At 41.6% G+C, this 576,716-nt stretch overlaps 9 protein-coding genes across 29 annotated transcripts; 3 read left to right on the plus strand and 6 right to left on the minus strand.

Moving 5' to 3' along the window:
- Positions 1-40,924: 40,924 nt before the first annotated feature.
- On the minus strand, positions 40,925-59,996 carry RGCC (regulator of cell cycle). Its single transcript, XM_067563176.1, has 5 exons — positions 59,832-59,996; positions 59,124-59,363; positions 46,909-47,022; positions 43,202-43,264; positions 40,925-41,355 (listed from the first exon to the last, which is right to left on the minus strand). The coding sequence occupies exons 1-5, from the start codon at positions 59,866-59,868 to the stop codon at positions 41,348-41,350; spliced, it is 462 nt and encodes a 153-aa protein (XP_067419277.1). The 5' UTR covers positions 59,869-59,996; the 3' UTR covers positions 40,925-41,347.
- A 25,147-nt stretch (positions 59,997-85,143) lies between these two features.
- On the minus strand, positions 85,144-189,234 carry NAA16 (N-alpha-acetyltransferase 16, NatA auxiliary subunit). 8 transcript variants are annotated; one of them, XM_067563179.1, is made up of 21 exons: positions 189,120-189,181; positions 188,337-188,456; positions 169,972-170,056; positions 165,179-165,283; positions 157,884-158,041; positions 154,987-155,121; positions 141,887-142,040; positions 139,572-139,691; positions 137,212-137,307; positions 123,103-123,209; positions 107,449-107,521; positions 107,043-107,212; positions 106,508-106,660; positions 104,457-104,585; positions 103,622-103,835; positions 94,591-94,784; positions 93,383-93,491; positions 92,412-92,510; positions 91,947-92,090; positions 88,540-88,637; positions 85,144-88,210 (listed from the first exon to the last, which is right to left on the minus strand). In XM_067563179.1, exons 2-21 carry the CDS (start codon positions 188,337-188,339, stop codon positions 88,010-88,012), a joined length of 2,547 nt encoding a protein of 848 aa, XP_067419280.1. In that variant the 5' UTR covers positions 188,340-188,456; positions 189,120-189,181; the 3' UTR covers positions 85,144-88,009. The 8 variants fall into 8 exon arrangements, with proteins under 8 accessions (XP_067419280.1, XP_067419279.1, XP_067419278.1 ...); XM_067563178.1 differs by lacking the exon at positions 188,337-188,456 and having other exon boundaries at positions 189,120-189,234; XM_067563177.1 differs by lacking the exons at positions 188,337-188,456; positions 189,120-189,181 and having other exon boundaries at positions 169,972-170,671.
- Positions 189,235-196,482: 7,248 nt separating this feature from the next.
- Positions 196,483-211,232, plus strand: MTRF1 (mitochondrial translation release factor 1). Of its 5 annotated transcripts, none has more exons than XM_067563193.1 (11): positions 196,483-196,535; positions 197,454-197,505; positions 198,645-199,084; positions 202,486-202,577; positions 203,469-203,550; positions 203,804-203,911; positions 204,000-204,172; positions 205,624-205,741; positions 206,627-206,763; positions 209,381-209,479; positions 211,033-211,232. In XM_067563193.1, the coding sequence occupies exons 3-11, from the start codon at positions 198,667-198,669 to the stop codon at positions 211,135-211,137; spliced, it is 1,332 nt and encodes a 443-aa protein (XP_067419294.1). In that variant the 5' UTR covers positions 196,483-196,535; positions 197,454-197,505; positions 198,645-198,666; the 3' UTR covers positions 211,138-211,232. The 5 variants fall into 5 exon arrangements, with proteins under 5 accessions (XP_067419294.1, XP_067419293.1, XP_067419297.1 ...); XM_067563192.1 differs by having other exon boundaries at positions 196,514-196,790; XM_067563196.1 differs by having other exon boundaries at positions 196,514-196,790; positions 198,792-199,084.
- Positions 211,233-211,363: 131 nt separating this feature from the next.
- Positions 211,364-223,844, minus strand: LOC137163101 (p53-induced death domain-containing protein 1-like). 2 transcript variants are annotated; one of them, XM_067563198.1, is made up of 6 exons: positions 223,528-223,844; positions 223,376-223,423; positions 221,633-221,680; positions 221,451-221,522; positions 219,203-219,366; positions 211,364-213,134 (listed from the first exon to the last, which is right to left on the minus strand). In XM_067563198.1, exons 4-6 carry the CDS (start codon positions 221,469-221,471, stop codon positions 212,900-212,902), a joined length of 420 nt encoding a protein of 139 aa, XP_067419299.1. In that variant the 5' UTR covers positions 221,472-221,522; positions 221,633-221,680; positions 223,376-223,423; positions 223,528-223,844; the 3' UTR covers positions 211,364-212,899. The 2 variants fall into 2 exon arrangements, with proteins under 2 accessions (XP_067419299.1, XP_067419300.1); XM_067563199.1 differs by lacking the exon at positions 221,633-221,680.
- Positions 223,845-228,934: 5,090 nt separating this feature from the next.
- Positions 228,935-260,607, minus strand: WBP4 (WW domain binding protein 4). Its single transcript, XM_067563197.1, has 10 exons — positions 260,485-260,607; positions 253,127-253,199; positions 251,156-251,218; positions 250,933-251,056; positions 249,972-250,142; positions 248,853-248,908; positions 246,232-246,298; positions 233,028-233,191; positions 229,995-230,206; positions 228,935-229,304 (listed from the first exon to the last, which is right to left on the minus strand). Coding segments are annotated over exons 1-10 (1,140 nt in total). The 5' UTR covers positions 260,487-260,607; the 3' UTR covers positions 228,935-229,096.
- On the plus strand, positions 260,025-376,174 carry ELF1 (E74 like ETS transcription factor 1). Of its 6 annotated transcripts, XM_067563185.1 has the most exons (12): positions 260,625-260,742; positions 261,480-261,656; positions 277,869-277,948; positions 326,128-326,436; positions 338,937-339,111; positions 350,037-350,144; positions 350,831-350,995; positions 356,002-356,085; positions 357,208-357,400; positions 359,092-359,562; positions 372,757-372,834; positions 374,454-376,174. In XM_067563185.1, exons 4-12 carry the CDS (start codon positions 326,365-326,367, stop codon positions 375,070-375,072), a joined length of 1,965 nt encoding a protein of 654 aa, XP_067419286.1. In that variant the 5' UTR covers positions 260,625-260,742; positions 261,480-261,656; positions 277,869-277,948; positions 326,128-326,364; the 3' UTR covers positions 375,073-376,174. The 6 variants fall into 6 exon arrangements, with proteins under 6 accessions (XP_067419288.1, XP_067419286.1, XP_067419292.1 ...); XM_067563187.1 differs by lacking the exons at positions 260,625-260,742; positions 261,480-261,656 and adding an exon at positions 260,025-260,086; XM_067563191.1 differs by lacking the exon at positions 372,757-372,834.
- A 4,189-nt stretch (positions 376,175-380,363) lies between these two features.
- SUGT1 (SGT1 homolog, MIS12 kinetochore complex assembly cochaperone) lies at positions 380,364-427,878 on the plus strand. 3 transcript variants are annotated; one of them, XR_010922626.1, is made up of 13 exons: positions 380,364-380,476; positions 380,578-380,623; positions 390,705-390,795; positions 391,963-392,032; positions 392,594-392,664; positions 398,526-398,579; positions 400,917-400,936; positions 402,070-402,104; positions 403,750-403,846; positions 404,713-404,820; positions 424,644-424,734; positions 426,194-426,410; positions 427,308-427,878. XR_010922626.1 is itself a non-coding variant. In XM_067563200.1 (13 exons), exons 1-13 carry the CDS (start codon positions 380,439-380,441, stop codon positions 427,407-427,409), a joined length of 1,005 nt encoding a protein of 334 aa, XP_067419301.1. In that variant the 5' UTR covers positions 380,365-380,438; the 3' UTR covers positions 427,410-427,878. The 3 variants fall into 3 exon arrangements, 2 of the variants coding, with proteins under 2 accessions (XP_067419301.1, XP_067419302.1); XM_067563200.1 differs by having other exon boundaries at positions 380,365-380,476; positions 426,229-426,410; XM_067563201.1 differs by having other exon boundaries at positions 380,365-380,476; positions 400,920-400,936; positions 426,229-426,410.
- An 11,828-nt stretch (positions 427,879-439,706) lies between these two features.
- On the minus strand, positions 439,707-454,864 carry CNMD (chondromodulin). Its single transcript, XM_067562772.1, has 7 exons — positions 454,642-454,864; positions 454,263-454,403; positions 450,742-450,882; positions 448,264-448,377; positions 446,035-446,188; positions 444,327-444,535; positions 439,707-440,084 (listed from the first exon to the last, which is right to left on the minus strand). Exons 1-7 carry the CDS (start codon positions 454,711-454,713, stop codon positions 439,869-439,871), a joined length of 1,047 nt encoding a protein of 348 aa, XP_067418873.1. The 5' UTR covers positions 454,714-454,864; the 3' UTR covers positions 439,707-439,868.
- Positions 454,865-489,878: 35,014 nt separating this feature from the next.
- On the minus strand, positions 489,879-494,840 carry PCDH8 (protocadherin 8). Of its 2 annotated transcripts, none has more exons than XM_067562774.1 (3): positions 491,959-494,840; positions 491,372-491,577; positions 489,879-490,864 (listed from the first exon to the last, which is right to left on the minus strand). In XM_067562774.1, exons 1-3 carry the CDS (start codon positions 494,172-494,174, stop codon positions 490,491-490,493), a joined length of 2,796 nt encoding a protein of 931 aa, XP_067418875.1. In that variant the 5' UTR covers positions 494,175-494,840; the 3' UTR covers positions 489,879-490,490. The 2 variants fall into 2 exon arrangements, with proteins under 2 accessions (XP_067418875.1, XP_067418874.1); XM_067562773.1 differs by having other exon boundaries at positions 491,372-491,579; positions 491,718-494,840.
- Between the last annotated feature and the right edge of the window lie 81,876 nt (positions 494,841-576,716).

Here is a 576,716-nt window from a genome sequence, read left to right on the forward strand (position 1 = left end):
GAATTTAAATGTCTGAATTTGGGGTTAGGTGCCAAAGCACCTTTGTGGATTTGGGCCTAGGAGCTGCTGGGTACCAAGCTCTGTCTGAAATAGGGTGAACGGGAGAGTTATTTAAGCATCTAAATGTGGATTTAGGAGGCTAACAATCTTTTTTCCCCCAAAAAAATATCTTGGCCTATGGACCCAACTCTGCTCTAACAGTAGTGCAAATTCAGAATAAATCCATTGCTAACAGAATTTAGCTCCAACTGAAGAATGGATCCACTCAGAGACTTAGTCACTATATATCGACTCTCCATTCCTCTTGCACGTGTATATCTTCACTGATTTCTGCATGGCTGCTTCTGATTCCATCAGAGTAAGTAAGAGGAGAATTGGCGCCTAATGTTCAACAGTCCTGGAGAGGCTTAGAAAAGAGACTTCCCCCAAATCCCAGACCAGGGGAGGAGTTCTGGGGGAGGGCAGGATTTATTTGGTCTGAGGTACACGTAACAGTGGGCAAATGTAGAGAAACTTAATTATTGTCACAGTTCTTAAGATAATGTTAAGAAGTTAGATTGATTTTTCGTATAGCTTTCCTGGGCTAACATTAAATATCTTATACAGAATGCTCGTCTCATGGGTGTGTGTAACATTTTTCCATTTGTGCACGTAAATAAATTAATCATGTTTAACCCATCTCTTCTGAACTGTTATACTTATAAATAATGGATTTTTTTAAATGCATAATAGTCTTTGAACTGCCTTAGAAATCATCTACAAAGCCGAGCTGCAGGTGTTCCCATTCTACAGTGTTGAGCTGAAACCTAAGACAATGGATGACGCTGGTGACTTACAATAGCCTTTTTTGGAACCTGCTTGTCACAGAGAGAGAGTTTGTTACCACAGAACTATTCATAAACAGATTACAATAGCTATTCCAACCTACTATAGAGGTTGCTGATTCAGCAATCTCTTTTTGGTCTCTGGACAGAGCAGTTGATGACACTTGATGGCTCTTCCAGCCAGAAACTTTTTGTTGCCATGACAACAGCCCCAGAGGTGGTTACTCTACTTCAGAAGAAAGTGTCTTTCCCTTTTTCGGCAAAACCATGACCATCAATGGTGTAACTCCATTGAGCAGCAATCAAAGGCAGCGTGTAGCCCAGAGACATCTCAAAACTATTTTTTTCCGTAGTGGGAACATAAGCAATTTTCTCCTAAGTGGACTCCAAACTGGAGGAAATGTGACTTCTGTCACTGACTTCTGTGGGAACAGCAGCAGGCCTTTACTCTAAGTTAGAAAGCTCTAAGACAAGGCCCAGTAGAGATCTTGAGGTTCTGCTCATCCTACAAACTATGGCCCTGCTCTAGCAATCTAATACATTTTTCCTACTACCTGAGCTGAGTTCCACTGAACTCAATGAGTCTGCATGAATGCCGGGGTCCCCCCCAGATCACAATGAGGAGCTATTTTGCCATTGCTCTTACATATATAATCTTACATCTAGGCTAGCTGCTTTGTGCTTTCTCTCTCCCCCACCTAGGGTGACCAGATAGCAAGTATGACAAATCAGGACAGGGGGTAGGTGGTAGTAGGCTTGTATATAGGACAAAGCCCTGAATATCAGAACTGTCCCTATAAAATGGGGATATCTGGTCACCCTACCTCCCATATGCCACACTTAGGTATTTTAATACTCCCATCACAATCGCTTCCAGACTCCCATCAAACACAATATATGCCTATTAACCAGATCAAGTCTGAAGAGTTACTAATGTGCTTAAACATAAATATAGTCAAGAGGACTTCAAAATGCAAAAATCTTGACAGACTAGTGCATAAGGCCCTGGCCTTTTCACTTGCATTTCATGAAAGTGGAATATTAGAATTGAGCTAAGTCAAATCAGGACATGTCAGAGAGGGGAAAAATACATAAAAAAGACTCCCCACATGCAATTAAGCACAATTTGGCAAGTGTAATTGGTTCTGGTTAAAGTAAAACCCTGAGCTACTGACTCTCCCTTCCGACTCAGGGTGGTTCCTCTAGGTCAGGCCTGACGTTACCCACAGGGCAGAAGAGGAAAGTGCTCATTGCGGGGGTTTCCCATTCAGTCATTAGCACTTGGCATGATGACAACGAAAGTCAGAGCAGCGTTAAGAAACATTGAATAAGAAGGATTGGGGGGTGTACATAGTGTATCTATTTTGTTTTACCAAACTACCACCATGCTTTTTGTTGCAGAGCGTAAAGCTATTGTAAGGCTAGACACCTGGAGAAGTAGAGCCGGGAATATCTGAATATATAGGAAAGTCCAAGTGAAAAGTAATCAAATTTAAACCTGACAGGCCAGACTAATTCTCTGCTCTGAAAGTATGTTCTGAACTAGCTGAATCTTCCTTTTCTGGTGCTAGAAAAGAGTGCTAGTTAATGGCCTATAGTTCAGCATCATTATTGTTATTATAGTTTATTTCTTAAAATGCTGACTGTGCTTGGCACTGTTCAAATATGAAAACACTTTCTCTGCTACAAGAAGTCTCCAATATAACTCAAATATGGAAAAATCCAGTTAATACATTATATGCTACAGTATCCCATACAGGGACAACCAGCCCCATTCTTTTATTCTCATTTAGGAAACGTCTGAAGAGGGCCCTAATAGCATAAAACCAATCCAAGCCTGACTTGCAGCTGTTTATATACTATATTCAGACCACATCCAACATGATTAATTCATAATAGGAAAAAAAGATGGTACATCCTTGCTTCACAGGCCTGTACCATATATTGTAACACATTTGCCTAACCAAGTAAATATTATTATCCTTGGACTTTATCCAAACCACTGTCTGCTTGTAATACTCTATCATGTTGCTTAATAAGCTGGTCAAGAAAATTACCATAAAATGCTATTAAAATGAGTTAAACTGAAAAGACCACTGTCAAAAATGGGATTAATATCTATTCAAAGCAGAAAAGGGATTATTTAGAGGTGAATGAAACTTTCCACTGTAAGTAAAATATTACTGTGATTGCTACATTTTGAGTTGTGCGATGAAGCACTGAATTGTATGTGCTTGCTTTAGGGGAAAAATACATTATTATTGAGAGGAGACATTCATCTTAATCCAAAACACATGTATTTCTTTGAGGATATTAACAAACCTTAGTTAATTTAGCCTCAACAAGGCTTGTCTTGTTAACTTCTCTGAGGTAGAGAAATAGTTTATTATCTGCATGTTACAGGCGAGGAAATTGAAGCACAGAGATTAAATAATGTGCCCAACGTCATACTACAAGTTTGTAACAAGACTAAGACTAGAACCCACATTTTCTATGGCTTAGGTCTTGTCCATAACCACAAGACCATCCTGCCTTTATCTGTGGTACCACTGTACTTAAACTGTCAGTTTAAAAAACAAACAAACAATCTTATATAGGCTGTGTTACTCCAGTTAAAAAGTGACAGATAAATGAAAATGGAGTCATTTCTAACTATACATTTCAGTGTGCAACAGAAAGAGTAAGCCCTGAAAACATTTTTTTTCTTTTCAAACTATTATGGTGCAAAGCTTATAAATTACAAAGAAAAATACAAACCAGACCCAGCCCAGGTAAAAGAAACAGTGGGTTTTTCCCATATTTAACTTACTGTCTGTAAGGTGTAAGTTGCAGGGTTCTCTAGGCAAAGAAAACTGGCTCTTCAGTTCTCTGGATTTCTTTTTAAGTGTAGCCTGAGGTCCTCATGAATTTTTTTCTTTTCAAACATAGCATAGCACCATTCAAAGATAGCTAGACGAGTCTGCATGCAGTGCTATAGAAAACACATTACTTTTCATGATTTCCAGCTTTGTTTTATTATTAAGCATCTCTATAGTGTCATAGATAACACAGCATTTTGCAGAACATAAGACACCCTTTGCTCCTAACAACTTACAATATAAAGTACAGGAACATGGTATAGCAAAAAAAGGATGTAGCTTACCTTCCACCTAAGTAATAGTCCACAGGATGTGGTGTGCCCAAACCTGGGACTATTTGTTGTCTCCTAACAAAATGCAACCTTGTGGCTACAGTAATGCTAAATGAGACATGTTCAAAATGTGTCCTGTCTTTCCTTCTCAGACAAACTGTTCTATTGGCTTCTGCCTGATTCTAACTTATTATAACTATAATTGCTGCACTCATTTTTTCTTAGAAAAATATCTTAGTAATGGCAATGCGAAGTGCCTTTCTGTCTCTCTCTCTCTTTTCTCCATGCTTCTCCCTATGCTTGGCAAATTCTTCCTGTTGTGCATCAAGTAATCCCACCGCTCTATATCATCTTTTCATCTAAGCATTAGTCATGTAAATAAAACATCACATCAGATTGCTGTGAAATACTCTGTAAACTCCATCCCTACATTATATAAACACTCAGCCCACATCTATGATGGCAATAGCCACGTGATACATTGCATTTATCATATACCTTTGACAGCTTCCCTTGATCACCAGGACTGGTTTGGCTCCTGGCATAATTTAGAGCAGCCTTAAGGTTGTTAGGTAATGAAGAAAGCTATGAGAGCAGGGTTACTAGGGAAACTAGAGAAAGTGGCTGGAAAACAAAGTGAAAGTGAGGGGAGAAACAGAGAGAGAGAGATGGAAGAAAAGAAAGGGAGGTAGAGTGAAGGTGGAGAATGAGGGTGAATGAAGAGAGAGCTAATAGAAAGAATGAGTTGTGCGAGTGAGGACAGAGAGGAGATTGAGTAAATGAGTATTTATTCTTTTGTTATCTAGCTTCTCTTTTATGCAGTGCTATGGCTCAGGGAGAGACCTGTCCTCTATGTTGGTCTGTCCACTATTGGCTCTACCCTTTGGAAGAGAAGCAACTCTCCTTCAGACACATCTCACACTTTTTCATGGTTTTAGGAAGGCCAGAACCCAGCTGGTGGCATTCCCGCCTTGCTCTGAACAGAAGCTATACCTACATCATAGTCCAAACTTACCCCCTTTTGAAGGTTTGGCTTTATTGGTATCTCAAGCTTGTTCCTAAGGCTTCCTACTGAACCTTTTCTGTCCCAGCCACTAGTTTCCTTTGTTCTAAAGCAACACGCCAAGCCATCATATTCTGGTTGGTGCCAACAAGATCTAAATGCCAACATGAATCAACACTAATTAATTATTTTGCATCTTTATTTGTGGCTATAGCACCTGATCTAAGGGTGACTCAGAGGCGTTCTGCATGCTTCCTCCACAAGGCCTTAGATTCTGCCAGCCTAGTACAGACTGTTCAAACCCAACATTCTGTTATATTTGTCCAGACTTTACATAACAAATGGAAATCTAAAAAGACGACTGCATCCAACAATCAAAGTCCCCATGTTGTCAAGAGTGTATGAAATCATGGCATGTGGCTGCCACTCAATATTCTGCAAATTCCAACCATGATTGGGTGGAGCTTAGAAGAAAAAGACAGCTAAATTGAGGTCATGAAACCTTTTCCAGTATTCAGCAGAGTCTTAGGATATTTAAGGACAGCCAATTAGGTTAACAAAAGACACTTTGTTTCTCTGATTTTTTTTCTTAGCAAAAGCATGTGTGTGAATGTGGGAAAAGCTCAGGCTGCAAAGCAAGTAAATGTCAGAGTTCAGTCAACGTCTCTCAAAATAAAAGTCTAGGGTCTGATGAATTTTTTAGTTAAAATACGTTTAAATGGCTCAATTTTCCTCACGCCACCGAAACTAGATGTTGCAAAACTACAGTCCATTTATTTGGACCCCTCTGAACTTCTAGTGTAGAGGCAGTTTATCTCAGAGTTCTTTTGCTGTGTTGCTAATACCCGATTTTGTCACACTCTCAACCAACATAGAAAAGCTGCTTACATATAGACCAGGCCTCATTCAGTCCCAACTGGCTCCGGTTCTATTTAAGAGTCTTTTCTCTGGCATTCTGCACTATATTATGCAGTCTCTTATTGGATTGTTGATCATTTTTATCCCAAATAATCAATAACTTCTTCCACATCATCAGTGTCTTCATAAATCCAGGACTTGATGCTGCAGTTTATCTCTGAAGAGACGTACCTACCCCTGGCCTAGAAAGAAACTTTCTCATCAACTGCTTTCGACAAAGTCTTTTTGAGGGAACTGAAGTGTTGCTGTACAGTATTTGATTATGTCCAAGGACCGTTATTAAGATGTTATTAAAAGACTAGTAATTAAAATAGTTTTGACTAACAAGGGTTTGGGGCTAGAAATATTTCAATGGAACGGTCCTAGATAGTTGTAAAGTAGTAAGTTTGCCATATGCTAAATTTGTAACTAGGGTTACAGTTGATTTGAGCCTGTAGTGTGATATGTTCCGGTGGTCATTTTCTCTGGTGGACACAGTAGCAAGAAGACACACATCAGATCAATGCAGATGCCATACATTTTCCTGAGACACAACCAGCAGCAGTTCAAGTTAGCTGTATTTAGAGTATGACTAACTCCTGTGCCATTGCTCCCAAATTATCATCAACTGATCATCTGAGCTTGTGCTAACACTAACAAGCAAAAAGATTAAACAAGTTCTCCAGACAGGGCAAAGACACAGAGAACTATTTTCAATAAGCAATAAAATAACTAAACTATTTCCCTGAGTGGCCTTAAACAAAACAAAATCAAGTCTATGGGTTGTTGCTCAAAGGAGAGCTGCTATTCTGGTGCAATTATATTATTTCTCTGGAACACTAGACACTTTGGTTCTAATGTTTCTCCTCTATTTATGTTATCTCAATATGAATGATGTATAGACAGATGTGTGATGGGCATTTGCTTGTGGGGATGCCTTATCATGCAGACTTGTCATCAAATTCTCACCTCTGCACTGCAGCTGGAATGGGATGCTACTTATATGTCATTGTTGGAGCAAGCTAATACCAACTAATTGTCTGTAGTAGAAACAGCTGTTGACAAAACATGAAGTTGTGTCAACAAAGTAGAGTCACTTGCCCCTTTAGGGTTGTGTGTGTGTGTGTGTTGGGGGTGTGGTTTTTATATAAACCATGCAAATAAATTTAAAAAACATCACAAGAGGAGAGAGTAGTCTAAGGTTTTTGATGTGCCAGGTGCCCTCTTTCATTAAGTCTCCCTGCTACAGTGCAAGAATATTGGCAAATATCAGGCCAAGGCCTCTCCTACCAATATGGTGTTGAACTATAATAGACCCCCTTTGCTCTTTGGCACCAGCCTGATTTCACTTGCACTGGTCTCAACCCAGTCCATTGACGTTGAGATACCATGTGAAAAACCTAGGTAGGGACAGAGATAAGGAGCTCAGTACTCACGTGAAAGCAAAAGTAGCTCTCGAGCATCCTTCTGCTTCTTCCAAATCCTATGGTTGTTCAACCAGACCCCAGAGCAGCCACTGGGCTGTTTTAACACATCTGCTGGAACAGGTGCTAGAAGAACTTTGGCAATAGCCCAAGATGACTAGAACACACCATCACTTCTCCTCTCATCCTTGGCCTGCCCCCATGCAGTGGGGGGGGGGGGGTAGGGAGGGAGGAGAGAAGATTCAAGTATTGTAGAACAAAGGCAGCTTTAAATTTTCCTTGCCCTAAAGGAACAGCACAATTGGGTTTAGCCAGGGTTGAGAGTCGAGCCCAAGAGGTGGAATCTTTCACTTTTTTTGTAGCATTCACTTGTGTGGGTGGTAGAATGGGTATTTATCAAGATGCCAGATAGCACTGTAACGGGGTAGTAGCTGAGAAACTCAGTTTTCATCTCTACTTGTAACAGGAAATAAGTGGCAATGGTGTGGTAATTATATGGTGGTGGCTGGCAAATCATGGCTTTTTTAAGATGACAAAACCTATATTAGTAGTTGGGAAAAGAGAAACTTGCAATTTCTCAGAGATCTGAGACGTCACACTACAGCGATGGCGTAACATGACATAAATCCAAACAGTTTTCAGGTTTCACAGTTTCAGGACAGATGAGGCGGGGAGCATTGTTTAAACTGACTTTAGTGATGTTTAAATGCTCCAAGCTCACTAAAGACTTGAAGCATTATCAGGTAGCCTCTGAAAAAAGCACCAAATGTTACAGCGCATCTAAAAACAACAGCTTCATGGTAGAGGATTCCATATAGGAGACCAGCCACAGCTGTAGGGCTCCCTTTTGTGGTTCCACCCCTTCACAGTAAATACAAATAAGCTTGTCTATTTTTATCCCAACTGGAGTTTGCCCCCAAAGCACCCAAATTCACAATCACATCAGCAGCAGGGCACGCTCTGGCTGAGAGGGTATTTGAGTAAGGTTTTAAAAGGATTCGCTTTTTGTAATCAGGACCAGTCAGGCCGGCATTAGAAGTGTTTGAATTATTTGTACTGCAGTAACACCAAGGCCCACCAATCAAGACTCAGGGCCCCCTAGAACTAGCACTGTACAGCCATGTTAAAGGATAGCATTGCTGGCTCTGGGTTCTCATCTCTCCATTTTATACTGTGTAATGCCACTGATCTCAGTTACTCCTGAGAATTGCACCCCTTTCTGCCTAGTACTGTCCACTGAAAAACTGTTTGCAAACAGCCCAGCCAAGTGAAATTATGTCCCCTGTAATTCTCCTAAAGTCAGTAAGGCTGAATGGTGGTCTGCTGAAGACGTGCTGATAACACACTTGAAGCAGTCTGGAGGCAATGCTCTCTTAGGCACAGCATTACACCACGGGCTTGTCTACACAGTCTGGTAAAGCTCATTTGAGGGGAGGGGAGCTCTGGAAAACACTCTAATGTGCTGCACTCCAATTGCCACATGTAGATCCTGCTGGCACAAACTAAAAGATATCTCGTTTGTGTTTAAAGTAGTCCAAGAAAGGACACCAACGATGCAAATTAGGTTCCATTTAGTTCACACCACTAAGGTCTACACGGGGACGTTAGAGTGCAGCACTTAAGGGAACTTCACAAATCACCCCCATCCCCTCACAAATGCGTTGTGCAGACAAACTAAAAAAGAAATGGATTGATGATTGATTTAATTCTCATTCAGGCTAGACATTACCCTCCCCCTCCATTTTTCTAATATTTCCTTGGTCTTGTAAACCCAAGAAATAACAATCATCAGATGCTCATTATCTTACTACCAAAACCACCTCATACTCTCCAGTTTTGGAAATTTGCCCAGCTTCTTCTTGAGTTACTTATATAACTAATGATTTTGGCAGTTCTTGCCATGTCTCAGGCACCCTTATGTGAAGAATTTGTACCCAAGTTGCTTTCACTGAGGCAAGATTTGTCCTCAATATTAACGCTGTGACCTATTTATTCTTGCATTAGTAATAGACTAAAGCTGAATGAATAATTAACAAATAATGTACTTGACAGATGCTCCTTGGCATCCAGGAGCGGACTGTAAGTTTATCTCGCATGTGTTCATTAGTTGACAAATCTATTTTTCAGCTATTTTCATTTTTTCTGTATGAGTTACATAGAAATTTAATATTTGAGCTCTGTTGTCAAGCTTAAATTTAAAAATTGGTTTCACCAAATCCCCTCTTGTGCAGTTTTAAAATTTCCTTTCCCTCCTTCTCTCCCAGGAGCCCAGGTTGCAGGAGAACAGTTTACAGGCTGCAGGAGAACAGATTTTGATGATGCACCAGGAGGTTAATCTGTGTGCATGTGGATAGAATGCTAGCTGCAGTATGTCTGTAAATAGCTCTCTTAATAATGAGCCAGATGAGTTTTACAAGTGTGATTTATTCTCATGTTACTACTCTGCACATGGTTCATGAAACAAGAACATCCAATTAAACACTTTTATCCTTTGCAGTATCATATAGTCTTTGATAACCAAAAGTGGCAGTTTGAGCAGTCACAAGAAACCAGTTGATACAGTGTGCCAGATTTGTAAGGTATTTAGATGCCGCAAGATGCAGCTAGGTGCCTAGTGGGATTTTCAAAAGTATTTAGACACAGAACTCCCATTGACATCAGACCAGGGTTCATGTCTATATCTGTACTGAAAGCTGCCTATTGTTACAGCCCCAGAGATGAGCTAAAACAACAGACATTTCTAGCAATTAGCCTGGCACTTGAGAAACAGAGTCCATAATCGGTCTTTTTTCATCTCCGATTTGGTTTGTAGTCCCAGTATCATCATCTATAGGTGACATGTTTGGGGTTTTATGTTCTTTGCAGTTGTACAGTTCACTTACCAAGTGGAGACTTCAATTAGTCCTAACGCTAGTCACCTAGTAGCCTGTCACTCCTTTTTCAATACAGCCGCACATTGCACTGAAGAGTTTGAGGGGTGCTGAAAGTTTTAAAAAATATAATAATCCTCAAAGCTGTTTCCTTGTCCATGTCTGCAGCCACCCCAGCTGCAGCTGACAGATGGAACCAACATAATGTACACTGATGCACGAGCTGCTGCATTTCACTTAAGCAAAACTGGGAGTCAGTGTGTGGGGTTGCTAAAGAGAGAGGCTGGACTTTATTTCCTGGGAAGAGAAGATGAATATCCTCTTGGGACGGAAGAGAAATTCCAAGATATAATATTTTCAGGGTGTCTTAAATAATATCCACTCTCAAATTTACTTCAAGGCACATTCTTTATCTCATCACATCTCTTCAGAGCTGTATTTTCCTGTTAGTCCAGATACACTAACTAAACGATCCAACTCTCAACTCTGTCTCATTCATAGTTCATCACTATTCCCTGTTCTTCCCAAATCAGCATCAATGGGAAACCTAAAAATCTTGTTTTAAATATCCCATCTGCTGTATAATCAGATATAAACAATGAAAACCTGTGTTCCCAAGCCTGACGTTTGAAAGCAGTACAGTAATCTCTTTGTAGCCTGAAAAACTACAACGCTGGGTATAGTTCTACTTTGGTAATTATACATTTGATGAAAAACAGCTTGCTTCTAATTTCAAAACTCTGCACAAACCACAGATTAGAGATTTGTGAAATGATCTTTGGAAGCCTTTAAAAGATAAATGCAAGTGATTTATAATCAAACCTTAAATAGATAAATATTTTAAATCCCCAAATAGATTTTTTTTAAAGAAATACTTGTTGCAGCTGCATTCTATAGTAGAATATGGATGTGCCCTTCCTCAATGACACCTATCATTTTGGGAGGAAATGTACAGCGTAGGACTAACAGAAACTCATTCTGTATTTCAATGAATGGGAACAGGACACTTTGAAGGCACTTCGACAATTAGTGTAGAGGATTTCAAGTTTGCATGGAAAGATGCTTACACTTTCCTGTTATCCCCATTTATGGAATAACAGAGGGCATCTGTCAGTTCCCTCCTTCCCCCAAAAATGCTGGACTCTAGGTTCTTTAACCGGACCCTCTGAGCCAGTCAGTCAGTCCCCTTGACCTGGGGCTGAAGTGGAACCAGCGCCTATTGGAAGGCAATCGGCCTGCGTTTCATTCCCGAACCTCCGAGCCAGTGGCATGTAAATAAAAACTCCTCTGTGTTTGAAAGGCTGACAGTGTACAAATGTGTTGTGTGGGACAGTTATTGTTTTAAAGCAATGGGTCTTTGATCCAGACAAACTGGAGAAATGGTCTGAAGTAAATAGGAGGAAATTGGATAAGGATAAATGCAAAGTACTCGACTAAGGAAGGAACAATCAGTTGCATATATACAAAATAGGAAATGACTCCATAAGAAGAGTATTGCAGAAAGATCTGGGCATCATAGTGGATCACAAGCTAAATATGAGTCAGCAATGTAACACTGTTGCAAAAAAAAAAAAAAAAAGCAAACCTCATTCTGGGATGCATTAATAGGAGTGTTGTAAGCAAGACACGAGAAGTAATTCTTCTGCTCTACTCCACGTTGATAAGACCTCAACTGGAGTATTGTGGTGTCCAGTTCTGGGTGCCACATTTCAGGAAAGATGGACAAATTGGAGAAAGTCCAGAAAAGATGAACAAAAATGATTAAAGATTTAGAAAACATGATCTATGAGGGAAGAATGAAAAAATTGGATTTGTTTAGTCTGTAGAAGAGAAGACTAAGTGGGGGACATGATAACAGTTTTCAAGTACATAAGGAGGAGGGAGAAATATTGTTCTCCTTAACCTCTGAGGATAGGACAAGAAGCAGTGGACTTAAATTGCAGCAAGGGCAGTTTAGGTTGGACATTAGGAAAATCTTCCTAACTTTCAGGGTAATTAAGCACTGGAAATTTTTAATAGGTTAGACAAACACCTGTCAGGGATTGGTCTAAATAATGGTTGGTCCTGCCATAAGTGCAGAGGACTGACCAAGATGACCTCACAAGGTCCCTTCCAGTCCTACAGTTCTATGATTTATGTCACAGATACCAGAAATGTGCATTCAAATGGTCAGATAGACTTAAAACTGGTCATACATGCCTGCTAATACTGAATTTCCTCTATCCACATGGTATCTGCATGTGCAAGTTAGACATTCCTGGTATTGTGCAGCCAATCTTGAAAAATAAAGAAAACAGGCCCTGAATGTGTACTTTTGCTGCATTAAAGGAGTAAAATGACGTATATTCCTGCCAGTTTGGTTACGGCCAAACTATTACATTTAGTCATCTTGAAGTGTTAATTCCTATTTCTTTAGGGAAAATACTGTGAGTTTATGCAATTTCGTATCCAGCTCTGAAGCTTTTACATGCACTCCCCCACTGTAAATGAAATGAGTGGACAATTTACTCCTCTGCTTCTGTTGCTGAATGTAATCAGTGGCTAAGAAACGGATCCATAAACACATGATCACATGCTGGCTGTCATATGAAGCTGACAAGATGTAGTTTTTTAATCCAGTGATTTACTAACTGTAAGTGGTAGATAAAACTTGTGCAATAAGAGCAAAGCAAGAGTTTGACATAGCGATGGAAGGTGAGCTGCTGCAGAGAAGTGATTTAGAAGACATGAACTGCTGCATCTAGTTCACAACAGCTCTATGTAGCTGGGACTAGGTCTAATTTGAGGGGACAATATAAACCAAGACAAGGCAAATCAGGGAAATAGATCAGATAGAATACTTACGCCCCAGAATGACGAGGTGAGTTTTGGTGCCTCTCCTTTAAACCTAGAGTTGAGCTGTTTGGAAAACCTCTTCCTGGAAATAGCTTTGAGTAAAGCAGAAGGCAGATTAAATAGCAAATGTCTGAAAGTGACAGTAGGGTTTTACAAATAGCCTGCAAACAGACTTAGCCAGTTTATCTATCCTGATAGCTTTTTCCTTGAGCCGACGATGGCTCAGTACCATCAGCCCCTCTTCATTTATTCCCTCTTAAGCGTTAACACATTTATCTGGAGGTGTGCTGCAATAAGGCATTTAATGTTTCTTTAATTTGCAGCAATCTTGCCAACTTTCACAATTTTAGTTCTAGACTCGTGAGAGTTGGTGTTTTTCCTAAAGTCCCAGCTCCTGAAGTCACTGTATTATTTGAAAGTTTCTTCTTCATATAAAAAGAGGTTTCCAGTCCTCAAGGTTGTGGAGATGAGTTTGAAATTACAACACAAAGGAACCCCAAAGGCTCATAACACCAGAAAGCAAAGAACATAATCCCCAGAGTACTATTGCAAATCTCATGATTTTTAAAGCCAATCTCATGATGTTCTTGAATTCTTGCCATAGCTTGAGAAATATTGAAGCATCCAACTAACTTGGCATATGTGCACGCACAATCCTTGAACATCAAGTGGTGGGCAGACAAGAATGAAAAATGTATATGCTTGTCTCAGGTAAACCAGACGTTCCCTCATGAAAATTAACAAGAATTTTGGCCTAAGCATGAGAGTTCTCAACGCATTGCTATTGGTGTACACACACACACACACACACACACACACACACACACACACACACACACACACACACACCAAACTACAGAAATCTATTGGGTGGTGAATGGGAATGCTGTTCACAAGACAACTGTTTTGATTTACCAGCCTCAGTTAAATTGGACCAAACTTTGTCAAGAGTAGTTAGCACTGAATACCATACTTTCCTAAAGCAATCTGCCAACATTTGTTATCAAACAGAAGTCTTAGTTTCCTACTTAATCAAATACACACCTGAAGAATTTTTCTTGTATATTGGAGACTCAGTACCAATTAGAAGCAAGCATTAGACCACCAGTTTGGAGGTATTTAACAAAATCGTTGTTTACAATTGTTTCAAGGAAAAACAGAATAGTAAAAAGTGGTGGTGTCTTTTGTTCAAGTTCCACTCAGTCCCAGAATAGCTGGAGGTTCCTGCTAAAATGATCGGGGTAAAATTGCTAACAACATTGACACTACAACTGCCACCATTCACCTTCAGTTTTTAAACACACCTTGGGATATTGGGAGCAGTTCTCGCCTGTTGAAGATATTGTTTCTCTGGCCGCCTATCTGCAGAGCCAGTACTGCCCACACTGTACTGCTTCATATTTGAAGGGTTGTCTTCACAACTATTTCATTATTTTTCCCTTTCTCAAATTCTGCAGAAACTAATGAAGTCACTCACACAGATGATGGCCCAGTGCACCTATCTGACCATTGAATGTAGTTCTTTAGGCTATCTTTTATTTAAGCGGCAGATGAGCAACATTCCAGCTATCCAATTGCATGAGACTGGAAAGATGAGAGACTTGGAACAGAAATTCTTGGTGTGATCAAGCACCTAATGCCAGAGTGTGGGATCTGTTTCACCCAGATATAACAAAAATACCAAGCAGCAGCAAAGATACCTTGGGATTTTATAGTAAAAGTCTAGGCAGCTGATGTCCAAGCATAATGTGCAAGAAGAGTGTCTTGAGCTGCACCATCCTTTGCAATACTGCAGCCTGCTTCCCCACCACACTTGCCAGCTCTGCAGGCCAGTTCAGGGGCAGGTCAGCACCAGGGCCAGAGCCTACCTCCTCCAGGGTGGACTGTTCCCCTTAGAGCTGCCCCCATGCTCCCTTGAGGGCAAAGACTGACCGACCCCAGTCCATTGCTAGGGATTAGAGAGAACCTCTTGCATCCTCCACCCCATTCTCACAGTAGGGTCAGAGCATTCTGACCTGTCCTGAAAGATTTATTTCTAACTCATATTAATACATATTAATGAGTATCCATTCTACTAATTCACCAGTTGCTAGCAGACAAGGACCCACATCACACTAGCAACCAGCAACACTTCCATCTTTCCAGGACTTTTCCTGTGTCTAAGCCAGATGGTTTTCATTCAGGATCCCCCCCTAACGAGGAGATCCTGAATGAAAGCCATCTGTCTCACTTGAATGAGATCGCGGTATGACACACTCATTAACTATGTGAACTTGGAGGGCTTAATGTTCATAACAAGGCACCTTTTATGTATGATGTCAGACACAAACATGCCTTTCCCCCATGTAAAACTACACTTTAGCGATGGCCAAGGTTCTGTCCTGCACCATTAACAGCTAATCTAAGTGTATGGTCAGGACCAGTCCATTATCGTGTGGCCCTGTAGGGATAGAAACAGCAGCTTTATCCCACTGGGTAAAGGAGGTCTCCAGCACCCCCATTGGAACAGTAGTACTGGCTTTTGGCCACAAGTTAACCAATTTTGAAAGAGACATTTCTTATTCCTAGAAAATCCATTTGAAGTCATTTCATTTTCCCCCCCAACCTCCCTCCGCCCCGGCCCTGAAGAGTTGAACTCATGGGTGCAGGCTTTACAGGTGGAAGGAAACAAGAACTAGTTCTGGTCATTTTTTTCCAAGACACCTTTTTACACATTCCAAAGGTCTTTCCTTCTGTAACCTATATGGCCTGTACAAAACCCATCATTGTGCGGTACAATGGTGTTACCAGCATTGGTGTGGGAGAACCTACATGACGCACCCATGGCTACATCATTTGTGATTGACACCTATTCCTAACTCATGCCTATATAACCTGTACTCCTCCATCCCACCATATAGTCTAAGTATATTTGAACACATCTGTCCAGCTACAACATTGAAAGATGGCTTCAATGGAGTTCACAACGCAGACACTGGGGTTACTTTGCTAAAAGTAATCCAAAATTAGTAAATATGTCCAAAGAATTGGGGAATGGTGCAGAAAACGTTGATTAAGGCAGTGATGCTTATTCCTCCAAGTCCGTAATGAATCCATGCTCCCGCAAGGTATTAAGAGGACACAATTACTGGAGGGTCAGTCTTTGAGATGAGTCACTTTTTATTAAGGATCCCATGGCTTTTCCTGGAAAAGCAGACAACTTTTAACCCTAATGTCCCAGTCAAACACCTATTCTGGTGATAACATTCCGCCTCACCAAGTTCCCTTTGTAGTTTAAGTGGATACAATTTTTTTTGTTTCTGTATCTAAACTGATGTGTAGTGTTGCTATGTGTTAAAATGTTGCATCTACCTCAGATTAGATATGGCATTTTCAGTAGCAGATAAAGTGATACCCGCGGACAGGTTGTGTACCAGATTAAGTGCCCAATTTCTTCAGAATTGACTCCTATCTCTGTAAAGTGCTTTGGGATCCTTTGGAACACAAGATATTGCTATTCTATGTATGAAGCTACAGCTGCTACTTCAATTAAAGATAATCTGAACCTAAGACTTACATTTTCAGCACAGCACTTAGAGATTTAGCCTCACAACTGTCATTAACATTAATAATAGTGGGCTGGAAAGAATCCCAGCACACCACTCTGAAAATATATCCCATGTGTAGGGTATGTCTGCTTTCCAGCTGTAATTTACAGCTAAAGTTCTTGTACTCTAGGAGGGAGAGAAAAAGCCAAGATTACTCTGGCTTCACTATACCATAATTAGTGAAGCATTGCTTTTAAGAATTGTGTGTGCTTTGGAGGACAGCAATTCTGCAGAAACAGAGGCTTTCTTGACTAAAAACATAGATGTGCTTAATAGTTACATAGTAGAAGCTTCTTCACTGGCTGGGGAAGCTGTGTGATCAGCTACTGCTTTAAAGTAATACTGTTGTAGATATGGGCCCTAGACTCAGAGTTTAGCTATAGATATACACTCTAGCTCCATCACAATTTATAGGTTTGATGAAGGAAATAGTGGATGAAATTCTTTGACCTGTGTCATGCAGTTCAGATAATCATAAAGGTCCCTTCTGGCTTTAAAGTCTATTAGATGACCTTTATCCAAGTTTGAGAGGCTGGATACAGGGTTTTTCCCTCAGTCCACTACAGAGAGGCCAGGCTCAAGGATCAGATCCTCATCTGGATCTGAACTTTCCCAAAGTTCAGGTGTTTTGATCCTGGGTTTGGATCAGGCCCCTCTCTATTTAAATCACAGCTATTGTATCAGAAGCACCATCCACATGGATGTTGAGGCCTCCCAAAACAATTAATCTTGTGAACGTCATTGCCATGTCAGACCATCACTATTCGCTCCTGGAGGAAGATTTTTGGTATTGAGGGGTTTATAGATCAGCAAGATACCAGAACTGGCTCTGGGTTTACAGAATAAGTGAATAGTCCCAATCCTGCATTTAGAACGCATAGCATCCAATAAAGGATCAAGGCATAGTCCTTTAATTCAGCCTGCTCTTACCTTTCTAAGAATTATTTGATAGCTATCAGTTTAGAAGTCTATACTCTGAATTTTTAGTTGCAGAGCCAAACTCTGATCTGTTACAGCAATGTAAATCTAGAGTAACACCCATTGAAATCAGTAGACAACCTCTAGATTTGCACTAGTGTATTCAAGTTTGGCCTGGGATGTCTAAATATCTCCCCGAAAGTCACAACTATCATGATCTGTTGTCACAGACTGTCTGTTTCAGGGCAAAATGAATAAAGTAGGCTCAGGTATCTCCCAACTCTCAAAATATCTTGCCAAGTTGAACAGTTTATACAACAGCTGACTGACAGCAACACCTGCTCAATGGATGTGTCAGCCCCAGCATGGAGAAGCAAAATTGTTGTCAGAAACCAGATCTTTTAATATATAGAAATAAACAGGCATATCTGCTGAGAGATGCAGTGACTTATATAGTTCTGGAAAAATACCATGAGCTATGGCTGCAAGACATCTTGATTTAAGAGAAGTTAGTCATTCACAAGAAATACTGGACTGCCAAATGGAAGGACGAAAATATACGTGCGGATTTCCCAAATGGGGTCTGTGACAACCTTCTGTGCTCCATGCGTGCAATTTATCTGCCTCATTTGAAAACCATTCCCATCTCCACACACTGAATGAACCATCCCAAATAGGGGTGATGTGTCCCTAGATCATAAATATACTTAAGACACACTGCACCTTTTTTTTTTTTTTGGCCTTTGGAATGCCTCCGATAGCAGTTTTGTTCTGTTTCAATTCCCAGAGGAGGGCACAACTGGATTTCCTTATAAGCGAGTTATTCTCACCCTTGCAAATGAGTCAATCACCAAGACCAATGATCAGTGCAATGGCAGATCTTCTGGTCCAGTTCCTGTCCCTCTCCTCCACCCACTCCTTGCATGCCACACTTCAAGGAAAATCTATGGAGCAGAGCAGATCTCTGACCCACAGAAAGCAGCCCTCTCCCCATGGAATCCCATATGCAGCAGAGAAATCCTAATTCCTGGGGGAGCTCCATAGCCACAGAGATTGGGGAGGGGAAGGGGAGGAGTGGATTTTCCCTTTGAAGAAGAGGTTGAAATCCATTCCCCTTCCATTGTGAAACTTCTTACATTTCTAACTTACAGGATGCAAATACAAGATCTCTGCAAGGAAAAATGACCCCATAGAGACATTTTGTTTTAGTATTGCAGAAGGAGAAGTCCACTTGGCTTGGTTTCTAAAGTAGGATGAACCTTTTAACAACATGCGTCCCAAACTATGTGATTTCATCAAGGATGTGCTACAATACACTAAAGCCCTTTAAGCTTAAAAAGAGACATACACATTTGTTATTACAGTGCTGTGTAAATAACCCTAGTAGCTTAAAACAACCATATGGAACGGAACAGCAATAGTTTGGGATTTTTAACTCAATTCAGCTTCCATTCTGATCCATAAGATTTCACAGCTCAGGGAATCGGCAGGGTTCTCAGTTTTGATCTAAAGGATTATTGATCAACCCCTACTCACTATAATTTTTCCAGTAAAAATCTCCAATATTGCAGTTCAATTTATATAGTTTTTCAGGTGTCAAAAGCTTAAAAGAAATTTTCCCTGTATTTCTTTTACCATCTATGAAAGGGAGCACTTGAATATGCGTCGCAATCCCCTTACAATCTGTTATGTTTGATGCATTATTGTGCTTTACTATACAATTAAAGGGAAGGGTCCCAACATCACCAGCTACCGACTGTTTGTTTCCCAAAGTTATTTAGGCTCTAGCCTGCAATCTGGTGCAGCTTTATGCCTGTGCAGAGTCCTATTGAAGTCAATGGGCCTCGCTACAGGTACAGAGGGCCCCTTGTGCAGATTGAAGGACTGGAACCTAGATTGGTGTTGACCACTTTCTTTCAAAGTGTTCATATTACAGATTTAAGTACATACAATGGTAGTGACAATCTTAGGGGAGAAGGTCTAGTTCTACTTTTCCTACCATTGATCTGGTCTGTCTGTGGGTTGTAACTGAATTTCATTTATCAGGGGTTCACAACCTGGAGGTGGAGTGAGGGTCAAAACAGGTTTCAGAGCAGTTGCAACCACCTGCCTTGTTCTCTCTTACCATTTCATTTAAAATGAATCAGTTATGTTTCTAGCCCTGGTGGTCGCATAGACAACTTCAAAAACATGAGCCAAGCATAAATGGATGCAGTAATGTCGGCCTCAAGCTGCAGAGAGCCTGAAACAAAAATTCTGAAACAGGTTCTGAAAGCAAAGGTAACACCCTCCAAGGGGCTCACAAACAGGCAGTAGGTGGTCATGACTACCCTGCCCTTCCCACAGTGTTAAATGAGATGTGGAATCCCAGATAGATGGAAGGAGGCCCCAGGGGGATCCGAAATGGAAAAAGTTGAGAACCGTTGATCTAAAATAATTGAGCATGAAACAAAGATTTTCCATATATTTCCCCCCTGTCAAAGTATATGAAAATATTAACATGATCTTAGATAATGAACTTTAAACTAGGTTCTGTATTTCTGTGGCTTAAACAAAAAAAATGCAGCCAAGAAAAAACCCACAAAACACACTTGGGATATTTGTGGATTTTCCATTTTTACTTCATGAGCAACAGTAGAAGGCTGTAATTTTGGCATTCAAATGATCTGTTGCATTAGTGCTTCTTTATAAATCCAAATCATATTAGCTTAATTATGTGAACGTAAAATGTGGATAACACCATAACTTAAGTATCCAGGCCAGAATGGGTACAGCGAAAGATTAAAGGTAAGCGCTGGTTCTTACAGAATAATGTGTGAGAGCTCTTGGTTTGGTTTTGTTTCCAGAATAGCCAGTTTTCAACCACACACTGCTACCATGTAAGTATTTTAAACAAAAAAAACAAACAAAAAAACCCACACACACCACACCACAGAAGAGCAAGGCGAAGACTGGGAGGTCTGTCAGGTTGCTAATTTGGATTTAACAAAAACAAACTATTAACATTTATCTTGGAAAAGTAGGAGCTATTCCTAAAGCCAAAGCTATGGCAGCATTGACCCTTGCAGTTGGGAAATGATCCACACATCATAGAGAAAGCCACCTGAAAAAAAAAAAAAAAAAAAAAAAAAAACACTGGCCTAACAATTACCTATTAATATATCTATAAAGCATGGATCATATGATGCTTTTTAAAAAAATTAACTAAAGACAGAGCAAAAATTTCCCTACCCAGTGTACTTTGAAATCTAGCCTGCTGCTTCTCTGCGATTCCAATTCTGGGTTTCTTTTCAGCTAACACCACTAGTCAAGCCAAATCATGGCTTTGTAATGGAGGAAGGACAAGCTCAAAGCCAGTTTCCTTGCTTCAGATTTCTTTCTGTTGCCATCCTGCCTCCCCCAACTGCAACATTACCTCTAAGGGGAAGGGAGAAGAGGCACAGTGCTAATAATTAGCTTTAGTATAGACCCCTATTTATGTCATCTTGTGAGGAAGGAGGAAGTACAAAACCTGTTCTGTCTAGTATTAGTTGCTTTTACACTTTTCATATTCTAGACAGGTTCCTCCTGATGACATCTTGCAGAGCATAAGAGAAGAAGGGTGGACAGGGGGAGGTGAGGCAAGTTTGTTAGTAGTTTCATTGCTCGGTTTTCTTATTGGTTTTTGAAAGCCGCTTCATTGCCAGGGGTGGTGTTCCATGTTTCCCTTCCCTCCTCCAGAGTGGTGGTTTCTCTCTCATTTGTTCTTCATTTGAGCATTAGGTCACAGAAAGAGAACTAAGAGAAGAAAATACCACAAAGTATTAAGGAACCCCAAGGTCTGGCCCATTTTTCTCAGATCAACCTTCCCCAGCCGCAAAAGGGAAGCTGCAAGTTTTTTCCTTGAGGAAACTCCATGTGCCCCACTCTGGTTAGCTCGTTAATTGGACACTATTGGGATTACTGGCTGTGAGATTACTTTGAATGGATTTGAGGGGTTTTCCTGTTCTGTGAAAGAGAAGCAAAATTAGTACCTATATTTCCAAACTGCACCATCCGGATAATAATACAGCCACTCATGGGGAGAGGTTGCAAATTATGAGGACAGACAAGACAATCAGAATCGACTGACAGTAACTAGGCTTTTTCTCTGGTGCTTGTTAAAGACTAATTTAATTTTAGGCAAAAGAGTAGAATCTTTGGAGAGGAAGCGTAATTTACATCACCTCAGTTCAGCTGAACAGCTTCTTGTCATTGATATTCCTGAGTATATGGGGTCGGGAAAGAGTAGTCATTGAAGGGAAAATGTGTTCCAGTCTTAGAAATATATAAATCTATAGAATCCCTAGATCAGACAAGGAGTCTAGATATTTCAACTCCATTTGAAAGTTACTACTCTAATTGGGCATTTTAAACATTTTTCTGATAAGATTTCTTTTTTTAAACAAAAATCAAAACCAAACAATCAACCAACCAGAAAGGTCTATTAGGTACTAGAAACAGAATTAATGTATTGCTGGATTTACCCTCAGCAATTTAGTAGCGTAGCACAGAAAGAAATTTTAAATTTTAAAAAGTGAATTCCAACAGCTTGGAGTGGAAACTGATAATATTGGTTATAATTCCAGATGGGAGAAAGTACTTTTTTTTTTTTTTTAAATGCAGATCACAATGAAGCTAACTATTTATTAGATAATAAGTTATTTGCTGAATCATGTGAAGATGTACAGAAGCCAAATCAGGGTGACAATTTTGCTGTTATTTAAATCATTTGGGATGTTAACATGGGGTGATCATGCCCACCTATGGAAAAAATTACAGAAGAGGACTAAAAAAATAGGGCTTTCCACAAGATTCTCTTAGAGATTTCTCCCCAGTTGTTTTGTTAAGGAAAGGAAGGAGCAGGATTCACAGATTTTTATGGCCAGAAGGGACCATTATGGTGATCTAGTCTGACCTTATGCATAACATAGACCATGAAATTTCACCAAAGAGATTCCTGCATCAAGCCCATAACCTGTGATTGAGCTAGAGCATGGGTGAAATCCCAGCTGCCTTGAAGTCAATGGCAAAACTCACACTGATTTCACTGGGGCCAGGATTTTATTTCATATCTTTTACAAAAAGACTTCCAACCTTGATTTAAAAGGCTAAGTGATGGAGAATCCACTACATCCCTAAGTACATTGTTCCAGTGCTTAGTCACCTTCACCATTAAAAACGTACGCCTTATTTCCACTCTAAATGTGTCTAGCTTCAGTTTCAGCCACTGGATCTTATGTCTTTGGCTGGTAGATTACAGAGCCCTCTATCAGAGATTTCCTTCTTATATTGACACACAGACAGTGATTTCTTGGATCCAAGCTTCTCTTGGATAAACTAAAGATCTACCCAGCTCCTGCAGAACTGACAAAGATGTTGGTCCCTCAAGCCTGGTATCCTGGGGGGGAGGAGCAGGGAGCTCCGTGGGAAGCGAGGGCGACCAGAGATCATATGCCTCTTGTGCTGGCTCCATGTCATCCACTCCATTTGGCAGCTGACGAGGCTTCCACAGGCAGTGGCTGCCCCGGTGAGGGGAAAGCAGCGTGCATATCCCCATACCTGCCTGCTCCCCCTATGCAGACCACAGGGGGTTATTTGAGTCCCAGAAAAAGGGAGGGCCTTGGCATGGAGGCAGATGACCCCTCCACCCATGTGGGAGGGGGAAATGCATGAATGGAAGATCCCCTCTGCCCATGGCGGTATGATTAGGTACTTAATTAATGTTGCCTTCATACAAATCTATCTTGGGTATACTTTTTGAGAGAGAAGCTGAAGAGTCTGAAAGTTTTTAACACAGCTATTTTTAATCTCTTAGGTCGGATTTTAAGAAAGTGGCCTCACCTTTTGTGCCCACAATTTGCCACTAGGGTAATGTGGTCTAGTGCATTCAGCACAGGCCTGGGACTCAGCAGCTCTACTGTAGGTTCTAGTCTCAACTCTGCCGCCAGCTCACTGCGTAGTAGTCACTTAGGAGAACGTGACACGGAAAGGCTTTTTCAAACATGGCATTAACATTTTCCTACCTCCCTAACTCATAGGATCATGTCTGACCAGGACTTCTATTAGCTCCAAATTGCAACTGCAATTTTATTTAGACATCCAACTACCTGACTGGGCCAGAAATCAGATACTCGGACATCTCAATCACAGAAGTTGTGCCCACCAATAGTCAGTGATGTACAACGGAGGCCAAACTAAAGTTTGGCTGGAAATAGTCACCTTTTTGGTTTTTTGAGGTTGTACGCTGGTGGCACGGTCCAGCCCGCAGCGTCGTGAACCTTCCTCGGGCTCAGGCTCTGAGGAAGGCCACAGTGCCTTTGCTGAGGGGAATCAGCTCCTTGTTTGAGAGTCCATAGCCCCGACCCCTAGGCGGGGTGAGCTCCTCCAGCAGTCTGTAGCCCCCCTGGCCCTCACGTTGGGCAGGGCTGTAAAGGGGCCCACGGCTCCCTGTCCAACCAGCGGGCCAGGCTAGCAGTCTATGGTCCCTGGCCCCGTGGCACGGCGGGAAGGACCAGCAGTCTATGGCCCCCGGCAGGGCGGGGAGGGCAAGCTTGGGGGTCCTCGGGCCAGCAGTGTAGAGGATGGCAAGCACTCTAGGGGTGGTTAGGGAAGGGGATGCAGGCCCACGCAACTCCACTGCATCCCAGCCCAGGGCCCTAACAGTGGCAAAGCCATTTGCAACTGAGTCAGCAGGGCTCCAGCCGCAACATGCTGACAGGGTGTCGCCCCCGTCTCAGCCACTTGCTAGTTGGCTGTTCCTGAGCCACTTCCTCCTACCCAACTTCTGGGTACCTGCAGCCACGTGGCTCCCTCCAGATCACTGGGGGAGGTGATGAGCAGGCATCCGGTGAGTTTCTTACCATTGACCGGCGGCAGGTCTGGGAACCCCTCCAGGTCATCTGCGGAAGGTAGCTCCTCCAGGTCACAGGGCCCCAGGGGTTCCTCCAGTCCACAAGGTTCAGTCCATGTCTGTGGGTCCTCCATGCCCGGCGGCCCTCTCCAGTCACTCGGGCCCGGCAATTCGGGCAGGCTTGGGAGGCTCCGGTCGGCGGGGTGGCTGTGCCAAACAGCCGCAGGGTCTGGGTCAGGACTAGGCCGCAGCTCTGGGAAGATGCATCTGCCTCTGGCAACTACTTCCCCCAGACTGAGCTGCTGGGTCTGCCTTTTATACTTCCTCCCCTGGCCCTGGCTCCACCCATCTGCTTCCGGGTGGCTTGGCCTTCAGGGCCAGGTTCTGTCCAGCGGGAGCAAGACAAACCTTCCTTGGGCCCAGGGTCCAAGGAAGGCCATAGCGCCTTGCTACAGAGGTCAGCAAAGCTAACGTTCTGTCTTTCCATTTATATCTAGGAAATGGAGACTTTTTACTGAGTTAAATCATTCACGTTTTAATTCTTCCCCTTTTGCTTTTCTCTAAAACTAGAAACTGCCTTCTTTATAAAATGATTGGGTTTTTTTTCCTCTTTTCTTTATATCTGTGTCTCTCACTTTTGTCAGCTCATACAGGCTATGGGTATATACTGACCTGCCTCATGTCAGCACTGAAGATTAGCTAATGTTGTAAAGTACTTTGAATATGAGACGTGCCATAGAAGTGGTAAATACTGGAGAAGCAGTGTGGTTCAGTGCACAGGGCACTGGACTGGGACTCCGAAGACCTGGTGCTGATACCAGTCTGCTGTGCAACTTTGGGCAAGTCACTTCACCTCTCTGTGCCTCTGTATCCCTTTCTAGCCTTTATCTATCTTGCCAATTTAGATTGTAATTCCTTCAGGGCAGGGCAGTCTCTTACATATACATACAACACACTGGGGCCCTGACTGATCATTATAAATAAATAATAAATTATACAACAGCAAGGGTGCCTTACACAGAGCACAGACCAGGAACAAAGGTGCATCTTCCCTTGGAGCTGGGGCTCTGATTCCAAGCTTGAGGAGACATTCCCACACCACCTCTAATCAAGCTGGTGTGCTAAAAATAGAGTGTAGCTGTGGGAGCAGGAGCAGCTAGCCACTCCAAGTGCATGCCTAATGTCTCTGGTGGGTGTACTCTCGGGGCAGCTAGCCCTTCCCACCACAGTGAGCATGAGTATGTCCCTCAAACTGGGAATCTCCACCCACAGCTCAAAGTGGGGATGTACCCCAAGTATAGGAGAGGAGAACAATTGTGACTTGATCTTAACACACATTTGAAGTTGTTATACTGTGTGTATTTTAGTTATTCTCTATTTAGTTATAGATATTGCTCCCACCACAGCTGATCATTTTATTAAAAAGTTGGTTTAGTTTTAAAAAAATCCTTAAATGAGTTTCAAACAGACAGTAGCGACATTACAATTGCTTTATACACCGCCGGGCATGTGTTGTGCATCACTGAAAGATTATTTCTCAGTTCACTAGCCCTTGCATAAGTGGGAATTCTAGCTGTCAAGTTCAGTTACCTGTAACCCGAAAGACTAGACTTTGGTGGAGCTGAGGGGACTCCAGCCACCAAGAAGAAAGAAATCAACAGCAGAATCTAATTGAACTTACCCACATTATGAGCATTTCAAGAAGAATGAGTGTTTCCCCCAAATTCTTCTGTGTGCGTATATACACACAAAAGTGAAACCTTGACTTTTTACCAGGTACGCTGAACTAAACATGTGTGACTGGAGAGTGAGACTTCCTTCCCAGAGACAAGTGTAAAACTTTATCTTTCCTCAGCGTTAATTAAAGACCGTGTTAATTAAAACTTTGGTTAAAACACCACACACAAGAGAGGGAAAAAATGAGACAGCAGAGGCTAGAGGAGACTGTATGAAATCTGATCTCAGAAAGCCCCAGCAAATAAAGCCCCTTTCTTATTTTATTGCTTTTCAGTGTTTAATGCTGGACTAGTGCCCCCAAAGAATAGTCATGGATAAGCCTGTAATACAACAGGACACACAGCCAGGCAAGGGAGGAAACAGTGAGAGCAGTGTGCCTCCACAGTCACATTCATTCACTGAGGCATTATGTAAATAGGAAACTCGGCCATCCTCCGTTCTACAGCAGCAGGCTAACATTGCGGGGGGAAGATTGGAGTCCAGAAAGCAAGAATTTAAAAGCTTGTTAAAGATGCACAGTCTTTACTCTTGTTCATTCCCATTGTACCTTTTCTGAGAGCAATGTGTTCAGTGTTAAATGCTAGCCACTGTCTAGGATGAGAGGGGCAGAGGTGTGGGGAGAATTTGGTGACTTGACTTTGGAACTCGCTCCCCTTGGTTTACAATAGCCTAAACTAAACTAGCCTGAACTAGCTAAACTAGCCTAAACTAGCTGGACTGAAGGGCAGGTTGTGAAGCTTATCCATTTCCAAAAGCTGAGGATTCGTTTTTATTGAGTTTGTTAAATAAAAGGAAGGGAGAAAAACCAGACCACCTAACTAGAATATATGGCTACCATCCTAATAGCAGTTACCTCACAGGCCAGGTGAGAGTATTTAATTAGCATTTACAAAAGCCCTCTGAGGTCCCTTCAAAGAATGCACTGCAGAAATAGCGAGCATTGGTTTTAATGCATTTTGAAGCTATTCTAATAGGCCTGATTTTCAGAAGTCAGCTGCAAGTCAATAGGCAGTGGGGATACCCAGCAGAGCCCTCTGAAAAGCAGCCCCCCCCCCTCCCCCGCGTATGCACTTTAGCTTCATAGAGGAGTAAATCTAAATGTTTTCTTGGCGTTTACTTAAACTCAATTTCCCTTTATAAAGATGCCCTTCTCCAGTGCTCCTGACCCACCTACAGTCACTATAAACTATTAAGAACAATTTGGACCAATGTCCAACAAAGTGAGGCCTCTTAGACCACAAGCTCCTACCCCCCACAACTCTAAAACTTGAATTCATCCACCATCACCACCACCCACTTCCTCACCAGCATTCTGTTCTCCTGCGGGGATGCACAGAGGACTAGATCCACAAAGGTGCTTAGACATCACAACACCTAATAACCTAGCTGCCCTGCTGCATAGTGGAAGCCTGAGCCCTGTGTTAGGCACATAGGCATACAATGCATGGGAAGAGTTATGTCCCCAAGACAGGAATCCTCAGAAGACACAAAGCTGAGTGGGGAGCTGCCTAAATTGGTCAGGATTGAAATGAAGAGGAAAGAGGAGAGGCTTAGACCCAGATCCTCAGAAGATATTCAGGCACCTAACGCCCATTTATCTGGACCTGTAGGCACCAGACTGATGGGTAGCACTTCTCTCCATGCGGGATTCTCAGCTGTGAACCCTCTCCTGGAGTTAGGTGCCTAAGTGTCAGCCACTTAGGTCCCCTATGGGCTAGAAGCCAAAACCGAGGCCTTTCTTGTGAAAAACCAGTGGAAAAGATCCAGCCCAGAATACCCCATAGCTTGCCGGTTAGGGCACTCACCTGGAATGTGAGACACTTAGGTTCCAACTCAGACAGAGCAGGGATTGAAACCGGGATCTCCCACGTCTGTACCCTAACCATAATGCCAGGACAGACGGAGGCACACAAGCACAACTTGCCCCCAGCTGTCTTTTGCGGCAGGTCTTAGGCATGTTCTAAGAACAACTGTAGACTGGACCCCACCACCAAGATAGGCAGGAGGGCCTAGCTTGAGAATCCCACGTTGGGGCCACCAGGGATTGGCTTCAGCGATGGCTCTGAGCAGCTTGTTAGCTGTGGGGCAGCATCCATGCTGAGGTGGCTTTAGACACACCTACCAGTGGAAACTTGGGTTCCTAAGGCACCTACAAGGTTAGGCAGAAGCCAAGTGGTGGTTTTGAGAATGTCAGTGGCACCTTTGTGGCTCTTATCTTTAATGACTAAGGCCCAAATCACGGGCCTAAAGTGACTTGCCTAAAGTCACACCAAGTCAGTGGCTAAAGTAGGGAACTGAACGTGGGTCTCCTTAGTCCTAAGCTACTACCCTAACCACTGTACATCCTTACTCTCCACCAGAATTCATGTCTGACACCCCCCCACCCCCGCGCACACACACAGTTCAGATTCAAGTGAAATAGTTTTAGGTCACTTTTCACATCGCTTTCTCTCTCAGATAATTTTCTGTAGGCAAGAAACAGTGTTCTCCCCTCACTACTGTGCTCACAATTTTAGCTACATTTTAAAAACAGAGAGGGGACTTTTAAAACTAAAGAGCTCTAGGGTTGAGCATTCACCTCTCAGACCTGTTCACGTCATAAACTGCTGAATGTCTCTTTGGAACTGGCTCTCTATTGACTGGAACTGCTTGGGGTGTGCAGTAATAACAGTCACTACGTTTCATTAAATTGCTGATCCTCCTCCAGCTATGAACACTGGACTCATCCAAGACCGAAAAGAAAAATCTGTTTAACAAGCTGTAAAACCAATGTAAAAGCTATTATTTCACAGCAAGACAGTAAAAGGGAGGGCCATTAAACTTCTGATATAGAAACCAAGGCCAGCTAAACCACATTTTACTTTCCTAAGGGACTTAAGACATAAAAGTCAAAGACATATTATTAAAACAGTACAGTGCGCTGAAGAGTTTAGAGGCTATTGAGATGTAGCTGCCATTCTATATTATTTTAAGTACATATTGTTCTCCATTGTACAGAAGATAATTACTTGGCACACTTGAGAGATTTTGACAATTGAAGGAAGTATACTTTTAATGAGAATGTATGCTTTATTTCACCTAATCAAATGCCGCCGTGTGTCGCATTTTTCCAAATGGGAAAAGCTATGAACAAAACATAGCATCTTAGGGTCTGATCCTACAAATGCTGACTGCTAAGCCTGGCACTTACTACAGTGAGTGATCCCACCAAAGTCATGACTCCAAGTGTTACATTTTTGCAGATTCAATGACTAGGAGCCTAGTACTTGTCCCATGGACTTCTACAGGTGCAGGAATAAACCATATATTATTTCAATAATCACTTAACTCCTCATGGAAGTGCTGGCACCTGTAACAATTAAGGAAAGGAAGTGAAGAATATATTTAGCCATGACTGGCTGAGAGAGGATTTTAGTATGATAGAATGTAATTACTTACACCGGAATTTAGCCTGAGCAGTGGGGTTACTCTTGCAAAAAGTGTTATAGGATCTTAAATAAGTACTAGTAGCAGGGTCACTAGTTAGATTTATGTCTTGTGTGAAAGATGATCACCTCAAATTCTGCGAGTTCTGAAACACTGATCAAGCGATCAGTCTAGCTACTTGTCTACAACAGGCTCAATCCAGACCCCAATGAAGTTAATGGAAATTTTGCTACTAATGTCTGTGACACCAACATTTGATCCTCACTAAGTAAGACATTAATTGTAGATAATTAGTAGTTTAATTATAGATAAGATAACTATGTGGAGATTTACCAAGCACTGAAAAATAAATTTCCAAACAATTTAGTATGTTTCAAGATGGGTGAAAATGTTTGGCCTGATTTTAGAGGCAGGCAAATTTGGTGGGTTCAAAAATTGAATTCAAACTTAACCATTATAAGGTTCATATGCCATGTTGTGAAAGAAAAAAAACAAAGAATTAATTTAACTAACTAAACCACTGATACTGTGTATATACACTACAGTATCCGTGTACTAGCACTGATGTACAGGTAACCCATTGTAGCAGTCTAGGTTTGGCAGAAGGTGGGAAACTAAAGAGCACCTTTCCCAACACATACCTTTCTAGTCCCTTCAACTACGGAAAAAGATATTTCTCAAATATCAAGACATGTTTGAGAATTCACTTGAGAAAGCTGTGGCCTGGTTTTCATTGGTGTGAATTGGAGTTGTGGGTACTCAGCACTTCCGGGGGAGAGGGGAGGACATTCAGGCCCAAATTTTGAGGCGACCAAGATCACTGGATACTTCAGAAAGATTGGGCCGTATCACCATTGTGAGGTAGGAGAACCGTACATTTAGTTTCACATAAGAAGTTTGCAAACTCCAGCTATATCTGAAAACCTAGCAACAGCTAAAAAAATTGAGACTTGCCTGTCTCTTCTCTTCTAGTAGTACGTCATTTGTCTCCAAGTTGAAACATGCTGTGATGGTAACTGCAATTTTGCACCCTTTTTAAGACATGGAATCAATAGTCAAATTATTTGCTAATTTACTGATAAAGTTAATGCTTATGGCAATTTCCTACAGCCCTAGGACTCTAAGCATTGTATTATTATCGGTGAGGCTGATTGCACTACGTACTATTAAGGTTGCCTGACACTTCCAATTACAACACCCTGTTTTCAGTTGCTTCTAACTTTGCCAAATTTTAACCATTTGGGCTGAAAGTTTCCATGCTCAGGTTCTGCCTCAGGCTGACTATTTCTGGAAAATTTCAATCAAAGAGGTTCAGAGTGTTTCAGAGAATGAGGCTAAGGGAAAATATATTGTTTTACCCATGTAAAAAAGTTTTAGTACCCTTTTCTTTTAAAAGCTCTAGTGCTGCCATATTTTGGAGCAGAGACTTTAAGGTTGGCATGGTGGTGCCTTTTTTTTTTTTTTTGGGTCGTCAGGGATGTGCCTTTTGCTATCGCTGAAAATCTATCGCTCAAATGGGGTCACGTTATAAGCCTTTGAAAAATGCCAGTTTGCACATGCTCAATAGAGATCTCTCTCAAGGGTTCACACACATTGCAGCTGGGAGCGTGAATGGCAGTATGTGCATGCCAGCTTCATTCTTATTTTTAGCAAGTTAGCATGGGTATATCTATGCAAACTGCAATTCACAACCCTCACTGCAGTGCGCATATACCCTTAGACTTCAGCAGCTGAATTCCCCGAATATTCCACCCACTCTGGGCATGCTCCAGCCTGGAGTGGAGCACAACTTTCTGTGCAATTGCAGCTCTGTGCTGATGTGGACCATGCTCTTGAACTGCAAGCTGGGAGTCTGTCTCTTCTGTGCCCTCAGTGACCCGCAGCCTGCTGGGCCCAGGCAGTGCAGAGAAGGAAGATGCCCAATTCAAATGCAATGGGGACAGGAGCTGGATTTGCTCAGTGAATTGGGATAAGGAGTCTGGGCCTGGAGACTGGTGGGCAGTTGGGGAGGAGGTGGGAAGAGAAGGAAACTGGAAGTGGGAGCAAATGAGGGGGAGGGGAGGAGAAATAGGAACCATTTGATGGGGAGGAGACCGAGATCAGAAGAAGAGCATGAGGCAGAAATGACCAGAAAAGGAGACGAAGTGAGAACCAGCCGAGGAAGATAGAACTGATGAGGAGCTGGAGTGCAGAAGAAAAACTGGCAACCTGTGGTGCTGGAGGAGGGTGGGGGTAGAGAGATTGAATGAGAAGCCAGGCAGGAGAGAACAGGGACTGGCTGGGAAAGGAGCCTGGGACTGGAATGAGAAGCCTGAGGAGTGGCACCTGGGACTCTGTTATGGAGACAGGCGTGGAGGAGAGACTTTTCACCTGTCCCCACACTCTGCACAGTTCTTTCCAGCTCTTGTACTGAGCAACATCTCCCAGCACTTTCTCCCTGGAGCCTTACTGTGTATCCATGTCTCTTTCTTCCAGAAACTCAGCCCCCAGACTGCCTCTCCCTAGGGTCTTGCCCTCTTGTCAAGGCTCACCATAAGAACCCACTCCACATGTGTGGATTCCCAGTGCCCTTCCCAGCCTTTTGCCAGAACTCCCTTCTTGGGAGAGTAGCCGCAGGCCTACTCTCCACCTCAGCCTCCCTTCTGCTGCTCTGAAGTCCTTCCTTTATTAATCACCCAGGTGACACAACTCCCCCCAGGCCTAATCCTAAATAGGGCCTGGCTCATCTCCCCATTGTAACCCATTGAATTAATTGCTTTCTGGCTCCAGTTAACTCTTTTTCCAACAGGGTGAGATATATACTCCAACACACTGCTATTTCCTAACCTCTGGAGCATTGACTTTGCAACCTTAATAATGATCTTTTAATGTAGTGTTTTGTGTTTAATTCATGTATAATATGGTAGCATCCAAAATACACGAGGCATTCTATAGACAATACTTGCTGTGGCAAACAGCCAGCTCCTCCCTAGGGAGTCTCATGCTTCAATCCCTTCTAGTGGGCCAGGGAGTCCGCAGTAACCCTGTCTCCCCTTGGAGGTACCTTGCTCTAGCTTCCTTCTGCTGGCTGGGGTCCAGGGGTTTTCTCCTCCTATGGCTGCAGAGAAGCACTGTCTCTGGCCAGGGAAGATGGTTTCTCTTCTTCCAGTCTTCTGTCAGCCACCTACCTATGCTTCCCCGGCCAGGGAAGATGGTTTCTCTTCCAGCTGCTACCAGCCTTCTAGCAGCGGCTGCTTCCTCCTCCCCCTTTAGGGAAGACAGGGTTTAAGTACACCTGGACTAGCCCTTCATTGGGTCCAGGTGTCTCTAATTGCCCTGCAATCATCTCTCCCCTGCTTACAGGAAAAAGGCTTTTTGGCCTTCGAGGGCTCACACTCTGGCCCTGGTATGCCTTTTTGCAGTCCTCTGGCCTGACTTTATCACATTGCCCAGAATAACACATTAAAGGATTGATGCCTGTATACTAATGCCTCTTATCAGTAAGTACATTTGAAATGTAGCATATTTTGGGCCCCGCCATGCCTAAGGAAAACCATAAAACCTGCAGCCAGATCTTTCCAACGTGGCAGAGCGCCTGCAGAGCAGACTATTTATCTAATAAAGGAGCGATGCATGAATGCCCATAAGAGACTGGTCTTTATTTCTAGTTGAATGACCTGGGTCAGGGTTATAGAAGGCAATATCCCTGTTATATGGCAGGGTTAAGTATTCATTGACTTCACCTAAGCTCAGTGTCCAGCAATGGAGACCACACACACACAGAAACACACCCCATGCCCTCACCATGCCACACACACACTTATTCCTACATCTGTATCTGGCAGCATTGTGTGATGTGCTGCATAGCTGCAGAAATCTTTAACAAAAATTAAGCCTCTACACACTTTGCAGGTTTCGCCCTTTTAGGGTATATACTGTCTGCAATCCATACACCGCAGTCCCAGCAACTATCCTCAGAGTTTCCTTAGTTCCCATCAAACAGGAATTTCTCAGAGTGTTATATTTACTATATAAGCTGGTCAGGTACATGACCCAGGCTGATGAAGTTGTTATTCACTACACTAGGATTAATTACAAATTTCTACCTTTTATGTCTACACTAGCAAGAACTTTCTGAATGATATGGACATGTCTTAACAGATATTTTCTCAAAACGAAAAGTAAAGCGCATAGACAAATATTTAAATGCTTAGTACTACAGCAACATGCGCTATAGAAAAACAAACAGATTTCAACACAGAGGTATTCACTCCTAGTTTAGGGCCTGATCCCATACTCCAGGTAGTCTCAAGTTTCCCACTGATGCCAATGAGATGTGTGTATCTCCCTGCAATGGACCACCATGCCCTTAGTTTGTGATTTTTAGGGGGAAGTGTGATCTATCATTTTTCTTCTAGAGAACAGAGCAGCCCTCATGTAAGAATGCTCTGTGCAAACTGATATGGCCAGCCCTAGTCAGATGCTGACAAACCAGCTTTAAATGCTTAACTGATGACTGAGGAGCTGTAAGAAGAAATGAGCCCAAAATGTTCTGTTTTACAAAATAATAGAAACGCTAAACTAATGAGAAAGAACAAACAATATTAGGTTACATCACGTTTATCTTGTCATGTAGACTGGCAGAATTGCGAGCCAAGCTAAAATGAAATCAGTGATTCCTACGAAAGGAATCCAGCAAACAAGACTTTTCCCACTGAGACTGTGCAATTTGTGATTCTAATATTAGATTTAATTCAAGAGCTGCTGCAGCCATATTGGCTTTATAACACTGATTCCAAGCACATCAACAAGCTGTGTTACTGAAAGTTTCACTCTAACAGTTGAGCAGATATCCCATCATTCTGAAGCTCTTTTGATTAAACGAACCTTACATAAAACAGCCATTTTTCTCAGTCTCCACAGAGATGGGAATAACTTGGATTGTTGAGCCAGTCAGTTCCAGAAAACAGATGTTTGCATCTAGCAAACCCTCCACACTACCTCAGAATTCCACATAAGGTGGAATGTTCCCCATTTTATTATTAAATTCCTTGTGCTTCACCCTGAAAACCTGGAGTGGAGGCTAAGGCTTTAAAGTGACAAAATGTTTGCAGAGTTGGTCCCAAGATATTAGAGAGACAAGGTGGGTGAGGTAATATCTTTTACTGAAACAACTTCTGTCAGCGAAAGAGACACGCTTTCCCACTACAAGGAGCTTGGCAATTAAAAACATTATTTGCAGACATGATTGTTTCTGCCTGCTAGAGGACTTTCTGTGTGTATTTGACCTCTGCAAACATCCGCTTCTGAGAACAAGGCTTAACTATGTACCAATTCTTCCTTTTGAAGGGACCCAGTCCTGAATTGCTGGTATAAAAACATCCTCGTCTAGCTGCTCAGTTGAAGACACTTATTTTCCTGGCTCTGTCTTATCCTACCCCCTTCTAGCAAGTGATGGCCAGATGGGAAGGAGAATGTCAGCAAGGTTCATTTCCCCAACCACATTTTTCAGTTTGAGCACTGAGTTTAGTAATTATTGGTCTGCTTTTCTTTTACGTACAACTCATCTGTCAATGCAGTATTCTTTTTCCTAAGAAAGTTGCTCAGTATTCAGCAAATAAATACTACAGAGAGAAGCTTTTCTAATGCTCCCAGCCTAGAGTGGGGAGAATGTGATGACACACCTAGGCAAAGCCAGGAAGACTGGCATGGTGATGATAGCAAAGATGGAGGATGTGTTCTTTTTGAGGCACTATAGCAGCTCTTCTGCCACATTTATCCTCTTGCTGCCATCTTTTTCCCTACAGTCTTAGTTTCCCTTCTAAGAGACATAATCTAGGCATCTGTTTGCAGGACAAAGCCTGGATACCATCTTCTGCACCCAGCCTCACCATCATAGCTCAGCTTCTGTGCAGCGTTACTTAGGAGGCACAGCACAAGAATCCAAGCCTAGGCAAAGGAGTAGGAACGCAGAGTCTAGGTCACTTTTGCCCCTCCCTAATTCTGGGCTGCTTCTAGGTGTAGAATGGTCCCAGGACAAGTTAGAGCAACCTCAATACACCATCTGGGGTAGACTGAATGGAATACCACACTATTTTTCTTGTCAATGCAATTTTGGACTGCATATGCAGAGAAATAATATCATGATGTGAGAAGTCATCATCCTTCTCTGTATGACTCTGGTTAAATCAGACCTGGACTACTGAATTAATTCTGACATTATGAGGCCCAGAAACTGATGGTGATAAATTAGAAGGAAAAAATTAGCCTCCTATTTTGAATAATATATTCAGAATTACTATACAAATAAGCAGAAGTCTCCACCCATCTACCTCCGTAAAATAGCAAGTAATTGTCTGATTTTAGCCCCAAATCTGCATATTAACTTCACATTATATGAGTTAAGGAATGGATTATGTCTTAAACCCCTCTTGTAGGTGTAATTGCAGTTATGAATGTGAATCCAGCTGCCAGGCAAAAATCTCTCTCTAACAAGTATCACTAAAATATTTCAATTACCACATATGTAAACGAGACAACATCACACAGCAAAGGGAGAGAGACAGTCTTGGAACTCAATTCCTGGCCCAAAATCAGTAAGAGACTGGGTAATGCAAAAAGTGTGATCTGAGGGTTCAATGGTAAGGAACAAGCCTCATCCCTCAGACTATCTGAGCTGAGTAACAGATAGCTTATATACTCAGCCTTCTAGAATAATAGCTCAAGTGGTGAGGTAAGTAAGCTAATTGTTTTGACATTTAGTTTGGGCATCATGTACCAACCACTTTTCTCACATCAGATTGCCTTACCTCTCACCATAACCAAGTAATCGGTGACAAAATGGAGATGCCCAAACTGGGTGATGATGTTTTTCAAGTTGTGTAAAGATCATTTTTCCAAAATGAATCTGGTATTATTACTGTCTTCCCTTTTTATTTCTGTCAACAAAAGGCATAGAACTTCTCCTCAAATGATGGTACATTCAGATTCAGCCAAATCAAGGAATCCCCCTCACTCTCTGAGTATATTAGAAACATCCATTTAGCTTTGGCATGCAGAGCTTCACTAGAATTCAAGATTTTAAAGTGGAAGGGCCAGTTTCTTCTCTGAGTTACACTGGGGTAGCAAAAAAGGAAATTTTGCTCTTGAATGTTTGAATTTTCATATGGGTCCTCCTACTTCACTCTTCAGGTGGATTTCCCTACTGTACAGTAGCCATCTGAGCAGGTATTAAAAGATCTCATGGATGATTACAAGTGTGTTGCTTTCCTGAACTGGAATCTTTTCTCCTTCCCTAACTACAGACTTTGAAATTCCTTAATAGCAACAGATAAAACAATTCTTCATGGTTTTTTATTGCTTCCTTATCTCCCTGGAGTTACATGCTATTCTTCCATGTTAAGTTTCTACTTTAACTGTTTTATCTTCCTGGGTTTAAATTTTGCTGCAATGAGGCTGAAACCAGTTCTTGCCAATCTACACTCTAATGGGATGATTACTTCTCTAGTCTGCAGCAGAAAATTTAAAGGGACGCTCTTTTAAACAAACCCCATCTTAGATTTACTTTAAAAGGACATTTCCAGGGTTTAGGCAGGGCTTTTATGTGAGCTGGAAATGCGATAATAAATCAAAACTCTTACAAGGGAAGTGGGACTGGCAAATTAGAAGAACAAGTGCAAAGGCTGAAGAATGGTCTATGGACTCTCCTTCCAACCTCTAACTCTCTGCATCACAGGAGAGTCCATCTTCAGAAAATGAGTGGGCAAGGAACCCATAGGAGGAAATCAGGAGAGATGGATTTTATAAAGACAATGGGCCTTGGACAATAGATTTCATACCAACTTTACTGACTTCAGTTTACTCCTGATTTACACCAGTGTGAGATCAGGATCAGACTCTGTAACGTTTAAGGGACCAGTTCATCTGTCCTCTTCAGCTGAGTTTGATGCAGAGATTGCATCTTACCCATCCTGGGGCTTGCCAGGGGCCATTTTGGACAGAACAGATTTGAAAGAGCAGCCAGCCTGCACCCCATCTGGCACCCCACCTGCAAAGGCTTCTGTGGGCCATTACTGCCACTGGAAATAAATTGAAATATAAGAACATCCTGGCATAGGTGGCTGGAGAAAATATTCTTTGCGCGGACTGAGCCTGCCCTCCACTCACCCCACAGGGCAGATCCTGTCCTGCAAGGCTGGGCCCGGCTCCCCACTTCAGCTCCCTTGGTGCTCGCCATTCACAGATTCAGAGGAGCCTGCCAGCATCAACATGTACATCTACATGCAGGCAGGGCCCTATCCCTGTGATGCCCTGACAAAAGGCCTCAGGCACTCCACCATCCCTTGGGACTCCCCTTTCCCTCCATTATCATCTCAGGTCCCTCCTTCCCTCAGGGCTCCACTTCCCCTGGGACTCTCCCATCGTGTCAGGATCACACACACACCCCTTTCCCTTGGGATTCTTCTCCCCCAGTCATCTCAGGATCTTCTCCCCTTCCTCCCTCTCTCCCGTCACCTCCAAATCTCCCCCTCCCACCAGGACTCTCCTTCCCGCCCCCAATCCCCTCAGGATCTTCCCACTCCCTGGACTCTTGCCCCCATCCCAGTGAACCTTTCTAGGAAGTGCAGTCAGGAGCTAGGAGCCAGCGCCCCCGCCGGGACTGAGAAATCTAGATCCACCTGCCAGGAATCCAGTTTTCAGGTAGGGCCTTCTGTCTGCCCCACCTCCTTCCGGGGCCCCGGCACCACTGGATGTGGGGTTTCGCCTGCTGAACTGGGTATGTGCGCAGATGGCAGTGTGGCTCAGAAAAATAGAGTGGCGGGGACTGAGCCCCTTTTAGCTCTAATCACCCACCGCCTATGCATCCTGGCCTCATCCCCTCCTTCCCCGATAGGCCTTTCGCATCATGGGCTGCTGCAGATGGGGTGTTGACATAGCCATGCCAGCTCTGTGTTGGCCAGGAGCCCCCTAAGTCCAGGGAACTACCAGGAAGTCAGTAAGGTGTCTTTGCAGACCCCTTCATGCTTTCATAATGGAGAAACATCACACTACCGACGTTGATCTTAAGGTCACATTTAGATTTTTTATGAAGGTATTTAGGCATTGCTCCATTCCGCATTGTAAGCCCTCAGGTCCTGACACTTAAAGGTGTTTATACATTTCTCTGCTCAGCATTGATCCCTAAACCTGTCCCTGCCACCTAGTGGAATCCTCAATCCAGTGTTGGGTGCCACAAACAATGCATTGGGAGAGATAGGCACCTGAGCAAGAGAGCCTCAAAAGCCAGCTAGCTGAGTAGGATGTCACTTAAGCTAACTGGGAGTGAAATGAAAAGGAAGGCCTTCGGCCTAGATCCTCAGAGGCATATAGGTGCCTAACCCCCATGGATCTGGGTCTTTTCCAGCTTGCTGAGAGGTAGGCACCTCTCACCTAGTCAATAGCCTGGTGTTTTGGTTACTGGGAGAAGGGATTTGAACCCAGGTATGCCATATTGCAGGTAAACCTACAAGGCTGTGCTGAGGTGGGATACTCAACTTTGCCTGTTAGAGCTGTTCCACTTTGTATAAATAACTAAATATTTTGTGGAAGAGGGCTTGAACCTAGGTCTTCTACAACCTAAGTTAGGGACCCTAAGCACAGGGCTATAGCATCAGGCCAGGTCTAGTTTTCTCTGGCCCAACAAATGTTTAATTATTTATATAAAGTAGAACAGCTTCAACAGGCAAGATCAAGAGACACCTCTCCTAGAACAGCTTTGCATTTAGGATACTCAGCTGAAAAGTAGCAAAACAGGTGTTCAAGTCCCCACTCCAAAACAGACCGCCAAAGGATTTGAACCTGGGTTTCTCACATGAGTTCCCTAACCCCCAGGATGGAAAATGACACTGAAAAAATTGCTAGGGAGCTTGCTCCCAGTGCTTTGAGCATGCCTACAGCATCAGGCCCTGCTGATAAGCTAGGCATTCCCCCCAGGGTCGGCGTTAGACTTGCGGCCCTGGGCAGAACCTAACTAGTGAGCCCCCATCCTGCCAAAGCCCAAGCCCCGCCACCGGGGGCTTATATCCAAAACCAGCTTTGCCACCAGTAACTTAGCTTCGCCGGGGGCCTCTGTGATGTGGGACCTCAGGCAATTGCCCTGCTTGTTACCCCTAATACCAGCCCTGATTCCTCCCCCTTGGAGACTCCTACTTGGGGCCTCGCCTTGAGTAAGGGCTCATTAGCTGTAGAGCAGCATCAGGGCTTAGGTGGCTTTGCAAATGCTGACAAGCAAAGCATGAAGGTGCTGATAAGGTTAGACAGACCGAGGGGTGGTTTTGAGAATGTCAATGGCAGACGTAGGTGCCAAAAGAGGTCGTTACCTAAATACCTGTGTGGAACTGAGCCTCAGTGACTTAGATGGCTAAGTCACACTTTGTAAAGCCTAAATCTTACTGAAAGCCAATGAGACTTAGGCTCTTAAGTACCTAAGTCACTTCTGAAATGCAGATTGCTCAACATTGGAATTCAGCAAGGCCCACTAAGACATGCCTAGGTCAGTATCTTTCCCGGGACATGAACTGGTAGTGTAAAATAAGGGATAGTGGCATCATGAATTCACCTCTCTCCCCACCTATGCTGAAGGCAACAAGAATGCTGAGAAGACAAAAACTTTGAAGTGAGGAGATGGTCCTCAGCTCAGAAGGAAATTCAGCCTGTGTATTAAGAACTGTAACCTACCTGCACATCCAGTGGGGTGAGAAAAACTGCTTGATTAAAATATTGTTTAGTCTAATAAGATTTAGGATTTAGACTGCATGTTTATGCCTCCCACTTATAATCACTTACAATCTGTCTCTCTGTAGTTAATCAACTTATTTTAATGTTTTATCCTTACCAGTGAGTCTGTCTAAAGTGCTTGGGTAATCTGCTCAGATTACAAAGGCTGATTGATGCATGTCCATTTTCCTTTGATAAAGTGGCAGACTAATTAATGAGTTTGAACTGTTCAAGAGAAGCTCTTGAGCAACATAAAACACTACATTTCCGGGGTGCAAGGCAGGGAGATTTGCTTGTGTCTCTCTGTATAATTCATGAGTGGTTTATACAGCATTCATGCTTCTTTACGGGGTGTATCCTTGTATCTTGTTGGCTGAATGATCACAGCACCAGAAGGGGCTTTGCTGCTTGTCCCTAGCACAGCATTTTAAGAGATAACCCAAGGATGTGAATTAAGGAGGCACAGCAGTCCCACAGTTCTAGGATGTACTCCAGAGGTCCCATCACAGTAAGACTCTCATGTAACTAACTTTGGGCTTTTCATCAAGAAAAATGTAAAGTTTTGCATAAAGCCGGCATTTTGTTATTTTGCTTATCATGAAATATTTTATCTGATATTTTAAAATCTGATGTATGTTTTCAGGAACTGAGATAAGTTTAACTTGTTACTGTTTCAATTTTCTTTAATCCACAGAGAGATTTTAGACAGCTAGATTTTCAGTTTTATTTGTATACAAAAATATATTATCATGGAAAAAAGCATTAAAGTTTCCAACTATATAAAATTACAAATATATTTTCATAAAAGCAATTTTAAATTAAAATTTAAACTATATTTTTAAGAAAAAATATAGTATTAGCACATTTAAGTTACCTGATCCTGCTTGCTGCAAAGTAACAAAACTGATGTGATCAGTTAAATACTTATAGAAGGTGACTTTTATTATGTTCAGAAGATGAATATGTTGGATAGCAAAGTTGACAGTTGTCAGACATGGCAGCGGCTTTCAGTGATTCACATCACTAAGTTTCTTCATTGCATCTTCAAGGAATTATCAGTAGACCAGGATGATGCCAAAAATTGCTGTGCTTCACATACCTGGAAACATGAAAGATGAGAGAACCCAAATACTACATTTAGTGACATTACGTTTCACTGACATATCAAAATGTTGTATCTGACGCCCAGCTTCTTAAACTGTCTGGTGTTTAACTGACATGAAAGAGGAGAAAGCCAAAAATATATCTATAGAAGTCAAAAAGTTATAAAGGTGGCAAAGTTGTAAAGATTTAAGAAAAATCACTATTCTAATTTGAGTCATAGGCATCAAGAGGCATCTGCACAAGTAAGTGTAAGCTGTTGCAGAAACCTAATTATATAGCAGAAGTCAAAATATGTGATAGTGATATAAGACTGAAGTGGGCCTTTTTCACTGCATTACCAAGTCAAAGATAAAGTTGGCATGTGAAAGCAGAGGTGGTTTACATTGTGAATGAATAAGACTGGGTTGAAACAATTGTGGACCATTGGATTATTAGCATGCACTATAGCAGCAGCAGATAGCAATTGCCCTCTCAACTTGCCCTTCTTAGGAAATGTACAATCTCCTGGAATCAGTATGAAACAGGCAGCTCAAGAAAGTCACATGCAACTCAGCTGTGATAGCCCTAGCAGCAAAAACCCAAAGAAAAGGTTACTTCAGACTCTCTTTTTCGGGTGTCTGTCTTCCTTGAATACCAAGTCTCCTGACATTCTGCCCTTCTGCAAAGGGTCTACAGGTTAATAAATTCAATCTCACTGGTAAAGAAAAAGCTAGCTGTAGAATGGATCCATTGCAAAAAAGAGTAAATAAGGAAGTACTTAAAATAAGTGAAACTAGGCCAGAATTAAAATACAAGTGAGAAGATTGCAAGGGCTAAACACAAATAAGCCAGAGCTAACACGTTTATGATCATAAAAGTAGATGTCTTGAATTAAACTCAAGGCAAATCAACTAAGGCTTACAAAACTACAAAGAAGAGGAAACACGAAGAATTTAAAAAAAACCCAATTTGTGTTATATCTTTCATTCTTTGTCCATACTGCTCATTTAGGGCCCAGTCCTGTTGGGTGTGGGCGCAACACTCTGCCTGCATGCAAAAGATTACAGGATCGTGGCTCAAATGAATAGCACAGGCAAACTGTGAGAAGGGGAATAGATGTAACACAGTATTTTAAAAAAGGAGTGTTTTTCCATAGCCTGATGAAGAGCCAAAGAATAAGGTAACTGAATAACAGGCTGTCAGGAAGTGACAAATTTGGTCCATATTTAATGGAGACTAAATAAACTAATTTTTTTTCATTTAAAGTATAATGTATGGACTTCTTTTCCTTAATCATTTTGTAAAGATAACTATAGCAGTCTAATATTTACATTTATACCAGTCAGTCATAGTGACTGTCCAGTTATTTAGACTTATAAGACTATGAAACAAAAGCCTATTTTTCACTGTGTTGAGTCAGGTTTTGAAGAATTCTTGCTTGCATAACAGGTGCACTATCAAAGCAACTTCATGATCTATGGTTAATTTTATGGCCCAAAAATGCTATCTGTAAGAAAGTGTTGGTCAAAATCAAGCGGAGTTTGGTGGCTAAAAAGTGGGAAGGAGGGAGGGGAGTGAATAAATGAGATCTTCTATGTAGCATATAATCACACTATCAGAGAGCAAAAGCAGACTAAGGAGACCTAAAAGTACAAATACATGGTCAAAGGCATATCTCTCCTCATGTTCTACACCCCATTACCTCTCCCACAACAAAAGAAGCAAAAACAACTCTACTATTTTAAAGGAAATTATGTAAAAATACTGTTCCCCTCCCCAGTCCCATCTCCACTGACATTTTGTATTGTAAATACCTTGAGTTCAATCATTTTTAAGGTACCACACAAGGTGAATCTACTTACTTGCTAATGTCCTGTCAAGATCAGCAATGAAGTCTTCTAGTTCTTTTGTGTCTCCAAGCTTTGCTGCAAAATATGAGAATAAGGACAGCACTCTTTAGAAGTGACAAATGTAAATCTGTGTCACTGAGGCAAATAAAGGCCATTAGAAACCACTTGAATTTTGAAGGACAACTCCCAATATCATTCCAAGTAGTATCTAATCTCTTCTTGATTATCTTCAGAGAGGGTTCCTTAACCTCCTCCTTTAATTGGACTTTGCAGTAGACCAAATGCTTTAGAGAAAAGACTATCCTGATATCTGGCCTAAAATTTTGATTCCTTTATTTTAGGGAGTTATTCACATGATGACATTGGAGCAAACCTTTTATTTTGTTTCCTTAAAAATTAGGATATAAGCTTTTTCCATCACTGTTAGATGTCCTCTCCTGCCTTGTGTAGAATTGTTACTTATGTACATATTCTAGTGTTCTGTCTAATCCAGTTTTTTAATATTGCAAGTGGTTTCCATCACTTCCTTCTAGAGACTATTCCATAGTCAAATAAATCTTGCTGTCAGGCACAGCATCTTGATAATCAACCTAATTCTTTGCCAAATTTCTGCTGCCATTTTAATTGCATTGCTCATTATTCCTCATTATTACCTCTCAGTACCATGCTAAATAGTTAATTCCTCTCTCGGTTATTTACAACCTTTTGATATTTGTAAGGTTATGTTTCCACCTCCACTTAGATGGCTTAATCAAACTGTACTACTGTTCTACACCCCATTACCTTTCCCACAACAAAAGAAGCAAAAAAACCTCTAATATTTTAAAGGAAATTATGTAAAAATATCTTTTTTTTTTAGTCTTTCCTCCTGAGTAAATCCCTCCACGTTCCCTGAAATGGGTGCTCAGTTGCACAGCCTTAATATTGCCTTCACTTAGTTTACGTAAGGAATTTAAATTAAACATATGTAAAGATAAGATTATGTCATGGAAGTCACAGATTCTGTGACTTCCAGAGACCTCCATGACATTTGCTGTTTTAGCCCTGGGGTGGCGGGGCTGGAGCTCTCAGCCACCATGGGTGGGGGTGGGGAGGAACCAGGAGCTCCAAGCCACTGGCCCCGGAGTTCCAAGCCGCACGGGAGGTGGGGAGAATGGGTGAGAGACCTGGAGCTCCCAGCCACTGGAGGGGACCCCGCAGCACCATGCCTCTGTGGAGGGGGTGGAGGGAGCAGAGCTCCTAGCCGCCGCAGGCAACAGGAGGGCCCTGTAGTTCCCTGCCACCACACCTCCGATCAGTCATGAATGGCGGGGGGACCCGGAGCTCGGAGCTGTTGCGGGGGCAGGGGCTAGAACACTCCACTCCCAATGGGGCTCAGGCTCTCATCACTCAATCAGTCCCATTTTGTCATAGTTATTTCCGTGAATTTTTGTTTATTGCCCATGACCTGTCCCTGACTTTTACTAAAAATAACTATGACAAAATCTTAACCTTAAACATAGGGCCTGACAGCATGTGTGTTCACATATGGGTAGGTGTGACCCTGAGCACCTCTGTATTCACACCCTATACATTAATGTAATAATATTTGTGCAAAATAACCCTTGTAAGGTATCATTTAAAAACTAACAACACACTGATCATTAATATTCTTGTGTAATGTGTGTACAAAACGCTTACTAAGAGTTATGAACATAAACTCAAATTATGACTACGGTGTATTTACCAGACAAGTCAGGGAAGTGGGTAAACTGGTTTCTTAAAGACAAAGGACAAGCTGACACCTTTAGCCAGGTGTCATCAAAGTTGATTGGCAATCATCTGTCAAGTGGCCATTCTTCGGCAATGAAGTGAGGAAGGAACAGATCGATATGCATTTTAGCAAAAAATAGCATGGAACATCTATCACCATGATACTTCATGTCTGCTTCCTCACAGCTGGAATGAACTTTATCTGTGGAAAATGCTCAGGAAATTGCATTTCAAGGGGTGACTGCACTATAAAAGTGAGGAGCAAAAACACCCAAGACTCTCTTGCACTCTGTTTCACATAAGAAGACAAAGGAACCAGCCCTTTGGCTTTGGGGAGAGATCCTGACCTGAGAAATTGGTCAGCCATGTTGCTGAGAACCTGTGGTAAGGATTTTACCTTGAACCAAGTCTAGCTTATTAAGTTTTAGCTACTAGAAAACATGTTATCTGTATTTTTCTTGTAACCATTTCTGACTTTAATACCATATACTTGTACTCACTTAAAACCTCTCTCTGTAGTTAAATGAACTTGTTTTATTTGTAATCTAAACTAATCCATTCTGTGTTTAAACTGAACTGTTTGGTAACTCCAGTGAAAGCAGCAAACTGTTGAATACTGACCCTTTACAGGGGCAATGGACCTTTAAGATCTGAACTGGCCAGGAGAGGGCTGGACAGTGCAGAGCACAGGTCTCTGGGAAAATTCAGGACTGGGAGTGTGTTGGGGATGCAAGGAGTAACCAAGGCAGGTAGAAACCAGAGTATGACTGGTGTGTTGCTGACAGGCTATTGGGGTCAGAGCTGCTGGACGAGGGCTGTAGCTATGCACAGACACTCAAGGTGTGTAACTGGGAGCTACAACAGCAAAGCATTGTGAGGCACCCTAGGTTTCAGGGCAGGTGATGACAACTCCTCATTGGTCTGGATTGCACCCTGGAATAGGACAGTAGGTCTCCATACATGTATGTTGATAAGCTGAATGAAGACAGGCAAAATTTTTGAGGATGTATGTGGAAGCTCTGTGTAGCACGAATGCATGTCTGTTCCTTTCATTGGCTTAGAGTATGTCTACCCTGCAGCTGGGCATTTGCTTCCCAGCATGGGTTAACAGATACGTGCTAGCTCTGCTTGCTCTAGTGTCTTAAAATAGCAGTGTAGCCACAGCAACACAGCTCAGACTAGCCATTTGAGTACAAACCCACCCAGCCCCCTGAGTATGTACTCGGCTGGCCAGCCCAAGCCACCAGCTGGGCCACTGCAGCCACATTGCTCTTTTTAGCATGCTAGCATGAGCAGGGCTAACACAGGTCTGCCCACCTCCACTGGGAAGCATACTCCCAGCTGCAGTGCAGACATCACACTTCAGCGAAGACATTAGATTACCCAAGTTATCTATGCTCAAGTTAGCCTAGCTCAAGTGAGAGCTGTGATGCTGCAAAGAGCGATTGGACTACTGGCACAGAGTGATTGTGTCAGCAGCTGACAAGTTGTGCGAACTCGCATGGTAGCCTAACCCCTCTGACAGGGCCAGCCAACTCACATTAAAGCACCCTTGCACTCGAATTAGGTGTTTTTGTGTGCAAAGATGACTGAGGCAACATTCAAGTTGTAATGTGAGTTAATTCTACAGTAAAAATAAACCCATTCAATGAAGTATTTAGCGAGATACATTACGGTTTTAGATCAACCAAAAACTAATGTTTCCATTAATGCTGTAGAATAGTAGCTAATAGAGTTGGCAGGCCCTGCTGTGAATCACTGGTTATTGCAGACGTCGCACCTAATGTGCCACTGTGTTTAGCACAGATACTAGTAGGACTTATGTTTGAAGTAATCTTAATGCTAACACTCAGGAATTTGTTCTCATCTTAAATATGAGTAGATTAACATTTTACAGAGATGAGTCTGCACCACTCAGCCTTCAGAAGAAACTTAAACACTTAAAATAAAGTTATGATGAGATTTACCTTTACAAGAAGTTACTGCTGGAGATGGTAAAGTTGGAGTTGGACTTGACAGTGTTGGAGAGTTAAGTTTTTCATCACTGAAGCTAAAACTGTTTCTGTAGAGTGAATCTGCACCTGTAAGACAAATTCTAAGCATTAGAAATTAGAAACAATGTCCATGGCAAGTTTATAACAGTAACAAAATTAAAAAAAACCCAAAAACAAACATCTAAGCCCTCAGACAAAAACTTTCTGGAAGAAAGAGCAGGCAGTATGCCTGAAAGCCCATAAAACTCAAAGATACATAGCACTAAATCTAGAAACACAGCCCAGAATAAGGGTGGGAGAGAAAAATGTCATAGTGGGCCAAATTTATCCCTTGTGTAATTGCATCAAAATCAGTAGTTACCCCATCTCAGCTAAAGACCTGGTTTGCCTTGCCTGATTCACAATGGCCAAGCAAACTGTGTTAAACTGAACCGTTTTAAAAATACCATTTAAAAACTTGTAGCAAATTAGTGGAGCAAACATAGCCCCACAAAAGCAAGGTCGGGGTACAACACTGTAGTTACAAAGTCAATGCTGTATAAATACAATGTGGAGTAATTTAAGGCAGCATGCAAAATCACATTGAGAGCAGAGATACATATCAGCCATCAGCCTCTATTAGCACCAGCCACTTCTGACACTTTGCACAAATCTGACCACCATAGGGGAGAGAAACGTCAGTTGTCCCTATCTCTGACACACTTCCTCTTCCTCCCTAATCTATTCTATCTTTATTCAAAACTCTTCTGCAAACATCTCATGTCCTTTGCCTATGACTCTTGATATTGCTCCCTCTGCTTTTTTAGATCTTGTATCTTTGGATAATTTTTTTAATATAGTTATTTTATACAGGGTTGTGAGATGCCAGTCCATGATTACTGCTCCAGGGATGATATGCTACACTCTTATTTTATATTATCTGTGGAGAAAAGTTGAATGTGTTATGGAAAGCAATAGGTCTAATGCCCTTATTCATGTTCTGTGGTTTGGGATGTGGGGAAAATCTTTTAGGTTTTTTCAACATCAGCACTTCTCTGAGGTCAGTGGACCTCTGCCTCTTTTCATAATAATGGTCCCATGATACTTAGTTCTTGAAAAGTATTAGTTACAGCTCCAGTGAACAGAAGAGTTGTTATTGTGTTAAAGACACCAAAAGCTGCCAGCTCCCACATTAGGAGCCAAAAACCTGAAAACTGTAGTTCTACAAAACTAACATTTTAATTTGAATTCAGTAATGCACTCCATTTAATTAGACGAATTTAAATTTCATTATTACTTTAGGGCAATGGCAGCTGTTCACTATGGATGGTGATTCTGCTTAAGTGGGATGCCTACAGGCGATATAGTTGTAATTTGTTTTTTTGGTGTTTCTCTGGGAATGACTTCACTGTAGGCATTACAGTGGCACAATTGCAGCGCTGCAGCTACGCTGCTGGAGCTTAGACCATAAGCGCCCCGTGAGTGCTCCCGGTCTCAAGCACACACTGAAAACAAATAGGGGGTGCTCAGCACCCAGGGGCCACAGCATGGGCAGCAGGTACAAGAGGCTTGGGGAGACATAGGGCAAGAAATGCCAAATGTGGTGCACCTCCCTTTGGCGGCACACCAGCCCGCCGCCTTTGGAGCACTGCCACAGGAAGCTCCCAAGAAGCAGGAGGACCATCCACATTAATTATATTACCTTCCTTCAATTCTTTATTTTTTTATTAATTGAGTCCAGTATCAGCCACTCCATTATCTTGCCTTGGATCGATGTTAGACTGACAGGCCTATAATTACCTGGGTCATCCTGTTTACCCTTTTAAAATACTGACACAACATAAGCTTTCTTCCAGCCTTGTGAAACTTCCTCAGTGTACCAAGACTTATTGAAAATCAACAGTAATGATCCAGTGAGCTCCTCAGCCAGCCCCTTTAAAACTCTTGTTAAAATAAATGACCAGACCTTCTAATTTAAAAATGTCTAATTTTAGTACCTGCTATTTAACATCCTCCTAAGATACTAGTGGAATGGAAAAAGTGTTATCATCATCATCAATACCATTGTTAGGATTCTTTTTGTTCTTAATATACGTAAACTCCTTCTTATAGTCCTTCACTCTGCTGGCCATAGATTTCTCCTTATGTCTCTTTGCTTCCCTTATCAACTTTCTACAATTCCTAACTTCTGATTTATATTTATTACAATCAACTTCCCCTTTCTTCCATTTGTTATTTATTATTTTTATGTTATGAAATATCAGCCTTGGTTTAGTCTGGATGTGTGACAGAGAAACTGCTGGGACAATGAAGCTTCAGTCTTTGCCCTTCCCTAAACATCCTGTCCAGGGCTGTTTGTGTGTTTTGTACATTTTTCAAAAGACACACTCCAAAAAGAGTGTAAGCCTTGGAGTCCTCCCCATCACCACTATCCTAGAAGCAACACACCAACACATCCTGACACCCACGAGCTAGAGGCTGATGCCAAAGTTCTACCACATTGCTGCTGTTCCCCATCCCCTACACCCTAGCTGTGACACCAGTCTTATCACTAATTATCTCTGGCAAACTCGTGCATGTTAAATTGTGATCTTTGAGTGACTACTTTTTAAAAAGTACCCCGTAAAGCCTTTGGAGTTTTATAAAGCTGCCAGCTGAACCTGAGTTAGTCTGTTCAGTTGATATACTTGTCTTCGAATAGGATGAACAAATAGCTGCAAAATGAAGGGTTTGGAGTAAAGAAGGGTGGATTGTATTTTGGTGAAATAATTCAAGGTTCTCACTGGCCTTTATTGTTCCAGAACACAGTTAAACCTCAAAGCATAAAACCCACTGCAGGGCTATGTAAACACAGAATATTCCCATGAGATAAACAATTGAAACTTTCTGGATAGTAATTAGCTGAAAAAGGAAATCTTCAAACCTTCCCTTTTAAAACAGGCAATGATATATTCAACTGTCCAGCTTATTTTATATAAATATTTTACAAAAATATTCATCCCAGTATTCTAGAAGAGGCAATTTAGGGTAAGATTTTCAAAGGTGCTTAGTGCTGGCCTAGCTTTGCTCCCATTGAAATCAAAGGGATTTTTTTTTTTTTTTTACCAACACTGAAAATTTTTGAAAATATCGTCCCTAAAGCTTCATTTTAAACCCTCTTTAAATCACATATTTTTATTATTATACAGTTCAAAGTCTCAGAGCTTTTACTCACAGATTGCACTGCTCAACCCCAACTCAACATTAACTGCTCTAGAAGTCCTTGGTTTTTAAAAAAAAATGAAGTCAGATACTTAATAGTTCTAATGCTGCCTGTTAAAAATGAATGCTATTAGCTCGTCTTGGGAGAAATAGAGTTGTCGTGGCCACAGAGAGCACTATTTACTTTGGACATAAACATGCTCACACCTTGCTGCATAGTTTATTCTTCGTTTCTCAGCTATCAGCATTCTGCTCCACATGCTGACACTCTAAATAAAAAAAAAGGGGGTGGGAAGGCACACCCACAGACTGTTTGCACCATCTGGAGCTGAAGATTTGAAGAGCTCCAAATCTCCCTTCACCCTCTGGCTGGAAGATGCCAGGAAGGGATCCAGAGAAACCAGCAGCTGTAATATCTAATGTGTATCATGGTTTTTCATTACATACATTTCCCTTATAGTCCCCATCAATCTTGCTAGTTGTGAGGTAGTGTTTCTACTTTAAACCTTTCCCTGTTTAATAATATGTTTCCTTTCTCTAAAGTAAAAATAGTGACAATGAAAGAAACTGGAATGCAAGACAGGCAAGGACTGGGCAGGACAAACCCAGCAGTGATAAGGTATTTTTATTACAGTAATTTTATTGGTCCCTGCTGATTGTAGTAGCTTGTTGGAAGTTTAAGGCAATAATCTATTTCCTGGGAATATTTTTCTCCACCATGTCTACACATTGGTTTGTTACTGCAGGATTGCTAATAAATGCTGGCTTTTCATGATGAATATAACATTATTAATTGGGTTTGAAATTATAAAATAAATAAAGCTACAGCAGCATGAGTGGGATTTGTTGATTTTGAAAGCGGAGTTGATTGACAAAGAAAATTTACTCCCTAAATCAAGAATGGTATCTAGTTACAACGTTTTAGCCAGTGTCACCGAAGGGACTAAATCAAATGTATTTATTTTACAAGATTTTTGTGACATCAATGACAAGAAGTATGGAACATTTTGAAAGTGTGATAGAGATTATGGTTTACATCGTAAAAAGAATTTTTTTTGGTGCATAAAATGCTATAGTTATGGTGAAGCATTTCTATTCTCAAGCTCCTAATTAAGGATAAGAATTTAAAAAAGCAAAATGAATGGAGAGCTAGACTAGGTCTGCACTAGAAGTGTTTTGCCGATATAGCAATATTCATGTATTATACCAGCAAAGAACTCTTAATGTGTTCACAGTTTATACCAGCAAAATTGTGCTTTTGCCAGCATGGTTTATTCCAGCCCTACCCACTTTTGTTTTTGCTGGCACAGCTATATCAGTCACAAATCACATATCACCCTACTCATGACCAACAGAGCTACATTGGAAAAAAAGTTTATAGTGTAGACTTGGCCTTAGAAGTTTTACCGTAAGCACTAGCTTTACATGAACAGCTATCTAATGCTGGAGCTTTCATGCTTGTACTTTGACTTCACTGAGAGCTTCAAGCTGAAACATGTAGGTACTGTTTATCCTGGTAGTTCAGCAACTAGTCAATATTTGCCCCTTTTATTGCTACGGGGAATAAAAAACTGACTTTTGATATGGCACTAATCTATCGGTTGTGTCAGGAGTGCCAGCATGGACCCAATTGAGTTGTTATGTAGTTAGGTATGTTTTGAGCCAAGCACTAAGGCCTGGATCCAGTGTTGCAATGCCTAATTTTTAGATGCCTAGGCAATCATGGAAACAACTCTGCAATCCACAAAACTCTCTGTACAATGAATGGGTAGCGAGTAATAGGATCCACAAAAGCCAACACACGTGGCCAGGAGCCACCTAAGCTAGCCAGTGGGAGATGCCAAGAAAAGGGGTGTGTCCAGCCCCTCTCACAAGTGGTGGGCACCTAAATTCAGGCTGCTGGGAGGTAACTATCTCTGCTTGCAATCCACAGCTAGGAATTCATCTCCTAGCGTCAGGTGGTTTAGGAGCCTAAGCCATTTCTTGTGAGAATATCTTAGGCACCTGCCTACCTCCACCTAAAATAGCCAAAGAGGAGGCAGCAGCAGCCTCCTTATAACTTTTATCCCCATTGTTAGAGTATTCATCTGGGATGTGAAAGACCCTTGCTCGATTTCCCCCTTGTCCAATGAGAGGGGATTTGAGCAGGGGTTCCCCAAGTCCCAGGTGAGTATCCTAGTAAGTGGGCTATGGGATATTCTCATTTGGGTCTCTCATTCTGTCTTGTTGAACCAATTCCACTTTAATTAAATATTAACTGCAGCAGAGTCTGTGTGGAAAACACTCTAAGGTCAGGGCACTCACCTGAGAGGTGAGGAATCCCTGTTCATATTCCTTCTCCTCCTCCAGGCCTCTCATGAGTGCTCTAACCCCTGGGCTAAAGGTTATATTTGCAAGGGAGTCCACTGTCTCCTCCCCCAACCCCCTGGCCACCTTGTGTGGATTAGGCCCCCTGGGGAAGTTAGGCATTCCCCCATCTATCTTCATAGTGGGAGGATCTCATGGGGGCTTAGGTGTGAGATAGACATCCAAATGCCTGCCTTAGGCAACAGTGCATATGCTCAAAGGCAGAAACTTAGGTGCCTTGGAGACTTTTACAGCAAAAATTTTTGTGCCTACAGGGTTTTGCAGAACACATTGGTAGCTAAAACTGGAACTTTATGTGCCTAAGTCCCTTTGTGGATCTGAGCCTAAGATCTTGATTAACTTTTGTGCATGTCATAATTATTTGTATTATAGTAGGGTCTAGAGCCCATTGTTCTAGGTACTGTACATAGTCATAGTTAGAGACAAATCTTGCCCCAAAGACCATACAATCTAAAGTAACATGACAAAGAACACAAAACGGGAGAATTATCCAGACAGGGAAATATCTTTGGACTCTTAATTCTAAAGTCTTCTAAAAGCCTCCCATATATGATATAAGATCTTCAGTTAGCCCCTTTGGTCTCCATTTGCTTAAAAGGGGACTTTTCAGATAGAAGCAATGTTTAAAGGATTGTGCTTTCTGTGTTAGCAAGATATTTTGGAGAAGAGGGGAAATGCAAGCCTTTACAAAAGGAAAGTGGCTTACCCTGCTGGCAGAAACTCTAGAAAGACGAATGGATTTACATACCCTGCTACAAAGCAGTAGCTTTCAGAAGAGGATATTTGTTGCCAGTTATATGGACTATTAAAGCAGATCAATAGTGCAATATTTGCTTAACTACATTTTGAGTGTCTTTCCATCTTTGAGCCTGACCTTGCCAACCCTTTACTAGACTTACAGACAAATTTTCAAAAGTACCAGCGTTGTTGGATAGCTCAGTTTTGGGATGCCCCGCCTGAGGATGCTGTGAACCGACAGTTCCCATTAAAAGCTGTCAGAGCTGTTGTTGCTCAAGACCTTTTACAATTAGCTCAAGATGTCTCAGGTTGGGCACTCCAAAACTGAAGTACACAAAAATCAGTGTCCCTTTTGCTTACATCTGGGTGTAGGCTAACTATAGTTTATGGTACAATGGCCCATAGCAAGCACTTGTAGGATCACGCCATAAAACTACGATCCTGTAACTGTTAGAGACAGAGCAAACAGCTGTTAAATTGGTCCCTCAGCGTACTTGAAAATGAATACTGTATTGTTAGTGTACTTCTACTGTGATGAACTGACAGATTTATGAAGATGGAGAGAGTTTATATGAATTACACTGTTCAGCAAAAATAGTTTTCAGAAAAAACACTGTCAGCATTTATTTTGCTGTTGGTGCAGATTTGTGTTTTGAGAATTTGGCCCCACACAGTCCAGCTTCTCTTTGGTCCTGCAGTTACTTTTAATGCAAGTGTTGCCATGGGAATAGGGAGGTCACTACAACTTCACTAAAGGATCAAGTTGGAAGAGAAGGTGGGCTGAGGGCGGAAGCCTGCGTTTGAATAGAAATAGCTTTGGTAATTAACACACATAGAGGAGTTATGAAAGACAAGGGGAGTGTAACTGGAATTATGTTTTCATCTGATATTTGAGCCTCTCTCTGGTGTGAAAGACCCTCTTTATTAAAAACTGCCATTCATCTCTGTCTTCACCAAAATGGTACAGGGAGGTCAGGAGAGGGATTTACTATATTACACAATGTCTTCAGAAAGAGAAATAAGTTTACTGGGTATTTTTAAGAAAGCTAGATCACAGAATCAAGGAAAAAACCCAGGCAGGACATGCCAGTATAGACAGGTCTACAAGTAAACTGAAGTACCTGACTGCAGGCTTGGAATAAATCTGAAAATGATGGAGAATATTTTTTCTAGATTAGAAATTAATCTAAAAAATTTTATTTAAGTAATTTTTGTATCAAACTTATCTTAGTTCATTTTCTCTCTCTTCTTTCCACTTCTTCAAATATATCTTTGTCTGCATGGCATAAGCAGAGCACTAATGGAGAAGATAACGGTAGATGTTCCATGGCCCAAGTTATGGCTATTTCCCGAGTAAGCACTTATGTCAAGAAGAAGAACCAATTTGCTAATTTTGTATCGCTAAAGGAGAAACCCTGATGTAGGCTGGACAATAGGGACATGCATTACTCTGTCTAAACCATTACAAGGGTGTTGAGGACTTTGCTCCAAAACATCAGACTCTGTCTGTGCCTCTGTAATGTATTAAAGCAAAATGAGTGAGATTTATGATGTTAGTGTTCAATTCTATTGTGGTCTTCTTCAGTCTTTAGGGGTTTTTTAGGAGCTAATCTACTATTTTACAAGGGCATGTTGTTTTATTACTGTGCCTTCTGCTCTGTAGGAGAATGCCTCTATTAAAATCTATGCCACAGGGCACCAAGGATTCAATAAGGACACCTCAAAGCACCCTTTATCCCAATTCTAGTTTATCTACCTCCCAAATGAAATGGAAGTACTTGGCATTACAACAGAAAGTTCAATAATGAAATTGCATCATATAACCCTTGCCAATGTTAGAAGGGTGGGCTTTTTGCAACTTTTCCCCACCACTACTAGCATTGGGGTATTTAATGGCTGGTAAAAATAGTGAAAATGGTAGTGTAGACAAGGCTGCTGCAGCTATGAGCTACCAGTGTTTTAGATTTGATCAGAACATCGTTAGATTACATTGTATTAAAAATTCTGGAGACTTCAGAAATCTTGTCTACATTAGGGCTCCCACCATGTATGGTGACCAGATAGCAAGTATGAAAAATCAGGACAAGGGGAGGGGAAAATAGGTACCTATATAAGAAAAAGCCCCAAACACAGGTTTGGGATTGTCCCTATAAAATCAGGACATCTGGTCACCCAATCACCATGACTATTAATGGTGGAACTGCACCATTGTTATCAAGGATGGGAAAATATTGCCAGAGGATTCAGTAGTAGACACAGGCTTATAGAACAGGCTATGGACTTCAGCAGCCTTCAATAAGCAGAGAGATTGCAGTATATACAGCTCAAACTTGATCTTTTAATACAAATGGAAGTGTATGCAATCGTTTTGATAATCTATATCTATTTTAAGTGTGCCCATCAGCAGTATCTACACCTTAACTGATTGAAGGAAATGCCTTTCTATATACTAACATTTTAAAGTTAAACAAAAACAAAATCATATACAAAGCTATCATATTGACAAACTGATGATGCAAAACAGGAATAAACCATTGAAATATAAAACGGAAGGGACCTCAAAAGGCCATCTAATCCAGCCTTCTGCACTGAGAAAGGACTATGTATAACTAGATCATCTCTTACAGGTTTCTGTCTAACCTGTTCTTAAAAACCTCCAATAATGGGGATTCCACAATTTCCCTGTGAAGCCTATTCCAGTGCTTAATTATCATTATGATTAGAAAGTTTTTTCCTAATATCTAACCTAAATCTCTTTCTGAATATTAAGCCCACTACTTCTTATCCTATCTTCAGTGTACATGGAGAATCATTGATCATCATCCTCTTTATTACAGTCCTTAACCTATTTGAAAATTGTTAAAGTCCCTCCCCCTCAGTCTTTTTTTCTCAAGACTAAACATGTCCAGTTTTTTTAACCTTTCCTCATAGGTAAAGTTTTCTAAACCTTTTATCATTTTTGTTGCTTTCCTCTGGACTCTCAAATTCATTCATTTCTTTCTTAAAGTGCAGTGCCCAGAACTGGAAACAATATTCCAGTAGAAGCCTCACCAGTGCCAAGCAGAGCAGGACAATTATGTCCCTTGTCTTACATCAACACTCCTGTAAATACACCCCAGAATTATATTAGCATTTTTCGCAACTACATCACATTGTTGACTCATATTCAGTTTGTGTCTACTATAAGCCCCAGATCATTTTCTTTAATACTGCTACCTAGCCAGTTAGTCCCCATTTTGTGGTTTGTCATTCGATTGTTTTCTGCCTAAGTGTAAAACTTTGCACTTGTCTTTACTGAATTTCATGTTGTGGATTTCAGACCAATTCCCCAACTTGTCAAGGTCATTTTAAATTCTAATCCTGACCTCCAAAGTGCTTGGTGTTAACACAAATTTTATAAGCATACTCTTCACTCCATTATCTGTCATTAATGACAGTATTGAGTAATACCAGCTCCAGGACAGATCCCTGCAAAACTCTGCTAGATATACCCCCTGGTTTGACAGTGAACCACTGATAACTACTCTTTCAACCAGTTTTGCACTCACCTTATAGTAATTACACCTAGACTACCATTTCCCTAGTTTGCTTATGAGATTGTTATCTTGATTTAGTAAGGCTTTTGATACAGTCCCATATATGTCATATCTACAACTACCACTCAATCCACAAGGTCACTAACCCTGCCAAAGAAGGAAATTAGGTTGGTTTGGCATGATTTGTTCTTCACAAATTCATGTTAGCCACTATGTATAACCCTAAATTAATATAACCCTATTGTTCTCTAGGTGCTTACAAATTGATTATTTAATCATTTGTTCAAGGATCTTTCCAGGTATTGACATTAGGCTGACTGGGCTATAATTCCCCATGTCTTTCCCCCCACTTTTTATTATGTTTGCCCTTCTCCAGTGCTTTTGGGACCTCACCCGTCCTCCATGTTTTCTTAAAGATAATCACTAACAGTTTCAAGACTCTTTCAGCTAGTTCCTCAAGTACCCTAGGATTCATTTCATCAGGCCCTACCAACTTGAATACATCTAACTCACCTAAATAGTCTTTAACCCATTCTTTTCCTATTTTGGCTTGTGTTCCTTCCCCTTTGTTGCTAACATTAATTATGTTAAGTATCTGGTCGCAATTTACCATTTTAGTGAAAGAAAATTTCATTATTAGAAATCATAAAGAATAATTTTTATAAGGAAAATTCTATAGAGTTTGGGGGGGCGGAGTCAGCAACTTAGAAAAAATAGGTTTGATTGTGTGTTTTTTTTAAACTTACTTATGACAACTTAAACATTGATTCCATGGCTTTCTAATGGGAAAGCAGGCCCTTCAGTCCTCCTAATTACTAATAATTTTGGTATACTCTCCTAGACAAGCAAGAACAACCAAAAAGAATTTAAAAAGAAATTTGAACAAAAATCTTAGCACCAACAAATGTACGCTACACTTTATTACTCATTTGACTTGCTTATAGATATTCCCCATCTTTTGATTGCATGTTGTCTTTATCCTATATGTATTAATTTAATATTATTTGTACAACTAGCATGCTTTCTGCACTGCAAATAATGTTTTACCTCAAATTGAACCTTGTGATGTAAATTATCTTTAAAACTGCAACCTCCAAAAACAGAAAATACCACCATTCGCTGAAGGGAGAAAAGGAAATGGTTTCCAGTATTTCTAAGTTTCTTGTGAAAATACTTTTAATACAACATTCTTGTTTTAGTAAATATTTAGCTAGCTACAGGATGATGAAGCCATCAGGAGTCTTCCTGCTAAAACAGAGTAGGGTTGTCTTTGGCTTCTAAAACACAGAGTGCCTCAGTATTCTACCCACCAGCTGGGAACTCTTCTCTGATACCTTATTTTCCAGCCTCTGACCTTATCCACCCCAAGGACCCCTGTGTTTCTCTTTGACTTTTCACTTTTGTATAGTCACATTCTCCCCAGCAATCAACAGCATTAAGGGAACCCACAAAGGGGAAAAAAAACAGGGCTTTTGTCCTTATCTGCCTCTTTATGATTGATCCATTAAGGTGTGAGAACTAACAGTGTCTGAGACATCCAAGAAGACAAAACAAGTGAAGATCAGACTTGACATTCTTGCTATTTGTGAGGGGGAAAAATAACAAGAAAACTAGTATTTTTAAAACATAACATTGTCCAGATTTATTTATATATATTAAAAGGAGGGCAAAAAGGGACACCAAATCCTTTTTGCAGGTCAACTTCAACCCGCTGTTTGATGGCAGAAACAAAAAAGTCAGGTGCAGGAGTGCTGAGAGAGGACAGCAAAATTAAATGCACACTAGTTTTAATGTGGGGCTGGCAGGGAACAACGTGAATACAGCATAAATACTGCTGCTAGAGAAGAGCTGCCTTTTACAGCACTAAGACCCTTGTTGCTTAAGAAATGTACATTTAGTTTAGATCATAGAAACCGGTACAAGGGTCTCCCCAAAAGCTGCTGAAAAGAGCTACGGTTTCCAGGACCAAAACATAAAGACAGAAGGGGGGATTTGGGGGGGAGCCGAGCAGTGTTTTTGATTTACGAGGGGTGGGGAGAGCTAGCCAGTGTCTAGAAGTCAAAGCTATTTTTATCTGTCAGCTCTGAAAGCTCCACTCCCTGAAGACACTGGATCAACGACCTGCGTGCAACGCTGGCCAAAGCAACCCTGCTCAGCGCATGCAGACGGGGTGCAAGGAGCGAGCGCGTGAGGCCCGCAGCTCAGCAGGGAGGGGGTGAGGGGGGAAGGGGAGCATGCGGGGGGCCTGGGGAGGGAGGGGGTGAGGGGGGAAGGGGAGCATGCGGGGGGCCTGGGGAGGGATGGGGTGGGGGGGAAGGGGAGCATGCGGGGGGGGAAGAGATGTGGGGTGGGAGGAGGGTCTCTCACTCTCGGAGTCGCTGACGCCGCTGCTCTCGCTGACGCTGGCGCTGCTCCGCCGCTTCATCTGCGCCAGGTGCTCTTCGTAGCGGCCGGGGCGCGCGCGGGCGGGCGAGGAGAAGTCTTCCAGGACGGCCTCGAACTCGCCCAGCACCTCCGCCAGCTCCCCGGCGTCCGCCCGCAGCGCGGCCGGGGCCCGGCCCGGGGCCGAACGGGAGGAGAGAGCCCGCGGGAGCCCGGCACCGGCGTCTGACGAAACACACCGAGACCCTGAACCTCCGCCCGGGGTGGCCCGCTGGGGACAGGCGTGGCGGGAGCGCAAAAGCGACACCGAGCCACCGCCGCCACCCCGCAGAGACACCGAGCCCCCCCCGCCCCAGCGACACCGCGCAGACCGACCCCCACCCCCCGAGCCACCCCGCCCCAGCGGCCGCGCCCCCCGAGTGGGGGGGACCGTGTCACTCAGCGAGTGACATGCCCGCGGCCGGCCCCGGGCGCGCACTGCTCCCCTGCAACCCAAGCCCAGCGCGGGCGGCTGCCCCGTTGAAAGCCTCTCCCCGGGGCCTGGGGCTGGACCGGGGCCAAGCCTCAGTCGCTGCCGAGTGCCGGGGCTCGGGGTCCTGGACGCCTCTGCCCCAGTCGCTCCCGAGCGCTGCCTCCGGCCCCCGCGACAGCCCCGCCGCCGGCCAAGGCTGCAGCCCCGCGCAGGGCGCCCACCTTTGCCCGCTCCGCTCCGGGCTTGCGGAGACTTCATGGCCCCAGGGTCTCGCCCGCCCTCGCCGGCGCCGGGAGAGCGAGCTCCGAGTGCGCGGGGCGAGGGACGGAGTCCAGCCGCTGCCTGAGCGCTCTCCCCCGCCGCCTGCTGCCTCCAGCATCTGCGGCCGGGCCCCGCCGGAGCCTCTTATAGCCTCCGCGCCGGTCCCCGGCTCAGGCAGAGGTGGGAGGAGGCGGCAGTGGGAGGGGGCACCGCGAGCCCTGCTGCCCCAGATCACGCCCCGACTGCCAAGGGGGAAGGACTCGGCCGGCGGGCTTGGATTGTCCCCCTGCCTCCCTCCATCCTCCCCCTTCCACGGAGCCCCGGGCCCCGGCCTCTCACGTGCCTGCTTCCCCCGCCGGCTTCGGGCCAAGCCCTGCTGGCTGGAGGAGTTCGGAGGATCCCCAATGAAACCTCGCTGGCGCCGCGGGGCAGGCGCTCCGCATCCTTAACATCAGGCTAACCTGGGAGCCTGCGAGGCAGGGGGTCCCTGCTGCAGAGGTGATCGATAACCTCCACCACCGCCCCCCGCGAAAAATGTAACTTTTCCAGCAGCAAAACGCCCCATGCAATGCTGGTTTGCAGACGTTTGCTGGATGAGGCGCTGCAACCTGCTGTTAAAAAAAACACAGGTCACTCTAGAGCGGGACAAAGCACAAATGCAGGGGCAGTTAGGCACTGAAAAGCACTTCCCCGCTCCTGTCTGAAAATCTGAATTAGGGACCTTTGTGGCCAAAGCTTCCTAACAACAAATCAAGACTCTGCACCATAAGCTTGTAATACCAGGTATAACACCTGTCTCCTTTCCTTTTACTATTGGAAAGCAAGGTGATAATGCAGCTGGGATAATGAGAGTATAGCTACAATTGAGTCAGGGCCTTTTTGTTAGCAATAGAACCTCAGAGTTATAAACACCAGAGTTACAAATCCCAGCTCAACCACACACCTTACTGGGAACTCAGAGTATACAATCAGATAGAAGCACAGACCAAAAAAAGCAAATACAGTACTGTACTGTGTTAAAGGTAAACTATTAAAAATAAAGGAAAGCAGCATTTTTCTCCTGCATCATAATGTTTAAATGCTGTATTAAATCAACGTTCTTTGTAAACCTTTGAAAGAACAACTGCAACATTTTGCTCAGAGTTACGAACAATCTTCATTCCTGGGGTGTCTACTGGACTTCTTCTATTTATCTAGCTCTGGAAAATCAAGGCAAATCCTGTTAAATGTTGATTTAGTGCATGGAGAGAGGGGAATGATCTGAGGAAAGTTGCTGTGAATGAATACAAATTCGCTCAGCAGCACACTTCAGACTAGAAGAAACACTGTAGTATGCACCCCTTCATCCTGTGACATTCCCTTCTGGTTAGTACCAGCAAGAGCAGACCTAAGGAATTTCATGTTCCATAAAATCAGAGCAATGATGGAATATTCCTGAGTCCCTTTGGACTTTTGTTCCATCTTTAATAAAAGTGAAGTTACAAGTGATCATTTTTGGGGAGTGAGATAGGTGGGAAATGAGGTAAAAAAGTGGAGAATAAAAAGGTGAGAGGTATAAAACCTATAGAATGTGGGGAGAGTGAAGAATGGGACGGAAGGAGGTGAGAGAAGGCAGCGGGAGACTTGAGCATGTGATTGGAGAAAAACTCATAGTCCCAAAAGTCTAGGGCCCAGAGCCTCAAAGTAAATTGGCTTAGCACCATAGAGCTTATTAGCACTGTGATCATTCAAACCAGCTGAGCATCTGGCAATAAATGCAGACATCCATTGTGATGTGAGTGGGCTGAACATCTGAATGCATCCCTTGTTGCTGTTTAGAGCTTGTGGGAGGTGTATATAGGAGTTAACAATCACAAGCACCTGTGTTACAAACAGGGCTGAATGGAATTATGCCCTATTTTAATTTTCCAGTTTTGTTTCACTCATTTTTGTGCTCACAAAGTCCTGCATTTTTGTGAAGTTTTGCAGAGGCTTTTTAACTTTGAAATACTTGAAATGACAGACTTGATTTTTTCACAATGAAAACATTGTTCAAAATAGGCAGATTTTTGGATGGCTATTGAAATACAAAAATAAATCAGACTTTTTCAGCTTCTAAACTAATAACATTGGTTATTAAAATGGAATACTTAAAAATAATCATTTTCACTATTTGGGTAACATTTTCAAAAGTATCTAAGTGACAATTTTCAAAAGTGTCTGAGGTACTTAGGAGCCCAAGTTTAACTGAGAGTTAGTGAACTGTAGGATTCTAATAGCCTAAGTCACTTTTGAAAATAGGACTTAGGCTCTTAAGTCATTTAGTAGGCACATTTGACAATTTTGCTCTTCATGTTTTTTGCATTTCCCCAATTAAAGTAAACAAAGCAAGAGCAGCCATTTTCTCTTAATAAACTAATAATCACACTTTGTCCATCTATAGGGTCTTTCATCAGAAGTTCTCAAAGCCTTTTACAAACATTATTTAGCCTCACAGTTCCTCTGTAAGAAGACGATTATTCCCATTTCACAGTTAAGGAAACCACAGTTAAGCCATGATTTTCAGAGTTGGATGGCTATAGCTAGGTTCTTGAATCTATATTTAGATACCTAAACGCATGTCCTTATTGGAAAATGTGCTGAGGACCCAGCATCTCCCATTGACTTCAAATAGCGTTATAGGCTGCTCATCACCTTTGAAAATCAGTCCTAAAGTATCTTGATTTGTGCACCCAAAAATGAAGACACTAAAAATCACTGGCCACTTTTGAAAATTTGGCCTTTAGTAACTTGGATAAGATCACATAGAAAGTCCATAGCAGAACTGCCAGGTTTGTGTCTGACCCCCCATGATCCAAGTCCTTCTAGTCCTTATAGTTATTCATGAACTATCTCCTGGCTCTTCTCTTTGGATTTCCAACACTACTGGATGTTTTTAATTTTTTTAAGAGTTTTTAACACTGAAATTTTGAATTTTCAGAAACATATGCATGCAATATAAATGGTTTCAGAATCTTCCTCTCCTCAGTCCCAGACCTGTTGTGTATGCTTGTCTTCTTGAGTCTTTTCAGAACAAACTTTTAAAACTACATGACAGTTTTTGACTACTTTAAAATATTTTTTAATTGTTTGCTAAGCAAAGGTCTTAATATTTCTACCAACCGAACAATATTTCCTAATGTCCATGTTAGTTGCCTACAGCAGTTTCTACTGTCTTTGAAGCAGTCTGAGGTTATACTGAATGCAGCTGTGATTCAGCTGGTGAATTTTAATTTTCCATGTGGCCCATAAGCTTATGCATGAGAAAAAAATAAGAGTGATTTTATGCCCATGCATTGTAAAGAAAGGTTTTGTATTAACATATTGGCTGCAGCTGCATAAATATTGTTTAAGGGTCCCACCCTGCTTCCACTGAATTTGATGGAATTTTTGCCATTCACGTCAATGGGAGCAGATAAGGCCCTACATTTGGCAAGCTGAAAACAGTAGCTTCTAAAGGAAATCTGGCTGTCTGCTCAAGGCCTCTATACTTGTCATTGCAGACTGACAAGTACATTAGTTTTTGTTTATCAGCAGAAATATCCAACACAGGATCTGTAATGTAAACCTCAGCTACTGAATTCCTCCCTTCTTCCAGGCAACAGTCCAATGTGTATTTAAAGTGTACTCCTTCCTGAGCATTTGCCACAGCCTCTCTAGCTCCTTGTGCGCCAATGATGCCATGTTTACAGTCTAACCTATGTTTTTCTATTACATTTTTAACCTTGCAAGCTGAGCCACACGCTAGTTGAAGCAGCTGGACTGATTTGGCCTGTGTCTGTAAACAACACATCAGGGAAAGAATTTCAAAATATTAGCAGGCATTCTCGTGTTGCCAAATAGTAAGGTTCCCATGAGGTACTACTGTGCTTTTCATACAAATGTAGGCTCCCAACTTTATGCACCTACATTTAGAGGAACCCTAAAATTGATTTACACAAGTATTTGTGCTTGTAGATTGTGTGGTCGGTAATCTAATTTGACTATTTGAACGTGCAAATCAGAGATGGAAAGGTTACTTACCTGAATAATTTTTTCGGGTCCTGTACAAACTTATAACATAGGCCCCCTCCCACACACATACCACAATCCCTCATCCCATACATACAATCTCATAAACCATGAAATTTTTTTTCCTCATGGTAATGGGGGTTGCAGCCTGGGCTGGGCCGTCCGGGGCCTCCAGGCTCCAGTAAAGTGTACCCTTCTGCCTCCCTCCCTCCCCACCCCCCACCCATGTGGGGCCCTGCTTACCTGTAAAGTAACTAGAGTTCTTCGAGAGGTTTTGTCACTATAGATGCTTCGCTGTAGGATGTGCACATGCCTGTACACTCTTGAGCAGAGATTATAAAGCAGTGTCCATGGGTTCGTAACTGCACAAAGCAGCTCCTTGTGCTCCCATATGAGGGCATATATGGTGGCATGGCCCCATCGCCATGTAGTTCCTTCTCAACCACAAAGCCAGAGACTGCAGCAGCGGGAAAGGAGGGTGTGAGGTGGAGCACCCATAGGGAAAAAATATCTTGAAAAATTCATGTTAATGTATAGGTAAGTAAACTCCCATTCTTCTTCAAGTATATGTCCCTATGGGTACTCCACTGTAGGATACTCCCAAGCAGTAACTTAACTTGGAGGTGGGTGCTGAGGAGGCAGATTCAAGAAAGTTCGGAGGACCACATCACCAAACGTTGTGTCAGCTCTAGAAGCAGGTAAGATAGCGTAATGCTTGACAAACACATGGACAGAGGATTAAATTGCAGTCCTGCAGATTTCAGCTGTGGGAACATCTTTCAAAAGGGATGTAGATGTGGACTGAGCCCTCGTGTAGTGTGCTGTTTCTCTATGAGGGAGCTGTATTCCAGCAGTCTCATAGCACATTAAGATGCATCTCAACACCCACTGTGGAAGTCTGTGTGTGGAAATGGGCTGTCCCTCATCCCCTCTGCAAAAATCCTGGAGAGGCCCTGAAGGTCTTAGTCCTGTCAAGGAAGAAGGCGAGAGCCCTCCTGACATCTAGTGTCTGTAGGCTGGTTTTCTTCCTGGAAGCATATGGCTTTGGATAGAACACTGGTAGTTGAATTTCCTGAGACCTTAGGGAGGAAGTGATGATGGGGACATAGTGAAACCTTACCTCTGTAGAAGGTAGTGAACGGTGAAGTCTCCTATGAGATCACTTGTTTTTCCCATTTGTCTAGCCAAACAGGTTAGCTCCATGCTTGAGAACCATCTAGGAACCATGCTTTCAGGTTCAAGGAGGAGGGACTGAGATGGATCAGGATCCCTGAGTTCTGTTACAGGAGAACTCTCCTGATGGGAAAGCAGAGAGGCACTGCCACAGAGAGGTGAAGGAAATTTAAAAAACCACACTTGTCTTGGCCAGGACAGTTCTATGAAGATAACCCTTGCTCTTCCCTGTCACAGTTTGAGCAGGATTTTGAGAATTAGAGGGAGAGGCAGGTAAGCATATAGCAGGGTACACGGCCACTGTTATCAGGGCATCTCCCAAAGAGTTGCGGCCATATCCTGCCTTGGAGAAGAAGGGGCAAAATTTTGTGTTGACTGGCATAGCAGAGAGGTCTATTCTGGTACTGCTTCTGGTAGGCCCCAGGTATAGTAGATGCTGTGGAAGACAGAATCATTGAGCTCCCATTCGTGGTCTGGATGTAAGTTCCTGCTCAGAGAGTCTGCAATTGTACTCTGAGGCCTGGTAGTTTGTTGCCCTGCTGTCCAGCATTATCCTGATGAAGTCACTCTGTGTGTTGTGAAGGAAGTGTTGACAAGCATATCAAACTACTCTTAGATCTAGGATGTTGATGTGGAGCATGGCCCCTTAGAGGAGCCCCTCATCCCAAAAGGGAGGCATCTGTTGTGAGGATCTTGGAGGGCAGGGAATGTGAGAGTGGGGTTCCCACACAGACTTTCAGTGGCTCCCTCCATCACCTGACAGATATCAGAATTTTTGGAGGTACTGTGATGCATTTGGAGAGACTGTGTCTGTTTGGGGTGTACACAGTCCTTAGCCATGTCTGAAGGCACCCGAGCTGCAGTCTCACATGAGGTGTGACAAACGTGGAGGCTGACATGTGGCTCAAGAGTTATAAGCAGGTCATTGTAGTTATTTGCAGGCTGTATTGTTATATTGTTGAGATGAGACTCAACATAATGGAGTCTCTCTCTTTGGGCACGTAGACTCTGATGACTAGGGAGTCTACAGTACCTTTGATGAAATCTAGCCTCTGGACCAAATCAGTGTAGACTTCTTCACATGGACATGGAGACACTGGACTGACCTATGGCTAGTATCTTGGAGGTTGTCAACTAAATCTCTAGAGCTGACCAACCTCTGAGGAGCCAGTCATCCAAGTATGGAAATACTGAGATGCCCACTGATGTCCTCTTGAGGATAGCAGCCCACATACCTTTGTAAAGACTCTCAGGGTCATGAAGAACCCGGAGGGGAGGATTTGGTACTGCTAATGAGCTGAGCCTCTTACAAAACATAAAAAATGCCTGTAGATGAAGGGCAATGAATCAGTCTTCCATATCTAGGGATGGAATTATGGTGGCTAGCATCACCAACCTGAATTGCTGTGAAAGGACATAGGTGTTCAAGTTTCTGAGATTGAGATAGTTTTCAAAAGAGGCAGAGGATGGGGACCTAGGAAATAGTTGGACTAGAACCCTCTTTTGAGAGACTCAGGTGGAACTGATTCGATCACCTCCAAGAGCAAGAGAGATTGTACCTTCTGCCTTAAGAGCTCTTCTTGAGAAGGGTCACTGAAAGGAATGGGGAGGGAGTGGGGAATAGAGTGTAAGTGGATGGAATAATCTACGCTGACTACCTCTAATATCCGTTTGTCTGAGGTGATGTGTTCCCAGGCAGGAAGAAAGTAGGATAGTCAGTCTTGAAATAGGAAGTGGATAGTAGAGCAGACAATTCAAGGAAAAATGTGCTTGATGCCCTCAGCTAAGCTGTCAAAACTGTCTCTTAGAGGGAGGTGCAGACTGGGTAGCTGTAGAGGGAGTGGTCCCCTTTTCTGAGGTTTGGTTCTCCTTCTCAAAGGTGCCAAAGGTCTAGGAAAGGCCTGGTATTGATGGTATTGGAACAGTCTGGAGCTCTGTGCAGTTTGAGATCTACTAAAACATAGTTTATGTGCCTGCAACAAAAGTACCAGTGACCATAGTGTTGCCCTGGAATCTTTAAGGGTGGGGAGGGAGGAGTCATTGTTTGCACTGAAGAGCTTGGGCAAGGAAGGTCTTCAGTGGTAGTTTTTACCTTTTTGGGGAATCCTGAAGACTACAGCCAAGATGTTCACTGCATAACCACAGTGGCTAAAGATCTAGAGACCATGTCAGTGGTGTCAGAAACTGCCTGCAGGGAGGCTTTGGCTATTAACTGGCCCTCTGAAATTAGGAAATGAAATTGGGTTTTTTTGATATTGTAGGAGGTATTCAATAAAGTGCATGAACTTTGAATACTAGTCAAAATTGTACTTCTCCATTAATGCCTGGTAGTTTGTGACTCGAAATTGAACAGCCACCAATGAATAGCTCTTCCTACCAAGGAGGTGTAAGTGATTGGACCCTTTATCAGCAGGAGAAGGTCTGGAGTGAGCTTGGTGGTTTCTTTTATGGACTGCATCTACAACCACGGAATTGGGGGCAGGATGGGAAAAGCAGTATTCTATTCCTTTGACTGGAATATAAAATTTTTTTAATCTGCCCTCTTGCAGGTGGGAGGAATAATGGCAAGTGTTTGTCATAAAGTGCAGGTAATAGTAGAGCGTCATTAATTAGTAGAGTGATTTTTTTCCTGGGTGAGGTGATATTTAAAATGTCCACCAGGGAGTGTTGAGAATCCTGAACCTCTTCTAATGGGATCTAGAGGGATTCCACAATACATTTCATTGGGACCTGGAAGGCCCTAAAGTCATCAGCATAAGAAGATGGTGGTCGCATTACTGCCTCAGCTGGGGAGGAAGGGGACTTGGCTGTTGAGTGGAGAGGTCTCTTCAATCTGTAGGTCCTGTTTATCTTGCATCTCCCTTGGTATCAAGGAAGCAGATGGTGCTGGAGGAAAATGATGCAAATGTTGTTTTCTTTCTTGCTGGTACCATATAAAACTGCACACCACGGTGTCCCCAGGGTTCCAGAAAGCCCACTGAGAGAGGTGAACAGGGGAATGGTCCCCAAGGGTATTAATAACCTTGAGGTCTAGGGTTTATAGTGGATTTCAAGAAGTCATCTTCAGTATAAGGACTCAGAGGAATATGGTGGTACAGTGCCATAGCAGATCCATGTACTGATACCTCAGAGTCAGAAGTAGTATTCTTTTCTAGGATGAAGCGGGACGATTTCTGATATTGGTGCTGGTTCCCAAGGCAGAGGTTCCAACCCTGCTCTGATACGATGGGGTTCAGACTGCCGATTTCAGAGTAGTATTAGGGAATTGGGTCTTGCAGTGCTCCTTAAAAGAGGGGACTGGTTCCTCCAATATAATAAGGTCTCCTGAGGAGAGAAATCTAGAGAGTGCTGGAGGACTAGGGTAACCTGAAGCACCCGCAATGGGGCCTACAACAGGGATCAGTGCCCGTCAGGAGATACTGCATCCAGTGTCAGATGCCAAAAGGAGAACGTCTCTGGGCACAAATCATGGATGGGATGAAAACATTGGTAACAGTGAGAAAATTTGGTGCCAGTCCAGGTGGTCTTTATGGCTCCAAAACGAGGACAGTTCCGGTGCTCACATAGAAGTGCTGGGTGCATGTAAGTGCCTAAACATGTCAGGCGGTACCAAGGTAGGTGCTGGTTTGTGCTACCTGGCAGACTTCTCTGATGGTACCAATGCCTTGGCACCAATTTCAGCTGGAGCCTAAGCAGTACCCCCTTCCAGGATGCAAATCAGATTTCTGGGGTGACCTACCCCTTTCTTAGATTCGTTGCCTGTCCCACTGGTTGGCTGCCTTCTGGTCTGCGCTGCCTCCTGCGTCAGGGACCAACCTCGGTGAGAGGGAGACTTGTCCTGAGTCGACGCAGACCAGCTCGATGACGCCGACCTGGAGTGATTGCTAGGGGAGTGTCCTCGCTCTACCACCGGTGTCCGTCCGGCGGGAGACCTTTCCACCCTTACTGGGGGTCTCCACCGCCCTTCAGGAGGACCCAGCGACACCGGCCCTTTCTCCCTCAGGGGGGAGGGGGCGGAGGTGGCATAGGCAAGGCCAGCAAGGCTCTTGCCTCCTGAAAAGCCTCCGGTGTCGACGGCATTGGCAGGGGCACTCTCCCACTCCCAAGAGTCAGGAAAGGCTCCCTGCCCAGAGATGCTAGCACCGGAGAAGACTCGATGGGCCGTACTTGAGGAATCTCTGCACTCGACCCTGCCCTTACTGGCACCACAGGGGAGTGTCCACACTCCGTGCACTGCCTCTTCTTCTTCGGCACCGGGGATGTCGCTCGGTGGCGAGTCGATGTCGGTGCCAGCAGTGCGCTCTGCACCGAGGATACGCTCGGCGCCAAGGTAGATCGGGATGGCTTGGACGCTGGGCAGAGCGCTGCCTCCATTATCAGGGCTTTTAACCGAATCTCCTGGTCCTTCTGGGTCTGCGGTTTAAAAGCCCTGCATATTTTACATTTGTCTTTCCTCTGCTCTTCCCTCAGGCACTTAAGGCACTGATCGTGGGGGTTGCTGAGCAGGAAAGCCTTCCCGCAGGAGGCACGGCTTAAATTCAGGTAACTGGGGCATGGCCCAGCTGCTCTAAACCCCTCTAATCTAATTTCTAATCTAACTAAACTCAAACAATGGGGAATGGTACTTGCAGAGAGTAAGGCTAGTTCCAACAACCGTCACAGGCGGAAAGAAGGAACTGAGGGGCCATAGGGCCAGCAGTGCCTCATATACCGCGGCATGTGCGCGGGGCTCCAGGGGGCACCAGAACCAGCCCTACAGGGTCTGCTAAGGGGAAAAAAGTTCCAGGAACCATGCATGGTGGCGTGCACTCACCTATAGTGGTATGGACATGAGCAATTACTCGAAGAATAACCGATTGACTTCCTTTTCTCCCATTAATTTTCTCTCTCCATTTGACCAATACACACTGGACAATACATCGATGGCCAGGTCCAGTGTATCTCACAAATCTGTGGCTTTGGAATTTTCAGCAGAGCTCACTTCTTCCTGCAGAGTAGTGTCAGAATCTAAGCTTACATTTAAAAAAAAATTAAAAATTACATTTCTAATCCTTCTAGTTCTGAACATATCCTTCTAAGCATGAACCAGGTGTAACTGATACAATATTGCTTTACTGAGACTACAGACGAGATGAGGCACAACCTCTAAGAATTATGATCTAACATACTCACTTGAGTGGATTATTTAATTTAATTGTATCCATTTAAAGTAGTCACTGTTAATTATTTATTCATTTTAGAAGAAACCACCAAAACCTATGCTCTCTACTTAATGCCAAACCACCTCACAAGTCCTTCTGCTTGCAAAATCCCCCTCTATCCCTTACTCATCTGCCAAAACTTCCAGCTTCCCTTCTGGTAATATCTGCAATGCAGTTATGTGTTAACACAAAATTTGACACGCACTGAAGACTGTAGATTTAGGAACTGAGTAAAATAAATGGAATGTAATATACAAATAAATAAGGAATATTGTATTGATTGTATTTATTTTCCTGGTGAATACAATCAAAACCTCCATTCTTGAATTTAGTTGAAGTTGCCTCGGCATCTCCAAACTACCACAAAATCTGGGAATTTTGCCACACAATTTAGGTCCAATTTGCCACAGACAGGGGTTTGGCAATAAATAATGTTATGATGAAGACTGAATTAAACCTCATTGAAGCTGGTGGGCACGACAGTTGCCTTTCGTTCAGGATAAATATAAAAAGCAGTTAAGCAATTTTTTGCAGTAAGATATTTAAAACACTAAGAGCCACTATCCAAAACACAGGCCACATGCAAGGCTGGGTAGAAGCGAAGCGATGTGGGCGGAAGGGTTTTGCTGGGACCTGAATGCTAGTGCAGGAGGCTGGTACTGTTTGGTGGATATAGGGTAGGAGGGTGCATGTGTGTGTGCACATGCATGAGCAAAGAACAGGAAGAAAGTAATAGACAAAAAACCAAGGAGACAGTAAGAAAGTCACTTGCAGAGTGACCCTGAGAGAAAGCCATGAGGGAGCGCTTTTTTGGGCAGAGTCCTGGCTGGAAAAAGGTTTAGAATTGTGAGAAAAGAAGCTACCTCCTATTGTTTGATTCCTACTGTGTTCAAGGAAACAGGACTTTATGTACATTCTTTGTAAATAAATTGGATTGCACCAAATAAATACCTGATTATCATCCCATGATCCCAAATTTTTGCTAACCACTCAACTAAAAAGGTGACTAACAAAAACATGAAAAAAAGTGTGTGTGTGTCAGTGCAATACAACACCAATTTTAATTAGGGTATTACAAGACTATAATAATCCTAAAGCAGTCCCTCTTTTTATGTCCTCACTTCTAGAAGGAAGACTGTTGTATTTTTTTCTCCTGTACAGATGTGTAAAATCTTGTGGCCATTCAAAGTGGGTATGGGCGGGAGTGCATGGCTGGATTCTGTACCCATCAGCACGCATGTCACTGAAGCAGGTGTTTTCAAAATAATGTTGGAGGAGCATTTTTTCAGGAGAAACAGGGCCAGGGCTGCTGCTACTGCAAACCAGGTCCATGTGCAGTAAGAGAGTGGGAGGGAGAAGCAGAGGCAGTCTGTTTGTTGTGGGCACATGGTTGCACGTGTGAGAGTAGTAACCAAAGGATTTGCCTACTACAGTTAGCAATAAATATCTGTATAGTCTTTATTACTTCTTATTTACTTGTATTGCCATAGCACCAGGCATGAAGACCCCATTGTTCTATGCACTGTACAAGCAGAATAAAAAGATCACCGTTGTGCTTTGATCAGCTACTAAATAACTCTGTCAATCAGAGCACAGGGATTTGCATATCTGTTGTTGAGAAATAACCAGGCAGTCATTTTGCAAAGCAGACTCCATGGCAAATCAAACAGTTGTATAAATGAGAACTAACCATACAGTTAGGGTCAGTGACTATCTTATGTCCAGTCTACTCCTAGGATGGCCTTAGACAATTGCATTTCAGTTTGATCAAAAAGAGCTTTCGTTTTTGCCAGTTTTTCTCAACATTGGAATATTTTTTGTGACATGTCATAGTGGGAAAAAAACATAAAACCAACTAACCTGTGCTCTAGTTTTCCAGCCTGAGAGAGGCTCCATGGCAGAAACTTCACCCCTATGCTCATTTTCTATTTCCAGCTTCTATTTTATAAATAACTTGCTTTCAGAGTTCTGTTTTGTGATGCATCCATTTGTATTTCCCTTCCACTGCCTGTTTATAAGGTTATTTCTGCTGATTTGTATTCACAGCCATGTATTCAATATATTTACAGAAGATGGAATTAAAGAAAATAACAGAACAGTTGAATAACAGTAGAACACAGACAAAAATGTGTGTGTAAAGTTAAAGACCTGTACTAAACCCAGACTGCAAGCCCAGGTTAAATCTGGAACTCTGTCATGAACATAGCTCAAATTACACCTATAAAGAATCCACTTAGACCTTGAGTCTCATTCCCTCTGTCACGCTGCCTGGTATGGGACACAGCTAAGAATGCGAGTCTCAGATCAGACTGCCAGGAAACAGGGCATGTGCCCCAGACTGATGGTATATTCTCATAAGATTTCACCAAGCCAGTAACAAATGTATGCTTACAAAATACACTACTAGTGACTAGTCCCCTTCAGACTCTCTAGCCCCTCATGTACCATCCAAACAAGCCAGACTTCTGTGATAAATGATTCTTAAAACCAAAAATCACATATACTAGGTTCTACCAGTTCCAAAGAACCAGACACACCCCAGGTCAAAATAAACTTCAGATCTTACCCAAAAACCATACTGGTAGCCAATCCTTCAGTAACTAAAAACTAAAGGTTTATTATTAATATACATTTAAAAAGGACAAGAGTTAAGAGGTTAAAACGAATTATATATGTTACAGCTGATTTCAGAGTTTGCAGACCAAAGTAATAGCAGTGGTGTTAAATCTTCCAATTTGTAATAAGTCTTTCTAGTTCATCCCAAATATTGGGGTCTTTAGTTCATTGTTCAAAGCTCTTCTGTGTTAGAAATCACAATCCAGAGATGTGGAGCAGGAAAAAGGCAAAGGGATGATGTCACACTCTCCAATTTATATCCCACAGTCCATATGCGTGGAAGGTTAGTCTCAAACCTGGAGTCAGGGATCACATGTTCTACGTGCATTGCTGAGTCTTGAGGAATCTATTGTCAACATGTTCTCTGAGGCATACTCGGGCGAGGCCCACTGGAAGAGTTGATTCTCCTTAATGGCACAGCAACCACGGCTGGATGGTCTGGATGTAAATCTGTCTTGTGGGTGTTAACAAGAAACACAGTATGTTTGAGATACAAACACAGAGCCAAGATTCATAACTTCATATACAATGATATACACACATATAAACATGTTAACATTGTTCAACAGATTACAACTTTTCCAGTGATATCTTACAAGGCATACTTTGCATTAGATTTATCACAATTGTATAACAGCATCCCACCCCAATTCACACTTCTGTAAACATATATCAACGACCAGTATTATTTTATGGCAGCATAGTTATTCAGAGTACTTGGCAGGCAAAGATGGATTCGCTGCTCTGAAAAGTTTACAACCTAAATTAAGTCCACATCAAACAATAGGAGACAACAGGAATCAATAGAGAGAAGAGGAGGACAAGGTAGAGGAAAATGTATTTATTTGGGAGGCTATTAAGGGTTAAGGGAGCAGGGAGTGTCACATCCCTGGGCAGGCCATGGTGACCACCTCTTTAATTAGGGAGACGACCAATGGTTGACATCTAGTGTTTCTTTCAAGTGCTGGCATTGAGTGGCTGATGCAGCTGTTCTTTTATAGGCAAGCTTTCAAGTGAGGGTAGCCCTCTTTGATCAAGTTTTTTGCTACTGGGAAAAAAAGAATACTTTACATATTCCTGATGGAGGAAAAATGATGTTCAATTAGGGGAAGCTGTCTTTCATTGCCTATATTTGCTAATGCAGAGATCCAAATGAAAATTTCAGAATGGTGGCCATCATATGGATATCGATCATTCCTGCAGGGCATGGTATCCATAAATAACTTAATTAACTGTGTGTGTATATGTATGTAAGCTATTATTTTTTAAGGGACACTCAACTAAAAAAAAAAAATCACATCTGTCTAAATTATTTTGAAACTTACCATTGTTACAAGAAACACACTTATTATAATTTAATTAAAAATATAAGTTAGAAATAGCCTTTATTTTACTGAATAGTGTCAGTATATCACATATGAGAAATCACGATGAACAGAAACTGCTTCTACAAAACATGTGGGAATACTGCAGCATTTAGTGGTGTACCTCTCAATGTAATGATAGACATAGCACGCACTTTTCTCTGACAAAGACATGCAGTAGCCTCGGTGGCATATAACAGTCAAAAAGCTAACTCATGAACTGCCTCTCACTCTTGAGAGACAAGCCATATGTCATGGTGTGCAGCCAATTCTGAATCTAAAGGATGCAATACCTAATATCAAGTGTTGTATTGAGAGGAGTATATATTAAATAAATAAATAAAAATAATAATAATAATAATAATAAAAGTCAACATTTCAAAACTGGGCGTTTAAAACAGTCTCTTAAATCCACATTTTGGACATTTAAGTAAAAACGGCTTTCTTTTCATCCACAAATCCTAGTGGGAGCTGCTGATTATCAACACCTCTGAAAATGAGATTCACTTTTGTTTAGCTGCCTCAACAAAACAGAGTGAGGGGGGATTTGATAGCAGCCTTTGACTACCTGAACGGGGGTTCCAAAGAGGATGGGGCTAGGCTGTTCTCAGTGGTAGTAGATGACAGAACAAGGAGCAATGGTCTCAAGTTGCAATGGAGGACGTCTAGGTTGGATATTAGGAAAAACTTTTTCACTAGGAGGATGGTGAAGCACTGTAATGAGTTACCTAGGGAGCTGGTGGAATCTCCATCCTTAGAGGTTTTTAAGGCCCAGCTTGAGAAAGCCCTGGATGGGATGATTTAGTTGAGGTTGGTCCTGCTTTGACCAGGGGGTTGGACTAGATGACCTCCTGAGGTTCCTTCCAGCCCTACTCTTCTATGATTCTATGAATTTTAGGGACCGAGATTTGAAAATATTGGGGTTACCACTTTGGACCTCTAGGGATCTCAGCTGTCTGAAGAAATATGAATGAGTTGATCCTGTGAAGCTCTTTCACATTCAATATCAATAGACACATTGATATTTAGCCACAGAGCATTTGTGTGTATACTCTCAAGGTACAGTTGTATACTGTAAATAACTTATTATGGAGCCTTAATAGAGAATATATTTAGCTGCACAGAGACCATATTTTGTGCCTGAAGTTTATTTTGTTTATGCTGCAGATTAGAGAAGCTATTTTAGGATGTTGTTTTAGAGTTTTAAAGTTGTGTATTGGCACTAATTACCACATTTCTCCAGCTGGAAAAAAAACCTGGTGTCTCATGTGCAGGCCATCAGGTGACAAAGGACTTTGATCTTAAGTCCCAGTTTCAAAAGGGATTTAAGCACAGACCAAAGGGAGTTAGGTGACTAAATAATTCAGAGGATCTGGGCTTAGAAATCTAAATCCTGTTGACTCCCAGTGAGCCTTAAGCTTCTAAAGTACCTATGTCACTTAGGCACTTTTGAAAATTTTACTGAAAATTGCTTCTCTCTCTATGAACTTGTAGCAGTTTTAAAGATCAATATCTTACAAAATATCAATGATTTATAAAAATCCATTTTTGGTACGAAATAAGGACATGTTTTCATGACAGGTTCTTCTAAAAAGAAATAGCAGTTGTTGGAAAGTTGCTCAGAGGTGTGTAACATTCAGATTTGGGATAGTAACATTCATAGGCCTAGTAATGACTGTGGTTCAGGCTCGAATGGCGTCTGAAAGAAGTTGAATACCTTTGCCAAAGGGAAAGGTACCTGAGGATGATGATGATAAAGAAACAGCGAAAAGCCCGAATCAGAGCTCAATATCCCAGAAATGTGGGTGTTTCTAAAAGAGTGCTGAACCTGAGCTTGAGACTATCTCTAAAGGGAAGCCATCCAGACAAAGTTAGAATATTCCTTCTTCAGCATCTTTTTCCTCAAAATGAACAAAAAGAGAGCTATAAACAAAGGGCCTATCCTGCTGTGCTTGTTGCTCCATGGGCCTCATTCAGCACTGGACTGCATTTTGTGTAGCCATTTACACTGTGCACAGTGTAAAACTCTCTCATTTGGATTGGGTGGCAGCTTACATCCAATGTTTCACACAATGAGTACACAAGGCGGTAGAGAATCAGGGACCAGGTCTGGAACTCTCACTGTCATAAGCCAAGGTCTCACATGCAGAGCATTCACATAATCAGCTCCAAAGGGGAACACCACGCTTCAGTTTTATTACAAAACAGATAATCTCTCTAGAAGATTGAGTTGTTCGTATCCCTTATTAGAGGGAGTAGCCTTGAGGTGCTGTTGCTGAGAACACACTGTAGATACCCAAAAACTCCCCCCCCCCCCCTTGGATAGAACAAAATAGTGCTTCTTGGCCCTCTTAGGAGTGAGAGAACAAGAGAGGAATGTGCCAAACTGTCTTTGCTGGGTCCATGATGTCCTCATTGATGGAGAGGGCCACCAGAAGGCTGAAAATGCCTAGTAAACTGCTTAGGCACAAAGACTTTCTCAAGCTGAATCTGTAGCTCTGCAGCCACCCTGTGCATAAGCTCTTGATATTGTGTAAAGTCATCTGGTGGAGTTGGAAAAGATGGAGTAACTGCCCCATCCACTGAAAACAATGAGATTGCTCCCAGAACCATTGGATCTGGCTCACCTTCCCCTTCCAAATATTCCAAGGGGGTTGGTTCTGGGTGATGGCAAATAGGACTCCTGCATTGTTCCTGTGTATCTAAGGTAGGGCTCCCAGTGTCCCCAATATTGCCAGTAGGATGGATCAACTGGCAGAGGAGGACCCCAAGGCAAAGAGCACCCTCTATCCCTTGCCAATTGTACCTGGTCAGAGGACAGAACCCTGATCTTCAGGGTCTCCTGTCTTGTGCTACTTCTGCCTGATCCCTTATCTCCAGTGAAACCAACAATTCTAATGGTTGCGTCTCCAGGCTGGCAGGGGGAATGAGAGAATGTCAGGAGAGTCTCCTCCTCTGATGTATCAATGCTCCAGAATAGAGTCAGTCTTCATAGGAGGGGTGAATGCAGATAGGGAAAAGTTAAGATGTCCTCCAGGGAGATGTAGGTCTCAGAACACCCTGGGGCACATGGAGAGTCCATTGGCAGAGCTGTCAGAACTGGAGCTTCCCTGGTCCCCATAACAGTTGTCTCCTTCTGGGGCAGCGACACTACCAGACCACATCGGCTTTAGAAGTGGAAGGGAGCACCCGGAGATATTAATCCTGAGCCTTCACCATCAGAACTGATGTTGGAACCATCAGAGCCATATCCTCGTGTGTGTCCTTCTCCTGTGAGGAAGATTTACTCAGGCCAAAATCCTTAGTGCCTGTGTGTGCTGACTCCCCTAACTTTCATGGTGTCAGGGATCTTCTCTCTTCGGGGCAATTTTAGAGGAAGATGGTTTGTCCCTTATGTCTGTGACAATGCGCCTTGCTATCATGTGACAACTTCTCCTTAGACAGTCTTCGTCTCCATTCCCAACTGCATGCTCAGGGGGCCGCTGCCTGCTTGGTGAGACTGATATACCAGTAGGGCAGATGGGCGGTTCGTCCCCAGGCCGGATCTTATTGGGGTCTTCTCCCTCTCCATGAGATGTTTTGAGTCTCAGTTCCCTACCTGCACAAGTTCTGGGAGGAAAAGAGCAGCAGAGCCTCACCCAGGCAGTAGAGCAAACATTGACGTTTGTCACACCCCGAAAAGGAGTAAGGGCAGGAAACAGTGTTTGAACCCTGGGCATAATCCCAGACTTCTTGCAACAGAAAGGTTCCTTGGATAGGGAAGAAAATGGAGAAAAACACTAAACTATACTACAGAAAGTATGAAAGACTATGAAAGACTATTAAAGCTACTAAAAACTAACTATATACAACATCTTACAGCAGTGACAAGAAAAGGGGGAAAAAAAAGGAGTTGAGGACACTAAAGACTCCAACTCAGACATGTGGCAGTAAGAAGGACCTGCCCGCACCACTTTTATGCCCTCAGTTCAGAGTACAAAGAGAGCTATGGCATATGTGCAGGCCAACAGACAGTGCTAGCAAAATATTTCTGGACTCAGGCACATGTGGAAAACACATAGGGACCATCACGAAGAATCACGGGACAATGATAGACATGCGAGTGCAAAAACACTGGACAGATTAACTCAGGTAGGGTTTTGCTGTGGGGATGCTGACACCTGGGCTAGGCTCACTCAGGTGCCCTGACTTAGGCACCAATCTCCCGGGTTAACTGCACAGCACAGGCATACCTTCAAAGGCTATGTCTACACTGGAAAAAGGTGTGTTTTAACATATATTAAAATCGGATTGTAGAGAAGGCAAAATGTATTTTAACGCATGTTAAGCTGGTGGAGGTAAAATTTGGGCTCCTCTCCTAGGCCTTAAGGCCACTATGCAGCAACTGACTGGTGTAATTACCAGCTCAGAGAGACACAGCTGCTTGCTTCGCTTGAGCTAGCACCTAAAAATAGCAGTGGCAGAAGCTTAGGCTAGCCACCCATGTACAATCCTGCCCAATCCCTCAGTACATATTCAGATTGCTAGCCCAAGCTGCTGCAGCCACGCTGCTACACCCCCAATGCATGATATAGGAGAGATCTGAATATGGGTCTCCCGTGCTGCCAGAGAATGTCCTAGTGGACCATGGGGTATTCTGATGTGGAATTATTTCCTGTTGAAATGGTCCCAATAAATAATTGAAGAATAACTGGAGTGGGAACTAGTCTCCCACATCATAGATGACTGCCCTAACCATCAGACTGTACAGTCAATTTGTTTGGGCTCTCTTCTTGGCCCAATGACTATTCACGGTCATAAATGACCATGACTTGCCACTGTGAAGTGTATAGCAAAATAGCACCCCATAAAGGATATCCCATTGCTCAGTGGTTACGGCATACTCCTTCCATCTGAGAGTGCTCTGTTCAAAATTAATCCCTGAACTGGGGAACTGCCTTGATTATAGGTGCTGGTGCAAATACACACGTATGAATTCCTACTATAGACATGCAAATATACTATTTTTGCTGGAAGAATCTATCCCTGATTGAAAAGTACAGTTACTTACCTCATAACTGTTGTTCTTCGAGATATGTTCCTCATGTCCATTCCCAATTTAGGTGTGTATGCTCACTACATGCGCTGCTGCGGGAAAACGTTTTCCTCTTAGTGGTACCTGTACGAGCCAGCTCTGGCACTCCTTGTAGTGGCGCACACGTGCGCCCGCATATAGATGCCACCGGCTTCCCCTCCCTCTCAGTTCCTTCTTGCTGGAACTCTGACTGAGGGGAAGGAGGCCAGGTGCAGAATGGACATGAACACCACCTCTCGAAGAACCGTTATAAGGTAAGTAATCATTCTTTCTTCTTCAAGTGCTTGCTCATGTCCATTCCCAATTTAGGTGACTCACCAGCAGTGTCTCCAGAGGCAGGCAGGAGTTCATGGATGTGACCTTTAATGCACCGCTTTACCGAAGCCAGCATCGTCCCAAGCTTGCTACATCAAAGCGTAGTGGGACACGAAGGTGTGTACCAGTGACCAGCTCGCTACCCTACAGATGTCCAAAATGGGGACGTGCGCTTGGAAGGCCACAGACGATGCCTGTGCTCTCGTTGAGTGGGCTGTCAAGGACACCGGAGGCGCGACTCTAGCCCGTGATCCGCTTAGAAAGACGCTGCGAGGAAACTGGTAGACCTTTCATCTGATCCGCAACCGCCACGAGAAGCTGTGTAAAGTGATGGAAGGGTCTAGTCTGGTCGATGCAAAAAGCCAGGGCCCTCAAGTTGAGAGAGTGCAGACGCCTCTCCTCACTGGAGTTGTGCAGTTTGGGGCAAAACAGACAGGAAAATCTCCTGATTCAGGTGAAAATGGGAGACCACCTTATGCCCACACCTGGTTTTTTTGCCTAGCTGGACCTTGCCCTTGTAAAACACCATGTAGGGTGGTTCCAATGTTAATGCCCTGATCTCTGACACTTGCCTGGCGGACATGATAGCAACCAGAAAGGCAACCTTCCAGGACAGGTACGTAAGGGAGCACGAGGCCATGGGCTCAAAGGATGGTCCAGTGAGTCTAGAAATGACCAGGTTCAAGTCCCACAGAGGAAATGGCTCCCTTATCGACGGGAAAAGCCTTTCCAGACTTTTGAGGAATCTAGTCATCATTTCATGTGACAGTGTTGTACCTCCCAACAAGGGGTGGAAAGCAGATATGGCTGCCACATTGACCTTAACTGATGAGAAGGCCAATCCTTCTTGCTTCAGGTGGAGCAGATACTCCAAAACTGGTGAGATCGATGCCTCTGCTGGGGACATGCTACAGTCAGTCACTCAGCAGGTGAAGTGCTTCCACTTAGCCTTATAAGCCAATCTGGTTGATGGCTTCCTGCTCTTCAGGAGCACGTGCTGAACTTGGGTTGAGCAGGCCTGCTCCTCCTTGTTCAGCCCTGGAGCATCAAAGCCATCAGCTGGAGGAAGGCCAGCTCTGGGTGGAGCAGGCGACCTTGATCTTGGGATAGAAGGTCCAGGCACAGCAGTAGGGTCCAATGCCTGGGTCCCGCCAGCTCTACCAGCATCCCGAACCAATGCTGTCTGGGCCATGCTGGTGTCACAAGGATGACCTGTACCTTGTCTCTCTTCACCTTCAGGAGGACTTTGTGGATCAAAGGTATCGGCAGGAAAGTGTACAGAAGTCCCTCTGACCAAGGGAAGAGAACAGCATTGGTAATGGAGCCTTCACTGTGGCTCTGATGGGAACAGAGGTGACAGCACTTCCTGTTGGCCCCGATGGCAAAGAGGTCCATTCGGGGATTTGCCTCACCTTTGGAACATGCAAGCTTCCACCTCCGGATGGAGGGACCACTCGTGGTGAGAGCAGAAGGACCTGCTGAGACGGTCCACCAAAGAGTTGTTGATCCCTGGGAGGTGAACAGCTAGCAGGTGAATATTGTGGCTGATGCAAAAGTCCCAGAAGGGCATGGCCTCTACACATAGGGCAGGGGATCTGGCCCCGCCCTGTCTGTTGATATAATACACAGAGGCTGTATTGTCCATGAGAATCTGCACAACCCTGTTGGCAAGATGTGGTAGAAAAACTGCACAGGATAGACGAATTGCCCAGAGTTCTTTGATATTGATATGTAACCCCAGTTCCCCTCAGCCCCACGTGCCCTGGGTCTTCAGGGAACCAATGTGACCTCCCCATCCCAGGCATCGGAGAACAGAGTTACCAATGGCTGGGGTGCTTCATAGGGCATTCTCAAGAGGACAAGACTGGGATTCAACCACCATACCAGGGAGATAAGTATTTTTAGAGGGACCATAAGTATCTTGTCCAGGTGGTGCCTGACCGGGTAATAGACTGACGCCAACCACTTCTGGAGGAGTCTGAGGTGCAGCCTAGCCTGGGGAACCACATACGTACAGGCCATCATGTGGCCCAGGAAGCTGAGGCACACCCTTGCTGTTGAGGGGACGAGCCGAAATGCGGGTAATAATCTCGGTCATAGCCCGGAATCTTTCCTGTGGAAGGAAATCTTTGGCCCTGGATGAGTCCAGCATTGCTCCGATAAATTATCTTCTTTGTGCAGGGACTATACCAATTTCCATTCGTTTATTAGGAGGCCTAGCGCTTGACAAACACCTCAGGTGATCGAGATGCTGGCCTGGACCTGAGACCTTGACCTGCCCCTGATGAGCCAGTCATCCATGTAGGGGAACACCTGCACTCCTCTCCTCCTGAGGAAGGTTGCTACCACCAACATGCACTTGGTGAAAACTCTTGGCGCAGTCAAGGGGGAGCACTGCAAACTGGTAGTGGCGGTGTCCTACCATAAATCTCAGGAACCTCCTGTGACCAGGGAATAAGTCCTGGTGCACCTTAAAATCATCCATCGGCACCGCAGATGAGGATCCTGCGACTGCCTCATCCAGTAACGATGAGGAAGAGGCGGTACCTGGGTTGTGGGAAGGGCCTCTGTTCTGGGTGGGGTAGAACCCCCGGGGCCCAAGACGTGCAAACCTTCCTGGTTTGAGTCCATGTCCAAGTGCAGCACCACGCTCTGAGGGATAGAGGACTGCGGCACCGAGGTGCCTCTCACAGAAACAGTCTGCAGAACCCCAGAGGGGAACCCCCAACAGTATGGCCATCGTCCAGGTCATTGGCCATGCAGCCATTGGTGATACCATGAGAAAACTAGTCACAGGAGCCGGGACTTGTGTAGTCTGGACAACTTCATCACTGTCTGAGGTTGAGGTGCTGATATCTGATGGCCATGGTGGCGCTGTCTCTGAATACCTCGCGGTGCCATGTGAGATGCATTGTTGACGCACCAGCACTGGAGAGCTGCTTGAGGAACCCAAACTCTGGGTGTGACCAAACTGGCTCTTGTCCTTGAGCTTTCTATATGGGCTAGGTAAGCGGGGTCGCAGTGCTGGGGAAACGTACTGAGAGTCCGGCAAACTGTCTTGCTCTGTTCCATAGCAATGCTCTGCTCAGTGCCGGTCCTCTGGGGAATGGTGACAGGAGCCTAATCTGGCAGGATCTTGACCCAGAGAGTGTGGTCTGGACTCGGGGGATCACCTGCGCACCGGTGAGCAGTGCCTTGATGATGGGGACTAACAAGCAGATCTGTCCCTTGATAGACTGCCCCGAGACGCCAGTGCCAGATCTCGGTGTGGCGCTCTGCTGTCCCTTGGTGTCTGCGGTACCGGCATCAGCAGGGCGTCCTTCATAGCTTGGATGGCCTCTGGAATCAACGGCACCAGTAAGCGATGAGGGCTTCTACCATTATCCAGAGTTAGTGGAGGGCCCAGTGCAGAGGTCGATGCTGGCTGAGGTGAGTGACCCTTCTGAGGAGAGAAGGGTTGTTGGCCCCAATGCAGGTCTCGCCAGGGTCCCCCTTAGCCTTCTCCGCAGGAGAGCATCCACGTTCTGTGTGGATCTTCTTGGACCTCTTCTTCAGAACCGGGGAGGGAGATTGGTGCCAGGCAGATGAAATGGGCGCCAGAGGGGCAGTGTGTGCTGAGGTCGTCGTGCTCGGCCCAGTGTCTAACCTGCTGGGCTCTGAGACAGGTCTAAGAGCTGACTCCATCAGAATGACCCTGAGACAAATATCCCCGTCTTTCTTTTTTCATGGGTGGAAACGTTTACAAATCTTACCCCCCTGACTGATGTGGGCTTCCCCCAGACACTTTAAACAACTTTCATGAGGGTTGCTCCTTGGCATAGGCTTCTTATACTAAGTGCAGGGTTTAAAACCCTGGGGAACAGGCATGCCCTGACCCTGGGATTCTAACTACTAACAAACTAGAACTAACTGTAACCGAACAAGTAACTATATACACTAAAAACAATGAACAAACTACTAGGGAGACGAGAAGAACTTGCGAAGGCAAGAACGTTCCAGCACCGTCACTGACGGCAAGAAGGAACTGGGGGGGTGAAGCCGGCAGCACCTATATGCGGGCGCATATGCATGTTGCTGCAGGGGGCACCAAAGCCAGCTTGTACAGGTACCACTAAGGGAAAAAGTTTTCTGACACCAGTGCATATGGCCAACACACACACACCTAAATTGGGAATGGACATAAGCAAGCACTCAAGAACTAGAATAAACTATTCCAACAGAAAGTGTGGTTTAACTTGTTTACAAATAGGGGTTGATACTAGTGCAGCTGTATTGGTGACTGGCTACAGACAGCTGTAACCATGACAAATTCCCTGCATAAAGAAGGCTTCATTAGTGTTGAGGATTTTAATAGTTCATCAGCACAAAGTGGTATGAAGCTACTACTTTAGCTCTTAGTCCTTTTCATATTTAGCTCATTAACAACCTTTTAAAAAGGAAGTTTAAGTGAAGCTGCAGCAGAATTTCTAGTCTGCTGCCTATGCCACAGACTCCAGGAGCCTGTTGCAGCAGAATTTAAACTGTTTGCTGCATAGTACGACATGTAACACTGGCTGAGAGTTGCGTGCCAAAAGAGCTAAATCCACACTCCATATTCTCAGTAAAGGGTAGGAAACTAGGAATTATCCTGATCTCAGTTCTTTCCTCACCTCCTGAGAAGCTGAGGGCCAGCCTCACATCTCAGAAGAGGTAGTTGACCTCATATTCAGAAACATTGCTATCTTCTTCGAGGAGACCAAATAAAGGGAAGGTCAGTCTTGAAATAAATCTTAGGGAGAGTTGTTGGACTGGAGAGAATGGGGTTGGGGCAGGGCAATTCTGAAGCTACTGGATTTGATGTCAGCTGCAAGGGTCAGAGCTCAGTACAAGTTTGACAGAAAGGCCAGAATGTGCTGGTCCAGTGAGGATATAGTTGAGGTCTTTATGGATGATGTTTTGATAGGAAGGTGAAATCCAGTTATTAATTATTTGTATTATCACAGCATCTGGGAATCCTAATGATAGATCATGTGCTGCACTAACACAGAACAAAAGGACAGGTCCTACCCCAAAGATCCTAGGAGGCTATGATTGCTGAAGAAAGGTATTCAGCAATAAATGGATAGAAGGGAATTAAGATTAAAGATTACAGAATGTGGAGTAATAAGTGGATTCTGTAGGATAAAGAGTGAAATTACAGAAATGAGAATAAGGAATAAAGGAAGACTGAAGAAGAGATTTATGAGAAGGAAACAAACAGGAAAGGAGTGACCTGGGAAGTGAGAAAAAGACAACACAACAGAAAGAAAAATGAAGGAAAAAAGGAAAGGAGAGCCAAAGTATAGTATAAACATTTTAGAATTTAATAAAAATCTGCGAGGCAAATTTACAATAGAATATATACAAATATTAGCATATATACAATTCTCTGCACATACACATTCTTTGAATTTGTGTGAGACAGCTTTTGATAGTATACATCTCCCTCCCGCCCTCTCACCCACCCAATGGAGGCTGCTATCATCCCTGCCAGGTCTAACATTTTTGCCTTTGGAATACACCAGATTACTGCAAAAGTAGCAGGTATTTTCAAAACATTTTCAAACACGATCCACCCCTTGACACCTCTATAACTGTATTACCCTTCCTACATTACCCTAGACCTCCTTTGCAGAGGTCTATAGGCTGGTCAAAAGCTATCATACAGATCAATTTGCACCTGGCACCCGTGCCATGAAGAAAGCTCAGCCCACCTCAGCCCCTGCAGCAGATCCAGAAAGAGCAGAGGGAAATGAAAGGATTCAATTATTACAATTAATAAAAGCTTTTCACAGGGGATCCTACCACTCTGGAAGTTTGAAAGCCACAGACCTAGTTCATCTACCTGCCAATAATGTTTGTGTGGCACGCAGAGATTTTCCATCAACTCATCTAGTTATTTGCCTAGTTTTACAACAGGCTATAAAAAAAGCAATAGCGAAGTCAATACAAACTAAAATTTCACCGACACTTGTTTATACTGCTTTATATACTATACACTGACATGTAAGTACAATATTTATATTCCACTCAATTTTATTATAGGGTTATTTATTATTTATATTATTTATTATATATTTATTATTAGAAAGTAAGCAATTTTTCAATAATAGCGTGCTGTGACACTGGTATTTTTATGTCTGATTTTGTAAACAAGTAGTTTTTAAGTGAGGTGAAACTTGGGGTATGCAAGACAAATCAGACTCCTGCAGTAGTCTTGAAAAGTTAAGAACCACTGCTTTATACTATATTTTCCTACTGCTTTCTGAGGTAACAGATTGTTGACATGGTGCTATGAATATTCTGTGTTGGGGGTAAGGGTAGGCTTTATTCAAGATTTTGGAGATCAAAATCAAAAGCAGATCCCAGTAGCATTCCTATCTACAGTACTGCTGCCTTTATTAGATGATGGATTCACACCTTCATCCATTTGGATACGAGTTTCCCATGGCAAAGATTTTGAGCGGATGAGCCAAATTACTTTTACACCTTAGGCTGCTTCAGAAGCAAATGGATTCTAAGGGTACTTTGGCTCAATGGCAACATAACTGCAGTCAGATGCTTTTCCTTGCTTATGCTTGAGTCATCTATACATGGGCTACTTTCCCACCAAAAGGCATGATGAATGGTGGTTTGGGGCAGGAAGACCGATGAGACAGAAGTTGCTTGTGCATGTCTCTCAGTTATCAAAACATCTATGAAGTTGTGAGTGTAGGAATTATTTTTTCACAACTTACATAGGATTCAGGTTGAACTTCCAGTGACTGCTACTAGCCTCAATTCCACAAACAGAAAAACTAATTTATGTTAAATGGATTTTCTACTTTAAAATTGTGTGACCACAGAATCTGCAAAAAATTAAACCCAAAAGCAAGTGTGTACAAAATAATTTATTACAGCATAACATATGTTGGCATTATTTTACAGTGAGTTTTTCATTCAACAATTTTGAATCTGAACAGATGACACACAAAGGAGACCATTTTAATTAGAACAGTTTATTTGTCTTAATAAAATCCCCCTTCATGAACTTATATTAGCCTGAGAGAGGCTAGTTAATATTACTGAAAATATTTACATTGCAGTGAAATAAAAACAAACAATCTGATTGAATGATTCCATTATAGTTTCCAGAAAATGTATTTTCTGTACAAGCCACAGTATATTTAGGTTTTGATAGCAGTTCTTGTAGAAGGCAAAGCTGACATGTGTAGCCATTTTGTCCAGCAATATTATGCTTTAAACAGCTATGTTATGTTCAGACTTTCATTTTGATGTATTGTACGTTTTTATGCATTTATTAGTTAATGCACCAGAACACAGAATAAGAAAAAGGTTTGTTGTGATTTGCAGTCAGCCTATTTGTGCTCCCTTAAATAGTTTTTAAATATAAAATGCACTTAACTACTAATTGCTTTATAGTACTTAAAGCAATAGTATTTAGGCAAGAGAAGTAGTAAATTTATCAGCCATAAGTCCACACCTAAGACTTTTCATGGAGGTATACAGTAAACTTACCAGTGAATTTTACAATGTAGAGGAGAACCATATTCCCCATTACTGTACCTTATGCATCTGCCCAAAACTGGAGTAGCTTTTCCAAACCAATAAGTGGGAATGAAAAAAAAAAAAAGACAGGCAGCCAGACAATGGTATCTAAACAGTATCATATTCACTATTATTTCAGGGAATTACATGTACTCAACTGTTTTTAAAATGTTAAACCATTAAAAAAATGTAAGGAAATAATAGCTATGGAACACAAGGTAGATAGAAAAGTTTTTGAAAACTCTTACCATCACACCTCCATATCCACCAGCATGAGTTCCATATAAGACACAGAACAGACAAGAAACATGCAAACAGCCAACATTTACAGTTATGTGCTTTAAAAGAAACCAAAATAACTAAAATTAAAGAAACCAAAACAAACAGAAAAAGATGACAGGGGATGATTCAAGCAGCACTTTTTCAGTCTTAATGTGCTAAAATCTGCTCAACTGATAATTTCATTATCAAGAAATTATTGTATGTACTTCTGCATGTAACAACACTTAGGTGAAAGCAATCTTTAATGTCCATAATACGGGGATTTTGTTGTTAAAAGACTTGAAACAGTACAAGAATAAACATGACAAATGTTAATTAGAGAGAACGTTTCCATAAATATTGGCAGTTCTTGTTGTTTGAAAAACACGCTAACAACATACTCCATTTTCATTTAACCATCCAAATATTTCATTTTATACCTGTAAGATATAAAAAAGAAAATGCATCTTGGAAAAGTAACCCCAATCTGCATCCAGCCAGTCTGTAGGTATAGTCAAATGTTTTATTTGTACACTACTTCAAATTTCATTGGACAGCACATCATGGTTAATGGCTGTATGGTTCACTGATGCAATGCTACTATCATCCTCATTTGTGGCAGGCATAAAGGCAGACGTAAAAGGAAACAGTTTATGACATGCTATCCGATACTCTTCATATTGGGTGTGGCAGCTTCCGAAGTTGCCATCAAGCAGTGCCTCGAAAACCTTTGTTAAAGTCTAAAAAAATAAGAGCAACAGTTAAATTTAGTCTAGGCTTTTTTTTTTTTTTTTTTTTAAAGAAGAAAACATAGGGCTCTCTCTAAATCTTGCTTGCATGATTACTGAATGCAGTGTCCTCTGCTGGTAATAAGCGTCACTGTCCTTGTTTACAGAAGTCTGACATCAAGCATGTAATTTTAACCAAAATAAAAACATTCCTCCTAATATTAGTAATCAAGATTCAGAAAAATTAACAGTGTACATGTATATTGTATTTCATATGCCATGCTCAAGATCACCTACTTTGTCCCTAAATATACAAAGAGGTTACAATTAAATTAGTTTACCTTCACATTTTTGTCTCTCATAGTTTCGTCTAATCTGGTAGCAATAGCAATTGCTTTCTCTTGTCTTGATTTGTCCAGGAAATACATCATCTTAGCACCTGAAGAATAAGAAATAAAGCCACATTTGAACAGACACTGTCAACATTCAATAACTGATTTATTGTAAAATTATAAATTGATACAGAAAACAATCCAAAAATAAAGAAAGGTATTATTGTTAATTGAGGCCTTCTACAGATTTTAGAACATCTTATCAACTTTCCATCCATTATACAAAATGTAAGAAAACTGTATTTTCATATTTTACCTAGTATAAATGATGACAAGGCAAAAATATTTTACAGTACGTTAAGAGCATAGGTTGAAGTAAAGCTGTAGCTCTGCTACCAACAAAAATGAAATGCTCACTAGAAACTTTGCTTCAATTTTCACTAAAATGTTAACAGAAATAGGATGCCTGAGGCAAGAGTTAACCAGGAAAAAAATGGCAACAGGCATAACAGGGAAAGAATATCTAGGTAATTAAGACATTCAAATCAGCATACTAGTTGAGACTCACCCTGCAATGATAAAGGAAGTAGCAGATGTCTTTTCAGAACCAATTTGAAGTATTTTTTTAAAAAGCTCTGGAGTTAAAGCTGCTAGAATAATGATAACTATTCAATTGTGTTGGCATGTATGCCAGAAAGTCTTTAAGTAACTTATCAAAAGAATTACAAACACATGTAATTCGGCATTCTATCTGAGCAAGTCCAACAGCATGAATGATATTCCCCTTCTCCCATATATGCAACACACACAAACTAAATAAGCACACAACCTACTACCAAGGAAAAACAAAAAGTATGGTTTTGACTGAAAAGTGTCCATGTAAAAGCAGCACCATCTTACTCAGATCCATTCCCTGTCTGTATTCAGTCTCTTATTTGCTTACTATATTCTTTTCTCAGTAAGTTTTTACAGCTTTTTATGCCTACTTGCACTACAGAACAAAACATCTAAGAAGGCGTGAACCAGAATATATTCTTTCTTGTGGAATCACTAACAATAATTATTCATTACTTTTATATTAGTTACATTTAAATCCAATGAAGACTATGATGTAGCACAGGGATGTCAGCAAGGGCTTAATTTAGCCTGCAGAATCTTACTAGTGATTCTGCCTGTAACAGGTGATCTACCTCTAAAGGGCCAATGGAGCCATGGAGCAGCCAGCCCTATTCTAAAGATGAGCCCTGCAGGTAGGTGCTGGGAATCAGCAAATCCAGCTGGGCAGCATCCAGTGATTGGGGCTGATGATTCCCAGCTGGATGATATAAAGGCAGACCCAGGCTCCATGTGAGAGCCTGGGCCGAGGAGAGGACTGGGAGTACACTCTCCCATAGCTGCAGCTGGGGACAGTGTAGGGTCAAGTAGTTCCCCAAGGATCCCTGACTAACAAGCTGCTGAAGGTCAGAGGGCCCCATAAGATAGGAAGGGAACTATGTTGTTTCATGTTTCATTATTTATGTTGGAGAATAAACACAGCCCTTAAGCACAGGTTATAAACTGAACTAGGTGTGTCCACTTGTATTCCGCAGAATGGTGATTTAACCCACTAGCCTGCAATGCCCAAGAAGGAAAGTACCACCCAGAGTACTGGGTGTGCAGGTCCTGCAATTGTAAGAGACATCTAGACTGCAGTGAAGGTCAGTAGGCAATCCCAAATTTGATTATGCTGAAACAGGCGACAGTGTTACACAGTCACACAATGAGTCAAAGTTCATCTACATTACAACCCAGAACCATCCTTTTTTCCAACAAGCCTATCCTCTAAATAAACTTGTTAACAGTATTAACCACATTGTAATGCTCCAAAAACTATTAATCTTAGTCTGTGCCACTACAATACTCTAAGAGATTGTAAGTGAGTCAGTAAATCAAGTACTTCATGCCACTTGACTGTTAATGACTTAAACAATCATTTATCCATACTGGAATAGTCATTGGACGGAGAGAGAGAAAGAGAGAATATGATTCTGTAAGTCCAGTGGTTAGGACACCCAGCAGGGGGGTCCCAGGTTCAGTCCCCTTACTCTAACCACTCATTATTTATCTACAGTGGAACAGTTTCAAATTAGGTTGAGGGATCCTCAAGACAGAATATCCCATAGCTCAGTAGTCAGCACACTCTCCTGACAGGTGGGAGGCCCCCTGTTCAAATCCCTTCTCCCCTCCTCTGAAAGAGAGGGGGGGAATTGAACATGGGACTCCTATCTCCCAGACAAATGCTGTAACCACTGGGCTAGAAGTTATAAGATGGTAACCTCTTCCTCCTCCTGTTTTGTGTGGAATGAAGCAGACATCTAACTCATTCCTGGAAGTAGCAGCTTAGGTGCCTCAGCCACCTGCCTCCAGACAGTGAGATCCTGTTTGTGGATCGCAAGGAGAGGTAGGTGCTTCTCTGCAGCCTGTGCTCGTGCCTATTTCCATGAGAGGGGCAGGGCTTAGCCCACACTTCTCCTCAGCAACTCCTATTGTCTTGCCTAGATAGCTCCTCACCTAGCATGCTGGTTTTTGTGGATCATATTCTTAGGCGCCTATCTATCCCCATTCATTGTATCAGAGCCTCAGTATCTAACTAACGCAGTGTTATTTATTCCTGTGATTTTCTAGGCATCTAAAAGTTAGGTGCTCTGATGCTCAACATTACAATGTCTAAATCCCTTCGTGGAGCCCACCATAAATGTCTGATAAACGTGAAGCCTCTTTTTACCCTCAAGCTGTTGGAAAGAAGAAGTTTTATTTTCTCTTTCCCACACCACTGCTTTCATGGGGGTACGGTGGGAAGGGGATCTCTCCTCTAAACTATTTTTATCTGGAGTTTTCTGGCCACCACAAAGGTGACAGATTTCCACTCCTCTACTCTACCCTCAAGTTTTTTTGTCCTACTGCCAACTAGTAACTTAACTGACCACTCTTAAGCAGCAGCAAGAGCAGTGTAAAACTGACATGATTCCTGACTTTTCCATCATTACCCAGTGTTGTGAATAGCAGCTGTGAAAGTTAATAGTCTTGTTCTTTCATTCTGTTGCTGCTGCTTGCAAAGCCATGAGCAGAAGCAGAGGCACTCCAGCTGAGTAGAACATAAGGAGGAAGAACTGTTTACATTACAAAGGTTTTTTGAGACCATAAAGGCTAGAATCTTATGTTTTCTTTTAAAAATAAATCCTGTAGAAATGAAAAGCTTCCCACAGGAGGCTTTGAATGGGCAAGAGGATTGTTAAAGCCCTACAAACAGAAATGTCAAAAATAATTTTTATCTGAGCATCTGGCATATTCTAACTGGAATGAAGTATAGAGAAAGATATTAACTTGATTAATTATTTAACATAATTTAACACTTCACAGCACCGAATGAAACAAACCTGACAGTAGATGTAGAATGGAGGTAGCATTATGTTTGAGAAACTCTTCATTAAAACTTTCCAAGTCTTTGTTAACAAAGATTTTCCGCATTTCTTGAGTTAGGACCTTGTTCACAATTTCTGGGAGATTACTATGATCAGATACTAAAAAAGAGAAAAGCAGAAAGTTATCGTTTCTGCTATTGTTCCAGACAAACTTCCCTTTTAGCGATACACCACTTTAAGCATGTATACACACACATAAAAGGAAACACACTTTATGGCTGAAATCAATTTTACAAAAGTCAATATTTTACCATCTTTGGTTTTCAGCAAACTATCAGATGGCCTCAATAGGTTCTGATGACATTCTGAACACTTTGTATATAAATGTATTTTTTTGCCGTGTGTCAGTTTTTATATATTACTATGTTTGTATAGTATTTAGACACTATAAAGTATCTACAACTGCTTCATTGTACATACCAGATTTAGAGAATTTAATCAAACATTCATGTAGCCATGGGTTATTACTATTGATGGCAAAAGCTCTCTTGACGGACTGCAACATTAACAGAAACTTTCCTGTGCAAAAAAACAAGAAAAAAAAACAAAAAACCCAAAACCAAGGTTATATACTTTTCTTTAACTTTTTGTATCCTTTTAAATTTCATTGCTGACACCTTCCCAAATCTTTAACTTTCTCAAACATACCCAAAAATCCCAATAATTAATAATTATATAAATATATAAATAAAATAGTAATAACAAATCCCAATTTAGTTTTTAAAAATGCAATATGCTAGATACCTTTTTACTCTCCTGCTTTCAGAAATTTTAAAAAAATTCAATGTGTTTTTACAAAATGATAGCAATGTTTCCTGAAAAATCCATGTAAAAATAAGTATAATATTTAGGTGTCTAGCTTTTACAGGAAGCTATGTCCCTGAATCCTTTGTGATTTAATTAGTAAATCTAATGCAAACATTAGAAGCTAAGTCTTATGCAGAATTTTCGTATCTGTACTCTCTTAATACCCAGATATAAAATACATGTATAACATTATGGCAGCCTCTAACTTCATTCTATTATAATGAGCTGCTGGTTATTATAATTAGCAACACTGCTTTAGCTATACTACTCTATTTTTTAATTGCTGAAGAATTACAACTAGAAATATTTTTCCATGTCACATCTCATTAGCATATAACCACAAATTCCTTTACTCAAAGTCAGTTTTAAGAACAAAGAAAGGTGATAGGATAGATAGATAGTTTTGCCAAAGAAAGGTGACATGACAGATAGTAAGCTTTCTGTAATATTTATCCACTAACTCTGGGCATGATGGAAACTCTTGTTTCAGTAAATTAGTAAATATAGATTACAGTTGGGTAAAAATAGGTTGAAATGAAGGATTAAAACATTTGGAGAAAAAATGAAAACTGCATATACCTTACCTTTCCTAAAGTATATTTCAAATGCTAACAGGTGTGTGTCTATATTATCTGCAACAAGATTCTTAAGTGGTATAAGGAACTTAATAGCTTCTTCTAATGGATTTTCTACCTATTTTAATAGAAGACAAAATTAGGATTACATCATAAAAATGAGGCATCTATTATTAACTTACATCTTTTAAAAAGATGAAGCTTTCCATGAAGTTCATACTACCATGCAGTGACATATCAGTCTTTTTGATTTTTTAAATAGACTCCCACCTGGCCCAGTCCCATTATTCACAGCAAGTAAAAGAGTGCCTGGTTTCTAGAGTATTGGCACAAAACGAAAAATCTTAATTTATACTCAAGAATGCATTACCTACAGAGTTTAAGAGATCACATAGCCAACCAGTAAACCATGATGACACCTACCTGAAGTAAACTGAACCAAGAAAAACGTATTTGAAGAAACAGTTGATATACCACTGCTCTCTTTTGACCATTTTAAGTTGACCAGGGTGATTATAGTTATATGTGGTATTACCGTCATGTGTTTCAGATGGGTACCTTCTAACTAATATCATCTATAGTAGTGACAAGAACAAACATCTGAACTAATTCATAATTTAAAAAAATAGTTTCAGATGTTTACGAACATACACATTTAAGTTCCCATGTCAAATTTTGTGGCTGTCAATCACATTTTCCTACTTTTCTCTACTCTATTGCTGTGTGAAAGACATATAAATGACAGGGCTGTACAGAAGAACAGTGCCTACAAAAACTTGACTGATTAGATAGCTGATGTGCCAAGACCATTGCCTACCATGCTGATCAGCATTGTCTCATTGTTTCCTTTTGCTCCCTCTCTGATTCCACTTGCTATCTTAGACTGTGAGCTCTTTATAACACAATACATACAATAAAATCTGTTTTCTCTCATACCCCCCTCCACCCACCACCGAACTGCTGTCAAATGCATAAACTAAACATACTAGGGAAAAAGCAAACTACCATTTTTCTGTAATCTTTTATTTAATTATAAGTGTTATAAAATGGTAAGCAAATTTTTGTACAAAAATGATTTTTAAATTGATTTGTCTTTTTAAAAGGAATGGAGATTTCCCATGTTACAATCTTCCAGAAGTATGGAGGGGGATGGCCAAAGAGAATATTGTAACATGAAACTGACAGGAATTTGACATAGCAAGTAACACAATGCTTACTCTTTCCAGTTTTTCAGGAACTAACTCTTCCTTGGGACCACTAGTTTCCTCCTCTTCCTCATCTCGTTTTTTCTTTTGATTCTTTTGCTGACGTTCTCTTTCTGCATGCTTTCTCTCCTCTTCAAGTTTGGCTTTCTTCTGTGCTCTTCTTTGCTTGCTAAGCATTTTCTTCAGTTCTTTGGCTGAAAGGTTTTCTACATATAAAAGAAAAAAGAGATAATTTAAATTAACACCTGATTTACAGACTCAATTTCAATAATAATCTTGGTTTTGCTCAAACAATATATGGGCATCTCTAGGCTTCTCATATAGAGAACAGAGAGATGTACTTATACAGAAATTTCAAAAAGCAACCTTTTCATTTATCAGTAAAATGCACCATTTATTATATAGTTCAATATTATTGGACATTACACTTCCAACACAATACATCCTGTAATCTTAATAAATAAATGCCACGGATTATAAAAGTAATATAAAAATGAAAGACCTGAAATTCAGAAGTATTCATGTAAACCATGAGTCAGTTAAAATGCAAAATTTGGAAATCCCATTACATTATTTATGTTCTGAGACATTATTAGAATACTCTGTACTCACATAGTGACTTTTGTCCAAAAATCTCAGGGTTCCCAACTAAAGGTGGATGACATTTTTCTTGGAAACTAAACTTAAATTCACCATTACCCTTAGCTCCATTTCATCTTAATATTCTTGGCAATATCTACTGGAAACATCCTAAAACATTCATATTACAATGGTGTGTTTGAACCCTTTAAGTACATAGACTTATATCACCTTCTAAGTCAAGTTTAACTGTTATGTGCTAGGTGCTTTATAGAGGAGCTTACACTATAAACAGACAGACATCCTTGGAAAAATCATGGAACAGGTCATCAAGGAATCCATTCTGAATCACTTGGAGGAGAGGAAGATGATCAGTGACCATGGATTCACCAAGGGAGAGTCATGACTGACCAACCTGATTGCCTTCTATGATGAGATGACTGGCTCTGTGGATGTGGGGAAAGCAGTTGTCGTGATATACCTTGACTTCAGCAAAGCTTTTGATATGATCTCTGACAGTATTCTTGCCAGCAAATTAAAGAAGTATGGGTTGGATGAATGGATTATATGATGAGCCTGATGATCTAACTAGCTTTCTGTCCAACAGGGAGTAATCAATGGCTCGATGTCTATTTGATAGCTGGTGTCAAGAGGAATGCCCACGGGTCGGTCTTAGGGCTGGTTTTGTTCAACATCTTCATTAATGATCCGCATGATGGGGTGGACTGCACCCTCAGCAAGTTTACAGATGACACTAAGCTGGGCGAAGTGGTAGATATGCTACAGGGTAGGGATAGGATAAAGAGTGACCTAGACAAATTGGAAGACTGAGCCAAAAGAAATCTGATAAGGTTCAACAAGGACAAGTGTAGAGCCCTGCACTTAGGACAGAAGAATCCCATGCACTGCTGCAGACTGTGGACCGACTAGCTAAGCAGCAGTTCTGCAGAAAAGGACCTGGGAGTTACACTGCCACGAAGGCTAATGTCATATTGGTTTGCATTAGTAGGAGGTTTGCCAGCAGATGGAGGGAAGTGATTATTCCCCTCTATTTGGCATTGGTGAGGCCATATCTGGAGCATTGTGTCCAGTTTTGGGCCCCCGACTCCAGAAAGGATGTAGACAAATTGGAGAGAGTCCTGTGGAGGGCAACGAAAATGATTAGGGGGCTGGAATACATGACTTATGAGGAGAGGCTGAAGGAACTAGGCTTGTTCAGTCTGCAGAAGAAAAGAATGAGGGGGGGATTTAATAGCAGTGAGCTAGGCTGTTCTCAGTGGTGGCAGATGACAGAACAAGCAGCAATGGTCTCAAGTTGCAGTGGGGGATATTAGGAAAAACTTTTTCACTAGGATGGTGGTGAAGCACTAGAGTTACCTAGGGAGGTGGTAGAATCTCCATCCTTAGAGGTTTTTAAGGTGCGGCTTGACAAAGCCCTGGCTGGGATGATTTAGTTGGGGTTGACCCTGCTTTGAGCAAGAGTTTGGACTAGACCTCCTGAGGTCCCTTCCAAACCTAATCTTCTATGATTCTATTATCTTCATGAAGGGAGAGAAAGTGACTTAAGTGCATTGAGCAGTGCTGTAAAACATACATCTTGTTATACATGATACATTGTGTAATTTATTATTCTCTGAAGGGAGGACAAGATTTATTGATTTCACATTTGTCAATTCTTCCTGTCTTTAAAAAAAAAGAAAAATTAAATGGATTATCTTTGAATTTCTCTCTTTGTCAATGCTGTCTCATCATCAAGGTGCTCCGCATACATGCAATAGTCTAGTTGTGGCATCACGGGTGCATAGGTAGGAAAACAAGGTTACTTACCAGTAACTGTTGTTCTTCGAGATGTGTTGCTCATATCCATTCCAATGTAGGTGTGTGCGCGCCCCGTGCACAGATTCCCGGAACTTTTTTCCCAAGCAAGCCCTGCATGGCCAGCCTAGGCGCCCCCTGGAGTGCCGCGCTCATATCGCGGTATAAAGGGCGCTGCTGGCTCCACGGGTCCCCAGTCCCCTCTTTCTGCCAACTCCGACAGTGGGGACGGGGGGTGGGTTTGGAATGGATATGAGCAACACATCTCGAAGAACAACAGTTACTGGTAATTAACCTTGTTTTCTATCTTCGAGTGATTGCTCATATGCATTCCAATGTAGGTGATTGAGTAGCCATACCTTGGAGGAGGGTAGGAGTTATTGGTGACCTGCTCTTGACAGCACGGCTCTGCCGAACCCTGCATCTTCCCTCGCCTGTTCCACGATGGCGTAATGCGACGTGAACGTATGGACTGACGACCAGGTCGCTGCTCTGCAGATGTCCTGCAGGGGAACCCGCTCCAGAAAGGCTGCGGAAGAGGCCTGGGCCCTAGTGGAGTGTGCTCTCACCGCACCTGGGAGGGGTACCCCTGCCTGCTCATAGCATGCTTTAATGCAGGCAGTAATCCAATTGGAGATGCGCTGGGTGGAGACAGGTGAGCCCTTCATCCTATCCGCCACAGCTACGAAGAGCTGTCGACTTCCGGAAAGGCTTGGTCCTCTCGATGTAGAAGGCCAAGGCTCGCCTGACATCCAGCGAATGTCCTCTCCTTTCCTCCTCCGACCCATGGGGTTTTGGAAAGAACACAGGGAGGAAAATGTCCTGGTTACAGTGGAACTGAGACACCACCTTAGGCATAAAAGCCGGGTGAGGTCTCAGCCGAACCTTATCCTTATAAAACACTGTGTAGGGGGGCTCTGAGGTCAACGCCCTTAGTTCGGAGACCCTTCTGGCCGAGGTGATAGCCACCTGGAAGGCTACCTTCCATGATAAAAGGAGAAGGGAGCACGTGGCCAGGGGCTCAAAGGGGTGACCCATTAGCCCGTTGAGGACCAAGTTGAGGTCCCAGGGTGGCACCGGGTCCCGCACCTGAGGGAAAGTCCTCTCCACCCCTTTAAGGAACCTCACCGACATGGGGTGAGAGAATAGGGAGCGGCCCTCCATGGGTTGGTGGAAGGCCGAGATGGCCGCTAGGTGTACCTTGAGGGAGGCCAAAGCCAGGCCCTGCAGTTTAAGCTGCAGTAAGTACTCCAGGATAGCCTGTATAGGTGAGATGCTTGGGTGCAACCCTCTCGCTTCTGCCCACCCCGAAAACCTCCGCCACTTAGCTCTATACGTTACTTGCGTGGACGACTTCCTGCTGCCCAGGAGGACCTGCTGAACCTGAATGGAACAGGCTCTCTCTCCCTCCGTCAGCCACAGAGTCTCCAGGCGGTGAGGTGGAGGGAGTCCAGGTCGGGGTGCAACAATCTCCCATGGTCCTGGGAGATCAGGTCGCATCGTCCGGGTAGCGGAATCGGTTCGGTGATGGAGAGGTCGAGCAGCATGCTGTACCATTGCTGTCTCGGCCACGCTGGGGCGATCAGGATGATGTTCGCCCTGTCCCTCTTGATTTTGAGGAGGACTTGGGGCAGGAGCGGGATGGGGGGGAATGCATACATTAAATCCCCTGTCCAGGGAACTAAGAAGGCATCGGACAGAGAGCCCGGCTCGCGACCCCTTAGCAAGCAAAACCTCGGGCATTTCCTGTTCCCCGCTGTAGCGAACAGGTCCAGACGGGGAGTACCCCACCGTTGGAAGATGAAAGCCACTATGTCCTGGTGTAAGGACCATTCGTGGCGGGGAGAAAAGGATCTGCTGAGGCGGTCCGCCTCGCTGTTTCGTACCCCCGGGAGGTGAGAGGCAGATAAATGAAACCCGTGCCTCACCGCGAAGTCCCATAGGCGAATAGCTTCCTGGCAGAGTGCCGAGGAGCGTGCCCCTCCCTGCCTGTTCACATAGAACATGGCTGCCATATTGTCTGTGAGGACTTGGACTACCCTGCCCCTCAGGAATTGGAGGAAGGCCTTGCAGGCCAATCAGACCGCTCTGAGCTCGCGTACGTTGATGTGCAGAGCTCTCTCCTCCGGTGACCACAGCCCTTGAGTGCCCTGGTCGTGAGAAATGTGGGCTCCCCATCCCCAATCGGATGCGTCTGTGATGAGCGTCACAGATGGGGTAAACTCTATAAAGGGGACGCCCATCATCACTTCCCTCGGGTCCCTCCACCAATCGAGGGACGACAGCACCTGTGGGGGAACCAGGACCATTCTAGTTAGAGAATGCCTGTGCGGTACGTACACCGAAGCCAACCACCTCTGGAGAGGTCTAAGCCTCAATCGTGCCAGTCTTACTACATATGTAGAAGCCGCCATATGTCCCAACAGCTGCAGGCAGTGCCTGGCTGTCGTCATGGGGGACAGGTGGAGATCAGATATGATGGCTGCCATCGCCTCAAACCTCGTTTGAGGGAGGAAGGCTCTGGCTTGTACCGCATCCAACCTGGCTCCAATAAACTCTATACATTGCACCGGAATGAGTGTGGACTTTTGCTCATTAACAAGCAACCCCAGTCTAGTGCACAATTCGCGTGTGAGGAGCAGACTATGTCTCACATGAGAACTCGACTTCCCCCTGATCAACCAATCATCCAAGTAGGGGAAGATTTGAACGCCGCTACGGCGCAGGTGGGCTACCACCACGGCCATACATTTAGTAAAAACCCTAGGTGCTGAGGAGAGCCCAAAGGGTAGGGACCGAAATTGATAATGGCGTCCCGCTACCACAAACCTCAAAAACCGCCTATGGGCAGGCAATATGGAGATGTGGAAGTATGCATCCTTCAAGTCAAGGGCGGCATACCAATCCCCTGGGTCAAGGACCGGAATGATTGTGGCGAGTGAGACCATACGAAACTTAATATGCCTAATATACTTATTTAGGCGACGTAGGTCCAGAATGGGTCTAAGGCCTCCCTTCGCCTTGGGGATTAAGAAATATTTAGAATAAAATCCCCGGCCCTCTTTGGCCACTGGGACTTCCTCCACCGCCCCCAGCATGAGGAGTGACTCGATCTCCTGTACTAGGAGTTGAACCGAGGCCAGATCCCCAATGGGGGACAGCCTCGGAGGGGTGTTGGGGGGGAAGGCTGTGAGCTGGAGGGTGTACCCCTTGGCAATCACCTCCAGGACCCACCGATCCGTATTAATGGCTTCCCATTCTATAAGAAAAGGGCGAAGCCTATCCGGAAACGGCCGGTCAAGATCCCAGATAGAAGGAAGAGTACCACCCTCCTGCTCTGGGTCAAAAACGTTTATTAGAATTACCCCCTTTAGCAGGCCCCTGCTGGCCCCCGCAGAGGACCCCTGGCGGCCTCCTCTGCTGGGACCGCGGTAGCGCTCACGACCCCTCCTCTGCTGGGCGGGTCGAGGAGCCGGCCTGGGCGGGGGTGGTGGTTGCCTCTGGGCCTGAGGTCTGGACTGCTGTCTGGAGGCCTGGGGGGCATACAACCCGAGGGACTTCAGGGTGGCCCGAGAGTCCTTGAGTGCGTGGAGTTTGTCGTCTGTCTTCTCAGAAAACAGACCCAGGCCATCAAACGGCAAGTCCTGAATGGCCTGCTGAACTTCTTGGGTGAGGCCAGAAGCCTGAAGCCACGAACAGCGGTGCATCACGACCGCCGAGGCCATCGCTCTACTGGCGGTGTCCGCCGCGTCGCTAGCCGACTGTAGCGCAGCGGTAGCCACCGCGGCCCCCTCCTGGAGGATAGTGGAGAAATCCGCCTCCTGGTCGGGGGGCAGCTGGGAGGCAAACCTCTGCATTGAGGCCCACAGGTTCTTATTGTACTTCCCAAACAGGGCCTGGTGGTTGGCTACTCTAAACTGCAGCGCCGCAGTAGAGTAGATTTTCCTCCCAAATAAATCCAGCTTACGACCCTCCTTATCCTTGGGAGTGCTACCTTGGTTCCTCTGACGGTCCCTCTGGTTGGCCGCATCGACCACGAGGGAGCTCGGCGTGGGGTGGTTATAGAGGAACTCAAATGGTTCCTTGGGAACATAATACTTCCGTTCCACCCCCTTGGAAGTGGAGGGCAGAGAGGAGGGGGTCTGCCAGAGCTTCCTTGCAATCTTCATGACATTGTCATGTACTGGCAAGGTCGCCCATGAGGGCCCCACAGAGCTCGAGGGCCCAAAGAGGGGTCCTCCTCCTCAGACATGAGCTTAAACTCCATGCCCAAGTTCTCAGCAGCCCTCTTTAGGAGGTCTTGATGGGCCCTGAAATCAAACAGGGGGCCCTTACGATCCCTGGCTGCTGCCTCATCTGGCGATGAGGAGGAAGAGAAAGGTAAGGGTGCAGTGGAGGGTCCCTCCCCTGGGTCCGAATCCTCCGAACCCTGTTCTTGAGCTTTAGGGGGCGGGGGTACTGGGGGGGCCATCACCGATTGTAGTGACACCGAGCCCTGGGGCATAGTGGCATTCCAGGGCCCCCAATACGGCCACTGCCAAGGCCCCTGGGTCCACCCGGGGGCTTGCAGAGAAGGCTGATGCAGCCGCACGGCCTTCTTGTCGCCGGAGCCCCCCGTACGTCGCTTATGTCGCCGACGCGTGGAGCGGTCCGACGAGGACGACGTGGACCGGTGCCGACGTCTGCGGTGCCGGCGATACGAGGTGGTCGGGGACAACGATGACGATGTAGCAGACCTGCCCCTGCGGCGAGAGGACTTGCGATGCCGCTTACCCCCTCGGGACCGAGAGCGGTGCCGACGATGGCGATGCTGAGGGGAGTCCAGTCGCCCCGATGTCGGTGTCGGGCCCATCGGAGTCTCTGGACCTTTCGAGATGACCGACGGTGACCTGGAGCGGTGCCGGGACGGGCTCCACACCGAAGAGTGTGAGCCCGAATTCCGGTCCCTGCTGACGTTAGAGCTGGACCCACGGCTCCGGCGACGGACTCGGGACCGCCCACGGTGCCGCGGTGCCGAGTCGCTCGACGACCGAGAGTTGGAGCTCGGAGGGGAGCCGACGCTCTCCACCCTCCGTGACCGTCTGGAAGGAGACTTGGATTGGGAACGTCTCCAACCACCGAGACCACCCAGCGCGGGTTTGCCTCGAGACGCGGGTCCCTTCTCCCTCGGCCGAGGGGGGACGGAGGCATAGGCATGGCCATGAGGGCTCGTGCCGCAGTAAACGCCTCCGGCGTCGACGGTCCTTGCGGGTGCACTCCCCCACCCCCAGGAGTCGGCGGAGACCTGCTGCGGTGCCGAAAGCGGTGCCGGTGGGGGGGCGCTCCGCACCGACGACACACTCGGTGCCGACGGAGACCGGGACGGCTCAGAGGCTGGACGGAGCGCCGACTCCATAAGAATCGCCTTTAGCCTCGCGTCCCGCTCCTTTTGAGTGCAAGGCTTAAAGGACTTGCAGATTCTGCATTTGTCTCGACAGTGTTCTTCTCCAAGGCACCGGAGACAGCGGTCCTTCGGGTCACTGATAGGAAAGGCTTTAGTGCACAAGACACAGTTCTTAAAGCCTGTGGAGCCCAGCATGACTCCCGTAGAAGGAACCCCGTCCAGGGTTCTAACTTAACACTATAACTACACTAAACTAACTCTATAACAACTATATAACAACAAACTTGAAACCAGTAAATAACTAGGGAATGAGCTACTTGCACGCAGCAAGAGACGATAGTTCCAGCAACCGTCACAGGCAGAAAGAAGGAACTGGGGACCCGCGGAGCCAGCAGCGCCCTTTATACCGCGATATGAGCGCGGCACTCCAGGGAGCGCCTAGGCTGGCCATGCAGGGCTTGCTAGGGAAAAAAGTTCCGGGAATCTGTGCACGGGGCGCGCACACACCTACATTGGAATGCATATGAGCAATCACTCGAAGATAGAACGATCATCTTTAGCTTTTTTGCAAGCATACTGCATTTGAAGAACCTTGTAACTAATTTACTCACGATTAGATCTCTCACATTTACACCGAGAAAATATTTTTCCCAATGAATACCAGTTTCAGATTATTTCCCAGATGTAATTCACTTGTATTTTGCCAAGCTGAAGCTCAATTTATTTCCTGTATATATTTCTAACATTTCTAGATCTCTCTGTATGTTTCCCCCAGCCACAGCACTGTGTACAAAATACCTAAAATGTAATGTGGCGTTTACCGGTTCTATTTGATTATTAATATAATACATTAGGTCTAAAACCAATTCCTACAGAAATCCACTGACCACCTTCCCCCAAACTCAATACATGATTGTTTTATCATTATCTTTTTGTTTATTATTTTACAGCTGTAAGATCTATATAACAGTGTTCATATCTAAAACAAGCAATTTTTAAAAGATTTTTTAATACACCAAATGTTTTACTAAATTCAGCCTACATCTGTCTTATGTTCATCTACTAATTTTGTAATTTGATGAAAAAAACTTGTCTGGCATAACATTTATTCCTATTTCTCTTCAGTCACTTATCAAACATTCAAGAAAAAAAATGAAAACTTCTGTATATTACAATACAATCATTTTATACCCTGCAATGTTATTTAGCTTAATAAGTTTTAATTGTGTTATATACACATATTAGCCTGCATTACTGTGTAGATACCTGAATTCACTTCTTGTTCTTTGCTTTCGTTGGATAGAGGATTATCATGTAGTTTCAAGTAGATTTCAATTGCCGATCGAGCAGCCTTGAAATAGAAGGCATGTTTCCTGAGAATATCTTCTAATCTCAGTAGGTCTACGTAGGCTCGGAGAGTCATCTTTCTCATACAGTATGTGTGGAAATCAAACTGATCATCAGTTATCTCAAAAAAATGCTTAAAAAAAAAAAAAACCAAAATCACTCTTAAATCATGTCACGTTTTTCTGTTTATTATTATCTACATACAAACATACAAAATGGAGCAGCAAGCAACATTATTTACAACCCCTACATATCTAACATGGAAAATAAGAAAGAACCATTTATTACCAAAATGTGGCTAAGAGAAATCTCCCCTCCAACTCTTTTAAAAGAAAGCTAATTTAATTTGCAAAAAAAAAGTGATGTGAACAGCAAGATGTATTGTTCCGAATCCATCAGAAAATACTAATACATTTTATTTGTTTTTTAAATAGAGTCTACATTTTTAAACAGGTAGAAAAGAGATGGCACAAAGCAATGTAAAATAGTTCTGGATAATAGCATGTCAAAAGATTTATGGTTATTGGATTTTTTTTCATTTTCAGTTTTTTAAATAATAATTAAATCAACAATAAAGACAAGGTCTGTTATCCATTAAGTTAACATACCAATTATATAGCATTTAAAAAAAACTGCAGTATCAAAATTTTTAAATGTGAAGAATGACATGCTGAACTGATTGAGGCAACCAATATTTACACTGCATTATGAAAAATTTTATACAGGAAATAGACCAATCTTTTTACCTACTTACCCTTTCCACTTCATGACATTTTTTCAAGGCATCACCATACTTCCCTAGTCTCTGATAAGCTGAAGCACATTCAGTCTGGAACCACATACATTGCATCTCATTTAGATTTTCCATAGCAGATGTCCCTTCCTAAAATGAATATATTCATAACTGTTGAAACCAATAATTCATCAGCTGCTGTTACCCTTCTCAAACATAAACTTGTTACTAAACAACCATTCATTCATCTATAAACACATTTGCAATACTATAAAAAATGGCTACAACTGCAAAACCTCTCATTAAATAGTTATTGACAATCTAAAAAGAAAAATAACTCCTGCTCCAATTGATCTTTCTTTCAGCTTCCTAGTTGCTTTAAGTGGTACCTCTGCACGTCACATGGGCACAGATTAACATGCTTGAAAAATAATTCATTTTGCAGAGTAATTTCTCAATATTTTTTCAAGATAAACTCAAATAAGAGAATAAATTCAATTCCCTCTTCTCGGATTAAGAGGCAGTGAAATATCAGACTCATTTTTATGAGAATCCTTCAATTTAGGAAAGATTCAGTTTATTCTTTTTTGCCTGAATCAGAGGACACACCTGCTAGTTTAAAACCAACTGGTTTACTACCAGTTACTCCTAATACCTCTACTGACCCCAAACAAATGTTTATACTCTGGATTTCATATCAAGACAATGATATACAATAAACGTAGTTTGGTTAAAAAATTCTCAAAATACTTTTAAATGAAAGGTTAACACTACTAAATAAGCTAATTCTGACATAACTATTTAAAACTTAATTCTGTATTAAGACAAAGCTACATTTATCAATTAAATTATCATTAAAGTAGACAGCATTACTACATATGAAAAAGACAAAATATTATAATTTTGTTCCAAATACATGAAAATGTGTTTTCTTCAAATCAACTGATAAAAATAAACATCTAGATCAAAACCTTCATAATCAGATTATTCAATAGAAGAGGCAACAAAATAAGACTTCCATTGATATTTTAAGAAAATGAAAACATCTTTTTTTCCTCAGTACAGAAAACTTCAGACAAAATCTAAGTAGAACACTAAATCAAATCAGATCCTCCCTCACTCCCACGCAACAAAAAATGTCTCTCCTTGTGGGAATCAACAGACTACATGGTGCATTACAACAGTTTCTAGAAGTTGACAAGTGTGTGAGCACCTTAGGTAAGAGAATGTTGTTTTGGAAGTGCTGCTTCAATTTCTGGAACTATACAAAATGTTTTACAGTGAAAACCTTGTTTTCACATTCACATGAATGCAGACTTCATGGACTATATAAGCAGGGGGCTGGCTACAAGTAAAGCTTTCAGGAGTGCATAAAAGTGGCTTAGGAAGCCAAGTCCCATTTTCAAGTGAAATCAATGGGAATTAGGAATTTAACTGCTTACATGCTTTTGAAAATCCCAATAGAGGCCTATCTGCATCTTTAGGTGCCTAATTAGCTTTGAAAATCTAGCCCTTAGAAGCCTAAGTCTTAGTGAAAAAATCAATGGAACTTAACCTCCTAAGTGCCTAGAGTCACTTTTGAAAATGGGATTTAGGTGCTTTAAAATTTTACCCGATAACGTTAACTTGCTTTTAGAAAGATAAGTGAAATATTTATCATTCCAAATTATGATTTGCATTCAACATGAACAATGTGAAATGCAGCAATTTGATCTTCTTAAACAATTAGTCCAACTTACATAACTTGCCAATGAAAATTTTCCAAGACAAGACAGCTATCGTGTGTGTGTTCCACAAAGGGGACTCACTCCATAGTTGTGGCAATGAATAAATGTTTCTGGATTAACACCTATGCTCCCTCAGTCTGCTAGAAAATTATTTATTACTAATATTAAGTTATTATACAGGCAAGCATACCTTAACAATGGACAAATCTCTCTAACGGATAGATTTCTGTTGTCACTCAAATCAGTTGCTCTGGCAGAGATGTGGTATCAGATAATTACATCTGACAGATGTAATTTTCTAAATAAAAATACTACCAACCTCCTCTTTAAAACAATATTTCCTACCCTTGTAAACTTGGAACACATCTCCTCTGCATCTTTCACCATGTTTGCTCGGAGCATGTACTTCGCACATTTGGAGTTGATGAATCTATCTGCTGTATCCAAAGACTGTGCTTCATCCATCCATTTGGCAGCTTCCTTGAGATTACCTACATGCTGTTATGGAAAAAAAGTCAGTCAGTTATATTTCATTATTAAAGACGTGTTTGACTAAATATAGATGCTTAGAGCTATTAGTACTTAGATGTCAGGATTTATAAACACCTTAGAAATATTAAAGATAGATTTTAGTCTTTTTTCTTGTGGACTTTCCAAAATGACCATTCATCATAAGTTATGATGCTTTTACTCCATAGTCTAAACAAACTGGAAAGTGTGTTTACTTTTTCTGATTGACAAAACAGAGTGTCAAATAAAAAGCAGAACAAAGGATTATTCCCCAAACCAGAAAATCACACTATCAAATCTTATAAAAATTTAAACGAAGTAAGGGACCTCTCACAACCTAAAATGCGACATATTTAATTCAACTTTTTACCTTGTAAATTTTTGCTTTTAAATAGAACAGTTCTATTAATGTTGGAGTGCTTGCAATTGCAGCATTAATGTAATCCAAGGCCAATGAACACTGGCCAAGTTTGTCAAAGTGCTGTGCCAAGAAATAACGAACCCAAAGTAGTGTCGTTGGGGGCTCCTTCTCTCCATTTTCTGTAACAAAACAGATATAAAATTACAGTGGCCAATAAGGTTGAAGACTTCATTTAGGGAAAAACAAAAAAACTTGACAAATTCAGCAAATATTTGCTAAATTGTTTTCATTTGCAAAAAGGTAGAGATATAACTATTCTCTGGCAAAAGGCAGCAGCACTCCAACAATTATTGATAACTGTCAGGACAGGGATTAGTAACTGAAATGTAATTTTAATACATCTATAGAAACTTACCATATGGACTAAAAAAGTCAGAAGTTTTCAGAGAGACTTCGTAACCAGTAACAAGTTCTTGAATTATTTCTACCTATATATGAAAAATATAAATTTAAAGTTTGCCTTAAAATACTATAAATATTGGAAAAAGGATCAAGTTCACATTTTTACAGTTAAAGCATATCACTAAAAATACACTGAAGCAGTGTTTAAGGAAATACACTAAAATAGAGACTTAACTGGGAAAAAAATATTGGATGGATCATGAGTGCATTATAGAAACAGCAATTTCTGTTCCTCACCACTTTCACAAGATACTTTTTGTTCACCCATTGTAGCTGTTCTACATTTTTTTCCACTACGTATTCTTGACAATGACCTACTAAACTCAATTAAGTGTACTTGATCAGTCTCCCCTCTCAAGTGCTGCTTAGGAAATTATTTTAGGTACCTCCATTTTTGAATGCCCAATGTGAGACAACTTGAAGAGGGTTTGTTTCTGAAGTAAGCGTCTCAATGATGAAAGGTGGAAAGAGTCTCTAAGTGACTCGCTGACTGAGTTCCTGTGAAATAACTACATGAACACTGCTGAGATTGTGTTATTAATGATGCTAGGGCAGTCAGAACCTTGGATATGACTTAGATTTAAAAATCTAAATAAAGAGGCTTGATTTTAAGAAGGTTGATGCTCAGCACTTTCTGAAAGTCAGGCCCCTTAAAGTCTCAAGTTGGCCACCCAAAAGTTGAGGCACCTGAAATCAACAGTCTCTCTTGAAAATGTAGACTACAATTTTAAATTTGCATTGTACAATCTTGACACAAATAATACACACACTCTTTGTAAGTAGTTATGTGTCATATCATAAGCACCAATTGATTCTATTCTGGAGCAGATGACTTGGCAATGCAAAACATCTGTTACAGAATGCTTTAAAATTCTTTTAGCACAATTCATTGTTTTGTAGCTAGGCTAACTGAAATTAAAATTTGCCTTTCAAGTCACACCAAGTATCCAATTTCTCAAGGGAACAAGAATAGGAATTAAGATAAGCAGAAACAATTATAAGATGCATATAAAATATACTATATGCTCAAAAGCACTTAAAATTGGGACTGAGCATGGTGCATACAGGTGGGAGAACTCTATGGAGCAGTTACATAAATGTATTAGATTTTCATCTGGATTATTACATGTAAAATGTGTTTAGTGACCACAATCTTGTCTCTATGTAAAACAAAATAATTACTTAAGGTAAAAGAATAAAGGATGGAAAAACCCTGCAAAATTTTCAAGATTTAAATCTAATGAAATGTGTAACATTTTAAAGACATACTTTAAAATTATGAGAAGTAAAACAGGAAACTAAAGGTCACTCCATAAAACCAAAGGAAGTGGTCATAAGGGCATATCTTATTAAAATAGGTACCTATTTACCTATGACAAGCAATACCAAGTAATATTTTTTTAAGTAAAGTATTTCACATTGTATCTAAGTCCCATGAAGCCATTGTAAACTCTTCAAAAGAGGTTATGTTAAAGAATGATCATAAAAAGTTTTGGGAAAGCCTCAACAGAAGTCTTTTTTTGTGTTTGTTTTTTGTTTAAAACTAAACAAAAACAAAATTGATTAAATTTAGTACTTACATAGTACATAGACCAGCACAAAAACTAATTTCATTTTCAGAGACTGCTAGGACATGTTAAACTATTGATCAAACTATCTATTGAATACAGAGTTAATATAATTACATTGTTTATTACAGCAGCTGGTCAAAATAAGTTGCACTCTTGATTCAGTGATTTAGTTAAACATCATATGACTAATATATTCAAGTAAAAATATTGAATATTTTACTTTATGAAATTATAAAGGAGAGCAAAGAACAAAAGAAAAACTGAATATAGTTTTTTAAAAGTTACCAGTGTCTAACAGCATTTCATTTTGTGAAGTACTTAAACGATATTCGTTTATCAGCCACGATCACCAATTTTAATTAATGTCTTCTCAATTTTTTACAGCAAGTAAAGTCTCAATAAGTATTTCTACTGTATAAACACAAAAGATTAAAAATTTAATACTGTATTCTTCAATATAGTTTTCAGGAACAATCAGCACAATTAACATTTTAGCATTGATTTTAAGCTCTACCTTCTGATTTTGTAGGATATAGGGTAGATGTATCTACATTTTCTTCTTAGAAAGACTAACTGTTCACTTCTATTTTCTTGTATGATAATCACATCTGTTCCAAATTGTTGGGACTGAGATTCTTCAATGGTAAGATGCATTAATTTCTGCATAATAGTTTGTGAAATATATAGAAGGATTGAATCTGTCTTGAGATTCACAATAAAAGGCGACAAAAAATTTCATGAAGGCATTTATTAACTAAACACACGAATGTGTGGTTAGTGCCATGCAGACACAGGCTATGTACACATTGATGGCAGCAAATTCACTGCCGTTAGATCGATCTTTCTGGATCGATTGACTGTTCAAAGACCCGCTCAATCGATCCGGAAGTTAAAACACTAAAACCATCCTCTCAAGTGGTGTAGTGCTGCGTCAACGGGAACCATTTCCTGTCATCACAGCACAGTGAAAACGCCGCACACAACGGACAGTTACGCACAGAGTAGCTTGCGTAACTCCCGTCAACTGCCACAGAATTCTCAGGTAAGTGTAGACCTGGCCACAAAGGCCTTCTCTACATTAAACTCCACAGTTTATGTCTTAAGCACCTAGCTGACAAATCTGCTCACACAGGGCAGAAGTTTTAGTTGTATTCATGCAAGTTCTATTTTACAACTTGTTGCTGTGCAAACTGAAATAAGGGGAAATAATTGAAATGGAATAGAAAGGAATGGATTTTTTCCACACTTTTCATTGCTGAAGCTTTTTCTCAACCTCTTTCTGAAGCTTGGAAGTACAAGACTCCTATTTTGTCTCTAGAGTAAGTCGTCCTGGCTGTTCTCCTTTTAAACCCCAATGAGTTAGGACTTGTTGGATAGAAAAAACTATCTGTTTTGTCTGAATTCCTACTTATTTGAGTTGATTTGTAAAACAATCATTTTGGCTGTAACTAGATATTTATTCACTGTGCTATCCTAAAAAGGAATACCTCTGAACAGGAGGAACAAACAAACAAACCCATCACTAGCAATGCAGTAAACACCTAGTCAGCATTTTAATCCTTACAAGTGAGCCTAGCACAGCTTGTAGAAAATAACTTTTACCATTTATTTTTAATTAAAGTTTGTCCTAAGTGTCAAAGTTAGTTATTAGCTCTACTTCACCGTTTCTCAAATTGTGGTTGGTAATCACAGATATTTCACAAAATACTTGATAGTCCACAAAGCTGGCTGGTCATATGACATTCGCTCTCCTTGTTTCCAACTACTAAGTCACATTAAAAGACTGCTGAAATTAAATGCTTGCCTAGTATTTCTTCCCGTGTAAAATACTGGGATTTATGTCACAAATGGCAGGGAATGTAGTTCACAAAACAATCTCTGTATCAGGAGTTGGTCCACACTATATAAAAGTTTGGAACCCACATTCTACTTAATTCCATAATATTTATATGCCGGGAAAATAACATGCAACTAAGTCAGCACTGTTAGTTCTTTAACTCCATACCACTTACAACTACTGTTTATGAACAAGTGACTTCCCTGTTCAGTAAGCCCAACTCCAAAGTCTTTCCAACTATAGATTACATCCAGTGCAGTCAGATACTTTGATTTTAACACTGTGAAAAGCATGGCTATCTATAACATCTTCTTCACCATGGGATAAGTCCTTCAGGACTCTTACGGTAGGTGTCAATACTAGGACATTTTGTACCAATTTTCTAGCAACATCACAAACTCTTTTACATAGGGTGCAGCACTACTGTCATGGTGTAAGTCAGTCCTAGTACACACATTTTGAAATGCAGACTGGACCATTAACTAGGTATATGTAAGTGGTTTAGCCAGTTCTATTTTCTCTTAGGTATCTGTGTGTATGGACATATCAACAAGCTCTTCTCCACAAGTTGTAGGGGTCCACTCCATGTGCCCGAGTTTCAGGCAATTTCTACAAGGCTTTACTGGTTACATAATTAGGAAGCACTGAGGTTTAAGTTTCTCAGAACTTCCTATTACTGAACACTAGAAGTTTTCTTACCATCAGATAGTGCTCCACTGGTATTAGAATGGGTAGAAGTGATAGTGTGGACAGATGACAGTAGTAAAAACACTTGTGACTTGTTTACATCAGCAATTCCAAGGGTGATACTGTTACGATATCGTCCAGAAATCCCAGTTGACTGAGAAATGCAGAACTCATTCAGATTCTGAACAGTATTTCTAGTGTCTTAAATTACATATGACTGGACTTCCTCCTGGGAACTGTCATAAAATGGCAGCTCCTATAGAGAGTCTCCAGCACCATTCAATTATAGAAATACTGAAAAACGTGACTGGGGTTTCTACATTTTGAAAAATCATTTAAAAGTACATTTAGTATACATTAAATTTAGTACCTAGAGTATTATAACTAATCACTGGTACTTATGCTCAGGCTTGGTCTACACTTAAAATTTAGATTGACCTAGTTATATTGCTCAGGGATGTGACAAAAATTCATGTCCCTGAGCTCCATGGTTAAGCTGACTTAAAACCCAGTATAGACATGTTTAGGAAGACTGAAGAATTCTTCCATCAACTTAGCAACATCCGCTCATGGAGGTGGATTACCTACATTGCTGGAAATATCCCTCCCATAGGAAGCATCTACACTATGGCGCTACAGTGGTGCCTGTAGAACTTGTAGTGTAGACACAGACTCTCACACAGTTACAGAGGCTAACTAATATAGATGCATTACACGTGAAGCAGAAACAACACCTATATTAAGGCTGCCTAACAATTCCCATTATAAACATGAGTTCAATTGTTTATAATTTAGCACACCTTAATTGATTAGGTTGGGATTGTCCATGAATCTTCCATGAATCCTGGAATTCAGTTTATTTTTTGGAAATTCAACCAGTGTAGCCATTTCCAAGAATGTTATTGAAAAGTTTTGTAATGTTAATAAAAAAACAAAAAACAAAAAAACTGTTCAGACTTAAACAGCAACCACCACTACCACCCCTTTCTTGTGCCTTGATGCAGTAACTTGAAATTTTGCAGGTGGATAGTCCATGGGTCAAACTGGTGCTTTTTACTGTATTACTGTCCCCATAAAAATCCTTCCAGATTTGGTCAAGTTATAAACTGCAGGGGGGGAGGGGGGGGGAGGAGGAGGAGGAGAGAAGAATCACCATTTGCACATGAGCTGCAGAACTTAAGAGGCTCTCTCTTTAAATTTCTGAGTGTTCCAACTATGATATGCATGGTCCCAAATGCCATTGATTTTTCCTCCATAGTTCTAAAATGACCACACACAACTGGATGGGGACAGACAAAATCTTCCTCCTGCTCTTCCTGTCCCTTCAAAACACCATTCTGGCCAAGAGGAAATGACATTGCACTGGAAACCAGGAGACTAAGTTCAAATCTCACCTCATCTATTGACTGGTGTTAAAAATTCTATGTACTTCATAGCACTTATTAATGAGCAAGCACTCATATCAGTACCTTAGAAGAAGGGGCAAATATATGATCATTAAATTCTGGCACTGCTTGATGCATAACTAACTTCTTACATTCCTATTTCTTACACTTTCAGAAATTACCCCATTCTTCTCATAAAGAATATAGTTTTAAAGTCAAAGATATTTTACATTTTGATATGAATGTTCAGTGATATTTATATCTAGTTAATAAGCCCACTTACCACTGAGTTCCATCCTTAAAATTCTAACCCAGGAAGTATACGGTTTCCCTAAAACTAACCTAATGAGATAGACATGAACAAAAGGCAGCTGAGTCCCTTGGTAGCTAATCTTTTATTCTATCTTAAAATGTAGAGATACTCAGAATGGAACTAAATGTCCTTCACTTCCTTATGTGATCTATCACTAGTTCATGGATGGCACCTAGTCACAAAACCTGGTTGCAGCTTCCCTTTCATTACTATAGCTATCCAAATCAAGGACAGACAAAGCCATCTTTCTTGTAAGAGGAAAAGAAAGGACTTCAGGGGAGACAGCCTACCTTCCTGTGTAGACAGCCTTATACCTTTTTTGAGACTTCTGAGGTTTCTTCCAGCCAGACATTTTCTCTCATCCAGTATTTCCTCACAGAGCCTCCATGTTTTTAACAACACAGAAATAGGCCACATGTGCTTCAATGGAATCAACGCACCTGCAACACAATCGATGCAAACCTTGACTAACTGAAGGTCTTCACTCCCTAGATTTTAACCTCACAGCTATAGACCACCATTGACTGGGGACCCAAAGAATACTTCTGAATATTGGTCAGGGAGATTAAAAAAATTGGAATTTGTTTTAGTGTCTGAGTTTTGTGTTCTCTCTTTTGCTTGGGGATGGTGGGAACAGAGAGGGGTGTTAAGAGTTTATTTCAAATACATTTGGGGAGCAGCCCATAGAATATGAAAATTCTTACATTTCAAGGTGTTGTTTCTACTGACAGTCATTTGCCTGCAGCAAAATCATTTGGCTAAGAGCTAGTCTTAAGTTCATTAGAAATAGTAACTGTATAAAGGCCCCAAATCCCATGTTCAATGTACTAGGACTGCTACGCAGATTTTTTTTTCTTCAAGACACCAAGGAAAAATTGAAGCTTCTTTTAGGTCTTGCTAACTCAATGCAGTATTTGAACTAGTGCAATATTTAGGCACTCAGATGCCATCACGATGAAGACAATATAAATACATAGCTACAAGTTTGCTACTATGCCATCACTAGTTTTGTGAAGGCAAACCTGGTACAATTTTAATACCCTCCACACACAATACAGTTACGCTTCTGAAGCTGATAGGTTGATTCAATATTGTAGAGAAGTCTGGATAATAAACTAATTACCAAGACACTGATAGTGCACTATAAAAGAAATATAAAAGCCTACAACTATAAAATCTTACTAAACAAATGGAAAAAACTACAAGACAGCTGCATTATTACCCTAAAAACAAATAAGACGCCATCAGCAACTAAAGTAGTCCCTCATTTATTGGATTAAAAGCTTTCAGATGTAATACTTAGTATCCACACACACTATATTGTACAGATATTTTCTTTCCCTGTAAGTGCCTCCTGCACACTCATTTGCATACACATGTCTATCATTAAATATTTCAAGTACTTTCTTCAAAAATCCTTATACAATAGTATATTCTTGAAATGGTGGCCTAATGATGCTCCATACAACACTGAAAACTTATGGTCATACTAACATTAGCTGGAAGTAAAAAATCCTATAACATCCTGGCCATATTTTGTTTATAAGAAATCAAATTGCTAGAGGAAACAGTGAAATCTTGTTAATAGGAAACAATTTCAGCAGTACATTTTTCAACCAGATTATTAATAGAAGAGCAAAGTGAAATAAAATCCCACCTCCACAAGAGATTGGTGAAGATGGGGAATGGAGGGATTATGGAAAATGAACAGAGTATCTTTTTAAATTACTGGCTCCAGAAAAAAAGGTCTCAGAATCATAGAAATGCAGGGCTGAAAGGGACCTTGACAGGTCATCAAGTCCAGTCCTCTGCACTGAGGTATGACCAAGTAAACCTAGATCATTCCTGTCAGGTATTTGACCACCCTATTTTTAAAAGCCTCCAGTGATGGAGCTTCCATAACCTCCCTTGAAAGTCTATTCCAGTGCTTATTTACCCTTACAGTTAGAAAGGGTTTCTTAAGATCTAATCTAAATCTCTCTTGCTGCAGTTTAAACCCACCAGTTCTTGTCCTACCTGCAACGGACATGGAGAACAATTTATCTCCATTCACTTTATAACAACCCTTAACATAACTGAAGGCTTACCAAGTCCCCACTCAGTTTTCAAGAGTAAACATAACCAGTTTTTTAACCTTTCATTATAGGTCAAGTTTCTTAAACTTTATATCATTTTTGCTACTCTCCTCTAGACTCTCTCCAAGTTACCACATCCTAAAGTGAAGCCTTATCAGTGCACAGTAGAGCGGGACAATTACCTACCATATCTTACATACAACACTTGTTAAAATGCCTATATAGGAGGGTCATTTGTTTGGTCAGCAGGGCTAGTGGTCTGGACCTCTGACTCTAGTCACTCTGTCAGTTTAATGGGGTCCCAGATAGCTGGCTTCCTTGATGGTAGCTTCTTGTCCTGCCTGTCCTGGAGCTAGGGATAAAGGAATCTGTGGTGGGTAGGGAGACGCAGGCCTCCTACTCCACTAGGTCCTTGCCCAGGGTCCTGAAAGCATAACAGCATGGGATGGCCTATTTTTCAGCCCACCTCCTGCTCATCTGCCCCTGAGCCACTTCCTACCACAAGCAAAGCCTCTGATTGGGGCATGGCTACTGTTAGGTTAAAGTCATGGACTTCAAACTCCCACAGTCTAGGGGCAGATGCAGATAATCTTCTAACTTTTTTAAGGTGAAGCTTCACAAAGCCCTGACTGGGATGATTTAGTTGGGGTTGGTCCTGCTTTGAGCAGGGGGTTGGACTAGATGACCTCCTGTGGTCCCTTCCAACCCTAATCTTCTATTCTATGATTCTGGTGCGCCTGCATGCAATTCTCCCTTTATCTTTGGTAATGTCAAAAAGGCAGATGAGGGATGAGTGAAGACTCCAGATGGACTATCTCGGTAGGGGCTTCTCCTACTGCTGTACAGCCAAGTTCCGCCATGAAATGGCTCCTTTCCCTGCTCCGAGGCTGCTGAAGCTCTCTTTAAAGTAGTCTTTTCTCCAAGGAGCAAGTTTGGCAGCATCTGACAGATGGAACTTTCCTGCCCAGTACTGTTCCAGCACTTCCCTTGTCTTGGCATTTGTGTTGGAGTCTGATACTGTGTGGGGGCCCTATGCAAATCGAGTCCTCATCATCCCTCAAGAAGTTGTCTGCATTTTTATTATGCTTACCTGCTTAATGAAGCATTTCAAAGCAGTTTGGCTGGGGCACTAAATACCATCACATTAGTTGTGGGTTATAGTCCTTCCTGGCAAGTAGCCACTTGAGAGGTGCATTATCTGTTACCAGGCAAAATGGCTTCCCCCATAGATAGTATCTTAGTGCCTCAATTGCCCACTTTGCGTCTATGGCTTTTTTCTCTATTACTGAATATGCAGCCTCCCAGGGAAATAGTTTCTGGCTGAGGTATAGAATTGGGTGCTCCTGTCCTATTTCTTGGAAAAGGACTGCCCACTGCACAACTTCTGAAGAGTGTCTGTAAGACTAAAGGTTTTTGTAAAGTCTGGATAGAATAGGACAGGTTCTCTCATCAGATGTTACATTAATGTCTTAGGATATGTCCTCACTGACGGCAGCAAATTCACTGCTGTCAGATCGATCTATCCAGATCGATTGAGCAACCAGTGAAGACCCGCTCAATCAATCAGGAAGTTGATGCAATAAAACCACCCCTTCAAGTGGCGTAGTGCTGTGTCGATGGAAATGCATTTCCCGTCAGCACAGTGCAGTGAAGACGCTGCGTAGAAGAGGAGTTACGAAGTTGCTGGGAGTTACGCAAGCTACTCTGTGTAGTTTGCGTAACTCCCGTTGGACTGACGTCGAATTTCCAGGTAAGTGGAGACCTGGCCTTAGTGAACTTCTCAGGCCAGTGGATCTTTCATAATGCTGGGTCCTTCACAAGGGTCTGTCAAGAAGACCATGATCGTGGTGAAGTCGAAGTTCATTTGCCTGTAATATATGGCTAGTCCTAGGAAGCACCATACTTGTTTCTTCCACGTGGAGATGGGGCATTCCTGCAAAGCCTGAATCTTCCCTACCTGAGGTCACAGACATCTGCCCTCCATTCTACAGCCCAGATAGATCACCTCCCAGCAGGACAATTTACACTTCAACTGATTCATTGTCAGCTCTGCATTTTAGAGGGCCTGTAAAGACAGCTGCAAGGAATGCCAGGTGGTTGTCCCAAGTCTTGTATACAACATCAATACACAATGTTGCATATTGGTCTCAATATGGTCTCAATATCTTGTTCATCAATCTCTCAAAGGCACCTGTTGCTCCATGCATGCCAAAGGGTGCATAGGAGGTGGGTTTCTGCTGTGATTCTGCACCTAGGAGGAGCTACCAACATCCCTTAGTCAAATCAAGGGTGGTCCTGTTCTCAGTAGCCCGTGCCTCTCTAAAAGTTCATCCACTCTCAGAAATGGGTTTACATCGAACTTGGACACAGCATTCACCTTTCAGAAGTTGATGTAGAACCTAGTCATTCTTTCCGGCTTGGGCACAAGGACGATCAGGTTCCCATTGATAAATGAAGGAGCCTTCCACTAACCCTAGATGCAGCATCATCTACAATTCCTTATGTATCATCTCCCACATGTGTCTCAATAGAGTTCTGAAGTTGTTGTGTACCTTTTTCCCCCAATTCAGTTTCCGTATAATGGATGCAAACTATGCATGGCTGGGTGCCATTGAGAAAACCTTTGCAAAGTTCTGGACAAGCTCCACCATTACTGCTTCACCAGTAGACATGCCTCATGGGTACCTCCTCTGGCTCCAGGGCTATGGGCACCTGAGGTCCTCGTTCAGGTTCTGGGAGAAATGGCATAATCAAACAGTCCCTCCCAGTCCTTCAATAAATCAATGAGATATATCTGTGTATTCTTTTTCTTCCCCTGTTGACAGATATCAGTCTACAGGGCCAACCTGCCATAGTACCTTGAAGGGTGCCTTGTCATATGGCCCTCAACTTGGACTTTGAGGAGAGTAACAGTAGCAGTACCCAGTCCCACAGATGAAACTCCCTGGCATGCGCCCCTTTATTATGGACCTTTTCCTGTTTGCTCTGCATCTTCAGTCGGTTTTCTTTTGCAAAACAGTCCAAGACTTTTAGCTTCTCTCACAGATAGTGTATGTACTGCACTGTGCTAACTGCCTTGGACTCTTGCTCTTCCCACGTTTCTCATAATAGGTCCCACATTCCTCTGGCAAACAACAGGGGCAGAAGTAGCTGGTCCCAAAGGAATGCTTCCATGGCTACAAGCCTCTACAACATCAACTTTAGTGTCTTGTTAAAACATTCCATTAGTCCATCAGTCTGTGAATGGTACACCAACGTCCTTAATGTCTTTACTTTTAGTAGCCTGTGCAGCTCCTTAATTGGTTTAGGCATGAAATTTATACCCTGACTCCTTCTGATCTCTCTCAGGATCTCTATGCGGGCAAACACCTTCATGAGTTCTGGGGCCAGAGCTGCTGCTTTTGTGGACCATGGGGAATCACCTCAGGATCTCATTGCACAATCCACTATAACTAATAGGTTTTGGTGTTCTGAAACACTCTTTTCCAGGACCCTACCATGCCAATCTGCTCAAATAGGGTGCATACTACCAAGAGAGGTACCTATGGAGCTTAGGATACGTTTTTTGGGCCGGTCCACTGGCACTCTGGTAATGATCCACGGTAATCACTGGACCTCCTTATGGATGAGTTGCTGTATGGATGCTCCTTATGGATGACTTGCAGTAGAATTGCTGTATGATCCTTTCCAGTGTCTTTTCCCACCCAATGTGTCAGCCATAGGGCACGGTGTGGACTATGCATAGGATGTCCCTCCTGAGGTTTTCAGGGAACAAGCAGCTGCAGTTTCACCTCCCGTCTCCCTCTGCTCAATATAGTTTACTTTCTTCTAGCTCTAAACATGACTAATGTTTGAATAAGCACAGTTCTGCTACTGCCTCTTCAACCTAGGCAAGTTGCTCATAGGCTTGACTGAGCATCAGGTCACCCCTTTGTTCAGCAGGTCTATCTTGGGCCTGAATACCCCCTCCTTTAATTCCTGACTCCTCTTGGCAGGGCTTGTTGTAGAACTGGCCGGCGTTCCATTCATGGGGTAAGATGTCTCTTCTGGGTCCTGGGTTTCTCTTACCTCATTGTTCACTGGGTCCCAAGTGTTCTCTCCGATCCTAGTCCTCCCTCCTCATCTTCAAAAGGGCCATACACTACGGATCATAATAGGTCTTAAAAACTGCCATTCCTGTCTTACCACCACCAGATAGGGAAGGTTCATAATTATCCCCATGTGGATTTCCTCAGTGTGAACCTGCACTTTCAACCATACCTTTCTCATTGGGTGAGGCACAAATCCCTGAAGATAAACTGTAAATAAACTGTCCTCCTGGGATCTGTATTTGGCCTTGCTAAGCCCTCCCTCAGTTTTGGCTGCACCCCAAATATATGAAACCTCCCTGTTGACCTGAATGGGCACTACTAGTTTCTTTGGGCTCCCTCCTGTGTGCTAAAGTGTCAGTCACCCAAACCTGCCCTTAGCTACATTCCAGGTAAGTGTAATTCTGATGGAAGTGGCCAGATTGCGCACAGGCAAAACAGTTCCCCAGTCACCGGGCGGAATTCATTCACTCTCTTGCATTGTCTGCTGGTGGCAGGAAAGATTTCCGGTTACTCTTAACCCTCACCTCTTGGCCATCCTTCAAAGGACGATGCACTGCTACCCTTGTCTCTGAATAGGGATGGGATTGTTCTACCATAACTAGGTAGCCCTGTACCCCCTCCCATTTCCCTTTTGGACTTTCCCTTGTGTTCCTTATACAGGTCAAACCACAGATGGGCCACCTTGTAGGATCTCTGCCATCAAACAAGTTGTCAACAAACAGTTTTCAGCCAATGTCACAGCCTTGGACAATGTCTCAGCTTGTGAGGAACACGATAGCCTAGTTTTCACTGGGATAAGCCACAGAGAACAGAACACCAGTGCTCTGCACTTTCCACTGGTTCCCACTTTACTTCCCACGTCAATTCAAGGCCCCAGTCTTGAGCTACATTGCCTTGTCTTCTGACATTTTACTAGCCCAATTTCCTACCATTTTAATGCCGGTAACTGCTACAAGCTACTTTTGCAACCACATTTGTAACAGAATGGACACAGGACTACATTTCATGAGTCACAATTCAAGCTCTTCTTCCCTTTCAGGGCTCAACCAATAACCTTTGTATTTGGGATCAATGTTAAGTTGGATAAATAGGAATAGGTTCCATAGCTGTCCTTAGTTTTTTATTTTGTTTATTTTGTCCTTCTAGGTCTGTGCTGTAAATTTAGCTCAAGCCAGATTTCTTCTGAAACTGCAACAGTAGTGTCAACAGCCTACAATCTGTTCTCTCTGAAATCTCAGGTTTATAACTTTAATGCCTCTCTGTTGAGTCCCTTTTAATACAAAATTATTGGTATATTTTGACCAAAGTTCTTGAATTGTGTCAATTTCTACATATAGTAGCTGGATGCAGAGAGACAAAACCTTCCTGAGGGTTCTACTGAATATCATTGGGAAACTTAGAAATCAATCCTTTTCCTAAAACCAACTAACGATGAAACAATGACAGTTGTGACAGAATAGTCCAACATCAACGATGTACTTCAGGATTGTTACATGTTTTTACGTCAAAGATTTCATGTTACTGCACTTGAGAAATTATAATCTTTATGTTCATTGTCTGACCAAATACCAAAGTCAATTTGACATAATTTTTGCTGCATTTGTGTGGCATCTTCAGCAATTTGGCTGCAATAGTTGACATCTTTATTTTTCCACACACACAATGTGCCACATTAAGAAGTGTATTTTCCCCAGTGCAGATGCTTGTAGCCATTACAGGGTAATTTCACACAATCAACCATCTTCTATTAATATCAATGTTGATTTATTTTAATTTTTCCTAGAATCATGTATTATCAGAGGCCCTGTGCAAGATTCTTTCAAACCAAATCCCCATAAAGCAATTCACAACTCCAGTCTCTAATATTCAATCACAGTTAATTCTACCAAACAGACATGCCCCTAAGTAATAAGTAAATATTCCTTTCCCCCTCAAGCTTCTAGATAGTTGTAACAGAGATAACACCCTTGACATTCATCACTTTTAATTTCAAAATAGTTAACCTTTTTATTCAGACTGAAATTAGAGCTAATTTTCTAGTTTGAAAAGCCTTTCAAATATGTTATGTTCGTGGAAATACATGAGCGACAATGAAATGCAAAAACAAAACGTGAATTTTTTTTCTTTCCATGGAAAAATCAAAGTATGTTTACAAATCTAAATCCTGAATTCCTATTCCAAAGCAGATAAGTCTGATAATTGCCTATATATCTGTATACTAATTATTGGTTAGTCCTTCTGAATAGGTTGGCAATCTTAAAAGTTTTCATTTCACTTTCCCAGCTTGACTGACGGCAAGAAAACTTTTCAGGTAAAAACTTGCCAGTGATTAGCCCTTTCTATTCCCCTTCCCACTCTCTCCACTCATTACACACTGGCCTGCTCTGAGCATTTCCCACCCAACCAAATGTTGCCATTCTTGGTGAAGAACTTTCTCTATTACAATTCATGTAATCCACATTAGTATTCTTGAACATCTCCATCTTTCAGATTTTCCATATAGTTTCAAAAATCAAGGGGGAGAAACCTCTTCATTGCTTATTTACAGTTCAAAAAAGCAGACAGAAAAAAACTCAGTCTGATTGTAAAAAATTTAAAATTCAACTTCAATATGTACAATTTTTCATATAAAGTGCATTAACATTATATATTGTTGAATACAGTTTGTATTACACACACACACACACACACACACACACACACACACACACAACAAAAAGTTTTTAAAATCCTATCAACCAAGGAGAGACAGTATAGTGTACGTTTCTGTTCAGAAGATAACATCTTAATATTCCTAGTAAATTCTAACCACCTTAGCAAACATTTTAAATGAAGAAAAACTTAACTAAACCAGAAAAGTACATGCTTGCCAAAAAGAGCAAACAGATATTGTACTTAGTCACTACACCTATAAAATGGACTATTTAACAAGAGTTATTAATTGACTAAATGCCAAGTGTTTTTACTAATCTATATATTTTTTGGTATCAAAAAGATGGGGAGGCTGGTTAGGCGAACCGATATTTTTCTTTTCTACCTACCTGGTAGTATCCCTTTAATTTGATAATAAATCATGATAGCCCCCACCAACCCCCCACCCCCACCAAATGACATTTAAGACCAAGAACTAAAAGACCTGCTCAAAGGTAACACTACACAAACTTTAGACAGAGACTGACATATGGAACAAATAACTCTGGCATATAATACTGTTTTATTGCAATTCAGAACTGTAACCAGGTGTCTAATATTTTATAAAAAAGATTTCTAGTGACATCATAAACCACAAGTTGAAACAACCCCGACACATTTGCATCTCAGGACAAAAAATAGTTTTTAGTAGATTAATCTTCACTTATCCTTGATTTGTCAAACTTCTGTACACATTTGTATCTGATTCTGACAATGTCAAAGTGATGAAATTTAGTAGAGAAATGTACATATTCAGTACAAGCGTACATATTACTAAATGATGAGTAATTGCCTAGTAATTCTGTGATGAAATCAGCACACTGACTAGTAAGTAAGAAAATGTTGAATTACAGTAATTATACAGATTACCCTGGAATTTACAAGTACATTTACATATTATATAAATTAAATTAGTACAGCAGATTACATGAAAACTGAATAAATGCTAAATTTTACCTTTTCTGTATTGTAATATAAAGATTTCAAAGTGGTAAACAAGGGTGGGCAGCCTTTACTGAAGTTAACCCTCAGGAACTTATCCGTTAGTTCTCTAAATGTTTCACCTAGAAACAAAAGTGTATTTGGTTATATTTTAATGTTTGTGAGTGTCATATACTGATCAGTGCTTATATTTATATAACTATGGATTACCACCAATAACTGAAAGATTCTACAGAGAAAAGTGTTCTAATATTTTGATTTCTTTCCTGTTACTTAAAGAAGAAAAACAGAATATTCACATTTTCTCCCCTAAAGAAATGTTTATGTTTGAGAAACTAACATGTGACCATGACTTTCTACACTAAAATCAGTTTTAGAACTTGAAACCCATTGGAAAACTTGGTTTCAGAAAGCAGAGTCCCCACATCTTCCTTTATCAAAATATTGTGGGAGAAGGTCACTGAAACACGTAGCTATCTGAATGTATTTGTGGGCACAGCCATAGTATTTGTTGTGCTAGGATATCTTTCCATGAGCAGAGACAAGATTTCTGGGAGAGACTTAAGAAAGGAAATTAACTAATCAGCAAATCAACCTTTATAGCACCAGCATCTGAGTGAGTCTTGGGTTAATACTTCTATGAATTATGACAAGTCAACTGGGAAAACACATGGTACAGGCATAAGAATACTTTCCATGTGCTCAGTGGGGTTGTAAAAATATTTTATGGCCACCAAGTGGAGTATTTGCAAACTGAACTGCTTTTGACAGAACTACAAAAACAGAAATTAGAGTAACTAAAATATCTTTGTGACAAAAAGGCATGGAATAGTAACCCAGTGAGACACTTGTGTGGCTCTGATTTAAGTGTGAATTATCTTTAAGTGTGAATTATACACTGCTCAAGAATGGGTCAACTAGTTTTTATTACCACACCCATTCCCACTGAAATGAATACATTTGACATTACAGACTTAGAAGTGTTCCAGAACCAACAGATCTACACTGAAATTAACTGGAATTATCCCTAGTAATAAAAATAGGCAATGAGACTTTTCCCTATAATTTCATGTTTTTCGTATTTATGAGAAATAAACATTTAATCTGAAAATTGGAAGATAAATGGTAAATTGTCACCTAGCTGCTCAGAAATCAATTTGCAAGATGAACTGCTTAAAATCAAAACATCTGTCAATGTTCCTGAAAAGGATTAGTTGAAGTAAAAATCTGGGATTTAATTGTGGCATGAACAGACTCCTTTAATTTTGGCTTGATCTGTTGTGAAGCACTGATAATTTTGAAGTTGCACACAAAAAAGTGAGATACAATTAGACTTCTGGAGCAAAAGAAAAAATGGTCTAAACTTATTAGGCTGGCCCAGGGCTTCAAGGGATGACCACACTGTGTAAACCTCAGAGGAATACATTTTAAGGAATATGTGCAGTGAATCTCCCAGCTTTCAGGTGCCAAGAAATCTCTGAATTAAGTTGTAAACGTAACATTTCTTTCTTTAGAAGACGTTTTCTGTTAGCATTACGAATATACTTGTTAGTTTCTGTATAATCTGTATCTTCAAGTTCTTCTGCCAAAAAGAGTTTAAAATAAATGAACTCCTTTCTTACCACACAACGTATATTTCTATACAACAACAACTGGAAGCACAACTTGAGCACATGTAGGCATACCAGAGCTAGCTTCGACCACTAGCTTGCTAAAAATAGCAGTGCAGCCACAGTGGCATGGGCTAGCCACTCAAGTACAATTCTGTCTGGGACTAGGGTAGCTAGGCTGCACTGCTATTTTTAGTGAGTTCGATCACACTACACTAACTCAGATAGGCCTACATGTGCTGCCCCAATTGCAGTGAGGATGTATCCTGTCTATCAAGACCACACAAGAGGCAAGTAAAGAGTGAAGGCGAATTGTTAATGCGCCTCTCATGGGTAAGATCTTAGTCCTCCGGACAGCGTGAATCACAATTTCAACAACATTGGGGCCTTCCAGAGCTAAGATATGAAGGAAAGTTTACCTACTCTGTGGTGGTATATATTTGTAAAGGCTACTCCGTGAAGGTAATAGCCACATGGAAGCAGAGTTGAAAAGATTTTATTTCATATGACAGAGAACCACTAATTAATCAGGTAACATCTACCTTGGTTTCTACAGCTATAATAATACTGAGAACTCTCAACAGCTCTTATAGGGTACATCTATGTTGTGTTTTAAAACCTGCAGCAGTGAGTCTCAAGAATCCAGGTCTATGGATTTGGGCTAACACTACTGCACTAAAAACAGCAGTGTAAAAATTGCAGTTCGGGTTCTGAAGCCCAACTCCCCTCCATGGGCCTCAAAGCCCAAGCCCAAATGTCCACACAGTTGTTTTTAGCACTGTAGTGGAAGCCTGAGTCTGCAGACCTGGGCTCGGAGCCTTGCTGCTGAGGTTTAAAATGCAGTGTAGACAAACCCTTACTCTACCCTACATAGCACTGACTAAACATTAACGAGAATAATGAATATTTATCATCCTAATTGATGGTATCAAACTCTTTCCATTTCTGTAAGGATGTATAAGTTTTGCACCCTGTACATTTCTAAAAGGCAGAAATTCCTTTATTAACTTCAATATAGATGTGTTATTACATCTCATGGACTTCAATACAGTACAATAAAACGAAAAGCAATTATTCAGCATGCATAATAAAAAATGGTTACTAACCTGTTCTGTACCTGTTTGAGATGTGTTGCACATGTCCATTTCATTCTGTGTGGACATCCTTGGCATGGCTGTTCACAACTTTTTCCTGAGTGGTATCTGTAGAAGTGGCTCAAGCACCCTCTGCTGCATTGTGGCCTTCGAGCAGATATGAAGGGCAGAGCCACCTCCAATTCTCTTCAGTTCCTTCTTATCAGAAACTCCAATGCAGAAGAGCAGTAGGGTGAGTTGTGGAATGGGCATGTGCAACATATCTCGAAGAACTACAGTTGTGGAACAGGTTACTAACCTTTTTTTATCTTCTAGTGATTGCAGATGTGCATTCTACTCTCAGTGACTTTCAAGCTGTGAAATCAGGAGACTGAATCAGAGTCTATGTGAATAAAGACTTGAGGACAGCTCACCCAAATCTGGCACTGTATTTAGAATGTTGAGTGATGGCACAATAGGATGCAAAGCGTGTATTGAAGACCTGGTTGCCACTCTACAAATGTCTATGATAAGCACTTGAGCCAGAAAGGCTGAAGAGGCTGCTTGCAATCTCGTTGAATGTGTTGTCACTCTGCTTGGTGAAGTAACACTAGACAAGTCACAGCACAAGTGAATACAGGAAGCTATCCAAGATGGAATCCTCTGAGAAGAGATTGGGAGCCCTTTCATTCAGTCCATGATCGCCACGAACACCTGCAAAGACAAGTGGAATTGCCTGGACCTATCAAGGTAGAAAACCAATATTCTTTTCACTTCTAGATTGTGCAGCCGCTCCTCATCTCCATTTGAGTGAGGCTTTGGAAAGAGCAAAGGTAAGTAAATTGCTTGGCTGATATGGAAGTTAGACATCATTTGTGAAATAAACTTTGGACGAGGACACAGGTAAACCTTACCATTAAAGGAAATTGTACATGGAGGGCCAAGCATTAGTGCATGTAGTTTATCTATCCTCCTAGTAGCATTGACCAAAAATGCTACCTTCATTGAAAGATGCAGTAAGAAGCAGGTAGCTAGACGCTCAAAATGAGGTCCCACAGGCCTTGACAATTGCAAGTTCAAGTCCCACTGGAGAAACAGGATCTTGCACGTGAGGGTATAACTGCTTCAGGCCTTTCAAAAATCTTCTTGCATTCTATTAGAAAATACAGAGGTTATCAACCGGAGGGTGGAAGGCTGAGATACTTCTATCAAAGTCCACCTAGCAGCTAACAGCCAACCCTGTTGTTTTGAGTCCAAGAGATGCTGGAACGCAGAACGTGTCAGTGAGACTCCAGATTGTTGGGACAAGATAGAGAAGATAGAGAATCACTTCCACTTTGTTAAGCAGGTAGATCTAGTAAATGGCTTCCTCCTATTTAAAAGCACATCCTGAACTCTTTGAACATGACTCTTCCTAAAAATCTAGCCATGAAGAATCCAGGCTGCTAAATTAAATGCCTGTAAATTTGTGTGGAATAGCTGACTATAGTCTTGAGAAATTAGGCCTGGGTCCAATGGAAACAATATCACAGCTTTTATCAAAAAGGAGGAGGGTGAAGAACCAGTGCTGGTGAAGGCAAACTGGAGTTGTATGTATGACTTGAGCATAGTCCTGTCTGATTTGTAGCAACTTTCTGGAAGGAGTGGAATTGGCAGGAAAACATATAGAAGTTTGCCCATCCAGGACCATAGGAAAATATCCGTGAGGGTACGATCTTAAAGGCGGCAAAAGTGCTGGCACTTCCTGTGGTTTGGGTTTTTTTTAAATAAGAAAGAGGACTCCCAGGGGAGTCCTCCACAGCTGGAAAATGCACCAGGCTATATATGGATGGAGAGATCACTTGTTGTGACTTAAATGATCTGCTTGGGTGATCTGCAAGCTCATTCTGGACCCCTGGAAAGTAAGAGACTGTGAAGTCAACAGAATTAGTAATACAAAATACAGAGTTGAAGGCAGAACTGGGACAAGCAGGGCCTTCCCTGCCTGTTGATGTTGTAGAACATTGCCATTTTGTTTTCTGTGAGAAGGAGCAAGCTTTTCCCCTTGATATGGGTGAGAAAACCTGGGTCACCAGCTAGATAGCTCTCAATTCCCTGAAATTTATATGTAGAAAGTGGTCCTTTGTGGACAACAACCAATGCATCTGAAGGGAACCCAGATGAGTCCTGCAGCCCAGAGCAGATGCATTTATCACTAGTGTCAATGAAGGCTGAGAGAGGACAAAGGAAATGTCTACACATGTTGACAAGGTTCATCCACCAGTCCAGAGAGCCTAAAACCTGAGAGGCTACCCTCACCACAAGGCTTAGAGGGTGATGGCTTGGAGAGAATATGGATCTTGGATATAGCAAGACTGTAGTTCCTTAGGTGCGCTCTGGCATGTTGGACTACGTAGCTGCAAAAGGCCATGTCCTCTAAAAGCCTCATGCAATTCCATGCTGTCAGTTGTGTGAGCCACAAGATCTAAGATGATGGATTGAACTGCCTGAAATCTTGATCACTGAAGGAAAGCTCTGGCTTGAGTCGAGTCCAGGACTACCCCTGGAATTCTATTCTCTGAAGTGGGGAAAGGATATATTTCCCTACTTTGATTAACAGTCCCCGAACCCTGAAGGTTGACTGGATAAGAGAGAGACTGGATAGTACCTGAACTCTATCAGCCTCTCACCAGCCAGTCATCCAACTAGGCATACACTTGCACACCCCATTTCGTCAGAAATGCACCTACTACTGCATTTTGTAAAAATTCTGGGAGTGTCTGACAGGCCAAAGGGTAGCACTGAATTGGTAGAATGATTCACCAGGAGCCTTAAAAATACTTCCCGCAGCCTTGATACAGGACATGTACATCCATTTGGTGATATACGTTGAGAGCAGCATACCAATTTCTGAAATTCAGTAAGGGAACAGAAGCCAGCGAGACCATGCAAAACTTCATCTTTTTCAGACATTTATTCAGTTGATGCAGTAATACAATTGGTTTAAGACTCTCTTTGCTTTTGGGATAAGGAAATAGCAGAAATAAAAGCTGTACCTCTGGAATACTAACTTCTTCTATAGCTCCCAACCAAAACAGAGAATGCACCTCCGGAAGGAGGACTTCTTTGTGAGAGTGGTCCCTAAAGAGAGACAGGCAAGGAGGGAGGGGTAGAAATAAATAGAAAGGAGTATCCCACTTCCACGGTGCTTAGAACCCACTGGCTGAAGTGATTCAGGACCAATCACCTAGGAAGTGGGATGGCTAATTTGCAAATACAGGGAAAGAAAAGGCTGGAATTTTGGAGATTGGTATGGTATTCTCGATTAACTCATCAAAATGTTTAGCACCCTCAGGGTGCCTAGATGAACTAGGAGCCACTGCAGTAGATGAAGGGGATGGTCTGTATTTATAATCCCACTCTTTTTCCTTAATAGGTCTTGCTGAGGTGCAAGAGTAGCATATTGGAAGGACTGCAGTGGACAAAAGTGTTTTCTTTTCAAGGTAGGTGTATATGTACCCAGCAACTTTACAGTCACCCTGGAATCTTAAACCATGAACTTTATCATGTATCTGCACTGAGAATAGGCCCATCAAATAGTAGGCTCTGAACACTATATTGGATTTTCTGGAGTAGCCCCAAAGACTACAGCCATAAGCACCTGCACATGGTAATAGTAAAGCCCATAGCCCTAACATCTGAGTCAGCAGCATCCAAATTGGCCTGGAGTGATGTTCTAGCCACCAGCTTTCCTTTGTCTACCATTGAAAGAAACTCTTGTTTCAGGTCCACGTGTAACTTGTCCTTAAGTTTTGATATGACTAATATCTGAGCATATTAAGTTGTAACACAGCCATACAGTAAATGGTCCTACCAAATAGGTGAAGTTTTTGGGGGTCTTGTGATTTCGGAGTAGCAGCCTGCTGCCCCTAGTGTTCCCTTTCATTGGCAGTCAAAACAACCAATGACTCGGGGGCGGGGGAGAGGGGGAAGAAATACTCAAAGCCTTCTGAAGGTACATAGTATCAACCCTGTTGGATGACTGAGAAAATGAGGAGGGAGTTTATCACAGGGTATTGGTTGGGCTCTAAAATCACCTCATTAATTGGTAAGGCCACACAAGGGGGCCAGTTGTGGCAAAAACATCAACAAGTCATGGGACAACTCCTTATCTTCCTCCATTTGGATATCCAAGGCTAAGGCAACTGTTTTCAAAAAGCCCCTGATGAGCCTTGAAGTCATCAGGTGAGGATAAGGACCTTCCTGTGGAAATTGCCTTCTCTGGGAAAAAGAAGCATGAGGTCAACAGAGGTTGAGGCTGAGTCTCTTGTGGCAAAAGACTGGCAGGCTCCTATTGCACCGTTATCTCCTGCTCTGCACTAGGCTCAGTACAGGGCACAATATCAGTAGGGAGTTTGCAAGAAAACTCCTCAGAACTAACCTATGACACTGAATGGGAGTCACGAAGGGAGGACCTGGAGATGGGAGAGAACACCCCTCTCCCCCGATTCCAAAAAGGGTCATTGGCCTTCCCAGCCATAAGCACAGGTTGCAGGGTCTTGGAAGCGCTCTGGTGATATACTTTCAGAGGGAATCAAGGAGATATACTGTGCACTGGAAGATATAGGACTCTCTCTTTGAATCCAAAGACTCAGCCCCTCTGTGGTCAGAAAGAGCTATCTCCATCAGTACCAGGGATTGGTGCCAGGAACCCAGAGACTACTGAAGTGAGGCCATCATTGCTGGCTTTCCCTTTGATGGCAGTGTACCATGAAAGCTCTGAAAAACAAGCAGCTGACATGACACTGGTCATTGTGCTGATGCAGTATGAATTGATGATACCATGGGAGTGATTTCCTCCAATGTAATAAGTTCTGGAATGGTCTGTTTGGCGACTAATTGAAGACAGCACTGTAGAAAATGAAGGTGCTGCTTCAGGTTTTGGACTAGATAACACCTGTCCCGATGCCAGAGTCAATGGTGCCTCCTTACCCGATGATCTGGATGAGGAGTGCTTAGATTTATTCTACTCAAATCCTCCATCAGCCTTCTTGGTGGGTTTAAGAGCCAGAAACTATCTTCTTCTTCCAGCCTCTTCCTTAGAAGTCTTATGCTTCTTCCTTAGGACTGGAGATAGTGACTGGTGCCAAGACTCTGCCAACACTGACAGAGCACTTGTCACTGAAGCTGAAGAGGTCATCCCCCTCTCTGAGCAGGAAAGCTCCAATGGCAGTCTCTCAACAGCTTCCATCAAAAGAAACTTCAGCCCAGCCTCTATCTTTTTTGGTTCTAGGCTTGAAGTCCTTATAAATCTTATAGTCTGATATGCAATATTCAAGCAGTCACTTTAAACAGATGGAATGCAGGTCATTCACAGACCTCGTCTTATAACAAGAAAAACCAGGGCTGAAGTCCAGTAATCGAGGCATTCCTCAGTACCAAAAATGGAACCTCCAAGAAAGGGAACCAAAAAAACAATAATTGTTTTAAAACACTAACACTAAGAAAAATGGGTAATTATCTACAAAAATATAAGGCACACCGAGAGAACTTGTAAAGGAAGGCCAACTGATCCTGCAACCATCCTGGGCAGCAAAAAATACCTGAGGGGGATCAAGGACGACTTTGCCCTTTATGCCTGCTGACAGGGGTGCGAGGTGACAGAGGGCCCTTGATCCACTCCAATGGTTACGACTGAGGGAAAAAGTTTCCAACAACCATACACAGGGTGTACACATACAAAGAGTGGAATGCACATGTGCAATCACTCAAAGAACCACTTTTTCAATCTTTATTTTTCCAGAGGTGAGAATACTTGTGTGCCAAGTTTCAGTATAGAGGGTTTTGGGTTTTTTTTTAAGTGTAATAAAACTCCCCAAAATAGAGAGCTACAACAAAGTCATTAAAAAAAAGTTAACTACAGTATTGCTGAATATGATGATACAATTAAACTTCATATTGGAAACTGCTGCAAAAACTAGGTTTGAGCTGCACATATCATGCTGTACCTTGTCAGGGTAAGAAGTTACTCACCTTGTGCAGTAATGATGGTTCTTTGAGACGTGTCCCCCTATGGGTGCTCCACTGTAGGTGTGTCTGTGCCCTCAAGGCTGACCGGAGATTTTTGGTAGCAGTCTGTAATGCCTGCGCATGCACTGCTTCCCACTAGCCATGAGACTAGCGATGTGAGCAGGCATTCTCTTCTCACTTCCTTCTCTACCACAGAGTTAGCTAATTGACCTCTGAAGCAGGAGGAGGAGGGTGGGTCATGGAGCACCCATAGGGGGACACATCTTGAACTACCATTACTGCATGTGAGTAATTTCTTCCTCGCGTAGCGTCCCTATGGGCGCTCCACTGTAGATGACTCCAAAGCAATACCCACTATTGGAGGCGGGGACTTCAGAGTCGATTGTGTTATAGATAGTACCGTGACACCAAACTTGGCATCTGCAGCTGAATCCCCCAGAACGTTATAGTATTCTACAAATGTATGTCCAGCAGCAAGTAGCTGTCTACATATTTCTGATATTGGGATGATTCTCGAGAAGATGACTTACAAGTTTGACCTTGTAAAGTGCATGGCTATTGCAGGTGGGGGTGTTGCATTATGCAGTTGGTAACAGATCTGATGCATCCTGAAATCAATCTGGACAGCCTTTGGCCTGAAACAGCTGTTCCTTTTGACCTATTGGCAACAAATAGGAAAAGTCTAAGGGATTTTCTAAACACCTTCGTCCTATCCAAGTAGAAGTCTAAAGCTCTCCTTACATTGAGAGTATGGAGAATGGCTTCTTTATTATCCCAATTAGGATTGGGATAGAAGGATGGAAGCTGAATAAGCTGGTTCATGTGGAATGCAGAAGTCACGTTGGGAATGAACTTCGAATGTGGTCTAAATGTGACCTTGTCAGAGACGAACACCATGAGGAAGGGATGTGCCATCAGGACTGATATTCCCCCTATTCTTCTCACTGAGGTAATGGCAATGATGAACGCTGTCTTGGACATAGGATCAAATGGCAGTATAGTAAGTCCCAGACTGAGGTCCCATTGATGGGTGGGGAGTCTGAGCTGTGAGAAGAGGTTCACTATGCCCTTGAGAAACCTCTTCATGGTTGGGCTGCAGAAGATGGGATATCCTTCCACAAGAAGGTTGAGATTGCCGCCAAGTGGACTTTTAGTGAGCTCACAACTCCCAATTCCTTGAGGGGTTGCATGCAGTCCACAACTATAGGTAAGGTGGATGAGTTTGGGGTGAGCCTTGGGGTTGGCACCACACCTGGAATCTTTCCCTTCTGCAGATAGGTAAAGCAAGTACTCTCTTTTCTGCAGTGTAACAAAACCTCCTGCACTTCCTCTGAGCAGGATCTCTCTATATGCTGGAACCATAAAGGAGCCATGCTTTGAGCTGAAGGACCTGCAGATTGGGGTGGAAAGTGTGTCCCTTGTTCTGTGATAGACTCGGTATGGGCAGGAGAGTTAATGGTGGGCAAAGCACCAGTTGTTACAGGTTAAGGATACCACGTCTGTCTGGGCCACAAAGGATCAAGCCCTGAGAAGGCCATCGTCCACGTAAGGATAAATCATGATGCCTTGAGAACGTAGAGTGGGCTGCCACCACTGAGAGGACCTTGGAGAATACTCTGGGGGCCACTATAAGAACGAAGGGGAATACTCTGTCCTGATAGTGGTCCTGACTTAAATGTAAATTTGAGGTAACGCCTGTGGCATGGTATAATTGAGATGTGGAAATATGCATCTTGAAGGTCGAGGGCCAAGAACCACTCTCTCTTTTCTAATGCTGGAATGATCGCGGATAATGTGACTATCTTCAACTTCTGAGCCTTGACAAATTCACTGAACACTCAGGTCCAGGTCTCCAATCCCCTTTCTTCTTTGGTATCAGGAAGTAACGAGAGTAGACGTCTTTGCCCCTTAGGTGTATGGGCACTGCCTCGATTGCCCTTATGTTGTGGAGGTGGTTTACCTCCTGTCATAGGATGCTCTCGTGAGAAGAGTCCCTGAAGAGGGATGAAAAAGGGGATTTGGAAGGTGGGAGGGAGGAAAAATGGATGGAATATCTATTCCAGACAATCTCCAGCACCCATTTGTTGGAGGTTATCCGTTCCCAGGTGCTGTGGAACAAAGCAAGGCGGTCCCCAAAGGGACAGGAAACATGTTCCAATGTGGAATGGCAGCAGGAAGAATGTTTGGTCAGCGCCTCAACCAACCCATCAAAATTGTTTCTTAGATGTAGAGGGGTGAGAAGAGGTTTGATGGGAACCCGATCAGTCTTCAATCTGGTTGGAACCTCTGTTTCTTCCTTTGCAGCTCAGGGAGTATTGACTGGGTATTGTGATGAGTATGTGTAAGAATTCTGTGATCTGGGCTCAAATTATGTTTGAGAGTTGTATTTCCTCTTATAACCAGATGTATATATCCCTAGGGATCTGAGGGCAGCTCTCAAATCTTTTGAAGTGTAGAGAGCAGTGTGTCTTTTTGGTGAACAGGGTCACTCCTTCAAAGTGGAGGTTTTCCACCATTGTTTCCACTTCCTTGGGGAAGTCAGAGAGGTGAAGCCACAAGGCCCGTCTCCTCACTACTGCCGCTGAGATAGAACAGGCTGCCATGTCAGCTGCATCCAGAGCTGATTGAAGAGATGTCTTTGCCATCAATTTACCTTCACTGACAAGGGTTTTGAACTGTTTTCTGTGTGAGTCTTGGATCTGATCAATAAAGTGGTTTAGTTTCACAATGTTGGTAGTTGTATTTTGCCTATAGGGCTTGATAATTCACCACTTTGAACTTAAGGATAAACAATGAATAGGCTTTTCTGCCAAACAGGCTAGCAGTTTGCAGTCCTGGTCCTATGGGGTGGACTCAAAATGATGTCTCCTTTTGAATTTACCAAGTTCACAATGATGGAATTAGGGTACATGTGTCAAAATAGAAATTCTGTTCCCTTTGCTGGAACATAACATTTTTTATCCGCCCTTTTACATGTGGGAGGGACAGATGCTAGGGTCTGCCATACTGATTTGGCAGGGTCCAGTAATGCCTCATTGATTGGTAGAGCAACCTTTGCAGCTGTGGAGGAATGTAGAATGTCCACCAGCTTATGATGTGACTCAGTTACTTCTTGAAGGGGTATTTGCAGAGCCTGTGCTACCCTTTGCACCAAATCCTGGAATGTTTTGAAATCATCCACTATGGAAGACGGAGGGGGCATAACTGTATTGTCTAGTGATGACAACAGATGGGTTTCAGGAGCGATATCTTCCTCCCCCTTGGGCTCTCCCATTGGTTCCTCTCGCATTTGCTCTGGAGGGTCAGAGGCCCTGAAAGTAGCAGCTGAAGGAGGGTGCGTCTTTTGCTGGTGGAAGGATCCATTAGAGGCCAACAAGGTCTGTTGCCTTTGGGATGGCATGAGACTGCTGGTGAGCCTACCGTGCCAGGTGGGCTCCGTACTGGGGCCCTGGCACTGAGCAGCAGAGAGGCCAGTGCGTCTGACACCAAGAGGTCCGTCGTGCACTGAAAGTTGGGCAGTACAGAAAGAGACAGTACCAGCGCTAGCTCTCAGTGCCATGAGGCTTGTACCAACAGGGTTGGAGATGCAGACCTTACGGCAACAGTGGAACCTATCAAGCGTGATGTCAGTGGTACCGAAACTGATGACTGTACTGATGGAGCCTTCCCTGGGGTGGATCTTCTTTGCTTTTCACACACCCCAGTATCAAGCCTTCCTTGCCTGTGCCCATTGGATCCGTAGGAGTTCCAACGTGTTTTGCCGGTTCATTACTATGCACTCCCTGGGTACCTGACTTCGGCGGTCTTGGTACTGTGGTACCTATGTAGTTGACCGAGCCAGAGGGTTTTCAGCTCGGTCTGGGCACACTATGGGGAGTCCCTTAGAGGCCTTTTGTGAATGGCTTGCAGGCATTTGGCTGGATTCATCTCCCCTCAAAGAAAAGGGTTGTGGAGAGGGTTCTCACCTCAGCTCTGGGGGCTGAAGGACTGACTCCATACGTAGGAGTTTCAGTCTGAGCTCTCTGTCTTTCCTTGACCTGAGCTTCAATTGTTCAGTCCGCACTTCTGTGGTATGTGCTCTCCCCCAGGCAATGAACACACGGCAAGTGTCCATTAATGATCAGGATGGATTTCTTACAAACGGATTCATTTTTTGAAGATGGGAGCTGGGCATACACCTCAGTGGGTAGGACCCCCGGGACAAGGGTGAGAGGGCAGAGTCCCTTTCTGTTCTCCATGGTTCTTTTTTTTTTTTTTTTTTTTAAGGCACTGCCAAAGTAAATGCAAACGAACAAACGCTAAGCCAAAATGAGCAATTCTAAAGAATTAACGATCTGTAAACAGACAGCTGTTAGCTCCATTTCTAGCCTGGGGCAGTTGAGAAGGAACTGAGGAGGGAATGCTTTCATGTGCTGCTAGCCTTGTGGCTGGTGGGGAGCAGCACATGTGCGGGTGGTACGGACTGCTACTGAAAATCTCTGATGAGCAGCACGGAGGCACAGACAAACTACAGTGGAGCACCCATAAGGACACTACTTGAAGAACAGTAGTTTACGTTAAAAATTTAGTTCAATTTTTAAACACAAAACTCAGCACTACATTGTAGCATAAAATTCTTTGAAGTAGGCTGGGAGCTTTCTTGGGAGAGCCACCATCACTAGAGTTAATTTGCAGTTGGTGAATAAAACTAAGCCCACTCTATCATTTATCAGCATTTGTTCAAGCTTATAGAATACAGGGAAGGGGTGGGTTTGGGACACCCAAGCAAAACTAAAAATACTAAAAATCAAGCTTCAACCACAGGGGATGCAGTTCAAGGTCAATGAAACAGTACAGAGAAGCCTGCATTGTAGTTTTTTGTGCAACACTGAACTGTAAGTAGAACTTGCAATTTCTTCTACTGCTAGTTCTAAGCTTTACAGGCAAACTTTTTCTATCAGTCAATAATACAAAGTCAAAGTCTTATTGAACTTTTCCTCCAAGAGGCTAGAGATGAACATTATCCAAGTGTATAAAACAATTAAAGAAACAAAAAAGTTGAAACAGATTATTCGCTTAACACAATAGTTTACCAGGCTTCATACTTTTATCCAGGGAACATCACCGAGCGCACAGAACAGGAGAAAAAGACATTATAGATCTTGCTAATCTTACAATACATACACAGCTATACACTGTAGTTTCATCAGTAAAGCCAATTATGAGGCTGATATTATCATATTAGCATGCAGGACCTTTTGCTATCAACCTTTATAGTGTACCACTGACATTTTTGTCCATACCAACAGAGCTGCATAGTCTTACAGCTTGGTTTCAACCACTTGATGCACCTTTATAACGGATGTTCAAAATTTTGAACAATTTAATTTCTGGCACCTTAATAAAAATAACAAAAATGAATAGCATTATGGAACAGATATGCAGTTTGTTACCTGGAACAAAGTTTAAAGGTAATCTTCTAGGTGAAACTGCTCTGGGATGTCTTTTACTAACTTCTTCATAAATCTGAAGCCTCTCTTCTAATGTGCCTATTGTCAGTAAATAACAGATATAAGAAACACTGGAGACAAATCTATTTTTGTATTAAGTTCTTATTTTAAACATACAAGTAATCTATCATTCTAAATTTTAATTAGCTAAACTTATAAGGTACAGAATTAGTTACAACATTGCAAAAATTTACACTAAGTTTTTCATTGATTTAATCATATACACTACTGGAAGAAGGCAGTGTGTTGAAGTCTTTTGTACATATAATAAAAAAGTAATAACATACGGTCTGAGTAATTAAACAGCATGGAACTTAATTACCTTGTGCCTCCAATCACAGAGAAACTGTTTATTTTCTTACAGCTACATACTGTGCAATCCCATTCACAAAATAGTATTTCAATATTTGCAAACATATGCAAACAAACTGTCAGTATGAATTCACTCAGGACAACTTTTAAAATATACAAATGAGCCTTTTATTACAAAATGGCAGCAATGAAAATACCCTAATACTAACTGTGTAAGCACTTAGCATCAGGATTGTCAATATAGCAGTTTAAGAAGTTTTGTTTTCTTTCAACTTTCTTCCCACTCCTCCCCTTTCCCCCATAATATGCTTTGGAGCTCCAATGTGGTTAAAAGTGTAAAACAAACTGATCTATTGGTTTTGAAATGCTATTTTAACATTCATAAGTGAATTTAGTTGAAAAGTCGAATTGCTAGGTGAACTTAAGTAGTACTGAAAGTTAAGATCAAGGATATAGCATGGAAAATGCTTAGTAGTTATACTTGGACCTTTGTTTCATATGAAAAAAGCCTCATGTCATTGAGATCTGATGGTGGTGGTGGGGAAATTATATATGTACACAAACACACACACACACGCGCACATGTATGTTACCCACTGGCTCCAGGGTATATAATGCTAAGAGTAACAAATTAAAATAATGTTAAAATTGGAACTAAAGCATATAAAAACCCTATTTGAAGTCACAGGTTGGAGCTCCAGAACTTACCATGGGGGAGGAAATAGTCCTAAGACCACCTAAAAAAAATAAAGTAGCATTATTATGTTTTATAATTACTACAGTTTAAATCAATATAGGATTTTTATGTGAAATATACATTACATACACATTTGTTCTTTTTAAATAATTATAAGTGTGAGTTTCAAAATGTTTGAGATAGAACCGAATAATATAGTCAACCCCTTGACTAGTTTAATTGTTTAGGTAATAACTACCAGTTCTATGGATACAAAATAACCAATACCCAGCTAATAACTCTAGTCTATAAATATGTTTAACAACTTAATTATGGACTTTTACTCAATCTCAAGTAATATTTGCAGACCTTTTAACAGTTTGACACCTTTTGGTGTCATAACTATTTTCTTAAACTTGGGAAAAATCTAAATTGTATGAAAAACATACTACTACAATATCAAAATAATATTATTGTGGTTTTATATCATCAGAATTAATTCAATAGAAAACCTTCTGCTTTCTATTCAACTGTGGAACTTTTTTTTTTTTTTTTTTTTTTTTTTTTAAACACACAACTGTTTAAGACTATCTGGGAGAAAATAGTTTCTTTGAATTAATGTTTTAGGAAAAATGTTTAGGAAATTATGATTCCACTTCTTGATCATAGGTATCTGCTGTTCCAGTACTATACTACTCAAAAATTGTTAGCTATTTTTTCTGGAAGACTAGAATAACTGTACCAGGAGTAAGCTTTAACATTTAGGAAATCCTTAGTTATTTTTATTTTCTTCTTTTCCACAGGAAAGCTAGTCCCTGCTAAAATTATATGCTTTTAAAGGGTCCTATCCAAAAGAAATTAAAGCAATATATTTTATCTACTTTTGAGTTTAATAAAAAGACTTTCTATGTTCCTTTAAAAAAAGGCTATTATTAAGTGAAATCTCAAACTGACAGCTTTATGAAAGTGGCAATCATGTAATTTGATCCAAACAAATTACTGTGAGAGTCCGCTAGTGATGGCAACTCCCTTTACAAAGTATGCAAGTGAAGCGTTATCCTTGGGCTAGCAAGCATGAAAAATGGTCACCTTTAACTCTGACCTTTAAAGAAAGGGTCAATGTTGGTACTACATGCACAAATGTTTTCAATTAATTTCAAAATGAGTAAATCAGACTACAAATTGTTCAAGTACAGAAGATATACAAGTATTTTTGGCTGAATTGTGACGTTCCGATTTCAAATTGTAATATTCTATCAGACGCTAATTGTTTAAATACAAAGGTGGAAATTAAGTATATCACTCTATTACTTACTAGGTTGTAGGGCCTTTTCCAAGCCTTCATAATAATACCAGTTTTCTGCATTCCGATCAATTAATTCTTTGTATACTTCGCCAGCTTCTTTTAGTCTTCCCAACTTCAACAACATTTCTCCTAAAGTTAAACATCAACTTGAGTTAAATGAAAGTATACTTATGGCTTAAGGCTAAATTTTCAAAATTGGGTGCCTAAAACTAGTCCCATAAGCCATATTTAGGCATTGAACGAAACAAAAGTGGCTAATTTTCAGAGGTGCATCCCAACTCACAAATCCCATTACACAACTCTACCTCACAATGACTTCAATGAGATCTGTGAGCATTCAGCAATTCTGAAAAATAAGGTTATTTTTGTTTAGATGCCTATATGTGGCTTTATGAGACTAACTTATCCAGATGTGAAAAAATTACCAAAGTCAGTGGATTTGTATTAGCTAGCCAAAGATGACATTTTAAATTCAATGCAACACTGATGAAACATTAAGTTTGCGAATTTACTGGCACACACTCAGGAAATTCAGAGTTAAAGTTACCACAGAAATCTTAACACTACTTCCTATTGTACATACCTTGCAATAGGATTTTGTATCAGTATTTATGCCAATGTTGCCCACTCTTTTCAGTCTGAAGACCAAACCCTTTCAAGGTTAAAGGGTTACAATCAACACTTTGGGGTAGATAATCTGCCCCATTCCATGGCTTAAGTGGCACAAAAAAAGAGTGGAAAGCACCCACAAATGCTCTGCTTACTCTCTACACCTCCTTCCCCACAATTCCTGGTGCAGGGGACATTTCAGGAGCAGTGAAGAGAAGTGTGTGCTGCACACTGGTTATCTCCAGTTGATGGATGGTCTCTAAGGAGCTGTTGCGGGCTGGCACAAGGTATAGCAGCCACCTTGGCTGTCTGTGGAGGACACATCCTTTAGTAGGTACTCCCCTTAACAGGCAGAGCCAGTCTGTCTCCTCTCTTGCTGTTTTTGGAATTCCCATACCCAGTAGGGAAACAGGCAATGGAACAGCTAGAACTACTCTCCCCTCCTTCCCAATGAGGCAGCAGGTAGCCAGTGGGGTTGTTGCTAAACAGCTGCAGCATGCTCAGAGTAGGGATGTAAAAGGTTAACCACTCAAAGATTTAAACGTTTTAAACAGCTGATTACCTGTTTAAAGGGGGGGGGGGGGAGAGGCCGGGGGGGCGGGGGCAGAGGAAGCAGCAGCTGGGCAGATCTGGCTGGCAGGGAAGCGGGGGGGGGGGGGGGGGGTGTTATTAGATGCAGCGGGGGTTGGCTCCTGGCAAGTGGCAGGGAGCCCAGTGCGGGGAGATGGAGGTGAGCCATATCTGGGCTTGGCTCAGCTCAGCTCCCAGCAAATGAGAACTGCCCAGCACACTCGCACTCCTCCCTCCCGTTTAAACTTTCTATTTTTAGAACATTTAAACAGATTTTAAATAAAACTAATTTTTACATCCCTAGCTCAGAGTGCTCCCAACTCATATCAGTAGTGACACAGCTGATTCAAACACTTCAGTTTAAACTGTGCAGGACCTAGTTCAGGGAACATATTTTCAAGCCATAATTTGGACACAAGTAATACAGACAATTTTATAAACATCTTGCCAAATATTTTATAAACATTCATTAGTTACACAGGATTATACTATATTTTACACTAATTGTAGTAAGTCAGACTACACAGGCATATTGCCCTAAGAGAGATTCCCAGCATAGAGGCCAATTAAGGAATATTTGAAATCCGTGATTGTCACATAATTGCACCTATTCAGAACCTGAGCATTTTAAAGTTTTTAAAAGAACTAATGCATGAATTTTAACTGAACACTGAATATTTTTGTATGATAATCCAAAGGCATTGATGCATTTAAAAAGAAGCCACAATCTGATGCTCCAAGCATGAAACCAACATATTTTGTACACACAGGGCATTGAATGTCTTACTTGGAGGACTAAGTAGAGATGACTGGATTACTAGTTTTGACCTACTACATACATATTAGTGCCCAATCTTTGTGATATATCTGTGAACGGCCCTCTAATAGTAACGAATGCTCATTCATTCTAAATTTATTTCCATTCCATATCAAAGTAGTATCATGCAACAGGAATGACACTAACATTTCACTTTGTCAAAGTAACTTATTGACAAAATACCAAATTATAGATCTGATGTTAATAAATTTACCTATAAAGCAATTATTTAAAGTCTCCATATTCCCCTCATTTTGGTATCATTTAAAAAGTCAGCAGAGATTTATGGTTTAGGGCAAGATGGGTAAGAAGAGAAAAAATTATTTACCTTTGATTTCTTCTATGACAAGCTTGTCACATATTTGCTTCTCATATGTTTCTATATGTTCTAAAGACTCTTGAAATAGATCTGCCTCTCTCATCACTTGGTTCTGGTATAGTATCAGTTCACTATATTCATAGTCTATTTTATTAGGAGGAATCTGTAAAAGAGAGGTTAATTAACATGTACCATACCACTTGTGACTAGGCTGTGTGAAATTTTACATAGGGCACTGTAAGTTTCAGTCAGCAGATGACACCAAGTTGTAGATTTCACAATGTATTTAAAATGTAATTTCCATAAATATTTAATTAAAAGGAAATCAACTGAAGCTAAAGATGGTGACTGGATGCCCACCATTGTAGAGGCAGTAGTGTACAGGAAACAAACAAAAAACCCACATGTTCTCCTCTCTCTCTCCACCACTCCTTGTCAAGCAGTGGAAGACTTAATTCACGGTGTTCTAGAAATTCGCAGGTGGCAGGCTATTCCCTTGAGAACCACTAGTACCTAAACTGCAGGATACATGGCAACTTGACTATAGGCTACAGTGAAACTGAATCACCCACTCTGTAGCAGCAGATGCTCAGTCAGAGAGATTCCCTTTCAATAAGAACTTTCTTCAAATCTAATTCAGAAGCAATGAAATATCATCTAACATTCATTAAGATCCTTTTATGTTGGAAGATCACAATGCTCTTGAATTATATACCCAAACCATGTTAGCCACTAGTGAAATGCAAGAACCTTAGAAGTGGAACACAGCAACTGTTGAACATCGCTCAGTACACAACCATTTAAAGCAGGAAGAAAAATGTTGTCTTCAGTTGAAACTGCAGGTGGAACTTTAGATAAATATAGAAATCACAGAAATGTAGGACTGAAAGGGACCCATAGGTCAGCAAGTCTAGTCCCCTGCATTGAGGCCTGACTAAGTATTATCTAGACCAGGGTTGTCAAACTCGCTCAAAGTGACGGGCCGAAATCACAGAACCTCTACTTTGAAGGGGCCATACAATGCTCTCCGCCGAATATTTCAGGCACTCTGCCCATTTTCGGCGGTGCAGCATCAGTAGCTTTCAGCGCTGCCCTTTCGCTGTGGGGACACTGACATTACCACTTTAAGAGATTTCTAGGCGGGATACCCGCCGCCGAAAAACTGAAGAAGAGTTCCCCTTTTCGGTGGGAGGGTGCTGGAGCGAAGGGTATTGCCGCTTTAAGACGCTGGCCTCACAAATCTCTTAAAGTGGCAATGCAGACTTTCGGCGGCTCCACTACTTACTTTCGGCGGCCGGGGTCAAAGAGGTTCGCGGGCCACATAAAAAAGGTTCGCGGGCCAAATGCGGACCGCGGGCCGTGTGTTTGACACCCCTGATCTAGACCATCCCTGACAGGCGTTTGATTAACCTGTTCTTAAAAACCTCCAATGAAGAAGATTCCATAAGCTCCATAGGTAATTTGTTCTCATGCTTAACTACCCTTACAGTTAGGAAGGCTTTTCCGTAATCTCTAACCTAAATCTCTCTTGCTGCAATTTAAACCATTATTTCCTGTCCTCAATGGTTGAGAACAATTTATCACCATCCTCTTTATAACAACCTCTTACATACTTGAAAGACTAATCACATCCTCCCCCCAGTCTTCTCTTCTCCTGACTCAAAGTTCTCAAACCCAATTTTTTCCAATCTTTCCTCATAGGTCATGTTTTCTAGACCTTTAATAATTTTTGTTACTCTCCTCTGGACTTTCTCCAATTTGTCTACATCTTTCCCAAAGTGTGGTGTCCAGAACTGGAAAAAAAACTCCAGCTGAGTCCATATCACTGCAGAGTAGAAAGGAAGAATTACTCTTCAAGTCTCGCTTACAACACCCGTTAATACATCTCAGAATGATGCTCGGTTTTTTTGCGACAGTATTACACGGTTGAATCATATTTGGTTGTGGTTCAGATCTTTTACTGCACTACTTCTTCCTAGGCAGTCATTTCCCATTTTGTATTTGTGCAATCGATTATTCCACCTTAAGCATAGTACTTTGAATTTGTCCTTATTGAATTTCAGCCTATTTATTTCAGACCATTTCTCCATTTCAACACCATCTAACCCTGTCATCCAAAGCACGTGCAACCCTTCCCAGCGTGCAATCATCCACAAGCTTTACAAGTGTACTCTCTATGCCATTACCTAAATCATTTATAAAGATATTGATTAGAGCTAGACACAAGACAGATTCCTGAAGGACCCCACTCAATATGCCCTTACAGCTCAATTGTGAATCATTGATAAACTACTCTGAGTACTGTCTTCCAACCAGTTGTGCACCCACCTGACACGTTATTCATCTGGGCTTTATTTCTCTAGTTTGCTTATGAGAAGGTCATGTAAGACAGTATCAAAAGCGTTAATTAAAAGTCAAGATATCTTCCTATCCACAAGGCTTCTTACTCCTGTCTAAGAAGTATATTAGGTTGGTTTGATATCATTTGTTCTTGACAAATCCATGTTGACCGTTACTTATCACCTTACTTTTTTCTAGGTGCTTACAAATTGATTGATTATTTGCTCCATTATCTTTCTGATAAGCTGATAAGATGACTGATCTATAATTCCTTTGGTTGCCCTTATTCCCCTTTTTATAGATAGGTACTATATTTTCCCTGTTCCAGTCCTCCAGTATTTCTTCCGTTCTCCACGAGTTCTCAAAGATAATTGCTAATGGAACAGAAATCTTTTCAGCCAGTTACTGAAGTATTCTAGGATGTATGTCATCAGGCCCTGCCAGTTTGAAGAATCTAACTTGTCCAAGTAAATCTTAACTCCCCCCCCCCATTTTAGCCTCAGATCATATCCCACTGTTGTTCACTATGTTAGTTGTCTAATCATTGCTAATTTTAATGGAGGACAACCCCTCCTCCCCCCGCGCAAAAGGCATTTAACACTTTGGCCATTGCTGCATTCTCAGTTGTCTCTCTCCTCATTGAATAATGGGCCTACACGGACCTTTCCTTTTGCTTCCCATGTATTTGTAAAATGTTTTCTTGTTAACTTTTCTGTCCCTAGCTAGTTTAATCTTCTCTTTTGCCTTTCTAATTTTGAATGTGAGGCCTGGTCTACACTAGAGAATTTTGGTGTATATACTGCAATGACCCTTTTGTCAACAAAACTGCCATGTTTTGTCTACAAAATAAGACCACCTCGACAAGAGGTGTAGAGCCTTTTTCCGACAATGTTTTCGTGACAAAATGGCAGCGTAGACACTGCTGTATGTTTCTGTCACAGTAATTGACCTTCAGAAATGTCCCACAATTCCAATCCTGGCCACTCGGGACATCCGTTTGCACTCCGCTACTCTGGGGCCATGCACCCTTCCCCACCTGGAAAGTTGCGAGAAGTTTTGAAATTTTTATTCCACTTCCTGCTTGGTCGGCATGGAGAGCTTGCATCTCATCTTCCTAGCTGACCATGGCGGCTCCACGCAGCAAACACTCTCCCACTTGGAGCACATAAGAACTGCTGGAACTGATCAGGGGGAGTCTGCTGTGCAGTCCCAGCTCCACTCTAGCCGAAGGAACTCTGATACCTACAGCCAGATTTCTTGTGCCATGGCAGAGAAGGGCTGTTAGTGGGGGACAATGCAGTGCCAAGCCAAAAATCAAGGAGCTGTGGCAGACCTACCACAAGACCAGGGAGGCAAACTGTCACTCCGGTGCGAAGCCAATGAGCTGCCACTTCTACAAAGAGCTGGAATCCATCCTCAGCGGCGATCCCGCACTCATCCCCAAGATACCCTTAGATAGCTCCGCAGCCCTGGGACCACCAGATACTGGACTGAACCTTGACGAAGAGGTCATAGACAAGGAAGTGGAGCTGGAGGATGACCCAGAGCTGGGGAACAGTTTGGTTGCTGAGGTTGGGAGTCAGGAGATATTCTCGATCCCAGAAGGCTACAGCCAGCCCCAACCCTTCAGCTCAGGTGCTCAGGATGCAGGACGGGAGCTCTAGTAAGTTTGGAAGCTGATGCTGCTTATGTACTGGAGACATGGGGGTCCTTAGCTTGGCTACAACACACAGGTACTTGAAGGGATAGAAATTCACAGGAGTAGCTGGGTTTGCATGTGCTTTCCCGTTCCCTTGCATCTAGGCAGTATGGCTGAGAAGCACGTTAATGTACGTTGAGATTTCATGGGTATCTTCTGATGTGACCTCTTGGACACTTAGTTGGAGGTACTCCCCGATTCTCTAACTCAGATTCATGGGCAGAGCAGCTGTGTTTTTGTCCCCAATGAAGGTCACTTTCTGACGCCAATTGGCAATCATTTGAGCAGACCAAAGCGGCACACAGTTTTGCAGCATAGGGACCTGGTTTGAAGCTGCTTGCATGGAGGAGATGCATCCTAGCATTCTTGCTGACTCTAAGGAGCTAGATACCTGCTTCTGTGGCCCCTGCCTGTGGAGAACGGTGGCACTGTGGAGAATGGTGAAATTTGTTTTCCCTGTGTACCTGCATTTATGCCCCAAGCAAGCACCCATCCAGAACCTAGACCTACTTGAAGCACCCCTTCACGCAGCGATTGCCACATACTTCTCCACCAAGAGGGCAGCTCTCATTCTGGTGTGTCTACGCCGCAGGGCAGGAGCCAACTCTGCACAGAGTTCCATGAAAATGGCTTTGCACATTCGAAAGTTCTGTAGCCACTGTTTGTCATCTCAGACCAGCATAAGGATGCAATCCCACCACTCAGTGCTTGTCTCACATGCCCAGAAGCGGTAGTTCACCATGTGCAGATGCTCCATGAATGACAACAGTAATGTGGTACTGTTTGTCTGCATGTCACTCAGCAGGTCAGACTCCTCTGATTCCTGTTCCAATTTGGAGCTCATGATGTACTACACGACCACTCGCGATACATTCAGAACGCTGAAAGCAACAGTGGAGAGTAGCGCGGGATCCATCTTTTCAGATAGAGATGGCGTAAACCGCAGTGAAGCCACTGGAAAAAAAAAAATGGCGCGAGTCATTGCCAGCAATGCAATGAATGATGGCATGGAAACACAATGCACTATGGGACAATGAACCAGCAACCATGCTGCTTCATGCTTCTCTCTCCATCCCAGAATTTCTAGCCGCAGACGCTGCCAAGTTGCAAGATGGGATAGTTGCCCACGATGCACTGCTCTCACTGTCGATACTTCAGCACCAAATGTGGATGCATTTTTGCGACAAAATGAGTGTTGTGTGGACAGACGCGAGCACTGTAATTATAGCACTTTATCATCAAAAAACCTACCACCATTGACTAAACTTTCTAGTGTAGACAAGGCCTAACTGTTGATCTTCAAAGCAGATTCAGAACGAAATTTAGTGGAGAAAGAGCAGATGTCAAAGGAAAAAGCTGAATTTGCTAAATGTGCCAGTTTGTCCTTTTTTCTCCCCTATTCTGTTGCCTGTCCTATTTCCCTCTGACTAATCAACACTTGTAAGTCAAACTAGTCACAAAATATAATTAACTAGCTATAATATTTCTGTTTCCTAAACAATGTTTCACCATTATTTTTTAAAAGAGCCAAGAAAATTAAATACAAAACCTGAATTAGTGAACTTGGTGAGGTTAACGTTATCAAGGAGGTGTCTGGTAGCAACTTCATAGTTAGGGTTTGTCTTTTAAAACTAGTCTTAAAATGAGGCATAAATTGCTGTTTTTCTTTCATCAACGTGAAGTTTTAGTGTTAGTGTTCATGCCTTTGGAATTTTCGGTGCAGTTTTTGTGGTTACATTTTTAGTAAGTATTTGAAAAATACTGAGCAGTTCAACTTTTCATTTTTGACTGATATCTTTCAAAAAACATTGTATCTAAATAAAATGTGGTAAAGAAATGTATCTTGAGTAGATCTTGTTGAAAGTGTAGCTCTTTGGGAAAAATAATGGTTTCAAGGTCATTTTTGGACATTTGTAATAGCTGAAGGTTTATGACACAAAAACTTACTGACATAGAAAATGTGCATAAACTTGTGCCATCTACAAGCAGCTGCTGGCACATAAGCATTTATGAAATGTCCTCTATCAGCAGCTGCACTTCTGCCCCTCCACAGGTGTCCCCCACTCTGGTCCAATTCCTAATCCCCTGGTTAAGCATTAAAAAACCTAGGAAATTAATATACAAAAAATTATAATGAAACTGTTAGGTTGCTATACACATAAACACACCTGAACAGACCCACAAGAGCTTCTAAATGAAAAGTTAAGCCATTTAAGAATACTATCCTTCCATCCAGATTCATCATTTACCATTACTACCATACACGACAGACAATGGAGGACATCCCTAATTCTTCTTTCCCTAGATGCCAGCCTTCTATCATCTCATTTACCAAAACTACCCTCCAAAACAACACAGCCATGGCCAAACATCCACAGCTAATAGTGTTGAAAGAAAGCAGTCTACAAAGCGGTGTGTGGAGAAGACTCTGCTGCACTGGAGAGCACAGAGTTAAGGCTGCAGATCATCCATAGTATGCAGAAGTTGCAATAAGGTAACAACATGCAAATGTGGGTGAAAGTCAAGACAGTACTATTGTTCGGCCACTTAACTTTTAATTTCCTTGTTTCTGTGGCTTTGTGACAGGTATGTTATGTAGGCAGCAATCATAAGTAAGTGCTTCACAAGTAAATTTAATACATCAACTTATTGCTAGTCATGTATATAATGAAATACCTCACAAGTATATGTTTGTCAGAACTGAGATTCTAAAATATGCCAGAAAATGTAATGTCAATAGCCACCAACAAGAATACACAAATTTTAAGGGCAACAGAATATTTATATACTATTAACTGTGTATTCCATGTTTTAATGCTAACTTTTTATATTATATTGTTCTTGTCACATAATTAGTACAAGGGTTATATTTGTAACTGGTGTAACTTTAATTGTACATTAGAGTTATGGTTAATTTCCTAACATGAGATTCAAGCTACATAACTGTAACTGTTGTTCTTTGAGATGTGTTGCACATGTCCATTTCCCTGCAAGCGTGCACACTCTTCGTGCACAGCTGGAGATTTTTCCAGCAGCAGTACCCACAGGAGCAGCATGAATGCCCACTGGTGCCTTGTGCCACTGCATGCAGGTATAAAGGTCCCTACTGTCCCCAACCCCTCTCAGTTCCTTCCAACTGGGGAGACTCCAATAGAGAAAAGAAAGATGGTGGGTCGTGAATGGACACGTGGAACATATCTTGAAGAACAATGAAATTAATATGCAGCAAGTTTAAAATAAACAAAAGGAAGTATTTCAATCACACAATGCACAGTCACAATCTGTGGAATGCTTTGCCAGAGGATGTTGTGAAGTTCAAGACTGTAACAGAGTTCATTAAAGAACTAGATAAGTTAATGAAGGATAGGTCCATCAATGCCATGCAAAACCATGCTCTGAAGAGACCATGGCCGGTGCCACAGCAACCAGCACATTGAAGAGGCTGTCTGTGGGCTCCATAAGCTCCTCAGCCTCTAGGCCCAAATTGGAAGCAACCCTTTTAAGGGGTTCCTTGTGGGCTGGAAAGTCATTCGGCTGGACTGGGGAAACTGTGCCAGGCTGGTGACCACCTCCTCCGGGGAGAATGAGGATAACACTAGCAATGGGGAAGGGGGTGGCATTTCCTCCTTATGTAGTGGGGCTACCCGTCACCTGTCTTCTGGTCAGGTGCCGGGGTCGGAAACCAAATATTGACCCTGCATCGGGGCAGTCGATGCCATGGACCACTTCTCATAGGACTGGCATGAGACGGGGCTTAGTACCACAGGGATCCCTCATGGATTCCTGTATGGCCACTGGACTAGCCATTGTCCCTGAGGTCAGGTTGCCAACAGTGGACCTGTACCAAATACTTGTATACCTGATAGTCGGTGCTCTAGGAATTGGGGGCTGGGTTCCCCTTCCTAGTCTGAGGAGGGTTCCCTTGGGGACCAAGGTGGAGCAGACCATGCTTCCACCTGGTTACAATGCCTACCAGGGAACAGTGCTGAAAGGAGGCAGATCGGTGCTGGCCTTCCTAGGAGCAGAGTTGCTCTGGTGAGATGCGCCATTCACCACACTACTGGTGCTGTGTCGGGGAATGGGGCACTGGGGATTGGTACCAGGAGTCCTATGCCCGTTGCCACATCATCGGCGACCAATGTCAAGAAAATGAAGACCAGTATTGGGGTGACCAAGATCAGCAATGTCCTGCCGGAGACATGCAGCTCGGAGCTGGGGACTAGGAGCATGCTGTCGGAGACCGATGCCATGAAGGAGAAGACCATCGCCGACTGGGGCTTGGACTCGGGAGCGGCGCCTGTTGAGTGTCCACTGTGGTGGTCCCATCGTGGGTTTTCCCTGGAGACAAAAGCCTTCACTTACTCTAGCGCTGAGGAAAGGTCCCATGGAGTGGGGGGCACTGGTAGGGCCATAAGGCCCCTGACTGCCTGAAAGGCCTCCAGCATCGATGTCACCACTAGCTAGAGGGGCTCCCTTCTGCTCCCAGGCATCGGAGATGGTTCCCTCAATGGGCTTGAAGCCCTAGGAGGAGAAACTGTCTCCTGCTGCTGCAACACAGTCAATTGACCCAACAAGGGTCCTTTGCCCGACTCCGCCTTCTTGGGTGCGGGGGAATGACTTTTGTCTGCGCATTGCTTCTTCTACTGTTTCTTCGGTACTGGCAAAGTCAAATGGCACCAAGAAGGGCCCAGTGCCGGGGGTGCGCTCTGCACCAACACTGACATACTCGGAAACAAGTTGGAGCAGGATTATTCAGAGCCGGTCTAAGTGCCACCTGCATCAACAGGGCTTTCAGGCAAATGTTCCTATCTTTCTCAGTCCGTGGCCTGAAGCCCTTACAGATCTTGCACTTATCCCGTCTGTGCGTCTCCCCTAAACACTTTAAACAACTATCATGGGGATCGTTGAATGGGAAGGGCTTGTGGCAGACAGAACATGGCTTGAAGCTCAGGGAACGGGCATGCCCCATCCCAAGGTGAACGTCCCTAGCCAGATGAAAAATACCTAATTTTCTAACTATATACAAAAAACTAATTTACAGCAACTATAAGGCAACTAACAAAGCACTTGCAACCATAAGAGAGAGAGAGGGAGTTCCAGTAACCCCCACGGGCGGAAAGAAGGAACTGAGAAGGCACAGGGCTGGCAGTGCCGCACATGAGCACCAGGGCTCTAGAGCGCACCAGATACTAGGGACACCACTATGGCAAAAATCTCTGGTTGCCGTGCACATACCTAACATGGAATCAACATGAGCAAGCACTCGAAGAACAAGAAAACAGTCTACATTAGAAGCAAGAGGAAGACCAAGGATAGAGTAAGCCCATTACCCAAGGGGGGGTAGTGGGGGAACAAACAAAAACAGAAAATGTGGAAATGTCAGAAGTGCTAAATGACTTTGTTTCAGTTTTCACCAAAAAGGTTAGTAGCAACTGGACACCTAACATAGTGAATGCCAATGAAAACGAGGTAGGATCAGAGGATAAAAGAGAGAGAGAACAAGCTAAAAATTACTTAGACAAGTTAATTACTTCAACTTCACTAGGGCCTCCTGAAATACATCCTAGAATATTCAAGGAACTGACTGAGGAGATAACTGAGCCATTAGCGATTATCTTCTAAAAGTCATGGAAGACAGAAGATTACAGAGAACTGGAAAAGGGCAAACATCATGCTAATCTATAAAAAGGGGAATAAGGACAACCCGGGGATTACAGACCAGTCATCTTCACCAATTTATCATTATCATCACATCATTAACTTCAGTAACCGGAAAGATAATGGAGCAAATAATTAAGCAATCAATCTGCAAACACCTAGAAGATAATAAGGTGATAAATAATAGTCAGCATGGATTTGTCAAGAACAAATCATGTCAAACCAACCAGATAGCTTTCTTTGACACAGTAACAAGCCTTGTGAAGGGGGGGGGGAGGGGGAAGGAGGGAAGGAAGAGAGGTAGATGTGGTATATCTTGACTTTAATGAGGCTTTTAGATACCGTCGCACATGACTGTCTCATTAACAAGGTAGGGAAATATGACCTAGATGGAACTACTATAAGGTCAGTGTATAACTGGATGGAAAACCATTCCCAGAGAACAGTTATCAGCGGTTCACAGTCAAGGTGAAAGGGCATAGCAGTAAGGCATCTATGGGCTCAGGCCCTTCAAGCAGGGCAGAGCTAATATGCAGGCCTCCTGGCCTAAGGTGGAGCGTCTGCCACTCTAGGAGTGGGATTAGAAGCAGAGGATAAGGGGACCCAGGCCCACCCAACTCCAATGGGTCCCAGCCCAGGGCCCTAGCAGTGGCAGAGGGTTCCACCACTGGGTCAATGGGGATCCAGCCGCAACATGCTGATCTGTATGCAGGCAGCAACACAGCTGGACTGTAGTTGGCTGTCCCTGGGCTACTTCCTACCCTCCCTTCATGGAGTACCTGGGTCCCAGGGTTGTCCTCCGTCTCCCCAGTGTATACCACCAATGGAATCCCAGCAGCTCCTCAGCATCTGGCAGTTCTAGTATCTCAGGTTGATCCTTGGGACAGAAGAGTTCTCCTTCGGACTCCTAATCCAGTAGCAGGTAGGAGCGTGTGTCTCCCTCAGCAGCTCCAGCCCAAGTAAACCGCAAAGCCCACTTCCTGTCCCACCCCTCTGCTTCTGGCAGCGCACGTGTGGCTTTCCTGGCTTCCCCCACCCCCTCCCTGTCAATCTCAGAGGTAGACCACGCATCTTCACTACAAAAGACCCAAAACTAGATGGGTGGATATTATGCAAAAATTATTTGATTAGCTGTGGAATTTCTGAGCAACTGCTTCAAGACTGACTGGAATGAAGGAGGAGGACTCAAAGGGATGACCCCATGTCTATGGGACTATAGCCAGAAGAAAAATAATCCTTCAAATCATCCCACCAAAATTTCAGTAATGCTAATTATATCAAATTTCTTCTCAATGAGAATTTCTAATTCCTCCTGCTTGTTACCCAGACTCCTAACATTGTTATATAAGCAATTGAAAAAAGTCTTTTTTTCACATTCCTAGCACTAGAGGTGCAAGAAACTAGTTAGGTCATCTCATCCATTGCAGTGTCAGAGCAAAATATATATATTATATATATATTTTTTTTAATACATTTTCTAGAGTTTTGTTTAATCTAATGTGTTTAGCAACAAGATTCTCCAGCATTTCCTTTGACTAACTATATACCATCATTGGATGTCACCTCCCTAGACAACAAATGCCTCACAATGACAGCAAAGCTGCCTGCCTCAAGTATTTACAAGACAATGGACAACCATCAAATATCCATCCCAAACACATTGCCAAACTCATCCATTTTACCCATAAAAAATTTTATGTTCAACAAACAACTTTGTCCAAACCATGTCAACAGCCATGGGTATTAAAATAGCTCCTTAATACGCCAACCTCTTCGCAAGCTACACTGATGAAAAATTTCTGGACAAATATACCATGAAACCAATAATATATCAGAGATACATCAATGATATTTTCATCCTCTGGACAGACAACAAACTCCCTTGTAGATTTCAACCACAACTTCAACCACCACTACCGGTCCATTAAACTCTCTCTGGAACACTCCGACACTAGCATCAACTTCCTACATGATCAGTTTCAACAATGGAATCCTACAGACAACTAGACAAGAAACCCATGAATCACCACATATACCTTCATAGAACCAGTATCTCCCCAAATACAGCAAGAAACACAGCAAGATGGCAAGAAATCTGCTATTTGCAGCCAGGCACTCTACTACAGAATATGCCCCAAGGAGAAAGTCCAGGATATGCACCTTAAGAGACTCAAAACTGCTTTCGCCAAATAAAAACACTCCACCAGAGAAGTAGATCATGTCATGGAACAGGCCACCAAAATACGCCAGGAACCTGCTTCAATACAGAAATAAAACCCCCTCTGAATACACACTCCTTGTTGTCACTTACTACCCCACACTGGAATCCATATGAGGTATCTAACAACTACAATTCATCCCCAATGGGGACCCCATCCTGAAATAAATCTTTCCTAAACCCCCTCTTCTGGCTTTCAAACAACCCCCAACCTCTCGAAGCTCATCATCAGAAGCAAGCTCCCACAGACCAGGACATACCAACTCAAAGCAGCACCAGATCCTGCCAGAACAGATGCAAAATCTGCAGACATATCTCTGCTGCTAAAATGATCAACACCCCCTACAACAAACCTTTCAAGATCCATGGGTCATATACAAGTCTATTAACATGTGGTGTATGGCATCCAGTGCACTAAATGCTCTAATAGCAACTTATGCTCTCGAATGAACTCACACAGGAAAATGATAAAAGACAAAAACACCCTATCACCTGTGGGTGAACACTTTTCACAAAGCAATCATTCTCTATCTGACCTACCACTTCCTCAATGGAAACCTGCATAACACTTCCAAAAGAGAAGCCTGAGAGCTTTAATTCATAACTTTGCTAGACACTAAAAATCATGGACTGAATAGACACACTAGATTTATTGCTTATTACAACAATCTGTAACCCGCTGATAACCCCCACTCAGTTGCTTCCCTTCTATGACTGGAGGGCACTAATGGGCCACTTCACCTTGAATGATCCCTTGAAATGTTTGTTAACTACTTATGCTAAACTCAAACCTTGTATTTAGCAGTGACCCTGAGTTAGTTTACCAGACCTGAAGAAGAGCTCTGTGTAAGCTCGAAAATGTGTCAGTTGATTCAACAAAAGATATTACCTCATCCACCTTGTCTCTCTATTCCACAGCTTCATATATCTAGACTCCCTTAATCACTCATTCCACATGCAGTAAGTACTCCATCCCTAAACCCCAGAGAAGAAGGTAGCCCTGTATCTCTAGAACAAATAAAGTCCACAGTTGGGCAGTCACAGATGGAATTATCTGCTGAAATAGGTCCCAAGATGCTAAACGAAAAACAAAAAACTGTACAATAGCCATTTCCTCCATTCAATATGGTGTAGTTATTCAAATTCTGCTTATCTAAAGAGAATTATTAATTATTATGAAATAGTAGGTCTTACCTGCTGAGTTTTTCTAAACTCTTCCAGTAGTTTTAAGGCCATTTCATAATCTTTTAACAAGTGATATGCAATAGCATATCCAATCCATGAAGCCCGTTGCGTCGGACGCAGCTGAAGTAGTTGATACCTTGTCTCCTTTAATAAAAGGAATGTTACTTCAATGAAGACGTTCTAAAATATCTCACTGAATCACTGTGGTGCTACACTATCATTACTAATATTTCTAATCTTGTTTATTACTGGAAGTTTTACATTCTTAAAAAGCAAGATGCAATTCTAACAAAGTAAATGATGTACTACTGTCTATTTGAGTTACAGGAAAGTGGGAATTACACTAACCATAGCATTCATGGCATAAAGCCTAAAATCTATTTTAAGATCAAGATAAAAAAAGTTTCAAGAGCACTAATTCTAATTGACTTTCAATGATACTTAGGCTCTAAGTGGCTTTTGAAAATGAGAGACTCCTAAGTCACATAGGTACTTTTGAAAATTTTATTCAGTAGCTGCATGCCAAGGCAGAATTTGGATTTTACAATCAAGGAACACAAGGTAAGTTTCCCTTGCTGTGAGCAAAACAGACCCACGAGTGTGGGAACTACTAGGTTCTCACGCTCATATCATAACATCTCATTAATTTCCAATAGAAATAAGGCTAAAAGATTTTATGCAATTAATATTCTTGTAGTTCAAGTACTTACTAATAGCCTGAAAATTAGATTTAACCATGACTACTTTGTTAAAAAAGGTCTTGCAAGACTGTTTTCTGTAAAAGCTAGTTCAGCAGCTATAAAAGCATTTTAAATTATTAATGATCTTCCTTGTACCTTGTATTAAACTATGACTATTAGGCCAGTCAGAAAAGGGGGAAAGACTCCATTAAGGAGTTCTACAGGCTTCAGAGAAGAGCCCAGGAAACTTTGAAAAATTTCTCAGCAATTTCTATTGTTCCTACTGTCTACTGTTTTCTTTCTCCTATTGTTCCTGGTTTAAGACTCTCTCCTCCTAAAGAAGCACATAAATACAACTATCTATCCTCTAGAAGACAGAAACTTTGAAGAAAGTAATATTTTCTCAATGGACCCATCAAGCTACCATGTTTTACTGTTCGTTTTTGTTTAAACCAGTGTTTCTACCAGGCCAAATTATCAAAAAAGTCAGATTATATATAAACATGTTTTTACAAGAACTAAAAATAGAAACATTTCTACTTTAAATTCCAGTGAAAGTTTGTTTTTTTTAAAACCAATTTTCTTTCAGCACTTACAACCAAATCATCACCGCTCTGTGCTACTATGATAACATGAACATAAAACACAAGACTAGAAACTGTCTTTAACAAAACTAAAACTAGATATTTTCATTGCCAAGCTGAGAGAAAAGTAAAACAGCAAAGAACCAAGTCAGATTTGTTCTTCAGTTAAGAACTTTTTCAAAAATACAATTTTTAAACTGATAGTTTCCCTTTATTTTAATTCTAAACATCATACTTCTAATTTTTATGAAACATCCAAAGTATGTATTCTATACTTGTGCTGTCAAGCAATCCAGCTGGCTGCAACAAGATGAGATGAGACAATCTTGCATTATTTTTAATAATCATTTATTAAACGTATCAATAATTGATACCAAAAACACAGGCTACAAACTGACTGAGATAGTAAAGGTGGCCCTACAACTTAATAAAAAAAAGTTAGTACAAGGTTACAGATTTTACAGCACAATTAAGTCAAAGACATTTTTACCAGCTACATGATGCATACATACTGGAGAGTTCAGTTTACCATAAAAACTTTTATCCTATGGTTGAAAGCCTGGCAACTAAATAGGTAAGAATGCCTTAACCTGTGTCTATGGGCACGTAACCCATCCTAAGTACATTTGCAACCCAAATAAAAACTCCAGATATCCTGGTCTAGAGAAATAAGTATACAGCTGAAACTCAGGAACTCTTGAGTTTAGTCCAGCTTGCCATTTTCTCAATGTGTGGTTTTAAGCACTATCATCCCAGTCTCATTTTACAATTGGGAGAGAAGGCAGAATACCTATATCACCTTTCAGGTTTTCCTGAGTGTTTTCGTTTTCATACCTCCCCATTTCTTCCTTTGGCCTTCTCATCACTGATTCCACTCTTTCCTCCAGCAATTTTTACAGTGAGAGGAATTGACATGCTGGGATTAAAGATGAACACTGAACAGTCTCTTCTATTCACAATGCTATATGCAGGGGAGGTGGAAACATAGTATCTGCATTTAAATATAAAGTGCTTCCTAATATATTGCAGCCAGGAGTAATCATTAATTAATGTTTCAGAAGACCTGGGATTAGCCAATGAAAAATCAAGGGCAGCATCAGTACTTATGTGCAAAGGGGCTCTTCTGAACAGAAAAGAGAACAGGCCTATATACTACCTCAGTCCAGGATAGATCCAAAGGATGCGTGACTACAGGCCATTTTAAAAAAAATATCCCAATCATCTTAAAAAGGTGAGAAGGTAGGCATTAACCACAAGTTGAGGCAAACAGTTCATGTTCTTACAAGGCTTTGAAAATGTAAGTTGTTAATAGTATTGAGAAAAAAACATTTTCACACACACACACACACACACACACACACACACACCCACACACCCCCCCCCCCCCCTTGGTGAACAGCAGTTTGAAGTATGTTTGGCAATTGAGAAGCACAGATGGCTCTGTGAATCAGCTAATACAGAGTAATATTAGCATGTCTGGCATCCTCTTCATGCTCTCAATACATCAAGCGCACCACTGCTGTAGTTTCACTGTTCTCAGTCTTTCCTGGACAACAGCTCAAAATACTCTCTTAAGCTTACCAAAGTACAAAAACTAAAAAGTAGCAGTTTTAAAACATACAAATTTAAATAAAATACTTACTCTGTATCCTTCTAGATCTCTCATTTGGATCTGCAACAATGAAAGATCTCTTAGGATCTGTAGATTGTCTTTATCTAACTTGAGAGCATTTCTATAACATTTAATAGCTTCATCATATTTCTTGTCAGAACGCTGCAAGAGTCCGTACACATGCCAACCTAATACAAGTTAAGGAAGTGACAGGCATTCACATTTTTCTGAAGGTAATTTTAGTGTCTATGTTTATATTGACTAGGAAACTAGACTTTTCCCTCTAAGAGAATCTTCCATACCTTTTACGTTTGGTTACTCTTCTCAGTCTTCATGCTATACATTTTTACCTGGAATGCCCTCAAATTACCGTTAACCCTGTATAGAAAAAAATCATTATTTCATGGCCCTGTGTTAAAAGTTAAACTCTCTCATCCTTTCAGTTAGCATAGAATTATAGAAAACCAGAGAGACAGAAGAGATCTATTGGATCATTCACAAACCACCAAAACAATAAGGTAGAATTATTCCCTACAGGGGATAGTTTTAAGTGCCCCATTGTGGTTGGGTTTCCTCCACATCCCGTGTTTCACTACCATAAAACCTTACTCTAACTTCTCCCATATACAGCCCAAATTTTCCCTCTCAATTTCTATTATTCAGTTATGTCCTCTACCATCCAAACAATTCCTTTATTAGCATCATGCCTTGTGTTCAAAGTCTTTCCCAGGTGAAACAGGAAAGGGCACTTGAAGGAGAAATATGGAAAGTCCTCAGACTCAAGATCACTGACACAGCAAAGCTAGAAGAAATCTGAGATATTGCAATGCTGACAATCAGATAAAGACTATCAGCGGGAAAATGTTTTGGGTTTAAAATGTTTAAATACTTAGACATCTCCCATTGACCTGTACCCATTATTAGTCATCGGTCAACCAAATTATGTATTCTTAAATTATTTCCTTTGATCCATTTCTTGTCCTCCTTTATGGCCAGCAGGTTTATCTAGTGTGCATTGCTAACCTTGGCTGGAATGCTGAGGATGGGCAAGCCACTGTCCTGTACTTCTGAAGGAGACTCACAGGTCAGAAGGTTGTTTCCAGACACCAAGAAATGTGCAGTGAATTACACCAAAATCAAATAGCCAAATAACCCAAAGTTAACAGTTTTGCTAAAAATAGGAGATCATATCAAATCAAAACTGAATATAAAGTATATAATTAGTCTGGTAACAGCTATGTTAAATAAGGGAGAGTTATAGTTTATTCAGTGAGGAAATCTTCCAGCATGTGTGCGTCTCCAGCTGACAAAATCTTTGACTGTCAGAATTGCAGTATCTCAGATTTCTTTTAGCTTCTAGATCTTGAGTCTGAGGACTTCCCACTTTTCTCCCTCAAATGTCCCTTCCTCTTTTACTATGGGAAAGTCTTTGAACTCAAGGCATGATACTAATAACTGCCCTAAAAATACAAATATTTCATCTAGTGTGTCCTCTTCAGTCATTAACTTCACAATGCTAACAAGTAAAGAAACAGTTTGTTTGCCAAGGTCTATCTTGATTCTTTATAAACCTCAACTGCACACTGCTCATTGCTACTGACAAATTACCAATTCTCAACTATTTTGGTTTGCAGCTCAAAAATAGCTCAAAAGTTATCCCATGAACACCATATCCCACAACACTTTGTGGATGCAAAGTATTGTAGGATTGGGGTAGCAGTACCTTTCTTTAACCATTTTGTTGATTGTAGCTTGTGGAGGAGGAGGAGACTACTGCTTGTGAAGGAGTGGGAATTTTCTCTGAATTTTGGCTAATTTTCTTTGAGTGGGAAGCAACTACTCACCCCAAAAATATTAGCTGATCACTCAAAAAAAAAAAAAAAAAAAAAAAAAAAGAGAAAAAGATTGAAAAATACCTTAAAATGGTAGAATACAACTAAGTGTAAAAAATAAATACTACCTTAAAACTCAGATGCTTAAAAGGGTGGGTGAACAAGAACCTTGCCAGTACATAACTTGTAATTCTGTTTCTGTGGATAAGTAATTTCACATTCTCTGAAGATCTCATCTAATTAGGAATCTCAGCTCCTGAAGAAAGAAGTTCCATGGATGTCCCAAGGCAAAAAGAGTAAGGATGTTAATAGTATAAGACATCACACAGAAAACAGGCTTAATACATAGCCTGCAGAATGCATCCAAAATAGAAAAATTTAAAAAAATTTCTCCAGCTTAAGTAAGAGGCACACTGAAACAAAAACGGTGGGGGCTGAAGTGGCAGAGCAGAAAGCCTCCTATACTTCAGAAACAGGTTCTGTAGGACTGAGAATCTGAAGTGGGATTCTTGCCTGAAAGAAGAATCCAAGCAATACAGCACTTTGTAAAATGTATTGAGCAAAGACTACATGGCTGCTTTGAGTAAAATGGAAACCCCAGAGTTGAGCCACTGTGCCTCAGACTGAATGAGCACTGACATGGTCAAATTTTAAGCCAGTCAGATCATAAAAATGCAAAGTTCAACATGGTCCTTTTAGTAATCACATTCATCTAAGCAATCTGCTCTAAGCAGAACTCGAGGGAACAATTAAGATAAAGTATATTGAGAACAGCCTCACTGAATGAGTACACAGGTGTGGGAAGACAGTTGGCAGAACAGGCCAAATGGAACAACAATACAACCAGAGATACAAATCTTGGATAAGTCTATAGCTTCAACTTACTTTGTAAAACTTGGCATGAGGTAAACCAGACACTAGACCAGTGTTTCTTAACCTGGGGGTTTAGAGGGGTCGCAAGTGCAGAGCTGGTATTGGGGGTGGCAAGAAAGGCAATTGCCTGGAGCCACAGGGGCGCCATGAAACTAAGTTACATGCCTCAGCCCTGTGGGGGTGGGACTCAGGCTTCAGGGGTACAGTAGTTTGGAAAGGTTAAGAACCACTGCACTAGACCCAGAAGCTCACCCATTCTACAATGAAAAAAGTCAGTACCATGATGTAAGTGGGAATATAGTCACCTTTGACGTTCTCCACCAGAAGAAAATCTTATTCAATATTCCTTAATTCCGAGACCATTTATGAGGATATGTCACAGATCAACATAATCTGCAATTGTGGTGCTCTGCCAGGTACATGACTACCAGGAACATCATGTTACATAGGACAAAGTCCACTCTCACTCTTCCTGACACAGGAAGGGCAGTTATCACCTCCTGTTTATACAGGATACAATCCAATGGTTCTGATTCAAATGGACAATCTTTTGGGATATCAGGTCTCTGAAAGTCCTTAGTGAATATAGGACCACCTTTCACCTCTCCAACAATGATGATATTGCTACTACTCTTGAGAAGGCCAAGTTTTATAAGTATGGAATCCCTGAAGATGGGCTCCTCATTCAAAAAGTTAAATGCCTGCATACTAACTGCAGTTTGAGTGGTGGCATATGAAAGTCCAATTGGCATTGGTTGACAGGACTCCAGGTTTTTGCTGCCAGGCTACAGTTCAGGGACAGAAATCCCCTATAGGGCTTTCTTCTATTGGTACTTCAAAATTCATTCAAGCTGACTCATTGTATCTGTGGCATATCTATACAGTTAGGTCTATGAGATCCAGGATTTATAACAGTACAAGTTGTAACCAGATAGATACTGAATATGCAACCTGTCAGACTGATGATGACTTGGTTTGTATGCAATAGCAGGAAGATCAGAGTCCTTCTAGACACAACTCAGCTCAGTATATTCCAATAGTGTGCTAGGGACAACATGGAGCTTTGAGCAATTTATCACAAACCACTGTGGTTTCAACACCTAATGGTGTCTGAGCTTCCAAATCCCTTCAAAGTGATGGTGTTGGCCAGACAAGGAATAAGGGAAACAAAATCATATTGGCACAAAGAGGTCTCTATCACCAAGTATTCAATGAAAACCTGATGCTGATGTCAGCCCAAAAATGCAAGACAAGAAATTGACTATGCTATTCCCTTTAATAAGTTAATAACATTTTGGATGCTTGAAAAGTAATCCTACATCTGTGTTTGCAAAAGTTCAGAGCACATAACGTGTCGCCTTCTCTATAAGAGACATTTGTTCTCAGACTGAAAATGAACTCTTTTGACTAGATATTGATTTACATATAAGATTCAGAATTGGTAAGAGCCCTCCTCTCTTTTTGATCAGGAACTTTCTGGACCCCTTCTCTCTTTTTCAAACGAAGTGTATTTTGTAATCTGACTGAACAATGTTCAGGAGGACCTGTATAGTCAAAGTGATGCAGCAATTAGGGTAAGGATCTCCTACTTCTCCTCAGACAATGAAGTCACAGAAGACTAATGTAAACTGGCTACATATTCCATAATCCTTCAAAGCTCCCTTTAAAAAAAAAAAATCAAACAAAAAATACCTTTGCTGAAAGGGAGCTTGGGTCCTTTCAGCAGCAGCTGCTGTGGGCAAAGGAACCTTAACCAGTGCAGGTGGGGGAAGGGGCAATACACAGAATCTCCTTGAAACCAACTACCAACATATACACCAGATTTTTAATTGGACTGTTTCCCTTTGTTCCCTGTGGAAGAAACCCAAGAGACCGAACTTGGGCTCACGTGAATGCAAGATAGCTTTAATATCCTCTTTGCCTTACGAAGAAAGGGCTTTCCTGCTCCAAGCAGTTTCTCTGATGAAGGTTGGATCCTCAAGCTTTTGCTGGTCCTGGGAGAACACAAGGAAAGCAGACCTCCAGGCAAACCTCACCTTCTGAGACAACAGTTCTCTTCATTGCACCTCCTATCTAAAAGGGCATCTGATCATGCTTACCCTGCTCCTTGGGCATGAAAAACCAGGTAATCAAGAGATGCGAAGGACTCGGACATGGATTGGTAAATCCTTTGTTAAACGGAGCCCGGCACCAGAGCTTAGGGTTCTGGTGCACAGTAACATTAATTCTTCTCATCTTCATCCTAGTCATGACCACCAGTCTTTTTGTACAGTATGGAGAAATACCAGGGACTTAACAAGTGATAACTTACGGAGGATCCATTCGACTGGCTTTGTAGTAATGATGTGGGCGTCTGTCATGCTTTCAATAAACTATTCCAAGATAGGGTACAAGCACATGATAATCCTATTCTGTCTGGGGTTCAATGACTGAGACAGCGCTCAAATCCAGCTCTTAGATTCTTCGATTGGTGTCAATTTAAGTTCCTGGGAACCCAGGAAAGAGTCAGATCCTGACAGAGAGTTACTGCAGGAGCAATGTATTTGCAGCAGAAAAACTACAGAGCTCTCATTTGCTCAAGTAAATACCATTACCCTGCTACCCTGAGTCCTCAGCAGCTGGAATTAAGCAATTCTACTGAACAGAGCTGCTTTCTTCCTTCCAAGGGATTGAAGCAGCGAATGACCTGAAAAAAAACCCCAAAATTGAAAACAGACAGATGAACTCTGAAGTTCTAAATAAAGAGGTAGAGGCAAAAAATTAATATTGATGCCTGACAAAAGCCAGACAATGAAACTGAGGTTCCCCTAAAGTTTTCAGGGATCAAAGACCTACTGACACATGTGAACCAGTGAAAACTGAAGCAGCGAAGTCCATCAAATACACAAATGAAAGACTTGATTAGAAGGCAAGGAGAGTCACTCATTGAAAATGATACCAAAAGCAAGATTTTATGGAGTAGGTTGAAAAGCGAAAGTGCTGGATAAGTGAAGTAACTTATGAGCAACTCTACTTGTAGTCAAAACTTTGTCAGTCCTAACTAACAGGGGTGGTTAGGCAAGATGGCAAGTAACCATCCTGCCTAACCATCTTGCCTAGGCTGTTTACTGTTCTCACCCTGAATCCAACCTCACGGTGTTTAGGAACCAAAACTCTTGAGAATGGAGAACTCTTTTTAGACTTGGGAGTGCAAGATCAATTAATACAAATTCTGAATAAAGTGTGAGTTGTGAGAAGAGTGAAAAGTTGCACTAAAATTGAGTTAAAACTTTTCTTCAACTTTCAACTCTTAAATCTATTTGTAATTTTTGCTTTAAGGGTTGAAAAGTGCAAGAACAAGTAATAAGGTAGCATACAAAGCCAGTCAAAACAAAATAAGACTTATGTCTCAGTTTTACTTAAAAAAAATTTGAGATTACCTGAAGAAATTCAGTCCAACATAGGTGGACTATGAGTCACCTTCCCCTATTTCATTGAAAAAATGATTTATAGGATAGAGAAGAGAGAGTAGACAGTTGTCTGGATTTTAATTATGATCTTTGGACAGAAGCCTGGTCTGGTTTGTTATCAACATTTGTTTATATGTTTGTAATTCACTTAAAGCCTGAGATAAGTGCACTGAACAGATCTAAATAAATGCAGAAGCTGTAACAAGTTACGGCTTGTCCACAAGGAGACAGTGTGTGTCAAGTCAGAGTGGGAATGTACAGCACACTAAAAGTAACCTGCCATGCCCTAAAAGTTCTACACTGTACATGAAAGTGCACTACAGAACTTTTAGTGCACATCATGCTAGTGTGCTGTACATTCTCACTCCAACTTACCATGCACTAAGTCTCTGCGTAGACAAGTTCTAAAATGAAAGATAACTGCAGTTGAGCTTTAAGAATAGTAGCTAAAAAAGATTTTGATCACCATGAAGAAAGTTGTTTCCCAAGGTTTCATTGTTACATGGTCCATCTAATAGAATTCTAACCACGACCACTTTATGCTATGTTTTATTGTATGGTCTACTTTTGCTGTACCATTGAAAAATTGACCAAATCCTGACTTCTTATACCAAACCAAACCAAACCAAACCCAAACCCAAAACCAAACAAACAAACCTACCTTTAAAAGAATGCACTGATGATTTTATGTGCACAACATCCAATTTGCAGGAAGCATGTAACAATGAAATGCCCATAAAAGTGGGAGAATGCATCCAAATGGGAAAAAAACAAATGCGTGAAAAAAACCCTTTGTTTTTATTTTAGTTGGCAAAGGATTTTTTTTGTTTATTTGTTTTTAACACAAAAAGTAGCAGTGCTTTGTAGTTCCTGCATCTACCTGAATCCATCAAGATCTCTCCCTTTTCATAATGCAATTACCTGGCACACAAGACAAATTTTGAGGGGAAACATTTCCTACTATTATTCTTTCACAATAGAAAAGGTCTGTGTTAAAGCAATCAAGAAGATATGTACTAAAAGGATACTTTATGGACTTTAAAACAAATCTGATACCTAGCTTCTGATCAGAGGGCCACTTTATGGACTTCTGAGACACAACAGAAGAATATTTGTGCAAAACAAAGGCAATCAATATTAAAAAGGTCAAGTTATACATCAGAAAGGATACAGACATGACTCTTTACATCATTACGAAGTCCTTTACGAACAAATTCGTATGCTTCTTCTTTCTTTCCTAAACAGTTCAAGGTCAGTCCTTTCATAGCCAAGGTCTCTGTAGAAAAGATTTTGTACTTATGAATGTGAGAAATCAAAACATATACCTACCATTTATGGTGACTGTGACAGAATGTACCTTTGTATCCACACACTACACACTATAGTAATAATCTTTATACAAAGTTTGCCTTGTAAGGCTTAATTTGCTGGTCAATATTGTCATGATGAAATATATGTGACAACACTGTAAAAGTTGTAAGATTCCAATGTATGGTGTTATTACCACATTCCTAACTGAGGTTGGCAAACAGGTCTGCCTAAACAAAGGAATGTGCACTCTGCTTAAATTTGTATTTAAGCAGTAAATAGAGTCATTAAGCAGGAAGGGAAACAAAGAAAGCTCAAACAATTGAGAAGAATGCAGCAGGGAACAGCCTTCCCCATAGACTTTTTCTCTTCTGGTACCCAGCTGGAAAGGTTTTTCAAGAGGGAGACTGAACCCATAAAACGGAGCAACAAATACCCCAAGGTACCATGCCCCCTCCTCTCTCTCTCTCTCTGCCCATCAGTTCACTGCATCTGAAGGAATAAGGGAAGCAACTTTTGGACTGGAGAAGGGATCCTGACTTAAAGAGTTTGGTCAGTAAGACTGCAAGAGGCTTGTGGTGAGAATGTTGCTTTGAATTTAATATAATTTGTTCAATTAGGCACCAGTAGCATTTTATCTTTATTTTTCTTGAAACTATTTCTGACCTTTACACCTCATTACTTATACTCATTTAAAATCTCCCTTTGTAGTTAATTGACTTGTTTTATTGTTTTATCTAATCCAGTTTAAATTGAAGCGTCTGGGAAACTCCAGTGGGGTGGCAAGCTATGTTCATATTATTTCTATTCAAGAAATAACGGATTCTCTATAACTTGTATTGTCCATAGAGGGCTGGGCAGCTCAGGACATACATTTCTAAGGGAAAATCTAGAACGGGGGGTGTGCTGGGGTCACCCTGCAGTATAACCAAGGCTTATGGGAGCCAGCGTGCAAGCCACACCATGGGTTACACCCTGGAAGTCTGTTTATGAGCAGCCAGGTGGGAACTTGTTCAGCAAGGCATTGTGAAGCATCCAATGTTGCAAGGCAAGGGTGACAGCTGCTCATTAGTCTGTATCAAGCCCTGATATATCACAGTGATACAAGTGCAAGATGCTTTGAATTTAATTCAGTAACAAGTTAATCAGTGCACTGAAACTAGATCAGGGCAATGGCTTAACAGTGCTCAGCACTTTGTTACTGAAGTGATTTGATTCCTGACCTAGTTTTTTAGATCGTCAATACCAATGCCTCACACAGAACTAAGATACACTTTGTATTTTCTATTTGTCCTTCTGCAAGCAAACAAGAAAACATTTGATTTGCTTTGGTGCAGTTAAGATTCAGTGACCTGAAGTAACTTCTTGTAAAAATTGCAATAATGTAGTTATACTCTAGATAATCAGAGCAAGAAGAATGGTCTTATGGTTAAAGCAGGGGATCAGAAGCTGGAAGACCTCTATGACCTACAGAGACAATTATACTGATCTAGGACTGTGGTTTTCAACCTTTTTTCATTTCACCCTAGAAAAATTTCAAATGGAGGTGAGGACCCCTTTGGAAATATTAGAAATAGTCTGCAGACACCCAGAGATATACAGACTATAGTTTGAAAAAACAGTTATACCTTCCATAACTGTTCTTCTTTGAAATGTGTTGCACATGTCCATCCCAATGTAAGTGTGCATCCCGAGCAGAGTCGTCATAAAATTTTCTCTCAGTGGTATCCACCTGGTCATCTCTGGTGCCTCGCATCCACAGCTCTGGTATAAAAGGCACCGCTGACCCCACGCCCCCTCAGTTTCTTCTTTCCGGCCAACTCTGATAAAAGAGGTAGCAGGATGGGTCTTGGAATGGACATGTGCAACACATCTCGAAGAACAAACAGTTACAGAAAGAAAGTAACCATTTTTTCTTTTTGCATATGTCCATTCCAATGTAGGTGACTCCCAAGCAGTTGCACAGGTGGTGATCTCAGAGTTCACTGACATGCTGACTACAACACAGCTTGGCCAAATCAAGCATCATCCCTAGACTGCTGAGTGATGGCATAAGGAGAAGCAAATGTGTGAACCAAGTCGCTGCTCTGTAAATGTCCTTAATAGGGACCGGTGCTAGAAACACCACTGAAGATGTCTGCACTCTTGTGGAATGGAGCAGCAAGGACAGGTGGGGTGGGAACACCTGCCAATTTGTAATCCGTGCAGATACATGATGCGATCCATGAAGAAATTCTCTGAGCTGAGATGGGAAACCTTTCATCGTCTCTGCAACTGCTGCAAACAGCTGGATAGATTTCTGGAACAGTTTGGTTCTTTCTATGCAGAAAGCCAGTAAATGCCTAACATTCAATGAGTGGAGCCTCTGTTCTTCCCTGTTCACATGTGGTTTCGGACAGAAAACCAGTAGGAAGATAGACATCAAGCTATGAAACTGGGAGACCATCATCAGAAGGAAAGCTGGGTGATGACACAACTGCACCTTATCCTTAAATAACACCATGTACAACAGAGGGCATGCATCTCTGAAACCCTTCTGGACAAAGTAACGGCCACTAAGGAGGAAACCTTCCAGGAGAAGTATAGCAGCAAGCAAGACACCAGGGGCTCGAACGGGAGGCCCATAAGCCTTGATGAAACCAGGTGGAGGTACATGTGGCCATGAGACCCAAGAGTCCCAGGCAACTCTGGGCCATCATCATCGGGTGATCCTTGAGACATGCTATGAGTTCCACGATTGCTAAAAAGCACCATTCTGGGAGGAAGGTTCTGGCTTGGACAGAGTCAAGCACTGCCACGATAAATTCTATCCTCTGTATCGGGGCAAGGGTGGATATCTGCATATTTATAAGCAGACCCAGGTCCCGGAACGTTAAGTGGATGCTAGACTCCACTTGAGCCCTGGTCTGGCATCTGACCAGCCAGTCGTCAAGGTAAAGGTACACCTGAACCCCTTGCCTCCTCAAGAAGGCCATTATTACTGCCATGCATTTGGTAAACACTTGCAGGCCAGCCCACATGCTGAATGGAGAACTGTGAATTGGTACTGCATATGATCCACAACAAATCTGAGAAACCTTCTGTGTCCCTGTAAAATTGGAGGAAGTTTTGCAAGATCAAGGATAGAGCAGTTCTGTCCTTTGCAGTAAAAAGGAACTGAGAGGGCATGGGGTCAACGGTGCCCTTTAAATCGGCACTATGGACGCACGGCTCCAGAGCCGTCCTCACAGATACCACTGAGGGAAAAATTTTCAGCAACTGTGCTCAGGGCACATACACACCTATATTGGAATGGACACGTGCAAGCACTCAAAGAAGAACCACTGTTCTATGGTAATGACAACTTTTCACAGACCCTTACACATAGACCACAGGTGGAAACCCACTGCTCTAGGACAATAAAAGAAGAAATCGGAGAAACAGTAATGCTGAAAAGAGACCTGGGATGGCAAGAGTGGACAGGAAATAAAGAAACAAATTTACAGTGTGAGATAGCTATAAAAGACAGGTGTGATTTTGTGCTTCAAATATGAATGCATCGTGCCAAGAGCTGGGAAGGCAACATCTCTGTACAGCTTTGATATGACTGCAACAGAAATAAGTGCATTTAGTCACGCACACCATGTTACATGCTGTCATACTTGAGGGAGTTTTGAGAATAAAAAATTATTAGCAGGAGAAGCTGAGATGATGGAAAATTAAAAACACACACATTTAGGCAAAGTCAACTGGGACACATATACAACAGTAGGCTACAAACAATGAAGGGTATAAGTACTCAAAAGAAATGTATTTATCTGAGTGGGTACTAACAGCCTAAAACTAAGAAAAGGAACATTGAAGTTGAATTTTGGGATGGTGGGGGGAGAAAAAACAGTGATCCTTCTGAAAGCAAATAACTCAAGAATTCCACACAGAGGAAAATTGCGTAATTTTAGGTGTGCTACATGATGGATCTTAAACTATGACAGGTATGGACCAACTGAACCAACACACCATCTCCACCTCTAATTTCTACGATACATGCCAAAACATGACTTCTAGGTTCTGCCTTTCATGTCATATAATTCATGGTATAAGTAATACAAAGCTTACTTAAGGAATACAGCTAAATATAAATAGTGATGTTATAACTTACAGTAGGGGAAAGATAAGAATTTAAAACTTTCCTGCCAAAAGGCAAGTATTTCTGATCTCCTCTGAAGAAAGGTTTTTTGTTTTTTAAATCCAGGCCTCACTGAATTTAACAGGAACTACTACAAATAGACAATGAGAAGCTTGGACTTTCAAGCCAGAATGTACAAGGGCTAGTGTAGCTAAGCTTTGTTTTCAGTGAGACAGACTCTGCTGCAGATTAGGCTTTACTTTCTTTTCAAAAAGTCATTATTCAACTGCAGAAAAGTATTTAAGAAAAGGAGATGCAGCTTGGATTGTGCCTCCTATAGTCAGTGCCTCTGCTGTTGCTGTGAACCAGGAGTTACAGCTGGCTACAATAAAGACTGAAAGCCAAGTGTTGTACTCAGCTAGTCGTTAGCAATGAGGTCCTTATTCCCTCAATGATGGGTGGTTCTACCACAAAGAAATAATCAGAACGGCCTGTATACTGTTTAAAATTTGTGTTCTCACAGGGACAAGTCTTTCAAAACATGCAATTACCTCCATGTTCAGCAAACTTCGGGTTGGAGAGGATCATCTTGCAAAACTTGAGTCCATTTTTGTATTGTTTTTGTTCGTAACATTTCTGGAAAAAAACATTGGTTTGGATTACACTACTGAAAGTGCTTTTAAAATAGAGTAGTCCAGCAAAATAGACTAGTACAAAATAGTTCAGCAGGTCCTGCAGTGACAAAACAGCAATCAGACCACTAATTAAAATTCTATTTAATTCTGCTCCCTTGACACTTTGTATGTTGTTTCTCTTCCACATTGAGGGAAGGCCTGTATGTGCGTTTGGACATTGTTTATCATTATGAGTGCTGCCAGAATACAAAATAGCTTTTTGGTAAATAATCTGATAGGGGGTAGCTATAATATTCCCATGGGTACAGGAAGGGCAAGTAGGAGTGTGGATGGATTTTGATATGAAAGAAAGGTTAGAGATTCCTAATTATTTACTGACAAAAATCATCGTTAACACAGAGTTAATGCTGCACAGTAATATCTCATGCCCTTCAAGAACAGTGAATTAATCAAAATGCAAATTTCTGAAAGCCAGGAAACAGATCAAATGCAGATGGTGATGCAACCTTAACTCTGCCTCCTGGAGCCGGCAATAACTACTAGAAATTATCTGCATGAACTACAACTGCATTCAGTGTGTTAGGTGCAGTTATACTAAATGGTAGAGGGATTAGGCAGTGCTGTTTAGAAGTCCTGCAGTTGTGATATGAGGTGATACGGAGGGACCATGCACCTCTGAAGGGTACTCAGCCCCTCTCCCTGACCCTCATTTGAGATATCAAAGGAAAAAGATTCACATGTACCTTAAGAGGTCCAATATGCTTAATTTCAATGCTATGACATGTTGGTTGTGCCAGTAGTGAGGCACAGGGGTCTTCTTGCCATGGAGATTGTAGGCAGATAAGTTGGAGATGAGTTTTGTCTGTTTAATGATGGGTAAGTATGGGTGTATTGGAGCACTACTCAAAGCTGCAGAGTTAAGATTGTGTAGGCATGTATCCTCATTCTATTCCTGGGAAGCTTAACATGGATCCAAGGAAAGGAGGGTTCTCTTTGCAGTGTTGGGATCAGGGACAGCTGTTGAGTAGGATAGTTACTGCCTTAAAACTACCACTGTTGCATATCCTGGAAATGCATCCCATTGGTCACCTCAGGGAGAACAAGACAATAGAACAATACTGCACTGCTACATTTTCGGAACATGGGAAGGCTCCTGTGCGAGTGGGCACGGGAAGACGAAGCAGAAAGAGATTCAGGCACTTTAAACAGGATATTTTATTTCCATTCCGTTGGTTTTACCTGTAATTATCTCTCAAGAGCATGAACTCTCTGAAAACAAGAATTCCAGTCTCCAGTTCATATTGATGAACACAAAGTCAGAGTCAAGGTTTCCACCACTTAGGATTTGATTAAAGATGGAAATATCAAAAACTTGTGGGACAATACCATATATGGCATGGATGGTAACAGGTGGATAGTTAATGGCGCATGAACCAATGGGGGGGGGAGGGGAGGAGGAGAAGAGTCTCACCTGAAGTACAAATCCCCCTCCCTTAAAATTGGATTGAATATAGCATGACCATCTTATACAAGATCCTGAAGAGCAGGAAAATAAAACTGGTTCTGCTTTAAATCACCCCAATGCATCCAAAACTCACTATGTGAAGGAACAAATTTGTTTACTCCACAGTAACATATGCCAAATTTTAATCTGTGGATTTGTTTCATAGACAGGTAAAACCAATGGAATTGTTTCATAGACAGCCAAAGCTATTTCTACTTGGTGAATGATTTGAGTACTTCCTGTTTGGAGGAAATTGTGATTTTGTGACAAAGAATGTATAGATTTGGATCTAACTGTCTCCACTTGCAGAGGCAGGGCAACATCTTAGATGGGGGAGACAAATGCTTCACTTTGTGCTACAGCCTGTGCTGACTGATCAAGCCCACTGGAGATATAATGGACAGTGCTAATGGGGATTGTCAATGCTTCCCTCAAAGAAGGCAGGTTACCAGCTTCAATTAAAACAGCATAGATTCTTGAAGATACTCTGTATCAATCAACCTATGTCTAAATATCCCTTTGGAATTAGAGTCACTAAAATTATGGTTAAGATCATTCTCAAAATCTAGATGCCTACAATTTCTTTCACCACAGACCTACATATGGTACATTAGTTGTGCTGGCTGAAATCCTAGAGATGGATGAAGACAGATTTAAGATCAGTTGCCTAACACCATGGAATACAGGTACATGCTGACTGACGTACCTGAATCACTTCACAGGGAAGTAGATAGGGCTGCTTTCAAGATCCCTAAGAATAGAGTTGGGAAATTGCTTCTTTACCCCATGGAACTACTCCTTATGTTTAAGCCTCTATATGTTTAAGGCTGGTGGGTGATCAGCTTCCAGTTGACACTTAGATGGCTTCCCCTCCCACTCCCAAATTTACAGTTAGCCAAATAGTTTCTCTTTCAAATGCAGACCTCATTAATGTCATACATTCCTAACCTGTGTCACATCGAGCAATTGCTGTAATATATTCTTCTTAGGTTGAGACTTAAATTATGAAATGAAGCTGTTGCATAATATAGCAATCCAATTGCTAAGTACCTTGCTGCAAGCATGCTACATCCCTAAGATCTACCATGGCTGCAAGTGTTTCCATGTAGCATATTGATCTATGAAACCCTAAATGGCTAAGGACCTGTTCATGTCAAAGGCAGCTTTTCTGTGCCATACACTGGTGCAGTTGTAACCAGAGGCCTCTTAAGCTAAAGCCCTTTTGTATAAGCTAAAGGGAAAACTGTTCACAGAGCATTTTCAGCGTATGCTCTTCTAGTTTAGAACTAGTTTCCCATATTTGTCTGAAATAATTCAGATTTGCTGACCTTTATGTGGCTCATCTTTATTTATTTATTTAATTTTAATTTTTTTTTTTTGGGGGGGGGGGGGAGGAGAAAGAGAATATTAAGGATTTTACCCCTCCATTTCTTTATCTTTAAAGGAATTGTCAAGAGCACTTAAGAGCTTGGGGCAAATGTTTTTGCTCCTATATATCTGAATAAAATAAACACTTCAATTTGACTTACATTTATATGCACCTTTCATCCAGGAAGATCCTAAAGCACTTTTACATATTTTAACTTTACTCAACATTTAAATGGCTATGAGGTGAAACAAGTATTCAACATCAGACAGCAACACAATCAGAAAGCGATGAATGCTATATCCAACTAAGAATATGTTTATGTAGATAAAATGTAATTACACAAACTGAAGTTTTGCTAGAATGACAAGGTAAATACCTCAGAAACAAAACAGTGTCACAGTATCTAGAATTAACAGTCAAGATCTTAGATTTGGAAAAAAAAAAAAAAAAAAAAAAACAACCTATCTCCTGGCACCATGATCATTTCTCCATTGGTTGTTTAGCAACAGGAGAGCAGTATCTATTCAATCAAAATTGTTGTAAGCACTTCCATCTTGAAGATGCTACTAAACCAGGTATTCTCCATGAAACTTCAAAGCGCCCACTCGGTATTGTCTTGAACATCTCAGTTGTCCTCCTCTAGATTTTAAGTCCTTTGGAACAGGGCCACATTATTTGGACAACCTTAAGAGGAGTGACTATTCCTCCAACTAGGTAATTAGGCTAGGTCTCTACATTAGAAATTTTTGCTGACATAGTAATGTCAGTTTGGGTTGTGATTTCCCCTCCCCCTCCCCCCAAAGATTTCTATACCAGCATAAAGTAGTTTATTTCACGCAACAAACCAGCATAAGCTATACCAAAAAAGTCACTTTTTGGGCAGTATGAACTGAGTCTACAACAGGAGGGTTTGCCAGCATTGCTACAACCAACATACTCTAGTGTAGATTTGGCCTTAATTTATCTATCACTATGCATAAAGTCAGTAAAATGCTTATAAATATATTTATACAATTTATGGTAGAACAGTTTGATCAGCCCAAATTCTACTTATAAATGTAATGTAGGGGCACCAGTAACATACTGTTCCATTTTGTAGTACAGAAGGGACTTCCTCCACATTCCCTAGCTAGGCTAAAGCTTTGATGCATTCAAGGCTTTAGCAAAGTTATGACCACCAAATGTTACAACTGAATCAGTAACAGCCACACTATAAAGCTTTCTAGCCATTTCCAGCATATCTATCACCTTGACACCCAAATGTATCAGTAGCCATTAGGTCCCATGACTACAGCAAACAATGTGGGCAGGGACTTAGCACAAGTATGAAATGATTCAGTGGTATACTTTTGTTTCAAATTTTAGAGCTCTTGAATATTTCTCAGAATTTAACTGGAAGTCTAAGTTCGAATCAGAACCAAAAGTCACAATTGTCTTAACAATCAGTGACTTCCAGACTTTAGGAACATTAGAGCTAGAAACAACAGATGTGATACTCTTACACCTTCAATACTGAGCAATTTGAATACAGCTCTCTTACCGATAAGGAACAGGTGCACATATCTTTGGATTACAGAGGGAATACTGGATTATTTAGAATTCAGATACAGAATCACAGATATCTATCTCTAAATCTACAGATAGATATCAAGAGAGATAAGTCAGTACAAAATGAATATGAATAATTTTAGGGATAAATATGGAAAGCCGAATTAGGTCATATGTAACTAAAATGTATTCCTTTACTTGTCATTTCCATTTCATTTTAGCTTTTGGTACCCGCCCCCCCAAGAGCTCCACTGTTAATACACTGAATTTCTACAGCACATTCCTTCAGAAACTTTTGAAGTACTTTACTAAAACTGATAAATTAAGCTTCCCAGCATCCTTTAAGGTAAATATCCTTATTACAGACCAAAAGCTAAGGCACAAAGAAGTTTAAGAAACTTATGTCACCTACGCTTCCTATGATAGAGCCAAAAACAGAACCAAAGTGTTCTACCAGTCATTTCTTCAATCACATGAACATTCTTCATCTTAGTTTATTCCTTTTTTTCTGTATTAATCTAGAATATTATATTTTAATATATAGATATACTTTGTTACAAAACCACAGAAAGGCATCATTTTGTATGTTGAACATTTTGATATTTCCAGACAAAAACAAGGTCACAAACCAATTTCAGGGCAGAGCCTACAAAAGGTAACACCTATGGTTAAAACACATTAAGAGGGGAATGTTAAATTGCTACATCTCAAATAAATTAATTGGCAGTGATGATTTAAATCAGGGTAAGGCTTTGTAAAACTAATCTGATTTTTTTTGTTGCTATTTCAACTTCCGCATTTATAGTTTATTATAAATGTTAACATTTTAAGTACTGCTACTGGCAGGATATTTTATTTACTTTTACAAAATCATTAGGCAAAATATTAGAAGTTAAGCCTCCGATCCTGCACACACATGTAAATTTATTCACATGGATAGTTCCACTTACTTCAATGGAACTATTTCCAAGTTAAGCATTTGTATAAGTGTTTGCAGTATCAGAGACTAACATTGTATTTTCATTAAAAACTTCTTAGCATAAAATCTTTGTCACTTTAAAACAAAAATGTTTCAGTGTTAACAATGAAGAGTTAGACTTTTAATACATAAAAAAAAAGTAATATACAAACAACATTTTTCAAAAACAGAAATATAAAGTTACATTCTTAAGCACCTATGTGACTAAGGAACGTAATTCCCATTGTCTTCAAACTATAAACCCAGATGGACGAGGATAGTCATTTCAGCTTTTTTGACTGGTAGAAGTTCAACATATTTAAAGGTGATGTTGACTGAATAGACAGCACATTATTTGCTCATCAGTTTTGTGTTTGTGTCATTCTGATAAAGATATGAGGCTCTGGACTTGTCTTTTTCAGCATAGATAAGCATTGTAAGTATGAAATCTCTGAAGGAAAAAAAATATCTAACATATGAAAGTCTAGTTTCCTAATTGTTAGGGAACGAAGTATGCAATTTAGCAAATTAACACTTTAAAATTTGAAGTAAACAACTAGCAACAATAAAAAATCTAATTTAAAGTTAATACATTTATCATCAATATTTTAAATACATATATTCAATATTTATTTTAAAAAATCATTTGTATCCATGCTGCAATTATAACTGAGTTTGGAAAAAGTTTTAATGGTCTGCCTTTAAAAATAAGAACACCCATACTGTGTCAGACCAATGGTTCATGCATTCCACTATCCTGTCCCTGACAGTAGTCTGTGCCAAATGCTTCAGAGGTAATGAACACAGCAGAGCAATTTCAATTGACCCATCCCATTGCCTACACCCAAATTCTCTCAACTGGAGGTAGAGATAACCGGTGCATGAGTTTGTGCCCCGACCATCTTGGCTAATAGTCACTGATGGACCTATCTAATTCTTTTTTGAACCCAATTATAGTTTTGGCCTTCACAACATCCCGATGATGAGTTCCATAGATTGACTGTGCACTGTGTGAAGCAGCAGCATTTTCTTGTATTTGTTTTAAACCTACTGCCTATTAATTGCATCAGGTGACCCCTAGTTCTCATGGACTGTGAAGGGGTAAATAATACTTCCTTATTCACTTTCTCCACACCATTCATGATTTTATAGACCTCTATCATATCCCCCCTTAGTTATCTTTTTTCTAACAGAGTCCTTTTAATCTTTCCTCATATGAAAGCTGTTCCATAGCCTCCTTTTTTGCCTCTATGTGTATTTTACAATAGTAAGGGTTTTTTTTTGTTTTTTTTAAGATGGGGGGTGGGGAGAACAGAACTATACCTAGTAGTCAAGGTCTGGGACTTAAATAGTAGCATTATGATATCTTCTGTTTTATTACCTATCCCTTTCCTAACAGATTGCTTTTTTGACTGCCTCTGCACACTCAATGAATGTTTACAGAGAACTATTGACAATGACTCAAAGATCTTTCTTGAATGGTAACAGCTAATTTAGACCCCCATTGTTTTGTATGTATAGGGAGGTATTTTTTCTCCCACTGTGAACATAAGGTGCATGTTTCCAGAGGATATTCAAAAAGAACACACTGCAGATTTCTTTGATTGGCAATATATAATCTATCTTCTGCCTTTCACCATCGTTAAGGAGGTCTAGAGGTCACCCTTTCCAGAGCTTCATCTTCACGGGAGCTTACCTATGATCTGCAACAAATGAAGCAAGGGGAAAATGCAATGGCTAAAATGAATATGATTAACTAGTACTAAAGGAGAGGTTTCCTTCCCACTAATTTGTTCTTCGACAGTCATGCCTGGCAGAAAGCACATATAACTCTCTTCCAAAGCAATGTGTGTGGGGGGCATACAAGAATCCTCACACAACATTCTAGGTCAGGTACCTTAGTCTATATAAGGGAGTGCATGCTCCAAATCCTTCAGCTCCTTTCTCTGAACCGCATAGCTCTGAATAGTAGAGCTCTGCAATAAAGAGAAAGGTGGGCAGGAAGCATGAATGCATACATGCAGCTCTTGAAAAAGTTCACTAGTAAGTAATCTTGAGGGCCTCTCCGTATTCCCATTTGTGAAAGACTAATAAGCAGTGCCGCTCCACCATCCTCCTCATCCATCCTTGAAAGTGGGTGAAGAGTTCTTTACTGGAATATGGGCTGTAATAATGGTTTCCCAAACTGGACTTCAGATTGCAATGCCAAGTCCAAAAATGGTGCTTGATGAATGTATGCATTGAACTCTAAGTCACTACTCTAAATATCTCCATTACATGAACGTGTCTTAGACATGCTACTTAGGCTTCAACAGCCCTAGCACTAGTACACTGATTTTGTCAGTGCTGGTAAACTAATTATGCTATAGCAGAATTCTATGCATATAATGATCAAATTAGATAACCTCTCAATAGACCGTCCCTGCCATCTTTCTACAAAAACTACAAATAGCCTATTTGTAAGTGTTTCCATTCTTTGTAAGTAGAAACAGTGTTTGCTTTACAACCTGACTATGCAGACATGTTTTGCTGAGATGAGAATGGAGTCTGAGGAAGAAGATCAAAGATGGAAACTGAAGAGAATTTCAGGGAAAACACTAGGTTGTTAGTGTAGCAACAATTTGCCTTTATAATTAAAAATAGTCTCCATGAGGGAACAACTGTATTGGGGAAGTGCCCCATAAATGCCATTTTTAATAAGTGTTCAAGCAATACTGTTCCCATAGCCTCAAAAGGAGACTGCCATCAACTTAATTAAAACTAAGTTCATATCCCAAGACAGAGATTGCTCTCTATTAAGTGAGTTTGGCCAGAGGGTTTGACAAGTGTCCTGGGCTGGAGGAGGATGTATGCAGAGTGGATGTAGAAATTCAGAGTACAGTACTTTCACTTTTTTTGAGCTTGAGGATTCTGGGAATTCTAACTGGGGATAATTCTGGTGATGAAAGTTAGGCAGCATCCAGAGGACACACACTCATTTATTGCACGAGAAAGTGGAGAGTGGAGGAATGCCAATTATTCCTTTCCTTGCGTCCCTTCTCACAGGTGCCACACTTTCTCTTTTCTTCTTAAAACAAGAAGGCTTAGAATATCAGGGGCTGGTGCACAAGTACTGGCAGCGGAGCCAGAGGAAGTAGCCAGTGAGATCTGCACAATAGATACTCCCACATGTGAGGCTGATTTAAGTTGTCCTTTATATAGCAGAAAGATGGTGCCTTGAACATTGGTGCCAGCTTAGATCTGTGGCTCGTTTGATTGTGCCTGGCAATTAAGTTTGTGTAAGTGTGGACATCACTGAAGGGCAACAGCCGTGATAAGTCCCTTTATACAAGGGCTGGGAAGAAACTCCACAACCCCACAATTATGGAGGGCAATGCTGAAGCCAGGATGGCATCATGCAGCTTGAGCATCAACACAGAGAGTGGCTGTTCTGGATTCAGCAGAGAGACTAGACCTGGGGTGTTACCCTCTACCCATAAACTCTGGAAATGCGCTTGAAGTTGGATGTGACATTTTCATCGACTTCGAAGGACAAACACACACTTGTCACACTGTGCACTGGCACTGAATGTGCTTTCCAGAGGCAGATTAAACTTCAACATGGACATCACATTCAGGAATAGAGGCAGCATGCTTCTTAAACCCATTTTAGGAATCAGAGCTAGGCACTGTTCCCAAAGACCCTGAGGGAGATAGAGCATAAATTCCCTTTTTTACCTCTCTCTACCTAAACTACGCTACTAATCTAAAGACTACTTTTTAGAGAAAAGATTTCTTAAAGTGTTTAGAAGTCTGACAACTATGAGAGAGGACCCTTTGTGATTGCATTTGCTAAAGTGGCCATAAAGGGAACTGAGGTAATTGGAACTGGAGAGTGCACTCAAGATCACAAAAGGGAGCTCGCACACCCCATGACACTTCTGCAAGAGGGTTCCACATGGTCACTAATAACGGAAAAGTCTCACCATCAGAAATGTTCTACACACCCAGAAACCTATTGGATACTGCAATGACTGACTTATATCAGCCTGAAGTATGGGACTTTAAGGCCTGGACCAGTGTCAAAATGGCACCGTTTGTCTAATTTTACTGTTAGATAAATTGTGAACTATTGGAACTAGTAATTCCAGGTTTCCAAGGATGAATAGCACGTTTGTAGCCATAACTGTTCACGCTACATGGAACATGAAAATTTACATCAAGTCAATATCACTGTCATGTCATCCTTTGTGCACACACTTCAACTCTAACCTGATTTAACGGCCACGATCTTAAGAACTGTTAGAGCTCACACCTCCGCACCACTGGATGTTTGTAATTTGATCTTCCAAATGGCAAAAAAAAAAAAAAAACTTAATTATATCTGAATTTTAATTTAGTTTAACCATCAATAATGGTTGTTTCCCTCCCCCAGGAATGCCTAAAGGTGTTAAAGTCTGACATTGCTGCTTCATAAACAGTTCGTGTTTCCATGCTCCAGGAAATGAACAGGTCAATTAAATGGAAAAAAGTATTTAAATTAAAGGATAAAGTCTAGTATCTTTATTTACAATATCTACATTGCATTTTCCACTCTGCATCAAAGATGCACTGTAAGAACCACCTTCCTTGGACAATGGAGTTTGCCAGAAGTCAGTCAAAGATTTCAAATACTCTTCTGCTGTGAACAAACTGCATAGCGTATAAGAAATTAGGCCTAGGATGTCACACATCTTGTACAATATTATGTGACCAGATGAAACTCTTCAATATGCTTAGATGCCAATTAATGGAAATAAAGTGAAATGATGAAAAATAAGCAGTTTTGCTACATTGTATTGAAAGATCTTTATGACAGACTACTGAATTCCACCAACTGGAAACTCAGATCAATTCCAACCCTGAAGCTATTCAAGAGGCTAACCTGTTATCTGCTTCGACCAGCCTGCATTTAAATTAGTGAGTCCTTTTGTCCAAGCATGGACATCCTTTGTAAACAGAAACATACCAGATGACTGTCAGTCCAAAAAAAAAAAAAAAAAAAAAAAAAAAAAAAAAAAAGCATCCAGACAAGTTCAGCTACATTTAAGTTATTAGATAAACAAGTTTATATACTGCACTCTGGAATTGAAGGCACATCAATAAAAATATTATTGGGTAGTTTTTTTTAAACCTAATATTGATATGACACTTGCAATAGAAAGATTACATGCTAATCTATTTTTCATGTTTTTTTGAGAATCCTGTAGCACTTCGTGTATAAACAGTTTCACATTTTCACCTAATGAGTGGGTCTTTCAAACAGCAAGAGGATAGAAAATACATTTGAAAAGGAAAATGACACTAAAACCACAAAAGCCAGTAGAGGGGCATGCAATATCTTAGTCTATTTCTTAAGCTGACTAGACTCCAAGTTGTTGTCTCTACTGCCTATTTTTAATTTTCATAGATGTAACACCGTTGCATAATAGTAACAATTTGAAACAAGGAATAATATGCACAGAAAGGCTAGAAGTGGAGTCTAAAACCCGACTGCAGAGATCATTACCCAGAAATGGGAAAAAAGTCCAAGTCAATACAAGCATATGGAAGTGATAAGAGATAACCCTCAATAAGTTTCTAGTTAATGAAATTGCAGTCAAAGAGGAAATTCTGTTCAAACCTACAGCGTTGGAAACAATTCTGTCAAAAACTTCCAAAACCAGTTTTTAAAACCACCATATCTTTTTCCCAGGAGCTTCACCTAGCCATAAGTGCTTAGAGCAGTGTTTCTCAATTAAATTTGGCCACGGAACCCTTTTGAACTCGATAAATAATTGTGGAACCCCCAAACTCTTAACAGTATTTTTACATATGGGGCCAAAAAAAAAAAAAAAAAAAAAAAAGTCAAAATAAGCAAATTATATACCAGCGTTTCTCAATTAAATTTCCCCGCGGAACCCTTTAGGCTCCGTGGGGAAATTACACTCATACTCGATACCCTCCGCCGAAAAATCCAGGACATCTTCCCTTTTTTGGCAGCACGGAGAACAGCTGCTCTCGGTGGCACAATGTCACTTTCTCGTAGAACCCTAACAGTGTTCCCGCGGAACCCCAGGGTTCCGCAGAACACCAATTGAAAAACAGTGGCTTAGAGGCTATTTAGTTATGCTGAATATGTATGTTCTAGTCACAAATACATACTGTTCACAGACAATGCAGAAAGAAACTTAGCATTCTTGAGTACTGACGAAATTTTTTTTTAAAGTTCCAACATTAAATGGACAATTTAGAAGTTGGTCTTGCTTCACAGAGCACTTGTTTGTTAATGTCTGTTTTAGAAGTTCCTGTATCAAAAATTATATAAAAATGGTCTCAGATTGTAGGAGATAAACATTTAGTAGGTTATATACTATATGCTGAATTCTAACTAATTAATTACATTACTTAGCAGTGTTTACTACGTTTGCTCAATGCTGGAATAACTTCAACTTTTTAAAAACTGAATGACATCGTTTGAATTTGAAACTTCATCAGGTATTAAGAGCAGTATTCTGGATACACTAAGTCCACTCCACGCATCTTACTTGCATAAACATAGTGCTTTTAAAAAAAGCAAGGAAGCAGCAAGAGAAGTGTCACTTTTTTGCAAAAATACTTATGAATGTGTGCAGCTTTACCCATACATTGACTTCAGTGGGACTACTATAACGTGTGTGGAGTTATGCACACATGGAGGTTTTTGCAGGATATGGACCCTAGATGTAACATCAGAAAACTGGCAAGATATAAAAAAACAGGTAACTTTTTTCTACTCTAACAACTGCAAATTGACAGAAGACAAATTGTCAAACAACTGGTTGAAAATTAAATTTTGGTAAGGGAGTACTTCAAACTCATGGCTATGTTTCACTGCCAGTTCTAAGTGATTGTAGTTGCATCAACTTATGAAATAGTGCTGGCACACCAGAATAAATGAGCTTGTATAAAATCCATTAAAAAAAAAGGAAGATTTTTTGAACTTCACCCATTCAAACATGAGTTTGAAGGTTTTTCAAGTTATCTGGGCACTCTAACTCAAAGCAAGCATAAGATTAAAATTGGTAATTTTAAGTGGCTAAAAGGCTGACATTTCTTAGTGTTCTACATTTCCAATTTGTCAGCCCTATTTTGAAGTCACAAAGAGAGCACGCATGTTACATTTCCCACCTACCAGCCTCCCCCAATACATTCGTAAAAATTATACTGCAAATGAAATAGCAGAGCAAATTTCCCAGTGTAGTTATGGACTCAAGACAGCATGGTTATTGCCACAGTACATGTCAGCGACACCTATGCTTCTCCCTCTATGGTACAAAAAGAGCACCCACTCAGGCTCCCTTGGCCACCACCTCTCTGGGGTGGAAATATCTCCCAACTGAAGAGTTCCCTGCCTTCACTACATTATTCCTAGCAAAGACAGGCAGCCCAAGCAGCCTGCTTACTTTCTCAGATTGTTCATATTAAAAATAAAAAACCTACATGCATACTAATAAGCTGATGAGAGGTCACCCCAATCCTAACATGGGCTCTGGCTGGAGCCATCCTTCTACATCCCATCAAAGGGTTTCTTTGGGGTTTCAAATTCCCCACAGCTTCAGCTCAAAAGAAGCACACAGTCTTATGGGACCTCAGTAGGTCCAGTTCTTCCAACCCTTCCATAAGGATTGGGTTCCTCAATGGAACAGGGGTCCTTTCTGTTTGCTGGATCATGAAGAAAGCCTTGAACCCCATCCAAAAATCCTTTTTTTTTTTTTTTTGGTTTGTTGGTCCCTGGAAAATCCATTTTGAATTAATATATGTGAATCTCTACAGAGGGTGGCTTCAAAAGTGCTGATAAATATTAATGTAATTCTGTTTAGTTAACTCCTCTATTAGGAGAGGGGATGCAATTCCCCCCCTCCTACTCCCACCCACACTTTTAATTCAATGAACCCCAAAAGGTATTAGACCTAATTCAATAAGGTTTAATTTAATTCACTGAAATTTACCTTAATTCCATAAGGTTTGTCCAGGATATTGTCAGTCTACCACAGTCATCATTACATTATAGTGAAACATCTATGAACTGTTACTACCCTCAAACATCACAAGCCCTAAACTAACAAAGCCATCTCAACTATTTGATTCATTCATCTTACAAGATAAATTCAGTAATTGTAATTACACCAGGGAATGATTAACAAAAAAAATAATGATTTCTCCATGCCATTGCTAACATTAAACCAATTAAGTATTACATGCAAATTTAACAAGTCAAAATGTTATTCTACCAACATGCACTGCCCAGTGTAGATTTAAATACTACTTGTTAATTCTTATTAACACATGTATAGTTATATAATACTGTGGAAACTGAACATTTTAGCAACTAACGGAAAAATAATGGTCTATAACAATCATTTGTGCTTTTAGGCTGATTAAGACTTGTCTACATTTATTGGTAGGCAATATCTATAAAAGACAGTTAAACAAGAACATTAAGTTAAAACATTTGATGAAGCTTGAAGATATGCTTTGTATAGAACAAAGCAAAAATTAAAAATCAACCAATTCAAAGCCATTAACAAACTATTGTAATATGTGACCATGCAGACAGATTTATGTAGCCATTATGATTTCAGTTTTTTAACTGGGCTGCAAAACAAACCCAATTGTTAAAGCATGATTTGTGAGTATGAAAGTTTTCCAAGTGAATGCAGTATGCTCAAAAGGAATTTTGAGATTACCCAGTGATTTTCATGAGTCAGCCCAATCACAGAATCCCAAGAAGAAACAGTACTAACATTCTCACTAAAGAATTGCTAAAGAACTTAAACTACAATAAATACTGTTCTCTACATAAGAAACATTAAGGATCTGTCTATCCTACTGATGCGAAATAAAAATTTGCTACAGTGCTTTAATGTAGTACTGTCTACCTGGACTAATTCATGCACAATAGGTTAATTTGCTTTACAAATCACACCTCCATAAGCAGGCACTGTTTTCTGTGTAGACAAGCCCAAAGTTGGAACTGAATTCTGAATTTAATTTCACCATATTTTTTAAGTGAAAAAACTCCTCTTGACAATACCACCAGTATTATGAGCATCAGATTAACACTAAAACTGAAAAAGCTTAGAGCACATTAGCAGTGTGTCAAGGTATTTTCATACTTAAGACACTGGATCACAGAGAGCACATTAGAGGCTGCAGTCATGAAAGACAAGGTACTAACCTGCTGATCAAAAAACTATTGAGTGCACAATGTTGGGGGAGATCAAAAAGGCAATTATGTCTAATCAAACTAATAGGGGACTTTGACTACCTGCATATAAACCAGTCAACGTGCGGCTATTTTACAGTTGAAGTGTGGCTCACAGAGCCCCCAGAGCCTGCTCATTCTCCACCTACCAAACTGCGGTGGTGGGGAGCTCAGGGCTTCTGCCCTGCAGGAAGGGAGTCTTGGGGATTTAACCCCATGTGGATAGGGGTGCTGGTGTCCCTCTTAATCCCCCACAGGGCTGAAGCCCCAAGCCCTGGCATGCCCCTCCACCCCCAAGGGGCTAAAGTCCCAAGGCCCCACTCTGCAGGGCAGAAGCTCCTAGCCCCACCACTCTGCCACAGGGCAGAAGTCCTGAGCTCCCCTCTCCCAATCTGGTAGACAGACAATGGAGGGCATGAGTGGCTGCAGAAAAAACTTCAAAGTTATACGTGTCTTGCAGCTCTTGAACTTCGGAAGATTATTGTATATGGCTAGGAGGGTCATTAAGTTTGGAACCCCTGATTTAAAAAATTGATTCTTCATCCAGTTTTACAGCATACAGGTTAACAGTTTCTCCCTTTTAGGGCTTGTCTGTACAGAAAAATTAACTGCTATAGTTTACTCCTCAAGTGGAAACGGTTATTCACAACAGTGGCCTTTTTCAGTTTAGCTTAATTCCCTTTTGTAGCAAGCTATGCTAAACTTTAAAAAGACCAGTTATTGCAAATAATAGCATCCACACAGGAATATACTACTAAGTACACCAGTATAGCAATGCTGATAAAATTTCCCAGAGTAGATGAGCCCATGCACCTAGGTAACATAGGAATTGGTCCAAGTAGTAACCATAGTTGAACCATTACATAACTATGACCATGATTTAGTATGTGCAGAGGAATCTTATTAAAACTAGCACTGTGAAATGAAACTTTAGGGGATTAAAAAAAGTGGAAGCTAGTAACAAAACAAAAAAATCATCACAGGTCAAGTGAAGAAACCAAAATTCTTAACTACAGCTGGGCTGACTGGTTAAAGAATATCAGATGACCAGCTATTATTTGACTTCCATCAAATACTCTAGCAAGAATGCTCCAACGTAGCCTATTTTTGATTGCATCATGGTGCCATTCTTTCAGAATTTAATTTAATTGTGTTCCACATTTTTTTGACTTAAAATAATGCAGTTAAGTAAGTTTTTTGTAATTAGGCAGAATCGTATTGTTACTTATGTCACAGATTCAGTGATTTTCCAGTACCTCCAAGACATCTTCTGTGGCAGGGCTGGAGCAGTGGTCAGCCCCAGGACAGCAGAATACTGGTCAGGGTTGGATTAGCCCCTTTGGGGCTGGAGCAGCAGCAGTCAGCACCTTCCCCAGAAGGGGCAGCAGGCCTGGACCAGTTGCAAGCCCCAGCAGTGCTGTTTGCCCCTCTTCCCCAAAGGTATTTTTAGTAAAAGTCAGGGACAGGTCACCAGCTTCCATGAATTTTTGTTCGTTGCCCATGACATGTCCTTGACTTTTACTAAAAACAACCATGACAGAATCTTAACCATAGGCATACGTATCTCAGGTTAAGCTTATTGGAGATTCTAAAGTATTAGACTATTTTTTGTCCCTGTTCTAATAAATTAAAATGATCTGGCCATTGACACTATTTGATCTGTCAACTGACAGACTGTTTTTTGACCACTCATATGTGCAACCCTAGACTCTGCTCAGAGGGTATTTGAGAATAGCATATGTGTAAAAGAAATACATCTGCAGAAACAGAGAAAGCATGAAAACAAGATAAAAAATGCAGTGCGGTTAAATGACCAGATTCAAGGATGTTATCTGAGCCAAAGATATATCCTTCAGAAAATGGAAATCCAACTCAAGTGAATCCTACAGAAAGTAACAAACTATTGTTGGTAAAATATAAGATAGCAGTCAGGAGGGAATTTAAGAACAAACAAGTAGTCCTAGAAAAAAAAAAAAAAAAAACCCAAAAAACCAAAACAAAAGTATATACCAAAAGCAGCAGCCTAGGATAGAATCCACAAGTACTACTGGAACAAATGTAGCAGCTAAGAACAAGGACCAAGATACCTAGTAAGAATATTTTTCACCACCACATACACAGACTGCTTCTACGCACACACTAAAATATTCTTAAATAAAGCAAATTAACCAAAAGGTACAAAATATAAGCTATGTAGACATTAATACTTCAAGGAATTAGTTTAGAAAAACTGCAAGGATAAAAAAAAACTGGGAAAGAAGAGAAACCATGTTTTAAAATATCAATACATTAAGATCAACTGAATGGTCGTGTGTGGACAAAAGTTCAGGAAATAATCATTTATTAATCACAATGCAGATCATCAGCTCACCTTTCACAAAAGGTAAACTTTCATCCTCACTCAACTGCCATATTTTTATCTGAAAATATATTTAGACACTGGACATAAAATGGTGCTAATTTGTCTAAAATGCACTTGCCTAGAAGCTTTACAAATTTAAAATGTTAAGCTACATTGGGAAGTGACTGCTACTGTGAACTTGTTTGCTCCTAGTAAGAAATTTCACTTAACTGTTCTAAAATTAGTAATTTATTTATAGCAATGAGAGCAAGAGGAGTACTAGATTACTTAGTAAAATGCATACCATCGCAATTTGCTGCTTACTGTATGGTTATTAAGAACTATTAAATCTTAAAAGCTAAATGCTGCCCTAAGCCAACAAGAGAAACCAATCAACAGCACACATCTGAGCTTGGACACTTGTTTGTTTTATTGTTAAGCACTTTGGCCTTGGCTAAACTAATTACTAAAAAAAATTCCCCGCTATTGTTAACACCAGTGGTAGCAAGTGGGGAGTTCTAGTGCAAATAATGAACCAGTGGCTGCCAGCAGATTTACCACCATGACATGTGGACCTCTGCTGAGCAGGTACAGATGACAAGGTAACTGAGAACTCCTGAAGCTTTGTTCACACTAGGGATATGTCAACAAAGCAGCTTGGAGGTATGATTCCCAGCTCAGAGAGACATATAGGCACTACCTCTGCTCAGGCTAGTGCCTAAAAGTAACAGTCTTTAAGTAGCAGTATGAGGCTAGGGCTAGTTGCTCATGTAGAACACTGCAGGTATGTACTCTGGCAGCTAGTTTGAACTGCAGCTTATGCCACCACTGCCACACAGCTATTTTTAGGTGCTAGCACCAACAGAGTTTACACATAATGTCTACCCAAGCTGGAAATCACACCACCCAGCTGCTGTGTAGACATACTCTAGAACTGCATTACTATCAGCCACAAAGTTGCACGAAGAGGGGTATTTTTCATAAAAAATAGTTAATTCACAGAACCTAAAGTTTTTGGGTTTTTTTTAACCATAGAGAACCTAGAGCAAGAAAATATTTCAGACAAACTACAATAGATGATCCAAGAGATGATTAATTTATAACATGAATTAAACCTCTGTCTGGCAGTTAAATAACACATGGTCAAGTAAGTAAACAGAGTGCTTAGGCTGACAGTTTACAAATTAAAAACCCCTTCAATCATGTTTCAGAGAACCGGATTCTGCTTTACTAGGCTGCCAGCCACCCTCAGCCATGTGGCTAAGTGAAAAAAAAATCTTTCTGCATCTTAATGCCTTAAATCTAGTCCCTATATACCATGTGTGTTCTTGGTCAGTTGCTATCCAGGAGATGGCTGTATCTCAGAGATGAGGTGAGCCCCTGTACATCAGTTATATTTGTAAAGTGCTTTGGGATCCTCCTTCGAGCAGAGCGGTGCTGTATAAATATAAGATATTATTATTATTAGCAACACACCTGAACCAGAACACCTACCTGGATCCAGACATCCCAATTTAGAGAGATGTTTGGAACCTGAACCCAGATCCGGATGTCACAATTCATCAGTACATTTAAAATGGGCCAAGGCAAAAGCCTAAATCTAGGCAATAGAAACTTTTTTCTTGGGTGGGGGGGAAGAGAAGAGAAGAAGAAGAAGAGGGGAAAGCACTGCAAGGGGCAGTGTTGGAAATTTGGTTCCAGACTTTGCAACGCTCTATCGCTATCCGTGTGCCCCGGGAGACGCTGCTCCCCGCTGAGGCTCGGAAGGCGGCCGAGCACAAAGCAGAGCGTCAGCCCGTTCGCGGCGGCCCCGCTGCATCCCCCGCCTAGGGGCAGGTGGGCCCCTCATTAGAAGCGGCTGCCGGCCGGGCCCGCTCTGCCCTGGGCTCCCGCGAGACAAAAGAAAGAAGCGGGCGAGAGCCTGGAGCCGGAGGCAGCTTCAGCTTGGCCAGGGCCTGTTGCCGCCGGCCGGCACGACCCGCTCGCCGCACGGGGCCGGCCGGGGCCTTGCATGGGCCTCCGGGGGACCAGGCTTGGCGGGCTGGAAGAGGGCGGGTCTCCCGGGCCGGAGCGGCTTGGCCGAGCGGGGCGGTCACTGACCAGGATCCGCTTGAAGAGGTTGCTCTCCTTGGGCGGCAGCGGCACGGACGGCATGGTGCGGCGGGGAGCGGACGCGGCTCCTGCCAGGCAGCGGCGGCGGCTCTTTAACTCATTGGCCTGCGCCGCCCCGCCGGCTCCCCTCAGTCACCGCGAGCGAGCACGCGAGCGAGCGCGCGCAGCCCCCGTGCGCAGCTGCCGGGGAGGGCCTCGCTCCCCAACTGACGCTGCAAAATGGCCGCTGGGATCCCCCTTGGCGCACGCGCAGATCCTGCTCTACCCAGCGCGTGAGGAGGAGGAGGAGGAGGTGGAGGAGGAAGCAGCAGCAGCAGCAGCAGCCCCTCCCCCCACTAGCTGTCAGTGCTCTGAAGAAGCTAAGGAGGAGGCTGGGGTCGGGGACGCTGAGTTGAGCCTGGCCCAGATTGCCACCAGCTCTCGCGATGTAATTGTAAATCTCGGGACTTTGGGAGGTTTGATGCCGATTCCATCCTCCCTCCCTCCCTCCCTCAATGAGCCAACAACCTGGGGCAAGTCAAAGGACTCAGGAGGGTGAAGGCCGGCCTGATGGCTCTGAGGAGGCTTGGGGCTTGGTGTGTGGCTGCTGCAGGTGGTGGCGGGGCGCTGGCTGTTTGGCCTGTGCCGGTGGGATGAGAGAGGATGGAAAAGCCCTTCATTCTGCTTACCCTCATGCCACCCTCCCTTCACTTTGCCTCTAACTAATGCAGGTTTAGCGGCCGCTGTCTCTCTCAGAGCAGTTTGTTCTAGCACCCCACCCATACATCATCTGAGAGCCAGGAATCCCTTCTTTCAAAGCAATCAAAGGGTGGATCTCCCCACTACAGCAGAGTTTATGCTAAGAACTGGCTGGAATTTAAGGCGAGGACGGCAGGCTCGTAATCAGACAATTCTGATTGGAACCTATGGATGTCATCTAATGTATTGATTCATTCTTCAGTGTTTGACATCAAATGTTAGTTATGTAAAGCTTCCCAGCTATGGTGACCATATGTCCCATTTTGGCAGGCACAGTCCCTGTTTTAAGTCCTGTCCTGGCCGTCCCGACATTTTTGGCAAAAGTGGGCATTTGTGTTGTTTGTTCTTACCAATTGATGAGTTGGCAAAGGCAAATGGGATAAATGCCCGCTTTTTTGTTTAAAAAAAAAATGGGGTGCAGAGGAATGTGGGAGAAAGGGAGGGGGGAGCAGTGATGCCAGCCCTATGCAGGGTGAGAGACAGAACTCAGGCGGGAGGCAGTGCTGGAGCAAGCAACGGCACCAATCCTGTCTGAGGGGTGAGAGGAGGGCTTGGGCCAGCACCATGGGGGGAAGGGAGGGAAGAGGGCTCAGGTGAGTGACTCGGGCTAGCCCCATCCTGCTTTATCTTTGGAAAATATGGTCACCCAATTCCCAGCAGTCTCATAAAAATTTCTAAGAATTAATATTTGTTTCTGGACTGGCTACTTTACCAAGTGAAGTGTGACACTTAAGTGGTTTGCTGCTGTTGACATAATAGGAGTTACCTGTTTCCACATTGAGAACTGCCCTTTGAAGTCTGTAGCTTCTCTGGAAGGTGGAGACAGGAACTGTTTGTAATCTTAGTGGCTGCACAGATTTGCAAGTTGTCTCTCAGACTTTCCTGGGAAAGGGAACTAACTGAAGGACAAAGTGACTTTTCCAATGCTTTGTGAGAGACAAGGTGGGTGAGGTAACATCTTTTATTGGACCAACTTCTGGTGAAAGAAAAGCTTTTGAGCTTACATAAAAAGTGAAGAAGAGCTTTATGTAAGTTTTCTGGTTTTTTTAACATTAAAAAAAATATATGAAAACCACAATTCACTACATGAATTGGCATCCACAATATCAAGATGAGTTTTTTCTAGCTTACCAAAGCAAATGAATACTTTGGCATACACTTCAAATGCTGTCATACAATTTTCCAAAGGACTAGGTAGGCCTCAGGCTAAAAAGTTCCATTTTCCATATCTTAGCACAGCTACCTACTCAAGTGCAACCAGGGGTTGCAACCCCCATTCCACAATAGGAGTTTGTCCAGTGTAGACAAACAATCACTCTAAGACCCATATTTGCAGCATGGCATCCATAATAGCCAACCTATACATTCTGGTATATGGCTGTCAACCTAGATAAGTGCATGATTAGGTTGTTAATGCCCGAATGGGGCACTATAGACTCTGGATCTGAAGACTGTGGAGGATTGTGCTATGTATATTTCTATCTCTTTGTCTCTGGAGAGAAGAAAATAAAATTTTAGTGTGAGTGCATTACATTCTCATTTCTACACTTTCCCTCTACAATTATTCAGCACATAGAAATTCCCTAAAGGTGAGTTCAACCTTTTTATGCCCCCCCAGAGGGATAACAAATTTCACCAGCTCCAAATGATTCAATTCAGGCTCACCAATAATGGCTGCTGCTCACCATATCCTTCCTCTCCCCCTCCTTGCCGAGCCTCCCTGCTGTCACTCACAGAAGGGGAGAAGAGGGAGTGCTGGAAGAGAAGAGGGGGACTGATGGTGGGACAGATGCAGTGGTAAGTAGGGGATGGAGCAGGGTCTGAGGCGGAGCAGGGGTGGAGTGTGGGCAGGGCCACAGGCCAAAGAAGTGGGATGCAGAACTAGCCTCCCTGAGGGAAAGCTTTACCTGCTACCCATGGCTGTAAACCTCAGCCATCCCTTTCTAGGAGGACGGGGGCCATTAATTGCTCTGCCCTGAGGCCCAGAAATGCTGTTTGTAGGCCTGACTCAATCAGAGACACAGCTCTTCCTCATTTCCACAAGTTATGTTCCACCCCCACACTGCAAAAAAATAGCAATAGAGAAACAGCTGGTCTAACTAAGGACATTAGGAACATAAGAATGGTCAAACTTGGTCAGAGAGCAGCTAGTGCCACATGTTTCAGAGAATTCAGAGAACAGGGCAATTATCAAATGATCCATTCCTTGTCATGCAGTCCCAGTTTCTGGCAGTCAGAGGCTTAGGGACACCCAGAGTATGGGATTCTGTCCCTGACCATCTTGCCTTATAGCTACTGATGGACTTATTCTCCATGAATTTACCTAATTCTTTTTTGAACTCAGTTATACTTTGGCCTTCACAACATCCCCTGGCAATGAGTTCCACAGGGTGACTATGCACTGTGTGAAGAACTTCCTTATGTTTGTTTTAAACTTTCTGCCTGTTAATTTCATTGGGGGGATCTTTGGTTCTTGTGTTATGTAAAGGAGTAAATAACACTTGCCTATTCGCTTTCTCCACACCGCTCATGATTTTATAGACCTCTATCATATCCCCCCTTAGTTGTCTCTTTTCTAAGATGAACAGTCCCAGTCTTTTTAATCTCTCCTCATATTGAAGCTAATCCACACCCCTAATCATTTTTGCTGCCCTTCTCTGTACCTCTTTCAGTTCTAATATATGTTGTTTGAGATGGGGCATCTAGAACTACACACAGTATTTTGAGTGTGTGCGTACGATGGATTTACATAGTGGTATTATGATATTTTCTCTTTTATTCTCTGTCCCCTTCATAATGGTTCCTAACATTCTGTTAGCTTTTTGGATTGCCGCTGTACATTGAGCAGATATTTTCAGAGAACTATCCACAAAGACTCCAAGATTGTTTCTTGAGTGATAACAACTAAATTAGACCAATAATTTTGTATACATAATTGGGATTGTTTTTTCCAATATGCATTACTTTGCATTTATCAACATTGATTTTCATCTGCTCTTTTGTTGCCCAACCACCCAGTTTTGTGAGATCCATTTGTACCTCTTTGCAGCCACCTTTGAACTTAATTATCTTGAGTAATTTTGTATAGTCTTCAATTTTGTATAGTCTTCAATTTTTGCCACCTCACTGTCCACCCCCTTTTCCAGATCATTTATGAATATGTTGAAGACCATAGGTCACAGTACAGATCCTTGGAGGATCCTGCTATTTACCTCTTTTCATTGTGAAAATGGACCATTCTGTCCTGGAGCCTAAAAGGTATTCTCAAAGGTATTTGGGCTCTTAATTTCCATTAATTTCAATGGGAGATAGGAACCTAAATATCTTTGAGATTCTGGGCAAAAGGAGCTATATATTTTTTCACAGAAGGAAATAGGATTTAGATTTATTTTAGTTATAAGCATGTTTTTCTTTATTTTTCATTTTTGAACCATTGGTTTTTATTTATTTTTTTATCATATGCCTTTGAATCTGATTTGCTTGAAAAAAGACAACTCATACTGTATACAAAATAACTATGTTAAAGGAACATTACAGCTGAAAAGTCTGTCATGCAAAGATTAGTAAATGAAGAATTAATATTGACTGTGGAACTTTAATTTGGCCCATTTGTGGGTATGCATTATGATACTGTCTTTAATTATATGATCACTAGAGTTTCTCAATTAAATGTTTAAAAAATGTAATATGGTAGAGCAATATATTATTTCCTAATCTCATTCTTGGAAAGAGGTTCAAAGATTTAACCCGAGGCAAACACCCAGAAGGAGAATTTCAGTTCAAATGGTTAAAGTTTGACAAAGCTATACGCAACTTAAAGCAGAGTCTTAAAATAGAAAGTGTTAAGCAACCTTAGCAATAGGCAGTGCTATCAACTCTGTTTGTAATAATGTTTTACCATTTATTAGTATTACTATTTATTAAAGGTACCCTTCATATTTTGGTGTGTTTTAAATAATATTTATTTTATAATAATATAGATGTCTAGTGAAACATTTATTGCTAGTAAATGCTGCTTACATTAACAACTGAATACCAACAATGAAGTGATGTCGTGAAAATAGTTTGGAGACAGGTTCCAATTAAGTAAGATGTACAATAGCGTTTCCTAGAATTCTTGTATTTAGTTAGACAAGGTGGGTGAAGTAATATCTTTTATTGGACCAATTTCTGTTGGTGAGAAAGAGAAGCTTTTGAACTTTCACAGAGCTCTTCTTCAGGTCTGGGGAACTAACTCAGGGGAAGTCTACACTTAAAATGTTGCATTGGTGCAGCGGCACTGCTGTAGTACTTTAATGAAGATGCTCTAAGGCCATGTCTACACTAGCAGTTATACTGGCAAAACTTTTGTCGCTCAGGGGTGTGAAAAAACACTCCACTGAGCAACATAAGTTTTGCCGGCATAAGCGCTTGTGTAGCTGCATTATGTTGATGGGAGAGAGCTCTCCCTCTTATGCTGACAAAATGTATGTTGCTCGGGGGAAAGGGGGTGGTTTCACATCCTTGAGTGACAAAAGATTTGCCGGCATAAGTGCTAGTGTAGACAAGGCCTAAGCATCTTAATCCACCTCCCTGAAAGGCGGTAGCTATGTTGGCGGGAGAGCTTCTCCCACCAACATAATGCTATCTGCATGGAGGATTATTGGTATAACTACATCACTCAGGGGTATGGATTTTTCACGATGTAGGTATATAGGTTTGTATATAGGTCTGAAATGTAGACCAGATCTAAGTGTCATTGCATACACCAATCATGTTGTTATGCTGAATGTTGGGTGGCTCCCAGAAAGCCTGTCTTTGATCTATGAAGCTGATGTGCATGCTAGCCACCTTCTATTCAGGCTAAATGAGGACACAGTTAAATGCTTTTTTCTTTAGTGATAGCAGAAACAATAGACGCCACAAAGACTAGACTCAGTACAAACACTAAAGCTGGGGATTGATTTGTTTACAGCTGTGTGTTTGTGTAAAAACAAACAAAAATCCAGAGAACAGCAGAAATGAGAGATAACGAGAAGCATTTGTAGCATGGCCTTGACAAAAAGGCAAGAGAGAACATTTTGGAAAGAGTGCTGGCTGGAAAGGCTTGAAACTGTAAGCAAACAGATGCCTCCTGGCATTTGATCCTATTGTGAGCGAAATAGGACTTTGTACACATTCTTTATAAATAAACAGGATTGCATCCAATAAAAACCTCATTCTATCATCAATATCTCCTCCTGACGGAAACAACCCACAAGGCCCTGCTTATTGGCTAACTGCTCTGATCAAAAGGGGTAACAATATTATACCAATATATAAATTATAATAAGCTTGTAATTGTGCCTGGTGAATAATTTGATTTCAAAACATATTAACATAAACCAGTATCTGTATAAATGAAATATGGTTTTATGCCTGTGTTTCCCTGTGTCTGTGTGGTGCCCCACTTAATGTCAGTGGGTCTCAGTGAAGGCACAGAAGTCCAACAAATCAGAACAAGTTGCAGAGAGTTATTGTATAGTGAGACAACCCTTTACTTCAGTGCCTAGACAATAGCAGAAAGTGAAGGATTTTCTATTCACTGATACTGCAAGGTATGTAAGCATACAGAGATCTGTGTTTCTTTTAGCACGTCTAATTTCCATTTACAGTAATGGAGCTCATGAATGCCTATGCAAAAATTAATTGGCCACACCACATATAATTAGCTATTAAACATGTTCTGGCATCTTTTTATATTACATAAAGAAAGTGTTTACCTTTTTTATACTTCTTTTCCCCTTCTCAATTAGGCTTAATAATAAACTAATCCTATTTGCTTTTAATCAAAAGCTTGATATACTCCAATGTAATAACTATTGTTAGCTTCAACTGAAATTGATGTAATTTTTGTTGGCATTACTTCTGATTTTGGAACCAGTTTGGTAATTTTGTAAGTTTGAGTGCATGATCTGTTTGTGACTTTTATATAATTTAATAACAACAGACTTGGCTGTCCTCTCATGATTTACCTGCCTATGATTTTAAGGATTTAATCATATTTTAATGTGAGAAGATAGTTTGATTATTTAAAATCATTAATGTCTATGGCACATTCCAAAGAGTGCAGGGGCTAAGGTAACAAATTCTGTGCCCCACCTCCTAAGAGATACAAATGCATGCTGATACCATTCCCAAAATTTACAGTTACTGATGAAAAACTGTTTACTCAAAAAATTCCTGACCCGCACTACCCATAAACGAACAAGTCAAATAAAAATAATCTGAAATTTATTATTCTTTGAAATCTCATGATTTTTAGTCAATCCCATGATTTTGTAAGGGCCTGACTCATGATTTTTGAGTAGTTGGGTTTAGCAATTTTGTGAATTCAACAAAAATGATAAAAGGATACTTTTTATTGATATTGTGCTAGCTGCTACACAATAAGGACATTGGCTGGGACCTTTTGGTCACTGCCACAATAACATAAAATAATAATAAAAATAAACATACATAATATTGTTAGAAGTTGAGTGTTCTCCATCTGAGTATGTTTCCTTTCTGGGCTATGATGAGACAAGGGTTAACACCCCTGTGACTGTGGCATTCTGGGAGCTGTAGTGCTTAGCAGGAATGCTGGGAGTGATAGTTCCTTACTTCCTTTTCAGTCTCTTCCTCTTTGTAATGGCTGCATGTTATAAGGTACTGTCTCGGTCTGTTCTTCTCTGGGCAAGTTTATTTTAAAATTCCTGCTATCATTTTTTGTCTCTACAATACACCTCCAGAAAAATCTTTGGTTCCAAGGATATTGTCACTTCTAGCAGTGCTTACTAGGATGTTAGCACTGCGAAGAGAGCTGCTGCAAGGATGGTGGCATGGAGAATAAAGAGCAAAGGGTTTAATTGGAAAAAATGAGAACCTAAAATTAACTGTAACAGCAACTCGGATTATAGTTAGGTAGGGATTTTAAATTTACAAATATAATATATTCCTATAATGATGAAGAGGTGGAAGGGGCTGGCTGGCTGAGTTCGTGCTGCATTGATCACTTTAATGCTGCTGAGATTTAATTGTATTGTTAGTGGTGTGTTACGGCATCTAAAGCCTTGGATAGGTGAATTTTTAATTGTTATTATTTAAATTGAAATAAATGAAACTTAACTGAAATCATCAGTTAAAACTATTTTTAAGAATTACATTTTTTTCTGTTACTTATAGTGCCCTTGATTATTAAAACTGAAAGACATTTTAAAATCTAATTTACTTCTTGCTCAGTTTTTTATTAGCTCTCTGATTGAACAGTGAAAATAGACTAGTAGTCAGTCTCAGTTTTTTCACCATCAGTTTCACTTTCTGGTTCTTTATTTGTTTAAAAAGAAGTTTTAATTAAAATTTCAAAATAGTTAATAGAAACGTGTGTTAGCCATAAATTTTGTAAAAGTTTGGTTTCAAAATACTTACATTTTGGGACAAGTTTAATCTGATGTCTATTTAAGAGAGGGACATTTATTTTGCATGTGTATAATTATTTCTAGGCAGTGCATCAGCCCAGTTTGTCCAAGCTACGCAGTAGTTTAGATATCCTAAAATAACCTTTTTTTGTTTGTTTTTAATTTCCAGAGAGCTCAGGTGAGGCTGAATTATTGACTACTTCTGCTTTCCAGAACATCAGGTACTCTAACTCTCTTAGTGGTGTTTCATATTGTTTTTATAATGCGGCGGTGTCAACGTAGAAAATTGTGGACCAAATTGACCTGGCATAAGCAGGTGAATATTGACATCGATGGAGTTGCATCTTTTTAAGTGAAATCTGAATTTAGGCCTGTGCAACTAAGTCTAGGGCTGTAGATGACTGGCCTGATTGTGCATTGTTTCTGACAGAAGTGTGTCATGATATGGTCAAGAAAAAGGAGGTGGAATTACTGCTATAGCTCTTCTTGGCCACCAGAACTGCCCTTTGGGGCTATTGGCCAGAATTCCTCTTACAAACTGGGAAAGGTTCAAAACAGGATCTGTGATGTGAAATGTACAAACTGGTTCAGATTTCCCTGAACAATAACTTCCAAAAGGAATAAGCACTATGTTACTGTTTCTGCATCACTGTAGACTAGTTCAGACAAACAAATCAGTTGTATTTAAGACTGCTTTCTTTTTTTAATTATTGAAATTATTTTATGTCCCTTATTTTAAGTTTACTTTGGAAAAATATGCATGGTGCACAGTGGGCTATGTAGCACTGTTGCAATGGCACCAATCCTGCAAACATTGATGCAACAGGTTAATTGGCAAGACTACACATATGCAAGATTAGGGCTGGTGTTACACTCATGGCCAAGTTGTGCTCTCAGTTACACTACTGTAAGACCTTGCCTATGCTAGAAAGGGTTTGTTGGTGTAGATAGACTGGCAGAGCTACACTGGCAATTCCCCCTACTGTACATGCAGTTTATACCAGGAAGAAAGTTCTTTTGCTGGTATAGCTTAAACCAGTTCCCCCAAATCAAATAAGCTATACCAGCAGAAGGTCATTTTTGCTGGTATAACTGCATCTGTACTTCAGCTTTGCTGGCATAACTATGTTAATTGGGATGTGATTTTCTTCATACTCCTAACGAACATAGCTATTCAATAAAAAATATCTAGTGTGGTCCAGACCTAAATCTGGGATAGATCCATCTAAGACAATGGCATTACTAAATTTACACTGATGGAATTGAGAGCAGGATTCAATTCCTATTTAGCATGTTAAAATACACATTAAAAAAAAGCCAATGAAAAAGTGGTCCATATTATATCTGCTTTAAATTTCAGGTGGTGAACAGTAAAAGCTGAGATGAAATTTCCCCAAGGCATTAGGCTTTTTCGAAGTTTGCTTGCTCATTGTTTCCATTGCTATGGCCTTCGTTGCTCTCCTCTTGTTAAAAGGGTAGGTCACATGATGGAACACTCTCTTTTTAGGCGCAAGTATTTATTGAATACAGTTAAACCTACTCAGTCATGTAATGATTGGTCAAGGAGATATCATCAGGATTTTAGAGCATTGTGGAAGCATGAAGCTATGGAAAAATATCTAGAGACCTTAAACAGAGAATTCCAGGAGGTTGGCCAGTTGTTAAATAGTGACTCAGTGAATGAGTATGATCGAAGTACTCTGAGCAGAAGACATGTTCATCTATCTACCCTGGCAGCAACACTTCAAGAAATAAAAGAAGCAGAAAGAGAAGTTCAAGAGATAGAAGCCATGTGCGCAAGTAAGTAAAATATATCTGTTTATGCAAAGCAGCTTTTTTTATTCATGATGTGATGTGCCTTCTTACCCAGAATTTGAAACAAGTCTCTTAGGGAGCAATCTAGGGACATACATTTCCTCTATGTCCCTATTAAAGCTTTCTTGATCCTCCCATTTAATTTTGCTTTAGCCCCACCACACCTATTCTTGAGGCCTGAGTGCCCAACTTGGGAGAGCAGGCCAGTGTCATTTACATTACATATTCAAGGTCATGTGGATGTTGTCTTTAGCTAAAATATTCTAGAAAGCATTGTTTTTAAGACTACTGCAGCCCTTGTTTCATAGGGCTAATGGCAGCTTTTTCTTAGGAACATATTTTAGGTAAGGCTAATTTATTTTGGGCGGGGTGCAGGGGGATTCATAGTACATGTCTGACTTGAGATTGTCTTTTAAATTTGAATTTTGATGTTTAGTTCACTGATATCTATTTAATTATGGACTCTCCACATCTCTTGGGAGATGATCAGCCCCAAGCCCTGAATTGTCAGGCTTCAGTTTAACCTGGTGTGAAATACTAGTTCGTTGAAGATATTTGAGAACTCACACATGCAATGAATAAACAAATGGCTATCCCAGGATCAGAACTATGTCCAGTGGTTTTCAACATATTGACTGATGTTGTCAATTGACTGATGGGGTGAAAAGCAAGAAATTGCTGATGATAGTATTATTAATATTAGTCAGGAGTAGGAAGAAATGCAAGGATCGTACAAATCAGATAATTGTGCAACACTGGCAAATTAAATTTAGAGTAGGCAATGTTAGGTAATCTGCACAGTAGAAAAGGAAAATAGTCACTGATACACTGATGGGTAGTAAATTAGTAGAGAGAGACAACAGAATGTAGAGCAGAGAGGTTTTAGAGGAAAGAAATGGAGGAACAGGGAAGAACATACAGTATGGGAAAGAAAAATGATAGCCAACAAAGTACATGAAGGAGAATGAAAGGATATGCTACTTTTCAGAGAGAGAATGGAGAAAAAACAAAACTAGATTTTAAAAAAAAGTATAGCTGGTAAAAAAAAAACCTATTATTTGGGGAAATTTTGAAATAATTTTCATTCTGCAGGTTTAGAAAAGGAATTTTTGTAGGTTATTTAGTTTTGGGGGGTTTGGAAATGTTTTTTGTTGGTTTTTCAGTTTGCTCTCTCTTTTTTTGTTTTCTTTTTTCTATTTTGCCACTGAATAAGACAGGGGAAGAAACTGAAAACTGGAACCAAAACTAGAAAATATTGAGGGAAAAACCTAATTGTTCTGGTTAAATGTTTCAGTTTTGAAAAAAAAATTAATTTTTGGTTAAAAAATTGTAATGAAAAATTTTTATCAGTTCCATAAGATTGTATGGAGATAGACAGAATGAATTAGACATGGAAGAAGAGAAATAAATAGACAAAAGAAGGGCAAAAAGATTAGTGAGGTTAATGTAATTTAGAACCTAATTATACTACAACTGTATCATGGGATCCTGTTAAAACACATTTATTCCCTCACATGACCATGCTCGCTGCTCTACTTAGGTACTTCTATCATTATAGTTTCTGAGCATCTGACCAATCAGTGGATTTTACGCTCACAACCTCCTGTGAAATAAGGAAATATCCCCAATTGATAGATGGGGATCTGAGACACAGGGTAGATGAACTGACTTATCCAGTGTTAAGCCTGTGGCTGCTCTAGAAATTGAACCCAGGCCTCCTTTGTTCCAGGCCATTGCTATAGGCATTAGACCATTCTTCCGACTCCTACAGAACTGTTCCTTTTGTTAGCATTGGTGGTACCTTACCTGTGTTTCTGAACCATGCTAAAGCCTTTGACTTTAGGGTATGCCTATACTGACGATGGCAAAGTTGCGGCCGTCAAATCGATCTTTCTGGATCAGTTGAGTGGTCAGTATAGATCCGCTCAATCGATCAGAAGTTGACGCTGGTAAACCACCCCCTTAAGTGGCGTAGCGCTGCATCGATGGGAACACAGTTCCCGTCAGTGCAGTGAAGATGGAGCACAGAGGGGAAGCACAGCAGTCGATGCTGTAGCTTGCATAATTCCCATCGACTGCCGCTGAATCTCCAGGTAAGTGTAGACCAGGGCTTAGTGATGCCGCTAGATCAAGGATGAGACATATTGGTGGGAAAGTTTAGATTGCCACTGCCCTTGCTCTTACTCCTCTTTGGTAAAATAGAGGATGTCGGTCTCCAGGGTGGTTGTGTTTATCCACCATAAATTTACTTTTAAAAACAAGCACATAGATAAAAATCCTGATGTAATAGAACCTCCTTCATCCTCAGTAGAAGGATACAGTAGAACCTCAGAGTTATGAACACCTTGTGAATGGCGGTTGTTGTAACTCTGAAAAGTTCATAACTCTGAACAAAACATTATGGTGGTTCTTTCAAAAGTTTACAACTGAACATTGACTTAATATGGCTTTGAAACTTTACTATGCAGAAGAAAAATGCTTTTAACCATCTTCATTTAAATGAAACAAACACAGAAACAGTTCCCTTACCTTGTCAAATTGTTTTTAAACTTTCCTATTTTTTTAAATAGTTTATGTTTAACACAGTACTGTATTGTATTTGCATTCTTTTTTGTCTCTTCTGTTGCCTGATTGCGTACTTCTGACCGGACAGTTCATAACTCTGATGTTCGTAACTCTGAAGGTTAGTCTACACTTACGTCCGCGATTCGGCGGCAGTCAATGGGAGTTATGCAGAGTACGCAAAGAACTTGCGTAACTCCCGTCGACTGCTGTGCTTCTCTTCTGCGCACCGTCTTCACTGCACTGCACTTGCACTGCACTTGTGGGGGTGGATTAATAACGTTGACTTCTGGATTGACTGAGCGGGTCTTCACTGACCACTCAGTTGATCCAGATAAGTCGATCTGTCAGTGTATACATAGCCTGAGGTTCTACTGTAGTTCTGTATTCCTACCCATTCAGTCCCTGGCCTCACTGTTGAGACTGCCAACAAGTTTGCCAATTAGTTATTAGTGTAAATAGTGGTTAATTTTAGTTAGGAATTAGATTACCAATTTGTTTAATGTATACTAGTGAAGAGCTGTGACATGGGGAACATGTGTGACTTTTAGCTGCTACTGACGAGATGGAGATGTAGAGGTAAAATGCTGTGTGCTCCATTTCCAGTCTCCCAAGACATCCAGGGTTTCTGAAGATGTGAACATTTAACATAATATGTATAATCTTATACTTCTGTCATTATTTGATATTGCATGCTGAGAAAAAGCAATTCCCTGCAATGCAAGCTGTTATCCATTGTAATAGGTGTAATTTGGCATTTGTATTACAGCTTGCTTTAAACTAAATAAGTTCGGTTAATATTTATTTTTATCATTGGAATTTAGACCTAGACAGCAAAGATGAGAAACAGCTGATAGAACTTGCCTTACAGGAGAAGGAAATCATGAACCAAATATTCAACACGTTTTGCAAAAAGGTGAGATAGAGGTGAAGATAGTCTTTTTAAAATGAAATTTCTTGACTTATTCATTTACAAGTCTTCATACAGCCATGCAATTTTATTGTTCCAGGCAAGATTTTTCTTAACAGTAGACCATAACATGTGTAGTTAATGAAACAGAGGCCTAGCTTCTGTTTTCTCATTGGAAAAGACCTGGAAATGTTCACTATTGGGAAGTCTCTCTACTGCCAAATGCATCTTAGAAGCTCTTTCTATTAGACACTATTTGTATGTGTGCTTGTTTGTCTGCTGACGTTGAAAAGGCTCTAACACTGTGAAGACATGACATGATGATTCACCTGTCGTTCATGGCAGCAGAGGGTGGACAGAGATGCCTTGAAAGACTTTATCCTTGTGCAACTTTCAATCCTTTATCATTGTCTTCAGCTGAATGAGACCAGTGTGTGAAAATAATTATAATAAGAGAAGCTGAAAGAAATTCAGTGGAAGGCTTTGTGTTGTGAATCAAGTGTCTATATTTTAGAAAATGAAGATAATCTGGTTGTATGAAATGGAATCTTCTGAAAAATAAGATCAATGTCCGTGTAAACTGACTTTCATGGCTAATGTCTTATGTTCACAAGACAGTGCAGATGCAGTGGCTGATTTGGTGGTCTCATGCTTGGTGTTGGGGAGTCAGGTTTTCAGCTAGCCTCCATTAAAACCCCAAAATCTTACCCGTATGTGCCCGAATATCAGACTACAGCATTGATTGAGTAATTTGCACTCCTAACTATCTGATTTGCATTTACAAGTCTGAGGTTTTATGTGCTCAAACTGATGCAACCATGATGGCTGGCTGTAAATTTGGTCAGGAAGGGAGACACTAGCATGTGGGAGATACTGATATTTCTTCTTTCTTTTCAGCTCTTCCAGAGTATAGTACCAAGGGATAAACATGATGAAAGTGATGTTATATTAGAGATGACATCGGGCAGAACCACTGGAGGTCAGCAAAGTCATCACACGTAAAGGTTACTCCAAACCTCCATCCAGGTTTACAAGGCTTCAATTGTTCCTCTTACATTTTAATAATGTAAAATGGTACTTTCTAGAGAGAGCGCTTTATTCAGATGAATATTAATTCATCTCCAATGAAAATGATGTTTAGAGTTACTGCTAATGCTAAAAATTGGTAATTTTAAAGCAAGATTCTATAAACTTATATTTCATGTTGTACTATCTAAATATATAATTTTTAGGTGACATTTGCCAACAGTTCACCAAAGAAATGTTTGAGATGTACAGGAATTATGCAGATTACAAACGTTGGACCTTTGAAATTCTGAACTACACACCAGCTGAAATTGGTATAATAATATATTTTCTTTTTGCCAACAAGACTAAGTTAAAACTTGCTTTTGGCCTATACCCCTTATGTATTATTTGTCTTTAAAGGTGGATTGCACCATGCAGCTGCTCATATTTCAGGAGACAGTGTCTACAGGTATTTAAAACATGAAGGAGGGACTCACAGAGTTCAGCGAATCCCTGAGATTGGCCTATCGTCAAGAATGCAGCGTATTCACACTGGGACAATGTCAGTTGTTGTCCTACCGCAGCCACAGGAGGTAAACTAACCTTTAATCAGAATAAAATTGAAGTGTCTTCCTTCCCTTCCTTTCTGGTATTTAAGAAGGTTATATTTAAAACAACAAAGCCCAAGGACTAAGCCAAGTTACTGCTGTTATTTTATTGGTGCCAATGTGTATTGTGCAAGTCCTAACAAAGGAGCCACAAGCTTTTCTTCTGTGAAGGGCTGTGACTCTGTGCTCTACACCTGGCTAAATGATTCCCTACAAACTTAACTGAATCCTCAAAAACAGCTCTTCAGAAATCCACTACTGCCTGAGGTAAAGTACAGTTCAAGGGCATAAAGTTACAGACCAGTCTGCTTAATTTCAGTACTTGGAAAAATAATGGAGCAAATAATCAAGCAATCAATTTGAAAAAATCTAGGTAACTGTCAGCATAGATTTGTCAAGAACAAATTGTGTCAAACCAAGCTAACAGCTTTCTTTGACAGGGTAACAAGCCTTGTGGATGGGGGAATGTGGTATATCTTTAGCAAGATTTTTGATACTGTCTTGCATGACCTTCTCATAAACAAACTAGGGAAATACAACCTAGATGGAGATACTATAAGGTGGGTGCATAAAACCATTCCTAGAGATTAGTTGTCAGTGGTTCAGTCAAGCTGAAAATACATATCAAATAGGGTTCCACAGGGATCGGTCCAGGGTCTGGTTCTTTATTCTTCAGCAGTTTTAAGCCCTGATCCTGCAAACACACATGTGCTTAAATCAATGGGACTACACATGGGTGTTAAGTTAGAAAATTCATAAGTGTTTAGGAAATCAAAGGTAGTTTCTGGTACTTAACCTGCTTCTGATGCTACGTACACACTGATGGCGGCAAATCGATTTTTCTGGTTTGATTGAGCAGCAGTGAAAACACGCCAATCGATCCGGAAGTTGATCTTTTAAAACCACCTCCAAAACAAGCGTAGCGCTGTCGACGGGAACGTATTTCCTGTCTCTGCAGTGCAGTGCAGACAGAGCGCTAAAGGGAAGTTACGAAGTCGACAGGAGTTACGCAAGGTATGCGGAGTAGCTTGCATAACTCCCGTCGACTTCTGCCGAATTTTTCCGGCAGTATAGACCTGCCCTGAGACTACCTGCCAATTGTTGTGGTTTTACAATAACATTTTCCTATTTTGTAATTATATTTTTCTCTCTCCCGTTGCTATGTGAAGACTTTGCACAAACAGGGGAAATTGACTGACTACATAGGGGAAACTGAACTTGACTACACAAAAATGGTTATCAAAGGCACAGAGTAAACAAACTGAAAAGAACAGAAATGTTGTTTGTTCACTAATTTCTTTCAGTTAGAGTAACCTAGGTGTAACTGGTAACAATGAGAGGAAAGCAGTTTTTGGACAGAAGTGGTGTTTTTAAACTCATAGTATCTCTTTTATAAAGGTTATGAATGGATGGTAACTTCATTTTCTTTCAATTAGGTAGATGTTAAAGTGCATCCTAAGGATTTGCGTATAGATACTTTTAGGGCCAAAGGTGCAGGAGGGCAACATGTTAACACAACGGACAGCGCTGTGAGAATTGTTCACATTCCTACTAGTAAGTGTGTTTGAGGATTTGTATTTTTAATCTTTGCCTTTTAGCACACATACCTCAGATCCCAAAATCAAAGGCTCTGATCTTGCACGCTGCTTCATTTAGGCACTAGGGTCTGTCTGCACAGAACAGACGGTAGGACTGCAGCCAATAGAGAAAGTCAGATGGCCCGTCTCATTTTTTGCAGGGGAGTGTGTTGGTCTGTACTGTTTATGTCAAACACAGCATGGCCAATTTTATCTTTACAATGTGACAAACTTAATAAACGGACCATACTTTGGAGTGAGACAGGGACATGGTGAAAGATGTAAACAACTTCTGTTAATTGAGCACCCACCACTCTCATTAAAGTCACTGACAATTGAGGGTACAGTTTGCAGCATTAGGTCCTATGTAAACAAAAGACTGAGATCATATTTACCTCATGTAAAGTGCTTTGAGCTCTATTGATGAAAATGCTAAATAATTATTATATAGCAATGTATAATGTGTGTGTATAACTTTCTATTATTATTTTAAACATTCTAGTGTAGACAAGACAAATTATATTTTAACACATATTAGCTGGTGTAGATGAACCTTGGGCCCCCGGATGCAGCACCATAATTAAAGGTGGTCCAGTGAACCCCAATAAAAACCCCCTCAGGTTCACCTATCCCACCTGTATTAATAATTTGTCCCATTTACACTACAGTTCTAGAATATGCTATCTAAAATGTTTTAGCTAGCATGTTTTTAAAACACACCTTTTATCCTAGTATGAACAGGCCCTTAGAGCAAGAGCAGTAGCTCTGGAGGTTTTCATTTGCCTAATGTTTTAGAATTAATCTTTTGATCTTTATTATAATGTGTTATAATATAATTGTTGTTCTCTTGAATTCTACACAGGATTAACAGTAGAGTGTCAGCAGGAGCGATCACAGCACTTGAATAGGGAGATAGCTCTGCGGACACTGAGAACTAAGCTGTATCAGCAAATCATTGAGAAAGATCTGAGCCAAAAGCAGAATGCTAGAAAACTGCAGGTGAGAACGTGTTTTCCTTATTGAAACTTGGAGATGACATTATGCCATAGCTTTGGGCTTTCAGGGTTAGTGACAATAATTTCTCCCCCATTGTTCGTGTAGGCAGTAGGAGAGAAAGTATGTACAGAAGGATGTAGGTAAAAACGAAAGCATGTGATTGTAGATGCATATTAGAATCAGGCCCTTAATTACTATCAAGGCCAGAGTTTATATTTCTCTGACAGTGTAAAGGAGACTTAATGTGGATATAATTATCCAAATCTAACTTTATAACTTCATGTAACTTAACCCACTTTAATGCCCTTTTACACTACCAAGTGATATAAAGGAGCTTTCTGGTCCAATGAGTTTTGGTAGTCAAGTTCTTAATTCAATTCTAAAATACAGTAATTGCTAGGCACCTGCAGAGTGTGGGGAAAAATAAGAACATTCTTGATACCAAAAATCTTGCCACGTTAGAGCCATATGATGATTCATTATGTTTTTGAAAGTTTAGCCAAGCTCTTGAGGAAGAAATAATTTTTATTGATTAACTTATAATTAACTTAAGTTGTAAGGTTGGAAGTTTTTTCCTGTACACCACCATTCTTATCTCTTGCTCTGAGCATCTTGGTTTTACAATGTGAACTTCTTCAGTGGAAAGAAGCAATTAATAAAAAAAACAAAAAACCCCAAAGCTTCAGTACTTACAAACTTCCAAGTCAGTTATTTAACCACTAACTGCAGATTGCATTTAAGTTAACTACAGCTGATGAAGCCTTTATCTTATTGTTTGGAATTTAGGCTGAGATTTTTCAAAACTGCCTAAGGGATTTGGATGTGCAGTTCCTATTAAAATTAATGGGATTGGACAGCTGAATTGAAACTCCCACCCTTAATGTTTCAGAATGTATTAAATAAATTCTTTGTTTGGAAATATAAATATGGCTGCAAGTGAGACTTTCAAAAGTCCCTAGGTGAGTTAGGCATCCAGTTTCTGTTGATTTTAAATGGGAGTTGTGCATCTGTTTCCTTGAGCACTTTTCAAAGTCTCACCCTCCATTAAAAAAAAACCAATCAACCAACCAACCAAAAACTGTAATTGAAATTCAGTTTTGAAACTTTCAGATTTGCTTTTAACTCTTTATCTTGTCACCACTAGAGGACTCCCAATGTCACAAATACTCTGTTTATTTCTTCTTGCTTCATTTCTCTCAGACATACTCTAGTATTGGTCCTTCACCATACCTCTGTTATATGGAGTACATTTTGAGTTTGCTGATTACATAATTAGAAGTAAAACAGCGAGAGTCTTGTGGCATGTATCCGACCAAGTGGGTTTCTGCCCACAAAAGCTTAGGCCGAAATAAATTTGTTAGTCTTTAAGGTGCCACAGGACTCTCGCTGTTTTGCTAAAAACAGACTAACACAGCTACCCCTCTGGAACTCATAATTAGAAGTGCCACTTTAATTACCATTAGTGAGAGTTGCAACCCTACAGTTTCATCTAGCTAGGACTGTGGGAGTTCCAAGCAAAGTTCCTTGCCACTGCTGTAAAGATAGTAGCCATTCAGAATGGGACATTTAAACAGTGAGCTGGCAGCTGCTAGAGGTTTCTCAATTTTAAAATGGGAAAATATTTTCATAGTCTTGCAACACTGAAGAACATCTCTACACCATTTTTCTCAAATTTCCCCCACATGCATCTTTGAGCTATCAACTGTGAGACTTTTCAGCTGGAAAGAAAGTGTTTATTCAGAAAGTTTGAGTGTTCTTTGGAAATGGATGGTTATAATGGAAACTGTCTGACTAGTTAAATCATGGCTTTCTTTACCAACAAAAGTTATAAGCAATTAGTTATATTTTCTTTAGTGACCGAGGGACAGAATTTTAAAGGTATTTAGGCACTTAAAGAGGCAGCTAGGCGCCTAGTGGAATTTTCAAAAGCCGGTGTAGGCGACTAGGTAAATAATGGAATTTTCAAAATGCCTAAGCATCTAAATTGGCTTTTAAAAATCCTACTAGGCACCTCTCTGAATATATAGGTGCCTAAATACCTTTAAAATTCTGGCCCTGCAGGCCAGAGTACCCAGGTCAAGTACCCATCCAAGTCAATGGGTACTGGATCAAGCCCACTGCCTTTATCAGTTATGCACATGAGTAACTATGCTCGTGTATGATGCTATTTACACACAAAATTACTCACCTGCAGAATTTTTTGCAGGATGAGGCTCTTAGTGGAAGTATAATATATTTTGATGGTTCCAATATTACAGTTCTACTCTGAGGAGTCACTATAAAATAGTTACTTAGTTGACCTAACGTGTGTAGACATATTTGCTGACATTAGTGACAACTTTGTTTTCTTAAACTGCTTTTTAACTCCTATTATCACTTTAGGGCCAGTGCAGAAATAGTGAGCTTGAAGAGATCTTAAACCTTGTCAAAATATATACTTACACAGTAGACCAAAATATCCAAGGTAATGATCAGATTAATAATCTGTGTGTTTAAAGTACTATATGTATCTATAGTAGAGGTTGATCTATTACAATTTTGTTTGAGAGTATTCATATACTGCTTTTTAAGGAATTTTGTTTATAAAACTCAAAAAATAATGGAAGTTGTTGTTGTACAGATAGGGACAAGAGCCCAGTCAGAGAGAATTCGTACCTATAACTTCAACCAGGACAGAGTCACTGACCACAGAATCTCATACGATGTCCGCAATATCAAGGTAGTTATGTTTATGATAACACATGTAAAATCTTTTCAGAAGAGACTGTGTGTGTGTGTGTGTGTGTGTGTGTGTGTGTGTGTGTGTGTGTGTATATATATACATTCTTATTACATCATAAGCCAACGTAAATCTTGTGAAAGTAATTGCTAAATTTGTCAAGACGTTAAGAGTGCATATAAATTGTAAATTACCATTAAATACCAGTAAGTACTGAACATCATGGGTTGGGAAAGCCTATATCTTTCTTTCCCCCCTTTGTGACACATTATATTATTAAAGAGGAACAACCAAAAAAAAAAGTCACAAGTCCAATTCTTTTGATTCTCTTGTGTATAAAGAAGGCCTAATAAAGCGCACAGCACTTACCTGTGACATCAAATGAGTCCTCCAGTAAAACCAGGGAGGACTTGACTTGACATTCCTGATATGTGTAGGGTAAAAAAGCAAGAAGAAAAGTTTGAAAATTAAAAAAAAAATAAAGAAAAACCCTCGACCCCTCACTTCCAGATACACACACACACACACACACACACACTTAAATTATTATTATTATTATTATTTTTGCACTTTGCAGGTCACCATTAAAGGAAACAGGAAAGTTTCTTTTTAAGGTTATCGACATTATATTTCTGGGTAGAATTCTATAAATGGTTATATTTTTTATTTGAATGTGCCGAACAAATACATGATATGCAAGTATTCTGTGCAAGTTCAACTTATGGATAGGTTTTACAATGATTTTAACTCTTGGGGTGGGTTTAAAGATTGAGTTTGTTCTATAATTTGGATTTATATTTTAAGTTTAGATATAAATGTTATTGTTTAGGTTTAAGATTTAATATAATTGTCATCAGAGAGCAAATAGCACTTACTTAATTGTTCTGAACAATGTGCTATGCCCCTTAGAGAACACAGAGGAGTACAGGTCCCTGCTCTGGAATATTTACAGTGTAGGTTAAGATATGACATATGAGTGAGGATCATTATACACATGACAATATGGTGGAGAATAAGACATGGTTTCACAAATAAGATCTTATGACAGTATAGATTATTTGCTTGTTGATTTTATTATTTTTAGAATCCTATTCTAATACCTTTACTCACATGGAATAGTACCTTACTCCACAAATTGTCTTACTGAAGTCAGTGGAACGTCTTGTGAATAAGCTGCTACTCAGCATGAATAAGGGTATCAGAATTTGGTCATTATTCATTACAATATCCTACATCCTCATACATTCTTGCTAGATTAGTTAATTTCTTTTAGGCATTGTGGCTTGAGAGAGGCAAGATGGTGCCAATAATTCCATTTGTTATTGCCAAGAAGGTGCTATGTAACCATGTGCTGTTCTTCAGCAGCATACCTACGGCTGATTCCTTTATACTACCTAAAACTGATTTCACACCAGGGGAGTAATGCAAAATTGACAAGTCGATGCATAAAGATCAGGCTCCATGCAAATATATTCCAGGAATTTTTCTTGAGTGATCAGCATTCCAAAAATATTGGTCTATAATCATTAATGCTTCTCTTTTTTGTTTGATAGGAATTTCTCTGTGGGGAGGGGGCACTGGATGAGCTAATCAACAGGTTATTGGAGTCTGCAGAGATGGAGGCCCTAATACAACATTTAGAAAACTTTAAATCTTGAGGAGGAGGAGGCTGATGAGCTTTTGTACTAAATACAACACAAGTACCTGTAATTCTATGGCAAAATAAAATGGAAATATTTGTTAGATGTCAAAAGTTGATTAAAATCTGTGCCTTTCTTTCCAATATTCTTCTATGGTCAAATATGAAGTTGTATTTTGTTTAACTGTGCAACAGGCTTTTAAAATATTTTCAACTTAGACTCATAGACATTAAGGTCACTAGGGACCATTATGATCATCTAGTCTGACCTGAACAATGCAGACCACAGAACTGCACCTACCCACTCCTGTAATTAGACCCCTAACCTATGACTGAGTTACTGAAGTCCTCAAATAATAGTTTAAAGACTTCAAGGTACAGAGAATCCACCAGCAAGTGACCCATGTCCCAGTCTGCAGAGGAAGGTGAAAAACTTTATTTCAGCTTTGTTTTCTTTATTTTGTGTGAATTAGTATTGGTGAAAGATGCCAACCTATGAGTCTTGCAAACTGAAGTCCTCAGTTTATCCTCAGAACAGTGCAGCATAGGCAATGCAAACTTCCCCTTAGGGTGCCTCTAACCTTAATGAAGGAGTCAGAGTACTTGGTTTCCATGCCCATTCAGTCCTTGGCCCCTTTTCTCAGATGAACAAGAGAATTACTCTGTAATGCCATTGGTGGAAGTGGCTTTGCGAAGTACGTTTCCCCTGGGAATTGGGCTGAGACCACCAATGAGAAGGTAACAACTTCCAATCACTATTGACGGGTTAAACCAGTAATGAAGGATACATCTACACAGGCCATGACAATGAGCCTCCCAGGCCAATGGACAGATTTGGGTTTGTGCTAGTGTTCTAAAAATAGCTGTATAAACAATCACTTGAAGTTGCAGCTCAGTCTGGAGCTCAGGCTCTAAGCACACCCTTCTACCTCGGCTGTCGATGTGAGCTCTAACCGAAGCTGCAAGGTCAAAGCACTGACTACAGATAGCTATTTTTAGAACATTAGTGAGAATCCTGCAAATCTAAATTTGTCAACCTGGACTGGGGGGCTGTGTGGACATATACCCCTGAAGGCTCTGATCCAGCCAGTTCCCCTATTAGTTTTTTAGTAAATTCACTACTTCTTAACATGGGCCCAGATCATCCCCCCCTTAGATTAAAATTTATGGCAAGAGCTGTAGGAATGGAAACCTCTGAAAGGCCCCCCTCACTTCACAGATCTCCCCACATCATTTCATCAAGGTGTGAGGTCATGCACACATCCCACCCCCAAAATGCCTTAAACCTGGAAGATTGCCAGGGAGCCAAAGGAGGACAAGGCTATCAGTGTGGAAGCCTTGCCTCTGACCATCAGGTGGGCCGCATTCCTCTCAGTATTTTGGCAATGTGGCTTCCTTGTAACAACTTCAAATACAGAATTCATAACTTATCTGCAGACAATCTGCAAAGAGAATAAAGGCAAATCCAACAAATTCACAAATAATTTGATGAGCTCTAGTATGTGTGTCAGCTCAGGTGTGAGTAAGAGGCTTTCAAATAAATATAACAAATTATTTCACTAATTAATTACACAGCTTCAACAACCTAAAAGGTTTTCTTAGAAGGTGAGTATTTCATCATATTAAATTCCAGATCCAGGATTAATTAGTTAAACCTTATAAAGTGCTCAAAGATGAAAAGCTCTATATGAGTGCTAAAAAAACCAATCCAAGCCTCACTTGTGTAAGTGAAAAGTTGTGTAAGCGAAAGAGATTTACTCCAGTGTTTCAACTGCAGCACCTTAGGGATACTTGCGACTAAGTTCATTAATTTTCTTAAGCCCTTCTTTGTTGTTGATAGTTTTGTGCACTGTGATGAGAAAGGGGAAAGCAGAAGGGAGCTCCACTCTGCTGCTTAACTTCTGATGTCCCCAGTGCAGGCACCGTAGTTTATCAGCCAGGTCTTTTCTTCCAGCCCGTTCCAGGGCATCCTGAAGGAGCTTTGTCTTATTAAGTTTATTCCATGATCGTTCATACCTGCATTTGTCGCAATAAACATTACAGCAGCATGATCAGTCAACATACAATATACGTCATCTCCATTTGTACTTGAAGTGTACCAACTGCTATGCCATATTTTATAAAAATACACACACACACCTCCTCCAAAAGACAAGATACTCTGAGACCTTATTTTCCTTCTAGCTTCTACTATCCACCCTAGGATTGCAATGGAGGATAACAGCAGGGACACTGTAGCAAGATAGTCTAAGCCCCTTGGGCTGCACTTGTAATAGGAAAATCAACACTGGTGAACCTGTACCAGTTGTGACTTATGGGTCCTAATTTACCTAGGCCAATATTTGGGTATCCTAAATTTAGGCTCTTCAGTCTACATTTAAGTACTTTAAACAGGGCCTGATTTTAGGAAGCTGCTGGATGCTCAGCACTTGTGAAAATAGTCACTACCAAGAAATAGTCCTTAGATGGATATTATTCTAAACCTATTTATGAGAATAGTATTAATGACAACTCAGTGTCAAAAGGGAAAGAAAAGTGACTATTATAAAGGCAGCAAATACACCATAGAGACAATACAGTTGCTCATTGTATCCTTGTAGAACAAAGCCGGTACAGTACAGTACTTTGGTTTAATTTGTACAGTAATCCTTAATGCCTTATAGTTTGTTTGCCTGTAAAATAAAAATTGCAACAAACAGATCAAATACCTGCTTTACCATCCACTCTCTCACTTTCTTCAATACTCATGACTGTATATAACAGGGGAGGCCAAACTGTGGCTCGTGAGCTGCATGCAGTTCTTTCACAGTTAAAATGAGGCTTGCGGAGCCCCCTCTGCTCCCCCGGCCCCATTCTCTGCATAGCAGACTGGGGTGGGGAACTCTGAGCTTCTGCCCTGTGGCAGGGTGGTATGGCTACAGGATTCTGCCCAATGGAGAGGGGGATTCAGGAGGTCAGTAAATTTCACCACCTCAGTATATGATCCAGACTTTGTATTATGGTATAACAATGGTAATCATTATTAGTCAATGTTTTTCCAGAAATTCCAAGTCCAGAAATGACCATTTGTGATCATCTAGTTTGACCTCCTGTATAACACATACCATAGAACTTACCCCCTCCCTCAAATTTCTAGAGCATATTTTTAGATAAACATCCAATCTTGATTTAAAAATCATCAGAGATGTAGAATCCATCATGACCCTTGGTAAATTGTTGCAATGATTAATTACCCTCACTGTCAAAAATGTATGCCTTCTTTCCAGTCTGAATTTGTCTAGCCTCAACTTCCAGCCATTGGATTGTGTCATATCTTTGCTAAATTGAAGAGCCCATTATTAAATATTTGTTACCCAGGTAGATACTTGTAGACTGTAGTCAATCTTCTCTTTATCTTCTCTTTGTTAAAATAAACAGATTGAGCTCTTCGGGTATATTTACACTGCAGTACAACACCTGTGGCTGGCCCATGTCAGCTGACTCAGGCTCTCAAGTGTTTGGGCTATGGGGCTATAAAATTGCAGTACAGACATTTGGGCTTGAGCTAGGGCTCTGTGGGGTCCCAATGTCTACACTTGCCATTTTATAGTCCCACAGCCCAAGCCCCAGCCCCAAGAGCTCAACTTAGCTGACAAAGGCCAGCCATGGGTGTTTTATTGTAGTGTAGACACCCTTTAATTCTATCACTATAAGGCATGTTTTCTAATCCTTTAGTCATTTCTGTGACTCTTCTCGGAACCCTCTCCAATTTATCAACATTCTTCTTGAGTTGTGGGCATGAACTGGACACAGCATTCTAGTACCACTCGCACCATTAACAGATACAGAGGTAAAATGATCTATTTACTTCTACTTGAGATTCCCGTTTATGATTGCATTAGCTCTTTTGGCCACGGCATGACATTGAGAGCTCATTTTCAGCTGATTAACCACCATGATCCCCAAATCTTTTTCAGTCACTGTTTCTCAGGACAGAGTTCCCTATTATGTAAGTATGGCCCACATTCTTTGTTCCTATATGTATACATTTACATTTAGCTGTATTAAAATGCATATTGTTTGATTGCCCCTCCCCCCCATTTAACACGTGAGTCAGATTACTCTGAATCAGTGATTTATTCTCTTCATTTTTACCACTCCCCCCCTTTTTGTGTCATCTGTAAACTTTATCAGTGATGATATTATGTTTTCTTCCAAGTCACTGAGAAAAATCTTAAATGGTGTAGGGCCAAGAAATGATACTTCCAGGACTCCACTAGAAACATACCCACTCAATGATGATTACGTGTTTACAATTACATTTTGATACCTATCAGCTAACCAGTTTTTAATCCATTTAATGTGTGCCATGGTAATTTTATATCATTCTACTTTTTTAATCAAAATGCTGTGTGGTACTAAATCAACCACTTTACAGAAGTCTATTTTAGTCAACACTATTATCAACCAAACTTGTAATCTCACCAAAAAGATATCAGGTTAGTTTGGCAGGATCTATTTTTCATAAACCCATGTTGCATTAATTACATTACCCTTCTTTAATTCTTTATTAATCGAGTCCCATCTCAGGCATCCCATTATCTTGTGCGAGACTTGTATCAGGCTGACAGTCATAGAATCATAGAAGATTAGGATTGGAAGGGACCTCAGAAGGTCAGGTCATCTAGTCCAACGCCCTGTTCAAAGTAGGACCAACCCCAACTATGTACACCCTTATGGTATGATTGTATATCATTCATGTTCATCCTTATAGTGTAAATGTGTATTGTTTAATCCAAAATATGTCATATAAGGTGTTTTTGGAATGCTCATGACATACTGAACATTATTGTTATGATAGTATGTTTTCTGCAGTGTCATATGTACAGTTAAGAAGCTCCGCTATGTAATATTCCCAAATATGTGTCTCACATGGCTTGAAGTAGATCCAGGCAAACACTAAAAGCAGAGAGGTAATTCACACCTTACCAAGGCATGCATAAAACAACCCAGCTCTTCCAGGAACAACAGACTGGCCTAAGCATCTGATAAGGTGATGCTCTTTGACTCAGGATGCGGAGAAGACCATGCAGGAATACTGTTGGTCACCTGACCCTGAAGTGCAGAGGTGAGGCCCCAGAGGGGGACACAGGGGCATTTCAAAAAGGGGGACATTTTGGGGTCTCTCTCACTCTTGCAATCCTGCTATGGACAATATCAAAAAACTGAAGCATTGACCACAGGGGAGCCTGGTTGGAGGCCAACCAATCAGCCTGTGGTGAGTACCATCTAAGACTGTAAGATTGCTAAAAGTGTTAAGCTTAGTTTAGAATGCAATTTGCCTTTTATTTTTGATTAAATCTGACCTCCCTTCTTCTGGCTTATAATCACTTAAAATTTTTCTTTATTTAATATACTTGTTTGTTTTATCTAAAGCACTGTATGTGGTTTGGGTGCGTGTAGAGACTTCATTTAAAGTGACAGAGCTGGTGCATATCAATTTCTTTGATTAACTGACGAACATATAAGCTTGCAGAGCCCAGTGGGCAGCACTGACCTCTGTAAGATGGCAGTTCCTAGTGTTGCATCTGGGACTGGGGATATTGGAGGGGGGGGGGAGGGGGGGCAAACCATTGCATAATCCCAGAAGTGGCTGACTAGAGGCACTCATTCACTGAGTCGGGGGGACAACTTGCTTGCTGGTGGCTGTGCGTGAGTTGCACAGGCGTAGGGATTCACACAGCAAAGCAGAATGAGATGCGCTCCAGGAGTGGGGCATTGGGGTGATACAGCGATATACCAGTCCAGCTTGCAGAGGGGAACGTCACACTAATATCCAACCTAGACCTCTCCCACTGCAACTTGAGACCATTGCTCCTTGTACTGTCATCTTCCACTACTGAGAACAGTCCTATAATGATCTTCCCACTTTAACTCCTGTTGATTCTCAGGAAACAAAATTCCTGTCTTGGACAGATCTTCACTCTCTTTTGTAAATCTAAAGCAAAATATCTATTTCTGAAGTCTCTGGTTCTGATTTTTGGATTATTCAGTCTGCTGTTGTATTTCAGTCCCAATGAAAAACACCATAACAAAGCTAATAAGATTTTAGAGATCCATCCATGCTTCTGTTTGTTCATTTTTTATTTCCTATCCCTCTCTTTTCCTTTCTGCCTCTTCCTCTTTCCTCCACTCTTCTCTACTAGATATCTGAAAGTTAGTACGATGGTGCATTGCTATGATGAACACACTAGACCAGAATAAGTGGGTTTATAGTCAGCAGTGTGCACTGTTTCCCAGCTAGATGCTCTGTTCACTGGTGTGCAGAAGATGGGGGACAATAACTCACCTCATCAACATCTTTTCTTATCTCTTTTGGAGCAGGTGCGGTTGTGTATAGTTATGGGCAGTAGCAGGGAGCAGTTCTTGAACCCAGGATTTCAGGGACTTCCCTGGGGGAAGGAATTATTGGTGCAATAGGAGCATTCTTGTGCCCGCAAGCAAGGGCCAGACACAATCATTTGAGATTGTTTGAACTAATATTCTGTACAAAATGGTTCATAGCACTCAATATTACAGAGGGATCCAGGAAGATGTCTTTAGCAATAAAGGTTATTTCAGTGACTGCAAAAATCTAATATATTGAAAATATCCACCAAATTTCTTTGGATGGCTGGTTGATTGGACAGGGATTAAAGATCATTACAACAGTTCACTTCATATCAGATTATACCATCCAGGGGTGTGTAAGAATAGAAAGCTAGAAATGTTGTACTTGTATATAGTTATACTTTTCATCTCTGTTGGGCAGGCACCATTATTTGTCTGACACAGTTTATCTCCTGTACAGAAAAGTGCACATTTAGAGTGCTACAGAAACAATAATAAAGGTGGAAAAATGACAAATAATTTTAAAGAGGAATTTGTTCATACAGCACACAACTCAACTATCTCATTTTTACTCTGAAAACATTTCTCTCTCCTCTTGGGCATGCCGAAGTTTTGCTGCTACAATTCTCACTTAAACTGTAATGAACATTTTGACATTGTGTCTGTATCAAAGGATGAACTCCATTTGTGTTATGTACTGAACATATCTATACTAATCTATCTATTGTATTGCATACGAGACAGCTGCCTTACCTGGAAAAGGTACTGGATGTTTCATTGAGAAGCCATCAAGGCTGCAGTCTAGGGTGATCGACTTTGATTATCTCAACTATTGGCCCAACCCAAGGATCAATTTTTTTCTACACAAGTAGGGCAAACATGATTGGGGAAGCAGGCTGGATCGTTCCAGTGGAACACATAGCACAGGAGCAACCTACTTAAGAACAATGTTCTGCTCTGTGCAGGAAGACTGACCATTGCCACATGTAAGGAGGACATGAAGGAGAAAGCATGAAAGGGGAACTCTGCCCAGCCTCAAATGCTGACAAACCTGGGACTAACAGATTCTGTGAGATCAGACCAGGGGAGGATGTGTCCCAGGAGTTATCCTCTTTTCAAAAATTTGTAACTCTTAAGTAGTTTAAGAGTAAATGACTGTGGCTAAGAAATTCCTTTACTAAGCTGGCGTTTCTTGAGTTCCTGCCATATTGTCCCCAAATAGGTTAAATTAGGAACTCAGAGTGACCTCAGCCTAGGTGGGATTCTGGGAAAGCATGTATAGGCAACCTCGTGGAGGGGGATTGAGAGATCTCAGACACTGATTTCAGGGTCTAGGAAAGCTGGGCATCAGTCCCTTATGTACTGAAGAAGGGTGTCAGATCTGAGCCTAGGAGTGTGCTCTTTAGTCTCATAACTAGAAACAGTGACAAGACTCTACCCAGACCCATTTGGCTTGGAAGCACACGGGACCCAACAAATGGGTTTACTTGCAACAGACTGCTGACCATACAGAAGAGTATTGGGCCAGACTGTGACAAGTATCATATATACATTTCTTTTGGAAGAGATAAGAAAAATAGGAATAATCTAAAAGTAGCCTAATAGACCAGGGCTATCTTAACTGTGAAATGTCGATGAATATAAAATGATGAATAAAGCTATTTATTTGAAAGGATGAGGGACTTTGCACTCCTCTCTCACCTTGAGCTACTTACCAACATTCCAGCATTTTTTGCGCTTGAATCTTCTTCTCTGTGGTAGCTGAGTGAAACTGACTTATTTCTGCTCTGCTGAATCCCAGCTCATTAGCAACTATTGTCCACTCAAAACCCAGTTGCTTACCCAGTTCTTGTACTGATTTCAGGTTAATCACAGCATCCTAGTGATCAAACAAATTCACATTGTTTAATTCATTGAAAAGAAAGTTATGAAATAAAGAGAAATGCAAAGTACTACACTTAGGAAGAAAAAAAATCAAATGCAAAACTAAAAAATGAGGAATAACTAGCTAGAGGGTATACTACTGAAAGTGATTTTGTGGGTATAATGGATCACAAATTGAATATGAGACAACGATTTGATGCAGTTGTGAAGAAAGCTAATATCATTCTGGCATATATTAACAGGAGTATCGTATGGAAGATGTGAGGTAATTGTTCCAGTCTACTCAGCACTGGTGAGGCCTCAGCTGGAGTACTGTTTCCAATTTTGGGTGCCACATTTTAAAAAAAGATGTGGACATATTGGAGATAGTCCAAAGGCGAGCAACAAAAATTATAAAAGGTGTAGAAAACCTGACCTATGCGGAAAGGTTAAAACACTGGCCATGTTTTGTCTTGAGAAAAGATGACTGAGGGGGGACCTGATAACAGAATAAACATTCTTCAAATACGTTATAAAGAGAATGGTGATCAATTGTTCTCCATGTTCACTAAAGGTAGGATAAGAAATAATCAACTTACTCTGAAGCAATGGAGATTTAGGCCAGATATTAGGAACAACTTTCTAACTCTAAGAGTAGTCAAGCACTGGAACAGGCTTCCAAGGGAGGCTGTGGAATCTCCAACATTGGAGGTTTTCAAGAACAGGTTGGACAAACCCTTTCAGATATGATCTAGGTATGCTGGGTCCTGCCCCAGTACAATGGGATGGACTAGATGATCTCTTGAGATCCTTTCTAGCACATTTCTATGATGATTCTATTACATATACATATTCAAGTAAAGAATGGATCTTCTTTATGTTATGTGTAAAGTGTCTAGTATAATGGGGTCTTGGTCTATGACTAGTGTCCTAGGTCGGACCACAACACAAATAACAGTAATAAAAACCCTTGAAGGATTTATATACATATAATTATAGGCAAATAGATGTGCACAAATATTACATACATGGTGGTGGTACATATTTGATAAAATGTGGAATCATGTGGTAAAACAATTCATCTTTGAGTATGTCTACATTGGAGCTGGAGGTGTAATTTCCAAAGCAGGTAGATCTGATTGAGCTAGCACACTAAGAATAGAAGTGTAGCCACGCCGTCATGAGAGCCCATCCACCTGAATATGATCCCATCTGAAACCCTAGGCATGCACTTGGGGCAGGTAGCCCATTCCGCCCCTTGCGCTGCCACAGCTACACTTCTATTCTTAGCGTGCTCGCTTGATCAAAGCTACCTGAACCGGAAATTACAGCTCCATCTCCAACGTAGATGTGTCCTTTGACCATGTACCCTTTAAGCTACTTCTGCATTTGCCTGATCTTAGGCTGTGCTAAATCACACTACTTGCCAATGGCTTCAAGAGATTGTTATGTGAACCTTAATCATATCTTTTTTTGGTTGGCCAACCCTCCTACTCTGGGGTACAAGCCATTATACCAGTTGGTTGCCATGGAAGTGTCCTCTGACACTACCGTGATCCTCCCCCATGGACTTACATGTTGATTTTGTATGTTTCTTTTTATAATGCAAGCACTTTATTATGGCTGTTTCTTCATATTTTTACAGCACTTCGTCCATTTTGGATGCTATTATAATATAAATAAATAACTTTTTATCTAGTATTCAGCATCTTGTTTATAGTTACCACATGCAATTTTACTAAGAGAATTAAAAACTGTTAACATTCATATTTATTAAAAAATTAGATATGCTAATTAGTTTAAGAGGCAAATATGTTTTTCAGGCACTAGTAATGCTTTGTAAGTCACCAAGATCCTTCTCAATTTACCTGTTTGACAGTACTCCATTACTGTAGTGCCTAGACATCCAAGGCACTATTTTCCATTTCTAGGAGCCGTAAGTGCATGAATATGGATAAGACAGATATAACCTTTTAAGCATCTTTATTTTAAAATTAATGGCTTCTCTGAAACACTTTGAGAGACAATTCCATGTGACAAAAACAACAAACATCTCCCCCTCCCCGCTTTATCTGAAGATTAAGTGTACATTTTGTTTACCTCTTGGGCTTTATTTGGCATTTTTAATGTAGATTCCACTAGAACATCTGGCAAAACTTCTTTACTTTACAGCTATCAGGATGGCAATGAGAAAGATAAATAAGTATTTTCAGATAGATATAATGCAACAGTATTTTTCTCAATAATTATATTTCACACATTACTTTACAAAAGTATCTTACATGACTATGGCATTTACTGTTCAAACTGCATCAGCTCTTCTAACTGACCTGGAAAAGCCAAGAGATGCAAATCAGCAGTAGATAATACCCAAAAAGTCCTGTTATATAGGGGTGTCAATGCTTCTGGCTGTCTTTATTGCTGTTGAAGTCCAGATCTATCCTGAACTATGATAGGTGGAAATCGAGGGTAATGCATTGTGGAAAAGAAAACCATGGTGACAAAATCTAAGGGTGCCTTCATACAGGCTACTGGGCCATCTGATGGCTCAGGGATACTTCTCATGTGAAAGTTGATCAGTTGTTCAGCATGCCAGATCTGAGCAGGAAATAAGAGAGGGCAGAGTTCTTTTCTTGTGCTCAGGTTTCCTGACATTTCTGTTACACAATCTCTTAACTGCTGTAATGGAACAATGCGATTTTCTGAGCCAGGCCCCCAATACTGTATTGATAAACACTTGAAATGATAAATGAAAATTAAGAACAAAACAAACAAAACCTGTTGTCCATAGTTATGCACATACAAAATAGAGCCCAGTAGGAAGCCACTTTGAACACCTATATGACTAAACATTCACATTAAATATTTTTAGTTGTGTGTGAATAGGCACCTTTGTCAAACGGCTCTGCGCACACAGTCTGCACACTATATGGAGTCCAAATTCAACCTTCCCTGGATTTAGATTTATTGACAGAAATCAATTAACAATAAGATCACAAAGTCCTACTTAAGCTGTCTCTCTTTAGGACTTCTCAGCCCACACCCTAGAACCTCTGTTCTACAGAGTCGCTCCCATGCCCATGACCCTTATATATAAGGCATCTGCCTCAATGACTCAGCTTTCTTAGCAGGATCAACACTTGCTCACAGGATAAGTATGTTTCAGGCAAATGTTGCCAGTTTATTAGCGTGTGCTATAGAGAGCATAGTGTCTTTGAAAATTTCACTCTCCATACCTAGCTTTTCTTTGTGGTTTACACCCCAGCAGACAGAAGCAGAACACTTCTTTCAGTGCACTGGGAACTCATAAAAGGAATCTGTCATGGAGATATATTATCTAGAGCTTTTGGTTGATGTGTTGATGATTAGTGACGTAAGATATTCCCATGTCCATATTTTAAAGAAACATGAATATTAATCATTCTGATCCTATCTCCTCTGTCCTCTGACTTCTAGAATAGGACAATACTCCATTTGTAGCTTAGCAACATTATTCCTAAGTGAAACAGCACTGTAAGACATGTTAAAATCTCTGACTTCTCATACCTCTAAGTATGACAGTACTTTTATAGCATTGTTAAATTATATATATATATATCTTATGTGCATGGATTAAACATAAGTTTAGGAAGAAATACATGTAATAGAAAAACCATTAGGCATAACTAAGTTATGGGCCAGACAGTGGAAATACAGATTTTTTTTCTAGACCAATAGAAAATATCAGTCTTAATAAAAATCCGGCTTTCATTTCATCATTCATAAAATGTATCAACAAAATTCTCAGTGATCCTGAAGCTATGAATGAATTCAGTCACTTAGAATACCAACAAGTTATTCTTATAACCAATTACAAAAATGAAGTTTGTTTCTTTGGCTTAAGTCTGTATTGATCAGTGTCATCAGTATTTTTAGGATTATGAATGTTTCCTGAAGTAGAAATACAGTTAACTGCCAGAAATAACTTCCCCCGAATGATGATAAACAAAATTTCATATTCAAAAAACTGTTTGCTTGGACCTTACCTTAGTTTTTCTGTCCTCCTTGTCCGGGTGAGCAGGTGGCTCTGCTTTCTGTAAAAGAAATTCCCAAACAGGTTTACTACCAGGATTTTCTTTTTAAAAGAAACTTGATAAAAATATTTGCTTGTATTACCCATCTTATTAAAATTCTTAACCTTAATGTTTCTGAGTTGTTTCTCATCCAGAAGATCAATAACTGTCAAGACAACTTCATGATAATCTGTTCCATGAAAAACATCCTTTCCAATATATACTTTGGATGTTGCTAAGCAGTAACTACAACAAAACCCAACCACATTCTGTTAAAAATTTAAAAATTAACAATTTTAACCCAAGGTCATTTGTTACTCATGATTGGTGCACTGGATAAAGCAATTTCTGGTAACTGGTTAATGCACTACTGGAAGACACTCAGATAATATGGTGATGAACATGGTATAAGAACTTAGTTAGAATAGAATTTCATATAAACAGTTCTGAAGTAACACACCTCTTTCAGTTTATATTTACTGTATACTTGGTTTTTAATAGAAGATGTGTCTAAATTTCTTATGCTGCTTTAAAAATCTTCAACAATAGGAATAAGAGTATCAGCAATGGCTTTCCTCTTAAGCTTTATTCAGCATTTTCATATCAGTTCCACTTCAGCAGCTGGCAATATTTTGTACTTGAAATGGAGAAGTTATTAAAATGAGAATTGTTAGTTGGCATTTAATGGCAAATTATGAATTTAAAGAAACCAAACATATAACTTCTAGCAGTCTATTGTTCCTGTTTATCCATTTAAACATTCGACTGCAAATAAACGGCAAAGCTGACATGTATAATTTTTTGGGGAAAAAACTAACATTATTATAGAGAATTTCTACATTTACAAATATAAATCTGATACCAGTTTGATTTGATACAAGTTTCATACCATTTTCTGGAAATTGTGTTTGGCAACTACACATCTCAAACTCCAATTTGTTGAGATTACTACTTTATTTACAATACAGTATTGCTTTATTTTGTACAGCAACTTTCATACAAACTATATCCCAAAATGTTTTACAGAGCTAGGTTATATAATCACAGAATGAAATAGTACAAGTCAAAAGTTAAATAGCAGGTAGAGGAAAAGAGGAATTATAAGGTAGATGCAAGGGAGCAGACAAAGAGTTTGAGATGGAAACACAAAAAGGCAGTTACAGATGGCAGAAGCTATAAAGGAGATGGCTCTTGCACCAACAGTACTGAGACTGTGTGAAAGGACATTTAGGAAGTGAGTCCAGAAGAAGAAATAGATAGGGGAGCAAACAGAGAGACATTAGTAAACTAAGATGGACTAGGTTTATGTCAGGTTTTAAAAATTAAAAACAAGGGGTCAAATTTTGGTGTAAATCCATAGTAACTCCTTTGATTAACTGCAATTAAGCTACTCTGAATTTTTATCAGTGTAACTAACTGAGTAAAATTTGTCTCAAGAAGGGAAATTGTGAACTGGATCAAAGAGTAGTTGAAGTCAATCCTGAAATGACTAGAAAATTGCTTGTAAATACATGTAATGTGTTTATGCTTCTTGTGTTCATGAGGCAGGCCTGGCAGGAGCATACTGCATACACTGGAGTCTGGAGAGTTTGGAACTATAATAGTCAAGCTGAGAGGAAATGAAGGCATCAGTGGGTATTTTCAGTAGTAAAAGTTGGTGAAAAGACGTACATTGGTATGGCGGCATATTCGGTGATATATATTTGCACATATGGGAGATACTGTTGGGAGACAGTTGTAGGTCAAGAAATGGTCGCTCAAAATTACTTTTATAGAATAAAACAGAGGAAGATGACTTGAAGTCTCATGGGGTTAGTGATGGGTTAAAGACATTTTCACCAGTTTGACTCTAATTCAGGTGGTGACCAGAGTTAGACTTGACAAAAACCCTAAATCTGAACATTATAACTGGATCTGATGTGGTCTGTAGGACTGTAACGTGTCAAATACAAACACTGAACACAACTATTCCTCAAAACGGAAACAAGTGGATTTCAAATAAATTGACGAGTTCAGACCCCAGGGTGTAGAATCAAGCTCTTATCAGGTAGTTGCAAAGTGAAAATTAGATGGTCTCAGTGGAGTTCCTGGCAGATAAGTTCCACATCAGCCAAAACACAAACAAACAAACAAACAAAATAATGTTATGTTAGCATCTAAAGACCGCAACCAAGATCAGGCCCTATTGTGCTAGGCACTGTATAACAATTAGTAACAGACAGTCCTACTCCAAAAAGTTCAGCTAAATAGACTAAGCAGACAAAAGGTGGAAAGGGAAACAAAAATAGAGTAGTGAAGTGACTTTCCCAAGATCACAGAGCCAGACAGTAGCAGCGCCTGGGTCTGGAACTAGGTCTCCTGAGTCCCACTCTAGTGCTGTGGACCACATCATCTCTTTCTCTCTCTCCAATAATCACTGGTGCACTATAGTGCTGACAGAGTGCATGACACTGTACACAACAAGGAGGACATGGTTCCTGTCCCAAGGAGCTTATAATCTAGGCAGAAAAACAATACAATTCAAATATAAAATGTACCAGGAGATGAGGAAACTGATTGATCAGAAAACACCTCAGATTTCTTTTTAAACAATAAAACAACATTTTTTTGTTTGACAAATTAAAAGGACCTGCTAAAGAAGTGCAATTTAAAGATGGATTAAAATATATAGAGCATAACTAGTTACCATAAAATCTCCTGGAGTGCTAATTGCCGAAGGCATGAGACTTTTCGAGGAGGTGGGGGGAGAGGTTATCAGTGCATGTGCACTCTGGACATAAATATGCCCTGGAGTATCAGTATCCCTAGCTAATTCTCAGATGAGGTAACACTTCTGTATGTGATCAGAAAATATTTAGTTTAGGTATGCAATAAGGAAATAGCTGCTGAAGTGCCAGAGTATGGTCCAAAAGCAACAATGGCTATTTAAATATGAAGCTTCTTAAGAGCCCAGATTACACTTTAAAATGACATAATACTGATATAATTATTAATGTGTTTTTGAAAAGGAACTTAAATGATGCATTTCACATGAAGTGGAAAGTAGGTTTTAGAAACAACACTTACTATCATACAAATGTACCTAATGAAAGCAGCCAGACTGATCCTAACATAACTTTACTGTGACTCTCACCTCATTTTGGCTCAGTTTGTAAATTTTACTTCTGATGGAACAATTTTTAAATTTTTAATAAGTTATGGGGTAGTGGCTTTTCAACTCCCCTTCTTTAGCAGCCATTAGATACAAAATCAGAAGAACCACCATTGAGAAAAGAGAATGAAGATTGTCATGGTGAATCAAGAAAACCTCTGATCCTTTTTCTTACTAAAAATAATAAAATAATAAAAAATATTAAACTCAGAATATTGCAAGGTCTTTGGTTTCTGGTTTCCTTTTTTTCAGCAGCTCCTCAAGGAACACAAGTTTTAACAATTTTAACTTCTCATTTTAAGATATTTTTAAAACAACATATAGCTATAGTTAGGCAGTTTCTACATAATCACACCAATTCAGGTATCCTAGGCCACTACCTGCATAGTATTTTTTCCTATTGATCAAGTTAGCGTTGAATAAATTTAACCATTACTTGACCTATGACCATGATGACATTCAGAGCATCTAGAAAAGTTGCTCTTATGTGGGCTGATCTCTGAGTGGACACTAAACAGTTCCTTGAAATGTCTCACAGCATGGCAGGTGCCAAAGCAAACACAATTGCTATTACAATGCAACACAAGTAGCACACAGGGAATCAAATCTGTAATCACTTAATTCCTCTCTACATCCACGGAAAATACCACAGAGCTTTAAAAACAAAAAAAAAATTAACAATCCCAATTATAAATTTACAGCTATAGGTCAAGGTCCCCAATCCTGAACTCTTTGGGTTTATCTACACGCCTCCACAGTACAGACTATGGGGGTGTGAACTGTAGTATGCACTAGCATGCTGCACTGTAATCTCCCGTGTGGATGCTGCTGACACAAACTAAAAAGTATCTAGTTTGCATTAAAATAGTCTTGTTTAAAAGAGGCCTAAGTTAATGGGAACTGGGTATCTTATAGTTTACGCCAGCCACGTTCACACAGGAGAGGGACAGCACAGCATGCTAGTGCAGACTGTATGCTGAACGGTGGGACCACGCAGACATTGCCTTTGCTCAAGGCAGAGTAAAGAAGTGCAGGACTGGCATTTAGAAGGTACACCACATTGTATCTATAATACTTCATAGCTTGTACACATGCTCTGTAATTGACTGAGACCCTCTCTAAAAAGGTACTGGTGATTTTAGAAGTGGCGACAGTACACATTATGAACCCACACTAGTTCTTCATTAGAAACTCTGTGACACACACACTGCTCCCCCCCAGTGGATCACAACCAGCAGTTTCGGAAGCACTATGTATACCCATCTTCTTTTGCAGTCCATGGACCTTTGTTGATGTTAAACTGTCATCTGAAAAAATAGAAAACTCCATTTGTGAATTTTAGACTTAACAAAGTGTTTAATTTACATCACGGACTTTGAGCTGATAGCCAGCTGCAGCTTTCTGTGACAGCTCTACAATAACTACGTTCATCATCCTTCTGTTTTCTTTTCCCAATGTAAGTACACATGTTGGGATCACTATCCACATGGTCTGTACCAGCATCTATGATCAGTAATCTGGCATTGTCTGTAGTTAGGCAGTGCACTCATCTGAACAATTCAGACAAGCAACAGCTACTAAAATAGTGTTGTGCACTGGAGCATGACTCCAACTTTGAAGTACTTGTTCATGAAACCAGTGTGTGACATTCCTGACTGACATTGAAACAGACAAAGAAAATATGGAGAGAAGAAAGAAAACAAATGTGTAACTGGAAATAAAATCATAGAGACACCAATACATAGTAAAAAATACAATGAGGAAGATACCACAGAAAGAGGTCTGAAACTAAGGTGGTACTTATGCTGGTATCATGAAAAACAGATTAATCAGAACAAGGTTTGAATCTCTAATTGCAATATATTTATCATGTATGTACAGAATTGATTTCCATGAATCTCAATTAGATTCACTTGGTTGAGATTTTCAAACATTCTGAAACTCCCTTTCGAAATAAATGGAATCTGTGTGGCTCATTCCCCTAACTTGGCTTTGAAAATCTCAAACTATGCCTGGAGTTGTTGTACTCTCATCACCTTCAATTTTGTAACCATTAAATCAAAGCACATTTGCTGGAAGGCGACTCTGCATATATCATACTGCGTCTTAATTCTATTTTCTAGTACATGGGTCCTAGTGCACCACTGCTTATCCACTTCTTATGTTCACATAAATGCTCTGTACCAGATTTTTCCAAGCTATGCATTGATGTATTCCTATATACCTAGGAGAGGAGTCAAAAACTTAAATATTGTATTGTATTTTAAGTAGCACACACTGACCAAATTAAATTCAGATAACAGGGTTAAAATAAAAAATGTATTTACAACACTACATAAATTGTGCAATTATCCATTCAGAAAACAAAATATAATCACATCAACATAAAAATAATAAATTTATTACTATTCACATCCAATACATTTTTGAGTAACTATAAATTCTTAATTTCTAATCAACGTTTTCTTTAAAAAAGCTTGTTTAAAATAGTAACTTTAGACCCTCTCTAGTTTAAACAGCATCTATAATACTTTCTTAAATTATTACTGATCACTTGGTCTTTGTCGTAAGTTTCTAGATTTTCCATTTTCAAATTTTCTCTTTTTGAAGATTGGTACCCCTTCCGTCAGGTCTCCAAGGGAGGTGACTGTTTTTTCTTTAAATATCACTTTTGCATCCTCTGGAACCTGGAGCACTGGTAGAGGTAGACAGTCACTCTCTGTACTGGGAAGCTCCAAGTCCACTTTTGCACTAGGAGTGGAGGTTAAAAAAAATAACTGTTAGATGACAAGAACAGGAGTTGCAACACAGAATGCAGACAGCATTTTTATTTTCATAGCAGCCCTACAAAATCATTATGAAATTTTATAACCTGGGTTCAAAGTCTACTAGCCCATCCTTATCAGGAACATGATAATCTGGCAAAAAATAAATATTTTATGTGCCCTGGGTGAGCTGGCAAATGGTAGGGTGTTTTAGACAAAAGTAGCAAACTGAGACCCCAGTCCTGTAAACACTTAAGCATGTTGCTCATGTAAGTCCTATAATAGTAAATATTGCTACTCAAATTTTTAAAGGTAAAAAAAATTGTGTGCATGCCAATTTTCATTCACACCCAGAATGGTGCCTACAAAACCACACTTACAGATCTGGTCCATGGCATCTGAATGCTAGATCCATCGAAAACAACCATCCACTAAGTCACCAGCAATTTGTGAAGTTTACCTTTGATTATTTCAGCATTAAAAAAAGAATCAAAACTACTTTTTAAATACTCACCATTGGTAAAATCCTTGAGTCTTTTCTGAGGCTAAACTCCCACTGACATGAGTGTTAACACTGCCTGAGTGAGGAATGCAGTTTTTGGCGCTATAGTATAGGGCCTCTGGTATAGCAAGGTGATAGATATCTTATAAATACTTACGATAAATGGACACTTACTATGGATCTTCCTTTTCTGTAACTGCCTCCCAATTTCCATAAGGAGTTGTCTTTTTAGATACTTTGTGGGAGGTATCTTGTGGAACTAACACGGCCTCTTCCTGAGCAACATCAGTTTCTTGTTTAACTTCCTGCCACTCTCCATAAGGGCTTCTCTTTTTAACTTTAGGGGGCTTCTCTTCCTCTGTTTCTTCATCACTATCTCTTTTCATCTGAGGAAAAAAAACACTTCAAGCAAAAATGCCTATATGAAACAACAAAATATTGCTCTATTTCACATCTATTATTTATATTTTTCAACCAAGAAAAACCAAAAGCAATGAAAAAACAATATTTTAGTAGAATTTTAATACATTTCTCCCCAAACTTCTTACTCAATTCAGAAAAGGACAGAATCATTCAGTACATGCATAACTGAAAAACAATCATTAGAACAAGCTATAGTTAAAAGGTCCCATCTCACACAGCTGAAAATGAGTGGAGTATCACACGCACATTTACAAAACAAAGCTCTATCATATATATTTTAACTTTTAATTTTTTATTTAATTATATGCTCTTTGCACACTTTCTTATGGATAAAATTTGATAGAACTTTGACTAGTTTTACACACAGGGGGGGAGAAACTGGAATACTCCACTTTAAAGCATTTGTATCTAGGTATTTTCACATTTTAAATGAAAGTAGCATCTTTGGAAGCCCAAATTACTGTATCTGGACCTCAGAATAAAAGGCACTGAAAAACTTTTATCTACCCATATCTAAAAGTACAGCCTTTATTATGAACTTTAACATTAAGACTTAATACCTACTTTTGATGCTACTTTTATCTTACTGTTGGTCTTCAAGGACAATTAATGGGACAGCCTACAACTGTCACATTTTCAGACAATGACCATGATCTTGTGATGTGTCCCATTATAAATTATAGCCACATATTGAAGTCAATATCAATCTGAGGATCATCAAATGGGGATGCTAGTGCCCTTCCTTAGAAACCATGAGCACTTCTAGCTACATCCAAGCCATCCACATTGAAGGGAGGGGGGCAAGACTGTATCTTCCATAATGTAACAGTGCAGCTGATGTCCCAATAGATTAACAGTTATTTATTTTGCTTTTCAAGCACTATGAAGTGCCAATTCTTATCAAGATCAATAAGGTTTAACCTAACTATAGTCAATATAGCCACTCACAAAGATGAAACCATGTTGATACAAGACTGCTGACTCATATCCAGCTTTTTATCCACCGTTACCCCCAGGTCCTTTTCTGCAGAGCTGCTGCCCAGCTCGTCGGTCCCCAGTCTATAGCTGTGCATGGGATTCTTCCTTCCTAAGTGGAGGACTCTGCACTTGTCCTTGTTGAACCTCATGAGATTTCTTTGGCCCAATCCTCCAGTTTGTTTAGGTCATTTCGTTGAGCCCTACGTTAACCTAACTATAGTCAATATAGCCACTCACAAAGATGAAACCATGTTGATACAAGAGATTTCCAAGCTGTTCTAGTCCATATAAGAAAATCAGCACCAGAGACAGCATTTAGCCATGCAGCTGAAAATCAGGCAGAAAGGGGGAGAAAATATCGTGGATTTCACCTGTCCTAATTTAAATAAGAAAAATGGTGACAGTATCATAATGATTAGAAATGAATAGAAATATAGTTAGTTTTAAGTTTAAGGCTTTTGAGAAGTAATAAATAATGATAGTTTAGAGCAAGTTTTAGCTAGAAACCTAAAATGATGGCTGCGATGATGTCATGCTGAGAGAGAGAGAAACAAAATGGAGGTGTTAAGAAATTGACCAATATCAGAAAGATAGACTGGGGTGAAATAAAGGTCACTTATTATACTTGCAGGGCGGGGTCAGCTAGGTAGGAAGGAAGATCTCAAGAAGGTCCAAGTTTGAGTAAACAAGTGAAACTAATTAGCATATCAGACAACTGATTGGTCAAAAATGATATCACTCTTGGGAGGGGAAGATGCTGTTGACTGACATTAAGAAAGCAACCAATCAGAAAAGGGCAGAAAATCATATATAAGGCAGAGAGCTGACAGGCTTGAGTGTGGATGATGATCAGGAGAAGAGGTGATACTAGAGCAGCAGCAAGAGCAGCATAGACAGAGCGGAAAGACCCAAGACAAAACAAAAGGATTTAACCAAGAAGGATAATAAGTATGACTCTTCTAAAAGTAAGGAATGCATGGGTATGACTGTAAATAAAGCCACATGTTTGCATTTGAGTGGCCTCCTACCCCACCCATTCTGATTGCCTGATAAACACTCACAGAATGTTAGTTGGTAGCAATATTATTAAGTGTGTTATTGTAATGTCACTGTATACATATGTATAAAGGAATTGTATGTTATATTATAATAAGTTTGGTATCCTAATACAACATTGTATTACGGCTTTATACATATGTATGGAGGGTTTCTTTTCTCCCTCTGTTTTATCCTATGTTGTAACATTATATGTCTATCATGCTACGCCACAATTAAGTATTCATATCATAATATGTGCTAAGGAAATTTTAAATTGAGTTATGAGTACTGGATTGCAATTTTAGAGTTTATGATATATTCGATGGTGCACCATATTGGGTTGTATACTTTATGGTGTCTTGTATTGTCTTAAGTGACTCATTTCATTTGTTACATTGTGTTAATTTTTTATATAAGATTTAAATTGTATTAAAATTTGCATTGAATAAAGAGACATTTTGTTTTTGAAGAAAGTACTGTCTGAGTGTCAATTCTTTGAGTGGAGGGTTGTAACTGTGTCCTCCCAAGGATAAACTCAAGCAGGCAGGTCTAGGGAGTTTTCCAAATGATTTAAATGGAAACCCCTGATAAATCCTTGTAAATCTCCTAGGCAGATCACTTCCTGTTATCCATTTTTAGAATTTAGGCTTGGGATTGGTTCATTAATATACCTACACCACTATGGGATCACTTGGGTCCAAATTCAGGGGTAACAATGTTATTCCAGAACATTAATACTGTACATAAAGTAAAGATGGGAAAACTTACCTTGAAGTCTGTTTTTCGCTTTTGTACTTCACTTTTATCTCCCTTCTCAGCATCTGATTCAGATCCCTTTGAATCTGCTGTGGTGTCTTCTTCAGGATGATTGTCATCTTGATTGCTCTCATTCGAAGGTGAAACAAAACCATCAGGCTTCTCCCATGTTGATACTGTTCAGCATATTTGGATAGCCACATTATTCATGTTTCTAATTCTGGCCTGACACCATTCCCACTTCGACAACATTAGCCTTAAGCAGTACCATGTGGTCCATTAGAAAATACAACAAAGAATTTAGCATAAACCCTTCTTCTTTTCTTTTGTCTCCTGTTTTCTTTCTAGACTTTTCAGAATTACTTCTTTTAATATTTTACTTTTAAACATAAGTGTCATGACAGCTGCACTCAAATTTTGACAAGGCTTGTTGTGTCCTGTCCTCTACTATGCATTTGATCTTTTCTATAAAATAGACATACTTCAAATAAAAACCATCCAACCTATTATATATTATTTACTTTTCATAACATTATTTCTCTTCTCAGATTGGATAATTGAACTATAATAGCACTAATAATGGGTTACAATCTTTGGTGTGTATACTGTGAACATAATTAACACAGCTATAACACACACTGCTCCCCACTACAAAAATACATTTGAACATGCATTTGCCATCTCTTGCCTGGATTAGTGCAACATACTCAGATATGATGTTCCCAACCCTCCACACAGACTTTAAAGCCAGCACCCCTATTTACAGACTGCAAGTCAGTCAGTTTTCTCAATGCTAGCTGACTCAGTAGAATACAGTAGAATTAATTAAAATGCAGTTTACATATCCAAACCTGATTTATAGGAAGGCCCTCAAACAGCTGAGGGACATGACCTTATTTTGAATTAAACAATGATGTTCCAGGAAACTTGTTGAGTGAGGTGGTGTGATGTATGGATCCACATATTGAAAATCCCAATGTCATCACTTAATTGCCTTAAATGCATTGCTTTTAATAAAATGTTCCACTATTAAGTTAAAAACCAAATAATTTCCAGCATTCATTTGAAGAGTCAGCAATTAGCTGAATAGTTTACACCACAGACAGGTTCTATTTGACTAGCCAAATTAGTCATATAACACTGGAAAGTCCACTGACTCTCAAAAATTATTTTAAGGAGCACTCGAATTAATAAAAACTATGGTACCTCTGGCATTTATTTTACACATTTTTAGACATATTAATTGAAGACATTTAAACAAATACACTTCTAAGATTTATTATCTTCAAAGAGCAAAAGCTTTCTTATTTAGATGTATTCTACTGACATCTAGTGGCCTTCAAAGCTCTTAGCAATGAAACAGAACCTTTGTTGACAACTGTCTCTTCTTTAAAACAGTTCCAGATGGGTAGCCGTGTTAGTCTGTATACAGCAAAAACAGCGAGAGTCCCGTAGCACTTTAAAGACTAACAAATTTAATTTTTGCAGGCATAAGTTTTCGTGGGCTGTAATTGACGAAGTGGGTTACAGCCCACGAAAGCTTATGCCTCAGAAATTAAATTTGTTAGTCTTTAAAGTGCTATGGGACTCTCGTTTTTTCTTTAGAACAGGGGTTCTCAGTATTTTTCTTTCTGAGGCCCCCCCACATGCTATGAAAACTCCACAGTCCACCTGTCTCACAACAGTTTTTCTGCATATCCAGCAAATTAAAAGCCAGAGCCAGCATTAGGGAGTGGCAAGCAGGGCAACTGCCTAGGTCCCACACCACAGGAGGTCCTGTGAAACAAAGTTGGTTGGGCTTTGGCTTCAGTTATGTGAGGCTTGGCTTTCTTCCCTGCGCCCCAGTGACTCTCACGCCGGCCCTGCTCTGGTTTACTTTGGCAGACCCCTGAAACCTGCTCGTGGCCCCCAGAGGACCTCGGACCCTAGGTTGAGAACCACTGCTTTAGATCATGGGGTTAACTAAGAGGATGTATGCCCCAACAGAGTTAAATTGCACTGAAAATAAAAAGCACAAATATTTGTATTGTGTTCACCGTGAACGGTAACTCAAAATCCAACAGGTATAAAATAATACCAAGCAAAATAGTTACAAAGAAGTTGTTCATGCAGGTTATATATCCAAGTAGAACTGTCAAAAGCAACAAAACACAAATGATAAAATACACACTGGAATTTAAAAGAGAGCACGGAAAGTGACCTGCAAACAAATCTACAAAACCCCAAACCAAAACTCACCCTTTTGCATATTTATGATAGGTAAAGGTCTGAGAAGAGTTATTTTTCTGCTTCCTCAGAACTATCAAGAATTTCAAGTCTGATTTTCCCAGCTTTTTCTGGAGAACTTGTCAGGAGTCTCAGAAGGTGTCTATTCTATGCACTGAAGACTTAAGTGAAGGGCAGGTCCTTTACTCATTTACAAAGAATTTATTTCTCCAAAATGTTGATTAGTTATTACAGTTAAATAGGTGTTAACAAACAAACAAAAAGCAAAGAGTTTTTCCAAGAAATTAACTAAAATCACTTTCCCTCTCAAAAGCTCAACCTTCATTCTTTTGGATCTTGTGATATTATTTCACTAGTTCTCTATCCTAGAATCTTTTCAAGACTAAACAAATGCTGAATTTCTAATGTGGAGGAAAAAAACAACCAGTAAATAAATAAAACCATCCTTTCAATTCTTCTTCATACATCATAACGAATCAAAAGAAGGGCAGAGCTCAGTTTTTTGCAGGTGAAGAAGGGTTTTTAACTTGGATTGCTTAAACCTGTTTGATTTCACATATGTAACTCAAAATTCTGACGCCAAAGGAAAAAAAAGTTCTCTGTTAAAGATTCAAATGCCTCTGTGCCTTCAGCTGTGGGCTAAGAAAGCTTCCATTTTAGGACCATAACTACAGTAATGGTGGTAATAGTGAAAGTGCTACTGTGGAGAAGCTGCAGCTGTTGCTACCACCGTTATGTTTAACCCTGTTCACAGTAGGTCTTGATAACATTGTGATTAAAAAAAACACCTGCCATTCTGCACTGGTTTTTCCACCATTGTTATCAATGGTGGAGCTGCATCCATGATATGCAGAAGTGGGAGATTTGAAGAACACAAGTGTACACAAGACCTAGTTCTTTTGTCCTGCAGAAAACAGGGTAGACAAGACATATTGCTATATCTAATATTTATGATGGAAAAGCAGAAAAACACACCTTTGAAAAGAATTTCAGGCTCTCAGAAAACGCTCTTTTAAAATATAAAGTAAGAAAGGGCACAAGCCCTTTTTTTGCTTTGTATGTGAACCTCAATACTTCTTATTTTATTTTGTATATGATTTGGGGCTACAGTTTGAACAAAAGATGCAATACAACTACTATTAAACATACCTTGTGCTGTTTAGTTAAGATATGATTTTAGACTTTATTACTTTCATATGTTTATATCATTTAATGCTTTTTCTCTCAACATATTGCAAAAGAAAAAAATCGTACATGAATGTGTAGAATTTATGAACCAAGAACTCTTACTGGGTTCAATTACTTCCCCAATTGCACTGGTATGGATGGGTCTCTCTGAAAGGTAATACCAGGTTAAAGTCAGGAGGCAAGAGTGAGGGTCAGAGTCAAGCTGGGTTAGGAAGTGGGAGATCAGCAGATGAGGTGAGGTCGGGAGTTACAGCAGGCCCGAAGTCTGTGTTGTTGCCCAGACAACTTGCTGGGGCACCCTCCAGGGTTAAATAGGATGGTTGGCCAATCAGAGGATCTCAGGGTACTGTGACTCTAGCTTCCTTGGGAGATACTTTCTGCAGCACCTATTCTCCACAGCGCGCCCTGGCTGTGCCTCTGCATGGCCTCCCAATGGCACTATGGGAACATCAGTCATCCCAGGTTCTGTAGACCCAGATTCTAGTCCCTACATCATGCCCCTCCTCAGGGGCGCCCTTCCTCTCCTCCTCCAGTTTATCTACATGGTCTTGAGGACACCTTTTTACCAGGTCAGGGATATGGACATGGGCAGCGTGTTCCCAGGAGTGTTCTTCAGAGCATAGCCCTATCAATCGATCAGGTAGTATACCTCCCCCTCTGAAGTTTAGAGTCGAGGTCCTGGACTGATGGGGGCAGCTGCTGGGACCGATCAGGAAAGGGGTCCTCTGTGTGAGGTGTCAGAAGGGATACATGGAAAATAGGATGTACTTTAAGGGATGAGGGAACTGCAATTTGAATGTGATGGGGTTGATTTACTGACAAATCTGGAAAGGTCTGAGAAACTGGTGGTCCAGCTTTCAGGATGGCTGTTTGTATTGGAGGCGTTTTGCTGCAAGCCAGACCTTTTTACCTACCATGGGAGCTGAGCCTTCCCAGCACTGATGGTCTGCATACTGCTGTGTAGTCTCTTTTCGCATCTTTGAAGTGGTCCTTAAGCTCCTCCTGGATATGATTAATTCATTAGATCCAGTCTGTGGCTGCTCTCTTTGGGGAGGCTGCTGGCAAGACTGGGTGGAAGCAAGGGTGGAACCGAATAATTTGCAATGAAGAGACTCCACCCCATGGAGGTGTGGTCAGCATTGTTGTATGAGAACTCAGCATAACAAAGGAGGAAGAAAGAGTTATCTTGATGGTAGCTGAAAAAGCACTGTAGGTGTTGCTCTAATACTTTGTTCATCCTCTCTGTCTGCTCATCTGTCTGGGGGTAGTATGCTGATGAGCTAAAGGGATGAATGTCCCTTAACCGCAGTGCTTCATGCCAAAAGTGTGAGATAAACTGTGGGCCTCGGTCCAAGTTGATACAGTCTGGAAGCCCATGAAGATAGATCACATGAACCACTAGGAGCTGAGTCATTGTTTCAGCAGAGGGCAGGCTGTTACAGGGGAGGAAGTCAGCCATTTTGATTAGTTGATCTACAACAGTCAAGACCACAGTGTGGCCATCTGAATCAGGGAGTTCCACTAAGAAGTCCAGGGTGATTACGACACAGGATGTAGTTTGGGTCTCCAGAGTTACTAGAGTGTTGAAGGGCTTAACACTGAGTGTCTTGGTGAATGCACACAGGTCACAAGAGTTAATGTAGTGTTGGACTTCTGCTTGCATACGGGGCCACCAGAAGAAATGGGAAGCCACGTGGAAAGTGTTAAGGCAAGCAAAGTACCCTGCCAATGGAGGGTCATGGCAGAGCTGGAGCACTTCTAGCCAGAAGGCCCCAGTGGAACATATATGTGCCCATCGAGGTAAGTGATTCCATCCTGTGTGAGGCATTGTATTTGGGTTCTGGCTCTGATTTGCTCAGGATGTTCTGTCACTTCCTGGGATAACGGGTCACCCTGTGAAGCAGATCAGATTAGAGCAAGCATGTCTTGCTGTATTGTGACACTAAGGAAGCTGTGCGGTTTCAGGAAACAGAGTGGTTCTTGGCTACGCTCCTCGTTCTCTTGATAGTATTTTCCATTTTTGGATTGGGCATCGGTTTTCCTATTCCTGGGCGAGAGGTGATGACAAAATTATACTGTGAAAAAAAGAATGCCCACATGCAGGAATGAAATGAGGAAGGCCAAAGCACAATTGGAGTTGCAGCTAGCAAGGGACGTGAAGGGGAACAAAAAGGGTTTCTACAGGCATGTTGCCAACAAGAGGAAGATTCGGGAAAGTGTAGGCCCCTTAAAGAAAGAGGGAGGCGACCTAGTGACGGAGGATGTGGAGAAAGCTGAGGTACTCAATGCCTTTTTTGCCTCTGTCTTCACAGACAAGATCAGCTCCCAGACTGCTGTACTGGGTGGCACAGAATGGGAAGGAGGCAAACATCCCGCAGTGCTGAAGGAACAGGTTCAAGACTATTTAGAAGGATTGGACATTCACAAGTCCATGGGGCCGGATGCAATGCACCCGAGGGTTCTGAGGGAGTTGGCTGAGGTGATTTCAGAGCCATTGGCTATTATCTTTGAAAGCTCGTGGCAACAGGGGGAGGTCCCTGAGGAATGGAAAAAAGCAAATATAGTGCCCATCTTCAAAAAAGGGAGGAAAGAGGATCCGGGGAACTACAGACCGGTCAGCCTCACCTCAATCCCTGGAAAGATCATGGAGCAGGTCCTTAAGGAATCCATTTTAAGGCACTTGGAAGAGAGGAAGGTGATCAGGAACAGTCAACACGGATTCACCAAGGGAAAGTCATGCCTGACCAACCTGATTGCTTTCTATGATGAGGTGACTGGCTCTGTGGATGTGGGGAAGGCGGTGGATGTGATATACCTTGACTTTAGCAAAGCTTTTGATACGGTTTCTCACAGTATTCTTATCAGCAAGTTAAAGAAGTATGGGTTGGATGAATGGACTATAAAATGGATAGTGAACTGGCTAGAGCATAGGGCTCAACGAGTAGTGATCAATGGCTCCATGTCTAGCTGGCAACCGGTCACAAGCGGAGTTCCCCAGGGGTCGGTCCTGGGGCCGGTTTTGTTCAACATCTTTATTAATGATCTGGAGGATGGGGTAGATTGCACCCTCAGCAAGTTTGCGGACGACACTAAGCTGGGGGGAGTGGTAGATACCCTGCAAGGTAGGGATAGGATACAGAGTGACCTAAACAAACTAGAGGATTGGGCCAAAAGAAATCTAATGAGGTTCAACAAGGACAAGTGCAGAGTCCTCCACTTAGGAAGGAAGAATCCCATGCACAGCTATAGACTGGGGACCGACGAGCTGGGCAGCAGCTCTGCAGAAAAGGACCTGGGGGTAACGGTGGATAAAAAGCTGGATATGAGTCAGCAGTGTGCCCTGGTTGTCAAGAAGGCTAATGGAATATTGGGCTGCATTAGGAGGGGCATTGCCAGCAGGTCACGGGAAGTGATTATTCCCCTCTATTCGGCATTGGTGAGGCCGCATTTAGAATACTGTGTCCAGTTTTGGGCCCCCCACTACAAAAAAGATGTGGACAATTTGGAGAGAGTGCAGCGGAGGGCAACCAAAATGGTTAGAGGGCTGGAGCACAGGACTTATGAGGAGAGGCTGAGGGAACTGGGCTTGTTTAGTCTGCAAAAGAGAAGAGTGAGGGGGGATTTGATAGCGGCTTTTAACTACCTGAAAGGGGGTTCTAGGGAGGATGGGGCTAGGCTGTTCTCGGTGGTGGCAGATGACAGAACAAGGAGCAACGGTCTCAAGTTGCAGGGGGGAGGTCTAGGTTGGACATTAGGAAAAAGTTTTTTACTAGGAGGGTGGTGAAGCATTGGAATGGGTTACCTAGGGAGGTGGTGGAATCTCCATCCTTAGAGGTTTTTAAGCTGAGGCTTGACAAAGCCCTGGTTGGGATGATATAGCTGAGGTTAGTCCTGCTTTGAGCAGGGGGTTGGACTAGATGACCTCCTGAGGTCCCTTCCAACTCTAATATTCTATGATTCTATGATTCTATGAGGTGTCTTTGGTTTAATGCTTGAGCTTTCTGTAGATATTCAAGTCTCTTAAGGTCAGAAGAGACTTGCACTGGGTGTCAGGTTCCCTTGAGATGATGGTGTCACTCTTCCAAAGCTGATTTAATTGTAAGTAGTCCCTTATCTAATATCTCATAATTCCATTCTGCAGGGGTGAGTTTTTGGGAGTATAGTAGGCTCAGGGGTGCAACACCTGCTATGGACCATGCCTCTGAGAAAGCATGGCCCCGATGGTTACACTGGAGGGATTAGCTTCCACTACCTTCTCTGCCTTCTGGGAGTTCATCTTCATGCCCTCTGCAGAAAGGATGTAACCAAGAATTCTGTGGAGGACTGATCAAAGGTACATTTTTCCAATTTCACAAACAGGTCATGCTTCCGTAGTCTTTCCAGGATGGAATAGACATGGTAATAATGTTGCTCAGGATTATCTGAAAACACAAGCATGTCATCAAAACAGATGACTACATACTGGTTCAGGATGTCTCTAAATATGTTGTTCACAAAGTGCTGAAAAATCACAGGAGCACTGGTCTGCCTTAATGGCATTACTAAATATTCAAAGTGCCCATTGCGGGTTCAAAAGGCAGTCTTCTATTAGTCTCTTGCCCTGATGCGCACTAGATTGTAAGTGTCCCAGAGGTCCAGTTTGGTGAAAATTCTGGCAAATTGCACATGATATAGTAACTCCAAGATTAAGGGCAAGGAATACAGGTTTTGGACTGTCATCTGGTTTAGAGCCCAAGAGTCTACATAAAGGCATAGGGTTCTGTCCTTTTTCTTAATGAAAAAGGACTGGAGTCCTTGCTGGGGAGGTGAAGCACTGGATGAAGCCTTTGGTCAGGTTTTCCTGGATGCAAACATGAAGGGTTGCCAGTTCTGGCTTGGACACTGCATAAATATGTTCATAAGGGACCTTTGCCCCAGGTTGCAGAGCTATGGGGCAGTTGTAGTCATGGTGAGCAGGTAGCATGTCTGCATTTTTCTTTTAAAAAACATCTGCATAATCCCAATACTTTTCAGGGAGATGGAGACTCAGGCTTGGGAGTGACTTCTTCTGGCTAACCACCACCATCTGGAGTTCCCCCACAGATGATGTCACTTCTGATTGGCTACAGGAATCTGAGACCACAGGGTTGGAGCTGGCTGCATGGAGGCAGACCCTTCAGCAGTATTCAGAGGGAAAGCTGATCCTCTTTTCTCACCAAGAGATGCAAGCGTTGTGCTGCTCCGGCCAGATGATGCCAAGAATAAGGGAGAAGTGTGGAGAGCAGATCACGCTGAATTGTAGCACCTCCCGATGGGCCTGGATTACGGCCTCTAGGGATTCTGTTTCCTGTGTTGCTGGCCCCTAGGACAGGAAGGATCCATCTATGTTTCTACAAGGACTGATGTAGGCTTTAAACGGACGGGGATTTATAGTGGTCAAGCAGCTTTAGCATCTATAAAGTTATCAGTAGCCCTGGAATCAATCAGGGCCCACTAAGGGGGAATCAGTTTGGCCCCATCTCTGGTATGTACATTTATTCGTACTTGGAAATGTGGGGAGGATCTGTATGTTCTGGATTGGGTTTCTTTTGAAGGCTGGGGGTTAGCTCCAGAGCATAGTACCTTGGTGGTGCCTCCCTTCCCTCCCATAGGGCCTGGGCTCACTCGTTTCCCAGTTCCTTGCAGGTTAAGGGCTGCAACAGGCAAAAAGCATATCCTGATGCTCTGCAATAAAAGTATAGATTATTGTGCTGCTGTTGTTCCTTTTCTTCCAGGGTCAAACATCGGTGGCCCAAATCAATCTGCATCAGTTCGCAGTTGGGCCTTGGGGTTTCTGGTGTGGGGTTCACTCACGTAGCCGGTTGTTGATGGGGAGAGAAAGGTCAATGAGCATCCAAGTGGGTCGGGGTCTCAACTTGGCATAGCTCATCCTTTATTTCCTCACTAAGTCAACACTGAAAATAATAAATTTGGGCTGCCTCATTCCACTCAATGTCAGCCACAAGGTGATGGAACTGGTCAGCATATCAAGCAGCTGGCCCCTGGCCTTGCTGGAGCCTTCATAGTGCAGATTCCGCTGGGCAAGAGCAATGAGGGTCATCAAAACATGCTTGCAGGAAGGTGTTCCACCCCACTAACTCTGGGCTGTCCTGCTCCAGCAGAGGGGAGGCCCAATTCAGCGCTTCTCCAGCTAGAAAACTGATCACTACTCCCACCCTGGCCTGGTCAGTGGGGTACATCTGAAGGTGAAGCAGGAAAAAGAGATGAAATTGGTAGGAACCCCCTGAATTTGTGGTTTCCACAAAATATTCGGGTAGTGGTACTGCAGGGCCCTGTGCAGAGGCCCAACCCAAGCCTGGAGCATGAAATTCTCTTCTGAGGACCATGCTAGCTGCTCGTGGAGTGTCTGATTTTCCGCTACGAGCTGTGTCAGATGAGACTGCAGCAAGTGGTTCTTGGTTTGGAGTTGCACAACACACTCCTACAGATATGGTACCATATGGGGTCCAGTGGATGATGGTAGACCCATCCCTTCCATATCCCTCTTAAGGGGCTCCTGTGGAGGAGGTCGGAAATGGGTCTGGGCAACTGTAAGTAACCAGGGGATAGGCAGTCGCGCCTAGCGGTCACAACGAGGCTGGAGTCCACATGTCAGGGACAATAGTCAGTGAACCGGGGTCAGAGGAATCACTGGAGATGGGTTCAATAAGCAAAAGTTGGGGTCAAAGTCAGGCTGGGGTCAGAGTTAGCACTAGGCAAGATCCAGGAGGCAAGAATCAGGGTCAGAATCAGGCTGAGAGTCAGAGGCCAGAGATGAGGAGAGGTCTGGAATCGCAGGAGACCTGAGATCTGTGTACTTGTCCGGGCAACTTGCTGGGGCACTCTCTGGGATTAAATAGGGAGGGTGGCTGATCAGAGGGTTGCTGGGTATTATCACTCTGGCTCCCTTGGGAGGTACTTCCTAACAGAGCCTATTCTCCACAGCACTCCCTGGCTTTGGCTCTGCATGGCCTCCCAGTGGTGTTGTGGAAATGTCAGCTGTCCCAGGCTCTGCAGATCTGGGTTTTAGTCCCCACATCTATACAGTAAGGTGCTCCCTTATCCTGCATAAGGTGGGGTTCAGCTGCCCCCATGGCAGTGTTTACCTTACCACTTGCAGCCTGGACCTCATGAAGAAGCTGGCTTTGAAGTATGTAGGCTGAAGGGGGAGCATTGCATGTAATTAATGCAGCCTAATGCTGTATTATCCTTCCACTCTCTCATTCTCTCTGGACTTGGGGATCCCCTTTCAAGGAACAGCTAATGGCTAAATCCCTGGCAGTATGCTTGATTGTAGCTGTCCTGCTTGGGAGCATAAAGGGGCCCCACAGCTGCAACAAAAGCACAGGATCTGCACACAGACAGCCTGTCCTATTGGCCCCATAGATCACTAGTATTTAGAGACAGAAGAATTGTCTGTTTTGAAGGGGTGTGCAGAAAGTTGCATCACTGAAGAAAAGAGTTTAAGGAAAGCTCTTAAAGGATCTCTGCAATACCTCTCCCACTGGTGTTTCTGTAGGAGGAAACCTCCAGGTTACTGTTATTTGGTCCTACGCTCAGGTCAAACACATGTACAATCAATAATAAAAAAATTGGTTAATTACCAAATTCAGTCCACTAGTGAAGTAATGGGGGAAGCTGGTTTTCATTCACTGGCTGGATTACTTTAAAATCTAAATCTTATTCTATAATTTCCTATGTTGTATATATTTCATTTTATGAAAGTAAAGCTCAGTGACTTGCTAGAGAAAATATATAAAGTGTATCTGTGAAGATAGCCCACTCTCATCCCCTCCCTTATATTTTTCTTAACCTTTAACTCTCCTCTGGCTCTTGCCTCTCACAGTACAAATGTTTCAATCTCTCCTATCTTAAAAAAAAATCTTTGACCAGACTTGCCTCTCCAACTACTGCCCCATTTCCCTTCTTCTTTCATCTCTAAGTTATTGTACATGGCATCTACAATTGTTGTCTCCAGCTCCTGTCCTCCAATTCCATCCTTGACCCTCGCCAATCTGGCTTCCCCCATTGCACTTTTGCTCTCGTCAAAGTCTCTAATGACTTTTTTCCAGCCAAATCTCATAACCAGGAATCTATTCTTATCCTCCTTGACCTGTCAGCCTTAACACGTTCTTCTTGAAATCATGTCCTCCCTTTGCTTCCATAACTCTATCGTCTCCCAGTTCTCCTCTCACCTCTATGATACCTCCTTCAGTGTGGTCTTTGGTGGATCCTCCTCATCTGCCTTCCAACTTTCTGTAAGGGTTCCATGGGTCTCTGACCTTGGTTCCCTTCTCTTCTCCATCTGTACCTGTTACCTCTGGATAATCTCATACACACACACAAGTTCAATACCATCTCTGTGTGGATGATTCACAGATCTGCCTCTCCCAATCTGCCTCCTTTTGTCCAAACTAAAACCTCAGCCAGTCTCTCTGACATCTGCTCGTGGATGTTTAGCCCAAGCTCAACATGGCTAAAACAGAGCTCTTAATCTTTGCCTGCAAGCCTTCCCTGCTTACTCCTTTCTCAATCACTGTGGACAACATCACCATCCTGTTGTCACTTGGGCCCATAACCTAGGCATCATCTTCAGCTCTCTAGGTCCTCACATCAGGGCTATGACTATGTCTTGCAGATTCTTTCTGCATAACATCTCTAAAATATGGCTTTTCCTATCCTTCCACACAGCTAACACTCTCAGACAGGCTCTCATCATCATGTGTCTCAATTACTCCATCATCATCTTCTCTGGCCTCAACAAACGCAATCTTGCTTCACTGATATCCATTTAGAATACAAAGATAATTTTTCTAGCCTGTCACTTGGACTATGTCATCCTTCTCTCTGAATCTCTCTACTGTCTTCTGATCTATAAAATCAAATATTAGCTACTTGTTTTCACTTCACGACCTATTCCTACCCTTCCTATTATTTCTCATTCAATATCAAAAGATTGACTCCTTCTTCCAATCGGCCCAAGAATGCTAACATCCATTGCCCACTTGCTACATTTACAAAACAAGCACCTTCATGCTTTCTCCCATACTGCCACTCATGCTTGGGAGAATCTCCTTGTAAACATCCACAAAACTAAACCATTATCATCCTTCAAACTCCTTTGCCATGAAATCTGCAAAAACATTGACAATAACTATCATGCTGACTAATATAGTCTCACTGTATCCTTATCTGTTTGTCTGTATCCATTTGTCGCCTCTTACCCTATACTTAGATTGTAAGCTCTTTGTGGCATGGACTGTCTTTTTGTACAGCATCTAGCACAATAAGGTAGTGGTCCATGACTTGGATTCCTAGGCACTATCATAATATAAAGAATAATAGTAACAACAATAATAGGAGCACCTAAGTTACAGCAAACAAAACAAAACAAGACCCTGTCCGTCTTGAGTTTCCAAACAAAGATTTTTTTAAATAAAATTATGCATATGGACTACCCATCTGTCACAGTTACAAACTGAATGTATAGACATATACAAAATGCATGCTATCAAGGATGGTGAAGAAATCATTCATCTGGATGCAACAGTTTGCCTGTAGGCCAACAAAACTAGGAGTGGTTTAACAAAGCATACAGCATCAGATGATTCTCAGCTGAGGGTAACACTGATTTAAGCAACAGGCATATTTTAGCCATTGCTACATTTTCAAAAGGTTCAAAAGTTTGAAATGGTCCTAAGAAAGGGCATTTTACTAAAAACAAAAACAAAACAAAACTGTCTCTTTCTAGACAGAGCTTAATTGTGAAAACAATGCTGCTTACCTCCTGTTTCTGTATTATAATAGTAGGTCTGACCATCTTCACTGACTCCTTCCACCCACACTCCTGTCTAATGAAAACACACAAAACGTGAATTAGTGGAATGAATTTTAATCACTAACCAAATAATTGCTGACAAACTATAAAGATATTCAGCCCTCCAGTACTTTTTCAGTCATGGTAATTATGATGTTTTTAGGATTTGATCCATCTCAAATTAAAGTTGTTGGAAAAATTCCCTATTGACTCTACTGGCAGTTAGATAGGGACTTTGTAATTTCAAGTAATACACATTCATGCATGCACACAGACAGTCTACAGATACATATATTTCACGTATACGTACAAATAATTAGTTTTTAAAAAGTAGGTGCTCTGTAGCAATCATTGTAGTTAAGGTTGCCAAACAGTTGAATTTATGACTTAACCCATTATTATTTTCACAGGCTTGTGGCTTTCCAAACATACACCGCTTGAATTGACGTTTTCCAGAGTTGTTTTTTTACGTAAAGTTAAAAGAAAAGTTCTCAGAAAGTCTGAGAAAAATCTATCCAGCAGATTTAGAGTTTTGTGAAGGTAGGAGACAACCAACATCAAACCCTACTCCAAATTGAAAACAAAAGTAAGCCAACACTTGTCTTCCTTCTAACATAGGGCTTCTAGCATAGGGCAACAATGGCTGAAGAGTGAAACTTGGCCTGGACATAGTCCTCACTGAAGACTAATGCATTTGCTTGTTTGCCAAATATATATTATATATATATTAATTTTCACACTACATTGAACATTAGTAACGAAGTCATGACTGTTATATTGGACATGAGCCTGCGAAAATTCCCTTAAGCTCACACTGAGCAGAGTTCTAGTACAGGAGAGAATCTAGCCCCACAGTGTTATTTTTACATTAATATATGTGGGATTATAATTAATCACATACACAACAGCCTTGACTTCATGCAATGCTAGACTTCATTTTTTTAAAAAGTTAAGAAAATAAAAAATTAAGATTCTCTTGGTAACAGTTTTCCACATAATATATAGAAGTCTTCGTATATACATTGGTGAAATGAAATCAGTTGATTCAGAGAAGAAAAAACAAGCCCCAGTGAGCAAGTTTCCTCAAGGTTTTATTCTTGTGGTTTTAGAGTGCACTAGTTTCAATAAGAGGAAACAAAAGAAAAACTGGTTTTGCATAACCAGAAAGCAGGCAACAAAAAACAGCCTGTGGCATAACTTGGTCCTTTCTATTAGAGCACACGTCTCTTAAAGCTACGTGGCACATTCTGGGACTGATCCAGCATAGCACTCAAAGAGATGCTTAACTTTTAAGCATGTTGGGACCCAAGAACCCCTTACTGCCACATGTGGTTATCCTGTCTCTGAGAACAGACAATGAACTCTGGAGCGTGGTGGAGAGAAGGGTATATGTAGAAGGCAAAGAAGACATCCCCTCATCCTGCATATCAGCAGTTAACGGACAGCACATTTGCAATAAAAAAAACCAGGATGAGAACCAGCCTTGGTGGAGAAAACTGCAGTCTGGGTGAGACAAAACTTCTTTAGACAGGAGGTTAACTTGAAGAAGGAAGGAAGGAGGAAGAAGAGCTCTGTGTAGCTCAAAAGCTTGTCTTTTTCACTAACAGAAGTTAGTTGAATAAAAGAGATTATCTCACCCACCTTGTCTCTCTGTATGTCCATGTTTATATAGCTTGCACCACTATAGCAGCTACACTTCAGTACACAGCACTGTTTATTACTCCACCCTATATGTTTGTGTGAGGTCTAAGCACTTTCTGCTGGCTGTAAAACCAGGAGAACCTCTGAACCTAACTAGTAATCCAGCATATTACATACATACAAAATGTGAAAGGCAACACTGCTTTTAGTATTTCCTACTTCTTTTGCTTATATTTGCAAACTTAACACACATTATTTTTTCCATCTAATTTCCTTAGTTTAGTTTAAACAAGGAAATCACAATACTGCAGCATAATAGTATAATAGAAAAAAAGCAAAATTTTAAATTGCTTATGGGTGGGATTGCTCAGGAAACCTTGATTCTGGCATTTCTTAACTTTTGAGTGCTTGACTTTGCAACATTACCTTTCTTTTAACATAGTTTTTGGGTGCATAATATATTGCATGCATATATACACATTGCATGTAACGTCTCCCCAGTAATTATTCCTAAAGGAGAACTAGCCACATGTAAAAAGTTTCAAACATTAGCCGTTTCCAAGCAAAAGAATCTTATAAATTATTTTAAAATGTGAAAGTATAATTTTTTCCTGTGTTGACTAATTTGGAAAAGGTAGAACAGGATTTGCTCAGTCTTTTCCAAAAATGTTCAGCTTTTTCAGCTGAAACCAATCAAGAAAATTTGAGCCTAAAAGAATAATTTTTAAAAACGTTATCTGTAATTGAAAACAGGAGTTTGTAACGAAAATTGAGTTTTGATTTCATAACTGTATGTATTTAAGATACAATATATTTTCCTAAACTCCACAAAATGTAAGTTGTTTGAATTTGATTATTGTGAATAATATATGCATGAGAGATGAGTCCATCAGACAGCAAAATTTTTTTTTAAGAACTAAGTAGTAGTACTATCAACATTTGATTACCATTTGTGAGTTTCTGGAGTTGTTTTGAAATCCTTCAGGTTTCTCCCATTGCGATTCTTAAAACAGAAACATTTTATTTATCAGTTATTTCTGCCCTTTGAAAAGGTCAACTTCTATAAAACCATTTAATTTTTTATCATCAACCATTAAGAGAAATAGTTGACTTGAACATACTGCAGATGTGTATGCATACCCATGCATGAGTAAAATATGTACAGTATTACTCATCTAAAAAGAAGTCACACTGGGTCAGATTGGTATTCCCTTACTCCACTGAACAGTAACCCAAGAGTAATTTAAGTAACTGAGACTAAATGTGGAGTAAGGGTATGATGATAGTCAAGCCCACTATTACTTGTACACGTCTACTTGCATTATAGGTGATACATAGTTATTATAGTTATAGTACATTTAGAATATCTCCTTATGAGAGAATCAGCCAGGAGAGACTGACAAATACAAGACTTTTATGGTTTGGAAGTTAGGAAGGACTGAAAGTTCCACCAATGTCAGTCCTACAAGAAACCGGGTGTAATATCTTCATCTAATCGTAATATAGAATCCCTTCAGTGTTCAAGAGCAAACACATCATTAAAGCCCTATCAACACACTGTGTTCCTGACCCCAAATAAGGTGATCAATTTAATCCTGTGCACGTAAACAAGAAACCCTGTAATCACACTCTAATCTCATTTACCTTCTGATACTGTTGGTCCTCAAAATTACCCATTTTATACCTGAGTCCTGATAAAGTGGATTCTGATTGTCCTTTTTGAGGATGGGGAGGGGAAGGAGGAGAGGAAAGAGGATTGCCCTTCTGTGCATTTTAAATAAAATCTTTGTATGGTGTCAAGAACTTCTAGGAATGTCCATGAGTTCCGTTGTTATTTATTGATTAATAAAATATCAACAGGATCCATCTTAAGCTCTGGGTGCTCTCACATAATTATAAAAGTCATGAATTTATAATAATACCTGGACTCTATATAATTGTATAACCTGGACTCTAATAATCAACCTATCAACAACAGAGATAGTGGAAGGTTAGTGAAATGTATGGTGCCTGATTTAATTTAGAGGAAATAATTAGATCAATGTTTGTTTCTTGCCATTATTTACCTCTGGTAACAGTATTGTAGTAATACATATAACCCTCGGGGGAAAATCCTTGCACCCATTCCTTTGTTTCATCTGATGGTGCTTCTGAGGTGTATTTTCTCTTTTTTTTCTTTTCCTTCTTTTCTTTCTTTTCCTCCTGTTTACTTTGTATTGAACTGGGACCTACAGAATCTTAAGGAAAATAACACCCATTTTTTCAGAATTATAATCAGAATTTAAACATTGGCATTACATAAGGCAACTGCAAATAGCAACTTAGTCCAAAGTAGTTTCTTCTTCTTCGTGTACTAAAAATCAAAAACTCTTAAAATAAAAAATTCTTCAAAGACTATACTATTATGAATCTGTCTGAGGATCAGCAGGAGAAACAACATGCTGAAAAATCTAAATACAAAGATTATCTCAGGGCTATTGAGAACTGAGATAACACAAGCTAGAAACCAAAAGAGTTATGGAGGTGGGGGTTCAAACTAACAGGAATAATTTAAGAAATGGTAGTTTATCCTCAGAACGAAAGCACCTACTCAACTGTAAAATGGGAGGAGATTAAAAGATGAAAAAGACTCAAAGTTAAATGATGAGTGAAAGCTCAACTATTAGCTACATACTTGTCTCCACTGGGACCTATAATTGATGACTGGTGCAGCACCACCAGTACTTGTTATAACAGAAGCTGTACAGTAGATAGTGGTTAGGCCCTTTTTCTACCATGATGTTTAACCTCAACTTCCAGCTGAATTGTCCTGAGGATTAGAAGACATGATGGTAAAAATATCCAACCGCTGTTTACACAACTTAGCAGCTTCCACTACTGCTAATTCCAGTGGCAAATTATAAGTCCCATTTTGGCCAATGTAAACACAATCCTGGAGTTTTTGCAAAAATAATTCAAAAAGAAAGTCCTGTTCAATATTCTCTCTATTGCTGCCTTTAAGCCTTTTCTAGCAGCTACAGGAACTACCTGACTTAACTCCAAGCCTTTTCAGATCCTCTTGATATGCTTTCAGTGCAGCTTCCTCCATTGCTGCAAATTCCTTTGACATTTTTTCTTCTTCTTTTGCCTTTTCCATACTTTTCTTTTTAATCTACAATTTAAAAAGGGGAAGGGGGAAATAGACCAAGGCTATAAACAAAAGAGATTAAAAAATTAAATGTTTAGGGGAAAAAGGAAAAAATCAAATTACCTCACTAATTTTCTTTGCCACATTTTCCTTATGGTTCTTTCCCCTTTCATGAAATTCAATGCTCTTAAAGAGGAAAAAAGTAAATTAAAATACAATGAAAAATAATTTTGCATGAAACTAATTTACTTTGGCAAACTACAAAAATATAACCAAACAAGAAGAAAAACTTAGTTAGGCTGGAGATAAGAATGAGTGTACCTAACAGTAACTTAGGTAAAAATTGCTATGAAAAAATTCAACCATTAGAAACTTTGGAAATTCAAAGTAAAGTTTAAACATAAAAGAAACCCAGCATTAGAAAGTATGGAAATGCAGTTATATTCTGAAAAATGGCACTGTGAACTTTTATACGTATTGGGTCTTAATGACATCAGGTGTTTTGTATGGGGTATTAATTAAAAAATATTTATTAAGCAAACTAAAGAGCAGGGACCCCTGGGTAATTTGGGAGTTTTGTATGGTCCCTGGTACTCCAGCTCCATTCTACACCCCCAGGGTTTATCTCTCAATTTCTGCTCCCCTTTATCTTCAAAGTCTATAGGACTTACACAGACCTTAGTGGATCAGTAGGAACTTATGGGCCTCACGAAGATCATAATAAGATACACAGAGCTCCTGTGGACTTTAAAAACTCAGCAGGTAAGCAAATCTGAGACTGGAAACAGAAATCAAGGTGTAATCTAGCGTTCAGGCAGATTGGGAATAGGATGTGCACAATTTAGGAAGACAATTGGAGAGCCTCTAAAACAAAAAGGCTGCCAGACAGAATAGGGGCAAAAAAAGCCAGAACAGCTTAGAAGTCTTGCACCGAGGAAGGTATATTGGGAAAGTCGTGGGGAGTTTAGGAGATCGTGAGTTTGCAGGAATCAAATCCTAGTCCAGGTGCTAGTACATTGGCTGTCAAGCAAGTCTCTAAAGTACTTCTGGCTGCTTGATGTGCCAACATGGCAAATAGTGCATGCCCAAAGTGATAATTTGGTTTTAAGTACTCACAGCACCAACTTTAGAAGGCTTACAGAAAGGAAGCAACACAACTGTGGGCCTGTGGATTCTGCTGACATATTAAGGTCCATAGCAGGTCCTGTAGATTTTAGAAGATCTGCATGGAGATAAAGCATCAAGGCAAGGATAGGCATGGTATTTACCTGGGTGCTTTTTACTAGGTAAAATCATGGTTTTTACTGCACCAGGAAAAGCTAGTTAGTCCCAGTTCAAGGCATTTTCTATTTTAAAAACTTTTTCATTAATGCACACCACATTACACTTTGTTTTAGTTACATATCCAAATTGTCAAAGTCAGTAACACAGTAGATTTGGAGATTAATTTACGGTTGTACAAATAAAAAAGTAAAAATGCAGTAGGCGTAATACCAATATATGTAATAAAATACTAAACATTGGAATGTCTGAAAACATTTTGGTTATATGTCATGACTCATATTTCAGTTTTCAGTATTTATATAAATTATATATACTGCAAACTTATTATCATATTGCTAAATATTTTTCAGTAATTTTCATTAATATATTTTATAATAATTTTATTTTTCCCAGTTTAAACCGGTATTTACCAATACCCTGTCCTAAGTTTCTCCCAGGAAATTGCCAACCCTGCTTCAAGGTGGAGCAAAATTCAAATTATGGAGCCTGAGAAAATGGAACTGGAGTCTTCAGACCTTTTACACATAAATAAGGAATGGAGAATCAAGCTCTAGGGCTCCAATCTTGCATTGAGGTCCATGGAGATAAACAAAACTCTTAATGCAGGATGCAGGTCTTAATTTGCAAGTTTTTTCCCCCTAGTTTCATAGCTAACATGTCTTACAAAGGCATATTTAAAACACATGAACAACACTAGGTAAATATTAATTTACATCTCAGTAAACTAATACTGAAAAAGTATTTTAAAGCATATAATTCAAATGCTAGTACTTCAGAATCAGTAATATTACACTAGGTAGACCAACATACAGGTTTGTTGTCTGCTATCCAGCACTTGCAGTAATCACAGAATTTCTTTGGCTGTGATTTCCAGTAATCAGCCCTAAAAATAAATAAATAAATAAATAAATAAGGAGAGAGCGAGAGAGAGAGAGAAATGGTAGGCAGATTTATGCATAATCAGAAACAAAATAACCAAAGCAAAAAGTTCTGAAACAGAGAGGATCAGAAACCAAGTTCAGCCTTGCCAGGTGCTTGGTTATGCTGCCAAGGATTTCTTCTGCACAAGTTTTTGTGGACACATTAGAGTGGGTATTCTAGGTCCAAAGATTTATTGATGAGCTCGACTGCAGTGTTTCATTAAGTAGATCAGAAGTTTGCAACCACTGGTTATGCCTAAGCTGTTCCCTGTGGCTTTGCAAAAACGTCTACAGTCAGACTGGAAGCCTTCATTTACAACAGGAATTATGTTTCTGATCCTTCTGTTGTCAGATATAACCTTCCAAATATTAACAGCTACAGTAGTTAGGCTTATTGAAGATCTAACAAAGGAGGCAGAATAGATTCTAGAATATGGGTAGGAAGAGACGGGATTCACCTAACGAAGACAGGGAAGAGTATCTTCGCAGACAGGATGGCTAACCTAGTGAGGAGGGCTTTAAACTAGGTTCAATGGGGGATGGAGACGTAAGCCCGAAGGTAAATGGGGAAGAGGGACACCACAAGGAAGCAGAAGGAGGAGGGTGCAGCAGGGGAGGCCTCCCGATTCATACTGTGAAAGTAGGCCAATCGGCTACTTATATCAAGTGCCTGTACACAAATGCAAGAAGCCTGGGAAACAAGCAGGAGGAACTGGAAGTCCTGGCACAGTCAAGAAACTATGACATGATTGGAATAACAGACTTGGTAGAGTAACTCACACGACTGGAGCACTGTCATGGATGGGTATAAACTGTTCAGGAAGGACAGGCAGGGGTGAAAGGGTGGAGGAGTTGCACTGTATGTAAGAGAGCAATATGATTGCTCTGAGCTCCAGTATGAAACTGGAGATAAGCCAGTTGAGTGTCTCTGGGTTAAAGTTAGAAGCAAGAACAATAAGGGTGATGTTATGGTGGGTGTCTGTTATAGACCATCAGACTAGGAGGACGAGGTAGATGAGGCTTTTTTTACTCAACTAGGGAAAGTTTCCAGTTCACAGGACCTGATTCTCATGGGGACTTCAAATCACCCTGACATCTGCTGGAAGAGCAATACAGCAGAGCACAAACAATCAAACAAAGTTTTTGGATAGTCTCACAGACAATTTCCTGGTGCAAGTGCTGGAGCAACCAACTAGGGGCCATGCTTCTCTTGACCTGCTGCTCACAAACAGGGAAGATTTGGTAGGGGAAGTAGAAGTGGGTGGCAACCTAGGCAGCAGTGACCATGAGATGGTCGAGTTCAGGATACTGACAAAAGGAAGAAAGGAGAACAGCAGGATACAGACCATGGACTTCAGAAAAGCAGACTTTGACTCCCTCAGGGAACTGATGAGCAGGATTCCCTAGGAGGCTAATATGAGGGGGAAAGGAATCCAAGAGAGCTGGCTGTATTTTAAAGAAACCTTATTGAAGGCACAGGAGCAAACCATCCCGATGTGCAGAAAGAATAGCAAATATGGTAGGCGTCCAGCTTGGCTTAACAAAGAAGTCTTTGGCGAACTTAAACACAAAAAAGAAGCTTACAAGAAGTGGAAGCTTGGTCAGATGACTAGGGAGGATTATAAAAATACTGCTCGAACATGCAGGAATGAAATCAGGAAGGCCAAAGCACAATTGGAGTTGCAGCTAGCAAGGGACGTGAAGGGGAACAAGAAGGGTTTCTACAGGTATGTTGCCAACAAGAGGAAGATTAGGGAAAGTGTGGGCCCCTTAGAGAATGAGGGAGGCAACCTAGTGACAGAGGATGTGGAGAAAGCTGAGATACTCAATGCCTTTTTTGCCTCTGTCTTCACAGACAAGATCAGCTCCCAGACTGCTTCACTGAGTGGCACAGAATGGGAAGGAGGCGAACATCCCGCAGTGCTGAAGGAACAGGTCCAAGACTATTTAGAAGGATTGGACATACACAAGTCCATGGGGCCGGATGCAATGCACCTGAGGGTGCTGATGGAGTTGCCTGAGGTAATTTCAGAGCCATTGGCTATTATCTTTGAAAGCTCATGGCAACAGGGGGAGGTCCCTGAGGAATGGAAAAAAGTAAATATAGTGCCCATCTTCAAAAAAGGGAGGAAAGAGGATCCAGGGAACTACAGATCGGTCAGCCTCACTTCAATCCCTGGAAGCATGGAGCAGGTCCTTAAGGAATCCATTTTAAGGCACTTGGAAGAGAGGAAGGTGATCAGGAACAGTCAACACGGATTTACCAAGGGAAAGTCATGCCTGACCAACCTGATTGCTTTCTATGATGAGGTGACTGGCTCTGTGGATGTAGGGAAGGCGGTGGATGTGATATACCTTGACTTTAGCAAAGCTTTTGATACTGTCTCTCACAGTATTCTTATCAGCAAGTTAAAGAAGTATGGGTTGGACGAATGGATTATAAAATGGATAGAGAACTGGCTAGAGAATAGGGCTCAACGAGTAGTGATCAATGGCTCCATGTCTAGCTGGCAGCCGGTCACAAGCGGAGTGCCCCAGGGGTCGGTTTTGTTCAACATCTTCATTAATGATCTGGAAGATGGGATAGATTGCACCCTCAGCAAGTTTGCGGATGACACTAAGCTGGGGGGAGTGGTAGATACCCTGCAAGGTAGGGATAGGATACAGAAGGACCTAAACAAACTAGAGGATTGGGCCAAAAGAAATCTAATGAGGTTCAACAAAGAAAAGTGCAGAGTCCTCCAGTTAGGAAGGAAGAATCTCATGCACAGCTATAGACTGGGGACCGACGAGCTAGGCAGCAGTTCTGCAGAAAAGGACCTGGGGGTAACAGTGGATAAGAAGCTGGATATGAGTCAGCAGTGTGCCCTGGTTGTCAAGAAAGCTAATAGCATATTGGGCTGCATTAGGAGGAGCATTCCCAGCAGGTCACGGGAAGTGATTATTCCCCTCTATTCAGCATTGGTAAGGCCGCATTTAGAGTATTGTGTCCAGTTTTGGGCCCCCCACTACAAAAAGGATGTGGAGAAGTTGGAGAGAGTACAGCGGAGGGCAACAAAAATGGTTAGAGGGCTGGAGCACAGGACTTATGAGGAGAGGCTAAGGAAACTAGGCTTGTTTAGTCTGCAGAAGAAAAGAATGAGGGGGGATTTGATAGCAGCCTTTAACTACGTGAAAGGGGGTTCCAGGGAGGATGGGGCTTGGCTGTTCTTGATGGTGACAGATGACAGAACAAGGGGCAACGGTCTCAAGTTGCAGTTGGGGAGGTCTAGGTTGGACATTAGGAAAAAGTTTTTCACTGGGAGGGTGGTAAAGCACCGGAATGGGTTACCTAGGGAGGTGGTGGAATCTCCATCTTTAGAGGTTTTTAAGCTGAGGCTTGACAAAGCCCTGGCTGGGATGATATAGCTGAGGTTAGTCCTGCTTTAAGCAGGGGGTTGGACTAGATGACCTCCTGCGGTCCCTTCCAACTCTAATATTCTATGATTCTATGTCTCAAAATGTAGTAAGCGAAAGACTGGGAAATTTGAAATAGGTGATTAGAGAGCAGGTCCACAGTACCTTTTCAGCCTGCTCTCTTGGTTGAGAAGTTCTTCCTAAACTGTCTATAATTCTTTTAACCCATGGAAAGTGAGTCCCCAAGATAATCCCTGGTTAACATTTTAGAAGTAGTGGACCAGTTTAAATACTCAGTCTCACTTTTAAGGCTGTATTCTTTGAAGTGAATGGGTATTAATAGCATGGTTAAAGGACTACACATTTAAGACAGGCCCCAGAACATCATATAACTCCAATTAGTATATCATGTGGGACTTCTCAATCTTTTAAAAAAATAAAATACATGAAAATCCAAATAAGCGCTAAAGTCACCAGAAGTCAAGAAATGAATAAGGTGAGGTTCCTAAACTGTTAAAACTCTGTTACATTAAACAAATGAATAATCTATTCTTGTTTTCCTTAATAAATTGTCATTTAGGAGGTTACTGAACATGATTTCATTACATCTGGTAGGAAGTCAACGAAGCTCTGCACAGGAACTGGAGTGCATGCTAGCAAATGTAAGGGTGGGATTGGGGCCTACTGCTGAAATCTTGGCCCCATTGAAGTCAATGACAAAATTCCTAGTGTCCTCCATGGAGCCAGGATTTCACCCCATGTTGTTAAATGTATAAAACATAAAGGATATGCATGTGCAATGCTGCAGACTTTAATATTATTGCATTTCATGTGTGATTTTAACTGTAAAAACTATGGCTCCAACTCTCCAACGACGTATATACATGCTCAGTTATATGCACTAAGTAGTCCCATTAGGGACTACTAAAAGGAGCAGATTCCCCAGTCCACCAAGCTAATTTCATGCCACTTGAAGGAAACTGAGACTATCACCAGAGACTATCCGCAGTGTAAGGAGAATCTCCACCATCTTACACCTATGCTGAGGTGCAGTGGAAAAGCAAACCCATAGCGCATAATGTTAAGCACATGCTTAGCTATTTGTGGGATTGGGGTCTAAATTTGTTAAGCACTGTGCACATTTACAGAGTGCTGTTTATTATACATGAAGGCAAGTTTATTCTTTTTGAAACATGCTACATTAAAAAATAGTCATCATACATCAAAGATAATTGGATATATGGTAAAATAATACTTGAAACAGAAATGGTCAATACAGTAAGAAAAAGATGTAAATCAGGCATCTGTTCTGGGATAAGCTCTCACTGTTCTTGGATATAACAGATGTATCCAAGGACTAGTATGACAAACATGTGAAGAACAAGCAGTTTAGCTTTCTCACTGCCAAACAAAAGTACACCTTGCTAAACTGCTGATAGCATACTGAGTTTTCCAGATCCCAAATCCTTTAAACAATGCAAAAGAGTGGGATATGCATGCACCAAATTGTATATTCCATTTTGTCATATAACCTCCATTTTGTATTATAAACTTCATCCTGTGTTATATGCTAACCACGTGTTACCTTGCCCAAGGCAAATCTATTATGATGAATTCCAGACAGCCACCCTGCACAGGAAAGGTGCTTGATGCCTTGTTGAAGAACTAACACTGAGAAGCCATCATAAAGCTACCTAGGGTCATAAACTGTCTCTCAACCGCTGGCCCAACCCCAAGGAACAATTTTTTTTGTACATGGCTTGTTGATATAGTTTCTCCGCCTGGGCACGTGACACAAGAGACTGTATTTGGGCATGGCATTTTTCAGAGGTGGGGTCAGCCCCATGGAAGCAGGATGTGCATGAGAGAGAAAGCAGGAGGTAGGCCTCTGCCCACCCAGAAACACTGAGAAAGCTCAGACTCATAGAAGGAATAAGAGTGAGACCAAAACAGGTGAGGGTTTGTCTCAGAACTTTTGTTATTTTGCAGAAATCTGTAGCTCTGTGCCTTTTAAGAGTAAAGTGACTGTGGTTAAGAAATTCCTTTGCTAAGCCTATGTTCCTTGCTTTCCTGTCACATTTCCCCCAAAGGGGTTGAACTAGAAGACAGAGTGACCACAGCTCAGGTGGAACTCTGAAGGTGCATGTGTAAGTGACTATGGGGAGGGTAAGAGAGGAGGAGAAACTGAAAAGTGAAATTGACAAGCTGCAGCTGAAATTGAGGGATGAAGGGTAAGGTAAATGTGGCTCTTTGCCGTATCTATAGCTATTTTTGGGCTCTTCATCTCTGACTGGTTGGCCATCCCTGAATAGGCTGATCTACCCAGTCTGTGTGTTTGTTCTGAGGAGAGTCTGTTATGAACTTGTAACCACAGAAAAATACCCTAGTGGGGTTTGAAGGACTAACCTGAGCCCTTGTTGGAGAGGGAGTAGAGTGATTTCTGGTAAGTTTATTAGCACGCGTGTAGGTTCTTTTATTGTTTTTACTGTTTTCTCTGTAATGCTTTCACCGTAAGAAGAAATGAGCTTGCATAGAATTGAGATGTGTGATAACTTATAACTGGGCAATTACACTTTTTATAGCCTCTGGTGAGGGAGGAAGGGAGAGAGAGAGCGAGTGCCTGTTTAGGCAGCTCTGGCTTGCTGGGAAGAACAGTGTAGGCAGGGAACTGTGCAGCCTTCAAAAATTCCAGTCAGAAGGGAGAGAGATGCAGGTCTCTGCCCAAGTGAGGTGATGACTGAGGAGTTGGAGCAAAGCATGGGTTCACACTTGCTGAACCATGGAGAGGGAATATAGGTGCAGTTGCTCTGAACTGCAGCAACTTTATCATACAATAAAAGGAAAAAAACAAACAAAAATCTCTACCCCCAGTTCTGGTCTCTTTCCGGTTGCATGGACAATTAATTTTTGAAATCCTAACAGGTGGTAGAAACCATATAAAAGCATTGCTGCTAAAAAGTGAAATATTAGCATTTAAGTATATTTAACAAATAATTCAAACTATAGAAACATACAGGAAGGAGATTGAAGGGACACTATAACAAATCTTATTCACCTGACTCACACTGACTTCTTAACTCATTATTGTCAAGTTGATTAAAGCCAAAATCTAAATACTGTAAGAAAAAATGTAAGAGCTAAAATTAAATATAGCTTTTTCCAATAATTTAAAATAGCATGAAATCTATGTATCTATATCGATTTATTCAACACAAGCTGTATCTCTGGATCTATAGGCACTCAAGGAGCCCTGTTTGGGGGATGGAATGTAAACACTCCTCTGCAATGTTTACCACCCAAAGATTGCAGCATTTTGCAGCATAAGAAAGTGAAGGGCACTAGAAACAGAAAGTGAAGCTGCCCACTTGCTGGCTTCCCAGACTAAGACAAGACACAATCACACTCTCAGAGACACACAAACCAAACCGCCCCAAATGGGGGAGAAGTGAATCAGGTTTGTCAATCCTCACTGTTAATCCTCTTGGATGTTATTGGTAGCACAGGTGAGGGATTTATTTTTAAGTGCTGATGGTTTTAGCCAGACAGGGTCCTCTGCTGCCCCAGGCTCCCGGGGATGATGTAGTGTGGAATAGTGAGCGGCGGGGCGGGAGGCGGAGGCCGGGGGGGGGGAAGCTGGCTGGGCAAGCTGGCTGGGCACGTGCACTGCCGGCGGGGACCCACTGGAGTGTGTGCTCGGGCTGCCTGCCCCCTGCACTAAGGGGGAGCTTGGCTGCGGGGCGTGCATGGGGGGGTCCACCCCCCCGCACTCCACACGGCGGGGGAGAGGCTCTACTGCTCCTCCCCGCACACACAGGGCGAGGGGAGTGGAGCTGCCCCCTCACAGACACTCACATCGCCGCTCCGCTTCGCCGGGGGCCGCCGCTGCTGCTCCCGCCGCCGCCGCTGCTCCCAGCCCCGCGCGCCGGGCCCTTGCGAACCCCGCGAGCTGCTACACTCAGCCGCGGCACAATCTGGCCCGTCACAGGCTCTGGAGCTGCTACGGACGCCGGGAAGGCTCAAGCCGCGCTCCCCCGCCCCCTCCCGGGAGAGTCAGTCAGTCAGCGCTCCGCGGGGAGCTGCTGAGCCAGGGAGGGAGCCGCGGCAGACTGGGTGAGTGGGGGCGACCCGCGCGCGCGCCACAGGTAACAGGTGGCTCTTGACGCCCCTTCCCCTCTCGTGCCAACACTGGCTGCGCACCTGGGGGGCGGGAAGGCGCGGGGCAGCCCCTGCCAGCCGCCCTCCTCGGAATTTCAGCGCGCGGGAGGGGGCCGTTGCCCTGCCTCGCTAGGGGCTGCCCAGACCGGAGGAGCTGCGTTCGCCCCGTGGCGGGGGGGGAAGGGGGTTCTTGCTGCCTGGTCACGGGTTCGAGCCCCGCTACGGGGCCGGTTCCAGGACTGAGAAGCGGGGGGGGAACCCCCCCTCTCTAGCGCGGGGCTCTCAGCCCGCGGCGCGGGGTGGGGCGAATGACACCCGGGACGGGAGCGCCTGGCTCCGGCTAGTCCCGTCCAGTCCCAGCAGCTGTGCGCGAGGCGCCCCCGGCCGAGGCGCGGCGCAGCGGCGACCCACGCGGCTGCGCCAACTTTTCTTGGAGTTGGAGCCGCCTTAGTTTTGTTCCTGCTTGTCCCGGGACTCCCTGCCCCCGCCGCGGCTACTCCTGAGCTCAGAGAGCCCGGGCTCCCCCCCCCCCCCTCCCCGGGCTCCCTTCTTCACCAGATCCACCCTGTGGCCCCCTCTGCTGCCTCTTACTAGATCCCCAGCCCGCCCCCCTTCTCCCCTCCCCACCAGATCCTCCCCTTCACTCCCCCAGATCTGCCCCTCACTCTCACGAGATCCTTCCCTGTCTCCAGATGATTCCTGGTTCCCCTTCTCTAAAGCCCTGGTTCTCCACCAGAAGTACGTGTCCCCCCGGGGGTATGGAGAGGTTACATAAAACAGGCTACGTGAAAAGCACCAACCAAGTCCGTACAAACTAAACTTTCATACAATGCCTTGTTTATACGGCCCTATGTGCTATACATTGAAATGTAAGTACAATATTTATATTCCAGTTGATGTATTTTATAATTATATGGTGACAATGAGAAAGTGAAGAATTTTTCAGTAATAGCGTGCTGTGACACTTTAGTGTTTTTATGTCTGATTTTGTAAGCAAGGAGTTTTTAAGTGAGGTGAAACGGGGTGTGCAAGACAAATCTGACTCCTGGAAGGGGTAGAGTGGTCTGGAAAGGCTGAGAGCTGCTGCTCCAGACCTCCCTTCCCACCCACATGGCCTTCCTCCCCCCCAGGGCTCCCTCTCATCAGGTCCTGCTTCAGGCTCTCTCTCTTCACCAGACCCTACTCAACATTTTCTTTCAACAGAACCTGAGTTCCTCTATCATCAGACCCAAATCCCTCAGCTACCCCCATGCTCCCTCTCACCCGATTGCGGCTGCCCCCCCTGGGGTCTCCCCCTCTCATCAGATAGCCGATGCCCTCCCCCGCTCCCATGGCAGCTGTCCTGGTTCAGATAAGCCTGCTGGGCTAGTGCACTAGAGGGACTGGGGGAGTTTCAGGTATCTGCTCTGACTGTGTGGTGTGTGCAGCTCTATAGAGTTACATAGGTATGAACCTGTGGACTCAGCACCATTTGGTCTTGTCCTGTAATGATGGGCTCCAAGCTGGGCTTAGGGAAATACAATGTGTGTGTGTGTCAGTACTTTGTTTGCCAGACATTGTGTATGTGTTTGTACTCACTGCAGCAGCAGCCTGTTGCTGCCTCTTTCTAAATACATCCCAGACTGGCTGTTTCTTCATTGGAACCTGATGATGTTTATCACCTAATAATTATGGCTCTTAGGTATTGAGTTGGCTGGAAATGATCTTATACATGGAACAGACAAGTCTTTTTAATTTGTTGAAAAAGTAGCTCAGAGTAAGTTTGAAAGGTCCTACTGCTCTCCCCCCCTTTTGTGGCCCTTGATACTTTTGGACCCTAGATCTCCTTCCCTCCCCCCAATATATTTTATTGGTTTTCTTTCTTTCTGCACACTCCAGAGTGTTTGGGTAAGGGAGGTAACCAAACCGATAGCCTTTTGCTATAGTCTTCCGGGGAGGAGAAAGAAGTCCAGTGAAAAGTCTGTAATGAGTCATTAAATACAGAGGCTGTTATTGTTTGTTACAAAAAAAAAAGTGGGCTGTAAATGTAACAAAAAAGTTCAGAACAAATATAGAAAACAGAGATAGCAACCAAGTTTTTTACTCTTAGGCTTCCTAAAGAACAACCTAAAAAAAAGAAAAAGTAAGTTTGCTTTTTTCTGAAGGCGGCCCTGTGGTCAGAACGTCATAGCTAACTGCAGTAGTTATGCATCTGTCAGCATTTCCATTATAAGCCCCCATTTTTTGTGTAGTTTACAACATAGTTATAAAATGTTCACAGGGTTGAAACTTGGTCTATATACTCCTTCTCTGGAAACAGTTGTTAAAACAAACTGTGAAATGAATCTGCTGAAATGACTCTAAATGAGAATTTGGTGGAAAAAGCATACTGATTTTATTATACTTTTTTGTGTTCTTCTAAACTTAAAACTTGTATTTATAAATGAATATTGCTTGCTATTAGACCACAAATTCTTTTTATATTTTCATTAAAAAAGTGAATTAGGCAAAATGTCTAAAAGCTTCTCCTTTGTATACAAAATAATTTTAGAGATCCCAAATTGGATTTCACCATAACCTCTCTGAAGAAGCTGAAAAAGTATTGCTATGAATTAGTATTAAGAAACTTGGCTAAATCTTTGTGGGTCCAGTGAAATGATGTAAAGTCCTACAGCGCTATAGACCTACTGCAGAGTGTTAAGTGCAAGCAGCATGTTAAACCAAAAGCCAGCGTGAAGATATTAAACTTGGGAGCAAGCTAAGTGATTTATGTACAGAAGCCCGGTGGGATGGCTTTACTGTTCCTATTTAACTGCTGTTTTTTGTTTCCAGACATTTAACAGGCACAATATTTTTTAGGCTTACTTTGTGCGTATGTGTACATATGTATGTGTTTTGGGCCCAGTGAAATGTAACTGCCACCCAGTGGACAAATTTTTAATACTATGCAAAAATTTCTTTTTGTTTACATTGAAACATTAATGCATTATAATAGCAATATAATTTGGTTTCTCAGTCAATTTTAAAACATTTTTAACATGCCAAATAAACCAATTTGGAACTGTTTTTATTCAATTATAAGAGGTTTTAGTTAACACTGTTTAGTTTAGTTCACATTATTTTCTTAGTATTTCAGTTACTAGTGAGGAAAGCATTAAAGTGGACCCTCTGAAATAAATAAAAGCAGTGGTTACTTGTTCCTAATCTCTATTAAAATGCCTTACCAATTGCTAAGGACTAATTTATGGATGAGCCGCGGCAAATTGCTTCCCAAAGTTGTGAGCTCTAGAAATCCACACCTTCTAAGCTCATAAACTGTTCATAAATTATACTGTTATGGTAGACCCAGCCTATATTGTGCACCTCAGAAACCTATTAACCATGCAGTGAGGTGTGTGCATAAAACAACTGTACCATAGAGCCAGCATGGACTAAGTACCACAAAAGCTGGTAGAGCTGCTTCATAAATCTGTCTGAAGACCTTTGGTGTGTGTGTGTTTGTTCCATATTTGGGCCAGCATTTTTTTTAAAGTGTTTAGTTAGGCTTCTAAATAAGTGGACTGATTTTTTTTTCAAAAGTGCTGAGTACCCAACAGGTCCTGTAGATGTCAGAGGCAGCTGTTGGGTGGTCAGCATTTCTGAAAATCTGGCTGCTTATGTAGAATCCTAAATGTGAACATAGGAACCTAACTTTCTGCAACCATTTAAAAAAAATCTTTGTTCAGCTCTCTTTATTTTGTAAATCTGACTGTAGTGGAGCAGGGACTGCATTGGCAGCTTAGCAGCAGCAGCCTTGGAACTGCACTTCAATTGCATAACCTGGAACAGATTTCCAACTGGCTGTCTGCTCAAATCAAATTGAAGCATTGGATACAAAGACCTGTAGTCTCCTTGAGAATGCTTCCATATTAAAGGTGAAGGTTTCATTTGGCTTGGGAGCTGTAGCTGAGTCATAACATTTATGAAATCATGTTTATAGTTCCATATTTTCATCACTTTTCCCTCCTGTAACACAAATCTGTTTCTATACTGTAGTCTGAACAAAAAAATTAAACTTAAGGAAGGACACTCCATCCTTTTGTGCCTATTGTGTTGTAGTATAAATGGTAAGTGAGGTATCATGCACTGAACTGATGCCTCTGGTATCTTGCTCCATTCCTGCAGTCAATTGCCTTACCTTTGGATTTTTTGGTTCACACTTTAAATACTGGTTTTTAACATGGTGTGAATTTTTAAAAATTAGTAGTATTTCAGTAGACCATGAAATTACCAGTTGCCTTCCCATTTTTTCCCCTCATTTAGAGATCATTGGAGAAATCAAATTAGGTGATAAATAAGATTGTCTAAGTTATATAGGTCTTTCTTATCTTTAAACTGGGAATGTTTTACAAGTATAGGAATACCAGTAAGCTATACTGACAAAGTTCTTGGAGAGTGGACATTGCTAAATCAGCAAAGGTGTTTTGTTTCAGCATAGTAAAATCACCATTTACCACTGAAACAAGCTGCATCAGTAAAAGCACAGTTGCTATTTATAGTTGTATCTGCATTAGGGAGTACCAGGGATCACACCTCTTAACACCCTTCACCAACGTAGCCATGCTGGAAGAAGTTAATCTCTGATCCTGCAAACATGCATATAAATATTTCTGTTGAAAACAATGAGACTACTTGCATGCCAAGTATTTGCAAAATTTGGGGCTTCATTCATGAGCAGTTCTATCAACATATCTGTGTGTCGGGGCTACGTGTATCTGAGTACAAGTTTATAGGATTCAGCCCATATGGCCTAATTCTATATCCAGTGGAATTAATGATACTGTGCTATCCATTGTGTAAGGATCTAGCACATTGACAAAGTTAAGGTTGTCAGAAATTTTTAGTGTAACAGGAGCTTTAAACCTCTATTTTGTAAAAATCTCATTTGATATGGCAAAAAGTGAAACAGAAAATAAACTTTGAGTACTATTTGAATCTTTTTTGGTGACCTGATGAAAATTGGGTTGATATTGACAGGATTGTAAGAGTTCTAAAATGATCTATGTTTTGACATTTTTCCCTGGATTGCAGTTTTGCCAGTTTTGTGATTTTTATCATGAGTCTCATAATATTTGGTGTGTTCTTGTGATGTCCAAGCTTAGAGACACATGAACACACCAAAATCTTTATTTTAAAACAAGGATGTTTTTAGCCCTTATCATTGCAGACAAAAGCTTGAAAACATGAACGTAAAGGCTCAAAACCCAAAAAGTCAAAGAAGAACCAAAACTTTATTATTTTTTAAATCTCGTGATTTTTTTTAATGGTTTAACTCAAAGTTTTTTAACACTTGGGGTTGGCAGTATCCATTTCACAGGCTTTTTGGGACATTCTTTGCAAGAAATCTAAATTCTGTGGCACCTGTACTGTGCACCACATGTTGCTCTAGATATGATAGAGAGATACTCCCATAACAGATATATCAATCTCATAATTTTCAGTTTTTCTCAGTAATGGAAAAGAAATACCCCACGCTGAACATGACTCATTTAACAGTGATAGCTTAATTTGTGTGCTGGGGTAAAAACTAGAGACTAACTCTCCTGTCAGATACCCCAATATCTTAGGAGAAAGTTGAACTGGGAAACAGGAGATTATTTCAAATTTCATGTCTATTGAGTATGGTTTATATTCTCACACCTCCTCACACTTATTATTGACTAACACCAGCCATCCCAAACTTAGAAGGTATTTAAGTATGAGCTGCTAACTCATTTTATAAGTTAGTTAACAGAGAAGTTAAACAAGATGTCAGTTAGTGAGAACCACACCTCTGTCCCTCCCTTTCTGGTTTCAGGTCATCACCTGAGCTTGGGGGGGGGGACTTGGGTCCAGGGGGCAGTCTTAGGCTTAGACCCTGCAGTTATGTTCCCTGTGGGGCACTGACATTGGTAATCAGTGATGAAACAGCCTCCTTAAAACCAAGTATCATTTATTTGAAATAAAAACATTTGAGAAAACAGAACTTAAAACAATAAAACAGAGTGTAAGCATGTCTAGGTTACAAGGTGTTTAGCTATTTTCTACATGGAGACCATAGTAGAACTAACTCCATGTAGATTCTTCCACAGAGCCTCACTCTGTTTATTGCCCTGTCAGAAGTCACTGATGCTCCCTGGACAGCCCCTAGCAGCTCACCCTACTTTGCAGGAATCATAACACTTTTTAACTGCTTTTTAATCTAGTACACCTGGTTTTGGCAAAAGTTTGCAACTGGGTGGAGACAGGTTCCTTGAAGTTAACAGCTGCCCCCATTATTTTCCAAGTGTGTGCCTGGGGCTGCTTTTGTTGCTTCCCTGTTTACTCTTCCACAGCCCCCTATTCAGATAGATCTGTGCATTTATAGAGGAAAGTCTCATTATCCAAATATACAACAACTTCCATGCATTGATCCAGTTGCATACAATGTTCATAAAATTGGTAGATCTCAGTGTCACAGTGCAGGGGAACTGCAGCTGTGTTTGCCCTTCATGGTTCAGCAAAGACACCCAGTCCTAGGCTTCTGGCTCCCTCGCTGTTGCCTCTCTGGGGTGAAGCCCCTCATCTCTCTCCCTTCTGACCAGGGTGTTTCCAGGCTGAATAGTTTCCTGCCTTAATTATGGTGTTTGCAGCAAAAGGCATCTGCCTCAGCAGCCCTGCTTTGCTTTTCTCCTCAGACGGTACATAGTGTAATTGCTAGAGTTATAAGTTACCACAGTTCTTTCTAAGCAAGCATATTTTAGTCTTAGGGAAAAGTATTACAGAGAAAACATTAAAAACAGTAAAAGAGCCTACATGCATAGTATGCTTACCAGCGGTGAATCCCCTGCTTACCCCCCAAAAAAAATCTCAACAAGGCTTTGATTGGTGTTAGTCATTCCAACCTTTCCCTAAAGATTCTAGACCCGAGGTCCTGTCCATTTGTGGGATCAGAACAAAAGCCCTGAGCCTGTTTAGGAGCAAACTATTTATCCAAAAATCCTTTCTTTGTGGGAGAATCCAGACTGGGTGTTTGAATTGTCCTCCCATTACAGGTGATCAGCAGACAAAAGATCCCACCCCTCCTGCAGGGCAAAGCTTCAAAGGCTGAGTCCTTAGTTGCGGGCTTGTAATCCCCTCCTCCCCAGGAATTCTACTTCACACACATTGTCTCAAAAGATCAATTGTGTCTGCTCTATTGTTCAACATACAGTTTTGAAGTTCACATTATTTTCCAGAGATTGCATTTATCCTTCTTCCTCCTAAAGAAGTTCCATACAATCCCCCAATAGTACACAAACACTTGCATTTTCAATACAATGGATCCCCTAACGGTATTAAATATAATTCAGTAAGGTTTAACTTAATCCCATAAAGTTTGCCCAGAATCTTGTCATATCTGTCACTCTCAGTGTTCACAATATTATATAGCAGCTCCGCGTTTCTCACATAAAATCACTGCAGGCTTAGTACCTAGGACTCTAGCATGGTAAGCAAATCTTAACTTCTTAGCCATGCTTCCTTTCATACTGAGCATGCTTTGGTTAGATGATCTCTGATCACTAAACAACACTCTTCTCCTAAAATCAGGGACATAACTATCTCCTGCATGTGACTGCTATTCAGTAAGCAATTATGTAACCCACTGGGAAAGTATGTTAAGTCTTCATCTTATCTAGTGGGTGAACTAAACGGAGACTGGCAAATACTCCTATGGCTCAAGTACTAGAGCTCTGCTCTGGGGGTCTGAAGGTCCATTATTTCAATCCTGTAGTTGACCCATGGGAAGGCACGTTATGGCTGCACGTGACTGATCTTGTTTTTCAAGGTTTCTTTTTAAAACAAGTCACACAATGAGAGAATATCTTGTAACACATTTATAACAACTGTTATAATCTGTACATTATATTATGACACACCAAATACAGGAATTAAACATTTTAGTCATTTGTCATCTCACCCTCTCTTCTCGCTGACCCATGGAACCTACCCACTATGCTAACCCTGTTTAAAAAAAAAAAAACAAAAAAAAACCAAAAACAAACAAACAAACAAAAAACCAAAGAAATGAACACACAGATTTCATTTTATGAAAGTTAAAGCTGCATCAGGACCCACCTCACCAGTTTAAAACCTGAAAAGCACAGAAATAAGACATTAAGGGAGAGGCTCCTGTATTCCTTGCCTTCCATTTTACACTGGCTGCAGCACTGTTAATAATACACTACAACACCCCAGACAACTTTAAATTCTCCCTTGTAGTGGGATCAGTTGCCTCCCATGCTCCCTCTCCTGACCGGGGTGACTCTCCAGTTCACTGCAAACAATTTTTCTCTTCAAAGCTCTCCATTTCATTCCCATCAAAAGGCCTACACGTATGGGGTCATGTTGAAAAGAGACACTGCACACCCAGCTAGAACAGGTACAAATAGCAGTGCACATAGACACTTCTTAGGCAACTAGAGTAGAGCTACACTACGGTCCTAAGTTACCCTACGTAGCTTTCTACACACCCAATCGACGCCTCCAAGTGTCCTGCTGCCCACGCCTTTCCCAACTGCCTCCCTGCTGCCAGAGCCTCTCTCCGATTCACGTAGCTACATATTGCAGTGTGGGCACAGCCTATCCTTCAGTGCAGGTGTAGCTACACATAAACCTATACCACCACAAGCGTAGACTGTGAGGATTCTTGGGACTCAAACCTTGTCTGCAGAGTCTAGGCAGGCAGCTTGCTTCCAGGCTACCACAGTCAACACTCTGTATCCAGGGTAACCAATCACTGTGGGAGATGACTGGCAGCCCCTCCCGTGACCTCTGATTGGCCCAGACCTACAATTTAAGCCTGGAGGGAGTACTGAGAAGTTGTCTATGCAAGGCAAATTCCTGACCTGCTCCTGAGACAGATGCAGCCTTATTCTTGCTTCCTTACGTTGTTCCTGCTGTCTTGCAATGTTTCCAGTTCCTGCCTCCTCACCGTGCCCTCCCGTTCCTGGCTACTGGCTCCAGCCTGACGATCAGTTCCAATCCCTAGCTATTGATTCAAGCCTGATCCTTGAATCTGACCCTCAGCTATTAACCTTGGTGTAACCCTTAGCTCTGAACCCTGGCTACCGATTAGGGCTTGATCCCTCAAGCCTGACCACCTATGGCTGTAACCACTGGACATGACTGCACACATCCTGGTTCCTGACATAGACAATGCCTGAAGCACTGTATCTCTGGAGTATCTCTTCCACAGCTTTTTGTCAGACCCAGCAACTCTGCTCCCACTGCTCCCTGTTGTTCTTATAGTGAAACCATCTGATCCAATCTAGCTGTGGCTCCTTCCTAATCGTTGGCTAACACTTGGTCCTCCAGGCCCTAAGGGCAAGCCACCACGTTACACCCCTCCAACAGCTAGTGAAAAGCAATATGTACTTCATCAAACTCATACTCCAGGCCAAAACCTTCACTGTGACCTCAGTCACAACAGATCAATAGATTGGCATATTTAACTGCCATACATTCCGTACATATTCTGCCTTAATGTTGCTAAGATTTTATGCCTCAGTCTGATCATTAAAACAAAAATTTCTAGTCCTTATGGTTGTGAACTGATGTCATGCAGTTTTAGCCTGAAACAGCAGCTCACAGAGGTGTAAAATGACCCCGATTCATCTTAATGGAGTATCAAATCTGAAGGCTAGATTTCATGAGCCAAATTTTCAGATAACCCAGGCACACAACTGCATGCCTAATTTGAGTACCTAATAGCTCAAATTCTGTATGTTACACACACAAAAGGCCGAAATGGTAATAGCATTAAAAGTTCTCTGCATAATATTTTTTCTCTATTGATGGTGAATGTGATGGCAACTTGCTTAATAAAGTTTTTTATTAAGAATTCTTTTTGCCTCCTTCTATCATACTACTTTGTGCAGGCTTCCCATTAACATCAGGGCCACTTCGTCTTGAGCCACAGAATAACTAGCCAGGAACCATAATTGAAGATGTAAGTCAGCCTGTTCTACAGAATGAGTTTGATATTGCTGATTTAGTTATATTGCAGTGTGGTAACTTCCCCCCCCCAGTAAGTAAAATCCACATGTTAAATCCACATGTGCAGTTTAAACACTGCAATGTTCCATAAAGGTTTTATTGTAGATTTTGTTTTATACATGTACATACAGAATCTCTTCCTGCCTCCTCTCCCCTTCTCTACCCCCACATTCTTGTATTAAAGCAGTTAGAATGCCTGAAGTACATGGCCATGCACCAACATCTAAGAGAACTATAGCAACCTGCTTCTTTCAGCAAATTCTGCTTTTCTCTTTTAACGGCACTACTAGAGCTGCAGTTGCTGAATTTTTGCTTGACCTTGTTTAGTGACTTGTTTATGCATAGTGTATTTAAGCCAGAAACTGAACACATTCTGTCCCATTAGAAGAAAGTTGTTCATATGGTATCTGCTGCAGCAGCTGCTGTTTCAACGTCTGTTGCTGCCCTAGGAGAAGCTGTTGCCTTGACATCTTCACTAGCCTGTGCCATTAAATATGTATGGGATATGTTAAGGGGCCCTTGGGCTTATCAGAAGAATGACAGGAGAGCCTGATTTTCTGCCTCAAGACACAGAACTGCTGGTGCAGAAAGTTGTAGAATCCACTACATCCTGCTGTGCATCTTTGAAGATCTCCTGCAAAGAGACATGGGTGTTGAATGGGATCCTGAACTCTGTTCTTTTGCTCTTCATTTTTGTAAGAGATGCTATATGAGAGAGGTGGGGATATTCAGACGGAAACTGAGAGATTTCCAAGTGTTAGTCAAGAGAATGGAGAGGAGTAAAAATATTTTGAAAGGAATTGGAGGAGTCTGCCTCATACATTTAAGCAAGGTGTTTAAGCTGTGGAAGAGGAAAGGGTGTTTGTTATTCTCTGATGGTGGAATTACTATTATGTAAAATACATGAGAGGGAATACTGTAAAATACATGATGGGGAATATAGCAGGAAGGATAGTGATACTTTCAGCTAGAAATCTGATATTGAACAATACAGAATATTATACAAGAAGATCTGAATGACCTTGAAAATTGGAGTAATAGAAATGGGATGAAATTTAATAATGTAGTGCAAAGTGCAAGGTCATGCAGTTGTGTACCAACATCAAGAATTTTTGCTATAAGGTGGGGATGTATCACTTGGAAGTGACAGAGGAAGAGAAAGACCTGGGTGTGTTGGTTGATTAAGGATGACTATAATCTGCCAGTGTAATGAGCCATGAAAAAGACTAATGCAATTCTAGGATGCATCAAGTGAGGTATTTCCAGTAGAGATAGGGAAGTGTTATTACCATTATAAAAGACACTGGTAAAACCTTATCTGGAATACTGTGTTCAGTTCTGGTCTCCCATTTTTAAGAAAGTCAAATTCAAACTGAAACAGGTGCAGAGAAAGGCTACTAGGATGATCAGAGGAAGACTTTAGGAGAGGAGACTCAGGAGTTTGGCTTGTTTAGCCTAACCAAATGAAGGCTGAGTGGAGATATGATTGTTCTCTTGTCTAATGCTATAGAACAGTTACTTTTTTGAAACTAAAGCTTTTGCTGAAAGATTTGAAAATACATTTTCTTAGATCATACACAAGGATATTTTAGGTTTCGTTTCGAGAAGGTTAACAGCAATCAATATGTAAGGGAGTTATTTCACTTATCTAATAAGCAAAAGCTTTAGATGATGCTTGTGCTCGATGTGGGAGAAAAAGGCATTTGACTGAGTAGGGTCACTTGCAGGCGGTCTTACCAATAATGATTGTAGGGGATTTTTTTGTGGGGGAGGGAAGAGGAGGAAAGTGGAGAACAACAAGTGTGAGAACAAGTGTTAAAATGAAGTGGAGAACAGCAGGTGTTAAAAGTGGAGAACAATAAGTGTAAGAACAAGTGTTAAAATTAATGATTATCCAATATATTTTTTGTTATACAGGCACACTTGATTGGAGGATTCTTCATTTGCTCTGCTCTTTGCTATTTTAATTGAGTCACTGCAATAATTTTATTAAAAATGGACAGCAAATAGGGGCATACTTCAGGGAGAAAGCAAGTTCTAGTATCTTTGCTGAGAAATTTATGCAGTAAAACCTAAAATTATAGTTGGTGAAGTGTAGAATTTATATCTGTGGAAGTCTTTAATATTTCAAATTAATTGGAAGAAATCAGTTATGTTTAATTAAAAACACTTTAATTAAAATTTTATTAATTTCATTTTAATATTTGGAGATATACTTATCTAATAATAGGCAACATTTTTAGCAGATAACTGGACTATTCTTCTAGAATAATCTAAAAGGACTGTGGATAGATGGACAAAACTTCCATTCAACTTTATAAGGTGGTTTTAAAATTAAAAATTAATATACTCCAAAATATTCATACATTTTCTAGTCCGTATTATCTCAGTCCAGTTTTTTAAATTAATGGATGGGGGATTGACCTCATATTTGATGGAAAAATAAATCACTTAGTGTTTGCACTATTTTTTCTCCTATCCTGTATTTGTAAGGGGGAAGGTATTACAACCTGAGGTCTAAGATAGTAGATGGACTGCTTAATTTCATTTTCTTTTTGGGTACTGTGAGGTTTAGCATGTATTGGAAGACTCGGTATATTGTAACACTTAATAATTTATGGAAATACGTTTAATTAAATGACATTCAGACAATTAGAAATCATCCAGACAATGTTTGACATACTTTGTATCATGTTTTTAGTTTCTTTCCTATGTATCTCCTTTATTATGGAAATTAAATAAATCTAGATTACTTAGCATATTTTGGTATCTCTCTTTAAATTTTGAAAAGAAAAAGGCATAATTATATGGATATCTCTGATAATGAAACATTTTTGCCTCTTTTTCAGTGATAAAAGTATGATGTTTCAGTTAGCCATTTATGTAGTCATTTCTGTCCATTCTTATTATGCAGAGAGTATTTTTATGTAGTTTTGGTAAATGAACTGAAGAAGCTTCATCTTAACAGTTTGGACAGCAGAGTGATTAATACGCCTACATCTAGTAGAATTTCTAACATATATGGTTTTTGATTTGGTGGAATGCAGCACTATATGCAGAGTACTCAAGAGATGATTGGAGATAAATATAAAAGCAGACTAAACAGGAAATGCCATTATTTAGTTTTCACAAAAGACTAGAGACAAGATTGTGACTCCTATTCTTGTTGAGTAGCACCTTACCCCAAGAGTGGTCTCACTGACTTTAATGTAACTATTAATGGAATAAGATACTAATCAACATGAGTAAGAGTATAGGAATTTGGCCCTATATAGTGTCCGAAACTGAATAACTCAGCTTTGGATCAGTGTATTAAAATTTCAGATAGAGTATAGAGATTTCATGCATGCAATTTGTAAGTGGAGAAAGACTGCAAAGGTTTGTTTAAAATGTATTGAGTGCATGTCAGATTTGCTGACGTTTGGTTTATTTAATTCAGATGTTTGCATTTTAAATTTAGAAAGTATGTTAGAGAGATATCAAAGAAAAAGTAATGGCAGTAGCACTATTGGTGGCAAAAGCATATGTAATAAGACAGCAGACAAAATAATGTGTACTTTCTATGTCAGACTTAATTAAGGACATGAACAGGTCTTGAAAAATCTGTCACTGGCAAAGTGTTAATTACTGCAGACTGCATTACTCTTGCAATTAAAAATATTTTCTCTCACTTACTGTTGCAAAGGAAGCTTGCCAAAACATGAGCTGGGTGTAAAGTGGTACATTATTACCATCCTGTGTAGTAGTGCTGTGCTCAGAGCTTTCTTAAGCCCACAGAGTGAAACTGACATGACCTGAACCAGTTTTTCTGTTGCTATTCAATATCTTGAGGGTACAGTGATGACAAGAATTATAGTAGACACTCAATTTTACAAACACCAGTCCTGTGAATGACCATTTTTCCCAATGAAAAAAAATAAAGGTGATGTAGATGAAGAACAAGTTGACATTCTTTCACATTCTGATGCCTTCAGTGCATTGGAAATTGCTTTGCATGTGATTTGAAGGATAGGAAGAAAGTGATGCAGAGCACCATGCTGCACGTTATGCATCATACCTGGTGTAATTTTGAGATATTCAATTTTATAAACTTTCCAATTTTACGAACGTCTCAGTTCCCAGTTAGACTGTAAAACAAGGATTCTACTGTGTGATACCTTTCCCAACCAACAGCAGAGTAAAACTATCAACTGCAGCTGAGACAGTGGAGCTATGGTCCCTGCTGGTGGTAAATTTCTTCCCCCACTCTTTTTTGTATTGGCTATTGAATGGTAGACTTAGTGGTTAATAGATGTCTGGTAAATTTGTCAAGCTCTGAGTATGAATCATGTATCCCATTTCAACGTATTATAAGATGATACAGGACCTATATTTGAACTTAAATTTTGTATTGTAATCGTTATTTCATTTGTATATTTGATTTTGGCATTTATAGTGTAATTCTTTGTAATTTTATTTGATTCACCTCAGCATGAATATTCTTTTATATCTAAGTGTGTCTTATATGTTGTTTAAAAATATATATATATATATATATATATATATATATATATATATATTTAAAGAAGTCATGTCCATGGAAAATGGTAAGGAATCATGGCTTAAAGATATTGGTCTCTTCCTATTGAAACCTCTGGCTTTTAGACCTCAGCCAGTGACAGGATGAGACACGTAGCTTGACAATTTATCAACAGTTATACATTACAACTCCAGTAAAATTAATGGAGGATGAACCTCATGGATCCTAGTGTGAGGGGAGAGGACCTTTGTCTCAAACACCCAAACTTATTGGGAAATGACGAAAGTTCTAGCTCTGAGTTTCCCCGTTTCTAGGTAAATTTGTCTCTTTATTTATTTTTTTTAAATTGGCTCCATAGTCTAGACCTGGAGAGCTTTTAGTAATGCCTGTGGACTGTGCAATTCCAGTGTTTTGGGAGTGGTGAACAGGCAGTTTTGAAAATCTGGACACAGATTAAAAAAAAAATTGATAAAGACTAATGAATGATCTAGAAACAGAGGAAGAAACAGCTAAGTAGAAAAAAATAATGGGTAACTAAGCAGTTTTGGTTTTAAAATTTACTGTTAAATTAAGGAGGTATTATCAAGAGGGATATGCATATTATTTTACCTGTTCAGAAAAGGGAAGAATCCATGAACTCAGAAGAACTAACTTCTGTTTCTAGACATGGTATTGTAGAAATTAGACATAGAAGAGGCCAGAGCAGGATTATTCTATATGGTATGTCCTTCGGTCCAGTTTTACATGAGTTGAGTAAAGGGCTTCTCTAGTGTCAAACAGATTAATTTTTTTCTGCTATTTAGCCCAGAATTTTCTTTTGCTTAATTTTATCTGAGTATTTCCAGTTAATAGTCTCTTTGCCCATCCTAAACAACTCTTCTCTGTTGGTGTTTACATCCTCCAGGTATTTTTAAATGGTTACCATATCCTCTTCTAGTCACGTCTGCCAAAGCTTTAATCATTTTTGTTTCTTTTCTCTGAATTTGTCAGTGTTTTTAATACCAAGTTGTTCAGAACTTTGTGTAGTGTTATAAGAATAGTGTCACCAATGGTGTATAGAAAGGGAATATTGCTTTATTTCCTGTAACATACAAAGGCTTATTTAACCCCCAAATAACTTTTCCGCCTCAATATGTCCCACTGAAGGTTCATATTTAATTTGCTGTCTGTATCACTTCAAGGTCTCTCTTGGCATGACCGCATTTCAGGTATCTCTAACGAAATATCTGTTTCAGATTATTTTTTCCTACATGTTAGCTTCCATTATTATATGCTTCCACACTTCTACCATCCCTTTGTATATTTATCTTGTTCTTTGGTATGATTCAAGACATTTTAGTATTTTTGAAAAGCAATAGATTTGCATGGATAACAGTATCTAAGACAAACAACAGATGCTGACTACACTCCAAAAAGTGTCGTTAACATTTTCACCCTCCAGGATGCACACCAATGTGTGTCATCACATGTTCCGTATGCCTTTAATAGAATGAATATACATAAAATACCTGCTTATATATTTGTGATTTGGGGCTGTTTCCAAGAGCATGAAAGTGCAAACACAAGCTGTAATTTTTGGGTAAGATTTCCCCAATGTAGTGGCTATTTTGAATTTTAAAAAATGAATAAATTGACAGGATTGAAATAAGTTGATATTTTTCTCCCAAGTAGCCTAGAAAATACTATCTTGAGGATAGATTTCAAAAGTAGAAATTATGATTAAAAAAAAAAGTATAAACGTTTGATTAGCTGAGCATTTTTATTAGACAACTTGAATTTTTGTATAGGCTGTTTTCCCCTAAACCTTTTCCTAGCCTGTACTGAACTTCCTTTAAGAACAAGTTAGTCCTAATTGCCTGTTACAGTTTTTCTTGTTTTTTTTATCTGAAGCATCTGCTGCTGACCACAGTTGGAAACAGAATACTAGAGCATTGATCTGATCAAGTAAGGCTGTTCCTCTACAAAGTCAGTAGGGTTCCACACAGTCACATGTCTGCCTGCATGAATTTGATTACAAGATCTTGACATATGTTCTTAGCCTCAAAGTAGGAGGGCTACAACACCCAAATATATCTTTGTCTTGTCAGTGTTTTAAATACTTTTATATTTCCCTTCCTTCTCTGCTATTTTCGTCCTCCTCTCTCTAGCATGTATAACTTATTTTCTTAAAAACATTCCTTCTGCCCATCTCTGTGTCCCCTTTCGTTCTTCTCTCCTGCTAATTCCCTTTTTCTTACCTCAAAAACTTTGTGAAATCCTGCCCCTATTGAAGTCAATAGGAATGTTGTCCTAGACTTCCTTGGAAGCCAGGATTTCACCGTTACAGTTTGATCCTGCACTCTTTACTTACATAATATTCACTGATGTCAAGAGCAGTTTTGCCTGAATACTAAATTTTAGAATCAAGCTCACAGTCTTTATCCTCACCCCTCTTGTTTTCTTTTTTTAAAAAGTTTTTAAATCAGTCTTGGCCAGTAGTCCATTTCAGCTGACCTGCAAGAGGAAGCCTTCTATGTACCAAAGTTGATTTGCAGTTTTAATGTTATAGGACCTGGCTTTTCTGGTGGAGATATTTCTTGAGATGCTAATTCAGATATGGGGAAAGGACAAGCAGAAGCTTGGCATAAGGTAAGATAAATGTTTTGGGCCAGTAGTGGGTGTGATATTACTGAATTTGGTTGTACTTAAAAAATGTAATTTGATAACAGAAGCTCCAGGATCCCATTGCTCGTTGGGACTGTTTGCAACTAATAGTTCTGTAGTTAAAATTAACCAGTATGAAATTGTTAATTTCCATCTTCTTTGCTCCATATTTTATTTATTGAAGATGTAATTAAGCATCTGACTTGTATTTTTACTCAAGGTAAAAACAGTCTGTGGTCCCCTGATGTACCTGGATGTATACTATGAATCTTATCTTTGGAAAATCTTGATTTTTGGAGTCAAAAGGTTAACTAACTTCCATTTAATGTATTTGCTTCTCAATTTACTGTTCTATGCTTACTTGCCATTAAACAGATCTACTTTCTAATTACCACACAACAATATTCTGATTATGCTCTTATTTAAAATGGTTTTTGTTTTGCTCTCCTGTACCTCCTGGTTTAGTAACAGTTGGCTATATTTGTACAAAATTCTGGTTTTTCATCAGGAGGGAAGAGGGAGGGGATTTTTCATTTATTTACATTTTTAATAAAATATACCAAAAAAGGGTACCTATGAGTTACTCTAGGAACCTGTGGAATGTTTTATGTTATGTCAGACTAAATCATCAGCAAATCCACTAGGAGACCCCAGCTAAACTAAACCTCGTCCACAAATATCAGCTCCCAAAAAAGCCTAAGTATAAATCGGTTTTGCAGCATTTTCTAAACATCAAAAAACCCTGGGTTGTTTTGGATCTGGAGGGATCCAAAGATGACCGCCCTTCACAGATAATTCTCTACTATCAACCTCCTCTCTTAAATTAAAGGTTTCAGCACAAGGGCCTTTACTGATTCTTAGTATGGCAGTATTGCATTGGGAGAAAGGTAGTCTTGTTGATGTGGGAAAGTGGGTTTCATGGTTGGGAGAAGAGGTAGAAAAGGAGGGAGACTGGCTAGAATTAAAAAGAAAAAGAGAGGGACTAGGAAGGAGGTGGCCATATTACATTCCCTAGTATCAGTACACATTTCAAAGAGTACAATGACGCGTGGGAGTAGTAAGACTGTTAAATGTAGCTGCTCAGTCTCTTGCTTTCATGTTGTTTTCCTCAGCCTTAACTTTTAGTCTATCTGTTTAGGTTATAATCTCTTCGACTATGTACTCTTAGGGCTGCAAAACTTCCTGTATGCTTTGTACTCTCTATAAATAAAAATATTAAATCCGAAAAGGGTTGCATTCTTATCCTTTGGATTAGGGGTGTGTGTGTGTATCTCAGAATTGTCTGCAGTGGTTTATGTTTTTTCAGTTGTACATACTCTGGCTGTGGAATTTTTATTTTATTTTTTTGTTATTCGGAATATACGTTCATGTGAAGTAATCTAGGTGGAATGTTAGCCACATTGCTTGCATTTTGGTACACGGTTTCCATACCTGTGCGCATGACTCCTGCTACTCACTTTATGCTGTGAAAATGTGCATACTATACACTCACGCAACTTTGAAAAAGCGCTCAGAATGACATTTCCGTGGATGGGGTAGAGAGGCTAAAAATCAATTTTTAAGGGAGTTGAGAAAAGAGAATTTGCCCTCCCCTGTGTGAATTCCTGGAGGCAAGGCCCAAAAGCTGAAACCAATTGGGATCTCTTAGGAAAGAAAGCAGCGTGCAGGGAGCAATTAAGGATCAGAGATAAAAGGAAATAGGGAATGGTTGCTGGAGGTTTTTGGTTATGGCCAGGAAAAGAGCAGACATCTCCTAGCTGGTGAGACAGGACAGATGTGACTAGAAAACAAGAAGGTAGGTTTGTTTTGCTAATTGTCCCGAGAAAGGGGGGGAATAATTTTTTTAAAATTCTCATTTCTCCTTCCCCAGAAAGGGAGAGTGTTTACTGGCCACTGCCTCAAGAAAAGGAATTGGCCCACTGTTACCCGTGCCTGAAGAGGCTTGACAATAGAAGATTTCTTTGACCATAGATATTTGTGGTGTACCTGTGCTGGGTGAATGAAGCTGGCTACATAGCTGATGTGCTGAACACTCAAGGGGAAAGTAAAAATAAAACTTCAGGAAATAAAACTGGTGTTTTGGTCACAGAACAGCAGAGTAAAAATTCTCTAGAGGAAGTGGTGACTACCTGGAGTGAGAGCACCCTCATCCACCCTGGATAGCTTGTAGGGGTGGCATCTATGTACAAATTCTCACTTAGCCAGAGGAACAGTTGCCACAGCACAGAGGCCTTTGAACGTGAAGGACTCCTCAAGGATGGATAAACTTGGAGGAGAAAGAAAACGGGACTAAATGTATATTCTGTAATAATCAAACTTGTAGTACAAACTAATATGATGTATTAATGAATGTATATAGAGTAGCTTGAATAAAGCACTAGCAGTGCTTAGTACTATTATATAAAACTTGGAAAAGGGCAGATAATCCAGGGGAGGAATGGGATGCCTCCATAAAATGAGTGAGTTCAGTCAATGGGAAGCAGGAGAAAAGTCATACATGTGAAATTATACTTACCTTAATATTCACTCTTAACATCTGATCCATGATATTATTCACCCTGCCCCCAGAGAGGTTGTCTATCAGAATAAAAATTATACTTTTGGGCAGCTTTAGGCAAACAAATCGAGGGTGGTGGCTCCTTCCACAATCTTGGGCCTCGATGCGCCCAGATCTCTTTTAGGCCTGTTTTGCTTCATTCTTGTGGGCAGATAACATAGTAGAGGTGCAGAATCTATTTCTTAGACTATATCACAGAACTGGAACCTTATATGTACAATCTTCCTGTTTGCCATTACAGAAGTGATGCATTTGCAGATGTCCAACTTGAACTACAGCTGATAGGTCAACATTTTGTTCTTCTAGCCAACAGTATCAACAGCTCCCCAAACGCCCTACTTCCTCTCTTATTCCCCCCCCTAATCTTGATTTTATTCCTCCATACCACTCTCTTAGCTTTTCTCCAGTGGATACTTAGATTTTCAGAAAGCGTTTGACAAGGTCCCTCACCAAAGTCTCATAAGCATAGTAAGCTGTCCTGGGATAAGAGGGAAGATCCTCTCATGGATCAGTAACTGGTTAAAAGAGAGGAAACAAAGGATAGGAATAAATTGTCAGTGTTCACAATGGAGAGAGGTAAATAGTGGTATCCCTCAGGGGTCTGTGCTGGGACCAGTACTACTGTCCAAAATATTCATAAATGCTCTGAAAAAAGGAGTAAACAGTGAGGTGGCAAAATTTACAGATGGTACAAAACTACGCAAGAGAGTTACATCCAAAGCTGACTGCAAAGAGTTACAAAGGGATCTCACAAAACTGGATGACTAGGCAACAGAATGGCAGATGAAATTTAATGTTGATAAATGCAAAGTAATGCACATTGGAAGACATAATCCCAACTATACATATAAAATGATGGGATCAACATTAGCTGTTACCACTCAAGAAAGAGAGTCAGTATGAATAGTTCTCTGAAAACATCCACTCAATGTGCAGCGGCAGTCAAAAAAGCTAATGGAATGTTGGGAATCATTAGGAAAGGGATATATATTAAGATATAAAATATCATTTTACCTCTATATAAATCCATGGTACAGCCACATCTTGAATACTGTGTGCAGATCTGGTCGCCCCATCTCATAAAAGATATATTGGAATTGGAAAAGGTACAAAAAACAGCAACAAAACTGATTAGAGGTATGAAACAGCTTCCATATGAGGAGAGATTAATAAGACTGGGACTTTTCAGTTTGGAAAAGAGACAAGGGGGGTGGGTATGATAGAGGTCTATAAAATCATGACTGGTGTGGAGAAAGTAAATAAGGAAGTGTTATTTACTCCTTGTCAGAACACAAAAATTAGGGGTCACCAAATGAAATTAATAGGCACAAAGTTTAAAACGAACAAAAGGAAGTATTTCTTCACACAACACACAGTCAACCTGTGGAACTCTTTGCCAGGGGATGTTGTGAAGGCCAAGACTATAACAGGGTTCAAAAAAGAACTAGATAAGTTCATGGAGGATAGGTCCATCAATGGCTATTAGCCAGGATGGGCAGGGATGCAAAAACATGCTTTGAAGTGTCCTTAGTCTCTGTTTGCCATAAGCTGGTGTTGAGAACTGCCTGGAGACCGAGATCCTTTACTGACTGCTGTCAGAGGTATGAGACGCGTTTATTAAGTACAAGCAATTGCAGGGAGAGAGCCAACTGATGCTGGATATGGGCAATTGGATGGATCTCTTGATGATTACCTGTTCTGTTTATTCCCTCTGAAGCACCTAACATTGGCCACTGTCAGGATACTGGACTAGATGGACCATTTGTCTGACCCAGTATGGATGTTCTTATGTGTATATACATTAGATGCCAGTCGTTCTCTGGACTGATCTACATTACAGAGTTAGGTTGACGTAAGGCAGCTTACATCAACCTAACTACAGAATGTAAGTGTCTACACTAGAATGGTGCTCCCGACGATGTAAGTCACCCACTATATCAACCTAATAACACTACTTTTGTGAGAGGCATAGCACTTAGACCGATGTAATTAGGACAACACAGTATCTGTGTAGACACTGCATTATTTTCATTGCCTGTTGGCTGTCAGCCCTGCAGAGGGGCTGACACCTGGAGCCCTGCCACTGGGACTGATAGCTGAAGCATGGCTGGGCTGACAGACCAGGGTCCTGCCACTGCCTCCCAGTGAGGGATTAGAGGTGGAGGGGAAGGGGGACCGAACCCAGTCGCCCCCAATCCCTAGCTAGGAGGTGGCAGCAGGGCCACAGTAGGAGGTCTCTGCCCCCCAGCCAAGCCCAATTTCACAGCAGGGAGCCTACCATCCCCAAAATTGACATTGGTGTCAGTTTCACAACTGCTATTATTTCACATTTGGTCTCTGCACAGCCCCAGAGCTGAGAGGCTGCAGGAGTGTGTGTGTGTGTGTGTCTGGCCTGTTTCAGTTGTGAGCCCAGCAGAGAGGAAATGTGAAATAATAGAAGCTGTGAAACTGACAAAATGGTCAATTTCACTGCTGCTAGGCTTCCTCCTGTGAAACTGAGTCCCAAGCCTTGCTCACAGCTGGGGCTGTCAGCCCTAGAACAGGGGCTCCAGCTGTCAGCCCTGTGTGGCTGTTGGAGCCCCACAATGCTCCACTTCAGTCTGTGCAAGTGCTCCTGGGGTGGACGCATACCACCAGCAGAAAGAGGGGTAGAGTGGACACCAAAGGCCAATTTAATTACTGCGGTGTCTGTAAGTCGACCTAACTTTATAGTGTAGACAAGCCCTCTAAAACAAGTTTCAGTATAAATCATTGCTATTATCGTTCATAAGTATCTGTCTCCTGCAATGTGGCCTGCTTTCTGCGTTTCTGACTCTTCCACACCCTGGCCTGTTTGTCTAAATAAAAAAGGACTGAGCTGCAAAAGGCCTTTTTCGCAGCTTTGTGTCCAGACTTTCCTAGCTGAGGGCGGTGTCTTGCTGTTCTCCCTTAGGAAAGAGTTTGACAGGGAACATTCTGATCCTCCCCCAATATTTTTTAAAGGCCAAATAGTAATAGTAATACTAACATTGCCATGCAGTAACTTCAGCGCATATCTGTATATTTGTCTCAGACTGTACCAAATATTTCTCCCATGAATAATAGCATTCCTTGCATATGAACTTTTACTAACATAAGCTTCATTCTTGATTTGATTTTTATACTGACAAATCTAGATCTGAAGAACTCTTTTGTGGACACTTGATTTTGATTGTAGAAAGTGTGTATTATTTGTTAATGTTTTGCAACATCCAAAAATGTACTGGACACCTCATTTCACTAATGTATGCAACATAAAGGAAGCAACTTAATTGGGATGGATTGATGGAATGCAGTATGTTCTGGTTAAGCAGCCATTCTGTTTTAAATAAAATGTATCCAAATGTTACTTAATGTTGCCACATGTATATGTAATACATTTCATTTTATACACTTTTTTAGTAATGCTTTGACTTGTTTTCCTTCATTTTTCTAGTGATTATAAAATACCAATATTTTAAAAATTAATGAGACATTTCTAAATATTTCCAGGTTGCCATTGTGTCAGACAGGAAGAGAGTGAATGAGTGACCTTTAGCTGCCATGTTAATACCTCTAATTATAATTGACAAGGCATGGATACTGAAAATGGTCCCAATAAAGCATCTTGAACAAATATGAACATCCCATTAAAGCAACAGAATACTTGTGTGGTTGAATAGGAGAAAATTAGCTCCCTGAAGCTTGTCATGCTAGAGATTATCCTGATATCAGTGTTCTGTTTAAAAGGTCACCATGAAACTCACTTCTTTCTGGACATTTTTTCTACTATTGTCACAACCTAGGATTTTTCTCTTTCATTTTGTTTACTTGGTACACTTGACAGTAGCCTTTGTATAGTCAGTTTCACTTCCATACTTATTTCCCCTATCATTTGTATGGGCCTTTTTCACAACAAGGGAAAGAACACTTAAAAAATTGGCAGGGCATCTAGTACTTTTAACTAGTCTTTTAAAATGACTGTTTCAAGTTAATTGGTTCCCTTTAAGAGCCTATAAACGTAACAAAATCCACTTCTTGTGTATTGGATCACAGTTGCAAAGATAATGGAATAGGATGCTGAACATACAAGTGAGGTGCATTTTGAATAGTTTTCAGTGCAGGCTGCTTCTCTTATCCTTGCTATCTGAGAATTCAGCACAATTCAGTACCATTACTGTAGAGTCTCACTATTTCTCCCAGTATGCCTAATAATTCTAACAAAAAAAATCAGGTCACTTTGGTCCATTTATCAGCAAATATGTAATAGTGCAGTCTCCTATTAATAAAGTATCATTACTATTACACCATGTAACTGTAGTATAGTATTAACTAGAATAATGCATTTATTATTTGAATTACGATAGTACCTAAATGAGAAGAAAAGCAAATTACCTGTTTGTCTTTTTAAATTGTAAGCTTCTCCAGACAACAAGCAGGGGAAAGATACAAAATATAAGTGAAGTGGTCAAAGTGGTGATTATCTATCTCTTGATATTTAATTATTATTTCTTTATTTTTTAGATATCTGTCTATCTTCATTTCTCCCTCAACCTTGCTATTGGTTGACTAACCTCTTGCAGGGGGGGTCATGGTAGAAGTTGGCCTACAGGAGAGATCTGAGCACAAAGGGGCGTAGGTTTCTCAACCTGTGGGTCAGGACCCAAAATTGGGTCGCCAGAATGTTTCAAAGAGTCATATGGCAGTTCCTGTCCCACAAGGTTGGCTGGGCTCACCTCCTGCTCCAGGCACTACAACCTCTGGGATCCCAGAGCCGCTCAGGGTTGGCCCAGTTGTCATGATGACAGGATTCCGGATAGGCCAAATTTGAGCGAGTGGCACTGCAACCTCATGAGCCAGGTCACAATTCCACTCACACAAATTTGGTCCAGTCAAGGGGTGGGGCCAAACCTGAGTGGCACTATAACCTCGAAGGTTGCAAATGCCTGGAGCAGAGAGCCAAACCCAGCCAGCCCCACAGCACAGGAACTGCAGGAGCTGCCACTGTGGGGTGAGCGCTGGGCAGAACCCAACTCCCCAGTGGACAGGACCTGACTGAAACCACCCCAGGGCCTCCAGGGCCTTACTGGGTCACGACAGGCCATAAACATTTACAGATGGGTCCTGAGCCCAAAAAAGTTGAGAATCACTGCTTTAATGTGCCTCCTTCACACACCCTCTACCCCCCACTGCTGTATATGTAGTGTATTTTGTCCTAAAATATTCTCTGACATAAAGTGGCATTGACTTACTTGGAAATTCAATTGTTCAAAAATGGCTATATTTTAGTTCAGGGATTTGGATTGAGATTTTCACGCTTGGGTTCCTAAATTAAGCAGCCTTATTTTCAGAAGTGCTGAGGAATTACAGCTCACATTAAAGTAAATGGATTTCTCTGCACTGGTGAAACTGTACCAAAACAATTCCCACTACTTTGGCTGAACTTCTGTTAAAATTGGTGGGAGGCATGGAGTACAGTTGGAACCATTTTTGCCATGGTTCTGATTTAAACTTTTTTTTTGGTAGGTTTTACTAAAATGGTAATGAAACCAGTTCCAGTCTCTGGAGTCTTGTCTACACTTTGGCTTTCCCCAGTTTTAACATAGTTCAACTGGAGCAGTGGGAATTTTCTGGTAAAGCTCCTCAGTGTTGGCAAGACAGTGGGAATCTCAGTTCTTGGCATTCTATGAAAATTAGGTCACTTACTTAGGCATGTAACATTAGGGGCTGCATATTCAATATTTTTGGCCTTGCTGTGCATATGTGTACATGAGAGCAAATCAGGTGTAACATGACTTTGAAAAACGAAGTGTAAATTGTATAAACTCCAATCAAGAGAGATTCCCCCAAAGTGTTCTGTACTTTGCAAGGCTATACAAAATCATGATTGTGGCTGTATGGAAGGCTGATCTGCTGCTATGAAAGTCAGCTGCAAAACAAAACTAACTTCTTTTGCACTAGAAATACATGAAGCCAACTTGAATGAGTAGACAGGATGAACTTCTCTCTAGTTAGTCCTCAGTTGTTAATTCATGTCAGTTTAAACGCCTGCTTCATTCCCACCACAGTTCACAGGAGTACAATTAATTTGTAAGGGTTATGAGTTGCTTAACTGCAGACTAGTGAAATAACTTTTTGCATCATTTTCTAAAAGGAAAAACTCTTTTACTCATCGACTGAAGTGTGCTAATTAAACATCACCCAGTTGTCTTTCTCCTCCTCAGCCCAAGCTTTAAAAGGGAGATTGGCTTCTACATGTTTTTGTTTCTACTCCCAAATTCTCTTCCCTAAATGCCTAATTAAAGCCTAGAAAAATACAGTGAATGTGTGTGCTTTATATGTTTTGTTTCCAAAGTCCTGTATTTGGAGTGCACATTAGGACTGACACAGATGTTTAATATTTCCCCCGAGGTCACTCATTGAATTGGTAGCTGGGTTTCGTTTGTAATCCAAGAATCCTAACTCCCAATTCCATGATCTATTCATTAGATCCTATTGTACTAAAATCTGGAAGTGAGGCAAGAAAAGGCTCTATAAATACAGGAAACTACCTTAAAGGTAAGGGAAAGGTGTGGTCTACGTACAGGATCATATGCTAAGGTACTATGATGATGGGATCTATAGACAAATCTAGATACATAGGATGTTCTATGTTCTAATTCTGGCTCTGACATGGACTTCCTCTGTGACTGGGAACAGGTCACTTACAATTTCTGACTCCATTTCCTCATTTGTAAAAATGGGATAATTACTTAACTGACATGGGTGTGCAGGATCAGCTAGTAATATTTGTAAAGCACTTTGAAAGGACCAGTTTTTTATTCCATGTTTTTACAGTACTTAGCATACTGGTTCCTGATCCATGACTGGGGCTCCTAGGTGCTACCACGATGCAAACAAATAATAGTGAGTTAGCAGTTTTAACTATAATTTTTTTAAGTAGCGAGAAGAAGGCTGGACTAGTGATTAAGGCATTAGCCTAGGTCTTGGGAGAGATGGGTTCAAGTCCCTGATCCCCCACAGACAGAAACCGGGGCAGGAAGGAGTTACCCTGTCCATTGGAAGAGCTTTATGCCTTCGGTGGTGGTATGGTATTTTTTTCAATACTAAATATTTGGGTTCCAGCCTCTAACTGATGGGAAAAGTAGAAACAAATATTTGGCATTTTCCCTATTGATGGCAAGAAAAGGTCCATATCCCAGCTAAGAAAGAACTTTTCCCTCTGGGTTCTATGCCCTCTGAGGGATTCTGAAACAATTATCAAATGCCGGTGGTCATACACAGCCATTGGATTACAGCCAAGGATTTTAATTAGAGAGAGGTGGGGATCATTGTGTAATGTAGCATTTAGAGCTGCCAAAGAATGGAGCTGCTTTACAATTTTTTTTTAAATGGCAGAACCCAGGAGGTTCTCCCTGTCACATCCTGGCCCACTCCCACTTTTTACGGATACCAGATTGTGGTGAGTGGACCCAAATCTGTGAGGATTCCACGTGCTTCTAAGATAACTGGGTCTGGGCAGAGAATAGTGTCACATATTTATAGGATTTATGCTAAGCCCCGGTCTTGGGAGGGTCTGTTTGGTGTGCCAGACACCCATTCTACTACATGGATAAGTCATGTGGCCTAAATGCCTCCAAGTATGAGGCCTGGGCTCCAGAACTCATGTTTCTCACTGTGAGCTCTGCCCAGTGAGTCCAACTGAGGTAGACTCCTGTTCAGAGACTTGTACTTCCTTCAGGGATCAATGCACTTCACGAAGTGTCTGCAGCCGTTCCATGCAGCCTTTGCGATATAGAGTAGGGTTTAGTAGTTGACTGGCATACAGCAACAAGAAGTCCTTAAATTAGCGTAGAGAAGCAGAGGTTAAGACATAGCCCACACTGGCTAAAGCCGGGGCTCTCATGAGCCAGAGCGCTATACGAACCCTCTTCATTTCCTTTCGCTAGCTCAAGCTATGTCTACATGGCTCCACTGTTCAGACAGTGGGTGTATGAACTGCAGTGCACACTCACGTGCGGTGCTTTAAGTCCCTCATATGGACACTGCTGGCGCAAACTAAAAGGTACTTTGTTCATATCAGTGTAGAGCTGTTTGAAAGGCTATGTTAATGCAAACTTGTTGTCATTTAGTTTGTGCCAGCGGCATCCACAGGGGGGAAGTGAGGGCACAGCCCTTATAGTCTGAGCTGTGGGACCATGTAGATGAGCCCTATTGTAAGAGCCTGTAGGACTAGAACCTGGGACCCAGGAAGGTTCTGAGCTGCTGCATTACCATTGGAATACACATCTTCTACTTGCCTGGTGTCTGCAATCTGGTGCCTGACCCTGATCCCTGGTATGTTGACCCAGCTTGAATCTGACCACACCATTTGTCTTCTGACCAGTGCACATAGACCACCCTTGGCCTGGCCCTGACTCTCCTGTTCTTTTTTGTCTTAGGGCTAGTCTACATTTAAAACTTACGGCAGTACAGCTGTGTCACTGGAAGACCGTCAGCGGAAGAGTGTCTCCCGCTGACATAGCGCTGTCCACGCTAGCACTTATGTTGGCAAAGCTTATGTTGCTTAGGGAAGTATTTTTTTCACACCCCAGAGCGACAAAAGTTTTGCCAGCATAAGTGTTAGTGTAGACAAGGCCTTAGTCTCAGGTCAGAGACTGGTGTCTCTGTGAGCTCAGTTGTAATCACTACCTCTTGTCACCAACACCCATTTTGTCCTGCTTGCTGGAAGTCTCCCCTTGATAAGTGTCAGTTGCCCTGTCCTTGGGATTTCCATTGTTTCTGTAGGGTCTTCCACTGAAATGGATTGGTTCCAGCCAGTCCTTAATGACCCATTCATATCACCCTAGACTGCTACATGATAAAAATACCTCATGTCTCCTGCTTTGCCCCAAAGGCAGCATCTTAACGTTTCCTTATAACAACATGATAGGGTAGAGTTATGCAGATAGTTTATAAAAATAGGACAGACAATTCTTACTTCCATCACAGCTAGTCACTGTTTCTAGCTCTGGGTGTACATGACTCTCTCCCAGGCTCAGATCTCTTATCTGACATCCTTCCTTAAGACACAGAACTCAGCATTCCAGTCAGCCTATGCCCTAAAACCAGTGTCTCAAGCCTGAGTTGTCATTTCCCTACAGTCACTTATGGATGCTCCCTCAGAGTCTCAACCTAGGCTGTAGGCCCTCTGGCTTTAGTTTAACTCTTTGGGGACAATGTGGCAGGAAAGAAAGGAATACTGGCTTAACAAAGGACGGCTAACCACAATCACTTTACTCTTAAAAACCTTGGGAGTTACAGAGCCTTGCAAAATAAAAGTCCTGAGACTCATGCTTCCCTAGTCTGATTTCATCCCTTCTGTGAGTCCCAGGTTTGTAAGCATTTCAGCCTGAGTACAGTCCCTCCTGCACATCCTCCTTCCATTTGGCAATGGATCCTTAGAGCAGCATTCACTCTGACTCTCTCTCTCTTTGCCCTGTGCTTCCTCTGACCCCTTCAATGCTTCAGGCTCCTCCCCTGAGTCATTCTTCCCTCCTACCCCCTGTGCAGAAAGTCCATTGTTCAAGGGGGATGGGCCAGTTCTTCAGAGACAATCAGTCAATGGCTCTAGATTGATGGCTTCTCAGAGATTGTCCTTCAGTGAGATCTCATGCACTTGGCCTTGGCAGGTTATTATATGCAATATAATACAATACAATAAGCTGCCTTGTGCAATTTTAGACAAATGTTCAGCACGTAATAATCATTATACCTTGCTCTTATATAGTGCTTTTCACTAGTACATCTAATCATGCTTTACAAAGTTCGTCATTATCATTATCCCCATTTTACAGATGGAGAAACTGAGGCACAGAGCGGTGAAGTGACTTACCCAAGGTCAGCCAGTGGGCCAGTGGCAGAGCTGGAACTGGAACCCAAGTCTCTTGAGTGCCTGTCCAGTACTCAAGCAGTAGGGTACGCTGCCTTTCTCATACAAAATGGAGTTCACCGTTTGATACAGATGTATCCCAATCTGTCACATTCTCATATGAATAACTGCAAACGATAATTATTGAATTGAGCCCAATTATAATTAGTAATTAGGAAGAAAGCTGATGCAGCAGTAATGGTGAATATGCATCTGTTTAACCTCACAATATGGATACATTTTATATATTCTTTTTAAAAAACATGGCCACCACAATTAAATTAGAGGCAGTGAGAAAATTCTGCATAGTTAATGATCATTTCTAACCATAGGTGAATTACCATAAGAGTTTGTCCAGTAATATATATATTTTGCAGTTACTGTAATAAATAAAATATTAAATTCCCTGTTGGGTTTGCATATGGTTTAAAATTGATTCTCCTCCCTGAGGTCTTGGAGCAAAACTGCTCTTTGCAAAGGAAAATGATCCACCTCATAGAAAAAGACCTAAAATGCCATCTTGGTTCTCTACATTTCAGAAATACTGAAATCTAATTTATAAGGCTATATTTCTAAAAGAAACAGACTCAGGTGCATCAGAGTTAAATTTATCAGGGTATTCATACCCTGTACAGGAATCTGCAGTGAAGGAACTAAATACATTTTCTGTTTATCTGGGCACATGGAGGATAGTATTAAAATTATATGGCTGGAGGGAGAGAGAATACAATATGCCTCCCACAGGAGCTGAATAATATGCTCTGACTAAACGGACATCATAATGCTATCTCTAGTGAGGCCTTTTTCAGCTAAGAAATAAAAATGTATAGTGTGGTATGGAACTATAGGGAAATGACACTGGTGACCTTTACTTGGAGAGTGGTAAACCAACTACTGTTGATCAGCTTGTTGTTTCACATCCTTTCCTAATGTAGGTTGGAAAATACCTTGATAAAATATTGCAAATAAAATCATCTGGATAATTGCTCTAGTTTTAGTAAATTGAGAGCCAACTTTTGCCCTGTCTTGCATGCACCCCTTGTGATCACACTGAAATCATAGGGAATGCAAGTCAAAACAAAACTTTCTTCTTAATTACTAAATATAACTATAATTTGTAATCAGGTGGAGATAGTAACTTCCATAAAAATAATCTATTTCTTTTAGTGAGCTGCTTGTTCAACTGTTGTTTAATTGCTGGTAGATGTTGCTTAATTACTGCTAGCCATAATTGTATTTGGACTGTTTCCACTCAGCTGAATGAAGTTTAAGCTTCTCATCCTTGTAGCATTGTGCAGAGCATTAAAGACATCTGCCTACTTTTCTGCTCTGGTCTTCTGTTGTGCCCTACGCTGGCTCTTTTGCTCCACCAATGATAGCATTCTGGTCTTTGTGCCTTTCCTGAACCCTTTTCTATGCCTCCAATATCCAGTGCACTGGACTCCATCCCTCTTGAATTAATTCTTTATCCTCAAAAGGTACAAATTCTAGTCCACTTTCACTATCTAGTCCACTATTAACTCTATACTAACATCTTCTCAATTTAAAAAACAACCCCTCCCCCCACTTTTGTTCATTGCGATCGAAATTTTGTCCCTCCTTTGTCTCTGTATGTTTATGTAATCATAGCCCCTGTTGCAAAGTGTTCTACAGTGTTCGTATCTGTGTATTGTACAGCTCTAAGAATACTCACGCTGTTCAACAAAGAGTAGATAGTAACATTTAGCTCAGTCACACAGACAGCTCATTGAAAAATTGAGATTTCAAGTGCCCTATTTTTGCCTTTGATATGCAATTGACTTCAGTAGAATTTACACATGTATATGATAGGGCAGATTTTGATCCTAGGAATTTAAATATTTCTCCCATTGTCTATGTCAGGTGATAAAAGTTTGAAAAGAAAACAGCATGAGTTCCTCAGAAGTTATTTCACTTAGAAAAATAGGATAGAACTGTCACAGTTCAGGCAACTGCACCTATATTTTCACCTTCCTTCCCCACCCATGGTCCACCAACTGCACCCATTCTTAGGCTTCTGGCTCCCCAGCATCCCGGTTCTTGGGCAGAGAGACACGTCTCCTTCCTGACTGGGATATTTCCTGGTTGCACAGTTCCCTGCCTATACTGTGAGTTCCCCAGCAAGTTAGACTGCCTAAGCAGGCCTGCCTCATCCTCCCGTCAGATACTATAAAAGCGTAATTGCCTACTGTTAGAAGTTACCACACAGCCTTTTATAAGCAAGCACATTTATTCTTAAGGTGAAAGCATTACAGAGGAAACATTAAAAATAATAAAAGAACCTACATGCCTGCTTATAAGTTTACCATAGATCACCCCCAATTCCAGCAAGGGTTCTGGTAGGATTCAGTCCTTCAAACTCCACCAAGAGGTTTTTCTGTTCCTAATAGCTATTAACTCAGACCAAGAACACCCATTTATCTGTGAGTCACCTACAATGCAAGTCTTTGATCTTGGGACCCTGGGAACAGGTAATCAGCAGACAGGTTGAAGCTTCAAAAGGCTGAGTTCTTGCATAACCAGAGGAGGTATATTTGCATAACCTCCCCCTGGGGAACCCATCTCACTTTGTTTGTCCCATAAATTCGTTCTTGTCTGGCACAGTGTTTCAGTAGTCTTTGAAGCTCATAACACTTCCTAGGGTGACATACAATAATGCATAGATTTTGTATTTTTAATAAAATGGACTCCAAAGCTTCTTAAACTTAATTCATTAAGATTTTTCAAGGATATTGCAGTAAATTGCCATATCTGTCACCAGATCATAGTAACATGTAATTGTATATTGTATTTATCCCCAAGTACTATTTTCTACAGAGTAACATGTAGGTAATGCACTTACTGTGAAGGCAGCAACAATACAGAGCCTTTTTGAATTTTATATTAATGCTTCATTGTTTTAAAAAATATTTTATAAAGTTACATTAAAATATTTTACATTTATAAAGGCTAATTAATTTATTATTACATCTTTGCACATACAAAGATTAGGTTTCATTCAGTCAACAAATAGAGAGCTCAGAAAGACATATCTGGTATCACTGTGTAAATTGTTCCAACCTTTCTTTGTCCATTGTTTTGCAAACATAACAAGCTTTAATGCACCTGTTTGATTTTTTTACGATTTCAGTCAACAGCACCAGTGACTTTGCTCTTAGATAAAATGCATGAAACACTACATGTTTGTTCCCCTAACATTCGACACATTAAGTGCTCTCTTACAAAGTGAATGCCTTTCAGTTGCTTTCTAAAATGTGGTTTTAAACAACCAGTAGTACATGTTGCACTGACTCTGCATTTCAGTTTGTTACAAAGATTATTTGGCCTTTGCTCTTGCTAGCTAAGGTGGGGCTGGGTGATTCAGGTTGTTCTCTTTTCCCCTCTTACCTGCAGATTTGCATGTTTGACCTAGCAGAGTAATTGGGCCCACAGCAACATGGGCGTGCCTCCCCGAGAAACACTTAGTTTCATGTATGACTCATAAGCTGAAGCACAGACACCACTTCCCCAATCTACAGTAGCCATTTTAACTGCATAAAACTGCTGGATTTCTTTTTACTTTCTGGCTCTTGGGACTATGCAAACACCTTAAAACAAATTAAGGTAACTTTTCTTCTTGCTGTGGTACAGTATCTAAATTGGAGTGATAATTCTAATAGCAGAGTAGGTGTACCTGTTGAAAAACATGGCTGTATGTTCTTTACCTCTGTTATGTATGAACTCAGTCACATGCGCTTGATTGCACTGAACTACCAGGGGAAAACAAAGAATGCCAGTTCTTGTAGGTTTTTGGCCTTGAGTGTGAAGGATCATTTAAAATATAAAAATCTTTTGTATGCCAGAAATTCCTCAGATGTGTCATGAGAGTAAGACTGAAAAAAAGAAAACTTCCTGTTATAGTTTAGTAAATACAGTCAATTCTGTTGCTCTTTAAGTGAAAATGATTGTTTAGGATGAAGTAGTTTTTTACTGTGTGTTTCTCAAAATGTTAAGTGGACTATATTGCTTTTACATTCCTGAAAACAATACACCTGAAATAAGCCTTAAAGATTGACAATGTTATTGCATTTCAGATGTATGCTTATTCTTAAAATGTGTTAATATTTAATGTTTCAGATGCACTGCTGGTTTGACTGTTTTAAACATGGCTCAGTTGACTGTAGGACATATTAATCTTTTTCAAAACTGGGTACATGTTTAAATTGATCTGTTTATCATGTAGCAGAGAATTTCTGAAGGTGATTCAGGCAAAGTATTAGTTAATAATAGCACTACAGACTCTGATTGCATTTGCTCTTGATATACTTACTAAGGTTTGATTCTGAGCTGCTGTAAACATGGTGGATTTGTAATTCAAAGAATTGATGGCCTGCGAGTCTGTTTCTACTGAAATATCCTGTAAAATCCTATTGTCACACTGTATAATTTAAAACGGAACAGGAGTTTAACTTCTTTCATGGAATAAAAAATGGACATATAGTCATCCTTCTCTGTATCTCTGGTCCTCAAAGCTTAGGATTTTGTATGTGGCATTGAGGAAGGCATACTATAAAAGGGACTAGGTTTAGTGCCATTTGTACAAGAAAGCTTGTGGGGAAATATGCAGTGTTTAAAGGCTCTTTTTAAATGTTCAGTGGGGAAAAATTCACTGGGTACTAAAATAAGAACAACTCACAACTACCCGTGCGTGCATACACTTTGAAAGTGTGCTAAGTATGTTTCTGGTCATGTACTTATTTGAACACAATTAACTTTGGCTTTAGTTGGAATCCTGTCTGAACGAGAACAGTAAACTTCAACCTGTATTTTAATTTTTCAGTTAAAAACAAAAGTCATTTCAAATACAGTTGAATTTCTTCTAAATTGAAAATCTAATGATAGAGGAATAAAACTATTTGTAATATTGTACATAGGGGATACTTTTCAGTGTCATTACTGTTCACCTATCTCACAGGGATGTTGTAGAGTCTTGCTTAATATAGTAATCATCTACAGTGGAGAGGGGAGAAATTATTAGGCTAATAAGTGCATGCTTTATGTGCAACAGCCTTTTGCTTTCAGCCATCTGCAGTGTTTTCCAGTAGCCTCTTTGTGCATCCTGGCATGTCTTATTATTATTCTCTCTTAATTTTAGGTTTCATTTAAAAAAAACCCATGCTTTAAATCTCAGGTGTTTCAAGAGGGTATGTTATGTATCCTTTCCCTGTGAAAAATTATATTTAGGTAGAAGAATAAGATAAGTAATAGGGAACAGGTTGAAAACACCAGTTTGAATGTGTTATGGAAGATTTTTGTTTATCTGTTAAAAAAATTATTTAAGATTCATTAGACTATTTGAATTTTTTTCTCTCCTCCTATTTCCCCATGAGCATTGATGCCCTTTTAGCAATAGTTTTGGGCTGTGGTAGCCACCTTAAACTCACTGTCTGGTATTAAACTTTGAACTAACAGAGGAGACTCCTGGTTTCTCTCTATTCCTTCCCCTCCCTTGCTTCTCTTGCAAGGTAGCTGGAGGTCTTTAAAGAATTCATCTTACAAGGTTAAATTAGGAGTCTCAAAACAGCTCCCTAATTGCTCTGCTGGTTATAGTTTCCTGGATGCTTCTGTAGTGCTGTTGTGGGGCTGGAGGGTAAGCAGCTGTTGCTGTAGCTCTCTTTCATGCAGCTCTTCAAGAAGTCTCCAGTTTGTACTGTAGGCAAAGCTGTTGTGTCCAGGCTGTTAGATACCATGGTGAAGGTGTGGTACCAGAACCTGAAGAGAACAGAAACAGATGCTATAACTAAACTAGAATGAGTTGAGAAACTGGTTTCGGGCTCCCAGTTGCTCCTTTTAAAGATTAACTTTAAAGACCTCCCACTGAGAAGGAGCGAAGTAGCTGGACTGGAAGAGAAAAGATGGTGGTTATAGGCTCTGACTGATTTTCCCAGCTGAAGTGTGGGTGTGGTATGATATATGTCTCCAAAAGAGTAAAGATGATTTTTCTATACATCCGTTAGACCATATCAGTGCAGTGCTCTGTGTAGAATTTTTTTGTATTGACAGGGTCCCAGTTCTGATTGGTGGGAGTTTGATGCATGTCAGTGGCAGCATCCTATAGTCCAGTAGTTCCCAACCTTTTTGGCTTGAGGGCCTCAAATATAATTTTTACAACCCTGAAGGGCCACCAGTCTATCAACTCATAAAAAATGTATTGATGTATACACCCTTAAGGACATATTTGAAGTAAACATTTTGATGCTACTGTGCTCATTTTTACATTCACTATTTTACACCTACAAATTACTCACAGTATTGTCACACAATCACAGACAAAGCACTGTGTAGATGTATGACTGTTACTACACACTGAAGCATGTGGCCTGGCAGCTAAGTCACGGTGGGTGGCCTGCTAAATGCAGGCCAAACCAGAAGGCACTGATTTTTAGAGTCCTGCCCGTCTCCTCAAGCAAGGTGGGTCCTGGCTGGTCCGCCAGCAGCCCCCCGCCCATTGCAGCCAGATGGAAGTAGTTCAGCTCGTAGGCTGCCTCCTTGTTGATCTCCCTTCCCCTTGGCTGCAGCAGGGAAACTGCATGCGTCCTGTTGCCCCGTGCGCTCCACTTGGGCACCTAGGCAGTGGCTTCCTTCTGCAGTGAGGGGGATGGGAGATCAGTGCTTCCCTCCCTTTGGCTCCAGCAGGGACCCCACCACCTTGGGGCACCCAAGCAGAGCACTTTGCCATGCTCTCTGCTGGAGTCAGGGGAGGGGAGTGCTGATTTCCCGTCCCCTTGGGTGCAGCAAGGAGCCTGCACCGGTCTTGTAGCCTCACGGCAACACGCTCTGCTTGGGTCCTTAGGCAGCAGCTCCTTTCTGCAGCCAGCAGGAGGGGAGCAGCGGGCCACTTTGAAAGATGCTGCAGGCCACATTTGGCCCCTGGGCCATGGGTTGGGAACCACTGCTATAGTCCAACCAACCAGTCAGAACACATGGCTTTGGACAGTGTGTCTGCAGCCATACTCTGCAAACGTTTTGCACTTCTAGAGCTCCTTTCATGTGAGGTTTTCCAAAAATTATTTTCTTCTCTGTTGAAAATTAGTTTTGGTGAGTCCCTACATCTGTCATTGATACAAGAAAGACAAAGGAAGAAATGTGTAAGTGATCTAGCTGCTCAGGTACTGTAATTGTCTCTGATGTCTGTGGAAACTGCTAGTTCAGTAGTGCATTACTCTTCTTGGGCTTCATGATGAAAAATGTACTTGGCTTTGCACCTGTCTGGGTTAGTTGAATTTGAATGTGCAGAGATACAGTAGAGACAAATCAGGTGAACTGATCCAAATGCCTTTGAAAGTGTTTGTATCAAAAATGTGGGATTTCCCTTTATACCAGAGGGAGGACTTTGATCTCCAAAATCGCTTTCACTTTTTGATAGTTAAGTAAAGGTTGCTAGGCTTTCATTTGGCAACTTTCACTGCTGATTTTATCACTTTTTCTCTTGAGTTGTGTTGGATATGAGAAGAGTAAAAACTTTTTCTTTCTGAGGGGTGACTTAATAAGAGAGGGGAGGTGGAAAGTGGAGTTGATGTTACCAGTCTTGTTTGTGACCCACTCTGTGAGCAATGAGACTTTGCTAAAAGTAAGCGACTCATTACATTTATCCTTTTGATACCATTGATATGCCTTATTGCTAATTTGCTTTGTTAAATCTGACCGTGTCTGAGAAGGAGCATTTAAATATTTGTTCTTCAGAGGCTATATGCACTGAAATTTGAAGACTTTTACTTATCAGTAGTCCACAGCTGTAGTGTGAAATCCTCTAGATACTCTCACTCTCTTGACATAAAGGGACTACTCTGTTTAGAGGCAAAAATAATTTATTCCTCAATATTGTTCTGTCTGAGGGCCTGTCCTCAAGCAAAGCTACCAACTGTGCTCAATCTTTGTGCTGATGGGATCCCATTAGATAAGGACTAAAGTTTATGCATTCTTATCATGGTGTGTTAGGCTTTAACTACCCAATAGCCAACTTCAGTGATGATAGGAATTGTGTAGCTAACCCTGAGTGCATTTAATTGAGTATTTTCCCTTAAAGAGATCAACCATCTCATGCCATATAGGACTTCATACTGGATTAGAACTCTAATCTGAAAACTGCATTCATTTTGCTTGTCTCAAAATGTGCCTTTAAAGTCCTCAGGTTTTTATGTAAAACTTTTCCTTACATTGGAAAAATATAATTGTTATCTTCACTTGCTCGGAATAGAAATGTGAAACCTATAGGTTGACAACTCGGAGGGAATGCTTTCAGATGGCTTGAATAGTATTTACTCGTTTCTCCTTATTTTGAAACTTATGTCTAAATTACTTGTAAAGACCTTGTTTAACCATTGGTCAGTTTGGCATCTGATCTTACCTAATGGGGTAATTTTTTTTGCATCCTTCATCCGTTATCTTTTTGGTACCTGTTTAGCAGCTGCACTAACCATTGTCATAACTTAGTTTGAGGACTCCTTTTCTGTTTGTCTAATTTATATAAAGATGAGTAGTGGGATGACTCCCAAGTTGTGTGGGTTTCAGTGAGGCCTTTAGGATGGGGAAAAAGGAGTGAGAGCGTGAGTGATTCAAACTGCTTTTGAACGTTGCAAGGAAATTGGTAAGGATGTCACATGTATTTTGTGGTTTATGCATATTATTTCATCACTAAAACTTTTCTCTCTAACTCTCCCCAATGTTCTTAATTGGCTGTTTGACAGGTAAATATTAATAAAACTGAAAGAGATTAAAGGAAATATATTTTTCATTCTCTCTTTTTAAAAATTTGTTAACTGTAATTTGAAAACACTTTGTCTATGCTGTTCCAATGTCTCTCCCCTGCTTACTTATTTTTTGTTTGTGTGTGTCTTTCTTCACACTGCAACAGGGGAAAGAAATGTTTAAAACATTAATAAAATGGGATTCTGAAAGCACAATTACTATGTGGGCTAACCGGGGATGGTGTATATCAGAAATTACTGATAACAGAAAATTTAAAATGACATGAAGTTTTCCCTACTTGTGGATATTATATGCGGGAGAATTGATGGTCTGGAGCTAGCATCGATAATCTTTCAAGGATGTGCTAGCATGATTTATTGTAATCTGGGTGCAACAGGCCATCTCTCCAATACAAAGTGGCTCCTCTTAAGAAGTAATCTTATAAATAGTGCCTTTGAAGTCAGTAGGAGTTGCACATATTTATTTGAGGGCAAAATATGGCCTAAAGCTTTCAGTGGAGCCTGTTCTCTTGTCCAGTCCCATGCTACCTGGATTTTTGCTGTTCATGAAAAGATTTTCTACATTGCTCCTGTAAACTCCATACCTATAACTATAATTGTTCAAACTTAAAGTATAGGCTGTAAGTTAAATATGTTTAATTATTGAGAGACAGACGGTGGGTAAAGTCATCTTTTATTGGACCAGCTTTTGTTGGTGAAAAAAACAAGCTTTCGAGCTACATGGAGCTCTTCTCCAAGTAGCTCAAAAGCTTGTCTCTGTCACCAGCAGAAGTTGGTCCAATAAAAGACAGTACCTCACCCACTTTATCTCTCTAATATCCTAGGACCAACACAGCTACAATACTGCAAACAGTGTTGTATTGTCCATTTAGGGATGTAGTGTGGCCAACAATTTTTATGTTGATGTGATTTTAGAATAGGAATTAGCTAGAAAGAGAAAAATAGTTATTTTTGCCAAAATTTGCAAGCTAGCATATGAAAAGTGTGGTCAATTTATACAAATTGTGAAAATTCATGCTATGGACTCTTTGAGACCTCCTGGCAGCACACAAATGAATTCTGAGAACCTACGCAGGATCTTGTACGATGCACAATTTGGGGTGCAGCATTTTCCAGCTCATGTTATTGATGGAATGAATGCTATTCTTTTTGAAAAATAATGTACATTTAAAGAAAGGATAAAATAAGGAACTATAGATAGGAAACTTCTGTGTTGTGTGTGTGGGTTTTTGTTTTGTTTTTTTGGTGCCTGTTTGGACATACAAATGAAAATGAAACTTTCTTGTATTAAGAGAGGCAACTCCATGGCAGTATTTATTTGAACATAAGAGAATGCTGATGGAGTTCTCACTATTACTAAACTTTGTCTATCCATAAAGTATATTTATTCTGGTCACTAGCCAAGGCCAACATTGAAATAAGTACGTTTTTAAAAAGCCAGATACCGAGAAGTGAAATTTTAGTTTATCTAACATAGCCATAATTTAGGAAGTAGCTACTTAATAACACATGTAAAATGAAAAGCCCTTCATAGCATATTCTAGCTAGCAAGAAAAATCCTTATTGTCATAATTTTTCCTAAATATTTACTTTTAGAAGATGTGTGTATGCTGCTGTAATTGTCTTCCTCTAAAATCAAGCGTTATATTATATTATATTTATTAAATACAAGTCATTTGGACCTTTAATATGTTGCTCCGATTAGCTTGTATTTAATATAATTATAGAGTAATGTGTTGGAATTAATTCCTCTTACGCTGGCCAATGTTGAAGTTTTTAGCCAAATGACAACATAAGGGTTCAAACTTGTAAAATGCTTAGCTAAAATACTAGGGGAATCTGAGGTTTGAAGGAGAGATTTAGTAATATATGGTTGTGTGATGACAGAGGCTATGTCTTCACTGACGGCAGCAAATTCGCAGTCAGTGAAGACCCGCTCAGTCGATTCAGAAATCGATGTATTAAGACCACCTCCTCAAGAGGTGTAGTGCTGCATCAACAGGAACATGGTTCCCGTCGGCGCAGTGCATTGAAGACGGAGGGCACAACAGAAGCATAGAAGTCGACGGTAGTTACGCAAGTTTTTTGTGTAGTTTGCGTAACTCTGGTTGACTGCTGCTGAATCTCCGAGGTAAGTGTGGACAAGCTCAGAGATTATTAGTTTAACAGTGTATTGCATATATGAATGCTGCTGACGGCTGCTTGTATCTCAGTACTCTCTAGTCATCCATCACGTGGCCTATATCCAGCACTGAAACTACTGCAGTGGTTCCATAGACATTGTACTAGATTTCAATAAAATATTAATGGAAGTATTCATGAATCAGGAATTATGCAAACTCTGTTTTTGTTGTTGCAAACAAGTATCTATAGAAAATTTGGGACTCAGAAAAAGAGAACTGATTTTAATCCTATATGCATTATACTGAGACATTTGTCTGCTTGCTTACAATGTATTCTTCTAGGGTCTAACATAGCCTAGAGTATATATCAAACTCAGTTTTATAATATCTATCCAAAACAAATTTGGTATTTTTATTTATGGACAGGAGAGGTAATAACACTACAGCTGGGTTCTATCCAGGCTGCTTCTCGCATCTTTATACCCGAATCCTGATGTTAAATTTTCATGTTGTCTCAGCCTCAGGCCTTCCACGTGGTCTGGTCTAAAAGCAGGCCTTGTCTACACTGCAAATGTTTTGCTTGCATAACTTCACCAGCAAGCCCTTCCAGTATAGGTGCAACTTACACTGGTGTAAAAGTGCTTTTTGTTGGTATAGCTTGCACCAGTTCCCCAAGAAAAATAAACTATACTAGCAAAAGTGTGTCTACATTAGGGCTTATACTGGCAAAGCTATGTCAGTAAAGTGAGTGTGTTTGTTTGTTCATTTTTTTTAGTTGGGGGTTTAATATGTGTTTAACTAAATGTGTTATTTTAAATTGATTTAATTAAACTGGCACAGCTTTATAGAGGGCCACTTTTATATCTGTTTAGATCAGCGGTTCTTAACCTTTTTTTGAATTACACCTCCAACTTTTTTCCCCCTAACTTGGAGCCTTCTAGCCCTTTGTGCAAAATGAGACTTTTCAGTGTAATCTACATGGAGCTGTGGCGATTAATACTCTGATTCCAATAAGGACTTTGGTCCCGCTGTCTAACTGTGCATAGCCTAGGAAACCTTTGACAAGCACACACTTTAATAGCCACAAAGTTTTCACAACAATGTTTCTCAATTTCAGCACTGAAGAGTGCTAGTGGATGCTGTGACTGTGGGCACCAGGTCACCACACCACTCACTCCAGTTTGGCCCGTCCACCCCACCGTCATGATGCTGGGGTTGCCAGGCCAAATTTGAGAGAAAGGTGTTGCAACCCTACCAGTGAGAGGAAAGCTTGAACCATGTTCCTAAGAAAGTTTGACATGCCCGCCAGTTGAGAACAGCTGGTCTAAACCAATATGAGTGGATATAGAGGGGTTTGCATCAGTTTAACCCAATTGGTTTTATAAACAAATTTCAGTTAAAAAATTCTGTGGGAGGAGTCTCTTGTGATGTGATTACAGGAGCTATCCTTAATGAAGAACACCTCTCTTCTGGCCTCCCATCCCCCCCCTCCAATCATTTGATGTAAAACATCATAATAGAAAACTTGGGACGATAATGGGGGGTTATGGGTGAAGCAGGTGCAAACAAAGTCCTAAAAGTGCAGAAATAAAAAATAATTTATTTTTTGAGGAGTTGGGGAAGGAGACAAAAGGACAAGAAATGGGTTGCTATCACTTTTTAAAAATGTTTACTTTTTGCTGCAATAAAAGCATACTACCTATTCCCATCTGCTAAGGCAGGGTATTCAAATGAACTGATGAACTTTGCACTCAGTCTGAAGAGACACAAGAGAGAAGCAGACATTAGGGGAGCCTTAAGCCTCTTAAAATTTCTTGTGGTTGAAAAGAAAGGTAAAGAAGCTCTAAAGAGTGTTTTCCTGTTACTAAGATGAAAAATGTAAGAACTAAAAAGAATTTAAAAAGTTGATTGCTGGCGATTGCCAGCACGAGTTCTATGATAAAATATTAACTCATTGCACTGTGCTGTCTCTTAGTGCAAACAGAATAGTTAGTTATTGTGATCTGCTTGTTAAGTCAACAGTGTAAAAAATACCGACCTGGTTATCTAGAAAATGTTTTGTTCAGGATATTTGTTAAAGGGACTGTTGGGTTAAAACTCATAATCCTTACCTATTTAAAACTGGTTAAAATAAACAAAGTCCATTAATGAGGTTTATTTCTTGCCCTACATGGAGTTTGAACAATGGTCACAGAGTAAGTCAGTTTCACTTTTGCTTCTGGTCTTGCATGGAATTTCATACACTAGTACAGTGCTGCAAAATTTAGGTTTCCCTGCTGATGATCTAAGGTGCATTTTTCCTAAAATGTACAGATAAAAATTCAGGTAGTTGGTAAGTTTGGATCCACAAAAATAAGTTGACTCATAGCTTGTTTTGTGAAAAAAAGCTGCTGTGTGGAGACCACTGAATCCTGCTTGTATTCATTTTCAAGGCTCCTCATGGCCAATCCCCACCCAACCTATCATCTCTCATTTGCTATCAAGCTGTTGATGCTTGCCTCCGATTGGCCAGTCATTCCAGTCTCCATTGCCCGCTTATTCAATTTTCAGATAAACACCTTCATGCTTTTTCCTGTGCTGCCCCTCATGCTTGGGAGAAGCTGCCTGTAAATATCCACAAAACTACCTTGTTGTCCACCTTCAAAACACTTCTTGGCTGTGATGCCTACAAAAAAATTGATAATGGCTAGAGTGCTGGTGTCTCATTGTTTCCTTGTACTCCCCTGTCTATCTGTATCCTCTGTTGTCTCGTACTTCGATTGTAAGCGTCCTGGGGCAGGGACAGTCTTTTTGTTTGGTTTGTACAGCATCCAGCACAATGGGCTCCTATCTATGTCTTAGTCTCTTTGGCATTTTACATTAATATAAATAACAGTTTTAACCGAGTCAGTTGAGTGATACAAACTGGCTACCAAAAATGTAATTATGGTTCACTGTAGTGAAACAGTAATTTAGTTTTAGGGATAAATCTTCAGTTTTATACGAATTAAAAGATCAGAGGTAGGTGTTTTTATTTTAAATCAGTAACAGTCTCAGTTGAAAATTATGGCATTCCATGGCATTACATTTTGGTAAAATATTCAGCTTTAGAAACATGCCAAATTGTTGATGTGTCAGAAAATCTCATTTATTCACAGCTTGCTTTCTTTATCGGTTTAAAAATTTAGCTTTTTCTAGGCATACATTAATTTGATTGCCTAAATTTGTAGTATACAAGTATACTAGCAATTATTATGCTTGTAAACATTTCTTTTTGCATCATGTGGCAGATAGGAAAACTTACTAATACATTGTGAAAGTATATAGTTGTTATGATCTGAAAGCTTTTGCTGCAATAACGTTCACTCTGTAAGTGGAACAGATACGAACTTTCAGGGTTAAAAAGAACATCTGAGTCCCATGTAAACCAGTTCTGGGTCAATGTCAACATCTCTGCCATCTCAGTTTTCCTAGGAAAACATCAAATCCTGCCAGTGTATGTTGCAAGAGGTCTGACCAGTGTGACTTACAAAGTAACAGGCAAATATATTAAATGTTGTTGCCTATATGATATCGTTGTAGGAATCTGAGATGGAAAAGACTTTTTCAGTCATCTTCTACCGCTCTCTGCCAATTCGGCAAAATTTAGTAAACTTCAGATCATGCTGCAAGGTTTTAATTGTTCAGAAAGACTTGTAAATAAACATGGTTTTGTATTTTTTTCATTTGTTTGGATGTTATGGGTGAGTTGACTGAGTGTTTGTGAAGGATGGGCGCTGAGCCATGTTTCTCTAATACTGTGCAGTGCCTAACTACTTTTGTCATAGGTGCTGTAAAATATACTGTAGAAATGGGCCTATGCTTAAGTTCCTCCACTGGTTCCCAGTCAACTTCTGATGCCATTTTAAGGCCTTGCTCCTAATTTTCAAAGCCCTGGCTACATCAAAGTGATTTTTTGATCTATGAAACACCATGGCAGCTGTGCTTCTCTGGGCCAATGCAAATCATAAAGCCCAGGACTAAGCCTTTGAGAAGTGTGGACAAAGCATTATGTGTCAAGGGGATCTGGCTAGGGAACAGTCTTTAGAAGAGATCAGAAAAATCCAGAGTCTGCTGTCTTTAGGAAATATTGCAAAAACTTTCTCCTTGAAGGAAGCCTTTCCACCCTAGAATTTAAGGCCAGAACCATTGTGATCATCTAGTCTGACCCTCCTGCACATGGCAGACTACAGAACCTCACCCACCTCCTCCTGTAATAGACCATTTACTCTTGTTTAAACCAACAAGTGACCTGTGCTAAATGCTGCTGAGGGATTGACACTCACAATTTGAACAACCCTTTTATTCCCAAACACCTCTCAATTTCCAACCCCCTTTCCCCACTTCCTCTCCAAAAACCTACTCCAAGCAGAATTTTGATCCATAAAGGGACAAGTGCCAGAGACTTCATGCAGTATGTACACTAGGCACTTTGTTGTAGCTATTGATTTTACATGGAAGGCACTCAGATACTACAGTGAGAGCAGCAATATAAAACTCTAAGACGGATAGATGCCATTTATTGTTTCTAGTGGCTTTGTTCTGTCCAGATTTAAAGCAATTGAGCAATGTAGCTTCCAGTATTTTCCTGGAGACTATTCGTGAACCTTCCAGATATCCAGGCTACATTTTGGTTTGCTCACTCTTATACCATTACATCAAGACAACTGGCCACTGACAAAAGCAGAATAATGGAGAAGATCCTGGTATGGCATTTCTTATTTTACCTCTAGTTACACTTCTTAGGGCCACCTTAAACAATTTCTCTCCACTCCTCCTCTTTCCTTAAAAACAATGTGGTAAACTTTTTAAGGTTGCTGACTAAGAAAATGAAACTCTCTGATAGCTTAGGTTTTGCACTGAGCCTGGAATGAAGCGGAAGACTTTACATCAGGGATTCTCAGGTATAACATACTAGGGCTTTTTGAGCATATAGTTATCAAAAACTGAGGACCCTGGTTACAACTATATCAGAGTTGTGCCTCTTTTTAATGAAATTTTGCTTTGTCTGGCCCCTTATCCTTTGCTTGCCTATTCAATAGTAGTTCTTATGGTGCACCCCCTCCCCCCTTCAAAAAAAACAAACCAAAAAAACTTCATTATTTTGTGGTGGAATCAATCCTAGAAAAAAGTTAAAAAAGCCTTTTGTGTCATCAGTATACTTTTTAATGTTTTGTCCGGACTACTTCTAAAAGTTCTGAACAGTTTGGCTTCCACCACTGGCTGCTGTATATTTATGGTGAACCTCTGTTTATCTCTGTTTATCTGTGGTATCGACTGTTTGATTGCTAGGATGCTCTGTTGTGCAGTAACCGCTTTATAGAAGGCCACATGCTAAAACCTATGTAGTAGTTGATTTGTGTAGTGCTGGGCTACAATAGGAGAGTTCATATGATCACAGTTTTAATATTATGGTTGGTGATTCTCATGAAACCATGTTTCAATAAACTTGGGCTAGTTACATCTCATCAAATTGTCTGGCTTTTTGTGTGGGAATATCTTTTTGCCTTCTTTTTCTGAAAAAATATTTGTCACAGGTTTTAGGAGACATTCATCTTGCTATGTATGCTGCTACTTGTATCTTTGCCTGTCCCACTTAAAGGACAAATGAATTTTTTTTATAACAAGTAAAAAAGAAAGAAGATGTAGCTGTGAAAGCAGGAAACACTTGTCATTCAGACTCCATATCTTTGTTTCTGCTTCCTGTCAGTTAAACCACTAGCAGAGGAACAGATGTACTAAGAGATGACTCTACATTAGTTTCCGTCACGGACAGCCATTGTGTAACAAGCAGCCTCCTGAAGAAAAATGTATTAAATCTATTTGCTTTCTATTTATTATCAGTCTAACCTTATATTTAGACATCTAAGATTAAAGATCAGAATTTGGCCAGTAATTGGAGGGAGAGGAGAATATTTGAACTATTGTGGAATAACTGTAAAGCAGTAACTACAGGAGATATCAGTAAAGCAATAACAGAACTAAGGTATGATATTTATTTGCTTTACTGTATTAACACAGTAATTCTTTTGAATCTAGACAGAAACTTGTGACTGGTTAGCAAGTTAGCTGTTGCTCGAGCATTCTAAAATATATGCAAAGGGCTGTTTCCATTTGGGGATAACTTGACATCTCATGATGGTGTGAATTCTTGTTTGTGGTAAAGAATTGCAAAGTGTTGATGAATCTTGTGATTTTTTTTTCCAGGTCCTGTCATATTTGATGCAGGGTTTTCTTAGAGCCCCGTCTCTTGTGTTTAATTGCTTCTATGAGAAACTCAGCTTTAATATTTTTTTAAAAGCCGGTAGAGCATGGTAGAGGAGAAAAGTTGAAAATCCTAACATAGGCACCTCTTAAAGGCTCAAAAACCAGCAGACATATAAAAAGCACCTAAAACTTGCTTTTTAAAAAATCCCAAAAAACAACAACCTCATGAGCAAATCTCATAATTTTGGGGGCCTGAAGTTTTTTGAACACTTGCAGTGGACTGGAATTGTTAATTTACATATTTTATGATTGCATGGTTTATCAGGTTTGTAACTTGGACTTTGAGTATGATCTCCACTTATGTACGCATTAATAAAACAATTTATTTTCTCTTTAACTAGAGTAGTCTCCTTATGCAAATTTACTTAAGTTATTTGTATGGTAGGTTTTCATGCTGGAAGGCTTATTTCCCACATTTTTTTAAACTTATGTTCATTTTGAGCAGTTTTATTCAAGACTCTGTTTCATCCTATCTGGATATGTGAATTGTGGTTTAAGATGTTACAAAATAGTCTGAAATTTCTTGAGGACTACCTCTCATGGTGTAGAAAAGATAATAATTAGCAGGTTCAAATTGGGGAGATTGTGGATTCTACATATTTAAATCCTCATAGTCATTTGAAACTATCTGGATTAACCTGAATTAGCAAACCTGAAGGAGAGCTCTGGGTAAGATTGAAAGGTTGTCTCTCTCACCAATTGAAGTTGGTCCCATAAAAGACCAAGAAGTTGGTCCCGTAAAAAAAGGTGGTCCCTCACCTACCGTCTCTCTAATATCCTAGGACCAGCACTGCTACAACAACACTGCATACATGGATTATCTGTGTCAATTAGATTTGATACTTCCCCCGCAGCACAGACAGGGTGAATCCCCTAAAGACCTTTTAGCAGTCCAAAATTGGCTAATCAACAATGTAAGATGCTCCTTTTGCTCAGGTGATAAAAAGGTTATCTGTATCATCCAGCTCTTAAAGTATAAACTCTTCTCAGAAAAGGTGATATTGCCTTTGCCTCTACTTGCCCCTACTTCCTCCCCCCCCCCAACATTAATTAATTTCAAATTGTATTGTAGCTCTGATTTTATCAAACCACAGTTTGTTGAAAACTGAGACTTTGAATATACAGATCAAATCTTACGTCCAAAAGGGATGGAAAAGTGTGTGTGTGTGTGTGTGTGTGTGTGTGTGTGTGTATGATAGAGAGAGAGAATTTGATTTTCTTTAAAAATATTCTATTTTTTTTACAGTTTGGACTGTGAAAGATGTTAAGGTTGTAATTCAACTTCCATTTGAAACTCCAGTTTTCACTTACCTTCCCCCTTATGACTGTGTGAGAGCTGAATCTCTTGCTGTTATAGAAGCATGGGTGTGATATAGTGGGACCGCTGACCTAGACACAGTACTCATTTCATCTCTGCTTTCGGTAGTAGATTAAAGGCTCACCCAAGCATAGAGGAGATGGACTAGCTGTAGTCCTTCTGGTGTTTCTCCCTGTCTCCCAATTTCTCAGGGACTGTAGCATTTTTGAGGGAGGTTGTATGGTGCTTGTCGTCAGTGTTCACCACCACCACTCAGGGTATGTCTTCACAAATTGATCTATCCGGATCAATTAAGCGGTCAGTGAAGACACTTCTCCGGTAAGCTTTTCTCATCTCCACAAGTCTCTGAACTAGGAGCTTTGTCAATGAGTTTCACTCAATAGTGGATCTTTCACTCCAGCTATGTCTACGTTTCCCTGCAGATTGAACTACAGGGGTGAATAGCAGAGTGACTGTAGCTCCCCCATGTGGACACTGGAGTGCAAACTAAAGAGTTCTTAGTTGGCATTAATGTAGCCCTGTTTGAAGAGGAGTAAATTAACATGAAGTAGGAACCTTTCACTTTTTGCCCACAGTGCCCACACGGGGAATTTAAAGCTCAGCATTTTGGTGCACACTGCTATGCACACCATGTAGTCCAAACTGTGACGCAGTGACATAAGCTCTGTGATAGAATAAGGCTTCATCAAAACTTGGCCTTCATCCTCAAATTGTCTTCCATTGTTCAAAAAGTTGCACTTTAATTTCACTGCCCTGGAAGGATAGTTATGGCACTTAGTGGAACTCAAGCAGTTCTCTGAATTTACCTCAAAAAGACCAAATCTTTCAGCAAGTCTGTGGATTATACAAAAGCTCTCCATTGCTAGGAGGCTAAAATTTTGTGTCAGGGAAGCTTATAAATCCAAAGGTTTCAGCACTCCTAAATCAATTTCAGACAAGCCTTATCTGTGTCTCACTGGGAAATAAAACCTACGTTTCCTATGAGTAGACTTATAAACTAGCTACTTGGGCTGCAGTTCGTATGTTTTCCCAGGCATCACAAAATGAGACATGCAGACACTGCTTTCACTAGAGTTTTCTGTTTATTCATATAGCTCTCAAGTCTATATATTTTGCTTAGTTAAGTTAACTTTATTGGGCCCTGACTTATTTTTCACTGTGTTTTTTTAAAGCACTTAAAAAAATCAGTTATTAAACAATAAACTAATCTTAACCTTAACTGTGGTTGAACTAATGCTCCCCCACAGTACAGCTCTAGAAACTCTCTCAAGCCTTATCTAGATTAGGATTTAAAGATATGATGTTAGATTAAACCTAGGTAACTCAGCCTATTAACATCTTAAATTGTAATCAAGGCATGTTAAGTATGTGCTAAACTGGTTGGATTGAACTGGCTAACTTGATCTATCATCATATGTTAGTCCAGACAAAGAATAAAATTTTCAAAAGCACTGAAGTCCCATTTACAAAAGTGACTCAGGGACTTGGAGCCTATGGGTAGGTCTACGCTACGCCATCACAGCTATGGCACTACAGTTGCGCCATAATGTTGATGGTTGTCCTAGCTGCATCTACAGTGGGTGTTAGGTCAGCCTAACTGTATTGCACAGGGCATGAAATTTTTCACAGCCCTGAGCGATGTACTAAGGTTGAGCTAACTTGTAGGTATAGATCAGACCTAAGTCCCACTGACTTTCAAAGAGACTTCAGCCTGTTCTAGGCTTTAAAAAATGTAATAGAATAACTGTGTTGGTCAGGGATGTAATTTTAAGCTAAGATAGCTATGCTGGTAAAAGCCAGAGCATAGATTCAGGTATACTAGTATAAGGTGCTTTATATCAGTGTAGTTTATTTTGTCTCACCAAAATGGAATCAGCTATATCTGCATAACTGTAACAAGACTAGAGGGATTTTTGTCTCTTTAAATATGCTGTCATTTAAGAAACTATGCTAGCATAGTTAAAGCAACATACATTTTAAGACAAGGCCTTAGCTGCCTAAGTCACTTTTGAAAATGGGTATGTTTGAAAATTTTACTTAAGGTTTAAATCTGCACTGTAGAGGAAAAAACAACTATAGTGGGAACAGTGACAAAGAAGAGGCATTTGGTTTTAAACAAAATATTCATCTCTTTCTCTTAGGGATGTCTGAGAATGTTTTACTCCAATTAAAGTATCCTACAGTCTGGTCTAGGTCAGGATTTGGATGGGTTTAGTAAACATTAATAGCCTAATGTAGACAAAGCAATGTCCCTTTAACATGTGTTTAATCTTGTCAAATTCAACAAATGATAGCTAACACCTTCCAAATCCTAGTCTAGACATGCCTAAATTCAAATTCCGTTCATCTTAATTAAAAAGCAGGCTGATTTGAAAGAAAAATAGAAGAGGAAGGCAAGTAAACAATATCAAGTGGGTTATAAATTTTGGGTTATAAATATGAAAAAAAGAGGGAAAGAAAAAGGAAAAAGAGGATAGGAAAAGCTAATAGTGTCTGAACACAGGAATGATGAAGAGCAAGGTTCTTTACAGACAATTTTAATGACTCTTCTGTACCTGGTCCTAGATACTATGGTGACAGGAGCATTATAATTGCCTAGAATAGACAGAATTAGTAGGATAGCATAGCTGCAGAGTTCCTTCTCTGCCATCCCTTAGTTTGGTGAAATTTGGCTGTCTTGTTAGAAAGCAGTCTCTGTACTACCAACTGCATCTAAGGAAGTGGGTTCAGCCCACAAAAGCTTATGCCTGCTGAAATTAAATTTGTTAGTCTTTAAAGTGCTACAGAATTCTCGTTGTTTTTTCTTTACTACCTGCAAGTTGTAGCAAGAGCCATTTATTTATTTAAAGTCTCACTGTATGTGTGGTTCTTAGCTTTCTTAACCAAGGCCACACCTTACTTTTTGATTGTCTGTTTTCTAAGTTCAGTTTCAAGTTCAGTTTCCAATAACATTTGAGAAACAATCCCTCAATTCTGAAAAAACCTGTTTGGTGGGTGAATCTGCTTTCTTCCCCCAACACTCGAGGAAGGATTGGTAACCTAATCCACATCTAAATGAGCACGTCTGATCTATTTTCTTACTCCTTACCCTCTGCCTCGAAGAAATACAAGTTATTGATGCAGAATATGCACCACCTTAGTGAAAAAAGATGACTGATTCAGCATATTATCTTCTGTTTTACTTTTTTCTACCCTTTACATTTTCTTGCTTCCAAAATACTATTTTCTCTGAAATTACAAGTGTTTCCCTTTTAGGTAATAAAAGGAGTTCTATATATTTTGTTAAAAACACGCATCATTAAACATCTTTATTGGATTAAAGTTAATGAATGTATTCAGAAATCATTGCTAAATATTTTCCCAAAAGGAGGGCATTCATGAAGTTGGATTCTGAATTCTCCCACTCCCTTATCTACCAGTGTTTCATATCAACCTACATTGTTGCCGGTACCGTTCAGTACGCTGTACCTCTTCCTATGTTACCTTTCATTCTCGTTTCTACAGGCTTTTGTAGATCAAGTATTTCTACTCATGAAAGGTAAAGAGCTTCTCCCATCGTTATTTTGAAGCAGTATAAGTGCCTTGTGTATAATCTTGGTGATTTTCACATTTATGTTGTTTGATCATCTTTTTCAGAGAGACTGTTGGCTGAGTCTTTCATCTCTCTTCCCTTGTCCTGCCCTCATTAAAAGCTCTTGCAGGACTGGTATGGCGCTGGATCTTTCAAACCCTAAAAAATATTTGGATTCCACAACGCTCTCTAGCATAGTCTATTCATCTAGAGAAATCTTTCATAAGAATCTGACCCCAAATATTGAATTCCAGTGGAGACTTGTGATATCTCAAAATAGGTAGGCAAAACAGACACAGAGAAGCATGTACAAGACATGCTGTTTACAAGAGCAGCAAATAGAGATCCTACTATATCTGATTCAAAACAGGGAAGGCAAATCCTTTCCTGCTTATTTTGAGGCGTTTCTACTGGTGAATTCCTGTGGATAAATCAGAGGAGCAGTGTACACACAAGAATATTGAATACTTCAGTCACAACATATATGAAAAATCTTAAGTGAGACTTGGTAGAGCAAATAAGGTTAAATTAATAAAAGCTTCAGATACATCTGTGAAAGAACAGGCATTTTAGCAGATAAGTAATAGATTAGAAGGGGAATATAAGAATGGCCATACTGAGTCAGACCAATGATACATCTAGTCCAGTATCCTGTCTTCTGACAGTAACTGTTGCTACCAAATTATTGGACAGCCCTGTTAATATGTTCAAGGAAAAAAGTCAGCTCTGTCTCATTGTTAACAACAGACTTAATTTAAAGTTAAACACATGCTTAGGTGCTTTGCTGGATCAGGGCCAAAGTGCTCAGCTCATGTCAGGATCAAACTGCTGCTGAGCCAAAGCCACTTAATAAGGACATTGTGATAAGTGTTGAAGCTGTCCCTTTTTAAACTTGTGATATTTCTTAAAGCAAAAATAGGTCAAAAACTTTCTAAAAGAAAAGCAATTCGGTTGGTCTGTGATTCTTGTCTGAAGGGTTGAGTTAGTGAACTCAACTTAAGCCTTAAAGAATCAAATGAATAGAACATTCTCCTGTGGATTTCAGTTGTATTGTTTGAATTGGCCCAGTTGAATGATGATAAATGGCAGGGGTGACCAGGTGGGTTAGGTAGAAGATATTACTTCACACACCTTGTCTCTCTCAGATCCTGGAACCAATGCAGCTACCTCTAGATGGCAGGATCATCTTTATCTCATATTGCCCATTTCACTGAAGTTAATCGATTCACTGCTGCTAGAAGCACACTGTACAAATCTGATTCATAAGAATTTATGTATTTATATATTAGAAACATATCTTTCTCATTCTCTCATTTCCAAGGCATATTATAAACATATAAAATGGGACCTCTAATTACAGGAATGGGTAAAATACCTTGCCTCGGCCAAAAAGCGCAGAGTTGCGGTTGGAGTTCACATGTGTGGCATGTATCACGGGTAGGCCACAGTGTGGCATCTGAGTAAAATTGCCTGGTTTTATATTTTTGGTTTATTGGTTTGTTTTTAACATGTCACTTCTGGTTGAATGCAAGTAATATGCAAGACAGAATCTGGATGAAACAGAATTAATGGAGTCCTCTCCAGAAAGGGAAGGTGGGATAGGAATTATCATAGGCAGGCAAGTAAGAGACCTGCCTAAGGCAGTCCCATGTGTTTGTCAGGCAGAGGAACAGCCATGAAGTAGTTGTGGGCCAGAAATTCCATCTGTAATAACTGTACCAGTCACGTGTTTTAAAAGATTTGGCTACCTCCTGCCCGAACTTGGCACAGTAGACTCAGAGGGAAGATGTGTGGCTTGCATAGTTAGACTCTAGAGCTGCTCATCTTAAATTCCAAATGCTTTATTTTAAGTGAGAGGTATTTTCTGAGATGCTAAAAATAAAAAATAGCAGCGTAAAGGTGTTTGTACAAAATCATTCTTTTCTGCAGTAGAATAAATCTTGTTGCTTCTTGCTGTCTGAATAAATTCACTGTTATGGGCATTTCAGTATCTTTGTATATGACATACAGGGGAAATTCATAACATTAAATTATAGGATTATAAAATTAATTGAAGTTATGTTAACAATTCTCCATGTCACTTTTTGGGGGTATTTGGGCACATTCATTCGGCTGACAGGCAAGAGGAAAAAATGTCACTTGAGGCCAATTTTAAAAAAATGACAAATTTGAGAATATAACCGTTTGCTTTAGTGCTAAAAAGGGTTAACTATGAGGACAACAGGTACAGGCAGATCTAGGTATGTGATATGTATGACTGTTTTGCAAGGTGCTATAAATATTGGCTCCCTGTAATCTGATACCAGGGTAGGACGGGCTAACTAATGAAGGAAAGAAAGTAGATAGCAATGTAAAAGAACTGGAATTTCAGGTCTAGCTGAATAATAGCAGCCTGCTCCAGAGTAAGATTGAGACTATTCATATTGCTCACAGATGACAGCAAATGAGAGGCAAATGAGGAATATTCCATAATCTGCATTATTATCATATCAGTCCCTTACGGTCTCAGCAAAGGTAAGATCATTTACATTTCTGAGGCCTGCAGAGGTCTCTTGGGGAACTCCATGGTAGATGAAAATATGTCAGAGGCCTACAAAATATCAAGATGTGAATAGAAAGGTGAGGTGTGGGGGGAGAGAGAGGGAAGGGTTTTGTTAATGCAGAAAATATACAACTTTTGCTCAAAATAGTTTGTGCCTATTTTTTTTAACTGGTGCACGTAAGTGAAAACAAAAGCTGGAATGCCCAAGACACTGTATTTGTAGTGAATCTGCCTACAGAATATGAATATACATTGCAGAACAAAATGCAAAACTCCTAAGAGTAATTTATTTTGTTCGACAGCACAGTTTTGATAAGGAGTTTGAATGCATCACTAAAACAATAAAAGGAAAAAAGAAATTGAGTTAGTAGGAAGAAAAGGCCATTAATATGCAAAATCCTCCATCAAATAAGTTGTTTTTTTACAGCCCTGTCTTCATACATAGAATGGATGATTATTGAGTTTGGAAGTATGGAACCTAGAGTTAATTCCAGTTTTAAATAAATATTCCCTCTTCTGTTAAACTGTAATGAATGCAAGCTACAGGAAACCTTGTGGGTGTTTTACTGGTTGTTCTAGAATTACATGGAGCAGCAAAGATTCCCCTGAATGAGAAACTTTTGACTTGACCCTTGGAGGTGGTAAAAATTTGTTTTACCAGTTTGTGTGCCTGGTAATTTTATGGAGCAGTTGGCAGTTTTACCAGTATTTGGTGGAGGTTTGTTACCAGTAACTTGTGAAGTTTGTCACCTGACCAAAATAACTAACTCTGTCCTACACCCAGCTTTTAATTCTGATTTGCAATTTACTCCCCCTTAAGATTAAAATATAACTCTCTATTCAGAAAGGATCACAGTTTTATGTATATTGTTATTTTTGGAAACAAGATTTCCCCTGAACCCTATTTATCAGATTATACTTTTTACCAAGGATTTAGTTACCTCAGGCTCCAGTTCTTCAAGGACCTCTCCACTGGCAGATCCGTTCCCATTGAAGTCAGTGTGATCTGCCTTCATGTTGCTTCTTGCAGCAGGAGGGCCTGATATCTTAACAGCATATCAATATTTATTTCTCCTAGTTAAAACATGTTTCATTAGACACCAACGCTATTTGCAAATGCCTTTATTCTATTAAACAAATGAGAAAGTACGTACTACTTTTGTATTTCAAAAAATTAAAGCATTTGATTCACATGAATTCTTGAATTAGTTCTGGGATTTTAACAGTTCACATTCAGTAAATCAATCTTTGTCACTAGATTTTATTTCACCAGATTTTTGTGGCAATTAACCCTTAATATTAAGAGCTCTTGCAAATGTACATTATTAATTTGTGTTACTCTGACAGTCTGCTCAGCATTTTACTCAGCATGGTACGATACACAAAGACAGTCTGTCTCAAAAGTTTACAATATAGAAGATAAGGTACACTGAGTATTCCAGAGGAAGCAATAATTTTGTGGTCTCTATTTTCCTCTCTTTATATAATTATTACTAAAGTCTAGCCTATTCTGTTTTTTGCAGAGGTGAATGATTTGAATGCGAAATCTTGGGGTTTGATGAACTGGAATAGGCATTTTATCCCATGTATTGGAAAAATTGCCTTTCCAGATCAGATTCCATCTGCCCTGCCTGTGGCAGTGTGCACCACCAACTGTTTCAGAGGAGAGTGCAAGAGTCTCAAAGTGGATAATTATTGGGAAGGAAACAGCCTGTATAAGAAGGTTGTTTAAAATTCACATCAATAAGAATTTGGCTTGTGTCCTGAAGCATGATGGTTTATATCCATTCCAAACTTGTTTTCTTTTTTAAATCTTATCTGTAGGTGGACCAGTGGTCACCTAATGAAATTAATAGGCCTCAGATTTAAAACAAACAAAGGAAGTACTTCTGCACACAGTGCATAGTCAACCTGCGGAACTTTAACTATAACTGGATTCAACAAACAATTAGATAAGTTAATGAAGGATAGGTTCATCAGTGGCTATTAGCTAAGATAGTCAAGGACGCAACCCCAAGCTCTGGGTGTCCTAAGCCTTCTGACTGCCAGATGTTGGGACTGGACAACAGGGGTGGATCACTTGATGATTGCCCTGTTTTGTTCATTCATTTTGAAGCATCTGGTATTGGCCACTGTTGGAAGATAGGATACTGGGTTAGATGGACCATTGGTCTGACCCAATATGACTATTCTTATGTTCTTATGCTTGAATTACCTGTATAGATGTTGCTAATACTTTCTTAAGCTCTTGGCTTCTAATGTGTCTGTGCCAGTGAGTTCCACCAGTTACTTATAGGCTGAATTTTAAATTTTTTTTATCAGTTTTAAATTTGCTGAATTTCAATTCAATTGAACTTCCCTTTGTTCTTGTATTATAGGAAGAGGTGAGTAGGAACACCTGATTTTCCTTCTCTGTGCCAGTTTATATATATAATAAAACGGAGGCAAGCTCCAGTAAGGCATAATATAAGAATGACAAAGATTAATTGATTATGAAGATGAGAGGAGAGACCAGGATAAACCCAGAGATATTCTGAGAGGGACTGAGAGTACAGCTGTCAGTGACCACTGAAAAGGAGAATCATAGGGAGAGGTCAGGAAAACCAGTGGAGACAGCATAGTTGTGGGGTAAATTTTCAAAAGTGCCTAAGGCCTGATTCAAACACAGAATGAGTATCATTATAATTATGTTGGTCAGCAGGTTTTGATTTTCTTTTTTTTTCAAACTGAAATAGTTTTGCTAGAATCACTTATTGCCTGTCCCATATGGAATAAGCTATACCGGTTGTAAACACTTTTATATTGACATAAATGCATCCACAGTGGAGGTGTATGTATGTGTGTATTGCTTTAACTATATTGGTTTAATTAGAGATACAACTCTCATGTGTAGACAAGGACTTAGGAGATCAAGTCCCATTTTCAAAAGTGTTGTGGGCATGTATATTCCTAAGTCACTTAGGTGCTGTTGAAAATTTTACTCCTTGTCTTCTGTTTTATGTCTTTAATGCTCAAATTTCAGACTGTCATCTGGCCCATAACTGCCATCTGAACAACTCTATTAAAGTACTTTGCAAAGTCAAATAACTTGTAAATCAGCACTTCTATGTCGTTTTGAGGTTACCTTAGTCTCTGCCGCCCCTCAGCCTTAGCAACAGATTGTAGCAAAGGGGAATGAAGGAATTAAGGTCAATTCTAAGCTAGGGAAATTTTCTAAAAATTTCTCAACAGCATTAGCACCATTGGGAATTTGAAGCTAAATGAGGCTTCCAAAGCCATGTTTTCAACATTGTTATTCAAGCCTGTTCAGAAAAAGTGAGTGCTTAAAAATACGAGGGGACATTGGAGTCTTTGTTTACACTGATCCCAATTACTAACACCAGTGGGAAATTTTCAGAAAAAGGTTACAGCATAAACTAGATTTGAGTCCTTATTGCCAATACTGTGGAAAGAAATCCTACCTAACATTAAATATTCAGATTAACAAAGACTACCATTAATGGAAAGATATTCGTGGAAGGTTTGATTATCTGGTGACAATAGGGAAGTTTTCATGACCTGTATCCATGTGTCTGGAATCCTTAGAATATGTAGTTAGTTGAATTTTATGCCAAGGGATTTGGTCCTTTTCTTTATCATGTTTTAAATAAAAATGTTATATTTTTTATTGATTTTGGTCCTTCTCTCTGCAATAAAGTGAGCCTATAATCCCTGGCAACACAGGGTGGTTTCAAACCTGGCCATAGAACAAAGGCGATTGATGTCAATGGTATTCAAGCTTCTTTAGTTATGGACAAAGGAAAGGCCACTCAGGTTACTTCTGTTAGATCAGTTGCTATTACCACTATTTATCCTGAGGTAACTCAGAAATCTTCTGAGGATGAGCAGGGTGTCTCAGGTTGGTTCACCTTTTCCTTACTGATAGACATTAGAGAGTAGCTGAGGGCAATTGATTGTTCTTACAAAAGACTCTTTTGTATATGGCTTTCTACAGACTTCCATCTCCTGGCATCTACTCCATGTGTATAGTGCCTAAAGACACATGAAGAGATCATAAGGCATTTTGGGTTACTGTGTCATCAAAATGCTGATGCCACTCAGCTCTGTATTTCCTTTTTATCAAACTCAGATTCTACATTCTCACTACTTTTTCTGGCTGAGATATGGTTCTGAATGAAGTGAACTGGATCTGGGTCAGCCAGGTAAGATAGAAGTGATGCCTGTTGGCAGAGGGAAGCATTTAGAAGACCAGGAGAGTGGTGTTGCTACCATCTGTGACTTCAGCCATGAAGGTTTGCAGCCTCTTGTATCCCAAATTCGTAGGTGATAATGCCTGAGAGAGGGGATAAAGGCTGGGCAAGTGGCTACAGCCTTTCGTTTCTATTGTATTCCAACATTTATCCACAACTTCGTCACCTCCAGGCTAGATCAAATAATGTGCTCTACTTAAGACTACCTTTGAACATGACTTGGAAGTTTAAGGTAATACATAATGCCCCTGTTCATGTTCTAAGTGAGTTGAGCCATTTTTAGCATATAACACCTGGGCTAAGTTCCACACCAGAGAAATTATGCATGTGTTTAACTTTAAACACAAGTATCGTCGTTGAAATCAATGGGATTACTTATGTGCTTAAGGTTAAGCACCTTTAAATGTTTTGCTGAATTGGGCCTAGGGTCCTATGTTTTTCTAGGATCATTTCATGGTGTTTATGATTATCTTTAAAGCCCTGACTGGGATGGGAACCAGCAGCCTAAGAGAGAGATTTTCTCTCTCATCTTGTATTTTACCATAAGTTTCAGCTGGGATGCTTTTGCTGTTAGTCCCAGAAATTGAATGCTGCAAGACTGGTGGCAGCGCTTTCTCAGCAGATGGCCTATGCCTTTGGAACATTTTGCCTTGGCTGTTCTGACAGTGTCTTTTTTAATAGCCTTCAGAGCACAGTGTTAAAAGTAGTTATTTAGTTAACTTTTGGTTTTGCTCAGTTTAATGGGTGTTAAACTACCACAGTGAGCAGCATTAATGCACTCTCTGCTTTCTGTTGTTGGTAGCAAGTTGATGTTTTGCCTCAGTGCTTGACAAACCTATGACAAAGCCATGAGGGCTACACAAGTTAATAAAATCATGAGCTGAAGGGAGAACTTGTTGGTTTATGTGATTGAAATTTGGAGATTTAGCGCTGTTCTGGGAAGCGCTGAATGGCAATATTGCAGCATCACCATAGAAACTAGGAATGCCATTTCTGAAGGCATCTCTTACAAGCTTTACTAAACTGACCAAATTTTGATAAGAGTAGCCTCAAGCAGAAGGTTTGCAGTCAGTCAGTGGGGGGTAGGATTTCGTGTAAGAGGAAGCTGGAAGGCCCAGTAAGACTCTAGGAAAGAAGGTGCGGAGTCCCAGGTTACTCAGATTTTCCTGCAATATCACCAATGAAAATATAATTCTAAGGTGCAGGTCGGCTAAGCAAATCTTCTGGAAGGGTGATCAAGGGGTTTCAGGGTTATTGAGAGACAGCAAAAAAAGAGGAAGAGGATTTCCAGAGGGACTGAGAGAGTGTTTATTCATGTATAGTTCAATTTTAGATAAGAATTAGTAAGTGGTTACTCATTTTTCATTAGTTTATTGTATATAAAGTTCTCTCTTTATTTGCTACTCTGGTAAGTTAGCTTGTAGTTTGGGTGTTAGAAATAAGTTTATTGGTATCTTGTTTTTCTCCCTTTTCTTGGGACTAATTGCATGTGGTTGGGATTATAAATGGGAACTACTGTGTGTGTTAACACAATTTTCATGCTTTGTTCAGGTTGTAACTGATGATTTATACACATCCATGGGCTGTAGGAACCATCTGTTTGCTACCCAGTACCACAAAAGAAGCAACACTGAAACATTTTTCCATGAATAGTACTGACAGTTTATGAAGCGCGCAATCTCTATAATAGCATAAAAGGCCAAAGACCACTGAAATCAACACAAAGACCATGTCTATACTACAAACATAAGTCGACCTTAATTACATTGACAGATAGCTGCCACAGTTAATACATTGCTCTTGCGTAGGCATACTTTGCTCCTTGTATGTTGGTAGTGTGCATACTCACCAGGGGTGCTTGTATTGATGTAGAGTGCAGTGCACCATGGGTAGGTATCCCACTGTGCAACTCGCCATCATCCAGTGCAATGTCTTTTGGGAAATTTGCACAATGCCTGATTGGGCTAAAACGAGTCGCACAGGGGTGACTGGGAGAATGGGATCGAATTCTCATAATGCAGTGTTTTACATCCCCTACTTTCATCTGCAGCTAATAATTTTCACGCTTTCTTTTCAAAATCTCATAAACCTGCATGGCCCTCCTCACCGTACACCATCTCTGACAGAAGCATGGAGCCTGCAAAGCTCTGCACTAATTGGTCACTTTCAGAACTGCTCAGCACTAGCCATGTTGTGAACTAATAAAGATGAATTATATTCCAAAAAATATCATTTTATTCTGTAACAGGCAATTCATAAAAAAAAATGTAAAACTTAATTTAAGCTAACAGAATTTATGAAGGGGAAGGAACCTTCATGTCCATTTCAGGTACACACACACTAACTGTGGCTTTCACAGGTCAGTGTATGTGAAGCTGTGCTTTGTCTTTAATGTCCCTGGGGTAGAGTGGTAAGAGCACCACACCAGCCCTTGATGCCACATGGAATGTTATGGGGGGGGGGGAAGGAAGTCCTGATACTGAGTTCTCAATGGGCTGGAGAGGGAGGCGAGCATGGGATTGTTGAACTTACAAGTCAGCTGGGCAGTTGCACTCAACAATGGAGAACTGCTAGCTGTGCTCACCAAGCTGGGCAATTAGGAAAAGGAATTTCAGAAATTCACAGGGCTTTAAAAGGGAGGAGGGTTTCCAGTCTATGTGACTCCTGGGCAGCAGAGTTCACAATGGTGACCAGAGAGCTCAGTGTAGGGTATTGTGGGACAGATGCTGGAGGCCCGTTATGGTCAACATAGGTAATGCAATGGCTATACTCACACTACATCAATCTAACTACATTGACCGTGACTCTATGCCACTTGGGGAGTTGTGTTTTAAGTTGGTGAAGGCAGGCACTTACATGGGCAGGAGCCAAATTTAAGTGAAGACACATGCACCACTAAGTTGATGTAAGCTACCTCATGTTGACCTAACTTTGTAGTGTAGACTAGCCTGAAGTTTCATGGACTTCAATGGTTTTCAGATTAGTCCCATAATGTTTTGGGTTATATGACTGCTTCCTCTAACACAAACAAAAAAACTCAGTTTGTTTTATATCTACCTTCTCTTTCTCATTTTATAATAATCTGGCATTAAACTATGTACCATTGTGGTCTGATTGATGTAATATCTAAAAACCTGTTTCAACATATGTTAAAGCTTGGATCCTATATGTGTAACATCACGTCCCACTAACGTCAATGGTTCTCTGATCAGTTGTAAGAATCCCCCTCCACTAATTCCTTTGGAGGATCAGGATGTAATTTGATAATCACCTTACTACAGTTGCAGCCATAAGTCTATAATTCATATCAAATGCATAACATTGTAGACTGTAGTTATATCATCTATCTGTCGATATACATGCATACCAAACTCTAGTTATATCATTTAGCTGTCAATGTACATGCGTACCAAATGTCCTTGTTTTAGAGTTCCTTGAGGGTAGAGGAAAAGCAAGATTATTTTTAATTTCTTTTCAAAGTATTTATAGATATTGGTCCATATTGTGGATAGATGCAGGAAAAAGTTATATTTAAATATTTCTGAGAGTTAGAAGCACAATGATACATCTGCAAAGATGTTTCTGTCTTTTGCCATTCTTATGCCAACTTGACAGAAGCTGCACAGATTTTGTTTCAAACTTAGTTTCTTTTTAAAAACACTTTCAGGCTGATACTCTCAGTAATAAGTCTTGTTCAGTTTTTACTTCTATGATTAAACTCTGAACTCCCTGAAAAAAAGTTGTGTAGTGAAGACACTAGCACAATCTTTTAAATGGTGACATATTACAAAACTTAATTTTGCCCCAGCTCCTTTAGTTCATTATTTCAAATATGTTTGCTAGTTTGCTGCTACAGCATATGCTTTGGGTACTGTTGTACTTCTGTGTAATATGAAGTATACCATACAAAATTTGTTTATAGCTGATGAAAAATCTGGAGGGAAAGCAATTTATTTTTAAAACTAATTTTTTCTTGATTTTAAAAATATGTAGTATATTTATGTTCAGTCTTTTTAGAAACATACATTTTTTGTTTGTCCTTGAGAGTGTTGGGGATGTTGGAGCTCTGGAAGACAGGCTGATCCTTCCAAGGGGGGAGAAAGATTCTTTAATGTGTGTGTAATGTTGATGTGTCCATGTTTTACTTTTTTTAGAACACTGTTTTATGCTGTATCAGTTTTTGGGAAGCCTAAATACAAGTGACCATTTGTGATTTAATAAAGATTTAAAAAACTAAAAGATAAACTCTGATAAATATATTCTTAATGCTCAAGTAAAAACTAAAGTAAAAGTTAAAACTTATAAGAAGCTGATTATCCATCAATGATCACAGGTGATTGCTCTTCATATTATGGGGAATTATGCTCTGGCATCAATGAAAGAATAAATCTCCTATGCTAACTTTCTAGGGAATGTGTATAGTGGGTAAGTAGAGGACCTGGAATAAGGAGATCTGGTTTATATTCCTGGCTCTGCCTCCAGTTCTCTTTTTAGCCCTGAGTGATGACTTAACAACTCTGCCTGTCCATTTCCCCATTTGTAAAAATGGCAATAGTATTATTTTCTCCACCGTGCTGTGCAGCTTTAAATATTTGCAGAATGCTTTATCATAGAAGTGAGGTTGTTCATTTACCCTAATTTAGAATGGCTGCTGTTATATCTATTTTATTTCATAGACAGAAAAATTCAAGTCAGTAGGCCTTGCACACTAGCTTGTAGTATCTATACTGTGATGCTTGGAAATTGGTATTGCTATTCCTTGGTTAGAGAAAGTGTTTGTACACAAAATATTTCATCTTAATGAAAAGGATTAATTTATCTGTTGAGGAAAGCTAAAACTACTTTCCTTTTGCTGCTGTATGCTTCATGTTGAATGTCAGCAAACAGGCTGCTAGGTGGACAATGTGAAATGAAGTTCGTGAAATTATTATATGACTAACATTACAGGCACTCTTATTTTATCAAAGGAGAGGCCAAGAACTAAATGGTAATGCGGGTTAGAAGTGGTGCCTCACAATTAAAGATTAGAAACATTGAGAGGTAGTGTAGAGGTTATACTGCTACAACCTGTGTGTGTGTACTGTTCTGAGAATACATGGAAAACCCTTACAAACACTTACGATGCTTTACAGAATAAATATATTCAGGTTGAAAAGTTAAATATTTTCAAATATATATTGGTTCATGCATGTGGCTTCCATTAAGAAAACTCAGATGAGTATATACCCTTTATTTAGAGCTGTGATTATTCTCATGGGGAATTTAACTGCAAATTATACCATCCTTTGGAAGTTTGTACAATCTTGGGTTTCCTGATTTTGGAAGAGAGCTTTATACTACATTCCTTGTTAGCATGTAATTGTCATTCATTAATTTGGGAATACTGCAACAGACACTGTGTCCCTCTGAGAAAGGAAGATCCAGCTGTTGGATTTCCTGAAGTTATACCACATGACATCTCCTCTCTAATTAGGTTTCTTGATGCTAGGGAAATAGAGAGGCAGTTCCATTCTCCCTGTTTTATTCCACTATAAAAACAGTCCAAAGAATCTGTATCCGCTCCCATTTAACAAAGTTAATTTTGTATATAAACACAGTTAATAATCAGAAATGACCAAAAGTCATTTAGGAACTTTGCCTTTGACTTTATTGAGCACAGGATCTGGCCCAAAATGTGTATTTCACAGCTGATTGTTATATGTATAAGATATAACTTGTGTCTTAGGAGATCTTAATTTAATGCAGTAGAGCCATGGGCTGATATTTTCAAAAACAGGTGCTTATTAGGGTCCTAAATCCATTGTAGGCACCTAAATATGGTTTTAAACATCTAGTTTTAAGCACCTATTTCTTGAAAATCTTGGCCTATATTTTTAACATTCCTTTTTAAAAGTTTCTCGGCTTTTTCTTACCAGTTTACCGAATATATGAGTCACACAAACAAGATCACATTTTATGTCCCATTTGAAAAAATATGGTGCAACTTATCGTTTGGAGCCCATTTAAGCTGCCTTTACCTTTTACTGCTGCTGAATAAATTAGAATGTGGGAGTTGTAAGCACATATCCCTCCAATGAAGCTGTTTACATTCCTAAGTTTCATTTCTGTTTTTTTGCTATTGTAGTGTGCAGTTCTTTGCATGTTCTAATTTGCCATGACGTGGTCAGTGCTGTTTCCTTCCTGTTGCTTGCAAGCCTGTGCTAGAGATAAGGATACATTTACAGCACATTTTAAAAAGAGAGACTGAAGATCTGCTTAGTGTGAAAACTCAAGGGCTTTCTGGATTTTAGAAGGATTTGTTTAAAAAAGAGTATGTATTTGTTTTATCTAGTCTATGCTTAAGGAGTTAACAGATAAAGTGAAACATCCATTTAACTAACAAAATAACAACTTTTCAAAACTGGATCTGCAAATGAGAAAGGAGAAAGCTATAGTACTTGGTGTAACTTATTAGATGGCTCTAGATTTCTATATTCTGTTTTAATTTTCTCTTAGATACATGTGTTCATTAACAGGTATGGGAGCTGCATGCTGTGAATCAAGTGAAAAATAAAATGATGATAACTAGTATATTTAAAAGAACCTTTTTTTGTTTTTACTTGTCAGTGTGCAACTTTTATTTTTATTTTAATCTGATACACTTTGAAACTAACGTCCCACTTGGTGAAATGAACTGAACTGTTTATGAAGCGCATTAAATTAAACATGTTCTTATCTGTAGAAATAAGATCTCTAAATATACAGGAGTATCTGACTTTATGTGATGTGGGTGTGGATCTCATTTGTCATTCTGAACAAATTTTTATGACTATGCTGCTTATTCATTGTAATGTTTTTGTTTTTCAGGGGTGAAAGGTTATCTAAGTGAGGACAACATTTCAGGAAAGGATTTCCCTGGTTTGTTTATCTTTGAGCAGGGAAGAACCCAGGAAGATTGGCTGTCCAAGAATTATTGTCCCAGACCCGGATTTATTTCATGATCTTGTTTACCTACATGACTGGCTCTTGGTAACAGTCTCCATTCATTTACATTTAAGAGCGTTTTTTTTCTTCTGTGGAACTCAGACCTGGGAATGCTTTATTATGGCAGCAGTTGTACAACAGAATGAGCTCGTGTTTGAATTTGCCAGCAACGTCATGGAGGACGAGCAACAGGTATGAGACAAAAAAAGAATTCATATTAGTTTATGTCAGTGATGTGTGTATTCTAAAAATGTCAGAAGAAAATCACTTTTTTTTTTTTTTTTTTACAACCAAGTATTGAGATCATTATTACAACAGAAAATCTTTGCACTTGTTTTGAAAGTTCACTCTTACTTCATGCAGTGTGTGTGAACAAAATAGAAAGTAGTAAGTGTTGGTAGTCATGGCCTTGTGATGTCTGGTAGTGAAGAGACCATGTTTTCATTGCTAAGAGATCTGTTCCAGTAGATCCCACTGCTAGATGCAGAATTCCAAAGCCCTAGTATAGCAGTCTGTTTAACCCTTCCAGTACATTTGGATAAGTGTGTAAATATGGGGACTGCTCCTCCACAGCTGGCCAGAAACATTAACTGGAAGTTATCATGGATACTGTATGCACTTTACAGGTTATTTTCTGAACTGTATCACTAAAGGAGTTATGTCAGCTACTCAAAAATGCAACTAGCCATTTAAACTCCAATAATGTATTTAGGCTAATGTCTGCCACAGTACAAAAAAAACCTCCATCCCCTTCAAACCACTTTCTCAATTAGATATAAGTTATCTAAGCCAGACCCTGTGTGCAAATGATGTAAACTGTGCCTTGACAATATAGTGAAGGATATCTTAAATGCACAGTAAAATAGTCATGCTTATAGAGGGAAGAGGGCAACTGCTCTTAAGAGATTTCAAACACCTGTTAAAGATAAACTTTGTATTTGTTAGTAGGAAATTTGGCAAGGCAATATTACAGGGAGTCAGTTTTCAACATGCTGCTAAACACTCTTGCTGTCTGTCCTGGCCATAATATCTTTTAAAAGTTCTGCGTGAAAATACCTTTCCCATCCCTTCTATAATACTTGGGGTTTTGTAATCGTGTTTCTGGCTCTTTTTTTTTAATGTGGCCTGCCCAAAGGTTGTGATTGGCTAGCATCTGCTGTCACTTAATGTCAAATGCTTCCCATGAAACTGAGTTTGGACTGCTTGCTTAATTTTGGTTGGCAGTTCTGACAATGTAACTTCCTTCCCTGTATTTTTCCAGAGTTCATGACGGCCTAGGGATTCAAATATTGAAACTGCATAAACTTAGTGGAAAGCAAACCTTATTTATTAGCATTCTTTATTATTGTTCTCACTCTCCCAGCCAATGGGAGAGGGGAATGCTGAGGAAGGAAGGGATGCTTCATTCCAACTTCATAGAGAGGAAATCAATCTGACATGGTTTTGCTCTGTTTAGAGATGTGTTGATCTAGACAAATGGCAGTAGGCACAACATATAAAGAACATGATCAAATATTTCAAGAGGGCAATATAAACCTCCCTTAAAAGAGTTCTTCAGGCTCAGAACAGATGCCTCCCTAATATTCATTTTGGAAACCCACTAAATCCTCCTCCAGAAAAAGCCTAGGAAAACAGTCTTCTAGTATGTCCTAAAGATGACCCAATTAATATTATGACAGAGTAGTGGGAGAAAGTGAACTCTAAAGCTGAGGACCACTCACTAAGAATATCTTGCTGCAAGTTCCTTCCAAACCTGAGGCCTGTTAGCTGAAGTGCCAGAGATGGGAGAAATCGTACAGATGACTGATTTATGAGAATGAATTTTATAATTATAAAAAGGGACACTCTTGTTCTACAGAAAAAAGATCTGAGTGGTTAAAGTGGAAATTGAATATGGGCATGTGATATTATATTGCTACCAAAAAAATTGCTGTATTAGGATGAATAAATCAGAGGGATCATGTTGTAAAACCAAGAAGGTAAGAATTATACAGGTTCTCAGGGTTTTGAGTTCTGTGATGGATAAAAATTAATATTTCTGCTTATTTGTCCAGGATTGGTGATTAGAAAGTTGTAGCCCTGAAAATATTTTTATTGGTCTAAAAAAGATTTTTTTCTAGCTGAGACAGGTTGTGAAACATGGCATCTTTGACTATTGGTGTCACCCAATTTAATTTTTTAAAAATTATTTTTGCTGGGTTGTTGAAAATTAGAATTTAGGGATTTAAACAATGTAGGTAATGTCCTGTTTTAAAAGCCCTTAACACTTATTTTAAAGTCCCTTTCTGTCTGGAACTATAGAGAGGGAGACGTTACATTTCAGTGTCTAGATTCTGGCTGTATTCAGTACTTTTGGAAAGTCATAACTTATAATATTTGTTTTGTTATTATCTTACTTAAACACTTTAAATCAAATTATGAGTCATTTATTTGCAAATGTAACCTAGCTCACCCCATGTCAGATGGTGCTAGAGCTGAGATTTGAACAAATGACTCCACATGAAAAGGAAATATGATTTCTTCTCGTACCAGCTTTGTCCTTTTCTGTTTAGAAAATACTGATGTTTTTGCTTTCTCAATGGCCCTTTATGGGATGTGCAAATGTGACCATGATCCCACAACAACTTCTTCACAGCCTTGAGAATTGGGCAGGTTAGCTTGTGCATACTCTACTAGTAGGATTACTGACTCTAGACAGTATCCTGCTTAAACAGGGATGATTCTGTTTTTGCAGGGAGTACCATGAGTCTGAAACTGGGCTGCACCTCCCGAGGTTCCAATTCAGGCAGATATGCTCCCTAGCACAGCTCCTGCCTGTGGCACATACAGTAGAACCTCAGAGTCATGAACAACCTCGATAATGGAGGTTGTTCGGAACTTGAAATGTTCGTAAGTCTGAACAAAACATTATGGTGGTTCTTTCAAAATTCATAACTGAACATTGACTTAGTACAGCTTTCAAACTTTACTATGCAGAAGAAAAATGCTGCTTTCCTTTTTTTTTCTTTTTTTAGTAGTTTATGTTCAACACAGTACTGATTTGCCTTTTTTTTTTTTTTTTGGTCCATGCTGTTGCCTCATTGTGTACTTCTGGTTTCAAATGAGGTGTGTAGTTGGCTGGGCATTTTGTAACTCTGAGGGTCTGCTGTAATAGTCTGGTCTCCAGGGGCTGTGATATTTTGGTCTAATTTTGGTTGTTAGGTAGTGTTGATGGCCTGTGACATACAGAAAGACATACTAGATGATCTGGTGGTCCCCCTCTGGCCTTACTCTACAACTCCTCTTCATTTATGCAATCCCCCCACATTCTTTCACTGCCTGGCATCTGGTCAGGAAGTTACTGACTTGAAACAGTTACATTATGGCAGCCATAGTGCAGATCTTTCTGCCCTGACTGCCACTTTTGGCCCTTTACGCTCCTCTAAGAGGGAGGGAGGACCTCAGAAGATGCAGTCTCCTTGCCTGGCATTTGGCCCCTGTCAGTTGTTTTGAGATGCCATGGCATCGATTCAGAGAACACTGCAGTGGAGTTAGTGGGAACTGATTATCTCTATCTTTGGCCTAACTCCATCCTGCCTTCAATAGTCTCCTATGCTTTGTGTATAGCTACTTTCTCTTTTCCCTCACAACTCCAATGTTCCAGGTCTCTGCATCAGGCAGTAAGTTTTATTCTCTATCTCCATGCAAGGTATCTTTCAGCCAGATTCTCAGTCCCGTTCCCACTTTGCTGGATGCATCTGAGAGTCATTTGGAAGGGTGGGATCATCTTTGTCAGTGCTGATGGAATTGGAGTTAGTTTCTGTATGAGGAGGACTTCAATATGCAAAAAGCTCTTAGGAAGACATGGTTCAGGTGTCCCTTCATCTGCTTCCAATTCCATGGGGAACACACTCCATTTATCTGTTTCCCAGCTGCTGGTGGTGTGAGACCGTGAATCACTCATGTGCCTAGGTATGGTGGACACCTGGTCAGAAGCTTACTCTTCTGATTTCATAGATAGGAGAAGATGCTGCTGACTAGTAATTCTATCAGACTTCTTCTGCCATTCATAATTTGTACAAGGTTACTCCTGTGACTTACAATAATAGAACTACTAGCAGTTTCAGCCTTGTATTCTATTGGGATCCAGGCATTTTTCCTCCTGCTTATATTATTGAGAAGCGTATGGAAACGCTGAGATGAAATTGCCTCTTTCTCTTGTCATTTACATATCAGTATATTTCAATACCAGCTTCTTTGGGGTAGGGGGAAGATTTTATTGATAGAAATTTGCAAGTGGTTGCAGTAGATGTAAAAAAAAATGTTTTTAGCAGTAACAAAAGACTCTTCTTACAAAGTTTAATTTTTCACTAAAGCCTACAACTGCACATATATTTTCTGTGAGTAATTATAGAATTGTAGTTACAGCCAGGTTGGTCCCAGGATATTAGCGAGACAAGGCGGGTGAGATAATATCTTTAATTGGACCTACTTCTATAGATTAGAGATTTAGTTACAACTATCCTGGTGGGTGTATTCAGGAAAGTAGTTCCCGGGCATGATCAGAACACAATTTGGTTTTGCAGTGTAGATTCTGCTAAACTATGTTCCTGAGTAATCCTACAGATTGCTTAAAATTCAAGGCTGCATTACAGTTCAGTAACACTGTCAGTTCAGTCCTGTTGATAATGCAAGACTGAAAATGTTTTAACAATGAAAAGGTGGCTGACCTACTGTAGCCCGGTTCCACAGCCACTGTAACTTCTACTGTGCAGTGTACATGGACCTTAGAAAGCTCTGGGACAAGAATTTCATTTTCACCAACTTGTTTTGAAATTATAAATGCTCTTCCTTATTTTTAATCAAAAGAGTTTTTTGGGATTTGTTCTTCTGAAGCAAAGTAATTATTTATTTAAAATCTACCCCCTTGAAGAATAACAACAATGTAGTTCACTTGCTATCTTTAGTTGCTGTATCTGAGGTGGCTGAGATGATAGCACAAATTTAGGCCATTAGAAAGGGACCATGTTCAGCAAGAACCATTTTATACAGAAAGGTGCTAATGAGAAGGGCTGGCCTTAAGATCAAACAAAGCAAGCAACGCTTGCAACTACAAAGCTAGTGCAACAGCAGAACCAGAAGGAAAGGAATACCTCACTAATGAACAGCCTGTTTCTAACAGGACTAGAAGAGGAGACTGACTGTTTAAGGTCTTATTTCCTCCTCACCTTCTTGCCTAACCCATTTCAGCATCTTGAGCTTCCACCTTCTTTGGGTTGGAGCTCCCACAGTTCATAAAGCCTACTCAGCATATAAGCTGTACTCTGGAAAGAACAATGTTTAGAAACTATTCTGGCTAACAAGATTTCCCTTGAGTATAGGTGACACTTCATCATTTAAGGATTCATGCATTACCGTTCAAAATTATAATCCAAGCTTCTTCTTCACCAGGTGTTCCTGTGGGTGTTCCAATTCAGGTGAAGGTGTGCCCCTGCACCTTCAGTTGGAGAGTTTCAGCAGCAGATCTCTGGGTCGCGCATGCAATATTCCCATATTCTATCGTTATTGGCGCCTATCTGGTGCACATGACCCACCTCCCTCAGTTCCTTCTCAGCTGTTCTCAGCCTAAGGCAGAGCTCCCAGCAGTGTGAAAGCAGATAGTTTCTTAATGCTTAGAATAGTTTGTTCTTAGAATAGTTTTAGTCGATTAATTAGTTACCTTTCTTTCACCATTTCTTTTCTGTTTAAAAAAAACCCAAAAACCTTTATTTCTACCCGTTAGAATAGTTACTGTTCACCCTTAGGGTTAAACCTCTATAGTTCCAGTATACCTGGTTCACTGGACTTCACAGCTTGCCTTTCCTGTCAGGAGGTGATCCCGGTGTCTGACAGACACTTTCAACGTGTCCGCTTGTTAGGTGAGACACCTATACCTCAGAAGTGCTTTCACACTTGCAATCTAAAGGCTTGAGCCAGAAAGGACAGAGACTTGCTTCTCAAACTTATACTCATGGAGAAATCTCTGCGCCCGGCATCCAACCATGGCCAGCAGTCCGCCTCTGGACAAAGATCTCCAGAGACTTCATCTTCTCCACACAGGACGGCACATTCATTTAAAAAGACTATGAAGAAAAAAAGCATCAACTTCTGCCCCGAAGAACTCAGCAAAAAAAGGGCAGTCTTCAGATCAGTCCCTCCTCTCGGTACTGACTGCACCGTGGCTGAGTATATACGAGACACCAAGATCCTCCGATACTATGACAACCAGTGACCCCAAGCAGTCAGACTCAGAGTCGAGAGGCTAACAAATGCCACCTCCTGTGCTACCGCACCGATGGAGCCGTACGCAGAACCAATGAACTCCCCGCAGCCTATAGTGCCACTACCTGTTCAAGTAGCACAAAGTCCTCAGAGGTCGGCACCGACACCCGCACGTGCAGCAGCACTGTTGGCATCGACCACTTCAGTGCCAAAACCACCAGTCCTGAACTATTTCCTACAACGCAAGGATCTACTTTCCTCTTCGATGTTACAATCTCCAGTATTGAGCACTGATGTCTCTCTAGTGTGCATGGTACCATGCCAAACTGCTTCACCATAGGCTCCTCCGTTTTCTAGTGAGATGGAAGATAATGAAGAGGAGGGTGCTTTTGCCTTGCACACCATTCAAACTGCTACGCCCTTAGGCCCACCTGCACAGACTAAATTGTCCCACAGGATGGACACCCAGTCCTGGTATGATCATCCCTGGCTACCACCACCTATGCCCTTTCCTAGGCAGTGGCCTTACTGGGACCCCTAGACATCATACAGGGGATAAAACCACAGACTCCCAAGTTCCTATAGGGAAAGGATTAGGTCTCTCTGCCACCTTCATTGGTGGCACCATCAGAGCCCATGGAAGAGAGCTTTGAGGAACAGGAGGAAACTTTGGAACAGGAAACGATGCTTCCAGCCAACATTTCTCCCCAGATGAGGCTGTAATGCCTCCATTGCCCACAGCAGCTGATGATTTCAAACACTTCCAGGAGTGGTTCAAAAGAATCCCAGATTCCCTAGGAAACCCTCTAGAAGACATCCCAGAGTCACAACACAAATTACTGGATACTCCTACATGGTTCCATCATGACGAACTAACCTGCTTGGAACAGGTGAGAGAGATATTACTGAACAGCAGAAGAATAACCACGCATAATACTTACCTGCATAAATGGAAACATATGGTGTCAAAATAAACAAACCATGGCCATTTCTGCCCCTACCCTTGATACTGGAATACATACCGGGACTAAAAACATCAGAACTATCGCTTAGCTTGGTCAAGGTACATCTCACAGCTATCACTGCTTTCCATCACAAGGTCGATGGGACATCAGTCTTTGCCCACCCAATCACCAAACATTTACTTAAGGGTATCAGAAATGTCTATCCTGAAGTGCCCATACCCACCCCATCTTGGGATTTGAATTTAGTACTACACTGCCTCACTGGGCCCACATTTGAACTCTTAGAAAAATGCTCTCTGACACACCTATCAATGAAAGTGACGTTCTTAGTAGCTATTATATCAGTTCGCTGAGTGGAAGAGCTAGGGGCCCTCATGGCACACCCACCTTACATCATCATTTTTTTTAAGGACAAAGTCACCCTAAGACTTCACCCAAAATTTTTCCCTAAGATATCCGCCTCCTTCCACATAAACCAACCAATCCATCCTCCCTAAATCGAATGCCAGTACACAGGATGCAGTACTGCATACTTTAGTTGTCAGATGCACCATAGTGTTCTACCTCAACAGAACTAAGCCCTTTAGAAAATCACTGAGACTTTTCATTTCCACTTTCAGAACATTGTAAGGGTCCTACTATTTCCAAACAGAGACTTTCTAAATGGATCTCCAGGTGCATCCACCTCTGCTACCAACAGAAAAACATGCAACCTCCATTGGGGATCCGAGCTCACTCTGCCAGCTCCCTTTCAACTTCAGTAGCCTTCCTAAGTAACGTACCGATCATGGACATACGCAGATCAGCCACACACACATATTTACAAAATACTATGAGATAGATTAGAGCTCAAGATCGGACGCTTTGGTAGGACTATCATCAATTACCCAAACAACTCCGAAGCCCCTTCTGTCCTCCCAAGGGGTATGGGTCAATAGTCACCTGAAGTTGAGCACCCACAGGAACACTCCTCGAAGAAGAAGAGACAGTTACTTAGTCTGTGCAGTAACTGAGATTCTTCGAGATGGGTGTCCCTGTGGATACTCCACTGCCCACACTCCTCCTTTCTATTTCGGAGTTCAATTTCCAGACTCAGCGGTAGAGGATGAACTGAGGGGGATTGGATCACAGATGCCAAATAGGGGCCGATAACAGTGTGAGATGCGGATAGTGCATGCATGACCCAGATGAACACTGCTGCTGAAACTCTCTGATCGAAGGCGCAGGGGCACTCATTCACCTGAAGTGGAGCACCCACAGGGACATCCATCTAGAAGAACCTCAGTTACAGCGCAGGGCGAGCAACCTTCTCTTTTCATTCCAATCTAGGGGAAATATTTTTCTGTGTACACATGGCATGACCTTCAGATCCTGATAATCGGGAAGGAATTTGTTTAACCATTGAAATGTTCAGATTTAGCAAATAATATGAGGATGGTGGTATATTTCAGTATTTATATTATAGGTGGGGCTGATAGCACCCTCTGTTATTAAGGTTATCCCACACTTCTCACTCCAATGCTCTGTTTTCAGTTGTTTATAACTAGGTTTGGAAGGATTAGATTTTTATCCGTAAATGTTGGTAAATGTCAATCTCACTGTACACACACAAATTGATTAAAAATATTTCCATTAATAATAATTGAAATTTACAGATAAGCAAAGTAAGAAAAATACTGCTTGAGAACCTGCTTGATTTAAAGTTATTTACTGTGTATATTTTGTCATGTGATAATGACCATTTCTGTTTTTAGAACCTATAAAAGTTTAAGATTTTTAATCTCAATATCTACTGTCATTAAATAATTATTGTCTTCCCCTCTCCCCCCATTTTCTGATCCCCACTATAATTACCTGAAACTCTGAAAATTTAAATAAATAAATATAAGGAAAAATGCTTAAAAATAAACATCGATGCTATCCATCAAAATTATATAAAAAAAATCAAATTCTGCCAAGCTTACTTATAACTTTCCCAAACTTTAGGTGTTTGGGCTCAAATTTTCCATCCTGGGTGTCTGCCTTGGGCTCTTTTTTTTTTTTTTTTTTTTTAATTTCAGCCAAGCAATTCAGCCATTTCCGAGATGAGGCGATGGAACAATATGTTGGTTTGCTCATGTTAAAAAGTTTTGGTGGCTTTTCTTTGAAAAGTCCTAGCACTCCATGCTTTGGATCAGAAACTTGAAATATAGCAGGGAGATGGCCTTTGTGTCAAGCAACCATAATTCTGGAATTTTAAATTTTTTGAGTGCTTGATTTTTCAACCTTAGTATTCTTTTAACGTATTTTGGCCATGCTTGCACAATGTGTTACTGTCTTAGTATTGGTTATATTGGGGATTCTCAAACATTTTCATACCCTGGACCACATCTCAATAGCGCGATTGTCTCTTGGAGATCATTTACCCTCCAGTTCATGATCACGTAACATGCTGTGGCAAATGAAGTAATTCCATACCTATAGAAAGAATTTGACTTTATCTGTTTTTAATGTTTTATTTTGTCCTTTTGTCTTTTTTCTTTTTCATTTCAACTCCCTTCATATCGGTTCTGGAAACAAGTAGAGCCAACACCATGTGACCAGTCTGCTCTCTGAGGGCCAATAGTGGTCTATGGGCCAAAGTTTGGGACACTCCAGGGTAGAATACTGGTTAATTTCTATCTAGTCTTCAACTGCAGAATCAGTCAGCTATTTCAGATGGGCAAATGATAGCCTTTTGTCTCATCATGCCATTAAGAAAATTAGCTGGCTTGATTCTTAAATGGGATAATAGTTTTGTGAACCATTTTGATATAATATTAATAAGCAGACAGATTCTGATTATGACTCAAATAAGAGCACTCCTTTGGTGTTCATTACTAAGTCTTAGTGGAGCTCATTAGTCTGCCGAACTGCTTAGCAGCAGTCATCTTTTCTGACTCTATGACTTTGTGCCCTTTCTGTCTTGGGCTATGTCTAGACAGATGGTGGCAAATTTGCTGCTGTCAGATCAATTTATCCGGATTAATTGAGAGGAAGTGGAGACACACTCAATCGACCTGGAAATTGATGCTATTAATCTACCTCCACCAAGTGGAGGAACGCTTCGTCGACCGGATGGCATTTCCTGTCGGCACAGTGAACTGAAGACACTGAAGCAAGTTACGTCGACTGCCACTGAATTTGGCAGCAAATGTAGACATAGTTTTGGAGTCATTCATGTTCACACAGGCTTCTCCTCAGCTCTAAACTGTTCAGTTCCTAATTTTAGTAGAAGTGCCAGAGGAGCCTTAGCTAGGTCTGCTTGTTGATCATTTGATTGCTCTTGTAGATGTTATTTTATTTTGATGCCTGTATTTTGAGGCTCTTACTTGCTGAAATTCCATTAATTGGCTTTTGTGTTTATTGGATTCTTAATTCATCATAGAAGCCCACTGAAATATATTATGGATTTTGTTTAATTTGAGCCTTATTTCCTGGTACCCATTTACCACAATTGTTGTTGGAACATGTTTTTAAAAAATACTGAATGACTTAAAATATTAATTCCTGCTTTTCAGAACTTTTAATGGCATCTGCTGCTACCATTAATTCTCTTCCTGGGTTTTTGCTGAGAGATACTTGACCTGATAGCCGTCATTTGTATTGAGCCATTGACTTGGGATATATTATATTTTTCTCACGCTTTAACTGTGTGCAGTGATCAGATTATGAGATGCAAGTAATGCCTAAGAAAATTCATAATCATAAGATCTTTTCTTGAAGGGTTAAAAAAATTGATTGAACTAGATACAAATCTACATACCATGCTCTTCTGAAGTGTATGCTAGCCCTGTATCCACCCACACTCTTTTGCTTACAGAAGTACTCACTCACATAACCTTTCTTTTAGTTTGTCAAATTCATAGTGTTCTATATTTTTGTAGTATGGAGATTGCTGAAAGAAATCTTGGAGTAATTGTAACAAACTATGCTACCGTCAGCTAGTGAATCTCTTCCTGCAGATGACCTTTTAGAAGATTTGCAGTAGAAAACTTTTCTTTGTTGTAACAGTCACTTTCTGAAAACCTCTTCCTGTTGAGGGACTGCCTTTTGAAAGAATGTTCATTTTTAAATTACTGTTGCTTGGCTTGACATGCTTCTGATTTGCCAGCTGCATCATTTATTCTACATCTGACAAAAAATAGAAATTTACAGGATGAGGTGAAGACAGAGAGTGGATACTGCAGTGGGGAGGAAAGGACAGAGCAGCAACTTCAAATTAATAGAACCATAGGAATTAGTTGGAAAACATCTCCCTCCCTTCTACTCCTCCAGCTAGTGCAGAGTTATCACCCTATGGCAGTGGTTCCCAAGCTTTTTGGCTCAAGGGCCACAAATATAATTTTTACAACCCTGAAGGGCCACCAGTCTATCAACTCATAAAAAATGTATTCATGTATACACAATTAAGGACTACAAATCCCTACATATTCAAAGTAAACATTTTGATGCTACTGTGCTCATTTTTACATTCGCTATTTTACACCTACAAATTACTCACAGTATGTCACACAATCACAAACAAAGCACTGTGTAGATGAGTGACTGTCACTATACACTGAAGTACATGGCCTGGCAGCTAAGTCACAATGGGTGGCCTGCTAAGTGCAGGCCAAACCGGAAGACATTGCTTGAGGAGAGAGGCAGGACTCTAAAAATCAAGGTGGGTCCTGGCTGCTGTATCCCTCCCTCCCCTGCACTGCAGCCAGATGGAAAGAGTTCAGCAAGTAGGCTGCCTCCTTGCTGATCTCCTATCCCCCTGGCTGCAGCAGGGAAACAACGCGCATCCTGTAGTCCCGTGTGCACCATCAAGGTACCTAGGCAGTGGCTCCCTTCTGTAGCCAGTGGGATGGGAGATCAGTGCTTCCCTCCCTCTGGCTCCAGCGGGGACCCTAGTGCCTAGGTACCTAGGCAGAGCATTTTGCTGTGCTTCCTGTTGGAACCAAAGGAGAGAAGTGCTGATCTCCCATCCCACTGGGTGCAGCAAGGAGCCTGAACTGGTCTTGTAGCCCCACGGCAATGTGTTTCACCTGGATCCTTAGGCAGCAGCTCCCTTCTGCAGCCAGCAGGAGGGGAACAGCAGGCCAAAGACCCCGCGGGCCACTTTTGGCCCTACAGTATGTTTTCTAATCCTCTGCCCAGTCCATTTTTGAAGTGTGGTTTTACTCTGAAAAGTAACTCTGAGAAAGTGTTATCATAGGGATATATATTAATTGTTTCTCAATTATTTCTGTAATAAACAAGCTTTTCCAGTACAAAGTAATCCTTTTGGAAACTCTTATGATTATTTTACTGTTATGTGGCCTTATTCTACAGCTGTGCCGATTTGAATGTTTAAGGACTGCTGTGCATTGATATTATTTGATCCTGACAGCCTAATGTTTTAGTAACACTTTGTAGATGTGGTAAGATTGAAATATTCTAGATAGTCTAAATAGTTTGTCTTTTAATACTTCTTTTTCATAGCTTGGTGATCCATCCATTTTCCCTGCTGTCATTGTGGAACATATTCCAAGTGCAGACCTCCTACACAATTACTCTGGCTTAGCCTGTGTTGATGAATCTAGTGACATGATTACTGAGAGTTCTCTGGATGTTGCAGAAGAGCAAATCATAGAAGATGATGACATCACCCTTACAGGTTTGTTACAGACATATTTCTGTAAGGTGTTATTGTAATAAGATGACAAAGACTTACGCTGACAAATGTTTTCATGACAAAGAGCAAAATTAACCGAAGTTCTGCCCATACCAAGTAAGGAAGAAATGTGTAGGACTATACCATGTTCTTTGCTATGAAGTAAACAGTTTTCTATCTAAATTGTTTTTCAACGAAAAATTGGATTTTCAACTTAAGGCAAAAACGTGTCTGCTTTCTGTGGAAAATTTTGGAATTTGTAGCCAAAACCAAAAATTTTCGGTGTTTGAATTTCTGTTGAAATGTTTTTCAGTCAATTCTGTTTGCCACATTGCTAACAAGAAAGCATTTTTAGCTGCAATTTAGCAATATCTTCAGTGTCTTCTACTTTCTAATATTTTTTTAAGGTTGATTTAAGTTTATTTGTCCTGTGTTAAATGAACAAGAGTACAAATATAAGCCACAGAAATAACAACAGCCATACTGGGTCAGACCAATGGTTCATCTAGATCAGTAGCCTGTCTTCTGACAGTGGCCAATGCCAGGTACTTCAGAGGGAATGAGCAGAACAGGTAATCATCAAGTGATCCATCCCATTGTCCATTCCCAGCTTCTGGCAAACGGCAATATCCTGCCTATCTTGGCAAATAGCCATTGAAGGACCTATCCTTCATGAATTTATCTAATTCTTTTTTTAACCCTGTTATAGTCTTGGCCTTCACAATATCCTCTGGCAAGGAGTGGTTTCAAATGTGGTTTCAAACTCCAGTGAAAGTATTCTAAAAATGACACTGTTTTTATTTTACTTGAAACATATGAATTGCAAAAAGCTATTTACATCCAATTTTAAAATTGGACAGTGAGCCATGTTAGCCAGAGTAAGAAATTCAAAAGTTTAAGATTCCAGCGACAAGAATAAATAGACATTGTTACACATTGTTGTGTGTCTTATGGTTTGCATTTTATAGATAAATGCTACACATTTTACCAGGAAAAAAACAATAGAAAGCATGGGATTACCCAATGTGGCAAAATTATGATGCTGTTGGAAAAACAAGTAGCAAAGTTCTCTTCTTCCTCCTCCTCCCCTTCGCCCCCCACAAGCCACTTAATACTGTAACTCTAGTTCCCTAAAATGTATCAAGAAAACATGAGATAGAGCAAGTAGAAAATATTTTTTTAACTGGCATAAATGTTTTATTATTGAGTGCCATTAATGCTGTACAATACAGAGACAATAACATAGATGCCACTCCTAAGGTATGTCTACACTGCAAAAAAACCCAAAACCATTGTGTTTGTAACTCAGATTAGCTAACCCTGGTTAAAGTGGCAGTGAAGACATGGTAACTCATCTTTTAACTTAGTTAAGCAGCTCCAGTTCTAGCTTCTGAGCCAAACTGCTGTGCCTTAACTGCCATTTTAACCCAAGATAAGAGCACATCTTTTTTGCAGTTTAGAGTCTAAATTGGACAAAAAGTACATTGCAGGAGTTGGAAGCTTCCACTCAAAGTAGTGTTGAAACTTTTCTTTGTGCTTTTTATTTTTGTAAAGCTTTTGTCCTCACTTACTGCTAGGTTCTTGGTTTTATTCAGAAGTTTTTAGATAAAAGCAGTAATCTGTGGCCGGATGTAAATCATTATATATATTTCTGAATGTCTTTATCCACCTGAGAATGCGCCAGTAGCCTTGGAATACGTAAGCCAATGAGGCTTACTGGTATAAATGTATACTTAGAACACTACAAAAGTCAGTTTGGAGCATTAACAATGGCTCACTTTGAAAACACAGAGCTTCTATATAGAAGTATGCCAAAAAAGAATAGCTCAGAGAAAGTGAGAGAAAACAAATGCAGGTCTTTTAGGAGGAAGGGTTATTTGCAGCAGGCAGGTAGCTCAAATCTTACAGGAAGACATTGAGTACACCAGTCATACAAAGCAAACCTTCAGCAGGTTTCTGTGAGTCACAGAGGGGGTGGATGTCTTGCTGGAATTTAAATTAAGGTATGAGTAGCGCCTGTTTCTTTTTCTTCTTTCAGTGATGAGGTGCCAGACATGTATCATCAGGACTTGGTAAATGGCAATAACATCACTATAAAAGCCTAACCTACCAATCAGAACATGGTTTTGAACCTTGTTTCCATAGTCATACCCTAATACACTAAACCATCCACACTGAAGACCTGTGCTAAAATATTTTAGGTTACAAGTGAAATGAGTTTCTTCTTCCTTCTGCCATCAAACTGTTTGTAGTGGATTAATGTGCATATTTAAAAAAAAAAACCAAAACTCAGAAAAACTTGATAAGATTTGTTGTTCTTACTCAGAGCAAATTGGCATGAACAGTTCTCAACAAACAGTTTTATTTGATGAATTTGGCCCCTTTTTTCCATGACTGAATTATCCTCAAACAGATTGTGACTTTTATAAATCTGTTAGTTCAAGACTATTAATGAATGTGAACATATTTCCAGTTTGGACTGCTTGCAAGCTACTTGCTGTAACTATTGCTTCAAGTACTTGCTATTAGTTATTCACAGTATGTGTAAACGATCACTAGTGTTTTCCTTCCTAAATGGATGACTCCTAAATGCACAAAGAGCATTTGAAATGGCTGTCAGTGTTTTTTGTAATTCCATATTCAATTAATATTTGTGTGTGAATATGTATCTACATTACTCTTTGTGAAAATCTGTTTTTGTGAACATTCATGTAAACATTGGTTGCTCTCAAATATTCATGAGAAGGAGAGATTAATACTATAGTGAGGCTATGATAGTGCCTCCCCAAACCGAGTGAAAACATGCAGTTCATTTAATTGATGAAATGGGAGAAGTTCTAGCATCCTTGGAGGCAAACAACTGCCGAAATGGTTAATACTCTTCCCTGTATTTCAAGCACTCTTGTCTGCCATAAAGGCAAAGTGCTGAATGAACGGGAAGTATGGTACTGAGCAGATTATTGAAGTTAAGAAGAGGTTTTTTGATTTGTTGTTTCTCTGTTCACCAGACACTAGCTACTGTGCAAACTGTTTCTTTGGCTCAGTGGAAATTACTATAATACTGGAGTTTTGTTTATAATACAGAGAGTACAAAGCTCAGAGTTCCCTCAGAAACATCTCATTTTAGGTTTTTTGGATGTCTGGTAGTTTTATTCCTGAAATAAACAGGGAGTCTTTCAGGTCTGACGTGTGGGGCTCCTTCTTGACCCTGTACTAGGGAGTTTCTTTCCTAGCAGTAGGACTGTGTGTGACTGCCTGAGAATGTTATGTAAGATTCAGCAGCAGTGCCAGCCCTGAGCTCTGTAGGGAGTCGCTCTTGCCTTCTGTAGTGTCTTATTGGCCCATTAGTGCTGCCACTGGGGTGCCTGAGGGACCAAGGCTTTTCGGGCTGAGTAGTTAGGATTGTGGGGCCTTGAAGCACTTTCGGGACCCCCGCAGCCTCAGCAGGAAAGGCGATGCAGTAGGGATCAGTCTGGGCTCTCACTGAGAGCTGGTTTCATACTATTCACCCCCCTGGATCCCCATGCAGGAGGACAGAGCTGCAAACGCCTCCTCGTCTCCCCACTGCTGGTCAGCGGTGCCAGGTGGGAGCTTTCCCCGCTCCTGCCTCCTTCCCTCTTGGGGCGGTGGTGCTGCAGGGAGCTGGAAGTGCCCAGTATCGAAGTTATCCCCGGCCTCCACCCGCCCCTACAGGTTGCTAGCTCTGTGCATAACCATGCTGCCCGCGGGGCCATGCTGGGGCAGGCCTGCACCAGCTGGATTGGTTAGTTACAGCAAGCACTGGGCATCAGGGGACACTAGTTCTTGCTCCCTCCTGCCCTGGGGGCCAGCATGCTCCTGCTCCCTCGTGCATGCTGCCTCCTGACCCTGTATTATCCTTCAAGTCTGTCTGTTTCCACTAGCAAAAACCTATCTGGGGCAAGCGTAGAGAGGGACAAACCATGTTTGGCATATTTGAGTAGGCTTGTGAAATGCAAGTACAGTATGTCTAATTTAAATAACAACTCAGCCTGTTTTTCAGTTGCTTTTTACTTTCCCTGATGTATTCCTCTGGGTTTTAACTTCATCTATTTGGTCTAAACCCAGAAATACATTATTGTACTTGGAGAATTTGTGCACATTTTATTCAGCCATTTTTTGTATTAGGCAGTTGAGGGCAGTTCTCCCATTTTAAAGATTAGACTTCTCCCTATGACATTTTTGCTCACAAAAACAACAAAGCTTGAACTCTAAAATTCTAAACATCACATGTGGCTAGTCCTTACTGAGGAATAGTTCTAGGAAAAGTCTGAAATATGTTTTAAGTTACAGGGAATTAAAAATTCTCCTTTTAAACCTATGCAGTATATTGGTATCATCCTTTAACTTACACTAAAATAAATCAGCGTAACTCCTCTAAAATGAGGGGAGCTAGCTTTTTAGAAGTACTACAGTTCCTATAACATTACAGACAGGTTTTTCGGTCCACAGAGTGATACAGCTGAAATCCTGTAAAGCAGGGTTTCTCAGTCTTTTGTTTCTGACACCGTTGTCATCGTCGTATATATATATATATATATATATATATATATATATATATATATATATATATATATATATATAAAGTGTGTGTGTATATAAACCACAAACTATAGCCATAAGTCCATTAACTGTTTAAGTTTCATAATGAAAGGTGCCACAATGAAGTTGCTAGATAAAAACATTGTGTTTTTTCAGTTGCTTTTGTAGTTAGGTTGATTACTCAGGTTTATTTGGGTTTTACTGTCTGTTTGTTTAATTTTGGCAGACTTGCCTCTCCTCCTTCCCCTTAAAAAGAAGTATTACTCTGAGGAATTGTAACTCTGAGGATTTTGTATGGTCAGTTGTTGCTGATCTAAGAAGACTGTAAATAATGAATAGCAAAGTAGTAAAAGATGATTTTTAAACACACTTGACCTAAAAGTAAATTTTTTGTGAAAAAGGCAGGTTAATTTATTTTTTCTACTGGGAGATATGGTGGAAAGTATTTTATATTGGATGAATTTTAAGATAAAATGTTCTCATTAGATGGTATGGTATTTTCATTATTAATGTCCTTGATTATAATTATAATGCACCTAGGAATATCCAGCTAATCAGATCATGCAGCTGGTTGCCACCTTTTCCCAGTCCACACACACAAATATCAAAGTTGTCATCTTGTGCAGCCGTGCATCCGGTGGACTGCACCTCAGCACTGTTTGGTGTTGGAGATGCTTTTTATTTAAAAACAGTCAAGTAGCTTTCCCCCCCTTCATCCTCCCCAATATTTTGTGATAACTGGCACTCATTTATGCTGGGCTTCTGTTTCACTGGTGCTGGTGGTGGTGGTGGTTCTGCGCCAGCTGGTGGCAGAAGATGGCACTTCTCTTTCCTGCACCCAGGGCTGTGGATCAAGAGCATCTGAGCATGGGTTTCTTGTAAGCTGACAGGAATGTTTAATAATATGTTTATAAATTGCCATGGCCTGTATAATTCTGTATTATGAAATGCTCTTGTTCATTGTTTTTACATTTCAATAATCACCACTCCGAATGGTTCCTGGTACTGAATATAACCCAAACAGCTCCTATGTACATTTTAGAATAAACAAGAGAATCCTTATTGTTCTCAGTTATAACAGTCCAACAAGAAAAATGTGTATTCAATAATAAATTAAATAATATTAAACAGTTTGAAGAATATTTAGATAATACAGAATATTGTAGCATAAATCCTTATAGGTTCTGTTTGGTATAGTGCCAATAATTATAGACAAGATTTTCAATTGCAATGTAATTAAGTTGTTGTGAACAACAGTCCTGGGATGAAAACTAGGATTGCTATTCAGTCACAACATCCTGATGTTATAATAATTTTCTTTTTAAATCATCAAAATTTGTTTTTTAAACAACCTGCCAGGAGCAAGTTACAATTGTTGTAAATAATGTTACATAAAATGAATTTTATTACCAAGTAAAATTGAGAGGTCACTGCTGTTGAAATGCAGTTTATTTTCCCCAAAAAGAAAGGTTAACTGCTTTTTCCAACAATCTCAAAGTAATTTACATGAATTGGTCAATGACCTTAGCAGTAGAGCATGTAGATTACACAACACTGTAATATCACCCACAGACTGAGCTGTGTTTCTCTCTTTTGAAATGTGTGGTGGTGTCTTTTCAAAAAACAACAACGTTTCATCATATGTCTCTGTTACAAGGAATCTTAAACTATAACTTGGGTTTCCAGTTTTAGGCAACAATTAAACCAAAAAAACTTCAAAAAAGTACTCTCCAAAATCTTTTCAATTGCACAAGTATATTCTACTGAAAAAGGCTGTAAATCTATATTACTCGAATCTGTACCTATTTCTTCATGATGCCAGCCATTTCACTTTTTTTTCTTTTATCTTGACTTGCTGGCATCTCTGCGCACTGTCCATACTGGAATAGGAGATAAATTTAAATACAGCTGTAACTACACAGTTCTTATGAGGACAAGGACCCTCATTGTCCGTGCTTTAATGCTGATTGTCAAAAATGCTGACAACCAAAGACACTAGACAAAGAGAGTGGGGTGGTATAAATCTAAATGGTGGAGGGAGTGAAGCATTTGGTACAACTGGAAATTGGGCACTTAAGTGGCCTGAGTGTTAGGAACTCAGCTGAATAAATATCAGAAGGTTTAAAAATGTGTTTTGATCAGGACTTGAAAAAGACCACTTTCCCTGAGCAAGTGGGAATTTGGATTTGGAGAGGAATCACAGGATCTGATTTGAACTGCTGCTCTTTTCCTCGCTATGAGGGAAGAGTTATGGAACAGAGAGCCTATTGGCAAAGACTTCCAGTAACTATGGCACAATACCACAAACACCATTCATGGTAGAAACATAACATCTGATAGCGTTTGTGGAATAAGGCCTTAAATGAGTGGCTTGATGGAGTTTTACTTAGATAGTAAGGAATTTTTTTATCGCCTGGAAAAAGAAAGCCACAATTACCTTTCCTTCTTATGGTATGGAATTTTTTCACATTTTAAAAGCATCAGTTCAAATCTGGTGCAGCTCAATACAAACACAATTCACTACTGTCTGGCTGGTGTTTCACTGAAGTGAAATGAATGGGGTATTTCTTCCCTGTTCTTAATAGACAGGTGTCCACATCACAACTGTTAGAAACTGGAATCCTCACTGACAGTATTAGGAGATAAACCAAAGACTGAAGGGACATGAAGGTTGACTTGCCTTCTTCCCATTGAGATTGGTTCTCTTAGAACAAGATTGAGAGCAGGGCTGCATGGTGTGATGGCATACTCTGTGGGGTGTGATTTCTAAAGCAGGTGGTGTGCATTAAATTGTACATGCACATTGACAGGGTTTACACCAAATGTTCCTTAGTGCACTTTAAAGTAGTGCTATTTGAAACAGTACTAGATTAAAGCACACTAGGGAATTTTTAGTGCTCACCAGCACTAAATATTGAAGGGCACGTGATTACATCAGTATTTTTGGGTGATCTCTATTGTAATAATATTGCCACTTGGATTGTAGACATTTTGAGCAAGGATCATTATGTGATTGTACAGTACTGAGCACACTGGAACTGGGGCCATTTGATGCTACCGCAGTACAAATAATATAAATATAAATGCTGCTGCTTTCTAACATAAATATATTGCTTTTATGGGAAGAAAAGAGTTTGGGGCTCGTGTACTTACGTATTATGTTGTACGTTTTTTTTCCCCTTTTAGTGATATTTACTGATTACCACATCCAAATAAAAGCTAAAGAGGGAGGGAAAATGTGAACCAGGTTAATTACAGAACTGAAAAAGTAACAGCTGTTTGGGGACATGGGGAAGGAAATACTAATACAGATATTTTTATCACTTTGACAAATCCTAGAAGTGGGAAGAAGAATGTAAGGGAATTTCGCAACACCGGTCTGAGTTTGGAAGTTGAGGCTTAATTAAGCTTTTGCTATAGATCCCATCCAACTGGCTGTCGTTCCTAAAATATATCTTTAAATTATCCAAAAGATTTCCAGTTGAGCATTGCAAAATTGTGTTGAAATTTTACAGCCCAAGCACCAAATCAGCTTTCTACCACAATGATAATGAAAAAAACTATATTGATAATATACTTGACTATCAAAACATATTATATTCCTGGGCAGGTACTGTTTTGCAAAGCTGCTTTCATTAATGATCTGTAAGCAACTGATTTATTTTTTGGATCCTTTGGTTTGCAGTTTAAGATGGCAAAGTTACAATAAACTTTGCAGAATGGGTTTAGTCAGCCCCTCAAATCAACTGTTTCTTCCTGCTTTTTTTCTGCTAGTCAGATTTATATTCCTTTTTAAAGTTCTGTTTATTTCCTCACTACTTATGACTATTTTTTTTTTTTGTTCAAGTAATGCAGTCAAACTTTTTATTTTTGCATTAGACAGAATACTAGTGCTCTGTTCAGGCTTACTGTGAACATTGTCGTTGAGGGCCTGCTCTTTCAAGCTCTCTTTCATTGACTTCAGAGAACTGGGGGAGGTGAGGCCTACAAAACTGTTTCAGGTGGCAAAGCTCTTATTAATTTCAGTGAGGAAAAGCTCTCAAGACCTAGGGAGAGGTTGGATGGTGTGTGCGTGTGTGAGAGTGAGAGTGAGTGAGTGAATCCTTTTATTTCTTTTTTTAAATTGGTGACTGGAGTCTATGATGGCCATCCTTATGAGAACTAGTTCCTGCCAAGTCCCCAGGCTCTGATAGTAGATTATCTAGTAATCAAAATTTGTTTTAAAAGCTCTTTCGGCATTGCATATTTAACTCTATGTTGCACTAAACCTCCAAATGGCCTAGGATTTAACTATGTCTCAAAACTACCTATGCCGTCTTTTGGAAACTGTGAGTGGGGTCGAATGTCTTGTCTGTGCTGGAGGCTGAACTTAGTGGGGGTGGACAACAGGATAATTTTGTTACCCTAAGCATCTCTATATATACATCCTACACACTACTGCAATATCTTTACATAAAATATGCCTTAGGAGGTATCATTTGAAAACTAATAACTCACTGATCATTAATATTCATGTATGATATCTGTATGTAGTGTGCATTAATGAGTTATGGCTATAAACTGGAATTATGACGAAAGTGTATTTAAACCAGGCATGTCAGGGAAGTTGGTAAACAGGTCTGTCTTAGACAAAGAAACGTGTATTTGATTCTCTGGCCAGTCCAGTCTTCAGGCAAAGACGATGAAGGTCTATTTTTACATTTTGGGTAAACGAAGCTCGTACGCAAACAAGTGGAGGAAGAAAGAGCATTAGAGCTTCCTTCACCCCAAACTCCATTATCGCCTTCCTCACAGCTTGAATAAACTCAGCTTTGGGGGGTAACCATCAGAAGAATCCATTTAAAAGATGTACTGGTCTGTAAAGACGGGGGCTGAGCCTCAAGAGATAAGCAATTGAATTAACTAATACAATTTTACTGTATTATGAAAGTGTATAGATTGAGTGAGGTGTTTTCTGAAATGTCACTGTGAAACGTATTAACACTATATGTGGAAATAGGTTATTTAATGATGTTATGCTTTAAAGTCTGTGGCCAAAAAGGGAAAAACATGTTCCCTCCCACATCTGAGAGAAGACAGCTATTTACCTGTCTCCTATGTAAATTAAAGCATAGTAGAATCAAAACCTCATTTACACAGGGGGGGGGGGAGGGGGAGGGAGGGATGAGAAAAGGAAAGAACAGCATGAGGTCATCCTGCCTCTTGAAATAAAATAATTGAACTTTGGAAGATATAAGAAAAAGACAGAAGCCATTTTTGACAATCCTCACTAGACAAACACAAGGGAACAGAACTCTTGCAATCTGAGAAATTCAGCAGTTGAAGTCTCTGGAAATCTCATATAAGAAAGACCCCATTTTGAACAAAGCCTGCAATTTTCTGGGTTAAGTTTTAGATTTTTAGATGCATGTTTTCACTTTTATTTGCTTGTAACTGTTTCTCTCTTTGTTCCTTTCACTTGCCATCGCTTAGCATATGTCTTATTGTTAGTAAGCTTGTTTAGTTTTACTATAAACAAACTCAGTGCTGTGTTTAAACGGAAGGGTGTATTCCCCCAGTTAATTTTTATAAACTGTGATGTGTTTTTGTGTCTTTAGAAGAATAAACAAACCCTATTATTTCTCTGAATTGCCCAGGAGGTGGCTGGACATAGCAGAGCACATGATTTGGGGGAAATTCAAGGCTGGGAGAGTGATGGGATCACCTGACTGCTTATAACCAAGGCTGGTGGAACCAGAGTCAGCCTGTGGGACTGTAGACATAGTGCCGGGGTCAGAGTTGCTGAACAAGGGCTATCTGCCATGCAGGCACTTCATTGTGACCTGCATGCTTGTGGGCATCCTAGGTTGCGAGTTGCAGCAGCAAAGCATTGTAAGGCACTCAGAGTCGGAGGGCAAGTGGTGGCACAACCCCTTACTGGTCTGCATTGCACCCTGAACCCCATGACATCTTGGCAAGTGGTTTCTTAGTCTGGAATTTGCTCCCTTTGGTCCACTAGAGACACAAGTTGGCAGTTCTTTAAGGACATGGTGCAGAATACATTGTATACTTTAGTTATTCTTTTCAGAGCTTATAGCCAGGGGAGTTCTTATTGCACATACTTCATCAGTGGATGAAGACAGTAGAGACAAAGCTGGGGCAGGATATATCATAGTTTTTATAAACTATTTTTAAAATGTAGTTCTTTAACTATATGAAGATACTTCTAATGTACATTTCCTACCCAAATATGTTGTCCCTGCTAAATAGTGTGTAGTAGTTAAATGTGGATATGATATAATGGTAAAAATACATGGGAACAAACTTCTTGTAAAGCTTTAGCCCAGGCTTCACCTTGTTACAAATGATTTATTTTGTCTTGCTTGCAGTTGAAGCGTCTTGTCATAATGGAGATGAAACAATGGAAACTATTGAAGCGGCTGAGGCTCTTCTCAATATGGACTCCCCTGGTCCTATGTTGGATGAAAAAAGAATAAGTGAGTTTAACAGTAGTGAATTAAATTTATATTTGCCTTGTTTATAAGCAAAATTTGAAGAAACTCAATCTATTATGGGTTTGTGATTATATATAAAAATAATATAAAAATGTGTGGATAGGTGGGACTTTCTGGCTTCATGTGGGGTTTGTTGGTAGCTTCGACATTCAACATCCCAACATAGCCAATCATAATAGCACAAGCTAGTCAGAGTCCAGAGTCAGACATTGGAGGTCATAAAAGAAAGTGAAATAAAATAGGATGTGTCTGTGTGTGAGGTTTTAAATGTAATATTGTGCTGACATGCTGCAGTTGATCTGGTTATTGGGTATTGTATCTCACGTTGGCAAAGTAACTGACTGTGTGCAGATTACCATAAATAAGAATGAAAATGTCATGTTGTTCTGTTGTGTTCACACAAAATCTTAGCTTATGTTTCAAGTATTAAATTCTTCTACTACATTATGATGTGTGATCATGTACAAACCTCATGAACAGACATGTTCACTTGTGGGCTGACCTTTTCTGCTGTGAAGACCTTAATTATAATAATACATTTTATGTACATTAATTATGGCTTGACTTTGACCTATTTAAACGTCTCCCTTAGAATTGGAAGTGGTTTTTAAAGTTCACTTAATTCTGTAAAAGCATTGATAATGTCTTCTCTTTTTTTTCCCCTTAAGCAAATATGTTTGGTACATCTGAAGATGAAATCATTGTTGCTCCTATTACCCATGTATCAGTCACACTTGATGGGATTCCTGAGGTGGTGGAGGTTCACCAAGTTCAAGACTCTTATGCTGAATCATCAGACACTCCAGAACTTGAGCAGCCTAAGAAGAAGAAAGGTAAGGTGTTCACAGGAGATGTGCGTTTGGAATGGAAAGTGCTTTGAGGTGTGCTTTTTTCTCCTTGTGTGTATATAGCATAGTTTAACATTAATGGGAGCTACATATAGGCATCAAGACAAAATAAACTAAGGTTACTCAGCTAGCCGTTTAGGAAAAGCACATTTTTACTTGTGATGAAGTGAGAATTTTCTGTAGTATTTTTATGAATCCTAGGCATGCCTCAGTTTCCCTCTTTGTGTTGATTGCTACTCACTGGGTGTACTGGAACAGCACAGAAGGGGGGAGGTCTCTCTCTCTCACCTTGCTGTCAGGGAGGAATGAATAGAATGAAAGAACCAGTTTAGACTGAGGGTCCAACAAGAAAAAGAGATGCCCCAACAACTGAACAATCAACACCTAACAGCAGACAGGACTTGGGAACTGAGCTGGAGAACAAAGTGTCGGGGGGCTTAGGAGGTTGGACCAGGGAAGACAAAGGAGGAGAGAGAGAGAGAGCGCCAGAGATGGAGTCCATCACAGCTTGGCTAGCTTATCATGGCACTGGTTTAACTGGGATTGACTATGCCTTAATTTCTGTGTCTCTGTGCTGACCTAAAGAATTTTCGATTTGGTGTGCCAAGGTTATAAATGGTTACCTTGTTTTGAAGAGGTTGCCTGTGTCACTGTAAATACTCACTGAGGGCATTGCGCCCTGAAGGAGTAGAGTACAAGCCTCCCATAGGGCTCGTGCTTGGCTGGATTCACTGCAGGGATCCACGAAGAGAGAGACAGAGATTGCTGTGCCAAAGGCCCAGTCTGGGAGTTGTGGAGGTCATGGGCCTGCCTCTGTGGAACTGTGTGGGTTCTTTAAGGCCTGGCACACTAAAGGGGTCACTTCTAGGAAACTGGTTACAGGCTGGGGTATAGACCAGACCCTCTGACTCCAGGACACTTGTACACTGAGCAAATGTGCTCAGATTCTAATAGTGGTGTTATTGGGATAGATAATATGGAATCCTCATGACCCACAAACATGGATTTCTGCTATACCATCTTTATAGAGTCACTCTTCAAAGCAGAACCACTCTGTAAGTTATAAGACCTTTTGTCATTTAAGTGTTATAGTAGTTGCTTCTTCAATACCTCAAGCATTATACTATTAACTTAGCTCATTTACCTAAGACAGATTTGAAAAGAGTACTTTGTTTAATTTAGCATTAGATAAAAAATATCCTGTTGCACTCTTTGCTGGAAACTATTGGAGAATTGTCTGGCTTGAAGAATATTTCTGTTAAGAAAATGAGAAAAGGGCTAAGCTGTGTAGATTTTACAGCTACAACTGTTGATAAGTGATTCGTTGCTAGACAAAATGCTATCAAACAAGTTTTCTGTAAACATCTTATGATCTGTTTCTTTGTCTGGTGCTGGTGGGTACTAACTATTAGGACAGTTACACCTTCTTAATAGCCCGATATTACATTGTCTTGATGTAATTTCAGGAATGTGAAGATGTGACTACATGCTACTTAGCTTATGGCTGCTGTCTCTCCCAATATGGCTGCCATTGCTTAGACAAAAAAAACCCACAAGGCTTCAGACCTTACAGTGGTTGTTTCATCAAACTACCAAATGTTACCTCAGTCTCCAGTAGATTGAGCCTCAGCCACCTAGTTCTCACTCAAGCTCCAATTTCATTCAAACATTAGGCAATTTAATTAATTCCTATCAAAATCAGATCAATGTTGATGTGAAGCTGGCATTCTCAGTATACTGAAGACACTGTAGCCTATGTCTCCTTGCTCACCTTCTCAGTGTGCTTGTATATGCTTCATATAGGTGGGGAGATGAGATGGAGTTCTTCAGCACCCCATCTGACTGAGCCCTCAGGGCAGAAGAGCATCCAGCCAAAACAATCTTATAGGACTTTTTGCCCCAAAGCAGCTGAGCTATTCATGAATGACTCCTCTATCCCTGGTAGGGATCACAGACATGCAGTCCCTCATGCTCAGTGAAATTAATGATTCAAAACAATGTATCTTAACCTTTGTTATATACTGACCACCTGTGACAACAGAAATATTTCAGCACTTAGAACAGAATCATAGAATATTAGAGTTGGAAGGGACCTCAGGAGGTCATCTAGTCCAACCCCCTGCTCCAAGCAGGACTAACCTCAGCTAAATTATCCCCAGCCAGGGCTTTGTCAAGCCGCACCTTAAAAACCTCTAAAGATGGAGATTCCACCACCTCCCTAGGTAACCCATTCCAGTGCTTCACCACCCTCCTAGTGAAAAACTTTTTCCTAATGTCCAACTTAGACCACCCCCACTTCAACTTGAGACCATTGCTCCTTCTTCTGTCATCTACTACCATTGAGAACAGCCTAGCTCCATCCTCCCTGGAATCCCATTTCAGGTGTTAAAGGTTGCTCTCAAATCCCTCCTCATTCTTCTCTTTTGCAGACTAAACAAACCTAGTTCCCTCAGCCTCTTCTCATAAGTCTTGTGCTCCAGCCCCCTAATCATTTTTGTTGCCCTCCACTGGAGACTCTCCAACTTCTCCACATCCTTTTTGTAGTGGGGGGCCCAAAATTGGACACAATACTCCAAATGCAGCCACACCAATGCCGAATAGAGGGGAATAATCACTTCCCATGATCTGCTGGCAATGTTCCTACTAATGCAACTCAATATGCTATTAGCCTTCTTGGCAACCAGGGCACACTGCTGACTCATATCCAGCTTATCCACTGTAACCCCAGGTCCTTTTCTGCAGAACTCCTTCCTAGCTCGTCAGTCCCCAGTCTGTAGCTGTGCATGGGATTCTTCCTTCCTAAGTGGAGGACTCTGCACTTGTCCTCGTTGAACCTCATCAGATTTCTTTTGGCCCAATCCTCCAATTTGTCTAGGTCACTTTGTATCCTATCCCTACCTTCCAGGGTATCTACCACTCCCCCAGCTCAATGTCATCTGCAAACTTGCTAATGGTGCAATCTACCCCATCCTCCAGATCATTAATGAAGATGTTGAACAAAACCGGCCCCAGGACCGACCCCTTCATCCCTCTCATCTAGCCATAAAGAAATGAAGGGTGGTTGTGACCCCTAAGGTTGAGAACCCATGACCGAAAAAGTTATCTTTGTTGATAACTAGGGTGACCACAGTTTCTGTCCCATACCCAGCCCTAAATCCTAAGTGACTGAAGGAAGAAAACGGGGGGATTCCAAATATTGCCAGAGTTGTCTCACCAAAACAGTTTCAACAAAGCTTTTTCCTGAACGAAGATCATGCAAATACAGATACGTAGCAAAATTGTAGATGTGAAAATATGGCTGTGTGAGCAGAGGCCTTGCAATGCCTTCTTTAAAAAAAAAAAAAAAGTTGGTATGCTGCCTACCCACCCTGCTAAAGGAGATATTGACATTTCAGCCCAACAGTAGGCCGAGCTGACCTTTACCAATCAGTAAAAGATGTGATTCCAGTTCACCATTTAAAACTCAATGTTCCTCAGCTTCTACAAAATCTCAGTCAGTAAGCAACGATTGCTGAATTGCAGAGCATTTGTCCCCTGAAGACATTGCTCTGGTACTATGAACCTGACAGGTCAGTCTGGAACCGAGTAGTTTTAATCACAAAGTAATATGAAAATTACTCACAATGAGAAAATCTTGACTCTGTAATGGAGTTATGTTGTTATTTATTAATTGTATTATGGTAACACTTAGAGGCCAAACCAAGAATGGAGCCCTATTGTGCTAGGCGTTGAACAGATGCATTGTTTGCATGCTACACAGGCAAGAAAAATTCTTTGAGCAAGGGATCCCCTTTAGGAAAGGGATCCTTTACGCAGGCAAGCCAAATTCTTTGGGAGAGGGACCGTGAAATGACTTTGTTAGAGCTGGGAGTAGAACCATGATTTTTTGAGTGCCAGTTTGGTCCTTCACCCACTGGTCTATGCTCCTTCTCAACAGAGCAGAGATAATATGTAAAATAAAATATTCACTGTGCCTAGACATTGCCAAAGTGCCAGAGGGTAACTGGGAAACCTGCTTTGCCTAGTATTTGCCAGAAAACTCAGTCTTGATGGTTCAGGACCAAAACACACTGCTATAAAAACTGACATTTAAATGAATGGGGAGCAATAGAGAAACAGATTCTGGATTTTGTTAAGAAATACATGTGCATGATTTTCATTTTTGACCCTACTCAATTTTGGATAACTTCGTTCTTGTCAGGAGCCTTAACTATTCCCTCATTCCCTCCCATTCTTGATCACCTAGACCTTGAAAGACAGCCACCATCTTTCTGGCTAAAAAAAGGATGTGATCCTTTTTCAGAACCTATTTATATCACTCCCTCTTTGGCTGGAGGTGGCACTGCTGGGCAATGAAACATAGTTGCTTCTACCCTCCTTTCTAGCTACTTTCTATTTCTATAGAAGAATAATACAGAATAATTTCTGTATTTCTAGCTACTGCAGGCCAAATGCATGAGAAATTAAGATTGAAAATGAATGTCACATAGCAGTGTGGACCACTGCTACTAGTGGAGTTTTTTTCTCACATACTAAAGAGCTAAAGAATCTTGTTTTGTCTCTAAATTAAGTTTCGGTGCAGTTAGACAAGATAGTACCATATATTTTATCTAGCTCTTTAATTTAAAAAATGCAGTTACAAAAAAGATGAGCTGAATAAACTAGTATATTAATTGTCTTTAGGTGCCCTAAAATGGACAGAAAAATATACAGATTTCAAAGCAGAAGTATATAGTTTATGTATCTAGCTTTGGAAAAATAGGTAAAATCTTCGAAGTAAAAACAATCAATCCTGTCCTGAACGCCCTCAATACCTGTTACCTTCAATGAGCATTGAGAGTGCTCAGAACCTTACAGGAATGGGCCATTAAGAAGAATGTAAGTGTTGAGATGGAGAGGAAATATATCAAAGGGAGATATTTAATGACTTAATGTGCTTTCCCATATCTTATTTTTATGTTGAAATGTATGTAATGGTGGTTTCATTTCAGGGAAAAAGTCAAAATCTTCTCGTCCTGAATCTCCTACTACAACTCCAAACATATCCGTGAAAAAGAAAAACAAAGATGGAAAGGGTAAGTGTGATGGTTTAAGTAGAATGTTTGTCTTTGGTGTTTTAAATTGCAAATTGAATCTGTGTAAGCCTACAAACTTTCGCAGTATGCAAAAATAGGTCTTGTGTTGCCATGTGCTCAGAAACGTGGTTGCCATCTTGTATTAAAGCAGGGAAGAAGAAGCGCAGGAAATCCTTTTGGAAGATGCTCTGTTCCTGGGAGGAATAATCCATTCTTCATCTTATTAACAGGGGATCTTGGGAGATCTTCAACCCCCCACAACTGCTGCTGTTTCAAGTCAAGTCTAGAGGGATACTTTGCATTGTAGTAGTGTTTCTTGGGATGCTGTTGCTTCAACAGCTGATATTTGGAAACATTCTCCATCTGCCTGTTTCTAATTCTGCTTGATTCTTAATCTGCATCAAAGCTGACAGTTGTGTGGCAGGAAGAGCAGGCCCCTTGTTTAAGAAAAGAAGTGAAGCCACCAAAAGAAAGCTGTCACAAAAAGTTTCCTGGTACTCCCTTCTGTGTTGTCTCTGTCCACCTCTGCCCATCACCCCCATAAATAAAATCAAAACCTAAACTAACATAGAATATAATTTGTCATCAATCATTTTATTTGATAGTAAAGTATTCAGCAGTCTCTTCCTGTTTTTGCCTATGGATCACTAATATGTTTCAATTGCTTTGTTGTTGGGTATGATTTAAGCTATTATTTACTCCACATATTATATGTAATTATTAAAACATGAAAGTAAGGAATTCTTGAACCTGTGAAGAATCATCCAATGGGCTCCAATTCAGCAATGTATTTAAGCACCTGTTTAACTCCCAGTGACTTCACTGGTACTTTAGTGTATATTTAACTACTTTGCTGAACAGGGCTGGACTTGAGCTCTTTGCTGATTCAGAGCCAAAAATGGCAAAATAATAATATTCTGTTAAGAAATAATTCAGGTGGATTTGGAAGGATAGTCAGTTGTGGGGGATTATCAACCTAAATTACAGTCTGTTCAGAAAGTAATAGGCACTCAGTTCCTGGAGCTTTGTTGTATTTGTAACTTTAATAAAAATTAAGAAATCAATTTAACTGTGCATTTGGGGAGGTTTATATTTCCTGAAAGGCTTTTTTATTTATTTTAGGAAATACAATTTACCTTTGGGAGTTTCTCTTAGCACTGCTCCAGGACAAAGCCACATGTCCCAAATACATCAAATGGACTCAAAGAGAAAAGGGCATTTTTAAACTGGTGGATTCTAAGGCTGTGTCCAGATTGTGGGGAAAGCACAAAAACAAACCTGATATGAATTATGAAACAATGGGCAGAGCTCTCAGGTATGTGAGTTTTTAATAGTTGATGGTTTTTGTCATAGCATCTTCATATACTGAAAGCTTGTAGTAATCTGTTTAACAACAGTGAAAGGCTTTTTTTCCTAATATAAGCTCTTTTAAATAGGGAAGCTGTGTTTTCCGGGGGGAAAAGACTCAGGAAGGGGAAACTGCAGAAATCTAGAAGTTATGAGCTTAATTTGAAGTTTCTACAGAGCAAACTATGCAGTAGAAGATTTAAAAAGAAAGATGAAGATATACACTGCTGTCTGAAACTTGCTTTATTGGAATAAATTTTTTTGTGGGTTTTACAAAGTGCTTAAAGTGCAAATATATGTAATTCTGTAGAAATCCTGCAAACTCAGAGCTTTTCCTTTCTCTTGGGTCTGGACTTTTTTTACATTCTTTAGTATGGATAATATTGGACTGATTGTTTTAAATGAATGCAACTTTACTGAAGAGGCAAAATATTGAATTTATATATAGTAAGCTATACAACTTGTGTGGAGTGTGGTTTTGATGCTTTGTGTGTTTAAAGAAATAAAGGTAGATCATCCCTTACCTAAAAAATTAGTCACATCCATTGCAAGTGTAGCACCTTCACTTCTGTTGTAAAGCTGTTGGAAAACTAACTGTGTGTTCTAAATTAAATGCAATCATTTCCATGATCAGTTATCCTAAGCATTACTGGCAACTGGTATATCTCCCACAGTAATTAATAATGTAGGAAAATTTGAGTAACCAAAACTTCTTCAAAACCAAGCACAGATAGAGTTTCAGAAGACTGAAAAGTCTGAGTGACAAGCCTTTACAACAGACTCCCATAAACTAAACTTAAAAGGTGACCATCAAATAATTTGGACTAATTGTATTAACTTTAGTATGTGCCAAATGACCCAGTTTCAAATCCAGATATGAGGGTGTTCCATCCCTTCAGAATTCGTCTTACTTCCCCAATTTGCATGTACAGATGACTAGAAAAGCATCTAGCCATATATGGGTATCCGTGCAGACTGAAAACTTGCTCAGACAGAAAAGTTTGTGCAAAGTAGATGAAGAATTGCACAAACGTAGATGGATGCAAGCCTAATTTTTAAACATCTTCTGTATTGTTTGGGGCTTCTGTCTACTACTGTAATATAAATAATAAATTTGCTTAAAGCACTCTCCTGTCTTCCCCCCTCACCCTCCATCATCTTGCACCCTTATTGTAATCTTAATTTGTAAACACAATAGAAAGTAATGTTTCCCTGTCCTCTTGCCTTTGCTTTGCAAGAACCCTGTAGCTATAAGTAATTTAGTTCTTTATATATGCTATATATGCTACTTTGTTTAGTAAAGAAAGAACCTGAATATTACAGAGATGGGTGATTTGAGCCAAAATATTGCTATTTTATCAAGCTTATCAAAGTGTCATTTAACACTCTGCATTACGATAATACAAATAATAATATTGGTAGCATGAAGTGCAAGTTGCTTTTAGTGCTTCTCGGTTGATATATATATATATATATCCTTTATTATAAAGAAGGGTGACAGGAAATGTCAGTAGGTTGTGATTGTTTTTTAAAACTCGCTATTTAAATTTATAGAACCTAAAAACAAAAATCCCACCACTTCATTGTTGATGATGAATTGTCTTTATTCATACTAGTTACGTTATATAATTTGTTGATGTATGTGCCTCCTTTGAACAGATATTATTACCAAAGAGGTATACTGGCTAAAGTAGAAGGTCAGCGCTTGGTGTATCAGTTTAAAGAAATGCCAAAAGATCTTATCTACATAGATGATGAGGATCCAAGTCCCAGTACTGAGTCTTCAGATTCATCTTTGTTGTCAACATCCGTGACCAATAGAAACCAATCAGGCAGATCTAGAGCATCTTCAAATACAGGAACAAGAGGAGGATCCGCCACAGTTCTAAAAACAACAGGGAACTCTAAGTCTTCTAAACTTAAGGAGCCTGTGGAAGTTGTACAACAGCAGATACCTGGTTTTGCATCAGAAGTTTTGAGGACAATGCAGTCTGCACAGCCAGTACATCCAACTCAGCTTTTTCGGACAGTTCATGTAATGCAGCCAGTTCAAACCATCACAGAAGGACATGCAACTGTAACCAGTAACATGCATGATGAAACGTTAAATTCCTCTGTTCAGAACATAAGGTAAGAAAATGTAAAAAAGTTGATTTATGAACATTTTCGTTATCCAGTGGCTACGTTATATTTTGCCATATTGCTCTCCTCTTAATTTAGTTATTATTACATGAACACGGTGTGAATGATCGATAAATATATCTGGTTTTTCTGTTACCTTGTAAAATGGGTGCTCTGCTAAGACACTATATTCAGGAAAGGGAAGAAAATTGCAAATCTTAATTCTGCCAGCATTACAATAGCAAAGAATCCTTAGGACTTAGAGAAGAAAGCAGCAAAAAGTTAGCATTCTTGACAATAGTGCTTTCTGTTTGGTTGGTTCCTGTCCCACTGGTATGAGAGTGTTTTTGAGTTCTGCTTTTACTCAGTGAATGACAGCATTTCCAACATTGATCCAAATAATGTGTGTTCACATCAATGCTTTTTAAAAAGAATTTTTTGGGGATTTAAATTGATTCTTGACATACCTATCCCTGTATAAGTTGCATCATGTCTCTTCTCCCCTTTTTTTGTATTCTCCCTCTTAGCACAAGTAATAACAGGACAAAGCACTACAATGGCAACCCACTGTCATTGTTGGAAGAACAGCCAGTATGCTGGTAAAAGACAGTTATCAGTGTGGTCTCCTGAGACTTTTGTATCTGAAAACTAAAGTTGGGAGACAGTTACGTTTCAGTGCAGCCCTTAACTGATAGGTTAGCTGACCAGCATTAGACACTGTCAAGTACCTTTATGTTACTGTTTTGCACCTTCAAGTCACTGGTAGTGTACTGACTAGAGATGCCTTAAGAACAATTACTTAGAGCTGTATCCCACTGAAACGTTATTTTGTCATTCTGGAGTTGCAAGGGAGGAACCGTCTTACTTAAAATCTTTAAAAATTACAACACTAAATTGGGTGGGTGTATTTTTTTACACTTAAAATTAGCTATTATGACAAGACCCCAGCACTTAAGGCCACATTTTGCCATTAAATGACACTAGTAGTATTTCCCTCTTTTTTTTTCCTTCTCTCTTCTACAAATATTATTCAGTAGCATCTATCAAATTTGGAATTGCATGAATAGGTCCACATGGAACTCTGGCAATTTTAAATCAGTAACATTAATCAGATCAGAACTCCCATTTTCCAGTTTCAAGAAGACAGTTTTACTCTTTCATCTATCTGTGCTGAGAGAATGATCTTTTAAAGACAAATAATAATTAAATCACCACTGATCTAAAAGAGAGACTGCATGGAATCCAGAGTGGCAGAATAGCCAGGTTTTTAAACAGTGAGGTCTACAGCTGGGCCATGCTGCCTCACAAACCGATAGAATATAAAGGAGTCAATAAAAAGTTTTAAGGAGATACAGAGAGTAGTCAGGAAACCGAAGATTTTCTATATGTAGATAGTGAAATATATGGGACATGACATACCAAGACTTCAGTTTCAAACCAGAAAAATGATTTTACGTTTCTTACTGTTTGCTTGGGATCAAAGTAGTTTTAGGTACTACACCTGCCCCATAATCTCTCTGCTAATTGTTGTTCTAAAGGAAATGTAATCATAAAATGTTTTCTCTCCCATGTGCTATATGAAAAACCTAAATAAATCAGGGGAAATGCAACTAGCTAATGGACTATGCAGAGGAAACAGCGATCAGTGAAACTGACTATATCCAAAGTGTTGTCAAATGAAAAAGAAACATATAGAAAAAATATTTTTCTCTGATGTTTCAGTTATATTAATAAATGGTATGTAAAATAGCGGATTAAAAAACAGAATTATGATTTTCAAGTTGATCTTGTTCATTTTAAGTCTTTTTCATTCTTAATTTTTGTGAAGCTCATATATTAGGACCATTTCAAAATGCACTTGAGAGAGAGAAAAGTTACATCTGATCCAGAAGTTTAGATAAATGTAATCATGAAGAATTGGGCAGGATATAAAAAGGAAAGTAGATTAAAAAAAGTAGATGGCTGCTTGTTTTCCACAGACTAAGCAACTTTTGAATGAAGTTTACTTACACCATCTAAGATAAAGATTTTTTGAATGATGGTGTAATAAATTAAACACTAATATGTAGCATAAAAGTGAGAACAATTTAAAGTTAGTCCCTCTTAGTGCTTTGTGTTTTTAATATTCCTTCATTCACCAAAGAGCTTTAAAACTTAATTGAAAAGCCATTAAATGCTGTGTAACCATATGATTTCAGAGATGACCAAGGATTTAATTATTCACTGGTCTCAAAAAGTGACTCAGAAAATACAGAGGAAGCACATGCATGAAGAAATAAATTATTAAGGCCATGCAATGACATCTAAGTCAGGAGAACAATGCTATGAAACATTAATAGGAAAACAGTACAGCAATTTGTCAAGTAAGAAGGATACCCATACTGAGCCGTTTCAGTATTACTTAGCAAAAATTTTCTGAACGATCTGCAAAATTTAATCAGGGAGGCAGTGAAACAAAGACAATAATACCTCCAAAAGTTGCAAAACTACATGATGCTATTTTAACATCCTGTTGTGTTTAAAATATTTCATAACTGGACTGTGAACAGTAGTTTTAAAGGAGAAAAGGAGGAAGTAGAAGTAACACTAGCATGACACTCAAATGAAATAACAGAATCCTTTAAAGACTTTCGTAGACTCCCGTATTACAATGATGGGCAGCTGTTTTTATTTTTTTTAACATAATTTAAAAACATTTCTCTGGAATCTATATTTACACTTTGCTAGATATAATAGCAAATCCAAGATTCTCAGCTAGATTAAAGGGAAAAAATGATCTCGTCTAGTCAATATAATTCATAATTAATTGTATAAGATTTAGTAATTGATAACCAAGAAAGCAAGTACTATACCTGCTGAGGTGCCAGGGGGAACAAAACTAGAAATACATTTTAAAAACCTCTATCTGCCAATGGCGGACTGAATAAGCTGTAAATTGAGGGGGTGATGAGCTATACAAATTCACTTGATGTTCCAGGCTGGTTACCGTTGATCTAGGATATACAGTATCTCAGATCCAGATTCAAAATACGAAATGTCCTTGTAAAGAGGGGTCCCCAAATTACGGCCCGCGGGCCGCATCTGACCCACTGACACATTTTGACCAGCCCACTGAGTCCAGTGGCATTAAAATTACGTGCAGCCCTTGATAACATAATGCAGGAGTCGGCAACCTTTCACAAGTGGCATGCCAAGTCTTCATTCCCCCCTCCCGGCTCCTCCCCTTTCCCCGGCCCCACCCCTCTCCCACGTGACGTGGGCCCAGCGCCATGGCCAGGAGCTGTTCCCGGCACCGAGCAGCACTGCGTGCCAGCCGCTCCCCCGCGCAGTCCCGCCCATTCCCCCCACCCCTCTCCCTCGTGACATGGCCCAGTGCTCTAGCCAAGAGGAGCTGCTCCAGCTCACCATAAGAGCAAAGCTGAGTGACGTGTCCCTGGCAGTTGAAAGTTTGAGGACCCCTGTTGTAAAGTTTTACCAGGGCAGTCTTGGGAGTTTTGATGGGGTTGAAAACTACACTTACAATTTCTCTGAAAACGTACATTTTAGGTTCTGTCTATGCTATGGTAAGGTTGAAAATAGGTTTTTTTTCAGATACATTTATAGCTGTATCAGTTTTTTGCCTCATAGGAACCTCCATAAAGGATCAGATCAGTGGTCCAGCTAGTCTAGTGCCGTACCACATACAGCAGCCAGTACAGAGAAAGGTACAAGAAACCCCATAATGGATACAACCTTACCCCTGAGGAAGTATGCCCTGAAGCATGAGGGTTTCTATCCTTACAATTTCTTTATCCTGTCTAATGTATCTTTGGATGTTTGTGTTATCCATATAAATGTCTCATCCTCTTTAGAATCCTGCTAAACACTTAGCTTTAGTAATATCTTGTGGCAAGAGTTCCCTGTGGCTATCTGTTGTGCAGAACAGTTTTTCCTTTATTAAGGTTTAAATTAGTTGCCTCTTTAATGTTTTCCAGCACCCTTCTGAGGGGTAGTCTGTAGCTTGCATGTTTTCTGCTAATGGGCTTATTTTAAAAAAATGAAACTGTCTACACTTGACACTGTAGTTGTCTTAGCTGCAATTATATTTGAAAACTATTGTCTAACTAGATTTATGCCTGACAGTCCTTTTTCGAACATGGCTGTAGCTAGTCAGCTCTTTGCCCAGGTCAGGACAGAACTTTACAGGGAGACCTTTTTCATTTTCTCCAAGAAAAGTAGATACTACAAACTGAAGTGCAGTTAAAAACATAGGGCCTGATTCTTCAAAAGGTGCAAGCCAATATAGTTGTTTGTACCAGAAAGTGGGTATAAAATGTGAGTTGAAAATTCAGATTTGGTAGCATTCTACACCTACTTTGCACAGATGTAAATGACTACACCCCTGTTTCAAGGCAGACTACATCAACTCACATTTTCTATCATCATCACTTATAGCTCCTTTTTGTTATATTAATGTTCAGTAATGAACTAGCAACAGAATAGGATGATGCCCTAGAGAATTCTTTAGCGTCTCATAAACAGCTTTTTGCAAGACTATCAAGAAGACAACAATACACTGACTTGTCCACTAAAATCTAACAGAGCAGCGAGGAAAGAGTTATATATGGGGAAGCTTTTAGAGGGAAAAAATGGTTAAACTGCACCAAAATGTTATCTAATTTAGCCAATACCCAAAGATAATATAGCCTTTTCTGACTAGTTTGAGCTGTTTTAACTGCTGCTTTTACCCCTTTTACTTTTCTCTTAATGGAAGGACTTCCCCTGTGATATAAATGCCTAAACCCTGTGGGCCAAATTCTTTGACACACTGGAAGTAAGTGGAGGTATGCACTGGCGTAATTGTGAGCAGAATTTGGCACCAGGTGTTAGCAGTGACTAAGCACAAATATAAATGTCCCTGTAGATCAGCATTCTAATTATAAATCTTTTTCAATTAAATATTGTTCACGTAAGGAAAACTCATATTCACGTGAGTCTCTGTTTAACATTTATAAAACTGCATTTTCATTTTCAACTGGAATAGCATACTGTAATCCTCATGTACTTGTGTACAAAGGTACCTGAAGTAATTGGGAGCTTGTAATGGTAAAACTAGACGGTAATGGGATCAGACATATATTCACTTCATTTCCATTTACTTTTAATCTTTAAACAATTAATGATTTCAGACATAACATTTCATACGCGCGTGGAGAGAGGTTCTCATGGTACTGACATACAAAGAATGGTTTATCATGAGCATATAGTGATAAAAATTATTAATTGCCCAGTTCTCATTTCTTATTGATTGGGATCATAACTGGGTTCTGAGGCAAGCTGTTGAGTTGCTGCTGCATTGTGTATTGTTGTTTCATACCAACAAATAGCATTACCAGTTATGTGTAAAGTGTGAGAGCAATGCTCCAGCAAACATCAAGTGTACAGTATTTTTTTGTATTTTCAAGTTGTCTTTTGGAACTAACCTCTTGAAGAGGAGTGTCCTGAGAATGCCCTCTCAGGCTGGAGAGGGAGAGATCTTGAAGGACCACTGAGATGGCCTCTCTGCATTCTCTAGTTAGTAGGTGGACTGATGCATGATGCCCAAAAGAACGCCAGCTTTTGTCTTGACCTTTGTGGCTAACCCCAGGGTAGAGCATGTTGCAGTAGTTCAGTTTGGAGCTGACGCTATCATGGATCACTGTAATGTTTCTCGGGAGTACTCAGGGTTGTGAGGCACCTCGTTACCACCTGCCCTTAGTGTGAGGAAGCCTTGTCTGTGCCTACCATGGGCCTGTTCCCTGACTCCCCCAGCCACAGACAAGACAAGCCCTCCCCTGTAGAACTTGTGGACTCCGCTGTCACTGTACAGGTTAGCATCTGGCACACCCACAACCCTCAAGTCCTCCGAGCATCTCCCTGGAGAGTCCAGCCCACTGGACTATTGCAGTGCTCACAGATTCACTGCTTCCAAAGAAGCAGTGCACCCCAGCTTACCAGTTTCACCTCACATCCCTCTTCACCTCACTCTGCTTGACACACAGCACTTAGAAGTACATTAATAGAGAAAACAAGTAAACATTTATTTAGCAGCAAAGTATCGAGATGAGAGGGGACAGCGAGTAGAAGTATTGGAAACAAATGGTTACATATAAAATCCTAACATCCATTCCTAGACTTACTTAACTGGACACTTTCATGTCTTCTAGAAGAGCAGTGCTCACCAAAAGTCCCTTTCATTTGCATGTAAATGTTGAATAAGAGTGGTGACAGGTGAGTGTCCCCAGGAAAGAGGAGCAGCTGCCCATCTGGTCCCTCTGGGACATGTGGGAAGAAATTAACAAAGCCAGTTTAATATGATTTAGGCCACCTTTGCTGAGGTCTTCTAGGTGGTCAACAGCACCTGCTGATTGATGTGAAAAGCCCTTGTTAGATAAGCTATCATAAGTGCTTTGCTTCTGTTCGTGGTGTGATATAGCAAGAGCCGAGGGCATTAGGAGAGTGCGAAGGGGTGTGGGGGGGAAGGCCCAGAATGCTCAGGGCTCTGTTCCCTGCGGACTAGCCAGAGTTACTAGAGGTCAATTAGGAGCATCTGAGGCCAATTAAGGCCCAGCCAGGTGCCTGATAAACCCCCTCTGCTCCAGACAGATGGGGCACGAGCTGGAGGTGGAGCAGGAGAAGTGCTGTGTTGTGCAGAGGAGCAGAGAGGAGTTTGGAGAAAAGTACTGGGCCCAGGATGGGGGAAGCTTGCTGAAGCAGGACTGAGTTACTCCCCAGGCACAGAAGCCTGGGTAAGGAAGCCTGGCCCAGGCAGCGAGAAGACAGGGCACAAGGAGCTGAAAGGACAGAGGGAGGAAATTAGCCCAGGGGAAAATATTGCAGCTGTGAATACAGTACCAGCAGCACATAGCTGCTATTCATAGGGCCCCTGGATTGGGATCTGGAGGAGTGGGTGGACCCAGGTCCCGCTCCCCTTCCCACAGGGCCATGCCGGAGGGACCATTCCCTCCCTCCCCCCCTGGGAGACGGGTAATTAGTGACGCCCTGGCCCACTACGAGAGACAAAAGTGCGAGACCCACTAGGGCAAAGCTGTCCGTCTGCCACAGTGATCTAAGGAAATCTTCCATCAGTGCAACCAGTGATGTCTCCGTGGCCTATCCCAAATGGAAGCCTAGCTAGGAGTCTAAAATGCTGGTGATTGAATATCATTGGAATGACTTTCCACTGATTTAATGTTCCCTAAAAAAGAGAGATTAAAAGGTGTGAGACAGATTAGTAGTTCTTCGAATGCTTGCTCATGTCGATTGATGTTAGTATGTGCATGCCCATGTGCATGGCTGCTGGAGATATTTTGCCTTAGCAGTATCCATAGGGCTGGCTCTGGTCCCCTCTGGAGTCCCGCCCTCATGCAGCAGTATATGAGGCGCCACCAACACTGCGCCCCCTCAGTTCCTTATTTCTGCCAGTGATGGTTGCAGGAGCTCCTTTCTCCCTTGTGAGAGCAAGAGCTGTATTTGCTTGCCTTTATTGACTGTTGTATATAGTTCTAGTTAGTTGGTTAGCAGTTTACTAAGTTAGAATCCGTGGTCCCTCTGGGGACATTCCCACATGTCATAAGCCCTTTCCACTAAATGACCCTCATGATAGTTGCCTGATGTGATTAGGAGAGTAAAATTTGCAAGGGCTTTCAACTGTGGACTAAAAAGGACAGGAATATGCATCTCAAAGTCCTGTTGATGGAGGTGGCACTCACACCAGCCTCCGAATCATTCTGCTTCGAATTGGTGCCAAGCACTTTGCATCGGAGCACAACGCCCCACCAGTACCGAGCAGTTCCTGGTGCCATTTGCCCTCACTGGTGCTGAAGAAGTTGCAAAAGAAGCAGCAAGCGGAAAGGGCATTCCCCCGCGCCGAAGAAAGATAAGAAGGCAAGGTCAGGCAAAGGACCCGTGTTGGCCAATTGCCTGTAGAGGAGCGACTGAAGACAATTCCTCCCAGGGTTGCGAGCCCATTGAGGGGACCAGCCCCAACTCCTGGGAGCGGAACGGGGCCCCTAAGCATGCTGGTGCCTTCAACTCTGGAGGTGTTTCAAGCGACTAGGGACCTCAAGGCCCTCCCAGTGCTGCCTACCCCAAGTGCTCTTACTTCGATGACTAAGCCAGTAAAGGCACCTGCTTCCAGGGGAAAATCTGGACATTGTGGTGGCCCCATTGCCGTCAACCAGCACCTTTCCTTAGAATCTCGACACCGGTCTATAACACTTGGGCCTTGGTCCCCTGCACCGAGAAGACAGTCCCCGCCCCCTCGAACTCTGTCTCTTACTCCGCATTCGCGGTCTCCAGCTCTGAGGCGGGAGTGTCCAGTTGCATGTGGATGGTCTAGATCTCCCCGTCACCGATCATCGTCCTCGTGGCACTGGTCACCGGATACCCAGCACCAATCCCCACCCCGCTCCCCGAGACCACACTGCTTGCTGTTCTGTTGGCACCACTCCCCATCTCCACGGCACCGCTCTCCACCTGCACACCACTCTCCACCTATGTGGCACCACTCTAAGGATGCCCATCGTAGGATGCCCATCGTTGGTCACCCTGCCTGGCACCGCATTGCAGCAGCAAAAGAGGCGCCATCGGCACCGCCTGGTTCTCCTCAGATTCTGAAGGGGATTCTAGTCACCACCCCCGAAAGCAGCACTCAACGGCATACCGATGTTGGGGGCTGGCCCCGCAGTGGGATTCTGGCTCCAAGACCAATGGCAGACACGGTGGCCTTATTGGAATCCCTGGGGGATCCCAATGATTTCAGGACCCTTTTTCCATTAGTCATCCGTGGCCTCATCCAAGCAGCGATCAGTCCATGGCACCGACTGCCCCAGCACAAGAGCCAGACTTGGAATCTAAGACCAGTGCCGAAACCATGAACCAGCAGAGAGATAGTTCTGGTAAAGCAAGAGGAGGTGCCACTCTTTCCCCCCACCTTACAGTCATCCTCATCATCACCAGATGAAGTTGTCACCAATCCAGCCCCCCCAATACCACTTTCAAGCCCACCAGAAGCTCCTGAAAAGGGTTGCCGCCAATGTGGGCCTGGAGGCTGAGGCCCTCTCTGAGCACGAGGACAGTCTATTCGATATTGTGGCTGCCGCAGCACCCGCTAGGAGAGCGCTCCCAGTTCATGAAGGGGTGATTAAAGAGGGTCCACCCCTGTGGCAGACACCAACCTCCCTTCCACCAGCATCAAAACGGTCCTAAAAGAAATATTACGTCCTGGCTAAGGGCTACGAATATTTGTGTGTGTGTGTGTGTGTCCATCCGTCCGTGTCCCGTCTCCTCCTTCTCTCCCCCCCCCCCCCCCCCCCGAGATCCCTGGTGGTAATTGCCACAAACGAAAGGGACAGGCAGGGTCAGACTAGCTTTTACACCTAAAATAAGGATGCAAAGAAGCTGGACTTGTTTGGAAGAAAGATCTAGTCCATAGCCAGTCTTCAGCTGTGGATCTCTAATCAGCAGGCATTGCTTGGGAGATATATTTATAATATCTGGGACTCAGTTACTAAGTTCAAGGACTCCCTGCCACAAGAGATCAGGCAAGAGTTTGCATCCATTGTAGAGGAGGGGAAGGCTGTAGCTAGGGCCTCTCGACAGTCGGCATTGAAGGCGGCTGATTCAGCGGCCAGGTCAATAGCCTCAGCGGTGTTGATGCGCCGGTGCTCCTGATTGCAGTCCTCAGGTCTGTCCCAGGAGGTGTCTGTGCAGGACATCCCCTTTGAGGGCAACGCTCTGTTTTCAAGAGCAAACGGACACCAGGCTTCATGGCCTGAAAGATTCTAGGGCCACCTAGCCTTCACTTAGGTTGTATACTCCTCAGACTTCCCGGAGGCAATTCCATCCTTTACAGCCACTGCCCAGATTCTTGGGCCAGTCAGGGCAGGGGTCCTTAACAGAAGAGACAAAAACAAAGGGTTTAAGTGTTGCCGCACCAACCCAGCCTCCTCCGTGACGCAGGCGGGCCCTACACATCACTGAGATGGCCCGCATCAATCATTCTGAGGGTGTGTCCAAGAGCGGCATCCCAGTCTGTCCATATGATCCATTTCTCCCCTATTCCTCAACCATCTGTTTTCCAGTTGGAATGACTTGCCACTGATCTAATGTTCCCCCAAAAAGAGAGACAAAAGGTAGGAGACACATCAGTAGTTGTAAAGAGTGGCTGTCAGTTTTTGTTTGAATGCATGTTTAAAGGCATTCTGAAGAAGGCATTGGTCAACAGTAGGCTGATGTGATCTCTGCAGGTTTTCACCAAATAGGTCATAAATTCTTTTTACTGGTGATACCACACCTTTTTCTTAATGCATTTATGATTGTGCCAAATACCATCAGGAATGGTGCTATGATCATCACTTTCCACTTGACTTGATTTTCATCTTGCTGGGAAAAAACTGACTCAGACTCTGTTTTGCTTTTTGTTTTGTTTTGTTTAATTTCTTCTGAAACTAGAATCAGAGCTGTTTACAGTGGAGGTACTTGAGTCTTTGATTGTGCAGCAGCAGTTTTAGATTGATTTAGTTCTCTCTCTTTCCAAGACAGTTCTGCTGGTCATGTTAGCAGGCACTGTGGAGAAGGATGAGGATTTCTTATGTATACCACTTATTATAGCACATGTTATTGGGTTCACAAAGCTGTTTGCCATCTGAACTCAAACTTCTGACTTTGTATGCTTACCTGTGGGAGCAAGACATGGGAAGGGACATCTGAAGAGCATGATGGATACAACACCAAACAGAGAGTCAGGAGAATTAGGTTCTCTATGGGCTTGTCTCTCCGAGCAGTTAGTGCTTGGCAAGCTATGGCGTAAGTCTACCCCGCACAAGCCTTCTGCGCACTGTCTGTCTGTGTGCATTCTGTGCGCACACTAAAAGTTCCCTAGTGCTGTTTAATCTACACTCGACTTTGAAACGGGGTAGATCAATGCGCATGAAGAAACTTAGCATGGAGTAGCAGGGCCCACCTGGACAGTTAGTGGCTGGGTAGTATGAGAGAGATTTACACTCCAGCTTTCCATGCACTAGCTGTTTTATACAGTCAGATCCTATGGCTCTCCCATTTACTTAGGACATGACCTTTGGCAAGGTGTTAGACAAGAAGTGGGAAAGTTATGACCTCTTTTTGAAGGAGGGGATATTAAGGCCTAGTATAAGGGTATCCAGTGCCCCTTTCCCCTGCCATCACCTGTGTACTTAGGCAGATCAGCAACTCCAGTGTGTGTCTGGCTATGTGTGCAGGGGTCTGGTGACCACCAGGGCTGTGAGGTCTTAGGCCAGTCTGTTAGAGGCACCAGTGTGAGGTGTGGGCTGCACTGCATGCCAGTAGGATTCTCACATTAGACGTGACTTATACACCATGTGGATTTACTTCAGTGAGTCAGTCTTAACTCTGGCATCTGAAGTTGGCTCTACATTGCATGTCATGTGCATTCCACCTCTCTAGCCCTCACTGGATTTATGTTGTATCAATTAGTTGGATGAGTGGGGGGAAAAGTCTGGGGAAATGTCCCCTTTTTCCTCTTGAACTATCTATTCCTACATCATGTTGAGTAACTTTTATGCTAGGAAATGGATTCTCAGTTCCTTTCTGTGTTTTTTTCTTTATCTTGCATTATTTAATTTGCTTACTATATTGTGAAACACTGCTTATTCTTGTTTTGTAGCTCCAAGACCTTGCAGGATTTTCCTCCCCTTTTGCTTTTTAGAAGTTTCGCAAATAAATTGCTATGAATCAGCTTCTCTCTCAGCTAGTGTTTGCAACATCACTATTCAGCACCAGATGAGTGAACATGAGGTTGCACAACACTAGATTATAACTGCACCCGAGGAACCAAGGAATAGATTTTGATCGTTTCCCTGCCAGCAGGCTGAAATGAGTGTGGAACATGTGTCATCCTTTCCTCGGTAATAATCAGAACCTGTATTTTTTCAGCAGTATTTCCTCTTCTCCAGTATTGCTCAACAGTCTTGTTTTTTAAAGGTAATAGCTTCAGAAAGTCCCTGGATAGTGCACCACTTGCAGACTTGTGCAGTAGCTTAAGGGTATAGCAGCGATGGTAAAATTACAAATAGAGCAAAACAGAACAGAACACAGAACAGCCTAGAAAAATTCTAGCTGCCTGGGATTTGGCTGAGTAGTTTGTGGGGTGGGGTTGTTGAATGAGTAAAATATGGGTCTCTTTTCGATACTATTTGCAGTAAGGATGGGCAATTAAATTTTTTGTCTGTGCTGGTGGTCTTCAGTGTCTGGTTAATTGGCTGGCAACATTCCATGGCTAGGAACAAAATCTTTACTGCAAACATCAACACATGCAGTTCCACAGCTAGAACACTTACTTTTTTATTTTAAATGAAAGCTGAGATTCTGGAGAATAAAGTGGTAGCGTCAGAGAAGGGCTGTTGTGATGTATGGCCACAGGTTGGCGGTTTTCAAGCCCAGCTGTTAACTTTCAGCAGCAGTTCTTCAAAGCTGCAGTGGCTGCCTTAACCCTTCCATCCCAGCTGGGTCTCCTTGATAGCAGCTGTCTCAGTGCCTTTTCCTCAGTGGGATTGTAAGTCTTTTCCTGGTGGCAGGTCAAGTGCCAGTCATCTTTCTTCCTAGCTGTTCCATTTGCAGCACCACTTCCCTAGTCTCCACAGAGATGCTGGGGCCTCTTGAGGTGTGTCTACACTATGAGTTTTTACCTTGAGTTAACTGGCAAGGAACTGTAGGTATTTTCACTTTGTGAAAGCTGGTGGGAAGGCTTCCCCAAATGTTTCTTCTGAGATACGTCAGTCTGTGGTTTTCTGCACAAACGAAAACTTTTTTTAAAAAGAGTGTAGGCAGGCCCATAGGGAGGGGAGCCACTGGCACTGCTTCCCCTCTCAAAGGAGAGAAGGATGTGTGGAGGGGTGGAACAGCTGGTTTGGAGACTGGCTGCAATGGCCTGAGACTGGAGACAAAGCAGGACTTGCCCAGGGAATCTTCTGGGCTCAACCACCCTGACACAGAGTGAATGAGTTGAGAGGATTCAGCAAGGACCATTGCAGTGGCTTGCTCACTTGATTTGCTACTGAATGGAAGAAAAGTGAGTAGAACTCCCCCTCCTGGCAAAGAATACAATAGCAGTAACAGCTCCTGTACTGCCGGCCCAGCAGCTGCGTCTGTTAAATTAATTACACATGTGTAAGTTTTTCTTTGCAGCCATAACAGCCAGGACCTGTTTTTAAATGAAGGTTTTGACTCTGCACTAGTTGATGACATTGGTCATATTTGTCTCAGGCAAGTGAGATTTTGCTAAACTGTGATATATGAATACTGATTGAGTAGGAAGAGGTGAAAGGAAAGTGCTGCGGAATAGTTATTTGGTGCAATCTTACAATAGGGGTGTATTTAGAAGAAGAAATATGCAACAATGTGTACAAGTCTGAAAATGATCTGAAACTGGAAGAGCTAGTCAGTAATACTAAAGACAAGGGGTATTCAGTCTGAAGTGACTGGTGGTGGGAATGGTAGAATAGCTGAGAAGTGAAGAAGAGTTTAATAGTTTTTGGATGGATTTAAGTTTATTTTACTTACTATAGGAAAGTATGTATGAGGAGAGAAGATAGGAAGGGATTTGGCTAACTGGAAGGGAAAGGAGACATTGAAGGGAGAGAGGTGGCATGGGAAGAAGGAAGGAAGGATGGAGAGAACAGTAGGGGTGGGAAGGTGGAGTGTAAACATTACTGAAAGAGAGAGACTGTCATGGAGAGGGTGGTTATGGGGGTTGGAACAAGCAGCCAATTTGCATAGTTGGAAGCAGTGTCCTGGGAATTTTAATCTAGAAAAAAATAATGAGAATTGAACAATTTTTCCTGACAGGGGAATAAGCCTATTAAAAAGTAAACATGAAATAAAGCAAACTGAGAAATTCCAGATTTTAAAGTGATCATTTTATTGATCAAATTGCCAGTTTTCAAGGTGCTGCACAATAACTTCAGTAACACAAATGCAAGTACACATACACAGAAAATTTAAAAAGGACGTATAAACACAATGTAACACATGTCTACTGAATTTTTTACCATGAAACCCTTCAGGCAACCAGGAGAGGTTTTTGATACAACTACTGCATTGAATGAATACCATATATACATTTCAATCACATTCCTTTTATTATGACTTCACATTTCTAAAACACCATTACCCAATATAGCATCTGGATGCTTTGGTGATATAATAGTCAATTTTGTAACCATCAACTCTATGTCCCAACCTGTTTGAGGCATAGAAAACAAGTTCTGCTCAGCTAACATTGATGAAATTGTTCCATATTTAAATTGATGTAACTGAACTAACTTTGGCCCCAATACCCTACGCTAAGGACTGTATGGGATAAACAGACAGACAACACTGTGCACTGGGAGATTGAGAAGGTTCTAACTGATGCTTCCACTGATCCTGCAAGGACTTATGCACGTACTTAAAGTTAAGCACAAGCACAAGTTTTTGGAGGATTGGGGCTCTGCTTTGCAAATTATTTAGGATTTTGTGTTTCCATATGACAAATTTTGGAACAGCTGATGTATCATGTTCATGGCTGGCGTGCTGGTAATTGATGTGGAAGACTGGATTTGATTCACAGTCTTGCTCACTAAACTGCAGAATTCATCAAAGGCAGGGCATCTCAGTTCAGGGAAAGGGTTTCATAATTCCTTGTCATTCACTAGTGACCCCTTCAGGAGCAGTGCGGATGGGTTTCAAATGGAGTCAAGTCCAGTTTTTTGTGACTGGAAGGTCAGTAACCCCCCTGCCTTTCTCCTCCAAATTAATAATTTAAGTAGCCTGGGTTGCAAAATGCTCATTCACTAATAGATCTGGGAACTTTCTAATATTTTCCTGTTTTCTAATTTTAATAGGACTTTACAAGCCCCAGCCCAAGTTCCAGTGGTTGTTTCACCTGGAAACCAGCAGTTACATACTGTAACACTCCAGACAGTGCCTCTTACTACAGTGATAACCAGCACAGATCCAGCATCGGCAACAACGTCCCAAAAATTTATTCTACAAGCCATTCCTACTTCACAGCCAATGACAGTACTTAAAGAAAACGTGATGCTGCAGTCTCAGAAGCCAGTCTCTCCTTCTTCATCTATTGTCTTTAGCCCAGCCCAGGTTCAACAGGTTCTCACCAGCAATGTGCAGACCATTTGCAATGGAACAGTCAATATGGCTTCATCTCCATCCTTCAGTGCTAGTACTCCCATGGTAACTTTTTCACCTAGCAGTTCACAGATGGTTGCTCATCCACCTGGCACAGTGATCACTTCAGTAATCAAAGCACCAGAAACTAAACAGACTGTTATACAAGGAATGATGAAAGAGGAAGTAGAAGAAGACACAATAGATGATACTGAGCAGTCAGAGCAGAGGTTCCAGCAGCAGCCTTTTGTGATGGTGGTATCCAATTCAAATGGATTCCCATCTAACATGCAAGTGAAACAGGAAAGTGAACAATTGGAATCCAATTTATATTAATAAACAAAAAAATCCCTGTGGATGATTATTTTCATAAATGTGATGGGACCTTTACAGCTGTGTATATATGATTTGATTCTGAAGCAGATGTTACAAAGCTACTTAATTTCTACAGTTAATTGTTAGAAGTCATGCAGTAGAATGAGTTTTGATTTTCTGTTAATTGCTAAATGTTATCATAAAAATATAAAATTATATAGTACTCATTTTTCAAAATACAAGCATGAAGGAACATGCATTTTATACTATGAAGACTTTCTCTTAATTTTTTTTGTCCAAAGTTCCAAAATTCTTACATATTATGCATTTTCACTATGGCTAATTTACATTGCAATACCATATTATAACCTTTTCTGTTTAATCTGCAAATGTGTCACTTAATTTTTGAAACAACAGTTACGTTCTACAGAACAGCATTTTCATTCCATGTGTGTGAATCTTATCAAGTTTACCAAATACCTATTGCATACCAATGAACTATGTCAGATTCTACTTTGAATAATGGACAGTGGCAACCAGGCTTCCTCCTGTTGCATTTTTGCACCACAATCATTGCGTGTGCAAAATAAGAATACACTCCCATTAAGAATACATAAAGCATTTACATACACCAATAATGAACAATGTCAGATCTATATTTTTTATATACACACAACAAATATACTTAATTACAGAAACTAGTGGCATTGCTACAGGTGCAATTATTTCATACTATTTTGTGGCTATGAAGTTAAACATTCTTGCTTTCTATTTCAGATTATTTTGTAAGGGGGAAAGTGAAATATATACAATTTATGCAAGTGTTCTGAGATTAATACTTTTATGAATTTCTTTTTCAATTGTAAATAATGTACATTTAATTTCACAAGAAAGTTTCAGCTAATTTGTTTCAATAGAGCAATTTTTGATAGATACAAATAAGATCATTATGTTTAGAGGTCTAATGTTATATGTATTCATATTACAGAGTGAATTTGTATTTAAAGACAAATTTTTAAATGACAGAACCCTACTGAACCTGGGTTCTTTGTCTTTTGTATTTTTAATTGGTTTATTATGAAAATAAATCAAGTGGAAAAAAAATTTCTGTATTTATTCTAGAATTTTCTTACCAATACATGATATGAAGCTCTGAACTGTATTGAGAAATAGAGCAATATGATTAATTAGTGATGGTCTGTGATTTGGAACACATTAATAGATGAGCGGGTTAGGAATCAGTTCACGAGAACTCAGGATGAGAAATTGATTTGCAAGCTGTTTGTCTGAAAATGTGACAGCATTGTGCAGTACTGCTGTAGGAAAAGGTGAGCTTCAGCAGTTAAGATGAAGAATGAGCTAAGCTCAGAAATGTGTGCTTAATAGCTCTACTGATAATGGCTTCAGGCATAGATGGTTTAAACTTTTGTCCTCTTACCCTCACCTATCAGTCCCCAAATGCATAATTCAGGACATCACTGGTACTACAAATTGCTTAGGACTTCTGGGATCAGTGATCCACAACATATTTCATTCTGGGATATCTTAATAGAACCAGGAAGTACTGGATGATTTCGCAAACTGGAGATGAGGAGGGAAATGGGCTCTTAAAAAGTTAAAACAAATGTCCTTAGTATCTCTTATTGGGAACTTTTAACAAACATTTTCTAGGCTTAATTCAATTTTAATTTTAGTTCGCAGTTCTTTAAGTTCAATTGCTTTCCATAGCAAACTTCTTTACTAAAGAGGTATAGACTTTGGCCATTTTAATTTATAACAGAATGAAAGTTCAACAGAATTTATGTACAATTTGATTTTAATTCTTATTTTTAGACCAATCCAAATTATTTTGAGAAGTTTTGTATATTTTGCAAAAAGTTCATAATATGGTGTACTGCAAGTTCTTTCAGAGAGGAAAAAATTTAAAATTAACAAAATTCTACTAACTGTATTATGCATAATGTGAAAACCATGTAAAAATCTCATGGTTTCAGAACTGAATATTCAGGATTGTTATTGGTTTGGTTCACAAAATTAAAATTAAAATCCTTTCTCCTATCAGATTTAGTACTAGATAGATTGATGGGAGCAATTAAGTATTAGAATTATTCTATGTGGTTGAAAAGCACTTGCACCTGAATAAATCTTAGGAAAACATTGCTATAATAACTGAAACCTCTGTGAATTATAGTAGTAAGAGAAACTTCTTTTTTTAATGAAGCAGAAATGTGGTAGGCACTGTAACCTTGTACACAATAGTCCTCATCCTGAAGTCCTTATATTCTAACTAGACAAAGACACAGGATGTGGGAAGATGGAAAAAGCATTTTAAAATCTGATTTTTATCGCTGATTGGGCCTCTCTGCCACAATACAAATATTTAGTAATACAAGCAAAACTGAGGTGATATTTAAAATAAAAAACATTCCCTCTGTGACTGACTCACCTTGTTACCCTCTGCCTCTAGTGAGCGGAAGGTTTGCTTGTGCTTGACCAGATGTTAGCTCTCTGATACTCCCAGTCTCTTAACCACCCAAGCAATTTCCTCAGGGCTTTGCTAGCCCTATCTTTCATAGAGTCCAAGGCCAGAAGGGACCATTATCATCTAGCCTGACCTCCTGTATAACAACAGGCCATAGATAACTTCCCCCAAAATAATTCTTAGAGCACATCTTTTAGAAATGCATCCAGTCTTGGTTATAAAAAATGTTAATGATGGAAAATCCACCAAAACCCATGGTAAATTGTTCTAATGGTCAATTAATCTCACTGTCAAAAATTTACATCTTATTTCCAGTTTAAATTAATCTAGCTTCAACTTCCGGCCATTGGATTGTGTTACATCTTTCTCTGCTAGATTGAAGAGTTCATCATTAGATATTTGTTCTCCATGTAGATACTTCTAATCAAATTACCCCTTAACCTTCACTTTGTTAAACTACATAGACTGAGCTTCTTCAGTCCATCTCTAATCCTTTAATCATTCTTGTGACTCTTCTCTGAACCCTCTCCAATTTATCAACATCCTTTTTGAATTATGGGCACCAAAACTGGACACAGTATTCCAGCAGTGGTCACACCAGTGCCAAATACAGAGGTAAAATAATCTCTCCAACTCCTACTCGAGATTCCCCTTTTTATGCTTCCCAGTATCACATTAGCTCTTTTGACCACAGCATGCCAATGGAAGTTCATGTTCAGCTGATTATTTACCACAACTCCCAAATCATTTTCAGAGTCACTGCTTCCCAGGATAGAGTCCCTCATTCTGTAAGTATGGCCTACATTATTTGTTCCTAGATGTATATATTAGCCCACATTAAAATGCATGTTGTTTGCTTGCATCCAGTTTACCAACTGATCCATGTTGCTCTGAATCAATGAACTGTCCTCTTCCTTATTTACCTCTCCCCCAATTGTTGTCATCTGCAAACTTTATCAGTGATAATTTTATGTTTTGCCTTTGCCTTCCAGGTTAACAGTGGGTGTACCACAGCCCCTGAGCTCCTCTAAAAGCATCCCCCTTGAAGTATCCAGCCTCAGTCACTGTACGCTCACAGAAATTACGCACAGCTTGACTGGTACAACTCAGGATCAGGTCTTTTATAACATCATAGAACTGAGATATAATTATAGTGAAAACAATCATACATTTATTATCAAAGATAAGATTTAAGCGATACTGGGTTAAGGAGAATGATGGAAACAAGCTGTTATGTATAAAACAAAAAGTATAACACGCTTCTTAGAGTCTAAACTTTAACAGGCTAAAATCTTTGTCTAAAGTAGTTTCTCACCTAAGGCAATCTCTGAGCTTTGCCAACCAACGTGAATGGGATCCACTTTTCATGAATGCAAAAAGTTCTGTCCTTTTTGCTCCCTCAGTGATGAATAACAAAATGGCCCCCTTGCTTCTCCTTTTTCCCAAAACTCATTGTTTTGTCCCCTGAGTCAGGATGACCTCCATGATTCCTTTCCTGGTGTTCTCGCTCCAAACTGTCTTCACAGACTCACGTTGATTCCATATGCAAATTGGCATCCCTTTGTGTTGGCTTACAATGCTTAATTGATACGTGAACCTAGGCAAACAAGTACACCTTTTTGTCTGGCAAAACGTGTGTCAACCCTACCTGGGACACAGACTCAAAAAATATATTTTCAGTACATATACACAACTCCTTAAATATCACCACCCATACATCACACAACGATGACAGCGGGAACTCGGACCACCGCGGCAGAAGGCAGAGTTTGGGATGCGGAGTTGCTTGCAGGGAGCCTTTTTTTTTTTTTTTTTTTGGCCAAGCCAAGCCCCTCCCAGTGCTAAAGGCTGGAGTGGCAGAGAAGATGGACAGGGGTGAGGGTCCAAGAAGCTGTCACAGACTGTAGAGAGCAGCCCACAGGCCTGTTGCCAACTCAGTAAAAAATGTACAATTTAAACACTGTCAGTAAATCCGTAAATAAACTAAAATGTCCATAAAATTGGGTAGAAATAAAACGTATTGTACTTTGACATTGATTGTTGTCGTTCAGAGTCACTTCTTGTATCCTAAAACTACACCGACCATGACTTCATCAATTTCCAGTTTTGTAGTATTGCATACGCCCAAAGAAGCCGACTGATCAATTAACTGCCGCTAAAACAATTGCCTTCTTCCAAATTCCTGTGTACGGAATAGTGCGAGGGCGTGAGTACGCACTTTTGTGACTTTATGGTATTGTTTACCGTAGTGTGAGTGATGTCGGTAAAAAGGTTTACCCTGGCCGTGAAAAAAAATCCACTTCAGATCTTCCCGTCAGTAAAAACTAAAAGGCCAGCTGGGAGACCCTGTGCGCAGCACACAGGTGCGTCCCTTCAGCAGGGTCAAAGCTGCTGCTTTCCCCTGCCAGCCCCTCTGCGCCCGCCTCCCGTGCCACGGGGCAGCAGCGGAGCACAAGCTGCGGGACCAGGAGCGAGCGGAAGAGTCTCTCCCGCAGCCCAGCCGCTGCGCCCTGCTGAGGTCCCGCTGCCGCGCAGGGAGAGGGCGAGGGGGGGTGGGGGAGCTCCGTGTGCGCCGCGAGCTCGGCGACCCCGCCCACCCCAGGGGGGTTTGTTTCGTTGCCATGCCAGGGGCGGGGGGGGGGCGGACAGGAGCTGGCGGGCTGAGCGCCTGCCTCCCTCCAGCTCAGTCCTCCCGCGCTAGGGGGCGCACGGGAAGGGACGTTTGCCTCCCTAGCAACGAACTAACGCGGCTGTTATGCGAAGGGGAGTGACGTCACTCCGCCACCCCTCCTTTTCTGTCCCATCAGTCCCTGCGCGCGCATGCGCGCCGCTGCCAGCCAACCCGGAGTGGGTTTGTTGTTGCTCGGTTCAGCTCCCTCGCTGGTGGCGGAGCGGGCACTGCAGCATGGCGGCGGCGGCGGCCCTGGACCCGGCCTGTCCGCGGTGAGTTTCCCCCGCTCCTTGTCCCTTCCCCCCATCTGCGTAGCCTTGGCCGCCCCCGCGGCCTCCTTTAACCCCGCGCTGCCCTGTTGTTCTCTCGCCAGGTTCTCGGACGGTGACGTCGAGCAGGACCCCGGGGCGGCGACGCAGGTGAGAGGTGGCTGTGGTGGGGGAGGGGGAATGACAGGGGCCGGACTCCTGTACCCCGGGCCGTGCTCTCGGCGCGCCGCCCCGCCCCGCCCCGCCGGCCGCTCGGGGGGAGGGGCCGGCGGGCGCCAGGGTCTCTCCTCGCGTCACGCTGTGTGGGTGCTGGGGCGCCCCGCCCGCCCATCCCTCCATCCCTTGGGTGAGGCCTAGCCCGTCTTCTCCTCTGGGGACGGGACGGGTGTTGGGTTGTCCCCGAGCTGCAGCCTCGGCCGGTCGCTCGGCCGCCTGTGTCCTTGGTGTGGGCGCGCTGGGTGCAGCTGCAGCTCAGTCGTTCAGGTTACCTCGAGTTTCTGTCGTGTTTGTTACCTTTAGCTTTTCTGTTTCAGCTGCTATTGTAAGAAAAGCTCAGAGCCCTTTAGGAGCTAAGAAACTGAGCCTCAATATCCCTGCAAGGTGGAAAAGTCTCATACAGTTGGGGAAACTGAGGCACGGAGTGCTGAAGGGACTCTCCAGCGGCGGGGCTGAGTTGGTTTGGGGGCAGGAATAAGAATCCAGGTTTCTTGACCACCTTTTCCTCCTAAGTCACTATTTCTCTCCAGGTGACTGTTTGCTATTATAGGTTGCCTCAAGTAGCTGTTTCCAGCATTAGTATTTTTATAAGGTGCCAACTGTGTATGCTAGGTGCATTACAGACAATGATAAAAACAGAATCCTAACTTTGAGTAGATTAAAGTTTAAATACCATACAGATGAAGCATGGTTTGCAGTGAAAAATGCAGAGTGACTGAGCAGTGAAGTTTTATGCGTGGTTTTAATAGTTCTTTCCCTCTCTCAGTATACACCATAACTGTTTCTCTGAAAGGAGATACTTGAGTTAGGTTTTCTTGGAAGTAAGTACTCTTTTTGAAGAAAGGCTAGGAGCATGATAGGCAGTAAAGGAATAGATTTCAGGTGTCGGGAGCAAAAGAGAATAAAAAACATGCACCGGGATACTGATATGAAATTATACAGTTATTTGGGGGCAAGGACTAAGCCTTTGAAGCAGGTGTGTAGGTAAGGAAAAATAACTGAAAGATTTGGAGAGGAGCTAGATGTAACTGGAATAGTGGGCCAAGATAAATGATGCTTGCTGTTGCAATCATCTCATTGATTGAGCAAGTTTAGCGATTTGGGGCTCAGGTGAAGATCTTAATAGAGAGAATGGAGTAGAAAGGATGAATTTTGGAGATGTCGTCCACTTTTAAACTAAAGGTGATCTATGGAATATCATTAACTATAGACACATCTGCAACCTTTTCTGTGTGTTGAGCCCAAGCTTTAAAATTATCTAGCTAATGTGTGTGTTCCTTGTCTATAGGTGAGTTCAATTGTTAAGAATCCCTTTGCCTCCTACTTCTGGTATACACTTTCACTGGAATGTAGTTGCTGTGGGAAGTCATGCTGGTGCATGGAGAGGCAATTTCTCAAGTAGCCATTGGGGGAGTCCCATGGAGAGCTTTGAGAGTCAGGCCAGACACATTGAATTGTAATTTCCGTTGGCTCTCCGTTGAGTACAGAAAATGAAGCACCAGGATGATCTGTTTAGAAATGTAGCTAAGCAATTAGGCTGTTGCGTTTTGTACTAGCTGGAGTGTTTTCAATGTATGTCTTCATTCTTAGATAGGAGTTCTATACAGGAAAAGGAGGAAGATGGCCCTTATTGTTATAAATTTTTCCATGGCTGCTACTTTTAAAATAAACTGAATTTGAATATACTGAGTTCTTAGGAAGGCATTCACATAGCCATGTCAAACGCTGCTTTTTTGTGTAACATGTTTGGTCTGCCATTTCTCCTATCTCTTTGTTGGGCCATCCCGGAGTTCACTGCCACATGTGCTGGCTGCCCTGTATGTATATTCTCTGGATACTGTATTCCAAGGGTGGCTGAACTTCTTGACTCCCTGAGGCCCCCCTCCCTGCTGGGCAGAATCCTCTAGCTCCAACCTCCCTACCCCAGTCTAGAATTGGGGAGAGGGGGACTCTGAGCTGCACGTTAACTGTAAAGGTTGCATGTGACTCTCAAGCCACGGTTTGGCCATCCCTGCTCTATTCCCTGTTGAGGTATTATAGATAGTTCTTTAGAATTCATTCATTCATTAAATAGTGGTGGTCCATATCAGAACCCACAACATAGCTAACAAAGAGCTAGTGTCTTCTATGTATGGTACTGGATTCCATCATCAGATTCATGGTAGTGCTGCTGGCTGCTTTAATTCTGCAAAAGGAGCCTTGATCCACCTTCCATTAATCAGATTTATGCCTTTTATAGTTATTAAAGGAGAAACATGGGCAGTTGGGCCCTCTTCTAGATGAAACTTTTAATACTGTATTAAATGTCCTTTTATATTGCTCATGTACATTCCACTATAGGTGAGTGCATGCCACCGTGCACGGTTCCCGGAACTTTTTCCCCTTTCGCAGACCCCGTAGAGCCAGCTCTGGTGCCCCCTGGAGTCCCGCACGCATGCTGTGGTATATGAGCACTGCCGGCCCTACGCCCCCTTAGTTCCTTCTTTCCGCCCATGGTGGTTGTTGGAACTAGCCTTGCTCTCTGCAAGTACTGTTCCCTTTGTTTGAACTCTTTGTTATTCAAACTACTTTAGTTAGTTTTAAGTAGTAGTTAAGTTAAGTAGTGTTAAATGTAATTCGATAAGAAGTCCCTGAGGGACTTAGAGCGGCTGAGCCATGCCCCGGTTGCCTGGATTTAAGCCGTGTGCCTCCTGTGGGAAGGCTTTCACATTCAATGATCCCCATGCTCGGTACCTTAAGTGCCTGGGGGAAGAGCACAGAAAAGATAAATGTAAGATCTGCAGGGCTTTTAAACTGGACTTAGAAGGACTGAGAAGTCCAGTTAAAAGCCCTGCTCATGGAGGCAGCGCTCCGCCCAGCATCCAAGCCATCCTGCTCCACCTCGGCACCGAGCATCTCCTCGGAGCAGAGTGCACCTCCAGCACCAGGCTCAACTTGGCACTGAGCAACATCCCTGGTGCCAAAGAAGACGAGGCAGCACGCAGAGCGCAGACAGTTCCCTGCGCCGTCGGTACAGACAGGGTCGAGTGCGGAGATGCATCGGCCACGGCCCGTTGAGTCTTCTCTGATGCCTGCATCTCCGGTCAGGGAGCCTCCCCCAACTCCTGGAAGTGGGAGAGTGCCCCTGCTGACGCCATCGACACTGGAGGCTTTTCAGGCGGCAAGAGCCTTGTTGGCCTTGCCCATGCCATCTCCACGTACACCCCACTCCCCCACACCCCTGCCAAGGGTGAAGGGGCCGGTATCCCGGGGCAAGCCCGCGTTGAGTCCCCCCAAAGAGCGGTGGAGATCCCTGGTACAGGGGGGAAGATCTCCCGCCAGAGGGCCACCGCGGGTAGAGCGAGGACGCTCTCCCAGCGGTCAGTCCAGGTAGGATCCTGTTTCGACTCAGGATGCGGAGTCTCCCTCTTGGCTCCAACATCGGTCCCTGGCACCGGAGGCAGCGCAGGCCAAGGTCTGTCAGGAGGAGCTCAGACACCTCCTGCTCCAGATCCCCGGCACCGAGGGGTTCGCCGCACCAAGGTGACGCAGAATCCGGTTGCCATACGAAGATCCCACACCATGCAGTCCCTGATGAGGAACCCGGTTGCTGGAGTCAAGCTTGGCACTGCTGAGTTCGGAGCGGCACCGGTCTCGATCACCAAGGGGCAAGTGGCACCGCAAGTCCTTGGTACTGAGACGGCGTTCCGGTACCGAGAGCTCTTCGGAGCGCCCTTACGTCCATCAGCATTGCTTGTGACGACAGAGGTGGTCCTCGTCGTCCTCCACATCGGAGGCATCGAGAGGACGATCCCCAGCATGGCACGGCACCCAGGTCCGAGGACGGCACTGCCGGTCTAGTGGCTCGGGGTCCCACAGAGGGGACAGTCGTCAGGACAGCTGACACCCCCACAAGGCATCAAAGCAGGTGGCACAGTCAGCCCTGGTTTGGCCCCAGGGACAATGGCTGCAACAATGGCCTTATTGGGCCCCATGGGGCATCCAGATGGAAACAGGACCCCAATCCACCCTGTCAGTGGGGGTGCAGTCCATGCCCCCAGCACAGGAGAAGGCCCATAGACACCGCTCCTCAGACGAGGAGTCAGACCCCAGGAATGGATCCTTTGTGGGTGCATCCGTTCGGCAGGCAGGAGAGCACACACTGGATGTGCCTCGGCAGTCCTCTTCCTCCTCCCCGGACAAGGCAGTCTCCCGGGACCACATGGCACCACTGGAGGATTTCAGGGTGCACCAGGAGCTGTTCAAGAGGGTGGCCTCTAACTTGCGGCTGGAGGTCAAGGACTTAATGGAGGCCGATGATCATAGAATATTAGAGTTGGAAGGGACCTCAGGAGGTCATCTAGTCCAACCCCCTGCTCAAAGCAGGACTAACCTCAGCTAAATAATCCCAGCGAGAGTTTTGTCAAGCCGCACCTTAAAAACCTCTAAAGATGGAGATTCCACCACCTCTCTAGGTAACCCCTTCCAGTGCTTCACCACCCTCCTAGTGAAAAACTTTTTCCTAATGTCCAACCTAGACCTCCCGCCCTGCAACTTGAGACCATTGCTCCTTGTTCTGTCATCTGCCACCACTGAGAACAGCCTAGCCCCATCCTCCCTGGAACCCCCTTTCAGGTAGTTAAAGGCTGCTATCAAATCCCCCTCATTCTTCTCTTTTGCAGACTAAACAAGCCCAGTTCCCTCAGCCTCTCCTCATAAGTCCTCTTCAATGTACTGGCGGTGGCTGCCCCATCGAGAGTGGCCCTACCAGTCCACGATAGGGTCCTCAAAATTCTTAAGGCCCTGTGGCACCCCCTTCTTTGGTCGCCCCTACGTCGAAGGTGGCTGAGAAAAAGTATTATGTCCTGGCCGAAGCGTTTGAGTATCTGTTCACTCACCCATCCGCAGGAACGCTGGCGCTGGACTCAGCCAACCAGAGGGACAGACAAGGTCAGCCTGGTTCCACTCGCAAGAACAAAGACAACAAAAAGTTGGATTTGTTTGGGAGAAAAATTTATTCCACGGCAGCCCTGCAATTCAGGATTGCCAACCATCAGCCCCTGCTGGGGAGATATAATTTTAATTTGGGACTCCCTCAGGCGGTTTTCTGATGCCCTGCCCCAGGACCAGGCTGCAGACTTCACCACCATCCTGGATGAAGGAATCACGGTGGCTAGGGCAGCGCTCCAAACGTCCAGTGAGGTGGCTGACTTGGTGGGTAAGGCCATAGCCTCCGCCATTTCCATGAGGAGGTGCTCGTGACTGCAATCCTCTGGCCTGTCCCAGGAGGTGCAGCAATCAATCCAGGACCTCCCCTTCGGTTTGTCAGCCCTCTTTTCCGGCCAGACCAATGCAATGCTGCACGGTCTGAAGGACTCCAGGGCCACGCTTTGCTCCCTGGGCCTGTACACGCACCAAGCTTCCAGGCGTCAGTCACGGCCCCAGGCACAGCAGCAGCCAAGGCCTCCATCTAGGCCTTTCAATCCTACAGAAATAGGGGGTTTAGAAGACAGAATCAGCCCCCAGCTCATCCTCAGCCCCCCAGCAGGGGCCCCCCAGGGGATTGGGCAATCGTAGGAGACAGTTTTGATGGTGCGCCCGAGGGTGGTGCCCCTACTGCTCTCCTGGATCCACCCCGCCCTTTCCTGAACAGCTTAAGGCCCTTCTATCCCCAATGGGCATATATTATGTTGGACCATTGGGTCCTCGGGATAGTCTCCGGGGGGCTACGCCATACAATTTACCTCCACCCCCCCCCAATACCCTCCCTCCTCTGTCCCTCTTCAGGCACCCCTCTCACGAGCAACCCCTCTTGCAGGAGGTGGACACCGTCCTCAACATAGGAGTGGCGGTTATGGTTCCTCAAGGGGGAAGGGTTCTGTTCGAGGTACTTCCTCATCCCCAAGGTAAAGGGGGGGGTCTGAGACCCATATTAGATCTGCGTCGTCTAAACAAATATGTCAAACGACTCAGGCTTCGCATGGTTTCCTTAGCCTTCATAATCCCTTCCCTGGATCCAGGAGATTGGTATGCCACCCTCGACCTCAGAGGACGCATACTTTCATGTGTCCATCCTCCTCAGCCACAGGCGCTTTCTCCACTTCACGGTGGCTGGCTCCCACTACCAGTTTACAGCCTTACACTTATGCCTATCTTCGAGTCCAAGGGTGTCATACTCATTGCTCTGGCCTGGCCAAGACATTACTGGTTCAACATGCTGCTGGACCTCTTGATCACCCTGCTTATGGAGCTCCCGAGGCTGCACGACCTTCTCTCCCAGGACCATGGTCTCCTGTTGCACCCAGACTTGGACTCCCTGCACCTCATGGCCCGGAGGCTGTGTGGCTGACGGAGGGAGAGAGAGCCTGCTCGGTGCAGGTCCAACAAGTCCTGTGTGGCAGCAGGAAGCCTTCTACACAGATCGTGTATCGGGCTAAGTGGAAACTGTTTATCTCTTGGGCGGAGTCCCAGGGCATTCTGCCCAGTCTCTCGCCTCTGCAGGCGATCCTGGAGTACTTTCTCCAGCTAAAGCTCCAAGGTCTGGCACTGGCCTCGTTGAAGGTTCACTTGGTGGCCATTTCGGCCTTCCATCAGCCGCTAGAGGGAGATCGCTGTTCTCCCATCCCATGTCGGTCAGGTTCCTCAAGGGGGTGGAGAGGCTGTATCTGCTGGTCTGTGACCCGATTCTTCCCTGATATCTCAGCCTGGTCGTCTCGAGACTCACAGGGCCCCCCTTTGAACCCATGGCTTCATGCATGCTGCTCATGCTTTCATGGAAGGTAGCCTTCCTGATGGCCATTACCTCAGCTAAGAGGGTCTCCGAAATTAGGGCCTTGACCTCGGGGCCCGCTTATACAATGTTCTATAAGGATAAGGTGCAGTTGAGGCCACACCCAGTCTTCCTGCCCCAGGTGGTTTCCCAATTTCATTGTAACCAAGATATTTTTCTCCCTCTGTTTTTTCCCAAACTGCACGGTTCGGAGGAGGTGGCATTCGCTGGACATGAGATGAGGCCTGGCCTTCTACATAGAGCATACAAAGCCCTTCCGGAAATTGACACAGCGCTTTGTTGCAGTGGTGGACTGGATGAAAGTCTCACCTGTCTCCACTCCAGCGCATCTCCTCGTGGATTACATCGTGTATCAAGTTCCGCAACAAGTAGGCGAGGGTGCCGCTTCCGGGAACCATCAGAGTGCATTCAACCAGAGCTCAAGCCTCGTCTACAGCCTTCCTGGAGAGAGTGCCCCTGCAGGACATCTGCAAAGCCACCACCTGGTCGTCGGTGCATACCTTCATGTCCCACTATGCCATTGTACAGCAGGCAAGAGAGGACGTGGGATTCGGCAGAGCTGTGCTGAGGGCAGCTCACCAGTAATTCCTACCCACCTCCAAGGTATTGCTTGTTTGTCACCTATGGTGGAATGGACATGAGCAAGAAGAAGAAAACTTGAAGAAGAAAACAAGGTTACTTACCAATAACTGATGTTCTTCGAGATGTGTTGCTCATGTCCATTCCACAACCCACCCCCTGTCCCCACTGCCGGAGTTGGCAGAAAGATGGGACTGAGGGGCCGTAGGGCCAGCAATGCCTCATATACTGCGGCTGGTGCCCCCTGGAGCCCTGTGCGCGTGAGCCGGCCCTATGGGGTCTGCTAAGGAGGAAAAAAGTTCCAGGAACCGTGCACGGTGCCTTGCACTCACCTATAGTATAATGAACATGAGCAACACATCTCGAAGAACATCAGTTACTGGTAAGTAACCTTGTTTTATAAACTCCTTTTTGCACAGGGGCTGTGTTTTCCTGTTTGTTTGTCAGCACCTAGCATGAGGAGGCCCTGTTTCTAATTGTGTTCTTTGAGCTCTGCAACAATACAAATACAGAAAAAAAGTAGCATCTGTTGAAATGTATAGCCTATGTTGTCCTGTTTTGCCATCATTCCCAATTTTTTGCAAACGAGAAATCTGGATAATGAGTTTAAAAATACAAGTTTATAACTCTACTTACAATGCAGCAACTGTTCGAGACTTAAATCTCCAGTGGAATTTGATGAAGCCTTAGTAAAAAACAATTGTCTCAAATTGTGATCTCTGTGGTTGTACTTCACGTGGGTCTTGAAGTGACAGGGTGACTGTCCTGAGCATGTGAAGGAGGGGATGCAAGGAGTGTCTCCCCTACCCTTCCAGTCCTTTGTATTCCTTTGCAGAGGTCAGGCACAGTGTGACTGAGGAGTGCAAGCACTGTGCATTTCTAGTGCAGTAGTGGCTCTAGCGTCAAATGGGGAAGAGTGGCAGTACTGTGGGACTGTTGCCTTGCATCAGAGTGCACTGGCCGGAAGAGTTAGCTTGGTTCTGGAGGGTAGTGCATACCTTATCTTTCCATGGTGGCAGCGCTGCTATACTCCCTTGGAAGCCCAGGAAGAATACTTATTAGCCAGGATTCCTTTTAGCTGGGGGCTCCTACTGCAGCTGATCTTGTTCCAATCGCTATAGACCACACTGACTGAACTGTTCTTAAATACAGGCTTTAATATGCATCATGTAAGAACATAAGAATGGCCATGCTGGGTGAGACCAATGGTTCATCTAGCCTAGTGTCCTGTCTTCTGAGAGTGGCAAGTGCTGGATGCTTTAAAGGGAATGAACAGAACAAGGCAGTTATTGAATGATCTAACCCCTGTCATCTACTCCTAGCTTCTAGCAACCAGAAGTGTAGGGACACCCAGAGCCAGAGGGTTGCGTCCCTCACCACCTTGACTAATAGCCATTAATAGACCTATCTTCCATGAACTTATCTAGTGCTTTTTTAATCCAGTTATAGTTTTGGCTTTCACAACATCCCCTGGCAACAAGTTCCACAGCTTGACTGTATGTTATGTAAAGAAGTACTTCCTTATGTTTGGTTTAAACATGCTGCCTGTTAATGTTCGCTAGTGCCTCTGCTTATTTAGGAGCTGGATTTTTAAACCTCTGTTGTCCCTGGGTTAGCCCCGCCCCTTGTCAAGGGATTTTAAGAGGGTTGGGAATCAAAAGAAAGCAGGCTAGAACTTGTTGGTAAATTCTCAGCCTAGCGTAGCAGGGTGCTTGTCTCAGCACACAGCCCCCAAAAGAGGCCACACTAATGTTTGAGTGAGCAAGCACACAAACAAACTAACTCACCTGAAGGATCTTGTGGTCTCTCCCCCTTCACCTGGAGAATTCCCTTGCAAAACTCCTGTTTGTTGCTTCTGTTTGCCAGCTCCCTGTTCCTGTTTGCTTGTTCATGTTTTGCACCAATGGGAAGGAAATACTTGCAATACTGTAATTACTACTTAAGATGCCATATTGATAGGATTCCTATTCTTCAGAGAGTGTTTTAGTGGGTGCTGAGATACCGGCAGTTGGTTTTGCTATGAGACTAGCCTTTTTGTTCCTCAAGACTGAAGAACTTCGAGGGCTTTTGAAGCTTCTGTGTATTTTGTGCTAAGTAGCTGAGATGTGAGAGTAGGAATCCACTGAAGTAACTCTGGAAGTAGAATTACTGAAAGTAATTATCCCTTATCCTGATAGCTTCAGAAAGCAGTACAAGACTTGCCTTCTTCAGTCAAACCTGGTAAGGTGTAAACCAGAAACACTTATTTCCAAGTGCATATCTAGTATGGGGAGCAGTTATTGCTGCTCATTTTGGGATTTTATAAATTGGTCTGTGCTGCACACACATCATGGAAATGGGTGCACAATAACTTATTAATTCAAAGCATGTTTGCTGGTTTGTTTGTTTTTTTTGCAAAAGTCATTTGAAAAAATACGAGCCAGTCAATCATATTTTGGACTTTGTAAGGTGTGGATCAAATGGGGGAATACCAGACATTCCTGTGAGCTCAGGATTTTTGGTTCCAGTATAATTTCTCTAAAGCAAAATTGTGCTAATTGGTGGTTGATTTTTTCAAGCAACACATTTCTGGGCTACAGCCCAAACACTGTGGGCTACACACTGGTTTCTATTGTTAGAGGGATTTACGGAAACTGTCATGTTAAATTTTTGTATTTGGATTTGCAGAAGCTGACAGTGGCCTTGGAACAGAAGCCAGATGATGCAGAATATTACTGTCAAAGAGCTTATGCTCATATTCTTCTACAGAATTACTGGGGTAACATCTCTTAAACTGTACTGTTTCCCTTTAAGACCACATTGACATTCCTTACAGAAAGATGTCTAAATCAAGCAAAGTATAACTGATAGTCTTAGAAATTTGTCACTTTTTATCAAAGGAACCCAGATTACAAGACATTTACCATTAATATAGCTCTTCTGATGTCTGATCACTTCTCGTATCTCATGTCCAAGCTTTGCTGTCCTAACTTTCCATTTAATCTACTAAGTACACTAATAGCCCATTCTTTCAGTATATTGCTTAGTTACTTTAGTTACTAGATTTAGGCTTCAGACGGGCCTTAAACCTTCCCCGTATTTTATTGAAAGTGTAACATCAAAGTATGGTTTCTTGGTAGAGACTTTGAATTCTGTCACACAGTAGAAATAGTGAATTTTTCCACATTTGTAAGGAATGTGAATTTAGAACTTCATTTTTATCTAATCAACCTGTAATGTCTAGAGACAGAAATATAACTTTTAATATGTTCTGTTTGAGAAACAAGTTTCACTTTTTAAATGGTTCTTTCTAAGTCTGATCCAGTTTTTTAAAAAACAAAACACCACCATCTTACGTTTTGAATATAGTGTAATTGGCCTTGGTATACAACTTAAACCCAAACGTCTGACCGACTGAAGGTCACAGTCCATTTCACTTAGAAGGCAGAGCAGCATGAAGTATATAACTAGCTGTATCAGATTTGAGTGGTGAAAATATTGTAAGATAATTGCTGTACTTCAGCAGCATTGCATTCTGCATAAATTAAGAAAGCTAATACTTCACACTCAGAAATGTAACTGTAGCATTAACCCCACACTACTTGTTCACTTATCCATTGTCTTTAATATGTGAATTATTTTGTCTGTGTTGAAATTATAAAATTCAGAATGTTAGCTTTACCTCTTGATTCAAGTCAAATACAACATTAGGGAAAATTAAGATATATTTTTATTGTTTCTTGAACAAGGTAATGTACTCTACATTAAAAGAACATGTGACTGCATACTTGTAGGCTCTATGCAATACTTTTGAAGGTGTAAGATTATGGCTAAATGTTTAGTTGGGACTAAGTTGTCACTTTGCCTTTTAGATCTTTGGTTTAAGATACCTAGCTGGAATAATGAAATTCTTAAGAGACTAATATGCAGAACTGACTTTCTACAGATGCTGTTGCAGATGCTAAGAAGTCCTTAGAACTCAATCCCAATAGTGCCACAGCTTTTCTCAGGAAAGGGTAAGTATATGTTTAAGAAGCCAAAAGCTGCAAGTTTCCACTTGACATTTTTTAAATATATTGTTGTACTCATTCTAGCACTACTACATTTTTCATCAGATGATAGGTCTCAGTTGCCCTTTTATAAAAAGTGGACTAAATAAATTAGTGTGGTGAATGTCAGTCTCAGGGAGCAGTGTGGGGGGGAGACGTTCATAGCTGTACTCTTTTGGATCTTTAAAAGAGAGCTTAGACAATGGCATCTTAAACTTGGTATTGCTTTTAAGCTAGTATTTTGGTGATTCACTGTGAAAAGTGAAGTATGTGTAATAGAGCTCTTGTATTAGTGGACAGTGTGCCAGATTCCCCCATGTTGCTGCCTTTGCAATGTTGTTCTGTTCTTAGCATCCCAGTTACAATTATGGCAAATTTGTAGTCTTTGTTTATTAAAGGCAAATTTAATAGATCATATGCATCTTTTCCATCTAGATACCATATAAAGTAAAATACTGTGCTCAGCAGAATGTGAATTTGATTGCAAATGTAACTACTATGCCCTTATTTTTCCTATTTGCATGTCAGAATAAGTGAATACCATTTAAAAAACTATGCTTTGGCTCTCGAGTCTTTCAAAGAAGGACAGAAATTGGACAGTAAGTATTGAAATGACACTTTTTTGCACATTAGTCAGTAAATATTTAAAAGCTTCTATAAGGCTCCAGGTTAAATTGAAGAACAAGATTTTTAGAAGTGATTAGTGATTTAGGTGTCTGAACTTTTGGGTGCCCCACTAGACTTATGTGAAACAGGCCTGACTTTTGGGAAGCACAGAGCGCACACACATGCCCTCTGAAAATCAGGCCCTTTTAAAGCATCTAGAATTGGCCATGAAATATCACTAGTTGCTTCTGAAAATGTAGGCCCCTGTGTCTCAGTTCCCTAGGTGTTAAATGGGGATATTTCTCTGGTTCTGACCTGTGTTGAGGAAAAATTCAGGTGTTTGAGGTGATCAGGTACTATGGTGATGGGCATCATGGAAAAATCTACAAATAAAATGAGTTCCTCTTTTACAATCTGAAGTTATAAACTAAGTAAAACATAACTTTCTCTGGACAGTTTCTTGGAGTTACACAACTCCAGGTATATATCTGATCTGAAAAACAATGCTTATGACTCTTACTTTAGATTATACTGAAAACTACAGAAGCATGTTTAATGCCCCGTTTTTCATTTCTTAATTAACTTTTTGGTTGGACTAATGGCCTAATTTTCTGTCATACGGAGTTGCCAGTATATTAATACCTGGATTCCTGAACTCTTAAATTGGCAAAGTGTGGAGCTTTTGAGAAACTGGTCTTTTTTTCCAATGATGGGAAAAGGAAAAGTTTGGTCATTATAGTCTTGATAAGCTGCAAGGCAGTTCAGAACAAAATGATTTCTCCAAGATGGTTGCGAATCCTCCCTAACACCCCACCCAAAATGTAAAAAAAACACTTGATCTCTTTCTGGGGCATGGAGCGGGAACACTGAGAAATTGAAACCCACAAAAGTTATATGAAGTAATAAAACACACACAGGAATATAAGAATTACCATACTGGATCAGAGCCAAGGCCTGTTTAGTTAGTATACTATCTAAGATAATAGCCAGTACCTAATACTGAGGAAAAAATATAAGAACCCTGCTGTTAACAAATGTGGGATACTCTCCCTAACCACCTTCAGTCTTATCCTGATCTCTAGAGATTGCCTTAAGCCTGAAAGAAAGCTTTAATATTTCTTGTAAAATTTTAATTAATTATGGTGACTGTTGATATATTTGTTCATATAAATGTCCAATCCCTATTTGAATCTTGCTAATTTCTTGTTCTCCGATGACTTTGTGTGGCAAGGAGTTCCATGATCTAATTATGCATTGGGTGAAAAAGTGTTTGCTTTATCAGTTTTGACTTTCCTGCCTTTCATTTTCATTCAGTGTTTTCTTGTTCTTGTTTTATGAGATTGGGAATATCTGTTCTCCCTATCTACTTTCTCTATACCATTCATTTTTTTAAGTCATGTCCCCTCTTTATTCATCTTCTCTGTATAACAAAAATTCCAATCTTTGCAATCTCTCATTTTATGAGAGTTTTTCCATGTCCTTGATTTTTCCTGTCACCCTTCTTGGGTCCCCTTTACCTAATTCTGCAATATCCTTTTTGAGATGGGTTACTCTACACAGCATTCTGGATGGCGCTGCAGCATTGATTTTTCATATAAAGGGATTATATTTCCCATTCCATTCCTATGAATTCTATTGTTTGTTTTCCTTTTTTTGACTGCAGCAGCATATTGAGCAGGAGTGTTCATTGATCTGTCTACAATAATACCTAGGTCCCTTTCCTGAGCTGATTGTTAATTTGAGGTGTATGAGTAATTTAAATTTTACTTTCCAATTCACTAGTTTACATTTACAGATATTTAACTGAATTTGCCATCATGTTGCCTAGCTTCACCTTAATTTGTTTAGGTCTTTCTCAAGTTCCTCAGAGTCTTCTTTGGTCCTTACTAATCTAACTAACTCATCTGCAAATTTTGCTATCTCACTGCTGCCCCCTACCCTCTTTCCAGATCATTAGTAAATATATTAAAGACTGGATCTAATACAGAACCTTGAGGTATCCCTCTAACTTTTTGCCAGGATGAAAACTGTCAGTGTGTAATTCTTTTGTTTTTTCTCCTAGGTGGTTTTAAATCCATGACAACACTTTCTCTCACTCTGACTGCTTAGCTTCGTTAGTTTCTTCTTGTGAGACAAGGGATCTTGTCAAGGTCTTTTGGAAAGCAGTTTAAAATAAATTGTCAATCTGTTCTCCTTTACCCTCTACTTTGCTGACTAGTGAGGTACTATTTTCTGTTGCAGAAACTATGCTGGTTGGATCCTATCATATTAACACCTTCCAGGTGTGTTGTAGTTCAGATAATAGTTTTAACCAGTTTGCCTGGGTACAGATGTAAGGCTTACTGGTCAGCAATTCCCCAGTTTACCCGTTAAGCCTTTTTAAAAATGAAGGAACAGCATTTGCATCACTCTTGTTCGAGAGGGCTATAGCTGGTTTATAATATACTAACACAAATATGAAATCTCAACTCGTTCAGAATTTGAATGTATAGCATTTGGGCCTAGTGACTTATTTCTCTTTTAAATTATCAGTTTCTTCTAGCACCTCTTTTTAATCTTTGATACTACCTTATTTAGTACTAGAAAGGAGCAGGGCCAAGGCAGGAATCTCCCCAACATCCTTTGAAGTGAAGACTGATGCAAAACAATCATTTAGCTTCTCAGCAAAGACCTTATCTTCCTTAATGGCTTCCTTTAATTACCGGTAATCTAGCAGATCCTCCAGTTCTTTCATAGGCTTCCTATTATTGATTTTTGCTGATATACTTACAGAATCTCTTCTATTTTTTACACCTTTAGCACATATGATTTGCTTCTTAAGCATATGTATTCTTCAAACATCAAATGTGCACACTGTCCTAAAAGAATACACTTGAGTCCCCGGCCTACTAGGTAGGTCGGCCAGTCTTTTGGATTTGTCCTTAAATGATTATTTTCTTTTCATTCTTTATAGAGTTTCTTCAAAAAGCGATCAGGTTATGCTAAAAACATACACTCACATCCAGTCAGCTTATCAATCATGTAAGTCCCATTTAAAATTGACAAGATTTTGAATTTAGTTGTCTTGGCTTCTGTGATTTTTTTTTTATTTGCACCATTTTCCACCATTTTAATGCAGTTAACTGATACAATCTCCTTTGCAAACAGACTTTTTTTAGAAATCAGGATCTTCAATTTTAAATGCTAAAAGAAAAGGAAGAAACTCAGTATTATGGTCCATCAGCTTCTGTTCTGGGTTCAAAATGTGACTCTTTGGGATCAATTATGTTATTAAGTGATGGAAAGGTTTCATAGATTTTTCTCTGAATTCCTTTTTTTCCTTTCCCCTTGTATTGTTCTAGTTCTTTAAGTAGTTCAAATAAGGTTTCTCTTAGACTGTAACAATAGCATCACAAGCCTGTAACCAAAGTCCCTCAAAAACCTACTTCATTTATTTTTGTAAGCTTAGTGCTTCTCTGTAAAATTCCTTGTATAAAATTGCTTGTTATATTTTGATCAAAATTCTCACGTGCAGTGCAAATTTCAGATGACTTGTGATAGTTGGGTGCAGATGTTGAGGCATGGCTGGTTTCTCCAGTCTGCTTTGTTCATCTTACACCAGTCAGATAGTGCAAAGGGTACCAATTCTATCCATACCTGGCCAGTGGAGACTTCTTGTTGTGTAGGGGTACGCTTTGCTTGTGCAGCTGACTTCTCTGCCTATACACTTCGCAGTAAAGGGGACAAAAGCAGATCATAACGGTGCTTATCCTCCAGTGGGTGTAAGATAGAGCCCTGCACAGGACCAGCTTCCCTAATAGTCCTGCGTAGGGCTCTAGTGTAAGGTCCATCGTATATTTTGACCAATGGCATAAGCCAGAGCAGGCCCTCATCTGTTCTAACTTCCATGAGACCTGACCTGTGCAGGATCAAGAGCCAGAACCAGCTCTCTACTGTTCCCCTATTCTGGTATCCAGGTTCCATTTGGATCTGATGGAGAACTGAGACCACAATCTTACTGTGTTTCACCAAATGTCACTGGGGGAACAGGGGCATCAGGCCCTTTTCAGTCAACCATCCAGGCTGATGTTAGGTGCAGAAGAATTTTTGAAGTTTTCCAGGCTGCTTTAAGACTGGGAAAGAAGTAACATTTGACAGTGAGGCTTACTTAGCATGCAGAGCCATCCATATTACAGAATTTTTTTAGATTCCAAGGCCAGAAGGACTATTGTGATCATCTAATCTGACCTGCATGACCCAGGCCATAGAATTTCCCCAAAGTTTAGGAAGATTGCACTAGAGAATTTCTCTCACTTTTTCGGTTTGATCAGATGCTACAAATACAGTGAAAGACTTCTGTTATGCTCTTCTCTGCATTCTTGGATGGGAACCTGGACACACAGTCACTGGCTTTCTCTTCAGATGTAGAATTGGTAGCATTAAGTAGTAGTGCATTTCTCCTTGTATGAAAGATTATAATCATTAAGCTACTTCTCTAGAGCTCAACAATCAGGCATTAATGCACTTTTCGCTGTCATCGGGAAAATGTCTTGCTTATAAACTCATGTTTCAACTCAACAGACGAAGTTTGTTTTAACAGTGGACTTGATTTTCAGTGAATTGGGTTTTTTCAGCCTTTTGTGAGATGATCATAAATTCTTTTTGTTGTTGCTTATCAACTCTTGACAATATTTGTTCTACTTAAATGTGATCTTCATTCTGTTCAGCTGCTTGTATTCCAACCACTTCAACTCTACATTAGGTCAGAAATTTACAGTAATATAAATTTATCACCTATTTGCAACTTTTACCTTTACTAAAGTCACAAAGACCAATCATGTAGTGTATTCAAACATGTAAAGACTGAAAAATATTAGCCAGCTTTATATAGAAATGTGTCATAAGATGCCCTGCCACCTTCAAGATGTTGCAAGATTCTAGCATACAAAGTCCCACTAAGATCTTGAATATGCTAGAAAGGGTTTGCCAATAAAGCTTTGCTGGCAAACCATCCTAGTGGAGATACATCTTATACCAGCGAAACCCAGTTCCCTGAACAAGATAACCTGTCTCTACACTATGGCTTTTGCTGGTATAACTACATCAGTTAGGGTTTTGATTTTGTTTTTTGCACACTTCTAAGTGACTTAGCTTTGCTGGCAAAACTTGACCAGGCCCAGTAGTCCACAACCGCACCCCCAAACCCTTTTTGCCAATTACCCATGACTTCACCCATTTACTTTATTCTTCTAGAAAATTCTCGGTATCTTATTGTTACTTAATAGACAGACAGAATTTTAATTTCACTTCCCCTCTTAACTTTCTAATACAACTAGCAAAACCTAGAAAAACACAATAGGTTGGGGGTCTTCTATAAACTTTTTTTTCACAAGTTTGATTACCCTCAGAATAGACTGGCTTTTCTGCACTTGTTCAAATGAAATGCATATGGATGAATATTGGAGGGGATCATTCTAAGAATAGAGGGGATTTGGGTAAAATAGTACTCCTTCTCTTAAGCCAGCTGTCTACCATCAGTTAAGTGGAGGTGGTGAGGAAGACTGAAAACTGAATACTAGATTCGGGTCATTTCAAACTTAATTTGACTTGGAAACAAGATCAATTGTAAATGTCAACATCCAACCAAAGAGAGTTGGGGAATGAGTTATGTAATTAAATGCTAATATCAAACATAGTGTAATTGGTTTGAAGGAGTGCTGACACTTAATATCTAGTCTAATATATTTAAGAATGAAAACAAACCAGTTCCATTGTTGCAAGTCTGCCCTTTGTGCATCATCATGATAAGTAATAGTAGCCATTTTTAGAGTAGTAAATTTGAGATACTGAAATTTTATGTACCAATCTTTTCTAGATGTGGATACTTCTTTTACTATTTGGATTAAAAGATGCGAAGAAACCCTAAACAGTAAGAGTAACTTCATTTATTTTGTACTTGTTTTGATGTGTGCTGTGCTTTTTTAAACTTTTTCAAAATCTGAAATCTTTCTAGCACTTGCCTTTATTTATGATAAGCTTCTAGATGCTCCAACTGTTTTTTGTGAGAATCAGTGTCCTAAGACTATTTTTGCTTAAATTTTATAAATGTTTCTTTAGATTTTTTGGAAGGGGAAAAAAATCCATACCAGAATTAGTCATGCAAATGGAAAAGTACCTATTTCCAGTTGAGACTTTGAGACTCAAATTCCAGATATTTCATAAACTTTCATAGCTGTACCACAAATCTTGTGTTGGGAAATGCTGCCACTGAATATAATCTTAACTTTATATTAGGAGCCACACAGTTTTGACCCATATGTTGCCTTTGTGTAGGAGCACATGGACCATCTTTGGGTATGTCTTCACTGACGGCGGCAAATTCGCTGCCATCAGATTGTTTCTTTGGGATCGATTGAGCAGAAGTGAAGACCCGCTCAATCGATCTGGAAGTCGATGTAATAAATCAATCTCTGGGAAAAAAAGTAGTGGTGTGCCGACGGGAGCGCATTTCCCTTTGGCGAAGTGAAGACGCTATGGTAAGTAGAAGTTAGGAAGTCGATGGGAGATACTCAAGCTACTCTACATAGCTTGCATATCTCCCGTCAACTGCTGCCAAATTTGCTGGTCAGTGTAGACCAGGCCTCTATGTGAGAACTTTGTAGTGATGTTGCAGCGTATCTTGCGCTCTGTACCCCAAAATAGAAGCTTTCAAGATTGATAGGTGCGGGGCTGGAAAAAAAAACTGGAGAGTTAAGAGATTTGGGCCTCTAATTCTTTGAAGCCTGTCTCCTTCCTCAAAAGAACCATTCTTGTCCATCTAGCCATGACACTGTGATAAAGCTGCAACAGCCATGTTCCTTTTAGTTGCTGAGACCAGCTGTGATTTAGAGTAGTCATGAAGTGTTCAGTCAGAGACCACAACCTGAAGCAGTGGTCAACTTTTACTAATTCTTCCTGTGGATTGGCCAGTCTGGCAGAGAGCATGCAACTTGGTGCAGCTTCTCTCACACTATGGCACGACCCACTTTTCCGAAGTTGCCCATGGACTTCGTAGATGTGTGGGCTTTGGATACAGGGGAGTAGCTCATGAGGCTACTTTTTCCTCCACTGCGACTTTATCTGCAGACTTAACGCCCTTCACAGTGTGCGCTGGGAAAGGAAGATCAGTGAGGGTAGTGTGAGCTGATGTTAATTTAACAACAAATGGCAGAGAAACGTAATTCTTTTTTTGCTTGTCTGATACTTTTATCCTTTATAACTTTTAAAGATGACCTCAAGATTATTTCAGTGGCTTTTCTCTTTTGCTGGAGCAATAACAAGAATATCAAGTCTTTGCTGTCTTGGTTTTGCTGGAGGAACACTTAGGACTGTGGTTGGAGCTTTTTCCACTTTCAAAGGGGAGAGGATGTCACATCTGCCATTCAGAGCTTTTCTCCCAAGTGGTGTTTGCTCTTGGCACTGTTTTACTCTAAACACCTTCCTCCCTTTTTAGCTGTTCTTGTTTCAATCATCTTATAATGTCATTTTACTGATTCTCCAGCGGATCTTCCAGCAAAAATAGAATTCAAAACCTAAAGTTAATAAAGCAGAGTTTAAAAACAATCTTTGAGGCTGCCCTCATAGGATCGTAGGACTGGAAGGGACATCACAAGGTCATCTAGTCCAGTCCTCTGCACTTACAGCACTCATGCATTATAAAGAGGCAAAAAACAGTGATTTTTTTCATTTGCCATTCATTTCTTGAAATGGGGACAAACCTTAACTATCGCTAAATTAGAATTTCTGGACCTTTTTTGTAAGGTTTCTATGGAAAAAATTCCCATAGTATGGTATTGCATGGTTAGTTACCCAAATAATCTTAACTCTTCCTTTCTTACATGTCATCTCTGGGAAACTAGAGTCCTTATCAGAACTCTCTTACATGATCAATTTTGTAAGTCTGGCATATGAATATCAAGGTACAAACCACTGTAGAAGATCTTAAACCAAAGCTTTAGGTACCAATTTGCCAAAGCTTTCATGTCATAAAAGAAGTCTCTTACATCTTCACTTATTTAGGAAATATCGATCAGAAAGTGCAGTTATTCTGTTAATCAGAACATACTTCTGTGTTGCCATTGTTCTTTTGCGTGAGTTAACAATTGAAACTAAATCTGTAGATACAAATAGTGCTCTGAATAGTTGAAGAAAGTTGGAAGAACAAATCTACCTTGTAAATCAAACATGTTGCTCTTATCTGAAAAATGCAACTCTTTTGTCCCTACAGCAGGATCACAGACTGAAATGGTAAGGCTTTTTCTTAACATACTTGCTGCTTATTCTTAATTATGGCACTAACCAAGAGTGTGCTTTGAGACTTCTCTTAGTGTTAGAGCCTCACTAATCTGAAGCTACTAACTTAAATCTTCCTATAGTATAGCATTTCTTGGGGGGGATATAACTGTCCTAAAGTCCTGCTTCTTGCTGATGTCAGGCTTATGAAGTTTCAGCCTTGGAGACTCTTACAAAGGATTAAACAAGCACACAATTCTAGCAGTTATATCAACGTGCATAGGCTATAATAAAAAAGCTTAACTTTTTTCCTTTGCACAATCAATGGTTTAATTTTACAAGATTAATCAATTCCACTTAAGCATTCTAATTGCTTTTAATTGTAATTTATTAAGTGAGTTAACTTTGTAGAATTGTCTCTGTGCATGAACTGTTACTTAAGCAGATTTTTATTATGCTGGAGCTCCAGTTCATTTTTCAATTGCCTCTTTCTACTCTATTCTATGGTAAAACCCTTGAACTTGGTTCTCTAGAAGTAGTATCAAAGTCTGATATGGTGTTGGAAATTTACTTTGGTCCTCAAGACTGTTGCTCTCAAAATACCCCCAAATTAGGCATATTTAACATGGGTACTGTGTAGATTGTCTGATGGGAGTAGTGTTATACACAAGGACAGTAGCCTTGTGGTTAAAAGCAAAAGATTGGAAGTCAAGAATTCTGGGTTACGTTCCCAACTCTACTGTAGATTTCCTTTTTGATGTTAGGTAAGCCATTTAACCACTGTCTCTTTCACTAGCTGGAAAATGGATGTAATACTTGGTGCCTGAGGAAGTGGCTGAATTGAGAATTTGAATTACTGTTTGTAAAGCACTTTGACTTCAGAACATTCCAGTTTTCTTTTTCGCCCATCCAAAGATTTCAAGCTCTTTTGTGCTAGTCCTCCATAAATCTGATTAGTCCCATAGCCATTTGTTTTTAATGTTTGTTTAGCTTAGTTAATGCACTATGAATTGAGACGAAAAAGGCAATTTAGTTAGTAATGTACAATATATGTGTATATATGTTTCTTTGAAAAATGCAGTATGATACAGTAAACTAGTACCAATTTAATTTGTTAATGTCTTTCCAATGTCATGTGCCACAATCAGTCTACACAACAGCAAACTGGGCCATCAAAACTCAAGTAAGTCTTTTTTAGCTTTATTGCACTTTAAAATGGTTATTGTTAAATTATGCATATAGCATATGTATTTGTAGCAAGCAATTATTCCAAATTGTAAACTTAATCTGTACTATAATGCACAAATTGAAACTAAATTCTATACATTGGATCAGAGATGTCTGCTGATTGTTTATGGTTTGGATTTATGTAAATACCCAAATCTTTTTTGAAGTGATAAAGAGCCTTAACATTTCGTAAACTTCAAATTGTTAAACCTGGTGATTTATTTAGATGCTCAATGTGCCTGTTCTTGGAGTAAAAGCACATGAACATTTCAATCTTCAGAAGTCCAGATGCAATATCTTTAGTTAGCATGACATTAAACTCCCCAACCCATTCTTTCAGAAAATGTGTTGGTAGATTGGTTTTTCAATATGTCCTAAAAAGCCCATGTACCCAGGCTCTTGTTGGGCCACGAACTCTCCACTGAAAATGCCCAGCTCCCAGATCATATCTAGGGACTTGGAATTGGGTATCTCAACTAGGGCAAAATACAGTGTCACTCAGCTGTTCCTACCTAGGTATTGCTTAGGTTTCAGAACAGTGAGATTCCTTTATATGCTTCATAAAGTATAAATTGATTTTAAAAAAATAGTTGACAGATACTAGTTCCCCAGTATTAAGTCTGGGGGGCAAATTGGTAAGCTTAGCTACCACTGTTGTGGTTGATGACTGAGAGCTATCTGTCGCTTATAATAAAATGGTTTTGGGTCATTCTCTTCGCATTTTAAGGTTTAATCCATACCTTGTGATTTATTGTCTCAAAAATGACTTCAGTTCTGAAGAGGCTAAATGTGGAAGCCTAATGGTGAAAAAACAGAACAGCAGAAGTCTGTAAGAACTGCAATCTTAAAGGGATGCTGTCCATTTGTCTAAGCTCACGAATTTTACCTTAATTTACCTCCCTGAGCGGGGGAGTTAGTTCTCTGTGGCAAGTTGCATTCAGTCCTCTGTCTCTTTTACTTTACTTTCCACCACTCTAGCCTGCTCTCTTGCTGCATAAGACTGTTCTTCCTCTAAATGCTTCAGTGGCTGCAGAAGGTGGCAGCAGATCTTTTAAGAAGCACTTTGCTTTAAACAATCTACTTGAAAATTCAGACCCAATTAACCCTTCAAGGAAAGAAGTGTTGTCTAGCAACTAGAGCAGGGAATGCACTCTGGATCTTCTGGGTTCTGTTCCTAGTTCTAGATCAAGGTTAGGATCAGAAGACTTGCCCATATGTGTGTTGGTATATCATGTTCAGAAGGCGCTTTTAGATTCTTGAATGAAAAACACTATAGAAGTGCAAAATAGCATTGTGATACTTGGCAGCAAGATTTGTGAAGACTTAATTGTGTAAATTAGTTACTTAGATTTTTGCTTTTTGGTAGAGCAGTTGTAACTTTCTCTGCTAACTATTAGGGGAAAGGAGGAAATCTACTCAATAACTTCCTTCTGCTTGCTTAAATTCTGCCTTTTGTGCTGTGTAAATTCAAAACAATTAACACAAAACCCTGTATTGTTACTGTGCTCTGCAACACTTGAGTTTTCTCACACTGGTTTACTTACATATTTTTGAACCCTGTGCAAGAAAAGTTAAGTTTTGATGTCCTTCTCTTTTTAAAGGTATGACTGGTATCAAACAGAGTCTCAAGTAATTGTAACTCTCATGATCAAGAACGCACAGAAGGATGACGTCAATATACAATTTTCAGAGAAAGAGGTGATTTGATTATGTTATTAGTTAACTGAAAAATAACTACTTAGTCAATATGCATTTCTATCTTTCAGGACATCTATCTGCTAATACAGACATACTGTATCATATCATTCAGTCGAGTCAATTGCCATGAAAAAGGCAGAATAAAGTGTTTTTTACAACAATCTTAAGGGAGAAGAACATTGTGTAAAGTGCATATTGGTGTTTTACTTCCTATGCTTTTGGTATCCTCAAATCTATTCCGACAATCATGACATGAGGTAACCAGTTTAAATGAAGCATTGCAATCTAGCATCAGTATTATATTTGTGTTTAATCTATTACTGGCACTATATTATTATTGATTTCTCTTAAACCCATGTCTGCTGTCAGAATATGTTGCTTAACTGTTAATTCTTGGTGAACAAAACCATACATGTTCAGTTAGTATCTACTTTAAACGGTCAAGATAACATGCACACATCTTGCTTCGTAAGTAAATGTTTGAAATATGGAGAAAAGGGAAACTGCATAATCTTTGTGTTCCATTATTAATGTTTTGGTATCTTATTGTCATGCAACACTTTCCTAAAGAATGCGGATCAAACTGATGAGATAACAGGCTTTTTGAGTAGTTTGTGGCTAGGAACAACAATCTCCTATTTATTTTCTAGTGTACTTTCAAATCACTGTTGAATAATGCAATAAAAAGTAGTGCAGTTCGAAATTCCTGTCTTGTGCCTGACATTTCATTAAAACATTCCAAGTGAAGGGTCATTAATTTAATCACTGAAAGAGTTGTATGTGGAGGATTAAAATTAATTCTAGGGGGGAAAATTGCAGCTAGTGTACTCTGTGGCCCTTTCAAAGATATGTTTATCTGTTAACAGTTGAATACATTGGTGAGACTTCCATCAGGAGAAGACTACAACTTAAAACTTGTTCTCCTGCATTCCATAGTACCGGAGCACAGTACGTTCAAAGTGCTTTCAACAAAGGTAAGCTTTTAAAGTGTAAATTATTTCTTTGAATATTTCTGGTGTTGAAAACATTTCTGCTCTTTTGTCTTGTCTTCCTATGACAGTCATTATGACTAGCTTTTTTTCCATTCAGAATTGTTTTTTCCAAGGTGCCCTTCATCCAACAGAAGACTTTCTAAACAGACATGTAAATATCAGAAGCTATCAAAATCTAAGATAGTTTTTACTGAAGTGCAAATGACTTCATTTTATAAAGTGAGTGTTTTTACTTGCCACTAGAAAAAGAATGCTGTGGTGCTCATCTCTTTATACATTCATAATCTCCAAATTATAAACTTCTTAAACCTTTCCTAAACTTTTAGGAGTTAGATTGCTTGTCATTCAAGGCAACTTTATGTAGATACAGCAAATAAGTTGTCAGACTTGACTTAAGACCTCAGTGTTGCAGTAATTTAGGTGTTCTTAATATAGCCTTTCTTCAGATGAGTACTTCTGCTTGCAAAAAATTGCCATGCAATTAATCGTAGGATGCATTTCACAAATTCATGTTAAACTTCAAACAATGTTTAAGCACTTGAAGGTAGCGTGATTTCTCAGCATCTTTGATAAATCTCAGTATTAGAGACAGAGGTACTCTGCAGTAGCATAGTTTGAGTAAAATTAAAGCCTTTCATTTCCTGGAAATTTATTAATATGTATTACAAAAATTGAATAATGCATGAAAATCAGTGGGAAAAAACTTCATTTTTCTGTGTATTGGGGTTAATATGTGGGGATGGGAGGACAGAAAAAAGACCAAATAACAAAAACTCAAAGTATTGAGAGTAAGAAGTTTAATTCTGTAGGTTTTTTTTCCTTTTTAAAAACAGTTTACTGGCACCACTCCCACAAATCTCAGTCACAGATACAGCTCTGCCAGCACCAGTAGGGCCACTCTCCTCCCCATGATGTGAGCTTCTCAGCTCCATAGGCAGACTGGGGTTGGGGGGGGGGGCCTCTGGCAGGGGAAACAGATGGATGTTCTCTCCTGACACCAGCACACTGGGTGGGATGGAAAAGGGTGCCTGGTACTCATGATGGGTGGTGGGAAGGGGAAATACAGTGAGTGGGAGGGAAGGGGGGAGGAAGAGGTGACCAGGATTCTCAATGGGCATGGGGTGCCCAGTACTAATGGTGGGGGGAGGTGCCTGACACTCACGGTGGACAGGAGGAAGCAAGCAGGGTTTTGGGGCCATGCTGAATGTCAGGGGAAGCAGTTTGGGGGGTGCAGTGCTCAGTGGGTGCAGCCTTCTGCTTCCTGCAGACCTGTTGCTGTCAGGACCAGGCTCCCTACCTGTCTCGCTCTCCTATTGGGCAGCAGCAACAGCCACCAACTAGCAGTTACTCTCTTTGTTCCCCCTCAATATAGGTGCGCTGAGCCATCTGGCGGGGACTCTGAGTGGGGGAGCTGGGTCTGGGGAGTTCCAGCACAGGAGGAATTTGGATTTAAATTGATAAAACCCAAATGCTCGTGTTTGAAAAAATTTCAGGAATTTTTGGAAGGTTTTTCAATTATCAAAAATCAGGTGGCCAATATGACTCAGTTACTTAGCCCCTCTTCATTAACAGAAGCAGAGCTTTACCCGTAGGGCTAAAGCCTGAACCTTTATCTTAATACAAGAAGATATTTATCTATCGGTATGTCTACACTACAGTTAGACACTTGCAGCTGGCCCATGCCAGCTGGCTCGGTACGGGGCTGTGTAATTGGGGTGTAGATGTTGGGGCTCCAGTTGGAGCCCAGACTCTGGGATCCCCACCTCACAGGGTCCCAAGCCCAGACTGTAGTCTGTACTTGAATGTCTACCATGCAGTTAAACAGCCCCTTCGCCAGAACACGGGTTTTTAATTGCTATGTACACATGCCCTTTAGGTCTAAAGTGTGAAGGACCTTATCTAGGAAAGTGGGTATGTTGGCTTTGTACTTCTACTTACAGTGGATCCACAGTGTTTGGAGCAGTCCTGTGGGTGGCCAAGCTGTTGTGAAATGGTGCATGGAGGAACTAAGCAGTGCTCTGCACTTAAGCTCTATTGGCATGGGAGATGAGCAGGGAGCTCCAGGATAAACTTTCAGCACAAGGGCTGTGATAACACTTGTGTCGGCCGAAATTGGGCTGGTGGACCCAAGGAGAGGAGCAGTGGAAGGTCCCTTTGTCCTTTCTCACCTTACCCTTAGTATTTTACATTCATTGAATCATAGAATCATAGAATATTAGAGTTGGAAGGGACCTCAGGAGGTCATCTAGTCCAACCCCCTGCTCAAAGCAGGACTAACCTCAGCTATATCATCCCAACCAGGGCTTTGTCAAGCCTCAGCTTAAAAACCTCTAAGATCATGTCTGAAGTTATATGGTCAGCTCTTTGAGGCAGGAACTTTGACACTGTATCTGTTCTGCAAAGCATCTCTCACACTCTTGAGCAGTATAAAAATAACAGAATTACTTCTTAAAAGGTAACGTGGGCATCTGCAATCCTGTAGGGAAATATTTCATTTGGGTTGGCTGATTTAGAGCTGAGCAGTCCATAATCTTTTTTTTTTTTTGGTTGACTTTAAAGCCATTCTAGAGTTTGGTTAGGTATCTTGCATATCCTTTTCTCCACTTGCATATGCTGAGACTGTAACCTTGGTTCTTATCAGCTAAGCAGGATAAGAATTTCTGCCATAATGAACTTCTGGTAGTTGCCTTTCATTGTGAAGATAATAGTTGACATGTACCTCTTGAAGTGTGAATAAACAGTAAGTTAAGCTGAAGTTTGTGATAACCAAAATCAGTACTATAAGCTTTGAACAGCTTGTAGAGTCTAATTGGAATTAAGTTATGAGTGTTTTTAAACATAGCAGGATAATTTAGTCTGTTATAGTGTTTTAAAGGGAAAAAGCTATTACAAAATCTTTCCAAAAAAAAAAAAAATGAAATTAAGGCTGAGTGTTTTACTTTGTCTCCTAAAATAGTAGGTGTTTTTTTTTGGGTGGGGGGGTGGGGGTGGGGGGAGGGTGTTTGGGTTTTTTGTTGAAATATCTGAAACTCAGACTTCTCAATTAAAGTTCCAACAGTGACGACTCCTGATAACCATTCACACTAACAATATGAAGTACAGACTGCTGCTTCCACTATTACCTTACATGCTGACTCAGCAAATCAACCACTACTTAGACTGAAGAAGGGTAAGATGCAAGATGTTGTAGGCTCTGGTCTATAGCAGGTATGTTCATACCTGCTATAGACCAGAGCCTACAACATCTTGCATCTTACCCTTCTCATGAAGTCCAGAGACCCCAACTTTCTCCAGTATGGACTGGAGAGCCCAATCTACCTTATTTCATCTTTTATAGGCTGAGTGCCACAGTATTACATTCATTTCCCTGCTTAGATTTGAGTCCAAAGATCCATCTTCACCCTGTCCTGTTAACACAAATTGGCCTGCAGATCCCAAAGTAGCATTTCCTGGGAGAAATGGCATATGCAAGGCCCTATGTACTCAGTGGCAAGCTTGAATTTGGTGGTTTCTGCTGTGCTGTATATAGCAACCTGGAGATTCTGTGACAATTTCATATACACTTAGAAATGAGCTTTTGTATTCATTCTCATAATGAATTAAATAAATCACCGTAGTTTCTTCTGTTAAAATGAATATAATATGAAATCTTTTTAAGCATCTAAATTTTTAACTTGGAGGCTGATTCAGAATCTTTTAGGAATATGCATAACTGTAAATAAGTTGTACAGTGGGGACAAAGGGAAAATCTAGAGGCTGTGGCAGTTAAAGGACGTTTGGGGCATTTTGAGATTAGGGATGGTGTCAGATAAGAGATGGTGGGGGTTTTCAGATAATTAGTGGCTATTAGTGCACAGTGAAAACTGGCATTCTGAAACTAAACTGAATTTTCTGAGTTTACACCATTGAATTTTAAAAGGTAATGCATTCTGAGTCTTAAATGGCTCCGTCACTTGTTTTGTTTTGTTTTGTTAAAGTAAATTAGCTGGATGTTAAAATGATGAACAGTGAAATAGTCAACATTGTTATTGAAACTGATGTGATTTTTTTTTCCCCAGAGTTCTCAGTCTAGCAAGATGAATCTGGCATTTCATAAATCAGAGCTGTTTCAGGTTGTTTGAAGACTCAGGCAGACATTGTATTGATGTACTCGTGGCTTGTGTTTGGAAGATTGTCTTTGCAACCTAAGGGATAGAAAAGTAACTTTTATTTAAAAAAAAGTTTATTCTGGAGCACAGCTTGGACACGGAGTGGGTTCTATGCCAAATTCCGTAGAATCTCAGAGTAGGCCCTGGGTATTGGTAAATCAGATCCTACTTTAGAGCTGCTTTATGGTTTCAGGCAGCATAGCTAGCTTTTGCTTGTCCTGCCCTTGCTTCAGGTGGGTCAGTGACAGACTGATGGGGTTGAGATGCATATATACTCTGTTTGCCACCTTAGGTCATGTAAGTTACACTGGCTACTGCCATCAACAGTCAGCTCAGAATTGGCCCTTTCCAGCACATAAAAATCCCAGGCATGAGTATCTGCCCTACAGTCTTCTGATACATGGTAGTACACTTGTGATTTGCATAACCTGAACCCAGTGTTTTGGTCTGTATCGTATCACTTAAACTATATCATTGGGATTCATATACTTCAGAGGGCAGACTTAATATTTATTTGTCAGGTGGTGAGGATTTTCAGGTAATTAATGGCTATTAGTGCACAGTGAAAACTGGTGTTCTGAAACTAAACTGAATTTTCTGAGTTTATACCATTGAATTTTAAAAGGTAATACATTCTGAGTCTTAAATGACTCCTTCACTTGTTTTTTTTAATGTTGACTATTAGAACCTTTTAAAATACTGACCTGATACAACCTGAATATTTTTAAATCCCATTACAAAAATCTAAAGTTTTCTTCCCTGCTTTAGATGTTATCTTACCTCAGTCCTGAGAACATACTCAGAACCATCACTTCTCCCACCCTTTCTTTGTTTATACTTGTACTTGCTGCAGCTTAAGTTTTTCAGTTCAGCTATACCTGTTACTGATAAACAATGTTTTGCAAGCCTGAAGTATGATCGCCATAAATAAACCTCATTTTACACATAATGCCAACAGATGCAAAGAAAACAAACTTACTGAAATTTTTACCAACCTGATAGCTAATCTGGGTGTAACTTGAAACGATGTCAGGTACAAAATTCAGATGGAATTGTGAACTCTTTCCCATACTTTCCCCATTTTTGGGGAAATAAAACTCCAGCTGCGTTATTTACTAATCTAATTTTCTGACCATTTGACATTGTCTCTTGATATGGAGCTGACCTCTTGGAAGGTTGTGTAACTCTAAGCAAATATCTTTCAGGTTATCTAACTCTTACCTCTGCCCACAGTGTTTACAATCTATCTCTTCTTGTGGTATCCACCTCCTAGGACTTAAACTGTTACCCACATACTCCTCCAATGTAAGGATTTCTCTCCTGTTGCCCTTCAAACTACCCTCCTAACATTTCTGGCTTGATCCAGGTTGTATTAAAATATGACTTGTAACTTCATAGAAATATAGAAAAACATTCCTAGTCTAGGTGAATGTTTTAGAAAGCTTTGCTTGTCTGGTATTCAGTTTGTTTCAGACAAATTTATTTAAGTCTTACATGAAAGAAAATTCTCGGAACCGTTTGCTGCAAAACTGTATTCTCTTAAAAAACAAGAGTCCTAACAAGACTAACACTTCATCAGATGCAAGTGGGTTGCAGCCCACGAAAGCTTATGCCTGCAGAAATTTGTTAGTCTTTAAGGTGCTACAGGACTTTCCTTGTTTTTGATGTATGCAGACTAACACGGCTACTTCTCTGGAACTGTCTTTTCTAAATCAGCTTTCTTGTCCCAGGTGTGCTTGTAACCAGAGTTTTGTCTTATGTACCCTGGTTTGGCTTGGCATATAAAGGGGCAAGTATGCTCAGTCTGCTAGATCTTCAAAGTCTACCTGGGATCTGAAAGTGACACGGTCTTCTCATTTGTTCACAGCCAGCAATAAAGGTTCTGCAATTAAAAGTTAACAATTTGGTAATTGATTCTGAAAATAATCTTTCTAGCTGTGTTGTGTCTGCAGTGCTAACAGTGATGAAATATCAAACCAAGTTTTTGAGAGAACTTGTTTGACTGAATATAGTGGTAGCAGATCTACTAAGTAATGTACCCTATTATATAATCATTCTTGGGAGCAGAACCACAATTTTTGTCTCTAACTTTTGCAATCACAGCACCCTCCAATCCCTGCATATCAATAGATTTTCCTTTTTCAAAAAGCATTGTAAACTATATAGTCTGAAGTTATCCACTTGCCCCCTACTCCATTTAGCATACCTGTAATGAGAAACTACTTTGTTTCCCTAGCAGCCCTCAGCTTCTTTATTCTAACGTATTATTGTGGTACACCTTAGCCAGCGTAGCTAGAAAATCATACTATATACACTTAACAACATCAGGTACATAAACATAAAGCAGCTCTTATTTCTAATTCAAAATATTTAAATTATATCTGAAAAATGCATAGGTAGGGGCTGTGTATGTTACAGATTACCACTGTAACTGTTAATTGTAGTAAAATAGTTTATGCATATTTGGTTACTGAAACCACAAACTTAGTTACTTAGACTTTATTTTTGGGGGAGAATTGTGAAGGAGAGTTAACAGCATTAATAGCTAATTGTTTTAAAGACTTATATTCAGCAGGGGGAGCCAAAATGCAGTGCCTGTGTCAAGCTCAATTGCATTACTGCGACAGCTCACTTCAGATGGTTATGAATTTCATGTGCAAAATGTAATCTTACTCATCTTGTCCTGTTCAGGAAAGAGCAAAGGAATACTTGATATTCTTAATTTGTGCTGAATAGGTAAATTGGATGTTAGTCAAGATTCTTGATTCTTCTTTCTCCAACAAGTATAGTGGGAAAGGCTATGAATTTACCAACCTGCATATAAAAAAACCTGTTAAAATAAACTTATTTTGATTGTGGAATACATGATTTCCTAAGGTTTTTAAAAGTAAAAAAGTTTAAAAAAAAAAAAAAAAATGTGCAACTGTTACCTGGCCCCATCCAAAATTATTATAATGGCTTGAATCCTGAATCTTCTATCACTTGAGTTACAGAATAATTATATTAGCTGGCAGCAAGAGATGATTTTAATCCAAGATGGATAAAAATCAATTTTAAAAAAATGACTTGGACTTTTTATTTAAAATCGGATTTTTTAAATTTTTGTTACTTGAATTATAATTCTTCTTCGAGTGCTTGCTCATGTCTGTTCCACTATAGGTGTGTGCATGCCTCCATGCACAGTTACCCGGAACCTTTTCCCCCTTAGCAGATCCCGTAGGGCCGTCTCCGGCGCCCCCTGGAGCCCCGCGCACATTCTGCGGTATATGAATTGCTGCCGGCCCTACGCCCCCTCAGTTCCTTCTTTCCGCCTGTGACGGTTGCTGGAACTAGCCTTGCTCCCAGTAAGTACTATTCACCTTGTTTGGACTTGTTTGATATTCTAAGTTAGTTTTAGTTAGTTAAGTAGTTGTTAAGTATAGTTAGAGATAAGGCAAGTCCCTGTGGGGACTGAGCGGCTGTGCCGTGCCCCGATTGCCAAGATTCAAGCTGTGTGCTTTCTGCGGGAAGGCCTTCTTGTTCAGCGACCCCACAACTGCTGCCTTATGTGCTTGGGGGAGGCCCACAGGAAAGAAAAATGTAAGATCTGCATGGCTTTTAAACCAATGACTCAGAAGGACCGAGAAATCCAGCTGAAAGCCCTGTTGATGGAGGCAGCGCTCCGTCCGATGTCCAAGCCGGCCCGCTCCACCTCGGCACCGAGCGTGACCTCGGTGCAGAGCGCACCGCTGGCACCGGCTTCGACTTGGCAGCGTGCAACATTGCCGGCACCAAAGAGGATGAAGCAGCATACGGAGCATGGACATTCCCCTGTGCTGTCGGTATGGGCAGGGTTGAGTACGGAGATGCACCGGACCAGGCATGTCGAGTCTTCTGCCGTGTCTGCATGTCCAGTCAGGGAGCCTTCCCCGACTCCTGGGAGTGGGAGAGTGCCCTTGCTGACGCCGTCGACACCGGAGGCTTTTCAGGTGGCAAGAGCCTTGTTGGCCTTGCCTATGCCACCTCCGCGCCTGCGCTGCCGCCGCACTGCCCACCGCCTCCTCCCTCTCTCCCCCTCCCCCCCCCGCCGGAGGCAGAAGGGGCCAGTGCACAGGGGAAATGGCCTTATTGGGCCCCATGGGGTATCCAGATTGGGCTGGGGCCCCAATCCATTATGTCATTGGGGGTGCAGTCCGTGCCTCCGGCACAGGAGAAGGCCCATAGACACCACTCCTCGGACAAGGAGTCAGACCCAACGGAGGGACCCTCAACGGGTGCAACCCTTCGCCAGGAGGGGACACACCCGCAGGACGTGCCTCGGCAGTCCTCTTCCTCCTCACCGGATGAGGCAGTCTCCTGGGAGCACTCGGCGCCACTGGAGGATTTCAGGGCACACCAGGAGCTGTTCAAGAGGGTGTCCTCCAACTTGGGGCTGGAGGTGAAGGAGTTAGAAGAGGCCAAAGATAGCCTCTTTAATGTGCTGGCAGTGGCTCCCCCAGCGAGAGTGGCCTTCCCAGTCCACGGAAGGGTCCTTAAGATTATAAAGGCCCTGTGGCAAACCCCTTCCTCAGTCACCCCTACATCAAAGGTGGCCAAGAAAAAAACACATGTCCCGGCCGAAGGGTTTGAGTATTTGTTCGCTCACCCCGCCCTGGGAACTCTGGTGGTAGATGTGGTTAACCAGCGAGACAGGCAAGGTCAGCCAGAGTCCACTTCCAAGAACAAAATAAGAAGCTGGACTTGTTTGGGAGAGAGGTTTATTCCACGGCAAGCCTGCAGTTCAGGATTGCCAACCACCAAGCCCTCCTGGGTAGATATAATTTCCCTGTGGGACTCCCTCAGGCTATTTGCTGAGGCCCTGCCCCAGGACCACTACGCCACTCTTCACGTCCCACTATGCCATCGTCCAACAGGCGAGAGAGAGAATGCAGAGCGGTGCTGAGAGCAGCTCATCGATAACTCTGACCCACCTCCAAAAAGGTATTGCTTGTTAGTCACCTATAGTGGAATGGACATGAGCAAGCACTCGAAGAAGAAAACAAGGTTACTTACCAGTAACTGATGTTCTTCGAGATGTGTTGCTCATGTCCATTCCACAACCCCCCCCCCCCCAACCCCCGCTGCTGGAGTTGGCAGAAAGAAGGGACTGAGGGGGTATAGGGCCGGCAGTGCCTCATATACCGTGGCATGTGCGCGGGGCTCCAGGGGGCGCCGGAGCCTGCCCTACTGGATCTGCTAAGGGGAAAAAAGTTCCGGGTAACCGTGCACGGAGGCGCGCAGTCACCCATAGTGGAATGGACATGAGCAACACATCTCGAAGAATATCAGTTACTGGTAAGTAACCTTTTTTTTTTTTTTCATTTTTAAAATCTGCTTTTGTATTAAATTCTGATTTAATTTTAATACACTAAGATCTATATTTATCTCTTGACACATTTAAGTGAAAAATAAATACCAATTTGTGTGTATAATTAAATTTCAGTTGCCATTCAAATGCAGCATGACACAATCATGAGCAAAATGTTAATTGTCTAGTAAACAAACAATATATCATTCACCATTTTCTAACATTCTAAAAATATACAGATAAGAATTTGAAAATATTAAGCTATATCCTTGCTTAAATAAATGTTTTTAGTTATAATGTCCCCTTCTAGGTTGCAAAAAGATGTACTACATCTAGTGTAAAGGCTCTACTTAGTTGTAAATCAACGTATTTTAATGGCTGTATCAATCAGTGAATGCACCTTTCTTTAGAAAAATAACTGAAGTACAAATGGAAAAGTTAATTAAAATCAGTGAATTATAGTGAGGCCTTCCACCTGGTGATTTAAATTGTTGATTTAAATTGCCTTGATTGAAGTGGACCACCCCACCCTGCTGCATCCTCCTTGAACCAACCACTGGAGAATGACATACAACACACACTGAAACAGTGGGTTACAATGAATGACTATCCCCATTTTACAGATGCAATAGAAAAGGACAAAGACACAAAAGCACTGTGGCTAAGTGGGTGGGATTTGGGTATGCCATATCAGATCTGGGTTGTATTCAGAGCTTAACCTCTGTGGGATATAAGGCACAGCTTAATAGCTGTAAAGGGTACAGAGTGAACGTGACAGCAGAAATATTTCTAGAATTCATGTTCTCCTGGTTCTTACTACTTCCATTTTCAGGGCTTCTCTTTTGCCTCCAGGAGGGGATTGCTCTTGCCCCCAAGTGGTGCTCACTGATGGCGAGGATGGGTCACTGAAGCCATGTGCTGATCCCAGGTTTTGGAAGAGAGGCTAGCCCAGTGCATGCTCTTTCTTCCATCCTGATTTTACTTCTATTTTGGCAGCAGCCAGGCTGACTTTATTCTGGGTGGTTCTCAGTGCAGTGTATACTGCAGCTGCTAGGGCCCATCCTTAGAATGCTAGGGGGTGTTGGCATGCTGTCAAAATCAATTCGCAGTTGATTCAAACTGTAGCAGGGAAATGATGACTTTCAATAGAAATCTGAATGGAATTCCATGGCATTAGCAAGAGGCACTTAGTTGATGACAGGGCTTTTCCCTAGCCAAAGATCAAAGCAATGCTTGCAAATAGTGGAGGTGTTAGAGCTTCCCAGAAAAAGTATCACTCTTTTATAATTGAGTGTGCGAGGCAACCAAAATTATTGCCAGCTCCCTCTATAACTGAACTGCCAGATTTTTTTTTTTAAATGGCTATGATAGTTACTCAGCCATTCTCATGGATAATTAAGTAATGCTATTGAAAAGTATGGTTTGAAGTCCCTATTGCAAGAAGCTGCAATGTATTTATGTATATTTTCTGTGCAGCATGTTGTGTTTTGCTGGCAATAAAATAAGTAAATAACCTTAAAGATGTTGACTCAGTAGTACCCCCAGCATTTTTACCTTACTTTTAGTCAAATTTACTCTTGTTTAATTGTAAATTATTTTGCTTCACTAGTTCTAGTTTAAGTTCTGATTCCCTTTGACTATGCCATCTCAAAAGTCACTTCAGGCTTCTTTAGTTTTTTTAGTTAATTGTTAGCATGGTGATGACTTGTACATGTATTTATAAATGTATTTCTGGAATTGGGATATTAAACATGTATTAATGTTGAATTTTTCAATGTTCCCGCTTACAGAAATTTAGGAATACTGTGTCCTATGTTTGAGTTTCACTGAACAGTTCAACAGTATTACATAAATGGTGGCACAGTGCTCGAGTATCAATAAAATAAGCTGACTAAATAGTCCATCTCTAGTTTGGTAATATATTCACAGAGGTGCCAGTGAGAATACATCTCACTCCTCATTTTCAGAATGTTCAAGGTACTGAAGCATTAGGATTTTAAAAGTGAAGATACTATTTTTTGCTACCTCTTGAAATTAATTACAAAAAACCCCTTCATTTTTCCAATACTTACTTCCCCAATCCATGTTATAAGGGCTTGACACATGCACTTGCCAATAGTAAGTAAATTTTTGTGGAGTGGGACTAGTTTAAATTAAAATGTAGTAAAAAGAAACTTGAATAAATCTAGAACAGCTTGTCTCACAACTAACCAGAATTTTCTCCGAGGGGAAAGTAAGAGATTCTCCTTCCTCTCTGCTTCTGTCTTTTCAACAGCAGGTTGGAAATACCTGTCCTAGAATTTATATATACATACCCTCTGCCACCACTCCACCACACACACACTTTTTTTCTCTCTCTCTCTCTCTCTACTTGTGCACATCCCTCAGTTTAGCAGAAAGTCTTCTAAATGCTAGTCAATTCTTATATATGTCTAACGCTTAGGTCTAGGAAAAAAAATATATCCATCCTCAAATCTAGATTGCTTTTTGTTCTTGCTTTTTCAAGTACATTTCTTTCCCTGATGTCAGTGAGCTTATTAAGGTGATCTTCCCCTATATTTTGGAATATTAGTTCCTGAGGGAACCCAGTGCCATCTCTCCATGTAGTCCTTCTTGAGGGTCAACTGAAAACTGGATTTACCCTAGTTAAATTTTCTAAGTTTTATTTAGTCTTGTATTTCTGCTAGTAGGTACTCAATGTAATCTTTGCATTCCTTGTTCTGATCTTTCGGGGTTCTGCAGACCAGGTCTGACTTTTGTCAAGCTGCTTCCTTCATCCAAAGGTCAAATTGCTCTTATGCAACACACATTTGAGGTGATGTCTAACTTTTGCTAGCAGTAGAAAAACAGATTCCTCTTCCTGTTTGCTCTGCTGCTTTTCATGGATTCAAAATGATCTTGGAAATTCATACCAGGTAGAAGTATCCATTGAGAGAACAGAATATTCATAAAGTGCCTTTCATGCTCCAGGTGCCTCACTGCTTTACAATAAATTACACATTAACATAGTGACTATGTAAGTAATCAAAAATACCATTGTGTGTTCAGTAACTCTCTGCCATGGACATTAGACTCTTATTGCAAGAAGAAATGTTTGCCAGAGCACACTTCAGAAAACTGTTCAGAATCATATTTCCAGCTTCACAATCGCCTTTCCAGTTGTAGGCCCCAAAGACACTGTTTAACATATCAGCCAGAGGATAGATTGATCTTTTGATTAAGAAAAAGTTGTGTTCACTTTGTGTAGCACAACATCCTAAGGCTCTGTCTATACTAAGCACAACCATGTTGTTTGTAACCAAGTTGTGACATTTATAATCTGATCTGGTTATAAAACACCACTGAGTTGTGTCCAGACGACAACTCTCTCTCTCCCCCCCCCCCCCCCATGGTGTTAACCTAATTTATATATACATATCTATCATGCTGTCCAGCTGTATCAGTGCATTCTGGGAAAATCTGGGCAGTTTTCCCATATTGCCTCAGTAGGGAATTGTGTATCTGTGGACATGCACACAAATTACCATTAGTAGCATGTAGGGCATTGTGTTCTAGATGGCCTACAGAGAGATAAGGACCACAGGACAACCCAGTTACACAGACATGGTCAGGTGATCCTGTTTACACACCAAAATACTTTTTAACCTGATTACAAGGAGATAACTATGGGCTGACTTAAACTGCCAGTAATGGATAAGGGAGCTGAGAATCAAGATTGTGGAGGCCCAGTTGAAAGATTTGTGAAGGTGTTAAATGTATGTATTAATTCCTAAATGAGTCCCAGAAGTGAGATGAAAGTAGAACCCAATAGCAGGGTTAATTTCTGCCTCCTTCTAATGGCCCTTATTTTGAAATAGAGATTTAGGTTATAAACTTTCTGGTAATGTGTGATTATTTCTTTGGTGCTTGAAGATGCTGCATGTTTGCTATTGACTATCTTCACTTTCAGTCAGGTGCACTGAGTTAATTGGTCAGAACTTGCCAGAAAGAAGCTCATTCCAATCTGCAAACTTAATCTTATCAGAAGCCAGCTCCAGTTGTACTGAGCTTTCCAATTTAGGAGAAGGGTTTAGCATCACTCAAAAATATAGTTTTAATTGGGAATGTGGCATAACCTTAGAAGCCCCCTTAGGTTAGAAGTTTGGTGTAGCATAGAAGTTTGCTCCAGCCTGGAGTTAGCTCAGAAATGTGTTCTAGTTATAGATGCTTACTTCAGGCCTATCCCTGTTTGAGAAACTTAATGTGAATTAGTTCAGCCCACACTAGGACCTAGAGATTCTAGATTTCAGTCAGGGGTTTCAGGTGAAGCCTTTTTGCCTTAAAGAAGGCCTTAAAGGGACTTTACTTCTGAGAAGTGGTCCCTTTTGGCCTTGGAATCTATGAAAATAAATTGTGAAATGTGTTCACCTTTGTCCAGGTAGTGAAAATCCCTCAAAAGAAGAATGGGAAAATGCCTAACCATTCTTGTGCATCACACTGATATGGTGCTTGTGTCACAAACCAAGGCTCTTGTCTGTTATATGTCTGTCAGCAGCATGAATTTCAAAAACGCTTTTTAAAAACTTACTTAAATCCTATTTATATAAATAGCAATGTGGTGTTCACAACTGTGCTTATCAGATCAACTAAAGCTCTCAAGTCAAATACATTTTTTGTGGGAAAGAATTTAAGTTTATAGGTTTCTATTTTTCAAAAATGTGGTTATATGGTGATAATCTACACATTGCCCTAATTTCTGTTCCTGTCTGCTGCTTTAGTTAATGAGGAAGGATAAGATTGTCAGAGATCTCCTTGACATTTCCCCTTCAGCCAGGATTGGGGCTGGACCTGTCAGCTGGCAGGGGCCCTGGAACTCCCAGCTCTGAGCAGCCCTGGGTCGGAGGGCTCCCTTGCAGCTCCAAGCGGTCAGAAAGTAAACTCAGTTGTTTGTTCAATCCCTAGGTTTCTGCTTTGAAGTCCAGCGTATTCAAAACTGAATGTTGGGTTTTAAAATACATGAAACATGCAATTATCCCTGCATTTTCTTTGGGAGAGTTGCACACCATCATTCCCCTTTCCTACTGGAGTTTATATAGAGAATTACTCTGTTTAACCTGGAAAAATGAAACAAAACATGGAACTTGAGCAGTAAATGATGAGAGAGAATGCCCCTCAAAAAAGGCAAGGAAGGATTTCAACAAAAGTGTGTTAACACTCTCTCAGGTCTAAGAAAAGCATCTCAAAGCAAAACAATGCTTCCTCCTCCACATATACTCTGATCTCAACTGCTATTCCTAAGTGCAGGAACATATTGTCTCTCTAATCCACGAAAGTTTATGCCCACAGAAATTTGTTAGTCTTTAAGGTGCTACAGGACTCTCATTTTTGTTGTATACAGACTAACACAGCTACCCCTCTGGAAATTGTCTCAACAGTTTCTTATGATCTCACCTCCTCTCCCACCAAATCAATATTAATAAACTTAGCACATCATTATTGCCCTCTGTTGTTGTTTTGGAGTGTTCAGCACTGTTAATGCAGCAGTTTCTGGAAAATTATTAAATCAGTTTCTTTTGAAACATGTTTCCTTTCTAAAAGTGAAGTCACTTGCTATTGCTGCTGTCTGCATTTGTAGCAGTAATTTGAAACAATTTAGAAATGTTATATAGTAAGTAACACAAGGATTAGTAAACAAACAAGATTATTTGGAATTTAGCTGATGTCACTCCTGATCAAAACATAAACCAAACAATGTTGGTAGCCCTACGGTTCCTGCACCACCTTACACCGAAACATATCTTCAATTTTGAAGAGAGAGAAGAGGAGAGAAAGAAGCATGCCACAGAACAAATAGAAACCTTTGAAGCATTTAGGTGAGTCAGCATCTCCTTTTAAGCATTGCAGGCCCTAGCAAAAAATTCTGGTATGTCTGTTACAACTGAATTCCACTTTCTGAAAAAGGTTGAGAACTAAACTTAGATTCTAAAAGGTTGGTGTTGTGGTGCCCAAACGTAGAACAAACTAATATTCTGTATGAATCTTAAACAGTAGCACCACATTTTATATTATATCCCTCCAACAGAACCTAGTATTAGATATGCTTTTTAAAATTCTTATTTTGTAATAAGACTACTGCTATTCACTGACTGGATGATATAAGATATGTAACAGCTAGATATTAAGTAATATATGCATGCAAAATAACACTCAGTTTTTTTTCTTCTGATCAGCATGCTGGATCCTGTGCTAAATGAAACATCTAACTGGATTCTGTAGTCCCAAACTGGTTTTTCCCCCTTTTAATGTCAAACTAGGTTTGCCCTCTGCTGGCCCAATCACCTATATGATTCATATCCTTTTGAACTTGGATGCACTGTTCATTTGCTCTGATGCCAAATTTAGGAACTACACATTTAATGTTTCCCAGACCCATGTTCAAAGACTTTAGGTGTTTGAATGAAGTCCTCCTACTTTTTCCTTCTCCCACAAATATAAAATATAGACCACTGGTATACTCTATAAAACTTTCCAACCAAGTTTTATGGTAACATTTATCTTCTGCTCTTAGAAAGTCTTTTTTTTCCCACAGCACCTACATGTATTTTACTTGTTCCATGTTTCTAATTACGATTTCCATAAAGTCTGACAGGGTTACAAATCAGAAATAAATTACTAAGTGTTTCACAGCATGTCAGCTGATTCTCTTTAATAGCTAAGGGTGTCTCAGTTACAGGACTAAGAATAGTCAGTCACCTTTCTATCTGCTTAACCTGTCATCCATGAAGAGAAGCCTGCATTTGAGTCCTAACCTAAGTGTGAAGAAGCAATGGAGAAATTTATGGGGGAAGTGTCAAATTAAAAAAGTTACGGAGGAATGAGGGATATAAGGGAATGTCTGTGATCTATGCCAATATAACTAATCTTCAGTAAAAGCCTAAAATAGTTCTAAGTAGGTTTTGGAAAGCAGATAAAAGTAGTATTGCTAAAAACAGACAATCACCACACTTTTGTCAGTTTTCAGACATTAAAACTCACTATACTATAGGTTTGTGATTAGTTTTAAGATAATTGCAAGGTACGTAGAGCTCAATTTAAGCTATGGAGAGAGAAAAAGGTTTGTACGCTGCCAGGTGTGGCAAATCACACCATCTCAAAGAACTGGCTTAAATGTCAATAAATTTCAAGTGCTCCTTACTCTCTAAGCTTTCATAATAGTGGACTGGGCAAAGTGAGCAGAGTTTTCCCTCTTGTGATATTAAAACATATTTAAACCAGTTATTCAACTCCCTGCTTCTTCAGCTATGCAGACCTTGATTACATCCTTCTCCTTTCCATTACACCCTTCTGCACAACCTGTGGAAAAATCAGTGGCTCTTCCTCTGACATTAAAAATGACTCTTCATCCTTATTGCTAAACCTTTGTCCGTGCTCTAAGCATTTCACTTGGATTGTTGCAGCCGAGTCTTCTGATAGGTTTCTTACCTTGCCCCACCATCCATGCCCCATTTCTATTTAATTGAACCCTTAACTGTCTTCATCTTTCTTTGTTTCAGATTCCCGGCCACAGTTTGTCAATATTGGTGTGTGATTTTAATTTAGTGAGGCTAAGTCTACACTTCAAATGCTGCAGGGGCACAGCAGGAAAACACCTCCCATCAGTGTAGTAAATCCAGCTCTGCAAGATGTGATAGTTAGGTCGACAAAAGAATTCCTAGCACTGCCTACATGCAGATTTAGGTCAGTTTAACTATGTCACTCATGGGTGTGGATTTTTCACACCTCTGAATAAGGTCTAGTGTAGAAAATTAGAACACCTTAGAATACTGGCCCTTAAGAACATGAGCTCCTTAGGGACAGGTACTCTCTCTTCCTTTACTTGTTAAGTGTTAGCATGAGTATGCCACTGTACAATTGATACTGTATAACACCATTCTATTTATTCATGTTAGCTGCTTGTTTGTGTTGCCTTGGCTGTCTGGCAAATTAAAGGCTAACAATAAAAAATTGAGAATATGGTTCTTAGAGTTTAACTTTAGTTCTTATTTTTGAGATCTGATTCATCCAGTAACAGACGTCGTAACTAACGTATGGCTAATCACCGTTATTTGTAGAATCGAAGTATTGTACTTTTCCCTATTGAGTTCCATTGCACAGAATTACCCAATTAGTTATTTATACATTAATTTGAGCTAAAACTTTACTTCTAAAAAATAAGTTTACAATCAAGAGTAGGATACCTTTTAAATAAGATATATATACTTTCTTCTAATTATTATTTTTTAAACAGAAGCTCTTTTCCTTCCCAACATACACCCACTTCATGGATTCCTTCTGAAGGTCTTGCATGCCCATCACAATACTCTCCCCATGTTTCAGAAAAATGTGAATAAGGTCTTTAATGTTTTGCTGCTCCACTGATTCCTTTATTTGTTTGCAGCATTCCTGCTAGTTCTTATACTTTCCTCTACTGCAAATGGCCCTGAGCCAGAGTTCTACTGTATGACAATTATCCATGAAAGTTGCTTTACAAAACAATTCCCAACACATAAGATGTAGCCTTCTGAATCTTTAAATCATGACAATAACAGCAGCAGTCTAAAATAGAGACAGATGAAAACATCTGAGTGAGAATAGTGATGACACAGTTAGACCTCGACTCAGTCTCCTTCAGTTGCAGTAACTCATTAGTAAAGTTAAGATTGTGTCACGGTTATTTTTAGTAAACGTCAGGGACAGTAAACAAAAATTCACGGAACCGTGACCTGTTCCTGATGTTTACTAAAAATAACCACAACAAAATGGGGCTAACGGAGTTGAGAGCCCAAACCCTACTGCGGGAGAGAAATAGTTGTGGGTGGGGTCCAGCACCCCTGCCCAGGAGGCTGAGCTCCACCACCTGGATCACCTGCCCCCCTGCAGAAGCTCAGAGCTCTGGGTTCCCCTACAGGGTCCCCCCTCCGCCTGTGAGCTGTGGGGTCCCTCACTCGCTGCAGCAGCTCAGAGCTGTGGGTACACTCCACAGTCCGGGGTCGCCTGGGACTACTTGCTGCTCCAGGCTCCCTCCACTGCTTTTCAGTGGCAGGAAGCTGCCAGGTACCCCTTCTGCCTGCAGCAGCTTGGAGCTTGAGGGGTCACGGCTCAGAGCTGCCGGATCCACCCGCAGGAGCTGCGGAAGCCCCCTCCCAGCCTGGAGCTCTGGGGCAGTGACTGAGTTTACTTTCTGTTTTCAAAACCATCTTCTTATTGCTTACCTGCAGCTGATTTGATGAATGGATGAACTAAGTAGGAGCTCTGGGGCTGGCGTTTTACAAAGGTCTCTTTGTTCTTAGGTCTGCAGGGATCCCCAGGTTATAGTGGCATTAGGTAGAACTATGGATTTAGATCAGACAAAACAGGGAACTTTTAATATTTAATAAGACACAATTTAAGGTAATATTGCATCATACTAACTCTGTAGTCTTGTAATTGAACAGTATAATTCTGTTTTGAGATGAAGTTTGTCTTAAATATGAATACTGACTCTTCCGTAGCATTTAGGAAAATTATGTCTGTTTGGACTTTCCTGTTGGATGTTGAGTTATAAAGTTGCAAAGCAAAAATGAAAGTTTAACAACTATGGGAAAGCGTCTTGAATGTGGCTTTTTCAAAGTAAGGGCTTATAGAGTGCAGCAGATAAATGTATGACTGTTTAGAGAGCTGTTTAGAGAACATTGCATTTACCATGTTCATTCTTCACTGCCAAATTTGACATAAATAACATTTTCTTCCTCAGCTATCTTAAAAACTAGGTTTTTATTTATCCACTAACCCAGCTAAGACCACAGAGGTTTTTAATGTCTTCTGGAAACTCTTAACTCCAGGCTATTGCTTAGTCTGTAATTATGTATTATGCTTTAAATATTAAACGTTCACATGAATGAACTTTGAGTTCTGATTCTGCAGCCCTGTAAATGTAAAAGTTGCATTTTGTTCTCGTATATGACTTGCATTGCCAGAGTGCTCAAAGGCTCTAGTTAAGAACAGGGATTCATTGTGTTAGATACTGTACTGACATGCAGAAAGAGACAGTCTCTGCCATAGGAGCTTACAACCTAACTTGAAACATGAGTAATAGTGAAAAGTGAATAATGAATCAGAGTAAAAAGGGAAGGGAGATTGAGGGTAATAAAATTATGCAGTTGCATACGTTAACTTTTGTGTAACTGGTTGGCATAGATTTGAGATTTTTTAAATCATAAATTAATATCCGTTCTCTCTGTCCTGCAACCTAGCCAACTTTAATCTGCAAAACTATTTATTGTGATGTGCAAATTACAGGTTTTGGTCTTTTATACATCTTGTATATTCTATAGATTGAGATAAAAATGAAGAAGCCAGAGGCAATAAGATGGGAGAAGCTGGAGGGGCACGAAGATTCTCCTAAGCTAAAACAATACACACCAGGTTTGTTTTTTGACCTCACTTAGCTTTTAATTCAAATACACATATTGTGCTGTTAAGTCTTTTCAATTACATATGAAATAAAATGTCTTATACATATGAAATATTGGTAGTAATAAGTTTACCCATAGTAAATGTAAAGATGTAATTCTGATACTCTAACTTCATGTGTAGTGGGAATGGATTCTAATTGGTAGCAGTGCCATAAAAATTCAGCTGTTCACTCTGGTCCTAGCTTTCATCTACCTGAGGGGATTGTTCAGGATGCATGTTTATCATCTGGGTTTCTCTGGGAGCTTATCCTTTGATTGGGCTGCCTACTATAGTTGTATTCTCCTTTGCTGCATTGGGAGGGGCTTCTATCTTTTTTGGAGAAAATTTTAGTTTAATAGTGCTCATGTACATCAGAAGATCTTCCTGATATTTGGCTTAATTTTTCTTTCCTTTCAGCTCATTACTTTTATACCCCTTGTGCCATCTAAAATTCACCTTTCATTTTCATAGATGACATTTGCATGCTCTGTTCTCCTCCACTCCCATCATTGCTTAGCTAAACTATATATTACGCTTTTTAATGTTTTCTTATAAATTAGTCTTTATAGCTGCCTAATCCCTAGTGTCCTGCTCACCTGTGTGCCTTCTGATTTACCTCCATTTTGTTATTGAGGCATCCAGAACTGAAAGTATTCTATATTCAGATTTGTAGAGCATTGGTTGTCACCTCCCTAATTCATGTGATGTTTCTGCATATGTAGTCCAAAATTTCATTAACTTTTTTGCTGCCACATTCAGTGCAGGTTCAACTTCTCTGTTTATATCTATATAAATATGGATATAAGCCAATATAATAGGCTTTTCAGCATTTCTGCTTCTCCCTCCCACTGCATTTTGCTTCAAATAACTTTTCAAGATGATCTTCATGTCTCTTCAGCCTAGGACGTTTCCAGCCTCACTAGGTTCCTTTTTTGTCTGCCCTAAATATGTTTGCAACACCTTCTGATTTTTAATATAAATTGCAAGATATTTTAATGTAACCATTACTCACTCTTTCTGGGATCATTAAGGCTGTGATCCAAACCCATTAAATGAAATGACTCCCACTGACTTCAGTGTTCTATGTATCATGTCCTGAGATCAATAAAACCAGCTCTGACACTTATCTTGCGACACATGGATACATTGCCAGTGCATCATTTTCTTGTTCTTCAGCCAATTTTAATCCTTACATCATGGCTCCTATTCAACCCCATCAGACTTAATTTTGCAAGATAGAGTATTGCCGCTGTATCAGATGCGCCACTAACATCCATCTCCTGCATTTCCCTTCATTTGTTAGCTTTAAAATTCTGTCCAAATAAGCAATCCTGGTTTGTCTGGTAAGATTTGTACTTATAGATCCATGCTACTTTTTGCTCAATTCTGGGCGGGGTTAATTATTTCATGCTCTAAATTTTGCCAAAAGATGCAGATTTAACTTACTGCAGATGTCATTTCCAGACTCCAAACACCTATATCCATCATCTTCTCATTATACAAGGAACTGGGATAAATTGGTGGTTGAAATCAAAGAAGAAGAGAAGAATGAAAAATTAGAGGGAGACGCTGCTTTAAATAAACTCTTTCAGCAGATCTATTCGGATGGTACAGATGAAGTGAAACGTGCCATGAACAAATCCTTCGTAAGACTTCAGTCTATTCTTACATATTTGTGAATGCTGTAAAGTAAATAAATAAAATTTATAAAAACTAAAAACCTTGAATCCAAATTTTGAGTCATGCCATTTACATATGCAAATGTGGTGATCAGAGGCAAATGTGCAGTTGTTGTAAAATGCATAAATGCACTAGAACTTGATCATATGCATGAATCTCTAGCAGTTGAAAACGCAGCCCCTAGTGAGTATGAAAACAAATGATTCAGCAATGTTGGCATGATAGCATTTTTATGGACTGGCGGAAGAGTTGCATTTTTTCCATGCTAATTGAACTTGGTAAACTTGGACTTAGAGCACAAAGATTGCTCTCCATTTTAGCTTGTTTGAACCTATATTAATGTTAGTGGGAGCAGCTTGCCCCTTCGTGGCTGGTCATAAGATCCCCAGAGAAGAGAACCTAACTCATAATTTTTCTGTCAATAGCTCATTTTTAAATAGGCGTTTTGGGTGCACAAGAATGAATGATTGGGCCCTGAGAGGCTACTGTATAATGAAGTAGTGTCACTACTTACTTGCCTTTATTATATCAAATGTGGATAATATCACAAAATAAATTATTGCTTTATTAAATTTTAATGTCAAGTTTTATGTGCAAAATATGTGAAGATGAATACAAAAATCATGTTCAAATTCTGTGTATAGATCAAGTCATCTTTGTTTAATATAATCATGATGGCACTATACAGGGAAGGATTTGAGAAGTTCTGGAGAACTCCGAGGAAATCTGCATTAGTACATTGATCCTGTAGATTCCACTCCAGTCCAGAAGAACTTAATCTGCTATTTAAAAAAGTGAATTATTTTAAATGACTGGCAATACCTAATTTCAGCATACTAAACAAATGTTCTTCCATATTGCAGATGGAGTCTGGAGGTACTGTTCTGAGCACCAACTGGTCTGATGTGGGGAAAAAGAAGGTAGAAGTAAATCCTCCTGATGACATGGAATGGAAAAAATTCTAATCTGTTGATTTGGCATCTTTGTATTGCCCATATTCACACACTGACCATTGTGTATGGACACAGCATTCTTGGATTTAAGGCACTGAATGTTCCCTTGAAGATCAGAATGATCATCTTTATATCTTGTGTGCTTTAGTAATTCCTTTGTCTGCAGGTGTAAGGTATAATCAGGAATGGGATGCCTATTTTTCATCACTCCTGTCCATTAGGGGTTTTCAGAAATAGATTGAACTAAGTCATAATACACATTTTCAACTAGCTTTATCAATTCTGTACTTTTGGGGATGAAGAGACCTTTAATGGGCTGTTTAGGATTATTGCCTTATTTTTAATTCACAGTATTCTTGTTGAATAATTTATTAGCTCTGGCAACTTTGGGTAAACACACTTTTCAACTACAGTGTTAAATGTTTGCTCTTTAACTCTGCTTAAGAATAAAACTGTAAAATATAAATTTTTCCATAAAGAAGTTTTGTTCATTTTATTTTTGTCTGATAACTTAGATGTGGAAGGAAAAAACATAAAATCAAAAATTTATAATGGAAGAAGTAATCGCTACATAGGAGCACAGCTACCACTCTGTTAAAAGAAAAATGAGCTCCCTGTTCTCTTCTTGAAGGGAGAGGAATCACCAGGGAAGGAAATTTGAAGTAGAAGCAGCAGGATTGAGGAATTGCTAGGGTTCCCACCCATCTTACCTGTGGGTGGAGCTGCAGCACATGATGGTGGGGGAGGGAAAAGAACTCCTATAGCTGGAAAAGCTCTATCTGCCTCCTCTATAGAAAGATGTGTACTATGCTAGTCCTCTGTTCCCACTCACGGGAAAGGGTGTGGAAAAACAATAATGCACAGATTTGCTTATAATCACTTTTTCAATCTGTCTTCTAAAATGCAAGAAATTGAAACACTCAGTGCAGTATTTTTAGAGAAGAGCCCCAATATCCCTCACTTTTGGTCTACATCAGTACAGGTCTTCCATCCTGATCAAGTTTTAAAAGGTGATATTTATAGAAATGGGGGTCAGAAGCATCGGGGATATGCCCCTTCCTAGATCTGCATGCGCACTTTGCTTGATTGGCTTCAAAAGGATGTAAATGTGTTCTCTTATTCCATCACTGTAAAATGAAGACCTGTGCCAGAAGCCACCAAAGTTTGTGAGCTATCCTCCTTTTGATCTATTAACTACTTGTTTGTCCAACCTATTATCAATGATGGGGATTCCCCAGTGTCCCTTGGAAGCATATTCCAAAGCTTAAGTACTCTTATAGTTAGAAAGTTTCCTGTAATATCTAACCTACTTCTGCCTTGCTGCAGAGTAAGCCCGTTACTTCCTGTTCTACCTTCAATGGATATGGAGAACAGTTGACCCACCCTCCTCTGGTAAACAGCCCTTACTTAGCACAGCGGTGGTCAGTTATTTTTTGTCAAGGTCCAAATTTCTTTTTCAAGGTATAGTAAAGATCCAGACTCCAGAGAAACATTTTTCACACCACACTCACAATAAGAAGTAAATAAAAAGATTTCACAGTCCATTCAAAAGCGTATGGCTGTCTGGATTTGGCCTGCGGTCTGCCTCTTGAGTACCCCTGCTTTTAACAAATATGAAGATTATCAGGTCCCCCTTCCAGTCGTCTTTTCTCAAGGCTAAACATGTCCAGTTTTTTAATCTTTCTTCTTAGGTCAGGTTTTCTAAACCTTTTGTCATCCTTATTGCTTTTCACTGGACTAGAATTTGTCCATCTTTCCTAAAGTGCGGTGCCCAGAATTGGACACATCTACTCCAGCTGAGACCTCACCAGTGCTGAACCGTTATCTCCTCTGCCATATATATCCTGTTAATACATCCTAGAATGATATTAGCCTCTTCAGCAACTGCATCAGTTGATTCATAATCAGTTTGTGATCCATTTATAACCCCCAATCCTTTTCAGCAGTACTACCACCTAGCCAGTGATTCTGCATTTTGTAGTTGTGCTTTTGATTTTTTCCTTCCTGATGTAGTACTTGCACTCCTCCGTACTGAATTTCATCTTGTTGATTTCAGAGTAATACTCCAATTTATCAAGGTCATTTTGATTTCTGATTCTGACCTTTAAAGGGGCTTGCAACCCTTTCCAGCTTGGTGTCAGCTGCAAATTTTGTAATTCTTCTTCAAGTGCTTGCTCATGTCCATTCCACTATAGGTGTATCAAGGCAGTCAACATTCACAACATTCTATAAGATTGATAGACTTCAGTCAGGTGAGGCAGACTTTGAAAAGAGGATTCTGCAAGCTGCAGCTCTCTTAGCCAACCCAATTATGGAGAGTAACAGGGGAAGTACAGAGTGTTGCATTTTTTCCTTTTTAGGGAAAGCTGATTGAAAAACTGTCTTGCGTTTAATCAATGGCTCTCGGGATCATCCCAGTTCATAAGGTTTTTTCCTCAAGTTGGATGTTATTACTTTTTAATGATGGTCAGTTTTATCTGTTGTTAATATGTTTTGAAAGAGTGTTTTATTCAGATACGACAGTTGTTAGGTTTGGAAGTGACTGTCTGGAGGGGCTCTCCAGTGGGATTAGTTATCTGGAGAGTAGCCCAGCCAGTCAAAAACATTTGATGCTACCTTCTACAGTGTGGGGACCGAAGAACCCTTTACTACTGAATTTATGGACCCACACCCCAACAATTTTCAGGTGTGTGAGACAGATTTTTCTTATATCCAGTCAGGCCTGCCGACAGGGTGAGACAAGGGGGCAGTTGCCCAGGAGCCTGGTGATTTAACAGGGCCCGGGCAGACGGGAGGATAGATATGTATCCTTCTTTCCTTCACACACCTTCTTCCTCCAGGGTCCCCAACGCTCACACTCTCTGCTCCTCTCTTGAGTTGAGCTTATTTATTATGGCCATGCAGGTTCCCTGGCAGCTGAGGAGGCGGTGTCTGTTACTCAGCTTCCCGGGTTCATCAGTAATCTCCCTGGGGAGTCCAAGGGACCTGGGAAGTTGAGTAGCGTATTTGGCCTTCTCAGGCACCCGGGAACCTGCATGGCGCATAATAAACAAGTAAAAACTTCCAGCGGAAGCCCACTCGGACCTCAGCCATCCTTTTCTAGGGGGACCATTGACTATTCTGCTCTGGGGCCCAGAATTGCTGTTGGTGAGCTTGTATCCAGCTAATAATACCTAAATACAATCCAGTTTATATTTGCTACATCTGTACAGCTTCAGTATTGCAACTTATATAAGTTCTAGATTTTATAAACTTCAGAAGAAACATGCTTCTCAAAGAAGCAATTCTCAGGTACTTGCTCAAGAAGCACTCTCTTGACATTGATATTCTGTCCAATTATTGCCCAGTCTCTAATCTTCTGCTTGTGGGGAAAATTCTAGAGAAGGAGATGGTTTTAAAAAAAAATATATATATATATATATATTCTCCACGTAATACCCATGTGTCAGATTTTTTTTTTTTTTTTTTTTTAAAAACCCTGGTCAGTCCAGTTTGAGGGCTGACTATGGTATGGAGCCTGTACTGGTTTAACTGGTGGATTTTTTGCAGATGAATGGAAAAAAGTTTGCTCCATGCTGCTAGAGGCAAGGAGTAAGGTGATGGGTGTAGTATGCCAATTTTCATTCAAAGCTGTTTTCAAACTGTAGGATTATGTTTCTCATTTTTCACAAGTGCAGCACCCATTACTTCAATTAAAGATGTAACTGAGGGCAGAACTATCATATATATATATATATATATATATATATATATATATATATATATATAAAAGAAAGACTTCACCCATCACTGCAACGCAGCTACATCTTCAGTTGGACACTGCTGCTGTCTTTATCAGTGCTTGACAACACTATATAATCCAAGACGTATTGAAATCATGAGGAATTTTTTTCTGTGTGAATCAGTGGTACATCAATGCATAATCGTGAACTTTTAGTGTACAGCAGAGTCCACCCATTTAGTTTGCAGCGCCCTGGAAAGCTGTAGATTTACATCCCAGCTTGCCATGCAGCAAGCACTCGTAGGTATGCCCTTAGTAGTAAGGATATGAAGAATGTATGTAAATACTCGCATTGCAGAGAAGTGAAGGGCAGCTTTTAAGCATGCCTTGTTAATTAAGCTGCCCCATTGCATCCCATGAAGAGAAGTTTCAGCTATCATTTAAAACTTTTTTCCCCTCGCCCTATTCCTTGGAAAGATAGGCTTAAAACTGTAAAATGATTGTTCCTTTCAATTCTAGCAAACAGTTGGGCTTCTCATCTGCAGCAGACGCAGACTTAAAAATTCCCCTGCCTTGTATAAAATGAGCCCACCATTATGTATGGGACATTTCCTAAGCAACGCTCCAGCCCTCTTCAGAATCCTCAAGCAAGCCGGGTTCATTGTGGTGTGACTATAGTGAATAGGAAACTGTTCTGTTTGGAGCTTCCAGTATTTTGGAAGCCTCCCTAGAAGGCTATGACACTCTCCTTTTTCAGAGCTTTCAGCCCTAATGGGCTGAGCCATCTGTTTGTGAACTCAAGCAGCTGCTGCACCCCACGTGCACTCATTATTGCTGCTGCAATGGGAACGTCCCTCTTGTATCCTACAGCAACGTCTCAGACACACTTCTGCATGAGAAGAACTAGTTCCCCTATTACAGCAGCTGTACCAGTGCCAAGCCATTATATGGAGAAAAGGCTCATGTATTTTTACCACCCTGCATGAAAACTTGCTGTTAATAAGTAGGGAACTCTCCAGTGATCAATTCGCAAGTATGGAAGTGAATGCGGTGGCACTGCCATTCCCTATGATAAGGGTTGGTCAAAAATTGTCCATCAAACTGTGTTGTATGGAAAATTAGGTTTCTGGTTAAATGAAATTTTTTGCAAAAGGTGTGTTTTCTCTGGAAAACCTTTTGTTGTTGAAATATTAAAATGTAGACAAAAATGAAAAGGTTTTGCTTTCATCAAAAATTTCCATGGTGAAAAAAAAATAGGGATCAGTTTTTTCTGACCTTGTGGCTAACCCTTGGCCTTCTGTACGTTTCCAGGGTCTAAATTTTAGCCATGTGCGAAGAGAAATCTTCCCTCTGAAAGGAGCTGATACAATACCTTCTTGCCAAATCTGGCAACAGCTATTCAGAAAGCATCTGGGGACACAAAAAGATCTTGAGTTGCAGTCCTTGGCAACCAACTGAAAGCAATGCTAACCCCCTTAAGTGAGGGGTGCTGATATAATTTTGCTATTTCTTTTGCTTGCTTCCCTGAGTTCTCTTTAAGCTTTATCACAGACTTGTCTAGATTGAGTCTCAATCAACTTATCCTTCATCCAGGGGCAGGCCCAAAGGGACAAGTACAGACCCTTCCAATATTCATCTTAAAAATACACATTTTTGCCGCTGCTCCAGCCCGGGAGGTTGTCTGCTGTTTGCTGCTCCAGCCACTGCTTCGGCCCCGAAGCTAGCCCTGGCTGCTGCTCCTGTCCTAGCGGCTGACCACTGGCTGCTGACCCAGCGCCTAGCTGCTGCTCTAATGTGACTCTCCAAAAGCAAATTTAAATTCTTGTGCATGCCCCTGCCTTCATCCATAACCCATTCTCTGCTGCATATTGGGTAAACTTCCCATTGCACTAGCAGGTTTGGAGGCAATGAATACATTTAACTGAAGCAATGTAATAGGCATCTTAACAGAAAATTTTTTTCAGGAGTCTGATACTGGCATAGCAATTGACTCTAGTGACATATATAACAGAAACCTTAACTTTCTCAGCTATGTTTACACCAGCAAATAAGGTGTGGGTTTTTTGTTGCTGGGTTGTTGGCTTTTTTTTTTTTGCAGTTTATTGGTAGGTTAGTGTTTGCTAATACGTTGTAAAAACACATTTTTTTCCTAGTGTATACATGTCCTTAGTGACAGTGCACAGAGGCAGTAAAATTTGTTAAACTTAGGGGGAGAACTTTATTTGGAATTTGGCAAATGTTGTGTGGGGATGAACTGAAGTTGGCTTACATGGCTACCACAGATGTAACTGAAGTGGTCCTGATATACCACTCAGGTAAAGATCGTACCAGATTATAACAATAAAGTGGGCAGCAGGGTTATCTCAGATGAGGGTCCTTGGTTTTGGAATTCACTCTTCCACTTAATCTCCCAGATCCTGGATGTGGTGACCTTCAGGACACACACTGAACAGTCACCTGTTCTCCCAGTCTTGCTGGACACAGGGGAGATTAGTTAGGTGGGATAGGGAGCATGATGGAACGGAATCTATTCTGGAGTTGGGAAAGATGACTTGACGTCCCTTTCGACCCATATCTTTTATAAAAGTCTTGTAGGTTTATTTTATTTGAATGTCTTCTTGATGTGTATCACATATGGACTGTTTATAACCCTTGTAAACACCTTTAGAGAATTTAGTAGGTGCTGTTAGGAAAAAATTTAAATAAATTGTCAGCTCTTAAAAATTGAGGCAAAAAAGGTAATTTAGGGATGTTTCCTACCAGTCAAGTTGTCCTTTCCCAGCACTTAAATACAAGACATTTCTGGTTTTGTCTGATAAAAACCTCCCTGTAGGTTTCATTAAGTGAATGTAGAGATAGGAGCCCCTAAGCTGTTCTCTGCATTAGCTGAGTACTGTTTCACCACTTTGGGATTTAATTCACTTTCTAAGCTTAAGGCAAAAATATATACATTGGTGCTTATACACCCCTGGGTCACGTAGAATGCAAGTATAATGGTTTAGCCTCAGGGTAAAACTTGTACCTGATCAAGCTGTAGCTCTCCCATCCATCTCAATTCTATGAGCTAGGATTGTAGATCTAAAGATATTACCTACATGTGTCTCTGAATACAGATAAATGAACTGTCTTTAAGCATCTTTGGTTGTTTTGTTCAATAAGAATGTGGCAATAACACCAACACCAGTTGCATCAAAATAGCAGATATGCTACTTTTGCCCTATACAGCACTTGGTCTTTAGAAAGATGGAAATGGATACTTGGGCTTTTTTTTTTTTTTTTTTTTTTTTTGGGGGGGGGGGGGGTAAAATGAGAAAATGGATTAAAGAGTTGTGTTTTTTCCCAGTTTACGGTACTTGATTGGCAGGACAATATGAAGGTATCAGATCCGGATAGTAGCTCTCCAGAATCTGCCTTTATTTGTGCATAAGGATCTGACTGTTGCCTTCCTCTCTAACAAAAGGTTCACTGATCAGATCTGGTACCCCAACAAGCTTTGTCTCCTAATTTGTGTGGGTGTCTCTTTTTTGTTGCGACACCAGCTGAGTGTCAGTCCCCCCACACTACATGTAGGGCAGCACCAGTGGGAGGAGCTTTGCAGCAGTGGATAAGGGTATGTTTACTCATCTGGGAGTGAGCCTTCCAGGCCAGGTCCACAAACTCATGCTAGCATGGCTAGCATGCTAAAAATAGTTGTGTAGATATTGCAAATCAGGCTGGAGCTTGGGCTCTGAACCCCAGTTTACCATATAATCCAGATAATTATGCATCAGTTACCTGTCATCTTCATTATTTATCACTAACTCTCCCAGTTTGTGTGGCATGTGCAAACAACAGTGGTGGTTTTGTGTGTACTTCCAGGTCATTAATAAAAATGTTAAATATCTTAGGGCCAATAACCAGTTCCTGCAGGACCCCACTAGAAACACGGCCATTCGATAATGTTTCCCTGTTTACAATTACATGTTGAGACCTATCAGTTAGCCAGTTTTTAATCTTTTTAATATGTGCACTATGTTAATTGTATATTCTAGTTTGTTAATCAAAATGTCATTTGGTACCAAGTCAAATGCCATACAGAAGTCTAAATATATTACATCAGCATTATTACCCTTATCAACCAAACTTGTAATATCAAAGAAAAAAATATTGAGTTATTTTGACATGATCTGTTTTTCATATCCCATGTTGATTGGCACTGATTTTATTGCATTCCTTTAATTCTTTATTAAACGAGTCCCCTATCAGCCATTATCTTGTCTGGGATCCATGTCAGACTGACAAGCCTATAATTATGTGGGTCATCCTGTTTATCCTTTTTAAATATTGGCACAACATTAGCTTTCTTCCAGTCTTCTAGAACTATGCCGGTGTTCTAAGATTTATTAAAAAATGAACATTGATAATCCAGTGAGTTTTCTCAGCCAGCTGTTTTAAAACTCTTGGATGCAAATTATCTGAACCTGCTGATTTAAAAATGTCTAACTTTAGTAGCTTCTGTTTAACATCCTCTTGATATACTAGTGGAGTGGAAAGAGTGTTGCCATATAAAATGATTACGTAATGTTTATTTCCCAAATACAGAACAAATATTTATTGAACACATCCTTTTCTGCATTATTCATAATTCTACCATTTCCATCTTGTAGTGGGACAATAATATTGCTAGGATTCTTTTTGTTCCTAATATACTTAAAAACTCCTTATTATCTTAAACTCTGCTGGCCACAAATTTCTCCTTTTGTCCCTTCGCTTTTCTTATCAGTTTTCTACAATTTCCAGCTTCTTGTTTATATTCTTTACTCTCAACTTCCCCTTTCTTCCATTTGTTATATATTATTTCTATAGATGTCCTCACTTGCCCTCTAAACAGTTTTCTTAAACAATTCCCAATTATCATTCACATTTTTCTGATTAAATTCTTCCTCCCAGCTGATTTGGCTCCTAATTGTTTTCATCTTTATGAAACTGGCCTTTTAAAGCACCAAGTATAGATCACTGGTTTGGACTTTATTCTCTTTGCACATAATAAATGTGACCATGTCATAGAATTATAGAAACGTAGGACTGAAAGCTCATGATCACTTGTACCTAAGTTACCATTAATTTTTAGTTCTGTGATCAGTTTCTCTTTACCTGCCAAGACAAGGTCTAATATAGAATTCCCCTCTGTTGGAAACAATTTTTGAATTAGAAAATTTATCTATAATATTTAGAAATTCCAAGGATGTTTTTGTACTGGCAACGAGACCTCCGGCATATGTTACTCAAATTGAAGTCACTCGTGAGCAAGCAATTTTTTTTCTTACACATTACAGATAGGTGTGTTAAGGAGCCAGTCATCCCGTTCCCTAGTGTGATTTGGTGGTCTGTACCAAACACCAACTAATACCCCATCTTTTGCTTTATCTGTTAAGACGCTGGTCCATAAGCATTCAAAATCATTTTCTTCCTAGTTATCAGTGACTCAGAGGAGGCATGGATCAATGTTCACGTCACACTCCCTGTGAGTAGGTGGTCCCAGCCAGGGAAGCTAATGATCCAACCAGTGGACCAAATTTGATGATGAATCCTGCTCACATGCCATCTGAGGCACATGCACTAAGAAGTTACTCAGAAACAGTAATGCCATTTTTGACAGAGTGCTGCTTTGGTTCTCCTTTTGCCCACTTACTCTTTCCTAAATAGGTTTTAACTATTGATTTTAACATTCCGGTCATGGGAATCATCCCACCATGTTTCAGTAATATCAACTATTTCAAATTTATTCTCATAGATGAGCGATTCCCATTCCTCTTGTTTAACCAGGCTCCTAGCATTGATCTCTTCCTGTCCCTTGGTTCCTTGATTAATTTTGTTCTCAACGTCTCGCTTTTGTGCTGAGTTCTCATATATTTCCTTTTTACCCTCCCCTTTTGTTATTAGTTTAACGCCCTCCTGACTACCCTAGCCAGCCTGTCCCTGAGAAGATTGGCCTCCTTCTACTGAGGTGGAGGCCATCCAAACTACATAACTTGCTCTCCCCATAGAAAGCGGATCAGTGTCCTACAAAACCAGATTCCTTACACCACTTACCTACTCAGCAGTTTACTTTCAGAATCCTTTGCTCGTGGAACTGGAAGGATTTCAAAAAGATTGCTTGGACTCTTGCTTGCCTCTTCTTCAGCACCCTTTTGAGTTCCCTGAAGCCATCTTCTATCTGCAAGATATCCCGCAACACAGTGTCATTAGTGTTGATATGAACCATCAACCACTGGATCCTTTCTGGTTGACTCCAAAAGCCTATCTAAACTTAGCATGATGTTTTGTATCTTGGCTCCGGCAAGGCAGTGCACTTGTCCTGTCATCTGCCTGTCCCTTGCAGAATGTTCTTTTGATTCTTCTGAATATTGAATCCCCAACAAAGATTGTCTGCCTTCCTTGGATGGCTGGAGAACTCTTTTTGTGGCAGACTTCATTTTCTTATATATTAGGCCAAGCTCCCATCCACAGTTGTCCTCTACATCTCTTCATTGCCTTGGAACAGCTTGAGAGGTGTATTCCACAGTTTCTATGTTGAGGACCTGGTATCAATTGGGCAACTTCTAGCTATGTGGAATTCCTCCCAATCCTCTTCTTTTTAGCCGCAGCCTGCCCATCCTTGTCTCTCTCTAGGTAAAACACTGCTGTGACCTCTTGCCTCTGATGGTTACAACTTCCGAGCCTCCTATCTGACTACTTCTCTATCTGACTCCTTGGTGCCTAGCTTTTTTCTTCTTTGAAGCTGCGGTACTAGTGTTTCCTGAACCTGGTTCTCTAGGAACTCCTCAGCTTCTCTGATTTTCAGAAGCATCCAATCCAAGAATTTTCTCCTCCAGCAAGCTACCAACTTCCACTTCATGCACAGTATGACCCTTGTTCTTGCCTGCCCCTCCAGCACTGAGTGTGCGGGTTTTTCCTGTCCTCCAATCAGATAGCTTTTTGACCACACATTTGTAGGTAACTGCCAAGTCCACTATATTTAAACAAGCACAGAAAACTGGAACATTTTTTTACACACACCTTTCTTTAATCTGCAGTAAAAATGATTTATTTAGGGGGAAAAAAAATCACCTTCCCTTTGTGCCTTCATGTACAAGTGCTATGCTTTTAAAAGACACGCACAATGATCAGGGTCAGATCTTGATTTAAAAGCCAACCTCAAATTTTAACAGGCCTTAAAATTCTATCAAAGAATTTTCAGTTACATCTTTAAAGCAGGATTTGTTTTTAAAAGTTCTTTTTTTCCTCAGTACTAAAGGGAAGGGGAGTTCATATAAAAAGTGATCATTTGAACAGCCAGAGCAAAATATCAATTTTTTTCTGAACTCATTCTGCCTTCCTCATTTAACACTTTGCTTTTTAGACAGTCTGCTTATTTTTACACAGGTTTTTTTTTTTTTTTTTTTTTTTTTTTTGGAACCACCATTATCTTAAATTATTCCTCCTCTTCTATTCCTGGCAAGCAGCTTTAGAACCATTACTTCATTAGCTATGCATCGGAATGTGTGCATTTGCCATCACACCTATGCCAACCTCCACATTTAGGGCAAGATTGCCCCCCTCTTTCTTTGTGGTAGGAAATAGTTTACTCTGCAAGCAGTCCCATCAATTTTGATAGGACTGTTCAAGCCCTACCCAGTGTGAATAAGGGAAGCATAATTTGACCTATTATTTAAAGTTAATCATGAATCACTACCCATCCTGCAAGTGTCTTAGCTCAGTCACTTCAGTAGGGAGATGCTTAGCACCGTGCAGAAGCAAGCCCAATCACTGCCTCGTGCCTGCTTAAATACTGAGGGGTAGAGGGTGAGTTCTTTATTTCCAGTGGTGAGCAGTTACTCACGAGTAATCCCACTGAAGCCAATGGAACTACTTGTGCGAGAAACTGCTCCCTGTGCAAGATAAAGGGCTCACAACATGGCCCTGAATGTTTCTAGTTTGAGGATGTATAAATACAGTGACTGTTGTGGGGTCTGATTATACAGTGCCTTGAGGCTATTTGGCTTACAGCTATGTGTAATTGCCTTTTCATAGTCTTATAGAGCTGACACCTGTTAGACAGTACAGCGGTACCAGTGATACAAGATTTTTGACACTAGGGCTACTTTGAAGTGCTGATGCACAACACATTGTGATTTCCTCACCCCACACGTTTCATTCAACAGCCTCTTTTTCTTGCCATTTGTTTGTACATATTCCTCCGTCCCCTGGGGTAGCTTTGTGGGAAAGGTATGCTGTAATTGGTCTAACACGGTTCATAATGATCTAGGAACTCTGTATGAACAACACTAGGGAGCAACTTAACTTGTGATTTATTTAAGCAAGCTACATGGTTGAAAGGTACTCCCAAGAGTACAAGTTTAGTCACCTAATTGGACATAAATTTTCACATCTATTTCAGAAAAGAGGGCTCTGTCATGAGATGCTGAATTTGAATTTATAAGCAAGCATCTATACTGTTCAACTAAACCATTAGCACAGATACTATAATCTGTTTTGGGGAGTCTTAAAATTCCAGTCAATAGGTTTTAGTGTACAGTTTGCTAAAAGAATACAAGTTACGCTCTGCATTTGTAAAGCTAATGAAATATTAAAGGTTTTATTTATTTACATCTAGAATGACTGACCTTATTGTGATACATTAACATACACTTAGTGTTTTAAAAGCTGAGACTGGTAATGCTGCCTTGGCTGTAGTCTTTTATCAGTTTGTCATATCTGAACAGTCCATCTCACACGACACCCAAGATACGGGCAACCCACCAGCTGCAAGGCATAATAATTCGGCAGGCAGAACGACATCCTTGGTAATTATAGGGCCAAGGGTAATAGCCCATGAGAGGTTCACAAATTCTCTGGCACTGGGTGTAGCTTCTTCTACATTCAATACAGCATATGCCTTCATGGTCCAGCATTGGGTCAAAAGTCATCCCTTCACCTTCAAGTTGCTGAAATGTAAAATACAAAATGTATTTCTGTGATCTGTTAGAGAGAAGATGGAATTCCCTGCATTCACACTATCCCCACAAAAGATGATAGGTGAAATACTGAAGTCAGTAGTAAAACTCCCATTGACTTCAGGAGAGCCAGGCTTTCAGTGGCCTGATTCGCCACTGTATTACTTCACATCTACATTGGATTCACCAGTATAGACCTAGAGGAACACAATGGGGAATCAGGCTGCCTGACTGAGTTTCATTATTATTTTACTTTCCCAGCTTTTGATGAGGTTAATAACAGTGAAATTTGAGTTATAGGGTGGTAGTAAGAAATGGAAAGGACTTGGGTTAGCCAGTCCATCTTCCTGTACATGCAGGATTGTGTCCTACTTTAAATTGTCTAATGCTCTATCCAGTCCAATTTAAAATAAGTCCCAAGTGATGGAACTTCCACCTTTCCCAAGAGGACTGTTTTACAGTTTATTACTGCAGGATTTCCTGATATTTACCTTGCCTTTAACCACCACTGTGTGATGGATTCTAGACAACTAGCATTGTAACAGCATCTTACCAAGGAACAAAGAGTCACCACACAATAAATGGCAGAGGATATCGAAAGACAGACTAGCGTCTTAGAAAATTTTGCTTCCTCTCCTGAAAACATGGAGCTTAGTTCTCAGTTCTTTGAATAGTTCTTTCTTTCTGTATTGTGCCTCCTTAATAGGACTAGAAGATAATCCATTTTAAGGCACTTGAAAGAGAGGAAGGTGATCAGGAACAGTCAACATGGATTCACCAAGGGAAAGTCATGTCTGACCAACCTGATTGCTTTCTATGAAGAGGTGACTGGCTCTGTGGATGTGGGGAAAGCGGTGGACGTGATATACCTTGACTTTAGCAAAGCTTTTGATACGGGGTCTCTCAGTATTCTTATCAGCAAGTTAAGGAAGTATGGGTTGGATGAATGGATTATAAAATGGATGGAGAGCTGGCTAGAGCGTAAGGCTCAACGAGTAGTGATCAATGGCTCCATGTCTAGCTGGCAGCTGGTCACAAGCGGAGTGCCCTAGGGGTCGGTGCTGGGGGTTTTGTTCAACATCTTCATCAGTGATCTGGAAGATGGGGTAGATTGCACCCTCAGCAAGTTTGCAGATGACACTAAGCTGGGGGGAGTGGTAGATACCCTGGAAGGTAGGGATAGGATACAGAAAGACCTAAACAAACTGGAGGATTGGGCCAAAAGAAATCTGATTAGGTTTAACAAGGACAAGTGCAGAGTCCTGCACTTAGGATGGAAGAATCCCATGCACAGCTATAGACTGGGGACCGACAAGCTAGGCAGGAGTTCTGCAGAGGAGGACCTGGGGGTAACAGTGGATAAGAAGCTGGATCTGAGTCAGCAGTGTGCCCTGGTTGCCAAGAAGGCTAATAGCATACTGGGCTGCATTAGTAGGAGCATTGCCAGCAGATCGAGGGAAGCGATTATTCCTCTCTATTTGGCATTGGTAAGGCCGCATTTAGAGTATTGTGTCCAGTTTTGGGCCTCCCACTACAAAAAGGATGTAGACAAGTTGGAGAGAGTCCAGCGGAGAGCAACAAAAATGATTAGGGGGCTGGAGCACAGGACTTATGAGGAGAGGCTGAGGGAACTGGGCTTGTTTAGTCTGCAAAAGAGAAGAATGGGGGGTGGGGGGGTTGATAGCAGCCTTTAACTACCTGAAAGGGGGTTCCAGGGAGGATGGGGCTAGGCTGTTCTCAGTGGTGGCAGATGACAGAACAAGGAGCAACGGTCTCAAGTTGCAGTGGGGGAGATCTAGGTTGGACATTAGGAAAAAGTTTTTCATTAGAAGGGTGGTAAAGCATTGGAATGGGTTACCTAGAGAGGTGGTGGAATCTCCATCTTTAGGGGTTTTTAAGGTGCAGCTTGACAAAACCCTCTCTGGGATTATTTAGCTGAGGTTAGTCCTGCTTTGAGCAGAGGGTTGGACTAGATGATCTCCTGAGGTCCCTTCCAACTCTATGATTCTAAGAACAAGGGCAAATCAAACAAGAATGCTTCATTCTTGCATAGAGCTTTTCATCCATAGTTCTCAAAAGCATTACACAGAGGAGAAAAGTCGCATTTTCCCCATTTTAGAGATTGAAAAACAGAGGCACAGGAAGGCGGAATAACTTGCTCATGGTTGCTCCCCCCTCCCCCCCATGCACTGTCAGGGGGAGACAGAGGAACGACAATGGCTTAGCTAAGGCCAAGACTAAGCATCTGTCTAATAACCCAGCAGTGTAGATTTCCAGTGCCTAAAAATTTTTGAGAACATCTTCCAGTAGATCCTACACTAACTGAGCAGGCAATATAGGAGATCTTGAGCGACTCCATTTTGTTTCCTTGCCTCCGTTTTGTAAAGTGCTGGACAAGTACGTCAGTGAGGTACCACTTCACCACCATTAGCTGAAAACAGGAGCACGTGGCACTAAGAAATTGACAGCAGAGGTGAGGCAGTTGTTGATCATGAGACTGGATACATTAGAAAATGTTATGTGGTATGCACTCTGACAGGAAAATATTAGCAAAAATAAGCAAAACTGTCAATCAAGCCTATCAGCAGAGTACATAAAGAGAGTGTCAGAGAGACAGACAGCTGAGGAGGTGTGAGGAGTCCAGAGACAGACATGGGTGGGGAGAGAGAGATGAGACCTCATCTGAAAGAGATTTAAAGACTTACCAGCAGCTGTCAGCCACTTGTGGAAGACTGGCCATCTGAAGCAGGGCACAGCCACTTAGGATCATCTTAACTGTATATTATTGCGGTTTGGGGTGCCTTTAACCTGTTGTGTTAGGGATTTGTGTTTTTGTGTGTGTGTTTGCACCAATAAAAGGGTGCTCTGTTTTAGAAAGAATACTGATAGTGTCAATCATTTATTGGAAGGCTGTATCTGTGTCCTCCAGTTATTTCCTTAGCCTCCCTGGAGACCCATACCTAATGAGAACAGATTGGTTGATAGGTTTACCAAAGGATCCCTCAAAACAGTCCACCTGAGAGGGGGCACTAGGGAGCTAGCTGAGTGTACCTAAAATCTGTCTTCAGGGTAACACAGGTTCCCACTGGCAGGAAGACTATCAGAGAGAGCCCTGCAAGGGACCCTACATCAGCTGCACTGCTCCCACTCTCCAGAGGGATAATGGCTCTACCTCTCAGGCCCCTCCTTCTTTCTAGGGGTATAGATCTTATCCCAGCAGGCTTCTCCCTTTGAGTAGCAGGTTTAGTTCTAGTGCTGCTTTTGGGTCCAGTGCTGCTTCTATTTAACTGAGTTCATAAGAAATAAAGTCAATTTAGTGCTACTTTATTTGGAGTGATTAGCTTAAGCCTAATTAAGAGATGTCAACTGAGTAGAAGAGTCACAGGATCATGATCTCCTGCTGTTACATAAATGTGAGAATGAAGCTGTGACTTATTTTCAAAGCAGGAGACTTTGATCTTGTGACAACATTCTATTAAAATAACTTTATCTAACTTTATCCCTGCTGTACCAAACAGTTGATGTAAATTGTCTGATGTTGGTGCAGCAGAGTGGAAGTGGCTCACTGTACAGTTAATTGTTCTGCTGTACTGTGATGGGCTTAGGGAAATGGGACTCTTCACATTTTCATTTTGTGAACCACTTCAGATGAGAGAAAGAAAATGACTGTCATAGACCCGTTTTTCCCCAAGTTCTTTCACTGCATTGTTTTTAAAAGGGCTCTGCGAACTATCTGACAACCACAGCTTCCAGGACAGACCTATTTGGCCTGATCCTGATCTCTGAAAAGTCAGCTGACTGCATTTTTATTGTTTCTTTTTATCAGTTAATAATCAGCATCAGCTGTCTGTCTGGGGCAGATTACATTTGGGGTAATTATTGTAATGCATGAACTGTATCAGATGTATCTAGTTTTTTGTATTAAACTGGATTCATTATGGCAATCTTGCAAAATTACTTTAAATTCACCAGCCTAAGCACAACGTCTACTTCTCCATACTTTGGGGAGTAATAATAACAAAAAACAAACTATATTTTAGTTGCTTTTGGTGAGTGAAATTTTTAAAAGACTGCATTATTGGATGAAAGTTTAAGTCAACAAACTGGTATAATTATTTTTAAAGTCCATTGGAAATGAATAAGTCTCTAGAAATGTGTACTTAATAAATGTTACATACCTAGCTGCAAAATGAAATGCTCTGACGGGATTCTAGAGCAAATATATATACTCACATGATACGGATTTTCTGGATTAAAGGTTGAACTAGAATCTTGCTCTCTGGGATCGGTGGCATTAGATTGGCGTTCTGGTTCTTGAACAGGCTGGGTAGTGGGTGACCTGGTATTTACTACTTCAGTAGCAGCTTCAGATTGGTCCAGATCAGAGTTTGATTGAATCTGACGTATTTTTCTCTTGATTTCTCGCTTCTTTCTCTGGCTATCTGCAAAAACAGTCACAGGAGTACATGTTTTAAAACATGTTTTTCCACTGCTTCAGGGAACATATTCTATTACCCACTCATGAAAGTGGGACTGCATAGCAGTAATGCAAAAATTAGCCTGCTTCAGATGGGAGCTACGCCTCTTTCCACCTATTCCATACGCAGTCTATACAGTTCTGTCTGTGGGTGTGAGATTTGTCTTTTTTCCCAAACAAATGGGTGGCTGGCACAAAGAACAGGCTGGGGAAGGGCCTCTGGACCCAGAGAGTGGCTATTGATGCTAAAAGATATTAATAGCTGCAGCCAGCACTCAACCAGAGCAACCACCTGGATGTCAGTGTGCATTTTTTATGGAAAAAACACATTTGGAAGGAGACAGACTTGAGCCCAGCTCCGAATGGCTTTTTGTAAACATGGTTTAAAGCACTCCAGGCCCACTTTGACAATACTCTTGATGCATAATGGTCCTGTGCAAGGCCACAGGAAAACAGTGGAAAATTTGTATTAAGCAAATTTGGCTCACATTAATCACGGAAAAATATAAGCAACTCTCGTCCACAAAATACTCCGTATTGCTACCTATTTCCCTTTTCTAATCAGTATTTTGTATTTGCATTTCTAACAAATATTTTGTATAGCAGTATTAAATCTCTGGGTATATTCTACACAGCACCTGGAAGGTGATTCCCAGCTTGGGTAGACGAATATGTGCAATCTCTGCTCAAGCTAGCATGCTAAAAAGAGCAGTGGGGTCACAGTATCCAAATCCTAGGAAATTAGAAATCATAGATCTTAAGGGCAGAAAGGACCCACTAATTCATCTAGCCTGACCTCCTGTGTCTCACAGGCTACCAGCACCACCCAACCACCCACACACCAAACCCACCTACCAAAATGAGACCAAAATATTACATCCCACAGGGGATTAGACTCACTAATATGTGCCACAGATGCACCAGTGGCCGAGCCCCCTCCCCACGATGGGAAATGATTAAATGAGATATCCCCAGATAATTCCGACAACTGTCCCGCACCCACACACTGCAGAGGAAGGTGAAACCCTCCCAAGGTCACTGCCAATCTGACCTGGGGGGAAATTCCTTCCCAACCCCACATATAGTGATTGGTTAGACCCTGAGCATGTGAGCAAGAACCAGTCAGCCAAGCACCTGAGAGAGAGAATGCCCCTCTCTGTCCAAAGTCCCATCTCCAGCCCTGGTCAACCCTGAGGTGTTAAAACACTTCAGTCCTCCTCTCCACTGAAGTTGTGTCATGGGACTGGTTGTGGCAGAGCCTGGTCTGAGTGGTTCCACATAGGGACCCAATGCACTGTGCGGGGCTGGGGGTGGGATAAAGTTTCAGCACTAGCCTACATGACTGTGGGAGAAGAACCATGGGGTCCACGACTGTGTAGATCTAGTGGCTAGACACCCTGCTGGTGTGCATTTGTTGGAGGGGGAATAAAAGGGTAGTGGTGTTTTAAGTGAAAGAAAAATTACCTTTTGGGTATGTTGGTCGAAGCCAGAAGATAGGAAGATCTCCACAAAGCTCTAAAATTTTGGGACTTAGGAAGCTGTTATCCTTTACAGGCTGCTCTGCAGCCACCCAGATAAGGGAATTTTCATCAAATTTAACTGGCATAATTTCATCTTCCTGTAAGTAGACAGCACAAAATCTATTGTTCGTTCAATGAACAGGAGCCCTGTGTGTTCTGTATATGCAGCGTTATGCTAATAGCCAAATGCCAAGAGCTTCATGTGGAATTGATATGAAATATTGTTCCAAACAGTGCTCTTTTGTTTTGTGAACTACTTGCACACAGCCAAATCTTGGTCCAGCTGAAATCAATGGAAAAACTCCTGGGGTGAAATTCTGTCATCACTGAAGTGGCAAAATTACCATCACGGTCAGTGGAGCCAGGATTTCACCCGTTGTCTTTAATGGGGCTAGTAGTCAGCCCATAGGACCGGATTCTAAGCTGGCGTACATTAGTATAGATCCACTGACTTCAGTAGAACTGTATTGATTTATATGAGCTAAGTATCTAGCCCATAGTTTTTAGGTATGTTTGCTTGTGTTGTTCTGATTTCATATAAATGTTAGGACGCTTCTATAATAGACAGACATATTTCTGAAAGCTTTACTCTGCACACAGCTACAACTTTCAGTTTTAAGTTAATATAATGGTCTGATTAAAGGTTTTGTTCAGTAATACCAATTCAATTGACCAAAAGCTAGAACTGTAAGTTAAAGGAGCCTTCGTTTTGAAGTGTACCCTGCAGGTTTTTTGTTCATATCTTCAAAGTAATACATGAAAATGTCAGTGATTGATTCTTTATAGTGTTTAGTTCAAAGTATTATTTTACATAAAACATCTAGCTATTTCTCAGTAGCAGCGAAACACATATAAAAAGTCTCACTCATCAAGAAAATGAGTATGATTTCAAAATTAAACTTTGAATTGCCTCCACAAAGTATCTGATATTTGGATTGATAGCCCACTGGATCCATTTATTTCGCCAAGCTGTTCCTTAGTGTAATTATTGATTTTTGTAGGATGTCCTGAGTCATCTAAATTCTCTATTCAGTGAGAGCAGCACATCATTTATATTCTCCCACTGGGGCTTTTGCCAGCATCTGAAATAACTTAACTGGAGCTAACTTTTGAAGATAAAAAGAACCCAGTTGGTTATCTTAAATGAAATTACCCCAAATTTGTGGGTATATATACTTTAGATAGCTATAAACTTATTTTAATTGACTATTTTGTATTCAGGGTTGGCATTGACCAAATATGTATTAGAACAGAAACAACTTGGTCTTTATTTATAGTATAAAAAATTAATTGAATTAATACATTACGATTGCACACTTAATCAGAAAAATCAGGCAGCAAAGGAAGTGTAATGTTCCAACAGTAGCATTAAGTTGCCTATCCTATCTATTTGATGCATATGTTTTATGATAGACACAGCAATATAAGATACAATACGTCTTAAGAAAAAACAAACAGAAAGCAGGAACAGAACATACTACACATCTGTAATGTGACCAACTTAATACTGAATTGGAATCTTAATTTTGCAAACCTGATTGCAAATATTTTTCAACAGTGGAAACTTACCATTGGATGAATGTAATATCCTTTTAAAAAAGAAAAATTGCCTGTGCTTAATTATGTTAAATTATTCCAATTAATCCATGAAGTCCACACATTCTTAAAATAACGATGCAGGGTAGAGGTGATCTGGGTACTTACCTCTGGGGGCTGATCCAAAGCCCACTGAAGTTCATGGAAAGATTCCCATGAACTTCAGTGGACTTTGGATCTGACCCTGGGCACTTTCCTTGTTGGCTTTAGAGATTTTTCTTTCTTTTTAAGTAAAAGAGTATTAATTACAGAATATTCTAGAGTATAGCAACTAGGCAGAGTTGAGACATCCTCATTTTGGAGGTTCTGCAATTTTTGTACACCATGATTTTCTCCTGACCTGATGATGTGGGAGGAGGTTTTTTTGAGGGGATGGGGGGGATGATTTTGCTTTGAGGCTGTTACACATTTACAATCTCTCTCATGCAACAGTAGAAACAGTGCCCATCAGAAGCACTCCCTCCTCCCTTCCAGGGCACTGAACGACCGACTAGATCATTTGACATTTGTATTTAAATCAATTTTAAAATCCTTATTTATCTGGGGTTAAGTATTTTTTTTTTAAATTGCTCCTTACCAGATCAAACGAGAGGGTCTCCTTAGTCATGGTATTGACATCAGGGATGTGAGCTTTAGCTTGTGCTTTAATGTAGCATTTCTGTCCTCCAGCAAAACGGATTCCAGTTATGCCCTACAACATAGATCTTTTGTGGTTACATTCATGGACATGTCACCCAATTGCTTAAAACAAACATTACGAACTATGTTCATGTAACATTAAGATACTCACTGAATTTTGGGACTTAAGAATTCTTGTTTTTTTTTTTAAAAACAAGCAAAAACTGACACGTTTTTTGATTTTTTAAAAATAAGAGTCAACTCCGAAACTGATCCACATTCAGTTGTATCACTATCTTAGCTGTAAAACTGTAAAGAGTGAAGTTTTAATCTTGAGTTCCTAAATGTAGGCAACTAATTTAGGCATCCAAAGAAGTGGCCTAATTTTCAGAGATGCTGAGCATCTGCAACTTCCATTGGAGGGGCCTGTGTAGACTAGGAAAAAAGGAGTAAGTTAACATGATTTGAAACATCACTTAGCACCGAATATTGATGCAGTTTAACATCCTTAAAATCATGTTAGCTATTTGTGTTGTAACCAAGTAATTTTTTCCTACTCTAGACAGATCTCTGGACTTTACCTATGAAAATCAGGTCATATGTTTACTAGTAGTGCCACAAATATGGATGTAGGTGCCTAACTTTAGACATTACAACTTTTTTTTCCCTCTATTCAGGGATACTTTTTATGTACAGAAGTTCATAATGAAATGAGAACCAAGACAGAATTCCAGTGTTGTTGTAATAACTTGTGTTTCTAAACCTAAATAAATGACACAAAGTCCCTGTATTTCAAACATATTGAAATTAGAGGCCATTAACTGATATAGGATTAGCTGCAGGGTAGCCTTTCTTAAGTCTTCTCCCTCGAATTCAAATGTAGCATTTCCTGTGCTGCTACGTGGGTTTGGTTTTCCCTACAGGACACAGCAAAAAAAAAATTGCCCAACGTCCCTACCCTGGTAACCTCAGCAATCATTTTGTCCATCCACCATTTTGTTCTGCTCCGCTTCAGAGGAAATAGGTGAGCAGATCTTTATGTACAAGCTACAGCATGACAAGAGTCCTTCTGCTGACTATTGAGGGATATATGCAATGTCACTACGGTCATTCTTTTCTTCAAAGGCTGAGAAAAAGTAGGCCTCCCCCAAGACGTAGCTCTGCCACTTTGGGATAGTCAAGGTACGTTTCTGTAATACCTTTCTGTCACCCAGGATGCAGGCTATTTTTCTAAAATGGTCACTTTGTCCTCGTTCAATGGTCATGCTCCTGTGATCAAAGCATCACTTTAAACATGGGGACTTTCTTGACCTTAGTGATATACATAAACAAGCCATTTCCATGTCACAGCTCTGGCTACCTTAGAACTCTATTGCTGCAAATGTGTAAATAAGTTCACATGCCAATTTATCCTAGAATCCCTAGTGTACATGGTATTTGCAACAGGTACTTCTCTATCTCCTTGGTATTCTTTATATCTTACACTTCAAGTTGTTTCCACTCCTTGTTGCCTCAAAACCTAACTGGCTTGGTCCATTTGCTTTCCTGGAGTTTGACCCTTGGCACTTAACTGAACGCAGCAGGTATCATTTTTTGTGCTAGTTTCTTCCCCCACACTCATCAACATAGATGCACAACACGTGGTCTCAACTGCTTTTGGGTATGTGGTGGGGTTTTTTTGACTGCGCTTAACCAGCAGCTCATAGTTGTCATGAGTGTCCAAGAATTCACTGACTCTCCACTGAACTGGGACTTCTGCGCAGATGTGGAATAGTGAAGGCAAATGACAAGAGGCTTATCAGCGTTTTAATCCAATGCCGATAGTGTTGTTATGTTGACGTTACCACAAGTTGGGGCTGAAATGCAACTTTCAGATGATTTGGGGGTTTTGCGTCCCCCATATCTGTGCATGGATTTTTCCAGGCCTCAAGTTACTTCCTTCTTGTTCCTGGACCCAACGTAGGGAGAGCCAGGGGCAGGAAGAACCACATAACTTCCCTCACCAACCCTTCCTGTAGGTAATGGATTCTTATGTTCTAGGTGCTGCCTCTACCTCACTTAGGGCTCAGCCTTGCTCCCTTGAAGGCAATGGGAGTTTTGCCATTGACTTCAGTGGGAGTAGGACTGGGTCCCTTAGGATCTGTCTGCACTGCAATCAAAAACCCACGGCTAGCCCGTGACAGTGGACTCAGGCTCGCAGGGCTTGGGCTAAGGAGCTGTTTAATTGTGGTGTAGACATTTGGGCGTCGGCTGCAGCCTGAGCTCTGGGACCTTCCCACCTCGCAGGTCCTAGAGCTTGGGCTCCAGCACAAGCCCAAATGTCTACACAAATCAGGTGGCACAGGCCAGCAGTGAGTTTTTAATTGCAGCATAGACATACCCTTGGAGTCCAACACCGGAGAGTATCTTATCTGAAAGACCTGTCAAATGTACTTACTATCTGGAAATCATGAACTTCTATAGCCTCTTCATTTCCACTTCCAGTTTTAAAGGTCTCTAGGTTGTTCCCAGAATCTATTTCCATTGATCCCTCTTGTACTTTTCCATTAATACTCATAGTGTAATGGACATTGTAAATCTGTAATTGAATAAAGAACATTAGCACACATTTTTGTATGTTTCTTCCTTCTATCAAGAACAAGTCTGGTGCCAATCTAATTGTCACGTACCTCTTCTGTTCTTGGCTTTTATCCATACTTACACTTTTATTACAGATTCCCCCGGCATTCAAGAGCATACTAATAAAACAGACATTGCTGATGTAAAGCTGTCAGTACTGATATTGCCTGTAACCATCACACATTGCATGTGGAATAATTTGGTTCCCAGGTTACATGGGCTTTAGGAACTGGTCTAAACCATACTGTGTGAAAGGAGCAGAAGGAGCTGATTTCCCCCAGAGGTCATCCCCACTGTACTCCTTAGTTTGATCTGTTGGGACTCACTTTTGGTTGGAGAAGTTGTTTGATACTGTAGAGATACTTAGAGAGTCTGTTGAATGTAGCAAGCTGCATGTGGTTATCTCATAGTGGAGTGAGCTTTGTTTAAATATCAAATAGATTTTTCATACTGTATCAAAGGAAATACTTGCTCCTACCTTTTGCAGTGATGAAAGCTACAGTATATCTTGCAGTTGCCAGCCCTTGCTGCTTACTGGTTTATTCATTTCCATTATGCAATACTGCCACAAGTACCCACACAAGGAGTTTATTTTTATTTTTAAAAAGTCTGTATATAAACAAAGTTTTCAATAAAGTTCACAATATAGTCTAGAAATCAATTTCTTCTGCTTGCAACTCTTCATTAGGGAAAAAGTTAAGGTGCTAAAAGTAATTGTCTTTTACAAAGAGAAACTCGATCCTGTATTCTTCATACATCCAATACTGCCACTCAAGTCTTGCATGAGGAATGCATGACTGGGCCTATATCAATAGTATTTAATTTTATATCCAGAATGTATAGACTGAGCTGGTATAAGATAACTTGGATTGTACTGCAACTAATGAGGCTCACAAAATTTTTTTCTTTATTGATTCACAGTTGGAAGGGTTTTTTTGCAACCATAAGATTTATAATTGATTTTTTTTAAATAAAGTGTTGGCTTCCTGAATCTGAGGGCAGGCTGAAACAATAGCTCTTAGTGTCCCCATTCTTCTCAATTGGGAATGAATCTGCATCTTACTGTTGACATTTTAGCTATTTCTGTACCAATCAGAATACCCTGGACTCTTTTTTTAAAAAAAGATTCAGTTCTTAAATGATGGCATTATTATCAACTTCCTGAGTTGGGAAAAGAGCCTTAAGTGAGGGAAAAAGAAACCCACTTGCTAATAAGATCTTTTGAATGCATCTGTTTGAACAAAAGGCACATATATGCTAAAAAAAAATGCAAGTATTGTGAAATGAAATAGACCAACAAGAAATTAGACTCTGTCCTGTAATCAATCTGCCATCCATGTGTCAAAACCATCAGTGCAAAATAGACTATTAACACCATACACACTCTTTGGCCCATCTGCCCACTCATGCCACTCTCTCTTTTCAAAAGTCTAGACAAGCAAATGGGTCTTACAGTGCGTCTGTCCTGAAGCAGCCTTCCTTGTTACTTCCTCCTTCTCTTTGGATTTTGGGCATGCTATGAATTGTCTTTAAAAATAATTAAATATCAAGCAGTTGGCCCCTGCAGGCTAAAATATTTATCATATTGAAACAACATCTACCAATTAAGGGAGCTATTCTGCACTCCTTACTCAGACAAGGCTCCTATTGACGTCAATGGGAGTCTTGCCTGAGACAGGAGTGCAAAATAGGTTCATTGGTAAATTCGGTGAGACTCATTCTCCTTGTCACTGATGAGCAAATGAAACTCAAATTCACATAATCTGGTACTTCATATTTTAAAAATATCTGAAAACATAAAGGAAATATATTTGTAATTAGTCAGATGTTCACTACACGGTGGAAGTTTGCTTCTTTAAACTAACCCCTCCAGTTTCCAGCTTTGTCCCTTTAACACAGGATTTTGTCATGTAAGTTCAGAACAGTTCTCTCCACCCAAACATAAGTCATCATATAAGATTCTTTTTAAATTGTTCTGCAGTTGATATACAATGAACTCTTGTGTCCATGTTCAGCACACATTTAAACCACTGGGTAAACAGTGAAATAATTTTGGTCCTTATACATTTTAATCAAACCTACACATAAATTAAATATAGCACCACATATTTAAGTGTCAAAGTATGATCTGCAATCAGCATTTGGATGATGTGGCATGTAAAATGGATGTATTTCTTTCACCACCATTTTGTCCTGATGCCTGGAATTTGCCCATGATGTGAATCTCCTGGGAAAGGATGGGGGTAGAATAGTGAATGCTTTGAAGATTTATCAGGAAAAGTAAATGTTGCTTTTGTCTGTGGTCTCAAGGATACACTTCATGTTTAATTACTAAAATCAGCTTCCATTATGCTACACCAAATGGACAGGAGAGAAAAGAGTTTTTATACTGAGATTTGGGAGGGGAAGATGCTACTTACAGAACTTGGCAACCGCTCAAGAAAGGTTTTCAGTGTGACTTTGGTTGTCCTTAAATTCAAACAGTTAATTTAAAAATTGGCTTAACAAAAAAATGTCTGTTTCCAAAATGTAAACATTTGGGTTCATAATTCTTTTCTTTGATTCACCCAATTCACCCTGACCTTACTTTAAATCAGATTTAAAAACGTCAGTGCAGCGGTAGGTTCTTACAGGACTACAATTATGCTGCTTGGTAGACAGATGAGTTTACTATTCGAATTGACCCCTCCTGCCTACCTCTGTTTACTTATTGCCTGTCCCAGTTAGCAATACTCTTTGCAGTAGGTGATCCAGTTTTCACTACTCCAAGACTGATCTTTCTGATTGTTCCCCTATATTTTCCTCTGTCCGAACCACTTCAGCATATTTACCTCGCATTCTGCGTGGGAGAAGAAGAGCTTGGGCAGGATTCTGATCTCCTTTCGTTGCTAAACCTTCTGGATCCTCACTCCCAAACTAATCAAGCGAGCAAACCTCTAACCCAGCTGCTGGCACTGCATGACACAGAGAGTGCCTCAACCTTTTGGATACCAGGGACCAGCTTGCGCTGACTTGCTAAACTGTGTGGGAGAGAGATCCCAGGGAGCGGCGCCGATCCAGGGACTGGTCCCTTGACAAAGCCGGAGATCCACCACTTTCCCCAAGCTGCTCTGCCCGGTGCTACCCAGCCAGCCCCGTCCCACCCTGCGGGGCGGCGGCTGTCTTGCTCGTCCCTGGGATGCGCAGGCTGAGCGGAGGGGCCGCGCCGCGCTGCGCTCCCCACCGCGCTGCAGCCGGAGGACCCGCCGGGCCCCGCGCAGCCGCCGGGGTGGGACCCTCGGCGAAGAAACCTGCGGCTCCAGCGGGTCCGCCCCGCCCCGCCCCGCCCGGGCCACTCACATGCCTGTCGCTCCCCTTCCAGAAGGAGAAGGCGCCGATGGCCCCGAGGAGGAGCAGCACGGCTCCGCCGACGAGCACCCCGGCGCCGATCTTCAGCAGCCGCCCGGGGCTGGAGGGTTGCGCCGGCACCGCCGCGTAGGCCTGCAGCGGAGGAGAGGGGGACAAGGCAGCTCAGCCGGCTCCCCTCGGAGCCCAGCTCTGCCCCGGGGCGGGCGGGCGGCGGCCCCGGGCTGGGCGCGCGAGGAAAGCGGCAGCTCCCCCAACAGGGGCGGCGATGGTGCATAGCTGGGCGCCCGCCCGCCCGCCGCCACCTTCCCTCCCGGCCCGGGGCTCCCGAGAGCGGGGACCCGCCGCGGGCTGAGCGCGGGAAGGGACTTACCGGGGGCAGGCTCCGCTCCACGTCCTCCGGCCCCGCCAGGGCGATGGGCACCTTCTCCGAGCTCTCGGCCATGGCTGCCTGGGCAAGTCTGAACCCCGGGGCTCCCTCCAGTGCCGCCGCCGCCGCCGCTGCTCCTGTGGCCCCCGCCGGACGGGAGAGGCACGGCCAGGCTCCACTCCGCCGCCGCGCACACACGCACACACACACAGACAGGCGGGTAGCCCGGCCGCAGCCCCTCCCTGCCCGCCCCAGCCAGGCCCGCCCGCCCGCGGGGGGAGGCTCGCTCGGCATACAATGGTCCCCTTGACTTTAGGCTGCAGCCCTGCGGGGCCGGCGCCTCAACCTGGGCAGGGTTTCAATGAACTCCCCGGGCCCCAGTCTGTGCTGCCCGCCCCGGGCCCTCGTTAGCTTTCCCCTGCCCACTGCAGTGTGTGTGTGTTGGCCCAGCACCACCAGGTGGTCCGAGGAGGCCTCTGATAGACAGACAGAGGGACAGGCGTTCCAGTGCTAGCTCACTGGGGGCCCTAAAAGGGAATATTTTGTCCTATGCCCCACCACACACAACGCATATTAATAATGGGGGACTGGTGCAACCACTAGGCAAACTAGGCGGTCACCTAGCGGAGCAAAATTTGGGGTGGCAAAAAAGCTGAATGAACTCAGCTAAATCAATGAACTTTGCCAAGCTGAAGTGGATCAGAACAGATGTTTGTTCCTCAAAGATGCAAGAAAAACTTGTTGCACTGTCCACCTTTGGCAGTGGAACATGAAGTTGCACAAAGCATGGACCTGAAGGAACTTGTTTCTCCAGGTGCTAAACTGAAAGCTTGGAAAGTTAAATTCCAGTGATCAACTTTGTTGCAGGAACAGGTAGTATTACATCCTGTGAGCCATATTACACATTATAATGTGCGTTTCTTCTAGTACAGATCCTGTCAAAAGTGTAGAACAATGAGAATGTACAACCAGTATCATAATATTCTGCTTTTTCACGTAAAATAAAGCTGCAATTATAAATGCAGTATTTTTATTCATACTAATGCACAATATTAATTTTTGAAAGTTAATTGGGGAGGGCACACAAGGCTGAAGGTTCGCCTAGGCCCTAGGGCACCTAATGCTTTTGCGCTGGCCCTGGGGGGCACCCTTGAGCTGCTTGAGGCCTTAAGCAGTTACTTTGTCTGCTTATGCCTAGTGCTGCCAGCTGCTGCTGCTTGGCAAACCTTATCAGGGCAGAAATCTATGAGTTTTGCACCTTTGGGGCTCATTGAGCAGCGTCCCAGAGCTGGGGGTAGGATGACACTGGTGCCCCTCCTCTCCTGGATTAGATGACATGGAAACAGAGAAGAGGAGGCAGTGGGGGAGAAATGATCAAAAGGAAAGCAGTGGGTGAAAGTTCCTCAAGACCCTGGTTAGCTCCCTGGGAGAAAGAAAGATGAGCCCCCTTCCTCTCTCGAAGCCAATGGTTATTACTGGTAAACAATAAGTTGTGGAGAATGAGTAGCAGAGCTTGGAAGAAAACAGAAACCAGTGCAGAGATTCAAGCCGTGTGACACAACTATGGTGGGAGAAGAATGTAACCTTCCATGGCTGTGGTTTGAATGGAGTGGAGTCGGGTGAAGAAGGAGAGGAGAGTTTTTACATCAGTCTGACACTACAGTAGGGTTGCAAAGGATTAAATGTTTATGAGCCATATCCTCAGACTGGATAAATCAGTGTGGCTCCACTGACTCCAGTGGAGCTCTGCCAATTTACCTCAACTGAGGATCTGGCCGTAATAGGCTTTTGCAGTTAGCTATCACATCAAACGAACAGCAGTGAGAAACTAAGACGTTCCTAATATTTTTGTTTAATTGCAAAAAGGAAAATGCTTAGTTTGTGAATTACTGCTTGTGCACCATGGGGATTCCTGTTACTATCAGTAGAGTCTTTTGCAAGCTCCACAAAGTCTGAAAACTACCCTTCCGTTAAGCCTTGCTTCCAGTGAGAGGGAAAATATTATTGGTGATAATGTTTGAACCAAAAGAACCCAGCTTGATTTCCAGATCCTTGGCAGAGTTTGCAGGATGGGCGGTTAGAAAAAATTTTACTTGTAAATTGAGCACATTTGATCTGGAGTCACTGAGACTCAATAAAGACAGCTCCACTTTCAGAGCAGAACCACATATTAAAAAAATTAGATGTCCAGCAGGAATTCTTGTGTATACTTTAGTTGAAAAGCACTAATTTAAAGACCACTTAAAATGCTATATTACATGCAAACAAAGCAACAATGCATTTCATTGAGTTTTAGCATCATCAGAAAAACACTGTAAGAGAGAGACAAACCCCGGTACACACTCAGTTGGGATATTGACAAAAAAACCACAACTTTTTATTAATTTTATTATGAAGTAACCAAGAATAGAACTGGAAATCTCAATTAAACCCAATCAGCAACCTGCACCTTGTATTTTACGGGACTGTTCACTACATCATTGAAGAGCAGGTCCTCAAGGAAGCCATTCTGAGGCAGATGATCAGGAACAGTCAGCATGGTTTCACCAACGGCAAATCATGCCTGACCAACCTGATTGCCTTCTATGATGAAATGACTGACGGTGGATGTGGGGAAAGTGGTAGATGTGTTATACCCTGACTTTAGCAAAGCTTTTGATGTAGTCTCCCACAGTATTCTTATCAGCAAGTTAAAGAAATATGGGTTGGATGAATGGACTATAAAATGGATAGAAAGCTGGCTAGATCGTTGGGCTCAATGGGTAATGATCAACGTCTCAATATCTATTTGGCAGCTGATAATAAGCAGAGTGCCCCAGGGGGTCGGTGCTGGGGCCGGTTTTGTTCAACATCTTCATTAATGATCTAGAGGATGGGGTGGATTGCACCATCAGCAAGTTTGCAGATGACACTAAACTGGGGGGAGTGGTAGATACATGGGAAGGCAGGGATAGGATATAGAGTAATCTAGACAAATTAGAGGATTTGTCCAAAAGAAATCTGATGAGGTTTAACAAGGACAAGTGCAAAGTTCTGCACTTAGGACAGAAGAATCCCATGCACTACTACAGACTGGGGACCGACTGGCTAGGCAGCAGTTCGGCAGAAAAGGACCTGGGATTACCGTGGACAAGAAGCTGGATATGAGTCAACAGCATGCCCTTATTGCCAAGAAGGCTAACAGCATACTGGGCTGCATTAGTAAGAGCATTGCCAGCAGATTGAGGGAATTATTATTCCCCTCTATTCGGCACGGGTGAGGCCTCATTTGGAATACTGTGTCCTGTTTTGGGCCCCCCACTACAGAAAGGATGTGAACAAATTGGAAAGAGTCCAGCGGAGGGCAACAAAAATGATTAGGGGGCTGGAACACAACTTATGAGGAGAGGCTGAGGGAACTAGGCTTGTTTAGTCTGCAGAAGAGAAGAATGAGGGGGGATTAGATAGCAGCATTTAACTACCTGAAAGGGAGTCCCTTCCAATCCTAATCTTTTATGATTCTATGATCATTACCACTGACTAATACTATTCATTATTTGTACTTCATTTGAGCCATGAGGCCCCAAATGAGATTAAGGCGCCAAGGTGCTAGACACTGTTCAAACACAGAGTGAGAGAATTCCTTTCCCCAATGAACTTACAGTATGTGTAGAAAAGACAGACAAATATGGGGGAAAATAAGTATTATTATCTCTGTTTTATAAATGGGAAACTGAGGCACAGAGAGATTAATGATTTGCCCAAGGTCACACAGGAAGTGTGGGGCAGAGCCAGAAATTCAACATAGAATTGAGGAACTAGAATTACTGGTGCAGGTAGTGAAACCAGATGTTATAGGGCTAACAGAAATATGGTGGAACCGTGGTCATAACTGGAGTACGGGTATTGAGGCGTATGTGTTGTTCAGGAAAGACAGAAACAAAGGTAAAAGTGTTGGAGTAACATTGTATATTAATGGCGAGTTAGACTGTAAAGACATTAGAAGTGATGGAATGGATAAAATGGAATCTTTTTGGGTCAAAATCACTTTGGGGAAAAATGGTAACAGAGGCTCCACTGGGATAGTGCTTGGAGTCTGCTATAGACTCCCAGGATCTAATTTGGATATGGATAGAAACCTCTTTAATATTTTAAGGAAATAAATACTACTAGGAATTGTGTGATTATGGGAGACTTTAATTTCCCAGATTGATTGGAAGACAAGTGCTCCTAATAATGGTAGGGCCAAGATATTCTTGGATGTGATAGCTGACAGATTTCTTCACCAAATAGTCACTGAATCAAAAAGAGGAGATGCCATTTTAGATTTAGTACTGGTAAGTAACAAGGACCTCATAGAGGAAGTGGTTGTAGAGGTTGACTTTCGTTCAAGTGACCATGAGCTAATTCTGTTTAAACTAAATGGAAGGATAAACAAAAATAGACGTGCAACTACGGTCCTTGATTTCAAAAGAGCAACCTTTAAAAATTCAGGGAATTGGTTAGGAAAGTGGACTGGACTGAAGAACTCAAGGATCTGAATATGGAAGAGGCTTGAAATTACATCAAAGAAACTATCTGAATCCTGCATCCCAAGCAAAGGGAAAAAATTCATAGGGAAGGGTTGCAGACCAAGCTGGATGAGCAAGCATCTCAAAGAGGTGATTAAGAGAAAGCACAAAGCCTACAAGGAATGGAAGATGGGGTGGATCAGCAAGGAAAGCTACCTCTTGGAGCTCAGAAAGTGTAGGGAAAAAGTGAGAACTGCCTAAAGCCAAGCAGAGTTGGACCTTGCAAAGGCAATTAAAACCAAGAGTAAAAAGTTCTATAATCATCTAAATAAAAAGAAAACAAGGAAAGAAGAAGTGAGACCACTAAGCACTGGGGTGGAGGTTAAAGATAATCTAGGCATGGCCCAACACTTAAATGAATACTTTGCTTCAGTTTTTAATATGGATAATGAGAAGTTTAGCTATAATGGCAGGATGGCTAATGGAAATGAGGTTATGGAAGTAGAAATTACAACATCCGAGGTGTAAGTCAAACCCAAACAGCTTAATGGGACCAAATCGGGAAGCCCGGATAATCTGCATCCAAGAATATTAAAGGAACTGGCACATGAAATTGCAAGTCCAATAGTGAGGATATTTAATGAATCCATAAACTTGGGGGCTGTACACTTTAAGTGGAGAATTGCTAAAATAGTATCTATTTTTAAGAAAGAAAAAAAGTGATGAGGATACTACAGGGCCATTAGTTTGACCTCAGTTGTATGCAAGGTCTTGGAACAAATTTTGAAAGAGAAAATAGTTAAGGACATAGAGGTAAATGATAACTGGGATAAAATATAACATGGTTTTACAAAAGGTGGATTGTGCCAGATCAACCTGATCTCTTTCTTTGAGAATGTAACTGATTTTTTAGATGAAGGAAATGCAGTAGATCTAATCTACCTGGATTTCAATAAGGCACAGTTCCACATGGGAAATTATTAGTTAAATTGGAGAAAATGGGGATTAATACGAGAATGGAAAGGTAGATAAGGAACTGGTTAAAGAAGAGACTACAACGGGTCATAGTGAAAGGTGAACTGTGAGGCTGGACGGAGGTTACTAGCAGAGTTCCTCAGGGATCGGTCTTGGATACAATCTTATTTCACATTCTTATTATTGACCTTGGCACAAAAAGTGGGAGTATGCTCATAAAATTGCAGATGACACAAGTTGGGAGGGATTTTGCCAATATGGAGGAGGACCAGAATATCATATAAAAAGATCTGGATGACCTTGAAAACTGGTGTAATAGAAATGGGATGAAATTTTATAGTGCAAAGTGCTAGGTCATGCACATAGGGACTAACAACAAGGATTTTTGCTACAACCTGGAGATGTATTATTTGGAAACGACAGAGGAGGAGAAAGCCCTGGGTGTATTGGTCAGTCACAGGGTGACTATGAGCCACCAATGTGATGTGGCCATGAAAAAAGCTAATGCAATCCTAAAATGCGTTAGGCCAGGTATTTCTAGTAGAGATAGGGAAGTGTTAGTACATCATACAAGGCACTAAGGAGACCTCATCTTGAATACTCTATGCAACTCTGGCCTACCATGCTTAAGAAAGATGAATTCAAACTGGAATAGATGCTGAGAATGGCTTCTAGGATGATCAGAGGACTGGAGAACCTACTTTACAAGAGGAGATTTAAGGAGCTTGGCTAGTTTAGCTTAACCAAATGAAGGATGAGAGGAGATATGATTGTTCTCAATAAACACTAGGGAGGGAGAGGAGTTATTTAAGTTGAGGGCCAATGTTGGCACAAGAACAAATGGATATAAACTGGCCTTCAACAAGCTTATGCTTGAAAATTAGACAAAGGTTTCTAACCATCAGAGGAATGAAGTTCTGGAACAGCTTCCCAAGGGAAGCAGTGGGGGCAAAAAATATAACTGGTTTCAAGACTGAGCTTGATAAGTTTATGGCGGGTATGATGAGATTGCCTACAATGGCGTGTGACCCATCTGTGACTGCTAATAGCAAATATCTTCAATGGCTGGAAATGAGACACTAGATAGAGAGGGCTCTGAGTTACTACAGTGACTTCTTTTCAAGGTATCTGGCTGGTGGATCACTGATATGCTCAGGGTCTAACAGATTGTCATATTTGGGGTTGGGAAGGAATATCCCCTCTGGACAGATTGGCAGAGACCCTGGAGTTTTTTTTGCCTTTCTCTGTAACAGGGGGCAAGTGTCACTTGCTGGTTTGAATTACAGTAAATGATGGATTCTCTGTAACTTGAAGGCTTTAAATCAAGATTTGAGGACTTCAGCAACTAAGCCAGACATTATGGGTCTATTACAGGAGTGGGTGGGTGAGGTACTGTGGCCTGCACTGTGCAGGAGGTCAGACTAGATGATCAGTATGGTCCCTTCTGGTCTTAAAGTCTATGAGTCTTACTCTTTTCTTCCTAATATTCAAGACGGAAAGGACTGTCAGCTTGAGCTCAGGGTTTTTTTTTTTTTTTTTTTTTTTTTTTCTCTCTCTCTCTCTCTCTCTCTCTCTCTCTCTCTCTCTCTCTCTCTCTCTCTCTCTCTCTCTCTCTCCAAACCTGGAAAAATAAATAGTATTTGATATTAATATAATTAAACACAAGCCCATGAGCACTGCAAAATGTTCCTCACAGAGCTAGATATAGACAGAACCAGCATCTGGAGAGACCAGATTTAAAAGAGATCGCAAATGGGAAGCTGGCTGGAAGCTTCTCAACAGGTCCATCTAGGTCCTCATGCATCTTCCAATTTGTTTTTTGACTATATTTGTTTTCATCTGTCCCATCTTTTCCTTTGTACTTACAGAATGTGTATGAACATGTATTCTCCTTTGATTAGTTCCTGTCTCTAACATCTTCAGCAGTGGCAATATTGAACATTACTATTATAATCCTCCTCACCAAGAAGTTTCTATTGTGTACTGATCCTTATACCAGCCTCATCACTGTCGTATGTGAGTGCATTAAGTGACGTGACTGACATCTGTCATGTGTGGTTCATTCTTACACCCTATTTCATCCTCTCCCACGGGGAAAAATTGAGGGCGCAATGTGGTGTTCTACTATAGTGGCTGTGTTGGGTATTTTAAATGATGTGACTACAATGCTATGTATTTGTATGCATAAATGCAAGGCAAAAAAAAATCACTTTGCACTAGGAATGAAAGTGGATTGAAGTCTCTGGTGGCTCTAAGTTCCATAGTTAAGGATGAGCTCTCCCCTCTTCAGCTCCTACAGAGGTTCCATGACATGCACAATCAACCTCCTGTCAAACAACACTGCAGCATCCTAATCCTTCTAAGATTTTAGCCAATCAAAACACCCGAGGCCAGATCAGGAGTTCTGTACGTGAAAGGACTGTAGGATCTGGCCCTTGCAATTAACCTCTCTATCCCTCCTCTGAAGCTTGCCCCATAAATGCACAAATCTTTGTCTTTTCTCAGTTCTTCAGAAGCCATCACGGCCACGACCAGTATCTTAAACAATATCATCAAGTTGTCCAAAATTAGAATACACTCAAGAACTATTGGGCAATATGCCACCCTATTGTTAAGAAATGAATCTTAGAGACTAGATCAGAATTTTCCCTTTCCTTAAACACAGGCTGGTCCTTGCTATCAGTTTCTGTCCTTAACAATCAGATTTTTAATAAAGATTAACAAGCAGAGATGGTGCTGAAAATAAACACAATCACAACTCATCAGCTCAAAAGCAAAGTATGATGTATGATTTTCAAACGAGGGCATAGTCTGGCCTTTTCTTGGATGATATCCTGTTGTAGGTCAGGTCGAATAATAAGCATTTGATCCACTTCATTAGAAAGCATTTTGTTACCCCAGAATCTTGTACACTGATATGTCTATCTTGGCAAAATGTGAGAATTCCAGCCTTTAACTTTGAACTTCAATTAGACTCTGGTTTAAACAGATTTATTTGAAGGACCTTTTTCTTCATCTCTTGAATAAAAGTGTTTGGGGGATGAGAACTTCACTTGGGAGATCAGTGGCTCCTTCTGAGTGAGTTCATTTGTGCTTGATTTCTTTTGGCAGCATGGAACCAGCAGCACTGTGGAAGGAGCTTAGTTTGTGGCCTGATCAACATAGGTAGGCTCTCGATTCAAAGCAACAGCCTTTAGCAAACCCCTCCTGCTAGTGGCAGGAATAATCTGCCCACAGAAAAGAAAGATGCTTGAGGTCACTGTTATCTTGGAAAGCAAATGTACACAAATGTGCAGGCCATGCCTCCTGACCCTGATGGAATGAATGCCCTTCTTTAGCTCCAACAATAAAAGGCCTGTAGAGAGCCCTTTTAAAAGGGTTTTTGTTGTTCTTGCTGGGTTGTTTTTTTTTTTTTTTGAGGAACCAGAATTGGGGAGAAAAACTTGTGGCCAGGACCCTCTCACACACCAAAATCTCCTTCCCTTAGGAGTGTTGCAGGTTTGCATTCTGAAGGAGGCATATGAAACTCCATCTCCCCAATGGAGCAATATAATGACAACTCTCTGAGGGGAACTTTGCAGAGTTTCCAATCCTCTGCACATATTTGGGTCTTTTTTTTTCTCCTTTAAATAACGTAAGCATCACCAACTCATTTATTTGGGTTTCCCTCAGTCCCCTTCCTGTCCCCCTGCAGCTTCTCACACATAAAAATTAGCTACAATTTTTAAGCAGATACAAGAATATACTGTAGGTCCAGTTGCCTACCACCCCTAGTCAAGCCATATAACGATGGGTCTGAAACTCTAAGTCTTTTGTGTGTGTGTTTGCGTGTGCACATGCATGGAGGAGTATAGGGAACACATTTTTTTTTTTTTTGCCATCTGACTGATTAGGTGACAACAGATCAAACAGGATTTTGCACAGATGTAAAGCAGTACAAATGGCTTACCACTCACTGACTCCAAATGCTTACTCTGGAATGTAAAGACTAGTGTAACAGCCAGTGTTTGCAGGTCTTAGGACAAAAACGTGACTTGCCTTCACCGGTGAATCCTTCACTTGAAATAAAGAAGGTAATGACAATGATGTTTGAAAGCAGTTTTCTCTCTAAATAAAGTGTGTGTGCTCAGCTGGATTAAACCAACTTTCTCAGACTAACAGTCATAATAGTCTTTTACGAGACATTTGATAGTCTAATACCATTATCCCCTGGACTGAAAAGCATTCCAGAGTATTTAGAATGTAATAATGAATGTGATGTTGCTCAGTTGAACGTACTTGCTTATCTCAAGGAAACATATTTTCCTATTTTCTTCAGACCTATAAAAAAGTTTAGAGGAAGAAAAAGGGTAACACATCAGAAATATATGGTGACAAATGTCCTGCGAGTTGGATGAGCCAAATCTTTCGATATTTCTATTGTAGCTCTGTATATATTTCTGCTAATTTTCTAAGTGCCACAAAAGCATGTTTGAAATCTACATTAGATTGGTAACAAAAATTCCCAGAAGATAATGACACTGATGCGTGATTCACTCTGTTACCCAGTGGCTTTGTACCAGCATAAATGTGGAGTAACTCAATGATGATGCAGGCTCTATAGCTCACAAAAGAGGATAAACAACTTTAATCTTCTTTGGAGTGTTTTGATTCTTAGAGATAGTTTTAGTGCAATAGGCCAGGTTTCCTCATCTGCTCTAGGTTCTTTCCAAATTGGGTAATTCAAGAAGCAACCTTGGAATGACTGGAAAGATTCATAAAACTATGACATTATAGTGATTTCTTCAGGTATTTAGAGACATATAACACACTTGAGAAAGCTTTGTCAATAAGCAAGCAAATCATGCGTGTGAAAATATCCATTTGATGGGGAGAACCAAGCATGTTTATTGGGGGGCTTGTGTCATCTACAAATATTACTTCAAAAATGAAGAATTTAAGTTCATTAGGGGAAAAATATGATTAGTTATAAGAAAATCCTGGCTTGAGCATGTCTCCATGTTTTTATCCTTCCTGTGCCTAGACACTGGAGCACAAAGGATTTTAAGGAAAGTTTTAGATTGCTACATGCAGCAAAACTCTGTGACAAAGGCTGAGAGATTCTGAGTGTAATTCTCTTTTATCATCCTCTTTCCTTTTTTCCTCTGTCTAGCCTCTCTTTCTTCCTTCCTTTGAAAAGCAGTATCTCCTTTCCTCCTCTTCTCTCTCTATTAACCCCAATATCTGCTGTCTACCCTTTTATTAATTCCCATATACCATTGTCTCTTCCCCTTTGCTGCCCTTCCTTTATTCTACCAGTCACCATCATTCCCAGCATTCTCATGCCCCCCTTTGTTCTGACTATTCCTTTCTCTTTCCCCTTTCCCTCTTTCAATTATCTTCATGTATTATAAGTGTAAAGGTACAATGTGGGCATAGAACTATAATACACCTTGCTCGGATCAAGATTATGCTGGTGAAACCTTAGCAAACCTACCCTGGCTGTCAAATCCCAAACTGAGTCGACTGGGCTGGCAGTTAGAAAAAAAACGTATATTTTATTTATAAACTGAGAAAATTTGATCTGGAAGGCACTGAGAGATCCACACAATGTTATTGTTACTGTTGCTCTTCTGAGTAGAACCACTCTCTATGGTTCAGTCTCTGGAGGCACAAGAGATCCAAAATATTTTCCACCAAAAGCTACAATATACTGTGGTAATAACATTCCGAAGTATTGGCTAAGTAAGAGATGCTTAGATATTGGTTCAGGACAGTTATAAACCTGAAACCTTGTTACCATCTTGCGGGACAGGATAAGAACATAAGGCCCATCAACGTATGCTCTTCTTAAGACACTAAAGATTGATTTGTTTTTCCCCGGGGTTGAATCAAAGCAATCCATATGTCATCTTATGTCCCCAAATTTAGCTAATAGCTGTGCCTTCTGTTTTCCTTGAGCCAAAGATATAAAATAAAATAACTGATTGACATTGCCTTTGACAATGTGCAATGTGTTCTGTTTTCTAGCCATTCTGTGTAAATTGCTTGTAGGCTAGTCTCCCGCTTACCCTCAAACCTTGGCTTTGTGCTTTGGAGATAGTTATTATCGCAAACTATTACGTGGCAGCAATCTGTTCCTTTCCCAGAGGCTTCTTATACCTTGAGAACTCTTTAAGTTTCTTTTTTTCTTTGTAGCACAGGCCAAATTTGGCTATTTTCCTCATCAGAAGTCACCTATGAATCAGTTATATTCCCCTTTTTGATCTCTGAACTATTGTACTAATTTGATGACCAGACTCAGAACAGTATTTCAAATAATCCATTTGCAATGCCAGAATATCACAAATGCAGCCTCCTGAAATTCATATTGTATTTGCAGTTCTGAATACACCTTAAGTACATTTTGCCTTTGTGATACGTGTGCCATTGATTTCAGTATATTATCCCCCTCCTTTCTCCTTCTCTCAGCTCTTTCAGACCCAGCCTCTCGTTGACCCAATCTGCTGTTCCTCCACCCTTTCTCCTTCAAGTCCCTCTTTAAAAGACACTTTTTTACAGAAGACTTTCCTTCAGGCAGGACTTATGAAACTAGACAATTGAGGAAAAAAGAAACCAATTAAAAAGCATAAAACTACTATGTTATGAGCTAAACTTCACAGCTCAGTCCCATTTTTGTCACTTCACATCCCTACTCTTTGTATGGGTCCTTGTTTTCAAAGGTGGCTGCTAAGTTTGTGTGATTACACTTTTAGACCGCTAGCAACTGATTTTCAGATGATGCTAGGCACCTACAACTCCAGCTAAATTCAGCGAGCGCTTCATGCATTCAGAACTTCTTGAAATCAGGCCCTAGGCAGTGAAATTAAGTCATGCAAAATTAGAGGCCGTATGTCTGAAAGGACTCAAGCACAATGCTGATATATCCTGTGTGTATCCTCTAGGCCCAAGCCATAGAGGATGTGAGTATATTATAGCCCCCCCTCCTACTGCAAAGCCTGGCTCTTTAGCTCAAGCGATAGCAACTTGTGCTTTTTAGCTCTGAAGTCCTTGCAGCACAGGTCAAGATGGCTGCTCTCCAACCGGCACTATATAAATAAAAATATTATTTATTATCTACATTAAGGTAGCGTCCAGAAGTCATTGTCATGGACCAGGACCACACTGTGTGAGGCACTGGACAAACAGAACAAAAAGATTGTCCCTGCCCCAAAGAGCTTACAATCTAAGGGCAGGTCTACACTACTGCTTAAGTCAATATAACTTACGTCTCTCAGGGGTGTGAAAAAGCCAGTCCCCCTGAGTGACACTATCCACACTGACGCTATCTCGACGGGAGATGCAGAGGAATACAAGGAAACAATGAGCCAATACTGGTCAGCATGCTAGGCAGTGGTCTGAATGCATCGGCACCTTAGCTGTTATCACATTTTTTGTGGGCATCAGGGTAAAGAAGAGTTTTAAGGAGGATAAAGAGTTAGTTTTGCAGGGAGCGTCTCCCAAGCATGGGGGAGGGGGGACAGCATGGGAGAAAGCACAAAGGACTTGTTTGAAAATTTAGCAAGTGGGTGATGAAGGCTGGCATCATAGACTGATTGGACGTGAGCATCAACAGCTTGATGGTAAATGAGAGATGATGGTGGTGGAGGGAAGGACAGGGGAAATAGGCTGTGATTAATCATTATTCCCAATTATGTTGCTTCTCACTCCATGTCTCTTCTCTGATTTATACTTTCAGTTAATCCCTCCAAAATCAGTTTTAACAGCCAACTCTTCCAGACCCCATTCTCCATTACCTGAGACCCTATAGATTATTCTTTATCTCTCAATGGCCAACTTCTTCTGAGAGGCAAAGGATGGGAGGAGAAGACAGCAATAAAATTCTTTCCTGTTATCTACTCTCTAACTGCAATCACTCAGCAGATATCAGTGCATTGTCTTGGTCTCGCAAGAAAAAATGTATAGCTATTTGCCGTCATATTCGGCTTTTTCTGGGGGTGCAGATGGCCCTAGTTAAACAGAACCATTAGGGTTCCATTGCAGGGGAAGGTGGGCAGTGTGGAATCACTGGCTTAAACTTGCAAACGGGGTGAAAGGAAGGCCCATGGTGGGATACTACTGGAGCCCAGGGGCTAAAGTAACAGCTGAGCTGGTGCTTCTTTCCCTGGGGAGGATTCCATCATTTCAGCTTCTAGGGAGATCCTCTGCACAGGCCTATCTCCTTGGACTTTTTACAGGGCTCTTCGATAAATAAGTTCGTAGTTCCAGGACATTCTTTGATCATTCAAGGGAGATTGTCAAATAGTTTAAGCAGTGGCAGTCAAAAAGGCTAACAGCATGTTAGGAACTATAAGGAAAGGAATAGAAAATAAGACAGAAAATATCATAAGGCCACTATATAAACCCATGGTGTGCCCATACCTTGAATACTGTGTCCAGGTCTCATTGCCTCATCTCAAAAATGATATAGCGGAACTGGAAAAAGTTCAGAGAAGGGCAACAAAGACGATCAAGGGTCTGGAACGGCTTCCATACAAGGGGAGACTAAAAAGATTAGGGCTGTTCATCTTGGAAAAGAGATGACTCAGGGGGATATAATAGAGGTCTATATAATCATGAATGGTGTGGAAAAAGTGAATAGAGAAGTGATATTTACCCTTTTCCACAACACAAGAAACAAGGATCACCTGATGTAATTAAGAGGCAGCAAACTACTACAAACAAGAGAAGTGCTTTTTTACACAATGCACAACTAACCTGTGGAACTTGTTGCCAGGGGATGTTGTGAAGGCCAAAAATATCACTGGGTTAAAAAAATGACTGGATAAGTTCATGGAGGATAGACCTATCAATGGCTATTAGCAAAGAAGCTCAAGGATGCAACCCATGCTCGGGGTGATCCTAAACCTCTGCTTGCCAGAAGCCAGGAGTGAAAGACAGGGGTGGATCATTCCATAATCATTTGTCTGCAACATGGGCCACAGGTATTTGCTGGTTTAAGCGTGAATGGGTTCTCTGTAACTTTGTCTTTTAATCAGAATTTGAGGACCTCAGTAACTCAGGCAGGGGTCTATTACAGGAGTGGGTTGGTGAGCGTTTGTGGCTTGCTACGTACAGGAAGTCAGACTCAATGATCATGCTGGTCCCTTCCAGTCTTAAAGTCTATGACTCTATAATTGCCCTGTTCTGTACATGCCCTCTGAAGCTCTGGCATGAGCCACTGCTGCAGACAGGATGCTGGACAAGATGGAGCATGGTCTGACCTAATGTGGCAGCTCTCACGTTCTGATCACATTCTGATCACGTGGCTATTTTGGGCCATGGCATGGCATGAAAAGAGAGCCAAGGAGCAGAAAACACGGTGACATGTGGCCAAACTAATCACAGCAGGGGAAGCAGTGGCTAGCCTGCATGGCTTCCCCTTTGCTGGAGTTACTGGAAGCTCAAATGAACAAGCACCAGGTGGTTGAGCCTCTGTGAGATTTTAGGGTGCTGTGGCCAGCCAGACAATGGGGGATTTCATGCTGGATTTGACCGTAAAATACAACAGCCCCCCTGTTAGTAAAGTGGCAGGCAAGAACATTTTTCTGTAGCTGTTCCAGACACTAACTGGAGATGCTCTCTCAAGTGGCTGGTGGTCACCTTTTCAGAGGCTACCTGAACAGTAAAGTTCTACATCTGGGTAGCTTTGTGGGTTGCTTTGGAGAAGAAGCTGATTCAGAGATCTTCCTGCCAAGTGACCCTATTGAGCTCCCTGGACTGGGCCCTATAGAACTGCCCTCCAGCTTCTTTATGGTCTTCCTGGTAATCTTTCACTGAATATTACATCTTCAGCAGAGCAGCAGCAGCTCAAGGTTGCCGAGTTCCCCATTTACAAGAATCCTGGAGAGTTAAATTCAGTCCTAGGTGTGAGTGAGCCCAACTCCACCTTTCGGAAGGAACCGCACTTGATTACATCAGGGCTGTGTTTGGTCCTTAAAGTTTAAAGGGGCTAAGTGAAACCTACCCTTTGCCTAAAAGCAGAAAGAGCCCCTGTCTGAATGAACTGATCTTTACGAAACCAGCGTGGTTTAATGAAAAGGGCTTTGTTTCCTTCTCTGCATTCCCTTGTTTACTCTGAGGGAACCTGGCTCCCAGCTGTGGTAATACTGGTTTAAGAGATTGATGTAACTGGTTTCTTCTTCCTCTGATGGTTCTGAGAGGCAGCGGGGAGGTTCCTTTCCTTTACGTAATTAATTAGTTAACGTCAGTATGGGGCATGGAGGGTGGAAAGCGCTGAGCAATAGAGAGAATTTTCTCAGCTCCTTCGGATAATGCATTTTAAAGATCAGCTTGAGTTTTTCATGTTATGTGGTTTGTTTAATTATTTGAACTCTGATAAAATATTTTCCTGGAGGGAGGGTAAAGCTACTGCAAAAGGATCCTCACAACAGAAACAGAGATCTCTGTTGTGCGGCAAGGAATTCAGGTAGCACACAAGCTCTGAACACTGATCCTTTTTCATTGCAGGCTGAAAAATCATGGCAAACACTGAGCGTCCCAACCTCAAAGGATGCATATGGAACATAGCCCTGCCTGTTATACTTTTAATTCCTCCTCAAGACCCACTTCTTCTGTGAGGCCTACCTGTTCCCAACTAACACGTTGGGTGTAATTGCTACGTGCTTGACATGGAGGAGGTTTATTAAGACAGAGAACTTATTCACCCAACCTCAAAACCCAACCAACCAACCAATGCTAGACTTTGACAAAGCACCAGAGAATGTGTTATAGGGAAGGATCCAGCATTGGCAAGTGGATGAACCAATATGTCTGTTTCATCTGACTGTGATTGTTCTGTCAATAAATACTAGTTTGCAAAGTAGTATTCACTGGTGTGTCTTGCTCACGTGATCGGGGTCTAACTGATTACCATTTGTGGAGTCAGGAAGGAATTTTCCACAGGTCAGATTGGCAGTGACCTTTGGGTGTTTTCACCTTCCTTTGCAATGGGTGGTGTGGGGTCACTTGGCTGGACCATCTGGTATATCGCATCCTACCATTGCAGGGACCTCGGGGACTTGTACCCCTCAGTGCCTCCTGTTCTCTGCTTGTGGCACACAATAGCTTAGTCTCCTGAAAGCTATAATACTTTGATCTAATTCTGGTTGCTGGGCTTCGTTTGGGGGTGGCTGGATGATGTTTAGTGCCTTTGATATACAGAAAGTGAAACTGGGTGATTTGGTGGTCCCTTTTGGCCTTAAACTCTATGACTTCCAGAGCAAAAATGTACAGACAAACAAGGCAAATAGCTGCTTGGAATAGGGTTTGATCCTGCACCCACTGAAGTCAACAACCCTCTGACCTCCACAGGTGTGGAACCAGATGCGTACTGACCTGTCTCTGCTTTCTTGAACAGTAAAGGGGCCAGATCTTCAACTGCTGTCAATCGGCTGATGTACGCCAGCTCAGGGTCTGGCTCAGAATGTTTAGCAAGTTTTTTTTACTTTGAAAAAAAAAAAAAGAAAAAAGAAATCCTGATTGTGCTGATCTGGAAAGAAACTGGAGTCCAGAATGGGCAGGTGTTTGACCCTTCTAGCCTGATGGCAGGTTCACTTTCTCAGCCAGTCAACCTAGAAGGTGTTAAATAGGAAACAAGCTGTGCTGGAGAACTAGCTGCCTGTTCACATCTGTTATTGAGCAACACATGCTAACCAGGGGCACAGACTGCTGACTGTATTTAATAAATATGCCCCAGGTACTGAAAGAGAATGATTACTGTTCTCCAAACAGATGTGTTCTTTAAGCACACATAGCCCTGATGGCTGTCTAACAGGTTGGCCATTATATGGAAGTGGTCTAAGCAGACTGCAAAGAGGGCCCCAGAGTAGTTTAAAAAATTACTGTATTAATCAGTTCTGCATTGAGATGTTGTGTGACCCTGTGCAATTAACATGGGGCCCACTTCTTTACTGCTTTGGTTTGATACAGGGCTGGACTGAGGGCATGCAGTGGAGTGAATACGTTTCTCCTGCTGTCACGGCTGCTGCTGCTGCCTCTGTTCACCTCCAGGAAGGGACAGAATCTGGCCATTCCCTACCACCGAAGCTGCAGACACTGATCACAAGTGATCTATGATCAGTCAGAGAGCACTCTTTCCATGTGCCAGGTAAAGTAACTTCAGGATAGTCTTAAGCATAAGCAAAGTAGGTTGACACTGGGGGGACTCACATCCCACGCCAGCTGCCCAATCATTATCTCTGGCAGGAGGACAAAAGGCAGAGGAATTATCTCACTGCCAGACACACCCAGCTCTGGCAGCTGAATCAGATCAGGAGGCAATTCATGGCCTGATCCAGATCTCCGGCAGGTTGGGGGACTCACTATTGCTTGGGATCCCCTAAAACGTAAGTCTGGTCCTACTGCCTCTGCCCTTCTGGGACCTGCCCTTTAATCCTGAAGGTGTCTTTCCCTCAGAAAAGGAAGTTGTGTAACCCTGCAGGGAAATTTTCCTCCAGTGACAAAGTCAGACCCTCTCAAGGCAACAACTTGCTGTTAGGAACTGGGGTGTAGGCGATCTGGCCCCATAGGAAGGACTGGGATAAGAGGTTGCGAGTCAAGTTGACGGAAGCCAGAAGACGAGCCAGGATCAGAGCCAGGACTGGTAGCCAATCGTCAGGACTGGAGCACAGAGGTGGGATCCAGAGACAAGGCAAGGATCAGAACAGGAGCAAGGCAGGAACCAGCAACAGGACTGAATCAAAGCAGTACCCAGGAATAGGGGTTGAATGCAGATCACAGGAGACAGGCCAGAGCAGTGAAGCGGGGCAGCAAAGTGTGCTCCTGAACATGTACCCCAGCCCACTTTGAGGGATCTTTTCCCCCAGCTGTTGGGGTTCATGCCATCTTTGTTCCTTGTCACTGTATTGGCTAGGGTAGGTCTCAGGGTATGGACTGAAATGCTTAGGCACAAGAGTGAGGAGCTCAGGTGCTGTGTCGCCTTGTTTGTGCAGTTTTATGAGACATTATTTTACTCCAATAGAACTTTCACTAACATCACTTAATTTTATTTTGACATTGAAACAGGGGCCCCTGAGACAATCACTGGAATGGCAAAAGCTGACATTATAAAGACATTGTATCAGGGTCACTACAGACTTAGATTAAAATTGTTGTTGCTTTTTCTTTACCCATGAAATCTGGACTCGAGGCTCAACTCAGATGCAACATCTGATTTCCACGAGGTCCACCCTTAGCCAGTTTTACAGCTGAGTTGACTGAGATACAAAGAGGTCAAGTGCCTGAAGGAACAGGAGACTCATTAAGATCTGAACTCAGGACCCTGGTTCCCAACCTTTTGCTCTAATCACTAGACTAGACATCCGAGGGCTTCACGCGGCTAATGCTGATGAAAGAAGACTACAAAGAGTCAAAAGATTTATCTTGCAACTTTATCAGCAAAACCAAGCAGAGTCAATGTGCTGGACTATATTGTATAGTCAGTAATCGCTCCCCACTCACATCCCTGGCCTTCCAGCGATTTAACTAGAAGGCATAATGAGTAAAATATGTTAGGTTCACCTTCCAAGATGGATATGCAGAGGCAAAAGTATAAGGTAAGCCTGCTAATTGGAGAACTTTCAGCAAGATTCTTCCTCCAGGGGACTGTCTCTTGGAATTAATGAATTAATGACATCTGGGTTGTGGCACTGCCTCATTGCCATGGGGTTCTACAAGAGATGATGGCAGAAAGCCAAAGAAAAATCCTAAAGCTCTTATAATGTGGAAGATGGGGATTTTCTGCTGTCACTGGCAGAGCTTTGGGAGAAAGCAAGCGGCAGTTTGCATCAGGAGGAAACAATCTCCGTTTCTTTTGACTTGTGGAAAAATGAAAAAACTAGCAGACAACTTGTTAGACCATCGCTCTGCCGATGTGGGTTTGTCCCCACAATACATTCTCTGTCGCCTCATCCAATCTAGTTTTAAAAGTCCCAAAGGATGATGCTTACTCCACTTCTTGAGTACGACTCTATTAGCTGAATACACACATTTCACTCTCGTGTGACGCTTTCCTGGGATCCTGTTTTTCTTTTCTTAATTTAATCCTATTTCTTCTAATGATACCTATTAGAATGGTCCCATTCTAAGTAACTCCTTCGCCTCCTTGGGGCTAGATTGTGACTTCAGACAGCCCTGCACAAAGCGTGGTGTGGAAGCAGTACTATTCCCAGGACATACTGTGCTTCAGACACACTTTGACGTCTTCCTTTCTCCCAGGGAAGATACCCAGAAACTATAGCAACAGTAAATTACTATCCCGTTCCATGCTGGCTCAGCTGCACTGGCCACCAGGTAGGGAATGCAGCCAAGACTTTGTCCATTCCCCACTTACTTCTGCACCTTCCCACCTAGCTGCTCTGGGAAGGGAGCAAGTGGGTCAAGAGCTGCTTATTCCTACAGACCTAAACCCAGATTCTGGGTAGCCTGTGATGAGACATAAGGAGAGAGGCGCTTATTACTTTTCACAGGTGCATATGTAACCTATGCCCACCTGCTATGGCGCGCTGTTCCCCTCTAATAGCACCAAACCCAGCTGGAGATTGAGGCATCTGCTACAGAGTGTTTCTTAGCTCATGCATTAGAGGCTGATACGTTACCCTTCAAAGGTCCCCAATTCAATCCTGTCCCCTGGTGTTACACATAGTTGTAGTCAGACCTGAGACCTTGGCTAACTAGTTCAGTACTTCTCAAACTTATTTGATTGTGCCCCCCTTCTGTGTGTCTGGAGTAGCTTACACACAATTGCATATACCGATAAAGAAAAACCAACACGCAACTCTCACTAAATATGAAAAGCAGCAAGGCATTGATTGAAACAGAGCCCACGATCCATTGTAATAAGAGCAAAAGCAAAGCTGCCCTGGTGATCAATGCTTGCAATTAAATGTGCACACTGTGTTGTAGCAAACGGATTAAAGTGCAGATGGCAACGACTTTGTACAATGCTATGCAAGCTTACCAGAAATCCGTCCAAATGCACAGCGCCATCTCGAGTCCAATGCACAGCGCCATTTGAGGACCTGATCTGTCTAGAGGGATCAGCTTGGCTAGTTATTCATGACTGTGGGTAAAATGTGTGCAGTAAGATTTTTTTTCTAAAGCTTCTCATGCCCCCCTCCGAATACACTTCACGCCCACCCCCCAGTTTGAGAACTTCTGAACTAGTTGAAGTCTGTTATCCTGTACTCTGACTCAGTTACTCCATCATGGGCTGTTAGGAGTACACTTAAAAATAACCACTTCTGCCATTCCTGGCTTTCCTTCTTGCCTTGTTCTTTGTGATTAAAACTTCTTTTGATTTGCTTTTTTCATGACTTATTATTTCCCCACTAATAGTAGGGAAGCAACACATGGACAGGACCACAATGTATAAAAAGAATGACCCAGAAAAAAACTCAAATACACAATAATGAATGATAATGATTGACATGTACCTACTGCCTTTTCATCCACAGATCTCGAAGCTCCTTGAATGGGTGTGTAAGTATCATCAGCACCATTTTACAGACAGGGAACCTGAGACACAGGCCAAATGTTTAAAAAATGTGGATGCCTCAGTTTTTGAGTGCTCAGCTTGAGACAGCAAATTGGGCACCCTAAATCACAGGCCACTTCTGAAAATATAGGTCTAGGATTCTTGAGTCAGGCATCCCAAAATTGGGCACCCAAAATCCATGGCTACCCACTGGACCAGGGGCAGAATCTACAGTAAAATGCAGGTCTTATGACTCCTGAAACTGTGGCAAATCTACCAATTAAACTATCCTGGCTCACTTGAAATCCATCCAAGAGACTTAGTTTTTCAAAAGTCAGTAAGAAAATGGCAAATTAATCCTTCTTTTTAAAGGCTGAGTTGGTTTCTTGTCATTTTCTGCACAGCTCAAGATATGATAGATTTTTTTGCATAAATACAGATTGTTTCTTTTCACAACTTCCCTTTCATCAGACTGCTGTGAAGGCCCCGAGGTTATTAAAAATGTGAAAGAAACTTGCTACCCAATTAAGGTCAATCTCTTTTATCAGAGTCTTTGCATATAAACTTCACTTTCAGAAGGGTTTTTATAAACTCCATCAATGTCTTTTACAAAGTGGAAGATACTCAAATCTCAGTACGAATCACCAGAGTGGCTGATTTTTTTCCAGACTCACAGCACAAAGAGTGGATCTGATCTGTCATAATGACTGAGAACATGTCACAACAATCTGTTTGCATTCTTCAAGAAATAAAAACATCTTTATCTCCTCGAGCAGTAGCTAACTTAGAGATTTTGCAAGCTGACATGCAACCTGATTAAAATGACCCCAGGCCACCATTTCTTTTTAGACAACTCAACTATCAAAGACTAGACCTTCTGTAGCCCATTCATCTCCCCAAATCCCTTTTAGGGAAGAAAGAGTTTTGTGTTTTAATTTTTAAATCTACATATTTGGAGTTTTTTCACACTTTGCTTCTACTGAACCAGAATTAACTAAAGGGATTTTTTTTTCACAGTCTAAGCAGATGAAACTTGTATACAGAAGTCCCAGTTTCTTGCCTGCTGGAAAGATATATTGAATATCTACTCTAAGGAAACAATAGATGAATAAACTTGAATGCACTAAGAAATACCTAGGGCCTTTTGTGGCCTAGATAGAGCTGCTCTTTGAATATCCTAGGAAAAAGGCTGTACCCTCAATTTCCAAACTCAGCTAATATTTTTGTAATGACCATCTTACCAACGTGAATGACTTTTTGCTGTTCCCAATTGCCAATTAGTTAAGCAGTGGGATCATCTTGTTAATCTGCTTAGTTTTTGTAAAAGTAGTCATTTGTGAAGCAGAAAGAAACCAAAAATAAATGGAGACCTGCTGGCAGATTCTTTGTGAGATCATAAGCAGACCCTGAGTTTAATTCTGCAGTTTAGGTAGATTCAGTAGTCTGTATCGGAATATTAAAGGTGTCTGTTTAAAACAAAAACCAAACCAACCAACCAAACAAAAAACGCCAACAACTCTGGTATGTGATCATTCAGCCAAGATAAATCCAGGAAAGATTTATTTGGCTCTTCTCCACTGAGGACTAATTCAGCATGAACCAATCACTGCATTGACTGGTTTATAGTTCATTGTCACTTGACTAAATAGATCAACAACTTGCATTTTGATAGCACTCTTTGCAACAAAATTAGATTCCCTAAAGGGGTTTACATATTAATTTTGATTATACACCTTTTCATTATGTACTAAACTGGAGACATTATGCAGGCAAATTCAGCAGGTTTTGTGCAGCACCAAAATACTACATACAGCTACAATTATTTACATCAGTGCCAGTCTATTTGTGGCTTTATAATGGAGGTGGAAGAGAGAGTACGAATGAATGATGCTGGCCAAAACCATTATCTTTCCTAAAAAAAGGAAAGTTGAGTTGCTTGCTTCCACTTGCCTGACTACCTCGGTTTAATATTGTACTGGAAAAATAGCATCTCGCAGTTGGTTGTTTGATTATTCTTTTTTTTTTGTTGTCATTCTGTTGATGTGACTTCATAATATTGCATGGTCTAGGTTTGCAAAACTCAATTAAAATAGTAAATGGGATGGAAAACCAGAAAATGGGATTGTCAGCAAAACTGCACCCCAAATCTCTTTCTCATGTCTCTCTCTTTCTGCAGCATTAATCCCACAGTGCTTTAATGCTCCTCTGCTGTCTGATGAATCTCACATAAGATCGCTATTAACCTTTAGCTAGATTTCTCAGGGCTATACACCTACCCCTCCCTGCATGGGAAATATTTGATAAACGACACGATTCTTTCGATTTACACTGCTATGGTTCGAAGTTGGTCCAATGGGACATTACAGTGTAAGGTCCAGATCACCTTTTCCTGAAGAAATTTCACAAGGAAGGGGCTCTTGATGAATGCCTCCTGCATTGCTCTGTCGGAGCGGAGTAGATTCCCGCTTCCATGGAATAGTACATGGGACCTGCCGAAGCAGCTGGTAGAATATGCAAGGTCAAAGCCCCCCACATCAACTCTGGCTCCTTGCACCCCTTTTTTCTTCGGCTCCCTGGTAACTTGGCTCCATTAGACTCCCTGGCTGAATGGGGAGGGTCAGCAGAATCTCAGACCATGTGATCTTTTCTAGGGAATTTCTGTGGGGAAGGCAGCACATATCCCGCTGGCCCACTCACACCTATCCAATGTCTGTCTCTTCTTTAGCATGTACTCTGGACTTGTACTTCCTGGAGCTTGGAGGAGAGGGGTGATGCTGCAGAGGTGCATAGCATTTTACAGACTAACAAAGGATTGGGGACTTGGGGTGCAATGTTGAAAAGGAGTTAGGGTTCTAACTTCCATTGACGTTAGGCTCCTGGCTCCAACCGCTTTTTGAGCATTCTACCCTTAGTACTCATCTCACTTACACTGATTTTACCCGCGAGTATCTCTTTGGACTTCAGTTGAATTATTGCTGATTGACACCAGGGTTTAATCAGAATTAGGCTTTAGGTATGTGGCCAAGGGAGTTTATATTCTAGGTGACTTATCACTGCTCCAGTAAGGGGCTGGCTGGCTAAGGAACATCTTCTAGTCAAGTTGGCAGTAACTTGAAGTTGTTATGAGAGCTGTCCTAAGGAGGCTATGTTTTGGTTCAGATCTGGGTCCTGTTTTATCCAAACCAAGCAAGGTTCTGGTTTAGTCTCTTTCTAGTTGTTACCATATGCTGGTTGTTTAGTGGCCTGTGTGAAAGCAGTCGACAGACTTAATAACCAGGTGTCCAAATCACACACAGAAAAAAAACCACATTTATCAACAGTTTCATAGGAAAGGCCAAGGACTTAGTAGAGACTGAACTAGTTCTCCTATCTCCAGGATTCAAGGCACACTGGTGGGACAGTGAGAGGAAGCTCAGACCAGTTCCGTGGGCTAAAAAGAGGTTCTGATTTCACTCCAGTCATCCTAGCACCTCACACAAATGCTAGATTCAATCAAGGGCAGAAATGTCATAAAAGTCAATAGGAATTCAAGTTAAAGCTTCGTAATCTCATATTTGCTTCTTTCTTAAAGCATAACCTGTGCTTTCGTTTTTCAGCTTTCATGGAGTGGGATTTGCAGAAGTATCAAGATGCCACCTCTGTTCATTTTTTAAATGATCTTATTAGTATTTTTTGTAAGTGAAAGTCCACTCACTTCCTTTGTGTCCTGGACTGTCCATTTCAAACAGGTCAAAGATTGCAAGAACTATAGCGCCACCTAGTGGCTTCTCTGTCCCTTGAACACCTCAGAGGGAGTGGGCCAGTTATACTGGAGTCTTTCTATCTGTCCAAAGGCCGCGTTATTCATCACAGGCAACCCACATCGCTGAGATGTTGCTTTCTTGCGCTTCTCGTCTCACTGGGAATTACATCTATCCAATTCTCCCTAAGGGAATTTTTGATGGTGGCAGGGTTTTAAAATAAAGCAAACTTATTCTGTGAGCTCTTCCCATGGGAAGCAGAAGTAGGGTGGAGGTAAGAGATCAGAGAATGAAAACATGCTTCGGGCTCAGACATATTCTTTGATTAATTTCTGTATGATCTCCTAATGACAATGCAGCCTGCCAGAGCTTAGCCGAGCTGCCGAATTAGCACCTGCTGCAGGCTGCAGAGCAGCCAGTGGAGGAGAATTCCTTTAATATCTCATTTATCATCATTGCTTCCAGTCCAATTTCATTCACGCCTAACGTTTTTGATTGTCTTGGATTAAATATTACCAGAGGGAATAACACTAATAGCCTTTCATGCTGCAAAAACCAACTTCTAAGGCATTTTGCGGTGGAAGGAATTGTAATAAATTAAATGCTTAAACTAGCACCGTGCAAGCATTTTTGTCTTGGATCAAAATGTTTGCACTGACTGTTTAAACATTTAATTTAGTATAATGAGAAATATCATTGTAAAATAAGACTGTTAATTAAACTTGAGTTTTGCAAATGTGAGTCATCCCACGTATTCATCGTATAATGAATATAGACAGGTAGAATTTGTGTGCCCTCCCCCCCTTTTTTCTCATTAAGAAAATGAACATTTACATCTTTAAACCCTGAAGCTATTAGTTATTTTTTAATGAAGTGTGTTGCCATTTCAAAGTTAAGCTCTTATATGATGCAATCAGATATTGCTAGGTCAGGGAAGAACATTGCTAATTAAGTTGCATAGAAGTTCTTTGTCACAGATAACTGATTAAACTTGTTACACGGATAATCAGTTTTGCAGTTAAATAAATAAAAAAAATAAACAACCTTCAATAAAAATCAGGTCATGTGGAGGTGATAAAATCTAACAAAGCTTTAGATTTTGTTACAATGTCACAAAGCCACGGTCAGGTCCAGAGCAAAATTTATAAGCCTATTTGAATGTAGAGGCTTTAAAGTCTAGACTAAACCAGCCTGTTAGTATCAGACAGGAAAGCAAGGGCCAGGAGGACAAGCAGAGAAGAAGGGCCTCTGGGGGTGGTCTTGGCCGGGGTAGACCGTGCTCTCGGGATGGTCTTTTCTTCCTTCAGATTAAGAGGGTGGAAGCCCCTTTGCTGCTGCTTCATGTAATTCTCTGATGGATCCAGCTGCCTCTACTCTTGGTTGTAGCTGCACTGGTCCAGTAGACAGTCACAGATCTGCTGGAGGGTCTTGGGCAGATCACGTCATCTTCCTGTGCCGTAACGTTCCCCCGTGCAAAGTGGGGCTAACAACACTAGCCCATCTTTGTAAAATGGTCTGAGATCTATGGATGAAAAGTAATACCTAGGTGTTATTAATTAATATGTTCCAAATTAGCATGCTGCCCTGCTCTGCATTATGGGGGGGAGGGGAAATACCGATTTCATCTCATAACTCAGCAGCATGCTGAATTCATACACAGAAGTCAACAGAAGGCAGCTGGCACCCAGCAGAATCCTTCTTCCCAGGCCACCTGGCCCCACATTCCCAGCGATGGGGCCTCCCTGATAGATCTGTGGGTTCTGTGGAGGCTACATGTCCCTATACAATCAAGTCTTAAATCCACAGATCCAATGGATCTGTGCTTCATGTGCCACAGCTTGGAGGGATCTTTGGAGTCTCTGAGCAATGTCACTGTAGGCCAGTCAGAACATACGGACTGCGCCATTGTTCCAGAAGTAGAAACTGAGATGAAGTCAGTGGGAGATTCACATGCAAAAAGATTTCTGGAGCAGGCTTCTTGACATCAGGGATGCCATTCAGATTTTATGGGAGGGGGGCAACTTTAACCACAATTCCAGGGGCTACTTAGGCACTTGAAAACTCTGGTTTTTTTTGCAGATGATAATTTAGAAATTTGCTGACAGGAGCACTGTATCTAATTCCTGTATAAAGAAAGAAAAAATATATACAAGCACCAATTAAAGCCACATTTTAAGTTTATATGTAAATTTAGAACCATCAGGATATAATACAGCAAAATATTCCCAGTCCCAATCCTTGAGATATCAGTTTTGGAGCCTTAATACAGATATCAGAAACAAAAGTTTGATACTTTGTACACTATCTTTAGTAGAGAGAAACAGAAATAAATAAAGTCTGCTTAAAATCTGCTTTCTTTCTCTAACAGTCACACTCTGTGTTACTGCCATTATCTGTTCTATTTTAGTCAATTATTTTTCACTCCACTAAAAATGTATTTATTTAATTTTAACATACGTGATTAATTTTTTTCTCTTTTATTAAGAATGGGAATTTATTTTTCTAATTATTTTGGCATTTCTGTTTACTGACCAGAGTCATGTACGTGACTCACTAACGTTTGACGCCATCATTACTATTGGTATCAGACTTGAACCGCATTTATTTTCCTACAACTTTTAAGTGATTTTACAAATATGAATAAAAATGCCATTTGAAAATAAGTGACCTTCATCTGCACAGTGTCTAAAGTTCTGTATTTTGCTAATTTTTTTGTTATTGAAACTGGCAGTTCTATGGGGAATACGAGCTAAATTTACATTCTAGAAGGGTACTATTATTTGATTGTACCACTTTAATTAATGAATGACAGTGGTGTACTGAGGGGGGGATGGCAGCTAGGCTGGGGGGGCGCCACCCAGGTCCTCCTCCTCGGAGCCACCCCCCCACTGACATCCCCAGTGGCTGTGCGGACCCAGTCCCTCCACCTCCCATCCTCCTGGCTCTTCCACCCCGTGCTGGGCACAACTGGGAAGCCACAGGGATGTCAGCAGGGGGTGGCTCCTCCTCTGAGGGCCTGGCTGGTGCCCCCCTCAGGCCGGTACCCAGGGGCATGCCACTGTACTTGCCACTCCCACTGTGGGGGGAAGTGTGGGAGAGCAGAGAACAGGCCCGCCGACACCCCCCCACAGGGTCCTGTCGCCCCCCTGCCGCCGACGGGGGGCTCAAATACATGTATTGGCCCCCAGGCGCCAGAGACCCACAGTACGCCACTGATAATGACAAACCACAAGATGGTAATAAAAGTAAGGATCATCACTGGAGCCAGGACAGGTTAGGCGTTTTAGAACTCACTACTCAAGGAATTAAATTTAAGCGTAAGAGAGAACTAGAATTATGAAATGCACAGACCAGTCCAAAAGCTAAAATAATGTCAGGAACTTAATGAACTCTGAAAGAATAAAATTACAGAGCAGATATGTGCCTTGCCTATTGTGACAGGAAGTACCGAGAAATACCAACAACGACAATAACACAAGTGTGTGTGAGAAAGAGAGTGTGTTGGGGAGAGTGTGTGAGCGAGACCATGTGTGTGTGTGTGTGAGAGAGAGTGTTGGTTGGTGTGTGTCTGAGAGAGAGAGAGAGTGTGTGTGTGTGTGTGTGTGTGTGAGAGAGTGTGTGGGGGGGTGTGTGTGTGGGAGACTGTGTGTGTGCCTGAGTGAGCGTATCTGCTGTCTCTTTAAGCCTAGCCCTGAGGAGCCTGATTGCTTGTTCAGTACAGCAGCAGTCGCAGCGCCCACACCAGCACAGACAGGTGAAGACCAGGTACACAAATACGGGAGAGGGAAACCCCAGCATCAGCCCTCCACCTCGCTCTGTGCGGCAGATCAAGCAGCTTGGGCAGCAGCAGCTCCATGGGGGCTGCAGATGGGTGGGGAGGGAAGCAGGGCAGTGTTTTTCCTCCTGCTGCAAACATCACCCAAATGTGGTACAAAACCTGGAGGGGGGGGGGAGGGCAGGTGCCTCCTCTGCCCTCTCTAAATGCACCCCTGATTGACATGCACTGGTGTTTGTTAGCACTTTTTGATGCCGTTCTTTAGTCAGTTGTCAAGCAAAACTGCTTTTAAGGTTAGCCAGAGGGTCTTTGGAAGGGTCAGGCTGAGGATACTCTGGACTTTCCCAAATGTAACTGACCCATTTTGAATAAAAAGGAAGGAGGATCTTTGTTACAGGAGAAATGGAGCCTAGCTGCCTTTGCTGGCGTCTGTATGAAGTAGACAACATTTCAGGGTTATGTTCTGCAAAATAATATTGGTGTCTGAGGGCCTTTAGGCCATCAGTTTCTGGAGGGGAACCATGAGTATTGTGCTGAATGCACCATTTTCTCTGGGTTTTGCCTCCAGTCTTTTGGGGTTTTTTTACTATAGAACCCAGAGTAGACACCAATAAGTTGTCAGAATAGTCACCAATCCCTTTTATCCCATCTTAAAGACATATAGGAGATCTGCCAGGGAAAGGTAACGTACAACAACACAAATAAATGCAAGTCCCACCGGTGGGCTATGTGCTGTGTGTTGTTTCTTGCTCTGTTCTCTTATTCCATTTCTTAATCCCAGTGATTCCTGGTCTTCTTGTGATGTGATGCTCCCTAGGTTATGAGGCACTTCACTGCCTCTTGCCCCTAGCACGAGGAAGTCTTGTCTGCACCTGCTGTGACTCAGCTCCCTGAAACCACCAGCCTCTGGCAGCACACGCCCTATGTCCAGGCCTCCATAGGCCTCGCTCCGTGTGCTGTTTAATGAATGGCACACATCAACCCCTGAGCCCTCCTTGCGTGTTCCCTGTAGTGTCATAGAATCGTAGAATAGTCGAAGATTAGGGTTGGAAGGGACCTCAGGAGGTCATCAAGTCCAACCCCCTGCTCAAAGCAGGACTAACCTCAGCTAAATCATCCCAGTCCCTTATCCACTGAACACTCACAGAAATATCCGGCCTGCTATTACCAGAGGAATAGTGTACACACCAGGTTGTAAGATTCAGCTCAGGACCTGCACTTCGCTGAACATCACAGAACTGGGGTATATTTATAGGGAACACGAGAATCAATTAATGATCAAAGACTAGAGATTCAGGAGATGGTGAGTGAGAATGTTGGAAATAAATTGTTACATATCAAGCAAAATCATAACATGCTTTCTGGAGATTAAAAATTAGCAGGTTAACCTCCTGACTAAAGAAATTTATCTCATTCAAAGTCCTCTTCAGTGTTGCCAAACAAGGCTGGCTGACATCCCATTTTCATGCATGCAAATGAGCTATCTGTTTACTTCCTAGGTGCAGGATGAAGGCGGATCTTTGCCATTTAGATCCAAAGTTAATTGATTTTGCTAATCTGAAGCTCTGCAAGGGGGTTGGATCTCAGAGCCCAGGTTCCAGCCTGAGGCCAAATGTCTACATTGCTATTTTTAACCCTGCAGCCCAAACCCCTCCTGATCCTGAGTCATGTGACCCAGGCCCTGAGACTCAGTGCCACAGGTTTTTTATTGCAATTCTGGGCCCCAGGAAAGAATGGTCCCATCCTGCCTCTTCTGCCCGTGGCCCCGCCCACAGTCCACCTTGCTGTGTCCCAGACCCCCCTCCCCCACTTCACGCCAGGCCCCACCCCCAGGGTGGAGGGTGGAGAGGAGGGATGCAAGCAGCGAGCAAGGCGGGGAGGCTAAGAGGAGGGGGGAAGGAGTGACATGGCGAGCGGTGCAGCTAGGTGAGGCCGGGGGTAGAGCAGGGGCAGGGCCACAGGCCTGTACCCTTTTAAATTGCCAGGCCCCTGGGCAATTGCCCTCTTACCCCTGGCGGCAGGCCTGGCAGTATGGACTAACCCTTAGTGATTTGCTCAAAGTCACATGAAAGAGTGTATGGCGGAGCCAGAAATAAACTACTGCTTAGCATTTACCTCTGCTGTGCTCTGGTTGCCTTTCTCCTGAGCGTAGATTTTTCCTATTTCTGCAGTATAGTGGGATGGACATGGGGGGAGAGTCTGCTGGCTTCCTGGTGGCCTGGCCTGGTGCTATGGATTAATATCTTGATGAGCTGGGTGCTAGTTTTCGGTTAGAAACCTTTGTATGCATTATACTATCAGTATATGTAGTTCAGTGTGCTAACCGTGACCTAGGAATGATTTTCAAAATGCTCAGTCTCAGCCTAGCTCTGTCCCCACTTAAGTGACTGGAAGTTTCACCACTGGTTTCAATGGGAGCAGAATTAGATCTATGCAGAGCGCTTTTGAAAATCCCGCCCACCGTAAACCATTTCAGCCAGTGGAATTAACGTCCGCAGTTTGTTTAAGAGAATTGGTCCCTTCTTTACCCAGCACTGCAGACCTCTATTCTAAAATATATCACACTTCCTACATATCTGCTACTGAGAGATGGGTTTCCCAAAAAATGTTCCCAAAGGGAGTTATTGCTCAGAGCTTGCTCGGTGGAAAACTCCTTACAACACCTCCGGATCTTGCCATGAATTAATGGGCTGTTTTGAATATAGTTGCCAAGGACATTATTTTACACACAAATGTTGCTGGGAAATGGTTCACATCATACACGGCTGGTGAAGGTATTCATGGGGGGACTGAGCCCAGCCCACGCTAATCCCACCGTGGGGCTCCTGTCTCGCAGGGCTGGACCCAGCTCTCTGCTCTGGCTCATTGATTATCACTGATCGCAGATTTGGAGGAGCCAGCCACAATGTCACTTGATGTGTGTGTCGGCATGGAGGCTTTGCACTGCCCCGTCCCCTTCTCTCCCCATCCCCTCAGGATCCTCCCTCCACCAGGGTCCCCTTTCTCTCCTCCAACACTCTCAGGATCTCCCTTTTCCCCAGGATCCGCCTTCTCCTCCCCAATCACCTCAGGAGCCCTCTTTCCCGGGATGCCCCCTTCTCCCATCCCATTTACCTCAGGATCCCTCCTTTGCCCCAGAACCCCCACTTTATCCCAATCATCTCAGGATCCCCCCAGGACCTCCATTCGCCCCACAATCACCTCAGGATTCTCCCCTCCCCTGGAACTCCGCTCTGCCCCTAAATCACCTCAGGATCCCGCTACCCCGGGGCCTTTTCCCATGCAAGGGAGGCCCTCCTCCACATGATATCTCACCCAACCCCTCCCTGCCTTCTTCCTGGCACTGCTGCACACAGCTTCGCCTGCTGAGCCAGGCCTGTGTGCTGGTGGTGGGGTGGCTCAGAAAATGACAAATGAGAGAGAGATTTGGTGGTGCGGGGTGGCTGAGCCCCTAGCCACATGCTGCACACACTTCTCTCTTGAGTGTTTTTTATTCCTGTGGATAGAAATCCAGAGATGACAGCACTGTAAACGAGCCCACCCCTCTCCTTGGAACTAAACCTCTTTGTGAGAACTTGTAATGTGTGCTATCAAATCAGGCCTTCCTCTGCCCATGTCTGGGCCTCATCTAATTTCTGGAGGGACCATCTCCAGGCTGCTTAATCTCACTGACCAATCAGTCTTTTTCTGCTCTGTAGGGCCTGCCACAAAAAATGCCAACTCTGCTGGTATTTTGTGGGAGGTGAGCGCCTGTTTGCTAAGAATTAGACTGAGCCCACCAACTCACAGAGGTCACTGAATAGTCATTGGGACTTTTGGCCGCTACTAACTGTGGCCCGTGTTGCTGTCCTTATTTATAATACCCTAAATAGGTAATACTCGTAGTAGAAAATACAATTACAGATGTGAAATCCTGTCCCAACTGAAGTCAGTGGCAAAAGTCCTATTGATTTCCCCCAGGGTCTGCGAGCTGTAGAATTCACATCCAGCAAATCTTTACTCAGGCAACTAGTTCTCATGCTAGTGAGCTCACTGAAGTCAATGGGAAGAATTTGATTTCTTTGAGGCTGCTAGGTTGAGTGAGGGTTTTCAGGAGAGGGGCCTGATGAAGACATAACATGACAAGTGGTGATTGCAAACATTGTGGCAAAGCAAGGCTGGAGGACCATTGTTACAGCAAAAATATAGGGTATCTGTTGAAGATGATGCATATGTCAGAGAGATCTGACATCAGTGGGTTTTTTTCCTTCCACAGACAATCATACAGCCATCCAGAGAGGTGCTTTTTTTTTTTTTTTTTTACCCCTGGGCTTCAGGATTGGTGACACAGCTCAACAACTACAGCCAACACTGCTTATTGTCATGTAAGGCCAAGATCCATGGGGATAACTGAGCCATAGATCCCAGCTTTCCCCATCGCTAACACCTCCCAGATCAATGGCAGCCTAACACTAATCCCTGTTGTGTGATCGTTGGCTGGGCCTATGACACTGATACCGGCCTCAGTGATCTGTTCAAAGAAAGGTACAACTTTATAAATAGGCCAGAAGTAATTTACGGTAACATTTGCATCTTAAGCTTCAGTGCCCTGAAAAGGGGCATGTTATGCAGAGCAGCTTTTCCTCTCAGTCCACCTCCTCTTCTGGATCAATCTTAGTCAGGTAGAGCTCAACTCCAATGTAGCACTAATATAGCACAATGAGGCTGCTGTACAGTAATCATTTTTTCCATATGTGCAGCATAATACACTACAGTGAAATGGACCAGTCCATTTCATTGTGGCAGATTATGAGCTAGTCCATTCTCATCCCCATGGGATGTCCAGTCCTTCTTGCTTGAACATAGTGATAGACTTGTTGGGCCCAATTCTCTGCTGGCAACACTTTACTGCAGTGAATGAAATTATGCCAGCAGAGAATTTGACAAACAGAGTCAGACTTTTAAGTAACTCATAAGGGTAGCTCAGCGAGGAGTTTATTACAGGGTTATTAGTGCAGCACAAAGCTAATATATGGCAAAAATGTGTATTCTGTTAAAAAAATTAGAACACATATTAGCAAAATATACAGGGAAATAGTATGGAAATATGTGTTAAGAAGACACATCAATATAATCAATTTTCTTTCCTTTAAGAACTCCTAACTGGTTTAGGACTGCACTCCAATTTTAATTTTCAATATCTACCAGCACTAATTACACTACATTCAGAATTACTGTTTTGAGCAATGGAAAAATTAGTCAATAGAATGATTTAGTTCCATCCTGCTTAGTGACCAATATGCAGCCTTAACTTCCACCCTAAATGTAATGAAAGGCAAATTTCAGGTCTGTAAGTGCTGCATAATTATTACTACCAAATTTAGAACAGCTCACCTGTTCACATAAATTTGCCCAAACACTACAGAAAAACATACAGCACAATAAACCATTTACAATCTAGTCCTGATCCAGTTAATGGAAAGATTCCAGTTGCCTTCTGATACTGCACCTCACTTACTTACACACATACGATGATACAAAACCACAATGTAATTTAATTTATGAAACCTATATTAATTCTCAGAACACACAGATATATTTAGATTGTCAGCATTAAGGCTACACATTACTTGTTCAGATGTTCTCTGGAAGTGACTGGAAGGGAACAGGGTGAGGTTGAGAAAGGAAACTGATGAATGAACTTTAGGTGAGATATGACTTTTTGTTTGCATTAATGGGACATACGGTCTAGTGTCTTTAACTCAAAGGTCATTATATTTTCTGTATGAGATTAGGAATATAGTCATTAATATGAAGCTTTTCTCACTGAAGAATTCCAAATAAAACCAACATGCATTGCCGTTTGCAAATGTTCTAGCACAAAATGTTAATGTTTGATGCAAAATATGTGCACATGTATAACATAACTCAAAGTATACAACAGTCTTTTGCAAAAGTTAACACTGGCATTAAAAGCTACTAGTTCATTTTTGAACAATTGGTCAGGGGAAAAAAAGCTTGTTCTGCACTCATGGTATTTCTTAAATGTCATTCCATTTATGACTTCAGTAGCAAGATTTGAGAAATGCTGTCAGTTTGAGAATGCAAATCATGGTGGAAGGGGAGGGTTCAAAGCGAAATACAACTTTTTTCAAACTTTTCTTTCTCACAAAATAAGTTTTATTGCGTCTCTACTGTGATTATATTATCACACGTATATGGGTCCACCTTGCCTTCTAGTGTATACATAGTAAAGTTCTATAACAAGGATCCAAGCCTACAAATACACACTATACTCAGATGAGTAATCCCAATGACTTTCAGTGGACTTACACACTTGAGTAAAACTACTTATATGCATAAGCATTTGCAGGAGCAAAGCCTAAGCCATTTTGAGGCAAGGGAGACTAGGGGATAGATCTTCAACTGGTGTAAGTCAGAATGGCTTCTCTGGTTTCAATGGAACTACACTGATTTCTACCAGTTAAGGTTCTGGCTGTAGTCCTCTGAGATGGCACAAAGACCACAAATACTAAGTTACCACCAGATTCTACCATTCTTGATCATGTTGAATAGCATCTTCATCCATCAATGTCGCTATTGAAATCAATAGGGCTACATGTGGAGTAAGGTGCCACTCGACAAAAATAAAAGATAACCCTAGAAGTTTAACAATTATTCTCATTAAGGTATAATTCTTTATGCAAATGGATTTTGTTAACCTGTAGGGGGTTGTAATCTTTGAAGGATGAAATCCACAAGCAGACCCCTCAAACACATCACAAAACCTTTATTAGTGTGTTTATTGGTGACATGGATTACAGAAACCAATGTAATTAAATAACATTTAACTTGAAATCGACCACAGACCGAAGAAATACAAGTCACACTTGGCAAGGCAAACTTCTCAATACACTGGGTTGCTTAGGTCATAATTACACTGCTAAGAAGGAATTTCCCTTACTTGATTCTAAAGTATTCAGGATTTTTTTTTATGTCTTTCAGACAATTCCTTTGGCAATAATTTCAATTTTTTAAGCTTTTATTATATAAAAATATAACAAATTTTCATTATATACAAACATTACATTACACGATATACAGGTTAAAAACACTACAAAAATAGCAGGCCATAGGTGAACTAAAAGCAAAAGAACAGGGTAGGGGATAAATTAAATACTGCACATTTCATAAAAATTACATTAACTACAACCAGTTTTTTTGTTTGCAAATACCAAACAGTACCAACGTGATTGGAAATCTTTCCAACAACTTCATTTTTAAGGCACATCTTGCATATTTATATGTACAACACTGAATCTGGCCAATAATTTAAGGGCTCTTGAGAGTGACCTAGTAGTGTACGTGTATGTGTGTGCTTGGATGGGGAGTGTGCTGCATTAAATCTTCTCACTGGTGTCAGTCTGGGGGCCCAGGTATCTAGTTGAGGGGGCTTGGTATAGGGGCACCCCGATCTCCTGAAGGTCTGGAAGCCTCCCAGGGCGAGGAGGGGACAGCAATGTGATTGTCCTGTCAAAGTCTCTATGTAACACTTTCTCGTAGACACTCTGCAGCCCCACTGTCTTGGGCAGCTGGGCCTGGTAGTAGTTGTCTCTGCGAAGGGGGTCCCTGGGCAAGGAGGTGCTTTTGCAGAAGGTGGACAGCTGAGCTGAGGGATGAGGAGACGAGTGAGGGTTGGATCGGCCACAGGATGGGCTCCAGCAGCGGTCCGAATGGCCCAGGATTTTACATTCAGCAGTACAAGCCCATAATCCTAAAAATAAAAACAAAATCTTAGACCTGTCATCACTGCAAAAACAGCCACATAATTCTGAGCTTATCAGAGAGTTATCACCGTGATCATCCAAAGCTTAGGACTCTGGGGTGGGAGAGGGGGGGGGAACAATACTCCTGGACACTGCTGCAAAACACACTCTGCAAGCTATCATTATTCCATTTAGCTAGCAAGCCCTAGCGCACAAGGTATGTCAGCAGGAAGAGCTTTTTGATAATGAATATTATAATAGGCTGGCTGCTTCTAATTTGCACTATGTGCTTGACATGCATGTGAACACTTAAGTTGTGAAAACGCTGGGAGGTATTCCTGCAGTGAACGCTGCCTTGGAAAGATGTAAAAGGTGTGATTAGTATAAAACAGGTACAGTCAGCTCAGTATGTGATTAGGTAGGTAGGTAGGTAGGTAGATTGATCCTTTTATTCCTGGGACAGTTTTTAATTTCACTGCAGTCCGTCTGTGCTGTGCAATGGACCCAACCCTTACCATTCTGCATGTGAGTGATGAGATCCTTCTTCAGGGCATCCCCACTGATGTCAGAGTCGCTGTCGTTAAAGTCGCTGTCACCTTTGCCACTGTCTTTGCCACTGAACTTTTCCGCTTCTCGGGCTGATATGGTGTTGAAAGAATGACCCTTCCAGATGGCCACTGGGGGGGTGGATTCTTTGCTATAACTAGGAGCAGAGGCATAGAGCTGGAGTGGATCAGAAGGGAGAGTGGGAGAAATAAGAAGCATATGTCAACATGGCAACCTGATCAAGACCCCCCTCATTCAAACCGCCCCATCCAGTCCCCCAAGCTAAAGCACAAAACAAGTACAGTGGGATCTTACCTCCACATTTGTTGCCCTAAGGCGTTTCTGAGCCTCGTAGAGACAGGCATTCGCAGTGCTGGTCTCAGAAGAGGAGACCTCTTCTGCAGGTGGAGAAGGGGCTGGGCTGGTAAAAGAAGCTTTGCTGGGAAAGGATCGTGCTTCAAACACATTCCCTCTGGGGCTGCTGTCCTCCTGCCTCCCCTTCTCTAGGTTGGAGATGTCGGTCTGCTCCGTCAGGGGCTCGTTGTTCTTCAGCTCGGTCTCCTTCTTGCGCTTGTTGCAGGTGGTTGCAATGGTGATGATGGCCACCAGCAGCAGGGTGCAGCTCCCCGCCAGCACGATGATGACGATCAGGGGAATGTCCCACTCCAAAGCCTTCCCCTCCCAGGAGCTGGCCTTGGCCACCTCTTGGCTGCTGGAGGGTGCCGTGGCAGTCACCAGGAAGTTGACCGTGGCTGTGGTGGCAAGGGGGGGCCTGCCATTGTCGGCCACGATGAGGATGACCTTGAACACCTGTCCCAGCTCTTCAGACAGGTCCCCCCGCAGCACGATCTCGCCTGTCTTCTTGTTGATGGCGAAGAGCTCCGGCTGCTGCTGCGGCGGTGGCTCCTGGGCCAAGGAGAAGGCGAGCTCCGCATTGGCCCCGTCGTCGGCGTCTCTGGCTTTGATCTGGGCCACCAGGGAGCCGGGGGGCGCCCGGCTGGAGACCCCGAGCTCGGCGGACCCGTTGGCGAGCACCGGGTGGGTGATGAGCGGGGCGTTGTCGTTCTGGTCCAGCACCCGCACCTTGAGCAGGGTGGTGCTGGAGAGCGGAGGGGACCCGCCGTCGCTGGCCTGGATCCGCAGCTCCAGCTGCTTGAGGATCTCGTAGTTGAAGGTCCGGAGGGCGTAGACGGCGCCGGTGGCGGGATCCACCGAGACGTAGGTGGAGACGGGGGCGCCCAGCAGCGGCGCCTCGTCCAGCAGGCGGTAGAGCACCTTGCCGTTGGGGCCCAGGTCGGGGTCCCGGGCCAGCAGCGTGGCCAGGTAGGCGCCGGGCGGGTTGTTCTCCAGCAGCGCCACCTCGTAGGCGGGCCGCGCGAAGAGCGGCGCGTTGTCGTTCTCGTCGCTCAGCCGCACCGTCAGCTGCCGGACGGTCTGCAGCGGCGGCGCGCCCAGGTCCTCGGCCAGCAGGGTGAGGTTGTACTCGGGCACGCGCTCGCGGTCCAGCGGCGCGGCGGTCACCACCACGTAGCTGTCGGCGTAGGCGCGCTGCAGCGCGAAGTGCTCGTGCCCGCGCAGGGCGCAGCGCACCTGCCCGTTGGGCCCCGAGTCCCTGTCCGAGGTGCTGACCAGCGCCACGAAGCTGTCGCGCGCCGCCGCCTCGCTGACGTAGGCCACCCCGGCGCCGGCGGGCGCGCCGCTCAGCGGGCTGATGCTGATGCCCGGCGCGTTGTCGTTCACGTCCGCCAGGCGCACGATGACTTTGCACGTGGCCGCCAAGGGGCTGGCGCCCCGGTCCTGCGCCTGCACGTCCAGCTCGTAGGTCCGCGCCCGCTCGTAGTCCACCGGCCCCTCCAGCGTCAGGCGGCCCGAGAGCGGGTCCAGGCGGAAGAGCCGCCGCGCCTCGGCCGGCACCTGGCTGCCGAAGCCGTAGACGATCTCCCCGTTGGGCCCCTCGTCCGGGTCGGCCGCGTCCAGGTCCAGCAGCAGCGAGCCCCGCGGCGCGTCCTCGCCCAGCTCCACCGTCAGCGAGCCCTGCGGGAAGGCCGGGCTGTTATCGTTGGCGTCCAGCACCCGGACGCTCACCGTGGCCGTGCCCGCGCGGGCCGGGCTGCCGCCGTCCTTGGCCACCAGCTCCAGGCTGTAGGCGGCCTGGCTCTCGCGGTCCAGCTCCCGCAGCAGCACCAGGTCGGCGCATTTCACGCCGTCCGCCCGCGTCTGCGCCTCGATGCCGAAGTGGCCGTTGGGCGAGATCTGGAAGCTCTGGATGGAGTTGGAGCCCGCGTCCGGGTCCGCGGCGATCTCCAGCGGCAGGCGGGTGCCGGGCGCGGCGCTCTCGGACACCTCGAGCGGGATGAGCGGCCGGGGGAAGCGCGGCGCGTGGTCGTTGATGTCCCGCACCTCCAGCTCCACGTGCACCAGCCGGTACTGCTCCTGCCAGAAGCTCACCACGTCGAAAGCCAGGATGCACTGCGGGGACGGGCCGCACAGCCGCTCGCGGTCCAGCCCTTCCTCGCCGATGCTCAGCTGCCCGTCCGCCTCCCGCAGCCGCACCAGCGAGCTGTTGCTGAACTGCTTCATCAGGCGGAAACTTATCTCGCCGGGCGCTTTCATGTGCATCTCTTCTGCCAACGTGCCGATGACCGTGCCCGGCGCGTCCTCCTCGTAAGTGCGGTATCTCACCGTCTTGCAGAGGGTGACCGAGAGCAGCCAGCAGAGGTAGAAGAGGCGCGGCGGACAGGAGAGCCTGCGCCCTTCCCCAGCAAGACCCATGTCACCTGCACTGAATTGCGGACCTAGAAGGGCCGAGGAGAAGCGGCTTTCCAGCCGTTAAGGAGTGAGTCTGCCCCTAAAGCAGGAGAGGGGAGGATGACTCTCCTGCCCCCAGATGCAGATCATGCATGCTCCGCTCTGCGATGCAAGGCGACTGTGCCGATTGCTTCCAAGTTGCCCTAACCCGAGAGGTGTCCGCGAAACCGGGGCGCCTGGCTCCGTTTATCCTGCTTCTAAAGCGGAGGGCGCCTCCTGAGGGCCTTTAATAGACGCGGATATGCAAATTTTGCCGAGCCGATCAGCCAATGGCAGGCGCTCTTTTCACACCGGTCTCCTGAATGCCTCCCAGAAAATCCCTTTAATGTGGAAAAGGCTTAGAGAGGAAAACAAGAAAGGAAAATTAGGGAATCTCTTCTTTGTTTTCTTTAACTCTTTTTTTTTTTAAAGCCAAGCTGCAAATGAGTTGGCACAGGGAGCGCGGAGTAAAATGCGCGGAGTGTTTTGTTAATTGTACCACTACAGCACCCTGCTGTTGAACAGGTGCCTCGTGTGCAACTATCTGCTCTTCGGAGCTAGTCGCTTAAAAACGCAGAGAAATAGCTTGCCCGGAGTGCGCGCGCCTGTATGTGCGATGATAGATTAATAAAGTGCTGTGCGCAGCGCATGTATAATAGGGGGTGACTTTCTTTCCGTTGATTTCTGCATGGATCAGAAGAGCAAGCCCCGAAACGAGACTGGGAAGGATTAACTGCGAATTGATTTCGTTCACATGTGGGCACAGAACCGTGTTTTACTCGCGTGAGATCCTGTGATCAGAGCTGTAATGTGCCTTTCGGGAGATAGTCCTAGGATGCTTTAGTATGCGTGTCACTGCCCCAAGTGCCTTTCTTAAGCCCTGGGCACTAGCAGGCAAAAAAAAAGTTCCAAATAGGATTTAGCATAAGCTTGAGGAGATTTGGAAAGGTTTCAAAGATCAGACTGTATCAAAGGCTTGTGAAGCCCTCGTTAGCTGTAGAAATATAATAGCATGGCAGGCTATCCCATTGGAGGCACCAATGTCTGTATTATTTCACGATGACAAGCCAAAGGGAAAGAAAGTTGAACAGTTTCCACAGAGGAGTTGGGCTAAGTTGAATATAATGAGCAAACGCCACATGTATCCATTATGTCCTTCTATTCATTCCCAATCACTGCCATAACTCTTTGACTAAACGATGATGGGCGCTGAATTACACACAATGCCCCGCTCATATTAAAATACATTTAAGACCTATCCCTCCTGATGCCCTGTTACGCCTATTTAGAGGATTTTCTTTTTGTCCTAATAGGGCCTCTCTGGGAAGCAACACTAGTCTCGTTCCAGAAGAACAAAATAACAGCATGAGGTTGAAACCTGGCACGAACCTCGGGGAACTAAACCATCTGCCCAGAAAAGTATGAAGACATAGCACAGCGAGTCACCGAGTTTTACTAGTCCTGCAGTCCGTGGGGTGACTGGGACAGCGCATGCACGTGCATTACATTGGGGATTTTTATTCTGCTTCATGCTAGGTCTAGTGAACAAATATCTGAGCCCGGTGGGGGAATGGCGTAAAATAATGCGCGCTTGATCCCAGAGACAGCCCTGGTGAAAGAGACCATTAAAATAAACGCAGCGGGAGAAGAGAGAACATGGGCTCAATAGTCGCGTCTGGGGGACTGGCCCTTGAACGGATCCCGCGTTTGAGGTCGCATCCTGAACCAGAAATACACGTTGCAACTCGCCCCCTGTGATCTGTGTACCGCGACGGGGAAATCAAACCACCCCTCGGTGCTTTAAATCGAACCGAGTGCTGTTTTGAGCTGTAAAGTTTGGTATCCGCCCTGCCGAGCGCTCAGAGCAGGAGAAAAGAGCAGACACCGGCTGCAAGACTGGGGGAGGAAAGGGGGCAAGCTGCGGGCTTTCTGCAGTGTGCAAGCCGGCCCCCACTCGAGTCTGTCTGTAGGTGTAGAGAGACACCTCGGGACACGAGGCAGCACTCTGCCGGCCGCTGCACTTCCCCTTTCTTCTTTGTATCCCTTCGCTGTGTGTTTCGGTGAGGAAAAAAAGAGCAATTGCCGTAGCAGCTGCAGCAGGCATTGTGCATGGGAAATACAAAGCATCGCCCCTGGTACCGCAACACCGCCCCGCTCTCGGGGCATCCTCTCTACTAACCTCCCCCCGCCCCGCCCGTGGTCCCAACACATCGGTTCCCTGGCTCGGTCCGTTGGACTAGAATGGCCGATTCTAGTAGCTGGAGCGCACCCTAATCCCTCTGTCACCAGAGAGGCTGCCTCCTTGAGGTTGATCATCAGGCCTTAATGGGACTCCCGCAGGACAACGAGCTTGTCACTGGCTAGTGCTTCCACGTACATCCCTACACAACCTCAGGCCCAACAGGCCTCCTGTGAGCTTTTAAGGGCTGGTTACTAATGCAGCCAAGGCTGATTTACATGCCTACTTTAAACATCTGTCCATTTGGTCCAGCTGTGCGCAGGAGCCGCTCCCTGGGCCCGATCGGATTCCCCCTGAAGTCAAAGGAAAGGCTCCCCCCACTGATTGCAAGGGAAGCTGGATCGGGCTCCAGGCCTTCTCCTGCAGTCCAGATCTGATCTCCAAGTTAAAGTTGTCTTATTGTTAAGGGACAATTTTGAAGAGAATGGTCCAAATTCTGTTCCCACTAGTCATAGACTCATAGGAGATTAGGATTGGAAGGGACCCCAGGAGGTCATCTAGTCTAACCCCCTGCTCAAAGCAGGACCAGCCCCAACTAAATCGGTCCGGATTCTGATTTCAATTTAGACACAGGTACCAATCCGGAGTAATTACTGGACAGATTCTGCGGTGTAAATCCGGAGTAACTCCTCTGAAGTCAGTCGGGCTTCAGAGGTGCACACGAGAGGGTAATTTGGCCCCATATCTGACAACAGCATCGAGCCGGCACGGGGCGGGGCGGGGTGGTGCTTGGCCCATGAACGACATGTGCTTCAGTCTCTTAGCTGCTGTCGGCCTCACCATCAGCTGCACCCAACCGCCCCGCCGAGCGATCGCTACGGCGCGGCGCACTCCTGCCTCCGACTCGGAGCGGTGGCGGAGGACGGCCCGCCGGCTCTGGAACTGCCCGCCGGGTGGCGACGCAGCCAGGCCAGGCGGCGGAGGCGCTTCGCGGCTGCCGCCTTTCAGCAAGCCGGGCGTGCCAAGCGCCGCGTTAAGAGTAATGACCCCCGAGGGGTGTGTGATGGCACGCGAGCGAAGCGAGCTCGGGTGCCTGCGGATTGCCAGCATTCTCCAGCCGGGCGGGCGGGCGGGCAGCGGCCGGGGCTGGGAATGGGATTTAAACCAGCGCATCCAGCGCCTCGCTCAAATCCCCACCGAGGGAGAGGGGGGGGGGGGGGGGGGGGGGGAGAAGAAATTCGCCCGGCGCTGATCCGGCCCAACAAAAGCGCCCCAAATCGCCTTGTTACCATACCAAAAGGCTTTGGCTGGCTGAAAGGAGCCCCTTTCTCTCTCTCTTAGCAACTTAGCAGACAACTGTCTCGCGCTCCTGAGAACAAACATGGCCACAATGGGCGGCATTTTCTCCGCATGCAAATGCGCGGGGCTCGGCAAAGCCGGAGCTCTCTGCCTCTGCCTAATGCCCGCATTGTGAAACTCGCGTGCAGACAGGCCGAGTGACATGGCCGTCACGTGATGGATTAGCGCCATAGGAAAGTTTTCAAAGCCGCTACAATGGGTGGCTCAGCTTGATCTGCTATCTCCCACCGTGGAGAGGGAAAGAGACGCGGCAGATATTCTCCGAAGTAATAGGATTAGCTTTTCCATTTCAAGTTCTAGCCAGCATGTAATTTATTTTTAATTAGGATTAGCTCCGCCGGGAAAGGAAACCCGACTTGGCGGCGAAGGCAGCGCTATTCTGCGAGCGGGAGAGGCGTTCTTCGGCTTTGCAAATAAATAAATCAGCCCGTCAATAAAACAGGACCGTGTTTTGCCTCCCACGCACTTCACAAGAGACACGGCGCCCAGAAGTGTATTTTAAATGCATAATCAAGAATAAATCCGGAGCCGCTTTGAGAGGCATGATTTCTACTACAGTATTCGAGCCTTTCCCCGGAGATTTCCGAGGAGGTGCTTGTGCCACTTGACCCGTTCGAAGTGGAGAGAGGCAGAATAGCCTTTCTTTCTGTCCGTCGTTCAGTCTGTCCCCACCCCTTTGGGTATCGTAGTTTAAAGATCATCCATTCACAAGGTTCCAAAACACGACAGAAGAAGTCGTGGTGCAGCTTAAAACATGAAACGTGTGGAAACTCTGTATTAAAAACTGGTCTCTGGAATATTATGGTTAACCAGCCGAGACCGCTTCACTTGGGGACATATGTTCTTGCAAATTGTTCTCATTGTGTCTAATCGAGATTCTCACACCACACCATTTCTTAGAAGCAGGGAACGGGAGGTTTGTCCATAGCTGTGCACGATTTTAATCATTTCCCAGCTTTCTTGCATAAATACAGTCGTTGTGGAGTCACAGCGCACGCTAGAAGCAGGTATTTCTTCATGTCCGATGGTTTGAACTGTCCGCTTCCCAACCCTGCCCGATCTACTTTTGATATGGAAATCAAGCCTGCTGTGTGTGATGGCTTCTATGCCACAAAACTTTAGGACCTGGATTCCGTCCCGGGCAAGCTGAAGTTTGGTGCTATACATTTATCTGAAGAAGTGAAAACATTTTTATTCTATTGATCTCGTGTCACCGACGATCAAGCTGGATTGATGGCCGGTAAATTGCCCAGTGGCAGGCTGCGGTTAAATCTATCTAGATATATTTTAGATAGATAGATAGATAGATATAGATAGATCGAGCAGTCAAAGAGAAAGCCAGTCGGGTTGGGCGGTGAAACACCCATTCTCTGATCACACCGTTACCTGTTTCTCAGAGATACCCGATCTAGGAACTGCTGAAGAAACATCCCCTCTGTGATCCAGTCTAGCTAAATAAAAGTTTGTCTGTCGCAAAACCCCGGGCTTCGAAGTTGAACAAAGGAGAGGCACTCCTTCGGGACTGATTGAGCGCTACTCTACCCGTCCTATCAAGGACACAAAAGCGCTTTCCTCACCCTGGCCTGCCTGTGAAAGTGACACGCTCACGCCACCCGGGTTATAAGTGAAATAAGCTTGCAAGTGAAAGACACGCCGGTTTGAGTTCCTAGAGCGAACGGAGCGCTGCAGGAAGAAGGTGCGATTGGAAAGGAGGTAAATCTCCCTTGGACACCACGATCGCAACACTTTCCAGCCTATGGCTCTCATTTCCCATAGGGCTAGCTAGAAGCGAGTAGAGCGGATTTTAGTAAATTCACCCTGCCCATTTTTCAACCGTAGGATGCAAGGGGCCAGTTTGTCCGAGACTATTGTGAGCGGGGCGTGATTGACAAAGTCTGCTTTGAGTTAATCAGATCCTTTGGCTGCACTGGCAACAGATTTTGACCATGTGGGGGTTCAGACGTGAAGCAAAGCAGCCGCTTTCCCTAACCACATGCAATACATACACCGTGCATTGCTTCCATGGCATGAAAGAATTGGTCTCATTTCTTCAAAAGGCTGCTCAAATCAGAGCCCAACCCTCTGACTTCCCTGCGAGCTGGCTGAAAGGAGCGGGTAGGACGCACATTGTTCTCTATATTCCCCAAGGGTGCACAGCTATCTCGAGGTTGACGTCTCTCCGACGCCGAATTCAGAAAACGCCACCACCACTCCGGATTTCAGAGTCTGGGCAGGACGGGAATGCAGGCTCCTGTTGAAAGGCTGCTCGCATCTCACTATGTTCCCCTGGCCTCGTCCGCTTCATGGAGGCTTCTGATCTGCCTTCAGTGATCTCCAAAAACAAAAGAATTCCTTACGCTTCGCGGGCTAAACAATCGCCCCTGTTTAATCATTTCTCTCCCAACTCCGGACGTGTGGGTTAACCTGTCACACCCTACAAGGGTAAGGCTAATCAAACCCCGGTGAAAACAAAGACTGGAACTAATAGGAGGAACGTTTCCGTTGTTCTATTGGTGTTCGCATCCGTATGCTTCTGCCTTTGGCCATGGACTCTGTAGACCGCAGAGGCTGCAGACGCTCCTGTGAATTGCAATTTTGTAGCAGGGTTATAAATCACCCTGATTATGGGGCTCTTGTTTTTTGCTACCTGAAATGTAGACCATGTAAAATGAGTTTCTTGTCTGGAATAAATAAATCACATAAACGCCAGCAAGCAGCTTTGAGTTCACCAGGACAGGTTTTTATTGGATTAATTTCTAGCCTCTGTTGGAGTGGCAGCTGGGTGAAGAGGAGAAAACAAAAGGAGGACAAACCCTCATCAGAGTTAATAAAATGCTAGAGGGAGTAAATGCATCTTGCATGGTACCCTGCAGGGGTCTCCGTCATCTCCAGAAGGAGACCATTCTAAAGGTGGGCCCATACACCAGCAGGAGCTGCGAGCAGAGGTTCTCACAGTTTCCCAGTTCATCTTGCCTCCCCAGGGCAGTGATCAGTGCTAATGAGATTTGACTGGATCCCAGGCACAAACCAAAAGTGAGCTTATTAGAAGTCAGCTATGTTTTTAGTTTCCCATCCCGCACCCGTCCATTGCACCTCACTCCTATAAAAATCTCCTCTTAAATCTTGGCACTCCTTCTCCCTGATGACTGTCCTTCTCCTCTCCCACATTTTGTTCCTTCCCCTGGGTGGAGGGAGGCAAATATTTCTCTATTTTTCTCCCTCATCTTTAGCCCTCTCTCCTGCCTTGCTCACTATTCCCCATCCTCTCTTCTGCCCCCTTTTATCATCGCCAGCTCCTATCTTTACTGTCAGCTTTTTTCAGGTTCAGTGAGGAAGGATGGTTCCAAGGTTAATTCCCTGCTCCGCCACAGACTTTTTGTGTGTGACCTTGGGCAAGTCACTTAGTGTCTCTCTGCCTCACTTTCCCATCAGTATAATAGGGATAACAGTACCTTCTTACCCCACAAGGGTGTTGTGAGGTTAAGTACATTATCTGTCTACACTTACCTCTGAGATTTGGTGGCAGTCGACGGGAGTTACGCAAGCTATGCAAAAAACTTGCATAACTTCCGTCGACTTCTCTGCTTCTCTTCTGCGCATCGTGCCAACGGGAACCGCGTTCCCGTCGACGCAACGCTATGCCACTTGTGAAGATGGTCTTAGTATGTCGATTTCTGGATATGTGGATATGTCACTGACCTCTCAGTCGATCCAGAGAAATCGATCTGATGGCGGCGACTTTGCCACCGTCAGTGTAACCGTAGCCTGTGAACACGGCTACCCCTCTGGAACCTTAGAGAGATGAGGTCTGCAGTCCCATCAAGTTTGTTGCTGGATCAGAGGCATCCTTCAGGGATAGGTGCCTTTTAAGCAGCCTTGTCTAAGCTTCTTTGTCTTGCTATCAAGGGTTTTGGCGAGCTCACACAATAGGCAGATCAGTCACTCACACCAGTCCCTGATGCAGGGTTTGAAAAACAAACAAACAAACAAACAAACCAACCAACGAACCAACCCAGCCAACTACTGGCCAGTAGGCTAAATATATTAGCTAGGAGCTGATCCAACATCTTGTTGGGGAGTGCCTACTAAGGTCCAGGCAGAGTTCCCAGGTGAAGTGGAACGGGGGGCAGGGGAGAGAGGGGCGTCCACTGGGTATTGCACTACAATGATGTTCCCGAAGAGTGCTTGGGGGGTGCTTTATCTTTTGCACTGGCCTTAGTGTGTTAGTGTCTGGTATATTTGGAGTTCCCCCATCAGTTTCTTGCATTGTGGGATAACATTGCATTCTCTCCTCCCTCTCTGGGGCCTTGTCTACATTCTCTCCCTGTCTGCAGGAGCTCTTAGAACCCATGTCTACACTAGAGAGCGTACAGCAGCACAGCTTTACCGATGCAGCTGCGCCGTTGTAAGATCACTCATGTAGCTGCTCTCTGCTGACAGGAGCACGCTCTCCCATCGACATCATAGAACCACCTCCACAAGCAGCCATAGCTAGGTCAGTGGAAGAAGCTCTCCTGCCGACATAGCACTGTGCACACTACCACTTATGCCAGCTAAACTTTTAAAAAAATGTGCGGGCATAAGTGGTAGTGTAGACATATAAACAAGAGAAAGGAAGGACCTCTCCGGCCTAGACATCTCCTGCCACTGTAGGATTGCTCCCTGCAGCAAATCTGTGATACTAGTGCATTGCCCTGCATGCTTTTAAATGTCCGTTGTAATGGGCCTTCCATCACTCCCCTTGGGAGACTGTTCCACGGACTTGTAAATCTCACCGTCATATCCACTATGCCCTTCCCCTTCCTTAATTTCATTCCACATAATGCTGGTTATAGTACTACCTAATAGATCTCTGCCTGCCACTCCTCAGTGGGAACATCCTTCCTGCATTTTTAAATTTGTCTACAATTGGACATAATATATTTATTTAAATGTAAAGATAGTCTATGCATACAAATATATTGTTATTAGTCTGCTCACAATGTCATTCCACCTCTGTCTCCCCTCATCCTCTCCGCCTTTCACATCCTCTCCCCTACTGCTAAATTTTAGTCTGCCGTTGCTCCCAGCTTTTTAGCTGAGGGGCAGCAGTATAAATCCCTAAGACAGAACCCTATGGACAGAAGCAGAGGCAGGCGCTGGGTCCTATACTCTTATAAAAGGTGTCTCTTCTTCCATCTCTTTTCTCCATCCCCCTCTTCTTGCAGGGTGCCTCCAGCTGTGAAGGACCGGTCCCTACTGTGCCCAGCTTCTCAAGCTGCGGTAAAGTGAGAAAAGAGTCCGGTCACGTCACTGCTGCTCAAAAGGCCTGTGAGAGCCGTGGAGCCGACCAGACTCAGGCTGCTGCTGCACTTGGCCACTGGCCAGAGAACGTATCCTATTCCTTACTGATGCATGGTGTTACTGACTAATTGGGGTCTGCGATTAGTGTGCTCAGCAATTGACAGGGCACTCGTTCGATTATGACAGAAAGGCTTTAACGACTATACTTATAAACATATAAAGTGAGCCCCCAAACCAAAAGGCCAGTATCTATTAGCTGCAAAAGCAATTTTCCTCCCCAATGCAGGCAAGAGGTGGCGATGGTTTCTTAACAGCTTCCCCCTGAGAGCCTGGATCCCTGGTCTCAGAAGAAAGCTGGGCAAAAGGATAGTTCTTGTCAGTTTCTTGTGGGGAGTGATTCCATTTATGTGAATGAACAGGGAAATTCCAGAAAACAATACAAAAAAGAGACCCATGGTTTTTACTTAGTTAAAAGGTGCTGGCCCCCTACATTTGTTGTTTAGTCAACAATCCAGCACTTGTTTGTTACAGTGTTTCACCCTTCAAACAAAGGGTATTGGGGTTGCTGTGATGAAACTGAGCAATACCAAGGGTGGCATCCAGCCATGGGCTTTGATCATAAGGTATTTTGAGAGGTCTGGAGCCACAAAGGTCTAGCGCGCCCTGCATATAACATATTTCGGTTTACAGCATAGATGAGTTGCTCATGGAGGATAAGTTCATTAGGGAAGATGGTCCAGACAGATTAATCCTAGGTAAAACAGTTATCTTAATGAAATATCAGACATGCTTTGAGAATGGAAAAACAACGTGTGTGTTGCAATGAAAAGCAATCACCCCTTTTCAAAAGGAACTCCAGCCACCGTTTCACATATTCTGCAATATGCATCTTCTTAATATTTGGTAGCTTAATTTTATAAGTAGGCCCAGTCTAGCTGAAATTTCATGGTCTACAGTGGGCAAGTGGTGTTTTTTCCAAGCCTTGCTGTTATGGGCTAACGAGAAAATTCTGCATGCACTATAGAGCAGGGCCGATGAAGTTCTGAGCATTCACGAAAGTCTAACACAATTGACAGCCTGAGTGGCTGAAGAGCCCGTGCTGACTTTTCTCAAAATTTGGTCTTGTTGACAGTTGCCTCCTGAATGGCAGGGGTAAATGGGATGTCCTGATACTTGTAGCAGGTTCTCTTCATGCCACCTATTGGAAGGTATGTTCCAGGATGAGCAGCAGCAATTTAACAATGACTTGGCTTCTGCTGGGGCTTGTATTCAGGGATCCAAGTGTCCACTGTCACGGAGTGCTTTCTTTTTGGCTATCTTTGTGTGGGAGGTGATCAGACACTCACTAGCACCCAGGCTCATCTAGGCCTTCTGGAATGTGGCAATTGCAGACTCATGCAGGTGAGTGCCCAGGAGTGAGGGGGAGAGGGATGAAGGCAAAATCCAGTGACAGGGTGATCCCGGCCGGCGGCTGGGAGGGAGGACTCATTAACCCCCAAAGTTTGGATTCAAGGATTCCATGGTGGGGGCACCAGCATAAGGTATTGGGGTTCGTCACGGAGACTGAAGACAAGGGAGTAATATTGGCAGGGATCCTGGAGTGCGAGGAGCACTTTGACTGATTGTGGAGGGTAGTTGGATTGACCTGGGTGTCGGCCGCATTAAGCTTAATGCACCAGGAATGCTGCATTCTATTTGGAGCTTTCCAAAAGAATTCTGGCTGTGGCCCCTGGTTCCTTAGGGAGGAACATCTAGAGGTTTGCTGGCCTCCTGATTCTTCATAGGGCTGGGAAGCCTGCATTACGAGCTCTTTATAATCTTCCACTACACGCTCCGTTTCTGCAGCGTGCACCAGAAGGAGTTTGGCACCTGTTCCCTATGGCTCGGAGCAGCCACATCTGTCTCACAAGCTGGGCTTCCTGAGACAGGCAATCAGGGAAACTGGGAGATGACAGTCTTTCTGTTTCAAGTACTATGTAAGGGCCTGATCATAAGAGTGTCCTTTTCAAGGAACAGCTTGTAGCTTCAGACCCTGAAGGAACAAGGGCTGGTCTCTCCAATTACATCCTCATTAACCTGTTTTTCTTGGCTACCGTAGTTTTGCTTTCTCGGTAGCCTCCTTTTGCTTCAAGGTCAGATGAAGTGTGCATTTGTGCCTACAGCATTTTAGGTCTGATCCAAAGCCCACTGATGTCAATTGAAGTTTTTTCACTGACTTCCACAGACTTTGGAGCAGGTTCCGAGTTATTATCTTTGTCAAATAGTTTAACTTAGGGCCTGTTTTATACTACAGAACTGGATTGGCTAGCCCAGGCTAGTCCATTCCTGCATGGCTAGGAGCTGCCTTGGGTCTGGTAAGAACGGAATGTCCTCAGGTTCAGTGAGGCCTCTCTCCTGCTTCAACACCTGGTTTCACCTCCCTTTTCCATCCACGTGCTGGATTTCCATGTAGAACCCCTCTGACTAACTCAGTCTTTAATGTGCTAGGGTTCCATGTCTGTTCTCCAGCTTCTGTTTGGTTTTGGTGTCCTATATTTAACCATTTCTTTCTTCTCAAGTATAGTAGTCTAGTATCTTTCTTTTCATGTGATCACAAAGTGCTTCATAGCCTACTTGCATTCAGCTCCCTGAAATGCAGCTAGCTCTGGGCCAGAGTAGGGGAGCCAACTGGCACACACCAGTGGAAGAAGGGGAAATTTTGGCCAAAGAGGGAACATAATGTTACAAAACTTGCCTTGGGATTTTTAATATCCATGCAAGTAGCCAAGGAGTAAAATTTTCAAAAGCATCTAAAGTGACTTAGGAGGTCGGTAGGCTTCTAAATTAAATAATTAGGCTTCTAAATTATTTAGGTACTTTTGAAAAAGTTACCCAAGACTCTTTGTTTTAAGGTCTCTCATACCCTACTGTGTTTCATGAATTTAGCATAATATGCTCAGCCTACCTTACTGGGTCAAGGAAAGAATTTTCCCATTAGGTTTTCTACTATCATTTGTGACTTTTTGACTTGCTGTCTCTATCCCTGGGGGTCCAGAGACAATGAACACTCACATATACATTGCTCACCTTTCACATTTGGATTTTACCTTTTCTCAGTTTGTAATGTGGTGAATAGTCCTATCTGATAAAGCAGGATCCAGGGAAGGAGCTGCACTCCAAGCTGTGCATGTGCAGGGGAGGGACTTGGAACAAGTAGCGGTAGTGGTAACAGCTTGCTATTTTCAATTTCAATTACGTGCCAGACGGGGCCATTAGACCTTCTAGTCTGTCCTCCGGCATGTCCTAGGGTTCTCCTGTGGATGGGGGCTATAGCCGGATAGCACAGCCCCCCAATTTTCTGTCTAGCCCACCTCAGCCCCCCATTGGAAGGAGGCTGGTGCTGCCCCTGTGTGCCGTAGGCAAAGACTAAGACTGATAGAGGCACCAATAGTGCCTGCAATAGCAGGAGATTGATTAGGGGAAATATGGCCAGATGATCCTAGCAGGTGAACCATGCCCCATGCTGCAGAGGAAGGTGAAAACAACTCAAAATCAGGGCCAATTTGACCTGAGGAAAAATTACTTCCTAAACCCAAATCCGGTGATTAGTTAGATCCCGAACATGTGTGCAAGACACATTAGCCAGGCCCCTAAGGCAGAAGATTCCCTGTGCCACTTCCGAACAGTGGTCCACCCCAAGAGAGCAACTAGCTAAAGACACAAAAACTAACAGCACATTTTTTAAAGTACATCAGAAGCAGGAAGCCCACCAAACAACCAGTGGGGCCGCTGGACCACTGAGGTGCTAAAGGAGCACTCAGGGAAGACCAGACTGTTGCAGAGAACCTAAGTGAATGATTTGCATTGGTCTCCGCTGCAGAGGACGTGGGGAAACTCCTCACACCTGAGCCATTCTTTGTAGGTGACAGATCTGAGGAACTGTCCCAGGCTGATGTGTCAATAGAAGAGGTGTTGGAACACATATATAAATTAAACAGCAATAAATCACCAGGACCAGATGGTATTCACCCAAGAGTTCTGAAGGAACTCAAATATGAGGTCTATAAAATCAGGAATGATGTGGAGGAAGAACTAGAGGTCACCCAATGAAATTAATAGGCAGCAGGTTTAAAACAAACAAAAGGGAGTACTTTTTGACACAGTCAACCTGTGGAACTCATTGCCAGGGGATGTTGTGAAGGCCCAAAGTACAACTGGGTTCAAATAAAGAATTAGATACATTCATGGAGGACAGGTCCATCAATAGTTATTAGCCAAGATTGTCAGAGATGCAACCCCATGCTCTGGGTGTCCCTAAACCTCTAACTTCTAGAAGCTGGGACTGGACGACAGGCCTAAAGCCTCTGTGCTTTGGAGCAGGAGTTTGAAATTTGGCAGGGAAGGGGTGGCTTTTGTGTCAGAGATGCGCCTTTTGCCATCACTGTGAAAATCATTCCACATTTGGCCAAGTTAGAAGCCTTTGAAAAACCACGTTTGCACATGCTCAGGAGAGATTTTTAACAGCTAAGTTTCCTGAAGATTCTGTCTGCACTGGTCACGTTCCAGTCCAGGGCTGAGCAGGACTTTCCCTGCAACTGCAGCTCAGGGCTGCTGCACTCCATGTTCGGTTCAGGCATCTGAACTGAGAGAAGGGAGTTTATCTCTCCTGTGCTGTCAGTGACCCTCCAGGCCAGGCCCAGGCAGCATGAAAACTAAACTGTCTGCTCTGAATGCAGAAGGGACATGTTCCAGACCTGCAAAGGTGTGGGAAGAATAGAATGGGACAAGGAGTCTAGGAGGGAGGGTGGAAATTGAGACTGGAAGCTGGTGTTGGGGGAAGAAGGAAACTGGGACTGGAAGCTGGGGGAGAGACTGGGACTGGCTGGGCAAGGAGACGGTCTGGGGATGGAAATGGAAGGTATGAAGGTTCTGCAGTGAGCAATAGATAGGACTGGGGCAAGGAGAGGTTGGAGGGGACAGGGCAGAATGGGTCATGCTTGGGGGAATGGGTAGAAGAGTCTATTACCACTAGAGCACACTTCCCTCCAGAGCCCGGAATGGAACCTACTTTCAGCATTCCTCTGTTGTCAGCAAATATTTGTGAAATCCACTAGCAAAATGTCCAATCCCCATCTAATGCTAGTTCACGCAGAGGATGGCAACCTAATACTGCTATCAGTTACTCCAGTAGCAAGTGGCAGAAGTCTGTGTGGAGGATCTAAAGGTTCCAACCCTGCTGATGAACCTTGTAGGTTTCAATCTGATGCCACACGACGGAATTTCTGTTTTTTCAATTTCCTTGATAAAAACCTAGGAAATTACACACACAAATAAGTTAAAGGGACATTATTAAGGTGGAAAAGTCAAGCACTCAAAATTTAAGAAAGGCCAGAAATAGGGCTGCCTGTATTCACTGCCTGTACTCTGCCCCCAGTGATCTTTCCTTGCCTTCCCTTTCCCTGTAGCCAGAAATCTTCTCCCTTCTTCCCTCCGTGATGACTGAGCTTCTGTGCTGGGTTCAATTGTGTTGCTGCCGCAGCAGGGAGGAGTTTGAAAACACCGCAGCTCAGAAATCTCCTTGATCTGCTCTTAAACTCAGTTAAAAGGGTTACAGCAGCTTCCCTTAACAAACGAACAAAACACCTCCACCCAACCACTAAAATATTCAAACACTGAAGGCTCAGACGGGCCCTGAGGCAAAGCTGAGCTGAGCTTTTGAGCAGCGGAGTCAGGGAGCCGCCCAAGGCAGTCCAAAGTGATCCTCATTCAGCTCAGTTAAAATTTGCCATTTGCTGGATGGTCTTGGCATCAAAGCAGTGGGGCTGGGTAGCTAGGAGATCTAAGGGCTTTTCCCAGCTCTGTCCCAGATTTCCTAACAGTCCTGGGCAAGGTGCATTAATCTCATTGTCTCTCTTTCCCCACAGGTGAAATGGGGATGATAATAATACCTAGGCCCAGGGGATTGTGAGGATTCATGTCTATAGAGTGCTCAGGTCTCTTAGGTAGATGGGGCTATGGCTGGGCAGGTCCTCATTTACTAACAGTGTTTTACGACATATTTTCCCAGCTACCAGCTTCTTCCTATTGAAATCATCCTAGAAACCTCAAGGTCTGATGGCAGGAAGGGGCTGGGGAGGAAGACAATTCCAAAAGGTTCTTTCCACAGGGATTCCTCATTTCAGATGGATGAGGGTAGAAGGATGAGCATTAGGGTCTTACCTTGTGGGGCAGGCCATGGGGCCTGGCCTTCAAACCTCCTGGACCTCTTGGCATCCCAGGGACAACTGCAGGAGGGGTCCACTGCAGCTGCATTGTCAGGGCTTCCCTGCTTGCTAATTGCCCCAGCAACTCCTTTTAAAGGGGAACCTCCACCATAGAGTGAAGCCATGGGGAATCAAAAGGGCTCAACAGGTAGGGTCTATGTCCAGCTCTGCCACTGATGTGCCATGCAGCCCTGAGCAACTCACTTCATCTCATTTCCCCATCTGTAGAATGGTGACAATGAATCCTATCTTCCTTTGTAAAATGCTTTGAAATCTATGGATGAAGAATGCTATAGAAGCATGAAGTACATCATTTATCACTATTACTATAGCCCCAGTCTGTATTACTTTTTCACCCCAATCTCCATGGAGCCAATAAGAGAACAAAGAGCTCCCTGCCTGCCTGCTTCTTCTCTGGGTCAGTATCTTTACCCTCTCTGTGTGGGTTACTGCTTCCTCAGAGAGTCCTCTGGGGAAGACCTGACTGTCGTCTACCTTCTACACAGGAGGGGTGAGATCAGTGTGGAGAGATTCCTTTCTGTGTCTGGATGAAAGGGGTGCAAGCGGGCTCTCTTCTCTGTGTCACCTACACAAATACATTAAAAATGAAGTAGATAGCTGACCCAGCAATAACACCTCTTTTCTCTTAAAACACTTTTTATTCATAAACACAGAGGAAATAGCTTATTACAGAGGGCCATGGGTGTACATGGAGCTTTACAAACATAGGAGACAGATCACTGCCCTGAAGAGCTTACAACTGAAGTGAGATAAATACAGTCAGAAGGAAAAAGGGATCTGGGTTGAAACTTGGAGCAGACAAATAAATGCCTGTATACAATTGCATCAGTCACAGTGTATGGAAATATGCTCCTTTTTGATTCAAGTGCTCAGCTGTGTCACATCTACTGCTGAGTTTGACAAACTGTTACTTCCTTAGGTAGAAAATGTTTATATTTTAATGCTTGTTATGCCATGAATTATTAAACCAATTTAACTTTAAAGATCAACTGAAAGGACAAACTTATATTTAAAGATAACCTACAGCATCTTAAAAATCAGGAACATTGACCGGACTAGTAGAAGCAAAGACAGATTTTATTTAGTTTACATTAGCATTATATTTTTGGCAGAAATTATGTGATGTACGTTGCATTGAGTGCCCGATCGTCTAGGAAATGTGCTGTACAGCAATATGAGGAAAATGATTATATTTAACAATGTTTTTAGAGATTACATTTCTAAGTAATACATGCTGATTTTATGATCTTTTGCTGGGTCTTTTGCTGGAAAGCAAGCAAGCATAAGATAATAGATTTGCATGTCTGCGTTTTTTATGTCAATAAGTATGTCCTGCTTATTACATTTTTGCTTGTTTTGTTTTTGCATTTTTCTCTAAAAAATAATAAAGGAAATAATTTAAAAAAAGTAAAGTTGTTATATTTTAGTGCAGATCAGCTATAAATATTCCTGTTCAGGGGTTGTGAAAAAGTGCAATGCAAGTATTTCCTATACTATGAGGTGAATGATCCTTACAGACAATACATAGATTTACACACAACGGCAGCACAAATAAGACATCATTGTGTTTTAGAAGGAATCATCATAAGAGAACCCCTTTAAAAATCATGCAATAACTTATTTTCAGTCAGATTCAAGGTGAATCAAGGAAAATTATGTCCAGGAGGACAAAGATGTTCAGCCAGTACCACTATAGCGTGACCACATGACATACCCAGAGGCATCTACAGGGCTGCTAGTACAGCTGCCTGCAGAGACTGCCAAGGAGCCAGATGATGCTGGAAGAATATCTTTCACAGCTCTGGATCTGGCTATTTTTGGCTTGTTCTCTGGCTACGGGAGCTGGAACTCATTGCTCGGCAGATAAACAAAGAGACTATCAAAGAGGATGAGGCACAGCTGATAATATTGGTACATCAGAATTAAATCATTAAGGTTATATTAGTATCTTTATGAAAAAGCCCAGCCCTTAAAATGGGATCCAAGGTTGAAACTCAACATATGGTTCTAGGAGCAATTCCACCCTTCCTTCCCCCAAGATGGAAAAAATATTAAGTCGTGTGTGTAGTTACAACAATGTAAAAATATGCCCATCCCTTTTGGACACTGATTTTGTACTCTGGGGAAGCTTTGATTTTCAGATTGAAAATATACAGGGCCTTTGTGGGTTGGTCCCTCAGATATTTTAAAAGATAGAAACAACATCAGAAGAGACATTCTGTTCTATCAGGTTGCATAGATTTTAATATTAGTGTTTTGTTTGTTTGTTGGTATGTTTTGTTTTTTAAAGCCCTCTTCCCTGGGGGAAAGAATACACATTTAAAAATATTTTATCCAGAGTAGTTTTCCATGGTTTTTAAAGAAGGCTGAGGTTGTCAAGCAACAGTCAGGACATTCATCATTACTACGGCCAGTCATCAGTTTGCTCGCTTATGTCAAAATACCATTCCCTTCCATGAGAGGAAAAGGGAGAAATATCTGGCAATGAGATTCCTGTTTTATTTACTTGTAAGATGCTCAGATACCTTATTGATGAACATGGTGTATATATCCAGATAGACAGACGGAGAAAGACCTGGATCCTACCCCAAAAATTAGATAGTCCAAACACACTTAGGGTCTGATTCGAAGACCACTGAAATCAGTGGGTAACTTTTGATTGGCTTCACTGGGCTTTGAATAAGACCCATAATGATTATCAGAAGATGGAGCTATTCTCAAGCAGGTTCAGATATTTATTTGACTGACCCTTGCCGCCTTGTTTGATGGATTAACATAGCTGCGTTTCATGAGAGAGAGATGTGTTTTAAGGGAAGATTTGAATGAAGAAAAGGTGGCATGAAGAGAAGGAGTGACATGGAAGAAGGACGAAAAAAAAAAACCTTTAGTAACCTGAACAGCCTGCAGGCAAAGGGAGTAGGAGGAAATAGGGACGGAGACGTAGGCAGGGGCAGAACTTTTAAGGCGAGGACAAGAAGTTTGAGAGGAAGTTAGAGGAGGGCTTCAAGGAGGGGAGCGACATGGCCAGAGCCTCAGATGTAACCCCAGATTTCCAGAGGTAAAAGGGTAGAGACTAGGTCCTGAAAACTCTTACCCACACAGACCTCAGATATATGTAGCTCAGAGTCAAGGGTTACACGCAGGGTTGGATTAACCCATCACTTGGTTCTAGGCAAACACACACTTTTGGATCCCTCTCCTGGCCAGCTAAACTAGATGCTTCCATTAATGGATGCATTTATATTAACCCTCTCCTGGCAAGCACAGCTGCACTAGTGATCCATTACCCCAAGCATGTCCAGCTCCGGCTGCATGGAGGTTGCTTTGTTAACCCTCTCCTAGCCAGGCCAGTCAGTGACTGGCTGCTGCTGCATGGACACTGCCCACCCCCTCGTGTCCCCCCACCCCAGGGATCTCTGCTGCCTCTCTCTCCCGGCGGGCTCCCCTGTGTGAGCATTCACCGCAGCTCCCCATACACGTAGCAGGTCCTAAGTCTGGTTCAGTGTGAGTCCTGTGGGCAGACCAAAGGGGACACGGGCTGTTGGAAGGGGGGGAGACTTGGTGCAGGAGCTGGACCTATGGCAGAGGTAAGGAAGAGCTGTGCTGGCCACCCCATGGCCCACTCAGGTATGTCCCAGCTGCCCCTGGTCATGAAAGATGGGTGGTCAGGCTAAATCTGAGTGTGTGGTGTTATGACCTGCCACATAGAGTCACAGCACTGCTCAGGTTGGTCCTCCCCTCCCCGAGGGATTAGGGCCCTAAGGAAGTTCCAAGTTTGCCTGTGCATTAATCCATCCCTGGTTACCCCTACTCTTCTCCTTGGGCTGCCACCTTGACGTACTAAAAATCCTAAGCATGTTGCTGTTGGGAGTCTTGCACTCCTGGTAGGATCACCCAGGTTGAAGGCGAGGTACCAGACAAAATGCAGCCCAACACAGCACAAAGACCTCCATGGCAGAGCAGGCGGATGAAGCAAGATTACCTCTGAATGGCTGTGAAGACGGATGAAGGCGGCAACGAAAGAGAAATTTCTTAGACTTCCTTGCCACTGGACACGGGTGCCTCTTCTGCCAAGATTTGTGTGGCTGCTGGTGCACAACGGCTCCCCCACATTAAACTACTCATGCTCAGGCTTTTTTCACAGGAACTTTTCCCCCACCCATAAAAGTCCTATAGCAATGGGTAAGTGGCGATGGGGACAGGTGAAGTGGTCACCAGGAGTCCCTAGTGACAGACCCACATGCAGGCGGTGATGGTCATCATGCGCCCCTGGTCTGGGATAGGAGAGCATTTCCGGCAGCAGCGGTCACAACTCAGCAGGCCTTTTTAGGATCCCCACTGCTCACCCCATACGGGGAAAGGGCTAGAAAAGGTGCCCCAAACATAGGCTACCCCACTATACCTGACTGGATAACTGAATCCAGAAGGATCACTCCCAATGCGGTCAAAAAACAAGACCCATATAAAATAAAATCTGTGAAAGAGATCAGCCTCGACCCTGAGGGATAGCCACTGGCCCCACCTCTTGACTTCAGCAACAGGCCTTCATGCTACAGAACATCTGCAGGCAGGCATGGGGAAAGACTGTGGTAGCTGGGAGGGGCCATCACAGCCTGAAGAATGAACAAAGCTGGCTGGGGCATTGTTATGGCCAGAGCACTCAGGGACTGTACTATGCAAAGTATATCCTCACTGCAGCCTTTTTAAACACAACCCTATGGATACCACTGCTGGGGCGAGAGAAGCCTGCAGTGGCAGGGGACCCAGGTTAGGCAGAGCCCTCAGGAGAAAACAGAGTCATGTGCCTTCCCCACATCATGGCTCGAGAAACCTAACCACTCACCCAGGGCCAGGGCGAGTAGATATTGCGCCCGGGGGGAAGTGCGTGTCGCGGGGCTAGGAAGCCACTGGTTCCTCCTGCAGAGGGGATAGAGAGAAAAGGACTAGTGATGTTAAGTGCCATCACTAGTTCTCTTTGAGGACTGTGGAGGGAAAGCATAGCCTGCAAGGTGCTGGTTCTTTAAGAGGAGGAAGAGTAAAGAACAGAGGGTTCAGGGAGTCTAAGAGCCTTCTGCACCTTGGGCAACAGGAGTGGGGCAGCAACAGAAACCAGGAGCCCGGCAAAGAGACTGGGGATGGAACAGATGGAGTTAAGGGAGTGGCTTTTGTGGCAACATGTAATCTACTGGAGCCTCCCCTCCATGTTTGGCTGGGAGAAAGGCCACGGCCCCTCGCTGTTGCACCTAGAGACACACTCGAAAACGGGGAATTAGCTATCTGGGGATCCTAGCCCTTAGGCAGGGCCTGGCAAGAAGCAGTATATTGCCCCTGGCCCTCAGGTAGGGGGCAGAACTGGCAAGCAGTCTATGGGCTCGGTCCCCTCAGGCCTGGTCAGAACATTAGGCAGTCTATGGACCCAGACCCTCAGGTAGGGCAGGGGTGAGCAAGCAGGCCTCCTGGCCTACAGTGGGGTAGCCCCTGTCCCGGGGATGGATGGCAGGAGGTTGGGGGACACGGGCCTGCCCGACCCCTACCATGTCCCAACTCGGAGGAAGGTTCCACCACTGGGTCAGCAGGGTGCCATCTGAAGCATGCTGACCGAGTATCAGGCCACAACACAATCAGACTATCGTCTGCTTTCCCTGGGCTACTTCCTACCACTTCCTCATAGGGTACTGGGCTTTCATGGTTGTCGTCGGTCTCCTTAGGGTAGACAGCTAGCGGCAGCCACAGCAGTTCCTCGGCATCCCAGGTGGCAGGTAGCTCCGGCCATTCTTCCTTGGTCTTGATGCTGTAGCACTTGGGCTCCAACTCCAGCGGTGGCAGGAAGACATCCTTCTCCTCTGGCAGCTCTAGCTCTACTGAGCTGTTCGGCTCTCTCTTTGTGCTTCCTGTGCTGCCCTTCTGCTTCTGGCATGGTGGGCGTGGCTGTTCTGGTTCTGCCCACCAGGGGACAGGTAGGACACCCTCTCTGTCCATTTCAGAGGGAGGCCACACCCCCTTGCCTTACACTCCCCTCTTCAAGTCCAGCTTCTGGCCTCTGGATGGATCGGTCTCCTTCCCCTAACCATGACAGTACATCTGTATTACCGTGGTTTTTACCAGCGTGGTGTTTCACAGTGAAGGCAAAGGGCTGGAGGGCAAGATACCACCACATAAGCCTTGCATTGGTGTCCTTCATCTGCTGTAGCCATTTCAGTGGGGCGAGATCAGTCACCATGTTGAAGTGGTCCCCCAGGAGGTAATAGTGCAGTTCTTCTAGGCCCACTTCACAGCTAGGGCCTCCTTTTCTATTAGACAATTAGTTCCAACCCCTTGGAAATTGCTTCCCACTGATAAAGAGAACAGAGTGTTCCTCTCTGTCAACGTCTTGGGAGAGGACAGCACCTAGTCCCACTGCCGAGGCATCTGTTTGCACGATGAAGTGACGGGAGAAGTCAGGGCTGTACAGGAACGGTTCTTGACATAGAAGGTTTTTCAACATCTGGAAGGCCTCTTTGCGGGTGGGGGTCCACTGTACATACTGCGGTTGGGCCTTCATGAGCAGCTCAGTTAAGGGGGTGGCAATCGTGGCAAAGCTGGGGATGAAGCATTTATATTATCCCACTAGCCTGAGGAATTGTCTCATCTGCTTTTTGGTGTTTGGGGCCAGGAGGCTGCAGATGGCTTGTACTTTCCTGATCAGGGAGCACACCGTCCCTCACCCCAGGTGTAACCCAGGTAGATTGTCTCTTGCCAGACGATTCGACACTTCTTGGGGTTCACAGTTAACCCTGCTCCTCAAAGTGTCCTCAGGACAGCCACCACTTGCTTCAGGTGATCGTCCCAGTGCCGACTGTAGATCACCACGTTGCCCAGGTAGACTGCATTTTATTCAATATGGGGCTGCAGGAGACAGTCCATGAGTTGCTGAATGGTTGCAGGGCCCCATAAAGGCCGAAGGGCATCCAGGTAAATTGATATAGTCTGGTGAGGGTTGCAAAAGCCATCTTTTCCTTGGACCCAGGCTCCAACAGGATCTACCAATATCCTTTGGTCAGATCAGGGTGGTGATGTATTGGGCCTCTCCTGGCTGAGCAGCTCATCCACCAATGGCATTGGGTATGCATCAAACTGGGAAATCTCATTGACCCTTTGGAAATTAATGCAGAACTGACAAGTTTTGTTTGGCTTGGGAACAAGCATGATGGGGTTGTGCCATTCAATCTGGGACTTCTTGATGACCCCAAGGTCCATCATAGCCTGGACCTCTTGCTCGACCATGTCCTGCATGCAGCACGGAAGGGGTCAGGTTGCATCCCAGATCACTTCTCCTGGGCTGGTCCAGATGATGTGCTGGACCAGGGCGGTCTGCTCGGGTGTGGATGTAAATGTCTTTGGGAAGGCCTCTAGGAGCCATTTGGCTTGTTTTCGCTGACTCTCTGTGAGAGTATTCTCCATCAGGGGCTTGATGGGCTCATCTGCTACAGGGATCTGGGTTCCAGTTCAGGTTCTGGGGGGTACTGGGTGATCAACAACCCCACCACTCACGCCACAGCTTTAGGAGGTTAACATGGTAGATCTGGCATTTCTTTTTCCTGTCTGGCTGGTGGAGCTTGTAGGTAAGTGGGTCCACCCTCCATATTACTTCATATGTTTTTTTCCATCAGGCTACAGCTTGGATTCCTCAGATGGGAGCTGCATGAGAACTTGATCTCCTTGTTTGAAGGCTTGGGTGCACGTTCCCCGGTTGTAGTTGTGGGCCTGGGCCCTTTGGGTCCCTTGCCAGATCCCCCACCTGGCCAGACACTCTTGTAACTGTATTACGTACTGGAAGAGTCTCTGGGCCTGTGACAGGATCTGTTCCTATGATTTGTGCAGTCACTGAGGTTGGCACCCATACAAAAGTTTTAATGGGGAGAACTTGGTGGAAGCCTGGGGTACCTCCTGGATGGTGAGCAACATGGTGGGTCTCAGCTGGTCCCAGTAGTGCAACTCCTTTGGGAGGAACTTTCACAGCATCTCCTTTAGCATTCAGTTAAAGTGTTTAACCAATCCGTCTTTTTGGGGGTAAACTGATGTCCGTAATTTTTTAATCCCCAGGAGACTGCACACTTCACGGAGCAGTCAGGAATTGAAATTTGTTCCCTAGTCTGTCAAAATCTTCTGGGCAAACCCACCTGGGCAAAGATCTTTAGGAGCTGTGTGGCAATGGTCCAGGCAGTGGCATTCCATAGGGAAACAGCCTTGGGGAATCGAATAGCGTAGTCCACTACCATCAGGGTGTATCAGAAGCCCGCAGCCCTTGTCTTGAGTGGTCCCACCGGGTCCATTGTTACTATCTCAAAGGGCATTCCCACCACCAGAAGGAGGACCAGAGGGACTCTCAGGACTCCTGGGGCTGCCGCCAGTTGGCACTCCGGGCACGAGGCACAATAATCCTTTATGTCCCAGTGTATGCCTGGCCAAAAACAGCGGATCAAGACCAAAGCTAGGGTCTTTTCCTTACCCAGGTGGCCTGTGGTGGAGCTGTCATGGGCCAGTTTCAACATGGCCCGCTGATGACATTGGGACAAGACCGACTCGCTTCAGGGCTCATGGGTTTGAGGGTCCTGGTTGATGTGGTATAGCCAATCCTGTTTTAATTCAAACTGTGGCCAAGACTTGGCCTGCCATGGGTCTGTCGCAGTGCCGTCAATGGATACTATTTGTTCATAGGCAAATGTTAAGTTAAGAGTGGGGTCTTCTCTTTGGTCCTGGCTGAAGTCCCCCACCAGGGCCAGTGGGGAGGGGTGTCTCTTCATCAGGCAGGGGTGGTGAGTTCCGTCTAGGGCCACTGTGATTGTTAGGTGCAGCTGGTGGATCGTTTAAGTCAGTCGTCTCTTGTTGCCCATTGCACCTCCTATGGGGTGCCCTTCTAGGGCTACCTGGGCTTATGGGCCCTGGATATTCACATTCCGCAGGACTTTGTGGAATCCTGGCTAGTTCCATCCTAGGATAACAGGGTTGAGTAACTTTGAGGTGATCCCCATGGTCATTAGTTTGGTCATGCCACCCATGGTTAATGACACTTGGGCTGTAGGGTAGGCCTTCATATCCCCGTGGATACAAAGGAGGTGGATCTGGCTCGGAGTCTGCTCCATCACCAGGGCAAGTCACTGACATATTAACGTCTTTCCACACCCAGAGTCCCCCAGACTGTGGACTTGTCTCCTGTCAAAGTCCACAGGGATCATGACTGGGGTAGTACTATGTTGGTGGATGCGAGTCTCTCTGGCATACACCTGGCAGAAAGATACGTCCCAGATTGTGTCCTGACACTGAGACCGTCCAAATGGGGTGCCCACAAAATAGGATCCCACCTTAGCTGGGTCTGTCTGGGTTGCCACGTCTCCGGTGGTGCTGACATGGCCATGGAATCTCAATGCAGAGAGCTGCCAGAGGTACTGCCCCTGCTGTTTGTAGAGCTGGGCCCCCAGCTTCTGAATCAGCTGTTGCTGCTCAGCCCTGGTTGTCAGAGCAAGTGCTGTTGCTGCTGGACCTGGCTGGCTTGTTGTTGCTGTTGGCTCTTGGTCCACCATTTCACCAGCCATCTCAGGGTCATGGTGGCACTCAGCTGGTGGCAGGCCAAAATCATTGCAATCCCCTTCTATCCAAGAGGGGTGGGCATTGCCCACATTTTCCACCATGTCTAGGACGTCGTGGCCACCCCTCCCTGTCCGACTGGGAGAGAGGCCACACCCCCTCAGCGTTGCACCTAAAAAATCAGGCTAGAAAATGGGGAATTAGCTGTCTCAGGGCCCTATCCCTCAGGCAAGGCTGGGCATGTATGCAGTCTATTGCCCCTATGCAGTCTATGGGCTCAGTCCCCTCAGACCAGAGGCAGAGCACTAGGCAGTCTATGGCCCCAGTCCCTCAGGCAGGGTAGGGGTGAACAAGCATATAGTGGGGTAGCCAACACCCCTGGGGAGGGGCGGCAGGGGTAGGGGACATGGGCCTGCCCGACTCTACCATGTCCCAACTCTACCATGTCCCAACCTTAACAGTGGTGCAAGGTTCTGCCACTGGGTCAGTGGGGTCCCATGCTAAGCACGCTGACCGATTATCAGGCCACAACACAATTAGACTATTGTCTGCTTTCCTTGGGCTACTTCCTATCACTTCATCATGGGGTACCAAGCTTTCAGGGCTGTCGTTGGTTTCCCCAGGGTAGATGGCTAGAGACGATATACCCGGATTACACCCTGGGGGCGAGGGACGGTGTGCCCCCCGATCAGGAAAGTACAAGCCGTCCGCGACCACCTGGCCCCAAACGTCAAAAAAGCAGATGAGACAATTCCTCAGGCTAGTGGGATATTATAAATGCTTCATCCCCAGCTTTGCCACGATTGCCACCCCCTTAACTGAGCTGCTCATGAAGAACCAACCGCAGTGTGTACAGTGGACCCACACCTGTGAGGAGGCCTTCCAGATGTTGAAAGACCTTCTATGTCAAGAACTGGTCCTGTACAGCCCTGACTTCTCCCGTCACTTCATCGTGCAAACAGATGCCAGCTTCAGTGGTGGCGGGGAGAGGTCTTTCTTCTCCAGCAGCTCTAGCTCGACCAAGCCGTTGAGCTCTCCCTTTATACTTCTTGTTCCACCCTTCTGGTTCTGGTGTGGTGGGCGTGGCTGTTTTGGTTCTGCCCACCAGGGGGTGGGTAGGGCGCCCTCTCTGTCCATCTCAGAGGGAGGCTACGCCTCCTCACTACACAATGTTAGTATTTTTCACTAGGGGTAGCAGGCTCAGTGCGTGGGTGAGCAGTTGATGGGGACATGTTTAAAGACATTGCTCTTTGCTCTGCTGTCTGATCACAGACACAGTGACAGGCTAAGCTGGATCCACTGAGCCCTGAGAAGAGCTCACACCTGACTGGCCCAAGCAGCCTTCTGACTCACACTCCTGCTGGGTGAGACATGATGGGAAGGAGGAGAGGGGATTTGCTATTTGGGTTGTGTGGCAGTCAGAGTTTTCTCCTCTCTAGCTGATTTACCTGCTGGTGGCTTTCTCTGTTTCAGGGCTTCAGTATCTGTGGTTTGGATGCTGTAGCTGCTGCCTGTGACTGAGGCTGTGCTAGGGCCCCATGGCCACTGCAGGAATGTTGCTTACTTCCTGTCCCTGACTCTGGATCCCTTCTTTCCCCCTCCATTTCCACTCTGGTCAGCTGCTGCCCCTGCACCCCCTCTAACAACTGTAATTCTAAGCAGGGGTTGTAGAAGGTGAATTAGAGCCTAGGAATGTGGGCCAGAAGGCTGCTCTAAAGCATCTCCTCCACTCCCCAGTACAATCTGTTACAGGAGTGAGTACATGAGAAGGAAGCCCCAGATGGAAAGGTCAGTAGGAGGCCCTAGATTTGGTTGAACAGGCCCTGAGTACAGCTGTGTGCCCCCTGGTGGAACTCTTGAGGGAAGATGGTGGTGGAAATGACTGCTCTCCTGCTGCGTGTATCTTGCCAGGAGCACAGCAGGCTTCGCTGGTGCAAGGAGGTACAATTTGCCTGCTGGGATGACTCTAGCCCAAGGACAGAATCTCCTGTCTTGTTAGATTGTATCATTATTAACTGTATTTAAACATGTGTTTTCATGTATAATATGGAACATTCCATCCTCAGTCATCCAGGCTTCAGTTGTCTGAAATGAGGTCCTGTCTCCTGGTGCTTATTAATTCCTCTGAAGAGTCCCTCAATTATCCAAACATATCCATGACATCTAGATAATTGAGGTTGTACCTTTGTATATTTTATTTTACCAGTGTGGCAATTTTAAACTACAGACTTGTCTTTCATAAAGATTAAAAATGATAAAGCAAGAAAAATAAAATCTCTGGATTCTGTGGGTCTTGTACATGTTTGTGTGAATGTGAAACTGGTCCAGCCTGGGCTAGAGCACATACACACAGTAAAGGAGTTGCTATACAGGCTTCCTTAAATAATGCTTTGCTAATTCATCCCAACTCTGGTCTCTGCTTGGCCTGGGTCTCTCTTGTGTAAGGACAAACTGTGTCTAGTATGTGATCTTTGGCTGCAGAATTTGCTGGAGATTCTGCCACTTGGCTCAGACTTGTGCTCCAGAATCTCAGTTTTCATTTAAAAACAACATTCCTAGCCCTATTGCTGTGAAGAAAACCAAAAAGTGTGAACTGAATGTAAACTGGTTCAGTTAGTTCTTTCTGAGTCTGCAAAACAGCTTAAAACAATAGTTTGGAAAGGTGTGAACTGCCCAATTCATCCAACGGGTTAGCCTGAATTTAACATTTTAACCGTTAACACTGTAAACTATTTCACTGCTGATCATTTTAGTAGAAACATCCAATTGATATTTATTCCACAGTTCCAATCTCTCTTTCTTCTTGGATGCCAAAACCTCCACTTTTCCCCTGGGAACTTCTATGATGCTGTTATGCAACAATACAAAAAGATGTGGCATATTGAAAATGCAGGGCCTGGTACAACATAAATGAAATGTAAATATCCCCATAAATAACACAGGGTGTACTGTAATGTTTGCGTTACTCAGGGCTGGTCTACACTGATGTCGACGTACTTATGTTGACGTACTGCGGTGTCTACACGGCACTACATCGAGGGAGACGGCTTCCCATTGACGCAGTCTTACTCTTTTCAGGGAGGAGGACTAATGGCATCGACTGGAGAGCTCATCTCCTATAGACTGAGTGGGTCTACACGACCTGCTCAATCGATCCTGCTGCATCGATCACTGCAGGGTCCGCAGTGTAGACATACACTATTTCTCTCTTAATTCAACAAAACTCCATTTTATAATGAATATGAAACTGCCACGGAATTTCCAATCTACTGCATCTCAACGTTACAGAAGCCAGAGCCTTACCACTGAATTAAAGTCCAATCTGCCACAGACTTCAGAGGTCCTTAAATATTGCTAACAAGTAGCAGTTGTATCCCTTGTCTTCTTGGGATTGAGATGAGTGACCCACTAAACTTATTACTTTTGTGGCCTGATCTAAGATGTGACGCTGGCTTTCCAAAGGTTAAAAACTATAGGAGCCAGATCCTGAAAACCTTTATTCAAACAGACTACTTATGCAAGGAGTCCTATTGAAGTCATTTGAGCTACTTTTATGAGTAAAGACTATACACGTGAGTGAAGTTTTGCAGGATTGGGCTCTGCAACCTTAAACTACTGCATCACCTGGCCTAGCCACAGGTTTCTTTAATTCATTCACTCCACAATCTAAGGCATCATTGTATTTCCCTAGTGTAGTCAGGCAGTCTTTTCAATAAAGACTGAAAGGCAGCTTGGGATAGTATTATTATACCAGGCAGCTTGTGATGGATTAGTTCTTATACCTTACTGTTAGTAAGTTTATTTGCTGAGATATAAGGCAGGTAAATGAATGATGAGAAAGATGCTGTGGTAGAAACATTCCTCTTGATTCTGGCTACAGGATGGTTCTTGATTTTGGGGTACCAAAAAAAATCTCGGGAGATTTGTGGCAAAGAGACTCACTAGTCAGTACAAACCTTGTCACTCTGTTTGGTATTGCAGGTTTCTCTCTCTGTAGTCCTGTTGACCAGGTCTGCTGGTGGGCCCCTTTTGCCTTGTGACTTGGCTCTCTGGCTGGGTCATCTTTGACCTCACCCCTTTCAGGGTAAATCAGGGTTTTTACCCATTAATCCCAAGACTTCACATCAGGCCCAAGCCCAATAGTCCTTCTGGTCCCTTGAGTTTGGGATCTTCCCACAGAGGCTGTAGGGCAATCCAGTCTCTCCCTCTATCCTGGTTCCAACCCAGGAACCCTTGCAGCAAATGGTTAAGGTCTGTCTGGTTAGATCTCTTGCTTCTTCCCTGGGCTACTTCCTACAATGGCCCACCTTCTCCTCGGGGGCTTGTATTCTCAGTGGTGTGTGTGTCTGTGTGTGAGTGTGAGTCCCAGGGTAAAGCCCCAGTTCGCTCAGTGCCTCCAGGCAACTGAAGGTATCTTGGCTTTCAGATGTGTGCCTTTCTCGGAGCTCTCTAGGCTGAGGTCTTCTGAACTGAGCTTCTTTTTTTAAAGGCTCCTCCTCTAAGGTGCAACGGGGGGCACTTTATCTCCTTCTTACTTGGTGTGGGATTTGCATATCACTTCACAAGATTCCATCTCTCTCTCTTTGAAAAATAAAGGCCTTAGAAAAAGGAGAGAATTTTTTCTGGACATTTTTCTGTTTCTTTTTTGGACAGAGTGGATCAAAAGTACATTTTGGCTCAGTGAACAGGGATGTCGTTTTAAAACGCCTGTCGACCATTACCATAAAGCAAATTGAAATATTGGATAGTAAAAGAAGGTTACAAGATCTTAATAGTAGGTAATGGCAATGGAAGTCCCAATACGAGGCTCTTACAAATGCATTAATCCTGTTTATCCTAAGAAAGATTCATCAGGAAAGAGGCAAAAAAGGGCAAACCTGAGATGATGCATTAAAATGAAATATTGAAAAGATAACTCCTAGCCTTACTATGTTCCTGGACTTACTTGGTGTTTCATGGAAGCAGAACAAAGAAGAATGATTTTATAAAACAAACACAAACAGCAACGCTTACACAGGGATATGTTTGTATGTTTTATAAGTCTGGATTTGTTTTTCAGCCTTTGAATTAATTAGCTATCATGCTGAATTCTAAATCTGATAATTAAGCAAATTAATGCTGCAGTGAAGTTATTAATGAGGCAAAATATGCTAATATGCTTCCAATAAAGAGCTCTTCTTCTGTCTCACCAAAAAACTGGCAAACATCTTTTATTTTGGGCCAGGGAGCTTATCTCGAGTGATTAAAGGGAAAGGTTCAAAGCCGTATGCTGGTGAAGTAATGTTATAAGCCAGGGTTAATATCTAAATTGTAGATATGTGTAAAACCTTGCAGCAGTGTTGCAGTAACAATGAAGCTATTAGCATGGTTTCTAGCAGCGTCAGCACTGAGGAAAGTAAAAGGTTTTATAACCTTTAATTCCACTATAGGAGATGATAATGTACAATAATGGATTGCTATTTTTATATTAATATTTTAAATATTCAATCATTTCAAGCAGTGAATTCAATTCTACCTAGATATAATTAACATACGTTTCCCTGTTCAGTATGCCACTATGTTTTCAGATTGTTAAGAAATGTTCAGAATAGTAGCATTAGGATAACGACTTAGTGGTTTGGAAATGACACATATATGTAACAATAATAATAACAGTTCATTTTTATAAAGCCTGTCCATGCACTTGGAGCACTGTACATAATCATAAAACACACTGAAAATATTAGAGTAACAGATTATCCTCTTAAATTTTCACAAAATATCAACTGCCAAGTTAACCATTGGCATAATTTAGTGGTGCTCTAAATCCCATTGACTACACTGGCCCCTTAATTACTCTCTTTAATTCAGGGCCAGCCCTAGACCAAATGGTGCCCCCTCTCCATTTGTTGATCTTTGAATACCTTATTTCTTATTGCATTTGTAGCCCATTTCATGACTTTGATACATGATTTGCATGCATGATTTATCCCTGTCCTATGAGACTATAACTTCTCCTTGTGCCGCCACCTTGATTTGGTAGAGAAGCTTGCATGTACTAAAGATCCTAAGAACGATGCCGTTGGGAGTCTAGAACTCCTGGTAGGGTCACCTATGGCGGCTAGGTAGAAGGTGAGGTACCAGACAAAGCACAGCCCAATACAACACAAACTCCTCAATGGCAGAGCCAATGGAAGAAGCAGGTCTACCTCCAAACGGCTGCGAAGGCAGATGAAGGCTGCAACGGAAGAGAAACCCCTGGTCATCTGGGATTCCTTGCCACCAGACAAAGGTGCCTCTTCTGCCAAGATTCGTGTGTCTGCTGGTACACAATGGCTCCCCCACACTAAACTGCTCACTCATAGGCAGAACTCCCCCCCCCCCACACACACGCACAAGTGGAAGTGAACTGGTGGTAGGTGGGATAGGGAGGATTTTGGTTTATAGAACGTTCTATGGGGAGAAGAGGCTGTATAATTTGCAGGGCCTCCACCTCAGTAGAAGAGGAACCAATCTCCTCAGGGACAGGCTGGCTGGAGTAGTTAGGAGAGCATTAAACTAATAGCAAAAGGGAAGGGTAAAAAGAGGGAAGAATTGAGCACTCATTTAGCACAAAATCGAGATGTTGAGAATAAAATTAATCAAGGAACAAAGGATATGAAGAAAAAAAATTCTTGAATTGCCTATTCACCAGTGCTAAGAGCCTGAGTAACAAACAAAAGGAACTGGAATTGTTAATTTATGAGAATAAATGAGACCTAGTTGGTATTATGTCTAGCTGGTGGATGATTCCTACTATAAAAATGTTAAAATCAATGGCTATAACTTATTTATCAAAAATCAAGTGGCAAACAGGTGGGGGGTAGCACTCTATGTCAAATATAACATTCCCTGTGTCAGAGTCACTGATAACTCTGAAGAAAATGATCTTGAATGCTTCTGGACAAGGGCGCTGGGTGAACCGCCTGTTAGGGAAGACTAGCCTATGGCTCTTCCCCTTCTGCCTGAGGCCACGCCCCTACCCCCTCCTTCACCACCATGATGCTCCCCATCCCCCACTGCAGCCAGAGGAGCTCCGCCTCACCCTACCCTAGAGCCAGGCCACTCCCGAGTCCCAACAAGGATGCCCCAGCTGGCACCCCCAGCTGTTCAAGAGTCCCAGCCAGCAGCACCAGCCGGGCTGCCCGAGCAGCAAGTGGCCCCAGCCACCCCGGAGAGGTAGCCACATGTGGCCCCAGGGCCTGCCGGTGGCCCCCGGCACCCCAAAGCTGGGGCTGTGCGCAATCCCAGCGCCCGCTGGTGGCCCCGGTGTGGCAACCCCAGCCTCCCCAAAGCGTTGGCTCCAGCATGGCCCCAGTCACCCTGCTGCGGCAGCCCCATTGCCCACCAACGGTTGCAGTGCGGTGACCCCAGCTGCCCCAGAGCTGTGGCCGTGTGCGACCCCGATGGCCCCAGTGTGGTGGCTGGCCCCAGCTGCCCCAGTGCAGTGGCCCTAGTGCCTGCAAGCCACCCTGAATCGGCGGCCCCAGCGTGGCCCCAGCACCCACTGGTGGCCCCAGCAGCACCTGGGAAGCTTCTGCTGCAGAGGCAACAGGAGGGGGCGGGACCATGCCTGGCTCTTTGGGAAGGCTAAACCTTCCCCCTGCCTACATTACCCGGTGCCCATGCTTCTGGATCAATGTACTAACAGATAAAGCAAAGGAAGCTGGTGTCTGCTGGAGAGCAGCAAATCACACTACAGAACAGGATGATCACCTCTTTACACATCTATCTATAATGTGTAGGAAAAAAACCTGTGAGATTATAGAGGGAACAGTTCGAGTGACATATGCTGGAAGTCTTAAGCTGCCAGTACCAAAACATCCTTGGAATTTGTAAATATTATAGATGACAATCTCCTAACTCAAAAAGTGTTGCAGCCAACACAGGGGAATTCTTATCACACAACTAAAAGTTATTGATAGTTTAGTTACAAGGTATAATATGCAAGCACAATAAACTCCAGACCAATCTATATACTTGGTGCTCTTATAGGGTCAGTTTCATAAAGCTGAAAAAAATTAAGAGCCAAATCAGCTGGGAGGAAGAATTTAATCAGAAAAATGTGAATGATATTTGGGAATCATTTAGGAACATCTTACTATATTCCCAAAAAGCCACAATCCTACACTTGAGGAAGAAGGCCGTACTGGTTTAAAAACTGACCTGTTTTTTTATATATATATAACAAATGGAAGAAAGGGGATGTTGATAATAATGAATATAAATCAGAAGTTAGAAATCGTAGAAAATTGATAAGAGAAGCAAAAGGAGAAATCTCTGGCCATCAGAGTTAAGGACAATATGAATGAGTTTTTAAAATATATTAGGAACAAGAAGACTCTTAACAGTGGTATTGGTCCAGTACTAGATGGAAATGGTAGAATTATCAATAATAATGCAAAAAGGCAGAAAAGGCAGAAGTGTTCAATAAATATTTCTGTTCTATATTGGGGAAAACCAGATGATATAGTCTCATTTTATAGTAATGATAACACTCCTTTCATTCCACTAGATAAGTTCATGGAAGATAGGTCCATCAATGGCTATTAGCCAGGATAGGCATGGATTGCTGTTTGCCAGAAGATGGGAATGGGTGACGGGATGGATCACTAGACGATTACCTGTTCTAGTCATTCCCTCTGAAGCACCTGCCATTGGCCACAGTTGGAAGACAGGATACTGGGCTAGATGAACCATTGGACTGATCCAGTATGGCTGTTCTTATGTTCACTAGTGTCTCTGGAGGATGTTAAACAGAAGCTGCTAAAGTCAGGAATTTTTAAATCAGCAGGTCCAGATAACTTGCATCCAAGTATTTAAAAGAGTTAGCAGAGGAGCTTGCTAGATCATTAATGTTGATTTTCAATAAATCTTTGACCACTGGGGAAGTTCTGAAAGACTGGAAGAAAGCTAACGTGCCAATTTTTAAAAAGGGTCAACAGGATGACCTGTCTGCCTGACATCGATCCCAGGCAAGATAACAGAGTGGCTGATAGAGGACTTGATTAATAAAGAATTAAAGGAAGGTAATGTAATTAATGCAAATCAACATGAGTTTATGGAAAATAGATCCTGTCAAACTAAACTGATATCTTTTTTTGATAAGATTTCGAGTTTGGTTGATAAAAGTAGTGGTGTTGATGTAATATACTTATATTTCTGTAAGGCATTTCAATTGGTCCCACACAACATTTTGATTAAAAAACTAGAATGATATAAAATTAACATGGCACACAAAAAGTTAAGGGTTAGCTTGATTACAGTCAATAAGTACCTACATGGAGAACAAATGTTTAATAATAGGCTCTTCAACCTAGCAGAGAAAAGTATAACATGATCCAATGGCTTGGAGTTGAAACTAGACAAATTTTTTTTAACGGTGAGGGTAATTAAACACTGGAACAATTTATCAAGGGTTGTGGTGGAGTCTCCATCATGGACAATTTTTAAATTAAGATTAGGTGTTTTTCTAAAAGAGATGCTCTAGGCATAAATTGGAGGAAGTTTTATGGCCTGTTTTATACAGGACGTCAGACTAGGTGATCACAAAATGATCACTACTGCCCTTGGAATCTATGAATCTTTGACTTCATTGCAAAGCATTTGAGTTCACCTAATTTTGCTTTTAAAGTTCCTGCATTTGTATATAGACATTTATAGATTTTATTCTTGATTAGGTTCCTGTTTTTATTTCATTCCTTGGTCTGGCATCCTACTGATTTTACAGAATTTACTTCTGTGATCTTATCCTGTCTCTCTTAGTTCAGTTGTCATTTGCATCCTAGCCTTAACTGGCTACAGAGATACCACTGTTTTGCTACCATCTTTACCAGATGTCTTTGTACAGCTTATGCGCCCCTGCTGATTTCCTTCCAGCTCTCTGTTTAAACACTCCCCCAAAATTTTATTTTCCACACCAGTTGTCTGGTTCCATTTTGATTAAAGGGGAGCCCAAGTCTTCCATAGAGTGTCTTTCTGTCCCAAAATGTTCCCCAGGGTCTCATAAAAATACACCCACTTTTCTACACCGTCTAGTCAACCACACACACAGATCCTGAAGTTCCCTCTGTAATATCTTACCGATGAGCAGAGCAGTGTCAATATAAATTCTCTATTGTGAACAGGAACTATGTACAAGTGAGATATCAAACTTCCTACCACTCTGTGTAGTTGCAGCCTGGGACTGCCTTTTCCTTGGTTACTTTGTGTCTGCCCCAGCAAGAAGTGTCACAGGGAAACCAAAGACTGCATCCAGAGCATACAACAAGTGTGGCATCTCTTACTTTATAGCTCCTCGTCCCTTTTTTAGATCTCTTTGTTGAACTGAGACACTATTAAATACAATTAAGAATCTATAACAAATACAATAACTGACAACAACTTTTCAGGTTTCTTTAACGCAAATTCACGTGTCTTGATCAGTCTCTGAGGCATTTTAGCAATCTTCCCACTCTGCTGTACTGCAAATCCTCATTAGGCAAATCCTTATCTGTAACAGACTGTTCAGTCACACAGTCAATAACAGGGTCAGTCTGTGAATTATTTTCACCTTCTATGTCTGCTGTCAATTAATCTGGCTTGGAAAAGTTGTCAAATATCTTGAGAAGACGCTTACAATTCCATCATAAGATGTTGCCTTCATCTGTGATCATTGAGTATGAGCAGGGTGACTCTTCTTTGATCACTGTAGCTTTGATTGGCCAGTGTTCATTCTGACAAGTTCTCACCAAATCTTTGGTTTTAGTTGTGGAAAAGATCTTGCTCCTTTATAGCAATATTCCGTCTGATTTTACTTTCCCTGTCTTTCCCTCACTAACACGAATGCCTTAATCATCTTTTGTTATCTCCCCCATATCTGGTAATCAAGTATTTATACATCTGTTGTAGAGAAATTAAGCTGGTGACTTTCCACTGCTGCGGTGTGGCTCTATAGTTGAGTGCTGCTAAATATAGATCTTCTCTTACATCTATTGCTTTCTTGAGCAAGTGCTTCACTATATGTACTTCACATATTCCACTAATACATTGGCTTGAGGATTTCTGGGACCAGATGTCTCAAAGTTGCAGGACAGCCTGATGACCAGCTGGTCTAGTGGTCAGGCAGTGGCCTTACAGTGTCTGCTGGCCTAGTTGTCCCAGAGAAGGCCTGACCAAGTTGCATGCATCTGACCTCAATCCCTCCTGAGCACTTCTGTGCTCCCCTTGGGTTTCTACTGTTACAGAGGAAAAGGGCCAAGATAGGGTGACCTGGGTCCACTCACTCCAGTGGGGCCTGACCCAATTTCCTGGGGGGGTTTGTCAAAGTGTCCGGACCAGTTCCTGATCTACTGCAAGTTACACTTTCCTCGGGTCACTTCCTACCAGACTTGAGCTCTTCTGTTTGGGGCATGGTCACTGTCTTAGAAGACTCCACTTGTTCTGTTAATGTCCTGTTCAAAGAAGAACGGCTCTATGACACTTGAAAGCTTGAAACAGAAGTTGATCCAGTAAAAGATATTATCTCACCCACCTTGGCTCTCTAATATCCTGGGACCATCACGACTCCCGTAACACTGCAAACCACTGTTCAAAGCAGTCTCTTTTAGGACTTTCTGCTCCCAAAGGTGTGCATGAGGGCAAATCCAGATCCCCGCTGCTAGAGCAGACTTAACACAGCTGTAGACATTCCTAGCACTGCTTAGGGTGACCAGATGTCCCAGTGTAGTAGAGACTGGCATGATAATCAGGGCTTTCTCTTATATAAGTGCCTATTACTCCCCTACCCCGTCTCAATTTTTCACACCTCAATTCTGGTCACCCCTTTTCCTGGGCTACCAGTGTCCTCTTATGCTGTTTGTCCACCAGGAATGGCATGCCCTGCACCTATTGAGGGCTGGGGCCATCTTAGCCTGGCATTGCTCTACTCTTTTCCTTGGTTCAGTGTGGGGTCTGTAGCCTCATCACACATATATTTTGGCGTAGTCCAGGAATTCTCTATTTCTAACCTATGTTTTGTCTTACTGTTCTTGGAATTCCCTGTGTGCAAATACAGATTTAATGTGCCTAAAAACTGTTGCTGCTCTTGTATCTTCAGATGTGAGTGCTACTGGGAAATTGGTAAAGTAGTTTATTATAACCAGGTGATCATGTCTTCCTAGGCTGAATATGTTAATTTTGATTTTGTCCTATGGAATTGCAAGTTGGTTGTGCGGTATAATTGGTTCCTTCTGCTAGGAATCTCTGTACTGTTTGTATTATTCATGCTTGGCCAAGATGCAGCTTCTCTAGCTCTTCATTTTGATTTCGTCATTCCCAGGTATGTATTCTTTCGATATTTTCTCTTTTAAGACCCTTCCTGAGTTCACTCACAGCTCATTTTTATTGGAATGTGCATTTGGGAAGTGCTGCTTTTTTCCTTCTTTCCTTATTGCTTCTATCACTGCTTGCAGCATTTCATCTTTAGTTGTTTCTGTCTCCAATTCATCCCATATGCCTGGAGATACAGCACATGATGCTTTTATTATGTTCGCATGTTTGTTTACTGCTTGTTCCAGATCATCAGGCTGTGTATTGTTAGACGGAGCATATGCTCTTGAGAATGTGTCTGCCATGACTAAGTGGCATCCCAGTTGGAAATCCTGGCTCACATCAGACGTCTGTACTTTCAAAAGTTGTCACCGTGTCCTTGGTGGTGCTTCTCCAAGTCAATTTTTGTGTATTGCAATCAGCGGTTTGTGATCCATTTCTGCTTTAACGCTATGACGAGAGAGAAAGTAATGAAATCCTATACATCCATGTGCCAGACATAGTGTCTCTTTTTCAGCTTGTGCATACATCTTCTCTGTGGCTGTCCTAACCCTAGAAGAATATGAGACTGGCAACTCATCAATTCCATGACACTGTAATAGAGCTTCTCCCAGCCCTCCTTCCGTGGCATCTGGGGAGTCTGATATCTCTCAATGGGTCAAAAAATTGCAGCACTGAAGCAAGTGTCAGAACGTGCTTGAATGTCATTGAACTTCTTTTCATGTGCTGGCTTCCATGCCCATTCCATGGCTTGTGAAGCGATGCCTTAGGTGAGTTGTGTGAGCTGTATAATTAGGTATGAATTTGCTGACATAATTCAACATGCCTGCCAGCCTTTGAATTTCCTTTTATCTTCAGGTTCAGTATTGCCTGAACCTTTGATTCATCAGGCAAGATTCCTTTTGAGGTCTGTTGCTCTCCCAAACATGTTATTTCTGCTGTTGGAAATTGACATGTAGCCTTATTCAGTTTAAGATGATTTGCAATTTCCAGCACGCCCCTCAATTGTTCCTGATGTTCAATTGTAGCACTGCCCCCAAATTATTATATCAGCAATGTACATTTCCATGCCTGCTAGACTCTCAGCATCTGGCTCATTGTACAGTGAAAAAATTCTGGAGCCGTACATATTCTAAAATGCAGTTTTAGGAAGCAGTATCTGCCAAATGGTGGGGTGAAAATGCAGATCTTGGAGCTCTCAGCGTCCAAGGGAATAGGTCAAAATACTGCTGATGCATCTAATTTGCTGACAAATTTGTTCACGTCTTGTGTTTGCTTTTGACTTTTCAGTTCACTTTTATATTTTTGTTCAGTTCCTTGGGCTTCATGCACAGCCACAGCCCTTCTTTTTTCCATGGACTCAGAGCGGCCTGAAAGGCCTTAGCTTTAGGAGTGTGGGTCTCTGGAAGCAGAGGAGTTGCCTCAGCTGAGGGGTGGGGGTGACCGAACAAGAATACGAAGAGGGCTTTCACTGAAGAAATATGGCTCATTTATTTAGTCATTAATATTAAGTAAAGAGCATAAATGTAAACAATACAAACATGAAACCAAAGAAGGATACAAAGGCCTAATATTTTTCTATGCATGCAATCATTTCTCATAATACACAATTCTATTATTGGTCATTTTATGTTTACAGACAGATATTCTCTGGTAAACTCTCAGTTTATTTACAGACAGATGGTCGTTTGTAAAATCCTAGTTACTTTTCACTGACAGATAAACAGACAGATGTTCGTTTGTTATCTTAAAGCAAGTGCTACTTTCATACGTTACCAAAAGCGCTTGTCTCCTTAAGCCCCTTAGGCCGAGTCGACTCTGATAAGTGTTAGCCATCCCTTGGATGCTGCTGGTTCGTAGAAGGGCTCAGTCTCATGGCCTCATACTCCCTGGCGGCAGCACGCGATGCCACGACATCTCGTGGCGTCGTACCCTCTGGCGGCAGCGTGTGCCGCTGCGACATCTCACAGAGTCGTACTCCCTGCCAGCAGCGCGCGACGTTGCCAGAGAATACACCACCACGAGATGTTGCGGCAACGTGCGCTGCCACCAGGGGCCGGACCAAAAAGGTTGGCGGGCCGTATCTGGCCCGCGGGCTGGATGTTTGACACCCCTGCTCTAGACAGCATGTAATGGTTTTGTTTTATCTGTAACCATTTGTTTCCAATGTTCTTACTCAGTCACTTGAATCTCTATTCTCTGATAATAAACACCCTTGGGTTCACTATATATATATCTAAATATTGTGGTGTTCAGCAAAGTGCTGGTCCTGAGCTGAATCTTACAAGCTGGTGTGTACAGTTCCTTTGGGAACAGCAGGTAATAATGGTAATGCTGTGAGAGTTCAGTGGAAAAGGGGCTGGACACGACAGGGAATGTTTAGAGGGCTTGTTGGTTGGTGTGCATCTATCAGTAACCTGCATAGAAGGAGTGAAACCTGCAGGAACCTGGAAGGTAGTGCTTATGTTGCAGTGGGGGAGGGCTAGGTTAGATATTAGGAAAAGCTTTTTCACTAGCAGGGTGGTGAAGCACTGGAATGGGTTACCTAGGGAGATGGTGGAATCTCCATCCTTAGAGGTTTTTAAGGTGTGGCTTGACAAAGCCCTGGCTGGGGTGATTTAGTTGGGGTTGGTCCTGCTTTGAGCAGGGGGTTGGACTAGCTGACTTTCTGAGGCCCCTTCCAACCCTAATCTTCTATGATGCCATGACTTTATGATTAAGTGATAGAGAGTGGTAGGTAAGTGAAAAGCTGTGCTTAAGAAAGGAGGGGAGAGAGGCACTGGTGCATTGAATAACTGATAACTAAATCACGTTTAAAATGATATATATACATGCATATATGTGCACAACAGGGATGAGTGATATATTCTCCTAATTAAAAATTAGATTATCCTAGACATAATTTCAATATGTTGTGTTTCAGTAGACTCGTGTTTCAGCAGACAGTCCACAAATGCCTGAGTCTTTGAGAATGTGGCCAGGTGGATCTGTGAGACACAAGTCATGAAGGCATGCTAGGGAGCTAAAAAAGGCACAGGTTGGAGGAATCTGAGACACAGGGCTTGAGGAGTTGAGAGACACAGCCAGAGAGGCAGCAAGACACAGTGGGAATGGCTCACAAAAAGAAAAGATGCATGGAAAATCAGCACTGTACATAGACTATTTCTAGTTTTCCAGTATACAATATACCTTCGTTTGTTGGGAGATGACTTATCAGAGCACATCTATAAATCACAGCCTAATAATTTACCTTGACAGAGCACTTTTCACTCTAAAGAATCCCAGAGTTTTATTTTTTATATGATCTACAATGAGGGATCACTTTCCTCACCACTGAAATGCAGCCACCATTATGATGAAATGTGTCAGCTTTTTATCCACACACAATAACCCAATGTAGCCCATTGTTCAGTGTGTTTTATAGATCCGCCTCCATGCCAGAGCCACAAAGAATATGACTATGATAAGTTCTCAGCTAGGGTACTTAGCTGTACATGCTCCTTATTTTAGCCATGGAGGTTCAATCCCTTGTGGTGGCCAAGATGACGTTCATTACAGCTACACAACAGATTAGGAGAAGAAGTGAAGGATAATGCTGTATTTAGTAGAAAGTATACAGGGAACCTTTCTTTATATAGGTGGAATGTAATTACCCAAGTTGGAAATTAACCAGGTCACTGGGACTATCAGTCATGACTTGCATAAAGTACCAAAGGATTTTTGATAACTAGAAGTGGTCAGGACTTTGGTTTCATATCTCATCTGAAAGGCCATGCTCACCTTCCAAAGGCTGATTATCCATGTTAAGAACAAATCCAGGCCACAGCTTCTCCCTCTCCATCCTTGTGGACATAGTCCAAAGAAGAAGAAAACAAGGTGATGGTATGGTGGAGGCTTTGATGCAGGCGGCTGTCAAAATATGTAGCCACGGCAACTACAGCGGAGTCCAGGAAGCCTGATAAGCATCGAAGCACAATTAAAATACAAAAGTTCAGTTCAAATATTGCACCCAGCCATAGTGCACTGCAGCTGTCTCCAAGTCAAAGCAATTACACCACGGTTAAATTTGGTCCATTAAGTGGAGGTAAGGTTTGGGCTGAAAAAAAACCCCAACTACTATTGTCCTTTTGGTTAAAATGCCTGATGGTGATCTATACTAATGTCAAAGATTGAGCGTATTTCAATCCAAAGGGCAATAGTTTTCATTGTAAAGTAAATCTTCCAGACTACATAGAGGGGTCAAATGGTTTCAGAGGAGTTACACCAGGAATTAATTTAGCCCCGTGTATTTTAGTGTATGCGCTATACAATTTTTCTTTGCTAATGTATAGTTGCTTCTTTTACTGCTGAGATTCTCATGTGACTTTCTCAGTCAACAGCAGGACTCCATCAGTAATTCATTAGTCAGTGTTTGTACAGATGTAAAGCTCAGTATAAGAGCTTTAATTATTATTTATTGTGGTCCTGATCCTGCAAACCCCACCCCCACCAATAGTCACCCGAAAGACAATGAGATGACTAATGTGAATAAGGATTACCCCTGTGAAGTTAAATGTGCAGGACAAAGCTTTTCTGTTTTTACCAGTAATAGCAGCAATCATTGTTTTATTGCTGTAAATAAATGTTTTCCTTGATTTTTAAAGCTTCTGTCATTCACCTTAACGTAGAAAAATAATTTTTACTCAGACTATTTTTGGCACAACTTCTGGGTATCCCAGGTGTGTTTAAAATATTCAATTTATTTTAAATTCTGTCTCATAGTTACTTCATTCGTGCAGCCCGCTCCCTTAGTTTTCCTCAGAAATGCATACCATCATGTCCTACGACAATCGTCCAATACATACTGCATCAATTGCATCCTACAGCTCTCCTCTAATGCTTTAAGCCATACCTGTAGGTTACAATAGCATTTTCATAGGCCTTGCTTCCCCACTATGTGGCTGGTTAATCTAAAAAGCAGCCCATCAGCGAAGAAATGTGCTCCAAATGTTGTAATATGTGGGGGAAGAAGCTGCTTTCAATCTGCAGAGTGAATCCGAAATTAATGGCAGAAATGGTGATTTATCTCCAGTTACAGATGAAAATGATCAGACACTGGTCCAAAATGATTTGCACTGGGGTGAGAGTGGGAGAATCTCAGTGAAGTCAGTCAAAGTTTTGGCACCATGAACAGAAGGATCAGAATTTGGTCCTGAGTGCATACCAGATCCAGGTTAGGCACAAAGAATCTGCAATGAGGGCATGCCATGGCTTTTTGTGCCTTCAAACTCTCAGGGCATGGTTCTCAAGTCCATTACCCCCATTTTATGCCAATTGGTGTAAGAGAGAGGTGAATCAGGTTCCAGTTGCTGAGTATTGTTCTCTCATATCTGTCTGAGTGGAAGGCCTTGGCAAACACCAGAAATGCCCCACTTCTAAGGTATGTCTACAGTGCAGCTGGGCACGGGCTTCCCAGCCCTGGTAGACCGACAGGCACCAGCTCTTCTTGAGCTAGTGTGCTAAAAATAGCAGTATAGCCAGGGTAGCATGGGCAGCTGCCTAAGTACAAATCTGCCCAGACCCCCTGGGTACCTACTTGGCTGGCTAGCCTGAGGCGCCCGCTGTATAGGCTGTCTACACTGCTAGTACTAGTGCATGTCCATCTACCCATGCTGGGACACACACTCCCTGCTGCAGTGCAGACATACCCGAAGGAGAAATAACTAGTGTGTAACAACTATGACAGGGCTAATCCCACAAAGGCTATGGAAAAACATGTTATCTGGCTTTCTTACGTCTCATAAAAGCACATGAAAATGGAACCAGGATTCCAAGTGCCCATGCATCCCTGTTTCTCACATGTGTATGCTGGGAAAAAATCATCTGTCAACATGAAGCCATTGAGAAACACAGAGGAAAAGTGACTACCATCAGCTCTTGGAAATGCACATCTTGCCAAGGAGACACTTGGGAAAAGTGGTCTGTGTTTACTGAGTAGAGTGGGTATGAATAACATAAAATGACACTTTCCCATCCCAAGCATCCTTTCTTATCCAGAGCACAGTATGTTACTACATTGTTAAACTTACAGTCACTAAAGGAATTGTGAGTGAGTGATGAGGGTCTATTCTTGGACCACTATGCTACCCTGTTCTGTAATTATTCCTTACTTTGGTGATCGAGCCATTAAAGAGTGGTAATCATAATCCTTTGCACTGATGAAGCAGCACAATAGGTATGGACTGAAGATTACTCTGTCCTTACTCTGTCTGTGGATACATTAGAATAACATACGAATGGCGACACTGGGTCAGACCAATGGTCCATCTAGCCCAGTATCGTGTCTTCTGACAGTGGCCAATGCCAAATGCTTCAGAAGCATCCCCTGTCATCCAGCCCCAACTTCTGGCAGTCAGAGATTGCATTCCTGACTATCCTGGCTAGTGGCCATTGATGGACCTACCGTCTGTGAACTTACCTAGTTTCTTTTGAACCCAGTTGTACTTTTGGCCTGCACAAAATCCCTGGCCAACAAGCTCCACAGGTTGACTGGGCATTGTGTGAAGAAGTACTTCCTTTTGTTTGTTTTAATCCTGCTGCCTATCAATTTCATTGAGTGACCCCTAGTTCTTGTGTTATGTGAAGAGATATTTATATTGCATGGGTGTTTAGATGTTGGTGCTGGTTTTTATTTTGGCACAGTCTGGATTGCTAGGACCATTGTGTTTGTCTCTCTGCCTATCTCCAGGACTTTTCTGGAGCTATCAGGAGGATATTCTTTCTGTGTTCCAGCCTGACTGAGGATTAGACTTGAATTCTGTGTGCTCCGTTTAGATTGTCATCTTTTGATCATGCAGAAAATGAACTGATGGAGCCAACAGGCCACCTGTTATGTAATGATTAGAGTTGGGCAAATAGTACAACAGACGTTTTGCAAGTATTAGCTTGATTTTTAAAATCCACTCAATTTGGTCAGAATCAAACCCCTTTTGTGTTTATTTATTTACATGAATATTTGAGTGGTTGAGTCTAACACATATGAATACTCAGAGAAAATGAATGGTAAATTTGTATGCTACAGTATTCTTGGATATTTTATCTGGGAAGGGGCAGTACTTGACACAGACGAGAGATGGTGTGTGTGTGTGTGTCTCCAAATTCCTCTCTAGAATTCTAGCGCACAAGCACCAAAGCAAGCCAGATAAACATCTGACTTCACCTCTCATAACTAGGACCACACACACATACAATCATTGTGTTTCAGTGTGAGGAAAGAAAAATAGATTTAAACTTTGCACTCAGGCAATAAATCTTGTAGTAGCTTAACTTTTATAGGAATGATGCCTCAGGCAAGGACTGTGTGGCCCAGAAAATAGGAAGTTTAATATTTTATGAAATTTCCTAATGCTGCTTAACTGCTACCTCTCCCGGAGTGACTCAAAGTCCCAGTGGCTTGTTCAGGCCCTCCCTCTGATTATAAGATTTATGGCTGTCCAATCAGGGAACACACACAACTGCATATGATTGATGTGACCAAACACAGCTAAATAACACTACCCAAAATGAAAATATTTGGAAAAAAAAAGTGTTGAGTAAAGCAGAATAATGGACCCATCTGAGGAGAGGACAATCAGCTTGGGGGAGCAATAAAAGAGTCTACATTCTGTGAGTTCCAGAGGGTAGCCATGTTAGTCTGTATACAGCAAAAACAACGAGAGTTCTGTGGCACTTTAAAGACTAACTAATTTAATTTTAGCAGGCATAAGCTTTCGTGAGGCTCAGCTCACTTCGTCAGATGCAGAGGTAGAAATGAGAAACATAGGATCATCATATACATATACAAGTGCATAGAGAACAATGGGGGAGGTGGATGAAAGCCGGGTACTTGAAGCCTAATGACAGTAATTGAGTAGGAGGTGAGAATGGGTGAGCAAAGCAATTTACCTCTTGTAATGAGAGAGCCATTCCAAATCTCTGTTTAAACCCAGTTTGAATGTGGGTTAAAATTAAATTTGTTAGTCTTTAAAGTGCCACAGAACTCTCGTTGTTTTTACATTCTGTGAGTAACTTATTTGCTGAAAATGAGTGACTCATATCTAATGGTAACAGGGTTGTGAGATGTGTTCTTGGTTAGGTAAACATTTCGTATACTGATAGACAGACCTGAATTGGAACATTAGATCCAACAGTTTGAATATGGATGCATGACTGGGACTCATTTCTCATTTCATGGGCAGTGTTGTTGTGGAACAATGAAGGGAACAACTTAATGATAACCTCTGTTTGTGATTGTCACATCACTGGAATTCATACTCTTCTTTTAATACTTAGAAACTGGCATTGACATACAGCAAACCGAGGGGAAGGCAGTTGGCTTTGTTGTGTTGAGGCAATTTGTGAGACATAGAAAGTGGGGTGTAATTTCCTTGGCAAGTATATAATCCACTTAGATCCCCTCTACCCAAGCATCCTAGTCAGAGTTATCCAGGTAGAGCTGGGAATATTATTATTATTGAAAAAATATTGGTATTGTGGTAGTGCCTAAAGGCCACAACCAGGCTGGGCCCCATTGTGCAAGGCACTGTACATGCATTATAGATGGCAGTCCCTGCCCCAGGGAGCTTAAACTAAGAACTCACATGTAAATATGCCAATGTTGTGGATAGGGCACATCACACACTGACTGGGTAGGCATTTTCAAAGGAAAAGCGATCTCCAAATCCCTCCCACAGATAGATTTGCAATATTAAGGTGTGAGGGTCAAGGAAAAAGAGAATTCTAACAAAGGACATGTCTATACTTCGAGTTGGCATGGTTGGGTGTGATCTTATCTGAGGCACTAGGCAGGTACTGTGGTGATTAGCCTCTCCCACTGCTCGTGCTGCCATGTGTACGCTCTCTTTTGAATGCTCTAGCTCAGTGGTTCTTAACCTTTCCAAACTACTGTACCCCTGAAGCCTGAGTCCCACCCCCACGGGGCTGAGGCATGTAACTTAGTTTCATGGCGCCCCTGTGGCTCCAGGCAATTGCCTTTCTTGCCACCCCCAATACCAGCTCTGCACTTGCGACCCCTCTAAAACCCCAGGTTAAGAAACACTGCTTTCTAGCTCAATCAGAGTTAGCATGGTAATGGCTCCTCAAATTCGAATTTACACCTCCAGCTCAAATGTAGACAAACCCTAAGACTAGATGGGGTGCAGAGATCCCCAGAAAATTATGAAATCTCTGTGTTGAAACTTTCTTATTCTAACTGACACCATTGCCTCTGCTCGGCCCACGATGTCAGCCTCCATCACCCACCTGGTAAATTTTCAAACAAGAACCCTTGTGCTTTCTCCCATGCTGCCCTTCACGCTTGGGAGGTGTTCTCTATAAACATCTGCAAAGCTACTTCATTATACACCTGTTCACAAATTGGAGAGGATTCAAAGAAGAGCCCTAGAATGATTAAAGGATTATAAAACATGCCTTATAGTGATAGACGCAAAGAGCTCAATCTGTTTAGCTTAACAAAGAGATAGTTAAGGGTGACCTGATTATAGTGTATAAGTATCTACCTGGGGAACAAATATTTAATAATGGACTCTTCAATCTAGCAGAGAAAGGTGTAGCACAATACAATGGCTGGAAATTGAAGCTAGACAAATTCAGACTGGAAATAAGGTGTTAATTTTTAATGGTGAGAGTAATTAACCATTGCAATAACTTACCAAGGGTCATAGCAGATTCTTCATCACTGACAGTTATTAAATCAAGATTGCATGTTTGTCTAAAAGATCTGCTCTAGGAATTATTTTGGGGAAGTTCTATGGCCTATGTTATACAGGAGATGAGACTAGATGATTAAATAGTCCTTCTGTCCTTGGAATCTATGAATATGAATCTATAAACTTTCAAATGCCTCCTCAAAATTCTCCTTTGGTGTGATGCCAACAAAAAACTTGATAATGGTTAGGTACTGGGGTGTTGTGACCACCACCTATCATGTTGACCAATATTCTCTCATTGTTTCCTTAACCTCCTCTGTTCAGCTGTCTATATCCATCTTGTCTTATACTTAGATTGTAAGCGCCTCAGGGCAGAGACCATCCTTTTGTTCTGTGTTTGTACAGCTCCTAGTACAATGGGGTCCTTGTCCATAACTGGGGCTCTTAGGTGCTAAGGTAATACAAATGCTACTACCACTACCACTATAGAGATGACCCCGCCTCAATCAGTTTCCAGCTGGTCAACAGTTGCTGAGATCACAATGCAAAAAGTTTTAATGTTACAAGGCCCTCTGGGCCAGACCCTCAATGGAGCTAGGCTAATGTACATCGGCTAAGAATGCAGTCCCAGTGCAATGGGCCGAGTCTGGCAATATGCGATTGTACTGAATATATATGTCTAATACAACTTCTACAGATGCCTTAGCCTATTTTTATTAAAAAAAGACAACCCTGATACAAGTAAAACAGAAACCGTATTTCGAGGATCCTAATATTACATAAATGTGGTCTAGGCTTCAAGATGTTTGGAAAGGGCATCCAAATAGAAAATGGCATGATTTTTCCAGCCAACATTTTAAAAACAAAATTAACTCTGGGAGATGGAAGCAACTTCCCATCTGAGAGACAAGACAAAATAATTTTTGAGATTTGCCTGAGGATTAGTAAATGGAATTGACTTGCGGCCATGAACAGAGATTAAAATTTGGTCGAGGCTTGATGCAAGCTGACAAATCTATATGTTGGTCTCCATGGAGGCTGACCAATATTGTGCTTATTGGAAGAGTTTTGACTGGAGTCATCATTTAGAATTTATCTGCTGGAGTTTTGCAAATGGAATGATCAGAGTAATGTTTTTGTGATGCGTGACATGAAATGAAGGCCTCATGTGATTTCCCATCATAATAGAGTCTCATTTCTTTATTTCAGCACTGGAGTGATAGCCTCCCGTGCCTGAGGCCCTCTTAGCTCATAATCCCCTCACAAAGCCTTATAACAGCCTTTTCACTGAGTGGCTTCTTACTGCAACTATACTCTGTTTGAGAAGTATTTCCTGCTCAGGTAGCTGGTGCTACCAGATGACATAAGGGCATCAAGATATAATTATCCATGCTGTGGTCTCCTTGCATTGACTATTGACAGGAGAACCATGTGGAGTCTGATCCTGCAAACGCTATGCGGTGTGATACTTTCTATCACGAGTGACTCCCATTTACTCCAAAGGGACTGCCCATGGTAATAAGCAGTAGGGCTTGAATTTTCAAAAAAGTTCAGCATCCACAATTGGAGCCATACATTCAGAAGAATTCCTCATGTTGGATGTTGAGTTCTCTTGAAAATCTGTCCTTCATAGGGGTGTTAATCTGGGGGGCTCATCTCTTTTGATAGTCTGGCCCCACACTTAGTAGTGTTTGGAGGATTGAGCCCTTATTGAGTAGCTCTTTGTCAGGGGATAGATTGGAGGGTTACAGCCCAATGGACAGATAAACTGGGGTGTAGGCAATGGCTGCAATGACATGTTGCTGAGGAGGAGTGGGTGGGAACTATAGTGAAGCTGGAAATCAGAAACAGTGGTTTAGAAGGCAGGAGCAGAATACTGGGCTGAAGATGGCAGAGCAGGACTGGATGAGAGGATGCAAGCAGCCTGGGCAATATTTTCTGAGCAGTTCCCAAATTCTGAGCCCCTTTAGTTTGCCAGTATCAGCAGACCCCAAGCCACCAGCTATAGAGTTGGTCTGGCACTGAGCTGTTGACTCTTCACCATAGCATCTGTATATTGAGTGTCACGACACAGGAGGGTGTGCCTCTGTCTCCACATTGCATTCACAGCTCCTGGGGTAGGACAGAGGCAAATGAGGCAGGTGATCAAGCAAAGCAAAAGAAGTTGTGCAAATAGACATTACGTACCATAGATATTCTTCACCTGCTCCGGGGAGCTGAGCTGGGCATTCTGGGAAAGATTTAAAAAAAAAAAGGTTCTACAACACTTGCTGAGAGTGCTGTTGGGGGACTCTGTGCAATGTGTGTACCCAAACCAGAATGCCCAGGGTGAGTATTCTGTACCATTGTGGAATGCACTGTTCCAGTCTCACTGGTGCAATTTGCAATGGGGCAATCGTCCAGTGTAGACACACGTCTATTGACTTCCAAAGGGTTTGAGGCTGCTCAGTACCTGTTAGGAGGCTCTCCGCACCTAGCTTGATTGATCTTCTATCTAGCTAGTAAACTAGTGCCACAGAATATAATTCATTGATTAAAATCTAGCCATAGGCCAAAGTGGCCAAAGTTTATGTATATAGGCCCTGATTCAGCAAAACACAAAAGCATGTGCTTAACTATAAGCACATACGTAGTCCCCTTGAAGTCAATGAGATCACTTATGTGCTTAAAGTTAAGCATGTGCTTAAATGCTTTGCTGACTAGGGCCATACAATCTCTATAAAGCCACTAAGGATACCCAATTAAAAGGGCTGTCAAACGATTAAAAAATGAATCATGATTAATCATGAGATTAAAAAAAACACCAGTTACAAAACTGCTACGCGAATACCTGTTCTCATTTTCAGATGAGATTGTAAATAAGAAGTGGGTGGCATCATCTCCTGTAAATGTAAACAAACTTGTTTGGTGTAGTGATTGGCTGAACAAGAGGTAAGATTGAGTGGATTTCTAGGCTCTAAAGTTTTGCATTCTTTTGTTTTTGAATGCAATTATGTAACAAAAACCCCCACATTTGTAAATTGCACTTTCACTATGAAGAGATTGAATTACAGTACTTGTGAACTGAAAAAATACGATTTCTTTTGTTTATCTCTTTTACAGTGTAAATATTTGTAATTAAAAATAATAATATAACGTAAGCACTGTCCACTTTTTATTCTGCGTTGTAATTGAAATCAATATATTTTAAAATGTGGAAAAACATCCAAAATATTTATAATAAATTTTAAATTGATATTGTATTATTATTAAAGAGTACAATTAAAATTGTGATTAATTGTGATTTATTTTTTTAATCGAGTTTATTTATTTTGAGTTAATCGCTGAGTTAAACTACTGATCAAAGAATATGGGTTTCATCACAATAGGTGAGTTCTATTCATGGAGCCCTATTTTTTATGTATAAGGTAACTCATGAGTAGAAGAGCCAGTGGCTTCTAATATTTGCACACTTTCATCACTTCACATTTTTTCAAACAATGTTTTCCTTTTCTGCATGACAGGAGGATTTTTAAGACCATTTTCAATCAAAACCAAATTACAACTGAGTACAATAAATTAAATTACAGTGTGTATTTTGCATCTTGGAACAAGGAAACTCTAAAGTCTAAATATTATCTACAAGTTGTAAAAGATGTTAAAAGTAGATACATATCTTCCTCCTGAATTATGTAGTGACCAAATTATGTAGTGACTATCAGTAAATAGAAGAATGAAGCAATATTTTATTTATTCATCAAAAAGGTAATTTCCCTGAACTTAATGTGTAACGCCCCTCTCAACCCTGTTACCTTTTTTAATGCCAATTTGCGTATAGGTTTTGATGGACAGGCCTGGGTTTTACGGATCTGGCCACCCACTTAGCAGGGTGTATCTGCTTTAATTTTTTCCCTATGAATTTAATTGGTGGTGCCTTCACCCCCCCCCACTCCTTCCTGGCAGGGTTACCAGAGCAGTTTGGGAAGAAAATTTTAACCACAGGATAACTTTTACTTGTTTGCCAGATAGCTGAAGCCTTTCAAGAAATAACGCAAACACATAAAATATATTTCACACAGCCATTATATTAAACAAGAGATAAATATAATATAACAGGGTAAAACACTGTTTTTAGGATCACCAGTCACATGACCTGATGTAACAATTGTAAAATTAGTATCCCATTGGTATACCTACTTTGTTGGGGCCCTTGATGACCTGTGACCACAATATTTTCTGGGCAGTGATTTAGCAGTGTAACTGACTGAGTTCAGCACAGTCCAAAAGGCTCACAAATAGGATAAAGTGGTTAGTCCCTGAGCAGGTTTAATAGGCAGCAGGTTATTAAAATACGCAGAATCCTTACTCCCTGGATTGAGGATACCGTTCAGGGAGTAGGGGTTCCCCAAACAATTTTTCTGGCTAATTAACTAAAAGACGGTGCTGTCACACGCTCCAGGAATGATCCTCAGGGTCAGGGATGACTTTGGACTCCTCAGTTACTGCAGAAGTGCTGGTCTGTGCTGGCAGGGATCCTTTTCATGCAGGCATCAGGTTGCTTCTGGTTCGTGGGGTGCAGTGCTCAAGGTGCAGATAACAAAACTACGCCAAAAATTTAAACTTTAGTTTTCCACCCCAGCACCCCAGCAAACTCACAGCAGGCCACAGCCCGAGACTTACAGTCAGAGCAGAGCTTGGCAGGTGGTGCCTCTCCCACCTAGGGAGCTGGAAGGCTAACTCAGCCTGCTGGGGGAAGTTTTCCCAACAATGTTGTACAAACTGGGAGACATCTTGGAGTGGGAAGAGCTCAAGCTGAGGGATCTTGCTTTCTGGTCCCCAGAGAGAACCCTGCATGCAGGCTCACCAGCTCCCCAAAGCCAGTCCTGCCCCTTTCCCCTCTGGCTCCAGACTATTTCCAAAATGTTCTCTCCCCTCTCGTGAGCTTCCTGGGAGAGGCGTTTCCATCCCTATTTGTTGCTGGGCAAACTCTGAGTCTGCCTTGACTCCCCCTCCCTGAGCTACCAACACGCAGAGCCCCAGGAATATAGATAATTTCCTTGGGGGTTACACTCTCCCTGGGCAAAAATTCTTGCTGTCCTCAGCCAGGTTCCTTTAATCACAGCACAAATATACAAGATTTCTTTTTCGTTAGATAATAGTGAACAGTGCTTAGCAGACAGGTATTGCTGTGTTTAAATGCAATATTAATTTAGGACAACATTAAATTGTCATTTAACATTGCTGTTTACTTTTACTCTACTGAAATAAATGACTTATTAATAACCTTGGAGTTTTCCTTGTTAACTTTTGGGCACAAACAATAATAGGCCACCCGCACCCATTTATTTACTAAGGGGAAAGGGACAGAGGTGGAGGTTTCTGGAACATCACAAGTGAGTTTTTGTACAGGTTTTTGCTTTGTTTTTGAACGCTGAAGTACAGGAGCTTTTTTATTTTTAGGGTTCTCAGCAGTAATGGCGGCAGGACAATCCCTGATTTCCCCCTTTGCAGGTGGAACCATACTAGTTTGTAGATCACTTGGCTTTTTAGGAGGAGCCAGCAGGCCAGGATTGTCCTGCTGCAATTTTGAGGGAGTGCAAATGGTGCAGCTTTAGGGTTAAGCATTCGAGCAGGATGAGATTTAGATTTTTCCTCCCTAACAGTTTTTACCTTATGTAACAGCTTATGAAGCATGGGAGGTGTTGAAAAATAGGGGAAGAATTTCTCCTTAGTGCTACTCTTTGAATGAAGATTATTTTTTTCAGGGGAGTTTAAAGATTTGCTGTCGGCCTTTTTGACAGATTTAAGTTGTTTAGTAAGGTTTTTTTTTTTGCAGGAACTGGATTTCTTAGTTTCGAACGAGTAATGGGTTGGAGGGAGGAACCACATGTATTTTTTTTTTTTTTACCTATTAACTGCCCCACTGGCAAAAGGTGGTTTTGGTGAACAGTTTTACAAGCATTTTTTTTTAAATTTTTCATTCTAAGGCAGTATACAGGTAAGTTTGGTAGCTTATTAACCACTATGTAGGGGTTTGAATTTCACTGGTTAACTAATTTGTGCTTTCTAGTGAGACCTAGATTTTGAATTAAGACTTTGTCTCCTAGCTGCAGATTCTGTTTACGCAGAAGAAAAGAGAAAAGAGACTAAGAGAAAAGTCTGTAACCGCTGAAAATCAAAAAAAAAAAAAATGCCAAACCTGGAGTGGGCCTACCCTTTTTCCCCTTTCCTGCTTGACTATTTTGTCTCCTCTGCAGAACTGTGCACGGCATGTCGATGTCTGTCCAGTGTGTGAGTAAATAGGCTGGGTCTGGGTCTGCATTTAGGGGGTTTTCTTTAGTGCCATCTGCCATTGTGAAAATGAAAGCAGGGAAAGGTCATTGGAATAAACCGATTTGCTAAACAAAATGGTTAACATCTCATGAATAAAACCTAAAAAAAACCCAAATCAAAACCCTGAGGAAGGGCAAACTTTGTCACAACCCTTCCCCCCCACCAAAACCTTCGGCCTGCCAGCCTTGTGCTCCGTCCACCCTCTTGCTAGTTGATTTCCATCATCATGTGGGACGGAAAAGCCCCCTCATGCCATTGTGTGTGTTGAGAAGGGGGTGGGGGGTTTGCAATCTGTGCGGGCGACGTGCCAGCCAGATTCCTAATGGCTTTTCAATGGTAATGTCTGAGGGGAGGCAGCTTTGTGACTTTTAGACCTAGCAGCTCCCACAGCAGCAGCCGCCGCAGTAGCAGCAGAGTCACTTTTGTTCCCTGCTCACTTCAGCAGTGCCTCCGCCTCCTCTCTGTTTCTGAGCTCCTGCAGGTCACACACGAGTGGTGAGCCAGCCCCTAAGAAACCAAGGACGAAGAAACAACCTTACACAGACACACAACACAAAATCCCATCCCCTTTTTTTTCAGCTCTAAGAATAGTCAGCTTGTTGCTACCATGCCACTCACGGTATCAGGCCAGAGAAATGAGTGGCGGACTTGAGAGGAAGAGGAGTGAAGCAGGCTCTCTAGCCTCACACAGCTCTGCTTTTTATTTCTCTCTGCAAGGCTAAATTCTCTGTATTCCCCACTGGGGCCCGAAAAAAAAAATAGTGATTGGTCTCAGTGTTTGCTTTCAGTTCTATGGGGCTAGCCCTCGGCGTTATGTTCTCAAGGGCCCCTTGATGGAAGAAAGGCTTCAAAAGGTTGCAGTTCTGGAGGATGGGGTAGATTGCACCCTCAGCAAGTTTGCAGATGACACTAAGCTGGGGGGAGTGGTAGATACCCTGGAAGGTAGGGATAGGATACAGAAGGACCTAAACAAACTGGAGGATTGGGCCAAAAGAAATCTGATGAGGTTCAACAAGGACAAGTGCAGAGTCCTGCACTTAGGACGGAAGAATCCCATGCACAGCTACAGACTGGGGACCGATGAGCTAGGCAGCAGTTCTGCAGAAAAGGACCTGGGGGTAACAGTGGATAAGAAGCTGGATATGAGTCAGCAGTGTGCTCTGGTTGCCAAGAAGGCTAATAGCATATTGGGCTGCATTAGTAGGAGCATTGCCAGCAGATCGTGGGAAGTGATTATTCCCCTCTATTCGGCATTGGTGAGGCTGCATTTGGAGTATTGTGTCCAGTTTTGGGCTCCCCACTACAAAAAGGATGTGGAGAAGTTGGAAAGAGTCCAGCAGAGGGCAACAAAAATTATTAGGGGGCTGGAGCGCAAGACTTATGAGGAGAGGCTGAGGGAACTAGGCTTGTTTAGTCTGCAGAAGAAAATAATGAGGGGGGATTTGATAGCAGCCTTTAACTACCTGAAAGGGGGTTCCAGGGAGGATGGAGCTAGGCTGTTCTCAGTGGTGGCAGTTGACAGAACAAGGAGCAATGGTCTCAAGTTGCAGTGGGGGAGATCTAGGTTGGACATTAGGAAAAAGTTTTTCACTAGAAGGGTGGTGAAGCACTGGAATGGGCGAAACAGAGGAACGACAATGGCTTAGCTAAGGCCAAGACTACGCATCTGTCTAGTAACCCAGCAGTGTAGATTTCCAGTGCCTAAAAAATTTTTGAGAACATCTTCCAGTAGATCCTACACTAACTGAGCAGGTGATATAGGAGATCTTGAGTGACTCCATTTTGTTTCCTTGTCTCCATTTTGTAATGTGCTGGACAAGTATGTCAGTGAGGTACCACTTCACCACCATTAGCTGAAAACAGGAGCACGTGGCACTAAGAAATTGACAGCAGAAACAGAGGTGAGGCAGTTGTTGATCATGAGACTGGATACATTAGAAAATGTTATGTGGTATGCACTCTGACAGGAAAATATTAGCAAAAATAAGCAAAACCGTCAATCAAGCCTCTCAGCAGAATACATAAAGAGAGTGTCAGAGAGACAGACAGCTGAGGAGAAGGTGTGAGGAGTCTAGAGACAGACATGGGTGGGGAGAGAGAGATGAGACCTCATCTGAAAGAGATTGAAAGACTTACCAGTAGCTGTCAGCCACTTGTGGAAGACTGGCCATCTGAAGCAGGGCACATCCACTTAGGATCATCTTAACTGTATATTATTGCGGTCTGGGGTGCCTTTAGAACAATACTAAGGGAAAATGGAAGTCATGACTTAATGGGTGCTGTCTGCTATCGCATTGTATCTCTCAGTTGTTCTGGTCAATGAAAGCAGCACACTGTAGATATATCGCAAAAGGACCCCCTGACCACGCTGTTGGCATTCTTATAGAAGTCGTGTGGGCAAAAAGGCATTTTCCATATTGACATTTAATTTTCTTGTGTAAATGAAGTTGGCCTACATTGCTGGTATGTGCCCATCTCAAACTTATATTTGACTTTATGAATAGTTTATAGATTTCACACTATGAATTTTGCATAAAATAGTTGCAGAAGAAATATGACTGGACTGCATTTGATTTTTCATGAAAAGGAGGGTGAGAACCTAATGTTTAATTGATTAATAAAGCTACGTTGTCCGATGTATTTGCTTTCTGAAATATACAGTATAAAAACAAGAGACTTTAACATTTACCTTCAAAACACCTTCAGGAAAAGAACTGCAGGACAGTTACACTTATTAGAAGTAAACTTCAAACAAATGAACCAATGAAAAACATTATCTCAGGACTAAATATTATCATTATAATTCACTTTCACCAATATCTACACCTATTGCTGCTGTTTACATGCTGGACAATTAATGACTGTGATGTCCTGATAATTAATAATTTTTCCTTTTGAACTAAAAATTGATTGGAGTTTCTTTTAATATGTTCTTTACTTGCTCGGATCTCTTATGGTCATTAATGTGTTCAACAATTTAAATTCTTGGACTTCCTTGACTATATTTAGGAGTATTAACCTGGAAACATCATTCTTTGGAGAGATGATTCTTTCTGACTCGATCTATTTAGAGTTAGAAAGAAGCAGAGCCCTACAGGGTTGTGGCAAAGCACTTGAGATAAGTGTTTTTTTTCTCTGTATTACTTATTTATTAAAGCTGGTGGAGCATAAGTAAAAGGGAAAAAAAAGACCAAAAAATATAGAATACAATGGCCTTCAGATTTTAATGGGAGATATGGCTGGAAGCTATTTTTAAATTATTAAATAAATCGATTTTATTTTTGCAGCCACCCTCCAAGGTGTATTTGTCAGCCTCGTTGTATTTGTCTTTGGCGCTATTCAAAACCACTTACAGGGAAACATGGTTTCTGCTGGCCACAATTCTTCAGTTATTCTAATTAAACATGAAATTTGCATTATGGCTGCAGCATTCTTATTTTTTTTCTTCTAATTTTATCAATGTTTGGCTCACGGGCCCAAATACATGTAAAAAGATTAGGTCAGTTGTCAGACTGAGATAGCTAGAGGTAGCCTTGTTCCCATTTCATATGCAAGACCTGTTGGTTCCAAGGTAATCTGCTTACACGCAGACCTACTTTTCAGCTGCCAGAGTCATACACAGTGTGTTAAATAGCATGTTTGTGACACAGGATTCGTGGGTAAAACTTCACCACACTAAGAAACAACAGGGTTTTTTAAAGGTCTGGTTCAAAATGTAAGTGATGTATCTCTCTCTCTTTCTTTTCCTGTACACACACACGCACTCACACAAAGCTCATTTTCTCAAGTTTTCCCACGAGAAATGCAGCCCTTGAATATTGGAACAAAAATGTTTTAAAAAGCATTAAAAAAAACCCCCAACGAAATCCCAGTATATAAAAAAAGAAGTTATTAATAAACAGCAGCTTATAACCAAATCCATTGCTGCACTGAAAATTTAAGAGGAAGGTAGTAAAGTATTTATTTTCCAAAGAATGACGTTACAATCTCCAGCAATTAAAAATGGATGAAGTAGACACATCTATTTTTCCGTAATTTCAATAGTACTTGGGCCTGTTCTCAGTGCATTGAAGCATGAAAAGAAATTGGGAGGAATTTTCACTGCTCCCTTTATGGAGGAGTGGGAACATACTCAGCCACAGATGAACACTTTAAAGGCATAGTGCAGTGCTTGTTTTCTTGTGACCATTGCCTTAGCTGGAATCTGTGTTTGAGTACAGGCTGGAAGAGGTCAGTAAATATCTGAAGGTGTCGTGATCAGAAGCTATGTGAACTTCACTATGCAAACACGTCGGCCTAGGGCTGTATTTGTAAACCTATGTGGTGAAAGGAGCTTTGCCCATGTTTGCAAAGGACCTCCCAATAGTCTGTGATCTGTGTAAATATCATTGTGTAATAGAGCACAATGGTACTGAAAATAAATTAATACCTCCCTAGAAAAATAGCCACACACTGAACAGTGCTCTTGCAGACGACTTTTGCTCATTGTTTTTGCAAAGATATGTAATTTTTATTAATACACATCAGCCTCATAAATAATACACAACTGGAGAGAGAACTAAAACATTCCCAGGCTCAATTAAACAGCTTATTATATCAAGGCTAGAACTATTGCCAAGTGCATAATGGCTGTTGCACTTTACTACCACAATCACTTTATTACCAGAACCTCGCTCATTACTTTGGGCTGCAGCGTATCTGTAGGCATGATCCTGAGCCAGGGGGGTGATGAGTAGCTGCACATGCCCCAAGATATCCCTGGGAGACATTGTGCCTCAGAGACAAGCTTCCCTGCTTCATCCTGGCTCCTGGGGACAGTCATTTACAGGAAACCTATGGTGGAAACGAAATACAACATCCCCTGCTCCATCTCAGCTGTGCTGATCAAGGTATTCGGGAGCAGAACCAAGACTCTCAGTATTCCCCACCCCTCCTTGTCCACTCCCTGCCCATCTGCTGTGGAGGCAAATGGAGGGTGCAATGCCCATTCATGCCTATGCGATCAAACCTGAGTCCTGGGTAATCCACACAGGGGCAAAAGGTTGAGGGTTCTTATTCTCCTTTATATCTCTGCATGGGCATTTAGTTTATGTCACAAGTTAGCTCTTTGTAAAGATCTTTAGCATGATATAAGTATGAAAGAGCTATATGGAATCAAATTCTGTTCTATTGGTATCTCATCCCTCTTAAAGCGTCTTCTGAAGAATACTTTTGCTAACTGCCCTGTCAGTGGATGGAAGGAGACTACGGTAGATCAAGGGTCAGAATCAGGAGGTGTGTGGGGACGAATCTCCCCTCACAGCCCCATAAAATCATGCTTCTGCTGAAATGTTCAACAGTGAAATAGCTAAGAATGCTGAAATTTAAAGTTTTCTTAAGGCTTCAGCTTCAACATCCTATTGGTCTGAATGGGGGAGATCATCTCTCTTAAAGCTACAAGGACAGGTCCAGTTGTCAGTTTCACAGGTGAAAAGTTAGACTAACTCAAATGAACTCAGTGAAGTTGCTTTGTAAATGAAGCCTTGTCTGTATGAGTAAGTTGCATTGATTTAACTTGGTTTGGTTTTTAAATCTATTTAAGTTAAACGTGTGCAAACCCCTCTGTGGACACTTTTATTTTGGTTTAAGAACAATGTATTTTGTTTTATTTTAAGATGATTCCAAATCATCTGAAGCTAATCTGAAATAAGCCTCTTAAACTGAATAAAAGTGTCCACAAAGGGGTTTGCATTCGTTTAACTAAATTGGTTTAAAATCACACCTTTAGTTAAAATGATAACTAATGTAGACAGAATCCGGCCCTTTGTTTGCCTTTGGTGGAAGACTCAGCCAGCCAGCACTCCATCTGTTCTGATAACATTTGGAATGTTACCTTTGCAACCATAAAGACTAGAACCTTATTTTGTATAAATCAGAGTTCACACTGATGGGATTATTGGAGAAAGACACAATGTCTTAGTCAAACAATGTAGATTTTAATCAGAAAAATTCCAGAATGCTGGATTTCTCCTCTTTTGGTTTTCTCTTAGCTGATCTGTATGAGATATAAAGCCTAACCCCTTGCCAGCCTGCAAATAGTGGGAACAAGAAATGGACTACACTGGACATGGTAGTTTCAATTTTTCCATGGATTGCTGTGCCACTACTCAGACCCCGGATAGCTCACTCTTCCTTATTGCTTAATTCACTTGCTCATGTGGTTAGTATTACACTCGTCATCATTAAAATCTTTCCACGTGCCTTTGAAGGTAATTTACAGTGAACATTGCAGTGTTGCCGAAGTATTCCCTACTCAAAATTCTGCATAGGGAATATTTTGAATACTGTGCTCAATCTTATCTACTTGCAAAGAGAAAATTAATCCTGCCTGCTGCACCTTGGTGTGGGTGCTGGTCCCAAGCCTGGATAAAATGGGGAGGGTTGAGTGCAAGCCTAATCACCTAGCCTGATTCTAGAAGTGGATTATAGAATTCACTGATTATAGAAGTGGAATCAGCTTATCATTCCAGTAAAAATGGCTGCTCAGTAGAGAATGCAGCCAACCTCGGGACTCCATAAAGGCTCCTGGTTAAAGCCAGTCTCTGGAAGCCAGGACCATGAAAAGTTTGATGCTATCAGCAAGAAAATACTTCAGAATTGGTTATTGGAGTATAAGAACAATGTTTCAACGATTGACGATTTCACAGATCTCACAGATAATAAGGGAGATGGACAAATATAGACCTGAAATCCTAGGCTTCAGTGAGAGCAGATTGATAGGTGTGGATAAGAAGTGCTTTAAGCCAGAGAAGGCACATCTCGTTTATTCAGGTCATAGTGGCAATAAACACTCAGAGGCGGTAATGCTTATTGTGACAGATTTTACAGTAAAATTACTCATCAGCTGAAAACCTATTAACCAATGCATTGTATACGTCCTACTCCAAACCAGATTCCTAAAGATGTCAATCACACAGTGCCATGCTCTGACACAGGAACATAGCTGTGAGGATAAAGATGAGTTCTACTATTGGCTCCAAAGTGTGATTGACAGACTACCAAAACATGACTTACTCCTTGTGACGGGTGACTTTAATGCTAAAGTAGGATGTGACAAACAAAGAATGGAAAGAGCAATGGGGAAGCATGGATAGGGAATCATCAACCAAAATAGCGAAAGATTAATTGAATTGTGCTTGATGTCTAATCTAGTTCTTGCAAACACTCTCCCTCCCAAAGACATACACAAAGAATCATGGAATTCGCCAGATGGCAAAGTGAAAAATCAGATCAACCACATCTTCATTAGTTTGAGATTCAGATCATCTGTCCAAGACACAAGGGGATATCTGTTATGTTAAGTTCTTGGAAAGTACTTGTATTCAGAGAGAAATCAGCACGGAACACAGAGAGATGCAAACCCATGAAAAGTCTTTATTGAACTACACTAAAACCAGCCAGGACTGGCTGACACATCCCCTAATAGTCTAAATCTATTGCTATGGCAACAAGCCGAGCTCTGTTGCTACGGTAACCTGGGCAATAAAGCAAGACACAAAATACACAACATATTCCTCCCCCCTTAATGAAAACGCTCATTTAACAGAACAATCACTAAGCTAGGGAATGAGGGTAGACTGCCTCATTTCCTGGCTAAACCCCAGGGATTATTTTGTCCCGTAATGTAAATTTTCCCTAGCTAAAGATCCAGCCATTGAAGAGCCCTTCTACCTCTAGGTGGATTACAGTGGACTTCTGGTGTTTTTGCACTGGAAGGTGTTATTGGTGCGGGTCTAACAATGGGCTCAGGACTTGTAGCTCGAACAGGTGAGGATGTTGTATCTGCTCGAACGGGGGGTGGGGGCTGTATCTGCTGCAGAAGTGGATGGAGAAGGAGAGTCAGGAATGGGTGACTCTTGACTCGAGAATATCTCACCTGTAATGGTGAGGTCAGGCAGTTCAACTGGAGATGTGTCCTTGGGACATGTATGACCTGGCAACAACTGATCTACGTGCCACCTCCAGGTGAGATCATCTGCAGTCTGGACAGTGTAGGAGACAGGTCCTGTTTGGGTGATGACTGTAGCAGGAACCCATTTAGCTCCAGAAGCATAGTTCTGAGCTAGGACAGGCTGTCCAGGACTAAAAATTCGGTCTTTTGCTCTGTGTGAGCATCTGATGACTTGGTTTTGCTGTTGACGTTGCACAATTTTCATGCTTTGGCAGGTTTCAGCAGATCACTTTGATCATCCTGTGTTTGCTCTACCATGTGTAGATTTTCCTTTTTGGTACACCAGACAGCAGGCTTCTTATTCTCTGGTTTGCCTGTTCTGTTTGACTCTTCTTTCTTTTGTTTGCAGGCATGCTCAATGTATTCCTTTTTGCCACATTGTCGACACTCTAGGTCTTTACACCAGCATTCCAATGCATGGTGACCCGGCTTTCCACAGCGCTAACATTCGCTGCTCCCCACTGTCTTGTGTGTAGGTTCTTGTAATACCTTATGAACTCTGGTCAATGCACTGAGTTGTTGGGCTTCCTTTGCATCCAGCTCCATAGAGATTGCAATTTCAATGGCCTTCTGTCAGGTGAGCTGGGCCTCTGTCTGTAGGCACTTCTGTAGATCTCCAGCTCTTGCAGACGTATGTTAGCGCTGAGATTATGTTTCAATTGAAAATTTTCAGTTTTGTTCTGGTGCTGTATATAGTTGATTTCTATATGTTGCTGAGCTTAGAAAATGCTGTAGATGCCTTTCCTATCCTTGATGTCACTTCCTTCTTGCAGTCTTTGTTGGCCAATTTAGTGCTATCCACTTGGTGAACTGTTCTACTTTTGTAATATTTTTGCCTTCTAATGTGATGTTACTGCTTGATGTCTGGGTTTCAAAGATATTTGTTTTAGCATAAAGAATTTTGAGCCCTGCTTAGCCTGCTGTTTTTGCCAAGTTGTCTGTGTGTGTTTGTGATTTTTCAAGGTTGTCACTCAGTAGCACAGTATCATCAGCAAAGTCTAGATCGTCAAAACATTTTTCATTTACCCATGCTATACCAGTGTTTGTATTGAAAATACATTTCTTCATTATACTGTCTACGACAATGCCAAATAATAGGGGAGATAAAATGCAGCCCTGTTTCACACTAGGGTCTACAATGTCCGGTTGTTCACCTTTACAGAGCACTTTATACCTCTCTAACAGGCCTTGATAATGTTGATTACTTTAGCTGGGATTTCCTCAGACTGAAGAATATTTCACAATGTGTGTCTGTGGTAGGCTGTCTAATACCTTTTGAAAATCAATAATATTAATGACAGAAAACTAGACATCTTTGAAAATAAGTGCCTATGAAAGATTCTGGACATTGGTTGGACAGACTTCATCACCAACTAAGAGATCTGGGAAATCAACAACAAGCAGCTTCTTTCCATCAGAATCACAAGGAAGCACTGAATATATCTGGGGCAAGTACTCCAGATTTCAACAAACAGACTCCCACATGAAGCTAAGTGGAAACCAAGTGGTATGAGGAAATAAGTACCCTCAAGAGAAACCCTGGAGAAGAATTCTTAGCAGAACTGTTGATCTCAGCACCACAGAACCGATAGAAGAAGCAGCAAATGACAGAAAGGAATGGAAGAGACTAGTTTCCATCCTCTTCTCCTACACAGATGCAGGGAAGAATGTAATGTAAGAAAAGCAAAACTGTAAAGGTTTTATGGATGGCCACTGTATATGCATTTTGGCTAAGATTTTCACAGCCATGTAGGCAATTAGGCTATTCAATTTTCATTAATTTTAAAGCCACCTGAGAAGCCTTTAAAAATCTGAACCTTTATGATCTATCCAAGAAGAGGGAAAGAGTGATTTTTACTGAGGAAACCTTTAGTAAAGTACTGTTAGCAGATTATAATAATTTCCATAGTATTGCTCAGTAAGAGTAACCTTTTATTAGAGGTACTGTGTATGAATTTATCTTTTTATTGACTTACCATGAACATCAAGGCAGTTGAAGGTTATAGTTGACTGAGTGGTCAACATTATATTAGGATTAAGATTCTTGAATGCTTGTCTTCTCCTTTGTTTCCCTCTTAGGCTCATAAGATTGGTTGGGTTGTCTATAGTATTCATAATAGATTTAATCTAGATTGGACTGGGAGGGAGGCCTCCTAAATTCAAGAACTTCATCTAGAGAACTCCTTCCCTAGGATGATCTTCAGTGTCTTTTTGTATCTCACTTCAAGTTTTGGTGAAAGGTCTTTCTATTCAGATCAGTTCAGCATTGATCATTTTTGTCCTCTTTTCACTATTATTCCTTTCTGGCATTAATTTTGCTTTGCTCTTCTTTTGACAGAATAGAGCAGGGAAAATAATTTGTAATGAATAATTTATTCAATGGATTTTGCCCTTTTTTCTGTAGGTGAATTATCCTCAAATAGTCTGGAATTTTTATGAATTGCTCGAATTATTGGATGAATGTTTGGTGTGACTATATTTTAGTCTTTGGATAGCTCATGAACTATTTTCTGGAAACATAATTTCAGGTATTTGATGTAAATAATATGCTATTTGAGTTGCTTTGATTGTACATAGAGATTGAAATCCTGACTCCACTGAAGTTAATAACAGTTCTCTCTGCCCTGTGGCAAAGTTATTGCTTGGGAGCTTTTTTCTGAGCCATAGCACTTGGATTTAATTTAATTTAATAATTATTGTTTTTGTCTTTTGTGTAACACCCAGATACATGATGGGTACTCTACATAAAGAAATAAAAATAAAATGAGTGTAAATATATATGTAATATATGGATGATTATTACATGTTTGATTATCTATCCATCCATCCATCCATCCAAGTTTACAGATTTGTTCTTAAATTAGATATTACATACAGTATTTTATGATAATTGATAAAATAATCTATCTTTTTCTCTAGGCATTTATTCAGCTCTCAGCACTGCTATATCTGAGTGCCTAATACCACTTTGCATTTATAAAGCTTTTTATCCAAAGTGCTTTACAATTGACGGTAGCATTTTATTCTCCATTCTACCTATGAGTAAATTAAGCCATGGAAAGGGTAAGTGACTAACTCAAGATCAGCAGCAGATCGTTTTAAGAGTTAGCACTAAAATTCAGGTCTGTTGAGGCCAGCCCCATACTTTTCCCATTACACCAGATCTAAGAGTTTTCTTCATGGATTGTGGTATACAGAAAACAACAGTTACTAACATTTATATTTTGGTAACACCTGGAAGCCTCAAACAGCTCTGGTCCACATTAAGCTGGGAACTGTACAGATATATATAATAAATGAGAGTCTGTAAGATTTGGAAGACAAAAACAGTGTAGGTCTAGAGAGAAGATTTACTGAGAATGTATTGCACGCTATTGTAGATAAAGAATTGCCCAGACCAAAATCCTGTATCCAAACAACTTCTTCCTCTTGGAAAAGTTTGGACTGGAATTGAAATGTGAATTGTGTGGCTCAGGTCTGTCTGTGGCTTCTTGAAGAATATATCTCTTGCTTAAAAACAAACTTATTTCTCAGAATACTTAACAGTAAACTTGTGAGTCAGACTCATCTCTGTTGTATGTCCAGTGAATTACACTTGAATTTGGCCCAGGATTTTCTAGGGAGCAGAATACCATAATGCAATAATTATTAAATACTTTTTGTTCAGAAATAGATTATGTAATTCAGTGTGTATCTTGCAGCAGTTTATGCTTTTGCCTACATTTCCAAAGCACTTAATGTTTAATAAAATCCCTTCAGAATGCCTTGTCATTAATGCACAACTTGAAAATGAGTTAAGTTTACATTATTAGAATCTAAATGAAGCAATAAACTATGCACTTGTGGTCTCCCGCATTACCCACCATCGAAAGTAGGCTAGAGCTAAAATAAACAGACTTCCTTGAAATGATGATTAATCTGTGCTAGACTAGGGCTGGTGGGGGAACCCCTGTGAAAGAATTGAATTTTGAAACATTTTGTTTTGTCAAAAACCTGAAGGCATCTTCCCTGTAGAATTTCATCTTCATTTAGGGTGGTTTTTTTTTTTTTTTGAAGTTATTTATTCTGTATCTTTAACAAAATGCCTTTAGTGACCTATTATGGCATTTAGTTCATTAAGTATTGCACTGTGTCACATCCTATGGAGGAATCAGAAAACTCTTTCGCTGTCCTGGAGAACCAAAATGTAAATAGTGGCGTTATTCCCAAGGGAAGAGCTTTGTTAATTCTGGAGCATTGTATCAGAAATCCTGGAAATTGAATGTCCTCATTGTTTAGTTAGCGAAGGGTGCTTACTGTGGGATTTAAACCATATGTCACTTGAATTCCAAAATTGGTCTTTTCAGTCAGCTGTGCTCTATCATCTGCTATTGATCATGGATAATATGCTTTGCAAATTAGGGGTGGTTACAGTGCTTTTGTCCATAATAGATGTTGTCATTCATTTACAAAAGCCTGAATGTAAAGAACATTTAAAATGGGGGTGATAGCCTCTATAGTCATCTTTAATGAATTTTATAATGCTTTCTGAATTCCATCATCTTGTGAAGATCAGTAGTTATTACAATATAATATAAATAAACAGAGAAGCCATTAGAAATGGAAAGTCTGTGCTGAAACATTTTATTTCTCTCCTTTTGTAACAGCACATTAGCTATTACCAGTACAAAATTGACTAATCGAGTGCATAAAATATAGTCTGAATGAGAGAGTGATTAGTGAAAGAGAGGCTACTGCTGAAAGAAGACAGTTATAGCAGCTTTTGTAAGTGAAATGAATTTGAAGAAATTTAGCTGCAATAACAGAATCTAATTTCTATAATGCTATGTTGCATAGGAATATTTATATCCCAGGCATTCGCAGAATACTGAAATCACAAAGGGAGAAATAGTACTAGTTTTGTTATTATTGTCATTCATCATTTATATTGAGGTAACACCTCGAGACCGCAACCAATTGTGTTAGGCACTGTAGAACATATAGTAAATGACAGCCCCTGCTCCAAAAGCTGTACAATCTAAAACTCAAGACATACCAGCTGGAAGTGAACAAAAAAGTGAGGGAATGGGGGAAGAGAGGATGGGATGACAAGAATAATAAGGGGGCCAGAGCCTCAGTTAAGACACCCGGGATGTCTTAGCATGGACTGGCTGGGTGCACATCTCAAAGCCAGTTGATGGTAGTGATGACTGCAACCATACTTTTAATACATCATTGAATTGTGTGCCTTGTCCATGGGTGGCATGTGATTCCTGTATTTGGGGAAGCTGGATCCGAGCGTTGAAAGCTCCCTAGAAGTGTGGGGAGGCACTGGCATCCAGACCAGAGCCCCATTCCCCTGCTCCCCCCAAAGCCCCGCCCATGCTCCATCCTTGTTCAACCCCAGGCCCTGCTCCCACTCGGTCCCCTCCCTGAGGGTCCCCCACCTGCCACTTGCATCTCTCTGCCCTCTTCCCCAAAGCCTGCTGCCCACCGTTTGTACCTCTCTGACCCCTCCCCCCCAGGCTCCCACTTACTGCTCATGCCTCTCTGCCTCCCGCCCCTCCCAGGAGAGGCATGAGCGGCAGAGGGGGATGGGGGTGGAGAGGAGCAAGTGGCGCGCAGGGGGGCCTCAGGTGTGGAGAGGTGTGAGCAGAAGGTGAGGGAGTCCTCAGGGGAAGAGGAAGAGCGGTGTGGGAAAAGGCCTGGGGAGGGCTACGAGGGAAGAAGATGAGCTGGAGGGGGGCCTCAGGGCGGAGCACGGGATGGGGTCGAGGCCCTGATGCCCTTTTGGCAGCGGTGCTTCAAAGGTGGCAGGCTGGTGTGCCTCCACGGGGAGGTGCTCTGCATCCTGTCCGGGGAGGCTTAGCCTTCCCTAGCCTCTTATACCTGCCGCCCATGGCCTTGTCTGTGGGAAAATAGATGTGTGTTGTACTCCTGAGTCTTTCTGCAGAAATCTCCAGAACCGGGTGTGATGCTGGCAAACCAGGTCCCAGTTTCTGCCGAGATCCCCATGCCTCGCTTGAATACTGACAAACACATCTCTGGGATTAGTCTGGCTCACCTGTGTGACAGCATTGATAAAATAGGTACTAGAGTTATAAAAATGTGCTTAGTGTTTAGACTTCATTGAATGCTTGTAAGCTGCTGCATGCATTCATCTCACTTATAACATTCGTAACCCATATTGGAAGTTAATAGATGAGCATGGGCATTGTAAGCTCCTATGGCTGTGTAAATCATCAGACAGGTGTGAGACATTAATTAGTGTGAAATGCTGGCCTACAACAAAAGGTGTTATGTTCTGCCCCGCAGAGAAGGCCCATCAACACGAGATGAACTATTGTGGAACATCAAAGAGGACAAAAGACTTTGTGAATTGCTCCCTGCCTCCCATGAAGAAGAGGCGTGCAAGTGAATTCCTCCCATCAGTTTTGCTGACAGCTCAGAGAAGGGTGAAAGGGAATAAAAATCCCTGACAAGGAGAAACTCTATATGCTTTTTCGACTCTTAAGGGCAAGATTTCTAGGCATAAGCAAGGGATCCCAGCTGCTCAGCCCTAAGGGACATACAGAGCTTGCTTATTATAGAAGCTTCTATTCCCTTTTGAAACTTAAGACAGTAACTCATTTGTGTGTGTATGTTTACCTGTTTTAACCTTGTAAATAACTCTCTTATTTTCTTTTCATTAATAAATCTTTAGATAATTTATTATAGGATTGGCTACCTGTGTTGTCTTTGGTGTGCGATCTAAGATACAATTGACTTGGGGTAAGGACTAGGAATAATCTGAGTATTGCTGTGATTTGTGGTGTAAGGGACCATCCAAGCACAAGGAATAGCTTGCCTAGATGACAAGATAGCTCAGAGTACCCAAGGTAGGGATACCATGTTTTGGGTTCCTAAAAAGAGGAGTGGAGTGGAGGGAATGAAAGGGGAGCTGGAGGAGGAAGTACAGTTGGGGGGCACTGGAGGGGGGTGTGTGTACTGGGAGGAGGTACCTGGGGAGTGCTGGAGGGGTTAGTGTTGCTCCCTGTCATGGTGGCAGGGCAGCTGGTGCAGATCCAGAAGGCAGCAACAGCCATCAGTCAACACCTCCCTGCGGAACCCCCTTCCCAGGGTTGGGAGCTGGGGTCTGGGTGGGAGGGATCTGGCATATGCGAGGGACCAATCAGATGCAGATGTAGGGGAAGGACCAATCAGGAAGTGGACCAATCAGGGCTTTTTCTGAGCTGCAATGTCTGCTCCACAAAAAACCCAGACATTGCCTTTTATTTGAAAAATCTGCCTGGATAGAAGGCAGAAGATCAAAAAGAGATCATGTCTGGGAAAACCTGGATGTATGGTAACCCTAACCCAAGGGGACTGTCTGTGATTCCATGACTAGCTATTACAGTGCCTGAGGAGTTAACCCTTGATACTTGGTTGGTGAAATCTAAGTATAAATCTCACAGCCAATTTGGGGTTTGTGCCTTGCTTCGTAACAGTCTGCCCTGAGGCTGTTACTCACGCTCTTGAGCCACTGCAGGACAGTTTGACATTGGGCACCAGACAATGCCAGGTTTTTTTGTAATAAACTTTGAGATTTTGTCCTGTGTGCAATTTCAGAATTTCTTTGATGCTTCATATGAGTCTTGAATCCTCATTTGCAAGGAGCTGAGTGTTTCCCGAGAAGTACAGAGGGCTAGATCCACAAAGGGACTTTGATATTGCAATTCTCAGCACCCGTCTCCCCAGCCTTTTCGTGGGGGTTTAGGGGTGCTCTGAGAACACCTACTAGATTGGGCCCCACAGGGGTGATAGTCAGGGGAATGCTTAGTCTGAGGATCCTGTGGGAGTTTAGATATGAGGTAGGTGCCCAGACACCTAGACTAAGGTGGCTCGTTGCAAGCTCGCTGGCAGAAATTTAGACACCTAGGGAACTTCTGTTACTTGGCAGCTCTGTGTTCTTGGGGAACCAGGGCACAAAACCCCGACTCGCTCTGGCTCACCTGAATACCCCACCCCAGCCCCTGCTTGAACCAGAAACCAAAGGCTGCTTGAATCAGAAACCAAAGGCATCTCAATATGAAAAGGCAGTGGACACAACTAAAACCCTCCCATCAAGGATGATACAACTCCCCATGCCTCATCTACATCAAAGATGTAAAAAGAAGGCAACTCAATTAGCACATCACTGGAGAACAGAAGCCTCATCTACATCGAAGATGAAACATGCACTGAACTCTGGGATTGGTAAAGCAGGGACTGCACTGAACTCTGGGATTGCCAAAGCAGGGACGCACTGCACGATGGGAGATCTCTGCTCTTGATGTAAATGAACTCACACCTGTGCACATCCAGCTCCGCAGTTATCAGACCATTCTACTTATTGGTATGCAAAACACTGAACCTGGTTGCATTGTGAGCTCTCTCTCAAGGAAAACTGCCCACAGCCAGGAAGGATCAGCTCCTTTTGTCCAGACATTGTTTATCCATAAACAAACCTGGGGTCTACAAAAACCCCTATCAAAGTTCCCCTTCCCCCAACACTCTCTCTCTCTCTCTCTCTTAGTCCAGGTATAACTTTCTACTTTTGTAATCAAACCTGGGCTAGCTTTCTCCAATACCCCAACTGCAATTGTGTAGTATTATAAGCATTTGATTGTTTTTCTCTCCTTGTATGGTATTACTATTAGTATCATAAGTTTTATACACCTAGCAGTAAAATAACTGTTATAATCAAGCTGGGTGCCACTCTCTCTCTATCTCTCCAAACTTTATTTTACTCCTTTGTGTTCTTGGCTTCCCTATATTACTCTGCAGCCACACTTCTTTTCCCTGGAGTGCCCAAAAATCCTATGGGGTTTGCTCATCACGGAGGTTACTGCTAGAACAATTGTGGTGTAAAAGGGCATATGAAGGGGACAGCTGACAAGTGCTGCTCTGTCTAGCCTACAGAGTCCAGGGGCAAATAAGGGTGGTGGCTGAAAGTGCTGTTTGACCCAGTCTGATTGAGTCCAGGGGCAAATAAGGGGGGGGGGGACGGGACAGCCAAAAAGTGCTGTTTGGACCCAGCTTGCTCAGAAGTGTGCTCTATTCTGGTGCGGTGCAAAGGGGCATATAAGGGTGGCCACTGAAAGTGTGGTGTCACCCATCCTGCTGAGTTCAGGGGCACATAAGGGATCAGCTGGGAGTGTTGATAGCCCGGTCTGCTCAGATGCACTCGGTTAATCTGGAATGTGTGTGTGTGTATCTGTGGGGGGTTTATTTGAATCTGGTGCTGGAGGAACCCAGCCCTGAAAACCTTAGGTCCTGCAGGATAGCTCCATTGGGAGGGGACTTGTAGCCATATGAACACACAAGTAACACAAGCAGTACATTAATAGAATCACACCCCTAGAATCATATCTCCTTCCAGGAAGGTAACCCTAATCACACCCCTATAATTACACCCCCCTTCCAGGAAGGTAACCCTAATAAATGAGCATACCCTATGGTGACGGGCAAATCCGGTAACACTTCAATGGTGGAAACTCAAGATCCTATGGATTTTAGGCACTGACAGGGTTAGGCGGCAGGTAAGCAGCATTTTTGAGGATATCAGTGGTGCCTCAAGGTTGGAGTTAGGTGCCTAAAATGGCAATTAGGCCCTTCAGTTCTTTTGTGTATCTGGACTCAAGTGCTTTTAGCTCTCACTGTCTTCAATGGGAGATGAACATGTTCATCCCCTCCGGAGTTGCTCGGCATCTTGCAGGAGTGAGTCCTTGATGGACTTCTCTTCACTGTCCCCTCTTTTACTGAAGGCTGTAAGGTTTAATTTAAAGGGATACTGCCTAGTGGTCTCAGACTCATCTCTGACCTGCATTCGAACTGCCAGACTTTGGTGGGAATGTCATCTGGAACATTCTGCCAGGCTGCAGGGAAGGAAGTGGGTGACCCACTGCAGGTCCTTTAGCAATGCCAATAATTCAATGCTTCTGTTAAAAACAGACCTGGCCATCCGAAAGAAAATATCTAACCCAATGGCTTCTGTTTGTATCTAGCCCAGTGAAAAGATGACTGTTATTATGTTTTTTCCCATACGCAAATGGCAAACCACGTACTTTGCAGTCCAGCTGACCTCAATTTCAGATTTAGAACACTGTCAAGGAGAGAGAGCGAATATCAAGCCTCCACATGAGCGAGATCTCATTCTTTAACATTCTGCATCTGAAATAAAACACAATTCAGCAATTGCTTCGTGTCTGCCCTGCAGAAGGCAGGGAGCTCCTCTATCTCTAAAGTTGTATTACACAGAAACACAGAAGCTATGCCCACACTCGACTCTATTTTCCTGTAAATTTCTCACTGGTGGTAGCTTCGGTAGAGTTCCACCGGTGGGAGCAATGCAGGGAGAGACAGTGCAGAACAGCTGTTGACAATTTAACCACCGTTTCACTCAACCCTGCTCAGAGCAGGTCCGGACAACATGACGGTCAAAACAGTGCTGGTGCCATGTCTGCACTAGCGCACCCATTGTTGCGTCAGGCAGAGGAACTGTAGCAAAAGTGGGAAATTTGAGGTAGACAAGGCCACAACAACAGGGCAGATTTTCAAAGGCACAAATAGCAGTCAGTTATCTCGTTTCCATTGAATGCAGGATTAGGGTATTTAACTGGCATTTGGATCTTTGAAAAATCTGCCCCTGACCTCCTTTCAGTTACATGGGTAGAGCGATGGGCTCACAGATAAGGAAATAAATGGAAAGAGGTTATTTCACTTCAGCTCCATTAGGAACACCTGAAAAGCCAGAGGGAGCGGAGCCCATAGAGGTGGGGGGAGCATTCTATGGAGGTGTCTCTCCCTCCTTTCTGTGAAGTTGGGGTCCTTTCTGTTCCAGCTGGCACTCCTTTGCTTCTGTCTGCACTACATGGGCAGAGGAAAACATTTCGCTTAAACTTTATTGGACCCAGATCGCAATTTCCAGCATTTCTCCAGATTAAACAGTGGCTCGCTGATGGTAACACATGGCCCTAATTTTAAGAGGCAGAAATTAGGCACATCCCCAGCACTCTGGTAACACACCCTCGTTTGAGAACTGTTCGGCTGTTACCAGATCTCTGCAGTGTGGAGACCATGGGAGTGGTTGTCCTTCAGATCACTATTTAAACAATCCTGGGACTGAGCCTGCTGGTCCTTACACACCGGCAGAATTCTTAGTGGCTTCAATGTTAAATGTTCTCAGTGCTTCAATTCAGTTTTGACTGAATAAAGATTTGCAGAATTGGCCTCCAAATATTTAATTTTTCTGACATTCAGAGCCTGGATTCTCCTTCTGTGTAAATCAGGAGTAGTTTCATTGAAGTCAATTAATTACACTAGTATAAAAGTCATGCAAGAGGAAAATTAGGCTCAAAGCTTCCTACTTCTGCTACTGCCTACTTCAATGACTAAGAACCTGATCCATCAATTTTTAGGTAACTGTTGTGGCTTCTTCCAACTATCTTTCTCCTAGCTTGTTGCCCCTTCATTATGTTCTGTAGCATTTGGACTATAAACTTTTTGGGGCAGGGACTGTGTATTTTATATCTGTCTCTCTCATTACCATAATACTCATGTTGCACCAATGACTTGAAAGGGACTACTCCCGTTAATAAAGATTACTCTGGGGAAGTAAGGTTTGAAGATCAGGCTCTTATTTTGAACCCATTTTGGGTTGGTGTCAGATTATTGTAGGACCCACAAACATTAAATGCTGTGATATAAATCACTATTACCTTTCATGACTATTTTCCGCTTTAATAATGTTTTCTAGCTATTATTTTCATTGTTTGTAAATGTGGGTTTTAAACATTAACAGGGCTGGATCTGTTTAGGGACAACCTTCACTACCAAATAGTGTCCAGAGTGTGAGTTCAGTTTCTCTGGGAATGGTGCAAGGATAATCAGGACTTTATGAATATTTACTGAAGTGTAAACAGGCACATTGCTCACATGCCATTCTGAATTCTAATTTGTCCAGGAATGCAAATTGGTGCTATTTGAAATAGAGAGCATTGCTCCTAAGATGACGTCTGAATGAAAAATGTTTGTACACTGTTTCTGACAGTTAGCAAACAGAGCCACAAATTCAAAAGTTCTTCTGCAGAGATTTTGAAAAAAAGGAAAAACTCTTAATTTCTGGAGTCTGCAGAAATAATATATTACATGAGAGAGGCTGTAACTACTGCATCACTGGATAGAATTAGTTTTCAGATTATGTCTGGGTCTTTTATAATGCGATCTTCTTAAAACCTGAAATCAAAGCCTTTAAAAGTGTTTCTTGTACTTCAGCCACAGATATGCAGTAGCTAGATCGATAGATCTACTGAATAGATCCAGGGCTAGATAGATACTTTGGGAAACACCTTCATCTTTCTTTTAAACTGGCAGATGGTTTCAATCGGCCGTACCGCCTGCTGTTGTTTTCAGTGAAGGAGTGCTACCTTTCTGGATTCATGAAAGCCTCTCCATCAAAGCTAAAATGGCAGGCTGGTGTGGTGAATCAATAAAATCTCTACTTTCAGCTGCAGTGTCGGATAGTAATTCTTCTCGTGTCACTGCCTGGTTAAACAGTCATACTGCCACTAAAAGCCCTATAAGACATAATAGATTCATGTGGTGTTGGTCTATTGTACTTCATTTACCCAGAAAAAGGGAGAGAGGTTACTGTTTCACTAAAACAAACCAGACACTGATGCATTGTGTATCAAAATGTATTCACCCATTTCGATCTGCTTCATTAGAGCAGAGGGGACTTCTTTTCTTACCTCTTGTGGAGCAGTGTTCAGACATCTGACATGTTCATTGCAAATCCTAGTTTAAGGGTGATTCAAATATCAAATCCCAAATGATTGTATATGCTGGTTTCTGGTTCCCCATTACAGCGGTTATGTGCATACTTTCTCTTTGTTAAATATATAGAGATGCACAAACTAGCAGCACTAGAATTTTTTTCCCAAGGGGCTTTAGAAAACACGAACAAATGTCTCAGAACTGTGCAGACCGCTTTATTACAATAGTGGAAAATTTACCGGATGCATCGGATTTCAGTCCTTCTAAACATTTCATGTTTTTGTTGAAAATGTACATGGGGCAAAGGTAGATTTGAAATTTCCTCCATGTTAAATATTAAGATCCAGACCCTGGAATGTGGCATGGCCACTCTGTGCCACACTGCTGGAGGATTTAGATGTGTGTTCAGCTGCAGACAGATCACCCCAGCGTAAGTGGGGTGCCTTCTACTCTATACCCTTCGAGGTGCTGAATTTGCACCAGAAAATTGGCTTACTGCACAGTGTAGGAATGGTGCTGTGTGTGAGAGAAATGTGGCTTAAACCCTGTTCACAGCCCTCCCCAAAATCTCCTTGAGCATCCTTATGCATTTCTCAGCCACAGAGATGAGTGTGGGCCAATATCTTCAGAGAGGCACACTGTAAAGACCTAGGACCAGATCCTACTTCCATTGAGGCCAGTGGGAAAACATCTACTGGACGTTCAGTGAGGGAAGTTTCATTTCCCAAATCCTGCTCACCTTATTCATGCAAGACTGCCTTTCACTTCAACAGAAGTTTTGCTTGAGTTAGGCAAGCAGGATTTTGCTTTAATTATTCAAGATGACCTGCCCCTAGTTAAACATATATGCATACCCACCCATGCATGAATACAGATTACATGTGAGATCCAAGGAATATATCAAATAAAATCCTGGGGTCTCTGTTTTTAACTCAAAGGGGATGTGCAGGATCTTTATATTTAATGAGGCCCACATAGCACATTATTTCACCACATGGATAGATCAAGAAACGATGGCGTAAAATGTTTCCCATTAGTCATAATAATATCCATCACGCCCTCAGCTCACAGAGAGGCACTACCATGGAAATGTTTCTTCCACCATATACGTTATTTTCTTTTGAAAGTCTGCTGAACTTGCTCATATTATGCAATCTTAAATATGGCTCTCTCCTGTTAGGTCAGATCTGACACTTGCTATGAAACAAGGGCAGAGTGCAGAACAGAGAAAATATCATGGGTTCCCTGCTCCCCCCTTCCAAAGCACCCCTAAGCAGATGTAGACAAGATTTTAATAGCCACATAAAGAGAGATGCATGACAACCTCATTGGGAGAACTATAACAGCCTGTCAGAATATCTCCAAGAGGACAATATATCAATGTCTATTTGTTACAGCGCTGCTAACTATGGTAGTTTGCTCCTCTCATAATCTTTCATCATCTTCTATTGGCCTGGTTTCCAATAATACTTTACCACCACATGCATCCAGTCTCCCTTTCAGCGGCTTCACGATTACTGACATAACTCTTTAAGTACAGAAGAATTGGAGCTGGTAAGTGACAGTAATAAAAAAGCAGTTAGTGGTCCACCCCACTGCTAGCCCTGATACGGTACATTAGGAGGGTTTTCTTTCTTTTTTCCATGGTCCTGAAGACCGTTTTGTCCCATCCCAACATCTGCAGGAGGTCAAGGCACAGGGAGCCTGGGGATTTCAAACCATCTGCCACAAAAAAAAAGGGAAAGGAAGGACCTAAATGGTGCTCTAAAGAGCTATTGAACGTTATTTAACACTGTAATGGCAAACCAATAATTATTAATTGCACCCGCCTATTGTCTTTCATGTACTTTGAAAGGCTTGTGGACATTATTAAAATAGATTTAAACCACTGCAGCTGGAGTCCCCTCCCCCCTCTTTTGGAAGTTAAAAGGGTTTCAAGCGATCCTCTTTTCTTTCTTTTATACTGAGCCCAGCACACCCATACTGCTGAAAAATTCAACATTCCTCTAAACCATAGTAGTCTGCAAAGGTCACAAGCCAGTTAATATGATACAGGCTCTGTAACTTGCTGTAGCAGCAGTAACTGCTCTGGGAGCTAGGCTGAATGCATCGTAAGAGGAACAAGGGAGAGGCTCTTTAAGATTGTTTTCTACTGCATATTTAAAGATTTGTGTTCCACCTGTCTAGGAAACATCAGTTCCAACTGAAGGGCAAGAAAGTGGCTGTGGATTTCTAGCCCTTTCTGTTCATTTCTGTCTGTAAATGGCATTTTTATTGAGCCCAATATTGCAGCCAGGAGTACAATAATGTGTCCTAAATGAAATGTGCCATTTGAAGGAAATCATCAACTCATTTTTATTATTGCTCACAACTGAAATACCAAGGAGGCAAGGTTGGGAAAAAAGCACAGGAGGCAAGGTTGGAAAAAAGAGAAGTGTTCCTAAAGATTTTTATAGTAAAAACAGGTCTGAAGTAGACCAGAAAAGTTAGAGTGACAAAGAGTCCAGTTCTTCTTCTGTTGAAGTCAATGGCAAAACTCCTTCTGACTTCAATAGGATCTTTATTTTAAACATATGACGCTGTAAGAGACGAGAGTACTGGGGAAGGAGTAAGTGAGAGGGAGCCTCACTGAGGCTATGGGAGAAGAGGAGAAATGAATGTCCCAGTGCAATTCTCAAACGTCGTCCGCAGGAATGTTTAATCCTCAAGCTCCTGTTCAGTTCAAATGGCTTCCCTGCCACTGCTGAAATACACAGCCAGTCTGCTTAAAGCCATGCACAGACCGCGGAGGTTACTTAACACCGGTTCATTGAACATGTGCATGAAAGGCTATTCATATGGCCCTACTGTATTTATAGCTCTAATTTTTGGGAGGGTTTGAAGTGGAGTGCATTTTGGTGCTGAGCAATTGGTTTGATTGGCTGTTTCAGCATTTGGTGGCTTTATTTATCAACGCACTTTAAGTAAGTGGTGTATTTCGAACAGTTTGTGCACCCCGAGAGCACCAACTAGTTCTTTGACCTCTTGTGAGTGAGGTTTCATTAATATAATTTAACACGAAACATTCACGAAGTGTTTCGTAAACATTAATCAGTCATCACAATAAGGGAGGAAAGAAAGGATGATCATCTTCATTGTATAGACAGAGAAACTGAACGGGGGATTAAGACTGTGGGGACAACGATTTGCAGAGGTGCTGTGCAGCCACAGCTCTCACTGAAGTTAAAATCAGGTTACTTTTGTTTTGGTGAACTATTGCTATGTGGGACAGTTAACACAGCAAGTCTCAAACCTTGCGCAGCCGGGCATGTGCTGGCATGTGCACCATTAATCAAATGAGATGCACCAGAATAGGTGATCATGCTCAGCAAATAGCATTGCATACCCACACCGTGACACAAAATGGATACTAGTGTTTTCAGTCAATGCAACGGGCTGAAACAGTGTGTGTTGTGTATGAGATGGGGGAAATATACAGCAGTACCTCCAATACCCATGGCCAGGGTCCTTTATCTCAAATACCCCTGGCCAGAATCCTGGCATTCAGATAAGCCCCAGCATTTTTGATCAAACATGCATGCACAGTTAATTTTGAATGTGATAAAAGAAGTTAGAATGAAAAGTCTGAGAGATAGCCAGCCAGTAAATCTGGCCTTTATGTTTGTCTTTCTTTTATTCAGAAAGGAGCCCATCTATTTTAAAAGCTTGAGTCCACTCAAGTAGCCAAATTGTTGTGCCTTTGTTTTTGCAGAAAGAGACAAGAAAAGATTTTAAATGTCTTAAAATTTCCGAGGTCTGTTTATCTCCAGTCACTCTGGGCTAGTCTCCGCTCAAAACTTACAGTGGCACAACTGTACTGTTACAACTGTATCGATACAGCTGTGCCGCTGTAAGAGCGCTTGTGTAGCTGCATTATGTTGACTGGAGAGAGCTCTCCCGCCGCTTTATAAAACCACCTAAACGAGTGCTGGTAGCTAAATTGGCGGGAGAGTGTCCACACAAGCGCTTCTGCTGGTAAAACTCATGTCGCTCAGTGGAAGATGTTTTTTCACGCTCCTGAGCCATAAAAGTTTTGCTGGCATAAGTGCTAGTGTAGACAAGGCCTCTCTCTCTTGCTATTCCCCGTGATTTTTTCTGACAGTCTTCCTGTTTCTAAACGTTAGGTCATCCAATTAAAGAAAAGAAACCACACTATGTGACTTAGGTGACTGCCCACAAATTGAATTCAGAATATTGAATACCCTGAGGCAGTATCAGTACAACAGCCCTTTGCACTGAGTGAAAGGGCTGGAGTGGGATGAAGGGACCCTCAAAGCCCTGTGTCCAGCTGGTGAAGGAGTCCCCCAGTGCAGGCACTGTGGGTGACGCAACCTGCCTTCCAAGGACCCCCCTCGCAAGCCCTGACATAGAGGTTGTGTGCCAAGGTTGTGTGAGCAGGAAGGGATGTGTGGAGGGGGATCCCACATGCAGTGCTGCAGACATTCCCAGCTGTGCTGCGGCTCACAGAGCAGCCCGGGGAGTCGGCTATAATGGATACAGAAACTCAGGGCTCTCTAAATTATGCTGAAGGCCTCCTCAGCCCCTCAAACAATCCAGGATTGGGTGGTCAACAAAGGTGTCTTAAAGACACAATAACTTCCCCTGCCTCTGGGCTCATTAGAAGTGCAGCACAGAATCTCACCCAGTATTATTTTAAAGGCATTAATGATTTCTTTTTTTTAAATCATTTCATCCCATGTGATCCATCTTTCCTCAACTAGTTCAGTTGCGAATCTACAGGGAACAAGCTGCTCCATTTTCCTTCATTCTTTGGTTCTTGTCAGCCTGCTTTCTGTTGTTGGCATTTTTTTCTGCCGTCACAGTGCTGCTGGAGTTACGATCAGACTCAAGCCTTCCCAATACTATTGCGTACAAAACGTAATAAAACTTTGCAACCTACAGATTGTAAACACCAGGATATGGTGGGGTTAATTAGAATATTTGCTGCTGCTGTGAAAGATACCCTGTGATCAAGAAATCTGTTTTCTTCAGATACTAATTAGACAGGTACATAATTAAGTATCCTAAATAATGAAATATATACTCTGTACATGGCTAAAAATATCAAGCTATAAATTAGTCATTGAAAGCTCTATTAATAAATAAACTCTAGATGTCAGCTCACAAAGACTTCATCTCTACTTTTGACCCATCGGTAAGTTAATTACAATCATATAAAAGCACAAATGCCCGCTGTTATGGTCGTATTCACTTGCAGGCCTTTGTTTTTCTTTATGCATACAGGAAACTGCACTTATGAATGTTAATGGGATCTACGTGCACTTGGACTTGATCTTTTAAGTTTTGGGCTTCAACTGAAGTCAAGAAACGAAGGATTAGACCCATGCTCCTTAGCATACTGGAGTCGAGTATATGACATGGCCTAGGTGGAGAAGACATATCACTCATTATTTAACTGAGGTGAGAGGGTATACAGTACACAGCCTGGGGCAGGAGGGGATTAGTCTCAATGTGTAGTTAGAAATGTGCATTTATGGTCACAAAATTCCATTTAAATCCCTTTAGAAAAATGATCAAACTAATATCTTGACAAAGGCCATTAGCTGAAATATCAGTTACTTGTCCTGAAAGGTGGCACTTAAGTAAGATGCACCAATAGACTCTCTAAATTATCTTAGAGAGTGGTCTGGAGCATCAGACTGGGATCATGAAATAAAATCCTGCCCCACTGCAGTCAATACGAGTTTTGCCACTGAGGCCAGGTCTACACAACAAACTTTTGCCAATATAGCTTTGTTGGTCAGTCATGTGAGGAGGTGTGATTTGTGGCTGACATAACTGTGCCAGCCAAGTCCCTAGTGTTGATGCAATTATATTTGCAAAACTAAGCTTTAGCCTCTATAGCTTATTTTGCTTGGAGGGGCTGGAATAAGCTAACCTGGCAAACATGAAGTTTTGCTGATGTGAGCTAAATCCACATGAGGAGTATTTTGCTGGTACAGTATAGTGGTAATAGCTCTTGAAATCTTGAAACTTGCGGACTGTGCACCTGGCTAGTCTATGCAACCTCTTACTGTTGTCCCAGTTCCTCTATCTCCTTCAAAAGCATCTTATGTCCAGCGTGGCATCTTGTCTTACTTTGCCTTGGGATAGCGACTGCCTCTTCTCTGTGTTTGTCCAGAAGCCTGATCCTGAGCGGGATGTCCGGGGACTATCATCATACAAATAATAATAGTGCTCTTGCAAAATTTCCAGTGAATACTTGAAATGTTTTATATAAACATAGATAGTATGGATAAGCTTGGAAAGGCATCTAGATTTTAGATATGAACTGAACCCCAGCTTCCCAAACCATTTGGCATTTGTCCATCAGTAACATAAATCAGTTTGTCCATTTGTGTTTTAGTCAGAGAGCAAAACAAAACCTAACAAACAAAGTCTGGCAGTCTGGATGCCTTTGCATCTAGTTAATTAGAAATAAATTAGTTCCTAAGGTGTGTAAGTTGAATCCAACAAGAAAAGATTCATGTTCTGAATTTTCAGGCCAGCGGGTAGATAGCACCCCATGATGCCTGACTGTGCAAACCTTATTCAGACTGGTGAGCATTTAATTATATGAGTATCTCCGTTGATTTTATTCACAACACCCTAGTAAGGTAAGTAAGCATCATCATCTTTGTTGAACACTTAACAGCCATACAAAGGACATATACAGGACATGGTAGGGCCCAGTTCTGTACCGTATACTCCTGTTGGGTACTGCTTATTGACATGAGTATGTTGACTGATTTCAAGGGGGCCGTAATGGGGTGTTTACCTCTCACAGGCAATATAAAGATTAATGTGCACCTGAAAAGTCAATTATGCTACCTGGCTGCTCCTGGATAGTGGGCCAGGCTTAATTAAAGATAAAGCTCAGCTGGGGAGGAAGCTGGGGGATGAGTATAGCTAAAGAAATCACAGATTAGAAGGAGGTTTCAGGGAGAGAGTGAAGAACACTACAGTTACTCTCTGGGACTAGAGACTGGGAGAGGCAAGGAAGAAGGCTAACGTGAGAGTGAGACCTGGGATTCTCTGCTAAGTTAAGAAGTCTGACAGGAGGCCTGGAGACACAGAACAGTCACTGGGCGTGGAACAGATTCCGGTAGTGAGGAGCCCGGCTAAAAGAGTAGAAGCTGGACTTCCAGGGAGAAAGCTCTGAAAGCTGTTTGGTGGAGGAATTTAAGGCTACGCCTACACCACAAGCCAGGGTTGTGACTCCCCAGCTTGTGTATACACACGCGTGCTAGTTTGATGACATGGCTCAGCTGTGTCTCTGCCGCCAGTACCCCTGCTACCGCAGCTAATTTATTATTTAAACTCATGCTAGCTTGATGAGAGCTAGTGTGAGTATGTGTACACAAACGGAATCACACCCCTAGTTTGTAGGGTAGATGTAGATGAAAGGGTATGGAAGATTAAACCTGAGGTGGGCAGAAGTTTGTTTGGGTTTATGCTCTTGGTTTAGGATTTATTGGGGGATTTGAGGGGAGAGCCCTGTGAGTCCTGGCTCTGAACGAAGGGTGAACAGAGAGAGGCTGTGGACGAGGCCTGCTGACAGGCTACAGTAGGAAGAAGTCCAGGGAAACAGTAGCAAGGACTCTGATGGAGTAGGCCATGGCTATTTGTCCGTGGATTGGAACCCATTATAGGGTTCTTCCACCAACCTCTGGTAATCGAGCGTGAGGCCCTGAGTAGGGGACCAGCATGGTAGAGAGCCCTGAGAAAAGAGTGTGTTGGCCATGCAGTGCAGAGTTAGGGCTAGATTTTTTTTTAAAGGACATTTGGACTTTTATTTGTTGGACTTTGTTACCCCGAAAAGCATGGGACTAAACATGAGCTGGCTGGCGGGCCAAGCCATGAGAAAAGGCCGACTAGCGGGGCCTGGAGCAACTGAGGACAGGGGGTGTTAAGAGAGGAGAAAGCCTGTTATGCCACATGCAGCCACAAGGGGGCATTCCAACAGTGAATGTACTCTTCTCTAAGGGCTGCGTGCAGGAGCAACTACTCACCAACACAAAGGTTGCATAATTGGGCCCATAATTAAGCATAAAAAGTGTCACGAAATTGCAAAGAAACACTCCCAGGCACAAGAAGAGCAGTGCGTTTATGGTGTATGGAGATTAGCAGAAAGAATGTAATGTCTGTTCAAGTATCTTGACTAGCTCATTCATCAAAAATTTGGGGCTCAGTTGTGCAAACCTTACTTATTTTGGTGAGCACTTACTCACACGAGTAGTCCTATTGAAGTCAATTCACCCGTGTGATTAAGTGCCACAGAACTGGGCCCTGTGTGCCTTGTGTATGTCTATTGTCCTTTGTGTGACCGTTAAGCGTTCAATATGTTGTTCTTCTATTATTTATTTGTATTAGGGTCTAAGTGAGATTGAGGCCCCATTACAATAGGCACTGTACAATCACATAATTCCTGCCCCGCAGAGTTTACAATCTAAATCGAGAAGACAGGCAAAGGGTGGGAGTAGGAAGTACTGTTCTTCTTATTTCACAGAGAGAGGACTGGGGCACAGAAAGAAATCAGGCGACTTTCCCAGGGAGTATGTGGCAGAGCCAGGAAACTGAGTCCTACTTCAGTGCCTTAATCACAAGACCATCATTCTTCTCAAGTATGCGGAGGCTTTGTTTACCATCACATCATACAGGTCGATTTTGGTCCAATGAGCTAATATACCAAAGGGGAATAGGATGCATAATTAATTTTTGCTTGTGAAGCTAGGACCGGAGCCATAAGATATGCATATTACTCCACCATTC

This window comes from Emydura macquarii, unplaced genomic scaffold (assembly GCF_026122565.2).
Source record: "Emydura macquarii macquarii isolate MOO-44397 ecotype Brisbane River unplaced genomic scaffold, CSIRO-AGI_Emac_v2 contig_2473, whole genome shotgun sequence".
In the NCBI taxonomy this organism is placed as follows: domain Eukaryota; kingdom Metazoa; phylum Chordata; order Testudines; family Chelidae; genus Emydura; species Emydura macquarii.

Excerpts from the sequence above, each read along its gene's own strand:
- PCDH8 (XM_067562773.1), bottom strand. The coding sequence starts at position 494,174 with ATGGGTCTTGCTGGGGAAGGGCGCAGGCTCTCCTGTCCGCCGCGCCTC. Across the intron at positions 491,580-491,717 it reads TTAGGGCAACAAATGTGGAG|CTCTATGCCTCTGCTCCTAG; the intron begins GTAAGATCCCAC and ends GATCCACTCCAG. Across the intron at positions 490,865-491,371 it reads CATCACTCACATGCAGAATG|GATTATGGGCTTGTACTGCT; the intron begins GTAAGGGTTGGG and ends TTTTATTTTTAG.
- SUGT1 (XM_067563200.1), top strand. The coding sequence starts at position 380,439 with ATGGCGGCGGCGGCGGCCCTGGACCCGGCCTGTCCGCG. Across the intron at positions 380,624-390,704 it reads ACCCCGGGGCGGCGACGCAG|AAGCTGACAGTGGCCTTGGA; the intron begins GTGAGAGGTGGC and ends TTGGATTTGCAG. Across the intron at positions 404,821-424,643 it reads TCAAAGTGCTTTCAACAAAG|ATTGAGATAAAAATGAAGAA; the intron begins GTAAGCTTTTAA and ends TATATTCTATAG.
- WBP4 (XM_067563197.1), bottom strand. Across the intron at positions 248,909-249,971 it reads CTACAATACTGTTACCAGAG|AATCGCAATGGGAGAAACCT; the intron begins GTAAATAATGGC and ends TTCTGTTTTAAG. Across the intron at positions 246,299-248,852 it reads ACTCCAGAAACTCACAAATG|ACAGGAGTGTGGGTGGAAGG; the intron begins GTAATCAAATGT and ends TGTTTTCATTAG.
- ELF1 (XM_067563187.1), top strand. The coding sequence starts at position 326,365 with ATGGCAGCAGTTGTACAACAGAATGAGCTCGTGTTTGAATTTGCCAGC. Across the intron at positions 326,437-338,936 it reads TCATGGAGGACGAGCAACAG|CTTGGTGATCCATCCATTTT; the intron begins GTATGAGACAAA and ends TCTTTTTCATAG. Across the intron at positions 350,145-350,830 it reads GTTGGATGAAAAAAGAATAA|CAAATATGTTTGGTACATCT; the intron begins GTGAGTTTAACA and ends TTTCCCCTTAAG.
- LOC137163101 (XM_067563199.1), bottom strand. The coding sequence starts at position 221,471 with ATGCCAAATAAAGCCCAAGAG. Across the intron at positions 219,367-221,450 it reads TGCCAAATAAAGCCCAAGAG|GATGCTGTGATTAACCTGAA; the intron begins GTAAACAAAATG and ends TTTGATCACTAG. Across the intron at positions 213,135-219,202 it reads CAAAAAATGCTGGAATGTTG|GTATGAACGATCATGGAATA; the intron begins GTAAGTAGCTCA and ends CGACAAATGCAG.
- RGCC (XM_067563176.1), bottom strand. The coding sequence starts at position 59,868 with ATGAAGTCTCCGCAAGCCCGGAGCGGAGCGGGCAAAG. Across the intron at positions 47,023-59,123 it reads CGGCGTCAGCGACTCCGAGA|GTGCAGATTCACTCTACAGA; the intron begins GTGAGAGACCCT and ends TTTGTCTTACAG. Across the intron at positions 43,265-46,908 it reads AGCAGTAACTTCTTGTAAAG|CAAAGCTTGGAGACACAAAA; the intron begins GTAAATCTCATC and ends CATATTTTGCAG.
- CNMD (XM_067562772.1), bottom strand. The coding sequence starts at position 454,713 with ATGGCCGAGAGCTCGGAGAAGGTGCCCATCGCCCTGGCGGGGCCGGAG. Across the intron at positions 454,404-454,641 it reads TGGAGCGGAGCCTGCCCCCG|GCCTACGCGGCGGTGCCGGC; the intron begins GTAAGTCCCTTC and ends CCTCCGCTGCAG. Across the intron at positions 444,536-446,034 it reads TCGACCAACATACCCAAAAG|ATAGCCAGAGAAAGAAGCGA; the intron begins GTAATTTTTCTT and ends CTGTTTTTGCAG.
- NAA16 (XM_067563177.1), bottom strand. The coding sequence starts at position 170,242 with ATGTGGAAGAGAAACAACATACAAAGTGTCAAGGGAGCAGAATTAAAT. Across the intron at positions 107,522-123,102 it reads TATATTACAATACAGAAAAG|GTAGAAATAATTCAAGAACT; the intron begins GTAAAATTTAGC and ends TTTCATATATAG. Across the intron at positions 92,511-93,382 it reads TGAAATATACTTTAGGAAAG|GAAAGTTTCTGTTAATGTTG; the intron begins GTAAGGTATATG and ends TTTTTTGCACAG.
- MTRF1 (XM_067563193.1), top strand. The coding sequence starts at position 198,667 with ATGAAATTTCCCCAAGGCATTAGGCTTTTTCGAAGTTTGCTTGCTCAT. Across the intron at positions 202,578-203,468 it reads TCAACACGTTTTGCAAAAAG|CTCTTCCAGAGTATAGTACC; the intron begins GTGAGATAGAGG and ends CTTTCTTTTCAG. Across the intron at positions 205,742-206,626 it reads AATTGTTCACATTCCTACTA|GATTAACAGTAGAGTGTCAG; the intron begins GTAAGTGTGTTT and ends AATTCTACACAG.